Genomic DNA, 571518 nt, shown 5'->3' on the forward strand with positions numbered 1-571518 from the left:
AGAACTAGAAACAAAAGCACATTATTTCCTACTTAATATTTGTAAATTTAAATAACCACAGCATAATAAAAACAATCTAGCTAAACATGGTAATGCATGCCTGTACTCCCAGTTACTCAGGAGGCTGAGGTGGGAGCATCACTTGAGCCCAGGGGTTCATGACCAGCCTGGACAACACAAGTGAGACCCCTGTCTCTAAAATAATAATAATAACAATAATGATTTGACTGAGTTTTCAGGATTTTAAAAAATTATCATTGTTGTGTGTGTATCTGTGTTTTTAAGAAACAGGGTCAGCCGGGCATGGTGGCTCACGTCTGTAATCCCAGTACTTTGGGAGGCTGAGGTGGGCGGATCACCTGACGTCAGGAATTCAAGACCAGCCTGACCAATATGGTGAAACCCCATCTTAAAAAAAAAAAAAAAAAAATTAGCCGGGTGCGGTGGCTCACACCTGTAATCCCAGCACTTTGGGAGGCCGAGGCAGATGGATCACGAGGTCAAGAGATCAAGACCATCCTGGTCAACATGGTGAAACCCCGTCTCTACTAAAAATACAAAAAATTAGCTGGGCATGGTGGCGCGTGCCTGTAATCCCAGCTACTCAGGAGGCTGAGGCAAGAGAATTGCCTGAACCCAAGAGGAAGAGGTTGCAGTGAGCCGAGATCATGCCATTGCACCACTCCAGCCTGGGTAACAAGAGCGAAACTCCATCTCAAAAAAAAAAAAAAAAAAAGAAACAGGATCTTGCTCTGTTTCCCAGACTGGAGTGTAGTGGTACAATCATAGGTCACTGTAACCTCAAACTCCTAGACTTAAGCAATCCTCCAGCCTCAGCCTCCTGAGTAGCTAGGACTATAGCTATGTGCCACCACATCCAGAGGTGTGTGTGTGTGTGTGTGTATGGAGACAGAGTCTCACCATATAGTCCAGGCTAAAAATGGATCCATATATTTAATACTACACAACTTTGAGAGACAGAGGGCTAAGAAGTTTTTTAACTTAGTGCTTTAACAGAAGATCAGAGAGGATTTCTGTAGGTATGGAGAAGAGATATCTGTTCCCTTATACTTTATGTAAAAAGTCCACCTGGGGCAGTGGTGCATGTGGTAGATCACTTGAACTCAGGAGTTCAAGACTAGCCATGGGCAATGTGGCAAAACCCCATCTCTACAGAAAAAAATTAGTAGGATGTGGTAGTGTGCACCTATAGTCCCAGCTACTCAGGAGGCTGAAGTGGGAGGATCACTTGAGCCCAGGAGGTCAAAGCTGCAGTGAGCTGAGTCATGCCACTGCACTCCACCCTGGGTGAGAAAGCAAGACCCTGTCTTAAAAAAAAAAAAAAAAGAAAAAGAAAAAAAGAAAAAAAAAAGTCTTGGCCAGGTGCAGTGGCTCACACCTATAATCCTAACACTTTGGGAGGCTGAGATAGGAGGATTGCTTGAGTCCAGGAGTTCAAGACCAGACCTAGCAACATAGTGAGATATGCATCCCTACAAAAAAAAAATTAGCCAGGCCTGTAGTGCACATCTCATTTCAGCTACTCAGGAGGCTGAGGTGGGAGGATCACTTGAGCCTAGGAAGTCGAAGCTGCAGTGAGCTGTGATTGCCACTGCACTCCAGCCTGGGTGACAGAGTGAGATCCTGTCTCAAAAAAAAACTCTTCAGAAATAATAAAGGAAGCAAGCACAAAGAGATGCAGATTAGGTCAGTTCCACACATGCTATTCTAGATATTAGCTGAAGCTTCAGAGAGCCTTGATATGGTAACCAAAACTGGCACCCTGATGCTAAACTACTTTGTTTAAAACACAAATATGCTTTGCTTACCCAAATACAATGAACTGGAGACCCAGGGAATAACTATGATTAAATATAAAATCACAAGCTGAGAAAATAGGCCCCAGAAAATTGCCTGGTTTGGGAGTCTTCAATTTTGGACTTCAGTTCCTGTCTCCGTCTCTGACTCACCATGACCTACCTCTCCCAGTGCCTCAATCCCACCTTCCACCTTCTTATATCCCATAAAATGGAGCTAACCACCTCTTGTTCCCGCTTGAGTTACTGTGATACTATGAGAATGAAACAGGTAATAAACATGGAGACGCTAATAAATCCTTCAATGAAGGTAATTAAAATAGACTACGGCAGAAAGAGACTAGTTCAAAACCTGGGCCAAATTCTAAGGCTGACCATCTGAATCACCTTAGATGCCTGTTAAACATGCAGACTTCTGGCCTCTAACCCAGACCTACTGAATCATAGTCTTTAAGCATGGGGCCAGATAGTTTAACTTTACAGTGTCCAGTGAGCGATTCTGGTGTGCATTGATATTTAAAAATCATTGATTTTAAAAGTTAATCTAGAAAAATAACTTCCATGTCAATAAACAAGCGTCCGCTCAGGTAGAGTCTGAAAGTCTTTGGAGGCCAATTGTGTCCAGAAGAAATCAAATGACATCAATAAGCAATTCCGGATCTATAGGCTATGGGTTTTGCCAGATTCAAAAGATGGTCCCACAGTCTGAGAAATGTAGCATGACCCTATCTCTACCGGGAAAAAAGAATAACAGAGTGTGCTGGTGCACCTGTAGTCCCAGCTGCTTAGAAGGCTGAGATGGAAGGATCACTTGAGCCCAGGAATTGGAGGCTGCAGTGAGCTATGATCACATCACTACACTCCAGCCTGACAGTAGAGCCAGACCCTGTCTCTAAAAAGAAGTAAATACGGCCGGGCGCGGTGGCTCACACCTGTAATCCCAGCACTTTGGGAGGCCGAGGCGGGTGGATCACGAGGTCAAGAGATCGAGACCATCCCGGTCAACATGGTGAAACCCTGTCTCTACTAAAAATACAAAAAATTAGCTGGGCATGGTGGCGCGTGCCTGTAATCCCAGCTACTCAGGAGGCTGAGGCAGGAGAATTGCCTGAACCCAGGAGGCGGAGGTTGTGGTGAGCCGAGATCGTGCCATTGCACTCCAGCCTGGGAAACAAGAGCGAAACTCTGTCTCAAAAAAAAAAAAAGAAGTAAATAAATAAAATAATAAAAATTTTGTCTCTGAATAAATAAAGTAGAAAAGATAGTCCTTCTTTTGCTGGACTTCTGGAATTTAGCCAAGCACTACCAACACAGTACTGTGACACTGAGCTATATATCCTCCCTCTATTGCTCCCTCAGGTCTCCTCTCCACTTCCCACACACATCCCACAAGAAACTAATAACCAGAGAATTGCAATGGCACCAGCTGAAATTAGGTTGAAGATTTAAGGCAGCCCTCCGGTAACAAGGTAACATCCTCAGTACAAAAGCACTGAGTTCTGACCCCCACATGTAGTTCACTCATCCGGTGTGAATCAGAAGACTGGGTTAGACTTACCCGGTTCCTATGAGACAAAGCATCAAGAATATAGGAAGTATAGCAGATGGGATTGACGGCCATCAACTCTTGTGTTTGTAACAGCTCTCAAAGTCACATCAGAAAAGCATCAGTCATCAGCCAGGTATGGTGGCTCATGCCTGTAATCCCAGCACTTTGGGAGACAGAGGAGGGCAGATCACCTGAGGTCAGGAGTTTGAGGCCAGCCTGACCAACATAGTGGAACCCCATCTCTACTAAAAATACAAAAATTAGCCAGGTGTGGTGGCACGTGCCTGTAATCCCAGCTACTTGGGAGGCTGAGGCAGAAGAATCGCTTGAAACTGGGAGGCAGAGGTTGCAATGAACCAAGACAGCGCCACTGTACTCCAGGCTGGGCACCAGAGTGAGAATCCATCTCAAAAAAAAAAAAAAGAAAGAAAGAAAGAAAGAAAGAAAGGAAAAGAAAAGCATCAGTTATGAGGATCTAAGTGACATTACGATCATCTTCTCTGGCCCCTTGCCTCACATTTACTAAGCTTTCCTCTCCCTCACAGCCAAAAAGTTTTACAAATAGTTTCTCATTCAAATGCTGATCCATTCCAGTCACCCCACTGTGCAAGAAGGCCAAATGCAGGACACCTGTAAGTGTCTCAGGGCAGATTCAGACTGTTGTCCCCTGACAGGAACATCAAGGGAGTGGTGGATGACAGGAGTGGGAGACCTGAGGCACAAGGAGGCATTTTCCAACTATCTTCATTTGGCAAGATGACTCTGGTAAACTGATTCCCAGGGCTGTACTTAATTAATTGCAAAGTAGTGATTATCACCATGGCATTAATGATATTTTAAATTTATATTTACGCAAAGTATGTCACCATTCTATGGAACTCAAATATTTTCCCCTCAATTTCAGCTCAATAGTTTAGCCTTCTTTCTCTTCTTTGTTTTCTTCATGGCAAAGTTTTAATCCCATTTTTATGGATGAGAATACTCTAACAAAGAGAAAGGGAACTTTACCTGAAGTCCCAATAAATCAGAAGCAGCTGCGGAACTGATAATCAGTGATTATTGCTACTCCCTCCTCCATCTCCTACCTCCGTTTCACAGTTCATCACCATATGTAACAAAGGTATTCGATTTCCAAGGCAAACTTTGCTTAAATTCTTGGGAAGAGGCCGGGCACGGTGGCTCAAGCTTGTAATCCCAGCACTTTGGGAGGCCGAGGCGGGTGGATCACGAGGTCGAGAGATCGAGACCATCCTGGTCAACATGGTGAAACCCCGTCTCTACTAAAAATACAAAAAATTAGCTGGGCATGGTGGCACGTGCCTGTAATCTCAGCTACTCAGGAGGCTGAGGCAGGAGAATTGCCTGAGCCCAGGAGGCGGAGGTTGCGGTGAGCCGAGATCGTGCCATTGCACTCCAGCCTGGGTAACAAGAGCAAAAAACTCCATCTCAAAAAAAAAAAAAAAAAATTCTTGGGAAGAGCAAATCAAAGAAATAGGACAGCCAGGCTGGGTGGCTGTCCTATTTCTTTGATATCTAGGTGGCTGGGTGGCTCACGTCTGTAATGCCAGCACTTTGGGAAGAACAGGTGGGCAGATCGCTGGAGCTCAGGAGTTTGAGACCAGCCTAGGCAACATGGTAAAACCTCATCTCTACAAAAAATGTAAAAATGTAAAAATTAGCCTGGCACAGTGGTGCATGCCCAGCTATTTGGGAGGCTAAGGTGGGAGAATCGCTTGAGTCCGGGAGGCAGAGGCCACAGTTAGCCATGATCGTTCCACTGCACCCCAGCCTGGGTGACAGAACAAGAAAAAAACAGAAAAGAAAAGAAGAAAGGAGAGGAGATGAGAGGAGAAAAAGAAGAGAAGAGAAAAGAGAAGAGAAGAGAAGGCAAGACAGAACGGAACAGGAAATTGCCTTTCACAATAATACATAAAATGGTTAGGAGAGGATACTCTGGAGTCAGGAAGATATAGATTGAAATCCTGTCTCTACCAATTACTAGCTGTGTGACTTTGGGCAAATAACTTACCCTCTCTGAATCTTGGTTTCTACATTTATACAGTGGGTCTGTCAAGCTTACCTCATGTGGTTGTTAAAAAGATTAAGTAATTCATATAAAGTGTTTAGTTAGTGCCTGGCAAGAGAAAGCACTCGAATATTATCCATTTACAGTTTTTATCTACTGAGGAAGTGGGAGCAAATAGGAAAATATTCCAATCAATTGAGCTTTGGCAACAGAAAAGACCCACATGAAAGAATGAAAGGGTACATGATTTACAGAGTCAGAATACGTGTTCTAGAAGACTTTTTCATCAGTAAAATAGAGTTTTTACCTCTCAGACTTGTGAGGAGTGAAAGCCGTAACAAAAGGTGCTTTGTTAGTGGGAAGTATCATGCAGATGTTAGAAGTTGTGTTATTTATTGCCAAGGGCTCACTGAATCTGATGCCCATGGCAAACACAGAAGAGAACATCTGTAGACCTATGTTCAAGGTGTACACGCCCCAGTTCTCTAAGAACCGTAGTCAGTTAGTACCTCCTTTAGCCACAAGAGTAGATTTTTATTGGTTTGTTTCTCAGACTGAGTCTTGGTTTGTCACCCAGGCTGGAGTGCAGTGAGGCAATCTCAGCTCACTACAACTTCCACCTTCTGGTACAAGTGATTCTCTTGCCTCAGCCTCCCAAGTAGCTGGAATTACAGGCATGTGCCACTATGCCTGGCTAATTTTTGTATTTTTAGTAAAGATGTAGTTTCACCACTTTGGCCAGGTTACTCTCGAGCTCCTGGACCCAGGTGATCCTCCTGCTTTGGCATCCCAAAGTGCTGGGATTATGGGCATCACAAGCCTAGATTTAAGCTATGGAAAACCTGAAGCTCAAACAGGCATGGTGACCTTTCTCAAAAGCCTTAGACCTTTGAGTCCTATTAAAAGGCTCTAATGTTCTCAAGACAGAAACCTGCCCTCCACCCCACTTATCTTGCCAGAGGCTGTACACCACTTGAAAAAAATCTTTTGTTATGGTGTTAAGTGAAAAAGCAAGGTATACAGTGTTATTGATGTTGCAAGTGTAATTTAAGATGAAAATGTTAAGAAATAATAGCTCCCAGGCCGGGCGCGGTGGCTCAAGCCTGTAATCCCAGCACTTTGGGAGGCCGAGGCGGGTGGATCACGAGGTCGAGAGATCGAGACCATCCTGGTCAACATGGTGAAACCCCGTCTCTACTAAAAATACAAAAAACTAGCTGGGCGTGGTGGCGCGTGCCTGTAATCCCAGTTACTTAGGAGGCTGAGGCAGGAGAATTGCCTGAACCCAGGAGGCGGAGGTTGCAGTGAGCCGAGATCGTGCCATTGCACCACAGTCTGGGTAACAAGAGCGAATCCGTCTCAAAAAAAAAAAAAAAAGAAAAGAAAGAAATAATAGCTCCCGCCGGGCGCGGTGGCTCAAGCCTGTAATCCCAGCACTTTGGGAGGCCGAGGCGGGTGGATCACGAGGTCGATAGATCAAGACCATCCTGGTCAACATGGTGAAACCCCGTCTCTACTAAAGATACAAAAAATTAGCTGGGCATGGTGGCGCGTGCCTGTAATCCCAGCTACTCAGGAGGCTGAGACAGGAGAATTGCCTGAACCCAGGAGGCGGAGGTTGCGGTGAGCCGAGATCGCGCCATTGCACTCCAGCCTGGGTAACAAGAGCGAAACTCCATCTCAAAAAAAAAAAAAAAAAAAAAAAAAAAGAAAGAAATAATAGCTCCCAAATGGTTAAAATTAAAAATCATCTTTTTTGTTGTTGTTTTTGAGACAGGGCCTCACTCTGCTACTCAGGCTGGAGTGCAGTGGCATGATCATGGCCCACTGCAGTCTCAGTCTCCCAGGCTCAAGTGATCCTCTTGCCTCAGCCTACTGAGTAGCTGGGATTACAGGAGTGCACCACCATGCCTGGCTAATTTTTGTATTTTTTGTAGAGACAGAGTTTCATCATTTTGGCCAGCCTGGTCTCAAACTCCTGGGCTCAAGTGATTAGCCCATCTTGCCTCCCACAGTGCTGGGATTACAAGCATGAGCCACCATATCCAGCCATATCTTATTATTATTAGTATTTGTGTGTGTGCCGTGACTCAGATTATTACTTTAAAAAAAAAAAAAGGCAAGGGGAAGAACAGTGTACATAGTATCTTGCCATTTGTGTGAAATAGAATTTATACATATATGCTTGTGTATGTACAAAAAAACTCTAGAAGGACACACGTAATGAATAACATTGGTTGTTTATGGCATAGTAATGGGGTACCTGGTGAACAGAGATGGAAGGGAAATTTTTCTATGTACAGTACATCCATTTGTACTTTGTCTAAACTCCAGATTTTACTCAAACTTCACCCATTTTTCCACTAAAGTCCTTCTTCCGTTGCAGGACTCACTCCAGGATACCACATTGCATTTAGGCTTTTTGAATTTTGAACTGTGAAGATTATTACCTATTGAAACAAGCAAATCTTTTAGCTCTTGGTTTACCATGCTCCAGACTGTACTCTCTGCCTGGCCCTAGCTGTCTTTCCTCTGGCATCCGTAGATGTGTATGGTAAGTAACTCCTGCCCAGCTATTCCCTGTCTAGCTCTGCTATACCCACGAAGTCAAGTCCAGATTTCTTTGTTCTCTCTCATTTTTGTAGGCCTCTTATCACCATGTATTTTTCTTAAAAGAAAAAAATTGGCCAGGCAAGGTGGTTCACACCTATAATCCCAGGACTTTGGGAGGCCGGCGCAGGCAGATCACCTGAGATTGGGAGTTCGAGACCAGCCTGATCAACATGGAGAAACCCCATCTCTACTAAAAATACAAAAAATTAGCCAGGCATGGTGGTGCATGCCTGTAATCCCAGCTACTTGGAAGACTGAGGAAGGAGAATTGCTTGAACCTGGGAGGTGGAGGTTGCGGTGAGCCGAGATTGCACCATTGCACTCCAGTCTGGGCAACAAGAGCAAAAACTCCATCTCAAAAAAAGAAAAGAAAAGAAAAAAATAGAGACAGGGTCTCACCATGTTGCCCAGGCTGGTCTCGAACTCTTGGGCTCAGGCAGTCCTCTCCACTCATCCTTTCAAAGTGCTGGGATTATAGGCGTGAGCTACCATGCCTGGTGACTTATCACCATGTCTTGTACTAGACCCAGCCAACATAAGTAGTAGCTTTCAGCAGCTGGGCACACTGCCTGCAGCATCCAACTAGACAGAAGTTTGATTTAGCAACAGCAGGGCCAACTTAATATATTCCTGTTCCCCTGAAAGTTTTGCCCTTGGTCTCCACCGAAGATAGTATTCTTTCCCATTTCCTTTTCTGAACTGCTTAGCAGAACTGGTAGGAGAAAAATCATAGGAGTACTGAAAGGTCCAGTGCCAAGATCCCCTGGACACAAAAGTCACATTTCTGCAGAAATCCAGCTGGGACTGTAATCAGAAACCGGAATTTCTACTAACTTCTAGGACTTCAGGAAATCAACTCCCTCTCTGATCTAGCTATGTGGTTAAAATTAGCTGGAGGCCCCCAGTGTTCTAGGAAAGCCCCTACAAACACTGAATGTACCAGCTGCACCCTGTTCTACCAGGACACCCTCCAGGCTGTGGTTACTGGAAGTGGATTAAGAAGGTGATAAAAAAAGTGAAATAGGGGCTCTGAGCAGGTGAGGCGCTTGGAGACACAGAATGGGGGCGGGTGGGGGATGCCGCAGGTGGGACTATTTGAGGGGAAGCCATGGGGCCTGAAGGGCATCTGTCAGGTGCTCCTGCATGGATGGCAACAGTTTTAGGGTAGGACAGCATGGGCCCTGAGCGTATCTTCCCCAATCCGACTGAGAAACTGGGGCCACATCAGGGCCCTTCAGAAGGCACTGGGAATTGGAGCAGTGAGGAGCCTGAGGAAGAACAGGAGGAAATGGGGTCGGGCCCAGCTAGCTACTCCTACCAGCCCCTGAACCAAGATCCTGAACAAGAGGAGGTGGAGCTGGCACCAGTTGGGGATGGAGATGTAGATGCTGACATCCAGAACTGAATCCGGGCCCTGGGGCTTCATTTACCAGACTCACCATTAGAGAGTGAAGATGAAGATGAGGAAGGAGCTACGGCGCTGAACAACCACAGCTGTTTCCCATGGACCCAGAACATGTAGAGCTGGTGAAAAGGACAATGGCTGGAGTAAGTCTGCCTTCGCCAGGGGTTCCTGCCTGGGCTTGGGAGATATCAGATGCTCAGTGGGAAGATGTGGTACAGAAAGCCTTCCAAGCCTGGCAGGCATCCACTGCCTGGAAGTGACCACAGTGAGAGCCGCCTTATCTTCCTAAATTCCAGGCCAGAACCAGCACAGGACTGAACACATCCCTGGTTGTAATGTCCAATTCCATCTTCCCTACCTGCCTTTCCACATCAAGGCACATTGGGCTTCTCAGAGACCCACTTTATTCAGTTCTGTACATATGGGAACATGAGCCCAAGCCCAACCCACCTTAGCATGTATCACTGTGGAGAATAAAGCACCCTATGTACACAGCGCCCCCCCCACAAAAAAAAGTGAAACAAGTACCTGTAGTCCTAGCTACTCAGGAGGCTGAGGCAGGAGGATCACTTAAACCCAGGAGTTTGAGGCCAGCCTGGGCAACATAGTGAAACCCTATCTCTAAATAAATAAATAACTTTTTTTTTTTTGAGATGGATTCTCACTCTGTCGCCCAGGCTGCAGTGCAGTGGTGCAAACTTGACTCGCTGCAACCTCTACCTCCTGGGTTCAAGCGATTCTCCTGCCTCAGCCTCCTGAGTAGCTGGGATTATAGGCATGCCACCACGCCTGGCTAATTTTGTATTTTTTCCTTATTTTAGTAGAGACAGGGTTTCACCATGTTAGCCAGGCTGGTCTCAAACTCCTGACCTCAGATGATCCACCTGCCTCAGCCTTCAAAGTGCTTTAATCCCTCAAAGTGCTGTGATTACAGGTGTGAGCTACTGTGCCTAACCAAATCTTATTTTTTATAAAGTGAAACAACTTTGACTACATCTTGTTTTCATCTTTGCCTATTGAATCCTCTAGGTTCCACCAACATATCATCCAAAAAGACTATGGACTTCAAAGAGGTTAGAAATAGGGAGTATAAGGTCATGGTTAAAAGAGAGGCTCAGGCGTCAGACTGCTTGGGTTTGAACTGCAGGCCTGCAACTTTCTACCTAGGTGATCTTGGGCAAGACACTTAATAATATCTCCAAGCATCAGTTTCCCCATCTATAAAAAGAAGTTAATAATAGTTATTGACTTTATGAGGTTGTTGTGAGGACTCTGTGAGAAAAAGCAACTAAAAGCATTCCTGACGTAAATGGGGTGTGGTGGCACATGCCTGGATTTCCCAGCTACTCAGGAGCCTAGGTGGGAGGATCACTTGGCCCAGAAGTTTGTGGCTGCAGTGAGCTATGAGTGTGCCACTGCACTCCAGCCTGGGTGGACAACAAATAAATAAAATTAAAATCCTGATATATAGTAAATGCTTAATATGTGTTAGCTATTATTCATGATTCCTCCATGGAGCAAATCTGACAATCTAGAGGGTGTATTTAAAAAACAAAAACCAAAGCCAGACACAGTGGCTCATGCTCATAATCCCAGCATTTTGGGAGGCACAGGTGGCCAGGTCACCAGAGGTCAGGAGTTCAAGACCAGCCTGGCCAACACGGTAAAACCCTATCTCTACTAAAAATACAAAAATTAGCCAGGCATGGTGGTGTGTGCCTGTAAACCCTGCTACTCAGGAGGTGAGGCAGGAGAATTGTTTGAACCTAGAAGGTAGAGGTTGTGATGAACCAAGATCGTACCACTGTACTCAAGCCTGGGCAACAGAGCAAGACTCCATCTCAAAAAAAACAAAACAAAAACCAACCAACAAACAAAATACCCTCCTAAATCCAAAACCAGTACAGTCCCATATATTTCTAAGATTGAGCTCAAAGGAGGGTATCAGGCATTACACTCATCAAGAATAGAATTCCCTTCTATATCTGGCAGAGCTGACATTGTTCCTCAAGGCCCAAATCTGGTCTGGGTGGTTACCCTACACCTTTAAAATGCAAATTCTACTTCTTTCTGCAAATGTGAGCTTTTCAACCCATGGCCTAGGAATGGAGAGCAAAGGTATGATAAAGCCTTTTGCTTGGGCTCAGGCCCTACTAAATGCTACTACCTTCCCTTGAGTTACTGTGCTATGGATAATGTGTTAGCATCTGAAGGCGAGAACCTTGGACTTTGACGTATTTCTAAGCTGCCTTTGGCACTATCAATAAGTTGCCAGTTAGGACTGTGTATGTGATGTGGTTTGCTCATATCTGGAACCCTGAAAATGGGAAAATGACTGGTAATTGCCCCTAAAACTAGCTGCTTCCTCTTCTCAACTAAACACATTTTATGTAACCTATGAACACCATCAAGGTCATGCCAAACAGAACTGAAATCAATTGAGAAGTGACTTCAGAATCCTTGACTTGAGAATCCTCAACCAATCAGGGAGTCACTGTCGTGAAGGGCAATTCACCCCTTGGTAAGTTATGGACATAGTTTTCTCCAGGAAATTTTTGCAATAATAGCAATACAAGAGTCCAATGCAGAAATACAGATTCTAAAGAAAAGCAATTAAGATATTTCAACTTACAGCTGGGTACAGTGGCTCACGCCAGCACTTTGGGAGGCCGAGGCAGGCAGATCACAAGGTCAGGAGTTTGAGACTAGCCTGACCAACATAGTGAAACCCTGTCTCTACTAAAAATACAAGAAATTAGCTGGGCATAGCGGCACGCGTCTGTAATCCTAGCTACTCTGTAGGCTGAGGCAGGAGAATCGCATGAACCCATGAGGCGGAGGTTGCAGTGAGCCAAGATTGTGCCACTGCACTCTAGCCTAGGCGACAAAGCGAGACTCCGTCTCAAAAAAAAAAAAAAAAAAAAAAAAAAAAGCACTGGAATTACATCAAAAACCTACATGAACTAAATTGCTGGAGGGAAAGGAGCTCTGAGATTTTAGTGAGAATAGGATGCCCTCTGCTGGACATTACAGAAGTCTTATAAAGGCCTGGCAGACAAGGTGGCCTTATGCTGTCAGAGACAGTGATACTTGGGAGTAAAACAAAAACAAAACAAGAAAATGTGGCAATAAATTTATACTTTAGTGCTGTTTTCTAGAATATTTCCAGTAATCACAGACTACGAGAACACAAATATAAAAAAAGACACAACAAAAGGGGTGAGTTTTAAAGAATCTTTTATGCATGCAGCACTGAAAAACCAGCCTTCTTTTCTATATAGCTCCACAAATATTTCACTGGCAAGGAAAAAAATGGGAGCACATTATAGGAAATACCAGGGAGGCTTAGAGACATAGTGTTAACAGGGAGACAGGAGAGAGGAGAGACCAACTCCTGAATGGTACATGGTGTCTTGTTGTTGGTTGAGTGAACACATTTCAGGTCATTTCTCTCAAAATGAGATTAACCTTTGCTCTCATGTTTGAGGGCAGTGGCAGCAGCTCCAGAGAAGCTCTCTCTGCAAAGACCAGAGGCAGACTAACAAAGGTAAAATAGGGTCTTTATTGTGCTTCTCTCAAATAAACAGAGCTAATTATATTATTTATTTATTTATTTATTTATTTATTTATTTATTTATTTATTTAGAGGAGAAGAATTCTCGCTCTGTCACCAGGCAGGAGTACAGTGGCACGATCTCGGCTCACTGCAACCTCCATCTCCTGGGTTCAAGCGATTCTCCTGCCTCAGTCTCCCGAGTAGCTGGGACTACAGGCGAGCACCACCACACCTGGCTAATTTTTGTATTTTTAGTAGAGATCAAGTTTCACCATGTTGGCCAGGATGGTCTCGATCTCTTGACCTCGTGATCTGCCCGCCTTGGCCTCCCAAAGTGCTGGGATCATAGACGTGAGTACAACTATGAGTCACTACACCTGGCCCGCTAAATTAGACTTTAAAACCAAACAAAGTAGGCTCCCCCAGTGTGTTGAGTAGAAGAGCTTAACACTCACACACTTTTTTCCCCATTGTCCTACTCAAGGCAGCCATAGTTCCTTACCTGAGCAGGACAAGTAGTGTCAAGCGATAAGGTTGAATTTGAAGGCCAGGCCAGTCTTCCTGAAGGGCAGGTTAGCCTGCCCAAGCTCTCTCCTACCACCTGAACAATCATTCAGTCACATGGCACTGAATAGGTCTGCACTTGTCAAAATTATAGTCATTTTAGTCTTTTACCAGATGAGTTGTCATTCAGTGTACTAAGATGAGAGGATCAATGGGAAGAAAACTACAGTTAATTATTAACATCCATTAGCGTACTTCAGTATCATATTAGTTAATTGTTTCCCAGAAAGCAGCTGCCCAGAGGGAATGGGAGAGAGGGCAGGTAAGGCTTGATGGGCTGGAATAGACAGAGAAACAGGTCTGTGGTGACCTAGATGAAGGCCTGGGTAACCAGGAGTCTCAATTAGAAAAGAACACCAAACATTTTGCCTGCTCAATTACCTTTGAAGTTTTGGTGTGATTATTGGTCTCTCAGTCTTTATCCAGAGCAGTGGTGTTCAACTCTAGCTACCTATTAGCTAAATCACCTAGAGTTTTTAAAAAACATAGTGATGGCCGGGCACGGTGGTTGATGCCTGTGATCCCAGAACCTTGGGCGGCCAAGTTGGGCGGATCATGAGGTCAGGAGTTTGAGACCAGCCTGGTCAACATGGTGAAACCCCATCTCTACTAAAAATACAAAAATTAGCCGGGTGTGGTGGCATGTGCCTGTAGTCTCAGCTACTCAGGAGGCTGAGACAGGAGAATCGCTTAAACCCAGGAGGTAGAGGTTGCAGTGAGCCAAGACAGTGCCACTGCACTCCAGGCTGGGCACCAGAGTAAGACTCCATCTAAAACAAAACAAAACAAAACAAATCCATAATGATGCCTGGGCTGACCCCTGACCACACACTCAGAATTCCTGGGTGGTCAACCAGATAGTGGCAAATTTTTAAATGATCCCTAGGTTTTGTCTCTGTAGCTCCATTGGAGAACTGCTGCTTCACAGGTCACAACTTCTTCAGTATAGGGTACTAAGCTGTTGAAGTAGCTAATCAACCACCCAAAAACACATGTCCTTCTTATTTGGCAACTTGGGATTCCCGAGTTAAAATGATCAGTCAAAGGCCAACAGCACCACTTGCCAAATACAGTTTGGGCAGGAGTGAAGGTCAAAGAGAACTCTTGTAAGGCAAGTAGGTCTGAAATCCATGGCTGAAGGTCTGCAAAAAGCCCTTATCAGAGAAAGTTTGTCATAAATCGCCTGATCTTTTGGCTATTGGGACCACCAAGAAGTTGCCTCATTTTGGCCGGGCGCGGTGGCTCACGCCTGTAATCCCAGCACTTTGGGAGGCCGAGGCAGGTGGATCACGAGGTCAAGAGATCGAAACCATCCTGGTCAACATGGTGAAACCCCGTCTCTACTAAAAATACAAAAAATTAGCTGGGCATGGTGGCACGTGCTTATAATCCCAGCTACTCAGGAGGCTGAGGCAGGTGAATTGCTTGAACCCAGGAGGCAGAGGTTGCGGTGAGCCGAGATCGCGCCATTGCACTCCAGCCTGGGTAACAAGAGCAAAAAACTCTGTCTCAAAAAAAAAAAAAAAAAGAAGTTGCCTCATTTATATACTTTTCCTGCTTTTAATTATATACATATATATTTAAAATATAGAGGCGGGGTCTAGCTTTGTTGCCCAGGCTGGTTTTGAACTCCTGGCCTCAAATGATCCTCCCACCTCAGCCTCCCAAAGTGCTGGGATTACAGGTGTCAGCCACCTCATCCAGCCAATTTACATACTTTCATCTCTAGGTATGTAATGACAGAACAAGCCCAGAAACCAGAGGCAAAACCAAAAACAAACAAAAAGCCCTACCACCTATTTTATGAGGATTCACCAAAAAAAAAAAAAAAAAAAAAAAAAAGGTTGGACGGGGGAAGCTCATACTCAGGCAAAATGTTATTTAAGCCCAACTGCTAATTTTAACACAGACTATTCTACCAATCTACAATTGGAAATTCCCAGTTTTTCCTTGTCACTATGGTTCCATAATCTCACATCCTTAATCTAAATTTCCCTCATTTCATTTCTCAAATGTGTTGGTTATCATTTGTTTAAATGTCAGTTCTATGTTGAATCCACAGCTGAAGACAGAGCCAAAACAGCTTTCAGTTTTAAAATATCCCTTGCTACTTAATATTATTCAATCTAATGTACTGCTACAGTCATTTTCCAGTCAGACTTCCTTTTCCAAGCAGGACATGTAGCTACATGTCCCGAGCACCTCCTCACACCTGGAGGAGGGCCTTTCTGACTCAAACTTGTTCAGGTCTCCAGGGCTAGGTCTGACTCTCCAAAAGCAAGTCACAATAGGAATATTCAATAAAGGTACCCTCTCTCTCTTTTTAGAAGCTACCCTGTGGAATCTGCTTTTGTGAAGAAGCCCTTGTATTTCAGGAGAATTGACAAAATATACACATTCACATCTTCCAAATTGCCCCTTTTGAGTACTACAGGCAGGATTTATGATTTGCCATATTTTCTTTTCTTTTTTCTTTCTTTTTTTTTTTTGAGACAGAGTCTGTTCTGTCGATAAGTCTGGAGTGCAGTGGCGTGATCTCAGCTCACTGCAACTTCCACCTACTGGGTTCAAGTGATTCTCCTGCCTCAGCCTCCCGAGTAGCTGGGATTACAGGTGCCCGCCACCACATCTGGCTAATTTTTGTATTTTTAGTAGAGATGCGAGTTTCACCATGTTAGGCTGTTCCCAAACTCTTGACCTCAAGTGACCCGCCTGCCTCAGCCTTCCAAAGTGCTGGAATTACAAGCATGAGCTGTGTCCAACCAACTTGCCATATTTTCTAAGGTCTAATCCATGCCACGTTGAGAGCAACAGTTTGTACATTAGTCCCATGTCTCTTTTTGCTTTTCTTTCTTCATTGTCAATAAACATGTAAAGGACCAAAATGTTTAGGGAACCATGTTGACATACATAGGAGTGTGATGTGGTCTTTGCCCCTCACGTGCCAACAATGTCCTTGGCAGGCAGGTTTGCATGGTTTATATGTTAAGGTTCTATGCCATTAGTAAGGACACTGGGTAGTCAAGAAGGCTCTGAAAATAAAGTAACCAAAAGGTCTGAAGTCTAGACAGCCTTCTTAGAAAAACAAGACTCAGCCCTAAAAGTAAAGGTAACAAACACAGAGAAAGATGACATTCTAGAGAAGGGAAAAGAAACTAAGGTTTGGATTTCTCCTTCCTGGAATTATACTACTAAAAGCATCCTTTCCTCAAACAATTTGTAAGAAATATATCAAACCAAGCTAAGGGCATCTGGGGTTCTATGGGAAGAAGAATGATAACCAATGGCACAAAACCAGACAGCTGCTAGAAGTTATAGGGTATAAAGTGCATGGCATAGCAAGAACATTAGAAATTCATTTACAAAAAAAAAAAAAATTATTCCAGCTGGGTGCAGTGGTGCATGTCTGTAGTCTTAGCTAATTAAGAGGCTGAACAGGACTGTATATTGTTCAAGACTACCCTGAACAATATAACAGATGCCATTTCTAAAATATAAAAAAAAGAAATTTTAAAAAAAGTTTTATTCTTTCTGACAACCCCAACAAAGGGGGAAATTACCTAAGTGTTAGATATAATTGGATCAAGATTTCTAAGAAAATTAGACTCTCATAGTCCAGTGATTCTCCAAAAACTTAAGACGGATCCTTTTAGGTACAACGTTCATATATTGAGTAATTCCTTTTTTTAAAAAATTATTTATTTATTATTTAGAGAGAGTCTTGCTCTTGTTGCCCAAGCTGGAGTGCAATGGAGCAATCTCAGCTCATTGCAACCCCTGCCTCTTGGGTTCAAGCAATTCTTCTGCCTCAGCCTCCCACGTAGCTGGGACTACAGGCAAGCACTACTATGCCTGGCTATTTTGTATTTTTAGTAGAGATGGGGTTTCTCCATGTTGGTCAGGCTGGTCTCAAACTCCCGACCTCAGGTGATCTGCCTACCTCAGCCTCCCAAAGTGCTACAATTATAGGTGTGAGCCACTCTGTCTGGCCCATGTATTAATTCTTACTGTTCATGGTTTTAACATAGGAAAAATAAAACTAATCTGCACCGGGTTTCCCAAAGTCTTCTTTTAAAGTTTTCAGAATAAACATTCTGGGATATTTGGCCTGTAGAAGTCATGTCTGCACACTGAGGGATATGGCTGGAGTCAGGGAGAAAGGAGTTGAGCTCCTTCAGTTTCCAATTTCCAACAAAGATTTAAAAGCAAAAGAAAAAAATGTCACCTTAAGAAAAGGAAAATCAAACTGCTACAATTTATTTAACTTTTTCTTTCACAGGAAATATAAGTATGTAATGTAAACACTGACACAGTACAAGGATCAGGAAGACAAGTGAATTGGACAATACTCTTGCTTTAACACTTTACCACTTCCTGATTTCATTTGCAGCATGAATTACATGGTTATCTAGACTGGCGAAAGTAAAGGCAACATTCAGATTTACAGATAAACCAAAGAGCCTCTGAAATCCAACAATGCCGTAGGGAAGTCTGATCTTTCTGTTGCAAAAAAAAAAAAAAAAAAAATTAAAGCTGGGTATACATCCATTTATCCATTTATCCAAGGCATTTAATGTAAGAGCATAAGAATGCACTGATTAACACATGAGCTTTAATATGCATGTAGAGGGAAAGATTAAATTGTGCCTCTTTCCCTCTTCAGAGAAAATGAAATTAACCAAATTAAAAGCAGAGCTGCCTGATACTGGCCAGAAGACTATATAATCACAGTGATTTATTATTTCAATAAATCCCAGGAAATGCGAAACACAATAAATGATTGCCATTGGAGCTTTACCCAAATGGTCACTCCAGACCTCATGTTGCAGAATCGTATCAGGTTTTCAAGGTTCTCTCCTAGAAATCCAAAGTTGGAAAAATGACCCAAATAAATGGTTGGGATAAAGGCCATCATTATTTAAAACAAAGGGCCTATTTCCAAACTTGAATTCAGTAATAAAGAGTACGGGCTGCAATTTTCTCTTATTATCCCAAAAGATTAAAATAATCTGTCTTTCTTATCATATGACACCTACCAGTCAGGAAGTAAATTTTGATAATAGATGCCTACCGTGTAGACTGGTTCACTAATGGTACTCAGCATCACAAGATTTGGGGGTTCAGATAAGGCTGCTTCAGAGCTAGAAATCAGAGAACCATGAATTTGCCAACTACACCTACTCCCTCACTCAGCCCATGATCTAAGGCTATTAAAAACTATCTGGGCAAGGTGCTGTTGCTCATGCCTGTAATCCTAACATTTTGGGAGGCCAAGGCAGGCGGATCACGAGGTCAGGATTTCCAGACTAGCCTGGTCAACATGGTGAAACCTCATCTCTACTAAAAATACAAAAATTAGCCGAGTGTGGTGGCACATCCCTGTAACCCCAGCTACTCAGGGGTCTGAGGCAGGAGAATTGCTTGAACCCAGGAGGCAGAGGTTGCAGTGAGCCAAGATGGCACCATTACACTCCAGCCTGGGCAACAAGAGCAAGACTCTGTCTCGGGAAAAAAAAAAATTCTCTGTAGTCCCATATCCCTCTATACTCAACAGTCTACAGAGAAATAAGTATCTTGCATGCTTCCTCATTATGGCAAGAAGAACAGTCAGCTCAGGCTGAACACTGATTTTTTGAGGGAGAAATGCTATTCTGAGCAGGTGTTTTGAAATTATTTTTCCCAGGCAAAGCCATCCTTCCTATATTACAAAGTGATGAAGATTTTTTAAAAATGTGTTTATAAAATATCACACGAAAAACACCTTCACAGCAAAAATCATTCATTTCTCTATTCCTTACCTATAATATTTGGTACAGTGTTCTGCCATTTATTGTGCTCTCGCTAAAGAGATACATAGAACAGAGAGATCCAAAATCAGGTTTTAAAAGGGATAGGGAACTGATATTTCTATTTTTAAGGAATCTCTGCATCAACCCTGGCCCTTGTGCTATATTATAATTAAGGTTTTTTTTTTGTTGTTGCTGTTGTTTGTTTTTTAAAGCAAGATGATAAAACAGATCAGCATTATACTACTTTGATTAGAAAAAAGCCACCCATCACAGATGGGCCTCCATTCCTGGATTCTTATTTACTTCTGCAAAACATAGAGGGCTGAGGGCCTTAGCTACTGTGAAGAACAGCACACCATTACTGCAAGTAAGGCAAGATGTTTCACTTATAATTCTCTGCTCTGTAGTCAGATCATATGTGCCAATTTTACTTTGGAAAACAGTAATCATGTATTGAGAATTAAATGCCAGAAACCTTTCAAGCAAGTGGGAGCCCACTCTATCTTCACACACTCCCCAGTTATTCTTCTGTACTGTCTAGACCTATTACCTCTCCAGTACTTCAACTCTGTCTCTGATATTCCTGCAGAGGAGATCTCAAAGAGGAGCTTTTTAATATGGTAAGTAGCCATTTCTTCTGTTATCGCTTCTTTTCTCCTGTCTTGGCATCAGTTCCTTTTCTTTGAAAAAATGAAAGATGGGGCTAGGTGTGTTGGCTCATGCCTGTAATCCCAGCACTTTGGGAGCCCAAGATGAGTGAATCACCTGAGGTCAGGAGTTCAAGACCAGCCTGGCTAACATGGTAAAACCCTGACTCTACTGAAAATACATAAATTAGCCAGCATGGTGGCACACACCTGTAATCCCAACTATTTGGAAGGCTGATGCAGAAGAATCACTTGAACCCAGGAAGCAAAGGTTGCAATGAGCCAAGATCGTGCCACTGCACTCCAGCCTGGGTGACAGAATGAGACTCTGTCTCAAAAAAAAAAAAAAAAAAAAGAAAATGAAAGACAGAACTTCTGAAAAACAGATTCATCCTATTTGCAGATATTCAAAACAGTTACCCTTAGGGAAATAAGGCACCTATAATGTGACCCCAGATTGACTACAGGTATAGTACTGATATTTGGATCCTGTGTGGCTGCATAAAAACATGACTTCCAAACATAAGCACTACTTTCCTGCCACAGGTCAGGCTGTATCTCACAGCACTGTTGTGCTGGTCTAACATGCAAGCAGACTGAAGGCTCCAAAGAACTCAAAGAAATACAGATACAATTCTTACTTAAAACAGAAAGTTACAATAACAGTTGGGTCTCTGGTTAATCTCCTCAGTCCTTTCAAGTAATGTTTTCATGGTTGAGTGAGGAATATGGAGGAGCAATAGATGAGAGTGAGGAAATCTAGGTTCCGGTCCCAGCTCTATCACTTACTGGCTGTATGACCTCAGGCAACTACCCTTACCTCCCCTCAACCCCCACCCCCAGACTGTTTCCTTATCTGTAAAATGGGGATACAAATCACCTGCCTTGTCTACCACATGTTGTGACTGTGAGGATCAAATGAGATGCTATGAAAGTGCCTTGTAAACTGCAGTACTGACTGTAAAGGCTTTTAAAATAAGAGTATATACTTAGTACATTTTAATTAGGTCCTTATCATTGCCTATTTGACTAGAAGTGTCCCATGCAGGATGTGCCTCACAACAGACAGAACTGAAAAATAGGTGCTGTAAATATACACTGGCCCTTTTCACTGGGGGTGGTTTGAAAAAAAAGAAAATTCTTTTTTTTTTTTTTTTTGAGACAGAGTTTTTTGCTCTTGTTACCCAGGCTGGAGTGCAATGGCGCGATCTCGGCTCACCGCAACCTCCGCCTCCTGGGTTCAGGTAATTCTCCTGTCTCAGCCTCCTGAGTAGCTGGGATTACAGGCACGTGCCACCATGCCCAGCTAATTTTTTGTATTTTTAGTAGAGATGGGGTTTCACCATGTTGACCAGGATGGTCTTGATCTCTCGACCTTGTGATCCACCCGCCTTGGCCTCCCAAAGTGCTGGGATTACAGGCTTGAGCCACCGCGCCTGGCCCAAAAAAGAAAATTCTTAATTTCCTCAGCAATGGCTTCAGAATACATTACTTAAAAATGTGATGTCATCCAAATCTACCAATTGATAGAATTAATTTTCTCCAAATATATCCTATACAACTGTAGTTTGGTCTGTTGATATCTTCACACAGAGGAGTCTAGAATTCAAAAAGTAGTGTGCTAACACTAAACAAAAAAAAATACAACCAAATAGTTACAGTTGGTTGTAAAGGAAATAAAAATTAGAGGCATCATTATAATAAAATTAGGTCACAGTTCCTCAAATGGTCACCTTTTTCCTGAGATAGCTCCAGGACAGGGTCCTAGTCCTGTGAAGTGCTTTACAGAAGCTTAGTCTTGCTGGAGGTGAAAAGGACATGTGGGTTGGCAACTAGGCTGTGTTCATTTACAGCACGAGGATTTGAACAAGAAGGTCTGCTGCTAGGAGCTGCCAAACAGCTTTGGTGGAGAAGCCCATATGGCCTAAGAGAGGCTTGCTAGTACTCAGATGCCAGGTCAGAGTGTGGAGAACAGCTTAACACAGCCATCCAGTCCCACGATTTTCAATTCTTCCTGTAAGTTGGTTCTGCTCTTCTCCGGTCTAGTAAATAATTGAACAGAGGAAAAACAATGAGATGCAGAACAATATATCTAACTGTGCATTAGGGCCTTTCTCTGCCTAGCTGCACAAAGTTTACATGCAGAACAGAGACACACACAAGGAGCAAATGCGACTTTGACTAGACTTTGAAATAGACTTTGATTAGCCCAGAGCACCCAGATTCCAGTACTCATGTCAGAAGACTTTTATTACAAATGTTACAGGCGATGACTTGCAGGGAATCAGGTCACTGGAATCACTAGTTAACAAGACGGTTGTCCTTTGGGGCCACAGGTGTATTGCTAACCTCCACTTTTCTTCCTGATTTGCTTTGCTTTCCGGGGTTTGAGGATGGTATAGTTTACGTATACTGTATACTGATCTGACAGGAAGGGGACATAGAATGCCCGCAGCAGCTTTGAAGATCTGAAAAATAAGGGTTAAAAAAAAAAGAATTGTATCATTTGGGAGAATTTACTAATGGTACTAAAAGTGATTAAAAGAAATAAACTAAGCTCTGTAGTAATGATTTTATTTTATTCAAGTGGTACAGAAAAGCTTATTACTTAGGTACTAGATCACAGTGAAAGACTTAATCAAGGCCAAGTACCTTGTCACCTATGTGAAAATTTATTATTGTCCCTAAGAAGCCCTCAGTATACCCTTGCTAATAGCTCTAGGTATTCATTTTGCATTAGAATGTGCCACAGAAAAATTCCACATCAATCAAAGGACTGCTATTGCTGAAATAATTTTTTTTTTTTTTTTTAAGAGTCTTGCTCTTTCACCAGGCTGAAGTGCAGTGGCGCAATCTCGGCTCACTGCAACCTCCGGCTCCCGGGTTTAAGCGATACTTCTGCTTTAGCCTCCTGAGTAGCTGGGACTACAGACATGAGCCGCCATGCCCGGCTAATTTTTGTGTTTTTAGTAGAGATGGGATTTCACCATATTGGTCAGGCTGGTTTCAAATCCTGACCTCGTGATCCGCCCGCCTCAAGCCTCCCAAAGTGGTGGGATAACAGGCAAGAGCCCCTGCGCCCGGCCCCTGAAATGAATTCTTAACATTAAAATGATTTCTGCATCTAAGACACTGGAGGGATTCAAAGTACTCAAATGACCTGGACTCCAGCTCTAAGTTTTCCTGGAGAGGGGAAGAAAACTACATCCTGGGTGCTTATGCATACTGTTCCAGTATTGTCTAAGTCAAGGAAAGAGTCTACACACAAGTTCATGTTGTGACAATATCTCCCTGGTAAATTCTAATCATCTACTTATTACTGAAATATAAGAATGGAAAAACTAAATTTCTCATGAATTTCTGAAGAATGTGAAAAGTGCTTATACTTTGAATATATTATCAGCCGGGCGTGGTAGCTCACATCTGTAATCCCAGCATTTTGGGAGGCCAAAGCAAGGTGTGGCTCTCTTGAGGTTAGGAGTTCAAGACCAGCCTGACCAATAAGGTGAAACTCTGTCTCTACTAAAAATACAAAAAAATTAGCTGGGCGTAGTGGTGCATGCCTGTAATCCCAGCTACTCAGGAGGCTGAGGCAGGAGAATCACTTGACTCGGGAGGCAGAGGTTGCAGTGAGCTGAGATCGTGCCACTGCACTCCAGCCTGGGTGACAGAGTGAGACTCCATCTCAACAAAAATAAATGTAAAAAACAGATGAATAAATATATTATTTAATCCATTGGATAATCCTATGAGGAAGTGGCATTATTATCCCTATTTTATAAATGGGAAATTAAAGCTTAAACTTGCTCAGGGTTACAGAGTAAGTGACAGAGGCCTCATTCAAATCCAGGTTTGACTCGAGAGTCTGCACTCTTAACCATTATGGTTTATCATGCATCCCAGGAATAACCTAACAGGATTTGTCATTTCCTAGAAAAAGTTGTAGTGATAGTTTTAAATTCCGTATGGAGTATTACTTCCTGACTGTGATTTCTGAGTCTGAAAATCAAAAGCTGGCCTAGTTACTGCCATCCTGAATGAGGTAGCTGAAGGTGTTCCACTGCCAGTCCTTTATCAAATTCTAACTTGTAAATGTCATGTCAACGTGGCATTTGTACTGGCAGCCTACCCTTGTATTTGGCAGACTCCTACAATGCCTGCATACAATGATACTGTGCTTGGCATGCACGCCTCTTAGAGATTCTTCCCAACTAGGATGCTGGCAGTGCCCTGTGCTCTGTGAGATTCACTTCACTTCAACAGAGATTCACGTCACTTCAACAGTGAACTTTATCAAGGGCTTTGATAGAGAATGGAGGTTTGGAGAAGAGACACAAGACAAAGCAGGCTCCAGCAAATAAAATGAACAGGAGAAAGAAGTATTTATCCTAGTCAAGGAGAAGTTAATGGCCAGGCACAGAGGCTTATGCTTGTAATCCCAATATTTTGAGAGGCTGAGGTGGGAGGATCCCTTGAACCCAGGAGTTTGAGCCCAGCCTGGGCAACAAAGTAAGACCTGTGTTTACAAAAAATGTTTAAAAATTAGCCTGGCAGTTGGGAGGCCGAGACGGGTGGATCAACAAGGTCAGGAGTTCCAGATCAGCCTGGTCAACATGGCAAAACCCCATCTCTACTAAAAATTAAAAAAAAAAAAAATTAGCCGGGTATGGCAGTGCATGCCTGTAATCCCAGCTACTCGGGAGGCTGAGGCAGAACTGCTTGAACCCGAGAGGCAGAGGTTGCAATGAGCCAAGACCGAGCCACTACAGTCGATCCTGGGTGGTAAGAGCAGAACTCTGCCTCAAAAAAAAAAAAAAAAAATAGCGTGGCAGGGTGGCATGCATCTGAAGTCCCAGCTATTCTGAAGTTTGAGCTGGTAGTATGGCATATGCCCAGGAGGTTGAGGCTGCAGTGAGCTGTGATCATGCCACTGGACTCCAGCCTGGGTGACAGGGCAAGATATTGTCTCAAAAAAAAAAAAAAGTTAATTTACTCTTTTCATCTACACTGCACAAACAGGGTGAAGAGTAGAAACAGAAAGATGCAAAGTAGAGCAAACTCCTATAAGCTTTAGTTAAAAAAAAAAAAAGTATAAAACGAACAAGTATAATTTCTATTCTGGTTGACTCTACAATAAAAGCTTCATTAATATAGTCATTGTATATTTTTGGTCAACTCAGTCCTTGGTATAACCTCACGGTCCACTGGACCCAATTTTAGTGTTTGACTTTCTTTTTTTTTTTTTTTTTCAAGAGACAGTGTCTCACTATTTTGCCCAGGCTGGCCTTGAACTCCTAGGCTCAAGCAGTCCTACTGCCTCGATCTTCCAAAGTGCTGAGATTATAGGCATAAGCTACCTCTCCTGTCCCAGGGTTTTACTTTCTTTTTGTAGCAATTCCTTACTATATGGGAGAATTGCTAGTTCATAATTTCATTCTTTTTAGAGTCTCCCAAAAAACAAAGATAAATTATATTTTTATTTACTTATTTTGAGACAGGGTCTTGCACTGTTGCCCAAGCTAGAGTACAGTGGCACGATCATAGTTCACTGCAGCCTCAACCTCCTGAGCTCAAGCAATCCTCCTGCCTCAGTTTCCTAAGTACCTGGGCTACAAGTGTGCTTGGCTAACTTTTTATTTTTCATAGAGATGGGATTTCATTATGTTGTCCTGGCTGGCCTTGAACTCTTGGGCTCAAGGCTGCCTCAGCCTCCCAAAGTGTCAGGATTACAGGCATGCACCACCATGCCTGGCCTTATATTTAAAAATAGAATAAAACTCATTCTATCTTGTAATTACCATAAGGGCCCACTTTTTATAAATCTAAGGTACATTACAGGATCTTGGTGATCTTATTTTTTTCTGTATCTTGAATTATTTACAACTATGCTTTAAAAATGCAATTGTAAAATAAGTAATCATGATTGCATTATCCTTCCATTTTTTTTATGGCATTGCCCAAAATATTGTGTCATCTTTAAATAAGGTATAAATGATTGGTGACACTATATTTGTAGTCTGCATTTAACTTTCATTGAACATAATTCAGAATCCAACATTTTTAAGTTACTGCTAATGAGAAGAAAATGGACAGAGGAAGATATTTCATGATTCTTAGACAAATCGGAAGATGAATACAAAGGGACCAATAGCAGGCATCCAGACCTAATGATGATAGTGAAATTGATCTTACAAGCAAAATGTCAGACTAAGAGTCTTCATATGACAATACACTAGATGAATTTCTTCAAACTCAAGAACTGATGAGCAAACAATATATTTCTAAGGACAAAAAGGAAATAAAGTATTCTTGTATAGTCAGTCATTCAGCAAGAAAGACTTTATCATATAATGTTTTATAATAAGACCATGGATCACAGTGTTATGCTAAAATGACATGTCGCTATATTCTTTCATCTTTTATGCTATTTGTATGTCAAATTTTACTTGATACAGTTCATAAGTGAACAAATGCTGAAGGCAGGTATGCAAAGGTAGAATACAGATGGAAGAATAAAACTGGAAATATACAGATGATGATTCTTTTTTTTGAGATACGGTCTCACTCTGTGGCCCAGGCTGGAGTGCAGTGGCATAATCTCGACTCACTGCAGCTTCGACCTCTCGGGCTCAAGCGATCGTTCCACCTCAGCTTCCTAAGTAGCTGGGACCACAGGTGCATACCACCACACCTGGCTAATTTAAAAAATTTTTTTTCATACAGGTAAGTCTCATTATATTGCCCAGGCTTGTCCTGAACTCCTAGGCTCAAGCAATCCTTCTGCCTTGGCCTCCCAAAGTGCTGGAATTACAGGCATTAGCCAACATGCCCAGCCTATAAAATAACTTGAAAATATAGAAAACACAGAGGGTCCATTGGACTGAGATATTTCTGAAATTGTCAGAAAATGATCTTGGACTGATTCCATTCAGAATTTGGAAAAATAAATTTCCTGATCACCAGGTATGAATAAAAGAGAGAGGGGAAAAAAAAGAATTTAAAAAAGAAACTATCTTGGTCTGCACATGGGATGTTTCATCATCAAAAACAATGACTAGTTGCTTGGGTGCAATGGCTCACTTGAGGTTAGGAGTTCAAGACCAGCCTGGCCAACGTGGTCAAACCCTGTCTCTACTAAAAATACAAATATTAGCTGGGCATGGTGGTGGGTGCCACTCGGGAGGCTGAGGAGGAGAATTGCTCGAACCTGGGAGATGGAGCTTGCAGTGAGCCAAGACTGTGCCACTGCACTCCAGCCTGGGTGACAGTGTATGAATCTGTCTCAAAAACAAAAGAAAATAAAACACTGACTAGGCAGGTGTTGTGGTTTGCTCCTGTAATCCTGGGTATGTGAAAGAATTGCTTGGGCTCAGGAGTTCAAGGCCAACCTGGGCAAAACATAGCAAAACCGCTTTTCTAAAAAATAAAAAAATAACTGGCTGGACTGAAATAGAACAAGGACTACCATGTATTATTGTAGAGTTCAAAAGGCAAGATAAAACAAAGGTGAAAATAAAAGAGATTGGGACAAAATGTTTGCAATATATGTACCAGATGATTTTCATCTAGACTATATAAACTGTTCCTGTGATCAATAAGACAATTCAACAGAAAAAAATGACAGAAGACATAAATACAGAAGAGAAATGCAAATGGTTGATAAACATGAAATAATATCCAATCTTACCAGGAATCAGGGAAATGCAAGACTAGACATAATTTTCAATAGTCAGGTCTGCAAAAGCTAAAAAGCCTGACAGTATCAAACACCTATGAGGAATCAGGAAACAGATATTACCGGTGAAAGTGTAAACCTGCCTGGCCACTTAGAAAGGCATTTTTAGCAGTATCAATTAAAACAAAAATTATGCAGTCCCTATGATATAGCAGAGGACTTTTACTTTGTACTTTACATCATATTATTTATTTGCTTGCTTTACAAACAATCTATGTGGTTTTCCATTTGCTATAATAGAAAATTTCAAATATATGTAAAAGTAGATAAATTTATTACTTATAATAATATTTTTAAACCAGTAGACAAATGTTTAAATAAAGGAAACCCTCGATTTTCCAAACAAAAGCCACCAAACAAACAAAAAAATCAATGTGCCTACTATATGTAAGCATTTGTGTGCTGGCTCTGAAGATATATAAGTCTCTGTTCTCAAAGGGCTAATAAGCTAATTAGGTAGAAACAGATTATGAATGATACATCATCATAACTTAGCATATGCTAAATTCTAAACAGCTGAAACAGAAGTTCAAAGTGATAATACAAACATTTAGACGGGAGGTCAAATGCTGAGGGCTGGGTAGGTAGGTGTATAAGCAGTATTTAATAAATATGTAATACATCATTTCATTTTATCCATCCAATATTCCAAGGTACACTAAGCAGGAAAAGCAACTTGTCTAACTATAACCAAATCTACAGGCATCTCAGGTTAAATACTCTGTCCATTCAGCAGCAACTAAAGGTGGACTGAATAAATCTCAAACTCTTTCTCACTGCTTGCAAAGCCCTAGGAGATCTAGCCCTTGCCTAATTGTCCCACTTCACCTTGTGCCATCTTCCTCCCGGATCTCTACACTCTGGCCACACCAGTTTCCTTTCAGTTCTTCAAAAATACAAGCTCCTCCTACCTTAGAGCCTTTGCAGAGATGCTGTCACCTCAGCCAGGAACACTCTTCCACCCTGTTTTTCTCATAACTGAGTCCATTTCATTTTTCATGTCTCAGCTTAAAAGTTATATCCTTTGGCCTGGCACAGTGGCTGATGCCTGTAATCCCAGCCCTTCAGGAGGCCCAAGCAGGTGGATGACTTGAGGTCAGGAGTTCGGGACCAGCCTGGCCAACACTGTCTCTACTAAAAATACAAAATTAGCCAGGCATGGTGGCGGGCGCCTATAATCCCAGTTACTCGGGCAAAAGAATCACTCTAACTCAGGAGGTGGAGGTTGCAGTGAGCCAAGATTGTGCCACTGCACTCCAGCCTGGGTGACAGAGTAAGACTCCATCTCAAAACAAACAAACAAACAAACAAAAAAACCCATAAACCAAAGTTACCTCTTTTGAGAGGTCTTCCGACAATCCTAGGTTTCCACCTCTCCCTTCTTTTTTCTCAGCGCACCTGTGTGTTTCTTCATTATACGCTTCACAGTTTGTACTATTTATCTGTTGGTTAACTGTTTATTGTCTGCCCTCCCCCCAAAACACACTCAAATTCTAGGGGCCACGCCTGTTTTATCTGCCAATATGTGCCTGGCATATAGTAAATTTTGAAAAACAAATGTTGGATGGATGGAAGGAAGGATGAAGGGATGGACTGCTGAAGAAAGTGAGGGAGGGATAGTACACAGATGAGACATGGGTTTAATTCAATTTAGTTTAACCACAAGTGAATGAGCTGCATGTCAAGGAATGGGTTGAATGCCAGGAACACAATGATGGTTCTACTCTCAATAAGGAATTCAAAGTCCAAGTGAATTTGTGGTTTGGAATAACCATCTTGCTAAGGACAAACATAGGTATGACTTAGGAAACATTCAAGAAACATCCTGATTTGCCAAGCTCTCTCAGTGTATAATCACAAGAAATTCAGCATCAAATTCTAAATAACATATTCAGGAAATAAGGATGCATTTCTAGTTAAGCCAGAACACAAAACTACAAAAAAGGTGAGAATTACATAGAAGCAAAAGCTAAGAAGGATCTATTTAACATCAGAGTATGGCACTGGAAAAAAAAAATCCTTTAGAAGGCAAACCTCCTTTTCTCCTGCAGATTATCTTTAATAGCATTATCGATCTATAACACACAAAGTCACTAACTAATCTCTTCTAGAAGATGGAATGAGAAAGCAGCCAATATATGCTTAGGCCCATTCTCACCTTTAAGCTGGGATGGGAATATTCTGCAATTTTTTTTTCTTTTGAGACAGGGTCTCACTCTTCCACTTGGGCTGGAAGTGTAGTAGTGTGATCCCAGCTCACTGCAGCCTTGACCTCCAGGGTTCAAGTGATCCTCCCACCTTATCCTCCTCAGTAGCTTGGACCAAGGTGTATCCCACCATTCCCAGCTAATTTTTTGTCTTTTTGTAGAGATAGAGTCATATTATGCTGTCCAGGCTAATCTCAAACTCCTGGGCTCAAATGATCCTCCCACCTTGGCCTCCCAAAGTGCTGGGATTACAGGTATGAGTCACTGCACACAGCCTGTGACTTTTTTTCTTTAACCAAAAGAACAAGCTGGCTTGAATTCTTCATTTCTAACATTCCAGCTGCTATTCTAGATTATCTTATCATCAATAGCTTTAATATACTAAGCATAACTTGGGCATTTTGAATTTATTATGTTGTATTGTTGCTGAAAAAAGGACATCAAATTGGTAATTTGCCTTTATAAAAGGAAAGAGCAGTTAGTTGTGCATTGGAATAACATGTATGTCCACACATGGAAACAAAGATCAAACCAAATCACAGACAAAACTAATGCCTATCAAAACTCATACAATAATGTCTGTAATAAAGCGAAATGCCAAAGTACTGCCTTAGGGCAGCACAGGTAGCATGATTTAGGGAGACATAAATATGTGCCTCTATCATGGAAACTGAAATAATTCCCCTCCCAGCGAGAAAGTCACTCGAGTGATTCAAGGATGAAACAAACCTGGACAAAGCAATTGCCTGAACAGTATAATTAGCTCATGGCTCAGAATGTTTTCTAATTCAATTACCAGCTCTATTTATGAGCGCTGAAGAGCATTCTGCTGTGGAGATTTAAATCTGCTCTTGCTGACATCAGTGAATAACTGGCTGCCAGTCCCTGATGTCACCAGTTCAGCAGGCACAAATGGAAATGCTGGGTCAATTTTTCATTTTAAAAAGAAAATATCCTAGTATCTAGGTTTTCTTTCTTTTTTTAAAAGACAGGATCTAGCTTTGTTGCCCAAGCTGGAGTGCAGTGGCATGATCATAGATCACTGCAGCCTCGACCTCCTGGGTTCAAGTGATTCTCCCTGATCTGTCTCCAGAGTAGATGGGACTACAGGTATGTGCCACCACACCTACCTAATTTATTATCATTATTATTAACAGAAACAGAGTCTTACTATGTTGCCCAGGATGGTATTAAAACTTCAAGCAATCCTGTGGCCTCAGCCTCCCAAAGTAGTGGGACTGCAGGCACGAACCACCATGACTGGCCCAGGTCTTGTCCTGTCTTCTTTCTCCTCTCTTATCTTCTCCTCTCCTCTCTTTCTTTGTTACATCCATCCATCTATCCCATCATCCATCCATCCAACCAATCATTAATATCCCTTGTAAACCTGTAATCTAAGCCCACTGCCAGTTGTCTTTCCAGTTGCAGCTTTTTCAAGCTAGTTTCCTTCTCTCTTGCATTTAGCTCACTCTTCAGTGAGAGATTTTCTGCAACTGCAAACTTCAGTGCAGAACTTGCCTTTTGCAGCTATCTTCAGTTCTGAAGAGAATCTCAGAATTCCTTCAAGACTTAGTGATAGTCAACCTAATAGTTCCATATCAAGCAATTTAAGAACATCTCAAAAAGCTGGTACAGAGCAAAAATGTGACTGTTATTTAATAGTTTTTAAAAGGAAATGTGGAGAGAGACATTATTCTAATGGTACCTAATGCAAAGGTGACTCACAACCCTGTTATACAAAAGAGGAGTCCCATGCTGTATGTTATACTACACTAGTCCCTTGAGGATGGAACTTTATCTAACTGCTCTATCTCTAGTTTTCAGGAAAGTGCCACAGAGAGTACTCAATAAATTGTCTGTGAATGAATGAATGCCTATGCTCTGACTCTTAAACCAGAGCATCTGGTTTACCTCCCACCCTTCTTACAATATTCATCTTCCACAAGGAAAAGGAAATATCAAAAATAAGCTAAAGTTATTTTTTCTGTTCTCTTCCTAAGCAATTCACTCCTAAAGCCATTAGGTGGGGCAGAACAAAGTAGAAGTCTAGAGTGGGGAGTTGGCGACTCTGGTGGCTCATGGGATGTCAAGAGTACAAGTGAGGCATGACAGACATGTTGACAAAGAAAATATACCGCAAAAGGTCACATAAGTGTATAATGGCAATATACCCCACAGATGGCCGTTTAGACAGAATTTGCTCAATCAACACTATCCATGTGACCAGTATGATATTTTACTTTCAGCAGGCATGTTCAATGAATATTCACGATTTTTACTATCTGGAGCAACCCCCAAAAATCCATTATGTGTAATGACTAGGAAGTTTGCTGAGACACAAATTGGAATCACAGCATCATGAGACTGGTATATAGAGTGAATCATTCCACTGATTTGTGGCCTTGGCCACCATCTGGCATAAAATCATAACCTTTTGATCAGTCACCTTTCGCAAATATTCGGAATGAGGAACTGGGGAAAAATGCTGTTAGGCAACTGGCCATTTTCTGACCTCAGTCCCATCAAGCTTGCTGGAGAAATGCTCTTCACCAGTCTTTTTCCCTGACAGCTACTTAAAGATAAAGATACTATATGTGCCATTCATCATTCCTGGGGAGAAAATGCCAACGTTCTAGAGAGTTTTTGTCCCTGCTCTTTGGATCCTCATTTGGGCTTCTTTTACATGACAAACAGAAGAAGAATTAGGGGTCACGTAAGCAAATGATTCTGGCAAGGTTTACAGAGATGAAATAAACAGTGCGTATGCTTTAAAATAATTCGATGAGGCCGGGCGCGGTGGCTCAAGCCTGTAATCCCAGCACTTTGGGAGGCCGAGGCAGGTGGATCACGAGGTCAAGAGATCGAGACCATCCTGGTCAACATGGTGAAACCCCGTCTCTACTAAAAATACAAAACATTAGCTGGGCATGGTGGCGTGTGCCTGTAATCCCAGCTACTCAGGAGGCTGAGGCAGGAGAATTGCCTGAACCCAGGAGGCGGAGGTTGCGGTGAGCCGAGATCGCGCCATTGCACTCCAGCCTGGGTAACAAGAGCGAAACTCCGTCCCAAAAAAAAAAAAAAAAAAATTCAATGATCTTTATTTTACCAAATAAGGGCATCAGAAGCTTCTGAAGGAAACCTTATACCAGCTTTTTTCTATTTTATTCTAGTATAAATCCAGTTTTAGGAATGTGAAATACATAAAATAACAAATATATATTTTCTAAGACTCTATAATATGCTAGGAGTTGTAGAGAATCAACATGTAATGTGGTTCTACCCCTCAAGGAACTTAGAACAAAGACTTCTGATGATGCCACCTGCTTAGGCTAAGCCAGTTAAAAGCAGTGGTGGTCCTAAAACACATTATTCACTCTTCAAACTGGCAAGTCTCTATGGCATGGACTTAGAGAACAAATAATCTGTAAATGGATTCTTTCTAGAGAACTCATTTCACAACAATGGAGAGCAGACTCTCTAAGCTTTGGAAAAATGAAAAAAGGTTTATTCTTCTTAAAATTTCAGCAGATCTTAACGATTAAGCAGCTGAATTATGGCAAAATGCCATGTGTTTTGAAGCCAAATCTGGCCTGGGACAGCTCTGCCAGATGAAGGGTCTCTGGAAAGTATCCAAGGAGAACAAGAGGAGGAAAAGCCAAAAACTGATAGTGAAACAGAAAGTATAAGAGAATAAAAGTTGGTAAATACAAAAACAGAGAAACTCTGGTCTCTTCTTCCTTACTGTTTCTCAGTATTCTTGGCCTCACTGAGGATGCTAAGGGTACCACCATGATTGACATACAGGGAAAAAACAAAAATACTTCAATTACTGCTTAGAAGGGAGAACTAATTCTACCCAAAGAGAGAAGCACCATCTGAAACATGTCTAACTATTGGCCTGCAACCAAATTCTGCCATGGAGTGGAGTTTCCCCTTCCACCTGGGTAATAAGAAGCTGCAGATGGAAACAGCCTGCTGGACTATTGACTATTGTGTGCACCATATGTCTCTTTTGTAAGAAATCATCTTTAAAAAGAAAAGTTTCAAAGATTATCCAACATGGATGGAAATGGTATTAAAAGATATGTAGTGGCTGAAGTCTAATTATTTTCACCTTGAGCATGAACTATTCAATTGGCTTGCTGCCAATGAACAGAATGAGGAGGAAGTAGTACTGTGTGATTTCTAAAGCTAGGTCATAAAAAACTATAGAGGTCTTTAGATGCTGACTCTTGGAAGTCAGCCACCATACTATAAGGAAGCCCAGGCCACATAGAGAAGACATAGATAGGTGTTATGGCTGACAGCTCCAGCTGAGATTGAGCCAAGAGCCAGCATCCAGACAGATGAGTGAAAATGCCACTCAGATGCTCCCAGCCCGAGCCATTATCTGATGGCTAATGTATTAGAGACCCTGAGTAAGAACTGGCTAGTTGAGCCCTTCAACTTCTAGAACCATGAGAGAAACAATAATCAACTGTTGTCATTTTTTTTTTTTTTTTTTTGAGACGGAGTTTCACTCTTGTTACCCAGGCTGGAGTGCAATGGCACGATCTCAGCTCACCGCAACCTCCGCCACCTGAGTTCAGACAATTCTCCTGCTTCAGCCTCCTGAGTAGCCGGGATTATAGGCACGCGCCACCATGCCCAGCTAATTTTTTGCATTTTTAGTAGAGACGGGGTTTCACCATGTTGACCAGGATGGTCTTGATCTCTTGACCTCGTGATCCACCCGCCTCGGCCTCCCAAAGTGCTGGGATTACAGGCTTGAGCCACCGCGCCCGGCCAACTGTTGTCATTTTTACGCCACTAAGTATAGATGAGTGTTATACAGCAATAACTGGAACAAATGCTTCTGGCTAATTTACCCTTTATAGTGATCACTCCAATGGTCTTATCTTCCAGAGAGAAATAGCTCTGCTTATGCTAGAGCTAAGTGCTGGCTCCCTTCAACCAGATTGCCCTCTCCAACATAGGACAATAAGGAATATATAAGTGCCATAGACTCTTTAGGCTTCATAGCTGCTGGGTTCACCTCTTAGAAGCTAAAAGGAAAGCCATGGTCTTAATAAAGTCCCCAGAGCAGCTGAAGTTCAGTGGCCACTAAGAATCTTACGCTAGGCACTGGAAGAACATAATAAGCAGTATATGTTATTAGCACAGTCCCCAACTTGCTGCTGTACAGGCCCTTTGACTAGAAAAGGCCCCTCTCCTACCATACCAGCTTAAGGTTTCAACATCTAACTCCTTATTTTTATTTACTCTTCATCTGTAATTGCCTCGCCAACATGGTGAAACCCTATCTCTACAAAAAATATAAAAATCAGTTAGGTGTAGTGGTGCATGCCTGTAGTCCCACCTATCTAGGAGGCTGTGATGGGAGGATGGCTCAAGCCTGGGAGGTGGAGGCTGCAGTGAACAGAAATTGCCTCACTGCACTCCAGCCTGGTCAACAGAGTGAGACTGTGTCTCAAAAAGAAAAATATAGAGAAAAATAAAACCTCACAATCCCCAAACTAAAGGTGAAAGCAAAGCAAGCAAGACAAAAAGGGACCTAAAATGAAGGAGGAAACAGTGGGTGGAAAGTGGCTGTGCAAGCCACTGGCAGAGCCTCCCAACTTGTTTCCAAAACTACAAACAGGCCCTGTTGCTCATGAAGCCAACTCTTACATCCCACCAGAGGCATTTCCCACCAGACTCCCACAAGCAAACACTCTCAGCACACTTAGAAAGGCACCCACCATTGAGCTGGTGATTTACTGCAACACTCTCCCTTCACTCCTCTCTGGGGACTGTCAGAGTAGGCATTATTACATCTGCCCACTTGTTAGCTATTTTATTCATGCAGCAATTTTATCATGTTTCAAAGAAAAAAAAATTCTCTTTTATTTTAGAAAGTATGTAATATGAGATGACCACAGAGTAACAAATGTGTCTGCTCTAAAAAGTAATAATGTTAAATAGTTTAGACTCCATATCCTGAGAGTCTGATAAACCTTTATAAAATTAGCCAGACAGACACGGCAAAATCAGGGAATGGAAGTTGCAGCTCTGGTACTAGTTGTGTGAGCAGCAACTAGAACATGGTGATTAAGATCTTATGCCTGGATCTTGTCTCAAACTAATGGAGCCTGGGGTTTGTAGGCCTCTAATAAGGCAAAGAAGAAGCCAATTAGGAAAAGAAGTGAACGAACATCTGAGCCGTCATTCTCTCAAATGGTCTAATACCAGTTAGCCTTATTTAGTAAGTACTTCTCCATTAGTCCAACAATACGGATATTGCCTATCTTGCAACAACTTCAACAGAAAACAGGCTTCTTCACACATTCACAGACATGTGGAATTCCTAAATTTGCCCCAATCACAAAATTGTCCCAATAATCTTCAGATTGCAACTCCCTCAAGTGGAAACTCCAATTACATATAGCTCACAGTATGATTCCTTTTTCTTTTTCTCTGAGATGGAGTCTCACTCTGTCGCCCAGGCTGGAGTGCAGTGGCACGATCACAGCTCACTGCAACCTCCACTTCCCAGTTGAAGTGATTCTCCTGCTCAGCCTCCTGAGTAGCTGGGATTATAGGCATGCATTACCACGCCTAGCTAATTTTTTGTATTTTTTTAGTAGAGACTGGGTTTTACCATGTTGGTCAGGCTGGTCTTGAACTCCTGACCTCGTGACCCACCTGCTTTGGCCTCCCAAAGTGCCGGGATTACAGGCATGAGCCACCGTGCCCAGCCATGATTCCTTTTTAAAAACAAAAAAACAAAAAACATGCTGGTACTGCCTTCAAACTACCCTGATTGCTTCTCTTCCAGACAGCTGAGGCCCAATCTAGGCTACAATGACAAAGAATGTTAGCAAGTTACATAAGTAAACTATGGGCAAATCCACATAGTAAATGGACTGTGGAGCAAAGAAACTGTATCTATATACTTCTTTCTCCCATCCTGCTTTTTGGAACAATTCTTTTTATTCTGGTCACATTAAAGCAAGATGACCATATATTTCAATGTATCCAGGACAGCATCCCTTTTACGTTCAAGACTCTGATGTAGATGATACATTATAGATTACCTTACATAAAAGCAAATTCAGGCCGGGCGTGGTGGCTCAAGCCTGTAATCCCAGCACTTTGGGAGGCCAAGGCAGGTGGATCACGAGGTCAAGAGATCAAGACCATCCTGGTCAACATGGTGAAACCCCGTCTCTACTAAAAATACAAAACATTAGCTGGGCATGGTGGCGCGTGCCTGTAATCCCAGCTACTCAGGAGGCTGAGGCAGGAGAATTGCCTGAACCCAGGAGGTGGAAGTTGCGGTGAGCCGAGATCGCGCCATTGCACTCCAGCCTGGGTAACAAGAGTAAAACTCCATCTCAAAAAAAAAAAAAAAAAAAAAAAGCAAATTCAAACCAGCCAAAGAAGTAAATAGAATTTTTTGATGCTGACTTTGGGCCCTTCATCCAATAGGCATTTTATATCTTTGCATTTTTATTCATAATTGCTTCCTGAATTAAATAAGTGATTCTTCCCTCCTCACTACCAGTACTTATTTAATCCTACTTTTCTTCACCTCAAGCACCCCCTCCTTCAGGAAGCCTTCCAAGTGTACTCTAACCTCGACAGGTCCCTCCTTTCTTTAAAGTTCCAGCACACGATTTAGTACCTTAACACTATTTTCAAGTTGCCTTCATATGTGTAGGTCTTCCTACAAAAATTATAAGTTATTCAAGGGAAAAGTCTGTGTCTAATTACTTCTTTTATGTGCTTTAAAGCATTTAACTCCATCATAAGGACATAACAGATACTCAGTAAAAACTTTCTGATCTCCAAACCTGCCTAACCAGCTGACTTAAGGACATACGTACCAGGAAGACTCCAGGTGTCTCCCCACAGCTCACTCTTCTTGCAGCACCCCGTACTTTCCTCTTAAAGAACATACCACATTTTGTAATTATATATTGATTTGTGTGGCTATTTGTTTAAGGTCAGCCTCACCACTGTATTGTAAAATCCAAGACAACAGGGACCTGGTATGTATTGTTGTTTATTCTTGTCTACCTACAATCTATCACAGTGCCCGGCAGTGTTCAATAAATATTTGCCGACTGGATGGATGATGGGTGGACAGACGGACAATGGAAGAAAGAAGAAACGATCTCAGAGAAATAAACAATAAAGAAAGCAGGTTTAGATTTTAGGAACTTAAACATTTGAGAAATTAACCTACTTACATTTCTAAACAGATCAAGTACCTGTGTGTCATAGGCTTATTAAAACCTTTTCCTTTTCTCAGAAAGAGCTAAAGAATAGGTCTGCAGCAGCCATCTTATCTAGGTTCTAAGACATAAGTGACCATTAGATGCAAATGGACCATTATTTCTCCTTAATATATAAATTGCTAAAGTACAAAACCATTGTTTCAAGATGATAGAGGAACTTTAATTGCTCCAGTAAATAGGTCTGAAGGTATTTCAAAATTATGCTCACAAAAGCATTTCAGGCACCACGTCGGAGTGACAGCTCTGAGGCACAATCTGACAGTAAGGTCTACCATAATTGGCCCCAAGTCAGCAACATGAGATGTCATGGTGCTGACAGATATGAACTGCTGTGGCAAAACTGACTGTAGGATCCTGCTGTTTTTGCAGTTAGATCAATACACACTAGAAAATGCTGAGGAATATAAATGTAAAGAAAACCACCATAATTCTGGAACCCTAGACAGCCTGCTAATTAATTAAAAAGCCTAACATTTCTATATAATGCTTTAGAATGTAAACAGACTTTCATATATTCAATCCCATTTCATTCTTATAACATGACAATCCCAGAAAATACATAAAATAGTTATCTGTTTTACTGATATGTTAATTTTGGAATCAGAAAGGTACGAACAGAAAGTGGCCAAGATTAAATTCACAAGTCTTCAAACCCCATGCCGTCTTCAACATACTTGGCACATGGACAGTACCTCTTTGGCTCTTATCCCAAATAGTTATTTCTTTCTCAACAGGTGGTTGTGAAAATCATGCCCTGAGCACAATTTATGGGAAATGAAAACCCTCTGAAGGCATTCCCCAGTTACCAGGAAGGTTGTTTGAGATCTGCTGTCCCCTCAGAGCTGGGGATCTTTCCAGGCTCATGTCTCATGTTGTCACAGTTTTCTCAACTCAAAAATAAAGATACAATAGACTCCCACCCCAAATACTATAACAAATAACAAGCCAGGTACCAAGATACACGTGTGATGCTAAGAACTTTCATCACTGCTGCATCTATCTTTCCAGCTGTCTCCTATTACTACCCCAATTCTGGCAATGTTTAGAACACCTACCATGATCCTACCTCCTTTCACTGTCTCTCTCTCTCCCAATACTTTCCCCCAACTTCCCCCCTTAGCAACTTAAGGTCACACTCATTAGATCACTTCCCTGCAGAAACCTGCAGCTCCTTTGTCCCGTCAGGCTGTGCTGAACTTTCTTAACTAAAACCCAACCCCCTGCACAAAGATGTGCAAAGAAGGTTCATAGTAGCATTATTCCTCATAGCCAAAAAGTGTAAACAATCAAAATGTCCATCAGTTAGTGAAGGATTAAACAACGGAACAGTATTCGGCAATAAAAACAGACAACTATAGATAAATGCTAAAATATGAATGAAGCTCAAAAACAGGCTGAGTGAAAGAAGCCAGATACAAAACTCCACATACGATTCCACTTATATGAAATGTCCAGAAAAGGCAATCTATAGAAGCAGAGAATAGATTAGCCGGATCTCCGGAAATGGTAGTGGGAATGAGGGATCTTACTAGGGTGATAAAAATGTTTTAAAATTGAACTGCGGTTTTGGCTATACAATTTGGTAAATTAGTAATAATCATTTAACTGCACACTTAAAATGGATGAATTGGATGGTATGTAAATCATATTGCAATAAAGTTTTTTTTAAAAACCCTGGTTAAATTTAACTGTTTTGTGCCTCACAGTGTAGCTATAACTATACATAAATGAGGAAGAGAAAAAGCAACTACATGGCCCCATTTAAAGCTCCAATGGATTCCAGATCCTATCCTCCAATCACACTGTATTTCTCTAGCTCCTTTTGTCTCTTGCTCTCATCAACTATTTCACACCTTATTTCTCTTCAATATCACCTCATCTCTTAAACTTCTTTCTCAGCTGATAATCTCACTTCCTACCTCACTGAGAAAAGCAAGGCCATCAGAAGAGAATCTCCAGATTCCTACCATCACACTCTCAAAAATGCAATACTTCAGTATAAATTTAACAACATTCATGGATAGGATGACTCAGCATTGTCAAAATGTCAGTTCTTCCCTATTTAATCTATAGATTCAATAAAATCTCAATCAAAATCTCAGCAAGTTATTTTGTGGATGTTGACAAACTGATTCTAAAGTTTATATGGAGAGGCAAAAGACCCAGAATCCACAAAATAATACTGAAGAAGAACAAAGTTGACCAGGTACAGTGGCTCATGCCTGTAATCCCAGCACTTTGGGAGGCCAAGGCAGATGGATCACCTGAGGTCAGGAGTTTGAGACCAACCTGGCCGACATTGTGAAACTGCATCTCTACTAAAAAAACAAAAATTAGCCAGGTGTGGTGGCGCTTGCCTGTGATCCCAGCTACTCAGGTGGCTGAGGCAGGAGAACTGCCTGAACCTGGGAGGCAGAGGTTGCAGTGGGCCAAGATTGTGCCACTGTACTCCAGCCTGGTCAACAGAGACTCCATCTCAGGAAAAAAAAAAAAAAAAAAAAAAAAGAACAAAGTTGGGGGATTGACACTACCCAACTGCAAGACTTACTATAAAGCTACAGTAATCAAAACAATGTCGTAGTAGAGAAAGAAAAGACAAATGTATCAGTTGAACAGAACAGAGAGCCCAGAAATAGATCCACATAAATATAGTCAACTATAAACCTCTGACAAAATAACAAAGGCAACACAATGAAAAACAGACAGCCTTTTCAACAAATGATACTGCAACAGCCACATTATTCTCGTGGAAAAAAATTAATCTAGACACAGATCTTACACATTCCACAAAAATTAACTCAAAACAGGCCATAGATCTAAATGTAAAATCTAAAAGTATAGGCTGAGCAGAGTGGCTCACACCTGTAATCTCAGCACTTTGGGAGGCCAAGGCAGGTGAATCACTTGCAGTCTGGAGTTCCAGACCAGCTTGGCCAACATGGTGAAACCCCGTCTCTACTAAAAATACAAAAGTGAGCTGGGCATGGTGGTGGGCACCTGTAATCCCAGCGACTTGGGAGGCCCAGGCAGCAGAATCACTTGAACCCAGAAGGTGGAGGTTGCAGTGAGTCGAGAGTGTGCCACTGCACTCCAGCCTGGGCGACAGAGAGAGACTCTGTCTCAAACCCCCCCCCCCCACACACACACAGACACACACACACACACACACACACACACACACACACACCTGAAAGCATAAAACTCCTAGAACATAGGAGAAAACCTAAATGAACTTGGGTTTGGCGATGACTTTTTAGATACAACACCAAAGGCAAAATTTATGAAAAATGAATTGAGAAGATGGACTTCATTAAAATATTTCTGCTCTGTGAAAGACACTTCTTTCCCTCTGTCTCATAAACAAAAACTCAACACTAAGAAAATGAATAAGACAATTAAAAAATGGCCAAAGACTTAACAACACCTCACTGAAGAAGATACTCAGATGGCAAGTAAGCGTATAAAAAGATGCTCTGCATCATATTAGAGAAATGTAAATTAAAACAACAATGAAATACCACAACACACCCATTAGAAAGGCCAAAATCCAGAACACTGATAATCTCAAATGCCTGCAAGGATGTAGAGCAACAGGAACTCTCATTCATTGCTGGTGAGGATGCAAGACACAGTCACTTTGGAAGACAATCTGGCAGCTTCTTGCAAAACTAAACACACTCTTTCCATACAATCCAGCAATCATACTCCTTGCTATTACCCAAAGGAGTTGAAAACATATGTCCACACAAACACCTGCACAGAGATGTTTATAGCAGGTTTATTCATAATTGCTGTTGTGGGCTGAATGTTTGTGGACCCTTGAAATTCATATGTTGAAATCTAATCACCCATGTGATGGTATCTGGAGTTGGGCCTTTGGGAGGGAACTAGTTCATAAGAATAGAACATTCAAGAATGGGATTAGAAGACGCCAGAGAGCTAGCCTTGCCTTCTTTCAGCCATGTAAGGATACAAGTCACTTGTCTGCAACCGGTAAGATGGCCTTTACCAGAACTTGACTATACTGGCACCATGACCTTGGCCTTCCAGCCTTCAGAACTGTGAGAAGTAAATGTTTGTTGTTCAAGCCACCCAGTTTATGGTCATTTGTTAGAGCAGTCTGAACTAAGACCACTGTCAAAACCTAGAAGCAACCAAAAATGTCCCTCAGTAGGTGAATAAATTGTGGCACATCCAGACAATAAAATATTATTCAGAGTTCAAAAGAAATATGCTTTCAAGCCATGAAAAGACTCAGAAGAAACTTAAATACAGCTTGCTAGTGAAAGAAGTCAATATGAAAATGTTGATGATTCAAGCAATATGACATTCTAGAAAAGGCAAAACTATGAAGACAGTAAAATCTTAGTGGCTGTCTGGGAATGCAGCAGGGGAGAATAGGTAGAGCACAGGAGTTTTGGAGCAGTGAAACTATTTCATATGCAACAGTAATGGTAGATGCATGACATTATGCCATAGCACTGTATAACACCTAGAGTGAAACCTAATGTAAACTGTGGACTTTGGATGATAACGATGTGTCAATGTAGGTTCATCCATTGCTTTTTTGTTGTTGTTGCTGTTTTGACACAAGGCCTCGCTCTGTTGCCCAGGTTGGATTTGGAGTGCAGTGGTGCAATCTTGGCTCACAGTGACCTCCGCCTCCCAGGTTCAAGTAATTCTCATGTCTCAGCCTCCTGAGTAGCTGGGACTATAGGTGCGCACCACCACACCCAGCTAATTTTTTTTTTTTTGTATTTTTAATAGATACAGGGTTTTGCCACATTGGCCAGGCTAGTTTTGAACTCCTGGCCTCAAGTGATCCGCCTGCCTTGGCCTCCCAATGTGCTGGGATTACAGATGTGAGGCACTGCGCCTGGTCACACTACAAAATTTATTTTAAAAATTTTAAAAATTCTAGTTATCACTTTCCCTGACACCCACCACCAGCTACAGCCCTATTTCCCTGTTTCCCTGTATTGCAAAACTCTTCAAAAGACTTGTCCATATTTGCTACCCCAATTCTTCTACTACTCTTACTTCAACCTTTCTAATCAATCTCTCTAGTCCTTATGCCTACGCAAATTGCTTTTACCAGTTGCCAAATCTAATGGACAGTTGTTATTCTGCATCTTACTTGATTTATCAACAGCTTCTGACACAGGTGACCACTCCTTCCTCCTGAAAACATTTTCTTCCTTTAGCTTTCAGGGTACTCTTCTCTCCTGGGTTTCCTACTACTTTACTGATGATCACCCTCAGTCACCTTTGCTGGTTCCTCATCTTCTCCCTAATCTCTAAACACTGGAGTTCCCCTGGCCTCATTTCATCCCTACTTCATTCTCTCCTTTGCTGATCTCATCCTGTCTCCTGTTTTTAAAAAAATATCATCTAAATGCCAAGAGTTCTAAATGAGTCTGATTCTCTAGCTCAGATTTCCCCCTTGAACTCTAGACTGTACATCTAGTTGCCTGTTAAATAATTCTATTTGCCTGGCAACTGACCAGGTAAATTTGACTGATATCAAACTTAACCAAAGCTTATCTCTCACTGTACCCCTAAAACCTGTTCTACTTGTAGTCTCTCCCATCTCAGTTAGTAGCAATTTCATTTTTCCATTTGCTTGAATCAAAATCTCTAGGACCATCTTTGACTCCTTTCTTTCACACCTTAAATTCAGTGCATTTCTCTATGTCCTCAGCATAACCACCTCTCACTATCTCCACTGCCCTCTCCCTGATCTGAAGAACCCTCATCTCTTGCCTGGCCTATTACAATAGTGGCCTAACTGGTCTCCTTGCTTCTATTCTTACTTGCTACTGTTTATTCTCAGCACAGAAGTGAAAATGATCCTTTTAAAATAAAAGTTGTATCAAGTCTCTGCTCAAAACCCTACAGTGGCTCCCCATTTAATTGAGAGTAAAGGCCTTTCAACAGCCTACAAAGCTCTTTGTAACCTGCACTCTCACCCCTACTGCACTCTGACCACACCACCTGCTATTCTTCATTCATGCTCAGCTCCAGCCTCACCAGCCTCCTGTTTCTTTTCCTTATGCCACAGCCTTTCACTAGCTGCTCCCTCAGATGTCCAGATGGCTAATGCCCTTACATCTTTCAAGCCTTTGTTTGAACATCATCTTTTCATTGAGGCTGACTCTGACCACGCTAGCTAAAAGTGTAACCCCTAGCTCTAGTGGAACTCTCCATGCTCCTCTTAACCCAATACATTTTTTCCTTGCATTTATCATCCTCTAATATACTATATAACTTATTTCCTTGTATATTATATGTCTTCCCTACCCACCTCCAAACAATAAGCTCCACTAGGAGAAAGATCTTTGTTTTATTCGCTACATGTCCAAATCACCTAGAACACTGCAGGCTCTCAAAAAATATTTGTTAAGGGCCTGGCATAGTGGCTAATGCCTGTAATCCTAGCACTATGGGGCTGAGGTCACACCATTGTGCTCCCATCTGGGAGACAGAGCAAGACTACGTCTAAAAAGAAAAAAAAAAAATTGTTAAGGCTGGGTGCTTTGGTTCATCCCAGTACTTTGGGAGGCTAAGGTTAGCCGATTGCTTGAGCTTAAGACTTTGAAACCAACTTGGGTAATACGGCAAAATCCCATCTCTACAAAAATTACCTGGGTGTGGTGGCAGGTGCCTTGGGAAGCTGAGGTGGGAGGATCGCTTGAGCCCAGGAGGTAGAGGTTACAGTGAGCTGAAATTGTGCCCCAGCCTGGCGACAGAGAGAGACTGTCTCAAAAAATTTTGTTATTGTTGTTAAAAAGAAGTACTATTTCCTATTATGTGGAAATGGCACTCCTAGAAATTATGTATCAGATACTTGATGGAATGGCTTCAGGCTACAAAAAGACTCATAGGATGAGAATGTGGCTTAAGAGCCTATATTTGAGAATCACTCTAGAACTCAGATGCCTCTTGACTGCCCTCCTCTCCCCAACCATCCCATCCTTGCCAGTTACAATTATCTATAAAGTCACTGAAGAGGCTCATCTAAAAGCACAATGACCTGCCTGGGCTCCTGCAGCTCAACAAACTCAGTTTTGGCCTCACTTCTAAGACCAAGCTAGTGACCTAGTATCCAGGTCATCATCTCAGCCTTCCTGCTAGTCCAGCTTTAACTGAACTCACTCAGAACAACTAGATTCTTGCTTGCTCATGAAGAACAAGCCTTATATCTCAGTTCCAGTAATTAGGGACCCTTGCCTTTCTCTCCATATTTCATTTCCTGTCTTGGTATCCTGATCAATATTCTGGTTCCCCACACTTATACCTAGTACTTGTGTTTACTTCGTCTTTCTGGAGTACTGTCCTGGGCCCAGTCCCAGTTTCTAAGCCCCAGAACTGACTCTCAGGACCAGGTCCTCTGTCTTTTGCTTCCTTCCAGACCTCCTGGCTCCTGGGTTCTGCTTGCCAGGCCTCCCTAGATCTCCTTAACTCCAACTGTCTGTTAACCTGGACCTCTGCCCTCAGACACCTTGACCCCTTCAACTCCCCTTCCCCATTACTCCCTTACCTGAATGTCCTGATGCCCTCTTAATGTTAATTCTGAGACCTTTCTGAAGAGCGAGCCAAGCCCTGGTCCATTTGGTCTCTCTATTTAAGACTGAATAAGGACTATCTCAGCCCTGGCTGAGCTTTGAGCCTGAAAATAATGAACATGAACTTCTAGTTCTTCAAAGGGCATAGTCAATCTTCCTAACAGTGTCAAAATGCTCTCAGCTAAGATAGTTGAAGTTGGTTGTCAAAAATAATCCATGTCAAGCACTTTTGTTTTCTGTAGCAGACCTACCTGCTTTATTTGGATCCTTTCACTTGGGTGATACCAGAATATACCTTGCATTCTGGTGCTTCAAAAAAGAAATCAGATTTCTCAGGAAACTGGGCCCAAATAAAAAGAAAACAACAGGCCGGGTGTGGTGACTCACACCTGTAATCCCAGCACTTTGGGAGGCTAAGGCAGGTGGATCACATGAGATCAGGAATTGGAGACCAGCCTGACCAACTCTATCTCTCTCAAAATACAAAAATTAGTAGGGCATTGTGGTGTGTGTACCTGTAATCCCAGCTACTTGGGAGGCTAAGGCAGGAGAATCACTTGAACCTGGGAGGTGGAGGTTGTGGTGAGCTGAGATTATGCCACTGCACTCCAGCCTGGGCAACAGAATGAGACTCCATCACACTCATACACACACACACACACACACACACACACACACACGCACACACACACACAAATGATGGCTACTGGAGTCAGCCCAGGACTGGAAGTTATATAATCCTTGGATCCAATTTTTACCCTTACTAGTCCTGGTATATCTCATAGGATTAAAGCCACATACCTAGAAGCATCAAGGAATGGTCTATAGGCCAAGCTGATCCATTCTTCTTTATTGGATGAGTATTTTGGCTCCCGGGGTGTTTCTCTCATGGTGTCCAAATCCACTAAATAATGGCATTTGCTGATATCGATCTGAAATGGAGAATGGCCAACTCTTCATTAGTAATTTCAATTCTCTATCCCTTCAGGATAGAGAACAGCAATTGTAATCCTAAAAATTCACAGAGCTTTGGAGGAACAAACATCCAAGTCCTCAGACAATGTTGCCTGTGCTCTCTCCACTCAGATAAGAGTATTCAGGCTCTTGGGAGGGAGAGATGCACTCATTCAGCCAAATAGATATGTAAGCTTTGGCTGGCCTGATTCTAGGTTGGGTTTTTAAGTTCTTCTAGTCCCACAGACACTTCCAAAGCCACCATGAGCCCACAGTCTTCCTCTGGAAAACCTATCTTCTTCTGCTCACTACTGCACCCTTCCAGTCCATCACCTCTTTATTCCACAGATTCAAAGGGCATGACTAAACACAGATGCTAATATGTGAGAAGGCCTGCCTCTCCTGACAGCCAGGGGAGGTTACACTACACCTCACAGGGGGTACAGAAATATGCATATAATCTCCTTCAAATACTCTTTTTTTTTTTTTAAATGAAGTTTTGCTCTTGTTGCCCAAGCTGAAGAGCAATGGCTGGATCTTGGCTCACTGTAACCTCTGCCTCCTGGGTTTGAGCAATTCTCCTGCCTCAGACTCCCAAGTAGCTGGGATTACAGGTATGTGCCACCATGCCTAGCTATTTTTTTTTTTTTTTTTTTGTAGAAATGGGGTTTCACCATGTTAACCAGGCTGGTCTCAAACTCCTGACCTCAGGTGATCTGCCCGCCTCGGCTTTCCAAAGTGTTGGGATTACAGGCATGAGCCACTGCGCTGGCCTCCATAAAATATTCAACAGAATTGACAGAGACATTGGAACGGCCCCTGAAGCAAAAGTTTAGTAAAACTGAGATATCAAAACTCTGTTTTTGTTAATACTACGTATTATATTAATACTATGTATTATATTAATAGTGTGTATTAACAAAAGCAGAGGCAGCCAGTTGCTGATAACATGGATACATCCGAATATTATAGATGCTCAAAGGAAAATATGAAAATATTTCATTTAAGGCCAGGTGTGGTGGCTCATGCCTGTAATCCCAGCATTTTGGGAGGCCAAGACAAGCAGATCACAAGGTCAGGCGATTGAGACCATCCTGGCTAACACTACTAAAAATATGAAAAATTAGCCGGGTATAGTGGCATGCACCTGTAGTTCCAGCTACTCAAAAGGCTGAGGCAGGAGAATTGCTTGAACCCGGGAAGTAGAGGTTGCAGTTAGCTGAGATGGCGCCACTGCACTCCAGCCTGGGCGAAGGAACAAGACCACCCTCTCCAAAAAAAAAAAAAGAAAAGAAAAGAAGGAAAACTTCATTCAAAACAATGCTGGGCCAGGCACAGTGACTCTTGCCTGTAGTCCCAGCACTTTGGGAGGCTGAGATGTACAGATCTCTTGAACCCAGGAGTTCAAGACTAGCCTGGGCAACATGGTGAAAGCCCATCTCTATAAAAAATACAAAAATTAGTTAAGTGTGGTGGCACACACCTGTAGTCCCAGCTACTCAGGAGACTGAGGTGGAAGGATCACTTGAGCCTTGGAGGTCAAGGCTGAGGTGAGCCAAGATCAACCCACTGCATTTCAGCCTGGGCAAAAGAGTGTGACCTGCTTCAAAAATATATTTCTAAAACAATTAAAAAAATAAAGAGTCCTCTTAGATTGTTAGGCATCGGCTAAGATAAAGACTATTTGAAACATGTATAGATATACTTGACATTGAAGGACTGAAAGCTTTTCCTCTGGGATCTAGAATAAGTCAAGGCTGTTTGCTATCACTACTTGGTTCAACATTTTACTAGAGGATCTGGTCAGTAGAGTAAGACTAGAAAAAGAAACACAGGGCAGAAGAAATGGAAAACTCATTCATCACAATGATATAATTGGTCCAAAAGACTCTACAAATAAAATTTGGAATTATTAGGCGTGTTTAGCAAAATTTAAACTTACAGGATGTCAATCAATGTCATATACTCCATAGCAATAAACAAAATGAAATGTTATAAAAATATAATTTACAAGCATTTGAAAATGTTTACCTTGAAATAAATCTAATAAAAGATGAGAGTGCTCTATAAAAAAGTATAAAATCTTATTGGCCAGGCACGGTGGCTCACGCCTGTCATCCCAGCACTTTGGGAGGCCAAGGTCGGCAGATCAACTGAGGTCAGGAGTTCAAGACCAGCCTGGCCAACATGGGGAAACCCCATCTCTACTAAAAATACAGAAATTAACTGGGTGTGGTGGCACACGTCTGTAATCCCTTGGGAGGCTGAGGCAGGAGAATCGTTTGAACCTGGGAGGAAGAGGTTGCAGTGAGCTGAGATCATGCCACTGTACTCCAGCCTGGGTGACAGAGTGAGACTCTGTCTCCAAAAAAAACAAAAAGGATAAAATTTTATTGACAAACATCCATCAACTTAAAGATTTATGTATACATATTATTAAAATGTGGTATGTCCACACACATTTTAATTAAACTCAGCCATAACAAGGAATGAAGATCTGATACATGCTATGCCATAGGTCAGGCGTCCCCAAACTTTTTACACAGGGGGCCAGTTCACTGTCCCTCAGACAGTTGGAGGGCCGCCACATACTGTGCTCCTCTCACTGACCACCAATGAAAGAGGTGCCCCTTCCTGAAGTGTGGCGGGGGGCCGGATAAATGGCTTCAGGGGGCCGCATGCGGCCCGCGGGCCATAGTTTGGGGACGCCTGCCATAGGTAAACCTTAAAAATATTGCTGTGACTGAAAGAGTTCAGACACGAAAGGCCACATATACATGATTCCATTTATATGAAATGTTCATAATAGGCAAATCCTCCAAGACAGAAAGCAGAGGTTACTATGAACTGGGGAGTGACTGCTTAATGTATATTTAATGGGTATGGGTTTTTTTTGGGGGGGGGCATAATAAAAATCTTCTAAACCTAGATACTGGTGAGAGTTGCACATTATAAATGTATTAAAAGTCATTGAACTGTATACTCTGAAATGATTAAAATTGTAAATTTTATGTTGTGCATATTTTACAATACAAAAATTGAAATGGTGAATTTCATTTCAAATAATTTTTTTGATACACAATAAAGTAGACCTTATTAATCAAGTGATATATGTTATTCCTGGATGAAAACCTTACTATTATAAAGATGTCAATTCTAAATGAATTGATTGATAAATTAAATACAATCTCAATCAAAATTCCAACAGTTCCAACAGAGTGTTTTTGAAATTCAACAAGCCAATTCTAAAATGTGTATGAAAAGGCAGAAGAATAAGAATAGCCAAGGCACTCTTAAGAAAGAAGAAGGCCGGGCGCGGTGGCTCAAGCCTGTAATCCCAGCACTTTGGGAGGCCGAGGCGGGTGGATCACGAGGTCAAGAGATCGAGACCATCGTGGTCAACATGGTGAAACCCCGTCTCTACTAAAAATACAAAAATTAGCTAGGCATGGTGGCGTGTGCATGTAATCTCAGCTACTCAGGAGGCTGAGGCAGGAGAATTGCCTGAACCCAGGAAGCGGAGGTTGCGGTGAGCCGAGATTGCGCCATTGCACTCCAGCCTGGGTAAAAAAAAAAAGAAAGAAGAACAGGCTGGGTATGGTGGCTCACACCTGTAATCCCGTACCTTGGGAAGCCAAAGTGGGAAGACAACTTGAGGTCAGGAACTTGAGATCAGCCTAGGCAAACAGTGAGACCCTGTTTCTACAAAAATTTAAAAATTAGCAGGTTGTGGTGGTGTGTACCCATAGTCCTAGCTACTAAGGAGACTGAGGCAGGAAAACTGCTTGAGCCTAGGTGGTAGAGGTAGCAGTAAGCTATGATCATGCCATTGCATTCCAGCCTGGGTGACAAAGCAAGACCTCATCTCTAAAAAGAAAAACAACAACAACAACAAAGTGGGGGCTTACTTACTATAAAGCTATAGAAATTAATACAGTAGTCTATGTGCAGTGGCTCACACCTGTAATCCCAGCACTTCTGGGAGGCCAAGGCAGGTGGATCACCTAAGGTCAGGAGTTCAAGACCACCCTGGCCAAAACATGGCGAAACACTGTCTCTACTAAAAATACAAAAATTAGCCAGGCATTGTGGTGGGCACCTGCAGTTGCAGCTACTCAAGAGGCTGAGACAGGAGAATTCCTTAAACCTGGGAGGCGGAGGCTGCAATAAGCCAAGACATCACCACTGCACTCCAGCCTGGCAACAGAGCAAGACTTTTGTCTCAAAAAAAAAGAAATGAATACGGTGAGGTATCGGTGCAGGAACACATCAACAGACCAATGAAATAGAACGAAGAGCCTAGATCAGATGTAAGTACATGCAAACTCTTATTTATGACAGAAGTAACACCATAAAGAAGCAGATGGTCTTTTCACCAACTGGTGCTGGGACAACTGGATATCCATTAGGGGAAAAATGAAATTGAACCTCAACCTCAACACCATACAAAAATCAATGTTAGATGGATTACAGGCCTAAAAGTGAAAAGATAAGGCTCTTGGAAGATAATATAAAAGAATATCTTCAAGATCTTGGGTAAAAGAGTTTGTAGATAAAGCATTAATTATAAAAAGAATGACAGATAATTTGACGATATTAAAGTTGAGAATACCTTTTCATCAAAAGACACATTAAGGCCAGGCGCAGTGGCTCACGCCTGTTATCCCAGCACTTTCAGAGGCTGAGGCGGGAGGATCACTTGAGGCCAGGAGTTTGAGACCAGCCTGAGCAAAATAATGAGACCCCATCTCTACAAAAAGTAAAAAAATTAGCTAGGCATGATGGTGCACACCTGTGGCTCCAACTACTTTGGAGGCTGGGGTGGGAGAACTGCTTGAGCCCAGGAGGTAGAGGTAGCAGTGAGTCAAAAGACATGAAGAATAAAAAAAAAAACACAAAATGAGAGAAGATATATGTAATACATTTAACCATTGAGGATTCATATCTAGAATATACAGAACCCCTGTTAATCAACAAGAAAAAGACAAACCACCCAAAAGAAAAACAGGCAATGGCCAGGCACGGTGGCTCATGCCTGTAATCCCAGCACTTTAGGAGGCCAAGATGGGGGGATCTCGAGGTCAGAAGTTCAAGACCAGCCTGGCCAACATAGTGAAACCCCATCTCTACTAAAAATACAAAAATTAGCCAGGCATGGAGGCACATGTCTGTAGTCCCAGCTACTGAGGAGGCTGAGGCAGGAGAATCACTTGAACCCAGGAGGTGGAAGTTGTAGTGAGCCGAGATTGAACCACTGCACTCCAGCTTGGGCAACAGAGTAAGATTTCATCTCAAAAAAAAAAAAAAAGAAAAAGAAAAAAAGAAAAGAAAAGAAAAACAATCAAATGACTTAGGTACTTCATCAGAAGAAACCTAAATGGCCAAAACAAGTGATAATGCGTTCAACCTCATTAGTAACCAGCAAATGCAAATGAAAATCACAATGAAAAATTACAGTATCAAGTGTTGGCCAGAATGTGGATCAACAATTATACAGTGCTTGCAGGAAATTACGCTGGTAAGAGATCTTTAGAAAACTAGTCGGCAAAATCTACTAAAACGGAACATATGTATTTCCTATGATCTAACAATTCTACCCCTACTTATTAGATTGAACCATATAAAATTATTATTTGATGTTTGAGCCACAAAAATGGTAATTCCATATAGTTCAACCTAATGTATATCCAACAGAAATGCCTGCATCAAAAGACAAGTTCAAGAATGTTCAAAGTGGTGTTATTTGTAGTTAGCCCAGATTGAAAACAAAAACACCCATCAACAATAAAATAATAAATAAATAGTGGTAAAGTCATACAACGAAATATTAACAAGACAGAACGAACTACAGCTACAGGCAATAACATACACGATTATTATTATAAACAAAATGATGGGTGAAAGGATCAAGACACAAAAGGGTAAATGCAGTGTGATTCAAGGTGAAACGAACCTAAATCATTTAGGGACACATGTAAAAGTCATAAATCCAAAGAGAAAACCAAGAAACTCATTACCATAGGAGTCAGGAGACTCCCTCAGAACAGTGGTGTGGGTAGGTGATCAAAAGGAATTACTGGGGGAGCTCCTGGGTACTGGCAATGTTCTATTATCTGACCTGGGTTACACAGACACTGGCTCTATTATTATTACTACTACTTTACTGTACAAATACTTTACACACATTTAGGCTTATGGATTGTATATGAGTAAGTTTTCAAAAAGTGCATACAAGAACAAGTTGGTCATCTCTAACTTACAGTAAACTCTGCTCTTCCCCAACCTCCACCTTACAGAAATGTTCTCATTCTCTCCCAGCATTATTTATATGTAAAAAAGACTTCAGTCTCACATCTGTCTCTACATATGGCCTATTCCTCTAGGGGAGAGAAAGCACACTGAGAATTGACGTCAGACCCAATTCCATTCCACATAACTCTAAAAATGATCCTTTGCATAAACACTTCAGGAAGTAGACTTTTTGGTCTGAACACCCACTCTGTATCTCCCAAGGATTATAAGAACATGAAACAAGTTTTTAAAAGCTTTACAAGTGCCATGCCTCTGTAAGCAAACAGAACCAGCAAGAGACAGAGAAGAGACACTGAGGGTCTCATGCTTAGACTTCTTTTGATTAGGGAGCCCTCAGTATGACATTTTAATATTTGACCTCAGCGTGTTTCTTTCTGGCCAGGCACACTACAGGTCTGGTTATCTAGATTTGGTGTCAGGTACAAGGTCTACCAGAGATGGGGGTGGTAACTAATTAATATGCAACTGTATCAGTCAGATTAGGCTTCACTTATCACATCATCCCTAAGGAAATTCCATTTAAAGTAAAGGTCTTAGAAAGATACCAAGGCCCAATCTGAGCAATATGGTGAGAGCTCATCTTTACAAAAAAGTTTTTTTAAAAAACTAGCTCGGCATGGTGGCTCACACTTGTAGTCCTAGCTACTTGGGCGTCTGAGGTGGGAGGATCACTTGAGCCCAAGAGTTCGAGGCTGCAGTGAGCTATGACTGTGCCACGGCACTCCAGCCCAGGTAACAGAGCAAGACCCTGTCTCTAAAAATAAAAAAAGAAAGACACCAAAGCAAAATAATATTAATCAAAAGGTTAATCCATTAGAAAACTTTCAATCTCTTTTCATCCTCCCTGGGAAGCAGCTGATAGAACAACTCAAACACATAAGGACAAAGCCCTCCAGCAGAAAATGATTAGGTAAGATCAAGGGCAGGTTCTTCATTCAAGAACAACTAAGGTTATTAGAAAAGGAGTTCAAAGTCAGCTGGCCTAGATTCAGGCCTGGGTTCTACCATAAACTGGCTGAGTAACTCACAGTCTTTTTAGTTTTTATACCCCATTTTCTTCTTTTGATAATACAGATAATATCACTTACCTCAAAGAGTTATAATGAGGATTAAATAAGATAATTCATTTAAATAAAACCGGTAAACTGTAAAGGAGTATTAAAATAGCTAGAATATCATTCTGATATTCTGATATTCTAGAATCCTTGACTGGCTCTATGAAATGAGCGTATTTAGCTGGAAGAAACAATCTCTGGAACATTAGAGCCCATTAAAATAAATTATTCTTGTTTCAACCTGGTTAATATCTACTATGAATTCAAGTTAAACCCAACATACAGGACAGAAGGATTACAATGTGAACCACTCACAGTCCCCAGTTAGCAATGAACAAGCAGTATCCACTAAATGGTATCAAAATAAATCTTCTTGGTTTCAGGTTACATTTTCTTGTCTCTTCACAATTTCATAGTTTTGATTAGTTGTTGGGCACTATGATTTTTTGAGTACTGAATTTGTTGACTTTATTTGAAGGGTGCTATAATTTGCCCTGACAGGCAATAAAATTGTTTACAGATCAAAAAGCAAAAAAGGAATCTTCTAGGCATCCTCAAAGCATTTATTAACTATCTATTTGGTGAATCCTAAACTAAAGTATATAAAATTGCATGTAAGTCATAACATGGCCTTGCTTTTTTTCTTTTGCTCACTGCAGCCTCAAACTAAGGAGCTGAAGTCCAGCCTGGGCAGCAGGGTGAAACCCTGCCTCTACCAAAAAACAAGCAAACAAACAAAAAAACAACAAAAATTAGCCAGGCATAGTGGCATATGCCTGTAGTTGCAGCTACTCAAGAGACTGAAGCAGGAGGATCACTTAAGCCCGGGAGGCCAAGGTTGCAGTGAGCTGTGTTTGCACCACTGCACTCCAGCCTGGGTGACGAAGCATGACCCTGTCTCAAAAGAAAGGCCAGGTGCTGTGGCTCACACCTGTAATTCTAATTCTTTGGGAGGCCAAGGCAGGCAGATTGCTTGAGCCTAGGAATTCAAGACCAACCCGGGCAACATAGTGAGACCCCGTCTCTACAAAAATTAGCTGGACATAGTGGTGTGCACGATATGCACCTGTAGTCCCAGCTACTCAGGAGGCTGAGGTGGGAGAATTGCCTGAGCCCAGGAAGTTGAGCTGAACTCCTGGTCTCAGGCAATCTTCCTACCTCAGCTTCCCAAAGTGCTGGGATAACAGGCATAAGCCACCATACCAAGCTGGCCATTCTTTCTTTTGGAGACAGGGTCTCCATCTGTCACCCGAGCTGGAGTGTAATGATGTGATCATAACTCACTGCAGCCTCAACCTCTCAGGCTCAAGTGATCTTTGCAGCTCAGCCTCCCAAGGAGCTGGGACCACAGGCATGTGCCAACATGCCTGGCTGATTTTTAAATTTTAAAAAAGAGAGACAAGGTCTTACTAACTTGCCCAGGCTGGTCTCGAATTCCTGGGCTCCAGTGATTCCTCCCACCTTGGCCTCCAAAAGTTCTGGGTTACAGGCATGCACCACTACACCCAGCCCCAGGCCATTCTTAAACTCATAATTTGGGTAAGGAAATGACATTAGCGTATATGAAATGCAGAAAATATTAAAAATTCAGAGTTATTAAAAACTCAGAGTTCAGAAAGGATGAGATCACTGGAGGCTAGAGTGGTTGAAAAGACTTCCTAGAGCTCATAATAAAAGTTAAAAAGAAAACAGAGAAAAAGGCAGAAAGGAGAATGGTTGACAGGGGGAAGAGGAGGAGTATCTACCCGTCACAAAAAGTGTCTGTTGAGAAACAAAACGAACGGAGAGGGCCAAAGACCACAGATAAAGCTGAGAAGATGCCTGTAATACTGGGCAGAAGGAAGAAGCAGAAGAAGCCAGGGATGAAGGGAACCAGAAGACAGGATGTAGAAGAATCAAATTAAGTACACAGTTTTGAAAACCTGGCTGGAGAGTGGATTTCAAATGCTACAGAAAGGCTATGAGGAGCTGAAGACTGAGAAAAGGCAACAGGAGGAATGGGTTCAATGATTGTATTAAACAATGTTATCACAGTTTAGAATGCCATGTGGGGACAAGGAAAGAACTAGTAGTCCAACCTCCTATTCTCAGTGACCTTCCCTGCTGTCTATCCAGCTGCCTGAGCCAAAGCCCCACAAGTCCTAAGACAGGAAGGATGTGAAGTTGCATTCAATCATCTATCAGCTGGAACTGACAATGACGCACGTAGCTGTAAAAATAGAGATCTCTGGCAAGGGCCAACATGAGGTTCAGTGAACATCACAGAGAAACCATCTCCACACAGAAGACAGATCTTATTTCTCAAATGTCACTGAAAATTTTCTGGTAAACAACTGTCATCATGAATCTTCTAAGAGTCCAAGGGGATAATGTGAAAGATCAATCTAAATCAACTGCCCTGTAAACTCCTAGGCAAGTGGGAGGATTAAAGCTGAAAAAACTGTTTAGACAATTTGCCCACAGCTCAGTAAAATTTGGTCGTAACTGAGACTATCCAACAGCAACAATAGCTGACATATGTTATTAATTTAATACTTAGCTTTTAAGCAGCATTCAGAATGTCTTCCTTGCAAACACATAATAAATTCTGATCCATCACATCTCGAATCCCTCTGTGAGCAACTGTAGCAGTCCCCAAGCCTTCTTACAGCTGAGCCTTATAAGCTCTGTGAAGGCAAGGACTTAGTCTGTCTTTATCAGCACTATAAACCTGGTCCCTGGTACAGTATCTGGCATATCTCAGGCAGTCAAGATGTATTTGTGGAACGAAAGGATGCTGCACAACTTCCAACACCAAGCTGTTCAAAACTATGACCAGCTTAACCGTAAGTGCCAAGAATTTCTTCCCTCAGCTTCTAGCCCCTGGAGGACAATCTATTTCCTCCATAATACCATACCATAAAGGTCACATAATATTATAAATCTATGAAACATTTCTAATTAGCAAAATGAGTTCAAGCTCCAGCAAACTGACTACTAATTTTGAGTAAGGCTAGAAAATTCACCATAACAAGATTTGACTTACTAGGATATTTTATAGAATGGAAAATTAAAGTATGTGAGTTGTCTATGGAAATCAATTTAAGTAATTATTTTTGAATTCTACTACTGTGATAAGAATATATGACTCCATTCAGATCTATGAATGTGTTCCTGCTATTGGGAAAGGAATTAGAGAATCCAAAGGAAATAAATAGAAGAATCACATTTAAGAGCAACTGTCTTAGTCCACTCTGTGTTTCTGTGTTTCTCTCACAGAGTATCTGAGACCAGTTAATTTATAAAGAAGAGAAATTTACTTCCTTACAGTTCTAGAGGCTGATAAGTACAAAACCAAGATGCTGGCATCTGGTAAGGGCCTTCTTACTGTGCCATCTCACAGCAGAAAGTAGCACATGGCAGAAGGGCAAAGACAGGGCAAGAGACAGCAAGAGGGGGGTAAACGCATCCTTTTATAAAGAACTCTTGAGATAAACAACCACTCGTGATAATGGCATTAATCCGTTCATGTGGGCAGAGCTCTCATAAGTAAAACACTTTCCATCAGGTCCCATTTCCTAACATTGACATATTGGGGATCAAGTTCTCAACACATGAACTTGGGGAGACACAAACCATAGCATTAACTGAAATTCCAAACTGATTATTTCTTGCCTTTCTCAATTTATAGACAAGATGTTAGTGATAATCAAGTCCAGTTCTGCAAAATTCCAGAACTTTCTTCGTGTAAGAAGTTCTGAAATATCTTTTGACTCCATTTTAGCCACAACTTTTTTACTATAAAAAATACAAATGTAGGACCAGGTATTGTGGCTCATGCCTGTAATCCCAGCACTTTGGGAAGCTGAGTTAGGAGGATCACTTGAGACCAGGGGTTTAAGACCAGCGTGGGAACACAGTGAGACCCTCTCTTCAAAAAAAAAAAACAAACACACATGCACACACGCATGCATGCCAGGTATGGTGGTGTGCATTTGTAATCCTCATTACTTGGGAGGCTGAGGAGGTAGGACTGCTCGATATCAGGAATTTGAAAATGCAATGAGCTATAATTGTACCACTGCACTACAGCCTGGGCAGAAGAGCAATACCTTGTCTCTAAAAATAACATTTTAAAAAAAGTAAAAAGAAATCCTATTGCATATGCTCTAAATATTTGAAAATGGATTATCAGTATTTTTTTCCTATAAGGCCCTACTTTCATGCTCTGTATTTGTACATGATCAAGTGGGCTTTTGCTCTTCTGTCCTCCTCAAGCTCACCTTAACACACCTGCATTACTGTTTGACAGGTGTACTGCCCCAGTCAAACATCATACTTGGCACCATCCCCAGAGCAGTACCAGATGCCAGAGCTCCTTGGGGACCATCCCCAACCCCTAGGACCTCCCGCTTATTCTACTATTCTCATGTCTCTCCACCATGCCAGACTAGAGTCAAGCTCAACAGGGTCTTCTTTTCCCGCTGATTCCAACAAGTCCATTTCCTTGGTTGTGGTTTCACTAGATCATAGCTAGGAACAGTGGGAATCTGTTCCTACAGAAATGGTCTATTCATGTGTGTCACTAATGAGATGACGAGGCATTTGGCTAAGTCAAGAGTAATAGTGACTTCTGCTATTTACCCAGGGTTCACTGAATTTCTTCACATTGACATTCAGAGCACTGGGCAGAAATCACATTGTATTAATACCCACTCCAGGCCTTCGAGATAGATACAGATTACATCAGCAGGCAACCATAAAAACAAGCATTTGAAGTGGCTAGTGCTCCAAAAAGTCAGCAATAGAAAAGCAGACTATAATAATGCTCTGTGCTGGGTGCAGTGGCTCACACCTGTAACCCCAGCACTTTGGGAGGCCAAGGTGCATGGATCGCTTGAGCCTAGGAGTTCAAGTCCAGCCTGGGCAGCAGGGTGAAACCCTGTCTCTACAAAAAAATACAAAAATTAGCCAGGCATGGTGGCACATGCCTGTAGTTGCAGCTACTCAAGAGACTGAGGCAGGAGGATCACTTAAGCCCGGGAGGTCAAGGTTGCAGTAAGCTGCGTTTGCCCCACTGCACTCCAGCCTGGGTGACGAAGCATGACCCTGGCTCAAAAGAAAGGCCAGGTGCTGTGGCTCACACTTGTAATTCTAACACTTTCGGAGGCCAAGGCAGGCAGATTGCTTGAGCCTCAGAATTCAAGACCAACCTGGGCAACACAGTGAGACCCTGTCTCCACAAAAATTAGCTGGGTGTGGTGGTGTGCACCTGTAGTCCCAGCTACTCAGGAGGCTGAGGTGGGAGAATCACCTGAGTCTAGGAAATTGAAGCTGTAGTAAGCCATGATCATGCCACTGCACTCCAGGCTGGGTGACAGAGCCTGCTAAAAAAAAAAAAAAGGTTCTGTATTTTTTACCTCTAACTAAGTGCTCTTTTTATTTAAATCTAGCTAATATTTTCATTCGTATCAGGAAATGGGGCCGCTGAATACTCTGCCTCTGGCTCTGTGATTTAGGGAAGTAACTTAACCTAGACTCAGGGATTTTACCACCTTTCCAAAAGGTTTGGACAGCAAACCATGAAAAGCCCTCTCAACTCTAGAAAGGACAACTGTAGAGAAAGCAAATATACCTTACAATTGCAAATATACTCCCCTTTGCTGATTCTACTCTTCCCTAAACTACTGCTGCTCATCATTACACACATTTCCATATTAAAACCCCTGTGCTAGAGGTAACAAATATACAGGATCTGCTTTTACACTGCCAAGTCTTGGGCACATAGAAAGTCTATGCCTTACTTCTAGCACTGAACACAGTTAATATTTGTCACAAAAGGCAAAGGCAAAATAAGATCATTCAGTTCTCTCAATTTGTTGATGTCAAGGAGCTATTTAAAGCCAATGCTAAATATGGAAAGGTTAGAGAAATTTTGTGGGCTTACATGCCTGAAAAATTCTAAATTTTTACAATGCTTCTTCATTTCTAAGTGCTTTATCAACATAAAAGGTCTGATTTGGGAACAGGTCACAAGTCTTATCTACAGAGCCTAGAATAAGGCTATAGAATGCACATACATCTATTCTGAAGTTAGGTGACGGCAAATACAGAAAGCTCCAATGGTTGTTTCCCTTCCCACTGTTCACATTTGACATCAACAATCAATTGTGGCACTCTTTCACTGAGCTTGGATTCAATGCCATAATGCTCTTTCATCACAGGGTCCAGTGAGCCACTACCAACTGATGAGAGGTTGTATGTGAAATGAAACTATTTATCTCACTTGTGAAATCAGTGCACGGGGGTGAACACCCAGGATGGTGGTACTGCAATTCAGTGAAGCCCAACTGCATGGTATCTCTTAGTTCTCAACAACATATCTGAAAATAAATGAACTTACTTTATACAAAAATGCAGATTTAGAAATCTGAGAATTCATGGGAGATTGCTTGATTTGTTTAATAACAACAAATTCTGGGTTTCTTTCATAAATCTGACTTTTAAAATACCATCGTATATAAAATATTTTAAGAATGCATCTATAACATAGAATGAAATTCATTAGTATTTATGACTAAAGTCACTATCACTGCTGTGGTTAAGAAAGGCCTGTTAGAGGCCGGGTGCGGTGGCTCAAGCTTGTAATCCCAGCACTTTGGGAGGCCAAGGCAGGCGGATCACGAGGTCGAGAGATCTAGACCATCGTGGTCAACATGGTGAAACCCCGTCCCTACTAAAAATACAAAAAATTAGCTGGGCATGGTGGTGCGTGCCTGTAATCCCAGCTACTCAGGAGGCTGAGGCAGGAGAATTGCCTGAACCCAGGAGGCGGAGGTTGCGGTGAGCTGAGATCGCGCCATTGTACTCCAGCCTGGGTAACAAGAGCAAAACTCCGTCTCAAAAAAAAAAAAAAAAGAAAGGCCTGTTAGATACTAAATTAGGAAACAAAAGAAAAATCACAAATTTTAGAGAATTTCTACTTTAGAGTTAAGTCAACATATATATACGAATAGTCACCATTTTTGTCAAAATCTCTATTTTTTCTTTATGGGTTGTATATTGTTATTAACAGTTTAAAAGGGGACCAGAGGAAGACAAATACATGGATAGATACCTTCCCCTTAGGAACTTCCAACTTATGATGGACACTATCAGACTTTAAGTGGCGTTCAGTCCATAGAACAAAGCCATTATACCAAAGCATACATAAAAAGTAATGTGAAGTTAACTTTCAACTATCCAGAGTTGGAAAAACATGCATATAAATTATTTTCCTACTATAATTTCTGTGCTTTATCTGTTAGCTTGCATTATTATCAATTCCTGCTACATACTTTGCAATATAAGAACAGGGAACGTCTTTTTAAACGCAAACCTTTTCACAGTTGTTTTCATCACCCATTAAGAAGAATATAAATTCAACAGATAAAGTTCTACCCAGGTTAATATTCGCATCAACCTATGAAATTTTATTAAGTTGCATGAGGGAGGCATGGCTCCCAGGCTTTGAATTAGAGTTTCATTAAAGACTCTGAACAGAGAATTCAGAAACATCTGTGTGAAACAGACGTACCATAGCTAAAAGAAAAGTATTCCATCTTCCTGCAACATATCAAACTTGATAGGGAGCCAGTTAGGACACAAATCTGCCAAATACAAACCTCTGCCAATTTACATTAAAAACAAACCACAGGAGAAAGCTACACATGATCCCTGTCCTCCAGGGGCTTGTTACCTGGTACTCTTACTGGAATATAAACAACCTTGAAAAATGGTAGTGCTTGAGTCCTAATTCGTCCCAATTTTTACTATGAACAAGGTTTGGGGAGACCTCTCTTTAGTTCAAAGAGACTATGAAGGACTCTTTGAGCATTTCAGTTAAGTTTTAAAAAATCACCTGCTGTGTATAATCCCTATGTCAGGCATTGTGAAGGTCTCAAAGATTAATTACAAACATGAATCCTTGTCTTTAAACAAACGTAAAATTTGCCAGAGAACACAGTCACATATATAAATATGTGAAAACATAACAGGAAAGAAATGAAAATGCTTCTGCTCAATTAAATTCTAGAAACCTCAAGCCATTTAATTTCCCCTAAATATTCAATGCTCTTTCATACTTCAAGCCTTTGCATACACTGTTCCTTCTGACTGGAATGTCAATTTCCCCTTCCTCTGCCAGAAAATTCTTAATCAACCTCTATGACTCAACTCCTATGCCACCTCTTATGTGAGGCTAAAGCAGAGTTTCCTCACCTTCTCTATGCACATTGTGGCACTCAGTAAACTGTTTAATAATGTTTTTTTTCTTCTACTAGACTCTGAGAGTAAGATTTATATCCATTTCTAAATTCACCTTTAAGTTTATCAAAATAATATATGCAGCCAGACAAGGTGGGTGTGACATCTGTAATCCTAGTACTTTGGGAGGCCAAGGCAGGTGGATCACCTGAGGTTGGGAGTTTGAGACCAGCCTGACCAATATGGAGAAACCCCATTTCTACTAAAAATACAAAATTAGCCAGGCATGGTGGCATATGCCTGTAATCCCAGTTACTCAGGAGGCTGAGGCCGGAGAATCACTTGAACCCAGGAGGTAGAGGTTGTAGTGGGCCGAGATCACACCATTGCACTCTAGCCTGGGCAACAAGAGCAAAACTCCATCTCAAAATAATAATAAGAAAAACAATAATATATGTGGTCAGGCGCAGTGGCTCATTCCAGTAATCCTAACACTCTGGGAGGTCAAGGTGGAAGGATCGCTTGAGTCTAGGAGTTTGAGACCAGCCTGGAAAACATTGCCAGACCCCGTATCTACAAAAAAAAAAAAAAATTGGCTAGTTATGGTGACTCAGGCCCATAGTCCCAGCTACTTGAGAGGACGAGGTAGGAGGATTGTTTGAGTCAGGAAGATTGAGGTTGCAGTGAGCAGTGATTGTGCCACTGTACTCAGCCTGGATGATAAAATAAATAGTATATGCACAGAGTTTAAAAAAAAAAACAAAAAACAAAACTTAAGTAGTACAAGAAGCTTATGATGAAAAACAGCAGTACCCTCCTTATTCCCCAGTCCAGCTTCCCAAAGGCAACCACTCAACTCTTCCAGCTTTTTCTTCTGGTAGCTTTTTTTTTTTTTTTTTTTTTTTTGAAACAGTGTCTCACTATGTCACCCAGGCTGGAGTGCAGTGGTGCAATCTCAGGTTTAAACCATCCTGACCTCTTCTGGTAGCTTTTGATTTTTCAACTACCAAATAGTAACATACACTAACTTCTTTTGGTACTTGATACATCTTGGTGTGGGTCTTCCCTCATTCATCATTTGAGGAACACTTTGCAGGCTCTTGCAATCTGAAAACTGATCACCTTCAGTTCTGGGGATAGTCTCACATGATTCCTTTAGCAATCTCCTCTCCTCTGTCTCACCTGTTTTCTCTTTCTGGATATCCTATTAGCTAAATTCTGGATTCCGATTTTATTGTTTCTTTTCTATTTTCTATCTCTTTGTTTTTGTTTTGTTTTGTATTATTATAGTCTGGAAGATTTCTTCAACTTTATCCTCTAATCATTCTACTGCCTTTAAGAAACTCTTTTATTTTTAATTTCTAGCAGCTCTTATTTCCTGTTTCCTTTTAAAATCATAATGTGAAAATCATGTTTTTGTTTCATGAACCCCAAATTTTTAATCTATCAGGAAATATTAATAATTTTTTCCTGCTTCCTAAATTGTTTCTGTTTCTCTCAATTCCTTTTTCCCCCATAATTTCTCCTTCCTTTTCTTCTTATAAAGAACTTTTTTTAAATGACAGGAGATTATGCTTTCTGTAACCTATTTTCAGCACATAGGGACAAAAAAGAGTTGAATGAATGGATGAATGAATCAACCAAAGAAGGAAAAGAGTAAGAAACACTTAAAAGTGATTAAGAACAAAAAAGATGCCCAGGCATGGCAGCTCATGCCTGTAATCCCAGCACTTTGGGAGGCCGAGGTGGGAAGATTATGTGAGGTCAGGAGTTTGAGATGAACCTGGCCATCATTGTGAAACCCTGTCTCTACTAAAAATACAAAAAAATTAGCCGGGCATGGTGACACACACCTGTAATCCCAGCTACTTGGGAGCTGAGGCACAAGAATTGCTTGAACCTGGGAGGTGGAGGTTGTGAGCTGAGATTACACCACTGCACTCTAGTCTGGGCGACAGAAATAGACCCTACCTCAAGAAAAAATCAAACAAAAAACAAAAAACAGAACAGAACAAAAAGATGCCTAAAGATAGGAGATGATGCTGGGTGCGGTGGCTCAAGCCTGTAATACCAGCACTTTGGGAGGCCAACATGGGTGGATTGCCTGAGGTCAGGAGTTTGAGACCAGTCTGGCCAACATGGTGAAACCCCATCTCTATTAAAAATACAAAAAAATTAGCTGGGCATGGTGACATACGCCTGTTAATCCCAGCTACTTGGGAGGCTAAAGCACGGGAATTGCTTGAACCAGGGAAGTGGAGGCTGCAATGAGCCCAGATTGTGCCTCTACAGCCTGGGTGACAGAACAAGACTCTGTCTCAAAAAAAAAGAAAAAAAAAAAAAAGATAGGAGATGAACATGATTGTGCTAGTAAGATTTATAGATCATTGCCTTCTTGAGCCAGTGATTCAAAACTGTTGGAATTACCCCGCCAATGGATAGTCTCAAGCTTGCTTACAGGACAGACAAGGCTTTCTGTCCGAACCCCAACAACAGGAAAACTAACTTTATTTTAACTTTTTTTTTTTTTTTTTTTTGAGATGGAATTTCACTCTTGTTACCCAGGCTGGAGTGCAATGGCGCGATCTCGGCTCACCGCAACCTCCGCGTCCTGGGTTCGGGCAATTCTCCTGCCTCAGCCTCCTGAGTAGCTGGGATTATAGGCACGCACCACCATGCCCAGTTAACTTTTTGTATTTTTAGTAGAGATGGGGTTTCACCATGTTGACCAGGATGGTCTCGATCTCTTGACCTCGTGATCTGCCCGCCTCGGCCTCCCAAAGTGCTGGGATTACAGGCTTGAGCCACCGCTCCGGACACTATTTAAATTTTTATTTACCTTAATGCACTTCAGCCTGGAAGAGTTTAATAGCCTACTTGCTTTAGGCACAGCAGCATCCTCTTTAGTTCTAGGTTTCTAAAAAAAAGTTTCCTTGGAGCTTGTAAATTGGTAAAACACATCTATTTTTTTGAAGTAATCAAGAAATAATTTGCAGAAAGAGTAGCAAAGACAGTATTAAATATAAGTAAAATGACTTAAGAGGCCAGAAGGCTAAGAGGGAAAAATTACTTAATAGAAAACTTATCTCCCAACTTTGAATCGAAAGTACTTCTTATGTTCAAGAAAGAGAAGCTCAAGGTCAACTGAAAACACATTGAATGTTGCTCATTAAATCCATCACAGATCTTCTTGGTAGGGATATCAAAGATTTCACAGTGACAGCCCCTCTATTATGGTTATTTTTTTCCATGATGCAATTAAAAATTATTAAAAAAAAAAAAAAATCTTAAAAAAATCACTTAGTCCTCCCACCCAAAGAAAATCACCATCAGCATGTTAGTATATATCCTAGAACTTTTCTGCAGATATTGATTTTTCTTTACAAGATCTGGATCATGCTATATTGTTTTACTGTGACTATTTTTAGCTTTAGAGTCCTCAGTTTATATCCCTGAAATCACCAAGTGTCTACTGACCCATAGGTCAAAAGCTAAATTAACATGACTTGAATTACAACCAGAGAGAATAAATTTATTCTCTCAATTTTATAAATACCTCACACTGCAAAATCTGAGATCATAACCACATCATCTACAATTCAAAAATCAAAAGACTGGATTTAAATCTCCCTTAAAGTATAACCAAAGAGCCCATTTTTTTTGTTTCTTCAGATTTAATCATTCTTACATCAAAAATAACAAAATTGTAGGGTGACATTAACACATGATCATGAAACAAAAATGTGTTTCATTTCATTAGTCACAGGCTACATATCAACCAGCTGTCGAAGCTAAAAATATGCCTTAATTTAAAATTTTGTAAAACACAAGCATTTAAGACTCATTCTGAAAGAAATGTGACTTCTTTCAGTTTCAACCCACTAGAAGCTTTAGAGAAGAACAAATAAGCACCTATAAACCAAAAGATGAAAAGGTAACAGTGGGGGAATTCAAGCTAATTTATCAATCATCAATATCATTGTTTACATCTTATCAACAAACATATGTTAATTCAATACCACTCCAGATGTAAACAAAACTACATATTCTCAAAGGAAATAAAACCCTGAAACAGAGATTGAGATCCCAATAATAAAAGGTGTGTATTTTGTCAGGGGAGAAGTGAGCTAAGGAGAGCTGGGTAGTAATAAATAGTCACAGTTATCCTCATCAGCTGTAACAGAAACTTTGTCAGGGTTGGAGTCTTCAATGACATCATCTCAACTCTCAAACACCAGCATCACACTCTTGGAGCAGGACACAACACAGAGTAAGCCTCTAATAGTACTCATCTCTTCCAGGACAGAAGCAGCATGTCAGGCGTCCCCAAATTATGGCCCGCAGGCCGCATGCGGCCCCCTGAGGCCATTTATCCAGCCCCCTGCCGCACTTCAGGAAGGGGCATCTCTTTCATTGGTGGTCAGTGAGAGGAGCACAGTATGCGGCAGCCCTCCAACGGTCTGAGGGACAGTGAACTGGCCCCCTGTGTAAAAAGTTTGGGGACGCATGATGTAGACTTCCATCTCTGGCCATGAGGGCCCCGGCCCAGGACATATGTCTCAAGGTAAACTCTGCTGCCATACAATATTTGATAGGAAAATAAGTAACAGGATAAGCTAAAATATAAACACTTCAATTGGATTTCAGGTGTAGTTTCAGCAAATTGGAAAGAGGTGCAAAGAAGTGTCAACGATCTTAGAAATTCCCAGTCACTTAAAAGGAAAATGTACTTCACTTAATTCCAGAAAAGAATCACAGACTCTCCTAACATCCAGTCAATGCTCTTGCCACTATCATGTAGCCAATCATCAATATTCTCCTATGCTATTTCCTTTATTGAAGTAAGAACAAGGAGGCCTGGGAGGAAACATCTGAAAGGAAAAGATTTCAAGTATTTTTCTGTCTTTTCATTTCCTCTTTTAGATATGCTCCAGTTAAATTTTAAAAAGTAGTTGTCCTTCAGAGCCACAGACTGTCTTACAGTTTTTCTGTCTCCCATATAGCCTTGCTAAATATGTATTTGTCAATTGAATCTTTAAACCCACAAGTAAAAATTTATTGCACCGTAAAAAATCTAAACTCAAAGGTAAAAATTTTTATTTATTCAATCATTATAGATAATGGAAACATCAATTAATTTCTAAATGCCAACATAATGGACACTAAAAAATTAATTTTAAAGATGTATTTTGAACATTCTTCAATTAGATTCTTAGATTTTAATCTAATTGCACTGTATATATCATAGCAATTTGAATCTGCTTGCCTTGATACCCGAGACTGATAACAATTAGTGAGGAAGCAAATAGGTCGAGTTATTTTTTCCTCCAATAAGGACTTCCAAAAAGGGCAGGAGAAAGGATGAAATTAGAGAAAAAGGAAGAAAAAAAGAAAGGAAAGAGTGTCGGGGGGAAAACCTGATCATTTTTATTTATTGTTAAACATAATATCTACTACTTAAAGTACTTTCCACATATAAACTAGAAATGGAAAGTAATTTTTTTGAAAAGTAATGGGTTGGGCACAGTGGTTCACTCCTGTAATCCCACCACTTTGGGAGACCAAGGCAGGATGATCACTTGAAACCAGGAGTTTGAGACCAGCCTGGGCAAGATAGTGAGTCCTGCTCTCCACAAAAAAATTGAAAAATTAGATAGGGTTTGTGGCTAATTAAAAAAAAAAAAAGTTTTTTTTGTTTAAACAGTCTCGCTCTGTCACCCAGGCTGGAGTGCAGTGGCACGATCTCGGCTCACTGCAACCTCTGCCTCCCAGGTTCAGGCGATTCTCCTGCCTCAGCCTCCCAAGTAGCTGGGATTACAGTTGTGCACCATCATGCCTGGCTAATTTTTATATTTTTAGTAGAGAAGGGTTTTCACCGTGTTGGCCAAGCTGGTCTTGAACTCCTGACCTCAAAGTGATCTACCTGCCTCAGCTGCCAAAGTGCTGAGATTACAGGTGTGAGCCACCATGCTCAGCCAAATTATTTGTCGAGACAGGGTCTTTACAGTGCCTGTAGTCCCAGCTACTCGGGAGGCTGAGGTGAGAAGATCCATTGAACCCAGGAGTTCAAGGCTACAGTGAGCTATGATGATGCCACTGCACTCCAACCTGGGTGACAGAGTGAGACCCTGTCTCTAAAAAACCAAAACAAACAAACAAATAGTAATGCTCAGCTACTTAATATCTATTTGGCCTTGTAACATCAAAGAATGATTAGCCATCACATGAAAACAAGAAAGAGGAGGCATGAAAATAATACTGAAGAATCCTGAAACCAAGCCTTTTATCCTAGGGCTAATCTTTATCAAATTATAATCTCTCTGATCTCAGTTCTTTCACTCATAAAATAAAAAGGTCACATACTATATTTTAAGCTCCCTTTTAAATCTAATATTCTTTCTACTGGTTAAATTGGAAAAGTAGGGACAAAGAATAATTAAATAAAGAATGTTTTGACTGATATACAGTCAGTTCTGTTTAAATATTAGCTTTGAAAATGCAAATTTGTTCCAACACAAGGGACACATTAGGGAACACTTTGAGCATAATTTAATTTTTTGCATTTGATTACGTCATTTAATTCACAGGAAACACTAGCTGAATGTAGAAAAGTAGACTCAGTGAAACCAATCAGCATAGGAATACACAAAGTGCACACACACACTCAAACATCTATCCGCTTTCTCAGTTTACTATATTATAAGCCACACCCACCCATTCACCTTTGCTATTATAACTTTTATAAGATTTCAGATAATCCTTTTACTGCTACAAACTGCAATCCTTCCAAGGCCAGTCTACAAGCAAACTTCAAGTCTTTTACAAAGTAAACAGTCACATTTATTGTAGTATTTATGTACTTTTAACCATGTAACATATGTAAAATCATACCAACATTTTAAATCTTTTTTTAATTTTTATTTTTTTCAGAGACAGGGTCTTGCTATGTTGTCCAGGCTGGAGTACAGTGGCATGATTGCAGCTCACTGTAGCCTCAAACTCATGGGCTCAAACAATCCTCCCACCTCAGCCTTCTGGGTAGCTAGGACTACAGGCATGAGCCACCACATCTAGCTAATTTATTATTATTTTTTTGTACAGATGGTTTCTCACTATGTTGCCCAGACTGGTCTCAAACTCCTGACCTCAAGCTATCTTTCTGCCTCAGCTTCCCAAAGTGCTAGAATTAGCAGCATGAGCCATCATGCATGGTTAATTTTTAATCTCTTTTTTAAGTGACGGTTTTTTAAGTATTGTGTCCCTAACTCCATTTTCCCAGTAAGCTTTGTGGTTTTTACTGCATAATAATTTTTCTTAATTTTATATCTTACTGTAGCAGAATTGACTATATTACTTCTTGGGGAAAAAAAAATCAATGACCAATCTATGTTTTCAGAGATAACAGATGGAAGACAGGCATGGTGGCTCATGCCTATAATCCCAGCGGTTTGAGAGGACAAGACAATCAGATTGCTTGAGATCACCCTGGGCAACACAGCAAGACTTTGTTTCTAGAAAAAATAAAACTATTAATTGTGCATGGTATGCATGCCTGTAGTCCTAGCTACTCAGGAGGTTGAAGTGGGAGGATCACTTGAACACAGGAATTTGAAGTTACAATCAACTATGATGGCATCACTGGAAGATCCAGTCTCTTAAAAAAGAAAAAAAACAAGAAAGCTTCCAGCAAGTCTGCTTAAGCATTAAAGTCAGAAAAAAAGCCTTTTTCTGTAAGCTCCCTCCTGAAGAACTGTTTTTTCCTCCAGGTTTTCATCCACTGACTAGGTAGCTTCCAAATTATGTATCAGATTTGGAGCTGGAAGAGTATCACTCACCTTGAAATAGTGAACAAAAATTTGACTTTTTCAAGAACTAACGAGGTGACACTGAATGTATCTTCCAAATTCAGATCTTGATTCTGACAGAAAATCTTGGCATGCACCCTATAAATGCTTAATGTTCAATAATGAGCTATTCAATAGCTACTCAGTACCTAACAGGAAAATATATGCAGCAAAAAAAATTATTTCTGCAATATACTTCTAATGGTACAGTACGAATCACAGAACCTTTACACTTACTCACTCCTAATTCTTGATTAGCCCAGAGGTAAAGAAAATAGTGAAATTTAAAAAGTGATACATCTTTCCTCATTTCCATGCAGAATAGAAACGGGACAGACTGAAGCCAAAGGGCAGGTAAAAATAATGCTGCTATTTAGCATGCTCAACAAAGATAATGTCATTGTTTTGCCTTCTTGAATAAACCTGAACTAAAAACCAGGGCCTATCCCAAAAGTGACAAACATAAGCATTGTTCAACATGCACTCCTACACATGGGGCAAAGTTATTTGGGTATTATAGTCATGACCCTAGGCACTATTTCTTAAATAATTAAACATAACACTTTAATTTAAAGAAATAATTGAGGTTTCTGTTTACTTACAAAGGCACATATACATACAAGGGGGAAAAAGTGAAAGGAAAGAAACACCAAAATGGTAACAGTAGTAATACTTGGGTAATAAGATAACAGATTAATTTTTTTCTTGTCTATAACTTTCATTATTTTACAAAGAATACATATTACTTCTACCATCACAGGAAAACAAATATCTTTTTAAACAGTTAACTGAAAGAGAAAAATCCATTATCAAAGTTCATGCAGAATTAATAGTAAGTCAGCATGAGAGTCAAGTAGATTATGGAAAAAAAAAAAAATTAAGCCAGCAAACATCCCTGCTACTTCCAAAGGGTCAAAGGTGAGTAAACTGGATTTGGAAAGCACTCCGCTGCTGACCCCCATGCAGTAAGACTCATCTTCAGGAGCGTGGATGGGTACAGTGACACTCTATCCATGGAGGTCCAAGCTTTTGGTCTCCCTAGGCCACACTGGAAGAAGAATTGTCTTGAACCACATATAAAATACACTATCACTAATGAAAGCTGATGAACTAATAAAAAAGGTCCATGCCTAATTTTTGTGATTCTGCCACCACAGATAAGCAAAAAAATCCTTGCATTTAAAGGGTTGGACATGGCTGCTACCCAGCAGACATAAATCATTTGTTTGTCCTTGTTTTTATCAGTCAGCATTTTGGCGACTACTGGCATTCTGAAAAATCATCACCTTTCGGGTAAAGCACATATTGAGTCATTTAATGAAATTTAACACTATCTGATAGCAGAGAATATGAAAATATGATCTAACTAAGACAACCAGTAACAAAAGCCTAAGAAATGTGCAAAAGGCCATTGCAGATTTTCTAGCCAGCTTTCTCTCAACATCATTGCCACAATGATGATGAATATTCATTATCCACTGAGAAAGCATGTAAAAGTGAACTACTAGGTATACAACACTATCCTAGATGCTATGGTGAACACAAAAGAAACAAAGTGCAGTCATTCTCTTCACAGCATTCACATATTTGATGGGGAAAGATATGATATAGGTATCAGAAATATTTAAACATAAGACCAACAAAATTAAATGGTTAAATGAACTGCACAGATAAATACTTAAGATACTTAAAGGATGGTCTGCTCAACATGGACTTGAATATTTAACTTCAAAGAAGATAATTTTGATATGCGAGAAGAGACACAAGGGTAGTTCAGGCACAGTCACCAATATGAGTGAAGTCACTGGAGTGGAAAAGGCAATGATGAGTCTGGACACACTGGAATAAAATTACCAGGATGGGGAACAATAAAAGGAAGGAAAGGGAGAGATCTGGGCAGATTATACATCTCCTTAAGGGTTTCTTTACCTTGAATCCATCTAGTATACCATTATTAGATTAAGAACACTTGTGCAAGCATAAGAACATTGCATTTAAGCTACAGAAAGACAGAATATCAAATATCGTAATTCCAAAGTAGGTGCTATTTTACAGATAGAAACTAAATTAGTTAAACAGAGAAGTTAACTAATTTGCACAAGGTTATCGAGTTTAGCAACAGAGCTGAGATTGAATGTAGGCACATCTACTCAACTCCAAAGTCCATGCTCTTTTTTTCACTACTCCACTTTTACTACCTCTTCCTAAAGCAAAGCTCCGATAACATCACTCTGAATTTATACTGTCCCCCTATGACAGTGTATTCTCCTACCCTTTGACTGTCCAGTGTCCCCAGAATGATGCCCTGTGCTCAGGAGACTCATATCTGCAGATAAAATTAAAATAACCTATAACGGTCTACCCTACCCAGGTTTATTTCCATTGTAACAGGAATCAGAGCCTTAAATTAAAAGAATAAAGCTCTAATACAAGCCATGTGGTAGAAATGCATATCTTACCTTCATAAGGGAACAGCTCAAGGCTGTGTCATTAACATGTCCATTTTCATAGCTTATAGTTAAAGCTTATATGGTAAGAATCTTACTCATAAACCCAGAGGGTCTCCATGGAACTCTAACCAGCCCCAATCTGGGAGACAAAAGACCAGATGTGGCTGCAGGTTTGCTTCAGAAGAGAATTGGAAGTCTCACTATTTTACATTTTAGGCATATGATATAAGAAAATGTAAATTAAATATAGCTGACATTTAAACTGTTACGTATTTCTTTAAGAGACAGGTTGCCAAAAAATGTGCTTTCTAATAATTCTAGAAAATGATCTTACACTGTCTTGGGGACCCAAGAGGAACATTATCTTTATTACTTCTTACTTTTTTATTATAAAAGATTTCACAGGTATCAAATGTCACCCAAGTGTCATCTTTCAAAGGAACTGAAATAAAATTCGCATGGGATCTCAGAATGCATAAAGATAAGTAGGGAGAAGATCATGGTCCTGAGAGAGGTTGCTCCCTGGCATTCACTATGGAAACAGTCTTCACCGACAGTTCATTTGCTAAAACCGGAATATACTAATAGCTAGGTCAAAGGTCCACCTGATAACTTGAAAGTTCCCCATCAAAGATTTTAATATGCCAAGGAATGATGAGTTTCAGAATAATGGTTCAAATTTCTACCAGCCTATCCAAAAGCTTCAAAATTATATTATACATTTTACATACAAAATAAAGAGGTTAATTTGAAAATAAAAGTGATATTATTTACTTTTTTTCAAGAAAAGCTGTTACACCTCTCACCCTAAAAAAAAAAAAAAATGTATCTTTTTTTCTGAGACAGGGTCTCTCTCTGTTGCCCAGGCTGGAGTGCAGTGGCACAATCATGGCCCTCTGCAATCCTGAACTCCTGGGCTCAAGTGATCCTCCTGCCTCAGCCTTCTGAATGGCTGGGATTATAGGTGTGAGCCACCACATCTGGCTTATTTTTAAATTTTATTTGTAGAGACACGGTCTTGTTATGTTGCCCAGGCTGGTCTCAAACTGCTGAACTCAAGCAATTATCCTACCTCTGTCTCCCAAAATGCTGGAACTACAGGCATGAGCCACAGTTCCTGGCCTTAAAAAATCACTTTCTGGTTGGGTGTGATGGCTCACGTCTGTAATCCCAGCACTTTGGGAGGGTTAAGTGGGCAGATCACCTGAGGTCGGGAGTTCAAGACCAGCCTGACCAACATAGAGAAACTCATCTCTACTAAAAATGCAAAAAATTAGCCAGGCATGATGTCACATGCCTGTAATCCCAGCTACCTGGGAGGCTGGGGCAGGAGAATCACTTGAACCGAGGAGGTGGCGGTTGTGGTGAGCCGAGATCACGCCACTGCACTCCAGACTGGGCAACAAAAGCAAAACTCAAAAAAAAAAAAAAAAAAAAAATCACTTTCTAAGAAATTCTCATTTTATCAATGCTTTAATACACATGTCAATAGCTTTTAGGTATAGAATTCTTTTCAGAGACACAAGAAGAGAATGTAGCCCTTACATATCTGGATGGCTCTTCTATATTCTGGTCATTCATGTCAGTAGGAACAATCCGGGTAGCCAGTGGTCCTTCTGCAAAAGGTTTTGGTAACTGACCTCTGAACTCTGATGGAATGAACTGAAGCTGCCAACTGTCAGAAACACAAATAAGGAGAGTAAGAAAAACACAGGGGGATAATATTGCTAAACGTATTTGAAACAAACAAGCCAAAAAATGATGTGAAAAACATTTCACTTGAAGAAAAAATATTTCAGCTAAAACCTTAATCAGGGAGCATAGAGGCAGAGGTCACAAATCAGTCCAAAATCATTTAGATGTCTCTTGACCCATTTCACCAGGTCTTAGCAGTGAAATTCATTAACCAAACAGTCATACCATCAAACAACCAGAGAAGTGCCGATGATTACTGTCAATTACCATTTGGGCACAGAGACTTAACCAAATGAAGCAAATTATCAGGTGTATAAAAACAGAAAGAATGAAATAGGCCAAGCGCGGTGGCTCATGCCTATAATCCCAGCACTTTGGGAGGCTGAGGTAGGTGGATCATGAAGTCAAGAGACGGAGACCACCCCAGCCAACATGGTAAAACTCCATCTCTACTAAAAATACAAAAATTAGCTGGGGCATGGTGTTGCACGCCTGTAGTCCCAGCTACTCAGGAGGCTGAGGCAAGAAAATCACTTGAACCCAGGAGGCAGGGGTTGCGGTAAGTCAAGATTGTGTCACTGCACTTCAGCCTGGAGATAGAGCAAGACTGTCTCAAAAAAGTAAAGAAAAAGAATGAAATGTAATATATGGCACTGAAAACATACTATGGAAGAAATACTTTGTTCCTGAGTAACCCTCAAACATATCCTTATCTATAAAACTATTTCAAACGTAAAAGGCAAAGGCCAAAGTCAACACTTAAAAAACAAGTTTTAATTTAATCATTAATGACTGAGACAGGGTCTTTATGAAGCATAAGATACTACCTAATAAAGCTAAGCTACTGAAGCCAGCTCTCAAATGGAGCAACATGACTCATCTTAACCAGATTTCCCTTTTACCTACATAGGACTCTTCTCTGGCCAAATTAAGCAAACTACAAGGAACTTTAGGGCCTATGCTCTCATAACCACAGACAGCATAAAGAAACTGTTATGGATGTTTTAATCACAGCTTTCCCCAGCATCCACATAATGGTAAAGAAATTTCACTACTGTTGGATCAAAAATTTCTTCTCTCTTCTAGCTGGAGTTTCTAGACCACTTTTAGAAGTGGATTAATATCAGGTAATTACAAAAATGTAAATATGAATCCTCAGGAAGAGCCACTGGCAAAAGCCTAGGACACAGGGCATTTTCAGAAGTCCCTGGACACCTGCGGTTATGGACAGTGCAGAATGTCAACCCAGACCCAGCCCTCAGTCTAATGAGCCTAATGAACACAGAAGGCAGGTACACAGTATGCAGGCCCCATAGCTCTTCGAGGTGGTAAATGATTCAATAACTCTCTGTGAAAACTCCAAAAGAAAAAAAAATTAGAAAATACTGTCACAGAACTGCTCTATTTACTTCTTGATTTAAAACCCTGGGAATTAAAGGACAACTTACTTATCAGGCAGAAGGAAGCTGCTGGGAAACCGATACCACTCTTTTCCTACACAGACATTCACAGGTCTGCCTTCTGGGACAGTGTGGATGGTTGGGTCTGTAGCAATTCGGTAAAATTCTGGATACAAATCAAGGGGCCCATGATATCCTGGAAGGGAGAATAGGCAGTGAGAGCCAGAGATGAGTAAGATGAGATTCTGACTTCAATTATAATGCGTATTAATGTCGCACCATAAGCCACATGAAATTTAAAAGGCAGGAAGGACCACAGCAATTCCAGCAGGAAGCCTGCTCTACAGGTAGAAAATTTCTCTCTAGCTGAGAACATGGTTACAAGCAGTGGCCCTATTCTGCCAAAAATAATTGGCTTTCTTGCCCCTCCTTATGCCCTTTCACCTTTTTAACTTCATTTTCCTTGAGCATATTGTAATATAATTATGAGTCCAAAGACTGATTATAAGAAAGAATATAATCATGAGAAGTTAGTCTAAATTTGCATTTTAAGTTTCAGACTTCCTTAATTTATCAGTATCCATTAAAAGAAAAAAACAACAAAAATAGACAAAAAGTGTACAGTTAATCACACTAAAAGTAATCCTCAATCTTCTCTTCAATCCTAAGATACAGAAGTCACATCCCACTCATTAATATTAAGTTTACAGTTTTTCTTTTTAGAAATGGCCTCTTAGCATAAGCCAAATATGTACGATATAACCATGAATCAAGTAAAACCTAAGGGGAAGTGGCTCATCAGTGTAGGTTAAGATATTCTTAGAAGATCTACCTCTGAAGAGTGCCACAGAGCGAGAAAATGACAAGAGCCCAAACAGGAAGACAGTCCCTAATGCCAGCCAATTCGACGTCACAGTATAGTGCTCCAGGCGATATCGTTGAAACACGAAGTGGTAACATTTCTGGAAGTACAGAAAACTGTGCTGGTAAAAGAAAATATAACTTGTAGAATATACACAATTACAAGACATCACAGTAACATCAAGATCGAAGCCAAAAAAGAAGTTCTATTAAGGATCTGAGCATTTGCAAACAGTGACATCCCTACTCCAAACTCTAAGATAAAAGCCAACTCCTCTAAGGCTACCTGTAGTTTCGGCCAGCCAGAGGGCTTGCCAACAATAAAATCTCACTAGCTTCATAGGAAAAGTATTTGAATATTTTGCTAGCATTTATAGGCCTAATAAGTCATTTTTAAAAAATATTTAAGAAATGCTTTTTTGGGGTAGTTTTATTTGATATATAAAGTATTTCAATTTGTTTTTGATACAATGAGTACTAATCTTTACTATCGAAGTTTTTATCAAAGCTTTTAGTATCAAAAAAAGGTCTCATGACCAAGTAAGAAAAAAGAATTCCCCTCATAGAACACTAGGAACATGCTCTTAATTATATGCTAAATGACTTTACAAACTAGATGAATATTATAATATAAACATATGCATCAATTCTGCTGTCTTTCAGCACCTTCTATTCAGACCTCTTCCCTTCCTTCCTTCCCTTCTAGACAAAAACTACTTTCAGAAAGCAATTTTCCAATATATAACAAATGGCATCAATCTGTTTGAACCCTTTTCATATTTTTGGAAATCTATTCTGAGTAATCAATCCAAATATAAGCTATTTATCCTAGTAGTATTTATAATACTGAATAAATTAGCAATCTAAATTTTACCATGAATTATATCCAATAACTATATTATGTAAAATCAAGTCAATATATTTCACATTGCATAATAATATTACATATTATATCCAACTCAGAACATTCCACAACTACTAAAATGATAAGCACAGAGAACATTATAATATTAAATTAGAAGGGATATAAAGTCACATGTACAGTGATTATCACAACTATAATAAACCTTGGTATATGATATACAAAAATGCTGGGAGGAGTTTTTGTTAGGTTAGTGGGACTAATTTTTCTTTTACCACTTCCTAGATTATCTGCAATAAAGTTCAATTACTTTTATAATTTAAATTATTTTTTAAACTGTCACCTAAATTGATGAACCTTGAAAACATTATGTTAAGTGAAAAAAGCCAGTCACAAAAGACCATATATCATATGTTTCCATATATAGGAAATGTTCAGAATAGGCAAATCTATAGGAACACAAAGTAGATTAGTGGTTATTTAGGGCTGGGGAGATACGGGAAAGGAAATGGGGGGACAACAGCTAAACGGTACAGGGTTATTGATATAAAATTGACTGTGGTGACAGTTGCACACATCTGTGAATAGACTAAAAACCACTAAATCATACCCTTTAAATAGGTAAACTGTATGGTTTATGAATTATACCTCAATAAACCTGTTAAGAAAAAAACCTATCATCCTAATTATTTTCTTTTCTGCCAACTGCAAATGGTAGCAGAGGGCAATAAAGGTTTCTGAGGCTACTGAAGCCATAAGTAGAGAGATATTCAAACAGATAAGATGAACTCTGCCAAGGAATTGACCTGGGCAGATTTTCAACCAGGATTACAAAGTGCCCCAGACTGTGAAGTGTCTGATGTGATCCCAAACTCTTGGGTAAGTTTTGTTATGATCTAACAGTTCAAAGAGCAGACGTTCCATTACCTCTGCCACAGAATGGAATTCTGCAATTGGATTCCTGTTTGTTGGTAACAGAGGCAAAGTAACACACAAATTAACACTGCAAACATGTAATCAGCAAATAAGAGTATGGTAAACAGCTAAGCAATCAATATAAGAAGTTTTAATAATATGATCTGTATCAGGCTTCATGTTATGGATAAAATACGTTAGGTGGAAGCATTCTGTAACTTTCACTTAAGTTTTGTGAGCAATTATTTAATAAGTAAAAAAGAATGAGGCAGATATACTTCTCCCTGAAACTCACCTGAAGTGCAGAGAGAGCCACAGCACCACAGAGACATATAAGTGGATATACAGGGAAAAGAAATCTCTCCTCTTTGTGAGGCTGGATGAAGAAAATCATAAACCAAATATACATTGGAGCCAAGGTAAGCCAATATGGGTGGCCTAAATTCTGAACTGCAAGACACAGAAAAATATCCTCCTTTCAATATATTAGAACAAAACAACATAATTCGTTTCAGTGTTATCTTGATCTCAAATTTGGGAGTATGCCCTAGGACACTCCACAAAATGTTTCTACTCCTGTATTCACACTTTCTCCAATGCAATAAAGGCATCAAAAGGAAAGAGGAACATACTCCTTAGCTCTCCCAAGAGATCTAAACTCTTTTTTTTTTTTTTTTTTTTTGGGACGGAGTTTCGCTCTTGTTACCCAGGCTGGAGTGCAATGGCGCGATCTCGGCTCACCGCAACCTCCGCCCCCTGGGTTCAGGCAATTCTCCTGCCTCAGCCTCCCGAGTAGCTGGGATTACAGGCACGCACCACCACGCCCAGCTAATTTTTTGTATTTTTAGTAGAGACGGGGTTTCACCATGTTGACCAGGATGGTCTTGATCTCTCGACCTCGTGATCCACCCGCCTCGGCCTCCCAAAGTGCTGGGATTACAGGCTTGAGCCACCGCGCCCGGCCTAGAGATCTAAACTCTTAAGAGCAGGCACAATACTAGATTGGTGAGGACACAGATGCACATCAAGTTAATGGCTAACAGAACTTAATAAATTCTACTGCTGGCTGAAAAAAAAGCCATCTCCTTTAGTGAGTCCTGCCACTAAGATGAGAGGTTCATGAGATTAACCAAAAGCATAACATAAACTCATTTCTTGGGTTTTAATTCTGATGTTCTGTTTAATACATGAATCCTCTTATCTATACACCAGTCTGTGCAAATAGCCATTGATCAAAGGAAAAAAAATTGTTGGATTCTCAAACTCATACTGGTTTCCATCAAGCCACAAATTACAATTTGTTTCAAAGGAAATATAAAAATGCTCTTAAAGGAAGTTTAGTGATAGTTTTCTCTCCATTTTTTGCAATACCCATCCACTCTGAATCCCCAAATTGGAACAAAAATGCACTTAAAGCAAGTGAAAGAATTAAAGGAATGTAATGAACACTAAAACCCAAGAACCTGCTGGAACGTTCTTGCGGTTACGTATATGAAAAATGAGTGATAGGCCTGCAACCCACAGCGAAGGCATCTCCTACTGTGTTTACTTGAGTGTTAATGAGCAACCCAAATGCAGGCAAATGGTAGGTAGACAGCGCCCCCTGGTGTCCACTATGTCAACAGTAAGCTAGTTTACAAGATCGTGACCATCATCCAGAACCACTTTATGCCTAATTTAGCATTCCTAGGTTATCAGTATCACTGAAAAATTATTTGGGGATAAAAATTCTTGAACTACAATAATAAGATTTTTTTTTCAACTTTTCTCTAAGATTTTATCATGGGATTTTAGATAATTTAGGATATATAATTTTCTAGGTAGTGTATTTTAAAGGGGAGATTTTCTTTCTTTTCTTTTCTTTTTTTTGGAGATGGAGTCTCACTCTGTTGCCCAGGCTAGAATGCAGTGGCATGATCTCGTCTCACTGCAACCTCTGCCTCCCGAGTTCAAGCGATTTCCCTGCCTCAGCCTTCCGAGTAGCTGGATTTACAGGTGTGCACCACCACACCTGGCTAATTGTATTTTTAGTAGAGATGGAGTTTCACAATGTTGGCCATGCTGGTCTTGAACATCTGACCTCAGGTGATCCACCTGCCTCGGCCTCCCGAAGTGCTGTGATTGCAGGCGTGAGCCCCCGTGCCCAGCCTAAGGTGGGGTTTTTAATAGAAGATTATAATCATTTTATTGTCCACAAGTAAACAATCCTTTTCTCTTCTGTATCTTAAAGGCTAACAAGTAATCTTTTTTTTAATAAGGCAAATATTTTGAAATGTCCTCCATAAAATATACAAAATCACAACCACAGCTAGATATGATTGAATCATGGGTAATTTCTTTCCCATTTCTTTATAATTTTCTATGGTTTGGGGAGTTTTGTTTTATTTTTTCTCTTGAGACAGGGTATCACTCTGTCACCAAGGCTGGAGTATAGTGGCACAACCATGACTCACTGTAGCCCTGACCTAGGCTTAACGATCCTCCCACCTCAGGCTCCCAAGTAGCTTAGACTACAGGTGTGCACCACCATGCTCAGCTAATTTTTTTTTAATTTTTTTGTAGTAACAGGGTCTCACTATCTCATCCAGGCTGGTCTTGAACTCCTGGGCTCAAGCAATGCTCTCACTTCATCCTCCCAAAATACTGGGATTATATAGGCATGCACCAACGTGCCTGGTCTTTTTTCTTCTAAAAAAGTATTGCTTCTATTGTAAAATCACATAAAAATCTAAAGAAAAAAACAGAAAATGTTCATTTTCTTATTAGGTAGACATGTGCACATATTATGAATTTTAAACCAATATTTTATACTTAAAATTATATACTGCAGAGAACAGCTTAATATCCTGTTTTGTTTTGTTTTGTTTTGTTTTTCATATAAGCATTTCCAAGTTTTCCACAAGCATACATAATTATTATTGTTGTTTTTAAAAATAGAGATACAGCTCTCACTATGTTGCCCAGAGTGGTGTCAAACTCCTGGCTCAAGCAATCCTTCCACCTTAGCCTCTCAGGCAGGTGGGACTATTAGGCACGTGCCACTGCTCTCAGCTATCATAAATTATTTTTATAGTCAGAAAAACAGCTATTTTCAAAAAAAGAATAAGTGATCCTTAAGAAATAGAAGGGATAGAGGAATAAGTTAACACCTCAAGGAAGCAAACAGCTGAGTCTAAAATGTGGGACATTATGCAAGATGATGGCCTGGTTTCTTTAAAGAAATATTTGGAAGAAAAAAAAATAAGATGGGGGTCTTCTTAAAAAACTTAAGAAATAGAACACTAAATTCAGTATGTAACCCTTACTGAGATTCTGCTTTAACCTAACTATAAAAGGCTATTTTTCAGACAATCTAGGAAATCAACTGGTTATCAGATGATATTAAGAAATTATTGATAATTTTGTTAGGATAATGGCATTATGGCTATGTTGAAACAAGTCTTAACATCAAAAAAAAAAGTGACTCTGAAGGCTGCTCTAATATTCTTATAACACAATGAACTCATTATAAACCATTAATAGTAGAAAAGCAGAATGGAGGTGGGATGGGGGAACTGATCATATGGCATCCAAATCAGACTGAAAAGTCTGAAATTAAATCTTTTTCCAAATCTCATATGAATTTCTGCTCAAATCTGTGTTCCATAAAAGAAACGAGAGGCACTAGATATCCAGAGCCACGACAACTTGAGAAAACACCAGCTGTGCACTACAGAATCAGAGCAAGCAAAGCAAATGACAAACCAAACTTTTTCCAAAAAGGCAGACACGGAAACAAAAGGGAACAAAGAGAAGCATCATGCTTCTGAGGAAGTCCAAAGCTTCTCTTACTTCAGTATCAAATTTTGGGAAATCCTGCTATGGTTCAAATTTTATACTTTTGTTTGAAGTACTATACCGTGAATTACCTTAATCAACCTATCAGGTTAATACACACTTCTTTAAAAGACAGAAAACACAAATAGGTTTGTTTTCTTCTGAGGTTTTTCTTATTTTTTTAATTTTTGAGACAGAGTCTTGCTGTCACCCAGGCTGGAGTGCAGTGGCACAATCTTGGCTCACTGCAACCTCTGCCTCCTGGGTTCAAGTGATTCTCCTGCCTCAGCCTCCTGAGTAGTTGTGACTACAGGCATGTGCCACCATGTCCGGTTAATGTTTTGTATTTTTAGTAGAGGCGGTTTCACCGTGTTAGCCAGAAAATTCTCAATCTGCTGATCTCAAATGATATGCCCACCTTGGACTCCCAAAGTGCTGGGATTACAGAAGTGAATCACGGTGCCCAGTCTCTTTCTGAGATTTTATAAATATTTTTACCTCCCTGGGTGATTGTGTAAATTATATTGACTTCCTCACTTAAAGTGATGATAAAGCTCTTCCTCCAGTTAAGTTAATTTGTCACAATTAACCAAATCTTCACAAAGGGTCAAATGATCAACAAATACAGACTCAAGGCCGGGCGCTGTGGCTCACGCCTGTAATCTCAGCACTTTGGGAAGCCGAGGCGGGTGGATCACAAGGTTGAGAGATCGAGACCATCCTGGTCAACATGGTGAAACCCCGTCTCTACTAAAAATACAAAAAATTAGCTGGGCATGGTGGCTCGTGCCTGTAATCCCAGCTACTCAGGAGGCTGAGGCAGGAGAATTGCCTGAACCCAGGAGGCGGAGGTTGCGGTGAGCCGAGATCGCGCCATTGCACTCCAGCCTGGGTAACAAGAGCGAAACTCCGTCTCAAAAAAAAAAAAAAAAAAAAAAACAAATACAGACTCAAAATCCAGTAAGCCAACCATTCCCATAGGGAGAATGTGGAAAACAAAATAAGCAGGATTTTCCTTCAGTTCTTGGTATACATCATTACTTGCTCTTTCCCCCCAAAAAGCCTACCGTCTCATGCCACTCACCATGAAATCTCTGCAGCAGGTATTCCATAAGAGAAGTCAGTGGTAGGACTAGAAGAGCCAAAGCAAAGGCTACATTGAAATTCAGAAATCCATTAATTAAATAGAAATACCAGGGTTCTGTACCTGAGGGAGACATAAAGGTAAGAAATCATTAGTGGATGTCCTTAATACCTATTACAGTGCCTGACATATAACATTCTTTGTTCAAGTAACACTGATGATCCTAGGACTCATGGGAATGAGAATCCTCTTCCCATGCTAAGCCACACAAAAGAAGCACAAGAGCAGAAGATGGAAGAGAATGGGACTGGTCATGAGGATTTAGGTAGAAATCAACTTTCAGATAGTTAGTTGTATTTTCTACACTGACCACTATATCCAGCCCAAATTGCTATGCCCAAATGGAACTAATGCTTTGAGAACTACCAAATAATTTAAATAGCATTAGAGCCACATAGGGCTAATATAATAAAACTGCCATTTCAATTTAACTACTCTCTCAACATTGTGCAGACCAAAGGAAAGAGTGATAAGAGAACTTAGTTTGTGGCTGGGTGTGGTGGCTCATGCCTGTAATCCCAGCTCCTGGGGAGGCTGAGATGGGAGGATTGCTTGAGCCCAGGTTAAGGCTACAGAAAGCTGTGGTTGTGCCACTGCACTCCAGCCTGGGTGACAGCGAGACCCTGTCTCAAATAAAAATAATGAATTTAAGTTTGAGCTATTCAGGCCTCTCCCACTGTGTTTTCACCTGCTTGTTCCATTTACATTCTAGGAACTTTCCCCTTGATATGTTCAACCACTATTTTATAGTCGTGTACATTGGGCAACATGTGTTTGGTAAAAAGCAACAACTTGTTTTTCTTAGATCACGTTCAGAGACCCGGGTCTTGCTCAAAAGCCTTGAGGATTCAGAATGAAGCAAAATCACTAAAAACACAAGCTTCTCTTACACTAGTTTTGATTCTTTAACTCAAAATCCTTACACCCAAATGATGAGAAACAGCCCCCCTCTGCACATTTAGCAGGTTTTTCATCTGCTTTTTCCCTCTGTATGATTACTTCAATCAAGCAGTGAATGACACATGCGGGTCTTAATCACTGTGCGTTGTGACACCCGCCTTGCACCATAGCAATTTCCTGCAATCAGCATTGCTTAAAAGGGTAATCAGAAGGCAGAGGAATAGTCAGAAAAACCTGACATTCTTGCAGCTTGCACAGCAAAATAAGATTAGAAACCAAACCCATAATGCTAGAAACATTTAGGGGAGAAGAGGGAGGGAGGTTACACTAAGGAAGAGTTCAAGTTCAACTGTGTGTCACCTTTGGGGGAGCTCACTCCTTCCTGTCTAAATACAATGATGGAGATTATTCATGAACAGAGGTCTTATTCCAGGCCCAGTTCATTACAGACACTTTAATCTTGTATTCCTAACAAATATGCATTTGGGTTACAGAAAACTAATGGATGGTTTTATTCTCAAATAAAAAATGTCTTCTCTGAATTTCAATTAAAATTTCACAACATATTTTCTAAACTAAGTCCTTTAGGATCCAGTTTCCAGAGAGGTAAGCTTTTGCACCATCCTCTCCTGACCACCAGGATGGAGGCAGTGCTAGCAACCTCTGACTTGCCTTTTTCTTAACAGGATTCTGGAAATCTGAGCGTGTGAAGAAAAACCACAGAGTGACCAGACAGAAAGGGGGTTATCTTTTATGTTATCTATTACAGATGTTAAGCACCAATAGGGAAAAATCTACTTGTCTCTTTGATATTTGCAAATATAAATTGTTTTTTCAGGAAAGCACTTTAGCTTCCAGCAAATATCTGTCTCTAACACAATTTACGCACCCTCCTGTTCGAGCTATCTTTTTATCTAAGTATACTGTACTCTGAGATGAGGAAACAAAGGTATTAAGTTGGTAAACACAATCATTTTTATGTGTTGAGAGCTCATAAATCAAGTTTCCAAATAAGTCATGAACATTTCGTAATAGACTGTTATTTCCCTGAAAGATGGAGCAAAAATTGGGGGATAAGCCAATAGTGAAGAAGGTTCAAGTGTCAACAGTCTTAAAAACAAGGGCAAAAGGGAACAAAAAGAGTGACTTCTATTAGCCAGAGTCCTCCCCTGCTTGATGACACATCTGCCTTAAAAAAGAAAAAGGTATAAACTTTTATCTCTTTCCAGGGAGATATTAAATGCTGCTGCTTAGAAAACATTAGAGCTGAACTATGCAAAAAAACACGTCAGAATGACAAGCTAAGCGCTAAACTGGTGCTAGATGTTTAGGTGAAGGAAAGCTGGCAGCAGGGTCTCTGCAGGGAGTGACTCACCAGCCTTCCTCTTTATGGAAAGTGCCTTAAGTCCTCTCAGTCAAATGAGCTAAGGGGAGCTTTCAACGAAGCTAAAAGAAGGGATCATGTTTACTGTTCCATAGACTGAATAAACGAGAACTACTTTCCAGAATTATAATTTTATAGAACTGTAGGCACTACATTATAGTAAATCATCCTTATAAATGTCAAATTTGTACCACCGAGAGGGAAAAGCTACTAAAGTTCAACAGAAATGATTAATAAAAGAGGAAAGGCTCTAGAACAGTTCTGGCTGGCAGTGAATTCTAAGCAGGACTGATAAGACCCCACTGGGGCTTCTTCCCTTGCCTCTGCAATTATGGAAACCTGTGGGCCTCCTAACAGAGGGCATTTGCCTTTATCTTCCAAAACTTTCCATCCAGTGATCAGACGGATGTTGATAAAACACATAAACAGGCAATGGGATCCTGTCCTAAGCTGCAAAGTGGCATCCTGAGCAGACTGTTCTTTTTGAGGGAAGAGCGTTTCCTCTAAGTGTCCTCCCATGCCTTCTCCAGGCCTGTGCACTCTTCATCAGAGAGCACCACTCTTCACTCACCAGACAAAAATACTTGCCAACATCAATATCTGAGAATTTGAAATGTTATGAGAGGCAAAATCAGTGCCAAGACCAATCACTTTCTTTTCTGCAACATTAAATTTGACCTCTTGATCTCTGACTCCACAGAGATATTTTGCCTAAGACTTAGCAATTCCAGTCCACCCTATTCTAAAATTTCTCAGTGCCAAGTCTTCTTTACCTTATCCAAACACTCCTTTCTTCAACAAAAGGGTCTGGTACAGCACTCCCATGTAAAGGAGAACTTGCAGTGTGCATGCCACTCTGCCACCCAAGCTCGCTAGGGGCTCCTGATCACTCCAACACAAAATGCACAAACCTTCACAGGTATAACTTTCCAACTATCCTATAGATTGGATCCTATCTTCTACCACCCTTAATTCACGCTCTTTGTTTTTACAAGTTTATTCTCTGGTAACGTCTCAGTAGCCAAACTCCAGGGATTTGCTCAGGGTCTTGTTTTCAGTGGAAATACAGGCTTTGAAGTCAGACAACTCTTATCCCACTTTTGCTCCTTATTTAACTATGTGGCAAATTCCTCACCATCTCAACCTCAGTTTCTTTATCCAGGAATAAAGATAAATAATGCCTGTCTCACAGAGTTTTTGTGAGGGGAAGAAGATGGTATGTGAGTAACTTCTGGCACACAGTAGGCCTTCAATAATCAGATGATATTGTAATTAACATCTTTGAAAATTTACTCCTGTTATTTTCCCTGGCTTCAAACGAAAGGTGTCAGCTCAAGTCTGGAGCGTGTCACTACTACATGCTACCTAGCCAGGAAAGTATAGAAAGGCCCCTTTGAAAACCAGGAACAGTTCTTGACCAGCCTGACCTGACCAACATGGAGAGACTCTGTCTCTACTAAAAATACAAAATTAGCCAGGCATAGTGGTGCATGCATGTAATCCCAGCTACTCAGGAGGCTGAGGCAGGAGAATTGCTTGAACCTGGGAGGTGGAAGTTGCAGTGAGTCAACATCGCTCAATTGCATTCCAGCCTGGGCAATAAGAGCAAAACTCCATCTAAAAAAAAAAAAAAGAAAACCAGGAACAATAGAGACGGTAAATATTTCTATGACTGTAACCGAAATGGAGTGATTGAAATGACCTTGCTCATGTCTGAACAGTTTCTACCTAAAATTCAACCAATGCTATAAAAGTAAGTTTTTATATTTGACATTCCATTTGTCAGAAATGCTGCCCCCTAGCATTAACTAAGGAAACTCCTAGTCTTCCTTCCAGGCTCAGCTCAAGAGCCACACCTTTCTTGACACTACCAGAGGGACTTGCTCCTATGATTCCCTATCTTTCCCCTATAGCACCTAAAAGACACTGTCCTGCAATTATCTATTTGTGTGTCTGCAGCCTAACTGGACAGTAAGTACTATGAGGACACAAAATTAATGCTCAAGAGCAATGTATTTAATGTTTCTTTTCTTTTTTTTTTTTTTTTTTTTTGAGACAGTGTCTCACCCTGTTGCCTAGGCTGGTGTGCAGTGGTGCAATTTTGGCGTACTACAACCTCTGCCTTCTGGAATCAAGCAATTCTTGTGCCCCAGCCTCCCGAGTAGCTGAGATTGCAGGTGTGCACCACCATGCCCAGCTCATTTTTGTATTTTTAGTAGAGATGGGGTTTCACCATGTTGGCCAGACTGGTCTCAAACTCCTCAAGTGATCTGCCCACCTCAGCCTCCCAAAGTGTTGGGATTACAGGAGTGAGCCACTGTGCCAGGCCTTCAATGTTTCTTTAACTGAAGTCCATTTGTCCATCCATTCAAGAAATATTAATAGGGTTAGCATATTCTTATACATGAGAAATAGCACTAAGAGATGTATATAAAAACTATAAGCACAATGCATTTTATTCCTGTTTAAATTTTTTTTTTAAGTTCCAGGGTACACATGTAGCATGTACAGGCTTGTTACATAGGGAAACATGTGCCATGGTGGTTTGCTACACCTATCAACCCATCACCTAGATATTAAGCCCGGCATGCATTAGCTATTTTTCCTGATGTTCTCCTTCCTTCTGCCCTCTTCCACAGGCCCCAGTGTGTGCTGTTCCCCTCTCTGTGTCTATGTGTTCTCATCGTTCAGCTCCCACTTATAAGTGAGAACATGCAGTCTTTGGTTTTCCGTTCCTGTTTTAGTTTGGCTTTCAGCTCCATCCATGTCCCTGCAAAGGACATTATCTTGTTCCTTTTTATGGCTGCATAGTATTCTATGGTGTATATAGCACAATGCATTTTTAATTTTCAGATAAGAAACTGTGTGTCTAACATAGCTAATGAGGCACCTGGTGCAGGAGACTCTTGTAAAATGCCAAAATAATGCCAAATGGTGCCAAATGGTGCCCAACATGTAATAAAGTGAAAGGTCTAGCATTTCCAATACAAAAAACATGCTATCTCACTGTCTGACAATTTTACTGCATCAAAACATCTAGTAAAAGACAAGTCTTTTATATTTACTGAATGGACTCACCAATTATAATAAAAATAGCTGATAATCATAAAGTACTTTTTGATTTAAGAAGTATTTTATTGGGCTGGGCACGGTGGCTCATGCCTGTAATCCCAGCACTTTGGGAGGCCAAGATGGGCGGATCACTAGGTCAGGAGATTGAGACTATCCTGGCTAACACGGTGATAGTGTCTCTACTAAAAACACAAAAAATTAGCTAGGAATGGTTGCATGCGCCTGTAGTCCCAGTTACTCAGGAGGCAGAGGCAGAAGAATCACTTGAACCAGGGAGCTGAGACTGTGCCACTGCACTCCAGCCTGGATGACAGAGGAAGACTCTGTCTCAAAAAAATAAAAAGTATTTTATTTATATCTGTTATATTATTTTTATTTGGTATCAAGAAAACCTCAAGCTAGCACCACAACAGGTCTAACTAAAGTAATTCTAGGATACAACAGTAAATGACACACAAATGTAACCCAGTGGCTACTCCAGAATTCATCCATTCATTTATTCTTGACAGATCTTTACTATAAGTCTGGAATACACAAGGAATTCCTACTCCTAAGATAGCAGAAGTATTCTCTCTGCAGGCCTCCTAAACCAAAAAGGAGTTAACACTCTAAAAGAATGGAAATTAGGCCGGGCATGGTGGCTCATGCCTGTAATCCCAGCACTCTGGGAGGCTGAGGCAGGCAGATCATGTGAGGTTAGGAGTTTGAGACCAGCCTGGCCAACATGGTGAAATCCCTGTCTTTACTAAAAATACAAAAATTAGCCCGGCATGGTGGTGGGTGCCTATAATCCCAGCTACTCAGGAGGCTGAAGCAGGGAGCATAGTTTAAATCCGGGAGGCAGAGGTTGTGGTGAGCCGAGATCATGCCACTGCACTCCAGCCTGGGTGACAGAGCAAGACCCTGTCTCAAAGAAACCCAAGAACACCAAAAAGAATGGAAATCAGACAATTTTTTTTTAAACCAAATTTAAAGATGAAGTAAGAGCACAAAAATCCTGCCATGAAGGAATAACTCCCTGAAGTCTGGCTGACCACAGCACTGTATCAGTCCTGTTCATGGTTGGTATGCCAATTCTCTGTTTCAACAAAGTTTTTGCTACCACTAGGAAAGTGATCAGTTTTTGGACATCCAAAACAGCAAAATCTGAACTGAAGATACCCCAGGTTCATTAAAGTAGGCAGAAAGAAGTCCCAAGGATTGTTTCCCAGTAAAACGCTGACTGAAATGAACAGCAAATGCCAATGTCCCAGGAAAGACTGTCATTGCTCTGCTGGATCTCAAAACCTACTACAGGGGTTCCTGATTGATCCTCTATTAAACTAGCATTGTAAACTTAAATCAGAATTTATTCCTTCTTTCCTACTTTCCCTACCAGCCTGATTATTCTTAGATTTAAGAGCTTCATCCCTGGGCACAGTGGCTCATGCCTGTAATCCCAGCACTTTGGGAGGATGAGACTGGCAGATTACCTGAGGTCAGGAGTTGGGGACCAGCCTGGCCAACATGGCGAAACCCTTTTGCTACTAAAAATACAAAAAGTAGGTGGGTGTGGTGGTGAGCACCTGTAATTCCAGCTACTCAGGAGGTTGAGGCAAGAAAACTGCTTGAACCGGAAGTGGAGGTTGCAGTGAGTCGAGATCATGCCACTGCATTCTAGTCTGGACAACAAGAGCGAAACTCCGTCTCAAAAAAAGAGATTCATCAATCTAGAGGGACATAAACAATCTGTCACTTTTATAAGTCTCTCACAAAAGGTTTTATAAATAAGGAGATAGAATATCAATAAGCCATTATAAAGGTAGAGAAGTCAACTTTTCAAGATTAACACAAATTAACTCAATTTATTCACAGAGTGGATATTGTGTTTCCAATAGACTCCCTGTGAAACGACTTCTACTGTGCAATCTAGATCTAAGACCTCTGATTGTCTTGTGAAAAAGAATAAAATTTTACAAGTAAACTAAAACATGAAGCAATCACAAACATGCAAACTCTCCCTAGCTAAAAGGAGACATCTAGAGGCAAAAACTTAAACTGGGGCCTTTTCTCACATTCTTGGGGATCCTAGAGCCATAAAGGAGTAATTATTCTCTAACTGTGCAGTTTGTGAATCCAATCCACTGAACAAATCACTGTTTATTTTAACCCATTACTTGCCATTTAGAATAATATTCCCAAAATTCCAGGAGGCTCAATTAAATCTCATTCGTATTCTTACTTTAAATCTCCCTGTTCAATCTGTTAGTTCTATTGGCAAAATGGCACAGGCAATTGATGGACATGAATAGTGATAAGACTTAAATTGATAGGGGTACAGTTAGACACAATCTTAACCTGCTTCATAGCAGAACCACAAAGCAAGCACTTATACAGAATGCTCCAAAACCTCAAAAGATTAAGGCAGAAGAGACTATAATTATTTTAATGAAAAACTGCCTCTCTTGTGAAATGTTTGCTGACTTGGCTGATTTGATCCAAAAGATCTCTAGTTCATTCCCCCATAACTGTAACTAACTCAAATGCCTTCAGGAGCCAAATGAAACTGGCTGGTGGAGTGAAAGGCATCAGGGAAGGAGTGGAGATGGGTAAACTGAAGACTGCATTCCCAGATTAAAGACATTCCATTTTTTCTCTTAACCCTAAGCGGGTTAACTTCCCCATCCTCCCATGCTGACCCAGCCCAGCCCCATTTGCTGTAACTTTGTCTAGAGATTTTCCAAACTTTCTCCCCTTATGCTTGAATTGAAGTAAAGCAAATCTGGAAGAGAAAAAGTAACATCAAATGTATGTATATATAGAAAATGTCTAGGCCAGATGTGATGGCTCATGCCTGTAATCCCAGCACTTCGGGAGGCTGAGGTGGGTGGATCACCTGAGGTCAGGAGTTCAAGACCGGCCTGGCCAACGTAGCGAAACCGTCTCTACTAAAAATACAAAAAAATTAGCCAGACATAGTGGCAGGCGTCTGTAATCCCAGCTACTAGGGAGACTGAGGCAGGAAAATTGCTTGAACCCGGGAGGTGGAGGTTACAGTGAGCCAAGATAAAGCCATTGTACTCAAGAGTCAAACTCCATCTCAAAAAAAAAAAAAAAAAAAGTCTGAAGTATACTCCCAGGTGTTAGTAATGGAGATTACTAACTCCCAGGAGTTATATGGAGATGACTGTATTATGTTTTTATTTTCTTCTCCTATAATACTGTAAAAAAGAGAAAAGAGTAACTTTTAATTTTTAAAAAAGCAGTATCAAAAGCCATGGCATGCCCAGAGTCCTCAAAACTCTGAAAGTGAAAATAACAAACAGAAAAAATAAAAAGCCAGTATTGGAATATCACATTAATCAAGGAGAAATATTTGAGTGGCTATGTATCATTATTGTGCTGTATTCAGGAAAAGATAATATCAGCAAAGAAATGCTATATCTAATGAAATGAGGCAACTGAATTAAAAATTTTAAGTTCAGGCAAATTAAGCTATCGCCTAACACTTCCGCAAATTTCACAAAGCCTTACCATAAAGATCAGGTCCATGAGGAGTAAAGACATTATACAAAACAATGTTGAGTGGTGCAATCACCAACTTCCCATAATAGTAGCTGTCAATGACCACCACAGGCACCTAAAACAGAGCAGAAAATAGTTTTGCTCTGGAAACATTCTCAAAACGCTAACAGGATAAACCTGAGAATGAAAAACAGAATAAACTCCTAATGTTCCTTTTTCACATCAAAGTTGCTTTCATTACAACTTTAGAACAAAACAAGAAGAAAAGAAAACTCACCAGAAAGAGTATGAGGGCCACCAGCGACCAGTAAAAGAAACTCTTCCATCTGTGTTTCATGACCATCAAATCAAAGGCAATGGGTAAACTATTTAACACAGAAACAGAGAGTGGGGAGTTAAATAAATACTGACAGACAGGTCAGATTCACACATACCTCATGCTGAACTGAGAATAAAATGCCTCTGCCAGTTATAGTGAGGGAAGAAACCTGGTATGTGAGAGGATGTCCTCACAGGACCCATCAGAGTGCTCTGTATCCATGGATGCACAAGAAATATAATTACTGAGCTGCTGCAATGAATTCCATTTTATACACATTTATGTGTAAAAGACATCTAAAATATATTATTAAGTATATGTGTCCTACTGTCTTACACCTACCCTGCCAGATAAGTACTGACTTCTCCCTTCCATGATTTACAGAATTTCCAGGATTTTCGCAATATAACGTTATTACAGACTTTTTTTTTTGAGACAGGGTATCACTCTGTTGCCCAGGCTGGAGGGCAGTTGCATGATCTTGGCTCACTGCCACCTTCACCTCCCAGGTTCCAGCATTCTCCTGCCTCAGCCTCCTGAGTAGTTGGGACTACAGACACATGCCATCGGCCCTGGCTAATTTTTTTTTCTTTTTTTTGAGACAGAGTTTTGCTCTGTTGCCCAGCCTGGAGTGCAGTGGTGTGATCTCGGCTCACTGCAGCCTCCACCTCCTGGGTTCAAGTGATTCTCCTGTCTCAGTCTCCCAAGTAGCTGGGACTACAGGTACGTACCACCACGACTTGCTAATTTTTTTTTGTATTTTTAGTAGAGATGGGGTTTCACCATGCTGGCCAGGCTGGTCTCAAACTCCTGAGAGATGACCCATCTGCCTCAGCCTCCCAAAGTGCTGGGTCTACAGGCATGAGCCACCACACCTGGCCCTATCTTTGAATTTATATGGCATCATTATATCTATCATTTATTTAGCAATGTCATGTGCTGTCACAGTATCTCTTCTGTGATTTGAACCTCCATGTTGTTATGTAAATTCTGCATTAATGTTTTGTGTTTTTTTGGTCACCCCAACTACTTCCATTTCTATAGCACCTGTATTTCTCCTTTGATAAGTCATACTTTTCATTACTTGTCCAATCTCTGTCTTTCTACTAAAATGTTGAGTTCCAAAAGGACAGGAACCATGACTGTCTAATTTCTAAAATATCAGCAGAACCTAGCACAAAGCATTCAATGAATGATGGTATATTGCTAACTGACTGATTGTGATCCTGAAATCACTTATCTCAGCAAAGGCAGACTCATCGAAATATGTCACTCGAGGTATTTGAGGAACTCAGTGAAATTCAATGTAGATGGAATAGAGAATGAAAGGAATAAAAGAACTGATGAAAAGAAGCTGGAGAAGTAAAAACAAGATCGTGCAGGGCCTTGTGTGTTAAATCTTTGAGTGTGGATACCACAGGGCAGGGGTTGGCAAACGTTTTATTTATAGGACCTGACAGTATACATTTTAGGCTTTGCAGGCCACATATATTATCTGTTGCTTAGTCTTCTCTCTGTGTAGATGTTTGTTGTTTTTTAAAAAAAACCCTTTAAAAATGTAAAAACTATTTAATTATTGGGCTGTACAAAAACAGGCCAGTCAGTCAACCTCTGTGACATAAAGCAATGGAGAAGCTACCATAGAGTTTAAAACAGGGAGGTGATACAACTGTATCTGCATTTGAGTTACATAACTCTAGTTTGACTTTGGAGAGCAGATTTACAGGAGTCAAGACTAGAGATGAGGAGATCATTTAGGAGGCTGTGTAGTGATCCAGGAACAGAGGGAAGTGAAGAAAAGTAATCAGGTTCAAAAGATATTTAGGAGACACAATAAATTAACAGGGGTGGGAAAGAGAGGAGAGTCACAGTTTTCAGGTTTCTGGGTCAGTAATGGGGAGATAGCAGTACTATCTACTGGGATAGAAACACAAGTAAAGGAACAGCTATGGAGAGAAGATAATGAATTCAGCAGCTACCTAATAAGCAACTGGGAATATATAAATAAAGCTGAAGAGAGATAACTGGACTAGACATTAAGATATGGAATCACCTTCATGTTGGAGAGATGGAAAAAAAAAAGAGATGGGAATCACCAAGATGATTGAGAGATAGCAGAAAGTACAGAATAGGGCCTAAGATAAAATTCTGAGGACGTACAGAATAGGGCTTAAGATAAAATTCTGAGGAATATGAAAATTTGCGAATATGCAAAATAGAAGAAAGAAATGGAGGTGAGGAAACCAGCCTTTAAAAGGCAATTAAGAAAATTTAAAATGGCCTATTCTTTTAGTAACTCCCCTTATAAAAATTTACCCTATAGGGTGTGGTGGCTCACTCCTGTAATCCCAGCATCTGGGGAGGTCGACACAGATCATGAGGTCAGGAGTCCGAGACCAGCCTGACCAACATAATGAAACCCCATCTCAGGCCGGGCGCGGTGGCTCAAGCCTGTAATCCCAGCACTTTGGGAGGCCGAGGCGGGTGGATCACAAGGTCGAGAGATCGAGACCAACCTGGTCAACATGGTGAAACCCCGTCTCTACTAAAAATACAAAAAATTAGCTGGGCATGGTGGCGCGTGCCTATAATCCCAGCTACTCAGGAGGCTGAGGCAGGAGAATTGCCTGAACCCAGGAGGCGGAGGTTGCGGTGAGCCGAGATCGTGCCATTGCACTCCAGCCTGGGTAACAAGAGCGAAACTCCGTCTCAAAAAAAAAAAAAAAAAAAAAAAAAAAAAAAAAAGAAATCCCATCTCTACTGAAAATACAAAAATTAGCTGCATGTGGTGGCATGCACTTATAATCCAAGCTACTCAGGAGGCTGAGGCAGGAGAACTGCTTGAACCCAGGAGGTGGAGGTTGCAGTGAGCCAAGATCATGCCACTGCACTCCAGCCTGGGCAACAGAGCTAGACTCTGTCTCAAAAAAAAAAAAAAAAGTTCACTGAAGCATCGAGTATAACAGTAAAAAAATGAAAAGCAAATGTCTACCAATAAGGCAATAATGATGTAAATCATAGAATGCTATACAACCAATATAAACAATGATACAAATTTATTAATATGTAGAAGACATACACAGACAGAATAATTCCCATTTGTTTTAAGAATGTAGATAGATATGTATACATACATTTATACACACAGGATAATTTTTCTGGAAAGATATACACCAAAATATTAGCAGTGACTATCTGAGGATTGAGCTAGGGGAGAAGAAAATTAGAAATTATTTTAACCTTGGCCGGGTGTGGTGGCTCACGCCTGTAATCCCAGCACTTTGGGAGGCCGAGGCGGGCGGATCACAAGGTCAGGAGATCGAGACCATCCTGGCCAACATGGTGAAATCCCGTATCAAAAAAAAAAAGAAAGAAATTATTTTAATCTCATACAATCTGGTACTTATTTTTTGTTATAATAAAGATATACCTCTAAAATAACCTTAACATCAGATTAAAATATTTTTCTAAATTACCCATGGTACAGGTAAGAAATTAAGGCAGCACACACTAGAACAGAAGTAGTGGGAACAAAGAGTACAGAAAGAACTTGTCGGGGAAAATGCTGGGGGCAAGAAAGAAGGAAAACTGGAGGAAATTCAGATTTCAAAGCTGAGTGAATGAAAAACTGCACAGAACAGGGTGGTGCTGTGTGAAGAAAATATCAGCTGTAGATTCAAAAAGGCCTGGATTCAAAAGCAAACATAATCTTAAAGGTAAATTCTTCAAACTCTTGGAGTCTATTTTCTCATTTATAAAGCACTAATAATTTTATTTCTCCTGCAGAGTTGTTGTAAGGTTTCAAGATAAGGTTTACAAAGGGTTTCACTGTGCCTAACACATATCAGATGCTCACTGGTCACTATTCTTTTTTTTTTTTTTTTTTAATGAATGAGAGGTTCTTATGTTGCCCAGGTTGGCCTTGAACGCATAGCCTCGCCTCCTCAAGCACCAGGACAATTGGCCTGAGTCACCGCGGCTCTTCACTATTCTTATTAGAATTAATCATAACAGTAAGTAAGAGACATATTCTTCCATTTCCCAGAATCTTTGAAAGCCCTATTGATAAACTTTAGATTCTATGCAGACAATATGGAGCTAATCCAACATTAACATTTACTATATGCCCAGAGATATGTGGGAGAAGAACTGTTCATTTCTTACCCAAGAGCTGCACTGAATGGCCAGCCTAAGATGGCCCCAGCTGCTACTCCCAGCACAGCAATGGAAGTCTTTTCCATATACCATCCAGTCATGGCTATCAACGTAGTGTACATACAGAAGCTACTAGGAAGGAATGCTGCAAGAGTGAAAAAGTGAAAAAAGGCAGAAGAACAAGAACTCAAGGTTAATTGGGTATCAATTAAAAACTGATTAAATGTAAATTTTGCAGTATAAATATCTACATGACAAAATGTCAATAACCAGGAACATATTTTGGGAAATGCTATATTAGAAAGGACAGCACAGTGATATTCCTTTAAAATAAAAAGGAAGTTCAGTGATTCTTAATTTCTCACTCCTGTTTTTTCTTTGTTTCTGGGATGGAGTCTCACTCTGTTGGAGTGCAGTGGCACTATTTTGGCTCACTGCAACCTCTGACTCCCTGGTTCTAGAGATGCTCCTGCCTCAGCCTCCTAAGTAGCTGGGATTACAGGTGTCCACCACCACTCCCCGCTAAATTTTGTATTTTTAGTAGACACAGTGTTTCACCATGTTGACCAGGACGGTCTTGATCTCCTGACCTCGTGATCCGCCTGCCTTGGCCTCCCAAAGTGCTGGGATTACAGGCATGAGTCACTGTACTCAGCCTCCCACTCCTGTTTTTTTTAGGTACCAACCCAATTATACAATTCTAACCATGTAATTCCTCTCCCAGCCTATACCTCAAATAAAAAACTTACAGAATTCCAGGCGCTCTAGGAATACCCCAAGATTATATTTCCAGGCAGGGAATATGCTTTAAAAGACTTAGAGCCACTGCTGACAATTTACTTCTGAAGAAGCTTATCTGCCGTTAGTCTTCTGAGACTGTCCTGGTCCTAACCTCTAGCCCCAGAAATTCTAGGAAGACTCCTCAAGGGCCAGATATTGTATGGCAGCAATGCTTTGCATCCTCTATCTGCTGACACAGATAGTATGGCCTTTAGATAGTCCCCTAATTAGTTCCACCTACCTCAACCTTGTTGTATATAGCAGAGGAGAGAGTACAGGGTCTCTGCAACAATGACAATTGATTAAAGTGTTTCTAGTAACTCCAAACAGAAATGCAGATCTGCCTCTTTGCTGTAGAAAGTCTGATTCAGTAGGGAAGAAAAATCAGTATCAGCGACAAAAACAACCACAATTAATAGGCAGTGAGATTTTTTAAAACTCAGCAAAGGGTTCAGAGGCTCTGTATGAAAAGATACTTTCAACTTATCTGTCTCTCAAATTAGATTACAAAAACAAAGATACCCTCAGGAACTTTCTACATATAAAGATCAATTGTAGGAGCAGCAGACCAGGCACAGTGGCTCATGTCTGTAATCTCAGTATTCTGGGAGGCCAAGGTGGGAGGATTGCTTGAGGCTAAGAGTTTGAGACCAGCCTGGGCAACACAGTGAGACTCCATCTCTACACAAAATTGTAAAACTAGCTGGGCATGGTGGTGCATGCCCATAGTCCTAGCTACTTGGGAGGCTGTAGTGGAAAGACTGCTAGAGCCCAGGAATTCAAGGCTGCAGTGAGCTATGATTGTGCACTGCACTCCAGCCTGCCTAGGTAAAGAGCAAGACCTTGTCACTTGAAAAGATTTTAAAAAAGAAGTATCAAAGCAACTTAAAAAATATGTGAGGTACACCCTTTACCAATAAATGTCAAATAATAGTGATGCCATCCAAAGCTGTCAGTTCCAGCTGCCAGTGTAGAGGACAAAGGGAGCAGAGAAATCTGAGGGTAGAGCCAGATGCATTTAGGACAGGCTCTCAAAGTCATTCTGGAGTACAGCTCTGACATCTCTGCAGAACATCAATTTTGATATATTCAATAAGGGAAAAGTAAGTATATAATTTTGTGTCACGTACTATGTTTTTGTGTATACTCAGTGTATATGCTAGATCCTGTTACACTCAAGCGGAAACTAAAATTGAGACAATTATATCCAGTAACTAAATTTTTCTGGAGAACTGGGAACAGACTACCATTTGGCAGTGGGGCACCTTGACTCAGCTTATACAATACAAATGTTCAGTGGCAGCACAGTTTGAAAGCCAATGCTCTAGAGTAAGGTTTTTATTCTAAATTTCCAGAAGCTTATCTTTTAAAAAGCCCAATGGAAGATGCATATAGAATACATCTCAAATAATGTATCATCAATAGAAACAGAGCCGTAAACAACAACAAGGTCTTTATATACAAATAACTTCCTTAAATAAAATAAAAGGATTACTTTCTTTCCCCTAATGGTCAAGAAAGGAAGTGGGTGGTTGATGCAAAAATGTAATAGAAAGCATCCTGGTGAGACTATCAGCTTTACCATTTATGAATTTTGACTTTTAGTAAATCATTTCACCTATGTTTCAATGTCCTTACCTGCAAAAGTGAGAAAATATTTGTATTACACAGTAGGATTGCTACAAAGGTCAATCAAGATAATGTAGATAACAGTGCTCTGCAAATAACTGACATGTTCTACAATATAACCTACATTTGGACAAGTGCTTCCTTTAAATGCAACTATGAACTATTGGTGGCCAAGGGTGGTGGCTCACGCATGTAATCCCAGCGCTTTGGGAGGCTGAGGCGGGCAGGTCATAAGGTCAGGAGATCAAGGCCATTCTCGATAACATGGTGAAACCCCATCTCTACTAAAATATAAAAAATTAGCTGGGCATGGTGGCGCATGCCTGTAGTCCCAGCTACTCAGGAGGCTGAGGCAGGACAATTGCTTGAACCTGGGAGGCAGAGGCTGTAGTGAGCCAAGATTGCACCACTGCACTCTAGCCTAGTGACAGAGCAAGACTCTGTCTCAAAAAAAACCAAAAAACTATTGGTGAACCTGCAATTCCCTCATCTGCCCTTTTACTTACCTGATGATGAGCAAAACATGCCAGTACTGAGAACCAAGAAGGCTAGCATCATTCGACTCACGTGCAACCCAAACTTCTTGCACACAGCCCTAGGAAAAAGGCAAAGACTATTAGCACGAATTCAAATCAAAGGAGAAAAACATGCAGCACAGGTAACACTGAAGATCTAAAGTCAAACACAAAACTACCTTGATAGGTTTGTTAGCAATTCACTGTGCATAAGAAACTCAAAGATTCTTATTTCTGACACAGAAGAGAAGCTCCCTACCTAAAAGAAAACATATTCTTTGCATGCTAAGATTATACCTATCAAGTGGAAAATAGAACGATGTCATGAAAAGTAAGAGATGGCAGATTCAGGTGGGCACACATTCAAATTCTGGCTCTGCCACTTACTAGGAGTGGAACCTTACTGTAGTCGAATAATCTGTTTGATTCCTCATGCATGAAATAAGGATAATAAATAATACAAACTTTGTAAGGTTTCTGTGAGGACAATGCATGGAAAGTGCTTAGGAGAGTACCTGGCACACAGTTGCTCAATAAATAGTAGTTGTCAGAAAAAAAGGCTGGGAGATAAATGAAAATGTGAATAAGTGATTATCTAAATCAGTGTTTCTCAAACTTAAGCAACTACATATCTTCTACTTCTTTCTTGTAGGTGTTAACCCCTCAAATTAAACATATTTAGGCATTATTACTGCTTCATTTAGTCAATGTTTGTTCAGACATATCCATGTGTTAATCATTTCCTAGCTCAGATTCCTTACTGCATTTCAGAGCTTCTTCTGAAATAATTTTGCTTTTTCCTAAGTATCTCTTTTAGAAGTTCTTTTAGTGAGAATCTGTTAATGATAAATTCTGGTTTTTTGGTTGGTTGGTTTCCTTTTTTTATTCCTTTATTTTTTTCTTTTCCCAGAGACAGGGTCTCACACTCTGTCACTCAGGCTGGAGTGCAGTGGCATGGTCATAGCTCACTGCATCCTTGAACTCCAGTGTTCAAGAGAACCTCCTGCCTTAGCCACCTGTGGCTAAGAGTAACTGTGACTACAGCCATGTGCCATTACACCTAGCTAATTTTTTGTAGAGATGAGGTCTTACTATGTTGCCCAGGCTGATCTTAAATTCCTGGGCTCAAGCGATCCTCAATGATCCTCCTGCCTCAGTCTCCCAAAGCACTGGGATTACAGGCTTCTTTCTTTTTTCTTTCTCTCTCTTTTATTTTTTTTTAACTGAACAGTCTATTTAGCTCTTGGTCTTAAAAGATGGCTTAACCTAGTATACAATTTTAGGATAAGAGTTATTTTCTCTCAGCCTTTGAAGATACTCTTTTTTTTTTTTTTTGTCTTCTGGTTGTTAAAAAGTCTTCTGTCAGTGTAACTGCCTAACACTCCTTTGTAGGTATTTTTTTTTTTTTTGAGACGGAGTTTCGCTCTTGTTACCCAGGCTGGAATGCAATGGCGCAATCTCGGCTCACCGCAACCTCCTCCTCCTGGGCTCAGGCATTTCTCCTGCCTCAGCTTCCTGAGTAGCTGGGATTACAGGCACGTGCCACCATGCCCAGCTAATTTTTTGCACTTTTTAGTAGAGACAGGGTTTCACCATGTTGACCAGGATGGTCTCGATCTCTCGACCTCGTGATCCACCCGCCTCGGCCTCCCAAAGTGCTGGGATTACAGGCTTGAGCCACCGCGCCCAGCCCTTTGTAGGTATTTTATTAGTTCTCCATCAACGTTTAAAATCTTTTTCTTTGTCCCTATTGTTTTACACAGTTTCACTACACTAAGTTTTTATGTATCTAGCTTGGGATATGTTGGGCTTACTAAATTTATGATTTAGCATCTTTTTTTCCCATCAATTCTGGAAAATTCTCAGCTATTAATTCCCTGAATATTGCCTCTCCCTATTCTATCATCTCCTTCTACAATCTTATTAGATGTGTATCAGATCTTTAAACTCTGGCTTACACATTTCTCTCTCTGTGTGTGTGTGTGTGTGTGTGTGTGTGTGTCAGAGTCTTGCTCTGTTGCCCAGGCTGGAGTGCAAGAGCACAATCTTGGCTCACTGCAACTTCCATCTCTTTGAGTTCAAGAGATTCTCATGCCTCCACTACCCAAGTAGCTGGGGCTATAGGCGTGCACCACCATGACCAGGCAATTTATTTATTTATTTATTTATTTATTTATTTATTTATTTATTTTTGAGACAGAGTTTTTTTGCTCTTGTCACCCAGGCTGGAGTGCAATGGCGCGATCTCGGCTCACCGCAACCTCCGCCTCCTGGGTTCAGGCAATTCTCCTGCCTCAGCCTCCTGAGTAGCTGGGATTACAGGCACGTGCCACCATGCCCAGCTAATTTTTTGTATTTTTAGTAGAGATGGGGTTTCACCATGTTGACCAGGTTGGTCTCGATCTCTCGACCTTGTGATCCACCCGCCTCAGCCTCCCAAAGTGCTGGGATTACAGGCGTGAGCCACGGCGCCCGGCCAATTTTTTTATTTTTAGAAGAGATGAGGTTTCACCATGTTGGCCAGGTTGGTCTTGAACTCCTGACCTCAAGTGATCCACTTGCCTCAGCCTCCCAAAGTGCTGAGATTACAGGCATGAGCCACTGCGCTCGGCCATAGCTCACACATTTCTTAACCTCTTCTATATTACCTTTTTTTTTTTTCTCTCTGTACTGCATTTTGAGTAATTTACTCAAATCAATCTTCCAATTTACTAGCTTACTCATCAGAATGTCTAATCTGCTGTTCAAGCTATCTACTGAGTTTTAAATATCAATTTTACATAAATATTGATACTATATAATATTACATATTATATAATTCTTGTAAATTCTGATTTTTTTTTAAAATTTATCTGGTCATCTTGTTTCTTGTTCACATTTTCAGTTCTTTCACTTGTTTGAAAATACTAAATATACCTATTTTATATTCCTATTTCCCAATATATGAAGTTTTTCAGGTCAGCATTCTATTGATTGTTATTTCTGCTGATTCTCACTCATAATGTCTTGCTCTCTTCTGTGCTCTGTGATTTATTTTTATTATAATTTCTTGTTCACTGGAACTTTATCTCTGGTAATTTTCAAACACTTGGATCAAGGGTCCATATCTCTAGAGAAATATTTTGCCAGATGCCAGGGGCACTACCAACCCAGAATAATTTAAAATAAATTCTTGGCTGGGCATGGTGGCTATGCCTGTAATCCCAGCACTTTGGGTGGCTGAGGCGGGTAAATCACAAGGTCAGAAGATCAAAAACAGCCTGGCTAATATGGTGAAACCCTGTCTTTACTAAAAACACAAAAAAATAGCTGGGTGTGGTGGTGCGCACCTGTAATCTCAGCTACTTGAGAGGCTGAGGCAGGAGAACTGCTTGAATCTGGGAGGCAGAGGTTACAGTCAGCCGAGATCACACCACTATACTCCAGCCTGGGTGACAGAGCAAGACTCCGCCTCATATAAACAAACTTCTCAGTTTAGGGCTTGAAGGACATGCAGGTGATTTGAATTCAGGCCTAAACCCATATGTCATGGTTACAATCCTCGAAGGCAGCACTGCCTTTATTGTTTTTTCCTCCACTCCACTCAGAGTCAAGGCCAAAGATTTTTTTTAATCTGACATTTTTAGCTGTAGGAAGATTTTTTAATAATGATCGTTAAGTCAAAATACCTTTAAATGTATTACTAAAGCATTATTAAAATAAAACATTTGTTAGATATCACAAAAAATGGTGGCTATTTTTATTACTGGGACACTTAAATGCTTAATAGTTCCAACTAATATTCAATCGACTGATAGGTACTTTGTGAAAGGCAATATATTGGGTGCAAATAAGAGCAGTGAGTCCCACACTGGGAGTAGTTTATCAACCAAGCTGTAGGGCAGAGGCAAATCACGATCCTATATCTTAGGACTGAAAATAGGGTGCAACTAAATCCTATCAAGTAAAGACCAGTTAGATACTTATTAACAGAATTTAAATGAATGATATGAGGATATGGTATTTATGAACCTCAGGAAAGAAAAAGGTAATTAGAAGTACAGTGTTCCTCTTCAACTGTTGGCTTCAAACAAGAAGTCACACTCCAGATTTAATATTAGGAGCTACAGGTGATGGGTGCATCAAAATCTCAGAAATCACCAGTAAAGAACTTATCGTGTAACCAAAAACCAGCTGTATCCCAAAAACTATTGGAAGAAAAATAAAAATTAAAAAAAGAAAAAAAGAAAAATAAATAAAAGTAAGAAGTTTTTGGTCTGGCCCTGTTGACCCACAACCCACCAACCCACAAATAAGCCCAGCCCTTGAGTGTACCACGTCTGGCTCCTCCAGCGTAACCGTTATGAAGAAAGTGGTTCAGGCTGGGTGCGGTGGCTCATGCTTGTAATCCTAGCACTTTGGGAGGCTGAAGCAGGCAGATCACGAGGTCAGGAGTTCGAGACCAGCCTGACCAACACAGTAAAACCCCGTCTCTACTAAAAATAAAAAAAATAATAAAAATAAAAAAAAAATCAGCTGGGCATAGTGGCAGGAGCCTGTAATCCCAGCTACTTGGGAGGCTGAGGCAGAAAAATTGTTTGAACCTTGGAGGCAGAACTTGCAGTAAGCCAAGATCATGCCACTGCACTCCAACCTGGGTGACAGGGCTAGACTCTGTCTCAAAAACAAAGAAAAAAAGTAAAGAAAGTGGTTCAACAGCTCAGGCTGGAGGCCGGGCTCAACTGTGTAAAAGTTTCCCAGGCAGCTGCAGACTTCAAACAATTCTGTCTGCAGAATGTTCAACATGACCCACTGCTGACTGGAGTATCTTCAAGTTTAAATCCCTTCAGACCCCAGAAAGTTTGTTCCTTTTTGTAGCAAAATGAATCTTTCAAAGGTTTTCCAAACCACTTCTTAGGATTCGGAAGATATTCGAAACAGAGTTAAATTTGAAGCCTGTACAAAGGCTTATCCCTGTAACACACGTGCCATAATATACAAACGTCTACCTTTGTCAGTCTTTAACATCTACTTCTCTGAATTTTCACGAATTTCTATCTATTTCACAAGGGTAATTGTTTTATATACGCTACCAGCAGCATACAATAAAACTTAGTATGGAAAAAAAGAAATTTTCTTTCCCAGATTTAAAAAAATATATGTATATTAGTATATGAGGGGCTAGAAGGAAAGTATTTTCTATTTCTAATCACAGCCTAGACTATCACAAGAGATAATCTATGCAATATTGGGTTTCCTCATAGCATTATTAGAAGCAAAACTTTTATACTCACTTGTAAAAGTAAAGTTCACAAATACAGCTCACAAAAGCCAGAAGACATCGCAAAAAGTAAAAGACAAGAATCTGAAAGAAACCCAGAAAAAGAAAACAGAAGTCACAGATATGAGCTAGATAAACTCATAAACATGAACTGCTCTCATTTGTTGTCAATAACACTGTAAACTACTATAATTCTTTTGAAAAACAATATGGATCAAGAATTTTCATATCCCTTGACTCAATATCAGTATACCTAGTTCTATCACTCCAGCTGGTGGGGGTTGGAAGGTGGAGTGCCGTTCATGAAAATGTTATTTACAGTTTTAGTAAAAACTGTTTTAAAAACTACAAAATATCCAATTATAGAGAAATGATTAAATAAACTAGGCTACATCTAGCACATGACAATTATACAAAGACAGTGAAAACATTCTTGCAATATAATGCTCATTCATTCAACAAGCATTTCTTCAACAATCATAATATATTAGATACTGATTATGACAAAATATTAAGTGAAAATGTAAATTCAGTATTATCTATACATCAGTTACAGCTATGGAAACTATATGCATATGGAAAGACTGGAAAGAAATGTAATAAAATGGTAAAAGTAGCCATAGCAACCTGGTAGATTTAGGTGAGTATTTTTCCTCCTATCTTCTAAATTTCTATGATGTGGTTTTATTAATTTTATAGTTGACAGCATCAATTTAAAAAATAAAAATAAAATAGGGGTTAGATTGAACAGCTTTATACTACAGAATACCATATGTTTAAGAGCACTGAATTTCTCAGAAAATAAACACTACTTAATATATAGTATGACTGGCCAGGTACAGTGACTCAAGCCTGTAATCCCATCACTTTGGGAGGCCAAGGAGGGTAGATCACCTGAGGTCAGAAGTTCAAGACCAGCCTGGCCAACATAGCAAAACCCCATCTCTACCCCCTGGTAGTGGGCCTCTGTAATCCCAGGTACTTGGAGGCTGAGGCAAGAGAATCCCTTGAACCTAGGAGTTGGAAGTTGCAATGAGCCGAGATCACACCACCACACTCCAGCCTGGGTGACAGAGAGAGAAGGACTCCGTCTCAAGGAAAAAAAAACCAAAAACCAAAAACCAAAAAACATATATATATATATATATATATATATATATGTATGTATATGGTAGGATTACTGTAACTGCATATAACATGAAAGATACCTTCCATTTTCATGATTATAAGCAATAATTTTTAAAAACTTGTATAAAGTATCCTGTAAATGCCCAAATTCATTCAGTAATTCAATACAAATATACTAACAGCCTACTTACTATATACTGAGCACTATTCTAGATGCTATTAAGAAAACAGATAATTTTAGCACAAAGTTTACACATTTAAGGACACCTCATCTAATTGGAGAGAGTACATATACATATTTAGAAAGTTAAAATTTAACATGAATTAATATAAGAATTCTGTTTGAGAGCAGGACAAACACCACCATCCCTGCTAATGTTCAACTGGAAGTTCTAGTCAGAGCACAATGACACAAAAATAAAATGAGGTGACAGAATGAAAGAAACTAAACTTAATATACAAAGATGAAAGAGAACCTACAAGTTTCACCTGACAAACCATTGACACTAATGAGGAAATTCAGCAAGACATTCGGTATTAAGATAAAAATAAAAGAAAACAAGATACCATTTATGATCACAACAAAAAGTGCAAAGAATCTAGGCATTAACCTATCAGACTTCACAAGACTGAAATGAATACTCAAAAAAAATTATCACCTCTTGGCCTTTAGGTAAGATCAAGCGTAAAAAAATTTATTAAAAGACAAAGAAAACTTGACTAAATGGATAAATATATCATTTTAGGGATAGAATGACTTAACACTATAAAAGTGTTAATTCTGCTGAGTGCAGTGACACTTGCCTGTAATCCCAACCCTTTGGGAGGCTGAAGCAAGGGCTTTGCTTGAGGCCAGGAATTCAAGAACAGCATGGACAACACAGTAAGACTCCAAGTCTATAAAACATTTAAAATTAGCTGGATGTGGTGGCATGTGTCTGTGGTCCTAGCTACTCATGAGGCTAAGGCGGGAGGATCCCTTGAGCCCAGGAGTCTGAGGTTACAGTAGCTTATTACTGCACCACTGCACTCCAGCCTGGGCAAAAGAGCAAAAATAAAATAAAATAAAGTCAAATAAAAGTGTTCATTCTCAAAATAATATGTAAAGTCAGCACAACTCTAATCAAAACCTAGCAAAATTTGGGTGAAGGGCAAACTGATTCTAAGTTGATTTTAAAAATACAATTTTTAAAAAGGATAAAGTGAGAAATTTGTCCACCAGATACTGACATACATTACAAAGCCACGATAATAAAAGCAATATGGCAGTAAACTGACCAATGACAAAGAATAAAGACAATAAAAAGAACCTATATACATACAGGAATGAGGTGTATGATAGAGGTGGTATTACAAATGAGAAGGAAAAAGGTGGGTTATCTGGCAGATGGTGTTAGAAAATCCAGTTCACCACATAGTAAAAAATAAAGCTGGATCTTTCCACAATTTATAAAATAAACTTCAAATAACTAAAGCCTTACATGTAAAAGATAAAATTAAAAGCTAATTGAATATAAGCATTTTGGGATGCTAAAGCTGGTGGATCATCTGAGGTCAGGAGTTTGAGACCAGCCTGGCTAACATGGCAAAACCCCTTCCCTACTAAAAATACAAAAATTAGCTGGGCACAGTAGCACATGCTTGGAGTCCCAGCTACTCAGGAGGCTGACGCAGGAGAACTGCTTGAACCTGGGAGGAGGACGTGGCAGTGAGCCAAGATTGCACCACTGCACCCCAGCCTGGGTGACAGAGTGAGACTCCATCTCAAAAAAAGAAAAAAAAAAAAAAGCTAATAAGCTAATTGAAGAAAATACTGAAGAATATCTCTATGACCTGTGGTGAAGGAGGATTTCTTTTAGAAAGACCCCAAACCCACCAAACACAAGAGGAAAATAGATTGGTTTGACCATACTGAATTAAAGATTACTGTTCAACAAAGGACCACAGACAAAGGTAATAGACAGGTAACAGTGTAAGAGAAAATATATACAATATATATAATCTATAGGGGGTTACCAATGAGAATGTCTACAAACTGGAATAATAAAACAGAAAACCCAACAGAAAAATAGGCAAAGGATGTGAATGTGTAATTCACAGAAAGGAAGCTCTAAATGAGTAATAAATATATGAAGAAATGCTCCTCTTTACTAGTTATCAGAGAAATTCAATTAAAATGAGAAGCATTTCACATACATGAGGAAGTCAGAAACATCAAAGGCTCAGGAGATGTGAGGAAGATGGAAACTGGAGTACTGCTGCAGGGAACATAAAATTGGAAAGCATCTGGAAAGCAATCTGGCAGAACTCTGAGATTAAGTAAGCCCATGGGTCTATGTGTGGGATCTCACTTCTGAGTGTACACTTCAAAGAAATTCACAAACAGCTCCAGGAAGAGACAATACAAAGGTGCTTTCATTTGGGGTAGCAAGAGATTGAGAAGGTAGCTATCATTAGAGGTGTCAATTGTTACCACACTGTCTCTCAGAAACAACCATCCTTCTCTACTCAGTGTCATGATGCTGGGGCTGTGACTCGCTAAGCTACAATTCCCCTTTGCCAGGTGGCTAGGAAAAAGGAGATCAGAAGTAAGAACAATAGAAGAAGAGAAATCTTGCTTTCCGTTTCACTTGCTGTGTACATCAGTGAGGTAAGAGGATTAGAGAAGAGGAAGAATTCTGTGTTGAACATATAAAATTTGAAGTGATAGCAGATATGCAAGTGGAAATAAAAATCCTCTGCATAGCATATTGTTAGTTTTCTACTGAGTCCTTTACCTTTTATTATCTTTCCTTTGACAAGTTCAAAAAAACCAGAAATGAGGCCAGGTGCAGTGGCTCACACCTATAATCCCAGCACTCTGGGAGGCCAAGGCAGGTGGACCACTTGAGGTCAGAAGTTCAAGACCAGACTGGCCAACATGGTGAAACCCTGTCTCTATTAAAATTACAAAAAAAAATTAGCCAAGTGTGGTGGCTCATGCTTGTAATCCCAACTGCTGAGGAGGTTGAGGCATGGGAATTGCTTGAACCTGAGAGGCAGAGGTTACAGTAAGCTACGATGGCACCACTGCACTCTAGCCTGGGTAACAGAGCAGGACTTCATCTCATTTAAAAAAACAAAAAACAAAAAAACAGAAATGACATACTAGATAGGGAAGGGAGGGACGGTATTTCTGTCACTTTCTGCAGGTGCTACCTTTCTGATCATTCTAAAATGCAAATGCAATCATACCTCTTTTGTCTAAAACCTTTCAGTGGCTTCACACAACAGACTTGGGGGAAAAAGAACAACAGTGTAATATCTTAATAGATCCTACCAGGTCTTGTAGAAATCTGGCATCTTCTTAATTCTCAGTCTCATCTAATCTATTCTACCACGCCCTCTCTTTCAAGTGTCAAACCTGTTTATACAAGAAGGCCATGCCATCCTTCTTCCCATCCTCAGAGCCATCAGTCTAGAAGACTGTTCCCAACTTTCTCCCTCATTCCCACTGTTCCTTTATCTAGACGACTCCTGCTTATCCTTCAGTTCTCTAATTAGGGACTTCTGCTTCATGGAAAATGGACTTTTCTTCTATTCATGAAGACTATATTTACAACAACTTTAAAAACCACCAAAAACTCTGGACAATATATTTAAACCAACCTAAGAAGACTCTGAAGGTGGAGAGAAGAAAGCAGGCTGGCTACAGAATTTGGGACATGAGGAACAACACAGTGGTAAATTCCATGGGTTTTCTTTTTGCTTGGCGTATTCTAGGCATGAAGCTAAAGAAGCTGGTAACTGAAAATGCCAATGGGCACAGAAAACAAAAATACCCCAACCAAGATCAGCTCTGCAGCCAAAGGACCAAGAAAAGGATAGCCTAGCATGATGAAAGAACTTTTAGACAATAACTACTCTAGTCAGGGCAAATACCCACTCCCACCCATGCATCAGAGGTCAGTTAGGAAGCCAGGACTTTCATCCCCACTGATAGTAATGAGTCTCTCCCCCATCATGGTGTCAGTGGCAACCATTTAGGGAGGCTGGACTTCCATACCCAACTCCAATCTGTCAAGATGCTTCTATTCTACCTGTGGGGTGGTATCAGTGGAGGCCTAGTAGGGAGCAAGACCTCCTACCCTTGCCCAGCAATAACAAAAAAAGACCCCCTTCCTCAGATGTCAGTGGAGGCCTAGTAGGGAACCTGAAGTTCTACCTCCACTTGGTGGCAGCAAGGTAGAGACTTCCCACTAATGCTCTTTCCCTGCTGGGTTGGTGGAAAGTAGTATCAAAAGAAGCGAGCTAAAACAGAAGGCTTAAATAAGATCCAAGGGAGCACAACAGTGCAAAGAAAGCATGCTGAGCCCATGAATAATCCAGAATCTTATAATGCAATACCTTAAATGTCCATACCAAGAAGCAGGAAGATCTCAAACTGAATGAAAAAAGTCCATCGATAGATTCCAATACAAACATGACAGAGATGTTAGAATTATCTAACAAAATTTAAAGCAGACTTTGTAAAAATATTTCAATGAATAATTAAGAATATGCTTGAAGCAAATGAAAAAGCAGAAAGTCTCAGTAAAAAAAAAATTGAAGATATAAAGAAAAACCAAATGGAAATGTAAAAATTGAAAATATACATAGAACAAACTAAAAATGCAATGGATGGGCTCAACATTGGAAGAGGGGACAGAGGAAAGAATCAGTGAAGTAGAAGACAGAAGAACAAAAGTTACTCAATGTGAACAACAGAGAGAAAGTAAATTGAAAACAGAGTCTCAGAAACCTGGGGGACTAATAACAAAAGATCTGACATTGACATTGTCAACGTTCCAGAGAAGAGGAAAAAGGACAGGGATGAAAAAGCATTCAAAAAAATAAAACTATAACCTTTCCAAATTTGGCAAAAGGAATAAGCCTAAAGATTCAAGAAGCTGAATAAACTCCAAACAGGACAAACCAAAGAAATCCACACCGAGACACATCATAATCAAATTTCTGAAAACTAATCAGGTTAGTTAGACAGTTAACACCTAATTATTTCTCATCACTCTACTTAAATTAGGCCCTCCTAATACACTATTCCATTGCACACTGTACTTTTCCTGCATAGGACCCACCATATTTAGAATGACTTGTTCAATGTTCATCTTCTCCACTAAACCACAAGTTTCATTAAGTCAGAGACTTGGTTACTGTTATAGCCACAGCACTTAATACAGTGTCTACGAAATAAAAGCAGTTCCATTAATGCTTGTTGAATGATGAATGAATAAATGATTCTTCTTCAAAAAAAGTTCCCTTTTAACTACCAATCTATTTTGTCCTTTTCTCAAAACTATACTAGAGACTCACCTCTTAATCAATTGTGATTTCTTTCAGGTAGGTCTGTCCTTACCTTATTAGTTTGTAGAATTCTTGCATGAAATGCAGCTGGCCAGGCATGCAGCAACAGGTAAGCATAGGAGCGAATGGCATATGCTGGGGAATATTCCCAAGTCTGAAACCCCTCCCCGTAGATGAGGTAGTGTGTCTAAAAATACAAAACAGACAGATTCAGGGTTACACTGGCCAAAAATCTCTGGTAAGCAGATGCAAGTTTCTGAGTAGAAATATTAAAGACAAAGGCAGGCCAGGCACAGTGGCTCATGCTGATAATCCCAGCACTTTGGGAGGGCAAGGCAGGCAGGCTGCTTGAGCCCAGGAACTGAAAACCAGCCTGTCCAACTCTACCAAAAAAACCCACAAAAATTAGCATGGTATGGTGGTGCATGCCTATAGTCCCAGCTACTAGGGAGGCTGAGGCAGGAGAATCACTGGAGCCCCAGAAGCAGAGGTTGCAGTGAACCCAGATCATGCCATTGCACTCCAGCCTGGGCAATGGACCAAGACTCTGTCTCACAAAAAACACTTTTTTTTTAAGAGACAAAGGCACACAGTAATGCTAACATTCTCAACAAGATTTGCAACTGATGGATAAAAAAGGAATCAAAATGACCCAATATTTAAAATATTAAGACATAAATTTTACGAGATTGCTGTTTGGTCAACACTGAAAGCTTGAATTTTACCTTCTACTTATTTTTCCTCAATACTTGTTAGCCAAAACAGAAAACCTCTAAATTTCATATTTTCTTTAAACAACCTACACTTAACATTCTTTCTTCACTTTTTGAATTCAAAATGTGATCAGAAAATTTTACCTCTTAATTTTCTATAATAGAAGTCAACAGATAATGCATATGAAGAAATAGCAATAGAAGCACACTATTTAGTAACACTATTTTGGTAACCATCAGAAGATAAAACTTAAAAAGTGAAACAAAGTGGTTGCCTCTGGATAGTAGGATTTGAACACAGGAAGTAGAATAGAAAACCACTGTTTTTCCTTTAGGTTTTTTAGTAGTTGTTAGCTTTAAAAACCATCTCTAGGTATTATTTTCATTTTAAAAACCTTATAAGAAAATTAACAAATTACATGTTTGTGTAAACCAGCTAAATTCCCTACAGCCTTCAGTAGCAGGTACATCAACAGCTTAGAATACAAAAGCGAACACAAGTTACTGGCCAGGTGCAGTGACTCATGCCTGTAATCCCAACACTCTAAGAGGTCAAGACGAGCTCAACTTCTGTTTGAGCCCAGAAGTTCAAGACCAGCCTGGGTGACATAGTTAGCTGTCATTTCCGTTTGTTTTTTTTTTGAGACAGAGTCACACTCTGTTGCCCAGGCTGGAGTACAATGGCATGACCTTGGCTCACTGCAACCCCCGCCTCCCGGGTTCAAGTGATTCTCCTGCCTCAGCCTCCTGAGTAGCTGGGATTACAGGCGCCTGCCACCACACCCAGCTAATTTTTGTATTTTTAGTAGAGATGAGGTTTCATCATGTTAGTCAGGCTTGTCTCAAACTCCTGACCTCAGGTGATTCACCTGCCTCGGCCTCCCAAAGTGCTGGGATTATAGGCATCAGCCACCACACCAGGCCTGTTTTTTGCCTTTTTTTTTTTTTTTTTAAAGAAAATACAGTTATTTTACTAGTAGTCACACTTGTGTATTATTTGTCTCTTGATTGGTAATATCTCCTATGCTGCAAAAACAAGAACAAAAAGAGAAAGCTAAAGAAATCACCTACTGGCTCCCAGTAGTTGAATGTTTCATCACAGTCAGAGATGTTGCTCAGGAGAGCAGCACATAACCTTGCTGAAAGCAGACACTTGAAAGCAGTAGATCCTTCGGGTGCCCAAACTTGTCCTGCTTTGTTCCCAGATAACCTGTTCAGAAGCATTAAAACAAAAAATTTATATACATATATATGTCAGGAAGGACCTACTAATCGGAAGACTTAAATCTAGTTAGAAAGAGCAAAAAGGACAAGGGACATCAAAGCACTTGTTCATCTAAAAAGGTGAATGGCTAATTGTTCTTTCTCAGTAAAATGAATAAATAATTCAGATTTTTAAGAAAAAAATCGTGGCCAGGCGCGATGGCTCACACCTGTATTCCCAGCACTTTGGGAGGCCGAGGCAAGTTGATCACCTGAGGTCAGGAGTTCGAGACCAGCCTGACCACATGGAGAAACCCCGTCTCTACTAAAAATACAAAAATTGGCCAGGTGTGGTGGCACATGCCTGTAATCCCAGCTACTTGGCAGGCTGAGGCAGGAAAATCGCTTTAACTTGCGAAGCGGAGGTTGTGGTAAGCAGAGATCGTGCCATTGCACTCCAGCCTTGGCGAAAAGAGCGAAACTCCATCTCAAAAATAAAAAACAAAATTATGAGATAGGCTCTTGCTGTGTTGCCCAGGCTGGACTTAAACTCCTCAGCTCAAGTAATCCTCCGGCCTCGGCCTTTTGAAGAATTGACTTTAATCACTCGATCACTCCTTCCACTTCCTGCTTTTAAGGTCATAAATTAACTCATACACTTTAGCTCCTTGCATTTGCGACAGTCCACTTGTCCCAAGCCAACGAATCACTCACTTGAAGCCCACAAAGCTGTCATTCTCATTTTCTTTCTTTTCTTAGCAAGGTCATTGCTCTTCATGGCTGTATTCATTACCCCGTAAGTTCAAATAGAAGCCTAGGTGCAAGCTACGTATGTTGACAGCTTCTTTAATGCAGTTCTAACCTGCTGCCTCCCAGGTTTGGGAAGAGGTGGTGGCTGGTTGGGTGGGCCCCGCCAAGGGTCGGAACTTGAGGGAGAATAAAAGGAACTGTGAGGAACAACCGTAAAAGGTTTACTCTTCTACCCTGTCACCATCTCCCGCAGACGCTGTGCGCACGCTCGGCCTAGCCCAGGAGCATCACAGACCCGCACTCCAAGGCTGCTTTACGAAAGAGGGGGACTCGCAGCGGAGGGATCTAAGGTGTGCTGACCCGCCCAGGAAGAGCAGTAGGACCTAGCTGAAGGGGGAGCTCGGGCCTTCGGCGGCGAGGCCAGGCCAGACGGACCCCCGCGCCGCCCTGCCGAGCCCCTCCGGCCGCGCCGGCCGCCCGCCCGGCCACGCCCCTGCCGCGCCGCAGACGTACTCAGTCCGGTGCTCCGCGCCGCCCGCCTCACGGCTGCCCAGCAGCTCCCGCAGCTTGTCCGCGGCCGGGGCCGTGTCCCCACCGCTGCCCCCGCTGCCCTTCAAGCGCTGCCGAGCCCCTCGGCTCGCCATGGCAAGCTAGGGGAAAAAAGAACTCGGCACCCTATGAAGTCGGTGAGCGCGGAGACAGAGCTTCGGCTGGCAAACGGTGTCCGCCGAGGGACAAAAGATCTTGACATGCGCAGAAAAGACTAAACTGTAGCGTTAACTGGGCCGATCGGGGCAGATCCTCGAGTAGCGGAGAAGTAGAACCTGAGCCTTGAGTTTCTTCACCAGCGCTGTCCCATCCACCGACTTCTAACTCCCTAACTCTGGCCATTCCTACCTTCCTCCAATCCTCTCTTCCTCACGTTTCAACATTTTCCATTCTAAAAACACACACACACGCACCACCTCAGCTCGCCTGTTTAAATGAAAGCACAAATAGAAAGTGATTAAAGAAATCTACATAGTGAAATGCGAAGTATTCCGTTAAATATCATAGCATAGCTATCTACTAAAAGAGAAGTCCTTAAAATGTCATTTTTAACACCTTGCCTTCTCTGTATTTTGGTGACAGCGACAGAGACAGCCTGTAGCTAAAAACTGCTTCAGACAAACTGGTAATGGCAGAATGTAGACTGATGAAATTCTGTGTGGCAAATTGAATCAGACGTCCATCACTGTCATTGCTACTTCAGCATTGTGGTAGGCATTTTACATATTTTATGCTTTTTAAACTTAATACAACCACCTTGTTTTATTGATCAGGAAACTAAATAAACTTGGAGCTAGTAAATGCTGGGGCCATATTCCAGCCCAGGACTATCTTACCAGAAAGCCCATGCTCTTCCCACAAGATCAGGTGAAAGGGCTTCACTTCCTACAATCCTTTTTATACCAGCACGTTGATAATATCATACTTGTGACTCCTGGGGGTCATTCATCTAACCCTGACACTCTATCCACTCCCCTAAGCACAGAGCTATATCCTACTCTGTGGAGCTCCATGCCAGTAACTGTATAGAGGGAACACTAACCTTGACAAGGTCCCAGAAGGTTGTGATTTCCTACTAAAAATTCCTAAGTACTGAAAATGAAAACTGATCATATTGCTCAATTCCTGCGTGCCATGCAGTCAATAGTTACCAAGTTCAAGTATCTAGCTTAGCTTTTTTTTTTTTTTTTTTTTTTTTTTGAGACAAGAGTCTTCCTTGGTCACCCAGGCTGACCGTGGCACAATCTCAGCTTACTGTAACCTCCACCTTCCAGGTTCAAGAGGTTGTCATTGCTTAGCCTTTCAAGTAGCAGAGACTACTGGTGTTAACCACCACACTGGCTCATTTTTGTATTTTTAGTAGAGATTAGGTTTTGCCATGTTGGCCAGGCTGGTCTGTAACTCCTGGCCTCAAGTGATCCACCTGCCTCAGCCACCCAGAGTGCTGGGATTATAGGCAGGAGCCACTGCACCCAGCCTAGCTGTATCTCATATACCCATTTCCTCCTTTTCATTTAACTCTAATGCAGGTCCCTCCCTACTTCTCTACCTAGAACTAACACAATAGCATCTTCACAGGGATCACTCATCTCAAATTCATCCTGCACAAAGTTATTTGGTTAATTTTCCAAAGCACTACTCTGTGTCACTTCCTTAGTAAAAAAAAAATCAGATTTTTTCCTATTGCCTACCAAATAAAGTAAAAACTCCTTATTCTAGCATTTGGTCTTGCATGAACTCCAGCCCCCACCTACCTTTCGAATCTTATCTCCCACTACTTTCCTTTTCACACTTTACATTTCAGCTAACTAGCCTAGAAAGTGCCCTCGAATGCTCCCTTATCTATATCTCTGTTCATGGATGCCCTCTGCCTGAAATGCACACCCTACTTGCCTAATAATTCTCCCTTTACATTCCTGCCCTTGTTTTAAGATCCAGCTCAAACACTACCTCCTCCATGTACCAAGCACTACTGAGGAAAGAAGAAAGGGATAAATCACATTACCTGCCATCAATTAGCAAAATAGTCTATGTGGAGAGCTCAGCAATAGATGTGTCCATAAGAGATCCCTTGGTTCTTTATCCCACTCCCCAAACTTACTCCTATGGCAGTGTTTCCATCCCAGTGACTGACACTTCTAATCTTCTGGGTATGCAGGTCAAAAACTGAGGAGTCCGCTTAATTCCTTTATTTCTCTAACCCCACACCTCTCTCACCTACACACAAACGTTTAATTCATCAGCAAGTCCTTCCAAATACTATCCAACCCAACATTTTACCACCTTAGTCCAGGTCATTATGATCTCATTTGCATTACTGCAATAACCTCCTAATTTGTCTCTGTGCTTCCCTTTTTGCTTTCCCAAATGCTTTTCTCCAAGAATAAATAAGACAGTCATGTCCCTCACAGAATATAATCCCAAATGTGGAGCCTAACTATGAACAGGAGCATACATTACTTCATATTAGAGTACCGCATTCTGCAGAAACCTAGGCTAAGTTAATTTTCCAGTGTCCCTTAGAGGTACTTATAACAGAAGGCCCCAAAATCTAGAGAGGCAAAGTTTAGAGTTAATCACAATTGAACAATTACTGTTAAGACTAGCGAAAAAGTAACAAAGTGGCAGAAAGAATATGGGCTTTAGAGGATCCAAATATTAACCCTAAATCTGAAGCTTTATTAGTTCCATGACTTTAACAAGTCAACCACAGAATTAAAATTATGATGATGATAACAATACCAAAACTAATATGGAATACTTGCAACTTACAAAGCTAATAAATGTTGGTCTGACTCCAAAAATTACTCTCATAAGGTGATTTAATGAAATGATGCAAGAAAAGTTGAGGGAAGAATACAGTGTGGAAAACATATGTATATTTAATGAGACTCCTAAGTTCTACAGCCTTCTTCTTCAGCAATAGAGCATCTCAAGTACAAAATGCTGTTTTGCTTATTGTTTCAGTCACTTCTCAGGACCAAAATATTGCACAACTCCAAATGTCACCAATTTTGTACATTCTAATCTATAAGTTTAAGTGACAGAGTCAAGGTATCCTTAGGATCAACCAACAGCAGCTATGGTCACAAAGGAAAAGATTTTTTAAAAATCCAGAAAGGACTACTGGTTATAAGTTGGTCATTTTCCTCCAAGTCCCCCACCCCCCAACAATGTAGGATCACATTGTAGGAAAGAATTTAAACTACCGCGGTGTAACATATAGGCGTTGTTGAATCTCCTTCCTAAAGTGGGTCTGCATCGATGCTACCTGCTGCTGGGTGAGGGCCTTGTCACAGGTCTGGTAGGTCAATCTATAGCAGAGACTGACCTGTTGAGTCTTTGGATGCTGATAACGGCTAAGAAACTGTATGGATATAACAGTGTCCTGGGACACTGCTCGGGCCACAGTGTGAAACTCTAGTTCATCAAACCCTTTCTTCTCATCTATCCAAAAACTAATATCATGGACGTAACATGGAGGATACAGAGAATGACTTTTAAAGGGTGCTATTTTCCCAGGGACGAAATTTTTCAGGAAACGGTTATCAAACGTCCACAACATTCTCCAGTCAGAGATACACCAGACAAGCATGGCTAATAAGTCCAAGTTCATAGACACAAACACAAAACACTGGTCTTTATGTATAATGCTTGTTGCAGATGTGGTAACAGACCCAATAATTAGATCCTCAGTACAATCTGGGCTAAAATTATCAGTCTTTACACGAATCATATAATCCTTTCTATTTGACTGAAGGACAAATTCAACTAAACTGCTCAGCTTAGAGATCTCTGGCGATGTCTGAGTCAGCAGGCTATCTACAATGCCCTTCAGATGATCCAGCAGTGATTGAAGACAGTCATCCTTCAGGTTTTTATTAAACCCAAGGATAAATAAAGTCTCATGAAATGCTGGCATTGTGAAAGGCAAAATGTGGCACTTCTGAAAGACAGGTCCACTGAGGATGTGCAGAGAACCTGAGAGGAAGTCTGGTACTTCGATAATATCCTGAACATGAACTAGGAGAGAAGGTCTAAGGTAGACCTTAGCCTGGCCACAGATTCCTTCACAAGCTTCTTCTTTACCATCTCTTCCAGGATTCTTGGGAAGGCTAAGTTCTGAAAATGACACTAGAAAGTCTTCCACATCTTGTGATGTTCCATCAGTCAGGGACTCAGAATTTGAGTTATCTTCATGGAGACTAATCCAAAAAGCAGCTGATAGAAAGTCACAATTCCAGAAAGGAAGAACACTGGCACCTTCCTGTGGCAGCAAAGGGAAGGAACATTTCAGCCTTTTTAGAGGGAAAGCTTTGCCTAATTCAGCAATGAGTTTCTCATTTATGGTTTTGATAGGATGACATGAAGGTGCTTCCAGGAAACCCCTGTTTAAACACATACAAAAATAATTTTTCTAACTTAAAACAGTGAATAATGATAATGTAGCTAGAATTAAAACATGAACAGCTGGATACAAAAAAATTATTCTTAAAATGATCTTGAAAGGAAACAAAGAAATCATCTACCATAAGGAGAAAGAGATAGGTATTTCAGAACTCTGACAGCCACCATCCCTACAATATATCAGAAAATATGACAAGTTTTAATTCTAAAGAAGCTTAATGAGGCCAGGCTGACAAATAAACATAGCACCAACATCACTAACAAATTATGTACCATCCATTCAATATATGGTTGCCATCAAGACAAACAGGATACAATTGGAGATGAAAGTGACTTCCAGTTACCTGTTCAACTTTCCTACAAGTGCTTCTGGTTCTTGAAAGGAAAACCACTGGTTACCCAGTTTGATCCTGAAGATTCTGGGTTGAGAATCTTCGAAGGGTAAGCTCCTGGTGAAGACATGGTTCAAAGCACCTTCTACATGAAAGGACTTATCTTGACTCCTTGCAAAACAGACACCAATATGAAGTCTGTCATTGTTAAAATAAATAAGTATTTTTAGAGACTGAAACAGTTAATTGGCAGGGCCTATAAGTCTGTCTACGAGATTTTGTTATCATTAGTGAGACAGATGAAAAAGCAGAAGGTTTAGACCTATGCTATTACCTACCTATATCCAGTACACTTGTACCCTGGCACAGCTTTACAGCTGAATGGATACACATCACTTAAAATGAGCCCACCCAGGGCTGCCATGGCAACCACTTGCCAGCTGTTGTGCCATTCTCTCTGGGGCTTATCCACAGGAGTTCCACCTTGTCCTCTACATAATGCCACGTGGACTTCTCCTTCTTCTGCAAGAACATCTGCACAGCTAATAGGGAGAAAAGAAACACCAACTAATTATCATAAACAAGTGGAAATTACCACAGGAGTTGGCAACATACACATGGTTTGCCTGTGCAATAATTAAAATCCAATCATACCTATGTGCAAAAATCTATTAAACCCCCCAAATACAAAGAAAGTAGCTGGAAGTAAACGCAAATGTAAATTAAATGTTCAACCCACTAATGAATACCACTGGCTGACCAGGGTCTGCTTTGCATTTGTGTTGTTCATCTGTATGTCATAGAAAGGTCAATATCTGCACAGTTCCTATACATGATTCACTGCTTAGGCTGTTTCTTCCCATTTAGAAAATTCTTTTCACTGCCCTCTCGTAATCCAAATACTAGCTTAAAATACTGCCTCTGTCAAAAGTTTACTGACAGCTATGCCCCATCGGACACCTCCAATAGTATCATATCTTGTGGTATAACCATGTAAAGCACTATTTTAAGTTCGCAATAATTTTATGAGGGAGGCTGTTAGTTACTTTTTTTTTTTTTTTTGGAGGTTGGAGGGATAGAGTTTTCCTCTGTTGCCCAGGCTGGAGTGCAGTGGCACGATCTCAGCTCACTGCAACCTCCACCTCCTGAGTTCAAGAGATTCTCATGCTTCAGACTCCCAAGTAGCTGGGGCTACTGGGGCGTGCCGCCAGGGCTGGCTAATTTTTGTATTTTTAGTAGAGGCAGGGTTTCAACATATTGGCCAGGCCGGTCTCAAACTCCTGACCTCAGGTGATCTGCCCACCTCAGCCTCCCAAAGTGCTGAGATTACAGGCGTGAGCCACCATGCCTGGCCTAATTACTATTAATATCCCTAGTTTACAAGTTGAGGAAACAGAAACATGTAAAGATTAAGTAAGCTTGCTTAAAATAACAAAACTGTTCAGTGGAATTTGAATCTAGGCAGTCTGGCTTCCAAGTGCATCTTCTTAGCCATTAGACTATATGGCTCTCATTATTTTGCATTATCAAAAATAAATGATCCTCTTTTACACGCCCAAGAGTACACTATTTGTATTTTCATTTAGCATTTAGGGTTTATATATCTGTCTTTCCAACTAAATTGGGGATTCCTTTGGGGCTTTTTATTCTCTTCTAAACACATCATAGCAGCTTACACGTGTGCCTTATGTTTGGGTGCAGTAACTATGTTATGGACATCTTAAACATTTTACTTGTGAGGGCTCTCCTTTCCTCACCTTTGGAAAAACTTGGCAAGCAGTTCCCTGTTCTTAGCTACGCCAGCTTTGCGTCCACAGTGCGGAAAGTTGAAATAAATCTGATCAAATTCCCTGTCGTGCAGTTCAAAGACATCTGACAGCTGGGTGCAATCGACGCCGAAACGTACGTCAATACCTGGCAAAGATAGTTTGGGGGCGCAAAATATAGACAGGAGATGTCTTAAGGCGTGGAACAGAAAAACTCTTCCTAACTTAAACCGTGCAGACCAGCCCAAGTCTGGGTACAAAGCCGGCTTTATGTGAAAATCCGTGGGACGATCAAGAACAATCTCCATGTGTGTTACAACCCCACGCCCCCACCCTTTCCACTTTGGGACGTCCGGCAGCTGGGCGGGGCTTCGCAGAGGCGGGGTCTCGCTACCTCGCTCACGCAGGCACTGCAGATTCTCCCGGGCCACTGGATCCCGAGCCAACTCGGCCGGGAGCTGGAGGCAGGTGGCGGTAAGACTAGTGCTCCGATCCAGGGTCTCGCTCAGAGCGGCGGCGAAGGAGAAATTCCCCTCCCCAACCAACAGGAGGCGCCGAGGGGCCATGGCCTCCTTGGGCTCCCGGCTCGCGTTCTCTGCGGCGCTCGTTTTACGTCACTTCCTTCGCAGATCTCTGCCCCCACCCCCTTTACCCGTCACTAGTTGATGACGTACTCATGGCATCCGGTTGTCTAGACGAACTGGTGCACCGACTCCCAGGGAGAATAGTAACTATGAGCTCAAAAGCAGGACGCCCACTCCCCTGTCCCCTCGCCCTTTCACTCCTTCGGGAAGATCAAAGTGTCTTCAGCCCAGATGAGCGACTTCATCACACCTGCATGAGGTCACAAGCAGTCACTAACGCTGGGGTGTGAGGAGAGTTCTGAGTGAAAGAAACGGGGCCGGGCTGAGGCCAAGGAGAGGTTGTACTGTGTCTCGCATGCCCCAGACGCAGAGGATTTTGAAACCTTTTTCATCTCGTCCGATATGGCTGCATCCCAATATCTCTGCTGCTCAAAAGTTCTCCTCCAGATGCTTCAATCTGCTATCTTCTATTCATTCAAAAAAGATTATTCAGCGCCTGTTACGTGCCAGGCCACTGAGGGTGGTTAAGATATATGGATGAACAAGATATGGCCTATAATTTCACTGAGCCTACAGTCTGATGGGGAATGCACAGAGCGAAAGAGGCAACTCTGATATGGTAGGATGTGTGCTATGTATGAAGTGATTCAGCGTGCTGTGGGAGCACACAGAAGAAGAACTTTACCAAGATTTTGGGCAAAGTGGGTCAAAGACTCCTTGGATGAGGTGAACCCAAGTTGAAAGCTAAGAGGGTAAACGTGCCACTTAACTGGGTCAAGAGGCGTGAAGAGGCAGAAGGAACAATATACGTAAAAGCATGATGGAGAAACAAAATAGGTGAGTTTGGCTGAAACACAGTTGGTGGGAGAGTGAGTAACAGATGAGATTGAAGAGTTAGCAAGGGCCAGGTCGTAGGGAGCATTGTAAGCCTTTAAAAAGTAATAATGGACTTTTATTTTAGATATGGGGGTACATGCACAGGTTTGTTACGTGGATATGGTAGGTTGCAGGTTTGTTACATTGGTACATTGTACCTAATAATCTTTCAACCCACACTAACCCTTCCTCTTTACTCTAGTTAGTAGTCTGCAGTGTCTGTTATTTCCATGTTTAGGTCCATGTGTACTCAATATTTAGCTCACATTTATAAGTGAGAATGTCAGAGGTATTTAAAACAGAGAAACTCCATCTTGAATAGCGGCTAGGCAAAATAAGGCTAAGACCTGGGCTGCATTCCCAGTAAGTTAAGGCATTCTTAGTCACAGGATGAGAAAGCTCAGCACTAGATACAGATCATAAAGACCTTGCTGATAAAACAGGTTGCAGTGAAGAAGCCAACTAAAATTCATCAAAACCAAGATTGCAACGAGAGTGACCTCTGGTCGTCCTCCCTGCTATACTCCCACCAGCATCATGACAGTGTACAAATGCCATGGCAATGTCGGGAAGTTGGCCTATATGGTCTAAAAAAGGGGAGGTATGAATAATCTGCTCCTTGTTTAGTGTATAATCAACAACCACAATATGGGCAAGCAGCTGCCCTCGGAGCTGATCTGCATATGGAGTAGCCATTCTTTATTCCTTTACTTTCTTAAACTACCTTTCACTTTAGGGACTCACTCTGAATTCTTTCTTGCATGAGATCCAAGAACCATTTCTTGGGATCTGAATCAGGACCCCTTTCAGTAACAAGAACATGCTGTGTTTGGTTTTCTGTTCTGTTGTAAGCTATTTTCGCAGGCTGAACCTTATTCTGAAAACCGTGGAAAGCCACTGAAAGATTTTAAATAAGAAGATGATACAATTACACTTTGATTTTGAAAAATTCTGCTTTCCTATGGAGAAAGGCTTGGAGAGAAACAAGGCGGATGGCAGGATAAAACAAGAGGCAACTGCAATAATGGAGACAAGGCTGACAGTGATTTGAATTGAAGTTTGCCAGTAGGAATGGAGAATAGTGGTCTGATTCAAAAATCAACAACACCTAGTGATTGGATGAATATTAAAGACAAGTCAGAAGATAAAGTCAGAATTGGATGAATATTAAAGACAAGTCAGAATATTAAAGACAAGTCAGAAGACAAGCTCCAGGCTTACTGGCTTGGACAACTGAATGGATGGTGATATCTGTCATTCCAGCCCTAGAGACAGTGACACCTAGATCTCCAGTCTGAGTACCAGGCCCATTGGTCTTTGTGGGACCAGCTACTCTGGTCATCATGTTGTTTGATAACATCTGCATGCACCTGTCTTCACAAAGGCAGATTGTATGAGGGTAGTTACCTGAGATGTCATCCTCAATGCCACATTATTAGCTTTGTTTCTGCCTGTGCAAAGGCAAGTGGGTGGTGACTACCAAACATGGCCACTTGCCCATGGTAATCTGGGTGATTCTTTCTTTGGAGAACTAGGAAAACCAGGTTTGGTGACATCTTTAAAGAACATGGAACAGCCAAATAAGGATTTCTGTCACTCTCCTAAGAAATCTTCAAATAGCTCAACCTACTCAACATCAAGTTACTCTTCTTCAGGGAAGGTATTACCTTGTTCCTAAGCCAGGGGACCAGACTTAGGTTTTGGGGGAAAAAAGGAAGATTGAGCTTTTACCTTATAAAAAATGAAATCAGACATTGATTATCTGGCATATGCAAACCAGATTAATTGGGGAGGGCAGACAGAAGGACAGGGTACAATAATGAATAAAACAGATCCTGTCCTTTAGGGGCATACAGCTCAGTATGGGAGATATAACACAGACTTTAAAAACACTAATATATGGTATAAAGTTATAAATAAAGTGAAAGATATGAAGATAAAGTTTTATGTGAGATAAAAACAAGCTAACTTCAGGGAAGGCATTATTTGAGCTAGAAGGAAGGAAGTGATCATTTATTACTCATTTACTCTGTTATCTAGTTATTCAACTCTCATTTATTTCTATTCTCTTTGAATATAGCAGTATCCTTAGTTCCTGAATGCCTGCATCTCAAAATTACCTAAAAATTTAGCTAATTCTCCATATTGTATTAGGAATACTGAAGTTTTTCCTGTCTTTTCACGGGTTCTGGGGATCAGGGGTGTGGATTTAATCTATATAGTAATCCACTGTTGCTGATTGAGAGAATAGATCAAAGGGTTCCAGGACTTAGAGAGAAAGAAACAGACCCATAACAAAGCCTCGATCTAAGGTGTGCTTGTGTTATACCTGACTCTGTAAAACAAGGGCGGGAAAGGATGCTTTTTCTGTTTTCTGGTTTGTTCAATAAGCTTTTCTATTCTTGTCTTTTCCCAGAGACAGAACCTCGTCTGTTTCCTCACAAACCCACACTGTGGCAGCCTCATTAATGCAGATGGCCATGGTGAAGTGTGGACAGATTGGAATAGTACGTCCAAGTTTTTCCAGTATGGATGGAGATGCACCACTAATGAGAATACCTATTCAAACCGTACCCTGATGGGCAACTGGAACCAGGAAAGATATGACCTGAGGAATGTCGTGCAGCCCAAACCCTTGCCTTCCCAGGTAATCTAACATTGTCTTTGTTTGTTTGTTTGTTTGTTTCCTTCTGTTAGCAAAAGAAATGCAGTGGCCATTTGAAATGCAGGGATGTAATAACTTCCAGTGCAGTGATCTCTCAGGGAAGTGGTTGGAGCAGGGGAGCTGTCTACAGCTGAACCACCTATGCCATTTTACTGTCAAGTTGAATATTTTATTATCTGTAAGGTTTCAAAAGGATGGGTAGTCCTCCTTTTCTCTTACTTCTGTTTGGACTTTATCTGTTCATCTACAGAAATTAATAATGTCTTCTGACTTAGGCTAGCTTTTCCCCCCTGGCCTATCAAGACTTGTCATTTATCTGAGTCTTGTGCTTAAATCTCTTCTAAACAAACAAACATACAAAAGATACGAAAGTTAGAAGGATATAGACTGACACCATAGACCTCAAGTCCATCTGAAATATGACATTACATGAGAATTCATGTCATATTGATCTTTATTTCCTAATGTTAGCTGTAGACTTCCAGATTCTCAATCCGTTAATTTTTCTTTCCAGTTTGGACACTACTTTGAAACAACATATGATACAAGCTACAACAACAAAATGCCACTTTCAACACATAGTACGTAGACTGTCTTTTCTAATTCTTACATTTTGAGAACCTAACTCAGTGACTGGCACATAGAAGGAACTCAAATAAAAGTAAACTGAGTAGGTGAATAAGTGAGGCTGGGCACAGTGTCTCACGCCTGTAATCCCAGCACTTGGGGAGGCTGAGGCAAGCAGATCACTTGAGGTCAGGAGTTCCAGACCAACATGGTGAAACCCCATCTCTACTAAAAAAAATACAAAAATTAGCTGGGTGCAGTGGTGCATGCCTGTAATCTCAGCTACACCAGAGGCTGAGGCAGGAGAATCACTGGAATCCGAGAGATGGAGGTTTCAGTGAGCAGAAATCACATCACTGTACTCCCACCTGGGTGACAGAGACTCCATCTCAAAAAAAAAAAAGGTGACTAAGTAAATGAATGAGTAAACAGTTTTTTTCTTCAATTTTGACAGAATTTACTGTCTAGTCCCTAGAAATAAGAGCAAGATCAGTTACTAAAACTCCTTCTTGTTGACTGTTTTAATTTGTCTTTCCTTCCCTTTTTTCCTTCCCTCAGGATTTAAACGAGAGCCTCACTGGTTCCCAGGACATCAACCTGAACTGGATCCTCCTCAATACAAATGCACAGAAAAGTCAACTTACATGAATAGCTATTCAAAGCCTCAAATCGGGCATCACTCAGGATGTGTATAAGGTCCTAGTATTGACTAATTTCAGCATCCAGGTTTCTAAGAAATGATAAGTTACTTCACTTTTCCAGAGTAAAATGTAGGAGGGAGCACACTCAAAGGACAACTAAAAATTTAGCTCACTGTAACAGTTTTACTCTGAATAAATAAAGCAAAAAACACAGAAAATGATCTTTATCCTTTTTTTGTTGTTGTTTTAACCAAGATTTAAACATCAAATTTAATATATCAACTCAGTTCTACATTTGCGGTGTTGTACAAGGTCCATAAAAAGAATTATTTTGGCCGGGCGCGGTGGCTCACGCCTGTAATCCCAGCACTTTGGGAGGCTGAGGCAGGTGGATCACAAGGTCAAGAGATCGAGATCATCCTGGTCAACAAGGTGAAACCCCGTCTCTACTAAAAATACAAGAATTAGCTGAGCATGGTGACGCACGCCTGTAGTCCCAGCTACTCGGGAGGCTGAGGCAGGAGAATTGCCTGAACCCAGGAGGCGGAGGTTGCGGTGAGCCGAGATCGCGCCATTGCACTCCAGCCTGGGTAACAAGAGTGAAACTCCATCTCAAAAAAACAACAATTAAAAAAAAAAAAGAATTATTTTGGCTGGGTGCAGTGGCTCATACCTGTAATCCCAGCACTTTGAGAGGCTGAGGCAGGTGAATCACCTGAGGTCAGGAGTTCGAGACCAGCCTGACCAACATGGCAAAACACTATCTCTACTAAAAATACAAAAATTAGCCGGGCATGGTGGCCCATGCCTGTAATCAGCTGCTCAGGAGGCTGAGGGAGGCGAATCGCTTGAACCCAGGAAGTGGAGGTTGCAGTGAGCCCTAGATCATGTCACTGCACTCCAGCCTGGGCAACAGAGCGAGACTCTGTCTCAAAAAAAAAAAAAAAAAGAAAAAAGAAAAAGAAAAGAAAAGAAAAAGAATTATTTCTTTCAAGTTGACAACCACTGTGCTCTTCTCTTCCTTCAGTAATTGTGGTAACACTGCAGAATCCAGCATAATTTAGGCTAGGTTTGGCTAGATGCTTTCTGGGTATAAGCCAGGTAATCAGAGTCATATAGTACAACTTTGCTGTGACCCTAGTGAGCATCCCTTCTTGAGAATGGTTCTCAACCTGGGATGATTTTATCCCCCAGGAGATAACTGGCAATTTCTAGAGATATTTTTTATTTTCCAAAGCGGAGTGTCTATTGACAGCTAGTGAGTATAGGCCAGGGATGCTGCTAAATATCCTACTAGGTAGAGACAAGCCCTAGCAACAAAGAATTGTCTGGCCCAAAATACTGGTAATACCAATATTGTGAAACACTGTTGTAAAGAGATAGCTTGTTGTTACTTTGATTTGTATTTCTTGATGACCAGTTATTTTTGGCATTCCTTTGTATCCATGTCGGCTTCTTGATTTCCGCTTGGATACATGTCCTATGCATAGTCTTTTTTTTTTTTTTTTTAATTTGGAATAGCTGTCCTTTTCTTGCTGATTTGCAGGAGGAGTTTCTTGTATATTATTGCTATTAATGCCATTATTCCTCGTGAATTTTCGTGATTTTATATGTTTTCTCCCTCTCTGTAAGCTCCTGTGGAGGATTAAGGTTGGCCAAAAACTTTTTTACTCTTCCCTCCACTCAGAGGTAGGGGATCTGTGCCCTTCCCTTTGAATGTAGAAAGGCTTTGCAACTGCTTTGGTCAAACAATTATGGCAAAAGAAACACTGTGTAAATATCTTAAGAACCTTGCAGCTCCCACTTCCCGTCTTTTGGAACACTCCTTCCTGGAGAAGCCACCATATGAGAAGTCTATCTGCTAGAGAGATCTTGTAGAGAGACCCTGACACTATGAAGACAGAGAGAGAAGCCCATCTGAGACCCAGCTTTCCAACCGTCTGTGCCAAGGTATCAGGAATGAAAGTTTACTTAAAACCTATAGATGAGACCATCTACCAGCTGAATACCACCTAGGAAGGCTGAATAAAATGAATGTTGTTTTAAGCCACTAAATTTTCAGGTAGTTTGATATGCAGAAGTAGATGACCAGCACAGTATTCCATAATCTGAGATTGTGTTCTGCAAGTTTGCTGAACTCTCTTGTTAGTTCTAATGGTTTGTTGATTCTGATTTTTTTTTTTTTTTTTTTTTTTTTTGAGACAGGGTCTAACTCCCATTTCCCCAGGCTGGAGGGCAGTGATGTGATCTTGGCTCACTGCAGCCTCAAATCTCAAACTCCCGGGTTCAGGTGATTCTCCCACCTCAGCCTCCCAAGTACCTAGAACTACAGGTGTGCACCACCACACCTGACTAATTTTTTGTTTTTGTTTTTGTTTTTAATTTTTTTAATAGAGACAGAGTTTCACCACGTTGCCCAAGCTGGTCTCAAACTCCCAAGGTAATGCGATCCTCCCACCTCAGCACCCCAAAGTATTGGGATTGCAGGCATGAACTATCATGCCCAGCCTTTCTGTTGATTCTTTTGAGGTTGTTTTGGCAGATTATTATATCATTTATATATAATAACAGTTTCATCTCTATCCTTCCAATTCTTACACCTCTTCTTTGTTTTTTCTTCTGTTATGGCATTGGTCAGAACCTTTATTGCTATATTAAATATTAAGTGTGATAATGGGCATCCTTGTCTTGCTCAGGATATTCAAGGGAGTGAAATGAATTTAAATTTTCTTTAGTAAGTATAATGTTTGCGCTAAGTTTTTATTGTATAATATTTTCCAACTTGAGGAAATTTCTGATTTCTGATTTTCTTTTCTTTTTTTCTTTTTTTTTTTTTTTTGAGACAGAGTTTCGCTATTGTTACCCAGGCTGGAGTGCAATGGCATGATCTCAGCTTACCGCAACCTCCGCCTCCTGGGTTCAAGCAATCCTCCTGCCTCAGCCTCCCGAGTAGCCAGGACTACAGGCGTGCACCACCACGCCTGGCTAATTTTTGTATTTTTAGTAGAGACGGGGTTTCACCTTGTTGACCAAAATGGTCTCGATCTCTTGACCTCGTGATCCACCCGCCTCGGCCTCCCAAAGCGCTGGGATTATAGGCGTGAGCCACTGCGCCCGGCCCTATTTCTGATTTTCTAACAGAAGTTTCCCTCCATGTAGAGAAGCTGAACCACGCATTAGTTGGGATAATCATAAGATTTATTTTCTTTTACTCTATTAATATAGTAAATTTATAGAGATTTTTCCAATATTGAGCCATATTTGCATTCGTGGCATATTTTACTTTGATAACTTACCTAAAACTATGAGTTAACAGCTATTTCTACTCCACCAGTACTTTGAAGCCATTACTCTATTGTCTTTTGATTTTTATTGATGCTGAGAAGTCTGCTGTCAATCTAATCGTAACGTATTTGTAATTAATACATCTTTTTGTCCTCATATCTTTTAAGATTTTTCTGGTCCTTATTGTTCTGGATTTTCACAATCATATATTTAAGTGCATATTAGTATTATGCATCCTGCCCAATATCTGAAGACTCACATCTTCAATTCTGAAGATTCTCTTCAAATAAAGCTTTATCATTTTCTCTATTAATTCTTAGAAGCACTTATTTGGATACATGATGGCTTCTCATTCTCTCCTCCATGTATCTTAACTGTTCTTATATTAAAAAATCTTTTCCCCTAATTTGCTGTATTCTGAGTGAATTCCTCAGCTTTCCTTCAATTTGGAAATGTGTAACTGTTCCTTATAGCATTCATAACATCAATTTCTAACACATCTAAATGGTTTTTTCATGTCCATCCACTTTTAAAATTCTGCTTTTTTTTTTTTTTTGAGACGGAGTTTCGCTCTTGTTACCCAGGCTGTAGTGCAATGGCACGATCTCGGCTCACCGCAACCTCCGCCTCCTGGGTTCAGGCAATTCTCCTGCCTCAGCCTCCTGAGTAGCTGGGAATACAGGCATGTGCCACCATGCCCAGCTAATTTTTTGTATTTTTAGTAGAGACGGGGTTTCACCATGTTGACCAGGATGGTCTCAATCTCTCGACCTCGTGATCCACCCGCCTCAGCCTCCCAAAGTGCTGGGATTACAAGCTTGAGCCACCGTGCCCGGCCAAATTCTGCTTGTTTTAACTTAGCATTTCTTGCCCTTTCTAAATAAAATTATTCCCCCTCATTTTTTTTTTTTTTGAGAAGGAGTCTCACTCTGTTGCCCAGGCTAGAGTGCCCTGGTGTGATCTCAACTCACTGCAATGTCTGTCTCCCAGGTTCAAGCAATTCATCTGCTTCAGCCTCCTGAGTAGATGTGACTACAGGCATGTGCCACCATGCCGGGCTAACTTTTGTATTTTTAGTAGAGGTGGTGTTTCACCATGTCAGCCAGGCTGATCTTGAACTCCTGACCTCAGGTGATCTGCCTGTGTCAGCCTCCCAAAGTGCTAAGATTAGAGGTGTGGGCCACTGCTCCCAGCCCCTCATTTTAATTTGTAAATTTTTATTAAAATTTTTTTATTTGAAAAAAGTGCTACTTACCAAAAGGCAGCTGCAAAATACAGAAATATAAAATACCTTTGCAACAATTATTTGTTTTTTTCTTAAAGTAAGAGAATGGGTGGGTTCCAAGGTCCTTCGTTTTTCTTATATTTGGTTTTATTGTTGCCTGTCTTTCTTACTATAAGATTTCTTCATGTGTTTGGAATCTGGTTTTTAATAGATTCTCAGTTTGCTTTTCCTTCTTTATTTCTCTGATTCTATGTCCACCACTCCTTACTCTCTGGTAGTTTTGCAGTTGCCTTCATCACACTTACATCTCTCTCCTTCCCAGTTCTAAATGGGATTTTGTAATGATGAATGGGGCTACTGTCCTGCTGTCATATTGGATGCTGTCACTGAGCTATATCACATGTAGGCTGGGTGCAATGGCTCATGCCTGTACTCTCAGTGCTTTGGGAGGCCGAGGCAGGCAGATTATTTGAGATCAGGGGTTCCAGACCAGCCTGGCCAACATGGTGAAACCCCATATCTACTAAAAATTCAGAAAAATTAGCCGAGCGTGGTGGCGGGTGCCTGTAATCCCAGTTAGTGGGAGGCTGAGGCAGGAGAATCGCTTGAACCCTGGAGGCATAGGTTGCAGTGGGCCGAGATTGCACCGTTGCCCTCCAGACTGGGAAACTGAGCAAGATTCCATCTCAGGGGAAAAAAAAAGATATCATATGTAAATTCTGAATCAGGAGGCTGTATCTTCATCTTTCCACCTCACTCAGCCCAGTTTCTATTCAGCTATAACCCCAGAAGGCAGATGGACAGGATTTTTCTGTCTTTCTTTCACAAGTGGGAAAATCCCACCACAGCCACTGGCATTAAGTCATGATCCAATTGTTTCTTCTGTCTTAGGTTGAGCACTTTTAGTCCCTTTACCCTGCAGGAATTGAACTTATCAGCTTCCACTGTCTTCTTCTATCTAGAGTCTAATAGGCCCATCCTCCTAAATTTTATTTATTTAAATATTTGATAATTTAATTTGTCCATATCTTTGTCATTTATCTTTTCTACTTTAAAAATTCTGCCATTGCTGTGTGTTTACAGCAGAGGGATTGCATCAGATATGAGCTTACTGCTCTATCTCGTCAGGAAGTCTGTCCCGCATTTCCTCTTTGACCCACCAGTTTCCTAAAAGTGTTTCAATGACGGTGAAAGTTTTCCCAAATCTAATGGATACTTCAGCTCATATGTTACTTTTAGATTTTGCATTTGATAATCCTCTTGACCACCGACCTTCTACTTCTTGAAATTTTATTCCCTTGGTTTCTATGACATTGTGCTAAACATGTTTTTCTCTCATTTCTCTGATTATTACTAGCTCTCTTTTATGAGCTCACTTTTCTCTGCCAGTCCCTTAAGTTTGCATTTCCAGGGATTCAGTGGCTGGCCCTTTTGCTTCTCTTTTTCTACTCCCAGATGATACTACCTACTACTATGCCTTTAACTCCTATATATATGATTACAAATTTTAAACCTACACTTCTATCCCAGATGTGTCTCCAGAATACTGGATATAAATATCCAACTGTCTCTTGAATATCTCCATTTGAATTCCTGAAGACCTCTTTTCTTCATAAATTACACAGTCTCAGGTAGTTCTTTACAGCAAAGTGAGAATGGACTAATATAGTGTTCAGTAAATGTTAGCTACTATTAAAAAACAAAACAAATGCTAATTAGAATTGCCTCAGTAAACTTCTGGCATAATTCGGATATAGGGAATGAAGTAGAATCATGGATGAGCTAGCTATATAGCTAAAAAACCGCTCAAATATACTGTACTAGAATAGTCCTGTACTAATATTGTAGCTGTGAATAGCCACAGCAAAGGGTGTGATCTAGAAAAGAATAACAATAAAGAACCAGTCTAACTTAGACACTTATGGTAACGATAAACAAAAAAATGTAATCCTGCACATGTTTGAAACAAATTTCATTATCTAAGAGTCAAAGTTGTGATTTATTTAAAACCAAGTCAATCATTGCTTGGGAAATGGTAATTCACTAAAATGATTAAAATTGACACATGGCTTCTAGGCATTCAGTTATTTTGTACTATCTAATTCAGGCTTTATAATATCAGATGTTTTTGCCTCCTAGTAACAGAAAACCCACATCAAAATAGATTATTAACAAAAACAAGACATAATCAGACAGCCTGAAGTAGGGAAACTCTAGAGTTGGCAAATTCAGCGATTCATTGACCCATTAAGGACCTGAGATTATTGTCTTTGTGCTCAGCCTATCATGAATGCCCCCTCACATTTTCAAAATGGCTACAGTAATCCAGGCATCACATTCTCATGCTCCAACATCCAGAGCAAGAAAAAAAAAAAAATCTCTCTCTTTCTCTCTTTCTCTCTCTCTCTTTCTCTCTCTGAATCCTTTAGAAACTTGTTCTTAGTTTAGAAACTTTTTCTAGAAGCATCTCCAACAGACTTCCCTTCTGTCTCATTTGCCATAATTGAGTCATAGCTCTTTCAAGATTAATCTTGAAAACCAAGAAGAGAATTTCCCTGCTTGTTTGGACTAATCAAGATAGACCTCCTGTGACTGGAGCTTGAGTTCACTTCTCTGAAGGACATGGCTAGGAAGAATATGATGTATACATAAACCGATTTGGGGTACTATTGGCAAGGCTGAAGGTGCTAAATAGTTGTTGGTTAGGCACCAACAGAGTCTGCTACAGAGCCACGAAAATTGGCTGTAAACTTCTGGCTAGATCACAGCATTTCAGACTATTTGGGAATTGTTTTTTAAGAGAAAGCGTTTTGAACCTGTATGGATTTGCAATTTGTATCCTCCTACTTCCACACCCCTACACCATGAATTTTTTTTATTGTTAAGTTTTAATTTTATTTATTTATTTTTTGTTTTACTTAGTATAGTCAATTTTTCATTTTAGTCATTCTAATAGGGGCACAGTGGTATCTCATTGTGACCTTTTTTTTTCCCTTCATTTTGTCACATAGGTAAACATGTGTCATGGGGTTTGTTATACAGATTGATTTATAACCCAGGTATTAAGCCTAGTATCCATTAGGTATTTTTCCCAATTCTTGTCCTTCTCCCACCTTTCACCTTCTGATAGGCCCCAGTATGTGTTGTTTCCCTCTATGCCATAAAAACATTTGGAGCAATTGTTGCAAAACCCTGGTCAGTCCCCCAAACTGACTCACTTCTGATTTTGCAAGAAATGAAAAATTAGCTGGAAGCTGCTAAAGAAAAAATAAGAGTTGTCAATAAACATTTATACCAGACCACCTACAGCAGTGCTGTTTACCAAGTGAATCAGAAGTTTTGTCCAGACCCACAGAAATGAAATGGAGAGTTGCTTTTTTTGGGGGAGGGGGATTTTTTTTACACAGTGGTATGTCTTTAAGCTAAATAATAGAACCACTATTGATCAGTTATTAACTGTAATTCTAAAACTTAAGTATTATGTGGTAGATCATTGCATTGGATATTTCCTGGCCTTAGCGGTTAGTAGGTGTTTGCTAGATAATTTAAACTAGGGATCCCCAACCCCCAGGCCATAGAGACCATTAGGAACCACAGCTGTGGCCTATTAGGAACCAGGCTGCACAGTAGGAGGTGAGTGAACCTGAGATCTGCCTCCTCTTAGATCAATGGTAGCTGGCATTAAATTCTCATATGAGCAGAATCCTACCGTGAACTGCACATGTGAGAGATCTAGGTTGTGCATTCCTTATGAGAATCTAATGTTTGAATCATCCTGAAACCATCCTCTGCTCCCCCAGGGCCACAGAAAAATTGTCTTCCACAAAACCATTCCCTGGTGCCAAAAAGGTTGGGGGCCACTGATTCAGACTATACCTCCGAGCTTGTTAGGTTATAATTACCCAAGTCCTGTTTACTGCCCCTGTAAATCAGCTGAAGGCAATGTTTAGCAATAGGAAAATGTCAAACAATATTAGAGTCACCATGTCTTCCCTGGTGATGTAATTAATTTTAGAGACACAGTAAGGGCTTTTAAATAGCATTATCCAGATTTCATTCAGATTTGTTCCAGTCCTTTAAACTGAGGGCTAAAATCAAAGAGGACGGAGAGAAAGTAACTAATATTCCTTGAACTCTGCCGGGGGATTTTTCTGCTTCTTCTCCTTAATTTACTTCCTATAATAGCTCTGCACAACTCAGTAACCCATGTTATAAATGGAAAACCTAAAGACCGGAAAGGTTAAGCAACTTGCCTAAATTTATACCATTAGTAAATGGTGAAGCCAGTCATTCTGACTCTAAAATCCCTGGCACCCTATAAATCATAATGCAATCATAAATGGATCTGTGGCATTTGTACATTTATTTAAAAGCATGTGGAATATTCAAACACAAGGCAGTTATCTGTTGCTGAATGATATTTTATTAGCTTGATAATTTGGGCCTGCCCTTAGCATTAATAAGCTTCAGCACTAGTCACAAGACTTTCATTCACTGGTGGGGAAACTTTCCTGATTTAAAAAATGCAATTCGAGAAAGGGCATCTATTTCTTGGGAGCTGCAGTGACAGCAGGCTTCTCTTCACGGGTGATGGGAATGGTGCGCTCAGGGCCAGTGACCTGTTTCCTTGGTCCATTCACAGTGAGGACCCCATCAGATGACAGGGATGAAGTAATGGTGAGAGGGTCCACATCAGCTGGAACCCGATATTTCCTGTGGAACTCCCTGGAGATGAAACCATGTTCATCCTAACCCAAGAGAATGAGGAAAGAGGCAGAGAGATAAAAACAGGAAATATTATCACCTGCCCAGAACTCAGGCATCCTGATTTCCCCTTAGGTGAGACCAAATACCATGACAACACAGGAAGAATAAATAATTCTTTGTTTCAGGTTTGGAGCTAAGATGAAGCCTAGGTAGTCATTCCTACCAGTGAGAATCTGAGAAGTCTGAAACAGCCCAACACATCATTGTTTTTCAAACCCTGAGGCAAAGATACATTTAGGGGTATTTCCCAAAGGTTTAGATCAATGTTGGCTGGGCCTACAGAATTTGGAATCTCATTTAGAATCTGAGTCCCTGAGGAAGCCTGGAAATTGTCCTGACTCTTCAGGAATGTCCCAGAATGTTCCAGAACAATAGGACTGCTGCTTAAAAAAAAGAAAGAAAGAAAAGAAAAAGAATAAAAAAAAATGACTCCATTCAAGGAGACTATAACACAAACCTAAATCATATGAGCAAAATTGAAACAGCTCAAGGACGTTACTAAGGACAAACTGTACTAGTTGATGCACAGGTTCTGAGCTATCATTAATTGGTAAAAGCAATTTTAAAGCCCTCTTACAAAGTCATGAGAAGCTGTTCCATTCGTTAGAATTCCCCCAAAGGGTAGATGACCTTAACCCGTATGCCTGCTGACTCTCAAGCATGTAACCAAACAGGCTCTCATTAACTGATTTCCACATAGGCTATAGGGTGACTAAAGACTGAGCACAGCTCTGAAATTTAGACAAACCAAGTAGTTCAGCATTAAGATGGACTAAAGATCAAACATGGATTCTTGCACAAGTAAAGAGAAGTCACAACTCGAGTGCCTTCAGGGTACATGTAGTTAATGTAATTATGCAAAGCAACTAGGTGTCTTACAACCCTATACCTAATTCAGTGGTTCTTAACCTTGACTGTAGATTAGAACCACCTTAAAAAATGCTGGTGCCTGGATCCCATCCCTAAAAATTCTAATTGAATTGGTCTGGGGTATGCCTGAGCATTAGGATTTTTGAAAGTTCCCCTGGTGATTCTAATGTGGCCAAGATTCAGAACCACTGGCTTAAATGGGGCATCAGCATCCCATCATCCCATCTAAGGCAATCAAATAAAACAAACGCCACATCTCTGGCCATAACAACAGTAATGACAGCAATAGGTCTATCCCTAACTTAGTCTTCCAGACATTGATTTGTAACCCCTGATCCAGACCGTTATGGCTTGGGACTGGAATATAGCCAGCCTCCAAAGCTGATAGCACTACCTAGACTATCACAGTATGCACTGAATGAATGAGCAGAAAACAAAAACAAAAAAAACAGGCTACATACCTGGCGCTCTTCATGTTTGCCGTGCACCTCAATCACATCTCCCAGCACCTTAACTTTGAGTTCCTCTGGGGAGAAGTGCTTCACATCCAGGTTGACAGAGAACCTGTCCTTCTCCAGGCGCATCTAGAAATAGCAAGGTAAGGGAATGGGGTTGGAAAAAGATGGCAAAAATACTGATTACACCGGTGCTGTCTTACCATTCTGCAGAGTTGCTTTCTGTCCAGGTAATTCATCCTTCTTTTTTCTGCTTAAAGAAAATCCCCTTTTTAAATAAACATGGCTCTCTGCTTCAGGGAGCCACTACAGTGATACCTAAGGCTTGTGGTGATCAGACCTAAACTTTATTTACAGGGACAGAGAAGAAGACAGATCACCCAGGGGACCAGTCACAAAGATGGGTGCAGGCCTGGCATCTGCTGCCTCTCTGACTCCAATGCCTGGCTTTGTGGTTTGTCTGTGAGACAAAGGCCTCTCTTTTTCTTGCTCAGGTCTCTTTGCCAGTTTTCCACCCACCCAATCTGGAATGTTCTGCTGGTCCTGCTTGTCCTTCCAAAGCCCTTGCCCACTCAGGTCCTGTGTACTCACACTCGAATATTTTTAAACCAGAGTGTTATCTGTCACAGCTTCTGTCAACCTTACTTGTTCACCCTTTTCTCCCACCCTCTTAGGATAAGTGGGGGTTCCCAAGACTAGACCTATATTGTTTCCTCATAAGGCTTGGTTGGACCCAGGCCAGTGCTCTGTCACAACTTTGAGGGACCCAGAAAATCATAGAAGAAGGAATAGAAAGGCAGAAAATAGTGGTGGTTGGCCCCAGCTCCACCCAGTGGGGATGAACAGCTCAGGATGAGGCAGGGCTCTCTCCTGGCTCTGAAACCTGAGATGTTAAAATTGGTCAAGAGCCTGAGGTATTAGAAGAGATGAGCAAAGGAGTTTGAAGGCAGCTCTTTCCCTGCAGATCGTCATGAACCAAACTAGAAAGGGGTATCCTGCAGAGAGAAGTTAGAGGACAGAGGATGAACTTGACAGTGCGTAAAAAAAATGTAATAAATGGGATACAGAGGACCATTAAATAGAAATAGGTGACAGGGGAGGGAGGCACTAGCAACCTCATTTTTCTTCCCTTTTGGACACACGTGTGTAAAATTGTTTAGGCAGGGAAGGAAAGAAAAATGGATGGAGAAGTTTCCAAGATGTTCCAGTAAGGACTCTCCCATCCTGGTAGGGGAAGACTCACCTCTGAGAGTCCAGTGTCAAACCAGCTTGGTGCCCGCAGGAAGGAGGGTGGCCGAAGGTAGAAGGGGCTCAGGGAAGTAGATGTTGGGAAAAGATCAGACTCCAACAGGTGCTCTCCGAAGAACTGGTCAAAGAGGCGGCTGGGGGAGTGGAAAGGAAAGAAGGGGCGGCGGATCCAGGGGTGGTGGATGGCGATGTCCATGGTGGCTAGGTGAGTGTTGGGGGTCAGCTGGCTGGTCAGCTCCTTCAGCTGCAGCTACAGCCAGCCCCTTATATATGCAGTCTTGTGAAGCTTCTGGAATGGTGATGTCAGGGGTTTTATTATACTAGCTCACTGCCGGTTCATGGAGACTTGTGATCGGGGATTTGGCAGCGTGACACATACCCAGTACTCACTGAGCTAAGAAAAGAGAAACACAAACACGTCTGAGCTGGCCAGTGACTTGTCATGGTCTTGTTTCACTAGCTTTCTGTCCACACCCAATGGGCACCCACCCCCACCCCTGTTCTCTGAAGCTGGGACAGAGTCAGGAATCCCAAGCAGGCATGGGGAGTGTGCCCCTCCTCCTCCTCTCCAGTCTGCATGCCAGGGGAATCAGGCCAGCAACTATCTTGGGCCTGGGCAGGGACTGGAATCTTCCTAGGCTGGGCCCCAGGGACATTAACTCTTTGTGAGTCCTTGGAAGAGAGCAGTGATGGTCAACATGTCAGTACCAGCCATCTGCCTCGTGCCCTGGGTTGACCTGGGTTCAGGGGAGGACCCTGACATCTGGGCGGAAAGACCTCATCCCCTGAAGAAAGAACAAAAAGATTTCTTGCATCTTTCATTCTATATGGCTCTCAGAACATTAATTAAATCCAGGAGAGCTTTAGGAATTGAGTGCACAGTGCCTGCCACTAAGGAGGAGAAAATGTGCTGTGGGAATGTGCAAACCGTTCGTGAGGGTCTCAGCGAAGCCTCTTCATGCCCTGGACACCGCCAGCTCCCCTTCCCCAGCTCGTTCCCAGCCAGGACCCTCAGCTGTCCTCTCAGACCCCCTGCAACAGCTGAAGTGTGCGGGGGGGAGGGGACTAGGGGTCCGGGCGGCACTGGTCACACCCTCGTTGCGCGCACTCAGGGCCCCCACTCCCCGCCCCTCCCCCGCAGAGGCTCGGCACTATTTTGGGTGGTGTCGACCCCGCCCCCACCTCCTATTGAGCCCTAGCTCTCCCGGCAGCTGGAGGGGTCGCGCTGCGTCCGTTGGGGCTGCACCTCGGACCAGGGCTTCCGCTGCGTCTGCAGCCATGTCGGGCCGCTCAGTGCCACATGCCCACCCAGCCACCGCCGAGTATGAATTTGCCAACCCGAGCCGCCTGGGTGAGCAGCGCTTTGGAGAAGGTATGGCACAGACGTCACTCCCTTGCCTCCCCACCCCTCCCGAAATTCTGGGCTGACCTCCCAGCGTTACTGGCTTCCACCCCACTGGCTTAACTGATCTCCTGAAGCCAATCATCCCCGACCCCAGATTCCCCCTCATCCCCTCCAAGCAGGGCTCTTTCCCATTCCTGCTGATCTCAAGACAGACTTGGTGCCTGCAGTGCTGATACCTGCTCTTTGCTGCCTTAGTGTGCCTCCTTGTCCTCCTCCTATCCACCCAGGCCCAGTCTGGTGCCTCCTCCTCTTCTCCCTCCTCCCCCTCCTTTTCCTCCCTTTCCTTTCCTCTTTCCCCTCCTCCTAGCTACCTTCTCTTCCTAGCTACTGTGTGGCCTCCCTCCCGTTCCCTTCCCTACTCTTCCTGACTCCCCTCCTGCTCTTCCCATTCCCTCCTCTCCAGATTTCCCATTTCACCCCTGTGCCCACCTCATCCTCCCTCATCCTGCCTCTTGCCTTCTCTCTGCCCCCTAGGCCTCCTGCCAGAAGAGATCCTGACCCCCACACTCTACCATGGCTACTATGTCCGGCCTCGCGCTGCCCCAGCTGGGGAGGGCAGCAGGGCAGGGGCCTCCGAGCTTAGGCTCAGTGAGGGCAAGTTCCAGGCATTTCTGGATGTGAGCCACTTTACCCCAGACGAGGTAACTGTGAGGACTGTAGATAACCTGCTGGAGGTGTCTGCCCGGCACCCCCAGCGCCTGGACCGCCACGGCTTCGTGTCCCGAGAGTTCTGCCGCACCTATGTCCTGCCTGCTGATGTAGACCCCTGGCGGGTCCGAGCTGCTCTCTCCCATGATGGCATCTTAAACCTGGAAGCGCCTCGGGGTGGCCGACATTTAGACACAGAGGTCAATGAGGTCTACATCTCCCTGCTCCCTGCGCCTCCTGATCCAGAGGAAGAGGAGGAGGCAGCCAGAGTTGAGCCCTGATTGCCACAGACCCAGCACCAGCAAATGCCTCTCTACCTCCCACGGTGATATGGGCAGCTGCCCACCACTCCAGAGGTAGCAGCATCCTTGGGGGAAGGGAAAAGTGCATGGTCCACAATGTATGGTTTGGTCCCATGCGACATGTCATAGCCTTGGTTTAGTTTTGGGTGGAGGTGAATAAACCCAAATCTCAGGGCCTTGTTTGTGCTGCTCCCTATTCTGTGGCTGAGAAGCTGGGATGGGAGGGAGGGAGGATGTCACAGCCAGCTAGGCAAAAAGCTCCTCAGTTTGATGTGCCCAACGTCATAGCACCCTGAGCTCGCACTTGGATGCTGAGATCACACCCGGAAGCTGACTCTGGCTCCAGATCAAATTCCTAGCCATAATTTTCTCACAATGCAACAAAAGAGAGAGTGATCCTGGGAGGGAAAAGGGATATGCCATCCAAACAGTCCAGAGGGCACTGTCTGAGCTGGTGATTAGAGACACAAAAACAAGGGTCTCCAGACTGTCTGGCCCTTTTTGGGTAGGGGCTGGGAAAATGGTTTTTGGCTGGTGAGAGTTGCCTAAAGCCCTGTAGTAAATACTTTGTTTTCATTTACTAAGGTCTGTCCACTGAAATGGTCACTGATTTTGAGAGCCTGAGTACGAATACAATGGGGCACAGATAGAGAAGCCACTTCCATTATCATGGAACTCCATTACCTTCGCATTCTCTGGGGGGTATGATGTATTCAGGAAAGCCTGAGGGTCTGTCCTCTCAGTTATTCTCTGCAATCAAGAGAACATGCAGGTACATAATTTGGGGGGTATTCAAAAGAACTTCCTGCCTCCAAATACATATTTTATCAGGCTGTGATAGATACCTGTAATTCTTCCATTAAAGTAGTTGTTCTTTGGCTGTGTGCAGTGGCTCACATCTGTAATCCCAGTACTTTGGGAGGTCAAGGCGGGAGGATCACTTGAGCCCAAGAGTTCGAGACCAGCCTGGGCAACAGAGTGAAACCTTGTTTCTACAAAAAATGATAATTATCCAGGTCTGGTGGTACATGCCTGTACTCCCAGCTATTCTGGAGGCTGAGGTGGGAGGATGAGCCAGGGAAGTTGAAGCTGCAGTGAGCTGAGATCATGTTACTGCACTCCAGCCTGGGTGACAGAGTGAGATCCTGCCTCAAAAAAATTCAATTCAATTCAATTAAAATAAAGTAGTTGTTTCTTAACTTTTGGGGGTTATAGACACATCTGAAAATCTGACAAAAGCTATAGCTGCTCTTACCAGGAAAATACACATGCTCCCAAATTTGGCAATACAATTTGAATAGGTTCCCACAACTCTTGAGACCCATTCATATACCCCTCTTAGGAATCTGTGAAACTCCAGGATAACAGACCTCATTTGAGGAATTCAATTTTTGGTTAAAAGATTGCTGTCTGTTAAAAATGAAAGCATGCCCCAGAGAAATAACTTTTGACATATTTAATTGTTCATTCATTCAATAAATATTTATCAAACCTCACATAATACACCATGGGGGATATACATTGTAAATATAAATTATAAAAACTATTAGCTTTTTTTTTTTTTGAGATGGAGTTTCGCTCTTGTTACCCAGGCTGGAGTGCAATGGCACGATCTCGGCTCACCGCAACCTCCGCCTCCTGGGTTCAGGCAATTCTCCTGCCTCAGCCTCCTGAGTAGCTGGGATTACAGGCACGCGCCACCATGCCCAGCTAACTTTTTGTATTTTTAGTAGAGACGGGGTTTCACCTTGTTTACCAGGATGGTCTTGATTTCTTGACCTCGTGATCCACCCGCTTCGGCCTCCCAAAGTGCTGGGATTACAGGCTTGAGCCACCACGCCCGGCCCAAAACTATTAGCTTTTATTGTCAACTTTCTGGAATCTAGTTGAGAAGAAAAAGAATAAGAAAAGATTCTACTTAGACTTCAACCTGAATAGCTTCACATTGATATGTTTTGCAATTGAGCTTTATTTAAGAGAATGGATTTCTTAGCTAGAAAAAAATTGAAAACTTCTGATTTAGTCCAAATACCCACTCCATTCAAATTCTTTTAAAGTTATTAATCAACTTCTTCTGGGACATTCTGAATGACAGACTACTTAGAACTTCCTATAGTAGACTGTTTCACGTTCTTTCTTTTCGTTTTTAGACAGGGTCTCGTTCTGTTGCTCAGGCCAAAGTGCAGTGGCATGATCATGGCTTACTACAGCCTCGACCTCCCTTGCTCAAGCAATTCTCTCACCTCAGCCTCCTGAGTAACTGGGACTACAGGTGTGTGCCACTATACCCAGCTAACATTTTGCTTTTTTTAGAGACAAGTTCTCGCTTTGTTGTCCAGGTTGTCTTGAACTCCTGGACTCAATCAGTCCTCAAGACTTGGCCTGCCACAGTGCTGGGATTACAGGTGTGAGCCACTGCAACTGGCCTTCCTTTTTTTTTTTTTTTTTTTTTTTTTTTGGACTTAACCGTTACAAATTCTTCCTTTCGTTGAATCAAAATCTGCATTTCACTAACTTCTCTGCAAAACAGATGCAATAGTTTTTTTCACTTGAAAGTCTTTCTGATATTTAAAGATAAACCATCGTGTCTTCCTGAGGCTTCCCTTTCCCAGCTAACCGTGCCTAGTTTTGCTTTTTGCTTTTGTTTTGTTGTTTTGTTTGTTTTTCGTTTAAACACACACCCAGGCTGAGTGTGCAGTGGTGTCATCTCCCCTCACTGCAACCTCCTCCTCCTGCCAGGCTCAAGCAATCCCCTCACCTCCACCTCCTGAGTAGCTGACACTGCAGGCGCATGCCACCACACCTGGCTCATTTTTTGTAGAGTCTGAGTTTCACCATGTTGCCCAGGCTAGTCTTGAACTTCTGGCCTCAAGCAATCCGCCCCCCTCAGCCTCCCAACATGTTGGGGTTACAGGTGAGCCACCACACTCGGCCATGTCTTGTTCTTTCAACCATATCATATAGCACTTTCCACATCACATATTACCCAGATAACTTTATTTTTAACATAGTGTCTTTTGACAACATAACTTGAAATTTAACATCTAGACCTAAAATTATTATTCCAGTCATGAACGGACTAGAATAGACTTCAATGGAATAATCAATATTCTTGTTTATCAGTTCGGTCTTCTATTAATGCTGCTTTAGGCATATCAGGTTTTCTGGCTACCACAATGGTCTATTGCTCTATTGATTCCTTTGGAGTTTCTGGTCATCTAAAAATCTCTTAGGTGATTTCCTTTTTTTAGAGACAGAGTCTTACTCTATTGCCCAGGCTGGGGTGCAATGGCTTGATCACAGCTCACTGCAGCCTCAACCTCTCTTGCTCAAGTAATCCTCCCACTTTAGCCTTCTGAGTAGCTTGGACTACAGGCATGCATCACCATTCCTGGCTAATTTTTTAGTTTTTATATTTTGTAGAGATGATGGGGTGTTGTTATATTGCCCAGGCTGATCCTGAACTCCTAGGCTCAAGTGATCCTCCTGCCTCAGTCTCCCAAAGCACTACTGGAATTGCAGGCATGAGCCAAGTCATTGCGTAAACCCAGATGCTTCTGTGCTTTTAAAAACATTACAGAAGGGGTGGCTAAAAAGGAACGAGATTGTGGAGGGCTTTGAGTGCCAGGCTAAGCAGTTTGAACTCTATCCTATAGGTGACAGGAAATCATTAATGGCTTTTAAACTGGGAGGAGAAGGAGTGGATGAAAATGATACAGTTAATGGTAGAGTACAAAGTGGACTGCATAGAAGCATGGCTACAAGACAGTGCAATGATTAGGGCACAAGAAAAGAAAGTAAAATATAGGAACCAGGCGCAGTGGAAGGGTCACTTGAGGCCAGAAGTTCAAGACCAACAAGGGCAACAATAGCAAGACCCTATCTTGGCCAGTCATGGTGGCTCACACCTGTAATCTCAGCACTTCAGGAGACTGAGATAGGAGGATTGCTTGAGGCCAGGAGTTCGAGACCACCCTGGTCTACATAGCGAGACCCCATCTCACATTAATGAAAAGGAAATAAAAACACCCTATCCCTGGCCGGGCACAGTGGCTCAAGCCTGTAATCCCAGCACTTTGGGAGGCCGAGGCGGGTGGATCACGAGGTCAAGAGATCGAGACCATCCTGGTCAACATGGTGAAACCCTGTCTCTACTAAAAATACTAAAAATTAGCTGGGCATGGTGGCGTGTGCCTGTAATCCCAGCTATTCAGGAGGCTGAGGCAGGAGAATTGCCTGAACCCAGGAGGCGGACGTTGCAGTGAGCCGAGATCGCGCCATTGCACTCCAGCCTGGGCAACAAGAGCAAAACTCCATCTCAAAAACAAACAAACAAACAAACAAAAAACACTCTATCTCTAAAAAGATTTTTTTTTTTTAAATTAGCTAGGCACAGTGGTGTGAACCTGTAGCCCCAGCTACTCAGGAGGCTGAAGCAGGAGAATCTCTTGAGCCTAGGAGTTTGAGGCTACAATGAGCTAGCCACTGAACTCCAGCCTGGGTGACAGATTGAGACCTTGTCATAAAAAAAAAAAAAAAAAAAAAAAAAAATGGACAGGCGTGGTGGCTCACGTCTGTAATCTCAGTAGTTTGGGAGGCCAAGGCAGGTGGATTACCTGAGGTCAGGAGTTCGAGACCCGTCTGACCAACATGGTGAAACCCCGTCTCAATTAAAAAAAAAAAGTAAAGAAAGAAAATAAGTTGCTTTGTAATAATAACAACAATACTTAACTCTTACTGAGCATGTTCCATATGCCAGGTCCTGCCATAGAGCTTTATTTTCCAGCACAATCCTGTAAGATTGTCACTCTAATCCCCATGTTTCATAAGAGGAGTTCAAAGTCCAGGGTACTCTCTGTGGAGTGCAGAGCTGAGTGGTGGGACCTAAACATCCACTTAAAGAACACACAAATAGCCGGGCGCGGTGGCTCAAGCCTGTAATCCCAGCACTTTGGGAGGCCGAGGCGGGTGGATCACAAGGTCGAGAGATCGAGACCATCCTGGTCAACATGGTGAAACCTCGTCTCTACTAAAAATACAAAAAATTAGCTGGGCATGGTGGCGCGTGCCTATAATCCCAGCTACTTAGGAGAATTGCCTGAACCCAGGAGGCAGAGGTTGCGGTGAGCCGAGATCGCGCCATTGCACTCCAGCCTGGGTAACAAGAGCGAAACTCCGTCTCAAAAAAAAAAAAAAAAAAAAAAAGAACACACAAATAACCAGGCATCTGAGGAAAACACTAAAAATGGGGTGAGAGAACTGAAGACAAGAATGACAGATTTCCCAGATTCTCCTAGAGCCCCTATTTTCTACTGGTAAGTGTGGGGTGAGTCTAACTTTGGGTAAATGGAAGGAGAAACAGAGTTGAAGGGTAAGTGGAGAATCAGTAGTTCTGAACTGTGGATAGCGGAGTGAGTGGTTAAGAAGTGCTGAGGCCATTCAGATCACAGAATCATCTGATTTTATACCAGAAAGGGGATTAGATTCAGTTCTTTCATTTTACAGCCCTAGAAACTTAGGCCCAATAAAGGTTAAGTGATTTGCCCACATCAATTTCAAATAGCAAGGGAGAATATCTGAGGAACCCAATTCCCTAAACTTCATTTTCCAAGAGACTCCAGTATCCCAACCCAGAATCTGGACAAAGATGAAAAAAAAAAACTGGTACCAATTACCTCTAAAGTGAAACTCAGTTAAACCTGAGTGGTACCGTGCAAACTACTACATAAGACACTCATCTGTTATAGAGGATATATTTCAAAGACTGAGTGATGTAGCGGAGAAGCATTTCCTCAGGAAAACCAAGAGCACTTTTGTATCTCAGGTTTCTTTTTATTGAATCTTGAAGCTCAAGTTCATGGCTTCATCAAAAGGTGCTTCAAATCCTGAAGTTAGCTCTCACCTGGAGCCTGTGTGTTGTTCTACCCTTTGGCTGGGAACACAGTCACCTGGGAATCATTCCAGCAGGTGGCTTCTGAAGTCCAACCTGCTAGGTTGAAATCTGACACTGACACACACTCCGGGAGCTGCTGGCGGAAAGCTCAACCAGGAACCAGGAAATGCACAAGCCTCTTGATGCATAAAAACAGCTGGGCTCCCTTGGAGACGGAGTGCCATGGGAAACCGGGTCTGCTGCGGGGGAAGCTGGTGAGTAGGGTGGAAGGGCAGAGGGAAACATCTACTGTATCTCTGTTGGTGGATGTGGAGGCCCCGAAAATCAGAGCACCTGGAGATAGTTGTCTGCCAGCCTCCCACTGCCACCTTCCTCTGGCTGGAACCTCCTGGTTCCAACACCTGAGCAGCACCTCCTTTCAGGAGATCTTAGAAAACAGAGCCAAGAGGCTGGGCACGGTGGCTCACACCTGTAATCCCAGCACTTTGGAGGCCGAGGCAGGTGGATCACGAGGTCAGGAGATCGAGATAATCCTGGCTAGTGTGGTGAAACCCCGTCTCTACTAAAAATACAAACATTAGCTGGGTGTGGTGGCTCATTAGCTGCCTGTAGTTCCAGCTACTCGGAAGGCTGAGGCAGGAGAATCACTTGAACCCCGGAGGTGGAATTTGCAGTGGGCCAAGATCATGCCACTGCACTCCAGCCTGGTGACGCAGCGAGACTCCATCTCAAATTTAAAAAAAAGAAAAAGAAAGCAGAGCCAAGCTAGCTATCTGAGGAATGGCCAGAGCAGGGCAGGAATATTGAACTGGCATTGTTTTTCTGTGTTCTCTTCTTCTCTTTCCCCTTCTCTCCTTTCCCTTCTTCCCCAGATGAGAGTAATTAATTGTAGCATTTGAGAGCTTTCTATGTGCCAGGCATTTTACAGTCTCATTTAGTTTTTCCAACACTTTATGAGGTAAGTGGTTTTCCCCTCTTCCTATTTTACAGTCAGCTGAGAAGTTGAGTCTCAGAGAAGTTAATTAACTTGGCTAAGGTCAAATGGCTATAAGCAAAAAAACCAAGATTCCAACTGACTTCAGAGCCCACCTTTTGAACCACTGCATAATATTGCTTCCCAGATCAAGCAAATCAACTTTGAAGCAATGTTTATTTAAAAGGGCAGAAGTGGCTGGGCATGGTAGCTTGCGCCAGTAATCCCAGCACTTTGGGAGGCTGAGGCGAGAAGATCACAAGATCAGGAGTTTGAGATTAGCCTGGACAATATGGTGAAACCCCATCTCTACAAAAAATACAAAAAAAAAAAAAAAAAAAAAAAATTAGCCAGGTGCGGTGGCAGGAGCCTCTAGTCCCAGCTACTTGAGAGATTGAAGCAGAATTGCTTGAACCTGGGAGGTAGAGGTTGCAGTGGGCCAAGATTGCCCCACTGCACTTGAGACAGAGCAAGACTCTGTCTCAAAAGAAAAAAAATGGCAGAAGTAAGTGGTCAGATGCAATGACTCACACCTGTAATCCCAGCACTTTGGAAGGCTGAGGCAGGCAGATGACTGGAGGCCAGGAGTTTAAGACCAGCCTGGCCAACATGGCGAAACACCATCTCTCCTAAAAATACAAAAAAAAAAAAAAAAAAAAAATAGCCAGGCATGGTGGTGCATGCTTGTAATCCCAGCTACTTGAGAAGCTGAAGCATGATAATCCCTTAAGCTTAGGAGACAGAGGTTGCAGTGAGCCAAGACTGCATGAGTGGAGGCCAGCCTGGGTGACAGAGCAAGACTGTCTCAAAAAAAAAAAAAAAAAAAAAAAAAAAAGGAGTTAGAGACAAGCCTGGGTAACATAGGGTGGCCCCATCTCTACAAAACAAATTAAAAATTAGCTAGGCATGGTGGTGTGTGCTTGTAATCCCAGTTACTTGGGAGGCTGAGGCAGGAGGATCGCTTAAGCCCTTGAGTTAAGGTTGTAGTGAACCAAGATCACACCACTGCATTCTAGTCTGGGTGACAGAATGAGACCGTCTCAAAAATAAAAATAAAAGGGAAGAAGTAGGAAGAAGAAGAATATTCATGGAATTTCTGAATATGACTTTCACACTTACTTGCTATGTGACTATAGGTAGTAAGTCCCTTAATTTATCTGTATCCTCACATGTAAAATATAGATAATACATCCTACATTGTGCAGATCACAGGCTTATTTTGAAGAGCAAAAGATATTGTGTATGTGAAAATCTCATAATAAATTATCGGTGGCACTGTTACTGTTCTTTCCCAAAATTTTCATCACTGCCATAAATTCCTGGTTTTGGTTTTATCCTGTCTACTGCCTTCCATGCCTGGGGCAGATCTTGAGGATGTCATGTTTTAAATAAAGCACCATTATATTTAGATAGACAAATGAGGTGCATTGGAAAACACAGGTTTTGGAGTAGTACATTGGATTCAAGTCCTACTCTACTTACTCATTTATTTATGCCTTCATTTATTAAGCAATATTTATTGAACATGTACTATAGGCACAGTGATAGACACAGAAGACATAGTAATAAAAGGACATTTGGTCCCTTGGCCTTACTGAGTAAGAAATACCCTGAAGGTCCAATATTTGTTAACTGACTAAATAAATGACATATCCAATTAATGGAAAATATGTAGCCACTTCAAAAAGAATGTTGGAAGAACACCTAACATCATGGTGCAATCTCAGCTCACTGCAACATCTGCCTCTTGGGTTCAAGCGATTCTCCTGCCTCAGCTTCCCAGCCTCCCGAGTAGCTGGGATTATAGGCATGTGCCACCATGCCCAGCTAATTTTATATTTTTTGTAGAGATGGGGTTTCTCCATCTTGGCCAGGCTGATCTTGAACTCCTGACCTCAGGTTATCCGCCTGCCTCAGCCTCAGCCTCCCAAAGTGCTGGGATAACAGGCTTGAGCCATCACGCCCAACCTTTAAAATTTTACTATTAAGTTAGTAAAAAGGGCCTTAGTTGTCCCATCTGTAAAATGGGAACAGAAATATGTTTCCTGGAATGTCAGGATTGAAAAAATAAAGCACCCTTTAAACTCTGAGATGCCCTATAGACACAGGACATCCGGAAGCATAGAAAAGCTTCTAGAGAAGGAGATGTAACAGATTCTTTTATTCTCTTTCTTCCCAAGTATTGGTATTCTGTTTTCATTACTGGTTAGTTCTCTGATGGTGACAGTCATTGGTAGTGAACTTTTACTGATGCTTATTATATGCTAGGAGCCATGCTAAGTATTTCATGTTTTCGTTTTATTTAATCCTTACAGTAATCCCATTAGTTCTGAATTCCATTATCATACTCATTTTTGTTTTCTTGAGATAGAGTCTCACTCTATCGCCCAGTCTGGAGTGCAGTAGTGCAATCTTGGCTCATTGCAATCTCCACCTCCTGGGTTTAAGTGATTCTCAAGTAGCTGGGATTACAGATGGGCACCACCATGTCCAGTTAATTTTTGTATTTTTAGTAGAGACGGGTTTCACCCTGTTGGCCAGGCTAGTCTCAAATTCCTGACCTCAAATGATCCGCCTGCCGCAGCCTTCTAAAGCATTGGGATTACAGGATTGAGCCACTACACCTGGCCTATCATACTCATTTTATTAATAAGAAAACAGAAGCCCAGAGAGGTTAAAAATTTGCTGAAGGTCTCATAGCTAGCCTGACCTCATGAGTCTGACTCCACAGCCCATTCCAGAGACACTATACCAAACAGTCCAACCAAAATCTTTTTCTTTTCCTCTTCAAATACTAGTAGGATTGGATAAAAATTTGTTCACTATTTTTTGTTATCACAATAAACCCCCAGAGGCTTAAAGATATTATGAATAATGAAGATACTTTTATTTTAAAATATTCTTTGTAGTTATTGTTTGATTACAAACATAATAATCATTCACTGCAGAAAATTTAACTTCTTCAAAGAGCAGAAAATAAAAAGCAACCATAAATATAAGCACCCAGAGATGATGGGAACATTTTAGTATATTTCCACATGTTTTTTAAATGTACACAGCTTTTATTCCAAAGCATATCTGTTTACTAACCTAATAAAGAGTAAAATTTTCCATGATGTTAAGTGTTCTTCCAACATTCTTTATGAAGTGGCTACATATTTTCCATTAATTGGATATGTCATATATTTAGTCAGTTACCAAATGTTGGACCTTCAGAGTATTTCCTATTTTTTGCAATTTAAATAATGTTATAATGAATATCCATATTTGTACATGTATAATTATTTCTTAGGACATGGAATTGCTACATCAGAGGGTATGCACATTTATGTTTAAGGCTTTTTACACTTATTGCCAATTGCATCTAGAAGGATTGCACAACTTTTTATTTCTATTACGACTGTAAGAGAATGCCCACTTAGTTTCCTTAAATCTAAAAATAAAAGCCCATCACCTGTGAACCTAAATGAATATTTACTTCACTCCATTTGGGTTGTGTCCAGGCATTGCACAATATACCTGAGAACAGGCTCTGTTCACTAACACTGGATAGACCTAGTCTATGTATTTTAGGATTAGTGTTTTCTCCATCCATTTAAATAAAATAAGTAGGTAAAGAGTAGTAACAAGTGGTAAAGAATTAGAAGATTGTCTCGTTCTTAGGATAAGGCTAACTGAGCAGCAGTAACATAAAGCAAGAGCTGAAGTGTCAGAAGAGGAAGTCGAAAAACACAGAAGTAGTTTTTCTTCTGAACCACCTGTAGAGTTTGGCTGGAGACTCAACTGCTGTCAACTAACTGAGCAAGCTGTAGCAAAACCAAAAATTACATCAAAACAGAAACCTCTGTCAAATGTGTGTGGAAAAATCCTAACTTTTTTTTTCCACAGTAGTCCTCATGATTTAGAAGTCAGTCTTATCTCTCTCTCCAATTAGCAAAGGAGGAAACTTCCCAGGAGATGAAAGATCAGACAAACAGGGTTGGCTCTGGCAAGAGCTGGAAATGTACTAGCAAGAAAGCAAGAAAAAGAATCCAGAGTAAGCCCCAAACTATTTAGCCTATTTCCTCAGACAGTGTTGTCTTTCTGGGCATCAAACAGTTACCAATCACGTAGACACACGGGCACCATTGGGGACCCCAGGGGCTCAGAAATAAATATAAGAAGTCTGCCCTATGGTGAGGCAGGATAGCTGAGTCACTCACCAAATTCAGTGCTCCCTGTTCTGTAGACAAAGTTCTCCGAAACATGTTAAAGGTTAAACATCTCTCACTTTCTCTGTTAATTAAAAACAATGACAGGGAACTAGGGAGGAAGGTCACTTGTTAAGAAAGGGCTTTGAGGGGCTGTAACTAGTTAGCCCAGGTTGTGGCAGCTTCCATGACTCCCAGAATGAAAATCCCAGTTTGGCAAAACCAGTTAAAAAAAAAAAAAGCACTGCAAGAGGGTCTCTGGATTCAAGAATATTCTATCATTTGGCAGGCTTCCCTCACCCACTGCTGGGATTAGCCTGTTAGACAATCCCAGAATAGCCCTCAAGTCAGATACATCCTGGCATGAAGTGCCTGGTTGCCTGAGGCTGTATTTTGGGTCTGATTATGTCAGTTGTACTACTCCACCTTCCAGAACCATCCATCTGGGAGAAGTGTGGTACCCTTGACTAATGCTTTGGGACTGAACCTGGCTCAGGGTGAATCTTTGTTGGAGGGAGGTAGGGGAAGTTCATCAGAATGTTAGAGAGATCACAGAGCAAATGATAGAGGGAAGGCAGAGGCCAGGGCTCTTGCACATGGGTGATCTGTTTTTCCTGTCACAGGAGCTGCCCATCAACTTCCAAGAAGAAAAAGAAAAGAGGTAACTTTGGGGCTGGGGGGAGAGTCCCGGGGAGGCAAATTAGAGAAGACAATAGAACTGCCATCTTTGGAAAGAGTATAAGGGTAGAAAAGGAGTGAAAGAATAAAGGGAGACAGAACATCAAAAAGAATCCTAGTTACTGCATTCAAGACCAGTTCTCTGGATGTTTTCCTTTCCATTATTTCAGAGTGGCAGGGTTGGTTTCAGCAAATATTTACTCAGCACTTATATTGTATGTGAGGATCTGTGTGGAGTCCCAAGGAGGCAAAGAGGCACAAGAAGAAAGACACATGATCTCAGCCTTGGAAGAGCTGAAAATCAAATTTAAGAGATAGATTCATATAAACAAACAATTGTAATATCATCTGCCGGTACAATAATAGATGAGCTACACTCATGCTGTGGGAGAATGGGAGAATACATTGATGTCAAAATGTCAAAGAAATAATAGCAAAGGGTCAGGCATCGTGGCTCACGTCTGTAATCCTAGCACTTTGGGAGGCCAAGGTGAGCGGATCACTTGAGGTCAGGAGTTTGGGACCAGCCTGGCCAACATGATGAAACTCTACTAAAATTACAAAAATTAGCCAGGCATGGTTGTATGGGTCTGTAGAACCAGCTACTTGGGAGGCCAAGGCACAAGAATCACTTGAACCTGGGAGGTGGAGGTTGCAGTGAGCCGAGATCGAACCACTGCACTCCAGCACTCACCACCTTGCATTTTAAGTCTGTTTACTTATTTTTACTTCTTTGTTTCCCCTCGCAGGCTGTAAGCCCCCTGAGGCAGAGGAAACATCCTACTCATCCTTTCAACCCGAGAACATGACAGAGAGCCTGGCACATAATGGGTTCTCATGTTGAACTCTGTTAGGGGCTGTTAAAATTGAGGATGGGGGATGTTACGGCCAGACTGTGAAAGGGCTAGATTGTAAACCCTGCTTTGGATTTAGGACTAGCAGACGTAAAAGAAGTGAGAACGGGCCGGGCACAGTGGCTCACGCCTGTAATCCCAGCACTTTGGGAGGCTGAGGTGGGTGGATCATGAGGTCAAGAGATTGAGGCCATCCTGGCCAACATAATGAAACCATGTCTCTACTAAAATACAAAAATTAGCTGGATGTGGTGGTGCATGCTTGTAGTCCCAGCTACTCGGGAGGCTGAGGCAGGAGAATTGCTTGAAGCCGAGGGAGGCGGAGATTGCAGTGAGCTGAGATCGGCCACTGCGCTCTAGCCTGGCACCTGGTCAAAGAGTGAGACTCTGTCTCAAAAAAAAAAAAAAAAAAAAAAAAGACGTGAGAATGGAGACAGGGATATTAGACAGAAGCCTGCCGTAATTGTTTAATAGTGATTTGAAGAAGGAATCTCAATAGAGACAGGGAAGAGAGAATGGATTTAAGCTGAATTTCTTTCTCTCAGGAAGCCAAGCAAGAGGGACACTGAAGCCGCAGCCACAAGAGCTGCCGCAGAATGACCCAAAGGTAATGACAGGCCTCTGTCCCCTCTCTGGGGCTGCTCGAACATGGGATCCCAGTACTCAAATCTTTTGCCCTGCAATAGACACATTTCAGTCACCTATAGAATCTGCTGGCTCTGTCTGTCCTCCTCTGCCCCTCAAAGGAGCAAAGCGGAGGGGTATCAGTCGACCTGCCCCTGCATTGAGGTGAGGGGCAAAACCAAGCCACGAATCTCCCATAATGCTATCCTTTCCTCGCAGGACCACGAAACAACAGGACATACGTATGAGCGAGTGTTACAGCAGCAAGGGTCTCAACAGAGGAGTCCAGGCCTCATGTCAGAAGACAGCAACTTACATTACGCTGACATTCAAGTGTGCAGCCGTCCCCAGCCACGCTCTGGCCGGGAGGTGAAACACGTGCATTTAGAACACGCTACAGAGTATGCGATCCTTCGCTTCCCGCAGGCCACACCTCGCTATGACAGCAAGAACGGGACCCTGGTGTGAGCCTTGGGGAGGCAGACCCAGCCCATGTTAACCACTACTCCTGTGCGGGAGAATCTACTGCTTTGGGGAATTGGGTGGCAACCCAGGGATGTTGGCCATGTTTTAAGCTTGAAGAACTCCAGGCTGGGCACGGTGGTGCATGCCTGTAATCCCAGCACTTTGGGAGGCCAAGGGGGGCGGATCACGTGGTCAAGAGATCGAGACCATCCTTGCCAACATGGTGAAACCCCGTCTCAAGAAAAAAACAAAAAAACAACAAAAAAAAGAACTCCAAAGCCCCTGAATTGTGGGCGTCCCCAGTTTCTCCTCTGGCTTCTTACTTGCCATTGTTCGGTTGGAGTTACAATTGGTTTAGCTGTGGGTGGATAGAATTCCACATGAGGTTAGGTGGCATGTGCAGGGAGGTAGGTCTTCGACCCCACCTTTGTTTTTCCTGCTTTTGAAAAGCGCAGAAAGAGCAGGTTACCCTATAAGCACGTGGGCTTACCTTGTCGGACTTGAATTAAATGGTATCATTTTTTTCACACACCTTAAACTCCAAAGCTAAAGGGGAGGTGCTCTGGAAAAGCATTCTGAGCTTTTGCACTCAGAAACCAGGGCTGGTTTGGGCCATTTCTTCAGTGGCTGGGTCTGGTTCCAGACCTTAACAGACAAATGGGGGAAAGGGGCTGAGGCGTGGAGGAAGAGTTCTCCAACCATGACCTACAGGACTTCAACTCACTGAGACCGACAGCACTGCGAGGGCCGGAAACTTCCCTTGGCGGGACTGTGGGATCTCGCGGGTGCGGGGCCGCTTGGATCAATAAACGGCCTGAGGAACAAGCCTGACGCGTCTTCTGGGGCGGAGCTCCGAGTCTCCTCGCTAGGACAGCAGATCCCGCCCAGTTTTAAGGGCGGTTCGAAGGTCCAGCCGGTAGAGAGGCCTTCCGGCCCCACCTCGAGGCCGCGGCCGGAGGCGGAGCTGGAGGAGGAGGGGTTTAGGAGAAGAGAGGGCGGGCTCCCATTGGCAGAGGGCGCAGGTCCCTGGGCGGGGTCCATGCCGGCATTAGTTGTGGTCTGGCGGGTCCGAAACGGCAGGGGCGGGATCTGGGCCGGCAAGGGGTGCGGTCAGGGCATGCAGGAGGAGGGATCCGGAGGGCCGGAGGCGGGGCCAAGGCCGGCAGGGGTTGGCTCCAGCGGGATGGAGGCGGGCGGGGCCTGGGGCGGGCCTTCGCATCACCATGGCAACAGGAATGCCGTGACAACACCAGAGCAGGGGCAGGCTGAGCCCGGGAGGGCTGGGGACAGAGATGCCGAACCAGATGGATCCATCATTTAAGAGGTAGGTGCTGAAAGGTGGCGGGTAACTGAAAAATATTACCCCAGTTGAGCAACCAGATTGAAACTGGGGACCCGTAGAGGTGGCAAGGATGAAGTGGGTAGCAGGAGGCCAAACCTGCTCTCAGCCTTGTGCATTCTTAGCCTGCAGTTCCTGCTTCAGACTTTCAGAGCTTGGAAAGGAGGGGTAATGCACTCCCTTTTCTCAGTCTATTCTCCGTTCTCCCCAAATACCGCTTCCTCTCGGCTGGTCACTAAGAGAGATGATTAAAGACGGGTAGAGTACCGAAAATGAAATTGTAGCACATGCACACACAAAAGTTGGCAATAATAGTATCAACCCCAAAAAGTGTAATAATTTTTTTTTTTTTGAGACGGAGTTTCGCTCTTGTTACCCAGGCTGGAGTGCAATGGCACGATCTCGGCTCACCGCAACCTCCGCCTCCTGGGTTCAGGCAATTCTCCTGCCTCAGCCTCCTGAGTAGCTGGGATTACAGGCACGCACCACCATGCCCAGCTAATTTTTTGTATTTTTAGTAGAGACGGGGTTTCACCATGTTGACCAGGATGGTCTAGATTTCTTGACCTCGTGATCCGCCCGCCTTGGCCTCCCAAAGTGCTGGGATTACAAGCTTGAGCCACCGCGCCCGGCCTCAAAAGTGTAATAATTTAAAGCACTCGCAGCAAGTACATAGTTTGTAGTCAAATGTTGGCTGCCGTTATCATTACCATTATCACTGTTTCCCCGACCGTTGTCTGGCAAAGACTCCATGCAGGCGATTCAGAAAAGGTGGGTTGGAGGACTGCCCCCCCCCCCCCATAGGTAGGGCAACTCTCTAGCCTATTTGCTATATATTTAAATGAAGGTGGCCGGGCGCAATGGCTCACGCCTGTAATCCCAACGCTTTGGGAGACCGAGGTGGTTCGAGACCAGTTTGGCCAACGTAGTGAAACCCCATCTCTACTAAAAAATGCCAAAAATTAGCCTGGCTTGATGGTGGGCGCCTGTAGTCCCAGCTACTCGGGAGGCTGAGACAGTAGAATCGCTTGAACCTGGGAGGCAGAGGTTGCAGTGAGCGGAGATCGTGCCACCGCACTCCAGCCTGGGCAACAGAGCAAGACTCTGTCTCAAAAAAAGAAAGAAAGAAAGAATTAATTACACATGCTGTCTCTCTGAGTTAAAACTGAGTTTCTGAGGATAGCGGAAAGTAGATGCCATTGGCAGAGCTTCCAGTATTTCTCCTGATTATCTTCAGAATACTTCCTGTGGTCCTTGACTGATAAATATAGGAAGAAGGGAAAATGCATTGTTGCTTGACTAGTGATAGAGGAGTATTACTCTTCATTTTATTACTATTAATACCTAACCAGGTTTTAAAATGCCACTGGGTTAGCTGGGTGTGGTGGTGTACACTAGTGGTCCTAGTTGCTTAGGAGGCTGAGGTGGGAGGATCACTTGAGCCCAGGAGTTAAAGGCTGCAGTAAGTTATGACTGCACCAGTGCACTCCATCCTAAGTGCTGGATCGAGACCTTATCTCTAAAAAAAATAAAATAAAATTTTAAATGCCACCGGGATAACCTTGTTGTGCTTGTTCGTAATATCTTCAGCTGGACTTCCTGCTAACCAGGGTCCTATTTCTGGTACTTCAAGATAACTTAAGTTGGTACGTTTTGGGGAGGGGCCTGGCCCCAACTAGGTTGGTTTAGCTTTAAAAATTTTTTTTGCCTGGCCTGTTATTTTGTACATTTCTTATTCTTTCTGTTTTAAGGTTGGCCCTGATTCAGTTCTTCTAGGGACACTTGAAGATGGGGACCCAAGTGGTAATGAGATTCTGTAACTCCTTGCTGCCAACAGAGCCTTCTGTAAGTTTTTGGTGTACTGTTGTGAAAAGGATGATGATGTTTCTGGAATTTCAGTACGATTTTACCTCTGGAGATTTCTCCATCAGGACTCAGATCCTAGAACAGAATTTTATATATTTGTCTTTTTTTTTTTGCTTTTCCTTCTTGTGGAAATTCTATTAATAGCTCTCTTTGACCTTGATTCATCTTTTTCTGGAATTAATAAAACGAGGCAGAGGTTGAAAAATTCTAGCAATTAATCAGAATATATCCATTTTTAAAAGATTTAAAGTTATAACAAACTATAACAAGTAATAATGTATGTTAATTATAGAGCGTTGGAAAAATATTTAAAAATGCAAACCAGCCGGGCGCGGTGGCTCACACCTGTAATCCCAGCACTTTGGGAGGCTGAGGGGGGTGGATCACGAGGTCAAGAGATCGAGACCATCCTGGTCAACATGGTGAAACCCTGTCGCTATTAAAAATACAAAAATTAGCTGGGCATGGTGGCGCACGCCTGTAGTCCCAGCTACTCAGGAGGCTGAGGCAGGAGAATTGCCTGAACCCAGGAGGCAGAGGTTGCGGTGAGCCGAGATCACGCCATTGCACTCCAGCCTGGGTAACAAGAGCGAAACTCCGTCTCAAAAAAAAAAAAAAAAAAAAGCAAACCATAATTCTCCCACCCAGAAGTACACTGTTAATATTCTGGGAAATATACTTGCAGTCTTTTCTTCTACACACACACACACACACACACACACACACATTTTTTTTTTTTCTTGAGAGGGAGTCTTACTGTCACCTAGGCTGGCGTGCAGTTGTGTGATCTCGGCTCAGTGCAACCTCCGTCTCCTGGGTTCAGGCAATTCTCCTGCCTCAGCCTTCCAAGTAGCTGGGACTACAGGCACATGCCACCATGCCCTGCTAATTTTTTGTATTTTTAGTAGAGACAGGGTTTCACCATGTTAGTATATATTTAACATGAGATGTTATACTGTGCATGCTGTGCAAACTTTTTAACTTGCTTTGTTTCATTTAATGTTAACAAAAAATTGTTAAAATGATTTTATGTTAAAATGTCATGTTAACATAAAATTGTTAAGATGTTTGTTTTAATGTTGGCATGTGTTTGGTAAACAAAATGGCTGTGATTTTCTTAACTAGTTTCTGTTGTTGGACTTTTACTTTCCCTCATCCTTGCCCCCCACATTGTAAAGAATTAATTTCCTTATTTAGGATTAAGTCAGGCCAGGTGAGGTGGTGGCTCATGCCTGTAATCCCAGCACTTTGGGAAGCTGAAGCCAGAGGATTACTTGAGGCCAAGAGTTCAAGACCAGCCTGAGCAACATAGTGAGGCTCCCCCTTGATTTTCTTTCTTTCTTTCTCTTTCTTTCTTTCTTTCTTTCTTTCTTTCTTTCTTTCTTTCTTTCTTTCTTTTTCTTTCTTTCATTCTTCCTTTCCTTCCTTCCTTCTTTCTTTCTTTCTTTTTTCCTTTCTTTTTTAAAGACAGGGTTTCACCATGTTGGCCAGGCTGGTCTTGAACCCCTGACCTCAAATGATCCGCCCACCTAGGCCTCCCAAAGTGCTGGGATTAGAGGCATGAGCCACTGCACCGGGTTGATTTTCTTTCTTTTTTTATTTTGAGATGGAGTTTTGCTCTTGTTGCCCAGGCTGGAGTTCAATGGCATGATCTCGGCTCACTGCAGCCTCTGCCTCCTGGATTTAAGTGATTCTCCTGTGTCAGCTTCCCGAGTAGCTGCGGTTACAGGCACCTGCCACCATGCCTGGCTAATTTTTGTATTTTTAGTAGAGACAGGGTTTCACCATGTTGATCAGGCTGGTCTCAAACTCCTGACCTCAAATAATCCACTTGCCTTGGCCTACCAAAGTGCTGGGATTACAGGCATGAGGCACCACATCTGGCCAAGACGCCCCCGACTTCTACAAAAAAATTTAAAAATTAGCTGGATCTGGCATGCACCTGTAGTTCCAACTACTCAGGAGGCTGAATGAGGTGGGAAGATTGCTTGAGGCTGGGAAGTCTAGGCTGCAGTGAGCTGTGATTGTGCCTGTGCACTCTAGCTCGGGCAGTAGAGTAAGACACTGTCTCCAAAAATAATTTTTTTAAAAGACTATGTCAGGCCAGGCATGGTGGCTCACACCTGTAATCCCAGCACTTTGGAAGGCAAAAGCAGTTGGATCACCTGAGGTCAGGAGTTTGAGACCAACCTGGCCAACATGGTGAAACCTCATCTCTACGAAAAATACAAAAATTAGCTGCGCATGGTGGCAGGTACCTGTGATCCCAGCTGCTCAGGAGGCTGAGGCAGGAGAATCACTTGAACCCGGGTGGCGGAGGTTGCAATGAGCTGAGATCATGACAGTGCACTCCAACCCCAGGCAACAGAGTGAGACTCCATTTCAAAATATAAATAAATGAAAAATAAAAAGATAAAAGATGGCTGGGCATGGTGGCTCACACCTGTAATCCCAGCAATTTGGGAAGCTGAGGCAGGTGGATCACGAGGTTGGGAGACTGAGACCACCCTGGCTAACACGGTGAAACCCAGTCACTACTAAAAATACAAAGAGTTAGCTGGGCGAGGTGGCATACTCCTGTAGTCCCAGCTACTTAGGAGGCTGAGGCAGGAGAATCGCTTGAACCTGGGAGGCAGAGGTTGCAGTGAGCAAGATCACGCCACTACACTCCAGCCCAGGCTACAGAGCAAGACTCAGTCATAAAAATAAATAAATAAATAAATACATCAAAGAATGTGAACATTTAAAATAATAAATTACCTTGTAAAAGAATTGTGGGGTAAGATTTTGTATACATCTTTCAGGAGGCAGGTGGACATCAGTTGGCAGTTAGGCCTTGGTAGAAATCTGGCTACCTGTTTCAATGAGACCTTGAATCTTGCAGAAAGGTGTTCTGATGGTAATGTAATTACTGATGTGGAGCTCTGACACCTGATCAACTGGCAGGCCAGAGGCATAGGGGTGTATTTTCGGTGCTGTTACAGAGAAACTCAAGTGTCACTTCCAAAATATCCACCAGATGTCGCTAGTCTTAGTATAATATTCACCCACAGGATAGCTGGCAAACAACCTTTTTTTTTCTTTCTTTTTTTCTTTCTTTCTTTCTTTCTTTTTTTTTTCTGAGACAGGGTCTTACTGTGTTGCCCAGGCTGGAGTGCAGTGGCACGATCTCGGCTCACTGCAACCTCCACATCCTGGGTTCAAGTGATTCTCCCACCTCAGCCTCCAAAGTAGCTGGTGCTATAGGCACAGGCCACCACGCCCAATGAATTTTTGTATCTTTTTTTTTTTTTTTTTTTGTAGAGATGGAGTTTCATCACGTTGGCCAGGCCAGTCTCGAAATCCTGACCCCAAGTGATCCGCCTGCCTTGACCTCCCAAAGTGCTGGGATTACAGGCGTGAGCCACCGTGCCTGGCCACTGGCAGATAACTTTTGAAATGTGAATTTTAAAACTTTATGTGAAAAAAGAAAAGAAATCCATAACCCAGGAATAGGTTAAAAAAATCATATAGAATATTTTCGCATATCTGCTTTGGTGAGGTTTATATTAAGCAGTAGCATCTGGTGATTACTTTGGCGACAACCTACTCTAGTCTTTCACCATTCTGTCTTTTTCCCTTCTTCTGCCCACTCAGTCTGTCGCATTTACCATGTATACTCTTTCCTCACGTACTAGTTACTGGATTCTCAGTTTTACTAGTCTTCCTTTTACTATTTTTCCCTCCAGTCTTGTTTCTTGCCCCTATGTGTTATGTATGTATTTATGCGTAACTGTCAGTTCTTCAAGTTTTTGCTAAAAGAATAAGACCTGGTGGCCGGGCGTGGTGGCTCACGCCTGTAATCCTAGCACTTTGGGAGGCCAAGGTGGGTGGATCACCTGAGGTCAGGAGTTCAAGACCAGCCTGGCCATCATGGTGAAACCCATCTTATAAGAAAACAAAAACAAAAACAAAAAACCTGGTATGTAATGACTTATAAGAGGTGCTCAGCATCTATTTAATGAATGTTTAATGAAATAATGTATAAATGAATGAGAGGAAAATAGAGGGTATTAAAAATGGTTTATATTTGGCTTGAGAAAACACTAAAAGAGATAAAGATTCACATTCATAAATTACCTATAATTAAGTGCTAATTGACACAGTATTGAACATGCTAGGCTGTTTAATGTTTTTTGTTTGTTTGTTTTTGTTTTTTTGAAGCAGTGTCTCGCTCTGTTGCCCAGGCTGAAGTGCAGTGGTGTAGTCATGGTTCACTGCAGCCTGAAATCCCAGGCTCAAGAGAGCCTCCCCCATCAGCCTCCTGAGTAGCTGGAACTACAGACACATACCACCATAAGTGGCTAATTTTTGTATTTTTGTGTGTTAATTGTGTATTCCACTGCACTCCAGCTTGGGCAGCAGAGTGAGAGGATCTTGTCTCTTAAAAAATAAAAGACATTGGCCGGGCGCGGTGGCTCACGCCTGTAATCCCAGCACTTTGGGAGGCTGAGGCGGGTGGATCACAAGGTCGAGAGATCGAGACCATCCTGGTCAACATGGTGAAACCCCGTCTCTACTAAAAATACAAAAAATTAGCTGGGCATGGTGGTGCTTGCCTGTAATCCCAGCTACTCAGGAGGCTGAGGCAGGAGAATTGCCTGAACCCAGGAGGCGGAGGTTGCGGTGAGCCGAGATCGTGCCATTGCACTCCAGCCTGGGTAACAAGAGCGAAACTCCGTCTCAAAAAAAAAAAAAAAAAAAAAAAAGACATTATTTCTGAGAGTCATTTAAAATATTTTTTGTTGACAATTGTAATTATTTATTTATTCGAACTGCCTTTCTGTTACTTCATAGTCATGAATTATTGCCCATAATAGTTGTGTTAAATTTTATATAGATTTGAATTTCACACCTCTTATTTTTACACAGAGAGAAGCCACAGGCAATATTTCCACCAAATGATGGTTTTGTTTTAAGGCTCAATGTCTTACTTAGGCTAACATGTTACTCTATTTTTTATTTTTATTTTTTTTGAGATGGAGTTTCGCTCTTGTTATCCAGGCTGGAGTGCAATGGCGCAATCTTGGCTCATCGCAACCTCTGCCTCCTGGGTTCAATCTCCTGCCTCAGTGTCCCGAGTAGCTGGGACTACAGGCTGCGTCACCATGCCCAGCTAATTTTTGTATTTTTAATAGAGACGGGGTTTCACCATGTTGACCAGGATGGCCTCGATCTCTTGACCTCATGATCCACCCGTCTCAGCCTCCCAAAGTGCTGGGATTATAGGTGCTAGCCACTGCGCCCGGCCTACTCTATATATTAACAGAAGTGATGAATGTTTCCTCCACTGGCTCATTCATTCATTCAAGAAAAAATATTTACTGAGTACCTTCCATGTTGCAAGCTCATATGAAAGTATTGCATAATGGTTAAGAACCTGGACTTTGGCTTTACGTTATAGTAGCTATTGGGTCTGTGACAAATTACTTCTCCAAACCTCTCTTTCTTTATGTGTAAAAAACCCACTGTTTATGGTAATTTGATAGTCAAATGAGCTAATCTACTAAGTGCTGAGTACGGGGTGTGGCACATGGTAAAAGCTCAATTTTGCTATTATTACTGTTGTATATAGATATTGGGGTAGCTTTTAGTTTATGGGGGAAGTGTCTGCCATTATTGTCAAAATAATGCAGGACTGAAGAAGCCAGGTTAAGTTCAGAAATCAGGCAGCATGGCAGAGATATGCAGAAAGCAGTCCTGGGTTCTTTGCTTCTGCTTCCAGGCAGAGTGAATTACTGGCCTGCAGGAGTGGGAGTGGTTCCAGCTACCCAGACGGCTTGCAGTTTTCCCACATGCAAACACCATGGAATGTCTGATCACTGTCCCAATTATTCCTAGTTCTTGTAGCTAGCCGACATACTCTCCCAGCTCTTATGTTGATATTACAACATGATAGGATCGGGAGGATGGAAGGAATGGTAAATGTTACTGTTGTTTGGAGCTAAAGCTCAGTTCTTCACCTGTACCACTTTGTAAGGCCAACTAAGATAACTGTGGTGAACATCTCTTCTGAGCAAAAAAAAAAAAAAAAAAAAAAAAAAAGGACATTATATGGTCTGACAGGAATTTTGTGCCTTTTCCAAATGTGTGAGGCAGATTGTATGTAAAAAAGTGTAATTTTTAGAACTTATCTTAATAGTCTATGGGGACAGTAGAATGAATATTTTGAAATTGTACTAGTTAAATCAAAATTAAATGCCATTAAAATTTTAGTTCCACAGTTGCATTAGCTTTAGTTCAAGTGCTCAGTAGCCACATGTGTGGCCACTGTTCTGTACAGCATAGATATAGAACATTTCCATCTTCACAGGCAGTTCTAGTAAACACCATTGCTCTAGAATACGTGGTTTGTATAGTTACAGAGTTTTAGGGAATAGTGTAATATGGGAGCATATGCCTTATAATATATTTTTTAAAAATATATTCACTACAGATCTCTCTTAATTCCTCCAGCATGCTGTGATGGGCAGTGCAAAAAGCACAGGGCCAGACTCGAGGCCTCTAGTTCACATCTTCTCTTCCATATTGACTTGCTGAGTAACTGTGAGCACCTCTCCTAGCCTTGCTGCCTTCTTCTGTGATACAAGGGAGTTGGGCCAAGTAAGGAAGGTGAGCCAAAATGTTTTGGAGCTTTAAAATTCAGTGATTTTGTAAGTCTTTTTTTTAACCACTGAGCTCATAGATCCTACTTCGATCAAAGACTTGTTGTTTGAGAAATGCTGACCTCTGGCATAGAAAACTGTCAGCAGGATCTCCCTCTGATGTCTCAATATTTTCTGCTCTGTGTACAAAGCATGAGGAGCTCTCAACCAATCAGAATTCTCTACCCAGGGATCCACCAACTAGGTATTTTGGTTTTGCATTATTATGCATGTAGATGTGTTGCATGCAAGTCTGTGCTGTTTGAAATTTCATGCTTTTCTTTATAAAAGAACTTGTTGACTTGACATGGGTTAGTGACTCTTCCAGGGGCGTTACACCATGAAGTGTGGTAGTGCCAAAGGGAGTTCTTGGCAGTTACATTCCTCAGCTAGATTATGAAGGACAGGGGTCTTCGGACTTGTGGGCTGCTCTGGTTTAGAATGATTTGGTGTCTTACCTTTTCCCTAGCATCATCCAGAATAGAACCCACTGCATTCAACCAGCAGCTATGGCTCAACACCTGTGCTGACCCTCTGCCCCCTGCCTATTGTGGTCAGAGGGAGATGTGTTCTTTTTCAGAAACATCTTTGTGTTTAGCAGCTTTAGAGATTCAGACAAGGTATTGCTAATCTTGCTCCTCTTGGTAAGGATTTTCTTTTTCTCTAAGGACCTGAGGAGGTCATTAGGTTGAATAAGAGCCGTTACTGACTTTTCTTGCTAAGGTACTAATCAGGGTTTGAGGAGGAATCTGGACTTTCCGGAAAATCATGACCGTAGATTCCTAGCTCCTTGAGCCGCCTGTCACTGATTGGCTGTGTCCTTGGACAAGGCCCTGACCTTCTCTGAGCCCTAATGCTCTGTAAACCCTTCCTCTCCATCTGGGATCATGAGGTGGAATGTAAAATGAATGTTTTTTCAGCGTCAAGTTTTCCTGTAGAAACAAGAATTTGCACTGAGTTCCAAATGACTAGGATTCCTAAAAATAAATAATCAAGGCTATGACTTAAATAGTTAGAAACGGCGTAAAATAGCTTTCTGTTTCACTTGAGGAAGCTTTTTACCTCTTTCAAATGCACCAGGACATTTTTACAGTCTTTAATTAAAACCCATTTATTTTAAAACACATTAGAATAGGGGTTGTACAATTTAGCAGTTATTTTTATAAAGAATGAAAGAAGAAATATTTTGGAAAAGACTTGGTCATCCTTGATGTTTCTGTTGTGATCCTGTGTGATGTTTAGCACTGTTCTATTGAATGTATTCTATTGAATACCATCAATAACTAAAGTTATTTCTATCCCCTTTTCCTCTTTCTTCCTCTGCTCCTTCTTCTCTTTCTTCTTTCTTTCCCTTGTTTCCTCTTCCTTAGCTTGACCTCACTGTCCAGGACCCACGTGGAAAAACGTTGCGGTTTTCGGTTAGTCTGGGGAAAATCCTATGATTCATGCCCTTTCCTATCCACCTTCTGGTAGGGTGTTTGTGGCCTTAAAATAGTGCGTGCGTGCGTGTGTGTGTTCGTGTGTGTGTTGCGCGCTCTCCCCGCGGGGCACACCCGCTTGCAAGCCTGGTGTGGTGTGTGTGTGTGCGCGCGCGTGTGGCTGCGAGTGCATCCATACGCCAGCCCGGCCGCCTGTTGGTCAACGTGTGTGTGTGTGTGTGTGTGTGTGTCCGCCTGTTGGTCAACGAGTGTGTGTGTGTGTGTGTGTGTGTAGCGCACGCACACACGCCCGCGCAGCAGCCCGGGGGGTGTGTGCGCGCGTGCGTGCGTGCGTACAGCGCGCGACCTCGCTAGCCCGCTTGCCTGCGGGGCTTTCCCGCATGGTAGCGGGGCTGGGGGCAGCCCTGCAGCGCTGCTCCACCCAGAGCGCACCCAGCTGTTTCCATAGGAACCGAGACCGCGCCTGGCCCCTCCTGCGGAGGCCCCCGTGCGAGCATGCCCAGTGTAAGCCGCTAGTTTGGCTCCAGTCTAGGTTTCCAGTAAGTGGCATGCGGGACTCCGGAGGGATCCCAATGAGCTGAGCGCCGAGAGCCTTTGTGTGCAGAGGGCGGAGGAGGAGGCAGCTGCGGCCGCTGGGCTGGAGACCCCGCCCGGGAGCCCCCAGTAGGAACAATGCTAGCCTGCCTGACCCGAGGGAACTTACTGGACGTCCTGCAGGAGGGCTTCAATGAGGTAAATGTCCAGCTCCTCCCACTCCTCAGCTTCCCTCGCCCAGCGTCTCCCGCCTAGTCTCCGGAAGGGGTCCTCCGTTGTCCCCATCCTCTAGGGACCCCAGAGCAAATTGCCCGCAGAACCCCAAGAGGGCTAAGGTAGTTCGTGCGGTGCAGATGGGTGAACCAGGAGAAATCAGAAGGGCCGCCTGCCCACAGCTACGCTGGGCCGTGACCTTCCCTGATAGTTTACCAGAATCCAGAGGACAGGACCATAATTCAGATATCACCTCCTTCCAGAAGAGGGGGTGTCTCCATCCTCCCCAGAGATTCTCCCAAAGGAAATACTCAGGGAATCCTTGCATATTGACAAAAGTGTTCATATATTTCAGGAGCTAACCAGCGGAGCCAAGGGATGATGGGGTGGTACTGCATTGGTAGAAAGTTTAAGAGGGCAAGGGACTGTAGATGGTGCATGTGAAGTGCCCTCTTCATGTCTGAATCTCTTTCTGAGTCCGGGGCAGTAGATTTCTCTGCAATCAAGGACGTGGTTGTCTGAGAAGTGCTACAGAGCGAGAGGAGATCTAGGTCCTGGGCCCAGTCCCAAGGAGCCAGCATGTGCACCCATGTGAGAGCAGAGGAGCTGGGACCTAAATCTGACAGGCAGGATGGGCTATGGCTGACAAGGGGTCATTTCCTCCCAACTTGTTTCTCTCACAATTCTGTTTATTCCATTTGCTTTTCTGTGACCCAGGAAATTCTGGTATGGGATGCTTTCCCCTCAAGATTTGCTTCATACGTCTTCCACTGCAGCTAAGCCCCACTCCTGCGGGTTGTCTTAGCCCAGCATCCAGGGAAACCTATGCTGTTAGTTGTGCCTTTCTTCATTTCTCTCTCCCTCCTTTTCTATCAATCTCTCTCTCTCTCTTTTTTTTTCCCTCTGCGACTCTCTGAAATTTAAGATTTTTTAAATCAGTTTTTACTCAACATATGAATACATTGTCTTGTTAAATATGAACATTACAGGGAAGACTGCAGTGCCTTTGGTTCCCACCATTCCGGCCTTTTCCCCAGAAATAACCATTCTCATAAATTCGTGTATAAGGTTTTATTTCTCCAGCTACACTACAGACTCCTTCCTTAATTCCTGTTTCTAATTAAGAAGCTCTGCAGCCTGACCTGCCACAGAACCCTCCCCATTTCTGGCCCCCCTGCCCCAGCCTTGTTCCTAGCAGAGGAAAACTGCAGAAATGCTGTCCCAACCTGAGTCGGAATTTTCCTTTGGCCAAGGGGTGTCACAACCTTCGGTGAAAGGCAGAGCTTACATCCTGTCTGCACTGCAGGGCACCTCATCTTTGCATCATTTCTGTTTCAACACATGTAAGGGGATTGTTAACAAAGAGCTATAATCTAAGAGTTGAAACACAGAAGAACCAGGAAGCCTACCTCTGAGTGATTCCAATATTCTGGTTCCTCTTTTCTGACTCTCTGCCTTTGGGCTGCCCCTGTTCTTTAGCTGCGTAAGTCTGACTCATTCACGAATTGTAGCAGAAGCTCTTTTAGTCGTCTTATACCTCCTGCCCCAACTTAAAACAATAACAACAACGAAACTCAGTTCTTGATGGTCCCACTGTCTGTTTAGGAGGAGGAAATCAGCACAGAGTTGGTCCTAATCTTTCTTTTCTGCACATTTTCACTTCAAAACCTTTCGACTGAAGAGGCACGTAAACTAAGAGGCTTGGCCGTCTGTTTCATGCTTTGGTGCTTCCATAAATATCCCCTGACCTCCAGTTCTTGAAAAACATAAGTGCATAAGGGAAAAGGGGAATGGGAGAGTCATCTTTTTGTGGTGGTAGTGGAATCTTCATAAAAACAACAGATGCATAACTTTTTAATTAATTGATCCATGGAATAATGCAGTAATGCCTCTTTTCCTTCTCTGATATTTGATTTTTCTACCCATCCGATAAACTTCCCTCTACCCCCTCCACAAGCTAATGTACATCTGTTCCTCTTTGTTAGATCTGAACTCTGATAGCCAGTGAGTACTTCTGGTTTTTCTGAAAAAACATCATCTAAATAATAACAGTAATACGTTAAATTTGAATGGTTCCTTGAAGTTTAAATAATTCTTTCACATTCTATATTAAATAATTCATTTTACATACAGTACTACATTTAGTGCTACTGAATAATAGTGGAATTGGTTATTTTAGAATCCATGGGGTCCTGTTTGACCTATTCGAGCCTCCAGGGTTGCTTAATAGATCCAGTTATATTCAATTTATTTTTTTTAGAGTCCTTGAGATAAGGATGTAAACAGGGATTTAAAAGCTAGTATCAGAGTACACTTTAATTCTTCTGAGAATTCTACTGAGGCTATGAATACCACACATGTATCCAGTCACCTCTTGGGAATGATTCAAGTATATCTAAAGCTATTCTTCATCACCCAGATGCTTTATAGGTCTGTGTGGTTAGGGCTGTGACCTCATTCTCTATGGCAGAGAAAACTGCCACGGGAAATGGAGCTATGGCCTTAATTGGTTAATTATAAGGGAACCCTGCAGCAGAGAGAAACCCTGCCTTCTGAATCCTGGTTTCCCTTTACCTACTGTTGGCTTCTGTTCGCAATCCTTTGCCACTATGTATAGCCATGCGTGATATAATTTTCTTCTACCACATTTCCTACACAGTGGCCTGGCCTCAACATATCTGGTAAATAACTCACAGAATTGGTCCTTGTCAGTGCTTTCAATGCAATCCCTTTAAATGGCGTGGTTAATTTGGACCGTGAATTATCCACAAGTTTTGGCTACTGCCACCCTGGCTGCCATCCCCCATTTCCTATGGCTTGGCCAGGCTTCCTATAGATCACAATTTCCCCAATCTGCATTTGCCTCAAAGCTATTTGTTTTCTCTGCTACTTGGTATTGGTGGTATTCTATGAACGTTGTAAACGTGCCAACGTGGATTTCTGCAAGTGTTCTTTGGGGGGCTGAACTTTCTGTATAAACAGCTTTGGTGCTTGTGTTGGGAAGTTTTGAGAGACCTGAGATTGTAATATGGTTGGGCTAATGAGGATTCATTTATTCAGTTATTCATAAATCAGTAATTTATTGAGAGGGGATGGATAAAAGAATTGAAAAACACTCAGTTTGTGCTTCCAAGGAGTTTATAGGAAGAGATAGGGTATACTGATATGAAAAGGACTCAACATTTACTAACCCATCTGCTCACTGACACCAGATTTCTTTTCCTGCTCGTCTAGTACCTGCATGCAAGCAGTCACTCACTGGATATTCTCTGAATTACTGTGTTTGCCAGTCACTGTGCCAGGATCAGGAAATCCATAGAAATCCAGTAACACAGTCTGTGCCCTATTGGAGCTCACAGGCCAGTGAAGATGAAGTAGCCAGGTACAGTGGTGCATGCCCTTAGTTTCAACTACCCGAGAGGCTGAGGCAAGAGGACCACTGGAGCCGAGCAGTTAATGGCTGCAGGGTGTTGTGACTGCACATGACTGATGACTGTATTCCAGCCTGGATGACAGAGAGAGACCCATCTCTTAAAAAAAAAAAAAAAAAGAAGAAGAAGATAGGCCAGGGGCTGTGGCTCACACCTGTAATCCCAGCGCTTTGGGAGGCTGAGGCAGGTAGATCACAAGGTCAGTTGTTCGAGACCAGCCCTGCCCACATCGTGAAACTCCGTCTCTACTAAAAATACAAAAATTAGCCGGACATGGTGGTGGGCACCTGTAATTCCAGCTACTTGGGAGGCTGAGGCAGGAGAATTGCTTGAACCTGGGAGGGAGAGGTTGCCGTGAGTCAAGATTGCGCCACTGCACTCCAGCCTAGGCGACAGAGCAAGACTCCCTCTCAAAAACAAAAGAAAAACAAGAAAAAGATAAACTAGATGTTCAGAGTGTCAAACTTGGGAAAATTGAGGTGATTCAGAAATCTTACTTGCGGGGAAGAGTGAACCTATGATCAGCTGTGGTGTGAATGGCCTGGGAGGCTGAAAGTTGGAATGGTTTATGAAAATGATGGTTGACAGGAAATTGGTTGTCTGAACCTTAACCTTTTGAACATTAGATCTGGCAGACTTTCCCTACCTGTTTTCCTCCAAATAGAAAAGTAGAAATTGAAATTCCACGTTAAGATTCATGCACTTGGCAGTCCCTTAGAAATACAGGAAGAGGCCAGGCATAGTGGCTCACGCCTATAATCCCAGCCCTTTGGGAGGCTGAGGCAGGAGGATTGCTTGAGCCCAGGAGTTAGACCAGCCTGGGCAACTTGATGAGACCCTGTCTCTACAATTAAAAAAAAAAAAGGCCGGGCGCGGTGGCTCAAGCCTGTAATCCCAGCACTTTGGGAGGCCGAGGCGGGTGGATCACGAGGTCAAGAGATCGAGACCATCCTGGTCAACATGGTGAAACCCTGTCTCCACTAAAAATACAAAAATTAGCTGGGTATGGTGGCGCGTGCCTATAATCCCAGCTACTCAGGAGGCTGAGGCAGGAGAATTGCCTGAACTCAGGAGGCGGAGGTTGCGGTGAGCCGAGATCGTGCCATTGCACTCCAGCCTGGGTAACAAGAGTGAAACACCATCTCAAAAAAACAAAAAACAAAAAACAAACAAACAAACAAACAAATTAGGCCAGGCGCGGTGGCGCACGCCTGTAATCCCAGCACTTTGGGAGGTTGAGGCGGGTGGATCACGATGTCAGGAGTTTGAGACTAGCCTGGCCAACATAGCGAAACCCTGTTTCTACTAAAAATGCAAAAAAAAAAAGTTAGCCGGGCATGGTGGCGGGCACCTGTAATCCCAGCTATACAGGAGGCTGAGGCAGGAGAATCGCTTGAACCTGGGAGGTGGAGGTTGCAGTGAGCCCGGATCACGCCACTGCACTCCAGCCTGGGTGACAGTGCAAGATTCTGTCTCAAAAAAAAAAAAAAAAAAAGTAGCTGGGCATGGTGGCATGCATGCCTGGGGTCCCAGCCACCTTGGGAGGCAAAAGTAGGAGGATCACTTGAGCCCAGGAGGTTGAGGCTGCAGTGAGCCATGTTCTTGCCACTGTACTCTAGCCTGGACCACAGGGTGAGACTCTTGTCTCTGTCTCACACACACACGAAGAGTTTTGGTCTGGTCTGGTCTCATCTCCGTAAGGGGGGACATAAAGTGAGTGAGGAAGAAGATTGGCAAGTGAAACATCACTCCTAAGGGCCTTGTGCCTTCCGTGGAGTAGTAGTGGCAACACTGGGCCCATTAGAGGCTTCCAGACATTTTCACAATGAATTCCTCTGTGCTTTGCTGTAGAAATTAAAGGCTTGTTAAGTGTACAGAGCAACGCAGCACCAGATTCCCCGCCTTCTTTTTTCTATCCTACTTGATTTCTCCTCTCCCCATCCAGGCTCATTGGCTTTGTTCCCACAGGAGGCGATGCCAGCTAAACAGATGCACCCTGGCAGCAAGCTATCAGGCAGCTTTATGTTCCTCGTGGTGAGTGAGGGGCTGGCCAGGCATGTGGACCAGTGATAGGGCACTGTTAGCCAGGTGTCACTCCCCCAGGTAGTTCAGAGGGTCTAGGGAACACTAGAAATGCTTCATCTGCCATGATTGGCCTTGTTGTCTAGGCTGTAAGTACCAGAGGCTCAAACTGACACTTTCCTGAATACATTTTCTTGTTTGTTATCCCTCAAACCAACCTCTCTTGAAGTGGTCATGGATATAACTTTCAGTAGGTAGATGTGGTAAGGGAATAGAGAACCAATTTCAAGGCCCTGAGGGTGGACTCTATCTCCTATTTCTAGGTTGAGGGATACCCCTAGACTATAGAGTGATACTTCATTCATCTATTCATTCACATGCATTTATTGGGCACTTACCTCGTAACATGTACTTGTGAAGGAGCAGAGTGTTTGGGGACTCATAACTGATGGAAATTTCACTTAACATTTTTTCTTAAACAAATCCAAAATGTCTACAGACATTCTGCTCTTTTGATTCTCAGTAATTAAGGGCTTCTCAGACTCGACTGACGAAACTGAGCTTCCCTATTAGATGGTTAACAATCTCTACCAAAGCGTATATGCAACAATGTACCTGCTTCTTAAAAGTACCACAGGGTTAAATGTGAGTCTCTTTTTCCTAGTAGCAGTTCTCACTCTTTGTTGAGCTTAAGAATTACAACTGATTGAAATTTAAAAATAAGTTTAAGAGATGATATCTTTCAGAAAATCTTCAGCTCTTTACTTTCTGATATATTATCTTTTGACCATTGGACTGAATACTAATACATTAATCTTCCCTTATCCAAGGGAGATCCATCTCAAGATCCCCAGTGGCTGCCTGAAACCATGGATAGTACGGAACCTGACTGCCATAAATCAGAGCCTGTTTCTGTTCATGTCTTCCACCCACAAACTTAATGTCTTTTCCATCTTAAGTAAGCACTCATCACATACTGTGGAAGAAACTTTTGCAGTCTGAGGTATGGCAGCAAAACTAGCATGTATTCCTTTTTCCATCTTCACAATGTCATGGATGAAAGATTTGTTCTTACCATAAATCTTAGCAACCTCAGCATATGATTTATTTTCTTTCCTTATTAAGTCAAGAACTTTCACCTTTTCACTTAAAGGTGAAAGTTTATAGCATCTATTGGCATATCTGGATTTCCAGCATCACTGTTCTTATACTTTGAGGCCATTATAGAGTAAAACAAAGGTGACTCGAACACAAGCACTCTAATACCTTGGCAGTCATTCCAATAAGAAGATGGCAGGTAGCATTGGCAGTTTGGATATGTTGGACAAAGGGATGAGTCACATCTTGGGTGAAACAGAGTGGGATGGCACAAGATTTCATCACACTACTCACAGTGTTGGACAATTTATTTATTATTTATTATTTTTAATTAATTTATTTTTGAGACAGTGTCTCACTCTGTTGCCCAGGCTGGTGTGCAGTGATGTGATCTCAGCTCACTGCAACCTCCACCTCCCGCCTCCTGGGTTCACTTGATTCTCCTGCCTCAGCCTCCCCAGTAGCTGAGACTACAGGCGAGTACCACCACACCTGGCTAATTTTTGTATTTTTAGTAGAGATGGGGTTTCACCGTGTTGGCCAGGCTGGTCTTGAACTCCTGACCTTAGGCGATCCACCCACCTCAGCCTCCCAAAGTGCTGGGATTATAGGCATGAGCCACCATGCCTGGCTACAATTTAAAGCTTAGGAATTATTTTTGGAATATTCTTTCTTTTTCCTTTTTTTTTTTTTTTTTTTGAGACAGAGTCTTGCTCTGTCCCCCAGGCTGGAGTGCAGTGGTGCAATCTCGACTCACTGCAACCTCTGCCTCCCAGGTTCAAGCAATTCTCCTGCCTCAGCCTCCTGAGTAGCTGAGATTACATATACCACCATACCTAGCTAATTTTTGTATTTTTAGTAGAGATGGGGTTTCATTATATTGGCCAGGCTAGTCACAAACTCCTGACTTCAAGTGATCCACCTGCCTCAGCCTCCCAAAGTGCTGGAATTATAGATGTGAGCCTACTTCTGAAATTTTCTGTTTAATATTTTGACACGGTGGTTGACCATGGGTGATTGAAACTGTGGAAAGCAAAACCATGGGTAAGGGAGACTACTGTACAAAGAACCCTGTCCATATAAGGAAGAAGAAATTTAAGGATATTTTTACTTGGGAACTTTATTTGTATCCAATTAGCCATCCAATTAAATGAACAAATAGCTTTTCTTGGTTCAGTAAAGGACTAAAAGAGTTAATAGAAAAGAAATACAATAGGTGTTTACTGGCAGAATTTAGGCCAATAATAACATAAGGTTTCCAAATCTCCAGCCTTCCTCTTAGTTTCTCAGCAACTTCCCTACCCCCATCTCCTCATCTCCTGTTGCTAGAGGGTCTCAGAGTTCTTTTTTTTTTTTTGAGACAGAGTTTCGCTCTTGTTACCTAGGCTGGAGTGCAATAGCGCAATCTCGGCTCACTGCAACCTCCGCCTCCTGGGTTCCGGCAATTCTCCTGCCTCAGCCTCCTGAGTAGTTGAGATTACAGGCACTTGCCACCATGCCCAGCTAATTTTTTTGTATTTTTAGTAGAGACGGGGTTTCACCATGTTGACCAGGATGGTCTCAATCTCTTGACCTCATGATCCACCCGCCTCAGCCTCCCAAAGTGCTGGGATTACAGGCGTGAGCCACCGCGCCCGGCCGGGTCTCAGAGTTCTAAACAGGTATCTGGTTTCACTGTAAAACTAATTTCCTTCCTGAGCCATTCATGTCTCCTCCTGAAGTGTCTCTCTAGCATACCACAAAAGCTCTCTGCTATTCTTGTTTGCTTTTCTTGTTGCCAGCAGGAAAACATAGAGCCCCTCCCTGGCTGTTTCTATGCTAGGAACAGTAGATACCACACACTTTTCTGGTGAAGTCCCATTGGTGCTTTTGCAACTCTAACCAAGAAAGTCTTCTGCCGGAATTCTGTGAACTTGGGTCTTGGAGGAGATAGAGAACTGAGGCTGGGTTTACAAACTTGTTTGGAAGGAAGGCCAGGCCCCAAAGAAAAACAGGCAGGAAGTTATATTTGGTGGCAAGAAAGCTTTCACGGTCAAGATTTCTTGCACAAACGAAGATTTTGGACAGAATTATCTATACTAGAAGAGTTTTACTTAAAATCCTAGGGTTATTTGGAATATCTTGGAGGAAGCTGATAGAGACTATGGGATTGCTGAAGCGTCCTTCCACCAGACACTTCTTGGTACTATCACTGTTCTCACAACTTTTGAGGCATCCAGTCTCATCAAGCCAAAATCCTTCTCAGACAGTCTTAACTCTTGTTGTGTCTACTTTTCCTTCTCCTGAGGCCTGACTCAGAGGGTGGTTACCATGACCTTCAGTTGTTCTAGACTTCTATTACACTAGCATCCTTTTAGCTTCCCCAGAACAAGTTAGTCATGAAACTGTGGAATGAGATTAGTTCAACACAGTCATACACGTACTATGTACCAACTGTTTTTTTTTTTTTTTTTTTTTTTAATTAGTTTGGTTACAAGTGCCAAGAACTCAACTTCAACTAGCAGAGATAGGAAGTGGACTTTATTGACTCATGGAATCCAAGGACAGGTAGAAAAACTAAACTATGGAAAGAGCAGGGATACAGCAGAAACAATGAAATCAAGAACTCTAACACTAGCAGGATCTCTCCCTCTGTCCTCTGTCTCTTATCTGCTTCTTCCAGTGGTGGCTTTTTTCCCTTTTACTAGAGTTGGTTTTTCCTTCTCAAGTGGGCAACATGGCCTATGGCAAAGTCTAACTTTCATATCTTACAACTTTGGGAGAGATGAGGGAGGAGGAGGAAGACTGATTTTATTCCTAAATGCCAGTTCAAAAAATTCCAGGGATTAGCTGGGCTTCATCAATCAACTCTGCCAAACCAGTCAACTGTGGCCAGTAGAGGGAATGATACAATGCCAACCTGGTCATAGGACCCACCACTGTGTGTGCAGAGGAGGGTTCTTGAAGAAGAGGGAATGGTGGGCTGGGCAGCTACTCCAGGAGCTGTTAGCTACACTATCACTGTGAGCCTAGTTGGAATCTGGAATCTGATCATTCCTACTTTGCCTCTCTTGACCAAGATCCAGGGTCATATTCAAGATCAAGTTCTTTTTTCTTTTCTTATTATGCAAAAGAGCTTCATTTATTTGTTTAGTTTTCTGACTTTGTGCTGGTGTGTTCAATACTTTGATTTTCTTCTCCTCAATAAGGAAGGCACGCTGTCATAGACAGCGTGTTCATTTAGTACACATGGATTGACCTTAGGCCTTGCTGACATGGTTTTTTTTTTTTTTTTTTTTCTTGAGACGGAGTTTCGCTCTTGTTACCCAGGCTGGAGTGCAATGGCGCGATCTCGGCTCACCGCAACCTCTGCCTCCTGGGCTCAGGCAATTCTCCTGCCTCAGCCTCCTAAGTAGCTGGGATTACAGGCACGCGCCACCATGCCCAGCTAATTTTTTTGTATTTTTAGTAGGGACGGGGTTTCACCATGTTGACCAGGATGGTCTCGATCTCTCGACCTCGTGATCCACCTGCCTCGGCCTCCCAAAGTGCTTGGATTACAGGCTTGAGCCACTGCGCCCGGCCTTTTTTGAAACAGAATCTTGCTCTGTCACCCAGGCTGGAGTGCAGTGGCACAATTTCGGCTCACTGCAACCTTTGCCTCCTAGGTTCAAGCGATTCTCCTGCCTCAGTCTCCCAAGTAGCTGGGATTATATGCACCTGCCACTATGCCTGGCTAATTTTTGTATTTTTATTAGAGATGGGGCTTTGCTTTGTTGGCCAGGCTGGTCTCGAACTCCTGACCTCAAGCTATCTGCCTGCCTTAGCTTCTCAAAGTGCTGGGATTACAGGTGTGAGCCACTGCACCTGGCCAATTTTTTTTTGCGTTTTTAGTAGAGACAGGGTTTTGCCATGCTGGCCAAGCTAGTCTCTAACTCCTGGCCTCAAGTGATCTGCCCACCTTAGCCTCCCAAAGTACTCGAATTACAGGCATGAGCCACCACACTGGCCAACATGTTGTTTTCTTTGTTTGTTTTGGAGAACCTCTCAAGACATTTTTTTTTTTTTTAGACAGAGTTTCGCTCGTTACCCAGGCTGGAGTGCAATGGTGCGATCTCGACTCTGCAACCTCCGCCTCCTGGGTTCAGGCAATTCTCCTGCCTCAGCTTCCCAGATAGCTGGGACTACAGGCACACACCACCATGCCCAGCTAATTTTTGTATTTTCAGTAGAGACGGGGTTTCACCATGTTGATCAGGATGGTCTCGATCTTTTGACCTCGTGATCCACCCGCCTCAGCCTCCCAAAGTGCTGGGATTACAGGCGTGAGCCACCACGCCCAGCCGAACCTCTCAAGAACTTTAGGTGTCACAACAGGAACTCATTGAAGACTGCCTGGGCACACGCCACATGCAGATTTTGGTGCTTTCCCAACCTTCTTGGTATGAAGATAAACAGTTCTATGAACAGGGATTTGGGACGGCCTAATTTTGTTAGAGGCTGGATTGTAGAAAAGCCTACAATGGTATGTCAAATGCTGGACCATTCTGAGGGCCTATGGACACTGTCCCCAAAATAAGCAAGATCTATTTCTCAGTATTCCAGATATTTTCATTTTGCTGAGCCTGCTGTATCTTTTGTCACTGAATAATAGACTTACTTGTAAAATGATAGTGTTAGAAGGAAACAAAATGCAATTTTTTTTTTTGGTGTTTATATCTGTTTTGGATCTTGTTTTCAGCTGCTTTGTGAAGCCCTTAAGTTACTTTAGATGGCTGGAGAGTAGGGGTGGGGGCTTGAGGATGGAGAAACACAGGGAAAGTGAGCTGGGCTTTGGACTCCCAACCCTGGCCTAATCACAGAAGCTCTGCTTCTCCCTATTTTACATATCTTCCTTTTATATAAGTTATAATTTTTAAAAATAATGAGGCCAGAAAACAGGGAAGAAGAAATCATTAGTTCAACTTTCACAGAGTAACAGCCTCCTATAAAAGGCATATGGTATTTCACCTGCTACAGAAGGGGAAGCCCTAATATGTTGTTCAAACCAAGCAGCAGAGCCACTCAGGGCCCAGGCTTGCCCCACAGGCCTCTTTGAAGACAAACTGCTTTGTGGGAGAAGTGGATGGCATGGCTGGCCTTCACAAGTGTCTACTTTGTCCTTAAGTCAGTTTTTTCAGAGTTGGCAGTGGGCATTTATAGCAAGAACATGGCCTTGCCTGCCCCTTGGATGAAAAGTACAGATATTTTCAGGTCAAAGGGAGACAGACACTTAGTTTAGTGCTTGACTCCCTAAATTAGACATAAAGGAAGAGGCAGCAACCTAAAGAAGGGTAGTGTAACCCTTTATCTGTGAATAACATTAGCCCTGCTCACTTGTGAAGCTCTGATCGCTGTTAGATGCCACTTAACAGATTCACGTCAGCATGCAGACAGCGATGACATGCCAAAGGCCTATCTTCAATTAAAATTTTTTTATCGATAATTTAATAGATGACATACTAGTTTTTAGAGGTATGTGAAGGCTGGGTATGGTGGCTCAAACCTATAATCCCAGTGTTTTGGGAGGCCAAGGCAGGAGGATGGCTTGAGGCCAGGAGGTCAAGGCAAACATAGCAAGACTCCATCTCTACAAAAAATAAAAATTAAACAAAAGTAAAAAGAATAAACTTACATGAATCTGGACAGAACACTAAATAGCGTCAGCACCTTAGTCTCTGCCATTCTCTAGAGAGGACTTCAGGATCCATAGTCTAGCCTCCCAGTTCCTGGACTGTCCTCACTGTAATGACTGTCCCCCTCCGTGCCACTTCAACAAAGCCACATTCTGAGGCCACACTTGCTACTTACTCCACAGAATTTCTCCACCCTTGAAATGTTGCATTCTGAAACTCCACTCTGCTCAAAACCCCAGTTTTCACAGTCCTCCATTCCCATTACCTTATTTTTTCATTCCATCAAGCTGTCCTTTCCTTCTGTCCTCTACCTTCTTAAGGCTTATCCACCTTCTCTTAATTTCTTCTTCCTGGCCCAAACTTTATTGTCAGTCAGTCACTTCAACACCACGCTCACTTCCTTTGCCCTGGTGGTCACTGCCTCTCCTCTGATTATTTTCAGTCCTAGATTAACCCATTCTTGGTTTCCCCTGCCCATGGCCCAGGCCTGCTGTGTATGTCTAGAGCAAATCAATTATGAAATGATGACGTCCAGTCTTAGCTGAGTGCTTGGTGCTGCCAGGAAGCTTTAGCGGTCAGTGTTCTTTCCAGCTTCTCACAGGGGCTGCTGCCAGTCTCTGACCCTTTTCCTGAAGCCTCCTTCATTATTCCTGTTTCCTTCACCCTCAGCAGATAAACTGGCCTACTTCATAGGAATGAATGACTTGAGGGGCAGCTGCATTTGAACTCCTTCAGCTTCCCTCTACCCACCTCCACAGGTCCCCACACTCCTGATCAGAGAACGCAGCCCTCTTCCTCTCCTCTGAAAACTTAATGCATTATCATCAGTCCCCACTTCCTTTTCTGCCAAAAACTCTTAGAGTTCACCTTACTTTTTGGGACGCTGTAGAGCCTAGGATTTAGCATCAGCCATGAATTCAAACCCTTGTTCTGTCACTGAGCAGGCCTGTGACTGTGGGCATATTGTTCTGAACCTTGATTTCCACCTCTGTAAAATAGGAAAAATATTTCCTCCCGGGGTAAATGTGAAGTGAAAACATATGTATAAAGGACGTAGCATAGTGCTTAGCACAATACCTGGCACGTAGTAAGTGATCGGTAGATGGTAGTTATCTCATTGGCAACTTATACCTAGATACTCTCAAACATGGATCTCCCACGCCGCCCCCAGCTCTGCTCTAGACCTGTGTTTTGCCAAATGGCTGTGGAACATCTATACGCTGGTGTTCTACAAATAACTCAGACTCTCCAAACCAAGCTATTGACTTTTCCCCAGTCCTTGTTCTTCACGACTTCTCCATCCCAGTTAAAGCATCACCAGCCAGCCGGTCATTCAGGCCTGACTTTCAGGCTCCTCTCCTTTTGTCGCTGCCTACATCCTATCAGTCATCTCTGACTTGTTTCTGGAGTTTGTCCTTTGCTCACTGGTGCTGCTTCAGTTTAGGTGCTTATCTTCTTTGCTTGAATTATTGCCTGGGCTCCTCGTTGCCTTCTTCAGTCTGCATGCTGTTCTTTTTATTCCGGGATGCCGATCATACAGTTTCACTCTCCTGTTTCACAACTTCACACTTTCCTGTTGAAGGTCATTAAGCCTTAGTCTAAGTGCTGGTGGTCCGGGGCTGATCTGTGTCTCAGCATCACCACCTGCCACTGACAGCTCCTCCCACATGCTATCTCCTCAACTGGCTCTTCCTCTGAGACTACTATATGTCTTCCAACCCATCCTCCTTCCATCACCCCTGCCCATGTCCCCTCTGCAAGTGGCAGACACCCTTAAAGAAACAGCGAAATGTCTCCTTCCCTCTTGACCTTTTCCTGATTCCCCTAGCCTTGCGTCCTGTTGCTCCTTCTCTGCATAAATAGCTAAGGAAAAAAAATTCTCCCTTGTAGCAGCAATTACTTTATATCCTTTATTTATGTGCCTGTAAGTGCTGACCTTGGCTCAATACCTGGCAGATAGTAGGGACTCAAGAATATGTTGACTTGAATAAATGAATGCATGGAATTACAGGATCTCTTGAGATAGAATCTGTTAAGGTGAAATTCATTAAAGGCAAATGTAGATTAAGAAAACCAATTTTACAAGCTCAAAGATGGAAGGGATATGGTTTGACAGCAAAATGTGTTAAAAAATTGTTTGTGGGCTTTGGTTGACAGTTTAGTGTTAGTCAACAATGTGACCGAAAAAAAAACCAAAAAAAGAATATGAAGCATCGCAGGCTGGGCACAGTGGCTTACCCCCTGTAATCCCAGCACTTTGGGAGGCTGAGGCGGGCAGATCACCTGAGGTCGGGAGTTTGAGATGAGCCTGACCAACATGGAGAAACCCTCTCTGCTAAAAATTGAAAATTAGCCGGGCGTAGTGGTGCATGCCTGTAATCCCAGGTACTTGGGAGGCTGAGACAGGAGCATTGCTTGAACCCAGGAGGCAGAGGTTGTGGTGAGCCGAGATTATGCCATTGCACTCCAGACTGGGCAAAAAGATCGAAACTCTGTCTCAAAAAAAAGAATGCGAAGTATCTTGAATAAAAAAAAAAAAGAACATGAAGTATCTTGAGTCTCTGTTTTTACACCCTGAGTCTCTGTTTTTACACCTAGAATATTATGTTTGGGTCTATGTATTATAGTTTTAGAGAGAGACTGAATAGCAATATTTCTTCTTATTTTTTAATTTTTGTGGGTACAAAGTATATATATGTATGTGTGTGTGTGTATTTTTTTTCTTTTTTCTTTTTTTGCAGGCTGGGAAGCAAATAATACTTTCTACCCAGTCATCTCCCTTAGCGCATTTTAACGTCCTAAAATTTAATTAACAGAACAGGGAAGCTGCCCTGGACTGAACTCAACACTTTGGAATTGTTGTTTTTTTTTTTTTGAGACAGAGTTTCACTCTTGTTGCCCAGGCTGGAGTGCAATGGCACGATCTCAGATCACTGCAACTCCCGCCTTTTGGGTTCAAGCGATTTTCCTGCCTCAGCCTCCTGAGTAGCTGGGATTACAGGTGCCTGCCACAAAGCCCGGTTAATTTTTTTGAATTTTTAGTAGAGATGTGGTTTCACCATGTTGGCCAGGTTGGTGCTGAACTCCTGATTTCAGGTGATCAACCCACCTCGGCCTCCCAGAGTGCTGGGATTATAGGCATGAGTGAGCCACTGTGCTTAGCCAATAGGTGTATATATTTATGGGGTACATGAGATATTGTAACATTGGCTTATGATGTATAATAATCACATCAGGGTAAATGGGATATCGGTTACCACAAACATTTATCCTTTCTTTGTGTTACAAAGAACCTAACTATGCTTTTAGTTACCTAAAAATATATAATATTGTTAACTGTAGTCATCCTCTTGTGGAATAACAGTAATTCTTCAAACCACTTTGCTTTTAAGGTTTTTTGAAAAAATTACCAAAATAGACAAACCACTAGCTAACATAAAGAAGAAGAAAAGGAGAGAAAATACAAATACACAAAATAAGAAATGACAATAGAAAAATAACCCCTGAAACAGAAAAAAATAATTACAACAAACTTTGCAGTCCTCTCCGCAAATACATTTAAAAACTTTGATTAAATTGGTAATTTCCTGGGTAAATACTAGATTACCAAAATTGATAAAAAATGGAAGTTTGAAAAAACCACTTTCGTTTTTTTTTTTTTTTTTTTTGAGACGGAGTTTCGCTCTTGTTACCCAGGCTGGAGTGCAATGGCATGATCTCGGCTCACCGCAACCTCCGCCTCCTGAGTTCAAGCAATTCTCTTGCCTCAGCCTCCTGAGTAGCTGGGATTACAGGCACGTGCCACCATGCCCAGCTAATTTTTTTTGTATTTTTAGTAGAGACGGGGTTTCACCATGTTGACCAGGATGGTCTCGATCTCTCGACCTCGTGATCCACCCGCCTTGGCCTCCCAAAGTGCTGGGATTACAGGCTTGAGCCACCGCGCCCGGCTGAAAAAACCACTTTCTATAGAAGAAATAGAGAACCCTATTAAGGAATTATTCCTCAAAAAGTACAGGACTAGATTATCTCATGGGGAATTCTACTAAACCTTCAAATGGCAGATAGACACAATGTTGTATAAATTCAGAGCATTGAAAATGAAGGAAAACCCATAAATATATACACCTACTGTATACCTAGAAAAATTAAAATTAAAAAAATTAAATGAAGGAAAATTTCCAAAAAGTGTTTATGAAGTGTAATATTTACATCTAAACATTATAGAGATGGTGTAAAAAGGAAACTACAGTCTAATATTATTAATGACTATCCATGAGATTTGGGACCCAAAATGATACGGTTTAGCTGTGTCCCCAAACAAATCTCATCTTGAATTCCCACGTGTTGTGGGAGGGACCCAGTAGGAGGTAATTGAATCATGGGGGCAGATCTTTCCCATGCTGTTCTCATGATAGTGAATAAGTCTCAAGAGATCTGATGGCTTATGAGGTGGAGTTTCCCTGAACAAGCTCTGTCTGTCTTTTTGCCTGCTGCCATCCATATAAGACGTAACTTGCTCCTCCTTGCCTTCTGCCATGATTGTGAGGCTTCCTCAACCACATGGAACTATAATGCCATTAAAACTTCTTCTGCTGGGCGTGGTGGCTCACGCCTGTAATCCCAGCACTTTGGGGGGCTGAGGTGGGTGGATCACGAGGTCAAGAGATCGAGACCATCCTGGTCAACATGGTGAAACCCTGCCTCTACTAAAAATACAAAAAATTAGCTGGGCATGGTGGCATGTGCCTGTAATCCCAGCTACTCAGGAGGCTGAGGCAGGAGAATTGCCTGAACCCAGGAGGCGGAGGTTGCGGTGAGCCGAGATCGTGCAGTTGCACTCCAGCCTGGGTAACAAGAGCTAAACTCTGTCTCAAAACAAAAACAAACAAACAAAAAAAACTTCTTCTTCTTTTTTTTTTTTTTCTTGGAGATGGAATCTCACTCTGTTGCCCAGACTGCAGTACAGTGGCACTATCTTGGCTCACTGCAATCTCTGCCTCCTGGGTTCAAGCAATTGTCCTGCCTCAGCCTCCCGAGGAGATAGGATTACAGGTGCATGCCAATACACCGAGTTAATTTTTGTATTTTTAGTACAGATGGGGTTTCACCATTTTGGGCAGGCTGGTTTTGAACTCCTGACCTCAAGGGATCTGCCCGCCTCAGCCTCCCAAAGTGCAAGGATTATAGGTATGAGCCACCCCACCTGGCTTAAAATCTCTTTTTCTTCCCAGTCTCAACTATGTCTTCATGAACAGTGTGAACACAGACTAATACAATGTTCTTGAATAGGATGATTCAACATCATAAATATATCAGTTCTCTCTAAATTAATTTATAAGTTTAATACGAACCCAGTAAAATTTTCAAGAAGCTTTTTTAGTAAGTTAATCAAACTGACACTAAAGTTCACATGACAAAATAAATACACAAGAGCAGTCAAGAAAACACTAAGGCAGTGGTTTACAGGCAGTGGATTACGCTGTAATCCCAGAATTTGGGAGGCCAAGGTGGAAGGATGGTGAGGCCAGAAGTTCTAGCCTGGGCAACAAAGTGAGACACTGTCTGTACAAAAAAATCCAAAAATTGGCCGGGTGTGGTGGTTCATGCCTGTGATCCCAGCACTTTGGGAGGTGAGGTGGGTGGATCAGGAGGTCAGGAGCTCGAGACCAGCTTGACCAACATGGTGAAACCTCATCTCTACTAAAAATACAGAATTAACCAGGTGTGATGGCCGGCACCTGTAATTGATCCCAGCTACTCAGGAGGTTGGGGCAGGAGAATCTCTTGGACCCAGGAGGCAGCGGTTGCAGTGAGCTGAGATCTCGCCACTGTACTCCAGCATAAGCGACAGAGTGAGACTCTGTTTCAAAAAAAAAATTGAAAAGGCCAGGTGCAGTGGCTGACACCTGTAATCCCAGCACTTTGGGAGGCCAAGATGGGTGGATCACCTGAGGTCGGGAGTTCAAGACCAGCCTGACCAACATGGAGAAACCCCGTCTCTACTAAAAATACAAAAAATGAGCTGGGCGTGGTAATGCATGCCTGTAATCCCAGCTACTTGAGAGGCTGAGGCAGGGGAACCACTTGAACTCAGGAGGCGGAGGTTGTGGTGAGCTGAGATTGTGCCACTGCATTCCAGCCTGGGCAACAAGAGCAAAACTTCATCTCAGAAAAAAACCCAAAAATTAGCCAGGTGTGGTGGTGTGTGCCTATAGTCTTAGCTACTCTGGATCATGAGGCTCGAGGATGGATTGAACTTGGTAGGTTGAGATGGCAGTGAGCTGTGATCATGCCACTGAACTCCAGCCTGGGCAAGAGAACAAGACCCTGTCTCTAAAAATCAAACAAAGAAGAAACAAATGAGGCAGATTTCTATAAATCACTTTGCAGTGGTTTTCAGAATTAAATAAAGTGAATTAAATTAAGTGAATTTAGAAAGGAAAGTTTAAATTAATATCAATACTATCATGTTTTTTACAAAAGAGAGAAAGGGAAATAAGGGAACATACATGTATATGTTATTTGCCATATAAACTGGAACCTAATGAGCTTGGTTATATGGGATGGGGTGCAGAGAGGTACTTGGGAATGTGGTGGAAAGAATGATGTAGGAGTGACACTGTAATGAATATGTTTTTGAATAGCTCTTTCAGGACCATATTAATATTTCATCTATCCAAAAAATAAATAATTAAAATCAACCAGGCCAGTCATGGTAGCTCACACCTGTAATACCAGCACTTTGGAAGGCTAAGGCAGACAGATCACCTGAGGTCCAGAGTTTGAGACCAGCCTGGCCAACATGGTGAAACCCCATCTCTACTAAAAATAAAAAAAATTAGGTGGGCATGGTGGTGCATGTCTGTAATTTCAGCTACTCAGGAGGCTGAGGCAGGAGAATTGCTTGAACCTGGGAGGTGGAGGTTGCAGTGAGCCAATATCATGCCAACACATTCCCGCCTGGAAACACAGTGAGACTCCCTCTCAAAAAAATTAAAAAATAAATGTGGGGCTAACAAAAAATGGACTGCAAAGAGTAAGAAATGAACCTAAGTGTATTATAAATGAATAACCACCTGAATATGAATAAATATAAATTATAACCACAGTGGAAGGAGCGGGAAAGGAAAGAACTAACCCAAGTAACTTTGGAAGCAGTATTTTGGCTGTTTACTGTAAGCCTAAAGACAAAAAGTACTGTACAGTTAGCTATCCCTATCCATGGGTTCAGCATCTGTGGATTCAACCAACTTCAGATAAAAAATATTTGACAAAAGAATTGTGCGTGTACTGAGTAGGTACAGAGTTTTTTCCTTGTCCTTATTCCCTAAACCAGCAGTCCCCAGCCTTTTTCCAGGGAGGTTTCATGGAACACAGTTTTTCCGGGGACCAGGGCAGCGGGGGATGGTTTTGGGATAATTCAAATTTATTGTGTACTTTATTTTTATTATTATTATTATATTGTAATACATAATGAAATCATTATACAACTTACCATAATGTAGAATCAAGTAGGACCCTGAGCTTGTTTTTTGCAACCAGACAGAAGTGTCTGGGGGTAATGGGGGACAGTGACAGATCATCAGGCATTAGATTCTCATAAGAAGTGTGCAACCTAGATCCCTCGCATGTGAAGTTCACAATAGGGTTAGTGCTCCTATGAGAATCTATTGCCACCGCTGATCTGACAGGAGGCGGAACTAAGGTTGTAATTTGAGCAATGGGGAGTGGCTGTAAATACAGATGAAGCTTCACCCTGTGGCTGGGTTCCTAATAAGCCATGGACCAGATGCTTGTCCTAAACTCTTACACCTTAACGACTATTTACATAACATTACACTGTATTAGCTTTTATAAGTAATTTAAAGATGATTTAAAATACACAGAAGGATGTGCTTAGGTTAGATGCAAATACTATGCCTTTTTCTATCAGAGAGTTGAGCATCTATGGATTTTGGTAGCCAAAGGAGTTCCTGGAACAAGTCCTCTATGGATACTGAGGGACAACGTTATACAAATACTCTATTGTAGTTAGTAAATTTATTTTTTCACCAGGTATGAGTTAGCAATTCTGAAATGAGTTTATGTGTATTCTGGGACTGAGCAAATAGGTATATATTATGGATAGTGAGAGTTTTCTTAGGAGAAAGGAGTTACACAAATAAGGAGAAGTGAAGGGAAAGGGTGAACTCTGTGGTGTTGGGTTGGAGGAGATATCAATATAATTTATGGTATAAATTATGTATGTACACGTACAACATACCCTCATATATACATACATTCCATACATACATATATATCTATCAAGGTAAGTACATATAGGTATATGCATATATAAATTTCCTACTTTTTCTACCAAGGAGACCTAGAATATTACCTCAGTAGCAATGAGCACACCTGTCACCAAAATCTTGCTTCCTAAAGACTATTCTCCAATAAAAGGAACCAGAGTTCTTTTAAGAAATAGCTTATCTTGGGCAACAGCCTTATCTCTACAAAAAAAAAATACAAAAATGAGCAAGGCATAGTGGTGTGTACCTGTAGTTCCAGCTACTTGGGAGGCTGAGTTGGGAGGATTGCTTGAGCCCAGGAGGTCGAGGCTGAGGCTGTAATGAGCTGTGATTGTGCCATTGCACTCCAGCCTGGACAAGAGAGTGAGACTCTGTCAAAAAAAAAAAAGAAAGAAAAAGAAAAAGAAGGAAAGGAGGCAGGGCAGGAGGGAAAGAGGAATAGCTGATCCCAGAGCTGGAGCAGGGAGAGTACTAGATGAGGAGTCTGGAAAATCTTACAATGTCAGAAAGTAAGGAAGTACTCATAAGATGAACAGGCCATATGATTCAGCAATCCCAGTTCTTGGCATATATTGAAAAGAATTAAAATCAAGATCTTGGCTGGGTGTGGTAACTCATGCCTATAATCTCAGTACTTTGGGAAGACAAGGCTGGTGGATCACTTTAAGATCAGGAGTTTGAGGTCAGCCTGGCCAACATGGTGAAACCCCATCTCGACTAAAAATACAAAAATTAGCCAGGCGTGGTGGCCATGCCTATAATTCCTGCTACTAGGGAGGCTGAGGCAGGAGAGTTGTTGAATCCAGGAGGTGAAGGTTGCAGTGAGCAAGGACTGCACCACTGCACTCCAGCCTGGGTGGTAGAGTGAGAAGCTATCTCAAAAAAAAAAAAAAAAGAAAAGAAAAGAAAAAAGATCTTGAGATATTTATATACTTGTATAGCTGTGTTATTCATAGTAGGCAGGAGATGGAAACAATTCAAGTGTCCATCAACTAATGAATGGCATGAATAAAGAAAATGTGTCATATATATACAGTGGAATATTATTCAGCCTTAAAAAGGAAGGAAATCTTGTGACATGCTACAACATGGATGAACCTTAAGGACATTATGATAACTGAAATAAGTCAATCACCATAAGACAAATACTACATGATTCCACTTACATGAAGTATCTAAAGTAGTCAAATCATAGACAGAAAGTAGAATGGTGGCTGCCAAGGGCTGAGTGGAGGGGAAGATTCAGAGTTGTTTAATTGGTACAGTTTCAATTTTGCGACATGAAAAAGGTCTACAGATTTGTTTTACAGCAATGTGAATATACTTAACACTAGTGAATTTACACTTAGAACTGATTAATATGGTAACTTTTTTGTTTCTTTAATTATAATTTAAAAAAATGACCTAGGCATATGATAATACAGGAACCATTATGAATGAAGGTGTCCTAATAGCCAAATCTTGAACAATTTGACCAGCAAAATAAATAATAATAATAATTTTTTTTTGAAATGGAGTTTCACTTTTGCCCAGTGGCACAGTCTTGGCTCATTACAACCTCTGCCTCCCAGAATCAAGTGATTCTCCTGCCTTAGCCTCCCAAGTAGTTGGTATTACAGGCACCCACCACCATGCCTGGCTAATTTTTTTTTTTTTTTTTTAAGATGAAGTATCACTCTGCTCCCAGGCTGGAGTGCAGTGGTGCTATCTCAGCTCACTGCAGCCTCTGCCTCCCAGGTTCAAGTAATTCTCCTGCCTTGACTTCCCAAGTAGCTGGGACTACAGGCATGTGCCATGATGCCCAACTAATTTTTGTTTTTTTTTTTATAGAGATGGGGTTTTGCCATGTTGACCAGATGGTCTCAATCTCTTGACCTCATGATCCGCCCACCTTGGCCTCCCAAAGTGCTGGGATTACAGGCATGAGCCACTGCACCCATTATGATTATAGTAATGGATTAATAGAAGAAATAGGAAAATAAAGTAAATATCCATGATATACTGATACAAATAAATAAATAGGGGAGAGGGCCAGGTATGTGGTAGCTCATGCCTATAATCCCAGCACTTTGGGAGGCTGAGGTAGGAGGATCACTGGAGCCCTGAAGTTTGAGACCAGCCTGAGCAACATAGTGAGACTCCGTCTCTACAAAAAAATAAATTAGCAGAGCATGGTGGTGCATGCCTATAGTCCCAGCTATTAGGGAGGCTGAGGCCAGAGGATCACTTGAGCCCAGGAAGTCAAGGCACAGTGAGCTGCGTTCGTGCCACTACTCTCCAGCCTGGTTGACAGAATGAGACCTTGTCTCCAAAAATAAATAAATATGTAAGTAAACAAATGGGGAAGGAGAGAGCTCTTCTTTGCAGTTGGGATTACAATTAATAAATGTAGGAGCAATGACAGAATTAGAAAATCATGATTTGGGAACCACCATAATTGTAGCAGGAAAGAAAATTCAATAAACATTGAAATGGATGGGAAAACTGATGGTGAGAAAGAGGATATTTTCTTTATTATTATTATTATTATTATTATTATTATTATTTTGAGACAGAGTTTCACTCTTCTTGCCTAGGCTGGAGTGCAATGGCGCAATCTTGGTTCACTGAAACCTCCGCCTCCTGGTTTCAAGTGATTCTCCTGGCTCGGCCCCCCACGTAGCTGGAATTACAGGCATGCGCCACTATGCCTGGCTAATTTTGTTTTTTTTTGTTTTTTGTTTTTTGTTTTTTTGAGACGGAGTTTCGCTCTTGTTACCCAGGCTGGAGTGCAATGGCGCGATCTCGGCTCACCGCAACCTCCACCTCCTGGGTTCAGGCAATTCTCCTGCCTCAGCCTCCTGAGTAGCTGGGATTACAGGCATGTGCCACCATGCCCAGCTAATTTTTTTGTATTTTTAGTAGAGACAGGGTTTCTCCATGTTGGTCAAGCTGGTCTTGAACTCCGGGCCTCAGGTGATCCACCCACCTCAGCCTCCCAAAGGGCTGGGATTACAGGCGTGAGCCACTGCGCCCAGCCAAAAGAGGATATTTTCATAGCCTCAAAGCGTCTTCCCACAAATACTTATTAATTACAAAGGGAAAAATAGCAACTGTACAGTAGATAAATGTGGCAGATATTACCTTAACCAAGTGACTGACGTTAACTTGAATAACGAGATGTATTGGCATTGTGTGCCTTTTAATATGGTTCACTGAGAAGAGCACAATGTGACATCAGTGGTTTTCTTACTAAAAATCCATAACCTGAATTTAATTATGAGAAAACTTCAGATAAACCCTAATTATGGGACACTGTACAACATAACTGGCTGGTACTCTTCAAAATTGTCAAGGTCATGAAAGACAAGGACTGAGCAACTGTTCCAGATTGGAGGAGATGGTAGAGACGTGGCAGCTCAGTGCACTGTGAGATCTTGGAAGGGATCCCCGACCAGATAAAGAACACTAGTGGGGCAGTTGGTGAAATTTGAACCAAGTCTAGAATAGATAATGGTGTTGTGTCAGTGTTAGTGATGGCAGCAGCGATCCATCTGGAGCTGCTGTTGTCATGATGCCCTGGGGCTGCACACTCCACAGAGCTGGTGGGAGCCAGGGACAGGCAGAAGCCTGCCCCTTTCTGAGTTGGAAGGGTAGGTGCTTCATGCTACCTGGGTGCAGCTGAAGAACTGTGCTCTTGGGGGGCCAGGAGCAGGCAAGCGCCCCACCCTCCCAGGTACAGCTGCAGTTGCCCAAGCCATGGCTGTGGACCCAGGAATCCTATGCTCTTGGGGACCAGGAGGAGGTAGGAGCCCTGCCCTCCTGTGCACAGCTGCAGCCACCCTATGGCTATGGCTGTGGACTAGACATCCCTGTGCTCTTGGGGGCAAGGAGTAGGCAGAAGCCCCAACCCCTAAGATAGAGGTGCAGTTGCAGTCGCCCAAGCCATGGCTGTGGATCGAGGCATCTCTGCACTCAGGGCCCAGGCTTAAAAGTGCCTGCTCCTGCTGCTTGGGCTCTCCCCACTCCCTGCACCCACTCTGATCTTGGAGCAAAGTTGAGGCCAAGCCTGGGCACTGCCACAGCCTGTTGGGTGTGCACAGGGTCAGGGCAAGACTGACATGCTAGCCCCCTGCTGCCTTGGCCCCTTTGGACTTTGGGTGCTGACAAGTGCAGGAGGGAGGCTGAGTGGGGGGCGCAGAGGGTAGCTCAGTGCTGGCCCCTTGGCACGGCACTACAAATGGCAGCCGGAGGCAGACAAGCTCCTGGGTGGCAAGGGATGGGTTCCCAGTGAAGCCCCACCTTTAAGTCAAGGAGGCCTGAAGTCTGGGGCCTGGGCTGCCATCCCTGCAGGCTGGAGTGGGAACTTGTGGTGCTTTTTTCCCAGGCCCTCCCATGACCGCCCTTGTACCAATCAGTATGCACATCTTCCCCTTTAAAGGCCATCAAAACCCCTGACTTAACCAGACTTGGGAAATGATGGGATGTCCTTCCTCTAGAGAGGAGCTACCTACTCCAGGGTCCCCACCCTGCTGAGAAGTGAGCGGATGGTGGGATTAGCAGCTGAGCAGGGGAGCTACCAACTCAAGGGTCTCCTCTCTGCTGAACGCTAAACACTCATTGGGACATCCTGGCTGCAGAGATGAGTTACCTACTGCAGGTCTCCTCTAAGCTGTTCTATTGCTCAATGAAGCTCCTCTTCGCCTTACCCTCCAGTTATCCACATACCTCATTCTTCCTGGATGCAGGGCAGGAACTTGGGACATGCTGAATGGTGGGGCTGAAAGAGCTGTAACACAAACAAGTCTGAAACATGCCCCTTGCTCATCATGTTGCAGGTCACAAGAAGGAGAGAACAGAGGTGAGAAGAGCTGCAGCCCTTTGGAGAGCCCAGACCTAGGAGCTTCCCAAGTTAGGGCTGTGACACCCTCTTTTGGGCTCTGTGGTTCCTGCAGTCTCCAGGGTTCCACCACCATATTCCCCAGTGCCAACCATGGAAGCTGCTTGCCGTGGACCTGGTCCAGCCACAGCCTTGCAGGGAGCCAGCACCCATGCCAGTGCCTAGAGCTGCTTGCCCCACCACAGCCAGTGTGCCTGGCTACACGCAGTGGCTAGAACCCATGCTCGCTTGTTCACACGCCCCTTGCTGCTCCACTTGCCCTTGGCAGGCACAGGATCCAAGGTGGTAGCATGAGCCTGCCAGGCTGAGTGGGCCCAGAAGGCCCAAGCAAAACTCAGGCAAAGGCACCACTGGCCACAGAGGTTTCCAGCTGGCAAAGTGACACCCAAGGATCCCGTAACATTAGCTGCCTGTTTTTATCATTGTACTGTGCATATGTAAGATGTAAAAATTGGGGCTAGCTGGGTAATGGTGAACGCTACCATTTTTGCTACCTTTTTATAATAATGTTAAGTCTGACATTATTTCAGAATGAAAAGTTAATAAATAAAAAATAATGCTTAGGGGTTTTAAATGACCTCTTAGTGCAAGTCAGCAATGTGATCTGTTGGCCAAAGAAAGAAGGAAAGAGGAGAAAGACAAATACAGCATTTTGTTTTTGTTTGTTTGTTTGTTTGTTTTTGAGATGGAGTCTCACTCTGTTGCCCAGGCTGGAGTACAGTGGCACAATCTCACCTCCGCCTCCCAGGCTCAAGTGATTCAACCACCTCAGTCTCCCAAGTAGTTGGGATTACAAGTGCACACCACCATGCCTGGCTAGTAGAGACAGGTTTTCACCATGGTGGCCAAGCTGGTGTCCAACTCCTCTCCTCAAGGGATCTGCCCACCTTGGCTTCCCAAAATGCTGGGATTACAAGAGTGAGCCATCATGCCCAGCAAAATACAGCATTTTGAATGAAGAAGCTGTATGTCTTTGTTACATCTAGGGAGTACTCTATTAGGTTCTAGGTGTCATGGTTTCAGAGAGATTTAGAAAAGTAATGATATTTTTGGCTGGGTGCAGTGGCTCACACCTGTAATTCCAGCACTTTGGGAGGCTGAAGTGGGTGGATCACTTGAGGTCAGGAGTTCCAGACCAGCCTGGCCAACCTGGTGAAAGCCCATCTTTACTAAAAATACAAAAATTAGCTAGGTATGGTGGCAGGTGCCTGTAATCCCAGCTACTCGAGAGGCTGAGGCAGGAGAATCGCTTGAACCTGGAAGGAAGAGGTTGCAGTGAGCTGAGATCGCGCCATTACACTCCAGCCTGGGTGACAAGAGTGAAACTCTGTCTCAAAAAAAAAAAAAAAAAAAAAAGAAAGAAAGAAAGAAAAGAAGAGCAGTGATACTTTTAACTATTTTATGTAAGGGATAGTTAACATTGGCTCACATCTTTGCATGTAACTAGAAGCACTTGAGGAATACTGATATACCTTGGTCCCACTCACAGAAATTCTGACTGGTCTATGGTGGGCCCAGACAATAGTTTTTTTGTTTGTTTGTTTTTTGAGACAGAGTCTCACTCTGTTGCCCAGGTTGGAGTGCAGTGGTTCGATCTTGGCTCATTGCAATCTCTGCCTTGTGGTTCAAGCAATTCTCCGGCTCAGTCTCCTGAGTAGCTGGCATTACAGGCGCAGGCCACCATGCCTGGAGAATTTTTGTATTTTTAGTAGGAGTTTCACCATGTTGGTCAGGCTGGTCTTGATCTCCTGAACTCGTGATCCTCCCGCCTCGGTCTCCCAAAGTACTGGGATTACAGGCATGAGCCACCATGCCCGGCCGACATTAGTATTTTTAAAAAAGTTTTCCAAGTGATTCTGATTGTTAACCAAGGGGGCAGGGAACCCCCTTGGTTAAGGGAACTGGAATGTTTAGGAAAAACTCAAGTTAGCTTTATAAGAATCATATAGGAAAGCTTGGGAAGAAAGCTGAGTTTCTTTTCTTTCTTTTTTTTTTTTTTTGAGACAGAGTCTCACTCTTGTTGCCCAGGCTGGAGTGCAGTGGCACAATCTCAGCTCACTGCAACCTTCACCTCCTGGGTTCAAGGAATTCATTCTCTTGCCTCAGTCTCCTGAGTAGCTGGAATTACAGGCATGCACCACCACACCCAGCCAATTTTTGTATTTTTAGTAGAGATGGGGTTTTTCCAAGTTGGTCAGGTTGGTCTTGAACTTCTGACCTCAGGTGATCCACCCACCTCATCCTCCCAAAGTGCTGAGATTACAGGCATGAGCCACCATGCCCAGCCAGCTCTCTGAATTTCTATCCGCTGGAGATAACAGGTAGATTTGGGATGAGGTCTGCTTATTTTTTGTTTGTTTGTTTTTTGAGACGGAGTTTCAAAAGCACGATCTCGGCTCACTGCAACCTCCACCTCCTGGGTTCAAGCAATTCTCCTGCCTCAGTCTCGTAAGTAGCTGGAATTACAGGCACACGCCACCATGCCCAGCTAATTTTTTGTATTTTTGGTAGAGACGGGGTTTCACCATGTTGATCAGGATGGTCTCGATCTCTTGACCTCGTGATCCACCCGCGTCGGCCTCCCAAAGTGCTGGGATTACAGGCTTGAGCCACCGCGCCCAGCGAGGTCTGCTTATTAAAAGCTTCCCTTGCAACTTGATGTGCAGCCAGGTTGGCAACAGCAGGCTGGGTCAGTGCTTCTCATACTTTAATGTGCATATGAATCACTGGGAGATCTTGTTAAGATACGGGTTCTGATTTAGTAGGCTGGGGAGGAACCCAGGAGTCTGTCTCCCAGGTGTTCCCAATGCTACTGATCTGGGAAGCACACTTTAGTAGACAGCCACTTAGTATAGCTTATTACACAAAGGATTCAAGTACTGGATGTGGTGGAGGGAGTGGTTTAGACTCAGGTACATCCTGAGCTTTTTAGGGAAGTCATTTAAGCCTCAGCAGTGCATTTATTTAGGCAGTAGTGTGGCAGAGTGGAAAGAGCGTTTGGCTTGGGAGTCATATCTGGATCCCCTATTAATGATTTATTGTTTGGGTAACTGTGAACAAGTTATTTTACCATTTTGTGTCTCAGTTTTCAATGAGTGAAATAAATACCAAAACAGCTCCCTGCCAGATTAGCATTAGAGAAAATGTGTTTTAAAGAACCTAACATAGCTCTTGAAACAAAGTAGGTGTTCAGAAAAGTGGTGACTATTATTGCTGATGCTGTGGAACCCTCTTTTGTTGGAAGACCAGACTGTGAGTAATCTGCATGAAAAGGCCGGGTGCGGTGGCTCAAGCCTGTAATCCCAGCACTTTGCGAGGCCGAGGCGGGTGGATCACGAGGTCGAGAGATCGAGACCATCCTGGTCAACATGGTGAAACCTCGTCTCTGCTAAAAATACAAAAAATTAGCTGGGCATGGTGGTGCATGCCTGTAATCCCAGCTACTCAGGAGGCCAAGGCAGGAGAATTGCCTGAACCCAGGAGGCGGAGGTTGTGGTGAGCCGAGATCGCGCCATTGCACTCCAGCCTGGGTAACAAGAGCGAAACTCCGTCTCAAAAAAAAAAAAAAAAAAAAAAATCTGCATGAAAAGTACTGTTAGGAACCTCTAATCAGCTTTGCATCAGAGACAACTTCTACCGCCAAGAAAAAGCTAAGGTTACTTAAGTAGAATTTATCTTGACCTCATGAAAAATGCTTGTTCTTGATTGTCCCGCCTGTAATTAACTTTTGCGGTCATCTTATTGACCTGATAACATGTGACAAATGATGAACTGATTCTAGCAAATATTTGTTGAGCACCTGTTACCCTAAAAGTCAAGTAATTCTGAACTTGACTCTCCACATAATTGTGACTCTCCACATAAAGGCTATTTCAGGCCTTAGCTCCTTTGCTTCTGTCTTCTTTGCTTCTTTGCTTCTTTGCCTCCTTCAGGAGACCCTCTGAAGCTTGGGGTTCAGGTTTGGCTAATACTCTGTTAGCACCCTATGTACCCCATCATAGCTTTGTTTCTACCGGCCTGCAAGCTGGGGCTTGTTGTAGCCTCGTAACTGGGTACAGTGCCTCAAATTACTGTTGAACTGATCACATGACATAGGATGCCCTCAAGGAGATCAAAGTCTGAAGTATCTGAGAGGTCAGGGAAGGTTTTCTGGAAAAAAAAAAAAAAAAAAAAAAAAAAAGTGATGCGTGAGCTGAGACTTAAGAAGAGCCAGGTTGGCTGGGCATGGTGGCTCATGTCTGTAATCCCAGCACTTTGGGAGGCTGAGGTGGGTGGATCACCTCAGGTCAGGAGTTCCAGACCAGCCTGACCAATATGGTGAAACCCTCCTCCTCATTAAAAATACAAAAATTAGGCGAGTGTGGTGGCAGGCACTTGTAATCCTAGTTACTCAGGAGGCTGAGACAAGAGAATTGGTTGAACCCGGAAGGCGGAGGTTGCAGTGAGCGGAGATCGCTCCACTGGACTCCAGCCTACGTGATGAAACAAGACTCTGTCTCAAAAAAAAAAAAAAAGTAGAAGAAGAGGCAGGAGTTAGGAGGAAGTGGAGCAGCTGGAAAGCACGGTGGGTTTGGGGAACTGTACATGATTCAGATGAACTGAAGCATGGTAGGTATTTGGGGAATTGGGGTGAAGCTGGAGAACAGGTGAAAATTGACACATGACGAGTTTAAATGGCAATTGGATTTTATCTTGAGGATAATTGAAGACCAGTGACAGATTTAAGCAGGAATGTGTGGAGGGTGGGTTGAGGATGATAATAGATAGAGGGAAATTGGGTCAGAGTTTTATATAAAAGCCAGGTTATCAGATCTCACCTGTCACCTTAGTGCTTTTTCTGGTCTTAACTGCTTTCTCTCAGACCAGAGTGGTTCACTCTAGAGGTGCCCTTTGCCTGGTCTGCTTCAGGCAGTGCTTTGACTGCACAATGGCAGCAGACCTTGGAGCATCGCAGATCTCATCTGGTCCCTGGTGATGGGTGTCTGGCCCATGTGAGGCAGAAGGTGCAGCCATTTCTGTTCTGTGGAGTAAGTTGGATGGCAAGGGGCCCTTGGTAAATGCATGGACAACATTACTGGGTTTCAATACCAAGTCTGCTATGTCCTAGCTATGGGGACATTAGAGAAGGTACATAACCTCTCTGAACCTCATCTGTAAAATGGAGATAATGCTAACTCTAGTGTAGTTGTTTTTTTGAGAACTGAATTCGATGATGATAACAAAAATGATCCTTTAGTAAGTGTCAATTTTACATCAGGCCCTGGCCCAGGTACATTCACTAACTAATTAAAACATGTGTAAAACACCAAAAATTGTGTTTAGTTCATGATTGGTACTCAATAAATATTAGATTCCTCCTCCCACCTCCTCCTGATCATTGCATTTCCTACAGTTTGTCAGTGGCTGATAGATTGTTGTCTTAGCACTGTCTTCCAAATGATGTTATTTATTCTTACAAATTGACACAGAGAAAATAATGAAGATTTAATTCATGTTCAGGAAGCAGCCAGTGAGTAATTCCCAACATTGTTTCTTTAAGGAAGTACTTGGGGCTTAGGAATCAGCTGTATTTTAACCAAATTATAATTTAATACAATTAGCTCTTGAACTTAAATTTTAGGCTCAGGGTCTTGGGCTGCTACAGAAACCAGTCAGAGCTGCTACTTTTGGACTGTGACATTGTTTGATATTTTGATATTAGTGCCCATCTTTTGACCAAATAATCAGAATAAACATCTGAATACAAGTTCTGTTTAATGGACAAAATGTAGTATGTAAGGTTGTACAAGGGTTGGAATGAGTTGTATGTCCCTAACTAGGTGCCTGACCAGTTTCTGATAATGCTGGGCCTTAGCTTTGTCTAAAAATAAATGAAAATGCCTCTTCGTCTTCAGTAACATTGCTCACTATAGCCTTTTTTTTCCCCTTCTTTGTGTAGATTTTCGGTAACCAGATCCTCTTTGACAATGTAAAGCATGGATTAAAACTAACTCTGTAGCAATCCTAGGATTATTGGCTCAGGAGAATAAATCTTGGGTTGACTGTGAGATGATTTCACTTAAGTCTCATTTTGAAGAAAGCAGCTATAGGAGAGGCAGCTCTGAGCATGGTTTATTGTTATTCCTGGTTCCCCAAGAGCAATTCATATGAGTATCACAGTCCAATGTGCATATGGCATAAGTGATTGTTTCTGACAAGTATGGTGGGTTGCTGGCAGTCGTGAATATACCTGAAAACTGGCTGTGGTTCTGGGCCAAGCCCTCATCCCTGGTCAACAGAGCAAAATTTGAGGAAAGCAAGAGTCATGGTCATTGAAACACTCATCTGCTTATGTGTGTCTACAGTGCCACCCAAGACCGAGGTTAGCTTACCCCTGGAGATTAGTATAAAACTAGAGAATCTGTGAACATGCTGTGTGTCTAACCATGATATAATCTTTCTTCTTTCTTTCTTTCTTTCTTTTTTTTAGAAACAGGGTTTCACCATGTTGGCCAGGCTGGTCTTGAACTCCTGACCTCAGGTGATCCGCCTGCCTCGGCCAATCTTTCTACTTTCTTTCCTCAAAAATTTCTCTTCCTTCTGGATGTAGGTTGTTTATCATACCCCAGTCACACATGCTTCCTCAGAGGGTACGAGGTAAGGGATGAGATTAATATGCGACCTTTCCCTTACTTCTATCTTTTATTTTCCAGCAACAGCTGCAGGCCTATGTGGCCTGGGTGAATGCACAGCTGAAGAAGAGGCCAGCAGTGAAGCCTGTACAGGACCTGCGACAGGATCTCCGGGACGGGGTGATCCTGGCATATCTCATCGAGATTGTTGGTCAGTTGGCCCTGGACTCTGATGCTAGCATAGACCAGAACATGGCCTTCTTTATCCTCCATATGCCTTTTAGGGCAGATTGTTTTTTCTTTAGACTATATGGCAGTGGAGGTAGAGAAGACTTAAAATACTTGTCCAAGGTTAATTCATTTATTTATTAGTCAATAAACATTGTGTCCCAGGTACTATATTATGCTTTGATAATATGAGGATGAGAATAGTCTATGCTCTCAAGAGTCTACCAAACTAGTTGTAAGGCTGGGAAGTGAAGTCAATTCCATTAATGTACTTAGTATTCCAATGGGGTAAGCATGGATGGGAGCACATAGGAGGGATACCCAGCCCAGTCCTAGGGGCTCAGGGATTGGCTTACCAGAACTGATATCTTAACTGAGGCCTGCCAGGAGAATTGGTATCTAAGCCAAGGCCAGAGAAGGAAGTAGTAGCCAGGTAAAAGGAGGGGTATTAACTGGCAAAAGGACCCTTCTACCATAATGCTTCATAAAAGGTTTTTTTCCTCTTGAAACCCTGGGGTTGTTGCCAGTCATTCTTACTAGATGGTACCATAACCTTATTTCCATAGCATTTGTCCATATTTCTATTATTATTTCTCTCATCAAATGGAAATTACGTGGCAATCATTCATTTACCTACCCTGTGTGGACTGAGCTCTTTTTTTTTTTTCTTTTCTTTGAATCACCCCTCCCTGGACTGAGCTCTTTAAGAGCAGGCATAGTATAATATTTTTCTATGTATGCAAGCTCTAACCAAGTGCACATAATAGATTCTCAAAGATTTATTGTTATGTTAGCTGATTTTGCTTTGAGTTCTTGAGGGATATGGGGCTTGCAAGTTGTACGGAAGAAGCCAGGTTTGCAGCAGGCAGCTCATCCATGAATACCTTGCTAGGACAGTTTATGAATTCATCAGAGTATTCATGTGTAATGACAACAATAATAGCAATGGTACTAGCAACTGCTAGGATTGAATACTTTCTATCTTGTTTAATTTCATTTAATCATCACATCTTTGGGAAACATAATATTATCCCCACTTTTAGGAAGCACGCTTAAAAGAGAAGATTTATAAAAATAAATAAATTCATTGAGTACTTATTATGAGTCAAACAAAATAGCTAAGCATGCTATTTTGATTTATTTATGACAGATGTATAATATGACTACTACTATTTTATTCATTTTATGAGGCTTACAGAGGCCAAAGTCACATAACTGTAAGTGCCAAAGTAGAGGTACAAACCTAGCTCTACTTTAATTCCAAAGCCTCTTTTCAACATTTAATGTTTCATTTATTAGAATAGGTTAGACATGGACTAGTAGGAAATCCAGACGTACAAAAGGATATAAGGCCAAACCTTTTTTCCACTTATGTCTCCCCACCAGCTCCCCATTTTTCCTTCTAGAGGCAACTAGTGTTAGCAGTTTCTTCATTTCTTCCCAAAGAAACTTCCCATTCTATGTCTATACAAGTCATACTAGTATGTAGTCTTACTTTTCCAAAACCTAGGCTCCTTTTTTCCCCATTGCACCCCTTCCCCACGAAACCCAAGTTTTTAAACACAACTTTCTTTCTTCCTTTTTTAAAATTTACTTTCAATTCGGGTTGTCGCCGAAAACACAACTTTCTATTGTGACTTTGCTAGATAGAAAAACTCCTCACAAGACTTTGCCTATACTCACTGAATCCACTTCCTTATTTCCTATTCTTTCTTTAACCTGCCTTTATCAGGCTTTTGATCTCACTCCACTGAAACCTTTCCTCAAGGTCATATCAAAGCCAGTGGCCAGGCCTCAGACCTCATTTAATTCAACATAGCAGTACTTGACATAGTTGATAACACTCTTCTCTTCACAGACTTTATTTTATTTTATTTTTTTTTTTAGGAATAGTGCTATAGTGAACATTCACGTGCATGTGTCTTTTTTTTTTTTTTTTTTTTTTAAAGAAGAGGAAGAAAGAGAAAGAGGAAGAGGGAGAGAGGATGGGGGTATTGCTTTATTGCCTGGGCTAGCATGCAGTCTAAATATGGGTATGCCTATAATTGTCCTTAATAATGGAGACATGAAAGAAAATGAGGGAAGAGAATAGCAAACAAGGAGCCAACCAAGATTTCTTTTAAACTTCTAAGTTGATATGATGTGGTACTGATAAGAGTGTATATTTTGTATATTTAAAATGGAGAGTTCTATAAATGTTAATTACATTTACTTGTTCCAGATCTGAGTTCAAGTCCTGAATATCGTTGTTAATTTTCTGTCTCATTGATCTGTCTAATATTAATGTTGAAGTCTCCCACTATTATTATGTGGGAGTCTAAGTCTCTTTATAAGTCTTGTATGTCTGCGTATTCCTGTATTGGGTGCGTATATATTTAGGATCTTTAGCTCTTCTTGTTGTTGCATTGATCCTTTTATCATTATATAATGGCCTTCTTTGCTTCTTTTGATCTTTGTTGCTTAATTGTAACTTCTGCTTTTTATTTATTTATTTTAGCTCTCTGTTTGGTTGGTAAATCTTTCTCTATCCCTTGTTTGGAGTCTTTGTGTATCCTTGAATGTGAGATGGATCTGGATGCAGCATACTGATGGGTTTTAGTTTTTTATTCAAATTGCCTGTCTTTGGATTGGGGGATTTAGTCAATTTAAATTTAGAATTAATAATAAGATATGTGAGTTTAATACTGCCATTAGCTGGCTATTTTGTCCATTAGTTGATGTAAATTCTTCATTATATTGATGCTCTTTTTGATAATTTTTTTAGAAAGGCTGATACTGTTTGTTCCTTTCATATGTGTAGTGGTTCTTTCAGAAGCTCTTGTAAAGCAGGCCTGGTGGTGATGAAATCTCTGAGTGCTTGCTTATTCACAAAAAACTTTATTTTTCCTTCACTTGTGAAGCTTAGTTTGGCTGGATGTGAAATTCTGGGTTGAAAGTTCTTTTCTTTAAGGATGTTGAATATTGGCCCCCACTCTCTTCTGGCTTGTAGGGTTTCTGCTGAGAGATCTGCTGTAAGTCTGATAGGCTTCCCTTTGTGGGTAACCTGACCTTTCTCTCTGGCTGCCCTTAGTATTTTCTCCTTCATTTCAACCCTGGTGAATCTGACGATTATGTGCCTTGGAGTTGCTCTTCTTGAGGAATATCTCTGTGGTGTTCTCTGTATTACCTGGAGTTGAATATTATCCTGCCTTACTAGGCTGGGAAAATTTTCCTGAATAATGTCCTGAAGCGTATTTTCCAGCTTGGATTCATTCTCTTCGTCACATTCAGGTACACCTATCAAGCGTAGATTAGGTCTTTTCACATAGTCCCATATTTCTTGGAGACTTTGCTCGTTCCTTTTTATCCTTTTTTCTCTAATCTTGTCTTCTTGTTTTATTTCATTGAGTTGGTCTTCGACCTCTGATATCCTTTCTTCTGCTTGATCAATTCGGCTGTTAAAACTTGTGCATACTTCACGAAGTTCTCCTATTGTGTTTTTCAGCTCCATCAATTCACTTATATTCCTCTCTAAATTGTGTATTCTTGTTAACATTTCGTCGAATCTTTTTTCAAAGTTCTTAGTTGCTTTAGATTGGGTTAAAACAAGTTCTTTTAATTCACAGAAGTTTCTCATTATCCACATTTTGAAGCCTGCTTCTGTAATTGGAACACACTCATTCTCCATCAAGCCTTGTTCCGTTGCTGATGAGGAACTGTGATCCCCCGCTGAGGGAGAGGCGTTCTGATCTTGGGCATTCTCAGCCTTTTTTGGCCGTTTTCCTCCCTTCGTTATAAATTTATCCATCTGTGGTCTTTGAATTCACCGTCTTTGTAATTAGGTTTCTGAGTGGACGTCCAACTTACTGATTCTCAGCGCCGAAATCTGAGCAACCCACTGCACCGACCAAATCAGCGGCGTTAAGATTGATGGTGCTTTTCCGACTCTGCACCAAGAACCGTTGCTCCAAGGCGCCGGCAAAACTGCCTCGCCGGTCACAAGAGTCGCGCTGGCGACCCGTGGGGCTCCTCCGCTGGGAATCTCCTGGTGCGTGAGCAACAAGAATTCATGTGAAGGTGTGGCGTCCTCTCATTCTTTGCGCTCTCAGTGGGAGCTACAATCCCGAACTGTTAGTGATCAGCCATCTTGGATCTCTCTCCCCCCTTTCTTTTTTTTTTGAGACGGAGTTTCGCTCTTGTTACCCACGCTGGAGTGCAATGGCGCGATCTCGGCTCACCGCAACCTCCGCCTCCTGGGTTCAGGCAATTCTCCTGCCTCAGCCTCCTGAGTAGCTGGAATTACAGGCACGTGCCACCATGCCCAGCTAATTTTTTGTATTTTTAGTAGAGATGGGGTTTCACCATGTTAACCAGGATGGTCTCGATCTCTCAACCTCGTGATCCACCCGCCTCGGCCTCCCAAAGTGCTGGGATTACAGGCTTGAGCCACCGTGCCGGGCCCACAAACTTTCTTTTCTTGGCTTCCAGAATCCTATTAGCTTCTATTTTTCTTCCTTCCTCACTGACTTCTTTTATTTGTTTTGCTGGCTTTTCTTTTCCTTCTTGACCTCTAATGCTGGAGTGCTGTTTCTCTACTCCTAAGTGATGTCTTCCCAAATCTGTGTCTTTAGCCTTGAATTTTCCTTGAGTTCTAGACATGAATATCCAACATCTCTACTTAGATGTCTAACATGCAACTCAAATTTCACGCATTCTAATCAGAAATTTGGTTGTCCTTCCCCCACCAATCTCTTTATTCTCCAAGTTTCTTCATCTGAGTAACACACTGCATTATCATTTGCCTAGGTGTTAAAGCAGAACACTTAGAAAGTGTCCTTAACTGTCCTTTTTCTCATATTTATCATATCGAATCCTTCATATGTGCTGTCTGCTTTGTATTCACAATATACCTGGGACCTAACTTCTCATCAGTCAGCTTCTTCCACTGTACCCCAAATCACCATCATGTCTTGTCTTGACAGTTTTCATCAACCTTCTGACTGATCTCCCTATATTTCCTCTCTGCATAGTCTATTTCCACACAGAGCCCATTTTATTTTATTTATTTTTATTTTTGTAGAGACGGGGTTTTTACCATCTTGCCCAGGCTAGTCTTGAACTCCTGGGCTCAGGCAGTTCTCCTGCCTTGGCTTCCCAAAGTGCTGGGATTGTGGGTGTGGGCATAAGCCATGACACCCTGCCAATCAACTTTTAAAAACATGAACCAGATTATGTCACTTCTTTGTCTCAGACTCTCCATTGGCTGCTCATTACACTTAGGATAAAATTCAGGCTCTTTGCTCTTTCTTGCCCAGAAAGCCCTGCATGCCCTGGCCTTGCTTGCCCCTCTAGCCTCTCCTAGGACTTGACTCCCAGCTCACTCCCCCAGCCACATTGCTCTTGCTATTCTTCAGGTAAGCTGAGCTTGGGGTTTGGTCCCTGTGGTTCCTCAGTCTAGAATGCTTCCTCCTCAAATCTTTTTTTTTTTTTTTTTTTTTTTTTTTTTTTTGAGACGGAGTTTCGCTCTTGTTACCCAGGCTGGAGTGCAATGGCACGATCTCGGCTCACCGCAACCTCCGCCTCCTGGGTTCGGGCAATTCTCCTGCCTCAGCCTCCTGAGTAGCTGGGATTACAGGCACGTGCCACCATGCCCAGCTAATTTTTGTATTTTTAGTAGAGACGGGGTTTCACCATGTTGACCAGGATGGTCTCGATCTCTTGACCTCGTAATCCACCCGCCTCGGCCTCCCAAAGTGCTGGGATTACAGGCTTGAGCCACCGCGCCCGGCCCCTCCTCAAATCTTAACATGCTTTACTTTATTCAAGCTGCTGCCAAATGTATTATTAGAGAGACCATGGTCACTGTACTTTATTTTTCCTCAAGCACTTACTGCTACTATGAAATTATATTAAACACTTACTTGTTAACTTGGTTGTTGTCTGCCACTCCTGCAGGTATAAATTCTATGAGGGAAAGGGACTTTATTGTTCTTGTTCTCTCCTGTTTCTCTGGTGCCCAGAACAGTGACTACTTGCCACTCAATAGATGCTCTGTGAGTATTTGTTGACTGAATAAATGTATATACAGTAACTTCACAGACCCCTAAGTATAAATTTGAAAGCCTTCTAAAAGGCTTTCATTTTCCTATTTCCCATCGAAATGACAAATGACAGGATTTAACTCATTTATATATTTATGTATAATGTTGGAGTTCACATAAAATCTTCCCTTCCTCTTTGTCTAGCTGCTATGAAACTTTGATAATATTCCTCCCTGTAACTGCCTATATTTGCTTTCTCTTAACAGCAGGAGAAAAGCTGAGTGGGGTACAGCTCAGTCCCAGTAACCAACAGGAGATGAAGAATAATGTGGAGAAAGTACTGCAGTTTGTGGCCTCCAAAAAGATTCGTATGCACCAGACTTCAGCTAAAGGTCAGTGCTTCATCACATCGTTGGTGCATGAGTATACTCAATGTTACCCAGTGAGTGCTAGCCTCAAGAAAATCCTTGGTTGTAACCTGGGGGGAGATAGAAAGTCTCCATTCATTTTATTTTATTTTTATTTTAGTGTTTTGTTTTTTTTTGAGATGAAGTTTCACTCTCGTTGCCCAGGCTGGAGTGCAATGGTACGATCTTGGCTCACTACAGCCTCTGCCTCCTGGGTTCAAGTGATTCTCCTGCCTCAGCCTCTCAAGTAGCTGCAATTATAGGCATGTGCCACCATGCCTGGCTAATTTTGTATTCTTAGTAGAGATGGGGTTTCACCATGTTGGTCAAGCCAGTCTCGAACTCTTGACCTCAAGTGATCCGCCCACCTTGCCTTGGCCTCCCAAGGTGCTGGGATTACAGGTGTGGGCCACTGTGCCCAGCCATTCATTTTAATTGAGTACAGATTTGCTTGAGTGTATGGAGGCAAATTAGTGGCTAGAGAAGAAATTATGGCCAGGCATGGTGGCTCACACCTGTAATTCTAGCCCTGGGAGGCTAAGGCAGGAGGATGACTTGAGCCTAGGAGTTTGAGACCACCCTGGGCAACATAGTGAGACTTTGTCTCTATTTTTTTAAAAAGAGAGAAGAAATTAAAATATTGGGATATTAATTTTAGAATTTCTCATTTAAGTTACCAAAAATGAAGATTCCATTTTTTTTAGTTCCTTGGGTTTTGTGACCAAATATTACTTAAGATACTCATAACCTACTTTTTTTCCATCCAGTTTTTTTAGAAGGGAAATATTTTATAGCCCTTTTTTTGAATACCATAGAACATTCTAGGCAGGATGAAAGCAGCTCTGTGACCTCTGTATCTGCCCTCTTCTGTACTGGCATGGCCCAGATGGGTTTGCAGGGCTATTTTGAGCCCAGGCTTCAAGGAAGGAACAATGTAGGTGTTCTTAGAGAGCATAGGCTCCCTAGTTCTCTTGCTGTTTCTCAAGAATTGACTATAGATCTGGTTCTGTTTCAGCATCAGTTCCTGGGTCTGATTGCCTGCGGATCTGATGACAATAGGGACAGAAGGGCTCATGTTGGATTATTGGTGTTCTCTGTGTTTAGGTAATTTAGGTAAGGCTAATACTGATCATTGAGAACATCTTGTAGAAGGTATCAAGTAATCCTTCACCATTCCTACTCAACGTAGTACTGGGAGCCGTAGCCAGAGCAATCAGGCAAGAGAAAGAAATAAAAAGCATCCAAATAGGAGAAGAAAAAGTCAAACTATCTCTCTTCACCAATGATATGATTCTATAACTAGAAAACCCTAAAGGCTCTGCTAAAAGGCTTCTAGAACTGATAGACAACTTAAGTAAAGTTTCAGGATACAAAATCAGTAACATTTATTTTATTTTATTTATTTTATTTTCGAGATGGAGTTTTGCTTCATCACCCAGGCTGGAGTTCAGTGTCTTGATCTCAGCTCACTGCAACCTCTGCCGCCTCAGTTCAAGTGATTCTCCTACCTCAGCCTCCTGAGTAGCTGGGACTACAGGTGTATACCACCATGCCTGGCTTATTTTTGTATTTTTGTAGAGACAGGGTTTCATCATGTTGGCCAATGTGGTCTTGAACTCCTGACTTCAAGTGATCCACCTGCCTCAGCCTCCCAAAGTGCTGGGATTACAGGTGTGAGCCACTATGTCTGGCCAAAATCAGTGGCATTTCTATACACCAATAACACTCTACCTGAGAGACTAAATTATGAACACAATCCCATTTACAATGACCACACACACAAAAAGAAATATCTAGGAATACATCTAACCAAAGAGGTGAAAGATCTCTATAAGGAGAACTACAAAACACTGCTGAAAGAAATCAGAGGTGACACAGATAAGTGGATTAGAAGAATCAATATCGTTTAAAGGGCCACAACTTCCAAAGCATTTTACATATTTTGTTTTATTTCTATCAAATTACCAATGTTATTTTTCAAAGAAATAGAGAAAACTATCCTAAAATTCACATGGAACCAGAAAAGAGCTCGAATAGCCAAAGCAATCCTAAGCAAAATTAACAAACCTGGGCTGGGCACAGTGGCTCATGCCTGTAATCCCAGCACTTTGGTAGACTGAGGTGGGCGGATCACTTAAGTTCAGGAGTTCAGGCCAGCCTGGTCAACATGGTGAAACCTCATCTCTACTAAAAATACAAAAGTTAGTCAGGTGTGGTGGTACATGCCTATAGTCCCAGCTATTCAGGAGGCTGAGACAGGCTTGAACCTGGGAGGCCAAGTTGCAGTGAGCCAAGATCGCGCCACTACACTCCAGCCTAGACAACAGAGTGGGACTCTGTCTTAAAATAAATAAATTAAACTACATTACATTAAAAAGTAAAAGAACAAAGCTACAAAGTGGAGTGTCACATTACCTGACTTCAAGCTATACTACAAGGCTACGCTAACCAAAACAGCATGGTACTGATATAAAAACAGACACATAGACCAATGGAACAGGCTAGAGAACCCAGAAGCAAAGTTCCACACCTACAACCATGTGATCTTTGACAATCTCAACAAAAATAAGCCACAAAGAAAAGACTCCCTATTCAATAAATGGTACTGGTTTAACTGGCTAGCCATATGCAGAAGAATGAAACTAGATCCCTGTCTATCACCATGTATAAAAATTAACTCAAGATGGAATAAAGATGTAAATGTAAGACCTTGAACTATAACAATCGTAGAAGAAAGGCTAGTAAATAACCCTTCTTGATATTGGCCTTGGCAAAGAATTTATGACTAAGTTCTCAAAGCAATTCAACATAAACAAAAATTGATAATTGGTACCTAATTAAACTAAAGAGCTTCTGCATAGCAAGAGAAACTGTCAAGGGAACAAACAGATAACCTATAGAATGGGAGGAAATATTCACAAACTATGAATCCGACAAAGGTCTAATATCCAGAATCTATAGGGAACTTAAATCAACAAGCAAAAACAAATAACCCTGTTAAAAAGTGGGCAAAGGACATGAACAGATACTTCTCAAAAAAAGGCACAGAGTGGCCAACAAACATATGAAGAAAAGCTGATCATCACTAATCAGAGAAATGCAAATCAAAACCACAATGAGATATTATCTCATCCAGTCAGGATGGTTTTTGTTAAAAAGCAGAAAAACAACAGATGTTGGGCTGGGCGTGGTGGCTCATGCTTGTAATCCCAGCACTTTGGGAGGCCAAGGCTGGTGGATCACAAGGTCAGGAGATCAAGACCATCCAGGCCAACACGGTGAAACCCTGTCTCCACTAAAAATACAAAAAAATTAGCTGGGTGTGGCAGCACATGCCTGTAGTCCCAGCTACTTGGGAGGCTGAGGCAGGAGAATTGCTTGAACCCAGGAGGCAGAGATTGCAGTGAGCCAAAATTGCACCACTGCACTCCATACAGCCTGGGCAACAGTGCGGGACTCCGTCTTAAAAAACAAAAACAAAAATAACAGATGTTGGCAAGATTGTGGAGAAAAGGGGACACATATATTGTTGGTGGGACTGTAACTGTGTCCAGCCACTGTGGAAAGCAGTTTGGAGATTTCTCCAAGAACTGCAGCAATCCCCTTACTGGGTATATACCTAAATGAAAATAAATCATTCTACCAAAAGGACACATGCACCTGTATGTTCATCACAGCACCATTCACAATAGCAAAACCATGGAATCAACCCAGGTGCCCATCAACAGAGGAGTGGATAAAAAAAAATTGGTATACATATATATACCATACTATGCAGCCATAAAAAAATAAAATCATGCCGGGCGCGGTGGCTCAAGCCTGTAATCCCAGCACTTTGGGAGGCCGAGGCGGGTGGATCACGAGGTCAAGAGATCGAGACCATCCTGGTCAACATGGTGAAACCCCGTCTCTACTAAAAATACAAAAAAGTAGCTGGGCATGGTGGCGTGTGCCTGTAATCCCAGCTACTCAGGAGGCTGAGGCAGGAGAATTGCCTGAACCCAGGAGGCGGAGGTTGCGGTGAGCCGAGATTGTGCCATTGCACTCCAGCCTGGGCAACAAGGGCGAAACTCCGTCTAAAAAAAAAAAAAAGAAAAAAAAAAAAATCATGTCCCATGTCCTTTGCTGCAGCATGGATGCAGCTGGAGCCCATTATCCTCAGCAAACTACTGCAGAACCAGAAAACCAAATACTATATGTTCTTACCTATAATTGGGAGCTAAACATTGGGTGCACATTGGGACATAAAGAATAGAACAGTAGAAACTGGGGACTACTAGAGTGTGTGGGGGGGGAAAGGCTGCAAACTACCCGTTGGGTACTATGCTCACTATCTGGTTGATGGGTTCAGTCATATCCCAGACCTCAGCATCACACAATATACCTCTGTAACAAACCTGCATGTGTACCACCTCCTTCTAAAACAAAAGGTGAAAAAGAAAAAACAAACAAAAATCATCCTTTTCCAAGTCTTATATATTTAAAGGCTACAAAGCTAAAAAAAAAAAAAAAGAAAGAAAACAAAATGTTACCCATTTCCTTACATTGACTTTCACCAGACTTATCGCACTGCTTTCCGCCTACATTCCTCTTTTATTTCTAGGGCAAAATTTAGAGTTTCACAATACCTCTGATCTGGTTTCCATGTGGAGTGGGCTTGGGGATCTGGCCCATTAAAGTCAGCTATTTTGAGGGAACACTGCCATTTAGGACATCATTATCGTTTACCTGGAGAAGTGTTAACAGTCTGTGTGAGTTAGTCCTGTGGCACTCATTTTTGTCCCTCTCTCATCTGCTTTCTATGCTGCAGTCAGAATGATCTTTCTAAGAGTACATATACTCATGCCACTCCTCCGTATCTGAGGACCCTTAGGATAAAATCCAGAGTCCTTCCTGTGGCCTACCATGCCCTGTGTAACGCACCCTCTGATTGACCCCCCCTGCTGCCTCACCTTTCCGTCTCTCCTCTTGCATTCTGGGCTCTGGGTATGCTGAACTTCTTTCAGTTCCTCCACCACAGTGCTGTGCCACAGAAATATAATAAAAGTCACATAGGTAACTTAAGAGTTTCTTTTTTTTTTTTTGAGACAGAGTTTCGCTCTTGTTACCCAGGCTGGAGTGCACCCGGCCCCGGTAACTTAAGAGTTTCTAATAGCATGCCAGGCGCAATGGCTCACACCTGTAATCCCAGCACTTTAGGAGGCCAAGGCGGGTGGATCACTTGAGGTCAGGAGTTCAAGACCAGCCTGGCCAACGTGGTGAAACCCTGTCTCTACTAAAAATACAAACATTAGCTGGGTGTGGTGGTGGGTGCCTGTAATCCCAGCTACTTGGGAGGCTGAGGCAGGAGAATTGCTTGAACCCAGGAGGTAGAGATTGCAGTGAGCCAAGATTGTGCCATTGCACCCCAGCCTGGGCAGCAGAGTGAGACTCTGTCTCAAAAAACAGAAAGAGTTGCCAGGTACAGTGGCTCATGCCTGTAATCCTAGCACTTTGGGAGGCCGAGGTGGGCAGATCACGAGGTCAAGAGATCAAGACCATTCTGGCCCACATGGTGAAACCCCATCTCTACTAAACATACAAAAATTAGGTGGGCATGGTGGCATGTGCCTGTAGTCCCAGCTACGTGGGAGGCTGAGGCAGGAGAATTGCTTGAACCCGAGAGGCGAAGGTTGCAGTGAGTGGAGATCGCGCCACTGCACTCCAGTCTGGTGACAGAGTGAGACTCCATTTCAAAAAACAAAATGAATAAATAAAAATAAAAAGAGTTTCTTTTTTTTTGAGACGGAGTTTCACTCTTGTTACCCAGGCTGGAGTGCAATGGCGCGATCTCGGCTCACTGCAGCCTCTGCCTCCTGGGTTCAGGCAATTCTCCTGCCTCAACCTCCTGAGTAGCTGGGATTACAGGCACGCGCCACCATGCCCAGCTAATGTTTTGTATGTTTAGTAGAGACGGGGTTTCACCATGTTGACCAGGATGGTCTCGATCTCTTGACCTTGTGATCCACCCGCCTCGGCCTCCCAAAGTGCTGGGATTACAGGCTTGAGCCACCGTGCCCAGCACATAAAAAGAGTTTCTAATAGCCACATTATAAAAAAAGAAACAGATGAGGTTAATTTTAATAATATTTTATTTAACTCTATCTCCATTTCACCATGAAATCAATATAAAAAGTTGTCGAGATATTTTGCATTTTGGGGGCACGTGTATATGCTAAGTACTACACTTAGAGCACATTTCATTTCAGACTAAGGACTTTTTAAGTGCTTGATAGCTACAGGTGGCTGATGATTCCCACATTGGATGGCACAGCTCTAATATATCATGCTCTCTCCCACTTAAAGACATTCACACCTGTTATTCCTTCTTTCTGGAATACTCTTTGTCTTTCTCTTATCTAATATACCACTCTTCATCAATCAAGTCTCAGTTTAGAACCCACTTCCTCTAGGAATCCTTCTCTGAGCCGTCTAGATAAGATGTCTCTACTCTGACTTCCCAAAGAATCCTGTACATATCAAAACACGTGATCTTACTTTATTGTCATTGCTCTTACATATTCTGTCTCCCTGGTTGCACAGAGCTTTGTGAGGACTGAGACCCTGACTGCCTTGCTTACCTGTATCACTAGCAATACGTATTAAATGCATAAGTCCTTAGCTTTTGCCCCCCTCTTAGGATCTCTTGGTCTGTTTTGTCCTTCAGATATTGTGGACGGAAACCTGAAGTCTATCATGAGGCTGGTCCTTGCCTTGGCAGCTCATTTCAAACCTGGCTCTAGTAGGACAGTGAACCAAGGACGGGACTCCAGAGGCCCTCTGCAAAGTCACCAGCCACACTGTGCTACTGCTGTTGCCCAGGGAGCAGCTGCTGCTCTGGCCGATGTGTGTCATGACATGTCCCGATCAGGACGGGATGTCTTTAGATACAGACAGAGGTAAGGGTAGAAATACGGGGATGGAATCTGATATTTCTTCTGTTAGATGATACAGAGCGGTAGATAGAAATGTCACCTATAAGAAATAAATAAAATAAGGCCGGGCGCGGTGGCTCAAGCCTGTAATCCCAGCACTTTGGGAGGCTGAGGCGGGCAGATCACAAGGTCAAGAGATCGAGACCATCCTGGTCAACATGGTGAAACCCCGTCTCTACTAAAAATACAAAAAAAATAGCTGGGCATGGTGGCGCGTGCCTGTAGTCCCAGCTACAAGGGAGGCTGAGGCAGGAGAATTGCCTGAACCCAGGAGGCGGAGGTTGCGGTGAGCCGAGATCGCGCCATTGCACTCCAGCCTGGGTAACAAGAGCGAAACTCCGTCTCAAAAAAAAAAAAAAAAAAAAAAAAAAAAAGAAAGAAATAAAATAAAAGGAAAAAAAAAAAAAAGCTTTAGCATCTATGTCCTAATATAAATTAAATTAAAAAGAAAAAAAAAGAAATATCACCCAAACAGCCACACATTGCAGAAAAGAACATGGAGTGGAGGTAGGGAGGCCACTCTCAAAAGAGAAAAGCCTTTTCTTTGAGATGTTTATTTTTATTTTGCATTTAGCAGAAAGTAAAGGAATCTTATGTGTTAAGTTTTTGCTCTGGTGCCCAAAATTTAAATATGTGCCTTTGGCAGAGCGTGTTTTCTTCACTGGGAGGTACGTGGGAGCAATGTTCCAGTTCATCTAGGGGAAGCTCTACCCTGGAATGTACTCAGAGGTCAGGCTGTCCTAGGGAGTCATGGCAGAAAAAAATGCTTTGTGGGTTTTGTGTCTGCTAAGAGAGAGCAGGACCCTGAGGTGTTGCAGAGATTGGTGAATTACTTGTTTTTGCGTCTGCCTTTCCAGCTAGGTACCAAGTGTCTTTGAGGCAGGGTTTTGTCTTAGTCATCTTACATATACTGCTCTCAGAGTGGCAGTTTATCTGTACTTGCTGTTGATCTGATCTGAAGGGCTGATACTCTCCGTTTGCTGATGTCCTCTGACTTTAGGAACAGCAGCATGGATGAGGAAATTGAGAATCCATACTGGAGCGTGCGTGCCCTGGTGCAGCAGTATGAAGGGCAACAAAGGTCTCCATCTGAATCCAGCTGCTCCAGGTAACTGTGGCCTCTGAAAGCTGAATTCTTGGGGATTCTTGGAGTTCTCGACTTCAAGTAACAATACAAGCAAAAAGGCACCTAAGCCCTTTTTCTCTCCCCAGTTTATGTCTGGCTTTAAAGAGATACCCCTTGGCAGTGCTTTGTGGGTTTGTGCCAGTAGGAGGGGAGGAAAGTAGGGTGGGGTGGTGGTTTATTTTCCACAAATGGAATCTGTGCAGTTCCAGTGCCAGTGCTTAGCTGTGACCACGTGGGGGATGACTGGAAACTGTCAGGGCCCAGTCCAGTGGTTCTGACATTTGCATATCAGGTACCAGCGTTTATGATAGCCAGTTCCATTGTGCTGTCCTTGAGCCTAAGTGTAACTCTTAAGTTATGGCCTGAAAAACCCGTTTAAAGCTCATAGAAGAGAAGAAATTGAGCAGAATTGTCTTAGAGCATTACAGTGTTTCCAAATGTACAGGAAGTGTGGCTGATTAGTATGCATTTGAGTGAGCTACTGATGTTTGGGACTCTAGCTGAAAGCTGTCTGTATCCCTTAGAGCCAAGTACAGAGACCAAAACCGGATACAGTGCCCTAATGAAAACTTTATCAGTGGCACAAAAAGATTACTTTCCTGGCTCATGTAAATCATTCTCCTGTAAACACTCCCCAGATCATGTTTTACTAATTTCATTTTGTTGCTGAATCATAATTTATGCTCTGATGACCTTTTATTTCCTATCCCAACCCTGTGTAATCTGATCTATTTAGGGCTAATTATTCCTTATCTTGTATGTATTTTGTGTTTTTCTTTTCTTCCTCATTTTTTTCCTCATAAAATTCCATCCTATTTTGATGTACCACTTCCTAATTTATTGAGGTCATATGGCACTCTTTCTAGTATTTTAATATACTGATAACTTTGCTAACTTTTTACCTTTTACATTTAATAGGTGTGCTTTTTTATTTATAAAATTCACGTAACATAAAATTAATCATTAAACATTATAAAGTGTACAATTCAGTGGCATTTAGTATCTTCATAATGTGGTGCGACCATCACCTCTATCCACGCAGGAGACATCTTCATCACCCCCAAAAGGAAGCCCTGTGCCCATTAAGCAGCAGGTGTGCTTTTAATGAGAATCTAAATCATTTCTTCCTTGCTTGCTGCTTAGGTTATCACTTGGAGCAGGATTACAGGATGTGTTGTTGTGTAATGAGATCTATTTCTTCCTGCACCTCTGCAGGCCTTTCATTCTTCTAAGCCTGATAGTGCCTGCTAGAGTTGAGGGGTAGGAGGAAGAGTGGATTTCTTCCTGAGAGCACCTGCTTTCTCCTCCAAGGCAAGAGGACTGAGGGGAGGGCTATGAGACTGCTTGAATGAGGGATCCACTGGCTATCAGGCTGCAATGAGCTAATAGTGACAGTTTTCTAGGAGAGGGGTCAGAGAAGAATGGTTTGCTTTACCTTGTTTTTTTACTACTCGATTTTGCCATTTTCTTCTAATGCTGACCCCTCGTTCAGCTCTTTGGCATGCTCAGTTAGTAGCTGCCTTACCCTCAGTGGGCCCCCAGGGAAGGAGAGAGCTTCCTTCCTGTACATTCTTAGTTCTTGCCTCCACCCCGGGAGCCCATTTCATGGCTCTTTGACCCATGAAGAGCCCAGGAGTCCCCAGATGTGGCTTGTTCAGGACAGGAGTGGCTCAGAAAGAAGGACAGTCCCTGGGTGTCTCATCCCCTGCCCCTGCTCCTCGGGAGACGCCCTGGGGAAGTCCTGCCAGCCTGTTGCTCCGAAAACCACATACCAGCCTCTTCACTGTAGCCAAGCTGAATGATCCTGAGTTGTTTAAAAAGAACACACGAAACGCCAGAAGGGAAGGTGGGAGGCGATGGGTGCTCGGCGGGTTTCCTGGGGAGCACCGGAGTCTCCATCCTGAGGAGCTGCCAGAGCCCCTTGCGGGCCTGACCTATCCGACCCCGCCTCCACGAAGGGAAGGCTCAGAGTGGAGAAGGCAACGTTTTAGGTGCCGGGCTCCCCAGTACCCAGACCACCAGAGCCCTCCTCGGGATTCTGCCTATCCGCGGCCCTTTCCCTCCCTATCCTGGGGCTCCCAGTCTCCCCGTCTCCCCTCTCAGCATCCCCCAACCCCTCGTCGACGCCCCCACCCCCACCTCCACCCCGCCCAGCCCCGCCCCCGGCCCGCACCCCTTACCTCCGCCCAGAGCGATCGGTTGGCCAGCCCAGCGGAGCTGGCTTGGGTCGGAGCCCGGCCGCCTCGCGGCTGGTGACAGCCCCGGGAGGGAGCAGAGGGAGGGGCGGGGAGGGATCGCCGCTGGGGACTCGAGGCGCAGCCTGCGCCGCCGGGAGCCTCCCTCCCAGTGGGAAATGGGTTGAGATGCCTCCGCCTGGGGGGATGCCGGGCACCGTGCGTCCGCGGAGGCCAAGATGCGGCGGCCAGGGGCCGGCAGCCTGCGAGGGGTGGCAGCTTCCGCCGGGGCCGGGCTGCAGCAGAGTCTGAGCGCCCGGGACGGCGCGCTTCAGAGCCGGGAGCATCCTCGTCGCTGGGGCCGAGACGCCGCCGCTGCCGTTCCCACTTTCTCCCGCGAGCCGGGCGAGTAGCTCCGCTAGCTGGCCTTCCCGTGGAGGCGTTTTCCAGCCCCAGCGCGGGGAGACATGCCTGAATTTGGGAACGATGTGACTCTCAGCCTCCCACTTCACCCGGGGACACAGGCTTGCTGAAACCCAAGACAGGAGGGGGACCATGGGAGGGACACAAGTCAAATGGTGAGCTGAAGCCACTCTGGCTTTGAAAGTGGGGGTCTGGGTGGGAGCAGGGGCAGGGCTGAAGGATGCTTTTGGCCGGAGACAGGTGGTGAGGGGGTGGTGGGAGCACTATGTTGGGAGACAGGCTGCTGACCAGGAGTTATCACTATAAAATACGGTGGGCTTAGGAAGTGGAGCCAGCATGGGGGAAGGAGGAGTAGCCCTTGGCCCTGCCAGGGTCTCTGTTGGGGGAGGGCACTTCCTGAGAATACAGGACTCTTCCTTATTGCCTATTATCCGTTAAAAAAATTAATTTGACTGGGATTTGGCAATATCTTTGCTGCGGGATTCCTTGTCTGATAAATTAAGATAGAAGATCTATTAGACCTGTGGGAATTAAGAAATGTATCAGCCCAGACCTGATCAGTCGTTCTCTGACCTCAGAGAGGATTATGATGATAAGCAGAGGATTATTTGTTTATAAAATAGGACTTTTAAGCTAATCAGGGAGGAGCCTGTCATGTACATAATTAATTAGCATTAAAATATTTTTCTCTGACCTGGGACAGAGGATTTAACGCATCTTCCTCGTCCATGAGGTACTTCTTAGGGAGGCAGCAGGGTGCCTGCTCTAACATGTGTCTCGGGAGTTTCCTGCCTGAGGTCCTTTATATCTCCACTCGGCCATCGAGTTTCTTGGTCTCACCTCTCTGTGGCCTCACTTTGGCAGCCTCAATTCAAGAAAGAGAAATGTTGTTTTCCTTTGGCTGCTCTGCCACTCCCCCAGCGGGGTTGGATATCCAGACATCCGCCTCCTTCTGCCCTTATATGGGAGACAGCTCTCTTAGGAGGGAGAAGGAGCTGAGCATGCGCCTGTGCTTTTAGGAAAGCAGTTTTCTAGCACCCTGGGTTCACACTGCACCCTCCTCCCCGACTCCATCTCACATATGCCAACTGTGGTTCAGCAAAGGCAGACAGTGGAACATGTCATCCATAGCACCTTGTCAGATGAGAAAGTGTTGTTTTCTTGTTTCTCAGAGATGAGCAGCTCTTGCAGGCCTCTTTCTACGCTTGGATTCCCATTTCTGTAAGAAGGTAAATGCTGAGGCCTGAGCAGTCCCAAGTCTATTCTCCTTGTGAATGACATAGTACCCTTGGATGAGAGCTTTTCAAGCAGCTAATTCATGTTGCCCTGGAAGTCAAGATTGCCTAAGTGGTGAAGGATGAATGAGAAAGTTCTAGAAAGCAGTTGCTATTTCAGAATATCACTTCTTGCCATTACCCACCCCTCCTGCCTGTTTGGGTTATAAATCTATAGATATGGTTAAGCAACTTTGTTTAATTTGCAATTTCAATTTAAAAGCTTTACAATGTTTTCTGTGGTTGTAAGAAGGAAGAGAATGTATTTCCAGTTGAGGTCATTCCCACCAAAGCCCTTAAAATACAGGCAATCAGCAGGATGAGACACTAGTCCTCAGGCTGCCTCACTGCTTTTGAAGTGCCTGGCTACCTCCACCGTGCCTGGCTCTTGTTTTTTACTGGATTCTAGGAAGACGAAATGTTAACTCCTGATCGTGGTTGTGAGGATTCGCCTGGGAGACTTCAGGGGCACATTAAGTGGGTCAGTGAATCCTAGCCACTTTCACTGTTGTCTGGGTGATGGATTTGGAAAGAATTCCCGAGAGGGGGCTGGGCCTGGAGACCCCTCAGCCCCTGAGATTGTTTCAGTGCTGATGTTCTCAAGGTGCAGTGCAAAGAGAAATGGCTCGAGACTCCTTTTCCCTGTCAGATGGGAGCACCAGCCTCACATTCCCATCTTGTAGATTTGCTGTTGTTTTGGAGATTTAAAATTCCACTTCCCTGAAAATCTGCATCGTTCCCTCCGAGGCTAGTAGTTATATCCGAACTTAAGGGCCAGGTATGGTGGCCCACGCCTATAATCCCAGTACTTTGGGAGGCCGAGGAGAGAGGATTGCTTGAGCCCAGGAGTTTGAGACCAGCCTGGGCAACATGGGGAGATCCTGTCTCTACAAAATAATCAAAAAATTACCTGGGCATCATATGCAGCTGTAGTCCTAGCTGCTCCGGAGGCTGAGGCAGGAGATTTGCTCAAGTCCATGAGCTTGAGGCTGCAGTGAGCTGTGATGGAGCCACTGCACTCCAACCTGGGAAACAGAGTGAGACCATGTCTCAAAAAAATAAAACAAAACAAAACCTTAAGAATCATTGAGAAGATTCTGAGGACAATTTGAAAGTATTGTGTCAGAAATATAAATAACTCTTTGATAGGAAAAAATCAAGTAAACCCTTACTCCATTATCCCTAGCAGTCTTTCCCCTTTTGACCTATTGCCTTCCCCTTGTCATGCTCTAGCTCAATTATTGATCTATAACAGTTCCTCTGCCTAGCCTGCCAGTGTACCACCTCCAGTAACTTTTCCCCTTGAACTACCCCCACCCTGTACTCTCCTTTGTGATTAGTTCAGAGCTGATCTGCCATGATAACTTGGCTGGTATTGCCTATATCTGTGAGAGATCCGTGTATTGGAAATAAAATTTCCTTCTAGCTCCAAAAGTTACTAGAAACAGACTGGCATCGGGCTTTGAATGTGGGCCCAGGGATGGTGATGGCGGAGGTGGTAGGAGGTAAAACAAAACAAAACCTCGAGTTCTTTGAATGCCAGATTACCCATCATTTAGGTAAACCTCTTCTCAAAGAATTAGGCTTAAAGGCATCCTTGTTGTGGAAAAGACTTTATAGGACTGGGTCATTCCTTTGTTTAGTATTAATTTCATTCATTCAAAAAGTTAATCATTAAATAAATATTTTATTTTCTGTGGGCCAAGTATTGTGTTAGCCATGGAGGAGTAAGATGAATAAGAACATGTCCCTGGTCTCAGAAACAAATTATGAAAGCTGCTTTCTGAACAATTCTTCATAATACTTGTTTTTCCTCCTTTTTCTTCAATCACAGCCTGACTTCACCCAGTCCAATCCACAGTGCAAAGAGCGAGTCCATTATAACCCAGTCAGAAGAGAAGGCAGATTTTGTGATTATTCCCTCTGAAGGAATAGAGAACAGAACAGGTACTGTCTCTCTGCCTGCCTGGGTTGGTTCAAGGAATAGCCAGCTTGAAGAATTTAGAGATCCCAACCACCTATAAGCCCCCTGGCCTTCCCCATCTCCATGGTCTGTGCATGCAGGGTCAGTGCTAGAGGGCACTAATGACTGAGCCAATTAATGTGGTTATCCTCTTGTAGAATGTCATTTCTGATGTCCTAGCTGTCAAAAATCTTGCGGCAGCATAGACAGGTCCTTTCTCAGCTGGCTACCTATGAATTAGGAAATGATTTTAGGGCAGTCAAAAGCCTTACTCAAGTACACACTTTTATTTTTCCTATATTATACAAATAATTGCAGTACATACATAACTTAAGTTGGGACCAGAAATACATTGTATGAGCTGAGGTGTCTGTGAGGACATAGAGAGTAGAGAGCAGGACTGTATTAGGCTTGGTATGAAGCTACAGAAAGGACCATTATTTAGACTTTTATACTGTTTCAGTTGCTCTTTTTTCTTACATAGAGAGAGAAACATGTAAGAAGCAAGGTGCAGGACTTAGAATTTTATTTACCCACAAGAGTTGTACTGAAATAGAGGCCCTCAGAAGAAAAACTGGAATTGAATTCTTCCGCATTCCGCTCCCCGTCTAACCCTGGCATTAGTACCAAAGAGTCAGTCATGTTATTGAATCAAAATTCCAGGGGCTTTGGAGAGAGAGAGGGAGAGCATTTAATGAGTGCCTCTGTGGGCCAGGCACCAGCACATGTCCTGCACATAAGTTGCCTTATTTAATCTTCACAGCAGACCAGAGGGGTTATTATACTTGTCTCATGAATGAAGAAACTCACTGAAAGAGTTTATGCCTTCCTGAATTCTGGAATGCATTTTAAATGGCTGTACATACAATTAGATAGTACAAAATAGACAAGGAAACCAGAGCACAGAAACCTTAAAGGTAGGAAAATAAAAGTGATATTAAACAGTGTGTGCAGCTGCGTTTTTGTTTGTTTCCTGTGTGACTCACACAGTATTCTATATGAAAGTAGTCCAGTTATAACTGAGTTGTCAAAGGAACATTGAGTTGAGGTCTCCCCTGTAAAGCTTCAGAGTAACCAGTAAGATTTTGTTTTCACTGCATCTGACAGCTCCTCTCTTTGTACCTGGGAAAATCAGGCTCTGGGAATGCCAGTTCTAAGAATTAAAGGTAAAATCTGTGTGGCCCATACTGTACCAGTGGTAAGAGCGAATCTTACTACTTCCTGTTTTAAAAGAGGATCGATTGTTCTAGCACCAAGAGGGCCTGGGACCTGAGTTCACAGCCAATTTATGCTTCACAACCCCACCTGGTGGAGAGTCCAGTCTGTGCTATGAAAACAGGTTCAGAATGCAGGTGACCTGAACCTGTGAACGCTTTCTGCCGAAAATCAGTTTTCTTCAATATGAACTGTACTCCCTCTTTTCATTTTGTAGAGGAGACAGATTCTCCATTATCTCGTGACTGGCGGCCAGGGAGCCCTGGAACCTATCTGGAGACCTCATGGGAAGAACAGCTGTTGGAACAACAAGAATACTTGGAAAAAGAAATGGAGGAAGCAAAGAAAATGATATCAGGACTACAGGTAGCTCTTTCCCTTGTACTTTGCCCTTGTTATACCAATTGATTATTAAGTCACTAGCATCTATTGAAAATAAACTAATTTTAGTTTTGCAGGAGGTCAGAACTGAATGAGGAGTTTAGATATAGGGAGTAGTATAGAAAGAGTAGAAAATTCTTTATACTTGAGTACTTTAAATGAACTTTGTGGGCTATTGTTCATAGCACAGCACTTAGGATTTCGGCAAGCCCAGGAGCCATTACTGACCCCTAGCAAGCCCTTATTCTTGACTCTCTGCTACACAGGTGGGCTTTTACCCCATATGTGGCTATAGACCTGCAATTGCAGCTTTCACCAAAGAATGGCACTGAATAGTCAGGGATTTTTTCCTAGGAATTCTCTAGCAGGAAGAGTGTAAGAGCCAATAATGCTGCCAGGTTTCCATTTGAGTTTAGCTAAGGGATTTAGCTCACTCCTAATACATGTGCAAATGGATACCAAGGTGTAAGGGTCAGGTAGAAGAGGTTCTTCCTTAAGCAACAACGCCCTTCAGTTTTTCCTGTACCTGTAGTGCCAGCTCGGCAAATCTACCCCAGAGACTGACTGACCCACTTGACAGTTCCCACCCTCAGTGACCCCCTGGATTCCTGTCTTTGTGTGTCTGTCTCTGTTTGGGGGAGCCCTTGTAGTGTGCTGATGACCCTGAAATTGCCTAGGAATATTCCTTTCTGTTTGTGCTGGGAACTGCAGTGCTTCAGAATTGTCAAATATTTATGGACACGTAAACAAAGCCCACATTATGTGTGTGGCTCTGGCAGCCGGCAGGCGGTGGAGGGCGTGCTCCCAGCCAGCCTGCAACAGGGTAGGGACACAAAGGGTTCCTAAAGAAAAAAAGAGATTGGTGCTGCGGTAAAGCAGTTTGCATAATGTATGCCCCAGGAACGGAGAAGTGTGGGAGGAATGTTTCCTGCATAAACATTCCCAAAGAAAGTTGTTGGTTTTCCTTCATTTGCTCTGCATTTTTAAAATGGCTGGCTTATAGGCCTTTTAGATCTCTTTTCTGCCACTCCATTAACGAATACCTTCATGGAATGTTTTTGTGTGTGTTTTGTTTGCATGGGAAGTATGCCATGAAGAATTTAGGGATTATACCCAACCAGGTTGTTCCCAGGATAATTTGCATTCTATGAACATAGATATTCATCAGTTTCACTCTCAGTTTGTTTGCATTTCTTAGTCCGGGAGAAATTCGATGGCAGATTAGACAGAAAAAGAGAAAACTGACAGGCAGAAAGTCAGCATCTTAATATTCCCTGCAAACAGAAGAGTTTTAATTCTCATCCACATGATCACAATGAGAATTCAGTTCCATTGTAGAATACAAAAGGGCTCACAGCATCCACTGGGCTTCTTAACTCTTTCACTGATTAACAAGTTGCATGCTAAGCCACATCCAACGTTTCTGACTTCTTAGTATTCCCTAGTTAGAACCCTTTGAACAGCTTGCAGTTATACTTGATATTTCCATAATGTTGAAATGCCCTGACCTCCCTGGGGTCCTGTAGCTTCTTATATATGTCTGTACCTGTTGCCATGACTCTGTGAGATAGCCAAATTCATTTGACTTACTCAGATTTTATTATTAGTGTTTGGTAGATCAACTGTTGTCTGGATTTTATTTTATTGATTGATTGGTTGAGATGGGAGTCTCGCTCTGTTACCCAGGTCGGAGTGCAGTGGCATGATCATGGCTCAATGCAGCCTTGGTCTCCTGGACTCAAGTGATCCTCCCACCTCAGCCTCTTGAGTAGCTGGGACCACATGCATGTGCCATCATGCCCAACTAATTTAAATTTTTTTTAATAAAGACAGAGTCCCACTATGTTGCCCAGGCTGGTCTCAAAGTCCTAGGCTCAAGGGATCCTCTTGCCTCGGCCTCCCAAAATTCTAGGATTATAGGTGTGAGCCACCTTGCCCAGCTGAATTTGTGTTATATTTACTGAAATAGGAAACAGCTTCTGTAACTTCTCTCTTTTGAATCAAGAAAGAATTGATTCAGATATAAAATGGGGTCATATTTTTCCGTTTTTCACTCATCTGATGGATACCTGCAGGGACAGATCCAAGTTTTGTGAGTCCTAAAATATATAATTTGTGTCTGTGCAGGGGGACTTCTTAAAGAATAAGATTATAAAATTGTGACTATAATAATTAGGTATAGGCCGGGTATGGTGGCTCACACCTGTAATCCCAGCACTTTGGGAGGCCAAGGCGGGTGGATTGCTTGAGATCACGAGTTTGAGACCAGCATGGGCAATATGGCAAAACCCTGTCTCTACTAAAAATACAAAAATTAGCCAGGTACAATGGCACATGCCTCTAATCCTAGCTACTTGGGATACTGAGACATGAGAATTGCTTGAACCCTGGATTACAGTGAGCCAAAATCATATCACTGCACTCCAGCCTGGGTGACAAAGTGAGACTCTGTCTCCAATAATAATAACAATTAGGGGCCGGGGGTAGTGGCTCACGCCTGTAATTCAAGCACTTTGGAGGTCAAGGTGGGCGGATCACGTGAGGTCGGCAGTTCAAGACCAGCCTGACCAACAAGGTGAAACCCCGTCGTAATAAAAAAAAAAAAAAAAAAAAAAAAAACAATTAGGTAGAGAACCACGGGAGAGGCAATGCATGCGGAGGGCATAAAGCTGTAGATTTCTTAGCTTCATGGTCAATCTGCCTCCCCATTTCACCTACTTATATTCTAATGAAAACAGCCTGGTATCAGGAGCTAAAATGAATGGGGACATCACTCTACAAATGTTTTCCTTCTTGTTCTATACAGGTTGCTTTAGGGAATAAAAATGCAGGATTATTAAACAAAAATCAAACCAGAAAGCTTTAAATATATTCCAAGTAGTTCAATATAATACTCATTTCTAAGCTGTGGTGAGTCTACACTGCTTTTAGATCGTTTTTTTCTGTCTGGTAAAATTGAATTTGAGCAGCTCCAGTTTGAAATGTGTTGTGTCTCTTTTGAAAGAAAGGTTTGTTTTTGGATTTTCTTCTGGAGCCAAGGTATCTTGAAGCGGAGCAGTAGGGTGTCCAGAGAGTTGAAAGAGCCAGAGTATGCACTTGACGAAAGGAATTAGTCCCAGGGTGAGCAATGGGAAGTATCCAAGGAGCAAACATTACCAACAAAATTTCTTGAGGAAGCTGAGTTGTGATTTGAATTTGGGGTGAGCTTACCAAGCTCAGCTCAGGACTAAGTTATCTGATGGAGAGTTAGGTTTCTTTCTGCCTTTATGGTTATACAGGCCTTACTCCTCAACGGATCCTTACCCGAAGATGAACAGGAGAGACCCTTGGCCCTCTGTGAACCAGGTGTCAATCCTGAGGAACAACTGGTGAGCTCCATCTTTTGTGACTGGACACTAAATTTGTATGTATTTGACTTATATTTAGCATTTGACACTGCTGTTCATGTGTTCTTGAAATGCTATCTTCCTTGTTCAGTTCTCCTGGTTTTCATCCTACATTTTTGACCATTGTTTCCTTCTTCATTCACTTAATAAACAAATATTTATTGAGTGCTGACTATATGCCAGGCACTATTTCAACATGCTGGAGATATGGTAATAACAAAACAGACCTAAGATCCTACCCTTATGGAATTTACATTCAAGTTCTCTTTGAAGTTTCTCTTTTTCTGCCTGTGCTTTTAATGGTGGTGGTCCTCAGCATTCCAGTCTGGGTCCTCATGTGTCTTAAACATTCACCTGGGCAGTAGTATCTGCCTCCATTTCTTCACTCACTTCCCACTTGCTTCTCATGTATTTATTTCCAGCTCAGCTCTCACTATGGGTTTCTAGATTTATGTATGCAATATGCAACTGCCTACTTATTATCTCCACTTGTAAGTCCCAAAAGCATCTCAATTTCAGTGAGTCCTAAATTAAAGCTTTTTCCATCATCTGCCCAACCACCAAAGCTACTTGTCCTTTTGCATATCTATTTTGGATACCAAAATGTGCCAAACAGAAATCTGGATATTATCCTTGAATCCTTTCTTACCCTTCCCTCTATATCCAATCAGTCACCAAGTTTTATCAGTTTACATTTCTGATTTCTTCATCCAGTTTTCTCCATTTTCACAGCCATTTAAAAATCAAGCCTCCATCCGGTATTCTGAGTGGATCCCCTGGGGTCAGGAGTTCAAGACCAGCCTGGCCAACATGGTAAAATCCCATCTCTACTAAAAATACAAAAATTAGCCGGGCATGGTAGCTGACACATGTAGTCCCAGCTACTTGGGAGGCTGAGGCAGGATAATTGCTTCAACCTGGGAGGCAGAGGTTGCAGTGAGCCAAGATTGCACCACTGCACTGCAGCATGGGTGACAGTGTGAGACTGTCTCAGACAAACAAACAAAAAGCCTCTATCCGGTATTCTAGCAGCCTTATAACGGATTTTCCTGATTCCTCTCCTGTCTTCTTCTAATTCATTTTTTGTAAAACAGCAAGAGTAATTTGCCTTAAAGACAAAGTTCATTTTGTTACCCTTCTGCATAAAACTTTTCATTGATTTCCCATTGCCCTCACTGGCCTTTCATGATCTGGCCCTAATATTTCTTGCCAACCTCATCTCTTGCCATTTCTTCTTCCCTTTGCCACAGCCCTGCACCCAACCCCCGCAGACTTACTCTTTTTTTTTTTTTTTTTTTGAGACAGAGTCTTGCTCTGTCGCCCAGTGGCACAGTCTTGGCTTACTGCAACCTCTGTCTCCCAGGTTCAAGTGATTCTTCTGCCTCAGCCTCCTGAGTAGCTGGGATTACAGGTGTGCACCACCACTTCTGGCTAATTTTTGTATTTTTAGTAGAGATGGGATTTCACCATGTTGGCCAAGCTGGTCTCAAACACCTGACCTCAAGTGACTGCCTTGTGCTGGCCTCCCAAAGTGCTGGGATTATAGGTTTGAGGAACCATGCCCAGCCCACCCATACTTATTCTAAGCTTTATCCATATAGGTCTACTTGCAATTTGATGCATATGTTTCCATCAGAGAGCAGAAACTGCTTCCTGTTCTTTGTATCCACAGTACAGAGCTGGCATCTAGTAGTGCTCAATAAATATTTGTTAAATGAGTGGCCTCTGAACTTCACAGCATAGGTGCTTAGCCATCTCTTTTTGCCTTATTTCAGATTATAATCCAAAGTCGTCTGGATCAGAGTATGGAGGAGAATCAGGACTTAAAGGTATGTCAAGACATGTACATTTTACCCTTTAAAAATATTATGGGAATATTAAACAGCTTCAAGAGGGAAAAGGATTTCAGAATTGGAATCTTTCCTGTATTGGTATTATGTCTTTACTTGAAAGAGAAAGATACATCCCAAAAATGTCAGGAAGGTGATAATTTTTGAATCCTGGTGGTAGGAAATAGAATTTGTTTCATTATTGGTTGTACCATTCTATATGTTTAAAATATTTCATGTTTTTTTCTTTAATTAAAGAAAAAATGTATCTAATACCAGTACAGTCTTTTTTTATGAATACTTGTCAGAATTCTTTTAGGTCAGTGATTCCTAGCTTTTCTTTGGGTCATAAGTATAAGACTAAGGCCATTAACCCTCTCCCTACAAGTATGCATGTGTATATATATATACTCATACTCATAGACATGAATTTGTTTTTTTTTTTGAGACAGAGTCTCACTCTGTCACCCAGGCTGGAGTGCAATGGCATAGTCTCAGCTCACTGCAACCTTTGCCTCCCAGGTTCAAGCGATTTTCCTGCCTCAGCCTCCCAAGTAGCTGGGACAACAGGTGCCCGCCACCACTCTTGGCTAATTTTTGTATTTTTAGTAGAGATGGGGTTTCACTATGTTGGCCAGGCTTGTCTTGAACTCCTGACCTCCTTGGCCTGCCAAAGTGCTGGGATTGCAGGCATGAGCCACCACGCCTGGCCAACATGAATTTTTAATAGAGCGACTTTTATTTATTTGTTTGTTTTTTGAGACAGAGTCTCACTCTGTCAATCAGACTGAGTACACAGTGGCATAATCATGGCTAACTGCAGCTTCGACCTCCCAGCCTCAAGTGATCTTCCCACCCCAGCCTTCCAAGTAGCTGGGGCTTCAGGAACACACCACTATGCCTAGCTAATTTTTGTATTTTTTGTCTAGATTGCTCTCACCTTGTTGCCTAGGCTGGTCTTGAACTCCTGGACTCAAGTGATTCTTGCATCTTGGCCTCCCAAAATGCTGGAATTATAGGCATGAACCACTGTGCCCAGCCTAATAGAGCAACTTTTGAGCCCATCTGTGGAATTCAAGTTACAAATCCACATTTTAGATATGTTAATTGCAAACTCTTGATGTGATACAATAGGAAGAGATGAGATTGGGATCTGGATTATGGTTGTTCCCCTTCTAAAATCGATTTCCTAGTGGCAATCATATACATATATTTTATCTATTGCAAATGAATGTTAATTACTCAGTATTTCATTGTTAGGCTAAATGTGTTTTTGTTTGCCCCACTCTTGAAGAACCAGAAACACTCCAACCCTTTGCTGAACATTAAGAATAGAGATAATTATTTAATGACATTGGGGGTAGGCATATTTAATCATATATTCAGTGAGAGGGATTTAGATTATTATAATTAGGTTTTCCTGTTGGTGAAGATTGCTAAATATAGAAATAAGAACCTATGGGAATTATGGGGCATCATCTTTCTTGGCAACTCTTCTCTACCTGAGCAGTTAAGCCTGGGTGCCAACAGAGAAGAACGGAATGGTTCTCTTCTTGTTTCTGTGGATCAGCCATTATACTGCTCACTGGACCAGAACTGTTCTGCCTTAGTAGAGGGTTAATTTTTCATGGAATGATCAACTGAGTTTTGTCCTCTTGCCGACAATATGAGGTAATGCATTCTGAAGCAACCCAGATGTCACCATCTGATCTAACTATATTTGGTTTGCAGAAGGAGCTGCTGAAATGTAAACAAGAAGCCAGAAACTTACAAGGGATAAAGGTAAAAAAGGAAGACATTTAATTCTTTAAATAAAGTCTCTGCAACATAAAGTAGTCTATTGGTGAGTGGTGAGAGTTGGAGTTTTCTGTGGACCTTTAATAGCTCTGTGCTGTTGGTAAAGAAAGGGCTTTGTGGGAGGGAAGTGAGACATGTCGAGGAATATACCTTTGTTTTGCTGAGGCTTATTTCTAGTAGTTATGACTCATGGTGCTGCCATTTCCATTTGTGCCACCTTGATTGTCTCTATATGTAAAGGAATCCTCTTCAATGTGAAAGAATGTCTTTTAGAAAATTATAATTTACTTAACACTGAAATTTCCTTCGACATGATCAGTAAAAAAAAAGAAAAGAAAAATTATAATTTACTTTGTTTTTGAATACTTAACTAACATTCAAATCATTTAAAGGTATAAAAAAATAAACTGGCCGGGCGTAGTGGCTCACGCCTGTAATCCAAGCACTTTGGAGGCCAAGGCGGGCGGATCACTTGAGGTTGGGAGTTCAAGACCAGCCTGGCCAACATGGTGAAACCTCGTCTTTTAAAAAAAATTAATTAAAAAAAAAAACAACTATGCATGAAGAGTTTGCTTGCCTGCCCTGTTCCCTCAGTTACCTAGTTCTCTTTCCTAACGGCATCTTTTTTTTTTTTTTAGAGATGGAGTTTCACTCTGTCTCCCAGGCTGGAGTGCAGTGGCGTGATCTTGGCTTACTGCAACCTCCACCTCCCAGGTTCAAGCGATTCTCCTGCCTCAGCCTCCTGAGTAGCTGGGATTATAGGTGCCTGCCATTATACCTGGCTGATTTTTGTATTTTGAGTAGAGATGGGGTTTCACCATGTTAGCCAGGCTGGTCTTGAACTCCTGACCTCAGGTGATCCACCAAAGTGCTGGGATTACAGATGTGAGCTGCCACACCCAGCCTCCTAGAGGCATCTTAACAGTTATGAGCACATCAGTGTGTATATCATTTTCCTCCATGGTTTTACTCAAATGGCAGTATACTATAAATATAACTTGACACCTTGCTTTTTTTTTCACTTAGTAATATGTCTTCGAGCTCATTCCATGTCAGTAGTACATAAAGACTTTCCTAGGTCTTTTTTATGGCTGCATAGTATTTCACTGTATACATACATATATGCTGAATGATTTATTATATATGATAATTTCCAATCTTTTGCTAATATCTAAAAGCATTGACTCTATGTCATTTCACCCAAATGGGAGTATATTTGTGGAATAATAACTAGAGGTAGAAGAGGATGTTTTTAAGTTGCTGTTTTTCCTGTCTTCCTTATGTAGCCATTCATGGGCTAGACTCGAGTTATCACTCAGCAACATTTTCCAAAGTATATTCTGTAGGCTTTGGAAACACTTCTGAAAACAAATGTGTTCCATGGTCAGATAAGTTTGAGAAACGCTCTGCAGTCTTGAAGACTCCCTGTGAATAATAACATATTAAAGGATCTGAAAAGGTCCGTCAAAAAGAGGTTGGCCTAAAAATGACTTAGAATTATTAACCACAGAAGTATCTTTTCTCCCATGTAATGCCGTGGGGCACAATAATGTCCCATGGAGCACACTTTGGGAAATAGTCCTTTAAACTACTGATGCTAAGGGTATCTTAGTGCCTTTACCATGTACTGTCATGGGAGAGAGCATAATTAAGAATGGGTTCCCACATTCTTCAGAGTCTGTACCATTTCTTTGCAATCTGTAAAGAGAGAAAAGTCAGGACAAATGTATTAGAATGCAGCCCTGGTCCATTAGTTCCATTTGAAGCCACCATGGTCGATGGAATTTGTCATAACTGTCCTTATAAGTAAGGATATCCAGCTCATCTTTTGTTAGGCATCATAAGAACCAAAAGAGTTCAAGCTGAGGGAAAGAAAGCCTAATGCTATTAAGAAGAGAAAAAAACCAGGTCTCAGTAAGTTTCATAGAACAGTGATTAGGATTTTGCTCTGGATGCTAGTTTCCTAGAGGGGGACAGAAAAACCCCTGCTCAGCAACTTGTGGCAAGACCCTTTTACTCCATTTGTCTTCCAGTCTGCCATAATGAATGCTGGAAACACATTAAAGGGTTTAGTAATTTTTAGCAATAACTGGCTGATTGATGAATTGAGACAACAACAATTAGTATGCTTTTTCCCTTAGGATGCCTTGCAGCAGAGATTGACTCAGCAGGACACATCTGTTCTTCAGCTCAAACAAGAGCTACTGAGGGCAAATATGGACAAAGATGAGCTGCATAACCAGAATGTGAGTTAAATGAATGAGCGTTGACCTCAGTGAGCCCCCTTAGCAGAACAGGTTACTACTTGAAGTGATATTAGATCGGCCATCCTAATCTCTTATCTTGCTTCTGGGATGTCTACCCTAAGTGTCGACAATTATTTTTATTCCCCGCTAGACTCATCTCTGTTCCTAGGTGAAAGTGCACATCATACTGGGCAGGAAGGTCCTTGATACCCTCTTCAACTTTGAGGACACTGAGATATAGAGGCAAAATTGTGGTTCTACAGTCTAATTATTTCACTACAAACGTGAAGAGCAGCTGTGTATTTTTACTATCATGCCCTGTCTGTGCTGCATACTGTAACTGCCAATATTAACTATGGTTATTAAGTAGCTGGTTTCCTTGAGGGTTAGCAGACCTCACCTCCCTGCCGTGAATTCTTTCCTATCCTTGCAGGTGGATCTGCAGAGGAAGCTAGATGAGAGGAACCGGCTCCTGGGAGAATATAAAGTAAGAATGAATATCAGGTTGGAAACGACTTCCACTGACCTTTCATGAACAGCCCATTATTGTTGCTCAAAAAGCACTTAAGTATTCTAGTCTCATTCTTGCTTTTTATTTTTTATTATTTTTTTCATCCTTGCTTTTTAGAAGGAAGTATTTTTCTCTGTCCCCTGATACACTAGCCCTAAAGAATAAATAGCACAGCTAGGAGAGGGAGCACAGAATTAGGGGTCTAGAAACTTCAGTTCTAGTCTTACCTTTATCTCTGAGTAATATGAATGGCTCAGAATGGTCCTCCTACAAATGGTAGCTCCCTTCCTCATTACTATCGAAGAATCCTTTGCACTGTGTAAGACTATTATGGTGTGTAAAGTCTTCCTGGTATATTTAAAGAAAGGACTTTTTTCCCTGAGGCTCTACTTTATTTAAGTGGAAATTATTTTGCAGAGGGTGAACTTTTCAGTGTTCCTGGTTTTGCCACTCATCCAAAGGCTCTATCTTTATTGCAGAAAGAGCTAGGGCAGAAGGATCGCCTCCTTCAGCAGCACCAGGCCAAGTTAGAAGAAGCACTCCGGAAACTCTCTGATGCCAGTTACCACCAGGTCAGAACATATTCAGCCACTGATTTTCCTGCCCCTTTGGCCCAAAGAAATCCTTTTGTAATTTAGTGTCTGTTTTGTAGGTGGATCTAGAGCGAGAGCTAGAACACAAAGATGTCCTCTTGGCTCACTGTATGAAAAGAGAGGCTGATGAGGTAACCTAGACCCTGGGTTCTCCTTGCCACATTTATGAGGCAATTGGGGAGCTCGTGTTTCTGACTTAGGGCTGAACCAAGGCCACAGGCTTGTTAGGAGGCTCTATGATGAGCTAGTTAAGAGGGCAGGTTCCAGAATAAGAAAATCTGGTTTCGCATTCCACCTTTACCACTCCTACATTGTGTGGCCTTCAGTTGCTTATCTTCTGAACCTTAGAAATAGGGCTTATGTAGGCTGGTATGGTGGCTCACGACTGTAATCCCAGCACTTTGGGAGGCCGAGGTGGGCAGATCACCTGAGGTCAGTAGTTCAAGACCACCCTGGCCAACATGATGAAACCCCATCTCTACTAAAAATTCAAAAAATTAGCTGAGCATGGTGGTGCGTACCTGTAACCCCAGGTACTCTGGAGGCTGAGGCAGGAGAATTGCTTGAACCTGGGAGGTGGGCGGTCGCTGTGAGCTGAGATTGTGCCACAGCACTCCAGCCTTGTTGACAGAATGAGACTCTGTCTCAAAAACCAAACCAAAACATATATATATATATGTATGTTTCATATATATATATATATATGTTTCATATATATATATATGAAACAAAGCCAGGCAGTGCTGGAGCAGCATTCTGAGGCTCTCCAGTGCCATGGCAGAGGCTAGGTTGGGGGGTCTCCGGGTGGAGGTTAGCATTTCCTTTGTTCACATTCAACAATGCATACTGTCAAGTGCTCGGCATATAGCAGTGACCAAAAGTGGGGAAAAACTATACTTATGAAATATACGTTTTAATAAAGAGAGCCATTAAACAAATAAACTATTATATACTTTGTCAGGAAGTGATAAATGTAAGGAAGAAAAATAAGACAGCACATCTGGTTTACCATTCTCCCTTTAACAAGCAACATTTCTTCATGCTGCTATAGGCAACCAGCTACAACAGTCACAGCTCTCAAAGCAATGGTTTTCTCCTTCCAACCTCAGGAAAAGGAGCTGCTTCAATCAGCAACAGAGGGGTAGGTACCTGGATTTTTGATAGAGACCTGCGCTTCTCACTGAAACCAGAAGAGTGCCAAAGCCACGGCCAGTGGATGAGGCCTTTTATAGTCCACTTCCCTAATTCTTGGATCTGTGGAGTATGTAAAGATGTGAGGCACTTGCTATCCAAAATTAAGAATTAGTGGACAAGGCCGGGCGTGGTGGCTCAAGCCTGTAATCCCAGCACTTTGGGAGGCTGAGGCGGGTGGATCACGAGGTCGAGAGATCGAGACCATCCTGGTCAACATGGTGAAACCCCGTCTCTACTAAAAGTGCAAAAAATTAGCTGGGCATGGTGGCACGTGCCTGTAATCCCAGCTACTCAGGAGGCTGAAGCAGGAGAATTGCCTGAGCCCAGGAGGCGGAGGTTGCGGTGAGCCGAGATCGCGCCATTGCACTCCAGCCTGGGTAACAAGGGCGAAACTCCGTCTCAAAAAAAAAAAAAAAAAAAAAAAAAAAAAAAATCTCTGGAAACCTGACTCCTATATCCTTTTAAGCCCAGTGGTTGGGACGTGGCACCGTGCCATGCTAGCAGCACCTTATTTTTGCCCACAGACCAGCGACCTGCAGCTTGTTCGAGATGCTCTCCGCAGCCTGCGCAACAGCTTCAGTGGCCACGATCCTCAGCACCACACCATTGACAGCTTGGAGCAGGGCATATCCAGCCTTATGGAGCGCCTGCACGTTATGGAGACGCAGAAGAAACAAGAAAGAAAGGTAACTCTCTTGCTGTGGTGTCTCTCTTAGGCAAGCTCCTGAGAAAGCAGGGTTTTATGAATTTTAATTGAGATGAAGGCAGTGTGAAGAGCTATAAGACCTTGTTAAAGGTTACTGTGGTTTTTCTCTATTGGTTTTTCTCTCAGTGAAACTGACTATTCATCATGGTTTGACAATCCAAAGAAGGAGTTCATAGTCACTCTTGCTCCCAGCAACTGTATAGCTGTGTAAGGATTGTGGCTCTTGACCCCACAGGGTCTCTCTTTACTGCTTCTTCCCCTCCCACCCACCTGCAGTGAGCTTGGCATTGGATGAGAAAATATATGGAAAATGCATTGGAAACCAGAAAGCCTTTCATATATATTATTATTATTAGGATATAAATATATTCGATTTTATATGTTGTGGAAGAGGTGGTAGAAAAGTATGTAGTATTTTAAACACACTTTTATGATTTAAATTTCTTGGTTAAGCTCTCCCATTGATCCTAACTCCTGTGATTTTTGTGTGGCTCCCCAGGTTTGGGTCAAGTCACCCAGAACTCAAGTAGGTAGTGAATACCGGGAGTCCTGGCCCCCTAATACAAGTAAGTACTCATTTTTGGTCAGTAGGGACTCCTAGCATATTAGACTGGAAATTTAATATTTTTCACACTACTAGTATTTTGGAGATGTAATTTTTCTTGTAGTACCTCACTTTTATGCTATTTTGTTTCTGTAGCAATACTGGAATTGAGTTAGTTCTATGACTATGAAGACATATGCCATCACCACCCCCAGTGCCATTCAGCCACGTGCAGGCAGGATGTTGTTGACTCAGAGAGGCTAAAATATCTTTGAAGAACGTACAAGCTCAAAACATTTATGCTGAGAAAGCAAAATACAGAACAACAAAAACACATACATATATAAATCTTCCTACACTCCCAAATAAATAGCACAAAAAAATTTCTACTTCTTCCTTGAAGCAAGGAGTTTGGTTTCTGGAGAGACATTCTTTAAAACTTTTGAGTGCTTAGGGCGTTTAGTTTAAGTCCTGCAAAATGTTTGCACCATCTAGTGGCCATGGCTAGAAAGTATATTTTAACCTGCTCCATGCCCACTTAAATTTTTTCCCATTTGTTCAAACTTGTTGGAGAGCTACCCTGCCTGGTAATTTCTATTTTAGTTTGTGTTTTGCCTTTTAGCTTAGTTCACACTTTCTTATCTTTTAATCAGGCCTAATGGAAAGGTATCTAAATAATTTATAAAAACCAAATAGTGAAACGCTGACTAGAAACAATTTTTTTATGTTAAATATACAATTTTTAAAACCACATTAAGAAACCTAAAGTAAAATACTGAAAATACTTGCAAAAATATGAAATGTAAAAATTTTTTTGTAGAGTAAATAAAATAGCATTTCAAACCTCTGATCCCAGCTATCTTAAACTTTTGGATGATGTATCTATGCTGAGAATGAAACAAATTTATTTATTTATTTATTTATTTATTTATTTTGGTTGGGGGAGGGATGGAATTTTGCTCTTGTCACCCAGGCTGGAGGGCATTGTCATGATCTCTGCTCACTGCAACCTCCGCTTCCTGGATTCAAGCGATTCTCCTGCTCAGCCTCCCCAGTAGCTGGGGTTATAGACATGTACCACCATATGTGGCTAATTTTTGTGTTTTTAGTAAAGATGGGGTTTTGCCATGTTGGCAACAAATTATTTTATTACCAGAATTAGTTTCAGTTTTCTAGCAATGTTTCAAAATAGGCATTTATATCATTTGGAGATACTATTTTATTATTATTTTATTCATTGATTTCTTCAGATTAGTGTAAACTGCCAATGTAAATAGGTGTAAATATTTAGAAATTTCTATTTTGGCTGAGCGCGGTGGTTTAATCCCAGCACTTTGGAAGGCTGAGGTGGGTGGATCAGAAGTTCAAGAGATCGAGACCATCCTGGCCAACATGGTGAAACCCCGTCTCTACTAAAATACAAAAATTAGCTGGGCGTGGTGGTGCACGCCTGTAGTCCCAGCTACCCAGGAGGCTGAGGCAGGAGATTGCTTTAACCCAGGAGGCGGAGGTTGCAGTGAGCCAAGATCACACCACTGCACTCCAGCCTGGTGACAGAGCGAGACTCTCAAAAAAAAAAAAAAAAATTATTTTCTTAGGTATAATAAATCCCCCCCCCGGAAAATTACTTTGTGCATATATTGTATTTATTTAAAATACTGCAAATAAATCTACAGCTCCTTGAAAACTAGGGTGTTAATTTAATGCTTCCAGTGATATCTGTATTCACAAACAAGCTGAAATGTCTTATTTGAAAATATACACACTTGTGTAACTCTGCCAGCTCTCTAGCTACTGACTTATTTCTCTTATTCCTCTAGTTACTGACTTATTTCTCTTATTTCTCTTATTCTTCTACATCTTAATTCTCAAAAGAATAGTCTATACTTGCTCTCTTTTCTTCCTCACTTGCTGTTCAGTATTCAAGCCACTAGAGTCTTTTATCTGCTACTCTGCTTAGTGTTCTTCTTGTTGGGTCACTGTTGACTTTCTTGTTGCCTAATCAAGTAGTTACTTTTTAAACCTTATCTTTCATTGCCTTTTCAAAAGCATTTACTATTCTCTAAAAGTCTCCTGGAAACTTTCTTCTTCTTCAGTTTCAGTGTCAGTCAGATACTCATTTAAGGTATTTACTGAGCATCCATTATTTACAATCAATGTTAGACGCTGGAGATACAGAGGTGAACAAGTTAGACTCGGCACTTGCCCTCATTGGACCTGCAGGGTAGTAAAGTAAATACCTGAGTTTTCCTTCTAGTCCTTCGTGAATCTCCTTTTATTCTGCTGTAATTATTGAGTGTTGATGTGTCCTGGGATTCCATCCAAGTGAAGCCTAAACCAAAGCCTTTTCATATTGTCTTTGGCTTCAGGTAATCTCTTTCACTCCTGTGGCTTTAACTACTCTTGTGTGCCGATTATTTTTACGTTTTATCTCAAATCTCAGTTCTTTTCTGAGCTTCAGTACTATATACATATATGTATTTTTGTTTGTTTGTTTTGTGACAGAGTCTCACTCTGTTGCCCAGACTGGAGTTCAGTGGCCCAATCTTGACTGACTGCAACCTCCACCTCCTGGGTTCAAGTGATTCTCCTGTCTCAACTTCCCGAGTAGCTGGTATTACAGGTCCATGCTACCACGCCCGGCTAATTTTTTATTTTTAATAGAGACAGGGTTTTACTGTGTTGCCCAGGCTGGTCTCAAACTCCTGAGCTCAGGCAATCCACCCACCCCTACCTCCCAAAGTGCTATGATTACAGACGTGAGCCACCGCACCCGTCCTAGTACTATATTTTAAAATGTAAATTAGATATCTCTCCCTGTAGGTCCCAAGGCACTGTAAAGACATGTCCAAAACTGGACACAAAACAATAGAGTGGGGAAAATACAGAATATACAATCAAACAGATCTAGAGTACAATTTTGGCTCTGCCATTCAGCGCAGTGTGTGAACATGGGCAAGAATGTTAATTAATGTCACTGAGTTCTGTTTCCTTTTTTATGGAAACAAAATAATCTTGAAGAATTTGAGCACTGGATTAAATATCATATAGAACTCATCTAATGTACTATGGAGCATGTGAGAGGTGCAAGGAGTTCCCCTCTGGCTGTGCCCTTTCTCTTTCCTTTTCAACGTAATTAAATTTTCTGAAAGAGGAATGTACTTTCTGAATCCACTTCCTTTCTTGCCATTTACTCTTAAGGGAAAACAGTAATTATTTCAGATTTAAAGTAAAACAAGTAGATTAGTGAAATCAAATTGAGAGTTCAGATAAAAACCCATATAACCAGAGAATGTTCTTTTCAACCAGTGGTGCTGGAACAACTAGATATTTCCATGTGTTGGGTACCAGCCCCAACCCCATATGTGGGTGCCCTTAGTCCCAGCGGTGACGAGGGATTGAGAAAAGGAAATAAAGACAGACACAAGAGTAGAATTTACAGCATGGGTCCAGGGGACCAACGCAAGAGTGAGAACCGCATTGGCCCTGAGCTCTGGGCTCCAAACACTTTTATTATGTGCATAATCTCTTTGATTTTATGGGCATGGAAAGGGAAGGTGAAGGGGTAGGTAAGATGGGGCTGGGAGCACTTGCACTTGAGATCCTTCTAAGACCTGCTAAACTAGTGCTCTGAGTATTTAACAGCACTGAGATCCTTCTAAAACATGCAAATCTAGTACTCTGAGTTTATCACTGATTGTTATCAGGGTGCTGCTGCATAGCAGTATAGTGGAGGAGGAGCCACCCAGTCTGACCACTGCCAATACATCAAGGGGTTTTTATCTCCAAGCATTGAGGACATAAAGCAATTAAAATCACTCCATATTTGGAGAACCTAGGCAGAGGCTGAGGCTTTCTGTGATCTCTGCCCTACAAGGCTTTTCTCCTCCTTGCCAGCTCCCATCTGCAAAGACCCTCTCAGATCTTGTGAGCAGAGGTCGCCTCTCTTCTCAGAGATCTTTGCACAAGCCCTCTTTAGGAGACCCTCGTGCATTCTCCATGCTGAGAAGGCATTCATGAGACCACAGCAGTATTCCCTGCTCTGCATCCACCCCTCGGTGTTCCCCGGTGTTACTGCGCTCCCGTATGGTCTTTACCTTAGGCCTCCTGTTGCTGCTTGATTTCTAGTTAATGACACCAATAATATAGTTTAGTTCGGTGTATACTTCAGTGTATTCTGACCCAAGCAAGCTTATAATTATTTAGCTAGAATTAACATAGGTCTCCCCCTGACCATCTCGACCCACACCATGAAATGGAACCCCTTACTTCACAACATATACAAAAGTTAACTCAGACTAGATCAATGACTTAAATACAAGAGTTTAAAGCTATAAAGTTCATAGAAGAAAACATAGAGGAAAATAATCACGACCCTGGACTTGGCAGTGGATTCTTAGATAGGACATAAAAAGCATGAGCAACAAAAGAAAAAAGATAAAATTGGGCTGGGCTCGGTGGCCTATGCCTGTAATTCCAGCAGTTTGTAGTGGGGGGCCAAGGTAGGCAGATCACCTGAGGTTGGGAGTTCGAGACCAACCTGACCAACATGGATAAACCCCTTCTCTACTACAAATGCAAAATTAGTTGGGTGTGGTGGTAGATGCCTGTAATCCTAGCTACTTGGGAGGCTGAGGCAGGAGAATCGCTTGAACCTAAGAGGCAGAGTTGTGGTGAGCCAAGATTGCACCATTACACTCCAGCCTGGGCAACAAGAACAAAAACTCTGTCTCAAAAAAAAGAAAGAAAAAAAAACACTTTTGTGCATAGAAGAATGCTATTGAGAAATTAAACAGATAACCTACAGAATAGGAGAAAATATTTGCAAATCATATTGTCTGATAAGAGTCTAGGATCCATAATATATTAAAAAAACTCTTTTAAAACTCACAGCAAGCCGGGCGCGGTGGCTCACGCCTATAATCCCAGCACTCTGGGAGGCCCAGGCGGGTGGATCACGAGGTCAAGAGATCGAGACCATCTTGTTCAGCAAGGTGAAACCCCGTCTCTACTAAAAATACAAAAATTAGCCGGGCATGAGAGGTGCACCCCTGTAGTCCCAGCTACTCGGGAGGCTGAGGCAGGAGAATTGCTTGAACCCAGGAGGCGAAGGTTGCGGTGAGCCGAGATTGTGCCTTTGCACTCCAGCCTGGGTAACAACAGCAAAACACCGTCTCAAAAAAAAAAACAAACAAAAAAAACTCACAGCAAAAGGACAAACAACCCAAGAGAAAATGGGCAAAATACTTGAATAGACATTAAAGAAGATAAACAAATGGCCAATTAACCCATGAAAAGATGTTCAAAATCATTAGTCATTAGGGGAATGCAAATCAAAACCACAGTGAGAGACCACTTCACACCTACTAAATGGTGTCAAAAAATGGAGAATAATAAGTTTCAGTGAGAATGTGGAGAATTGGGAACTGTCATACTTTGCTCTGAGGATGTAAATGGTGCAGCAGCTGTGGAAGACAGTTAAACATAGAGTTACCATATGACCCAAAATAATTGAAAACAGTTCAAAAAAACTTGTACATCTATGTTCATAGCAGCCATATTCACAATATTCCAAAGGTAGAAACACCCCAGATGTTCATCAACTGATGAAAGGATAGACAAATTCTGGTATATGTAATCAGTGGAATATTATTCACCTATAAAGAGGAATGAAGCACTGATTCATGCTACAACATGGATGAACCTGGAAAACATTATGCTAAGTGGAAGATGCCAAACACAAAAAGGGCACATACTGTATGAGTCCATTTATAAAAAATGTCCAGAATAGGCAAATCCATAAAGACAAAAAGTAGAGTGGGTTAGACAGATGCCAGATGTTGAACTGCACAGGGTCAGGAGTGAGGGAGGAAAAGAAAATAACTGCTCAATGAGTACAGGTTTTTGTTTTGTTTTGTTTTTGTTTTTTTTTCTGAGACAGAGTCCACTCTGTTGCCAGGCTGGAGTACAGTGGCACGACCTCAGCTCACTGCAACCTCTGTGTCCCGGGTTCGAGCGATTCTCCTGCCTCAGCATCCCAAGTAGCTGGGACTACACATGGGCACCACCATACCCAGCTAATTTTTGTATTTTTAGTAGAGACAGGGTTTCACCATGTTGGCCAGGATGGTCTTGATCTCTTGATCTCATGATCCACCCACTTTGGCCTCCCAAAGTGTTGGGATTACAGGTGTGAGCCACCATGCGCAGCCTATTTGCACATTTTTTTTTTTTTAAAGACGGGGTTTCGCCATGTTGGTCAGGCTGGTCTTGAACTCCCGACCTCAGGTGATCTGCCTGCCTTGGCCTCCAAAGTGCTTGGATTACAGGCGTGAGCCACCATGCCTGGCCTGCACAACATTTTAAATGTACTAAATGCTATTGAACTGCACACCTTAAAGTGGTTAAAATGGTGAATTTTATTACAATTTTTTAAAAGTGAAATTTTGTTAAAAAAACAAAAAACAAAAAACAGTTCTACCTTCTGCCTAGGATGTAGAAAGCCAGAAAATAGCCTTGCTTCTACCCAAACAACAAGAAAAAGTTAGATAATCTTAAAACTCATAACTTTCTTGAGCCTATCAGAGAGATGAAATCATAGTGCAATCAACTAGCCTGAAAAAGAAATAGGCGCCGACCAGGAGAGAATGCAAGTTCTGGCTCAGTTGTGGTAGAGCCTGGGAGGAGGGGCCACTATACAACAGATAAGAATAATTCAGCTGGGTTTTTTGTTTGTTTTTTTGTTTTTGGATGGAGTCTCGCTCTTGTTGCCCAGGCTGGAGTGCAATAATGCAATCTTGGCTCACTGCAATCTCTGCCTCCCAGGTTCAAGCAATTCTCCTGCCTAAGACTCTTTAGTAGCTGGGATTAGAGGCGCCCACCACCATGTCAGCTAATTTTTGTATTTTTGGTAGAGAAAGGGTTTCACCATGTTGGGCAGGCTGGTCTTGAACTCCTGACCTCAAGTGATCTCCTCGCCTTGGCCTCCCAAAGTGTTGGGATCACAGGTGTGAGCCACTGCACCTGGCCTGAGATTTTTAGTTATTTACTAAAGGCTGAGAAGGCAGTATAGGAACCGTGGGAGCCACAGACACAAGAGGAATTTGTACCCACTTGAAGATACTTTTTCATGACTGCCAGGTGCTTATGAAAAGGTTGGTGTGACGGTGAGATGTCATCTCACCCCAGTTAAAATGCCTTTTATCAAAAAAAACTTGACATAGGGGGCATGTGGGGAAAAAAGGATGCTAGTGAGGATTTGGAGAAAGGGGTATACTTATTATACACTGTTGGTGGGCATGTAAATTAGTATAGTTACAATAGAAAACAATGTGGACGTTCCTCAAAAAAGTACAAACAGAACTTCCATATGATCCAGCAATTCCACTGCTGGGTGTATATCCAAAAGAAAGGAAATCAGTATGTCAGAGAGCTGCCTGCATTTCCATGTTTATTGCAGCACTATTTCCAATAGCCAAGGCTAGTCATAGTGGCTTGTGCCTGTAATCCCAGCACTTTGGGAGGCTGAGGCAGGTAGATTGCTTGAGCTCAGGAGTTCAAGATGAGCCTTGGCAATGTAGCGAGACCTTGTCTTTACTAAAAATAAAATTAACTGGGTATAGTGGCACATGCTTGCAGTGCCAGCTACTTAGGAAGCTGCAGTGGAAGGATAGCTTTACCCTGGTAGATAAAGGCTGCGGTGAGCTATGATTGTGCCATCCTGGTGATAGAGTGAGATCCTGTCTCAAAACAAAACAAAACACCAAATAAACAAAAACACAATAGCCAAGATATGGAATTCATTGAAGTGTCCACCAAAAGATGAGTGGGTAAAGAAAGTAAATACATATATGCAATGGAATATTATTATTCAGCTATAACAAAGCATAAAATCCTGTCTTTTGAAGCAATATGGATGGAGCTGAAGATTATTATGTGAAGTGAAATAAGCCAGGCACAGAAAGACAAATACCGCATGTTCTCTACTAGTATATGGGAGCTAAAAAAAAAAGGTATCTCATGGAGATAGTTGATTGGTAGTAACTGGAGGCTGGGGAGGCTTGGTGGGGGTGAAGGAGAGGTTGGTTAGTGGATACAAAAATACAGTTAGATAAAAGGAGTAAGCTCTAGTGTGATAAGGTAGTAGGGTGACTATAATTTATTGTATAGTTTGAAATTGCTAGGCTGGGTGTGGTTGCTCATGCCTGTAATCACTGCACTTTGCTAAAAATACAAAAATTAGCCAGGCGTGGTGGCAAGTGCCTGTAATCCCAGCCACTTGAGGCACAAGAATTACCTGAACCCAGGAGGCAGAAGTTGCAGTGAGCTGAGATCATGCCACTGCACTCCAGCCGGGGTGGCAGAGCGAGACTCTGTCTCAAAAAGCAAAACCAAAACCAAAAATGAAATAGCTAGAAGAATTGGGATGTTTTAACATAAAGAAAAGATAAATGTTTGAGGTGATGGATATCCCAGTTACTCTGATTTGATCATTACACATTGTATGCATGTATCAAAATAACACGAGTCAGGCATGGTGGGCTCATGCCTGTAATCTCAGCTACTTGGGAGGCTGATGTGGGAGGATTACTTGAGTCCAGGGATTTGAGACCAGCCTGAGCAACATAATGACACCTCATCTTAAAAAAAAAAAGAAAAAAGAAAAAAATATATATATATATATATCACATGTAATCTAAAAATACGGACAGCTAACATGTATCAATTTAAACATTAATAAAATATGCTTTTGGTTAAAAAAAGGTTGGTCATGGGGATAAAGTCTAAAGAAACCTTCCCTCCCTCCCTCCTTCATGGAGGAAGGCAGCAGCTATTTGCCTCCCTTCCCTCTGTGCAAGGGAAGAAAATCCTATTGACCCCTCCATCTCTGCTCTAGGCGAAAGTGAAGACCCATTACAGCTAGTGGGGATGGGAAAGGAAAAAGAATAGTCTACGTTGGCAGCCGAGCAGGAAACTATCTTGGACTCAGGTTATAAGAGGCTGGCTACCACAGGGGGAGGAACAGGATCACTGAGAGAACCCCACTTAAAAACTGGGGCTGCATCAGGACAACAGAGAAGCACTCCTCATCCCCCACCACCAAAGGAGCAAGCCCTGTTTAATTAGCAGCAGTGGACTGCTTCTGAGGGAGGAAACAGCATAAAGAGACTGACTGAGGCATAGGCACAGGAGGAAAGCCGACAGCTGAGGGAGGGGAAGGACCATCGAGTAACAACCCTCCAGCAACCAGCTGTCCCTAAACCTTACTCTAGAAGACTTGGAAAATGGTGGTTTACTGAAGGTAACCTTAACAAAAATCTCAATCCGACTTCAGCTTCTGACCAAATTAACTCAACTGTCCCCACTGATGGCCTGGAAGAACAAATAGTGTGCCCATTTCTAGACAGATATTTTTACCTCTGTCTCTCCTGTCTTAACACATGTCTGGCATTCAGTAAGAAATTATGAGGCACCCACAAGAGCAAGAAAAAAAACCAAGCCACTGTGAAGAGCAAAAGCAATCAACAGAACAAACTCAAAATATGAGAAGGATGTTGAAACCATCAGAAAAGAAATTTAAAGTAACTATGACTCATATGTTTTATTTATTTATTTATTTATTTTGAGACGGAGTTTCACTCTTGTTACTCAGGATGGAGTGCAATGGCGCGATCTCGGTTCACTGCAACCTCCGTCTCCTGGGTTCAGGCAATTCTCCTGCCTCAGCCTCCTGAGTAGCTGGGATTACAGGCACGCGCCACCATGCCCAGCTAATTTTTTGTATTTTTAGTAGAGACGGGATTTCACCATGTTGACCAAGATGGTCTCGATCCCTTGACCTCGTGATCCGCCCGCTTTGGCCTCCCAAAGTGCTGGGATTATAGGCTTGAGCCACTGCGCCTGGCCTAACACTATAGATCTTAAGTTGCTAAGAGTTAAAGTAGGTTCTGTACCTTTTAGACTGGGAGGATAAGCCCCTTGGGATCTGAGTTTCTAAGGCTGCTTTGCTTCTGTGGTTCTTGTTCCTACCAATTTTTCTTTCTTTCTTTCTTTTTTTTTTTTTTTTTGAGACAGTCTTGGTTTGTTGCCAGGCGCCAGGCTGGAGTGCAGTGGCGCGATCTCGGCTCACTGCGACTTCTGCCTCCTGGGTTCAAGCAATTCTCCTGCCTCAGCCTCCCAAGTAGCTGGGACTACAGGCACGCGCCACCACGCCCAGCTAATTTTTGTATTTTTTGGTAGAGAAGGGGTTTCACCATGTTGGCCAGGATGGTCTCAATATCTTGACCTCAGCCTCCCAAAGTGCTGGGATTACAGGCGTGAGTCACCCTGCCCAGCTGATTTTTCTTTTTATGAATCACAGAAGTATTCTCTACTATGGACCTCCGAAAGTTAAATATTGGCAGAGTCCACAGCTTCTGCTGTGTGTCTACCTTGCCTCGGCTGCAATCTTGCCAGGCTTTTCTGTTCTTTGATCTTTAGCAGTGACCTCTCATATTAGTTGCTGTTCCCCTACTATGAGTGAGCAATGTTGAGTCCTCATGATAGTGTCCACGTGGAAAGCAATTCTCGTCCTAGTGTATCATAGCATGTGGACATGGTGTTTGGCAAGGGTGTGAGAGCTGTGAGCTGTGACCTCAGGCAGCTTTGTTTTCCTGGGACATTTTGAATAAGTGCAGATGGATGATTTGGAGCAAATGAATGTTCTAACCACAGTCTCTTTCTGATTGTAGAGTTGCCTCACTCACAGAGCTCTCCAACTGTCAGCAGCACCTGTACTAAAGTGCTCTATTTCACTGACCGGTCACTTACGCCTTTCATGGTCAATATACCAAAGAGGTGAGATTCTGGGATCATTATATTTCTCTGTAAAAAAAAAAGGAAAGGAAGACAGAACCTCATTAGTTGCTGCCCATATGAGCATGCCCATATGAGCAGGTGATAGGTTTTTGAGAAGCAATAGAGTGAGATGTCACTATAGTGAGATCAGCCACAGAGATAGAGATTTTAGTTTCAGCTTTTCCACTATTTAGTGGTATCTTAAGAGACAGGTCATGATCTACTACTAGATACAGGTAAAATAATAGTACTTTCAATCCTGAAAACTATGCAAATATTGCTCTGCATTTGGAAAAATCGTTTTTGTGTGTGTGTGTGTGTGTGTGTTCAAAATAGCTCCTGCTGACAGCAATGGATTGCAGCCTGGCAGTCACTCCAAGACTATGACTAATTGATCTTTGTTGCTATTCAATGACTGTAGCAACTAATCCCTATTAAGAAATTATGTCAAAAGCCTTCCAAAAATTCGGTTAATATACTTCCTTTTAAGGGGAAATGGTTTTGAAGTAAAGAAATTTAAACTCTGCAACCAACTATTGAGAGAGGTTATAGAATTTTCCTTTCCTAGAGAGTCTGTTTATTTAGTCTGGGTTAGAAGCCAGCTTCCTAAAGATAGAAGGATAAAGATGGTGATTCTTTTTTTTTTTTTTTTTTGAGACTGAGTTTCGCTCTTGTTACCCAGGCTGGAGTGCAATGGCGCGATCTCGGCTCACCGCAACCTCCGCCTCCTGGGTTCAGGCAATTCTCCTGCCTCAGCCTCCTGAGTAGCTGGGATTACAGGCACACGCCACCATGCCCAGCTAATTTTTTGTATTTTTAGTAGAGACGGGGTTTCACCATGTTGACCAGGATGGTCTCGATCTTTTGACCTCGTGATCCACCCGTCTCGGCCTCCCAAAGTGCTGGGATTACAGGCTTGAGCCACCGCGCCCGGCCAAGATGGTGATTCTTGATTTGATTGTACCATCTTAGAGAATTAGGATACTACAGCAAAGAAAATCAAGAGAACTTTGATGTATTTGTGCTTATTCAACAAATTTTTCCAGAGAAAAGTGATTTGGCTCCTGAAGCAATAAATTGATTTTAAATTCTCATATCACCCCATATTTAATACTTTTTCTTTCCCTAGTGGTTACTGGTTCTCCAGTCTCTGCTGTTTTAGAGTCATTTGGGTTATCAGGGGCAGTGACCTAATGAGGGGCTATTTCTTCTTATTGACTTTGGCAGGGGGCTGGGTTTAAAGTTGATATCTTATCTTTCCAGGTATTGATCAACAGTCTGCTTTTGTGCTCTCTCCCTGTGTTGCAGGTTGGAGGAGGTGACACTAAAGGATTTTAAAGCAGCTATTGATCGGGAAGGGAATCACCGGTATCACTTCAAAGCACTAGATCCTGAGTTTGGCACTGTCAAAGAGGAGGTAAAGAATCTGTGGGGAGTCTGGATGGTGTTATTGGTCCTTTCTGAACCCTGATGCCTTCTGTTCAAGCACTAGTGTCCAGAAGTACATGAGTTCCTTGACCAGGTCAGAGGAATTTGCCAGAGCCTCAGACCATGGTCCGATCACTCTAGGCAGGTGGTCATAGAAGAGCCCAAGATGCCCATAGGTTCTTTAGTTGTAGGACTTCATTATTTGACCAAGAACTTGAATAGAAGTTTTATTTTAAATTATTTTGCTAGGGAAAATAAAGAACCTAAGACAATAAAATAATTTTCCATCTGTAGCCAAATCTTGGAAAACTTTTCTTCCTATGTAGAGCAAAATAAACAGGCATGAAGATATGGAACTATATATTATGTGGTGATAGTTTCTCATAATGAAATCAAGGAACTTCTAGAGAGTCATCTATGCTTATGCCCAACTCCTTGAGTATTTTCTTAGCCTATGCAACTCTATAAATCCATTTGTCAAATATAGACTTTTTGGGGGGAAGACAGTTCTGGGTTATATAGTATTACAAGTACATTCATTGCAGTTACAGAATGAAAAAAGTTATTACACAAAAAGCCTGGGCTGCTGTGGCTCACGCCTGTAATCCCGGCACTTTGGGAGGCTGAGGCGGGAGGATCACAAGGTCAGGAGATCGAGTCCATCCTGGCCAACATGGTGAAACCCTGTCTCTACTAAAAATATTTTTAAAAATTAGCTGGGTGTCGTGGCGTGCGCCTGTAGTCCCAGCTACTTGGGAGGCTGAGGCAGGAGAATTGCTTGAACCCGGGAGGTGGAGGTTGCAGTGAGCCGAGATTGCGCCACTGCACTGCACTCCAGCCTGGCGCCTGGTGACAGAGACAGACTCTGTCTCAAAAAAAAAAAAAAAAAGAAAAGAAAGAAAAGAAAAGAAGAGGTAAAATTTTATTTTGTAACCATTTCCTCAGTGAAATGTTTTAATAACCCTGTTTTATTACTGGCTTAGGAAATGAGGTGGATGAATTAATGAAGACAACTGCAGCTGACAAATATGTTAAGATCAAGTCTTTTTTCTTCCCACCCTTTCTTTACAATGCCTGGTACCTAAATTTTCCACTTTCTCATTTTTAAAATACTTAGCACTATTTCTTTCCTCTAAGAAGCCCAAAGTACTTTATGACTGGTAATTTATTAATTCTTACAAATCTCTATTAGCAAAGTAGTATGAGGGATTTTTTTTTAAAAAAAAACAACCTATTTCATAGATGTGGATCTAAGAAAAAAAAAAATATCAGTTGCAATTCTAGGGACAAGACCAAAGGGACATAGAGTCTTAACTCAAGGCTTTCTTCTACATGTTTGAGGTCTTATTTTTATTAGCAGCAATTGTTTAGTGAGTGAGATTTCCTGTTTTTTTTTTTTTTTTCCCCTCTAGATTTTCCATGATGATGATGCCATCCCTGGATGGGAGGGGAAAATTGTAGCTTGGGTGGAAGAAGACCATGGAGAGAATTAATGCCAAGTATCAGATTGAGGGCTTGTGGAACCTGGTCACTCCCTGGCTGCTTCACTCAGGAAAGGGAACTAAAACCAGAATACACTAAGAAGTTTCTAGTTTGTACATCCAAACAGAAGCTTTTCCAAGTATGATGGCAACAGGTCAGTCCTATTTCTGTGCCTGGCACACCTGGTACTTAAAATTCTGTCCAAATGTAGACCATGAGTTCATCTGGAGTTCCTTGTCCGTGGGAACACAGTGTTTTATTCTACTCTGAGGACAACAAACCGAAGGCCTTAAACAATGGGGATGGATGATCCCGCCTCTATAGAGGCATGGCTGCTATTATCTGGAAACTAGGAATTGGATGCATCTCTCCTGTATGTTACAGTATTATTTTAATTGGCCTCAATGGTTGCAGCAATCAGAGTCCCAGCATTTGTACTCACAGACAAGGCAAAGGTACCAGCTTTTCTGTTTCTTAGAAGCTACTGCAAACCAAGAATAACTCATGAGGTGGTACCAAAGATGAAAGCCCAGTCTTCAGTAGTCTTTTGAACCGGATGTGGATGGTGCTGAACTGTTGCTTGGATGGGAAAAGGGCTGCCCATTTCGTGCTAAACTATGCTAAAACGGTACTTTACTAAGACCTTGGGCTGCCTCTTCTGTCTTAACTCCTTCTGCAGCTTGTCCTTTTGCCCACATAGGGCCTATTTCATGTACTGTTAGTTTTCTCTGGGGACTCTTAACTTTAGAGCCATTTCTTTTTCTTCCAACTGATGAACTTTGTGTTTGAAAGGAATAAGGAGTGAAAAGCTCCTTAAAAATCCAGGCGGGTATGGAAAGGTGCTGCTACCCATATTTTTTTTACTTTCTTTGTTTCATGACTTTCTTTAACTCATGGCATCTCCTTTGTAGTTAAAAGGAGACAGACCATTAATTTCAGCATTTCTTTGTGGTTTATAAGTACTGAGCATGAAGTACTTGTCTGCCCCTCCTCATTTCAAGGCCAGAGTTATTTTATATTTATGTATTTAATCTAGGCTGATCCTTTAGGGTACAATAGAAACCATGGGGTGTGGAGCATGAGTTGTGAATGGCAGGGATCATTCTGGGTGAAAAAAACCCAGAATCATTTCTCACGTACAACACTGTCACGTGAAGAAGCTAACAGTTCAACTACTGAGATTATTTGATAACCTGGGTTTTCTCATTCATCCACCAAGCACCATCAACCAATCAGCCATATTATTTATATACGTATTACCAAACACAGTCTGTCTGCCTGTGACCTCCAATGTACACTGCCAAACACAAGAGTAGGACAGATCCATTCTGTATTCTTGACCTGTCTGTCTCCAATTCATCTCCTCTTTTCAGCCATTTCAACAAACTACTCTTTGGAGCTCTGAGATGACATCTTGTTGTTTTACATAGATGTGTCTTTTAAAAACAGTTCATGTTTGGAGAATTCTTTTGTACTCATTTGCTTTTTGTCTGAGAACCATGTCTATTTTTATAACTGGAGTGTGAGTTCTGTATCTTCTCACATTCTATATACTGTATCCATTTTCTAGAGAACCCAGTAGCTTTTATACAGTCCCTTCTTACCACCCCTTGTGGTTTCAGAACAAGCTTTACTTTATTACAAGTATACTAATGACAACTAATTCCTATTCCAGTTCTACCTATTTTAGTTGTGAAGGTAGTTTTGTGTAATCCAGTTGATTGCTCCTGTAGCAGAGAGAAGGAGCTCAAAAGACACGTGATGTCTTTCATGTAAGTTTACCTGGTCTTTTCCTATTGAAGGATTTTTCATCAGAAATGACTGAGAAAGTTTGGGAAAGTCAGCCAAAAGAAAGAATTCATTACGAAAGCAAACAGAAGAAAACAGTATATTCTTACAGTTTTTTTTTTCCCAGGAAGTCTGGAGAAAAAGTCCTCATGTCACCAATTGCTCTTTTGCATGAATTTTAGTGTTTTGCTATAAGACAGCATGAGGGCTATCAGGCCAAAATTCATTATTGTATTTCTAATACAGTTTGTCTTAAATGTCTGTCTCTTAAAACAGTTTTTACTTGTCAGTTTTCTTTCAGCAAACAGTCTATTATGTGGAATTTAACTTTTCAGAGAAAATTTCCAAAGTCCTCTACCTTATTTGGCTTTTATCTCTGTCTTTTGGAAAGGAGCTGCATGGCCTCAGTGCCTCCATAAAAAGCTAAAGTTGCGTTCACGGGAGAACATAAGATCGTTTTTTTTTCCCTTAAGCTCAGTAATCTCACGTACCACAGGTAATGACCAAGCATCTCTGCTAGAGGATGTACCTCTCATAACTCCTGTGTACAATATGTTGGTGGTCCTCATTCCAGTTTCCAAAGTGAGAGGAGCCTTCTGAGCAGAAGTATGCAAGACTGATTTTGTTGGGAACAGTTTCTTACTTGGCTGCATTCTAGGAGGCCTCCTGACTTGTTCATGGTATTGTCCCCTGGTGGCATTGGTGTGGGGTATTTAGTCCTGCTACTTGCTTAAAGTTCTCTTTCTTTGAGAAAACTGAGGAACCAGAAAGCTTAGAGTTCATAAAATAATCTCTAAACCATGTTAGGTTAAAACAAAATGACCATCTCACAAAAATAAGTTTAGTTTACAAAATCTTCATTTAAGGCTGGGTATGGTGGCTCATGCCTGAAATCCCAGCACTTTGGGAGGCCGAGACAGGAGGACTGCTTGAGCCTAGGAGTTCAAGACCAGCCTGGGCAACATAGCAAGACTCCGTCTCTACAAAGAAATTTTATTATAAAAGTAGCTGGGCATGGTTGTGCACACCTGTAGTCCCAGCTACTCAGGAGGTCAAGGTGGGAAGACTGCTTGAGCCCAGGAGTTTGAGGTTGCAGTGAGCTGATTATGCCACTGCACTCCAGCCCAGGTGACAGAGCAGGACCCCATCTCCAAAAAAAAAAAAAAAAAAATCATTTAAAAACTGAAGACTGCTCAGTTCCCTAAATTAGCTGGGGGGACTGGAACACTTCAAAATGTTTACATTTTTAAATTTGAAGAATTTGTTTTAAACTTACTTGGTAATGGCAATTCTACTTACCAACTTTTCAGCTCTTTTTGACCAGTATAGTTGCAAATTAGGGAAAATATCTTTATACTCTACATCCAATCCAAGAGGACTCTAATTACTAAAAAGCATTTAGGTCCTAATTATTTTCACTGTTTTCATAAAATAAGCATTATGATTGCACACTCCTTCTACTGTCTGAATTTATGTTAAGAGGCATAGCTTGCTTAAAATACATATATATGTAAAATTATATTTTCTTAGAAACATGGATGTTTGCAACCATTGCTTTCAAAGAGATTATTACTGTGTATTCTCCCTGTTTTACAATATGTTTTCATGGAGACTATGTTATACCACAGGCTTCTGATTATCAAAGCGATAACCAGTTTTAACTGCCGGTATGTACCAGATTTGTGAACTAATTTAAAAAAAACACAAACTATGAATAAAATGGAGTTTGCAAACTAAATATCATTAATGATTTTCACTTGTGTTTATTGATGAGATTAATCAATAAAGCCATTTGTATTTAGTGAAAGCAAATTTCCTCAAGTGATCTCCCTGGTAGCATGGTTTACTTATTATGTGGAGAGTGGAGATAAGGATTACTTTATTGCTATAGATATTTTACAATTAGTATTTCTATATATCAAGGATAATTATCAAGGACAATTTATTTAGCACTTCTTTTGAAATTACATGTGAACTTGCAAATAAGAACCCAAGAGTATAAACTCAATGACAAAAGTTACGTATGCTTTGCAAGCATTAAGAACTCTTTCAGAAATGTGTATTTAAAACAACCAGAATTCCCAAATCATTTGAAAGCTGCCTCTTAAATGCCTCTTATCACTTCAACTTAAATGTTTGCTATACTGAATTCTTTATCTGAGTGCCTTCATTTGACTTCCAATTACAGATTTTCAACTATTAATTGGCTATCCCATTATGTTAAAATTAAATATGTACATAACTCAAAATCTTTCACTACCAACTAATTTCTTTTTCTCTCAATATCAGTGATACCACCATTCTCTTAAGTCTCTCTGCTTCAAACCTTCGAGTCTTGAGTCTCCTTTTCCATAATTTCCTTTATCCAATCTGTTTGGTGGAATCCAAGCTGGTTCTCTCAGGACTGATTTGACAAACCTAAGCATTCTTAACCTACCTTTGTGGTAAACTTGTCATCTCTGGACTGTTTGAGCTATACATTCCTATAATTTAGCTACTCTTAAGTCAAAAGTATATTCAGGATACAAACTCACTGTTCTTTGAAAAATGCAAAGAGGTTTAAGCAAGCATACCTAAGTGCACAGCAGATCATACAGATCACCTCCTACTTCATACCAAATAGGTCCAGTTATTCAAATACAGCAGAAGCAGCAACATAGTTTAGCCAATTCAAAAACATATTTATAATAATTTGTAAGTCCTTGCTGTTAAAATAAAGCCATTAAGAGGGGAAAGAAAAAAAAAACCCAATAATTTATAAGTCCTGGCCAGGCACGGTGGCTCACGCCTGTAATCCTAGCACTTTGGGAGGCCCAGGTGGGTGGATCACCTGAGGTCGGGAGTTCGAGATCAGCCTGGCTAACATGGTGAAACCCCCATCTCTACTAAAAATACAAAATTAGCTGGGCATGGTGGTGTGTGGGTCAAGATGGCCAGGGGAAGACCTTTGTTAATTCTAGCTAAATAATTATAAGCTTGATTGGCTCACAGTGCACTGAAGTTTATATTCGAACTAAACTATATTATTGGTGCCGTTAATTAGAAATCAAGCACCCACAGGAGACCTAAGGTAAAGACCATCGGGGAGCGCAGTAACACCGGGGAACACCGAGGGGTGGATGCAGGGCAGGGAATACTGCTGTGGTCCCACGAATGCCTTCTCAGCATGGAGACTGCACGAGGGTCTCCTAAAAAGGGCTTGTGCAAAGATCTCTGAGAAGAGAGGCGACCTCTGCTCACAAGATCTGAGAGGGTCTTTGCAGATGCGAACTGGCAAGGAGGAGAAAAGCCTTGCAGGGCAGAGATCCGGGAACACCTCAGGCTCTGCCTAGGTTCTCCGATTACGGAGTGATTTTAATTGTTCTAAGTCTTCAATGCTCAGGAGATAAAAGCTGGTTGATTCCTTGGGAGTGGTCAGACTGGGTGGCTCCTCCTCCGCTATATTTCTGATGCAGCAGCACCCTGATAACAATCAGTGATAAACTCAGAGTACTAATTTAGCATGTTTTAGAAGGATCTCAAGTGCTTTTAAAGCTTAGAGCACTAGTTTAGTATGCCTTAGAAGGATCTCAAGTGCAAGTGCTCCCCCGCCCCATCTTACCTACTCCTTCACCCTCCCCTTCCATGCCCATAACTTCAATGAGATTAAGCACAAAATAAAAGTGTTTGGAGCCCAGAGCTCGGGGCCAGGGAAGTTCCCACACTTGCGTTGGTCCCCTGGACCCATGCTGTAAATTCTACTCTTGTGTCTCTGTCTTTATTTCCTTATCTCAATCCCTCGCTACTGCCAGGACTAAGGGCACCTATGTACGGGGTTGTGGCTGGTACCCAGCAGTGGTGCGTGCTTGTAATCCCAGCTACTCAGGAGGCTGAGACAGGAACCCGGAAGCCTGGGTGACAGAGTCAGATTCTGTCTCCAAAATAATAATAATAATAATAATTTATAGGTCCTTTTACTAATTACAATTATTCTTCCATTGCTTCTTCCAATTGTTAATTCATAAGCTGTACATAATTGTAACAATATAATTGCCCTCCTCTTCATATTATTTCAAATATGCCTTTTCATTTAATCTGGAAATTTTATATTTCTCAATTATACTGCCTACATATCATTCTATTAAGCAGTTGTACCTGCTTAAACATTTCCAATTTAAGTAGGCATAAAATAGTATATCTAATCTGTTTTTACTTTTCCAAATTAATTGTTAGCAAGATTAACCACCCCCCCCGCCATTTTTTTTTTTTTTTTTTAAGAGACAGAGTCTATGTTGCCCAGGCTGGTCTCAAACTCTTGGGCTCAAGTGATTCCCCGACCTCAGCCTCTCAAGTATTGCTGGGAACTACAGGCACGCACCATCGCTCCTGGCTAACATCTTGTTTTAATGTTTTTCCCTCCAATTTCTTCTTGTGTTCTTGGTGTTGTCTAACACTGGGGAGGTGTGTACACTGGGGAGGTGGTGATATAAACACAGCACATGCTTCCTCCTTATCTAATGTCACCTTAATTGATATGTTTTCTTTTCTTCTTCTTTTTTTTTTTTTTTAAGATGGGGGTTTCACCATGATGGCCAGGGTGGTCTTGAACTCCTGACCTCAGGTGATTCCCCCCACCTGGGCCTCCCAAAGTGCTAGGATTACAGGCGTGAGCCTCTACGCCCGGCCAATTGATATGTTCTCTAATTAAAAGATAATCTTACAAGAGAAGCAAACCTAAAAAAAAGTCTTGATGACTTTCTGTTCATTAATTCAAAAGATAAACATTCAGCCACTGCTAATTACTGTATACTAAGCTCTGTGGCTACATGGAAGAACCACCCAGACACACTTCCTGCCCTCAAGGACTTACAGTTAAGTTTTGGTAGGAAACATATGAAACATAACGCTTTTGGTTACTTAATAGAATTCTATGGTATTAGGGGTAACAGAAACATGTTTTGTAACCTATATTTTCATACGGGGAATATGCTTAATCTTGCTACAGTATACACGACTGCGGGAATCTATATCTTTTCTGGGCTGCCTTTGGTACCACCTGGCTGGAACACCTGTTCATTCCACTTTCTGGTTGGGTACAAACCTGAGACGGAATCTTTGTAACCCAGAACGGCCTGCGCCCGGTGGGGCCCAGTCCGTCCTCATTCCGATGCGCGGAAGTAGAGGTCACCACGTTGCACCCCTCCATTCCCCCGCAGGCGGTTCCTCAATCCTTCACCACCCCCGGGCTCCAAGACCCCGCCCTTTGGCCTGAGGCTCCCCCTGCCCAGGGAGTTCCCCGCTCACTTCCAGCTTTTCCTCAAAGCTGCGCCACGCCCCTCGGCCCAGACTCTCTGGTCGCTCGTCCGCGAGTAGCCCGCGTCTTTGCCACTTTTTAGACCCCTCCCTCTCGGTTGTACCCTTCCCGTCTCTTGGACCCCGCCGGATGCCTCACCTAGGACCCCACCACTTTCCACCCCTTTCTGTCTGTTATTTCTCCCAAACTTGCGCCCGCACAGGCCCTGCTGCAACGCCCCTGCGCCGGGAGTGCCTCTTGTCCCCACTCCAGAGAGGAAGGGCGTGGGTGCGGCGCATTTCTGGCCTGGGGAGGGGTTGGAATAAACCTGCGGGGCCCATTTTACGACACCGTGCGGCTGTGCGGCGTGGCTGACGGCAACGCCGTGCCGCTCCTGGAGAGGTCACTTCGGAGACGGCGTTGGTTTTGGGGTGTGGGGGGTTGGTGGCACTATGTGGCGCGTCTGTGCGCGACCCGCCCAGAATGTAGCCCCACGGACGGGACTCGGGGCTCGGTGGACGGCCTTGCGGGAGGGACCTGGATCTCCACGAGTGACCTCGCGATCTGGCCCGGCTCCGGCTCGTCGCAGCAGCGTGACCACAGGGTATGGCGGGGTCCGTACACTGTGTGGCTGGACCCCCAGCTCGGGGGCCACGCCGCGGAACCGCTTCCTGCTGCAGCTTTTGGGGTCGCCCGGCCGCCGCTGTTACAGTCTTCCCCCGCATCAGAAGGTGAGCCCTCGACCGGTCCTTCTCGGGACGACCCGTCCTTCAGAGCCGACTGGATGCCTGCAGGATCCTCCTTGAGAGGCCTCATTGATCCTCCAACCATTCCCAGTGTCTGCTTTCGCCTTTTGTCCAATAGTCAGCTTTGCTGTAGCTCCTTAGCTTCCCTCTCATGATCTATTCCATTAAAAGGAGAACTTCAAGACTGGGGCTGTATGCAAAATATCTGCCGGGGTTCATGCCTTGTCAGACCCACAGGACTGTGGAGGAGAAAGCCTGTCATTGGAAAGTATTAACTTACCGTGGGCAGCAAATCGCTTTGTATCCCTAGTTCCTAGTGTGTACGCTAGGATAAACTCGTTGCATGAAATTGAATTAAATGAAATGTTAAGCCAGACTGAGAGTTAGGCAGCCCTTTAAAAATTTAATGTTTCTTCTTTTTTTCTTCCAGGTTCCGTTGCCTTCTCTTTCCCCCACAATGCAGGCAGGCACCATAGCCCGTTGGGAAAAAAAAGAGGGGGACAAAATCAATGAAGGCGACCTAATTGCAGAGGTAAGTAGTTTTAAAATAAAGGAGGTGAGTTTGAAGAGACTGGCTTTGCTGAATTGACTGAACATTGACTTTCTGGATGTGTAGTTACCCCTTTGCTTAAGAAACTTAAGTGTTTTTCACAGCTTTATGTTAGACAAGATTGGTTGGATGAGTTATCAGCAGCTGGCCAAACTGATGTTTAGCCAAGGTGTTTCTAAAATAATTCCTTCTTTTAAATCTGTCCTAGTGGCCTTATCCTCACATGAACTGTTTAATTCTAGACACAAAGGCTGACCAACATGGTGAAACTCCCATCTCTGCTAAAAATTCAAAATATAGCCGGGCCTGGTGGCCTGTGCCTGTAATCCCAGCTACTCCTCCGGAGGCTGAGGCAGGAGAATGGCTTGAACCAGGGAGCCGGGTGGGGAGGTTGCAGTGAGCTGAGATTGCATCACTGCACTCCAGCCTGGATGACAGAGTGAGACTCTGTCTAAAAAAGAAAAATTCTAGACACAAGCTAATAAACTACATAGCAACAGTACAAACCTAATCTGCTGCTTTTTGTGTTTAAAGGTTGAAACTGATAAAGCCACTGTTGGATTTGAGAGCCTGGAGGAGTGTTATATGGCAAAGATACTTGTTGCTGAAGGTACCAGGGATGTTCCCATTGGAGCGATCATCTGTATCACAGTTGGCAAGTGAGTACTACCCTCATAATTTGTGGAACTTCATTGCTTGGTGGAGTATTTTAACCCAGAATTAAGAATTAGGAGTTAAAGACTTTCTTTTTTTAAGACTATTTTTGTGAGGGCTGAATCTGTCTGTTTATTATATTTATGTATTCTTTCTCTTACTTAGGCCTGAGGATATTGAGGCCTTTAAAAATTATACATTGGATTCCTCAGCAGCAGCTACCCCACAAGCAGCCGCAGCACCAACCCCTGCTGCCACTCCTTCACCACCTACACCTTCTGCTCAGGCTCCTGGTAGCTCATATCCCGCTCACATGCAGGTGAGGCTCAGCTTCTGAGTGATTGCTGTAGATGATTTATTATTTACTCACTTTTTTTTGTAGATAGCTACTACATCTTGGAAACTGACATTAAATGTGGTTAATGCTTGTCATTTGGGAGTATACAGAGATTTAAACATGAAAATTGACAGCTTTTCTTCCTGGTTGTTATTTCCAGGTATAAGAACTTGAACAGTTCCTGTAAGCTTTCTCAGCCTCAGGGTAGTACACAGGGTAGTGCGTGGCACTTTTCATTCAAGAACACTGTGGTATAGATTTTGAGGATGATTTTTACTCATATCTACTCCCTGTGTAATTAGAGTTTATAGTAGGCTGTGTTAGTCTGTTTTACGTTGGCATAAATATCTGGGGCTGGGTAATTTATAAAGAAAAAAAGTGTCCGGGCATGGTGGCTCACGCCTGTAATCCAAGCACTTTGGAGGCCAAGGTGGGCGGATCACCTGAGGTCGGGAGTTCAAGACCAGCTTGACCAACATGGTGAAACCCCATTTTTAAAATTAAAAAAAAGAAGAAAAAAATTTTATTTGGCTTATGGTTCTGCAGGCTGTACAAGAAGCATGGCACCAGCATCTGTTTCTCTTGTGGCCTCAGGAAGCTTACAATCATGGGGGAAGGGGAAGCTGGTGTGTCACATAATGAGAGCGGGAGCAACAGACAGAGGGGAGTGGGTACCAGGCTCTTTATAACAATCAGATTTCCCCTTCACTCATTACTGTGAGGCATGCACCAAGCCATTCATGAAGGATACCCCTCCAGTACACCGACATCTCCCACCAGACCCCATCTCTAACATTGGGGATTATATTTCTTTTTTGGGGGGGTGTTCTTTTGACATGTGGTGATCTGTTTTCCAAGAGTGAGTGAAGTAGTACAATAGTATTAATAAATGAGAAAACTGACAAAAATTAAGTGGCAATCCAGCCATCCTTTTCTAAATGATTCTCACTAGAATTTTTCCATAATCTAGTTTATTTGTAGAAATTTTTGTATAGAAATCACTTCTTTGGAAATAATGTTCTACTCTGCGGTATGTTAGTAACAATAACTTAGGATTTTTGCCTGGTATTTAGTTCACACATGTATTACATGCTGTTCATCAAATTCTGTCTCATGATATAAGACTGACTTAATTTCTTTATTTTATGTCCGTAGCTTTGTGTGCATGTATTAGGGCTTTACCTTAATTATCCTTTAAGATATTATGTAGAAATCATTGACTTCACTGTTTGTTAAGAAGCAGATCAAGATGGCAAATTCTGAACAAAAAAGCACTTAAAATTTTTTTTTCTGAGGCTTATCTTTTTTTCCCCCTCTCTGGAAACTTCTTCAATTGAAATTATTTTCCTCTTAGCATAATGCTGTTGCTAATCGGATACAAAAGGCAAACAGGATAGCAAATGAAATTCGTAATAACTAAATAACCAAATTCAGTGGACACGCAAGCCATATAAATAGTAAAGCAATTTTAAATTTAGATAGGCATTCTGATGTTTGAATTTTATTGAGGTGGAAATGACTATTATAAAAACGGCTTTTTTTCCTCATTTAAAAAAAATTTTTGAGACGGGCTCTTACCCCATCGCCCTAGGCTGGAGCGTGTAGTGGCGCGATTTCAGCTCACTGTAACCTCTGCCTCCTGGGTTCAAGGGATTCTCCTGCCTCAGCCTCCCAAGTCGCTGGGAATACAGGTGCACACCACCACACCTAGCTAATTTTGTATTTTTAGTAGAGATGGGGTTTCGCCATGTTTGCCAGGCTAGTCTCGAACTCTTGCTGGGAAGCTATTGAGGTGCTAAGCTTTTGCTGTGATGAGTATTTGGATTATCACAGTCACCATTATTCTGTGAAACTATGTAAGCCTGCCTGACTGTTATTGTGTACAAGTCTTCTTAGTATTAAGCAATAATACGTGTTTGTTTCTACAGGTACTTCTTCCTGCCCTCTCTCCCACCATGACCATGGGCACAGTTCAGAGATGGGAAAAAAAAGTGGGTGAGAAGCTAAGTGAAGGAGACTTATTGGCAGAGATAGAGACTGACAAAGCCACTATAGGTGAGATTTCTTCAGCTCTTAGTGGTTGAGGCACTGAGTTTCCCAATGAGGAAGAGGATTGCCATTCTTTCCTATAATGAGTGAGTGATAACATGAAAACTTTATAATTCTTAGGGTTCATTTTCTGGGTTAGAATGTTTTGTTTTTATTTAGTTACATCTATCCTTAAGTTTTTATTTATTTGTTTGTTTATTTGTTTCTGAGGCAGGGTCTTATTCTGTTGCCCAGGCTGGAGTGCAGTGGCAAGATCATAGCTCACTGTAGCCTCCACCTCCTGGGCTCATACCCAAACGATCCTCCTGCTTTAGCCTCCCAAGTAGCTAGGACTACAGGCCGGAACCACCACACACGGTTGATTTAAAAATTTTTTTGTTAGAGATGGTGTCTGACTTTGTTGCCCAGGCTGGTTTTGAACTGGCTCAAGCGATCCTCCCAGCTTGGCCTCCCAAAGTGCTGGGACTCCAAGCATGAGCCACTGTGCCTGACCCAGGATAATTTATAACAAAAATATGCATAGTCAGATTTGTCAGTTCCATCCTGTACTCACTGAATCAAAGGCAATCAATCATTGTCAATTTACAGATTATTTTTAGGCCCAAGTTTGCTTCTTGTCCTTATTATGTTACTGAGAAGCTGTATCAGAACTGCTGCTATCTAAACTGAGCAAAGGAAGGAAAGAAGAAACAGAAAATCATTTCCATGGCAGGATAATAGTAAAGAATTTAAGATGTCTTTGAGGGAAACTGAAACCACAGTTGAGGTTGTTTTCATAGTTTGAGAATGACTGATAGAATGTATGTATGTAATATATGTATGTTCAGATATGTCATATGTCCATATGTCTCCTTCTTAACTCATTTTTAGGCTAAAAAATAAAACTGATATAGACAATCATGTATTTATGATTTTTTAATAGATATTTATAGGTATTATGAATTTCTTCTCTTTGCATTTATTTATTTATTTTTTTGAGACAGAGTTTTGCTCTGTCACCCAGGCTGGAGTGCAGTGGTGGGATCTTGGCTCACTGCAACCTCTGCCTCCTAGGTTCAAAAAATTCTCATGTCTCAACCTCCCGAGTAGATGGGATTACAGGTGTGTGCCACCACGCCCAGCTAATTTTTTGCATTTTTAGTAGAGATGGGTTTTCGCCATGTTGGCCAGATTGGTCTTGAACTCCGGACCTCAGGTGATCTGTCCTTGTCGGCCTCCCAAAGTGCTGGGATTATAGGCATGAGCCACTGCTCCCGGCCTAAATGTATTTTTTATACTGTATTCCTGGTAGGGAAATGGAAGGATTTATCCAAGATGTGTTCATCAAGGAGAGGCACAACAGTACAGAAAGCCATATCTAGCTTGGTAGCTTCCTTAATTTGGCATGTATGTAGTTCTTAGCTTTAGCATTACAGCTGACACCATCATCATAGAGTCCTATGAAGCTGACCTTGGAGTTTTTTTTTCTTTTTTTTTTTTTTGAGACGGAGTTTCACTCTTGTTACCCAGGCTGGAGTGCAATGGCGCAATCTTGGCTCACCACAACCTCCGCCTCCTGGGTTCAGGCAATTCTCCTGCCTCAGCCTCCTGAGTAGCTGGGATTATAGGCACATGCCACCATGCCCAGCCTATTTTCTGTATTTTTAGTAGAGACGGGTTTCACCATGTTGACCAGGATGGTCTTGATCTCTTGACCTCGTGATCCACCCACCTTGGCCTCCCAAAGTGCTGGGATTACAGGCGTGAGCCACTGCGCCTGGCCTTGGAGATTTTTAAATAACTTTTAGAACTAACCACTGTCTGTAATCTTTCATAGTTTTATTGAACAGATATTTATTTGGAATTTACTTTGTACCAGGTGCTATTTTGTACCAGATATTATTTCTAAGAACTTGAAAAACATTAATCCATTTAAATGTATAACATCCCTGTGAGGTTGGAGCCATTATTATTGCCATATTGTAGGTAAAGAAATCAAGACACAGAAGGTTAAATAGGTTGTAAAAAAGGTTGTATAGCTAGCTTGAATGAGAAAAATCATTTTACTTAAAACTGTGCTGTGAATTTCGAGGGATAGTGGATTCCCCTAAGTTCCATAATGTTTTTTCTTTCTATTTAAGGTTTTGAAGTACAGGAAGAAGGTTATCTGGCAAAAATCCTGGTCCCTGAAGGCACAAGAGATGTTCCTCTGGGAACCCCACTCTGTATCATTGTAGAAAAAGAGGCAGATATATCCGCATTTGCCGACTATAGGCCAACTGAAGTAACAGATTTAAAACCACAAGCACCACCACCTACCCCACCCCTGGTAGGTATGCTTCTAGAATTCAGGAAACACTTACCTTGTTCATCTCTAAATTAAGGAGTTTTGGTTAGATGATATACTGGGTTCCTTGCAGCTCCAAGATTCTATGATTGAGTAGGGAGATCATTTATTAACATTTGTATTATACTGTGTCGTTCATCTAATGGTCGATAGTTTGGGCCTTGCAGCTTTTTTTTCCCCTGTTTTCTAGAGTCCTGCTGAGAACAAAGCTGAATGGCATGTTTTCTTTCTGCTTTAGACATAGATATCATGCTTGTGGAAAGTAGGGCTTTATTGCCCCACCCTTTTCTTTTTTTGATAGGCAAGGTCTCACCCTGTGGCCCAGGCTGGAGTACAGTGGTGCAATCATAACTCACTTCATTGCCCATTTTTAAAATCAAATGTACTGAATAATCTCTGTCACTTTAATTTTCTTGGTATTGATGTAGTAGGTCAAGCATATGTTTGTGATACAGTGGAACCTTGATATGACTTGTTTTGCATATAATTTTTTATATTAAAAAATAAATGGCCGGGCACGGTGGCTCACGCCTGTAATCCCAGCACTTTGGGAGGCCGAGGCAGGTGGATCACGAGGTCAAGAGATCGAGACCATCCTGGTCAACATGGTGAAACCCCATCTCTACTAAAAATACAAAAAATTAGCTGGGCATGGTGGCGCGTGCCTGTAATCCCAGCTACTCAGGAGGCTGAGGCAGGAGAATTGCCTGAACCCAGGAAGCGGAGGTTGCGGTGAGCCAAGATTGCGCCATTGCATTCCAGCCTCGGTAACAAGAGCAAAACTCCATCTCAAAAATAAATAAATAAATAAATAAATAAATAAAATATATGAGGACAAAATATTTAGAAAAAAATAAAAAAATAAAGAATTTATTATATTACCAAATACTTTATACACTATATAACATGAACTTGTATTAACTCCAACTATAGATAACAATGACAATGAAGCTTCCGCAGATGCTAGAGTAATGTGAGTTTAAACTAGGTAAACATTTCTACCAGAGAAAACTTGATTTCTGCCTACTGTACATTCATGGGAAGCTGGCAAGTAGCATTGATGCTGTATTTCTGAAGATACTTTTCAACATGGGATCTTCTAGCATAATTTTATAATTTATAATTAGCTGGTTGGGAGTGGTGGCTCACACCTGTAATCCTAGCACTTTGGCCGGCCAAGTTGGGTAGATCACTTGAGGTCAGGAGTTCAAGACCAGCCTGGTCAACATGGTGAAACCTGGACTCTACTAAAAATACAAAAAATTAGCTGGGTGTGGTTGTGTGCATGCCTGTAATCCCAGCTACTCAAGAGGCTGACGCAGGAGAACTGCTTGAACCTGGAGGCGGAGGTTATAGTGAGTCGAGATTATACCACTGTACTCCAGCCTGGGCGACAGAGATTCCCTCTCAAAAAAAAAAAAAAAAAAAAAAGAAGGAAATTAGGTTAATTCAAAACAAAAATCATGTTGGTGATCTAAAAGAATGAGAAAGAACTGGTAAGAGATTACAGTGAAGAAAGGCCTTAGAATACTATACACTGATTGGCAGTTTTAATTCTATGTTTCTTCATGTTGTTATGGAGTAAGGTAACTTTGTTCCATCTTTGACATAGAAGTATATTGTTCTTGCTGTTCATATTACTACATTATGTTGGTTAGGCAGGAGAAAAGTACATTATGATCTTTGGAAAAAAGATAAAATGTATTAATATTTAATTAAAACAGTTGTAATTAATTAATAAGATGTAAACTTTTAATCTTTCAGACCAGTCTTTGAAGTGGTGAATAAAAACCGTTTGTAATTTTTTTTCAAAAGGTGGCCACTGTTCCTCCAACTCCCCAGCCTTTAGCTCCTACACCTTCAGCACCCTGCCCAGCTACTCCTGCTGGACCAAAGGGAAGGGTGTTTGTTAGCCCTCTTGCAAAGAAGTTGGCAGTAGAGAAAGGGATTGATCTTACACAAGTAAAAGGTAAATCTGTTTCTATGGAATGGAATTGTAAAGTTAAAATTTAGTTGAATTTCCTCCTTAAGACTTGCAAATACAACTATATGTAGCCGTACTTTTAACTGGGATAGTAGGGATAATTGTTAATAATTATATCTGAAAGGAGAAATATTTCTTTCGTTGCCGCTACAGAGTAGGGAAGCTTTTTCTGTGCTTTATTTAGTCTGCTGAAAATTTACCCATACACTTTAGATACCTTTTTTTTTTCTCTTCTATGCATAGAAACTGCTTAATTGTTTGGTGAAAGTATATGTACTTGTTCAGCAAATTGGGTTATGGGACTTGATTGTGTAGTAAGAAGAAACCTCTATTAGTGCTAGGTTGACTAGCAATGAGCAAAGCAAAACAAAACTTGAAATTGGGGTTACTTGGAATAACTTAAAATAGTAAACTTCATGTAAAACAGAACTAGAGCTCCCTGAAGGCAAGGGAAAACACTTTCCTTATCTGTCTCTGCCCAAAGAAAAAGCATAGCTTTGTGATAAGAGCACCGGGCCTGGAATTAGACCACTTAGTGTTTAATCCTGGCTTTTTTTCTATGTAGTATTTTTTTAAATGTGATAATTATGTAATAATTTTCTATGTAATATGTTTTCCAGTGAAGTACTTAAATTGTATGTCCTTGTGTCAATTACTTTTCTATCTGTAAAACTGAGGTACTGTACATTGTATAGATTGTGAGAGTTAAATGAGCTATAGCAGGTGAAGTGCTTAGAACTGTATCTAGCATATAAGTACTCAATACATGTCAGTTGTCATTCATATTGAAATGATTACCTGGCACTTAAATAAGTGTTGTTAAATTAAACTTAAGCTAAAATTCAGTGTGGGATAACTAAGATACTTATTTGGAAAAGGGGGAAAGTTGCTATTCTTGGAATTTGGTTTGATGGCTAGTGCTATGTGCCAGTCATTTAACTTGCCATACTTAATGTACATAACACCTCTTAAAGTAAGAATTATTATTCCCTATATTTTGGATGAGAAAACAGACTCAGACTCTTCAGGGTTCTTCCTTCCTGTTAAATAGTAAAGTTGCAGTGTTTGACTCTAGATTTGTTTAACTTCGAAGCCTGTTTTCTTCACACTACCCTATGCTGCCTTCTATTTTGATGCTTTGCCATCTCTAATTACTAAAGAAAAATATGCTTATTTCCCCAATTGTCAAGTTATGGGTACTCAGTGGCGGTTATCCCTTATCTGCAATTTCCTGTTTTGTAGTTAGAAAGCAAGCTAATCCCAAGACACAATAATAGAGTGTTGCAAATTTTTTGAACCTCATAGATTCTTGTAATATTGGAAGACTTTTTTTCCATCATGCTATTTCAGTATGTTGCTATGAAAGTATATTGCTATTTATGTATATATGATGAGAATCAGGGACAGCAGTGTAAGTTGGAATAACTTTTTATTTTTTCTAATTCTTTTTTTCTTTTTTTCCCCCCAAGTATGCCCTACATATTTGCAAGTTGGAATAACTTAAAGGGAGGAAGGACTGGGTTAATAATTATATGTGAAGTGTTTAGACAAGCAAAGAAGGACCATTTATTAGATATTTAGGAATACTGGTTACCTTACTAAAGATATAAGTGGAAAGTCCTTTGGGTATGAGCTGACAGGAGTGTTAAGAGAAAAAAAAGAAAGAAGAAAATCCCACTTTTCCTACTATACGGGCAGTTAGGTGATTTTAGGTGATTCATTTATTATTTAAACAAATATTCATCGAGTACTATCTACAAATCAGACACTTACTCATCAGATGGATAAGATTTCAGTTTTAGTTGCTTATGTGACCAACGAAAGGATTAAATGAACAGAAAGGAAATACAGCATAGTTAAGAGTGTGAGCTCTGTAGTTGGAATGCTTGGGTATGAACCTCAGCTCTTCCTTATATTAACTGTGTGACCTTTTGTGTCACAGTTTCTTTGTGTATAAAAACAATAGGTTTAACAGTTGCAAGGTTTAAATAAGTTAAACAGTGCCTGTACAGACAAAGCATATCTAGGTATTATAATGATAGTATTTTTATTATTAAATAAGATTTAATTGCTAAGAAAGAAACTCAATGATATACTAGCGAGTGAAAGGGTGGATGGATACATGTGCAGTCATGACTACTTTTAGACAGGGTGATTGGGAGATCTTTTTGATGAGGTGACATTTGATTTGATCTGAAAGATGAGAAGGAGGCAGCTTGAGCCAACCATGTGAAGAACTAGGGAAAGACCATTTTGGGCAGAGAGACTAGCTGTACACAGTGTGAAATGGGAAAGAGTTTAGCATGTCTGAGGAACGTAAAAGAGGCCAGTGTTAATGAAGCATAATGAGCAAAGAGTCTAGTAGGAGACGATATTTGGAAAGAAACAGGGATGAGAACTTAAAAGACCTTATAGATTATGTAAAGAATTTGAGGGCTGGGCGTGGTGGCTCATGCCTGTAATCCTAGCACTTTGGGAGGTTGAGGCCGGTGGATCACTGGCCAACATGGCGAAACCCCAGCTCTACTAAAAAATACAAAGATTAGCTGGTCATGGTGGCTCGTGCCCATAATCCCAGCTACTTGGGAGGTGGAGGTTGCAGTGAGCTGAGATCGCGCCACTACACTGCAACCTGGGCTACTGAGCCAGACTCCATCTCAAAAAAAAAAGAGTTTGAATGTTATTTAAAGTACAGTAGGAAGCCATTGAGAAATTTAAGCAAGGAAGTGAAATAAAATGATTGTGTTTTTAACAGATCATTTTGGTTGCTTTATGGAAATGGATGAAACATTTGTCTGGTTTATCTTTGACAAGATCTCTATGCTTTTTAACCCTTAGTCCAGTATTCTTCCTTTTATACCATATTGCTTTATGATGGCCTGTGGTGCTGCCTAAGAGAGATAGGAAAAATGGTTTAAAAGGTTTCAACTAGGCTGGGCGCCCTGGCTTATGCCTATAATCCCAGCACTTTGGGAAGCCAAGGCAGGTGGATCACCTGAGGTCGGGAGTTCAACATCAGCCAGACCAACATGGAGAAGTCCTGTTTCTAGTAAAAAAAAAAAAAAATACAAAATTTGCCAGGTATAGTGGCACATACCTGTAATCCCAGGTAATTGGGAGTCTGAGGAAGGAGATTTGCTTGAACTTGGGAAGTGGAGGTTGTGGTGAGCTGAGATTGTCCCATTGCACTCTAGCCTGGGCAACTAGAGTGAAGTTCTGTCTCAAAAAAACAAAACAAAACAAAACAAAACAAAAAGCAGTTTCAGCTAACTCCTAAGTCAGGGAATTCTTGTATTCTTGTGGCTGGCTGAAGCTTAGCATAAGGCAGGTGGTACTGTAGATTTCCTCCTCTTGAGGGGCTGTGGTGTCTAGATCAGCCTCGGTTATTAGGGGAGATTATGGTTTCTGTCTTTTATAAAGAAGGAAATCTACAGGGGTACTGCCAACTCTGTTCTAGAGCTCCTGTTGAGGATAAATACAATCCTAGCCAGCTCAGTTTTTATAATGAAGGAAAGGAATGGGGAAGAACTGCACACAACAAGAGTCCTTTTTAAAGTCTGCCTTGGGGGAAGATGAATTAATTTGATCAAATTTTTTCTTAGAAGTGGGCCAGTGTAAAAGGTATTATATAATAATAACTAAATTCTAAATCTCCTTAGAATTAAAGGTCAAGATTATCTACTTGGGACCAAAATTAAACCTAAGAGGTTGTAGGAGGGAGGAAGTAATATAAGTAAAACTAAATATACTGAGAGAACTTTGAAGATCCTTCCTCATGTGTGATATTCCACCTTTTTTCCTTCATTTCCTTTAACATGGGCCAGTTTAGAACTTTGGCTACTGTGAAGAAGCTGTGAATCATGGAGACCACATAAGGAATGAATGATTCTAAAGATGGGATAATTGCAGTTACGAGTTATTTATGCTGTTTTGGGGTGAAAAAATTGACTTGATTTGTCAAAATAATTGTTGTTATACCTGTCTATTCTGTACAAAAGGAATTCCTTATGGTCACATAAATCCAGAACCCAAATGAGATCTATTTCAGGGCTCAGGAATGGATTTTTGGAGCTAACCAGGAGGAGGCAGCTAGTTTTCCTTTTGGTGAGATATAAAGTGTGTTCGGCATTATCCTTATGCCAGTATTTCCCAATTTAAAAATAAGGAAGATGAAAAAAATAAAATAGAACTTGGACAAAATTCTAAAAGAGAAATACATAAAATAGTATTTGTAATAGTTAAAAAGAAAAGACCTGCTACAGATCACACACAGGTACTCTGTGTTGTTTAAATTAATAATTGACAAAAGCTGGTATTTGCAGGGAGCACTTTAAGGCAGGCATCCCCAAAGTATGGCCCGTGGGCCGCATGCGGCCCCCACCGCACTTCAGGAAGGGGCACCTCTTTCATTGGTGGTCAGTGAGAGGAGCACAGTATGTGGTGGCCCTCCAATGGTCTTGAGGGACAGTGAACTGGCCCCCTGTGTAAAACGTTTGGGGACACCTGCCTTAAGGGTTAGGGTTAAGGCTGTTATCCTTTCAGAATGTTTTTGCTAGTAAACCCTTACGAGCCTGCACTTTAGGATCACAGTGTTGATCTCCTTGGGGAACCAATGGTACACCATCATGTATGTGATATTTATGTCTCTTTTACAGGGACAGGACCAGATGGTAGAATCACCAAGAAGGATATTGATTCTTTTGTGCCTCCTAAAGCTGCTCCTGTGAGTTACATGTAGCTCTTACTTTTTTTGCAATTTGTCTCTGCAACCTGTTAGACCATTTCATACATTATTCATGAATGAAATAGCTCAACCAAGACTGTTTTATTCTAATTTCAGTGGCTTAATAATATAGTCATTCCTCAGTACCCATGAGGGGTTGGTTCCAGGAGCCCCCTATACCAAAATTCACAAATGCTTAAGTCTTGTATATAAAATAGTGTAGTATTTGTGTATAACTTACCCACATCCTCTCAAATAGTTTAAATCATCTCTAGGTTACTTATAATATTAAATACAAGGTAAATGCTGTGTAAATAGTTGTATCTTATTGCTTAGGGAATAATAACGAAGAAAAAGTCTGTACTTGTGCACTATAGATGCAACCATCCTTTTTTTTTTTTTTTTTTTTTTTTTCTGAATATTTTTGATTTGCCTTTTGTTGAATCCACTGATGGAGAACTTATGGATATGGAGGGCCAACTGTATTTAGATGTTTGTGTGCTATCATATATATGCAAGATCAAAGATGGTATACTGTGTTGACATATATTCCACATTATGTTTTGAGCTAATCAAATGTTTGCTCCGAAATAAAAGATTTGTTCTTTTTTTCTTTTTCAAAATATTTTAAAGTACAGTTGAATGAGTTGTTTTTGGTGTTTGGTTTTTTTTTTGTTTGTTTGTTTTTGAGACAGAGTCTTAACTCTGTCGCTCATGCTGGAGTGTAGTGGTGTGATCTTGGCTCATTGCAACCTCTGCCTCCTGGATTCAGGCGATTCTCATGCCTCAGTCTCCCAAGTAGTTGGCACTACAGGTGCACGCCACTACACTCGGCTAATTTTGGTATGTTTAGTAGAGAAGGGGTTTCACCGTGTTGGCCAGGCTGGTCATGAACTCCTGGCCTCAAGTGATTCATTCATCTCTGCCTCCCAAAGTGGTGAGGTTACAGGTGTGAGGCATTGTGCCCACCGGGGGTCCCCCCTTTTTTTAACATTGTTTAGGATAATGGATTCGCTTATTTATATTTATTATTCCTTGCAATTTAAGAATGCTTCAGTCGCTCTTCTTGAATATAATTTTGCAAAACCGAAATTATTTTGACATAAACTAGTCATTGAACATACTCTTGACACAAAGAAAAATGACATTTTAAACATGATTTCAGAATTCTAAGTAAAAAAAATTTAAAAAACTCTTAAAATAAGCAGAAGTCTCTTTTGCTTGCTGGGGACAGAAATAGCTATTGTATAAAGCTTAGTTTTTAGGCTGCACATAGTGGCTCATGCTTGTAACCCCAGCACTTTGAGAAGCCCAGGTGGGTGGATCATTTGAGCCCAGGCGTTTGAGACCAGCCAGGGCAATATGGCTAATTCCTGTCTCTACTAAACATACAAATAAATTAGCCAGCCATGGTGGCATGCACCTGTAGCCACAGGTACTCAGAGGACTGAGGTGGGAGGATTGCTTGAGTCAGGAGGTTGAGGCTGCAGTGAAGCATGATGGAGCCACTGCATTCCAGCCTGGGTGACAGAGCAAGACTCTGTCTCAAAAAAAAAAAAAAAAAAGACTGTAAGTCACTGGCAGTCTTTCCCGGGTACTCATGCTAAGATTGAGCCATGGTTACTAAGAGCTATTTTTTCCTCCCACAGGCTCCAGCAGCTGTTGTGCCTCCCCCAGGTCCTGGAATGGCACCGGTTCCCACAGGTGTCTTCACAGATATCCCAATCAGCAACATTCGTCGAGTAAGAGAATTACCATCATCTGGAATCAGAGCTATTAGGGGCATCTTTACTCTAATTGTTTAGTTGTTTCCATAGTTTTAACACATTGACAGAGGCTTTCTGAGTTGGGAATATTAGATGATTACTTTAAGGGAAGTTTTGGCCAACTGAATACTTGGATCACCTTGTTCTAGTTAAATCTGTTAGAAGGGCCAGGTGTGGTGGCTCATGCCTGTAATCCCAGCACTTTGGGAGGCTGAGGCGGGCGGATCACAAAGTCAGAAGTTTGAGACCAGCCTGGGCAACATAATGAAACCCTGTCTCTACTAAAAATACAAAAATTAGCCGGGCACGGTGGTGCCTGCCTGTAGTCCCAGCTACTTGGGAGGCTGAGGCAGGAGAATCGCTTGAACCTGGGAGGTGGAGGTTGTGGTAAACTGAGATTGCGCCACTGCACTCCAGCCTGGCCAACAGAGCGAGACTCCTTCTCAAAAAGACAAAAAAATTCTGTTAGAAGGTGTTACATTATGGTGGTGTCCTCCATCTTTCAATTATAATAATGCTTGAGGGACCGGGCGCGGTGGCTCAAGCCTGTAATCCCAGCACTTTGGGAGGCCAAGGCGGGCGGATCACGAGGTCAAGAGATCGAGACCATCCCAGTCAACATAGTGAAACCCCGTCTCTACTAAAAATACAAAAAAATTAGCTGGGCATGGTGGCACGTGCCTGTAATCCCAGCTATTCAGGAGGCTGAGGCAGGAGAATTGCCTGAACCCAGGAGGCGGAGGTTGCGGTGAGCCGAGATCGCGCCATTGCACTCCAGCCTGGGTAACAAGAGCGAAACTCTGTCTCAAAAAAAAAAAAATATATATATATATATAATGCTTGAGGTAAGTATTACTAGAGAGTAAGGTGAGAGACAAACAGAGCCCTGAATTAAGTAAGGTCTTAACTCAAGATAATTGATTTTTTAATCTCTTTGGTTTCAGGTTATTGCACAGCGATTAATGCAATCAAAACAAACCATACCTCATTATTACCTTTCTATCGATGTAAATATGGGAGAAGTTTTGTTGGTACGGAAAGAACTTAATAAGGTAAAAGGTCTGGAATTTCCAACTTTCTAAGTTAGAAAAATTTTGTCTTTCTCCACTAAACGTTTATATTTTTGTCCATATATTTTGTTACAATATACCAGTTGATGGTAGAAAATATATAGAGATGTCTATTCCAGTCCTTCGTGTATTTTTTCATTGGATTATCTTTTTATTATTGTACTTAAGATTTCTTTATATACTCTAGGTACAATTCCTTACATATATGATTTACAAAAATTTTTCCTATTCTTTGAATTGTCTTTTTACTTTCTTGGTCTTGTCCTGTGAAGCACAAGATTTTAAATATTGGTTATGTCCAATTTGTTTTTTCTTTTGTGCTTTTGGTATTATATCTAAGAAACTATTACCTAGTCTAAGGTCATGAAGATTTATATCTATGTTTCTTCATAACAGTTTTATAGTTTTAATTCTTATATTTAGGTCTTTGCTCTATTTTGAGTTAATTTTTTGTAGGTGGTGTGAGATAGGAATCCAACTTCATTGTTTTACACATGGACATTTATTCTTTCATCCCAGCACCATCTTTCCCCATCAAATTGTCTTGGTATCCTTGTCAAAATTAATCACATATGCGAGAATTTTATTTCCAGATTCTTTTTTTTTTGAGACGGAGTTTCATTCTTGTTACCCAGGCTGGAGTGCAATGGCACAATCTCGGCTCACCACAACCTTTGCCTCCTGGGTTCAGGCAATTCCCCTGCCTCAGCCTCCTGAGTAGCTGGGATTACAGGCATGCGCCACCATGCCCAGCTAATTTTTTGTATTTTTAGTTAGGACAGGGTTTCACCATGTTGAGCAGGATGGTCTCGATCTCTTGACCTCGTGATCCACCCGCCTCAGCCTCCCAAAGTGCTGGGATTACAGGCGTGAGCCACCGTGCCCAGCTGATTCTTTTTTTTTTTTTTTCTTTGAGATGGAGTCTTACTCTGTCACCTAGGTTGAAATGCAGTGGTGTGGCTTGGCTCACTGCAATCTCTGCCTCCCAGGTTCAAGCAATTCTTATGCCTCAGCCTCCTGAGTAGCGGGAATTATAGGCATGTGCCACCATGCCTGGCTAATTTTTGTATTTTTAGTAGAGATGGGGTTTCACCAGTTGGCCAGGCTTGTTTCCTGACCTCAAGTGATCCACCCACCTTGGCCTCCTAAAGTGCTAGGATTACAGGCATGAGCCACCGAGCTCAGTGTATTTCCAGATTCTTAATTCCATTCCATTAATCTCTGTATATCCTTATGCCAGTATCACTGTCATGAATACTTTAGCTTTGTAATAGTTTTAAAATCAAGAAATGTGAGTCATCTTTGTTCTTTTTTCTCAAGACTGTTTTGTCTGAGTCCCTTGCAATTCTAAATGAATTTTAGAATTAGCTTATAAATTTCTGCAATGAAGCCAGCTGACATTTTGATAAGGATTGATTGCATTGTATCTGCTGATCAATTTGGCAAGTGTTGCCATACGAAGAAGTGTCTTTTCATCCGTAAACATGCGGATGCCCCTGTATTTAGTTTGATATTCTTCAGTCTCTTTCAACAATTTTTTAAATAGTTTTTCAGACTGTAAATTTTGCACTCTAAATTTGCATTTGTTAAACTTATTCCTAGGTATTTTGTTCTTTTTGATACTACTCTAAGTTGAATTGTTTTCTAAATTTCATTTTCAGATTGTTCATTGCTACTATATAAAAGTATAGTTGATTTTTTTTTAAGGCTAGTTAGGTATACTAGTGAGAAGGGGGGAAGAGTAGAAAAGGAATTAGATCTGTGACTCTGAACAATCAAAAGAGATAATTGATTTTTCTCTGTTGATCTTTTTTTTTTCCTATACCTGGTGGAATGGGATCTATATTGACTTTGGATCCTGCAAACTTGCTGAAGTCATTGATTAGTTCTTACAGTTTTTTAGTATATTAAGATTTTCTAGAAACAAGATAATGTTATCTGCAAATAGAGATAATTTTACTTTTTCCATTTTGATCTGTATGCCTTTTATTTCCTTTCTTGCCTAATTGCTCTGGCTGGCACCTGTAGAGTAATGTTGAATAGATGCAGCCTAGCAAGAGTGGACAGCTCATTTTGTTCTTGATCTTAGAGAGAATAAGTCTTTGACCATTAAATAGTTGTGAGGTTTCCCTAGATCTGTTTTATCATCAGGTTGAGGAAGTTCCCTCCTGTTCCTAGTTAGTAAGAGTGTTTTGGTCATGAAAAGGGGTATTGAATTTTATCAAATGGTTTTTCTGTTGTCTGTTGAAATGGTTATGTGTTTTTTTGTCCTGTACCGTATTAGGACATTACTACATTAATTAATTTTCAGATGTTAATGGAAATTTGCATTTTTGGGATAAATCACTTTTTTTTTTGAGATGGAGTCTCACTTTGTCACCACGCTAGAGTGCAGTGGCGAGATCTTGGCTCACTGCAACCTCTGCCTCCCAGGTTCAAGTGATTCTCTGCCTCAGCCTTCCGAGTAGCCAGGATTACAAGTGCATGCCACCACACCCAGCCCAGGATAAATCACATTTGATCATGGTGAATGATCCTTTTTATATATTGTTGGATTTTATTTGCTAGTGTTTTGTTGAGGATTTTATATCTATATTTTTAAGAGATGAGTGTGTAGGTTTTGTTTTGTTTTTTCCCCTAATGTCTTTGGTTTTGGTATCAGGCTAATACCAGCCTTATAGAATGTGTGGGGAAGTTTTTCTTGCTCTTTGATTATTCTTTGAAAGAATTTGTGAGGAATTGATATTAATTCTTCTTTAATGTTTGGTAGAATACTGATGAAGCCATTTGGGCCTAACTTTTTCTATGTGAGTAGTTTTTCAATTACCTTTTCAATCTCTTTGTTAGTTATAAGTCTATTCAGAGTTTTCATTTCTCCTTGGTTCAGTTTTGGTAGCTTGTGTCTGTATGGTTGTTCATAGTATTCCCTGTAATTCTTTTTACTTCTGTAAGGTAGATAGTAATGTCCTCTATTTCACTCTGAATTTTAGGAGAGTCTTCCCTCCTCTTCTTGGTCAGTCTAACTAAGCATTTATCATTGTGGTTGTCATTTGGTTGATCTTTTCAAACAACCAAATTTTGGTATTGTAGAGATGAATGAAAATGATGACATACCATAACTTATGGGATATGCTAAAGCAGTGCTTAGCAGAAAACAGCTGTAGGAGTCTGCATTTAAAAAGATGAAAGAACTGATGTTTGATTTCATTTTTTCCACCTCAGGGTATTTGTGTATTATCTTTCTCCTCATCCTTTTCTTATGATTATACAGTTTTACTCTTTGGTGAGAGAATTTAAGAAACTACAATTGTCCGGGGAGGAAGAGCATTAGGAAAAATAGCTAATGCACGTGGGGCCTAATATCTAGGTGATGGGTTGACAGGTGCAGCAAACCACCATGGCACATGTTTACCTATATAATAATCTTGCACATCCTACACATGTACCCTGAAACTTAAAATAAAAATAAAAAATAAATTTAAAAAAAGAAACTACAATTGTTTCTTGTATTTCCAGATTTTAGAAGGGAGAAGCAAAATTTCTGTCAATGACTTCATCATAAAAGCTTCGGCTTTGGCATGTTTAAAAGTACCTGAAGCGAATTCTTCTTGGATGGACACGGTTATAAGACAGTAAGTATAACTGGGAAAGATATATATCCATCAGTAGTTTTTTGTATTATTTAATGTGCGAGTAGGAGTTGAGAGGATAAGGAGAAATGGAATACAGAGAGTGAGATGATTTACATAGGTAGAACAACTTGAAAACAATACAAAAATGTTTATGAGGTACTGCTTTTTACTATTTTTTTCTTGCTGGCTCCCAATTTTCAACCTTGTTTTTGTTGTTTGTTGTTGTTGTTGTTTTTGTTGTTGTTGTTTTTGAGATGGAGTTTTGCTCTTGTTGCCCAGGTAGGAGTGCAATGGCATATTCTTGGCTCACCGCAACCTCTGCCACCAGGGTTCAAGTGATTCTCCTGCCTCAGCCTCCCGGGTAGCTGGGATTACACATATGTGCCACCATATCTGGCTAATTTTGTATATTTAGTAGAGACAGGGTTTCTCCATGTTGGTCAGGCTGGTCTTGAATGCCTGACCTCAGGTCATCTGCCTGCCTCGGCCTCCTGAAGTGCTGGGATTATAGGTTTGAGCCACCGCACCTGGCGTTGTTGTTTTTTATTTATTTTTTTTTAAAGATGGGGTTTCACCATGTTGGTCAGGCTGGTCTTGAACTCCCGACCTCACATGATACACCTGCCTTGGCCTCCAAAGTGGTTGGATTACAGGCGTGAGCCACCACGCCCAGCCTGTTTTTTTATTTATTTTTTTAAAGCGACAAGGTCTTGCTCTGTTATCCAGGCTGGTCTTGAACCCTTGGGCTCAAGCAATACTGCAGCCTTAGCCTCCTAAATTTCTGGAATTTCAGGTGTGAGCCACTGTGCCCAGCCTGAGATATTGCTGGATTTAGTAAAGGCTATAGATTATTTATATGAGTTCGGCAAAGGGACAGTAGTGAACAGATATATCTGCTTAAGCTGATAATGACTGTCACAAAGCAGGGCTAAATAGGTGATTTTCATTCACCCATGAGGTCTCTCAAACTTTAGGGGCAAAATTAAAAACAGTAATTGTTAATATTATGATGGTATGTGAGCAGTATGGTACTCAGTGTGTCTCTTTTATCTCATTTAATTCTCATGACCAACTTATAATTTAAGTGCTTTTACTTCAATTTTCTACATGAAGAAACTCAGGCTCAGTGAGTTAAGTAACTTACGCTGAGTTAATAAGTTAGTGTTAGGACTGTAATTAGAACCAAGATTCTGACTCCTAAGCCTATTTGTTTTCTTCTGTATAAGTGATGCTTTTATGTTATTCTTAAACTAAAAGGAAGAAAACAAACTTTTTTCTTATGTACTGTACTGTCACACAGTCACAGTGCCACTTCTGTGACCAGATGAGTAGAGGCAGGGGTAGAGAGGGTTTCCCTACACACCAACCAAGCAATTAATTCTGCAGCAAATTCTTCTAATTCAATTTAATTCCAGTGCTGCCTGCCTGTGGATAATGTCAGGTCCCAAAAATTAAGGGCTCAGTCCTACAAGACTGCCCCCACTTCAGATGCCTGTCAAAAGTGTAGGCCTCTCATACTTGTAACTGACTGGTTACAGACTGGTTCCTGTGACCTCTTCCCTGGGTTTGATTAACTTGCTAGGACAACTCACAGAACTTGGGGAAACACTTATGTTTATTGTAAGGGATATTAGGAAAAAAAAAAAACTAAAGGATATTACAAAGGATACATATGGATGAACACCAGTTGAAGAGATGGCTAGGGCAAGGTATGAGGTGGGGTGGTGCAGAGCTTCCATGTCCTCTTTGGGCATACCACCCTTCCAGCACTTGCACAGTTCAGCAACTAGAAGCTTATTACATCTTGTTGAAGAGTCTTGATAGAGGGGTCCAGGGAGAAAAAGGAAAGGAAAAAGAAAGTCTTTGTAGAGCTTGATCCCCAGGATCTCCAGCCTACACCTCCCTCCCGTTTCCCTTAGGTCAGTGGGTAGGACTAAAAGTTTCAACTCTCTAGTCCTGCAATCATTTTGGCCCTTGTAGGGACTGGCCCCATCCTGAGGTTACTTAGGGACCCCACCCTAAGTATCCATCATGGAGCTCATTATATAAGGGGCTCATTATAAATAACAAAAGATATTCCTATCAGGAAATTACAGTTTTAGGGGCTCTATGACAGGAACTGGCAACATGGGGACAAAGACCAAGTATATATTATGCCATACTTACTAATATTTATTAGTATTTTAGGGCTGGGCGTGATGGCTCATGCCTGTAATCCCAGCAGTCTAGGAGGCCGAGGCGAGTGGATCACTTGAGGTCAGGAGTTCGAGACCAGCTTGGCCAACATGGTGAAACCCCGTCTCTACTAAAAATAGAAAAATTATCTGGGCATGGTGGCGCATGCCTGTATCCCAGCTAGGGAAGCTAAGGCAGGAGGATTGCTTGAACCCAGGAGGCAGAGGTTGCAGTGAGCTGAGATTGCATCATTACAATCCAGCCTGGGCCATAGGAGCAAAACTCCATCTCAAAAAAAAAAAAAAAAAAGAGAGAGAGAAAGAAAAATAAATAAATAAATATTAAATTTAGGTTGGAATACTGCTCCATGGCTTAGAGTGACTTATTCTAACCCTTAATCTGAGATCAGTTCCCAGGGGGCAAGCACAACTTTTAAACTATTGTTTCTTGGTATTTATTTACCTGCAGATTTCCAAATAACATTTTTCTGTTGCCTTTTATGAGTTTTTCATTTATTTTACTTTATTGACTGACTTCCTGTTAAAGAACATTAATATTTAGCTTTAGCTCCAGTCTTGGGACTAGAGAGAAAGAAAAAAAAATGTTAGCTTTGTTATACCCTTTCCTACACACACAAACACACATAACACCATCCTCCCAAAATGATTATAGCATAAATTTGGATTAAATCTATATTTGGGGCCAGGCATGGTGGCTCCCACCTGTAATCCCAGCACTTTGGGAGGCCAAGGCAGGTGGATCACCTGATGTCAGGAGTTTGAGATCACCCTGGCAAACATGGTGAAACACTGTCTCTACTAAAACCACACACACAAAAAAAAGTTAGCCGGGCTTGGTGGCACATTCCTGTGGTCCCAGCTACTCAGGAGGCTGAGTCAGGAGAATTGCTTGAACCTGGGAGGTAGAGGTTGCAGTGAGCTGCGATTGTGCCACTGCACTCCAGCGTGGGCGACATAGTAAGACTCCATTTCAAATGATAATAATAAATATAATCTGTATCTGATTAAACATATTGGGTAAACTAACTTTGGTTCTAACTTTTCCTTGGTAATTCTTCTCTCGGAGAACATCTGGTCATCCTATATTCTTCTTCTTCTTCTTTTTTTTTTTTAAGACAGGGTTTGACCATCTTGGTTAGACTGGTCTTGAACTCCTGACCTTGTGATCCATCCACCTCAGCCTCCCAAAGTGGGATTACAGGTGTGAGCCACCACGCCCAGCCAAATATTCTCTATACACTGTATTAGTTTCCCAGGGCTGCCATTTTTAATGACCACAAAATTGATGAATTAAAACAAATTTATTCTCTCACAGCTCTGGAAACAAGTCTGAAATCAGGGTATCAGCAGGGCAGTGTGTTCCCTCTAAAGACTATAAGGAAGAATCCATCCTTGCCTTTTCCAGTTCTGGTGGCTCTAGGTAATTAGTGGTTTTTGATTGCATTACTCCAATCTCTTTTTTCTTTTTTTTTTTTTGAGACGGAATTTTGCTCTTGTTACCCAGGCTGGAGTGCAATGGCGTGATCTCGGCTCACCGCAACCTCCGCCTCCTGGGTTCAGGCAATTCTCCTGCCTCAGCCTCCTGAGTAGCTGGGATTACAGGCATGTGCCACCATGCCCAGCTAATTTTTTTGTATTTTTAGTAGAGACGAGGTTTCACCATGTGGACCAGGATGGTCTCGATCTCTTGACCTCGTGATCCACCCACCTCGGCCTCCCAAAGTGCTGGGATTACAGGCTTGAGCCACCGCGCCCGGCCCAATCTCTTCTTCCATCTTTACATTTCCTTCTCTGTCTGTATTTTCTCTTCTCTTAAGAGGATGGTTGGCATTGGATTTAGGGCCACTCAGATAATACAGGATGATCTCTTCTCATCTCAGCATCCTAATTATACCTCCAGAGACCTTTTTCCAAATAAGGTCACATTGATAGGTTCCAGGGATTAGGACAAAGACTTATCTTTTGGAGGGCCACCATTCAGCCCACTAAACAGACTTTAAATTAGTCTTCCTGTTTTCAGCATTATTCATATCACTGACTCATGGAGAGTTTTCTGGAGCCTGGCAAAAATGGCTTGCTTAAGTCATTGATCGTCTTCTTAATTCAGTGAAGGCCTATTTTCAACTATTGCTCCTCTCTAAAACACTCTTCTGCCATTTTGAGTTAGCCACTATTACTGAACATTCCTTTCAGTTCTCACCTTCTAGGATGCTGTTTGGGCTTTCCCATTCCTTGTTTTAGATGCATTCCTTTTCCATTCTCTGGCCACCATGATGATCGTCACAGCAGCAGACATTTGGGGAATTTATATTTCTTAAATATAAATACAGGATACTTACCATTTAGATAGAGGCAGGAATTTTTTATTAATATATTCCTTTCATTCTTCTCTGTGCCAGCCTATAGACACTTTTTAACACTTTAATTTGCCATTTTACACATAAAATTCACCTGCTCTAAATGTACAATTTCTTGATTTTTGTTAAAGTTACAGAATTATGCAGTCTTTACCAGTATCTAATTTTAGAAATTTCCATCACTCCCAAAAGATCACTCATGCTCATTTATAGTAAATTCTTACTTTCACCTTCAGCCCCTGGGCAATCTGTTCTAGTGCTTAAATCTATAGATTTGTATATTCTAGACCTTTTATAGAAATGGAATCATAAAATATGTGGTCTTTTGCATCTGCCTTCTTTTTCTTAACAGAATGTTTTTGAGACTCATCTATGTTGTAGCATGTATTAGTAGTTGATTCTTTTTTTATTGCTGAATAGAGTTTAATCGTATATCAGTATACCTCCTTGTTTATCATTCACCAGTTGATTAACACTTGTTTTTGAAATGGAGTCTTTGTCACCCAGGCTAGAGTGCAGTGACATGATCTTGATTCACTGCAACCTCTGCCTCCCAGGTTCAAGTGGTTCTCCTGCTTCAGCCTCTCGAGTAGCTGAAACAGGCGCATGCCACCATGCCTGGCTAATGTTTTGTATCTTTAGGAGAGACAGGCTTTCACTGTGGTAGTGAGGATGGTCTCAAATCTCCTGACCTCGTGATCCACCCGCCTTGGCCTCCCAAAGTGTTGGGATTACAGGTGTGAGCCACTGCGCCTGGCCAGTTTTTTGCTATTAGGAATAATGTTACTGTGAACATAGGTAAATATATATGATTCTTTTGGTGAACATATGTTTTTATTTCTCTTCAGTAGATTCCTAGGAATGGAATCCCTGAGTCATAGGGTAAAATTATGTTTTATTTATTTATTTTTTTTTGAGACGGAGTTTCACTCTTGTTACCCAGGCTGGAGTGCAATGGCGCGATCTTGGCTCACCGCAACCTCCGTCTCCTGGGTTCAGGCAATTCTCCTGCCTCAACCTCCCGAGTAGCTGGGATTACAGGCACGCGCCACCATGCCCAGCTAATTTTTGTATTTTTAGTAGAGATGGGGTTTCACCATGTTGACCAGGATGGTTTCAATCTCTTGACCTCGTGATCCGCCCGCCTTGGCCTCCCAAAGTGCTGGGATTACAGGCTTGAGCCACTGTGCCTGGCCTATGTTTAATTTTTAAAGAAACTTATATATTATTTTTCAAAGTGGTTGCACCATTTTACCTTCCCACCAATAGTGGATAAGCATTCCAATTTCTCTGTGTTTTCACCAATACTTGTTACTGTGTGGGTGTGAAGTGAGAGCCAGCTACTTGTGAGAGTATCTGAAGAAGACACTAAAGACATACCTCACTTTATTGCATTTTGATTTACTGTGTTTTTTTATAAATTGAAGGCTTGTGGCAACCTTCTGTCAAGCGAGTTGATGGCACCATTTTTCCAACAGCATGTGCTCACTTCCTGTCTCTGTGTCACATTTTGGCAATTCTTACAGTATTTAAAACTTTTTATTTATTATATCTGTTATGGTAACACCTGTGATCAAGGATGTTTGATGTTGCCATTCTGATTGTTTTGATGCCCCTCAAACCATGCCCATATAAGATGGCAAACTTCATTGATAAATTTTGCATGTGTTCTGACAGGTTGATAGAATTGATAGAACTATCAACCAGCTGTTTCTCTTTCTCCCTCTCCTTAGGCCTCCCTATTCCCTGAGACACAATAAAACTGAAACCAGGCCAATTAGTAACTCTACAATGGCCTCTGAGTTTTTGAGTGAAAGGAAGGTCTCTTATTTTAAATCAAAAGCTAGAAATGATTAAGCTCAATGAGTAAGGCATGTCAGAAGCCAAGATAAGTTGAAAGCTAGGCCTCTTGTGCCAAACTGCCAAGTTGTGAATACAAAGAAAACGTTCGTGAAGGAAATGAAAAGTACTATCGTGGTGAACACATGAATTATAAGAAAGTGAAACAGCCCTGTTGCTGATAGGGAGAAAGTTCTGAGTGGTCTGTGTAAAATATCAAACCAGGTACATCATTCCCTTAAGCCAAAGCCTATTTCAGAGCAAGACCCTACCTCTCTTCAATTCTTTGAAGGCTGATAGAGGTGAGGAAGCTACATAACAGAAGTTTGAGGCTAGCAGGGGTTGGTTCATGAGGTTGAAGGAAAGGAAGCCGTAATAACATAAAAGTACAGGGTGAAGCAGCAAATGCTGATGTAGAAGCATCCAGCAAATTATTCTGGATATAGCTAAGATAATTGATGAAAGCCTTATACTGGAAGAAGATACCATCCAGGTATCTAAAAGTCCATGCCTTGCTTTAGCACTTCAAAGGACAGGTTGATTCTCTTGTTAGCAGGTAATGCAGTCGGTGACTTCAAGTTGAAGCCAGAGCTCATTTACCATTCTGAAAATCCTAGAGCCCTTAAGAATTATTCTAAATCTGCTCTGCTTGTGCTATATATGGAACAACAAAGCCTGATGATAGTACAACTATTTACAGCATTGTCTACTGAATATTTTAAGCCCACTGTTGAGGCCTACTGCTCAGAAAAAAAGATGCCTTTCAAAATATATGCTTGCAGACAATGTACCTGCTCATCCAAGAGCTCTGATGGACATATACAAGGAAATTGAGGGTTTTTTTTTGAGATGGAGTGTCACTCTGTCACCTAGGCTGGAGTGCAGTGGGACAATCTCACCTTACTACAACCTCTGCCTCCCGGCCTCCCAGGTTCAAACAGTTCTCCTGCCTCGGCCTCTCAGAGTTCTGGGATTATAGGCATGAGCCACAGTACCCAGCCTAGACTGAGGTTACTTTCATGCCTGCTAACATAGCATCCATGCTGTAGCCCATGGATCAAGAAGTAATTTTGACTTTTGAGTCTTATTATTTAAGAAATTCATTTCATAAGGCTATAGCTGCCATATATAGTATTCCTGTGATGGATCTGAGCAAAGTTAAATTGAAAACCTTCTTGAAAGGATTCATCATTCTATAAGGACATTTATGTGGCTGGGTGCGGTGGCTTATGCCTGTAATCTCAGCACTTTGGGAGGCCGAGGAGGGCAGATCACCTGAGATTGGGAGTTCAAGACCCAGCCTGACCAACATGGAGAAAGACCATCTCTACTAAAAACACAAAATTAGCCAGGCATGTTGGTATATGCCTGTAATCCCAGCTACTTGGGGGGCTGAGGCCAGAGAATTGCTTTAACCAGGGAGGCAGAGGTTGCGGTGAGCAGAGATTGCGCCATTGCACTCCAGCTTGGGCATCAAGAGCAAAACTATGTCTCAAAAAAAAAAAAAGAACATTCATGTCCTTTGGCAGCACGTATACTAAAATTGGAATGACAGACGATTAGCATGGCCCCTGCACAGGGATGACAAGCAAATTCGTGAAGCATTCCATTTTAAAAAAAAAAATTCATGATTTATAAGAGGATGTCAAAATATTGCCATTAACAACAATTTGGAAGAAGCTACTTCTAGCCCTCATGGGTAACTTTGAGATGTTCAAATACTTTAGTGGAGGAAGTAACTGCAGATGTTGGTAGAAATAGCAAGAGAACTAGAACTAGAAGTGGAGCCTGAAGATGGGAATGAATTGCTGCAATCTCATGAGAAAACTTGAATGGATGAATAGTTGCTTCTCATGGATAGGCAAAGAAAGTAGTTTCTCGAACTGGAATCTACTGGTAAAGAGGCTGTGAACATGTTGAAATTACAACAGGATTTAGAATATTCTATGAATTTAGTTGACAAAGCAACAGCAGGATTTCAGAGCATTGACTCTAGTTTTGAAAGCAGTTCCATGGTTAAAATGCTGTACAGCATCGCATGCTACAAAGAAATCTTTTGTAAAAAGAAGAGTCAATCAGTGGGGCAAACCTTATTGTTATCTTAAGAGAGTGCTGCAGCTGCTCAGTCTTCAGCAACCATAACCCTCATTAGTCGGCAGCCATCAACATCAAGGCAAGATCCACCAGCAAAAAAATTGCAATTCACTAAAAGTTCAGATGATTTTTAGCATATTTTAGCAATAAAGTTTTTTTAATTATTATTTTTTTTTAAGATGGGGTTTCACCATGATGGCCAGGCTGGTCTTGAACTCCTGACCTCAGGTGATCGACCTCGGCCTCCCAAAATGCTAGGATTACAGGCATGAGCCACCGCTCCTGGCGCAATAAAGTATTTTTAAATTAAGGTATATATGTTAGTTTTTTGCTAGCCATAATGCTACTAATAGACAACAGTGTAGTATTAAGTATAACTTTCATATTTACTGGGAAATCAGAAAATTCATGTGACTTACTTTATTGCAGTATTATTTTGGTGGTCTGGAATCGAACCTGCAATATCAAGGTATTTCTATACTTAGGTGAAAGAATTGAGGTTGTCTGTTAATTCTAACCACACACCAATCATTTACTTGTTCATACAGCCATTCAACAGGTATTACTGGATTCAGTGGTAAACAATATAGGGAACACTATCCTTACTGTCTCAACGGGAAGATGATCAAACAAGCAATATTATAATAACTTAATCAAGAAAGCAGTATTTGCTGTGTGATACCTTGGCTAGAGTCCTGTGATAATTAATGAGTTATACACTGTTTTTGTTAGAGCAGGTCCCCTGTGTTAGTTTGCAAGTGACAAAATTCTGCTCTAGCCCACTTAGGCAGATTGGGGGATTTAGTACCCATTGAGCTGGAGTTCTTTGGAAGCAGAGCTGTGCCTTTGTGTGAAGCCTTAACTTTTTCTCGATTGCAGAACGCCAGCAGGGGCCCTTATACAGACCCCAAGGAGACTGGATAAAATCCATGAGCTTGTGAACTTCAGTGGGACTTGCGGGGGCGGGTGGGGGAACGGAATCTGTTTTTTGGTTTTGTTTTTTTACTGACCTCTACTAACATTTTATAAATGTAGAGAACAGATAAAATGTTAACAGTACTTGTGTTTGGTGACCAATAAAAATCAGTTATTTTCATATCACATTGTAGATGTCTATATCTCAAAATATTATTTTGTTCATCCCTGCTTCAAAATGATAACCATTATTAGACCTGCAACAAGATCTTATTATTGTATGCATGCAGAAGCACATTTGTCATAATTTTGCTTTTTGAACAGTTTGATAACTGGATTTCATTATGGTTTCTGTTTCTTTTTTTAGTAATTTGAGTATTTTCAGTGTTAAGGTATTCTGAGATAAGATCTAAATGCATAGGGGCACCTGCTGTAGAAAAGATTGGGACTCCTTGATGACAGTAAAAGATCTGATACTGCGTTAAAAAAAAAAAAAAGATTGGGAACCCCTACTTTTATGTTCTTCTGAGGTACCACCACTATGTGTCCTGTGCACCTCTATTTCTTGCTACAATGCAGTTGTTTTCCCTCTGTTCTTCCTTTCATCTGCTCAGACTACCTGCAGAAACTCAATTCCAGCCAATGTACTTCCACTCAAAATCCAAGGAGTTCTAGTCGGTGGGTTTTTTTTTTTCCAGCTACATTCATGTGTGGGTCAAGGCAGGTGGTTTTGTTGTTGTTGTTGTTGTTGTTGTTTTGGTGGGGGGAGGGCAGGTGGTGGTTGGGGACGGAGTCTTGCTCTGCTGCCCAGGCAGGAGAGTACAATGGCATGATCTCAGCTCACTGCAACTTCCGCCTCCCAGGTTCAAGCGATTCTCCTGCCTCAACCTCCTGAGTAGCTGGGACTACAAGTGTGTACCACCATGCCCAGCTAGCTTTTGTATTTTTAGTAGAGACAGAGTTTTGCCATGTTGGCCAGCCTGGTCTCAAACTCCTCACTTCAAATGATCTGCCTGCCTTGGCCTCCCAAAGTGCTGGGATTACAGCTGTGAACCATGTTCCCAGCCCTCTCATTCATTTTTAATAACTGAAAGTCAAGGAGAGGGGACAACAAAATGTAAAAATTAGGGATAGATATCATCTTTGGCTAAACAGTAACATACACATTGGTTCAAAAAGTTTTTGAAGTAAATAATATTCTTGTTAACCTGGCACATAAGCTCTTAATAAACACTTTTTGATTATTTATATTTCTTTTTATTTTTAAACAGAAATCATGTTGTTGATGTCAGTGTTGCAGTCAGTACTCCTGCAGGACTCATCACACCTATTGTGTTTAATGCACATATAAAAGGACTGGAAACCATTGCTAATGATGTTACTTCTTTAGCAACCAAAGCAAGAGAGGGTAAACTACAGCCACACGAATTCCAGGTAAGGTATTAATTATTGCTTTCTAATTACATTATTTTTAAGGTTTACATAATGCATTTATTGCATTTTTCACCTTTTGATTCTGCCACATAATTATTTTTATTATTTATTTATTTATTTTTTGAGACAGAGTCTTACTCTTGTCACCCAGGCTGGAGTGCAGTGGTGTAATCTTGGCTCACTGCAACCTTCACCTCCCAGGTTCAGGTAATTCTCCTGCCTCAGCCTCCTGAGTAGCTGGTATTACAGGCACATGCCACCACACCTGGCTAATTTTTTTTGTGTACATTTTTAGCAGAGATGGGGTTTCACTGTGTTGGCCAGGCTGGTCTCAAACTCCTGACCTCAAATGATCTGCCCACCTCAGCCTCCCAGAATACTGGGATTACAGTTATGAGCCACCATGCCTGGCCTGCCATTTAATTCTTATTGACACATGGTTCTGAAAATAAAAACCCAAACTCAATTACATATCCAAAAGAAGACATTGTCTGATAATAAAACATTTTCCAGGTGACTTCTTTCTTCATATTGTAATAGTTGTATATTTTCAGTAATGTGTATTCCATTCAGGCCTTTCTTAAGACCTTGCACCTTTTTCACTTAGTCTTTTCATAGAACATTTGTCATGTTTTCTGATTTATGTTGACAAACAGTATAATCTATTTTTAATATTTTTTTCCTCTAGGGTGGCACTTTTACGATCTCCAATTTAGGAATGTTTGGAATTAAGAATTTCTCTGCTATTATTAACCCACCTCAAGCATGTATTTTGGCAATCGGTGCTTCAGAGGATAAACTGGTTCCAGCAGATAATGAAAAAGGGTAAGTGCCAAACTGGATGGGAAGTCATAAGCTAATTTTTATTACATTATACACATGTTCTGTGGTATCTTCAGGATTGGCTCTAGGAACCCCCTCAAATACCGCAATTTACAATGCTTACGTCCCTGATATAATATGATGTAGTATTTGCATATAACCTACGCACATCCTTCTGTATACTTTAATCTCTGCTTATAACACAACACCTAAATAGCACTTAATTCATGTGGATCCTCTATAGTACCCAGTGTGCGGCAAATTCAAGTTTTACTGACTGGAAATTTGTGGAATTGTTTACTTTCCAGAAATTTGGATCCATGGTTGGTTTAAACTATGGATTTGGAACCCATGGGTAGATATATGGAGGGCCAACCATACCTATTTTTGAGTATTAGTGTTTTTGTTTGTTTGTTTGAGATGGAGTCTCAATTACTCTGTCACCCAGGTGGGAGTGCGGTGGTGCCATCTCAGCTCACTGCAATCTCCACCTCCCAGGTTTAAGAAATTCTCTGGCCTCAGTCTCCTGAATAGTTGAGATTACAGACATGCACTATCATGCTTTGGCTAATTTTTGTATTTTAGTAAACATGGGGTGGGGTTTTTCACCATGTTGGCCAGGCTGGTCTTGAACTCCTGACCTCAAGTGATCTGCCCACCTTGGCCTCCCAAACTGCTGGGATAATAGGAATGAGCCACCGTGCCCAGCCAGAGTTTCAGTTTTTGAGGTGGAAAGCCTTTATCCTAGGTGAGGAGTCAGCATGTTTTTTCTTAGTCATATAGTAAGTATTTTAGGCTTTCTGAGAGATATGGCCTCTGTTGCATTATAATGTGAAAGGAGGCATAAACAATACATAAATGAATTGCAGTAAACCTTTACTTATAAAAACTTAGAGGGCAGGATTTGGCCCATTGCCCACCCATACTGCAGGTATGTGGTCTGTTTCTTCAAGCTATTAATTTGAATTAAAGGTATAGGAGACTGGAAGAGTAGATAGGAAATATTGCCTGGTTGGGATTTTAAGGTAATAGCGAGCATTTGGGTGGTTACTGGCTGAAATGCAGTTCTTTTCTTTCAGAATATCTAAAATGTTTTTATTTTTTTCTAGGTTCGATGTGGCTAGCATGATGTCTGTTACACTCAGTTGTGATCACCGGGTGGTGGATGGAGCAGTTGGAGCTCAGTGGCTTGCTGAGTTTAGAAAGTACCTTGAAAAACCTATCACTATGTTGTTGTAACTAACTCAAGAATTTCTAAACTCTCCCAGGTCACACTCATTCATTCTTATCAAGATATTTATATGTTATTAAACAGGTGGTTTTTATTTTAAAGTTAACCAGTTATTTTTATTATTGAGTCTGTCCAGATAAGTTATTTATAATGGGCATTACTGAATTTTTAAAATGACGATTACACCCAAATATTGTGCACATTTAATAATCAGACACCAGATTTTTAGCTGTGTACTCCTAGTTAAGGGACATGTGGCCTTGCCTAGACCTTTGGTGATAAGTACATCCACTAGGAAATGTAGGATAGGTAGGATTGTGGTTCCCTAAAGACAAGTACATAAAGGTAACCTGGGTGAAACCTTGAAGTTCTGAAACTTAATTTCCTAAAATGTTCTCCTTAAGATGTGAGAGAAAGAGAAATCAGGAAAATTAGTTCTCTTGGAGGAAGGGCTTGAATTGAATTTTACTTTAGAATTTAACCCTGGTTTAAAATTTTCCATTACATGATCTTTGTTTACCATGAATGGGAAGGGTAGAAAACTTCAAGGAAAATAAGTGAAATTTTACAAGTCAGCATTTTCTTAGACCTCTTCAGCTGATTGTTTATTTTTCTATAACCTATATATGGTTGTTTTCCCCCCTCTTGAGATAATGATCTAAATATAAACAAGCTACCTGATATAAATGAGAATTTGTGTGATTTATTTAAACAAATGTGTAATTTTGAGTACAGAATTCAACTGTTACCTCCAAAAAAGAAACATTTTTAGAAGGCCGGGCGCGGTGGCTCAAGCCTGTAATCCCAGCACTTTGGGAGGCCGAGGTGGGTGGATCACAAGGTCAAGAGATTGAGACCATCCTAGTCAACATGGTGAAACCCCGTCTCTACTAAAAATACAAAAAATTAGCTGGGCATGGTGGTGCGTGCCTGTAATCCCAGCTACTCAGGAGGCTGAGGCAGGAGAATTGCCTGAACCCAGGAGGTGGAGGTTGCGGTGAGCCGAGATTACGCCATTGCACTCCAGCCTGGGTAACAAGAGGGAAACTCCTCCTCAAAAAAAAAAAAAAAAAGAAAAAAAAAAAAGAAACATTTTTAATAGAATTTAACAGAAGTTGTGAAACTAGAATTTTCCTTCTAAGATTAACTGGAAATTCATTGTAAATGAATCTAATTAACATAATTTATTACTCCACTCTGGAAAATGCTGTCAGATAACTAAAAATGTACATATGTAAAATATGGTTACTAGAGTTAAAAACGTGCCAAAGTCTATTTATCCCAAATCCTATCTGTAAAGAAGAGGAGGGGTACATTGGTAAACATTTTAGAGTGCTTAAAAATGCCAAAAACAAAATGGCAATTTCTACTTGGATAAAGTAAAAAAAGTTAAATGTGTGTAAAAAAGTGTTCTGTGTCTCTCTACTCCAGCATCATCTCATTTAAAGTAAGAAAGCCCTAAAATACTGTTGCAGAGAAAATATTAACTAGTTTGCTACCTTATTAGCCTAAATACTTTTTTCCATTTTGTTAGATTTTGCCTTTCTTTTGGAAGGAAGGAAGGAGGATATTCAGGATTATAAAAATGAATTGGGAACATTATCACAATTCCAGACTTTCTATTAATATTTATATGTTTTAATAAACACTTGAAATTATTTATGACTACTTAAAATGAAATTTGACCAGTACTTCCTTGTATATGTAATTGGGGAGTTATCCCCTGAAATTTGCTTTAAGTGTTTCAGTGTTGAATTTGTTTCTAAATATTCATTATTACATGGTGCACAAGTGACACTCCATATATTCCAGACTTTTACCTTGCTGTATTATTATAAAAACAATACATTAATCTGATTTTTCAGTAATTAGTAATTTTAGGTTGAAGATTATCTAAAAGAAACAAGCTTATCACAAGGGACCATCATCAATATGATCCAAATCTGGTTCAAACATTCAGAACTTCAAAGATAACTCACCTTTTGCTAATGTTTGTCGTTCTGTTGTTCCCTTGAAAAAAATAATAAAAAGTTGTTTTCTAATAAACATCATTGAGTTAAAAATTAATCTGAGCTGTAATCTAAATCTGGATTCAGTCTCTTACCAGAAGTGAAGGAAAAAAGAGAAATAGTGTTTTTGGTTCATATGTGATTATTTTAAAATTAAAGCATATGTCTTCAATATGTCTGGTTTAATTTTTTCTATTAATAATTGTTTTCACATTTAAATTATTTATATCTAGGGACAGCCATGTATGTATAAGCTGTCAATACAGATGAATTTTGAGTTCATATAATTGGTAAAATATGGACTGCATTTTGGAGAATATAATCTAAAACTTTGAGCTCAAAGAGTTCCTGAAGCACCCTGTGTTAGGATGTGGTACTTACTACCAAGATGGAAAGTGTGGTCTGGTTCTGTTAGGTAGTTTATTCCCAATTCTGAAGCTTGTGAGTGTTAAGTTAGGGTATCCCAAGGCATGGTCTAGAAAGGAGTAAGCAAGTATGTTTCATCATGTGTAATGCACAAGTCATGGAATACATGGGGAAATTATAATTACTGATAGGCAATCTAAAACCAAGTTTGTAGAAAAGTCCAGTCTTTTTTTTTTTTTTGAGATGGACTCTTGCTCTGTCACCAGGAGTGCAGTGGCATGATCTCAGCTCACTGCAACCTCTGCCTCCCGGGTTGAAGGGGAACCTGCCTCAGCCACCATGTCTCACTCATTTTTTGTATTTTTAGTAGAGACTCGCTTTCACTGTGTTAGCCAAGAATGTATCGATCTCCTGACCTTGTGATCTGCCCACCTCAGCCTCCCAAAGTGCTGGGATTACAGACGTAAGCCACTGCACCCAGCCTCCAAATTTCTAATTTTGAGAAAAAGAAATCTTAGTAATATTTCAATTTAAACCAGTCCATAGTTCATTATTAGTTAATGCCCTTCCTGGGCCATGTTTTGTTTTTTGTAAGGAGGGGAAGGTAGAGCTGTTTTTATTAATATAAAATGATATGAGTGAGAATACTTTGAAAAATAACTAGAATGTAAATTTTACCACTTTAAGTATATTAGGTCTTGATGTGCATGAGTACACAAACAGATAATGATGTAAGGACATCTAAGTGCTGAGTGCAAGGGTAGCGATTCAGTTCTATGTGGTTAAGAGTTTTTAGGAAATATATTTTGGTAGTGATATTGTAGGACGAAAGATAAGGTGAAGGCACTCAAGTTTTTTTTAGGGGTGAGAATGTAATAGATTTGTTAATTTTAGGACATGATACAGTTCCAGAAATTTTTCAGGAGATAAATTATCCTGTTACTAGCAGAACTTAAATCAGACTGGGCCTTCAAAAAGGTGATTTGAGACAAGGAAAAAAACAAAAATCCAGACCAGGCTTAAGAAAATTATGTTTCTTGAGATACCAGTGTGCCCTGTTGCTACTGTGAAGAAAAAAAAGGAAGAAAATTATGTTTGCTTTAGGCCAGGCACAGTGGCTCACGCCTGTAATCCCAACATTTTGGGAGGCCAAGGCAGGCAGATCACTTGAGGTCAGGAGTTTCAGACCATCCTGGCCAACATGGTGAGACCCAGTCTCTACTAAAAATACAAAAATTGGCCAGGCATGGTCAAAGGTGCCTGTAATCCTAGCTATTCAGGAGGTTAAGGCAGGAGAATCACTTGAACCTGGGGTGGAGCCAGGGTAGGGATCAGAGGTTGCGATGAGCCAAGATCCCGCCACTGCACTTCAGCCTGGGCGACAGAGCAAGACCGTAAAAAAAAAAAAAATTATATAAATATATATATATTTTTGAGACAGAGTCTTGCTCTGTCGCCCAGGCTGGAGTGCAGTGGCGTGATCTGGGCTCACTGCAACCTCCACCTCCTGGGTTCAAGCGATTTTCCTGCCTCAGCCCTCCCAAGTAGCTGGGACTACAGGTGCCCACCACCATGCTGGCCAGGTTGGTCTTGATCTCTTGACCTTGTGATTGCCCACCTCAGCCTTCCAAAGTGCTGGGATTACAGACATGAGCCACCTCACCTGGCCTATATTTCTTTTAAATGTCATGTATCAGTCATTTCTGTTCCACAACGTTAGTTTTTATAGTTAAAAAGTTTTAGCCGAGCACGGTGGCTCACGCCTGTAATCCCAGCACTTTGGGAGGCTGAGGTGGGTGGATCACCTGATGTCAGGAGTTCAAGACCAGCCTAACCAATATGGTGAAACCCCCATCTTAAAACAAACAAACAAAAGGTTTTAAAATTAGTAAGGACTTTGGCCTGTCTATTGAACTAGAAACTTTATTACAATGTTAAGTAAAGGAAACTTGTATCTAGAAAAGATAATTAAGGGGTATTTAAAGTCTGCATATAGCTTACTTGGTGTATAAATTGGATAGTTGGTACTTTTGTACTTCAGAGCTTAGAAGAGATGAATGATAGATGAAAGTACATAACTTCTATACTTCTGATCATTTCTTTAGGAGGAAAGCGCTTGTCCCAATGTCAATTACTTTTTTGTTCAAATAAGAGATATTTTGCAGGCTGGGCGTGGTGGCTCACGCCTGTAATCCCAGCACTTTGGAAGACTGAGGCAGGTGGATTACCTGAAGTCAGAGTTTGAAACCAGCCGGGCCAACATGGCAAAACCCTGTCTCTACTAAATATACAAAAATTAGCTGGGCGTGGTGATGGGCACCTGTAATCCCAGCTACTCAGGAGGCTGAGACAGGAGAAGCACTTGAACCCAGGAGGCAGAGGTTGCAGTGAGCCAAGGTTGCGCTACTGCTTTCCAGCCTGGGGGGGAAAAAGATATAATTTGCTTACTGTTACTATGTCATTATATCCAATCTATAGACAAGTCTATATCTGATACTAAAATGTCTAGATGGGTAGATGGGTCTCCTGGCAGAGCTGTTTAACTGAAGTACAGAGGTTAGGGTCTGGGGGTGGTGGCTAACACCTGTAATCCCAGCACTTTGGGAGGCTGAGGCAGATGGATCACAAGGTCAAGAGATCGAGACCATCCTGGTCAACATGGTGAAACCCCGTCTCTACTAACAATACAAAAAAATTAGCTGGGCATGGTGGCACGTGCCTGTAATCCCAGCTACTCAGGAGGCCGAGGCAGGAGAATTGTCTGAACCCCGGAGGCGGAGGTTGCAGTGAGCCGAGACCGTGCCGTTGCACTCCAGCCTGGGTAATGAGCAAAACTCTGTCAAAAAAAAATTAGCCAGGTGTTGGCTGGGCGTGGTGGCTCATGCCTATAATCCCAGCACTTTGGGAGGCCAAGGCAGGTGGATCACGAGGTCAAGAGATCAAGACTATCCTGGCCAACATGGTAAAACCCATCTCTACTAAAAAATACACAAATTGCTGGGCGCGGTGGCTCAAGCCTGTAATCCCAGCACTTTGGGAGGCGGAGGTGGGTGGATCACGAGGTCAAGAGATCGAGACCATCCTGGTCAACATGGTGAAACCCCGTCTCTACTAAAAATACTAAAACTTAGCTGGGCATGGTGGCGTGTGCCTGTAATTCCAGCTACTCAGGAGGCTGAGGCAGAATTGCCTGAACCCAGGAGGCGGAGGTTGCGGTGAGCCGAGATCGCGCCATCGCACTCCAGCCTGGGCAACAAGAGCGAAACTCTGTCTCAAAAAAAAAAAAAAAAAAAAAAAAACACAAATTAGCTGGGCATGGTGGTGTGCGCCTGTAGTCCCAGCTACTTGGGAAGCTGAAGCAGGAGCATTGCTTGAACCCCGGAAGCAGAGGTTGCAGTGAGCCGAGATTGCACCACTGCACTCTAGCCTGGCGCCTGGTGACAGAGCGAGACTCTGTCTCAAAAAAATAAAATAAAATAAAATAAAATAAGCCAGGCATGGTGGTGCATGCCTATGGACCCAACTACTCAGGGGCTGCGATAGGAGAATGGCTTGAACCTGGGAGGCAAAGGTTGCAGTAAGCCAAGATCACACCACTGCACTTCAGCCTGAGTGATACATCAAGACTCAGTCTCAGTGAAGTACAGAGGTTAACAGAAGCATAGGGTTGAATATTATATTTAGCCCTGTATTTTTATTGTTGGAGGAGACTCACTGATGCAACCCACCATGGTAATAAAAAACTTGATTGTACAGTCTGGGATTTTTTCCTGATAGAAAAATTTACTAGAGACTTTTTCAAGCAGTAAACCAAGAGTTCTCGCTTGTTACTTGGAAACAATTAGAATTTTTCCAAATGATAAATTACTTAAGATATCTTTAAAACAAGTATGTCATGGCAATACTGTTTTTAATAGTTTCTGATTGATGTTTATTTGAGAAGAAGAAAGTGAGTTTAAAAACATAAGACAAAAACAGCTGCAGAGAAAATCTGTCAAGATGAACTTAGAAAATAATGGAATTGTTAAGTTTAAGATAAACTACTATCTCTTTACCCATAATGAAAGTCCTTTAATTCATATGACTTTAGCACTGAAAACCCAAGCATATGATGCTCTTGTTTTACACCAAAGGCATTGTGATGATTAGCGTGGATTTTTCTTTGATAAATTTTGCTGTAGTCATTTCAGTATCAACAGGTTTTGGAAGATTCAGATGTAATCTGTACTTCTCAGATACTTCAATCAATAAATCATCCTAAGAATAATAAACCAAGAGAGATATTTCCTGCTTAAAATTTGTGATACAGTTACTCATTCCTTTCCAATAAGATCTAATTTGTTGCCATGTGACTTGGAATTAGCAAAAAATTACTGTTGTAAATCCCTTAGATTTTAAGGTGGTACTGCTGCTCACTACATCACATGTTAACTGATGCAGTACCACAGTAGAGTGTTGCCATCCTAAATTATGTGGCTGACCAGCAGACAGCAAGGAAACATTGGAGCCTGGAAAGATAGTGATCCATGTTTCGTAATGATTAAGTGTTTAGCGAAACTGACACAGTGATTTGGATGACAAATACTCTGTGGCTAGTTGCTTTGTGGCTTTAGGTAAAGAAGTGGGAAAATAGACAGTTGGGAACATGTGTTTGTTCTGATCGCTACATTTAACAGGGTATTTACAAGAAAGTTGAGTTTAGAATGGACCATTTGCAAGTAAAATTAAAAGGGAATTGGCTGAGTGCGGTGGTTCATACCTGTAATCCCAGCACTTTGGGAGGCTGAGAGTGGGTGGATCACTTGAGGCCAGGAGTTTGAGACCATCCTGGGCAACATGGTAAAACCCCATCTCTACTAAAAATACGAAATTAGCCAGGCTTGGTGGCATATGCCTGTAATCCCAGCTCCTCAAGAGGCTGAGGCAGGAGAATAGATTTAACTTGGGAAGTGGAGGTTGCAGTGAGCCAAAATGGTACCGTTGCACTCCAGTCTGAATGACAGAACGAGACTCTGTCTCAAATAAACAAACAAACAAAAAAAAATTAGAAGGGACTTTAATATAGAGTGCCAAGATTCTAAATCTCAATGAAAAGTGGAACTAATTTTTATTTTCAGCCAGTAAAGGATAAAATGGAGAAATTTTTATCAACAAAGGTTGATTAAGACAGTATAGAGGCAAAGATTAAATCTTCATAAATCTTCACGCTCTTTGCTAAAACCTTTGAATGTATTAAGGTAGACGTCAGTAAATTCTTACATTTGACTAAAATGACAGCAATAAGTCTAAAGAAGACAGGCAAGTATTGAAATAAGGGCAATGTCTAAAAAGAATTATGGGTATCACTGACTGGAATCAAAGAAAATAATCCAGCCTGGACTAAAATAAACTGACTTCAAAATTTAAAGCAATCCTTTGGGTCCCAGGATTCCATGAGCAGGGACCAGGCTGAAAAGGCTATTTAGCATATAAGAATGGCACATTCTTCAATACTCTTCAGATGTGGCCAAGGTGGATAGAGGGAAAGAGGAAAAAAAGAAAGCATCCTCCTGAAGACTGAAGCTAAAGGTCATGGAAAACAATGGAACTGGGGAGCTCGGTAATTACAGAACCTTCTCAAGGAACCTAAGTAAGAACATCCTCTGCCTCCAGAAAAGGAGCCCTCACAATGTCTACCTACTAGGATTTCAGAATTGCTGTGCACCAGTAACTGCAGTGTGCCTCTTATTTTTCCAATTTCTGAATTGAGATGGTTAATTATGGTTATCTTCCCATTCCACATTGTATAATGGATGGGACTGGCAGAGTACATCACTTTTCTTCACATGTCATAGTCCATGGTTCAAGAGGAAGAGAATGCAAAATCCTGTCCTTTGGAGTCTGATAGTGGGATTGGAGGTATTTCCCTTCTGGAAAGCAGCAAATATTTGTGACCAACAATGTAGACTGTGGTAGATTGCAGGACTGACTCCAAGTATTTGCTCTTCTGTAAGAGGATTGTACATCCCTGCCATATGACTTCCTGTGACTGTCTGTGAGAATATACTTCTTAGTCCTCCTGATGTAGGATTTGGCCTTGTGACTTAAACTTCGGCCAATGGAGTGTGAGTAGAAGTGATATAATGAAGTGCCATGTCTGAGTAGAAGTATTAGTATCCATTGCATGGTTTGACCATTTCCCTTTGCTATGGGAATGGCATATCTCAGATGGGAATTGCTCCTTCACCGGGTAACCTCAGCAAATCATTGTAAGCCCCTGACATGTTATGGTTTCTTACTATGGCATAATATAGTGAATGCTGACCGATACAAATGTACAGTATTATCTATTTAACTTACCTCAGAAACACTAAGATCACAGAGAGAGACAGAATTAATACCAGGTAATTCAACTTTCAACTCAATTTTCAGAGGTTTCTCATTGTGATCATGCACAATTTTTATTTCATAGACTGGTATCTTCATCTCCACCTGGATTTCAGTACTAGAAATCTCTTCTATCAGACACACTGCTTTGCCTGAAACTTGGTCTTTTGGCAGTAACAGTTGAGGAAAATGATCTGGATTGCTCATAGTACTGCTTCGTATATGTCCAAGAGTTAGTTCTTCATGAAAAAAAGGGTGGGGCAGGGAGATAAAAAATAAATCCACAATGTAAAATACTATCAAGCTATGAGCTATTATATATGTGGTGTTAGTAGAGATGGTAGATAAAGCTGCAGTTAAATTAGTTTAGGAATCTTTTTTTTTTTTTGTTTTTTTTGAGATGGAGTTTTGCTCTTGTTACCCAGGCTGGAGTGCAATGGCGCAATCTCGGCTCACCGCAACCTCCGCCTCCTGGGTTCAGGCAATTCTCCTGCCTCAGCCTTCTGAGTAGCTCGGATTACAGGCACGCGCCACCATGCCCAGCTAATTTTTTGTATTTTTAGTAGAGATGGGGTTTCACCATGTTGACCAGGATGGTCTCGATCTCTTGACCTCGCGATCCACCCGCCTCGGCCTCCCAAAGTGCTGGGATTACAGGCTTGAGCCACCGTGCCTGGCCAGTTTAGGAATCTTAAGCCAAAAGAATGTTAAGCCAAAGAATTTGATTGAAAAGTTTTCAAGATTTTAAAATCAAGGATATGATAATATTTCTAATATCTAATATTCACATTTTTTTCTATCTTAAGTTTCTCACCCTTTAAAATAGAGACTTTTAGTTTGCAAAATGTATACAGGATGCAAAAAAAAAGAAATCTTAAAGCAGTTTAGTTTTCCATATACAATCATCAACTTACCCCTTCTCATTTTTTCTCTTAAATCTGTGGAATCAGTTTGGATTCCCATCAAATTTTGTTTCATTCTTTGAATGCTTCCTTTTATTCTAAATTTGGTAATACAGTAAGAGTGTGAGAGAGTGAACTGGAATTGCTCCTCAATGCATTTCATGGCCATCTGAATTAACTGATTTTTTTTCAGTTGGTCCTCTTCTGCCGCCTGAAGAACATCAGGATTGTAGGCAACATCGATGACTGTGTAAGCATCTGTGTGTGTAATTGAAGGTACGAAATAAAGACAATTTGTTGCACTAATGGTACTGTCAGGCATATATTAATCCATATTCCTGATAAAGCTAGAGAATATTCCTGTATTTTTCAGAGGTAATCATAGTAGTGCTACAGCAATTATGACATTTCCTGGCACTTTTACATGGATTAAAACAGCTCATCTTATTACAAAAGTTAAACAGTATTAAATTTGCACAAAGATCCACTAGTTGTAATTCTATTATCACCAAACAAAGAATTTTACTTGAAATCCTCTCAATCAAGTTAAATCTTGTCCATTCCTAATAACATTTTTACAATGTGCTCTCTCCCTTAATTATTTGTACCTGATGTCTCAGTTGTATCTTCTGGTTTGCCAACAGCTAGAGGTACTGAATGAGTGGTTGACTGGGGAGCTGGGATCCTTGTCCACTGACACAGGTTGATAAAAAGTATTTTTTCTTTTGGTTTCTGGAAAGCAAATAATTTTGCGTATCTCAAAACCTAGTTTAAAACCATTTAAGGCTGGGCACAGTGGCTTATGCCTGTAATTCCAGCACTGTGGGAGGCTGAGGTGGGCAGATCACCTGAGGTTAGGAGTTCAAGACCAGTCTGGTAAACATGGTGAAACCTCTATCTCTACTAAAAATAAAATTAGCCAGATGTGGTGGCAGATGCCTGTAATCCCCGCTACTCAGGGAGGCTGAGGCAGGAGAATTGCTTGAACCCAGGAGGCAGAGGTTGCAGTGAGTGGAGATTACACCATTGCATACCAGCCTGGGTGACAAAAGTGAAACTCTGTCTCAAAAAAAAAAAGAAGGAAACCATTAAAAAAATAATATCCTGAAAGCCACTCACCACATAACTGAAAGAATTTTAGGCTCCAATTAAGTCATTCCATGTATTAAAACTGAGCTGGGCGCGGTGGCTCAAGCCTGTAATCCCAGCACTTTGGGAGGCCAAGGTGGGTGGATCACGAGGTCAAGAGATCGAGACCATCCTGGTCAACATGGTGAAACCCCATCTCTACTAAAAATACAAAAAATTAGCTGGGCATGGTGGCGTGTGCCTGTAATCCCAGCTACTCAGGAGGCTGTGGCAGGAGAATTGCCTGAACCCAGGAGGCGGAGGTTGCGGTGAGCCGAGATCACGCCATTGCACTCCACCTTGGGTAACAAGAGCGAAATTCCATCTCAAAAACAAAAACAAAAACAAAAACAAAAACAAAAACAAAAACAAAAACAAAAAAAAAACCTGTTTGATTATACTGTTGTTTCTTGATTTTCTCAAGGCTGCTGCCTTTTTTTCCTCTTTGTGGAGAACGGGATCTCTATATTGCCCAGGAAGGTCTCAAACTCCTGGGCTCAAGTTATCCTTCCACCTCTGCCTCCCTAAGAGCTGGGATTACAGGCGTGAGCCACCATGCCTGGTGGCTGTTGCCTTTTAATCAGGAATCCAGACCAGGCATGGTAGCTCATGTATGTTACCCTAGCAGTTTGGGAGGCTAAGGTAGGAGGATCGCTTGAGCCTAGGAATTTGAGACGAGGCTGGGAAACACAGGGATACCCTGTCTCTACAAAAATAATTTTTTTTTTTTTTTTTTTTTGAGACGGAGTTTCGCTCTTGTTACCCAGGCTGCAGTGCAATGGCGCGATCTTGGCTCACCGCAACCTCCGCCTCCTGGGTTCAGGCAATTCTCCTGCCTCAGCCTCCTGAGTAGCTGGGATTACAGGCACGTGCCACCATGCCCAGCTAGTTTTTTGTATTTTTAGTAGAGACGGGGTTTCACCATGTTGACCAGGATGGTCTCGATCTCTCGACCTCGTGATCCACCCGCCTTGGCCTCCCAAAGTGCTGGGATTACAAGCTTGAGCCACTGCGCCTGGCCCAAAAATAATTTTAAAATTGTCCGGGCACAGTGGCTTGCCTGTAATCCCAGCACTTTGGGAGGCAAAGGTGGGCAGATCGCCTGCGGTCAGGAGTTTGAGACTAGCTTGATCAACATGGAGAAACCCAGTTTCTACTAAAAATACAAAATTCGCCAGGCATGGTGGCGCATGCCTGTAATCCCAGCTACTCAGGAGGCTGAGGCAGAATTGCTTGAACTTGGAGTCAGAGGTTGTAGTGAGCCAAGATCATGCCATTGCACTCCAGCCTGGGCAACAAGAGCAAAACTCCATCTCAAAAAGAAAAAAAAAAAAAAAAAAAAAAATTAGCTGGGTGTGGTGGTGCCCACCTGTGATCTCAGCTACTTGGGAGGCTGAGGTGGGAGGATCGTTTGGGCTGCAATGAGCTGTGATTGTGCCACTACACTCCAGCTTGAGCAACAGAGCCAGCAAGACCTTATCTCAAAAAACAAAAACAAAAACAAAAGTCCAATTGCGGCTCCCAGAATTGGAAGGAAGCAGGGGGAATTGATCTAAGCATTTGTTCTAGGTTAATTTGACCCTATTTTACCACTTCCTTATCTCCCTAACCAAATAAGTTATTTGAAAAAGTTCCAACTCCATGTTTTTATACTAAATCATTTCACTACTTTTTATCTTTATTTTAGCAGAAAAAATGGCTGCTTTTAAAATCTCCAAGAGCTATCAAGTATGAATTTCCCGTTTTTACTCCTTCAACATAGTCTTTCATGCTATGTTTCATTTTCTATTTAGAGAAGCAATTTCCCTCTAAATTGTGTTAAAGTAGCAATAGCTAGCTGGGTACAGTCGCTCATGCCTGTAATCCCAACGCTTTGGGATGCCAAAGCGGGTAGATCACCGAGTCCAAGATCAGCCTGGTCAACATTGTGAAACCTGTCTCTACTAAAAATACAAAAATTAGCCAGCTGTGGTGGGACATGCCTGTAGTACCAGCTACTCAAGAGGCTGAGGCAGGAGAATCGCTTGAACCAAGGAGGCAAAGGTTGCAGTGAGCCAAGACTGTACCACTGCACTCCAGCCTGGGTGACAGAGCAAGACTCAGTCTCAAAAAAAAAAAAAAAAAAAAAAAAAAAGTAGCAATAGCTAAGTGTAAGGTATTGCCTGGTTCTTCTGGGATAATTTCATTCAAGACCTTCCCATCCCTGGCACTAACTCAACTTACCAGAATCCTGGTCTGTAGGCAAAGCTGTGGCTCTGGGGCAGAACAGAGCTGTTTCCCTTCTTTCAGCTGCTGTTGAATAAACTTCTCATAGCCCTCAGGGTCACTTTCAGCTAGATCATCTAGGAGATTCCACAATTGAGTAACTTGGGTGAGCAGACCCTTTGAGGATGTTTCCATAACTGATGAATTGTGAATAAGTTTCTTAAGCCTGTGGAAAGACATGACTTCAGGAAGAAAAGTGTCTGCGTAACTATTGATTTATTTCTGCTTTGGGGAGGTGGAATGGGCAGGAATTGTTCTGGTGAAGTTAGCACTTAGCACCTGTGTCTAAAAGGTTGTGGATCAGCACCACTTTATGTCTTCCTTGTTCTTTAATTATCTAGTACCTCTTCCTATCTTCTCATGTTGTCCTCTCGGATAAGGCCTTACTTCTACTTGGACCTGACAAGTCAGAGTAATCATTTTAAGTCTGGGTTTCCTGATCTTCTTGTTCCAACACCTGACTGGTACCTCCCCAGTTCTGAAATTGCCAGTTCTGATATTGTCAGTTCTGAAATCTTACGTTGGGTGAGGGCCACGTGAGACTTCCTTAATCTTCAGTATAGTTTAGTAATTCAAAGCATGGACTCGCGAGCCAGAATGCCTAGATTCCGGTCTTAGTTCTGTCTCTAGCTGTTGACCTTGAGCAATTATTTGTGTGTGTGTGTGTGTGTGTGTGCGTGTGTGTATCTGCCTCTTCTTCGTTCTGCTCAAAATGAAGATGATAATACCTATGTCATAGGGTTATTTCGAGGATTAAGTCAGCTAACAGAGAGGCTGGGAACCTTTACGTCTTCAGATAACTCTCCTTGGCCTCTTCTTCCATTAGAGAGGTCTCCCACAGCATCTTCACAATGAGGGAAAGAGGAGGTTTAGATTCTTCAACTACTATGTTAGGGTTACGCTAAATGGGAAACTTAACTAACGGGTAATCATTCCATAGGTCTGCAAACCCACCTCTTCTCTCAGTTCTAACGGGTAATCATTCCGTAAGTCGGCAAACCCACCTCTTAGTTCCTTGACAAACCGCAACATCTATTACCAGGGTAACTAGCCTGGGTACAACATCTAATTGGGTCCGGAGTTTCAGGCAGAAAAGTCTCTTTATATCTAGTTCCGGAACGTTTCCCTTCTGGTGCCAGGCTAGCACCTTCCAGGAAAGCGCCCGCAGCCCTTCTGCACCAGTCAGTCTCTGGAGTGTCCTGAGAACCCTCCCTTGTGGGAGTCTCTGGGCCGCCTGTTGGTGGGAAGATTTCTCAGAAGCACGACTTCCGGCCTGAAAAGGAAGTCTCGTTTTTCTCCTAAATCGCTTCTTCCCCCCCCTACCCCCCGCCACGCGAGGCTGCGGCGCACGGTATGGGTGTGTTTGTGTGTATTTGTGTGGGGAGGGCATTTGGAGGGAAGGTTACCGGGAGCTCCGAGGCCGCTGGGGGACAGGGATCCCGATGACAAAGATGGGGATATTTCCTCTGTGTTCCATTTGGAAACCTCAACCCCCGCTTCAGGCCCCCTAGATACTTCCTGGGGCCCAACCGAAGGCCGTAGCCATCCAGAGCGTTCCCATCTTTTCTGGGGAGTGAAACTTACCCCCGGGGTTCGTCCCAGAGGAGCGTGAGCGGGGAATGCCCGGGTCAACCCGGTCGTCCGAATTTCGCGCCGGCTCAGCATCCGGCTTCGGTCCGGGAGAGATAATCTGCCTGTGGATCTGGGCTGAGGGCGGCGGTGGCCTGGGCCACAGGTGAGGGCAGAATAACCAGTGGGAAGGCTGCGTTTTCACGAAGGACTCGGGTGAAGCTGCAGAGCTGCCTTTGAGCCCTGACTCCTTGGCTTCCTGGGTCGGAGGAGATCTTGTAATGGAGTGGTTCTTCGTCTCACTAACAAGATGCCTGATTTCCTCAGGATCAAGGGGTGAGTGAGCGTTGGGATGGTTGCACAAAGCCCTGCTAGCCACGCACGAAAATATTCTTGTCATCTAGTTTTTGGAAGCTTCCATACCAAGCAGGAAATAAAATGCCCCCAAATATAGAAATTTAGGGCATCTTTACCTTTGATGTTTTGAGTCATTAGTTTCTGTTACTGTTGACATCTGCGGTTCCTGACACTCTCAAATCTACGTATATTTGCTTCATTGCAAACTAATATTGGGATTGGAGGTTTGATTTTTAATCTAGACATTGACCTCTATCATTTGCCTGGGAGTGTGTGGCTTGGGATATTACAGCTTTAAGGGAACTTCATCTACAAAATTGGGATGGAGATATTTGCCTCATATAAAAAATAGATTTATTATGAGGATTAAATAAAATAGTGCTCATGAAAGCATTTATTTTTATTCAGTCTTGTACATTTTCAAAGAACTTTAATTTACATTATCTTCTTTCATCTCACATTAGTGTGTTCAGGCATTTCCCTCTTTTAATAGTAAAGGGAGAACTATTACGATCTCTGACTTATAGTTTTCAGTGATCTTTTCTTTACTTCATTCTTCTTTATAAAATTTAAGAAAAGATGAAGTAATAAAAGAAATTATTACTAAACATTATTCGTTGATTCATTTCAGATTGAAGAATGTCCCGGATTCCACTGGGGAAAGTCCTCCTGAGGAATGTCATCCGGCACACAGATGCTCACAATAAGGTAGGAGGTACAACCTAGTTATTCCTCAACACTTACTGAAGGCAAACAGGGTGCCAAACATTATTTTGGCACAACTGGGAGATACAAATAATTTTCTTGTCATCTAGTTTTTGGAGGCTTCTGTACAAAGTGGGAAATAAAATTATGAATAAAATAGATAATTATAATACAGTTTGATGAGTGACGTATGACAAGTATTTGCAAAGTGCTCTGGAGCACTAAGGAGGAAATAATAAAATTTACCCTGGGGAATTAGAAAAGATTTTACAGAATGAGTGATATTTGAGCTGTTTATATTTGAACTGGTTCTTGAATAGGTATAAGTTTACCAGGTAGGAAAGATCATTCTGGATAGAGAGCATCATACATTAATATGGCAATGAGAAAGAGCATTAATCACTTGAGGCATGGTAAGAAATTTATGTATCCAGAAAGTAGGGAATGTAGGGGTCAGTAGCAGAAGATAAGGCCTCAGTGGTAATTTAGAGTTGGATTGTGATGTTTGGAGCTGAGACTTTTTCCTCTAGGCAATAAAGAAGCCATCAAATGTTTTTAAACGGTGTGACATGATCATAGCTATATTTTAGAAAGGTGACTTGTCAGCTGGGTAGGGAATGAATCAGATGGAGAGAAATAATAGGGAGATTAATTAGGAGGTAATTACAGTATTACAGGTGAGAGATGATGAGTGTTTGCATGAAATTAGTGACAGCAGGGATGAAGAAGAGGAATTTAGGATAAATCCAAATAACTTGGTGGCTAATTAAATGATAATGATAAGAATGGAATCTAATTCAGTTGACCATTGAACAACACAGGGTTTAGGGACATCCACCCCCCTCCACCAACCGCCCCCCACCCCCGCCACCCCGCCCCGCCGGCATAGTCAAAAATCCATGTATAACTTTTTACTCCCTCAAAACTTAAGTGCTAATAGCCTACTACTTACTGACTGAAAGCCATAGCAATACCATAAACAGTTGATTAACACATATTTTTGTTGTTGTTGTTGAGATGGAGTTTTGCTCTTGTTGCCCAGGCTGGAGTACAGTGGTATGTTCTTAGCTCACCGCAACCTCCACCTCCCAGGTTCAAGCGATTCTCCTGCCTCAGCCTCTGAGTAGCTGGGATTACAGGCATGCGCCACTGTGCCCAGCTATTTTGTATTTCTAGTAGAGACGGGGTTTCTCCATGTCGATCAGGTTGGTCTTGAACTCCTGACATCAGATGATCTGCCCGCCTTGGCCTCCTAAAGTGCTGAGATTACAGGTGTGAGCCACTGCACCTGGCCAACACATTTTTTATGTTACATGTATTATATACTGTATTTTTTACAGTAAAGTAGCTAGAGAAAAGAACATTTTATTATGAAAGTCACATTGAGTAGGCTGAGGAGAAAGAAGAGGGGGTTATTTTACTGTCTCACAGGTGGCAGAGGTAGAAGAAAATCTGAGGGTAAGTGGACCTTCACAGTTGAGATTCCTGTTGTTCACCTGTATGACTGGGTAGATCATGATGATTCTGTTAATTGAGATAAAGAACAAAAAAAGGGACAAATATGATAGGAAAGGTAATTAGTTTGGTTTTCAACATGTTTATGGTGAGCTGTTTGTAGGCTGTCCAGACAGTTGAACATTCAGGCTTGGAGGAAAGGATAAAAGTTGGGGCTGGACATGAAGGTTTTGGAATTATTGATAAGAGGTAGATGATAAGAGGTTGTGGGCCGGGTGCGGTGGCTCACGCCTGTAATCCCAGCACTTTGGGAGGCCGAGGCAGGTGAATCACGAGGTCAAGAGATTGAGACCATCCTGATCAACATGGTGAAACCCGTCTCTACTAAAAATACAGAAAATTAGCTGGGCATGGTGGCGCGTGCCTGTAATCCCAGCTACTCAGGAGGCTGAGGCAGGAGAATTGCCTGAACCCAGGAGGCGGAGGTTGCAGTGAGCCGAGATTGTGCCATTGCACTCCAGCCTGGGTAACAAGAGCGAAACTCTGTCTCAAAAAAAAAAAAAAAAAAAGAAAAATAAAAAAAAGAGGTTGTGAGAGTAGATGGTCACCTAGGAGAGCACATTTAATGAAAATTGGGCCAAGGTCCCAGGTTTAGTTTTCTTCAGTAAACTGTACTACTTTTGGTTTGATCATATTATTACTATCATATCACCTGATTTTTTAAATTATGGGTGAGGGTAAAACTGTTACCCAAGCTGCCTATGCAATTATGTTAACCTGCCCCTAGTTATATAGTAAGCTTAGATTTGATATGGTAGCTAAAAAAAGATAAATCTAGGACAGATCTAATGAAATTATGGAGGAAGACTTAGAAATAAAATGTGTTCATGTTTTTTGGGTAATCACATTTTGCTTTTCAGAAAGTTCTCTAGCAGCCATACTATTTATTTTATTTTGTTTTTGACAAAAATTATGTTGAGAAAAGAGGTTTAGCCTAGGGAGTTTTTTTTTTTTTTTTTTTTTTTTTTTGAGACGGAGTTTCGCTCTTGTTACCCAGGCTGGAGTGCAATGGCACGATCTCGGCTCACCGCAACCTCCGCCTCCTGGGTTCAGGCAATTCTCCTGCCTCAGCCTCCTGAGTAGCTGGGATTACAGGCACGTGCCACCATGCCCAGCTAATTTTTTGTCTTATTAGTAGAGACGGGGTTTCACCATGTTGACCAGGATGGTCTCGATCTCTTGACCTCGTGATCCACCTGCCTCGGCCTCCCAAAGTGCTGGGATTACAGGCTTGAGCCACCGCGCCCGGCCTAGCCTAGGGAGTTTAAAGACCTGTCCTCTTTGCAATAAAATGTAATAATGGCGGGGCACGGTGGATCACGAGGTCAAGAGATCGAGACCATCCTGATCAACATGGTGAAACCCCGTCTCTACTAAAAATACAAAAAATTAGCTGGGCATGGTGGCGCATGCCTGTAATCCCAGCTACTCAGGAGGCTGAGGCAGGAGAATTGCCTGAACCCAGGAGGCGGAGGTTGCGGTGAGCCGAGATTGGGCCATTGCACTCCAGCCTGGGTAACAAGAGCAAAAAACTCCGTCTCAAAAAAAAAAAAAAAAAAAATGTAATAATGGTAGCTGTTTTATTTTCCTCGTGAGATTGCTTAAGGTTCATTTGAGGTGATACAATTAAAATAACATTGCATTTTGGAAATGTGGCATTATTTTCTAATCACAGCATAATTGCAAAATTGATAAGGTGATGCTTGTCTATACAGGGGTTTAAAATTCTATTGGAGTAGAATTCTACATATTTGAGATTTACTGGATTGGACTGTTCAGCCACTTTCTAGAGAAACCAAAGTTTGTTTTCCAGGTTCATGATCATAGCCCAGTCTGTAGCCCAATAATTAGTTAGATTGTATTTTCAGTTGGTTACTTTTCTGTAATGTAAAGTTATTTTTAGTAACTTATTTTTATTTCTTTCCTTTTCAAAAACTCTAGATTCAGGAGGAATCAGATATGTGGAAAATAAGAGAACTGGAAAAACAGATGGAAGATGCTTACCGGGGGACCAAAAGGAAAATGCTACCCAGCAGTTCAAGGTGCAGTTGCAGCTCTGAGAACTAAAATCATTCTCATCTCTTTCAGAATATCAACTTTTGTTTAAAAATACTTTGATATATTAAGGATAGATGAATTTAGTTCTGTCAGTCCTTAAGCCTTCCCTCTTTCATAAAAAGACCCAGGCATAAAGATAATGGCTATGATGCATATGGCCCCACTCTTTGTACTTATTTACAATGGAGAGTTAAAAAATTCTACCTGAACAATTATGAATATGTAGGATTCTGTGGATTCTGACCTTACCTGACAGCTTTTAATTTAAGATTTTTTTTTTTTTTTTTTTTTTTTTTTGAGACAGAGTTTCGCTCTTGTTGTCCAGGCTGGAGTGCAATGGTGTGATCTCAGCTCACTGCAACCTCTGTCTCCCAGGTTCAAGTGATTCTCCTGCCTCAGCCTCCTGAGTAGCTGGGATTACAGGCATGTGCCACCACACCCAGCTATTTTTTTTGTATTTTTAGTAAAGACAGGGTTTCTCCATGTTGGTCAGGCTGGTCTCAAACTCCTGACCTCAGGTGATCTGCCCACCTTGGCCTCCCAAAGTGGTGGGCCACCACTCCCAGCTCTAACTTAAGATTTTCTACTGGAATCTTGTGGTCACTAAGTTGATCAGTTATTTTTTTCTCTATTAATTTTTCATTCTTTCAGGCTTTTATTCTTTTTTATTTATTTATTTTTTTTGAGACCGAGTTTCACTCTTGTTACCCAGGCTGGAGTGCAATGGCGTGATCTTGGCTCACCACAACCTCCGTCTCCTGGGTTCAAGCAATTCTCCTGCCTCAGCCTCCCAGATAGCTGGGACTACAGGCATGCACCACCATACCCAACTAATTTTTGTATTTTTAGTAGAGACGGGGTTTCACCATGTTGACCAGGATGGTCTCGATCTCTTGACCTCGTGATCCACCCGCCTCGGCCTCCCAAAGTGCTGGGATTACAGGCGTGAGCCACCGTGCCCGGCCAGGCTTTTATTCTTGTAGCTGGGACTACAGTGGCATGCCACTATGCCTAGCTATTTTTATTTTTTTGTAGAGATGGTGTTTTGCTGTGTTCCCTGGGCTCATGCAGTCTTCCCACCTTGGCCTCCCAGTGTTGGGATTATAAGCATGAGCCACTTGTCCAACCTCGGACTTTTCTTCACCCTATCTATTCACTCTCTTCAGATTCACAGCCTTTCACATTACTTTAATACCTTGAGTATTTTTTTTTTTTTTGAGATGGAGTTTCGCTCTTGTTACCCAGCCTGGAGTGCAATGGCACGATCTTGGCTCACCGCAACCTCCGCCTCCTGGGTTCAGGCAATTCTCCTGTCTCAGCCTCCTGAGTAGCTGGGATTACAGGCATGCACCACCATGCCCAGCTAATTTTTTGTATTTTTAGTAGAGACGGGGTTTCACCTTGTTGACCAAGGTTGGTTTCGATCTCTTGACCTTGTGATCCACCTGCCTCGGCCTCCCAAAGTGCTGGGATTACAGGCTTGAGCCACCGCGCCCGGCTACCTTGAGTATTAATATGAAGGATTATGCAGACTTAGTTGTCTTTTCTCTGTGGAGAGGCCTAGGAATGCTTGAGTAATTGGGAACATCCTTACATGCTTGTAAGTGTAAGAGCTATATGTATAAGAAATACTTAAACTCTTTAGGAGCAGGGCTTGTGATTTTCTCATTTGCTGTTATATTCCTGCCAGCTAGATGTGCCTGGTACATATGAAGCCCTTACAAATTTTTTATTTTTTTGAGATGGAGTTCCTTCTTGTTACCCAGGCTGGAGTGCAATGGTGTGGTCTTGGCTCACTGCAACCTCTGCCTCCCGGGTTCAGGCGATTCTCCCGCCTTAGCCTCCCAAGTAGCTGGGATTACAGGTGCCTGCCACCATGCCCTGCTAATTTTTGTGTTTTTAGTAAAGACAGTGTTTTACCATGTTGGCCAGGATGGTCTCAAACTCCTGAGCTCAAAGTGATCCACCCGCCTCGGCTTCCCAAAGTGCTAGGATTACAGGTGTAAGCCACCGTACCTTGCTCCTTACAAATTTTTGAGAACTGATTAGCAGCTTACTGGCTAGTTAGTAGAATTGGTGAACGGAAGCTGGATCAATGCTTTTCACCGTTTTTCCTACTCTAGTATTCCCATGGGTTAGGCCTTGTTCCCACTGTTATTAGGACCTTTCTATAGGAAGTTGCTGGTTTGCAGAGAGGGAAGTGTATTTCAGAATCTCTAGGGTGGTTTGAAGTGTCCATAGCTATGATTATGTTCTGCTTCCCTCTTTGCATACCCTCCTAGTTGAGAATCAGTGAATGAACTATCACATGACACAGTCCCGAGTTGATTTCATCCATTCTTTGCAATAGGATGGGTACTGATGGTCAGATTTTTTTCTTTTTTCTTTTTTTTCCTGAGATGGAGTCTCACTCTGTCTCTCAGGATGGAGTGCAATGGTGTGATCTGGGCTTACTGCAACCTCTGTCTCCCGGGTTCAAGTGATTTTCTTGCCTCTGCCTCCCAAGTAGCTGGGACTACAGGCATGCACCACCATGCCCGGCTACTTGGTTTGTTTTTAGCAGAGACAAGGTTTCACCATGTTGCGCACATTGGTCTTGAACTCCTGACCTCAAGTCATCTGCCTGCCTTGGCCTCCCAAAGTGCTGGGATTACAGGCATGCGCCACTGCACCTGGCTTGGTCAGATTTTTTTCTACTGGACTTTACAAATGTTCAGAATGGAACAGATAATAAAAGTGCTGGGATTGTAGGCATGAGACACTGCATGGTCAGATTTAATTAATTAATTAATTAATTTATTTATTTATTTAAAATGTTTGGCCAGGATGGTCGTGATCTCCTGATCTTGTGATCTGCCCACCTTGGCCTCCCAAAGTGCTGGGATTACAGGTATGAGCCACTGCGCCCGGCATCAGATTTTTTTTTTTCTTATTTTTTTGAGATGGAGTCTCACTCTTGTTGGCCAGGCTAGAGTGCAGTGGTGCAATCTCAGCTCACTGCAACCTCCACCTTTTGGGTCCAAGCAATTCTTCTGCCTCAGCTTCCCCAGTAGCTGGGATTACAGGCTCCTGCCACCACAGCCGGCTAATTTTTGTATTTTTAGTAGAGATGGGGTTTTGCCATGTTGGCCAAGGTAGTTTCAAACTCCTGACCTCGGGTGATCCACACCCACCTTGGCCTCCCAAAGTGCTGGGATTACAGGTGTGAGCTACCATGGCCAGCCTTGTCAGATTTTTTCCACTGGACTTTACAGATGTATAGAGAGGAACAGATAATATCTTTCCCTTTTTTTTTTTTTTTTTTTTAAGCAGTAAGTACCTTGTTTCCTTCCCCCTCAGCTTGCTCCATGAGTTTTGCGCATGATGTTCCATAAAGTAAACTCACAGATTGCTTTTACAGCTAAAAGTTCTGCTTTCTCTTTTAGCCGGATGCGCAGTGACGGTTTTGATGAAGAAAGTCAAAGAGACTATTGGAGGCCAAAGAATGAAATTTCTGGGACACTGGAAGATGACTTTCTTAAGGCTAAATCCTGGAACAAGAAGTTATATGATTATGAAGCTAACATGCCAGACAGGTTTGTGATTAATTTCTGTCAGCATTAGTATTTGGCCTGAGAATGTGTACTTATCAAAATTAATTGTCCCCACACAAATTTGTGCACAAATGTTCATAGCATTATTAATAATGGCCAAAAAGTCAAAATCCAAAGTCTATCAGCTGATGAATGGGTAAACAAAATGTGGTATATCCATACAATGGAATATTATTTGGCAATAAAAGAAATGAAGTATAGATACCTGTTATAACATGGATAAACCTTGAAAACATTATGCTAACTGAGAAGAAAGAAGCTAGGCAATTCCATAGAGACAGAAGGTAGATTAGTGATTGCTCTGGGCTGGAGGCAGTACACTTTTTGAATTCCACGGTACTGTATGTGAATTATACTTCTATAAAGTTGTCATTTAGGCTGGGCACAGTGGTTCATGCCTATAATCCCATCACTTTGGGAAGCCAATGTGGGTGGATCACTAGGCCAAGAAATCGAGACCATCCTGGCCAACATGGTGAAACCTCATCTCTACTAAAAAAAAAAATACAAAAATTAGCTGGGCATGGTGGTGCATGGCTATGGTCCCATCTACTCGGGAGGCTGAGGCAGGCTGAGGTAGGAAAATCATTTGAACCCAGGAGGCAGAGGTTGCAATGAGCCAAGATTGCACCACTGCACTCCAGCCTGGCAACAGAGCCAGACTCTGTCTGAAAAGGAAAAAAAAGTTGTCATTTAAAAGAAAATAGGCCAGCCTGGTGGCTCATGCCTGTAATCCCGACACTTTGGGAGGCCAAGGTAGGTGGATCATAAAGTCAAGAGATCGATACCATCCTGGCCAACATGGTGAAACACCATCTTTACTAAAAATATAAAAATTATGTGGGCGTGGTGGTGCGTGCCTGTAGTCGGGAGGCTGAGGCAGAAGAATTGCTTTAACCCAGGAGGTGGAGGTTGCAGTGAGCTGAGATCATGCCACTGCACCCCACGCTGGTGACAGAGAGAGACTTTGTCTCAAAAATAAATAAATAAAAAAAAATAAGGCTGGGTGTGGTGGCTCACACCTGTAATCCCAGCACTTTGGGAGGCCGAGGTGGGTGGATCACAAGGTCAGGAGTTTGAGACCAGCCTGGCCAACATAGTGAAACCCCATTTCTACCAAAAATACAAAAATTAGTCAGGCATGGTGGTGTGCACCTGTGGTCCCAGCTACTCGGGAGGCTGAGGCAGGAGAATCACTTGAAACCGGGAGGCAGAGATTGCAGTGAGCTGAGATCGTGCCACTGCATTCTAGCCTGGGCAACAGAGTGAGACTTCGTCTCAAAAAAAAAAAAAAAAAAAAAATTGTCCCCTTGCAGACAGCATGATATTATGAAGTGTTTTTGGAAAAGTGCTTCACAGCTAAAGAGTAGAGTGTAAGAGTTCGTTAGTGTATCTTAAGGAAAACAATGTGTGTCTGAAATGATATAGTGTACAGTACAGGAAATAGAGCTGTTACTGAGCTATAATGTGGACTTGGTTCTACTATATCTCTATTTTTTCTGTTTTGTGTGTCTGTGTATGCATGTACTCCAGAGTCTAATTTTGATTTAATTTCCAAAAATGTATGCATTGCTTTAACAATACATGTAATGTGTCATATTACAGATGGGGTCACAGTGGTTATAAAGAGTTATACCCTGAAGAATTTGAAACAGACAGGTAAGGAAAATAGGCTTAATAAAAGAAACTAAGATGGTACAAAATCTGTACTAGGAAGTGATTTCCTAACTTTTACAAAGAATATACCTCCCATTGAAAATGTAGCTAGAGCTGGGCGTGGTGGCTCAAGCCTGTAATCCCAGCACTTTGGGAGGCCGAGGGGGGTGGATCACGAGGCCAAGAGATCGAGACCATCCTGGTCAACATGGTGAAACCCTGTCTCTACTAAAAATACAAAAAATTAGCTGGACATAGTGGTGCGTGCCTGTAATCCCAGCTACTCAGGAGGCTGAGGCAGGAGAATTGCCTGAACCCAGGAGGCGGAGGTTGCGGTGAGCCGAGATCGTGCCATTGCATTCCAGCCTGGGTAACAAGAGTGAAACTCTGTCTCAAAAAAAAAAAAAAAGAAAATGTAGCTAGAGAAACAATAGGTGATTTAGTTAGGATGTGACCCCTGTTTTGCCATTCTCTGGTTGATGTTTGACATGTCTATAAGCATTTTGATTTTTATATATAGTATTCCATACAGTAATTCAGTATGGCAGCTTAGAATTTTTATCTCCATTTTAAAGATGAGGAAACAAAATCTCAATCAGAATATTAAAGTGTTGGCTGGGCTTAGTGGCTCACGCCCATAATCCCAGCACTTTGGGAGGCCGAGGCGGGTGGATCACGAGGTCAAGAGATTGAGACCATCCTGGTCAATATGGTGAAACACCGTCTCTACTAAAAATACAAAACATTAGCTGGGCATGGTAGCACGTGCCTGTAATCCCAGCTACTCAGGAGGCTGAGGCAGGAGAATTGCCTGAACCCAGGAGGCGGAGGTTGCGGTGAGCCGAGATCGCGCCATTGCACTCCAGGCTGGGTAACAGGAGCGAAACTCTGCATCAAAAAAACGAACAAACAAACGAAAGAATATTAAAGTGTTAAAGTATAGGTTAAAGTGCTGATTTAAAATTCAGATGTTAACTTCAATTTTTATCTAGAATGCAAAATATTAAAATATGTACTTTTTCTTTTTTTATATAAAAGCTTCTCTTTTTTACTTTTTTATTAGTAGTGATCAGCAAGATATTACCAATGGGAAAAAAACATCTCCCCAGGTAAAATCATCTACCCATGAATCCCGCAAACACAAGAAGTCAAAGAAATCCCACAAAAAAAAGCAGAAAAAAAGGTCACATAAAAAACAGAAGAAAAGCAAAAAGGAAGCCATGGATATAACAGCAGATTCCTCAAGCGAGCTCTCAGAAGAAACTGGGGCTTCCAGTACAAGGCAAAAGAAACAACCGCATAAGCGCAAGAAAAAATCCAGGAAAAAGTCTCTCAAAAAACCTGCTTTATTCTTAGAGGCAGAAAGTAACACTTCCCATTCAGATGATTCAGCATCCAGCAGTTCTGAGGAAAGTGAGGAAAGAGACACTAAGAAAACCAAAAGGAAAAAGAGAGAGAAAAAAGTCCATACCCCTGTAGCCAACAATGAAATACAAGAGAGGACAAACAAACGCACAAATTGGAAAGTGGCTACAGATGAAAGGTCTGCTGAGAGCTCAGAGGATGACTAAATGGGAAACATTTTTGTTTTCCACATGACTGTGGATATTTACAGTTCTTACTCCTTGTGGTTTTGCAAGTGACTCTTGTTCAGCACTGGGGCCAGAGGTCAGAGCTATCTTGTGCCATCTATATGTTCCAAGAGACTTCTTGTCTTCTATTTTGGCGTTAAGCTTGATCCCCTTTTCTTGTTAAAAGGGAATCTGGTATTTTGTTATGAAGGTTTCTCGAAAAGATTATTTTTTGCAGTTAATTACATTTAGTATAGAGCACATATACAGCAAATTAAAGGACCCAGAAAGCTGGATCCAGTGGTAACCTGGGTACACCAATCGGAATATTGAATTTGGGAAAGTCAAGGGCTGGGATCAAGAGGTGGATTGGAACTAATGCTGTGTAGGATGGTATGACAAGGCAACACTATATTGCTCTTTGTTTATATAGCAGGTATCACAACTGACTTGTCTTTAGCCTTGGTGCTTTGATCCTTCTGTATTTTGACCCTACAGGTATGGTCCAGTTTACTTAATCAGGAAATGGGCCTAAGAACAAACATTTTCTTTTCATGGTAACATCCATAGACAACTTATTAGAAGGGACTAGTTTCCTCAAATTTCCCTGCTGGACAGGGCCTACAGCTGTACTTAGTATACCCCTAAACATTGTAATTGGATAGTAAATGGTTTTCTAGCTCCATTGCTGTATATTTGCCTAAATGGACTTGTGTTCAAATTATTTCTTCAGTTGTCATAGATAATCCTTCACCAAATGGGGAAGAATTAGGAAATAGTCATGTTGTCTTATGGTACTCTGGATTCAGGGCAGCAACTGCCATTTAAATGTTGTCTTGTTAATGACCTTTAGGTTTTCCCTGAAACTAAGTTGAATTATTTCCAAAATGAAACAGGCTTCTCAGGGACATACCCACTTCTTCCCAGTCCGCCTTTGGATTAAAGCACCAAGCAGAGACCACGTTATTTCCCTTCACTATACCGTGATCCTTATTATGTTAATTCTTAAGAAGCCAAAATGTCACTGAAAGAAGGCTCACAGAACACAAGTGCATTTTTTCACTACGGGAAGAAAGATCAAGTGACATATTGTTATTTTTTCTTGATTGTCACTTAATGGGCTGAGTAAAAAGCTTGAAAACTCACTTTTGATTTTGGTTCTGCCACTAATTGGTTACGAGGAGGCCCAGAGGAGGTAAATTCACCTTCCTGGCCTTACTTTCCTGATGTGTAATTCAGAGTTAATTCACGGTAGCATGACAGTATAAGACACCAGCAATAGATACAACTATGATGACATTCCATGAGGTGGTATTTTTAGTTCTAACTACTAAATTTGTCCTCTTTATGGGACAGATTTCTAGTAAAGTGCTTGGGCTTAGAATACATGGTTGGACAGAGGTGCCCAATCCCTTAACTATGAGCAGGTGCTACCTTTTGGGATATTTATTTGAAATTTTAATACTTTGGTACTCAGTTGTCAATGTTCCATGGTGTGTATTTTTATTTTTGGGATTAGTGGGGGCCTAAAAGGAGGGGAATAGTCTATAATTACTACCTCTTAATCTAAAACAATTATTTTGTTCCTGGAGCAAGTTAAATCTTTGTCAGTTTTGGCCATGTATTTTTTAGCATGCATTGTTTCTGTGCTCTGAAAGTACTGATTTTAAGCACAGATTCAGGAAAATGGGCCAATAGAACAGGCCATCTCCAGGATATTGGCTCTATTTGGTTCATCTTCCCTTCCGCCCATGCTAGCAAGGAATACACATCTTGCCTTTTTTTTTTTTTTTTTCCATGTTAATCTTTTCTTGGTCATGTATAAGCAATAAAGCTGTTTTTTGTTCTTAATCTTTCTCAACCCCCGATTTTCTATGCCTTAGGCTTTGATGGTTCTTCCAACCCCCTTAATATGGGTTAGGGTGGCTTTTCAAAACCTACAATCCCCCATTTGCACTACTGGCCATGGAACATTTATTTCTAGTGTTCCTGCCAATCAGAGATCTCTATGTTCTAAAATGGGATTAAAAGAATAGTTGGAGAATTCACATTTATTAAATATGTGATACAGACTGGAATTTCTGAATTCCAAATAAATAATTTTCACTCTTTGAACATTTCATCTTTTACTTTTTAGCACCAACAGACTTGATAACAGCCTGATGCTGATCTGACAATGGGCTGACAACCTTCCCCTACTGGCCCTTCAGTCTGCTTAATAACAAGTCCTTTGCTTCTGTCATTCTCCTGGGATGGATGGCTACTGCCCTCCTTTCTGAACAATCTGGGCAAATCGACTGGTGATGGCAAGAGTGGTGTCAATGAAGCGGTCTACACAGCTGGAGAGACAGTTTTCAGTGCGAGAATCTAGGCGATTCCCTGGCTTCTCCACACACTTATCCCAACATAGTTCCATGAAATGATGCACCTAAGACGAAAGAAAAACAGTAACCATTGGGGTCTGCAGATAGGCCTAACTCTTGTTTATTAACTTATTTTTGACGCCTGACAAACTAGTCTTTAAATCAACCACGGAGTCACTTAGGGCTCTTCTCTTTATTTCCTAAGTAGTCACCAATATTGATGCAGATCCTCATCCCTACAGATTGTACATCCTCAGATAGGACTAATAACCTTTCATATTCCCCAAAGCAGCTAGCACCAGTGTGGACAAACTAGGGAACAAATTCATTTCCCCAGACTATTGGATTCATCTCATTCCAAACCTATCCCCTAGAGAAGGTAATTCTTCCATTAACCTTCTGGAGGTTATGGATCCACTCCCCCCCTACAAAATGCACACACTGGCACAGAAATTACGTGCACTTTCTTTTCTTTTTTGAGACGGAGTTTTGCTCATTACTCAGGCTGGAGTGCAATGGCGCGATCTCGGCTCACCGCAACTTCCGCCTCCTGGGTTCAAGCAATTCTCCTGCCTCAGGCTCCCGAGTAGCTGGGATTACAGGCACGTGCCACCATGCCCAGCTAATTTTTTGTGTTTTTAGTAGAGACGGGGTTTCACCATGTTGACCAGGATGGTCTCGATCTCTCGACCTTGTGATCCACCCGCCTCGGCCTCCCAAAGTGCTGGGATTACAGGCTTGAGCCACCGCGCCCGGCCATTACGTGCACTTTCTTTAGAATGTTCAGGATTCAAAGATTTCTAGCCAGGGTTCTTGCTGCTTATCCTCCGAGCACCCTCCTCCTCCCACCCAAAAGGGAGAAAATAACCATTCTACCAAGAGCTTACTATTTGTGAGGCTGGGTACTAAGAAGTCAGTTCTCTCTAACGTCTTCAAGGATAGCTGTCATCACCTCCCATTTAAGAGGCGTGATTATGTAGTCCAAGGTCATGTAGCCAGGCGGGTTAAAACCATGCCCGAAGGGCTCCAAACCCTTGTTCTAAATCCATAGTCTACAGCGACTACTTCAGAGTCCACCTTTCTCCAATAATGTTCTAGTGCTCCATCGTTTTCAAATACATCGTCGCACATGATCCTCACAATCCAGTGAGGCAGTGAGGTGACGGTGAAACCAAAACCCACAGTAGATGGGTATCTTTTCTACGGGCACGTGGCCTGCAAGGAGCAGAGGGAGGATGAGAACCCAGATCTTCCAAATGCCAGTCTAGTCACGTCGCCGGCTAACTAGGCTCCCGTACCCTTGCGTCGCCCAAATTTTCTTCCCTGCTTTACACCTCTTTTCTCCACGCTGTGCTTACATAGCCGGCACCCGAGCACTACCGACCACCAGGGACAGGAGGGACACGATTTGTCTTTTGTGAGAAGAGTGGGATGCAGCCGGGATCGAGAACCAGGTTGCTTCACTGAGCCGCCTGTGTACAGACTTCCGAGCGTGCCCAGGACCAGCATTTCACCTTCCTTTCCCTTCACCCTCCCCGTCCCCGCACCTGTGCAGTAAACTGCGCCTTCTGCTGTTCCGCAGCCACCAAGCGTTGCAATTCCGCTTCATCGGCTTCACCCAGATCCGCCATTGTCCGCCTCAGGCTCCGCACCTTCCGACAACCGTGTTTGCGCATGCGCGACGGGTGTACACCGCCTCTCGACTTCCTGTTCACCCAGCCTCTCGACTTCCGGTTCATCCAGCATTTTCCTCCTCCCCGTTTTCTTTCGTCGTCGTGGGTGGGAGTTGTCTCCTAATTGCTTCCGGGTTGGTGGATGACCTTGAGCCCTCAGGAACGAGATGGCGGTTCTCTGGAGACTGAGTGCTCTTTGCGGTGCCCAAGGAGGCCGAGGTGAGGGTTCTTCGCACCCTGAGGTGCGTAGCGCAGCTTCCAGCCAGGGAAGGGGATGGAGGTGAGGACTCATCTGCCAGGTGGGAGGTCTCTTGAGGAGAGGAGAATCCCGAAATCCCAGCAATGACTACTGTAGTCTAGGGGTCCAGATGTTTACCCTAACGTGTATTTCACTTGCTGTGAGCTGACGAGTTGACGGAATAATCAGAAAGAGCTCCCTCTGGAAGTTGCAGTCTGATGAGACTAATCCACATAGGAGTTCTGTTTTCTCCCCGTTCACTGTCCCTAGAATGCTCCCCACTCGCTCTCACCCTGAATCGGGAAAGAGGTTTAGGATCTTGCGCATCTCCCCAGGAGTTGGTGTTTTTATGTGTGGGAGTGGAGAGGGATCCGTTCGAAAATCATTTAACCTGGGCATTTGTGTTACCGCAGACACTGTAGTAATACTGGGATGCAAATGTGAAGAAAACGTAGGTCCTGTCCTCAAAGAGCTTTCGTTCTGATGAAAACACTGTCATAGTAGTCCAGGCAAGATGAGGTCCTGAACTAGGAAACTGGGACAAAGAAAAGAAGATTGTCTCAAGAAATGTTAAAGAGATATGCCAATAGGATTTGGCAAATGAATTTAGGAGCAAAGTCTCTCATGACTTCCAGATTACTGAGTTAGGTTAACGAATGCCTGAAATGTCGTTAAATAAAGTAGGGAACCTACAAATGTTCGTTCCCTAGTCTAACTTCACAGTAACTCCAGTGAAATAGATGCTGTCTTTATTTTACAAATGAGGTGTTATCCCCCATTTAGGTTTAAGTCGCTTGCCTGTGGTCATTTAGAAAGTTTGTCAGTCCTGTTAAAGGAGAGGTTCTTATGATCATCCTAATGACTCTTTCCTCAGCTCTGTTGCTGCGAACTTCAGTGGTCAGACCTGCTCATATTTCAGCATTTCTTCAGGACCAACCTACCCCAGAATGGTGTGGAGTGCAGCACATTCACTTGTCACCGAGTCACCATAGTATGTTCTCTCCATCGCTGCTGCTTTCTGGGCTCTAGCCATCTTTACCTGGACTAATTGTCATGCTTTTAGCAGGACTTCCTAAATGTAGGGGGACTCTTGTGTCCAAAGCTGTCAAATGAAGACCCTGTTTACACCTTTGGGCAGACAGTGCCATTATGGTTGAATGATGCCATTTATAATCATAGAGGACCTTATAGCCTAAGTCTTTAAAAAAATTTTTTTTTTTTTTTTTTTTTTTTGAGAGGAGTCTCACTCTGTCACCCAGGCTAGAGTGCAGTGGTGCGATCTTGGCTCACTGCAGTCTCCACCTCCCAGGTTCAAGCAGTTCTCCTGCCTCAGCCTCCTGAGTAGCTGGCATTACAGGTGCCCACCACCACACTAATTTTTGTATTTTTAGTATTTTGTATTTTAGAGACGACGTTTCACCATGTTGGCCAAGCAGGTCTTAAACTCCTGACCTCCAGTGATCCACCCACCTTGGCCTCCCAAAGTGCTAGGATTACAGGCATGAGCCACTGTTCCTGGCCCACTGACTCACTGACTTACATTCTTAAGGTATCTGTCCACTTCACTGAACCAAGACTGACTTAATTCTTTTTTTTTTTTGAGATGGAATCTCACTCTGACACCCAGGCTGGAGTGCAGCAATGTAATCTTGGCTCACTACAACCTTCACCTCCCGGGTTCAAGCAATTCTCCTGCCTCAGCCTCCTGGGTAGCTGTGATTACAGGCGTGTACCACCACACCTGGCTAATTTTTGTATTTTTAGTAGAGACAGGATTTCGCCATGTTGGTCAGGCTGATCTCGAACGCCTGACCTCATGATCTGCCCACCTTGGCCTCCCAAAGTGCTGGGATTACAGGCATGAGTCACCATGCCTGGCTGACTGGCTTAATTCTGTAGCAATATTTTATCCATCTTCTTGGATCTGTCTTCTAATTAATATGTAGGCATTAAGATATCCTTGTGCTAAAAGACTTCAAAAAACAGAGAGAGCCTCTCTCTCAACTACTATTTTAATATTTTACTTTCTTTGTACTCAGAGTTATATTCTATATTGTATACCGTCTGTCAGTTTGGGTTACTGCGTGAATATGTTGAATATGAAAGATGTGCTTTTCCCACGTCGACTTTTATGAATCTGGTCCTTTTTGTAGCTGGTTCCAAGGCTGCATCTCTCCACTGGACTAGTGAGAGGGTTGTCAGTGTTTTGCTCCTGGGTCTGCTTCCGGCTGCTTATTTGAATCCTTGCCCTGCGATGGACTATTCTCTGGCTGCAACTCTCACTCTTCATGGTCACTGGCAAGTATAGCAATTTCAAGTATAGTTGTCTGCTTAGTTTGTTTGCTGTGAGCTTGTCTCATGTATTATATATGAGGGAGAAGTTGATTGAAATGCTCTAAATTTGTTGAAAACTTTAAAATATATATAAAATATGTGTATGCCTGGAATTATATATCCATCTGCCTATCGATGTCTTTTAATTTGATTTCCATATCAAACAGTATTTTGAATGTAGCCTGTCAAACTGAGTTTCTGATCTCCCCCAATCTGTTCCTCCTGCACTCTTGCCCATCTGCATTAATGGCATTTCCAGTTTTCTCTTTGTTCAAGTCTAAACCTGGTAAGCTCCAAACTTGGTCATTATCCTTGACTCTAGTAGTCGTCTCCTAACTGGTCCCCTTTGTGTCCATTCCCAACACAGTAGACCCAGTGATCCTATTAAAATGGTAAGTTAGAACAAGACTTTCCCCTTCTCAAAACCCTTTTTTGTCTCTTTATGTTACTCAAAGTCAGAACTCTTAGAGTGGTCTGCAGACTCTACATGATTAAGCCCCCTGTTTCTTCCTTCATTTTTAACAGCTCTCTTATTCACACTGGCTTCCTTGAGATTCCTTGAACATGCCAGGGACATTCCAAGTCTCAGAGCTTTCCTCTTACTGATTCTGCCTGAAACTCTTTTTCTAGCTATACACTTGGCTGTTCTTCATCTCCTTCAGATCTTGAATGTCATTCTCTCAAAAAAGCCTTTCCTAACCACTTACTCAAAATTGCCTTCCCTAACCACTTATTCAAAATTGCAGTTTCTGTCCTGCCATTTCTTCTAATTTATACTACATCATCTATTGATTATTTTGTATAGTAATCGCTTCCTTGCATTTTGTTTTGTCATCCAAATGTATATCGCTAAATAGTATAGCCTTGCCTCTTAAAGAGATATATATATGGGAGGGATATTTTGTTATTTTTACTGTGTTTGTTTGCTATTGTGCCTCTAGGGCCTAGAACTAGTCTCTAGTACCTGATACCTAGTACTCAGTAAATACTTGCAGAATGAATGAGTGTCCAGCATCTGTTTATTTATTTATTTATTGAGACATGGTCTCCTTTGTTGCCCAGGCTGCAGTGCAGTGGCATGGTCTTGGCTCACTGGAACCTCTACCTCCCAGGTTCAAGCGATTCTCCTGCCTCAGCCTCCTGAATAGCGGGGATTACAGGCATATGCCACCACGCCCAGCTAATTTTTGTATTTTTAGTAGAGACAGGGCTTCACCATGTTGTCCAGGCTGGTCTCAAATTCCTGACCTCAAGTAATCCACCCACTTCAACCTCCTAAAGTGCTGGGATTACAGCCCAAGCCACCACATCTGGCCCAGCTTTTGTTTACTTTATCTGATATAGTTTGTATCACTTTCTACATTAATGAACCTTCTAAAAGGAGGATAAATGACCAGTTGGGTTCCTTGAGTTACTGCTTTTAAGTTTTGCAGAGACAGTATGTTGTCATTGGGGGGAGTAAGGAAGCGCTTTCAGATTGTTGAAACTGGAAGGACTTTAGAAAGATCTTAACCAACTATTTTATTTTACAAATGTGGAAACTACAACCCAGGGAGGTTAAGTGACTTGTCAGAATCATTTTCTAGCTAGTGTTAAATGTTTTGTTTTGTTTTGTTTGAGATGGAGTCTCACTCTCACCCAGGCTGGAGTGTAGTGGCGTGATCTTGGCTTACTGCCACCTCCTCCTCCTGGGTTCAAGCAGTTCTCATGCCTCAGCTTCCTGAGTAGCTGGGATTACAGGCACGTGCCAGCACACCTGGCTAATTTTTGTATTTTTAGTAGAGATGGGGTTTCACCACGTTGGCCAGGCTGGTCTTGGACTTGTGACCTCAAGTGATCCACCCACCTTGGCCTCCCAAAGTGCTGGGATTACAGATTACAGGTGTGAGCCACCACACCCAGCCTAAAGGGGTTTTAATTACCTAGTTCTGTAGGACTGGTTAGGAAAATTAGTTTTTTTTTTTTTTTTTTAATTGCATTTTAGGTTTTGGGATACATGTGAAGAACATGCAAGATTGTTGCATACGTACACACATGGCAGTGTGGAGTTTTTTTTTTGTTTTTTAACCACATAGACTTTTCCAAATAAAAGACTGTAGTTGAATATGAAATATTAGATTACAAGTACAGTAAGTAATATTTCTCTAACATGTGATCCATCTTGAAGGAGCTGCCTATATTGTGCTCCACTTTCTCAACATTCAGTGCTAATTGGGGTCCTGTCCCAACTATATAACTTAGGTCATTCTTACAGAGGGCACTAAAGATGTTCATCGTTCCAAATCTGGTTGTCTATTCTCTGTCCTTCATTTGCTTGAAGTCTCAGCAGCCTTCAACTCAATTAACAATTCTCCCCCAAGTCATTTTTCTTTGGCTTTCCAGATGCATAGAAGTCTCCTCTGCCAGATCCTTCTCCTCTTGTCTGACCTTGGGATGACAGAATCTCCAGGGCTGAGTCATGGCCTTCTTAATTTCTCCATCTTATACCCTTTTTCTAGGTGAGCTCAGATTTGACCTGTTTTTCTGAGTTGCAGACCTGTTTATCTAATTGTCTAAGTGACATCCACTTGGATGTCTGATAGTTATCCGAGATCTAACATTGGCCAAATCACTCTTTTTTCCCCCAAATCACCCTTGATTTCTCCTTTAAAACGCCCTTCTCAGTTAAAGCTGGGCTCAAGCTAAAATTCTTATGAGTCATTCTAGATATTTTTGTTCTTACTCCATGTCTATTCCATCAGCTCTGTTGGTTCTTTCTTTAAAAAATAATCTGAATCGGCTGGGAGCAGTGGCTCATACCTGTAATCCCAGCACTTTGGGAGGCCAATGTGGGTAGATCACAAGGTCAGGAGTTCAAGACCAGCCTGGCCAATATGGTGAGACTTCATCTCTACTAATAATACAAAAATTAGCCAGGTGTGGTGGCACGTGCCTGTAGTCCCAGCTACTGGGAGACTGAGGCAGAAGAATCGCTTGAATCCGGGAGGTGGAGGTTGCAGTGAGCCAAGATCATGCTATTGCACTCCAGCCTGGGTGACAGAGGAAGACTCTGTTTCAAAAAGAAAGAAAGAAAAAATCTGAATTGGGGGTGGAGTGGGGGAAGAGAAAGGAGAGTATTAGGACAAATACCTAATGCATGTAGAGCTTAAAACTAGATGACAGGTTGATAGATGCAGCAAACCACAATGGCACTTGTATACCTTTGTAACAAACCTGCATGGTCAGCACGTGTATCCCAGAAGTTAAAGTAAAAGAAAAAAAAATAGACATTATTTAAAAAAAAAATAGTATGAATTGTCACTTTACACCCTGTTACCAGCCTAGGTTAAGCCAGCAGTCTCACCTAGGCTACTTCAGTTGCCTTCTAACTAGTTTCCTGTTTCAATTGCTGTTCTGGTCACTACCCACCCCACCTCCCCCATACTGTTCATTCACCACAATACAGCCATAGTGACCTTTTTAAAATGTAAAATTATATTTCTCCAAAGTAGATATACAAATAGCCAATAGGCACATGAGATATTGCTCAGCCTCATTTGTCATTAGAGAAATGCAAATCAAAACCACAGTGAGATACCACCTCATACCCCATTAGGATGGCTGTAATGAAAGATGGACAGTTAGAAGTGTTGCTGAGAACTTGGAGAAATTGGAACCCTTGTGGTTCTGTTGGGAACGTAAAATGTTTCATCACTTTGGAAAACATCCTGGCAGTTACAACAAAAAGTTAACCTTAGAGTTACCATGCCATTTGGCGATCTGCTTTTAGGTGTATACCCAAGAGAATTGAAAATGTGTCCACACAAAAAAACTTTCACAGGAATGATCATAGCATTTTTTTTTTGAGACAGAGTTTCACTCTTTTTGCCCAGGCTGGAGTGCAATGGCACAATCAAAGCTCACTGCAACCTCCTCCTCCCAGTCCCAAGCAACTCTTCTACCTCAGTCTCCTGAGTAGTTGGGATTATAGGTGTGTGCCACTGTACCTGGCTAATTTTGTATTTTTAGCAGAGGTGGGGTTTCACCATGTTGGCCAAACTGGTCTTGAACTCCCAACCTCATACGATCCTGCCTCAGCCTTCCAAAGCACTGGGATTACAGGCGCGAGCCACCATGCCCAGCCCAACAGCATTACTTATAATAACCAAAGAGTGGAAATAATCCAAATGCTTTTCAGCGTATGAATAGCTAAACAAATTATGGTGTATTCATGTAATAAAATATCATTCAGCCATTCAAAGGAATGCTCTATTGATATATGCTATGACATGGATGAACATTGAAAACATTATGCTAAGTTGACACAAAGGCCATATATTGTATGACTTCTTATATATGAAATGTCCAGAATAGGCAAATCCATAGAGACAGAAAGTAAATTTGTAGTTAGGTAGTGGGGTAATAGGTAGAAGGTTTCTTTTTGGGGTGATGAGAATGTTCTGGAATTAAATAATGATGATTGTACAACTCAATATACTAAAAACTACTGGATTATATACTAAAAAGGGTGAAATTTTTATGGTATGTGACTTACATTTCAATAAAACTGTTATAAAAATAGCAAAATTAGGTCACACTTACCTAGGGCACTCCCTGCTTAAAACCTATCAGTGGTTTCCTATTATATTTCATATAAAATTCAGATTCCATATCACGACCTTCAAGATCCTATGCAACCGGACTCTGCCTTCCTCTGATCTCTCCTTCAACTGTGTGCTCCAGCCATCTTACTATTCATTAGAGATGCCACTTTTGTTTGGAAGTTCTCACTCATTCACGTCTTCCTTTCTAAAATGTTTCTTCATAGTACAGATACATTTATTTTTTCTTTCTCATTCACTAGTATATTTGTTCCATAAAGGCAGGGATGCTCTCTCACTTACTATATTTATGACAGATTCTGGTGCATAATAGCTACTTAATAAATTCTTTTTGAATCAACTAATAATGCTGTAGGGTTTTAGTTATTTTTGGTCATTGAGGTGAGAGGATCACTTGCAGCCAAGAGTTCAAGACCAGCCGGGGCATCATAGTGAGACTGCATCTCTAAAGAAATGAAAAACTGAGGCCGGGCGCGGTGGCTCAAGCCTGTAATGCCAGCACTTTGGGAGGCCAAGGCGGGTGGATCACGAGGTCAAGAGATCGAGACCATCCTGGTCCACATGGTGAAACCCCGTCTCTACTAAAAATACAAAAAAATTAGCTGGGCATGGTGGCGTGTGCCTGTAATCCCAGCTACTCAGGAGGCTGAAGCAGGAGAATTGCCTGAACCCAGGAGGCGGAGGTTGCGGTGAGCCGAGATCGTGCCATTGCACTCCAGCCTGGGTAACAAGAGTGAAACTCCATCTCAAAAAAAAAAAAAAAAAAAAAAAGAAATGAAAAACTGGCCAGGTGTGGCTCATGCCTGTAATCCCAGCACTTCGGGAGGCCAAGGTGGGCGGATCACCTGAGGTCAGGAGTTTGAGACCAGGCTGGCCACCATGGTGAAACCCCGTCTCTACTAGAAGTACAAAAATTAGCTGGGCATGGTGGCGGGTGCCTATAATCCCAGCTACTCAGGAGGCTGAGGCAGGAGAATTGCTTGAACCTGGGAGAGAGGGGTTGCAGTGAGCCAAGATCACGGGACTGCACTCTAGCCTGGATGACAGAGCGAGACTCTGTCTCAAAAAAAAGAAAGAAAAAACAATTAGCTGGGCATGGAGGCATGCTCCCATAGTCTCAGCTACTTGGGAGGCTGAGGCGAGAGGACCACTTGAGCTCAGGAGTTCGAGGCTGCAGTGTGGGCAACAGAGTAAGACCTTGTCTCTAAAAAAAAAAAAAAGTCACTAGAAATCAACTGACTGACAAAAAAAAAAAAAATAGAAGGCTGTACAGAATTCCTTAAAGAAGCAAACAGTGCTGTGGAGTGGCAGATAAAGACACTGCATTTGAACTTGACAGATTATTTTTTTTGTAGCCAAGTTATCTGTATAGTCTAATTTCACTGTGGTTTTTCATTGATGTTTTGATGTTTTCTTTTTCTTTAGGGGCCTTGGACAAGTTGTTACTGACTATGTTCATGGGGATGCCTCGCAGAAAGCTGCCAAGGCAGGGCTTTTGGCACTTTCAGCTTTAACCTTTGCTGGGCTTTGCTATTTCAACTATCACGATGTGGGCATCTGCAAAGCTGTTGCCATGCTGTGGAAGCTCTGACCTTTTTGACTTCATACTTTGAAGAATTGATGTATGCCTCTTTGCCTCTGCTTTGTCATGTCATTCAGCTCACAGTAAGGAAGAAATAAATAAGTCTATTGGTGGACAGGCTTCTTCTCTTAATCTTTGAGGAAAAGGTTTGAGAGGAATTATGTCTAAGAAATTGTGAGTCTGAGTTCTGTATTCTGGTGAGTAAATGGGGTTGCCGCCCAGCTTCTCATAAGACTCACAGTATAACTAAACATGATATATGAGCTTTTGCCTTTTAATTTATCAATCTCTTAAAAGAGAATCCAGCTTTATTACTATTAATATGTGATCAAACTTCTTTTTTGCCTTGGAAATAATGGACAAAGGGAAATACCATTAATTCATGAATAAAAACTTTGCAGAAAATTAGACAGTGTTTATTTTTGAAAACTTCCCTCTCTATTCAGTAGATACCACCTACTGATGGATACATATAATAGGGAAATTTTAAAATTTGGAAATGCTGGTATCTCATATTATAAATTTCTAAATTCTAGGAAGAGAAGCTTGTAGTACTTCTAAATATAGAGAAGTTCCATTTAAGGGCAAAGTTCCCCTTGTAGACATATCAAAATATTACAAATTCTAAATTGAGACTTAATTCTCAAATGTGTTCTACTTGTTCTAAAACAGTCTGTCCACAAATATAAAACTGTAAGTAATATATGGTTATTTTCACACTATGGGAATCTCTAATGTGAAAATGTATTCTATGAAAATAATTTTTTAAAAAATAAAATGTATAATAAAAATGTATTCTATGCTTTTATATATTAGCTGTCACTAGTTTTATTCATTAGAATTAGGTGTCTGTTGCATCCACAGCATGAAAACAAAACTGCATGTTTAAATTTCCTTGGGGCTTAGCAGTTAGGTAAATCAGACACAAAGTACTGGAAAACAAAAGGACTTAGAAGTTATAGGCAGAAATATACCAAGTATAAATAGTTTGGTATAAATGAGAGTATAAGATTTAGTAGTAGGAATAAGAGTTATGTCCAGTTTATGGTGTTCTGTGAATACCAGCCTTTGGAATTCAAATTATATTCTATGTGTATTTAGTCTGGTCTAAGAGTTGAGTGTAAGGCATGATGCTTTCTTCTTTTTTTTTTTTTTTTTGAGACGGAGTTTCGCTCTTGTTAACCAGGCTGGAGTGCAATGGCGCGATCTCGGCTCACCGCAACCTCCGCCTCCTGGGTTCAGGCAATTCTCCTGCCTCAGCCTCCTGAGTAGCTGGGATTACAGGCACCAGCCATCATACCCAGCTAATTTTTTGTATTTTTAGTAGAGACGGGGTTTCACCAAGTTGACCAGGATGGTCTCGATCTCTTGACCTCGTGATCCACCCGCCTCGGCCTCCCAAAGTGCTGGGATTACAGGCTTGAGCCACCGCGCCCGGCGATGCTTTCTTCTAACAATATAGAGTAACTGGGACTTAGCACGTTTCACTCACCAAGGACCTTACTGGGAAGCTGAGGCAAATGAAGAATATGTGTTCATGAATGTGTACTAAGGGTGAAAGACATGCTCTCCTTAATGTGCCTGTGGTCTTGTCAGAGACTCAAGTGTGCATTAAGGGTTTAGGAAGAGGTGATTAATTCTGTTTCGGGGTGGGTAAGAAAGGCAGTGATGCCTAAATAGCCATGGCATACCAACAGATAGTGGTGGTGGGACCAGTCCATCCTGATGGGAGAGAATATATAAATATTATTCTGACATTGTTTAGAATTGCTGATGCTTGATAATGATAAAAAGCAAATTGACTAAAAGTCAATTGTATTGTTTTAAAATTCTCTATAGACAATGGATCCCCTCCCCACCTTGTAGTGTCATTGCTTCCCTCCCCTAGCTCTCAGTATGCCACTGTTGCAGAGTGGAGAGATGAAATGGAGTCTTCCATGAAGTCAAAACGGGGATGGCAGTGACTCTGGACAATATGGGAATCCTGTAGCTATCTCCAATACCATCAGATCTAATACCATCAGATCCTAGATAGAGAAGGCTGTCTCGTGGTAATAAGCTTCATTAGATGGTGAACAGAGAAGTTTGAGTGGAGGCTGGTTGAGTACTGCCTGCCCCATGTCCCAGGTGGTTTGGTTATTAGGGTGGAGCTGAGCTGTCTTTGGGAAATCAGTAGGTTGCTATGAACTGCTAGAAAATGAGGCAAGATTCAGGAAGGGTGCTGTGGCTCATGCTTGTAATCTCAGCATTTTGGGAGGCTAAGGCAGTAGGACTGCTTGAGGCCAGGAGTTTAAAACCAGCATGGGCAATATAACAAGACCCTGTCTCTACAAAAATGCAATCAAACAAACAAAAAGATTAGCCAGGCATCATTAGCAGTGGCATGTGCCTGTAGTTCTAGCTACTTGGGAGGCTGAGGTGGGAGAATTGTTTGAACCCAGGAGTTTAAGGTTACAATGAGCTATGATCACACTACTGCATTCCAGCTTAGGTGACAGAGTGAGACCTTGTCTCTTTAAAAAAGAAAAAAAGCCAAGGGCTAACAGCGATAGCAGTTTCTGAAGGTAAGCAGGACATGATCAGAACTGTGCTTTAGAAATAATTTGGGTTTCATTAGGTGGGTTAATAAGCTAGAGGCAGAAAAACATATGAGGGAATAGAGACAATAAAGGGCCTGAACTTTGAGAGTAGCAGTGGAGGGAGGAGTCAATCTCAAAAGGTACTGTAGAAGTCAAAATCATTAATTTATTCATTTGATAGATACTAATAATCAGCACTGTGCCAGGTACTGGAGATAAAGATAAAATTTTACCTGCCTTTGAAGGGAATTCATAGTGTAATTGGGGCAGTAGAAGAATGATTGCAAGACAGTGTAGAAAGGGCAGTAATAGTGAAGCACATCATGTGCTGTGATGTAACAAAGGGTGCAGTAAGAATTTGCCTGCAAGTTTCCTAGAAGAGAAGTTTGTCTGCAAGTTTCCTGGAAGAAAAGATTTGTAACCTGGGTTCTGAAAGGAGCTGACACTGGCCAGGGAAGCTGGGGTGAGGTGTGGGGTTGGCTGGAGGATGGCAGATCAAGGAAAAGATGATATGTAATTTGGCATGACCCAGCAGAGGGAGGGACTGATTGTAGAGGACCCTATGACCCTATATGCCATGATAAATAATTGAGACTTAATTTACTATTTTTTTTGAGACAGGGTGTGGCTCCATGGCCCAGGCTGGAGTGTAGTGGCACGATCTCAGCTCACTGAAACCTTTGCCTCCCATACTCAAGATATCCTCCCACCTCAGCCTCTTGAGTAGCTGGGACTACAGGCACATGCCACCATCCCTGGCTAATTTTTGTATTTTTTATAGAGATGGGGTCTTGCTCTGTTGCCCAGGCTGATCTCAAACTCCTGACCTCAAGTGATTCAACCACCTCAGCCTCCCAAAGTGCTGGGATTTCAGGCATGAGCCACTCTGTGTCTGACCTGAGACTTTATCTTGACAGCAATAAGGAGTCACTGAAGACTTAATTATGCAAATGGCATGATCCAATTTTTATTTTATTTTATTTTATTTTATTTTATTTTATTTTTGAGATGAAGTCTTGGTCTGTCACCCAGGGTAGAGTGCAGTGGCACAATCTTGGTTCACTGCAACTTCCACCTCCCAGGTTCAAGCGATTCTCCTGCCTCAGTCTCCTGAGTAGTTGGGATTACAGGTGCCCACCACCACACCTGGCTAATTTTTTGACTTTTTGGTAGAGACAGGGTTTCACTGTGTTAGCCAGGATGGTCTTGATCTCCTGATGTCATAATCCGCCTGCCTTGGCCTCCCAAAGTGCTGGAATTACAGGCGTAAGCAACCATGCCCAGCCCCAACTTTTATTTTAAATAGGGTTTTGCTGACGGCTGTGTAAATAATGGATTTTAAGTCGGGTTTTGCTGATGGCTATATGAAGTATGGAAACAGATTATTTTAGTGACCCAGAAAAGAAATAATGAATTGTGAAGGCAACTGTAGCTTGAATGAAGGAGAGAACAAATTTAAGAGATATTTAAAATTTACAGTCAATGAGAGTTATACTAAGATGTGAAAGCTTGAGTGAGGAAGGAGCCTTTGCTCAATTTTTTGTTATAAATAGGTAGGTGGGAGGTAGTGTCAGAGAAAAATGTTGAAGGAAAATTTGATACAGTAGTGCAATCAGTAACTACTGAAGTTTCGGATTTGTGAGACAGCTAGGAAGAGATAGAATTTGTAGACTTCTATTTTTGGCAATATGGCAGACTCAATTTTAGAAAGTATTTACTTTCATACGAAGCCTGTAAGAATGTTAAATAAGAACACATTTAAAAAATTTATTTATTTATTTATTTGAGACGGAGTTTTGCTCTTATTGCCTAGGCTAGAGTGCAATGGTGCAATCTCAGCTCACTACAATCTCCACCTCCCAGATTCAAGTGATTCTCCTGTCTCAACCTCCCGAGTAGCTGGGATTACAGATGCCCACCACCACGCCTGGCTAATTTTTGTGTGTGTGTGTGTGTTTTTTTTTTTTTTTGAGGCGGAGTTTCGCTCTTGTTACCCAGGCTGGAGTGCAATGGCGTGATCTCGGCTCACCGCAACCTCTGCCTCCTGGGTTCAGGCAATTCTCCTGCCTCAGCCTCCTGAGTAGCTGAGATTACAGGCACACGCCACCATGCCCAGCTAATGTTTTGTATTTGTAGTAGAGACGGGGTTTCACTATATTGACCAGGATGGTCTCGATTTCTTGACCTCATGATCCACCCACCTCGGCCTCCCAAAGTGCTGGGATTACGGGCGTGAGCCACCGCGCCTGGCCAATTTTTGTATTTTGTTCTTTTTTTTAAAAAACTTTTTTTTTTTTTTTTTTTTGAGATGGAGTTTCGCTCTTGTTACCCAGGCTGGAGTGCAATGGCACGATCTCAGCTCACTGTAACCTCTGCCTCCTGGGTTCAGGCAATTCTCCTGCCTCAGCCTCCTGAGCAGCTGGGATTACAGGCACGCACCACCATGCCCAGCTAATTTTTTTTTTTAATTTTTAGTAGAGACGGGTTTTCACCATGTTGACCAGTATGGTCTCGATCTCTTGACCTCGTTATCTACCCGCCTCGGCCTCCCAAAGTGCTGGGATTACAGGCTTGAGCCACCGCACCCGGCTGTATTTTGTTCTTTTAGTAGATATGGGGTTTTAGCCATGTTAGCCAGGCTGGTCTCAAACTCCTGACCTTAGGTGATCTGCCCATCTTGGCCTCCCAATGTGTTGTGATTACTTTGGTCTGGCTCCAGAGGATTTCTTTTTGGCTGGGGACCAGGCCAAAACATATTTAGTTTGCAAAAAGAAATCCTCTGGAGACAGACCAAAGTAAGCCCGCAGTTAGGGAGGTAAACAAGTGCTTAGGGTATCAGTTGCCCTAAGAGCATCTACTAAGCAGGTGGCCCAGAGTTCTAGTCTTTTTTTTTTCTTTTTGAGACAGAATCTTGCTCTGTTGCCCAGGCTCCTGTGCCCAAGTGATCCTCTCACCTCAGCCTCCTGAGAGTAGCTGAGATTGTGCCATCATGCCTGGCTAATGTTTTTTGTTTTTTTTGTCTTTTGAGACGGAGTTTCGCTCTTGTTACCCAGGCTGGAGTGCAATGGCGCGATCTCGGCTCACCGCAACCTCCGCCTCCTGGGTTCAAGCAATTCTCCTGCCTCAGCTTCCTGAGTAGCTGGGATTACAGGCACGCACCACCACGCCCAGCTAGTTTTTTGTATTTTTAGTAGAGACGGGGTTTCACCATGTTGACCAGGATGGTCTCGATCTCTCGACCTCGTGATCCACCCCCCTCGGCCTCCCAAAGTGCTGGGATTACAGGCTTGAGCCACCGCGCCCGGCCATGTTTTTTGATATTTAGTAGAGATGAGGTCTTACTTTGTTGCCCAGGCTGGTCTCAAACTCCTGAGCTCAAGTAATCCACCCGCGTCTGCCACCCAAAGTGCTTGGATTATAGGTGTGACCCACTGTGCCCGGCCAGATTCTAGTTTTTATTTTATTTTATTTTTTTATTTTATTTTTTTACAGATTCTAGTTTTAAGGAAGTGGTACATAGGGCAGGAGCAAAGCTTTGGGCTCAAACCAGGGAGTTAGAATGAAGATTCCCCTAAGCCAGGAACCATAAAGAATTTACCCTCAGAGAAAGGGTGAATTAGAAAAAATGATGTTTACCTGAAAAAGCAGAGAGCAGAGCAATGTGTGTATCTTGCCTTGGCTCAGGTTGGAGGAAAGAGTCTCTTCTGAGAATATGTGGCGTCATGCCAGTTTGGAGTCTGAGTTCAAGTTATCTGCATATCTAAAGAGATTGCATGCTGCAAATTTAACATTTACGTAGGTTTGTAGGGCATGGAAGTAAGCACAAATCCTCACCAGAGAGTGGAGGGGTACCCCAACACAAGCTTCAAAAATGCCCACAGAGTTCCAGTGAACGTGAACCGTCAGCAAAAATCACAGTACAGGAATGTCCTGAACAAAAGTCAGCACAAATAAACAGAACCACACCCACAAAGAATTAAGACCTTGGAATTTTCAGATACACATTATAAACATAAGATGAGATGTAAGTCTCAGTCAGTTTTCTGATCAGGGATCAGAAAGTCTTTGGAGAGAGTGGTATATACTTGATGTTATCGTCTCAATCCATAGAATCTTGGAAAGCAGATGTCTACTTAGGCGAGTTTTCTCCTCTAGACACCTGATGAGTGTCAGGTCAATTCTCAGTGGGGCTGGATGTTCAGTTTCTAAGGCCTAAGCACCACTGTGAAGCCTGTATCCATGGCTATGGGTTTAGAGTTTAAGAACTATCTATGAGATTAAAATACCCCAAATGGTCATTTCTAATGTGGTTCTAAGTCTAACTTTCATCAGTGTCTCTTTCTAAACTAGTCTTCTAGGCTACGCGCGGTGACCCACACCTGTAATCCCAACACTTGGGAGACTGAAGCTGGCAGATCACCTGAGGTCAAGAGTGTGAGACCAGCCTGACCAATATGGTGAAACCCCAACTCTACTAAATACACAAAAATTAGCTGGGCATGGTGGTGTGTGCCTGTAGTCTGAGCTACTTGGGAGGCTGAGGCAGGAGAATCGCTTGAACCTGGCATGTGGAGGTTGTGGTGAGCCAAAACCTGACTATGTATATAGACTTTGTAGAAGCCTTAACAAATACTAATGGGTATCACATAGAACGACTCAAGGACAGATTTCAAGATGCAAGATGCATCTAGTACTTGCCTCTTCCACCAAGAAGATCCAAAATGACAAGTAATAGGTCATCTAAGAGGGAACATGGAATTCAACAGAGAACTATCGCAAAATACTGGTGGCAAGGAAGGAGGGGGAGGTAAGGAAGTCTGCTCAGCTGGGATCTTCTGAGAACCTATAGAGGCTCCCTAATATGGAGAAAGGGTAAGTGAGAGACCTCCAAACGTCCACATTCCCACTGTGGTCCCCTGCAAGCCTAGCTATAGGAGAGTCCGTTGACCTTTGAGGTCCCTGAGACTAATATAGGGAGCTGCCGGGAGACCACAGAGGGAGCTCACGCTGAATCCTACAAACTCACAAGTCCTTAAGCAGGAGCAGTGTGGCCTTATTTTGAGATCTCAGCCCCCAACAGGCTGAACCCTGCCTTCGGGCTCAACAGCGCCTGCATCTCTACATCCCTGGAGCCCCATTGACACTCCTGTCCTCAGCTGCTTCCCATCGAAATGGAAGCAGGCTTCTCAGTGCTTTTGTGGCAATCTCAGGATATTTTGCCTTGACTTTAATCCAGAATGCATGGAGATTTGAAGTTGTCTCAAACATACTTTTAAGGCCATCGTTTTTTGCAATATCAAGCAATTGATCCTCTTCTAGCATAGACAAAGTCGATTCACCACCTGGCTTATCCACAAATAGGTTACGGATCCATTCCTTCTCAGATTGGAGGTCTTTAGTTGTTAGGAAGTAACAACTTTTTTTTTCTCTATTAAAAAAAAAGAAAAAAAAAAAAGAAAAAAGGAAGTAACTCTCAAACTATCTTGAAAGCTGAGATAGGTGATTAGCTTTCTCACTGGGAGAAAGAAGGCTCTGGCTTGGTCTCTCAAAATCTCCGCTAATATTTGAAACATGTAAAAAATCCCAGTGTTCACTCATCACCCTCCTAATTCCAGTTTGGCTTTGAATGCAGCCACTTTATCTGCTAACTCTAAATCACACCAGGGTTACACTTGAATTCTGGTTAATTTCCCCAAACTTCCTGCCTAATAGTTTTTTGATTAAAAAAATTTTTTTCTTCTCCTTGTCTTTTTTTTTACACACAAGTGAGAATTAGACAGTTCTTCCAATAGTTTTTTAAAGTTCATGTGACTGAAAGAAGGAAAAAAAGTGTGATTTTTCTTTTTTTGGAATTGGGGGGAAATGATGGAACCTCAAGTGGTGAGACTAGATGAGAAGCAGGAAATCTGCTCCCCCTAGTGGAAAGAAAGAGATACTTCAGGACTAGTTTATCCAAATCTTCCCTGGTGGTCTAGGTCTATACATATATAAATATGTGTATTTAGCCGGACGCGGTGGCTCAAGCCTGTAATCCCAGCACTTTGGGAGGCCGAGGCGGGTGGATCACGAGGTCAAGAGATCGAGACCATCCCGGTCAACATGGTGAAACCCCGTCTCTACTAAAAATACTAAAAATTAGCTGGGCATGGTGGCGTGTGTCTGTAATCCCAGCTACTCAGGAGGCTGAGGCAGGAGAATTGCCTGAACCCAGGAGGCGGAGGTTGCGGTGAGCCGAGATCGCGCCATTGCACCCCAGCCTGGGTAACAAAAGCGAAACTCCGTCTCAAAAAAAAAAAAAAAAAAAAAAAAAAAAAATATATATATATATATATATATATATATATATATATATATGTATGTATGTATTTAATTATTTATTTTAAATATTTATTTTATTTTATTTTTTTGAGACAGAGTCTTGCTCTGTCACCCTCTCTGGAGTGCAGTGGCTCAATCTCGGCTCACTGTAACCTCCGCCTCCTGGGTTCCAGCGATTCTCCTGCCCCTGCCTCTGCCTCTCGAATAGCTGGGGTTACAGGCGCCTGCCATCCCGCCCTGCTAATTTTTGTATTTTTAGTAGAGACGGGGTTTCATCATGTTGGTCAGGCTGATCTTGAACTCCTGACCTCAGATAATCCACCGCTTCGGCCTCCCAAAGTGCTGTAATTACAGGCCTGAGCCATAGCACCAGGACTTTATTATTATATATGTATGTATTTATATATTATATATACACATATTTTTTACCAACACAAAGATTTTAAAATTCTGTACACTTAAAAGGAAGTTTGATTCATATCTTAGGTGTCATGAATAAAGAAGGAGTGGCACTTTCTATTATCCACCAATTTTCCTGTTTCTAATCTGAATATTCTTTCCTAAAAAGATGGATGTGGGCTGGGCGTGGTGGCTCATGTCTGTAATCCTAGCAATTTTGGGATGCCAAGGTGGGTGGATCACTTGAAGTCAGCAGTTCGAAACCAGCCTGGCCAACATAGTGAAACCCCATCTCTACTAAAAACACAAAAAAATTAGGTGGGCGTGGTGGCAGGCACCTGTAACCCCAGTTATTTGGGGAGCTGAGGCAGGAGAATTGCTTGAACCCAGAAAGTGGAAGTTACAGTGAGCCGAGATCATGACATTGCTCTCCAGCCTGGGTGACAGAGCAAGATTCCATCTCAAAAAAAAAAAAGATGGATGTGACTGATGGTTGACATAGTATTAAAGGTGCCTCCTGAGCCATGACTCAGCTATGTCCGTAGCCCTGCTAAATTTGTGGCCAGGCTGGGCTTGGTGGCTCACGCCTATAATCCTAGCACTTTGGGAGGCTGAGGTGGGCGGATCACGAGGACAAGAGATCAAGACAATCCTGGCCATGGTGAAAACCCGTCTCTACTAAAAATACGAAAATTAGCCGGGCGTGTTGGCCCGCACCTGTGGTTCCAGCTACTCCGGAGGCTGAGGCGGAAGACTAGTTTGAACCCAGGAGGCAGAGGTTGCAGTGAGCTGAGATTGTGCCACTGCACTCCAGCCTGGCAACAGAGCAAGACTCCGTTTCAAAAAAAAAAAAAAAAAAAAAAAAAAAAAAAAAATTGTGGCCAGGCCACCTCCTCCTCCCTCTTCCCCAAACTATGGCCATCACTGGTTTCTCTCCCTCAAAGCTATTACTGCAGTATTAGGAGATTATTTGGTATATGTTTATTCCTTCCTATGACTTAGAAGCTTGGAGAATTCAATACTTTTTAATCTAGTGTCTTTGTTTTATCTAATAAGTTTAGTAGATCAAAATATTCTTCTGGTAAGGTCAGGGTCTAACCGGTATAGGGTATCTTCAGCTCAGTTTTGATCCAAACATACTCAGCATCTCACCTGAACACAATCAGTATCGGCCTCCATTGCGTCTTTTTCCAAGGTAAGATGATCCTGACAGTATTCTCTGGAAAAATTTCACTGACAGACTAACCCATATTTTTGTTTTTCCTCATTCCCACCCTCAAAGATAATATAAATGCAAATAAGATTTTAAATAACCTCCTATGGAGAGGAGACATTGCTGTTTTTCATTAGCTGTGGAAGTCCAAGTTTCGAATTTGGTGGACACAGTGGCAGAGGTATGAAGTTTTAGATTCGAGGTTTCCTTTCTTCTCTCTCTTCACATCGATGTACTTTGGTTATCTAAAATGCGTTGAAAGTCTTATTTTCTGAACTTTACATTTCTCACAATGTTATCTAAAAACATTAATTGGTATTACAACATTAATCTCTTTTACATAATTTTTTAAAATTTTTCTTTCTTTCTTTCTTTTTTTTCTTTTTTGAGACAGTCTCGCTCTGTCGCCAGGCTGGAGTGCAGTGGCGCAATCTCAGCTCACTGCACCCTCCGCCTCCTGGGTTCAAGTGATTCTCCTGCCTCAGCCTCTCAGGTAGCTGAGACTACAGGAAGGTGCCACCACACCCAACTAATTGTTGTATTTTTAGTAGAGACTGGGTTTCACCACGTTGGCCAGGATTGTCTCCATCTCTTGACCTCATAGTCTTCCTGCCTCAGCCTCCTGAAGTGCTGGGATTACAGGCCTGAGCCACCGCACCAGGCCAATTTTTTAAAAAAATTAATTACTTTTTAAAAATTTTGAGACAGGGTCTTGTTCTCTTGCCCAGGCTGGAGTGCAGTGGCAAAATCACAGCTCACTGCAGACTTGACCTCCCAGGCTCAAGCCATCCTCCCACCTCAGTTTCCCAAATACTGGGACTGCAGGTATGCGCCACCATGCCCGGCTAATTTTTGTGTTTTTCTTTCTTTCTTTCTTTTTTTTTTCTTTTGTAGAGATGGGCTTTCACCATGTTGTGTCGGCTGTTCTCCAACTCCTAAACTCAAGTGATCTGCCTGCCTCGGCCTCCCAAAGTGCTGGAATTACATGCCTGAGCCACCGCTCCCAGCTGTTAATCTTGCCTTAATATAAGTGAATCTTTCTGTTTCCTGTTTGTGTTCATAGGTCCACTGCTCCTACTGTGAAGATGGGTACATTCATCTGTCATAGCTTAATGACACCACTTTAAAATTTGCAAATGGGACTGGGTGCAGTGGCTCAAGCCTGTAATCCCAGCACTTTGGAAGGCCGAGGCGGGCAGATCACGAGGTCAAAAGATCGAGATCATCCTGGCCAACATGGTGAAACCCCGTCTCTACTAAAAATACAAAAAATTAGCTGGGCATGGTGGTGCGCACCTGTAGTCCCAGCTACTCGGGAGGCTGAGGCAGGAGAATTGCTTGAACCTGGGAGGCGGAGGTTGCAGTGAGCCGAGTTTGCACCACTGTACTCCAGCCTGGTGCCTGGTGACAGAGTGAGACTCTGTCTCAAAAAAAAAAAAAATAAATAAATAAAAAATAAAATTTGCAAATGGATGTCTTATTATTCATTCATTCATTCATTCATATATTTAAAAATATTTAAATGTTTACTATGTACCAGGCACTGTGCTGGGTCCTGGGGATACAGAAATGAAAAAGACCAGGAGGCTGGGTGTGATGGCTGACACCTGTAATCCCAGCACTTTGGGAGGCTGAGGTTGGTGGATCACTTGAGGTCAGGAGTTCAAGACCAGCCTGGCCAACATGGGGAAACCTCATCTCTATTAAAAATACAAAAACTAACCTGGCAGGGTGGTGCATTCCTGTATTCCCAGCTACTTGGGAGGCAGAGGTTTCAGTGAGCCAAGATTGCTCCTGGGCAACAGAGCAAGGCTGTCTCGAGAAAAAAATGAAAAAGACACGAAAAGCTCACAGGCTTTCTTGAGAGGCACTTAAGACAAATGTGTTCAGAGCAAACTTCTAATAATGGCTTGGTTTCTAAAGAGACTTTTTTTTTAAAAAAACTGGGAAGTAAGTTTATTGACTAAAAGACACTGGAATTTTGTTCCTTTGAGTTTTGTTGTGTGAGGATGCATAAAAAATGAATAAATTTATTTTTGGCTTATGTCCTATGTCTTAAAATCATGGCCAGGACTTCATCTCTAAGGGGTAACTGGACAAATATAAGGTTGTGACCCTTAAACTTGAAGCCCATATCCATTCCCTCCTGGAAATCCCACGAAGGCTCAGACAAGCAGGGAAGTCTGGTCTGGTTCATCAGCTGTCCTCTTTCTCCTTCTCAACATGTAGAACATCCCATTGGTCACAAATGCCAGGTAAATGAAGGATTCTTGCAAAAGCTCAAACTTTTTTCTTCTTTGCTTCATTCATGTTGTAATTAACACATAGGAGCTGAGCTTTTTCCTGTGCTGATTTGTAATTTTGGCATAATTCAAAGTGGAAATGGGTTCTAATGGCATAAATGTTATTTCCTGGGCAATAAATATCTCAAATAGAGAAGTGAGTCACAGGCCCCATGAAACTTATGAACCAAGATTAGTCACGCGGAGAGCAGGGCTGCTTCTCATCAATATCTTTCTCTTCAGGCCATTTCCCATGAAATTGGGTGGAAAAACCCACTGCTGTTGCTCAGTTGGGCAGTTGCAAGGGTGAGGTAAAGCAATTGTACTCTGGTAATACTGTAGTGATAGCTGTAGTTTGAAAAATCACAGTGGTTAATCGACTTTATTTCAAACTCTTCTCTATGCTTCAAAAAGTATGAATTACTAGGAATATTATAATATTCAATTAAGAAGAAAGATGTTAAAAATGACTCAGAACTATGGCAAAAACTATTCTATTTTGAAATTAATTTTAATTTAGGGGTGTTTTGGAGTGAAGCAGTCCTGTGCTCTTAACAAACAAACAAATGGGCAATGTGATTTTGATTGCTTTTGAATGTCAGTAGGACTAACCTGATTACCTATCCCAAGATTTCAAAGTCTGTTTCTAAAACATACCACCTTTTTGTCATTGCAAACGAGAAGTACACTTTACTTTCAAGGCTGACTTTGGGCGCTGAACACAGAAAGATGATTTCTTACATTCTTAGCTAATTAATTGTAAGTGTGGCTGGAAGCCTGGTGAGGCAGCACTTGAAGAAGATGCTTCTTTCTGACATTTAAGCAGAGGCAGCAAATCACTTGCAGTAAAAAATTACTCAAGGAAATCACTCAATTGGCCTTTTCTGTCTGGAATGGTGACTTTTTCCCTATATTGCCCTAGGGAAAGAATGTAACTGTCCCTCCTTCCAATTTCTTCAACGTCCATAGCTTTAAAGAAGAGGTCAAAAATTTATTGAAAGGATTCAAGAACCTCTCGAAAGGACAAGCTCTAAGAGTCCAGCCTCTTATCAATCTCAGCATCAAGCTTAGGGCACCTTCACTGGAAGGAAACTGCACTGCCCAGTTCCAGACTTGGGGGCAGAGAAGGCCAGGAGTTCCAGTTTCCTGCCAGAAAACCATCACAATGGCTGGAGATGGAACCAGCTTGATGGTCCCTGCACTAGGGAAGAGAGAAGGAGAAGGGCACAGCTTTTGGCCTGTGAAGTGGCCAGTGCTGGAAGTGGCCTTACTTAGCTGTCTTGGGGCAGACTTACCGCCTGCGGAAGTAACTGTGTCCACAGAGCTGCCATCTTGAGAACCCCTGACTGAACTAACAGTGAGGCATGAGCTTGTTCTTTTTCAAGGAACTCTTTAGACTGTTGCAGCAAGTGGAAAGCCCCTTAAGATGTTCTCAGGACATCTGTGACCCTAGCTCTTAGAGTGACCTTTCCAGGAACAGCAGTCTGGTGGTGATGGCATCTTGCAGCCTCACATGCCAAACAAGCTTGAGCCTCTCTTTCCCTGTCTTCTGACACTTAGACTCACATAGGAGTCCTGCATGCCTAACGGGGATGAAACTCCCCACCTTAGGAGATGAAACTGGACTTGTGTGGGCGCTGAGCATTAAAGTTTGAAAGGCAAGAGCGTGCAACTGGATATTATAGTTCCCGGAGTAATGATTACACATGTGAGACAAAAATGAGAAGCTTAATTCTTCTTGTTAAAAATAATGGATGAGACCTGCCCTGGAGAGAATTTACTTTAGAAAACTTGTAAGTTATCTTCAAAATACATGAAATCCTTGTAAAATTTAAATACGTATTTTGCCAGCTTTACAACTCAGGAACGTCTTTCTAAAGGACCTGGGAGCCATCTGTTTTTTGTTTTGTTTTGTTTTGTTTTGTCTGAGACGAAGTCTCGCCCTGTTGCCCAGGCTGGAGTGCAATGGTGCAATCTTGGCTCACTACAACCTCCACCTCCCTGGTTCAAATGATTCTCCTGCCTCAGCCTCCCGAGTAGCTGGGACTACAGGTGTGTGCCACTACGCCCAGCTAATTTTTGCATTTTTAGTAGAGATGAGATTTCACCATGTTGGCAAAACTCGAACAGGCTGGTCTCGAACTCCTGACCTCGTGATCCACCTGTCTCAGTCTCCCAGTGTGCTAGGATTACAGACATGAGCCACCAATCCCCACTGAGCCATCTCTTAAGAATGTAAACATCCAGGGAAAATCGTGTCCTGGTGTTGCAGTTTCTGCGAGCGTGTAGGAGCCTAGCTTCAGCAGGAGCCTGGCATTCAGTGCAAAACTACCTGCTGCCAAGAAGATAGCAGAAGTTTCTTTTTCCTTTGTATAAAACCAAGTAACTAATGCAGGTGGTCACCCCCATTACCAGCTGAATTTAGGATGAACAATGTGTTATAAATGATGCTGTCAGCTGGGCACGGTGGCTCATGCCTGTAATCCCAGCACTTTGGGAGGCGGGTGGATTACAAGGTCAAGAGATCTAGACCATCCCCTACTCTGGGCATGCCTAGGAACTCCTTGGGAGTAGAGGGAGATTGAGTTAGGATGCTAGTTACCAGCTCTAGGGAGAGTCGCTTAGGATACTTCAAGTAAATAACAAATGTCCTGTAAGCCTTTTTCTCCCCAGTTCACCCTTTCCCACTAGGTAATCCTGTGTGGATAAAGGACGGGAGTACAGCCCCTCTAAAGCCACAATGGAAAGGACCTCAGACCTGATCCTGACCAATCCCACAGCCGTGAAGGTAGAGGGAATCCCAGCCTGAATCCACCAAGGCAAGGACTGCAGAATCACCTTAAAGAGGACAACAAGCCTTGCTCCAGCCATATCCCAGAAGCTGGCTGGTCCACACATGGCCGAAGCATGAGGAGATTCATTGTGGGACTTGTTCTTCTTAATATTTGGACTTGCACAGTAGGAACATTAACTAATTTTGAAGAATCCCCTCAGTATATACACACCAGGTAGGACATAAAAGTCACTGCCATTCTTTTGTCCTGCAGTTCTTAAAAATGCATGAGGACACAGAAGGGAACCCGTTTATATAATAGTACTCAATATAAGGTGCGTAATCCATGAGATGGACAGGTAGCTGTGTCACAGGCATCATTAAGCCCTCTTTCTTCCTATTATCTGTTAAGACAGGTGAGCTGTTAGGGCATCCAGTCTACTCCGCTAGGGGGAAGAGAGACCTAAACATAGGGGATTGGACAGATGATGAGTGGCCACTGGAGAGAATTATTGAATACTATGGGCCGGCCACACGGGCTGAGGATGGCTCATGGGGATACCTGACCCCTATTTACATGCCCAACCTGATCATCCGGTTGCAGGCTGTTTTGGAAATACTCGCTAATGAAACAGGCAAAGCTCTGTCCTTTTTAGCCCAACAAGAAATTCAAATGAGAAACATGATTTATCAGAACCGGCTGGCCCTAGATTATTTGCTAGCAGCCAAAGGAAGAGTCTGGGGAAAATTCAATCTAACCAGCTGCTGTCTGCACATAGATGACCAGGGCAAGCAGTGGAGGATATTGTGCGAGACATGTGCCTGTACAGGTGTGGCACGGATTTAACCCTGAGTCTCTACTTGGAGGTTGGTTCTCATCCTTGGGAGGATTTAAAACCCTCATCGTAAGTGTTATAATAATCATAGGTGTGTGTTTGTTGCTCCCTTGTCTACTCCCCCTCTTTCTTCGGATGATTAAGGGATTCATCACTACTGTAGTTAGACAAAAAATGACATTACAAGTATATTATATGAAACATTATCAGTTTCTTGGGGAAATCTGGAAAGTGAGAATGAAAGTGAGACCTCTCACTGATATTATAAAGTGGTGAGGGTCTCAAAGAGCAGGGGTGAAAAGGGAGACCCAGGCATCTCAGAGCAACTTCCCCTTTTCATTCCTAAGACTGTAAACTGAAATCTTTTCATATGTAATTCCTGAGACTGTAAACCAAGACCCCTTTCTTTCTTTTCTTTTTTTTTTTTTGAGACGGAGTTTCGCTCTTGTTACCCAGGCTGGAGTGCAATGGTGCGATCTTGGCTCACCGCAACCTCCGCCTCCTGGGTTCAGGCAATTCTCCTGCCTCAGCCTCCTGAGTAGCTGGGACTACAGGCACGTGCCACCATGCCCAGCTAATTTTTTGTCTTATTAGTAGAGACGGGGTTTCACCATGTTGACCAGGATGGTCTTAATCTCTTGACCTCATGATCCACCTGCCTTGGCCTCCCAAAGTGCTGGGATTACAAGTGTGAGCCACCGAGTCCCACTAAAATTATTTTCTTTATAAAATTTTTAATTTCCTCTATCTGAAGTATACCCTGTAAGCAATTGCTTTTCTTCAATTGCAGGATGTCAGAAAACCAGTGTGGCAAGTTAAAAAAAATAAGACAACCAATTAAAAAAATTAATTGATGAATAAAAATTATATATATTCAAGGTATACAATATAAAGATATACATTGATGATTACTACAATCAATTAACACATCCGTCACCACATCATAGTTACCATTTGTGTGTGTATTGGGGTAGAGGGCAGTAAGGATACTTAAAATCTGCTCTCTTATCAAATTTGAAGTAAACGAGACAATATTATTAACTGTAGTTACTGTGTGTACATTAGATCCCCAGAACTTAGATAGAAAATCCTAAAGATCGTGGGTCAAGATGGCCAGGGGGAGACCTATATTAATTCTAGCTAAATAATTATAAGCTTGATTGGCTCACAGTGCACTGAAGTTTATACACCGAACTAAATTATATTATTGGTGCAGTTAACTAGAAATCAAGCAGCAACAGAAAGCCTAAGGTAAAGGCCATCCGGGAGCGCAGTAACACCGGGGAACAGTGAGGGGTGGATGCAGAGCAGGGAATACTGCTGTGGTCCCACGAATGCCTTCTCAGCATGGAGACTGCACGAGGGTCTCCTAAAGAGGGCTTGTGCAAAGATCTCTGAGAAGAGAGGCGACCTCGGCTCACAAGATCTGAGAGGGTCTTTGCAGATGGGAGCTGGCAAGGAGGAGAAAAGCCTTGCAGGGCAGAGATCACGAAACACCTCAGGCTCTGCCTAGGTTCTTGGAATATAGAGTGATTTTAACAGCTCTATTCCTCAATGCTGGGGAGATAAAAGTCTCTTGATGCGTTGGGAGTGGTCAGACTGGGTGGCTCCTCCTCCGCTATACTTCTGATGCACCAGCACCCTGATAACCATCGGTGGTAAACTCAGAGTACTAGTTTAGCATGTCTTAGAAGGATCTCAAGTGCTCTCCCCACCCTGGCTATCTTACCTACCCCTTCACCCTCCCCTTCCACGCCCATACTTCAATGAGATTAAGCACATAATAAAAGTGTTTGGAGCCCAGAGCTCCGGGTCAGTGCAGTTCCGCCTCTTGCGTTGGTCCCCTGGACCCATGCTGTAAATTCTACTCTTGTGTCTCTGTCTTTATTTCCTTTTCTCAATCCCTCGTCACCCCCAGGATGGGGTTGGGCTGGTTCGCAGCATCTGGTGCCCTACGAACAACAAAGATTCCACTAAAAATAGAACTGAGAAATGAATTAGTAAAGTTGCAAGATGTAACAGGTGAATTTACTAACTTGATGGATGATTTTGGCATAGTATAGACCCGGTCTTTTTTTTTTTAAACATTTAAAAAATACATATATTTTTCTCTGTCTTATAGATACTCAAGTTTCTTAAAAGCAGGCATTATGTCTGGGTCATTTTTATATGCCCAGCACCTGGTACAATGCCAATGCCTGGCACACAGTAGGTGCTTAATAATATCTACCAAATGACCAACTCTGTGTTTTTTGACAGGGTTTCACTCTGTTTCCCAGGCTGCAGTGCAGTGCTGTGACCGTAGCTGACTGCAGCCTTGATCTCCCAGGTTCAAGCAACCCTCCTGCCTCAGCCTCCTGAGAAACTGAGGCTAAAGGCATGTGCCACCATGCCCAGCTAATTTTTTTTTTTTTAATTTTTAGTGGAGATGAGATCTTGTTATGTTACCCAGGCTGGTCTCCAACTCCTAAATTCAAGGGATCCTCCCTTGGCCTTCCAAAGTGCTGGCATTATAGGCATGAGCCACGCCACCAGTCCTCTGATTCTAAATGACTTGAGGGCCAGGATCTTGCCTGCTGTCTCCCTGGCATACCAAGTGGATATTGGCTTTATGCTTTTGCTAAGATCTCAGTTAGTCTCTTTGTTTTGAAATTCTCTTTCTTCTCTCCTTGGGGCCCACAGATACCGACTAGTATAGTGGTTTATTGGAAAACTATATGTCATGGTGGGAAGACTAAGGGGCTGGGAGATCTGGTACTACTAGGAACTAGCTGGGTGATCTTGGGGCAAAACTTTTCACTTCCTGAACCTCTGCTTATATTTCTCTCTGCACCTCAGTGTACCCTTCTGTATAAGAAGGATAGTGGCCTCCATCTTTTTTGAGACAGTCTCACTCTGTCAATCAGGATGGGGTGCAGTGGTGCAATTTTGGCTCACTGCAACCTCCGCCTCCCAGGTTGAAGTGATTCTCCTGCCTTAGCCTCCTGAGTAGCTGGGATTACAGGCATATGCCACCATGTCCAGCTAATTTTTTATATTTCAGTAGAGATGGGGTTTCACCATGTTGGCCAGTATAGTCTCTATCTCCTGACCCTGTGATCTGCCCGCTTCGGCCTCCCAAAGTGCTGAGATTACACTCGAGGGCGTGAGCCTTCGAGCCTGGCCTAGAATAATCTTTTAGAAACATAAATCAGATTGCATCATTCTGCCAGCTTAAAACCCTGTATCAGCATTTAGGTAAAATCCACATCCCGTTCTTGAGCCCACAAAGACTCTGACCAAACCCCACCACCTCTTCCACCTCATTCATACCTACTCTGCCTTCTGCCAACTCTCCCGTGGACACAAGAGTCATTTTCTCTGCCTCTTACACTCCAAGCTTGTTCCAGCCTCAGGACTTTTGCACCAGCTGTTCTCTGTGACAATAATGCCCGACCTCATAATCTTGGCATGGAAGATCTTGTCTTGGCTTTCACATCTTAGTTTAACCAACACCTCTTCATAGAGTTTTTTTGTTTTTTGTTTTTGTTTTTGAGATGGACTCTCTCTCTGTTACCCAGGCTGGAGTGCAGTGGCACCATCTCGGCTCACTGCAATCTCTGCCTCCTGAGTTCAAGTGATTTTCCTGCCTCAGCTTCCTGAGTAGCTGGGATCACAGATGCTTGCCACCACACCTGACTGATTTTTGTATTTTTGGTAGAGACGGGCTTTCACTATGTTGGCCAGGCCGGTCTCGAACTCCTGACCTTGTGATCCATCTGCCTTGGCCTCCCAGAGGTCTGGGATTACAGGCGTGAGCCACAGTGCCCAGACTTCATTGAGGTTCTTAATTTTCCAGATAGCATTTTGTTATCTGATTTTTGGATCTTTAAAAAAATCTGTCTAGATCTCATTTTCCCCCTACTAGGATGTAAGTTCCTTGGGAACAAGGATCTTTCTCTCTTATTTGCTGAATACTTAGTGCCTTGAAAATAGCTTGGCTCATAGTAGGCACTCAATAAATATTTGTCAGATGCATGAAAGGCATTTTAATACTTCTTGTTAAATTGGGGTTGGGCGTAGTGGCTCATGTCTGTAATCTCAGCACTTTGGGAGGCTGAGGCAGGTGGATCACTTTGAGTGCAGGAGTTCAAGACTAGCCTAGCCAACATGGGAAAACCCCATCTCTACTAAAAATACAAAAAATTAGCTGGGCATGATGGCATGTGCCTTTAGTCCCAGCTACTCGGGAGGCTGAGACAGGAGAATCGCTTGAACCCAGGAGGCAGAGGTTGCAGTGAGCCGAGATCGTACCACTATACTCCAGCCTGGGCCACACTGAGAGACTATGTGAAAAAAAAAATTTAAAATAAATAAATAAATAAATAAATAATTGGTTTGGTTTGTCTTCCTCTACCTATTGGTGAAAATAACATGTAAGCTTCGAGATTCAACGCATGGCTTCCAACCTGATGGGCTAGCTGGGGAGCAGTGGAGTGAGAAGATAAGGTGGCAGACCCAAGGTGGATTGTCAGACAGCAGAGACAGGAAGACACCAGGAAACCAGGCTCATATTTTCATATGGACTGCTGAAGCCTGTGACTTTGGCGGGCAGCCCAGGGTGAATCATTACTTAGAAGAGTGAGGAGATTCTGCTTTGCTTCTGACACTTCAGATTGTTACATCTTCCTAATGCAATTTCTGGGCACTCTCATAGACTAGCCTTTGGAGCCTTTGCATCAGAAACTTGATTTATGAATATCTGTGTAGTTAAAGGAAATTATGTCTACATAAAAGGCATTCAATATGGAGGGACTTTATGATACCCTTGCTTGGGTGTAACCATCCCTGTCAAGGTGCCAGGAGGAAAGAGTAGAGCCTTTTCGGATGCTGGTAGGCGAGGGCGTGAGGTGTCATCCAGGTGGGAAAGGCATGCTGAGAGTCGAGGCCACCGTGTGGTTCTGAGCACTGTGCACCGCCCACACAGCCCTCCTCAGGGGAGGCGGGATGCAGCAGGTGTTGGTATTGTTTCTTTATAGTAAATATTTATCCATGTAACATTCCTAGGCTACCGGCCACTGCTAAGTGACAGGCAAAATCCTAAGCCACAGATATTGCCCTCTGACCCTCAGATCAGAAAGCTGAGGCTGTTGACTGGAGTCCTCAGAACTTCAGAGAGCTTGGAAGTTTGTGCATTTCATCAACTGACTTGCTTTGTCTGTCAGAAAGCATTAAGCCTCAGAATTTATACCTTCCCTTCTTCATTCATGTGTGTATATTCATACATTGAGACCCACTCTGGTCTGGGTTGGGCACTGGGTGCTTGAGATACATCAGCGAATAAAACAGGCAAAGGCCCCTGCCTCTGGGAGCCAACATTCTACCAGGGAAGAGGGACAATAAACAATGAGCATACTGTATATATTCATTATATGTCAACATTATACTTTATAAGGTGATGGGCCTATAGATGAAAAATAATGTGCTGTAAATGGAACAAGAATGTGTGGAGGTGGGATGGGGCAGGGGATGGTATTAAATAGCCAGGGTAACCTTCTCTGAACAAGTGAGATTTCATCAGCGTCCTGAAGGACGTGAGGAATTCATCAAACGGATGTCTGAGGGGAGAGAATTGCAGGCGGAGAAAACAACTAGGCCCCTAGCTGGGAGTAGGCTTGGAGTGTCAGAGCCACAGAAGGATGGGTGTGGCTGAAGCAGACTGAATGAAGACTAGAGAAACAAGAGACAAAATTGGAGCAGGAAGTAGGGAGCAGGCAGTCAGTGGGGATCGGAGGTGCTGGGCCTTGTAAGCCACTGTGAAAACGTCAGTACTGACTCCAGTGGAAAGGGGAACTCGCACAGAACTTTGAGCAGCTACGTCTCATGATTTGACTTCTGTTTTGAAAAGAAACCCTGCAGCTGCTCTGTTGAGAACAGATTATAGGGAAGCCAAGGCAGGGCCCAGGAACTGGGGAGTGGGGGGTGAGGGTGAGGTTGCTGCAGTAACAGATGACATGGCTCAGATGACGGTGAGAGTGGCGGGGACGCTGAGATGCAACTGAATCATCAGTATATTTTAAAGGTGGAGCTGACCTGATTTCCTGATGGATTAGATGTGGGGTTGAGAGAAAAAGAGGAGTCAAAAAATACTTAAGAAGTTTTTGGCTTGAACCGCTAGAAGGATAGAGTTTCCAGCAACTGAGCTAGGAATAGCTGTGAGTGGAGCAGGGATTTTGGAGGGAACTCAACAATAGGAAGGTCTAAACTATAAACACATACAACGATTCGAATGAATCACCAAAGGTATTTTGTTGAATGGAAAAAGGCAGTCCAAAAATATTTCATAGTGTTTGATTCCATTTGTAAAATATTCTGGAAAAGGTAAAACTATATGGATGATAGACGAATCGGCTTTGCCAGGGATTAGGGTTGAGGGGTGGGTTTGATGACGAAGGGGCAGGATGAGGGGATTTGGGTGATTAACTGGTCTGCATCTTAATCATGTCAGTAGGTATAAGAATCTGTATCTGTTAAAATTCATGTACTATACATGAAAGTGAAGTTTATAATATATCAATTTAAAAATTAACAAATATTGCCGGGCGCGGTGGCTCAAGCCTGTAATCCCAGCACTTTGGGAGGCCGAGGCGGGTGGATCATGAGGTCAAGAGATCGAGACTTTCCTGGTCAACATGGTGAAACCCCGTTTCTACTAAAAATACAAAAAGTTAGCTGAGCATGGTGGTGCGTGCCTGTAATCCCAGCTACTCAGGAGGCTGAGGCAGGAGAATTGCCTGACCCAGGAGGCGGAGGTTGCGGTGAGCTGAGATCGCGCCTTTGCACTCCAGCCTGGGTAACAAGAGCGAAACTCCGTCTCAAAAAAAAAAAAAAAAAAAAAAAAAACAACATAAAAATTAATGAGGTGTGGTGGCACGCACCTGTGGTCCCAGCTACTTGGGAGGCTGAGGTGGGAGGATCACTTGAGCCTGGGAGGCCGAGGCTGCAGTGAACCGAGATTGTGCCTCTGCACTCCAGCTTGGGTGACAGAGTGAGACCCTATCGCAAAAAAAGATAAGAAAAATTAAAAATATTATGTTGCTGTTTTAGGAAAGTAATATTTATCGGTACACGGTAATTGTAGTATTTGTCAGCTTTTAAAATTATAATTTGATTTATCTATATATTTTAATTTAATTTATTTATTTATTAAGATGGAGTCTTGCTCTTGTCATCCAGGCTGGAGTACAATGACGTGATTTCGGCTCACTGCAACCTCCGCCTCCTGGGTTCAGGCAATTCTCCTGCCTCAGCCTCCTGAGTAGCTGGAATTACATGCATCTGCCACCATGCCCAGCTAATTTTTGTATTTTTAGTAGAGATGGGGTTTCACCATGTTGGCCAGGCTGATCTCAAACTCCTGACCTTAGGTGACCCATCCGCCTCGGCCTCCCAAAGTGCTGGGATTACAGGTATAAGCCGCCGTGCCAGGCCGTTCTCCATATACATTTTTATACCTGATTTTTTGCTCATAATATTGTACTGTTTTTCTTAAAATACAACAGCTGATAGCCACCTCTCTGCTGGATAGACCTCCAGTCCCACGAACCCCAAATCTGCCCCTGGAACAGACATCAGATGGGAGATCCTGTGCAGTCAGAGGCTCATTCTGGGCCCTCATTTGTTTGCTGGGACTGCCCTCTAATCGATCAGTGCTTACATACAAGTTCATCATCAACTTCTGTGGATTCAGGAGGTGGATTGAAGGGATACTCGGACACTGGTGACTGATGGGCAGAGCCCTGCAGGAACCAGTGTCATGAAAGCCTAAGGATGAAGACCGGTTTAGTGGTGACTGAACAGCAGAGAAGCCTTAAGGGCACCCATAGCATCTATTTTTAGGAGAACCTACCATCACCATGCTGCAGAAGGTGCCTCAGAAAGACTTCAACCACAAAGCATGGTCTGGGGGGCATTCAGGGTTATGGTGGCAAATACAGGTGGAAGCAACCACCAGGATGAGCTCCATTTTGGCCAAGTGAGTATGAGATGTCTGTGAGACATCCAAGCGAAAATCTTGGGAAGGTAGTTGAATACGAGTCTGCAGTTTAGGAGAGAGGTGTGGGCTTCAAATATCAATGCAGGAGTAACACTAATACAGTCTTTAGTTCTGGCTCAGACCTGGCTCTGACCAGGGAGTTCTTCCCTGTGATGAATTTCCCTGTCCTTCCTGTCACCGCCAGCCTACCAGCCTTTACCAACAATCCAGCCTCTCCATCCTACCAACAATCCAGCCAAGGAAAGGAAGAGCACCCAGAAGAGAGACAATTGATTTGGAGGTACAGGATGAGCAGGTTGCTTTCCTACAACCATTACTCATGCTTCCTCTCCAAGTAGGAAAGGAGGCCCAGGGCAGGGGAGGAGGCAGTGTGGGTGGGGACCCAGTGAGAGCTTTCTTGCTGAGAGAGTCATGGAAACCTGATTGCCTACCAGGCTGAGTCCTAGGGATGGAATATTGGTTGACAACCCCCCAGATAGGGTTGTGAGATATAGAGATAGAGGGGATCTATGCCTCCTCTTCTGAATATAGCCCTAGGAATCATCAGGACAGTAAAAGAGCAATGGTGTGTGGTAAGTCTAGCAGATAAGGTCCAAACAACTCACAGTTCTCTGTCTCGAAAAAAAAAACAAAAAAAAAAAACAAAAAAAAACTATCATTATGGTCAGGCACAGTGGCTCATGCCTGTAATCCCAGCACTCTGGGAGGCTGAGGCAGGTGGATCACCTGAGGTCAGGAGTTCAAGAACAGCCTGGCCAATATGGTGAAAACCCATCTCTACTAAAAATATAAAAAGTTAGCCAGGCATGGTGGCACGTGCCTGTAGTCCTAGCTAGTCAGGAGGCTGAGGCAGGAGAATTGCTTGAACTTGGGAGTTTGCAGTGAGCTGAGATCGTGCCACTGCACTCCAGCATGGGCAACAGAGTGAGACTTTGTCTCAGAAAAAAAAAAAGGAAAATCGAATTCAAATGGAATTAACAGATTTTATTGGCTCAGTAATAAAAGCTCAGATGTGGGAGTACTGTGGTTAGACTCGGTTCCTTGCTGTTCTTGCATGGCTGTTGGCTTTACCTCAGGCTGGCTTCCCTCCTAACCACAAGGTGGCTGATTCAGCTCCTGGCCTCACAGCTGCCCGTTCGGAAAGAGAAAGTATCTATCGTCTTCCAGTCATGATGTGTCTTCTCCCAACTATGCTGGGCTTCATTTTGGACCAACCTCAGTCACATGCTCACTCCTAAAAGAATCACTGTGATGAGGACATGCTCTCAAGGGAAGAAGGACGGGGTTATGCCTGAGTCAATCATGAACCACCAATGGAACTGGTAGTGATGCAGGTGAACCCCCAAATTGGGGCTCAGCCTGGGAGGGTCCTTGTGTGCAGGAAAGAATTCAAGAGCCAGTCGACAGAGCAAAGTAAAAGCAAAGCAAATTTCTTAGAGCAAGAGTTCAGGAAAATGTCAGCTCCATAGAGAAAGCAGGGCTATCCCACAGGCAGAGTAGTACTTGTGGATTGCTGGCTAGCTCTCTCTCTGTGTGTGTGTGCGTGTGTGTGTGTGTGTGTGTGTGTGTTTTGAGGTGCAGTTTCACTCTGTTGCCCAGGCTGGAGTGCAGTGGCACAATCTTGACTCATTGCAGCCTCCGCCTCCCAGGTTCAAGTGATCCTCCTGCCTCATCCTTTTGAGTGCTAAGATTACAGGTGCCCACAACCACACCCAGCTAATTTTTATATTCTTTGTAGAGATGGAGTTTCACCATGTTGGCCAGGCTGGTCTTGAACTTTGGACCTCAAATGATCTGCCCACCTTGGTTTCCCAAAGTGCTGGAATTACAAGTGTGAGCCATTGTGCCTAGCCTGCTAGCTAGCTATATTATTTATAGCTACTCCTTAATTATATGCTAAATAAGAAGTGGGTTATTCACATATTTTCTAGAAAAGGGGTAAGGATTCTTGGGACAGAGGGTTCCTCCCCTTCTAAAGCATATTCGGTAACTTCTGGGCATTGCCACAGCGTTTGTCAACAGGCACTGGTGGGAGTGTCTTTTAATATGCTAATACATTATAATTAGCATGTACTGAGCAGTGAGGGCGATTAGAGGTCACTTTTGTCACCATCTTGGTTTTAGCTGGTGTCTTCACATCCTGTTTTGACCAGACGGTGCCTTGATCATCGGGGTCATGACTGGTGCTTGGAAAACAAATCCTGCTGATCTCCTGCCTCAGAAGGGAGGGGTGGTGGTATACACCAATCCCACCTCAATCACCTGCCTGCCATAGCACGGAGGTGTTGAAATGGATCTTGATGGTTTTAATGATATTCTTAAAAATTAGAAAGTTCAAATAATCAATATCTTTTATCATTAGGACTAATAACCCAAAAGAGTCAAAAATAATTACATGAAGTATAATTAATCTGCCAATTAACAATGTAGAATGTGTTTTCGGACTATGAACTTTTTAAACATTATACAAATATTTTATTTACTTGGGTAAGGGAGAGTCCATCTGCTTTTGTGAAAGTTCATTCATTTCTTAATGATGTTTTTCAAGCCCAGTATTTCTTTCATGTCACCATTAACATGACCTTTCTAAATACAAAAATTCACAGTTCACATTACGAAATTTTAATAGCTAGTCTTTGTTTTGAACCGTGAACAATATAGATTTATCCCCCAATTCAGCCTTTCTTTTCAAAATGAGTTTAAAAAGATCTTTCTCTTTTTCACAAGCTAGAAAGTATCCTTCGTATGATGAAGATTCGAACTGCATCTTATCATCATGCCCTGGAACACTTCTCTGAAAAAATATGATGTCACTTTTTGTATCAATGATGTTATCAGGAGGACTGATTTCCTATAGAGAAAAAAAACAAAATTACCTAATTATTTCAGGACATGAACAATTTGAATATATGAAGTTTATTTTGAAGTATGTTACTGAACATAGCAAAAGTAGTTTTTCTTCTCAAGAGTTATATAAAAACACCTCTGAACAGCAACACTGACCTTTTCTCTTTTTTAACTTTGAATCTCCTATTCTCCCTGTGATGGGATGCAGGGAGATCCAGGCCTCTAGTTTTCTCCTATCCATCAGACAGCTTACTTCTCTGCTCTCCCATTGAGTGGTGTCCACATCTGCTCAAGCTGAAGTAGAGTTCTAGCAAAGACCATAACCTTTCTGGACTGTCAGTTCCTGTCTTCTATAAACCATTCACAGCTAAAGACACTGATGACCTCCTCCATAAACTTACGCTAGTTTGGCTGGGTGCGGTGGCTCACACTTGTAAGCCCAGCACTTTGGGAGCCCAAGGCGGGTGGATCATGAGGTCAGGAGTTTGAGATCAGCTTGACCAACATGGTGAAACCCTGTCTCTACTAAAAATACAAAAATTGGCCGGGCGTGGTGGCGCACGCCTGTAATCCCAGCTACTCAGGAGGCTGAGGCAGGAGAAGCACTTGAACACAGGAGGCGTAGGTTGCAGTGAGCCAAGACTCTGTCTCAAACATAAATAAATAAAAAATAAAAAAACTTAGCCTAGGCTGGGTGCAGTGGCTCAAGCCTGTAATCCCAGCACTTTGGGAGGCTGAGGCAGGTGGATCACGAGGTCGAGAGATCGAGACCATCCTGGTCAACATGGTGAAACCCCATCTCTACTAAAAATACAAAAAATTAGCTGGGCATGGTGGCGTGTGCCTGTAATCCCAGCTACTCAGGAGGCTGAGGCAGGAGAATTGCCTGAACCCAGGAGGCAGAGGTTGCGGTGAGCCGAGATCACACCATTGCACTCCAGCCTGGGTAACAAGAGCGAAACTCTGTCTCAAAAAAAAAAAAAAACAAAACAAAAAAAAACCAAAAAAAACAGCTTAGGCTAGTTCTAGTTTCTTTTTCTTTTTGCTTTGAGACAGGGTCTCGCTCTGTATCCCAGCCTGAAGTACAGTGGTGAAATCATAGCTCACTGCAGCCTTGAACTCCTGGGCTCAAGCAATCCCCTTGCCTTAGCCTCCTGAATTGCTGGGACTATAAATGCACACCACCATACTTGGCTGATTTTTAAATTTATTTTTGTAGAGATGGGGGGGTGGTGGGGTGGAATCTCACTTTGTTGCCTAGGCTGGTCTTGAACTCCTGGCCTCAAGTAATCCTCCCACTTCAGCCACCCAAAGTGCTGGGATTCCAGGCATTAGTCACCATACCTAGCCTGGCCAGTTGTTGTTTCAGAGCCAACCGTGAGAGAGACAGGAAGTGCCAGGAATCTTAGCTCACTCTTTCAGTGGCGCTGGAAATTAAAACTTACTGTGAATAGAACCAATACTTGTTCTAGGGCTAGGCCCTGGATTCCCGTATAAACCTGCTGCATTGGCTCGGCTGGCAGTCCTTGACTCTGCCTCCCTGCCAAGAACTCTAGTTCCTCAGTAGTCTTGAATTTCTGTCCTGAATGTGGTTTACTTGGCTGGGCCCTGCCCTAGAAGGCCAAATTCTGATTCCTGTATGTTTCAGTCACAGAATAGGGTCCTGTGAGAAATGGTTAGATGACTTGAAACTATAACCTTGAAGGTTATCCAAATGGTAGTACTGCCAGCACTTTTCCTATTAGTACATCATGTCTATTTTGCAGGATGGGTCAAAACATGTGGGTACCGCCTAAGGTTCTTCCATGTGAATCCTGGCATCAGTAGACATTTTGGACTTCATTTTGGCCTCATGGCAGCAAAGATTCCCATGATCCTAAGCACTGACAGAGAAACCTCCAGAATTAAAATTGCATTTCTCCACGATCCTAAGATGCCCGAAAGACTCTGGGTGGTGGAGGTGGGGGGTAACTCCAGCCTCTCAATCATTCGTAGAATTGATAGTCATAACTCTTGACCATTGTTCTTTACCAACAAGTGTGGGTTCTAAGCTAATGATAGTATAAACTAGTTTCCCTATTGGCTTCCACTTCTGTAGCTGTCTACAATATACAGCAATTTAGGAAGAGACCCCAAGCCAGGCGTCCCCAAACTTTTTACACAGGGGGCCAGTTCACTGTCCCTCAGACCGTTGGAGGGCCGCCACATACTGTGCTCCTCTCACTGACCACCAATGAAAGAGGTGCCCCTTCCTGAAGTGCGGCGGGGGGCCGGATAAATGGCCTCAGGGGGCCGCATGCAGCCTGCGGGCCGTAGTTTGGGGACGCCTGCTCTAAGCTATGGACATCAATTTGGAGCTAATCTGAAATCTAATGTATAAGTGAGAAATAATCCATAACCAAAATTTCAAAAGCTCTAGTAGCATTGCAGAGGAAGAGAACTAGCGTGGGAAGTTACAGTTAGTTGAAAGTAAGAGTATGGATAGGTAGAATAGGCAATCTCTGTAATCACAGTTATTGCACATTTCAGAATAGAGGCAAGGAAATCCTCAGGCCATAGCTTTCTTGATGTTGACCACTCCTGGTCATCATAGGGAAGGTTCATATCAAGTGGATGTGGAAGCCATTCCAATGACCTTGGAGAACTGTCAACTTGGAAAGCCCTACCTGGTGAGAGTTGAGTGCTCCAAGAGGCAAGGGTTTTTTTTTTTGTTGTTGTTGTTGTTGTTTTTTCTAAATATCAGAAGGGGTTGAGTCTGAATCCAGATAAAGTTGATATTGACCTAACATCTCGCAAGTGCACCGGAAAATCTGAGGGAACCCTGACCAAGCCTGGATATATATATATATATATATATATATATATAAATAAATATATAAATATAAATATATATAAATATAAATATAAATATAAATATATATGTGTGTGTGTGTATATATATATATATATATATATATATATATATATATATATAAAACAGACACTGACAGTACCTCTCAAAGGAAATCCTTCTTGGTGCTGTCAAGGTTCTTGTCCAGAGAACTTTACAGGACTTTATAGCTAATAATCAACACTGAAAGGTGAGCACATAAGGGCAGCCAGTTGTATATTTTTCTTTTTTTCTGTCGCTCAGCCTGGAGTGCAGGGGTGTGATCTCAGCTCACTGCAGCCTATGCCTCCCAGGTTCAAGCAATTCTTCTGCCTCAGCCTCACGAGTAGCTGGGATAACAGGTGCGTGCCACCATGCCTGGCTAATTTTTGTATGTTTTTGGGTAGAGACAGGGTTTTGCCATGTTGGCCAGGCTGGTCTTGAACTCCTAACCTCAAGTGATCCACTCGCCTCGGCCTCCCAAAGTGTTGTAATTACAAGTGTGAGCCACCATGCCTTGTATTTTGTTATCTAGAACATAGGCTACTTTTACAACCATTGCTGAGATCCTTATTAGTGGCAGGAAAAGGGATTAAAGACAAGAGCTAAAACTGGTCCTAGTCCAGGCCCCCTCTGCTCTCTCCCTCTCTCCCTGTCTCCAACTAATATGTATTCCTTCCAGTAGCAGATTTGCTATGATACTGATGGAGCTTAAATGTCAGATTCTTTTATTTGCCCAGGTCTCTTCTAACCACCCCTGCCCTTTTAAAAATTTGAAATAAATAGTTAAGCTTATGCCTTTGGTAGCTTTACATTTTTTTTTTTTGGAGACAGAGTTTCATTCTTGTTGCACAGGCTGGAGTGCAATGGACTGATTCAGCTCACTGCAACCTCTGCCTCCTGAGTTCAAACGATTCTCCTGCCTCAGCCTCCTGAGTAGCTGGGATTACAGATGTGCACCACCACACTGAGCTAATTTTGTATTTTTAGTAGAGACAGGGTTTCTCCATGTTGGTCAGGCTGGTCTTGAACTCCTGACTTCAGGTAATCTGGCTGCCTTGGCCTCCCAAAGTGCTGGGATTACAAGGGTGAACCACTGTGCCCGGCTTTATTCTTTTCCTTTAGAAGGGCCACTGAAATTGTGTAAGTTTCAGACTCCCCCAAATACAGATTTGTCCAATTCCTACTAAGTGCCAAGCATTATTTCCATCTCCTTAACATCGTCACCATCTCCCCCAGTAAGAATCCACTTGTAGTTCGGACTTATCCTAGCTTCTGAATCTGCCTCTGCAGCTGAGTTTTCCTCTATCCCATGTAGCTTGAGCTTGGCCATATCTTTCCCTTCTGATTCTGTTGCTCAGTAACAGCATGCTTAACCCTTTCCACCCCACCCTTCCATCCCAGGCCACTAATGCTATTTTGATAACTAAGCTGCCTGTCTGTCAGGCCTAGAATGGGGACTCCAAATTGTCACCTGAAGGGGTGGCACTCTGGCTGGAGGGAGATAGCTGAGGGATTTGTCTGGAGGCTGTATCTGTTGCATATGCACTGTTCTTACTTGGATTATATTTTAGAGTGGCTTTTTTCTCTCTTCCAAGTTGCCCCTTGGTACCTTCACTAAGGTTATATCCTAACTCTCTTTCACTGGGGACTGGGTGGGCATAAAAGCAATTATTTATTGGTAAATCTCCACTCAAAAAGAATCTTCATGATATGAGATTCTCCTCTGAAGCATTGTCAATTTGTAAGCATCCCTGGATTCTCTTCCCCCCACTGCCCGGGATGGAGTTTAGCTCTTGTTGCCCAGGCTGGAGTGCAATGGCACGATCTTGGTTCATTGCAACCTCCGCTTCCCAGGTTCAAGTGATTCTCCTTCCTCAGCCTCCCGAGTAGCTGGGATTACAGGCACGTGCCATCACGCCCAGCTAAGTTTTTGTATTTTTAGTAGAGACAGGGTTTCATCATGTTGGCCAGGCTGGTCTCAAACTCCTGACCTCAGGTGATCCAACTGCCTTGGCCTCCCAAAGTGCTGGGATTACAGGCGTGGGCCACCATGCCTGACCTTCTGGCTACTCTTACTGGGAGGAGAGTTTCCTGGCTCCATCTGTAGCTATAGTTAATTGTGGTTTATCTAACAATAATGGAGGAAAGAGAGAAATATAATAGAGAATAATAATGGAGAATAATAGAGAAAAAGTAGTAGCCAGAAATACTTTATGCCTGGTTTTTAGATAATTATAGCATTACTTTTGTAGCTGATCCACAAACTTTATTCTATTAGATTAACATTAAAAATAACATACATCAACTGGAAGCTGAAGCTTGTGTGTAAGACTTAGGCTAAGGATCAGGAACAAAACAACTAGGGATGAAAATATCATAGTTTACAAAGGTGTGGAAGTATAGAAGGATAATTAGCTTCTTCATAGCAGAACTTACTCTGGAAAGTCACATGTTATTCTTAAATATATAACTCACTATGGATTCTATACTATTCTTGTATAACGACTGATTATTCAGGAGATGCAGGTCATAAAACAAGTGTTGTATCTTCTCCTCCCGGTGACAGGCTCGGAAAAACCAGCGTTATCACAATAGGTAGAGAGTTTGATAATTTTTTAGTAAGTATTCATTTTAAAGGTTCTCTACTTATTGTTATTTCTGTTCTAGTCAAAATGTTGGTTTGAGGATATTTTTCTAATTATATTATTTATATTAACATGAGAAATATATTTCTAATTATATTAATTATATTAACATGATTGAAAACAAAGTAAGGCTCCGTCTTACCTTAAAGGAAATAATTTTGTTCTCACAGGAGAGAGTTGAAATTTTTCCACACTTCACAGAGATGGTTACAGCCAGACCTCTAGGCTCGCTATCTTTATACATATATATAATAAATACGGTTTGGGATGCATTTGCTGAAAAAAATATAATAAATGAGAACTCTAGTCAGAAGAAATTTTGCACAGCAACATTTGTGAAAATTTAACCAAAGAACAGTCCTTAATACATTTGTTCCCACTTTGAGACTTGGTCAGTCTGCAGGAGACTATGTACAGCTGGTCAGACATTTTTAAAAACACATTTCAGGCCTGGCATGGTGGCTTATGCCTGTAATCCCAGTATTTAAAAGTTAAAAACAATCTTTTAAAATTCATATCTTTAAAATACTCAAAAAAGTTGCAGCATGTGTGTTGTAACACACATTAAACTGTGGGGTTGTTTGTTTGGGAGGCTGAGACAGGCAGATCACTTGAGGTCAGGAGTCTGAGCCCAGCCTGGCCAACATGGTGAAACCCCATCTCTACTAAAAATACAAAAATTAACCAAGTGTAATAGTGCGTGCCTATAGACGACCCAGCTACTCAGGAGGCTGAGGCATGAGAATCACTTGAATCTGGAAGGAGGAGGTTGTAGTGAGCTGAGATCGCACCACTGTACTGGGTGACAGAGTGAAACTGTGTCTCAAACAAACAACTTCCAATTTAATATGTGTTACACATACATGCTACAACTTTTTTGAGTATTTTAAAGATATGAATTCTAAAAGATCGTTTTTAACTTTTAAATGCTTTTTTTTTTTTTTTTTTTTTTTTTTGAGACGGAGTTTCGTTCTTGTTACCCAGGCTGGAGTGCAATGGCGCGATCTCGGCTCACCGCAACCTCCGCCTCCTGGGTTCAGGCAATTCTCCTGCCTCAGCCTCCTGAGTAGCTGGGATTACAGGCACACGCCACCATGCCCAGCTAATTCTTTGTATTTTTAGTAGAGATGGGGTTTCACCATGTTGACCAGGATGGTCTCGATCTCTTGACCTTGTGATCCACCCGCCTCGGCCTCCCAAAGTGCTGGGATTACAGGCTTGAGCCACTGCGCCCGGCCCAACTTTTAAATGCTAAATAAAATATTTAAAATAGCTGGGCGCGGTGGCTCAAGCCTGTAATCCCAGCACTTTGGGAGGCCGAGGCGGGTGGATCACAAGGTCAAGAGATCGAGACCATCCTGGTCAACATGGTGAAACCCCATCTCTACTAAAAATACAAAGAATTAGCTGGGCATGGTGGCGTGTGCCTGTAATCCCAGCTACTCAGGAGGCTGAGGCAGGAGAATTGCCTGAACCCAGGAGGCGGAGGTTGCGGTGAGCCAAGATCGCACCATTGCACTCCAGCCTGGGTAACAAGAGTGAAACTCCGTCTCAAAAAAATATATATATTTAAAATATATTATTTGTTAAGATGAGCATTCAATATTTTTAAATAATGCACATTCAACTGCTTTAATTCAGCCTAATTTTGATATTTGGAATTCATATTTTGGAAGGCACAGTAGGCTTGATCATTTTCTTTTCAAGTTTTTTTTTTTTTTTAATTTTGAGACAAGGTCTTTATATCACCCAGGCTGGAGTGCAGTGGTTATTCATAGGCTTTATCACAGTGTATTTATAGCCTCAAAGTCCTGGCCTCAAGCAATCCTCCTCCTTGAGCCTCCCAAGTAGCTAGGATTACAGAGAGATGCCACCACACATGGCAACTTAATCATTTTCTATTGTACTCTAAGTTTCTGGGGGAAGATAGACTCATTTGAAATGCATATTTATTTTTAATATTTTGAAAACTATCAGCATTTTCAGCTGTAATGAGCAGGGACTAAGCACCCAACTATAGAGGTTTTAAACAGTTAATGCAATCGTAATGAAGGGATTGGTGATTCAAAGGTAGGCTCAGAGTGGCATGACCCCTATCAATGTCTTATTGTATCCAATTTTTTTACCCCAACTGAAAAACGTGGATGCCTTATAAAGTTTCTTGTAAGTAAAATTGTTATTACTCCTGTGACTTTTCATCTGAGGATTGGGATTAGTATGGAAAAATGTAAGCAGTAAAACACAATGAGAAGAAGTAGCTAGTCACTTCTGTTTGTGAATAAAAAAAATTACCTTCACAGTCAGAATCATTCATATCCTCAAACAGAGGGTGATTTCCTTGGTCGAGGAAGAGAACTTGGTCATTCAAATTTCTTATAATGGATAATTTGTATTTAAGTTTGGCAAAGTGATCTGATTCCAGGTTTTCTATAATAAACATTAAATCTCATTAAAAATACATACTTTCCTTGTTAATCTACAAATAAGTATGCTATATATTTCAGTTTCGAAAACTATTAACGACAATCTTCTGTTCCAGAAGCAGGCACAATAAAGTTGGCTATTTTCTTTTTAACCTACTCTCAAAGGCACACTCAGGTTCTGGTTACCACTCAGAACTATTCTGCTTTTGAAATGTTAACTTCAAGTATCTTACTTTCTGACCAGTCTCTTCTCCTTTTAGTTTTCTTACACTTTTACTTCAACTATACGTGTTCTTAGATTTCACAACATCCTCCAGTCTCTTGACTCTTGTATTTCCTCTCTAACCTCTTCCTATCTTCCCTTCCTTCCCTGTGCAGCTGGATTTCAGAGTTCACGTTGTCTACCATTTTGCTGGGATATTAAATCCCTAACTCATTTGTCTTTCCACTACAAAACTCCAAACATAGCTGCTGAGTGCTGCTGGTGAGCAATAGTACAAGGGTTCAAATCAGTGCCATTACAAGCATATGAGTTGTCAAAACTTCTTTTGCTTTCAAGTTCAGCACTCTCTTGCATAGTTCATAGCCACAATTTCCAATTTTCTTTGCTCTCTTCAGGACCCCTGTAACATCATCTCTGTTTTCATTTTTAGCAAATGATTTCCTGCTCTGCTACTCCACTTACAAACTTAACTCTGGCAGCACCAGAGTTGCTAAAGAAAACTAAAAGGAGAAGAGGCTGGTCAGAAAGTAAGATACTTGAAGTTATCTCCTCTCTCCTTTTTGTCCCAAGGGGAAATGCGAAGGGCTAACCCCATTTGTGCTCGGCATGTACCCTCTACTGAAACCTTGATTTACCAATCATCCTTCTCTTCTATCAACCCAGCAATTCTACCTCCTGGATTTTCTCCTAAAGAAACAATCAGACAAATGTGTAAACATTTTTGTACAGGAATGCTTATGGGAACACTGTTAATAACAACAACAACAACCTGGAAACAAACATCCACCAATTAGGAATGGATTAAACAAAAAGGGCAAAGATATGCCCTTATTGTGAAATGTTATGAATTTAATATAACTGCAATTACTCATTGCCATGGAGAGATGTCCACATATATCACTAACTAGAAAAAGCAGCTTAGGTATGGTATAATCCCTTTTAATATAAATATAAGCATTTCTGTGTCTGTATATAGATATATTGAAAGAAGTATAAATATATTGTATCAAAATGGTAGCTATCATTATTTCTGGGTGGTTTTCATACTTTTATTTTCCATATTATCTTTTTTCATTGCCTGAATTAGTTATAATGAACACATTATTCTCCTAATCAAAAAAGCACAAAGTTCTTTATTTTGAGATTTAAAACTGCTCCATCAACACAGTCTCACCTTGCAGTTAGTCTTGTTTCTCTCCTCCTTTTAACCGCCAAGCTTTTAGTAATAATTGTCCGTATCATTTCCTCACTTTCCATTTACTCATTGCAATCTGCCTCTGCCTCCATTTCACCGTCAAGTTGCTTTCATTGAGATCACCAAACTCCTTGTTACTAAACTAAGAGCTATGTTCCCGCCCTTGATTTTCAAGGCTGTGAAATTCAACACAATGCCTATCCCCTCAGTCCTGAAAAGCTCTCCTGGGAGTTGGTGGAATTCTCTTTGATTTTCTTCTTCCTTTTTTTGGTTAGTCTGCTCTCTGTTCTTTATTAGCTTCTCTTTCTAGCTCCGTTAAATGTAGGTATTCCCCCCAGTTTAGTACTTGGCTTTTACTCTCTCACTACACATTTCCTCTGATTTGTCTTTTTATTGCTACAGATTCAGATGCCATTTCTTTCTTTCTTTTTTTTTTTTTTTTTGAGACGAAGTTTCGCTCTTGTTACCCAGGCTGGAGTGCAATGGCGTGATCTCGGCTCACCGCAACCTCTGCCTCCTGGATTCAGGCAATTCTCCTGCCTCAGACTCCTGAGTAGCTGGGATTACAGGCACGCGCCACCATGCCCAGCTATCAGATGCCATTTCTATGCATAAGCTTTCACCATCTCTATCTCCCACCCAAATCTTTGTCCTGTGCTCAGAACCACATGTACAAGAGTTTACTAGACATCTCTACTAGGATGTTCCGCAGACATCTGAGCTCCAAAACTAAATTCGTCATCCATCGTCCTCTTTGTTCACACCAAAACCTGCTCTTCCTCCTGTGTTTCCTATTTCATGGACTCGTACAAATTGCCTAAGAGAAAAACACAGGCATCATCTTTTCTATTCTCTTCTCCTTTCCAAATCCAACCCTAAATCATGTCCCTTTGATTCTCTCAAGTGTTTCTAAAATCCATTCACAGCTCCTCACCAGCACTCCACTAGGTCTACCTTAATTCATGACACCATAGTTTCCTGTAAGAACTAAAATAACAGCCTCTCAACCCTTTTTTGTCCTCCTCACCCCACACCATCAATTCTTTATACCAAAGCCAGAATGATATTTTAAAAATATGTCATTTCTGAATTTTAAAGAGTCATATGGCTACCTGGAATAAATATTATATTTTCCAGATTTCCTTGCATATGGTGTGGCCATGTTTTTAAATTCTGGTCAATGGAATATGAGGGGAGTTGATGTGTAGAACTTCCAGTTAGAGTCATTGAAAGGAATGGGCCTGACTTCCTCTTGTCTTGACCCTTTCTCGATCATGTTGATGTGGACCCAGGAAGTATGATGATTTTCAACTATGTGAATGAGACCAACAACTAGGGGATGATGGGTAACAAGACTGGAGAACGTCAGGGTCCCAATATCATCAGGTTGCCTCCAGCCATACTACTTCTGAGCTGCCTACTTAGACTTTCTTTGAGAGAAAAATTTTCTATCTTATTCAGCTACTGTATCTTTGGATGTCTTTGTTACAAGAAACTAATCTTTACCCTAGCTAATACATACTGTGCTTAATTAACTCTATTATCTCCAAGATAGATTCACATCTTGGAGTAAGAGAAGGTCTTGCTCAACACCCTAATGATCAGTCCAGCTTCTCTCATAGTTCTCCTATTCCTGCTCTACTTCCATTGTGAATTACCCGGAATTCATCATTAATGCTATGGTTTCTTTCAGATCTTGGCCTTTGAATGTGGTCTTCTTGCCCCATCCATTTGTATCTCCTCTACTTCTAGAATTTTCTGCCCTTCCCCCCACTTCCCGTCACCAACCTGGGAAACTCCCAGGCTTCTTCCCAAAACACTTCTGAAAGGAGGTATTACTGATTTTGGACAATTCTAATGCTTCAATCCCCTTTTCCTATGCAACCCGCCCTGCCCCTGCAACAGAATTCACAACTCCCTGTTAATCTTAGGACCTATGAAACAGGCAGGGTCTATTTTGCAGATTCTAAAAGCTGGAGAATTTTTGAGGATTTTTTAAGGCGTAGAGAAGCATCTTTTGCTAGAGGTTCTTTGTATCTCTTACGGTAATCTTCATTCCAAAGCTGTGCTACTGAGTCCACATTTCTTTGAGGGAAGATTGGTTTTCCAGATAGATTGGTATCATGTGAACCATTTTTTTCTTGGTTGACAATGGTGATATAGATGTGTCTCAAGCAGATACTTAGTTTGCAAAGAAAAATAAATTCATTTATACTTTACCATCATCTTCAGCTAAGGGGGGAGGAAAAGAGAAACAGAATATGTAAAATTTTGTATTTCACTCAGAATTTCCTCTCACCCCATCTTTTACTTTTGCTACTCCTTTTTCTCGAACTCCTATTTTTATGGTGATGGTCTGTCTTGGTTTTCATCAGAATATTATATAATCATCCAAAAGGCCCATAAAATGAAGCTCATTACACTTAGTGTGTTCTCAGGTAATTTAGACATAAAACTTAAACCCAGGGTTTAAAAATTTCAATATGTAGCTAGAAATAAATTTGATAAAATGATACATCACTTAAGAATTTTTTAGCTGGGTGTGGTGGCTCAAGCCTGTAATCCCAGCACTTTGGGAGGCCAAGGCGGGTGGATCACGAGGTCAAGAGATCAAGACCATCCTGGTTAACATAGTGAAACCCCGTCTCTACTAAAAATACAAAAAATTAGCTGGGCACGGTGGCGCGTGCCTGTAGTCCCAGCTACTCAGGAGGCTGAGGCAGGAGAATTGCCTGAACCTAGGAGGCGGAGGTTGCAGTGAGCCGAGATTGCGCCATTGCACTCCAGCCTGGGTAACAAGAGCGAAACTCCGTCTTAAAAAAAAAAAAGAACTTTTTACAAAGGTTTTTTTTTTTTTTTTTTTTTTTTTTTTTTTTTTTTTTGAGACAGGGTCTACTGTCATGCAGCCTGGTGTATTCTGGTGGGATCATAGCTCACTGCAGGCTCGAATTCCCAGGCTCAAGCCATCCTCCTACTTCAGCCTCCAAAGTAGGTAGGAGGTGTGTAGAGATGAAGTCTCGCTTTGTTGCCCAGGCTTCTAAATGAAGGTTTCAGATGAAGGCAAACTTTCAAATGAAGCCAAATTGCTCATAGATTAATCATAAGAATCAATTTTTAGGCCAGTGTGGTAGTTCATGTCTGTAATCCCAGCACTTTGGGAGGTGGAGGCAGGCAGATCATCTGAGGTAAAGAGTTTGAAACCAGCCTGGCTAACATGGCAAAACCCTGTCTCAGTTAAAAATACAAAAAATTAGCCAGGCATGGTGGGGTGCACATGTAATCCCAGCTACTCAGGAGGCTGAGGCAGGAGAATTGCTTGAACCCCAGAGGTGGAGGTTGCAGTGAGCAGAGATCATGCCACTGTACTCCAACCTGGGCAACAGAAAAAAAAAAAAAAAAAAAAAAAAAGGATCGATTTTTACTTGTCAAACATACTTACATAAAATGGTGTAACTCACAGAACTTGAAATTTAGAGATTCTCTTATATAATTTGCCAATTTGCTTTGGGAAATTGTATTTCCTGAGTGCACCCAGTTTTGTACTGGGATTTTTCCCATGGAAATCCCATGAAAACTGGGATTTTCTTTTTTTGTTTTGAAAACTGGGATTTTCATGATGTGCACTTACTGCCACCTGGAGAGTGAGCCACTGCTAATTAAAGTACCAGGACATGTGGTGTGACAAGGTGCTAGACCTTGGATATGTTAGGGTTAGTTTCTAGAGGTTCACTAATTTTTTAAAGAGCCATTATTATTATAATTAAATTTGGTAACAAAAAGAGTCACTTAATAGTTCACCCCACAATATCTTTTCTAGTTGAATAGATTTATCTGAACCTGGTATTTGTTCTATGGCATTAGACTTACCTCTAAAGTAAAGTGCATCGCCAGTAAATTTCATTTCCACAAAGTTGATGCAATTGTCTTCTACTGGTTCAGCAGCCATCTTTACTCCTAAGGAAAGCAAAGAGCCATCTGTTCAAAGATAATGATTGTCCCTTTTACTACTACTTTACACTGCCTTCAAGTTCAGAGGTCAGTTAACCACCTAGTATACTGATGAACAATCTGGACATTTAATAAATGCCAGAAGTGCAGCTTATGAATACCCATGTCTAAATGTTCTCTTACAAATCATCAGATATTCGGAATATGGAAAGATTTTCTCATTAAACAATATTATAAAGGGCAGATAGGCCAGGCGCAGTGGCTCACGCCTGTAATCCCAGCACTTTGGAAGGTCAAGGTGGGCAGATCACCTGAGATCGGGAGTTTGAGACCAGCCTGACCAACATGGAAAAACTCCTTCTCTAAAAATACAAAATTAGCTGGGCGTGGTGGCACATGCCTGTAATCCCAGCTACTTGGGAGGCTGAGGCAGGAGAATCGCTTGAACCCAGGAGGTAGAGGTTGCGATGAGCCAAGATGGCGCCATTGCACTCCAGCCTGGGCAACAAGAGCAAAACTCCATCTCGGGGGGCGGGGAAGGCAGCTAAGTGGCCCACTGCTGAACTGAATCATTATTCTAATAGTCCTTGAGAAATAGAAATATATTATCAATATAAATGTAATTTCATTTGAGGATGCCAGAAACACATCTAATCCTGCCCTTTAAGAATAACTGACTTCATCCTTCTCTTACAATCAGTGGGTTCCTGTGGGTGAGAGGCTGAAGGCTTATGTCACCACTAATCTTCATAGAAATGCAAATTGAAACCACAGTGACATACTATCTTAGACCAATCAGAATGGCTGTTACTACAAAAAATAACATATGTTGTTGAGGATGCAGAGAAAAGGGACATATGACATGTTTGTCGGCCATTTGTATGTCTTCTTTTGAAAAACATCTATTCATGTCCTTAGCTCAGTTTTGAATGGGATTATTTGTTTTTTGTTGTGAGCTGTTTGAGTTTCTTGTAAGTTTGAGATATTAGTCCCCTGTCAGATGTATAGTTTGCAAATATTTCTCCCATTCTGCTGGTTGTCTATTTACTCTGTTGATTATTTCTTTTGCTATATAGAAGCTCTCTAGTTTAATTAAATCCCAAATGTTTATTTTTGTTTTTGATGCCTGTGCTTTTGAGGTTTTGGTCATGAATTCTTTGCCTAGACCACTATCTAGAAGAGTTTTCCCCAGGTTTTTTTCTTTTTATTATTTTATAGTTTTAGGTGTTACATTTGTCTTTAATTCATCTTGAGTTGATTTTTGTACATGATGAGAGATATGGGCCCAGTTTCATTCCTCTGCATATAGCTGTCCAATTTTCCCAGCACAAATTATTGAAACTGGTATCCTTTTCCCATTGTATGTTCTTGTCAGCTTTGCCAAAAATCAGCTGGCTGTTAAGTATGTGGCTTTATTTCTGAGATCTCTATTCTGTTCCTTTGACATATGTCTGTTTTATATCACTTCCATTGCTGTTTTGGTTACTATAGCCCTGTGGTGTAATTTGAAGTAGATAAAAATTTTTTGATAACTCTGTTCCAATATTTATTTGGTTTCTATTATACAGCTAAGTATTTAATTTTATGGCTAGAAAAACATTATTCTGAGAAGGGGTCCACAGTCTTCAGATTTCCCATGAAAGCCCATGCCACAGAAATGATTAGGAAGCTCCTACACTGGAATTCACTTGGGTCCCTGAAAGCAGTTATGGTTGGGACTCTAAGGAAGGTGGTTGAGTCACCGTTGTCAATGGTACATAGAGGAGCAGCCATAAAACTGTGCTCATAGGCAGAGAACTGACTCAAATTCTTTCTAACTTAATCTAAAAGCAAGCATGTGTGGTAGAGTAAGCAGGAAATTAAAACTCAGTTGAAAAAACTTAATTCATATTAAGCTGACTCCAAATACTTGTTAGTTGGTGGCTATTTAACAGTTTTTTTTTTTTGTTTTTTCTTTTTTAGAGACAGAGTTTCACTATGTTGGCCAGGATGGTCTTGATCTATTGACCTTGTGATCCACAGCCTCGGCCTCCCAAAGTGCTGGGATTACATGCACTAGCCACCACGCCCGGCCTTTTTCTTTTTAAATAGAGATGGGATCTCATTATGTTGTCTATGCTGGTTTTTTTTTTTTTTTTTTTTTTTTTTTTTTTTGAGATGGAGTACAGTGGTGCAATCTCGGCTCACTGCAACCTCTGCCTCCTGAGTTCAAGCAATTCTCCTGCCTCAGCCTTCCAAATAGCTAGGACTACTGGTGTGCACCACCATGCCCAGCTAATTTTTGTATTTTTAGCAGAGACGGGGTTTCACCATGTTGGAGGATGGTCTGGATCTCTTGACCTCGTGATCCATCTGCCTCATCCTCCCAAAGTGCTGGGATTACAGGTGTGAGTCACCATGCCCGGCTGTCCAGGCTGGTTTTTAACTCCTGGACTCAAGTGATCCTCTCTCCTCAGCCTTCCAAAGTGCTTGAGATTAAAGGCATGAGGCACCATACCCAGGCCTCATTTAACAGTTTTATCTAGGTTTATTTTCGTATGCTCATCTAAATGTGAATAGTTATTAAATGTATCTTATTTAGATACCTTTTTTTTTGTTTTTGAGACAGAGTTTCGCTCTTGTTACCCAGGCTGGAGTGCAATGGCGCAATCTTGGCTCACCGCAACCTCTGCCTCCTGGTTCAGGCAATTCTCCTGCCTCAGCCTCCTGAGTAGCTGGGATTACAGGCACTAAACACCATGCCTAGCTAATGTTTTGTATTTTTAATAGAGACGGGGTTTCACCATGTTGACCAGGATGGTCTCGATCTCTTGACCTCGTGATCCACCCACCTCGGCCTCCCAAAGTGCTGGGATTACAGGCTTGAGCCACCGTGCCCGGCAATAACTTTTTTTTTTTTGAGATGGAGTCTCACTGTGTCACCCAGGTTGGAGTGTAGTGGTAAGATCTCTGCTCACTGTTAATACCCACGCCACCCCTCTCACCTCGCCTCAAGTGATTCTCCCACCTTAGCCTCCTAAGTAGCTGGGACCACAGATGCGTGCCACCACACCCAGCTAAGTTTTTGTATTTTTGGTAGAGATGGGTTTCACCATGTTGCCCAGTCTGGTCTCGAACTCCTGAGCTCAAATGATTTGCCTGCCTTGGCCTCCCAAAGTTCTGGGATTATAGACATGAGCCACCATGCCTTGCCAACACATTTAAGTAAAATAAGAACTGATGTACAAATAAATTTAAATAAACATTTAAATATTATAAAATTTAAATATTTAACATTTAAATATTATATTAAATATTAGAAAATATTTATAATATTTAAATTTACAATTTAGAGTTATCACTTAGTTTTTAAAAGGAGGGGATAAGGAGACTCTTAGGGAAAAATAATATAGCAAAGGATGAAAAGGTTGCAGAGATAAGTCTAAAATTTTTTAGGCTACAGTGCAACGGCAGTCTCTGCTTACTGCAACCTCCGCCTCCCAGGTTCAGGTGATTCTCCTGCCTTAGCCTCCTGAGTAGCTGGCATTACAGGTGTGTGCCACCACAACTGGCTAATTTTTGTATTTTTAGTAGAGACGGGGTTTTGCTATGATGACCAGACTGATCTTGATCTCCTGACCTTGTGATCCACCCACCTCAGCCTCCCGAAGTGCTGGGATTACAGGCATGAACCACCGCGCCTGGCCCCAAGTCTAAAATTTTTTTTTACCAAAGCCAAAACCAACTTTAATATTAAAAATCAGAACAATAATGACTAGATCGTGAGCTCCATGAGGTCATTTTCTTTATTCCCCTTTATGGTTTCATTGCTGAACGTGGCCTTGTTATAAGTGTCAGAAGGTATCTGTTAATGACTGCATTAACTGAGAAGGCAGACATTTGTTAACCTGAAAGGGACTCTGTGTTTTGATTAGTTATCAGTTGGTGAAATAATGACTAGCATGATCTTCTCTACGAACTTTAATATTATGTAATACACACATATTTATTAAAGTAATTCACCTAAAATGCACTAAGCAGTATGGGCAGGAATCAGATTAAATTACTAGTGTTTACCACTTTGAGTACATAGTTACTCAATGAGTGAATGGATTTAGAGAAGGACAATACTTGAGCTGATTCACCAGTTAAGGTTCGATCATCAGCTAGGCACCAGGAATGTGTCTAGAAGCTGACTGAACCATACATGAATGACAGTTAGCTCCTACGCTCCAGTGACTCAAGAGTCTAATGGGAGAGAAGAATCTATAAGGAGTTACAAAATAATATAATGGATGATGTAAGAGCTGGAGGTACGAGAGATTCATTCTTTCTGTTTGATGGTGCTGGAAAAGGTTGCCATAGGAAGTGGTGACTGTGCTGCCTTGAAAAAGAAGCAGGTATTTTCAAGGCCAGGGGAAGAGCCTCCAACAAGAAGAAACAATGTGAACAAAGGCTAGGCAGCAGGGAGACTGAGAGAACATGGGTTGTTTGAGGCCTCAACATTTTTACCGTAAACAAGGCAAATGTGATCACATTTTACAGAAAAAATGCATTTCTAAAGATCTCACAAAGTTCAAGATTTTTTTTTTTTTTTTTTTTTTTTTTGAGGCGGAGTTTTGCTCTTGTTACCCAGGCTGGAGTGCAATGGCGCGATCTCGGCTCACCGCAACCTCCACCTCCTGGGTTCAGGCAATTCTCCTGCCTCAGCCTCCTGAGTAGCTGGGATTACAGGCACGCGCCACCATGCCCAGCTAATTTTTTGTATTTTTAGTAGAGACGGGGTTTCACCATGTTGACCAGGATGGTCTCGATCTCTTGACTTTGTGATCCACCCACCTCGGCCTCCCAAAGTGCTGGGATTATAGGCTTGAGCCACCGCGCCCGGCCCCTCCCATAGTTCAAGATTAACTTTTCTTTTCTTTCCTTTTTTTTTTTTGAGATGAAGTTTTGCTCTTGTTGCCCGGGCTGCAGTGCAATGGCACTATCTCAGCACACCACAACCTCTGCCCTCCGGGGTTCAAGCAATTCTCCTGCCTCAGCCTCCTGAGTAGCTGGAATTATAGGAATGCATCACCACACCCAGCTAATTTTGTATTTTTTTAGTAGAGATGGGGTTTCTCCATGCTGGTTGGTCTCAAACGCCTGACCTCAGGTGATCCACCTGCCTCGGGCTCCCAAAGTGCTGGGATTATAGGTGTGAGCCACTGTCCCCAGCCAAGATTAACTTTTCTTTAGGAAAAATGTAAAAGCATGAGAGGAGATATTCTTGGAGTACATAAACCTACAACAACCAAAGCATATTCTTGCTTTCTTTCTTCAACTTTCTTAGCATTATTACTAGTGTTTTGTAGCCTGCTGTCTCCACACAGACTATCATGGAGGTATTTGGCCTTTTTAATACTGTTTTCTTGAATGCAACTTTTGTTTCAACATATTTATTTGGAGTTTTTTTTTTTTTTTCACACAGCAGTAACAATATATCCCTTAGCACTTGGATAACATTATCATATATAAATAAATATAAATATATACATATATTAAAAAAAATTTTTTTAAAGATGGGGTTTCACCATGTTTGTCAGGCTGGTCTTGAACTCCCAACCTCAGGTGATCCACCCACCCTGGCCTCCAAAGGGCTTGGATTACAGGTGTGAGCCACCATGTTCGGCCTATAAAAATATTTTAAGTTATGTTAAAAAAATAGCACAATAATAACCTGTATGTCTGAAGAACTTCTGAGATAAAGTCTAATTTACATAACACCAACATGGAAGCAGATAATTCTACCAGGCATAAGAGACACTTGCATGTGGCGGAGTACCAGTTTATAACTCATCTGACCTACCAGCTTTGAAATTGTGTCATTCTAGATAAACTATTTGGAAGAGTCAACATTATTTCCATTTTGCCCATATAAACTATATTTTTTATATTTTGCCTAATTCAATTCACATAAAATGCAACTTGCAGTGTAGTTTGATGAAAGCTTGGAAAGAAGAGTCAGATTACAAAGGCCTTGTGTAAGCAAGCCAAAGAGTTTGAATTTTTTTTTTCCTGAAAATAAGTAGTGACTTAAATAGGAGAAGGATATGGTCAAATTTGTGTTTTAAAAAGCTCACTCTAGAAGCAATGGAAAGAATGGATCTGGGCCAGTCATGGTGGCTCACACCTGTAATCCCAGCACTTTGGGAGGCTGAGGCAGGTGGATTGCTTGAGATTAGGAGTTTGAGGCCAGCCTGACCAACATGGTGAAACCCCATCACTACTCAAAATGCAAAATTAGCCAGGCGTGATGGCACATACCTGTAGCCCCAGCTACTCGGGAGGCTGAAGCAGGAGAATTGCTTGAACCTGGAAGGCGGAGGTTGCAGTGAGCCAAGATCACACCACTGCACCCCAGCTTGGGCAACAAGAGCGAAACTCTGTGTCAACAACAACGACAACAACAAAATGGATCTGATTGAACAAAATTGGACAGAGGTTAGACAACAACTACAGAAGCAATTTTAACAGTTACAAGTTTTTTTTTTTTTTTTTTTTTTTTTTTTTTTTTTTGAGACGGAGTTTCGCTCTTGTTACCCAGGCTGGAGTGCAATGGCGCGATCTCGGCTCACCGCAACCTCCGCCTCCTGAGTTCAGGCAATTCTCCTGCCTCAGCCTCCTGAGTAGCTGGGATTACAGGCATGCGCCACCATGCCCAGCTGATTTTTTTGTATTTTTAGTAGAGACGGGGTTTCACCATGTCGACCAGGATGGTCTCGAACTCTCGACCTCGTGATCCACCCGCCTCGGCCTCCCAAAGTGCTGGGATTACAGGCTTGAGCCACCGCGCCCGGCCTGTTTGTTTTTTGTTTTAGACGGAGTCTTGCTCTGTCACCAGACTGGAGAGTGCAGTGGTGCAATCTCGGCTCACTGCAACCTTCACCTCCTAGGTTCAAGCAATTCTTCCGCCTCAGCCTCCTGAGTAGCTGGGACCATAGGCGCGTGTCACCATGCCTGGCTAATTTTTTTTTTGTATTTTTAGTAGAGATGGGTTTTCACCGTGTTGGCCAGGATGGTCTCGATCTCTTGACCTCATGATCCACCTGCTTCAGCCTCCCAAAGTGCTGGGATTACAGGTGTGGGCCGCCGAAACCGGCCAACCAGTTAAGACTATAAACTAAGGTAGTGAATTCAAAAGATACTAAGCAGCAGGATTTTCCAGCTAGTCTGTTGTGGTCAAACAGAAGAAGGAGGAACTGAGGGTGACTTTGCAGTTTTTGGCTTGGGCAATTTGTTGAGTGGTTACTTCATTGATAAGAAAAAAGAGAATGAAAAAACAGCTCAGATGGAAAATAATTAGTCCAGTTTTATAAATCTGAGATGTGTCACAAAAGTCATGAGAGAAAGGGTTTCAGGAGGGGCTGCTTGAGATCAGAAACTGTAGAGCTCATAATTTATATATAAGCTTAAACTTGTTTATTGAATTTAGCAATTAGAAAGTTTTGGGTAACTGTACAACAGTTTGGGTAAAGTGGAGTTAGCAGATGGTAGCAGGATGAGTATCTAGGACAGAATGGGAGCAGAAAAAGTAAGGACAGTGACTATAAACTATTCTTTTAGGCAGTCTGGCTACAAAAAGAGTTAGGGTAGTAGTTACTGGGACGGGGGTGGGGAGTGGATAGCTATATACAATGTACAAATTTTAATTTCACTCCAGATACATAGTTCCAATTGTAAGAGACCTAATAAATTACTTTTCAAAACATGTCCTAGTTACTTGCCTAAAACCAAAACCTGGGGGTCATTCTTAACTCCTTTGTCTAAACTTCCCCTTGTCTGACAACTACCTTAGATTCTAACTCAGAAATGTCTCCAGAATCTGGTGTCTCCTCTCTGTCTCCAACAGCACTGTTTTAAGTCAAGCCCTCTTCACCCCTGGCATTTGCTATTTTAATACTCTTCTACTTGGTTTTCTTGCTTCCAGACTCTCTTCCATTGTTCCAGGTTTATTCTCTCTGCCAGGCCAGAACTACTTCCCCTGCTTTTTTTTTTTTTTTTTTTTTTTTTTTTTTTTTTTTTTTAAAGCCTGCAAACCTTGCCTCATCTTTCATCCTGTAACTCCCAGCTTTAATAGTTTCTCTAGGAAAACTTCCTGCTCTTTAATTCTTAGCTCATTATTCTCTTCTCAGAGTCCCACCTCCCTCACATCTGTTCATGTTTCTTGAATAGCTCTTACAACCCTGAATTGAGATTACTTTGATTAAAAATAGGTCTGTTCAGCTTCCATCTGAGTTTTAAGACAATTAGTTGTCTTTTCCCCACCAGAATCTTTTCTTTCTTTTTTTTTTTTGAGACGGAGTTTCGCTCTTGTTACCCAGGCTGGAGTGCAATGGTGCAATCTTGGCTCACCGCAACCTCCGCCTCCTGGGTTCAGGCAATTCTCCTGCTTCAGCCTCCTGAGTAGCTGGGATTACAGGCACGCACCACCATGCAACTAATTTTTTGTATTTTTAGTAGAAACGGGGTTTCACCATGTTGACCGGGATGGTCTTGATCTCTTGACCTCATGATCCACCTGCCTTGGCCTCCCAAAGTGCTGGGATTACAGGTGTGAGCCAACGCGGCCGGCCCCCGCCTCCCCTGCCCCCGCCCCCCGGAATCTTTAACACCTGGAAAGAGCTTATCACACAGTAGGAACTCAATAAATGTTCTATGAATAAGAGTTTGCTATGATAAACCTTACTGCCATGACAACAGTGTAGAAAGGGATGTGTAGAAGTCTTTTTATCTTAAACTTTCCCTCCACCTGAAAGCCAACGAGGAGAAGGAAGAACATGAGAGAAGCCTGAAAATAGAATTTTAAAAATAGAATGATTTTTCTAATGTCGTCTCCAATTTTTCCCTAGTAGTTTCTTTCTTATTTCATGTGTTTATTCTGAATTCTTTATTCTTATTTTCTTACAATTCTTGTTGTCAACACATCTATGATCACTTGCAAGTGGTGAGTTCTCATCTAGATTTCTCCTCCCCTCAATTTTCCTCTTCCTTTCTCATCCATGTTTCTTTGCTTTAACTCTAATCTACGAAAATTATAGTATCCATTGGATAAAAACGTTTTGACTATTTCATCTAAAATTCTCAAACTATTGACTTATTATTTTTTTTTTTAAGTTGTAAAGCACCTCAGAAAGATCCTCCCAGGAGTAACCAGTGACAGTTTGTTCTTTAAAACAAACAAACAAACAAACAAAAAGTTTTAGTTATTGCAATACTTTGAAAACTAGGCAGAGGCTAGTGAATGGCAGAATTTCATTATGGAAATTAGGCCACATGAGTTCCAGTTTTGTCTGGGGCAAGTCACTTAATTCTGAGGGTCTCAGTTTCCTCATTTGGACAAGGAAGTTGGATAGTCAATCTTTAAGGTCTGTTTCATCTCTAGACTCTAGTTAAGGCTGTAAGGAGAGAACCATTAATATGTAGCAAATGGCCTACTAACCACTTCTTCATAATTCTAAGATAATACATATTTATGGAATATTTATTATACAACCAGCATTGTTAAGCCACTAACAGTTTAGAAACATACTATTAGGCCAGGCATGGTGGCATATGCCTGTAATCCCAGCACTGTGGGAGGCTGAGGCAGGTAGATCACTTGAGATCAGGTGTTCAAGACCAGCCTGGCCAACATGGTGAAACCCTGTCTCTACTAAAAATACAAAAATTAGCCGGGTACAGTGGCATGTGCCTTGTAGTCCCAGATACTTGGGATGCTGAGGCAAGAGAATTGATGGAATGAGGCAGAGGTTGCAGTGAGCCAGGTTCATGCCACTGCACTCCAGCCTGGGTGACAGAGCAAGACTCCATCTCAAACAACAACAACAACAAACATACTAGTAAAATAAAAGTTAAAATGCCTTAAACTTGAAAAGCAACTATGATTATGTTTATCCTTGCTGTGGAATTCCAATCCTGTTGAATAGGTATGGGATAAAATGAGGGAGCATGCTACATAACTAATTGCCTAAAACCAGGTAGATAGTTATCTTGACAGCAACAAGATCAAAACCTAAGTTTTCAGTTCTTTTTTTTGTGTGTGTGTGATTGACCTGCAAACTTTTCAGTTCTATAAATCATTTTGTCCTTGAAAACTTTGCCATCTTATTATGTATGCGTGTGAATGTGGAAGAGGTAAGAATAGAAGAAAACTTTAAAAATTAGATAATTAATTTTAATTATCTAATTAGATAATTATGCCTTATAAAAGGCATAGATAATTATGCCTTATAAAAGGCATAATTAATAAACTGCTAAATACAGACTCAAAGCAAAATATCAAAATGGAACTGATGTAGTTTAAATGGCCTAGTTTGAATAGGAGAATTGAATTGAATCTCAAAGAATGCTTAAAGATATGAATGGAGAAGGAAATGGACCAGCATTTATGCAATAATCAAAACAATGATGTGTTGGAGGTGAACTGAATGGAGTGATTTTTTGTTTTTGAGACACAGTCTTGGTCTGTCACCCAGGCTGGAGTGAAGTGATGCGAAAAACACAGCTCACTGTAGCCTTGACCTCCTGGGATCAAGTGATCCTCTCGCCTCAGCCTCCTGAGTAGTTGGGACTATAGGCACGTGCTACCACGTCTGACTAATTTTTGTATTTTTTTGTAGAGACAGGGTTTTGCCATGCTACTCAGGCTAGTTTTAAACTCCTGAGCTGAAGGGATCCACCTTTCTTGGCCTTCCAAAATGTTGGGATTATAGGTGTGAGCCACTGTATCCAGTCTGTGATTTTGGGATTGCAGTGGAACAGTCCTGCTGTTTTACAGTGAACACAAGGTAAAGTGAGATTAGAGTATGGAGGGCACTGGAAATCATGTAAAACAGTAAATTTAATCTCATAGGCAATAGGAAAACATTGCAGATAAAAAGTTATTTTTGAAGAAAGTTTTTTTTTTTTTTTTTTTTTTTTTTTTTTTGAGAAAGTCTCACTTTGATGCCCAGTGGCCCAGCTTACCACAGATTCAACCTCCTGGGCTCAAGCAATCCTCAGTATCCTGAGTAGTTCTACAGGCATGCACGGACACACCCAGCTAATTATTTATTTTTTTGTAGAGTTGATGCTGCCTTGGTTGTTCTCAAATTCCTGGGCTCAGGCAATCCTCCTGCCTCTGTCTCCCAAAGTGCTGAGATTTCAGGCATGAGCTACTGCACCTGGCCTGAAGGAAAATTTAATAGAACTTTAAGTAGCTTACTATAGGCAAAAAGAGGAATTTCAGTTGTCCCAAAATTTAGGGTGTCCTAATTTTTGTTATTCAACTTCAAATAGAGATATTTATTTAGCCCTTCCCTTATTGTGAAACAAAATTACCCGGGGAAATTCTATACTATCCAATCGTAGCCCAGCCCAAAGGTGTTGGGGCAGGTTACCATGGGCAAATTTTTTTCTTTCTTTTTCTTTTTTTTTTTTTTTGAGACGGAGTTTCGCTCTTGTTACCAAGGCTGGAGTGCAATGGCGCAATCTCGGCTCACCGCAACCTCCGCCTCCTCGGTTCAAGCAATTCTACTGCCTCAGCCTCCTGAGTAGCTGGGATTACAGGCATGTACCACCATGCCCAGCTAATTTTTTGCATTTTTAGTAGAGACGGGGTTTCACCATGTTCACCAGGATGGTTTCGATCTCTCAACCTCGTGATCCACCCACCTCGGCCTCCCAAAGTGCTGGGATTACAGGCTTGAGCCACCGTGCCTGGCCTGCTTTCTTTTAATGTAACTGATTCTGTCTTGAGACTCGCTTTAAAGAGAAGCTTATTTATTTTACCACTCTAAAACAGTGATTCTCAGGAAGTTCTTAAAGTGAAAGCTATTTCTAATAATTCTAAGATGTAATTTGTCTTTTTCACTCATTCTCTCATGAGCGTACAACAGAGTTTACCAGAGGCTACATTCTGTGCAATATTGCAATAGTCTGAATGCAAAGAGATGAGAATCCAGCTCATCTATCTGGCTTCTATTAAACCAGTTAAAACACTTGTAGAAATAAAAAAAAAGTGTCACTCTTTACGCTTGTTTTTTTGTTGTTGTTTAAAAAGTACATAGTTGGCTGGGCGCGGTGGCTCACGTCTGTAATCCCAGCAGTTTAGGCGGCTGAGACGGGTGGATCATGAGGTCAGGAGTTCGAGACCAGCCTGGCCAACATGGTTAAATCGTGTCTCTACTAAAAATACAAAAATTAGTTGGGCGTGGTGGTGCGCACCTATAGCCCCAGCTACTTGGGAGGCTGAGGCAGGAGAATTGCTTGAACCTAGGTGGAGGTTGCAGTGAGCCAAGATCATGCCACTGCACTCCAGCCTGGGTGACAGAGTGAGACTCCATCTCAAAAAAAGAAAGAAAAAAAGAATGAAAAAAAAGTATAGTCATCTTTTATTAAAATTGTTACTTATGCTAACGTGATATGCTTAGTGTAAAGAAATTATAAGAGCAAAAAGTTTGAGAACCTCTCCTCTAAAGTGATACTCTCCCATATTTAATAAAAGAAAATAATTCTATTCTGACTTTGCTTATATTTCTTACGTTGACACTGACTGTTCATTGTAGTGATGTTAGATGGTTTATATTCCTCTCGATTGCTTTTCTAGCTTATTTTCATCTAATTGCCATGGCTGGCTTTCTACATAAAGAGGAATGAAATTTCTTACCTGTGACAAATAGTTTCTTGCAAGTGGAAACGATCTGGAAGGTCTGAGGTCCCTTTTCTCGTCCTGAGGCTGTGTAGATTGCAGCAGGTGACAGCCACTTTAGCAGCCAGAGGTGGCAGCTGCAGCCAGAACTGGCAGCCAGGAGTGCACTGGGAAACAACTCCTGCTGCCAGTGCAGGCAGTCGCCAGGGAGAGAAGGGCCAAGAGCCTGGGAGAGAATGAGGAAGCAGGTGGAGGAGGGGAGGAGACTAATGGCTGGCACGCCTTGGGCCCGCCTTCTAACAGGCTCTTTTGAAGTGGAAGAGGTTACGAGTATTTCTTTTAATGTAGTATCACTATTTTAATGAAATCTTTTCTTCTGTAAAAGTTGGGGCTCAGTGCCTTCCAAAACCTGTACCTTTTTCTGAAGTACACACAAACACTTCATGAAAGCACCTCCTTAGTCCATCAGAAGCATCTTCTTTTCTCATCCATCTCTCTTCATTTTCAGACTTCCTGGTCACATTTCAGCACAAAGCTTTTTCTTACCTTACAATGCAGAATAATCAGTCCTATTGGGGTAATTCCTACGATGTTACAACACTTAAAATATTTCTAAAATATAACTTTTTAAGAAAGTAACATTTTGCAAAATATTTTCTTTTACTTTATAATGTCATTCAGGACTTCCCCTCCCTCCCAAGCTCAAAACAGTGTCAAAGGGTGGTTAATACAGGTCATTAATATTTACTTTTCAGTGAAACAGGAGTCCATTTTTATAAAGCTTCTTTATCTGCTATATCAGATGCAAGCCACATGCATACCATCATTAGAATTTTATTTAACAATTTTAAAATTTCCTGCAATGGAAAGTAAGCTTGGGGAGAGAGATACCAAAATTCAGATACAGGGCAAATGTTTACTTACAGTTCCCAGTGTTAAAACTTTCCATTCCTGGAATGATAGCAAAGACTGACTTAAAATATTTGAAATACAATTTAAGGATACGTATTTTTAGGGCTTATGCTCATTTGTTAAAAAATAGTCTTATAAAATGCAACTTTTAAAGAGAAAAGTGTAAATATCACAGTCTTGAAAATAATTAGTGGAAACAGAATTTCTTAGCTATTTTTTTTTTTTTGAACATGTGCTAAATGTATTACTTTGCTAGGAAGGGAATTAACAAAGTAACATTTGTTTTCGTTTTTTGCTAGTACAGAGAGGGTATACAAACAGTGCTTCCTAGAGTCATGGAACAAAATGCTTACATAAACACCACTTTTTGTTTGTTTGTTTTAAAAACAAGATAGGGTTTTCATTTCGGGAAGTCATAAAAACATCATGTCCTTCAGCAGTGATTACAAAGGAAGTCTGTGGCAGGGTGGTTGGAAGTGACTGGTATGGTGACTATCAGAAGAAAAAAAATAGTACATTTAAGAAGTATATGGGGCCGGGCGCGGTGGCTCACGCCTATAATCCCAGCACTTTGGGAGGCCGAGGCGGGTGGATCACGAGGTCAAGAGATCGAGACCATCCTGGTCAACATGGTGAAACCCCATCTCTACTAAAAATACAAAAAATTAGCTGGGCATGGTGGCACGTGCCTGTAATCCCAGCTACTCAGGAGGCTGAGGCAGGATAATTGCCTGAACCCAGGAGGCGGAGGTTGAGGTGAGCCGAGATCGCGCCATTGCACTCCAGCCTGGGCAACAAGAGCGAAACTCCGTCTCAAAAAAAAAAAAAAAAAAAAAAAAAAAAGTATATGATGAGAATACATACATGATTAAAGTTGAAATAGTAAGTTTTCATCTTCCAATTATAGAGTTCAATTGGGCCAATTAACATGAAAGCATGAAATGGGATCAAGCAGTGATCAGAAGTGAGCACTAAACAAGCTCTAATTTTAAATATTTCATTGCCAATGCATTTTCTACAGCTGTAAAGATGCAGAATGTAAAATTTACACATTTTGAAGTTTTGGGACAAACATTTTTTTCTTTGATACAGAGCAATCCAAATGTCTCAGTGTCCTTTGTACTTCATAGAATTGTTTTTAAAGATTAAATGAGATAATGATGACAGCCCTTTGAAGATTTTAAAGCTCTAGATAACAAGTTCTATATTCTCTCTTATTCTTACCCATTTCACTTATACAATGGATGTAAGATTTTAAATATAAAATGTCCATAGTGTTCTCTTAACCTGACAAAAGCATTTATGCATTAGGTGGAATCATTTTTCCTGGAAATATTTTACGAATCGGATGGATAACCATATATTTGGATATCATACAATGTGAAGGCTGTAAGCTGAATTATATGAGTATTTTCCAGACTTTTGGATTTAATGAACCATTAAAAATAATAAGAGCAATCATGATACTAAGGAGGAAGCGATAAACATAGTGGACAACTCTACATTTTACCAAGTAAGGACACTTAAAAATGTAAAGTTTCAAAACTTTTTATTTCATAAAACTTACCTTACCTGTGTCCCCAAAATTAGGAAGGACATGGTATCAGAATAAAGGACAGTCCTTTAAAGTGGATGTATTTGACTTGATGAAAACTTTATAGTGCTCGAGTGTGAAACGATAAAGATAAAAATCAAGGAAAACTAAAACTTCATTACTTTTCCCTTCATTTTACCACAGAAGGTAAAAATTCAACACAGATTGCTATTGTTCTTGGACAATGTTAGAGACTCCTTACTTCTCCATAGTTACCTAGTCTAGTATTTAGCACGTGGCTTATATTTCATGATGTGAGCAACTCAAATTAAACACATTGAGTGCTTATATTCTAGGAACTTATTTAAAACAATTGGCTTCTTCAAAAATAGCAAATACATATATACATACCCACTACTTGCAAGCCTTGATGATAACTAACTAATAAAGCAAAAGGAGAAAAAACATTAGTGATACGTGTAAGTGTTAAATACAGTTCTCTAAGATGTAAGATTTTGTACCTGGAGCTTATGGATGGGTGTTATTGACCTTTGCGTTATCAGTTAATTTGCTTTGTTTTTTTTTCTTCCACATCAACTAACTGGGCATAAACTTGGAATATCTGTCTTTGAAATTGCAGGTCAAAGTCCGCAATTAAATGTTACCACATTTGATGAGGCAAAGCTACAAGTATGTGAGTGACGTGTATCACAGAATACTTTTTGATAGCTGCTGCCAATTAAATTGACTAAACTTATTGACAGATCTGGAAAATAATTTTCTAGGAAGGTGTGGTTCTGAAAGTTTGGTTGCACCAAAGAGGAAGAGGGTCAGGAACTGAAGCTCTGCATCTAAAAGCCTGGCTTGTAGACCAGGGGAACATGTGATTAAAACCTTCCTGCAAACAGAACATTTGTAAACGCGGTTTTAAATCCTTCCTGCAAGCAAATCAAGTAAATTTTCTTCGAAAAGAGGCCGTGGATGTGCTATTTTGTGTTCCTTTCCTGAGATTCCAAGCTGCTGAGACACACCCTGGCCTTGCTTTGGCAAGTCTTCCTTGTTCTTTCTTTGCCAGTTTCAGGTTTTATCGTGACTCAAACACATATAGGGTGGCAGGGAGAGATTTTTTGTTTCACGACTATTCCAAGGGGAGGGGAATGAGGGGGAGAAACCCAGAAAAAAGCTGCCCTTCTGCAGGGCCAGGCTCTGGGGGGCTGGGGGCGGGGCGGGGCGGGGCGGGGGGCGGCTGTCACGTGACTCCCGCAGGGGCTGATGGGAGTGCGGCCGCTATCTCCACGTACTGAAGCCACCACCCTGTTCCTCACTCCTGCGTGTTTGCTGAGGAGGAAGGTCCCCACTACACGAAGTACATTGGCCTTGGGGTGGGGCTGAAGGGATGGGTGCCTGTGAGAATGTAACTGAGTGTGACATAAGGAAGGGCGGGAGGATGGAAGCTGCTTCTGAGGGGCTGTTGTGGGACACAAGCATTAGTAGGGAGGAAGTGGGGAGGGGCGGCAGGAAGTGAGGAAAAATGGAGGTGAGATGGCCTGAGGGGCCAGAGTGGCATTGAGAAGAGGGAGAAGACTAGACGGGAACGGCTGCATGAGGCCGAGGGGACGGTGCTTAGTAACAGCCAGGTCACTAAGCCTACGACCGCAGAGCGGGGGGTAGTGGCGGGTATTTGCCACACGATGAAGACCAGCCCGTCCACCGTGCCTGGATCGGCTGAGGCCTTGAGCTATGACAGGAAAACTAACTTATTTTTGCAGAAACAGACTTACTTGGTTGTAAGTTTTCATTTGACATAGGTGCGCAGTGTTACTTTGGGAGAGGAGAGAAAGGTGAAGGAGAAAGAGAAGATTAGAAGGGGAAGGGAGAGTGAAAAAAAAACACCTTTTGGCTTCTCTGAAGTATTTTCCAAGTACCAAGGCAAAGTTAACACTGCATGTATAGTGTTTTCTAGATACTATTAATACTATTACAGCACTTAAACTTACATATTGTAAAGATGCTGGGAGGAATGGAGATGTACAATACAGAATTTACTTAACAAACATCTTTCTAATTGGTTGTTGCTCATTCTGTCTTCTATGTATGCATGTTCTATAGGACGAATCAGAGTTAGCCAAGTCGGCATAGTTTCTCAAAAACAGCAAAAAAAACCCCTCAATTGATAACGAATATGGACAGGGCTCCCCTCATCTCAAAGACATAGAGACTATACCCTTCCAGGTTTCAACATTTAGACTCCTAGGGAAAATGCCTTCCGAATTTACGGGAAAGTAAAAGTAAAATTTGAAGCTACTTTAAAGTAAAGTTAGGACAGTGGGAATAATCTCAGACCCGAAAAGTGAGATCTCGATTCTAGTCTAGCTCAGCCTTAGGGTTTCACTGGGTCCACCATCACTGTACCTGTTTTCTCACTTGTAAAAAATGAGTTTGAATTAGATGAACTTTAAGACCTGTTTCAACATTAAGATTTTGTGAAGGTGGAAGAATCTTAACTGAGCCAGTCCTGAAATAAGGCAGAATTGCCAGAGAGGATCATTTGGCTAAGTACATAGAGAGGAGTAGTTGAAAATGACTGGACTAGTAGGCTGACACCAGCTAATACGGGACCTTATAGGCCATACCATGGAATTTCATGGTGTGGAACAATGACAGTTTTTGAGTTAAGGGAATGCAGGAATCAAAGTTTTGATACCCAAAGAGCAGTTGATAGAATGATTTAGAGGAGGGAGAAATTGAGTTTAGGAAAGTGACAGATAATGACAGTCTAAATTAACAGCAGCAGTAGGAGTGGGAAAAAGGGAAAGATTCCAGAGAGCTGTAGTATAGAGTTGTACCTAAATCTGGCATTGTTCTAAGCTTTATAGCTGGTGCCTTCGGGATATGATGGCAAATCATCTTGTAAAGCCTGATACTAGAAATTGCAAGAGGCCAAGAGAATTGGAGGTAAGCTCTATTCTTGTGGAGACTTGATCTTTTATTCTGTTTTACATACTTCTCAAATTTCTTTCCTTTAAGAAAGCTCTATAGATAGTAGAATTTAATATATTCTTATTCCCAGAGCTAGGATTGTCCTACAACGTCGCAGGAGCTATGTTGATTCCAGCTGCTTTTTTCACTAAGTACGGGCCTCCAAGAAACTATTGGGAGATTTGTTTTTGGTAGCTTGAGATCTAGAGACAGAAGTGAGTCTGTGCCTTTATGATACATAGGATTTTATGTAATTATTTTGCTGTGATAAGTAAGATACCTAGGTATATAGTTACTGATCTTTTTAAGGAAGAGCACAGTATCCTGTCCTTTGCTACTGCCCCTACCAATTGATCTGTTGCATTTGGGACATGATTTGCTCCCTTGAAGATTATATTATTTTGCAAAATTTTGCAAACATTCGGCTACTGTCTAAATTACAGTTTAGCTTCATTGCTGTGAAAACATCGATTGGTTCAAGATATCAGACTCTTTTTCAACAGGAGTTTAAAACCACATTTAAAGTCTAATTTAAGGCCGAGTGCATTGGCTCATGGCTGTAGCCTTAGTGCTTTGGGAGGCTGAGGCAGGAGTATGGTTTGAGGCTAAGAGTTTCACGTTGGCTTGGGCAACACTGCAATACCCTGTCTCTGAAAACCAAACCAAACCAAAACAAAACGAAACTAGCCAGGCATGGTGGAATGTGCCTGTAGTTCTAGTTACTCGTAAGGCTGAGACAGGAGGATCACTTCAACCTAGGAGGCTTCAGTGGGCTATGATTGTGTCACTACACTCCGGCCTGGGTGACAGAGTGAGACCTTGTCACAAAAGCAAACAAATGAAAAGCAAAGTCTAGTTGAAAACCTAAATAAAATTTAATATGTTGAGCCAGGTTTTTCTTGGGCCTGTAAATTTCCTTAATAATAAAAACTCAAATGACTAATTAAGTCATATACTTTCTAGCATGTTTGCCTTTTTCTGAAAAATGTTTTATTTGCTTTTTCTTATAAGCAAAATATTTGTGTCCTGGAGATCTTATTGACTATACCTGTTTTCTTTATTTTGTCCTGTTAGTCTCCAGTGCCGGATGGTCCACAGTTGCCTTCTCTTGGAAAATCAGATTCATCTTTCTCTGAAAGTTCCAGACTGTTTTATAAAGATGAAGCCTTCGAGAAAGATTTAAACGGTGATGTATAAAATGTTTATATTTCTGTACATCAGGTTTATAATGCAGAAGGTTTGTTATATTTTATAACTTACATGATTTTTTTTTGAACAGATGTGAGCAAGGAAATTAATCTAATGTTGTCCACCTATGCAAAGCTCTTAAGGCAAGTACCTACAGTGTATTCTCTAGGTCTTTACATTCATTTTCTTCTGGAAACTCTGTAATGGGAAGTTTAATTCTGTGGCTGCCAAACCTCTCTAGTAATTAAAACTTTGGAATTTTTTATTCTACCTCAGTCCCTTATAATAGGTTAGTTGGTTATTTTTGGGGAATAGCCTCAACTTTTCCACTAAAAATCCTTTTTTTCTACTCTTGCCAAGCTAATACTAGACTGTATACATCTTGGTCTGTAATTAGATGACATTACATTTTAAATTTTATGTAAATACCTCTTTGAGAAAAATGTTTGGTGAAGTTAATGATTATGGAGTGATATTAAAGATAAATAGTTACGGAGAGTCAGCTTTTCATATTCATGGATTCTGAGTCTGTAGATTCAACCAACCACACATTGAAAACATTTGGGAAAAAAATAATGGTTCTATCTGTACTGAACATGTACAGACATTCTTTTCTTGTCATTATTTTTCAAACAATACAGTATAACAACTGTTTAAATAACATTTACATGGTATTGGTATTGTAAGTAATAATTTAAAATATATGGGAGAATGTTCTTAGGTTATATGCAAATACTACACTGGTTTATTAAAGGGACTTAAACATCTATGAGACATGTCCCTTTAATATTTGTGGGAGATTTTGGAACCAATCCCCCATGGATACTGAGGGATGACTGCATTTATATTTTACCTATATCTATTTTAAGACCAAATTTGAATATTTTATTAACCTGATGTCATGTTTTATAAAGCATTTTTAAAAATACTGCTGGACAGTCATTATACTTGGATAGTGGTTTGTGTGGCTGTAAAAATAATGTATATAATTTAATATTAGTGTTGTAACATACAAGATACACTTTCTGCTGTGTCAGGAGACCTTTTTGAGTAGTCAAAAATACTTGTGGGACTAATTTTTTTCCTGAAGAGTATTAGTAAATTAATGAAGTTCTGTGGTACATAAAGCCATTTAAATGAAATAGTTAACAAATATAGTGTAATGAAGAACAACATAATGATGGTGTTTATAACTACCTAGTTTAATACAAAACTTTTTTTCCTGTTAGTGAGAGAGCAGCAGTAGATGCATCTTACATTGATGAGATAGATGAACTCTTCAAAGAAGCCAATACTATTGAAAACTTTCTAATACAGAAAAGAGAGTTCCTGCGACAGAGGTTTACAGTGATTGCAAACACATTACACAGATAAAATATACACTTGAAATAAGTTGAGAATTCAAACTTCTTATTGTTACAATGAAATAATGACATTTATGCTTTGAAAGCTCTCTAGTTGTTAAAGAAAATGTATACTTTGAACAGAGAAGGGGAAACTCCTTGAAATTCTTTTCTAGATTTAAAAAGGAACTTTTAAATTCCTTAATGTTAATATTAATCTTCATGTTAATGTCCTAAGCTGGACATTAACATGAACTATGTCATTTTTCTTTTGAGGGTCAAACATTTAGTGCATTTTATAGAAGTGTAATTATTTAATCTTATGTGGATTCTTTTATTTTTTCCTTAAACTTCCAAAAAAGGATTCAATTAATTTATAATGTTTAATATTATACTTTTTCTTTTAGAATATTTTATTTAATAATCAGCTCATTTTGAGTCAATTTTGATTTTTTTTATGGTCAGGATTATAAAAGAAGATTAAAACCTTAGAGGTGATTTTTTCCAGTTTCTTAGAATATAATGACATAACTGTGTGCTATTTCTATTTGATTATTTTCACTATTTGTTATTATGTATGGCTAATAAAAAGTCTTGGCTTAAAATGATTTTTTTGTAGTAAAAATAGTAAAATAAAAACCAGAATTACTCACCAGAACCTTGTATGAGTTGGCTTCTTTACACATCAACCACATCAACATGTGCAGTTAAATGAATTATATTTAGAAACATTAACAGCAGTGTGGTATGGGATAAAGATTAGTGATCCAGAAGTAAATAGATTGGCTTAAACAACAGGATGACTTTGGGAGGTCACTTCAATTTGGACTGGAGGAGCTATACTACTCATCCAGCTAAAAAAAAAAATTATCCCTTTGATGGAAAGTACTACTAGGATTTTACTGAACACTTTCTATATCATATATTACTATATGGGATAGCTATATTAACCAGATTTTTAAACACTATAGCACCCATTTTTCAATCGTATAGACAGTTCGGTTTATTGCATGTATATTTTTCCAATATAAGCGATCAGAAAATTGCAAATAGTACCACGAGGAATTGTTATTACGAAGGGAGACTGCCTTCTAAACTCTAAAATAAAATCTCATTTCATCAAATTACTATTTTTTTGTTTTGTTTTGTTTTTCTTTTTACCAATAACTCTGGAGAATATACCAAGTAAATCAAATTACTATTTTAAGGCACAAATATCACATGACATGAATACTCATATAAGAAAAGATAACAAAAGTGAAATAAAATAATAATTGCTAAAGAAAATTGGTTACATGGAAAGAATTACTGGGTTGATAGAGATGGTGGCACAGAATAGGTTGGAGGTCAAAAAAGTAATTATTAGAAATAAATTTTTTTTTTTTTTTTTTTTTTTTTGGCCAGGTGCAGTGGCTCCCATTTCTAATCCTAGCTACTTGGAAGACTGAAGTGGGAGGATGTCTTGAGGTCAGGAGTCTGAAGTTGCAGTGAGCTATGATTGCATCACTGCACTCTAGCCTCGGTGGCAGAGTGAGACTCTGTCTCTAAAAAAAAAGAAAGAATTCTTTCTGTTTCTCTTTTTTTTTCTTTCTCTCTTTCTTTCTTTCTCTTTCTTTCCTTCTCTTTCTTTCTTTTTATTTCTTCTCTCTCTCTCCCCCGTCCTCCCTTCCTTCCTTCCTTCCCCACACTTTCCCTCCCTTCCTCCCTCCCTTCCCCTCTCTCTTTCTCTTTCATCCTTTCCTTTCCTTTTCCTTTTTGACGGTGTCTTGCTCTGTTGCCCAGGCTGGAGTGCAGTGGCACAATCTCAGCTCACTACAACCTCTACTTCTCAGGTTCAAGCGATTGTTCTCCCTCAGCCTCCCCAGTAGCTGGGATTACAGGTACCTGCCACCATGCCTGGCTAATTTTTGTATTTTTAGTAGAGACGGTTTTTGCCATGTTGGCCAGGCTGGTCTTGAACTCCTGACCTCAGGTGATCCATCTGCCTCAGCCTCTCAAAGTGCTGAGATTACAGGTGTGAGCCACCACGCCTGGCCAAAAGAAAAACCAAATACAACCAGAAGATTTGTGAGTTAATATGACATGTCACCTGGATTTCAATCTACCATTATTAAGAAATGTTCTGGAGTAACTTTTTCTAAGCATTTATTACTAATATGAAAAATAAGGCAAACAGATTGTTTCAGACTAGATTTCATAATATACTTGTCCTGATGGTATCACCATTGTTCAACATCTAGATCTTCCTTTTGGGGGTTCAGAAAATTGATTTGATCATTTCATTTTATATGATTAAGCCTGGAGAACTGATTTTAAGTCACAATGTATTTACCGTTCAAAATTGTTTATACCTTCTAGTATAAAGTTCCCTGAAAGCCTAATAATTAAGGCTTATTATTTAAATCAAATTTGGATGGCTTTGATACCATCCACATAGACAAGAATAATTATCTTGGCCGGGCGTGGTGGCTTCATACCTGTAATCCCAGCAGTGTGGGGGGCTAAGGCAGGCAGATCACTTGAGGTCAGGAGTTTGAGAACAGCCTGGCCAACATGGCGAAATCCTGTCTCTACTAAAAATTTTAAAAAGTGGCCGAATATGGTGGCGTGCACCTGTAGTCCCAGCTACTCAGAAGTCTGAGACAGGAGAATCGCTTCAACCCGGGAAGCGGAGGTTGCAGTGAATTGAGATTATGCCACTGTACTCCAGCCTGGGTGACAGAGTGAGGCTCTGTCTGAAAATAATAATAATTACCTCACAACTGGAGAAATGCTATTGCAGGAACACCATTGCCCTTTCTTTAATTTACACTTCTAATGTTACTCTTTACTGTTTCAATAAAATCTCAGAAGTTTATAAGTTATTTTTCATTGATTACTAACCAAAATATATACTGAACCATTTTTGTAATGTGCTAGATGTATTAAGACACTGCCTTCTGACAATTTTAACCATTTCTTTCTTGAAATACACTTACAACTTTGCTAGGAAGACGTGATATGTTAATGTTAAAAGTAACTCTGTGGCAGTGCTGTGGGAGTTACTGGAAGACCTTTTGGTAAGGGAGTCAGACAGGTAGATTTTAATTGGATTTTTGAAAAGGAAAGAGGATATTCCAGGCAGGGGAAAAATTTCTTCAGTGGCACAGAAGAAAACGTATTATGGTATGTTAGTCACGTTGCTAGGATGATAATTCTTGAAGGGGAATAAGTGTATTTTCTAAACGCCTGGAGAGCAGGGACGATCTTGTTTCTTGGTATTCTTTCTTTGTAGCACAGTATTTGATACATTGGTGCTAAAAATGTTAGATTAATAAAGCCATATCCATTTTAAGGGCATACTTTCACTCATGCTGGATTGTCAGAAAATGTTCTGTAAAATTAATCAACAGAAAAGAAAAGGAAGGACGAAGTGATTTAAAGGCAGAGAAGAATGAAAGTTAAGTTGTTGCCAGATTGTAGAGTCGTCTAGTTGCAGTCTAAATTTGGACTTTACTCTGTGTTGGAATCTTCCAGAGGAGAGGAGTGGCATAATAAAATTGGTGTTGTGGATCAAGATAATCGGACTTAACTACAGCGTGAGAACAGATTTGAAAAAGAAAAGTTTAGGGAGGGGGAGATCACTATTGGTGGTCAAACAGCTGCTTATTATAGATAGGTTGTTGGGATGGTTGTCATGGAAATAAGCCCCGCCCCTTAGCCTCAGCCTCACCTCAACCCGTCAGTGAGGGAGACACAGTCCAGGCAGTTCGGTGCGTGTTCGTTGTTTAGTAGTACTCAAAACTGCCAGTGTGGGAGGATTTGAAAGTCACGGGATCTGCTCAGTACAAAAATGTTTTTCCGAGTCTTTCCCCATTTTATCAGGAGTCTTTTTACCACTGCAGTGGATTTCCTTCCTGTGATGGTGCACCGGCTCCCAGGTAGGGGGTTTGCCCCTTTCTCTTCCTTATCCTCCTCTTCTTGCCAGTCCGCACTTAGAATTCTGTGCTGCTTTCCTGAACACTGCTGGGAGCTTCTGAAGCTTTCCATCCTGTGTGGATCAGATTAGACAGCAACTCCACAGAGCCCCGGAAGTTAAAGAAGGCTGTTAGGATTGTTTCCTCATGATCAGGGAAACAGCCTTCACATTTGTATATGATTATTTTAATTTTTATTATTTATTTTCTATTTTTCAAGGATCCTCCAGTAACATTTGTATATGTTATACAATATTTAGGGCAGGATTCAGGGGCTTCAGATTCTTTTGGATTTGCAATAAGAATAGTCAATACTTAGGCTTTTCTAAATTCAAAAATCGCTGCCACATGTTCTAATGTAAATGTTTGATTTCTCTATTTGCATTTTGGGGGACTGCCTTAAAAATCATTTACTGTTTTATAGCTTTCTATTATAGCTACTAGTGTTACATGATTTTATTTCTTGAAATTGGGGATCTAGAGCTTTTAGAAATTATACTAATATGCACTATAAATTTTAAAATTACTTAATTTAGTAATTTAATGCTTGCAGTATGCAAGGGGATGTATTACTTACTGGAGGGAGAAGGGAGACAAAGACCAGACCTTGTATTTAAGGAGTACTGGTAGCATCATTTATCACTCAAGACAGATGAAATAAGGTCCATATGAGAACTATAAGCAGATGCTGTGAGTTCAGACCAAGGAGAATCAGTTCTTGCTGTGGGTAAGGGGAATGCTGTGTTTATAAAGCAAATGACATGGAAACTGGATCTTGAAGGATGAGTTAGGTGAGTGAATTTCATCTGAAGGAACTGGGAAATATCCTAGGTGAAGAAAATTGATTTGGAAGGGGGGAAATTAAAAATTCTATCTTGACATGTTGAAAGTCACCAGCAAGAAGTAACTGGTGAAATTAAGAGACTAGATGAGATTTCCAAGGGAGAGTGCTGAGAGTAAAGAGTAAAGATTGAAGGTAAGACTTTAGGAAAATTCATGAAGTGATAAGGGGGACAAGGAGCCCATAAAGGGACTTGAAATTTGGAAAGCATCTACTGTCTTTATATTTGATTATGACAACAGACATAAATAGGTAACTTTGACTTCCTTTTATTTCCATTTTATCACTGAAAAACCTGAGGCTCAGAGACATTAAGTAACTTGCTCAAGATTGTCAGCTAACATGTAAGAAAACTAGCATAATGCAGAGAGTAGTTATAGGGCAGCAGGAAAGTTAGAGTAGGACGATGTCTCTGAAGCTATGAATAGAAAGGAGTTTAAGAAAGTGTTAATGTCAAATTCTATGGAAACTTTGAAGAGCATGTAGTAGATTACCAACAGCATGATATGGAGTGTAGAAGATATAGACATGCAAATATTTTCTTCAATGTAAAATGCTTTAAATTCGTGTATCTCTACTTAGACAAATGCCCAATCAGGCTATTCAATTTACTTAAAAAGTGAGATGAGTAAATTACATACATGACCTCCGGGAATTTATTTTAATCTGAGAATAAGATAAATATGCATAATGTTAATAAAAGTAGAGTAAGATAAATACCTGAGAATTTCCTTCACTATCTTTTCAAAGCATCCTCTTTGTATTTTTTTTTGAGACAGAGTCCTTGCTCTGTTACCAGGCTGGAGTGCAGTGGCATGATCTTGGCTCACCACAACCTCCGCCTCCTGGGTTCAGGCGATTTTCCTGCCTCAGCCTCCCAAGTAGCTGGGACTACAGGCACGTGGTACCATGCCCAGCTAATTTTTGTATTTTTGGTAGAGATGGGGTTTCACCATGTTGGCCAGGATGGTCTTGATCTCCCGACTTCGTGATCCTCCCACCTCAGCCTTTCAAAGTGCTGGGACTACAGGCATGAGCCACTGTGCCCAGCCCTGCTTTGTGCTTCTAATACCGTAGCTCCCTGACTTTAGTATTCCTAAGAATACCTGCTTGCCTCTCCCTAGATATTCTGACTTATTAGGACCAGAATGGAGTCCAGGAAATGGCATTTTAGTGATAACACCAGGTATTTCTGTTGCAAGTAGTCCTCATACCAGACTCTGAGAAACAATGTTGAAATAAAACACTTACAGTGTCAGTGATATGTTTACTAGGCAGTCAGTTCTTTTTTTTTTTTTTTTTTTTTTGAGACAGTTTCACTATTGTTACCCAGGCTGGAGTGCAATGGTGCGATTTCGGCTCACTGCAACCTCCACCTCCTGGGTTCAGGCAATTCTCCTGCCTCAGCCTCCTGAGTAGCTGGGATTACAGGCATGCGCCACCATGCCCAGCTAATTTTTTGTATTTTTAGTAGAGTCGGGGTTTCACCATGTTGACCAGGATGGTCTCGATCTCTTGACCTCGTGATCCACCCACCTCGGCCTCTCAAAGTGTTGGGATTACAGGCTTGAGCCACCACACCCGGCTGGCAGTCAGTTCTTTAATTTCAGGGTTCTAATGCTTTTTATCCCTCAGCAGTACCAAGTACTTTGTCAAATGAATAAAATGAAGATATTATTGGACTGATCATTAAAAGCTATGTAAATATAATAATAGCATTTTTGAGTATTTTCTTCTAAAAGCTTTACATAAACTAATTCATTTATTACAGACTTAGAAGTAATATGAACTATCATTATCTTCACCTTAGAAAAGAGAACACAGACCACAGAGAAGTGATGAGTGTCCTCAAGGCTCCTTAATTGGGAGTGGGCACATTTGAAACTAACCACTCTGAAGCCAAGTAGAGGCCCAGCTCACACCCTTAAATATTAAACTATGCTGCCTCTTAAGGGAAGTATTGTAACACTGGAGATAGACCTTGACCAATTAATGGAACTGTCTTTTTTTTTTTTTTTTTTTTTGAGACAAAGTTTAGCTGTTGTTGCCCAGGCTGGAGTGCAGTGGTGCAGTCTTGGCTCATTACAACCTCCGCCTCCTGGGTTCAAGTGATTCTCCTGCCTCAGCCTCCTGAGTAGCTGGGATTACATGGGTGACAGGCATCTGTCACCATGCCCAGCTAATATTTATATTTTTAGTAGAGATGGGGTTTATTATGTTGGCCAGACTGGTCTTGAATTCCTGACCTCAGATGATCTGCCCGTCTTGGCCTCCCAAAGTGCTGGGATTACAGGCGTGAAGCACTGTGCCCCACTGGAATTTTCTTAGAACAAGAAATAAGGACATTGGAAAAAATATTCAGGGTGAAAGAGAATTTTATTTGAAAAATCAGGAAAGAATTAGGTTTGACTAATTGTTTTATGTCATATAGGAGAGCAGAATGTCTCATGTGCTCCAAGCTGAATTTTTGAAAGATTTGAAGGAAATGGGATAGTAGTAACTTGCTAAAAGAAAGCAAATCTCACTTCTTAATGGTGTCCCTATGTGTTTGCTCATTTTTCTAGTCTAGATTTTGGAATCACTGTTAAACTTTTATGAGATAAAATAAAGAATTCTATTTTATAGCACTTAATTATTTATTTGACCACCATCTATGTTAGGCAGTACTGCCTTGTGAACACTCAATATGATAAAATAATAGGGAAAAATTTCCGTTTCTTATTATACAAAGATGATTTTTACTTCTTGTTCCTTTTGAACTTTAGGTAATTTCAGACTGGATATCACTGCATAATTTAATATTTGACACCTTTCTGCTGGAAAATGCCTTATATACTCATATATATACCATTAAAATAAAAGAAATTAAGTTTAAGATATTATTAAATTTACAGGAATTGCTATGAAACCTTTGGAATCACATGGTGGTATGTCTAAATTATTGGTGTCAATGTAATTGTGATAATATTGAATGGTGGTCATTTTTATAAAAGGTTGCTCTTAGCATATCTGGGGTTGGCATGTAGATTTATTCTTGTAAAAAAACAGGCATTGTTCAACTATGAGAAATGATAAAAATAGTAACTGAAGTCCTAAGTTAATTCTTAAGTAGATTAGTACTGTAAAAAATAGAAGAATTGTTGTGGTTTGAAAATGTAGAACTAAAGTGTTGATAGCCTGAGAATGAGGAAGGAGAGAGAGGAAATTTCAAGACTGTATTTGGTGTTAGGTTCACATTTCCCTCAAGCTGCCAGTTCATAAGATTATTGTCTGTGGGAAACAGGCAAGTTTATAGAAGATCTGGTGAAATATTTTTTGTGCTTTTGGTTTCCTCTGCACAGTTTTCAAAAGGTACCTGGGAAATACTCAACAGAAAAAAGTCGTCTTTGGGCAGTGTCGGGGTCTGCCGTGTGTTGCACCGCTACTGACCACAGTGGAAGAGGCTCCACGGGGCATCTCTGCTCGAGTCTGGGGACATTTTCCTAAGTGGCTTAATGGCTGGCTGCTTCGAATTGGACCTGGGAAATTCGAGTTTGGGAAGGATAAGTAAGCCTTGATTTTGGAGAACAACTTGGATTTCTTGGCACGGGCTGGTTCTGTGGAATATGCATTAATGTCTGCTTCCTCTGTGAGGTTAATATTGCCATTCCATCCCTTTGATTACAGATAAGGAAAATGTAGCCTAGAGGAGAAAAAAGGAGACTTTTATAAAGAAAACGTCCTGCTTTTTCTGCTCTGTAGGCTATTGTAAATTTGAAGTCCTCTGCGGTTTGTGCCACGAGAAGGGAGGTGTCAGAAGCTGTCTGTGTGATGACCGAACTGTTTCCCCATAAGTTCCTGAAGGAAGGGCAATGTCTCCTCATACCACTTTCTCCCTGGCCCACCACTTCCCAGACACAATGGTGTCTTTCAGTTCCTCAAACTGGGCACAGTTGTGTCTGCTCAGCATCTTAGCATTAGTTCTCTCACCTATCTTCCCTAATCTTCACAAGACTGGTCTTGTCATTCAGGTGCCAATGCAAATCTCATGTCCTTTGAACCTTTCCTGATTTCCCAACATAAAAATGCCAGCACATTCATCCCTCAGTATTCACAGGGCATTGGTTAGAGGACCCCCTAAATCCAGTATCTTTGGTTTGTTATTTAAGTGTTAGATCTGAATCCTCAATGTAATTTCCACTAGAATGTAATTTCTAAGAGGGTAGAGACTTTTTCTAGTTCATCCTGTATCTCCACTACCTGTAACAGTGGCCCACACCTAGATAGCACTCAATAAATAGATGTCAATACATGAAAAACCAGTAACTCTTCAGTATAAATTTCTCTAAGTGTCTTACTAGGGACACGAAGTTATGTGAAGAAATCCCTATGGTCAGGAAGGAATCTGCTTTGTTTTAAACATTTTTAAATATTAGGATCAATTTTTCATTAGGAAAGTTGTTTTTTTTTTTTTTTTTTTTTTTGGAGACGAGTTTCGCTCTTGTTACCCAGGCTGGAGTGCAATGGCGCGATCTCGGCTCACTGCAACCTCTGCCTCCTGGGTTCAGGCAATTCTCCTGCCTCAGCCTCCTGAGTAGCTGGGATTACAGGCATGCGCCACCATGCCCAGCTGATTTTTTGTATTTTTAGTAGAGACGGAGTTTCACCATGTTGACCAGGATGGTCTCGATCTCTTGATCTTGTGATTCACCCGCCTCCCAAAGTGCTGGGATTACAGGCATGAGCCACTGTGCCCTGCAGGAAAGTTTTTACCCATATAAAACTTTTTAAAATATAGAAAAGGGAGGTTGTACCACTTGACACATCCTTTATTAGCACTTTGATGTATTTCCTGCCAGTCTTCCCCACTATTTCCATAGATTTGTTTTAAATAATTACAGTTACATGTAATATTTTTGCCCACTTTTTTTTTTTTTTTTTTTTTTTTTTTGAGACGGAGTTTTGCTCTTGTTACCCAGGCTGGAGTGCAATGGTGCGATCTCGGCTCACTGCAACCTCCGCCTCCTGGGTTCAGGCAATTCTCCTGCCTCAGCCTCCTGAGCTGGGACTACAGGTGTGTGCCACCATGCCCAGCTAATTTTGGTATTTTTAGTAGAGACGGGGTTTCACCATGTTCACCAGGATGGCCTCGATCTCTTGACCTCGTGATCCACCCGCCTCGACCTCCCAAAGTGCTGGGATTATGGGCCTGAGCCACTGCGCCTGGCCCTTGCCTGCTTTTTAACAAAACTTCACACTATCATAAGCCTTTTTATCCATGTTGCTACTAAGTCTGAACGACCATTATTTTTAATGGCTAGATGAGTTCCAGGTATTATTATTATTATTTTTTTAATTGTGGTGAAGTATATATAACATGCAATTTACCATCTTAACCATTTTTATATGTAGAATTCAATGGCATTAAGTAGATTCATACTATTGTGCTACCATCCATCCACAGAACTCATTTTACCTTGCAAAACTGAAACCCTATATTCATTGAACACTAATTTCCCATTCTTCCCTTCCTCTAACCCCTGGCAATCACCATTCTGCTTTCTGTTTGTTAAACCACCTTACCCTCTCCTCTGGGCCTGGTTGGAATTTGATCATGGTCCTTCTGTGCCTCTCCAGCTATTGTTGGAAACAGAAAACAGACCAAGAACTAGGGATGTGTTTAAGATATATTTAAGATATATATATGCTTCTTAATATTCCAGATATTTAAATTTACTGAACCTGTTGCATCTTGTCTTAACTGAATAATAGACTTATAAAATGATAGTGCTAGAATAAAATAAAATGCAGGTTTTTTTTTTTTTTTTTTTTTTTTTTTTTGTGGGGTAGAGGGGAGTATGTTTTTCCCAGCTGCTGCAAGAAGCTCTTAAAAGTTACTTTAGATGAGGTCGGGTGGGGAGAATCTAAGTGGGAAGGCTGAGTTTGGAAGTGGAGAAAGAGAAGTTAAGTTAGCTGCTAGAGAAGTTTTGCTTTCCCCTGTTTTGCATCTCTGCCTTTCACACAGTTGTAATGTGAAAAGAATATAAGGCAAGGAGAAGTAGAAGAGAAGGAGGGCAAAGGGGAGCAGGAGGAGAAAACATCTTATCCAGCTCCCAGAGCATAAACAGCCTCTTGCAGAGGGTATATGGTATTTCACCTGCTGCAGGAGGAGACTCTGTAATATGTTGTTCAAACCAAGTAGCAGAACCACTCAGGGCCAGGCTTGCCCCACAGGCCTCTTTGAAGATAAGCATCTTTGTGGGAGAAGTGGATGGCATGGCTAGCCCTCACAAGTGTCTGCTTTGTCCTGGAATCAGCTTCCTCAGAGTCAGTGGTGGGCATTTATAGCAAAAACAAGGTCTTGCTTTCCCATTGGACAGATATCTTCAGGTCAAAGGGAGACAGACATTCAGTTTAGTGGTAGGTCCAGATAGGACTTACAGAGAGAGGCAGTGACCTAGGGAAGGGCAGTGTAACCCTTCAGCTATGGATAAGAATAAGCCTGCTCACCTGTGAAGCTCTGATCACTCTTAGTTTCGATTTAACAGATTCACATCAGCATACAGACAGTGATGACATGCTAAAGGCCTATCTTCAATTAAATTTTTTTCTTAAATGATTTAATTGAAGACATATTAGTTTTTAAAGGTATGTGAAGGCCAGGTGTGGTGGCTCACACCTATAATCCCAGTGTTTTGGGAGGCTAGGGCAGGAGGATGGCTTGAGACCAGGAGGTCGAGGCAAACATAGCAAGACTCCATCTCTACAAAAAATAAAAATTAAACAAAAGTAAAAAGAATAAAGTTACATGAATCTGGACAGAATACGAAATAGCGTCAGCACCTTAGTCTCTACCATTCTCTAGAGAGGACTTCAGGACCCATAGTCTAGCCTCCCAGTTCCTAGACTGTGCCCACTGTAATGACTTTCCCCCTCCGTGCCACTTTGACAAGGCCACAAACCGAGGCCACACTTGCAACTTACTCCAGAGAATTTCTCCACCCTTGAAATCTTGACCTCTGAAACTCCACTCTGCTCAAAACCCCAGTTTTCACAGTCCTCCATTCCCATTACCTTATTTTTTCATTCCATCAAGCTGTCCTTTCCTTCTGTCCTCTACCTTCTTAAGGCTTATCCACCTTCTCTTAATTTCTTCTTCCTGGCCCAAACTTTATTGTCAGTCAGTCACTTCAACACCACGCTCACTTCCTTTGCCCTGGTGGTCACTGCCTCTCCTCTGATTATTTTCAGTCCTAGATTAACCCATTCTTGGTTTCCCCTGCCCATGGCCCAGGCCTGCTGTGTATGTCTAGAGCAAATCAATTATGAAATGATGACGTCCAGTCTTAGCTGAGTGCTTGGTGCTGCCAGGAAGCTTTAGCGGTCAGTGTTCTTTCCAGCTTCTCACAGGGGCTGCTGCCAGTCTCTGACCCTTTTCCTGAAGCCTCCTTCATTATTCCTGTTCCCTTCACCCTCAGCAGATAAACTGGCCTACTTAATAGGAATGAATGACTTGAGGGGCAGCGGCATTTGAACTCCTTCAGCTTCCCTCTACCCACCTCCACAGGTCCCCACACTCCTGATCAGAGAACGCAGCCCTCTTCCTGTTTTCTGAAACCTTGATGCATCGTGATCTCGCCCCACTTCCTTTTCTGCCAAACTCTGAGAGCTCACCTTATCTTTTTGGATGCTGTAGAGACCAGGATTTAGCATCAGCACTAAGTTCAAACCCTTGTTCTGTCACTGAGCAGCCCGGTGACTGTAGGCATATTGCTCCAAACCTTGGTTTCCACCTCTGTAAAATACGAAAAATATTTCCTCACAGGGTCAGTGTGAAGGGAGAATATATATACATACATATGTATACGTATATATACTTACTACATGCCAGTTACATGTGTATTGTGTTAAGCACTTTGCTACATTCTTTATATATATAAATATGTATATAATGTATGCATAATATATATATAATATCTATACAGTATAAATATATGTGTATGTATATAAAGAATGTAGCAAACTGCTTAACACAATATACAATATATAAATAGAATATAATATATATACAATATTATATATATACATAAAGAATGTAGCAAAGGCTCTCCTCCCTCACCTTCTGGCTTTGCCATGCCCTGCTCTGAAGAGACACCCGCCGTTTCACCCAGCAAGTGGGCCTGGCCCGAGGAGGAGGGCGGCATGCAGCTCCGCTTTGCCAGGCTCTCCGAGCATGCCATGGCCCCCATGCGGGGCTCTGTGCGGGCCGCGGGCTACGACCTGTACAGTGCCTATGATTACACAATCCCACCTATGGAGAAAACTCTTGTGAAAACAGACATACAGATAGTGCTTCCTTCTGGGTGTTATGAAAGAGTAGCTCCACGGTCTGGCTTGGCTGCAAAACACTTTATTGATGTAGGAGCTGGTGTCATAGATGAAGATTATAGAGGAAATGTTGGTGTTGTGCTGTATAATTTTGGCAAAGAAAAGTTTGAAGTCAAAAAAAGGGATCGAATTGCACAGCTCATTTGTGAACGGATTTTTTACCCAGAAATAGAAGAAGTTCAAGCTTTGGATGACACCGAAAGGGGTTCAGGAGGTTTTGGTTCCACTGGGAAGAATTAAAATTTATGCCAAGAACAGAAAACCAGAAGACATACCTTTTTCTTAAAAACAAAGAGTTTTTGCTTAAAGTGTTTTGTACTTCTGTAAACTTACTAGCTTTACCTTCTAAACGTACTGCATTCTTTTTTTTTTATGATTAAAGAAACTTTGTTTTTGTAAAGAAACTTTGTTTTTCTGCAGTTGATGGTTGTATGTAAATTTGCTTTGTGGTTACCTGATGTAAACAGTGTCTTAAAATCAAATGTACATCGATTACAGAATTAAAAAACTATTATTTAACTCAAAAAAAAGTAGCAAAGTGCTTAACAGAATACACAATATATAATACAATATTATATATATACAATTATATATAATACCATATATATATGAAGAATGTAGCAAAGCAAAGTGCTTAACAATATATATATATGCATATACATATATGTATATATTGTGTATTACATTTATACATATTTGTATATACACGTATATGTATATATTGTGTATTGTGTATATACAAACACACACACACACACACACACACACACACACACATATATAGAATGTAGCATAGTGCTTAGCACAATACCTGGCATGTAGTAAGTGATCGGTAGATGGTAGTTATCTCATTGGCAACTTATACCTAGATACTCTCAAACATGGATCTCCCACGCCGCCCCCAGCTCTGCTCTAGACCTGTGTTTTGCCAAATGGCTGTGGAACATCTATACGCTGGTGTTCTACAAATAACTCAGACTCTCCAAACCAAGCTATTGACTTTTCCCCAGTCCTTGTTCTTCACGACTTCTCCATCCCAGTTAAAGCATCACCAGCCAGCCGGTCATTCAGGCCTGACTTTCAGGCTCCTCTCCTTTTGTCGCTGCCTACATCCTATCAGTCATCTCTGACTTGTTTCTGGAGTTTGTCCTTTGCTCACTGGTGCTGCTTCAGTTTAGGTGCTTATCTTCTTTGCTTGAATTATTGCCTGGGCTCCTCGTTGCCTTCTTCAGTCTGCATGCTGTTCTTTTTATTCCGGGATGCCGATCATACAGTTTCACTCTCCTGTTTCACAACTTCACACTTTCCTGTTGAAGGTCATTAAGCCTTAGTCTAAGTGCTGGTGGTCCGGGGCTGATCTGTGTCTCAGCATCACCACCTGCCACTGACAGCTCCTCCCACACGCTATCTCCTCAACTGGCTCTTCCTCTGAGACTACTGTATGTCTTCCAACCCATCCTCCTTCCATCACCCCTGCCCATGTCCCCTCTGCAAGTGGCAGACACCCTTAAAGAAACAGCGAAATGTCTCCTTCCCTCTTGACCTTTTCCTGATTCCCCCGGCCTTCCATCCTGTTGCTCTTTCTCTGCATAAATAGTTTTTTAAAAATAACATTTCTCCCTTGTAGCAGCAATTACTTCATATCCACTATTTATGTGCCTGTAAGTGCTGACTTTGGCACAATGCCTGGCAGATAGGAGGGACTCAAAAATATGTTGACTTGAATAAATGAATGCAGAAATGACAGGATCTCTTGAGACAGAATCTAACAAGTTGAAGTACATTAAGTAGCAAAAATTATTGAAATTATTGTATTTTTTTTGAAAAATAGTACCAAGGTAGAAAAACCATTAGTTTACATGCTCAAGAAGAAAAAAGGAAAAGGCACAAATACACAAAGTATAAAATGACAATGGAGAAGAAATTATTGAAGCAGAAAAAAATTAATTATAAGAGACTTTGAAGGCCTTTATATAAATACATTTGAAAACCTTGATAAAATGGATAATTCTTTAGGGAAAATAGATTACCAAAATTGATAGAGGCCAGCCGTGGTGGCTCATGCCTGTAATCCCAGGACTTTGGGTCAAGGTAGGATAATCTCAGCACTTTGGGAGGGTGTGGGAGGATTGCTTGAGGAAAGGAGTTCGAGACCAGCCTGGGCAGCATAGCCAGGCCTTATACAAAAATAAAAAGAAAATGAATTAAACCAAATTGATAGAGAGAGAAGTTTTAAGTAGACCAGTTTCTGTAAAAGAAATAGAACCCTAGTTAAGTAAATATTTCTCAAAAAAATTAGCAGGCCCAGATTATTTCACAGAATTCTGCCGGATCTTCAAATGTGAGATAGTCCCAATACTTTATAAATTATTTCAGAGACAGCCGGGCGCGGTGGCTCACATCTGTAATCCCAGCACTTTGGGAGGCTGAGGTGGGCGGATCACCCCAATGAAAGTGGAAAATATATTCAAAAAAAATTATTTCAAAGCATCAAAAATGAAGGGAAACTTCCCAATTGTTTTTATGAAGGAAGCATCACATTGATATCTAAATATGACAAAGATCATGCAAAAAAGAAAATTGCAGACTAATATTAGTTATGACTATCCATGAAAAAGTACAAAATAGGCCAAATACCATGGCTCACACCTGTAATCCTAGCACTTTGGGATGCTGATGCCGGAGGATTTCTTGAGGCCAGGAGCTCAAGACCAGCCTGGGCAACATAGTGAGACTCCATCTTTGCAAAAAAATTAAAAAAGTGGCCAAGTGTGGTGGAATGTCCCTGTAGTTTCAGCTACTTGGGAGGCTGAGATGGGAGGATCACTTTAGCCCAGAAGTTTGAGGATGTGGTGAGCTATGACAGTGCCACTACACTCCAGCCTGGGCCACCAAGCAAGACCCTGTCTCTTAAAAAAAAAAAAGTACTAAATATAATACTAATATAGGACTAATAAATATTTTGGTAAGAAACTGAATTCAATAACACATTAAAATAAAATTAACTATGATCAGGTGGGATTAATTTCAAGAATACTAGGAGGGCTTATTATTAGTAAATACATTAATATAATACCCCATATTAATAAGTTCCAGGAAAAATAATCACAGAATTATCTCCATAAAGATTGAAAAAGCTTTTGTGAAAATTTAACACCCATTCTTCCTAAAAATTGCTTAAGAAAATAGGGCTTTTTAGGCAGTTTCTAAATATGATTTTATATGTATATATTTTTAAATATATATATCTTGGTATATGTATATCATAAATATGTTATAAATCTCTATTGTATCTTGGTGCTACAAGCAGTAATACTAAATTGGAAAATATACCCGTATTTTCTTCAAGTCCAGAAACAGGAAAGGATGATCAGTATCTTCACTATTGTTAAACATTGTACGAGATGTAACAATGAAATTAAATGAAAGACATGGACCAGAGGCACAAGCACTAGTAAAGTAAAATTATCTCTTTTTGCAGATGATATAATAGTAATCCTGGAAAGCCATAGAGAATCACTGATAAAACTAAATGTAACAATAAAAGATAAGGTCACAGTATATAAAATTAACATACTGAAATCATATCCTTCATATATGCTAGCAATAATCAGAGAACATAATGGCAGAGAAACTTCATTCACAATTGCAACAAAGAAGATTACTTAGCAATGAATTTAGAAATATGCAAACTTTAAAACACTCTTGGAAGACAAATTTGAACAAATGGAAAGACCATCCCTGCTACTGAATAGAGTAATTGGACATCATAGAGATGTCCCAGTTGTCCCTGAGTCCATTCATAAATCCAATAAAATCTTAATAAAAATTCCAACAAGCTTTTTAGGAAAGTTGGACCAATTGATACCTAAAGTTCATATAGCACAATAAATATGTAAGAATTGACGAGAAAGCACTAAACACTTTTTCAGAGGGTGAAACTAGCCCTACCAGATATTAAAATACACCATAAAGCCTTTACAATTAAAACGTGATATTGATGCAAGAATAGATCAATAGATGAATGACATAGAAAGACCAGAAGTAAACCCAGGAACTTAAGGAAATTTAGTTATCTGATAACACTGGCATCCCAAGTCATTGGGCTAAAGAAGGACTTTTTCTTTTTTCTCTTCTGCAATTAAAAAAATTCTGGTAAAATACATATAACATAAAATTTACTATCATAACCATTTTTAAGTATACAGTTAAGTACTGTTAAGTATATTCATCTTGTTGTGAAACAGATCTTTATAACTTTTTCATTTTGTGAAATTGAAACTCTATGCTCATTAAACAGCAACTCTTCATTTCTCCTTACTCCTGTTAACCACTGTTCTACTTTCTGTTCTTAAGAATTTGATTACTTTAAATACCTTACATAAGTAGAATCATACAGTATTTGTCTTTTTATGACTGGCATATTTCATATAGCATAATGTCCTCAATGGTTCGTTAATGTTGTAACATGTGACAGGATTTCCTTCGTTTTAAAGGATAAGTAATATTCCAGTATAGGTTTTTGGGGAGGCAAAATTTTCCCTCCTACCATGTAGGGTCTCCAGCTGAGCCCAAGAATTAAACTGACATAGGACAGATTAATAAGAAAAAATCATACAAAATTTATTAAGTTTTACATTGTACCTTGAACAACCCCCCAACCCCCCAAGAGAAATGAAGAGCCAAAGGATAAGTTAGGGCTGAAAGCTTATAAACTAGGTTGGACAAAGAGTAGTAAAAGGTGAAAATGTGACAACACAAAGGAATATGTGCCAGGGCAGTTAACTGTGGGAAAGGGACCGTGAAGATAAAGGTTAGTTTAACAAGGTTCATTTGCACAGCTTTTTCTCATTTTCTCAGCCTCAACTCCCCACCTGTGGTGATATAAATATCTCTGGTACAGGGAGGGCACCTTTCACTTGGGAGTTTTATCTCCTGCTTTCAGGAAGGAATAAAGAAGGTCAGGGTGCTCTTCATGCACCTGCTGTTTTTCAAGTGCCTTTTAACTCAAAATAATCAGTATGTTAAAGTGGCATATTTTGGCGTAGCATGCTCTGAACCCTTACAATGTAAACATTTTGTTTATGCATTCAACCACTGATGGACACTTGACTTGCTTCCACCCTTTGGCTATTGTGAATAATGTTGCTGTGAACATGGGTATACAAATATCTCTTCCAGTCTCTGTTTTCAGGAATCATTGTCTTTTAAGACAATGATGTTAGCTTTGTTTATCCATACTAAGAACATTAAGAATTCAATGTGTTAAGCATATGAAAGAAGAGACCATATAATAAACCATTTAAAAAGTGAAGCCACAAACTTTTTTTTTACAGTTTTCAATGTTCAACTATATAAGTAGATCATTTCTAGTGTAATCATATGGACAAGAACGACTATCTAGGAAGGACAGTCATCTTATTTGTCTACTTTTGCACAATCTTGATAAAGCTAAAAAATTTTAAAGTAAGGCCGGGCGCGGTGGCTCAAGCCTGTAATCCCAGCACTTTGGGAGGCCGAGGCGGGTGGATCACGAGGTCGAGAGATCGAGACCATTCTGGTCAACATGGTGAAACCCCGTCTCTACTAAAAATACAAAAAATTAGCTGGGCATGGTGGCACGTGCCTGTAATCCCAGCTACTCAGGAGGCTGAGGCAGGAGAATTGCCTGAACCCAGGAGGCGGAGGTTGCGGTGAGCCGAGATCGCTCCATTGCACTCCAGCCTGGGAAACAAGAGCGAAACTCCGTCTCAAAAAAAAAAAAAAAAAAAAAATTTAAAGTAAATGGAAACGTTAACACTTGCAAGATATGAAGGTAAATAACTATTTCTTTTCTTTTTTTTTTTTTTTAGACAGAGTTTTGCTCTTGTTACCCAGGCTGGAGTGCAATGGAGTGATCTCGGCTCACCTCAACCTCCGCCTCCTGGGTTCAGGCAATTCTCCTGCCTCAGCCTCCTGAGTAGTTGGGACTACAGGCACGCGCCACCATGCCCAGCTAATTTTTTGTATTTTTAGTAGAGACAGGGTTTCACCATGTTGACCAGGATGGTCTCAATCTCCTGATCTCGTGATCCACCCGCCTCGACCTCCCAAAGTGCTGGGATTACAGGCGTGAGCCACTGTGCCCGGCAATAACTATTTCTAAAAGCTTAGGAACTCATTCATTTTCTTTTTCTTTTCTTTTCTTACTTTCTTTCTTTCTTTTTTTTTTTTTTTAAATGAGATGGGGTTTTGCCATGTTGCCCAGGCTGGTCTCAAGCAATCCACCCATCTCAGCCCCCTAAATTGCTGGAATTACAGGTGTGAGCCACTGTGCCTGGCCTGGAACTTATTCTGATTTGGTAAATGTCAGGCATCCCATAACCTCTCATGCTATTCTCTTAGTCATGGAGTAAAGATCAGAATTTTCTTAGGATTCACCATCATAGGAGTTTTCTAAAATGTGAGGGTCTTCTCGACAAGGGTAAGAGTCAGGAGAATGTAAATTATTCTTTCCTTTTATACCTAAGACATACCCAAAATGTTATCCTTTCATAATTTCAAATTCTCTGACTACTCAGATTGTACTGGGAACCTGCCCCATTTCCTTATCTTTATATTTGAAATGAAGATCTATCATTCTGTCTCTCATTTTTACCCCATGTTTTCTTACTAATATTTATTGATTTATTTTCTCCTGTTTGAAGATACAATCACTGGTTTGATGGGATGGCATTGCTTCACCAGTTCAAGATGGCAGAGGGCACAGTGACATACAGGAGCAAGTTTCTACAGAGCGATACATATAAGGCTAATAGTGCTCAAAATCGAATTGTAATCTCAGAATTTGGCACACTGGCTCTTCCAGATCCCTGCAAGAATGTTTTTGAACGTTTCCTATCCAGGTTTGAGCCGCCAGGTAAGCTGCAGGTGAGAGTCATGATTATTTAAACTATTGTGATATATGACCATCTATACAAACATAAATCTTGAAAGTAGATTTTTTTGTGTATGTAAGAGGATGTTGAAACTGCTTTCTCCCTTTGAGTGTGTGCTTAGCATCTGCTATAGTAAGCTGCGTTACTTAAATAACTCTGGGGTTTGGTTTCAGCCATGACTGACAACACTAATGTCAACTATGTGCAGTACAAGGGTGATTACTACCTCTCCACTGAGACCAACTTCATGAATAAAGTGGACATTGAAACTCTGGAAAAAACAGAGAAGGTAAAGTACAGGTTAACAAAATGAATAAAATAGATCCTAACATTTTTTTTCCCATTTGAAATACTTTTTAGAGTATCTAGTTCATATCAAGAAGAAATTGGAGCCTTAACCACATAAAAACAAAAACAAAGTTATTCATTGATGCAGGTCACCTTTACACTCTGGCCTGATTAGAATGGCCTGTGGGTTGGTTTTCCTTAGAGGTAATTCTAAACTTCTTCCTTAGGCCTAATATCTGAAGGCTAGGGTAAAGGAGAAATAGAATTATACTGATCTACTTTAGCTAGTTGCTGTTCTTAGTGTTGGACTGGAGGTTGTCTCTACCTGTATTGCCTTCACATAACATATTAATTGAAAAGAAAATTTTAGACTAGATTTTTAATTTTAATTCTTATGCTTCTTTTGAATTTTCCTGTGATATTAGACAAATTTATTCGGGGTGGTTTTGTTATTAGTAGTGGTGGTGAGTTTTTGTTGTTTTTAGTCTTGATTTTTTTAGTGGGAAAAATAATTTTTCTCAGAGGCAAGAAATAAGGGCTTAGATTGCAGTTTTCATATCATATTTTAAAAAACGTTTGATATTTCTACTATATATGCATATAAATAGAGATCTGCCCATTAAAAATCTCCAATGGTCTCAAATTTGCAGGTAGATTGGAGCAAATTTATTGCTGTGAATGGAGCAACTGCACATCCTCATTATGACCCGGATGGAACAGCATACAATATGGGGAACTCCTTTGGGCCACATGGTATGTTGCAGTAGAGGTCTTTTTAGAAATAATTGAGCCCAGGGGCTGTGGCATACACTTGTAATCTCAGCACTTTGGGAGCACAAGGCAGGAGGATTGTTTGAGCCCAGGAGTTCGACACCAGCCTGGGCAACAAAGTGAGACCCTACTTTGTGCAAAAACAAAAAAAATTAGGTGTGATAGGGCACACCTATGGTCCCAGCTACTTGGGAGGCTGAGGTGGGAGGACTCCATGAGCCCAGGAGTTTGAGGTTGTAGTGACCATGACTGCACCACTGCATTTCAGCCTAGGCAGCATAGCCAGACCCTGTCTCAAAAAAAAAAAAAAAAAAAAAAAGTGAGAGAAAAGAAATAATTGGGTGTTAACCGTCTTCTCGGGGTTCAATTATAGTTAAGATGTAAACATATGAAACATCATTTGAGAAGTTTGGAAGGAACTCTCTAAAATAGCATTATTCAACTTAAAATATACGATTTATAATTAAGTATCCGTTCAATGGTCTATTTGCACCTATGCTTAGCAGCTGATTTTCTATCTGATCTTTTTAGTTTAACTCACATTTTTATATTTCGTTGTGCTTGTGGCTCACAAGCACTGTAGGAATTTCCAGTACATATTTCTCAAACTGGAATTTTTTTTTTTTTTTTTTTTTTTTTTTTTTTTTTTAAGATGGAGTCTCACTCTGTCGCCCGGGCTGGAGTGCAGTGGCATGGTCTCAGCTCACTGCAAACTCTGCTTCCTGGGTTCAAGCGATTCTCCTGCCTCAGCCTCCTCAGTAGCTGGGACTGCAGGCATGTGGCACCATGCCCAGCTAATTTTTGTATTTTTAGTAGAGATGGGGGTTTCACCATATTGATCAGGCTGGCCTTGATCACCTCATGATCTGCCTGCCTCTACCTCCCAAAGTGCTGGGATTACAGGTGTGAGCCACTGCTGGAGTTTTAAAGAAATACCATATTATAAGTATAAGAAATTTAGAATATCGCAGTCATTCTCAAACTGGAATTTTAAAGATATATGGTATTATAAGTATAAGAAATTTAGAATGTTGCAGTCAAGAGATACAGGGAAGGTACACTGTCTATCATATAGGGAATAAATTTGTTTGTACCATGAAAGTAATATACTACCAAGTAAGTTCAGGTCATAGTGGGGTTGCATGCACAACTACTTAAGTCACATCTCTTTCCTGATCTCCAATCTGCTCCTGAAAGTTCTGATAGCTAATAATGATAGCTAACTTTTATTGAGTATCTACTATGTGCTGGTGGTAAGCATTTTTCTCCATATTTTCTCATTCAATCCTTATGCCAAATCTCTGAGAAAGATGCTGATATTACTTTGGTTATACAGACAAAGGCAGTGAACCTTGAGGAGGTCTAAATGACTTGCTCTAGTAAGCTTAGAGTCACACACAAAGGCTTGCTTGGTAGTTACTGTTAGACCATCTCATTAGTTACTCATCACGGAGTGCAGAAGACTCTATTGGTATTTTTAAAATATTCAGTCTTCACCTGTTCACCATGTCTTTCTCTTCTTGTTAAGGCCTTTTCTCCTATCTATTCACTCTTCTAAGGGCATGCAAATTCAGGTTCTATACTTAAATACAAATGTCTCTCCCTGTTTGAAGAGGATGTGTAAGTAAGTATAGTAGACCCCCTTTATCTGTGGTTTCATTTTCACAGTTTCAGTTATCCAGTCTGAATATATTACAATATTTTGTGAGATAAAGACTATATTCACGTAATTTTTATTACTGTATATTATGATTATTTTATTTTATTATTGTTAATCTCTTACTGTGCCTAATTTAGAAATTAAACTTTATCATAAGCATATATGTAAAGGAAAAAAACAGAAATTAAACTTTATCATAAGTATGTATGTAAAGAAAAAACCAGAAATTAAACTTTATCATAAGTATATATGTAAAGAAAAAACAGAAATTAAACTTTATCATAAGTATATATGTAGAGGAAAAAAGCAGTGTGTCCCCCCTGGATACAGGGGGGACTACTGCGTTAGATATTTTTGACTATCTCTCTCTTAGCTATCAATCTACCATCTACAACCTATGAAATCTTTGTATGGGTTGATGGTATAACTTTGGTATGTAATTGGCTTTGTGGCTTGCTCCTCTGTCTTTCTCTGTATTTACATCTCTGAGTGTATATAAAGATGAATACTACAGGTTTGTTTTTTATTGGCTCGAGTAGAGAGAGGGTGCCCTGGATACCTCTACATGCAGCTCTCTCTCTTTATTACTTGATCTCAGGTAAGGATGGATTCCTCAACACTGTTACAGGAAACAGCAAACATTCTTCTAAGTAAAATGTTTCAGCAAAATGGGTCCAGGAACCCAGCAGTTTTTGTTCCACCTATTTCGATATTAAAAAAATCCGGCCGGCTTCACTATGGCGGCAGTTCCCCCAGACTCCTGGCAGCCACCCAACGTTTACTTGGAGACCAGCATGGGAATCATTGTGCTGGAGCTGTACTGGAAGCATGCTCCAAAGACCTGTAAGAACTTTGCTGAGTTGGCTCGTCGAGGTTACTACAATGGCACAAAATTCCACAGAATTATCAAGGACTTCATGATTCAAGGGGGTGACCCAACAGGGACAGGTCGAGGTGGTGCATCTATCTATGGCAAACAGTTTTAAGACGAACTTCATTCAGACTTGAAATTCACGGGGGCTGGAATTCTCGCAATGGCCAATGCGGGGCCAGACACCAATGGCAGCCAGTTCTTTGTGACCCTTGCCCCCACCCAGTGGCTCGACGGCAAACACACCATTTTTGGCCGAGTGTACCAGGGCATAGGAATGGTCAATCGCGTGGGAATGGTGGAAACAAACTCCCAGGACCGCCCTGTGGACGACGTGAAGATCATTAAGGCATACCGTTCTGGGTAGACCTGCTACCCTCTTGAGCAGATCTTCTGAGATGGTCCCAGTGGACAAGCTTCCTGATGACATAGAATGACATGTAATGTTAAATTTCATTTCGGCTTTGCAAATCATGAAGCTGAGGAAGCCTGGGGTCTTGGGTGAGTTAGAGATGGAAGTACATTTTAATAGGATGCTTCTTTTCTCTTCCCCCAGTGCCTGGGTTGACAGAGCATTTGCACAATGCCCCTGTGTTTCTTTTTCTTTTTTTTTTTTTTTGAGACGGAGTTTCGCTCTTGTTACCCAGGCTGGAGTGCAATGGCGCGATCTCGGCTCACCGCAACCTCCGCCTCCTGGGTTCAGGCAATTCTCCTGCCTCAGCCTCCTGAGTAGCTGGGATTACAGGCACGCGCCACCATGCCCAGCTAATTTTTTTGTATTTTTAGTAGAGACGGAGTTTCACCATGTTGACCAGGATGGTCTCGATCTCTCGACCTCGTGATCCACCCGCCTCGGCCTCCCAAAGTGCTGGGATTACAGGCTTGAGCCACCGCGCCCGGCTGCCCCTGTGTTTCGATAGGTTACTACTTACTGCAGATGACCCATAATGCCCATGTTGTGCATGTCTGCTCTGATACACTTCAAACAAAATGTAGCAGACACTGGCATTTCTCAGTGGTTTTGCCTAACCAAACTTTTTCCTAAGGAGATTTATATTCTGGCCTACGCTGCAGTCCTTGATGGCTGACAGCCATAGAATTCCAAACCAAGTAGTGTCGATTAGCCCTCTTAACTCTGTGCACACCCTATTTCAGCCTCTTACATTTGTTCTTCTAGGGAATGTATGCGTCTCTATGTATATTTTCTCTCAAAACAAGAACATCAACACTGCTGTTTCTGATACTTAGACATCCCACGCAAAGCCACATTGAATTTTTGCCAAATGAAAAACGCTTCCAACAATCAAGTTTCTAAGAAGGTGTCAAGTGGGGAATAATAATGTGTAATAATCAAGACATTAATATATTAAAAGGAAGCAGAAGCATTAACCACCTTTTTCTCAAAGAGGAGAAGTCTGTGGTGAGCACAAGGACAGACTATGAATCTTCCTTAAGAAGTAGTCATCTCAGAAAAGAGAAGTGCCACTCAAGTTCTTTTAACCTAAGACTTTAGCGACATTAGGTCCAACATTTTTATATGTTCAGCTTTTTATGTATAAAAATAACTTTCTGGATTTTGTGGGGAGGAGTAGGAGAGGAAGGAAGTTAATACCTATGTAATACATAGACACTTCCAAAATAAAATGCCATTGATGGTTGAAAAAAAAAATCCATTTCATAATGAATTAACTTTGTTAATCAAGTAGATAATTTTGTAACGCATTCGTAATAGGAGAAACACTATTTCACCATTCTAAATTACATATATATTTTTTAGATGAAGGCTTGCTCTGTCACCCGGGCTGAAGTGCAGTGGCATGACCTCAATTTACTACAACCTTCACCTCCCAGATTCAAGTGATTCTCCTGCCTCAGCCTCACAAGTAGCTGAGATTACAGGTGCCTGCCACCATGCCCGGCTAATTTTTGTACTTTTAGTAGAGACGGGGTTTCAGTCATGTTGGCCAGGCTGCTTTCAAACTCGTGACCTCAAGTAAGCTACCTGCCTTGGCCTTCCAAAGTGCTGGAATTACAGGTGCGAGCCACTGCACCCAGCCTAAATTACCTATTCTAAAATAATAGTAACTAGATCTGTGATTCTCAACCTTTGGTGTGCCCAGCAATCATCTGGAATGTAGATAGAATGATCTGGATTTCATTCATCTTCAGGGATTCTGGTTTAGTGGAACTGAAAAGGGACCAAGAATTTGCATTTTAACACAGTCTTTGGGTGATCTTGGTGCAAATGGCCCCTGGACCTCACTGATTAACCCAGCCACCAATCATGAGAGCCTGTGCTTGTCACTTTGCCTCAGTTCGCTGTTTATGCAAACTCCTGGAGAGTCTCCCAGAGTTCAACTCACAATATTGGGCAGGTCCGATCTTTCTGGACATTCCTCTGCTGGGTGTTTCCTGGGTGTCTGTCTTGCCTAATGCTTTCAAGACTTTCAGTTAGAACAGTTCATTAACTAATGTGTTTAAATTCCGTGAATTGAGTAATCCAAATACTGAGACAGGAAATTATCCTCTTTATCTTCTCCTAATCCCAATGAACACTGAATCTCCATTTTTTTCTTCACTTGATTATTTGATTCAGTGAGAAGTTTTTGACCTGGAACTCAATGTGCATGCAACTGCAGGGAGCTCAACTACCTGGTAGACATCTGGGGGAAACTTAGTGATTCTCACTGTAATACGGTAAAATACTTGCTGGTAATTGCTGCTTTTAAGAAGTAAAAAACTTTTGTTTTAGCTTTTCAAGATTTTAAAATTTTTTTTTTATTTTTGAGACGGAGTTTCGCTCTTGTTACCCAGGCTGGAGTGCAATGGCTTGATCTCGGCTCACCGCAACCTCTGCCTCCTGGGTTCAGGCAATTCTCCTGCCTCAGCCTCCTGAGTAGCTGGGATTACAGGCACGCGCCACCATGCCCAGCTAATTTTTTTTTTTTTTGTATTTTTAGTAGAGACGGGGTTTCACCATGTTGACCAGGATGGTCTCGATCTCCTGACCTCGTGATCCACCCGCCTCGGCCTCCCAAAGTGCTGGATTACAGGCTTGAGCCACTGCGCCCGGCCTGCTTTTCAAGATATTTTTAAAAGGCTTTTTAAAATTAATAAAAATCCTGTAAACATTAATCAATCCAGTTAGTTTTTAATACTTATATGTTCTTAAGACTAATGTTAGAGACAATAATAAAGTACTCTTGGAATATAGAGCTTGTCTAATATATTTCTCATCAATGTACAAAGCATGATGTTTTGTATATAGCAGGTTCTCAAAACATATCTATATCCCCAACCTAGACCTCCCCAGTATTTTATATCCAATTGCTTACTCAGCATTCTTCCTAGGATTTATAATAGGCATTATGAAATTAACTTGTCCAAAACCAGACTCCTGATATTTTCTCCTAAACTACCACCACCACCTCTTCCTCTCCTCCTCCTCCTCCTTCTCTCTTCCTTGCCTGTCTGCCTTTTTTCCTTCTCTCCCTCTCTCCACTCCCTCCCTCTCTCCGTCTCTCCCTTCCTCCTTCCCTTCCTTCCTTCTTCCCTTCCTTCCTTCCTTCCTTTCTTCTTTTTCTTCCTCATTCCTCCTTTTTCTTCCTTCTTCTTTCTTCAATTAGAGATGGGGTCTTGCTATGTTGCTTAGGCTAGACTTGAACTCCTGAGCTCAAGGGATCATCCCAAGCAGCTGGACTGTAGGCAGGCATCCCTGTGCCTGGCTTATTTCTTTCTCTCATTAAGGTGAGCCTTTCTCATCTCAGGAGATACTAACTCCATCTTTCCAGTTGCTAAGGACAGTAACTGTGAAATCATCTTTTACATTTATCTCTTACATCAGTTGATAAAAAAGTAATTTCAGGGCCAGGCGCAATGGCTTATGCCTATAATTTCAGCACTTTGGGAGCCTGAGGTGAGTGTATTGCTTGAGCTCAGCAGTTTGAGACCAGCCTGGACAATATAAAAAGACCTCGTCTCTACAAAAATACAAAAATTAGCTGGACATAGTGGTACATGCCTGTGGTCCCAGCTACTCAGGAGACTGAGGTAGGGGTATTGCTTGAGCCCAGAAGACTGAGGCTGCAGTGAGTCGTGCCTGCACCACCGCACTCCAGCCTGAGTGACAGAATGAGACCCTGTCTCAAACAAAAAAAAAAAAGTAAGTTCAGCAGTGCCTTCAAAATATGTCAAAAATCCAGCCACTTCACACCATCTCCATGGCCACCATTTACTTTGAGTCACCATCCCTTCTCACTTGAATGACTGCCGTAGCCCCTTAACCAATTGCCCGGATTCTGCCCTTGCCCCACTTCAGTTTCTTTTCAGCACTGTAACATCAGAGTTATCCTTTTAGCCCACAGCCACCTCTCTGACTTCATCTCCTAGACTCTCCTCCTCACTTATCATGAAGGGCCACAGTGGCCTCCTTGCTGATACCTAAAACACTCCAATTGCGCTCCTGGCTGAGAACCTTTGCGTTTGCTTTTCCCTCCACCTGAAATGCATTTCTCCCAGATATCCTCAAGACTTTCTTCCTCACCTCCTTTAGGTCTTTACTCAAATGTTACCCACTTAGTGAAGCTTTTCCAGACCAGCATATTTAAAGTTGTAAACAGTAGCCACTACTCCTCATATGATCACTCCTGATCCTTATTCCTTGGCTTATTTTCCATTACAGTTCTCATTGTCATCTGATGCATTGTATTTTTACTTATTATATGATTTAAAAGAACTTGAGCTTTTCAAAATAAGAGATTTTGTCTGAGCACAGTGGCTCACACCTGTAATTATAGCACTTTGGGAAGCTGAGGTGGGAGGATTGCTTGAGGCCGTGAGTTCAAAGTTGCAATGAGCTATGTATGATACCACTGTACTTCAGACTGGGTGACAGTGCAAGGCCCTGTCTCTTAAAAAAAATGAAGAAGAAGAAGGAGGAGGAATGGGGGGATTTTTGTCTGTTTTGCATATTTCTGTATATAAGTGCCTAGAATATAGTACTAAGAACACTCAGAATGGTGTCTGGAATATAGTAGGTGCTCAAAAAGTAGTAGTTGCAGAATAAATAAATAAAGAACTGTACTGGGAAGCAGATAAATAGGCAGAAAATTATAGCACGATGAGATATGTGCTATGACTACATAGAATATAATGAGGATGTACAGTAGGAGCACCAAATGCCTTTGGGGTGGGGAAGAGTCGGGGAAGATTTCTTGAGGAGTGGACATCTGAGTTGATTCTTGAAGAGTTAATAAGCAATAGCCAGATGAATGATTGCTTGAAAGAATATTGATGAGACAGGATGGGATGGAATCCAGAGTAACCCTAAGGGTCCAGAGCAGGCGTCCCCAAACTATGGCCCATGGGCCGCATGCGGCCCCCTGAGGCCATTTATCTGGCCCCCCGCCGCACTGCAGGAAGGGGCATCTTTTTCATTGGTGGTCAGTGAGAGGAGCACAGTATGTGGCGGCCCTCCAACGGTCTGAGGGACAGCGAACTGGCCCCCTGTGTAAAAAGTTTGGGGACGCCTGGTCCAGAGGATTGGAGGGAAGGAGTTGGACATGAGTGCGAATGGACACTGTAGTTGTTGGAATAGGGGGACGGGAGGGAAGGAACAGAATTTGAGGATGTTCCTGGCTTCTCTCTTAATGTTTCCTATGAATTAGAGATGAAATTAGCATTGCAATACAATGAATCATTGGTTGATCACTTTGGATGTGCTGTTTCAAAACCTTAGCTAATTATTTTCATAGAGCTAACATATATTTAAGATCCAAATCTTTGTTTGAAATAACCCTTCAGGAATTAAGAGTGTCATGCATATTGCATAAATCTCTTAATTGCTTTTGCCCAGTCCACAAGTGCAAGAGTTGTCTTTCAATCTAGAATGTACGTAAAACAGTTAAGATAGGATTTTCCATTTTTCAGGTTTCTCCTATAAGGTTATTCGGGTTCCTCCAGAGAAGGTGGGCCTTGGGGAGACAATCCATGGAGCCCAGGTGATATGTTCTATTGCTTCCGCAGAAAAGGGGACACCTTCTTACTACCATAGCTTTGGTGCGTCCAGAGATAAGTCAAATTTCAGTGGGCCCTGCCTTGGTGTTGCTGTAGCAGAAGGACTAGTTTGGCAAATGTTATGTTAATAGTTTATCAGACTATGGCGATAATGAGACCAAGGTTGCATTTTGATGCCAGTTAAGTTTATTCTGTTTGGTCACATACTCCTGATCCTAGCCAGCTGACTGCTTGAAAAGCTGTATTGTATTTGCTTTAGTATAAGCAATTACTAAAAAATTAATTGATAGAATTTAAAATTTTAGGTAACCTTAAAGTCCACAAGTAGTAATCATACATGAAAAGGTTGTCTTGACTATCTTTTTTGGGGAAATTTATATTCTATATAGATTGCTTCAGCTTTTACTCAGCATATTTATTTTCTGTATTTTAAATCATTATAGCCAAACTACCCCTAGATTCTTACCCCCAGTATAAACAGGAAAAGGATTAAAGGATACAGGTACAGATTATAAAGGGCACTTTATTATGCTTTTTTACTTTGTTCCTAAACCAAACAATTTAAAAAGAAAAGGAAAAAAAGATAAAAAGTAAGCTGAGAATATACAACCCTAGCTATTCTAAGCAGTTCCCTTTTCTATGTAGGAACAGGAAATATGTGTAGTAAAGCTGAGAGACAGTAAACATGTATTTCTGGCTGGCATTTGTTTAGGGCAGCAGTAACATGTCCAGGCATTCAGACAAGTTCCTGTAACTGTCACATTTCAGATAACTCTAGTTTGCCAAATAACATTTTTATTGTTTGCTGGAACTTTTTAGGAATGACAAGGAACTATATAATCTTCATTGAACAGCCTCTAAAGATGAATCTGTGGAAAATTGCCACTTCTAAAATCCGGGGAAAGGCCTTTTCAGATGGGCTAAGCTGGGAACCCCAGTGTAATACACAGTTTCACGTGGTGGATAAACACACTGGACAGGTGGAGTATTTTGAGTATACTTATCATGAAAATTGTTGGCCACAAAGGCACATTTCCATATAATTGATTTTTAAAAATTTTCCCTGGGCATTCTTTGCATAAGACACTTTTAATCAAGGATATTACCTACTATAGGTTGAACTAGCTATTTATTAATTAGTACGGTGGATTTTGCATATTAGAAAATTATAGAAAATGATTTTATCTTTTTAATGTTCTGATTCAATTAAAATGACATCCAGGAAACTCTCTTAGCATGGATTTTTTCCATATCATAATAGTTGCTAAAGAGGGTGTTGTTCATGTAGAAATGTTCTGTAACATTTGTAGTAATACTTTAACTAGTTGATTCTCTGGCTTTTTAATACGTGAATATGACAGTCCTATTAAAGTCCAAGCATGTTTGTTGAGTATCTTTTTATGCTCCTGATTCATAGCACTATTATATTTGCCTATGTTTTACCTTTCTAAAGAGACAGTATCTTAAATTTACCTAGATCTCATTACAAAAAAAAATTGAGTAATGACTGCACTTTTCAAAAAATTAGTCACTTAATTTATCATCAGCATATGGAGTAGCAATATTTTCTATTTAAGCATGCAGTTAGAATCCAGGATTTACGTATCCTTCAAAACATTGGGCTATATATTTCATGAGGGTTTTTAAGTTTGTTTTAACAATTGATTGGTCTATTGAATAGCCCCAGTTCATTGATTAATGTGAGATGAGATGCTTGAGCAAGCAACGTTTAAATCAAAGCATATTTGCTTCTACATTCTGTATTCTACTTTTATATCTACTAGACCTGCCACTTCAGAGGGGAAAATTCTAATTTTCTTATTTTGAACTTTTTGGGCCTGTTTCCCAAAGGAAAGGGAAAAAGAAAGAAATCGATTTTTTTTCTCATTGTTTGTGTTTTCCCCTTCCTGCAGCTTCTTCCAGGGAGATACTACAGCAAACCTTTTGTTACATTTCATCAAATCAATGCCTTTGAGGACCAGGGCTGTGTTGTAATTGATTTGTGCTGTCAAGATAATGGAAGAACCCTAGATATTTACCAGTTACAGAATCTCAGGAAGACTGGGGAAGGGCTTGATCAGGTAAACATTAGAATTTGTCAGGAGTCATCAGAATAATTTGGACTCCAAGATCTGTCTTTGGCTTCAGAATTACATGTTTCTCTTTCTGTCTCTCTCTCTCTCTCTCTCTTTTTTTTGAGATAGGGCTTGTTCTGTCACCCAGGCTAGAGTGCAATGGTGCAATCTTGGTTCACTGCAACCTCCACCTCCCAGGTTCAAGCGATTCTCATGCCTCAGCCATCCAGGTAGCTGGGATTATAGGCGCAAGCTACCACAGCCTGCTAATTATTTTGTATTTTTAGTAGAGACGAGGTTTCACCATGTTGGCTAGGCTTGTCTTAAACTCCTGACCTCAAGTGATTGCCCACCTCAGCCTCCCAAAGTCTTGGGATTACAGGCATGAGCCATTGTGCCCAACATAGGAATTACATGTTTCTCTTGTCTTCTTGTGGCAAATAATGAGAGAGAGAGAGGGAAAGAGAGAGAGAGAGAGAGAGAGAGAGAGAGAGAGAGAGAGAGAGAGAGAGAAAGTTTTAAAGCACTGAAGACATAGCTTCATCATTTATTTATTTAATGTTAAAAATAATTTGAAACAGCTTATTTAATACCTAATAAATAAGCATGGCAAAGAGAGCCAAGATATGTGTTTAAAAGCATATGTGGCCTGGTGGCTCATGCCTGTAATCCCAGCACTTTGGGAGGCTGATGTGGTCAGATCACTCGAGGTCAGGAGTTCGAGACCAGTCTGGCCATCCAAAATGGTGAAACCTTGTCTTTACTAAAAATGAAAAAATTAGCCAGGTATGGTGGCGGGCATGTGTAATCCCAGCTACTTGGGAGGCTCAAGCAGGAGAATTGCTTGAATGCAGGAGGTGGAGTTTGCAGTGAGCCGAGATTGCACCACTGTATGATGGCACCACTGTACTATAAGCGAGACTCTGTCAAAAAAAAAAAAAAAAAAAAAAAAAAAAAGTGATAGTTCTTTATTACACTTAAGCACCAAACAAAGTTTACTAGAAGGGATAGCAAAGTGGACTATCAATTAGTTCACCTAGTTGAGGGGATTCACTTTTTCCTGATACTGAATCCAAAGTAAATTTCCTTGAATTATATAATATAAATTGTTTCTAGCTGTAGCTTTATGTTTTAGCTATAGTTTTCTTTTAACATATTTGTAAAATAGTGCTTATTAAGTTTACTTATGCCTTACTAAGCTTACTTGTAGCTTTATGGTAGGTCTTGACATCTGTAGTTGTATTTTCTGTTTTAAGATTGCCTGGGTTTTTCATGGCCTTTTGCATTTCTATAAGTGTTGGAATCCATTTGTCAGTTTTTGTTCTTGTTCCTGGTTTAAAAATAAAATTCACTGTATATATTTGAGGTTTACAACATGTGTTATGTTATACATGTAAATAGTAAAATGGTTACTATAGTGAGGCAGATTAATATATCTAACATCTCATATAGTTAGTTTTTTTTGTGTGACAAGAGCAGTTAAAATCTACTTAACAAAAATCTCTAATGAAATACAATCTTATTAACTTTATTCCTCGTTTGTACATTAGACCTCTAGACTTGTTCATACCACATATCTACTGTTTGGTATCCTTTGACCTACATCTTCTCTTTGCCTTCCCTTCCCCTCTGGTGGTAACCACTGCTTCATTCTCTTTCTCTGCGTATTTGAGATTTTCTTTAAAAAAATTCCCCATAAAAATGAGGTCATGCAATATTTTTATTTATTATTTATTTATTTTTGAGATGAGTCTCACTCTGCCACCCAGGCAGAGTGGAGTACAGTGGAGTACAGTGGCACAATCTTGGCTCACTGCAACCTCCACTACTGGGTTGAAGCAATTCTCCTACCACAGCCTCCTGAGTAGCTGGGACTGCAGGCGTGTGCCACCATGCCCAGCGAATTTTTGTATTTTTAGTAGAGACCGAGTTTTACCATGTTGGCCAGGCTAGTCTCAAACTCTTGACCTCAGGTGATCTGCCCATCTTGGTCTCCCAAAGTGCTGGGATTACAGGTGTGAGCCCTGGCGCCTGGCCTCTTGCAGTATTTTTCTTTCTGTGTCTGGCTGTTTCACTTCTCATAATGTCTTCCAGGTCCATCCAAGTTGTGGCAGACATCAGGATCTCCTTTTCTAAAATTGAATGATACTCCATTGTGTGTATATACCACATTTTCTTTATCAATTTATCCGTCACTGGGTATTTAGGTTGTTTCTGTATCTTGGCTATTATGAATAATACTGCAATGAACATGAGAGTGCAGCTATTTTCATGATGTGGTGATTTCATCTCATCTGAGTGTATACCTAGGAGAGGGATTGTGGGCTCAGATGTTGTACAGTTGACTCTGAACAACTTGGATTTGAATGGTATGGGTCCTTATATGCAAATTTTCTTCTACCTCTCCACTCCTGAGATAGCAAGACCAACCCCTCTTCTTCCTCCCTCTCAGACTACTCAATGTGAAGACAATGAGACTGAAGACCTTTATGATGATCTACTATGACTTAATGAATAGTAAATATATTTTCCTTATGATTTTTAATAGGATTTTATTTTATTTTATTTGAGACAGAGTTTTGCTCCTGTCACCCAGGCTGGAGTGTAATGCCGTGATCTCAGCTCACTGCAACCTCTGCTTCCTGGGTTCAAGTGATTCTCCTGCCTCAGCCTCCCAAGTAGCTGGGATTACAGGCACCTGCCACTATGCTCAGCTAATTTTTGTATTTTTAGTAGAGATGGGGTTTTGCCATGTTGGCCAGGCTGGTCTCGAACTCCTAACCTCAGGTGTTCCACCTGCCTTGGCCTCTCAGAGTGCTAGGATTACAGGCTTAAGCAACCATGCTTGGCATTTAATAACATTTTCTTATTTTCTTTTCTCTTGTTTGCTTTATTGTAAGAATACAGTATGTAATACATATAACATACAAAATATGTGTTAATTAACTGTTTATGTGATTGGTAAGGCTTCCAGTCAACAATAGGCTATTAGTAGTTAAATTTTTGAGTAGTCAAAAGTTAGATATTATCATATGAATGACAATTTTCATCTCTTTCTTCTTCCCAAACAGGTCTATAATTCAGCAGTCAGATCTTTCCCTCGAAGGTTTGTTTTGCCTTTAAATGTCAGTTTGAATGCCCCTGAGGGAGACAACCTGAGTCCATTGTCCTATACTTCAGCCAGTGCTGTGAAACAGGCTGATGGAAAGGTATTCTATGAACAGACATTAGATTAAGACTTTGAACTTCAGTGGTGTTACTTTATTTTTTATTTTTTTGAGAAGGAGTTTCGCTCTTGTTACCCAGGCTGGAGTGCAATGGCGCGATCTCGGCTCACAGGCAATTCTCCTGCCTCAGCCTCCTGAGTATCTGGGATTACAGGCACGTGCCACCATGCCCAGCTAATGTTTTGTATTTTTAGTAGAGACGAGGTTTCACCATATTGACCAGGATGTTCTCGATCTCTTGACCTTGTGATCCACCTGCCTCGGCCTCCCAAAGTGCTGGGATTACAGGCATGAGCCACCGCGCCCAGCGGTGTTACTTTATTCATTAGCAGTTTTCCAAAATGTTTGGTACCCAATAACTTTTATAACATGCATCTGAGCAGGGTAAGGTCATGTAATACTGCTTGCACAAGAATGGCAGAAACAATGGTAATGAACACAGTATTCATCCTTCCTGTGCTTTGAAACAGATATGTAACTGTCTAATGGTTGTGGAATGTCTATTCATTTGAACTTGGCATTAGCAATTCCTACCTTTTATTTTTTATTTTATTTTTTGAGATGGAGTCTTGTTCTGTCACCCAGGCTGGAGTGCAGTGGTGCCATCTCAGCTCACTGCAGCCTCTGCCTCCCATTTTCAAGCAATTCTCCTGCCTCAGCCTCCTGAGTAGCTGGGATTACAGGCACCTGCCACCATGCCCGGCTAATGATTTTGTATTTTTAGTTGAGACGGGGTTTTGCCATGTTGGCCAGGCTGGTCTCGAACTCCTAACCTCAGGTAATCCACCTGCCTTGGCCTCCCAAAGTGCTGGGATTACAGGCATGAGCCACTGCGTCCAGCTGCAATCACTACCTTTTAGATAATATGTGCTTATCACAGGCCTATCATTGTGTGGCTGTCAATGCCTTAGCTTTAGAAGAATGAAAAGCATATGTCCATCTCCTATGCCACTTGATAGCTTATTAATAAAACTTGATAATCATTATGCATCCACATATATGATGGAAAGAGGAACAATATACAAAAATGACATAGAACCTCAGTTCCCAAGCCCTGTCACAAACTTTTATAGGGTATTAGGCTCCTCACTGACCTTAGTAAGAGGAAAATAAAAATTAAGCAACCATCGTCTGTAATCCTAGCACTTTGGGAGGCCGAGGTGGGTGGATTACGAGGTGAGTAGTTCAAGACCAGCCTGGTCAAGATGGTGAAACCCTGTCTCTACTAAAAATACAAAAATTAGCTGGGTGTGGTTGCAGGCACCTGTAATTCCAGCTACTCAGAGGGCTGAGGCAGAGAACTGCTTGAACCCGGGAGGCGGAGGTTGCAGTGAACTGAGATCGTGCCACTGCATTCCAGCCTGGGCGACAGAGCAAGAGTCCGTCTCAAAAAAAAAGAAAAAATAAGCAACTACCACAAAACCTTTTGAAATCTCTCTTAGATCTGGTGCTCTCATGAAAATCTACATCAGGAGGACCTAGACAAGGAAGGAGGCATTGAATTTCCTCAGATCAACTATGCCCAATTCAATGGCAAAAAGTATCGTTTCTTCTATGGCTGTGGCTTTCGGCATTTATTGGGGGATTCTCTGATCAAGGTTGATGTGGTGACTAAGACACTGAAGGTGATGAAATCTCTTTCCTTTTTGAACTTTTTGGAGACCTGTTCTTCCCTTTGAATTTGTTTTATTAAAGTAGCTCTTAAGCTACTTTTCTTCAGCACTTAAGCAGCACAGCCATTTTCTTTTATTAAGTTTGAGAACTATGAAATCCTCTAAGTTAAGGGTATGTTCCTTCTAGGAAATCCAAATGGACCCCAAGCACAGCAAAATTAATTCTCTGATCTTGATATTATTTTGGGAGCAACTGTGGTGTTAAGGTTGTTGGGACACCTATGTTTAAAGTTGATGGGAAATTATAGTTACACAAATTGTGTTTGACGGTGATGGAATATCTGGGACTGCAAAATCTCTCTTTCTCCTATATTCAACTCCGTAGGCCTGATTCTTTTTATTTTTGGAATATTCTATTGACACCCTGTGTTAGTCTGTTCTGTGTTGTTATAAAGAAATACCTGAGGCTGGGTAATTGATAAAGAAAAGAGGTTTATTTATTTGGCTTATGGTTCTGTGGGATGTACAAGCATGGTACCAGGATCTGCTCAGCTTCTGATGAGGTCTCAGAAAGAGTACAATCATGGCAGAAGGCAAAGGGGGAGACTCATGTCACATGGTGAGAGAGTGGGAGCAAGACAGAGAGGAGGAGGTGCCAGACTCCTTTAAAACAAACACCTCTCAGATGAACTAATAGAGCGAGAGCTCAGTTATCGCCAAGGGGATGGCGCTTAAGCTGTTCATAAGAGACTGGCCCCCATTACCCAACACTTCCCACCAGGCTCACATTTCAACATGAGCTTTGGATGGGACACACATACAACCTATATCACAGCCAAATTCATGCTTGGAGTGACAAAAGCCATAGAAAGCTCCCTACTTTACTACTGGCCTTTTATTGAATGCTTTTTCTGGGACTTCCAGGTTTGGAGAGAAGATGGCTTTTATCCCTCAGAACCTATTTTTGTTCCAGTACCAGGAACCAATGAAGAAGATGGTGGGGTTATTCTTTCTGTGGTGATCACTCCCAACCAGGTAAATATATTTCGCTATCACTAGTCAGAAAGAAAAGTAGTAGAGTCGTCTGATAAATCAAGGATGTACTGATGCTGTTGAAAATTTACTTTGATTCCTTCTCCCTTCTCTTCCCCTCCTCACTATTTACATTCCCTTTTATCTCAATCCATATTTTATTATTTTAAAGTTCTGTTTGTAAGACCATAGTAACAATTTATATTTACACAGGAATTTGCTATTTATGAACTACTTTTATACATATTTAGTTATCAGGCCGAGGCGGGTAGATCATGAGGTCGAGAGATCGAGACCATCCTGGTCAACATGGTGAAACCCCGTCTCTACTAAAAATACAAAAAAATTAGCTGGGCATGGTGGCACGTGCCTGTAATTCCAGCTACTCAGGAGGCTGAGGCAGGAGAATTGCCTGAACCCAGGAGGCGGAGGTTGCGGTGAGCCGAGATCGTGCCATTGCACTCCAGCCTGGGTAACAAGAGCAAAAAACAAAACAAAACAAAACAAAACAAAAACATATTTAGTTATCAAAACAACTTTGCTGGATACCATTTTATACATGTGGAATTCGTAAAGTGAAGAAGTTGAAGTAGACTTGCATCAGATCTCATAGTGGTAAAGCCAGTATTTAAATCCAAGTCTTTTGACTTCCAGTCTAATGTTTATACCATCATGTGTACTGTCAGTTTCAGTGAATTCACCTCCAAATCCAATGCCATTAGTCCTGGTCCAGTGTCTCAATAACACTATTCACCATCTGACTTCTTGTCTAGGGCAATCTTATGGCAAACAGGTTCACTTTGAGTATCAGCTTTGATTAATTATTAGTGGCTGCCTGGGGTGCAGGGTTCTGATCCTTCTTAAGGGTTCAGTGAGAAAAAGGCTGTGATCAATTAGTGATGTCTGCCATGGACTTTAGGAGGACTTTGTCCTCATGCCGTGCACTTGTCACTCCTGGAATTAGATCTGGCAGAGCGCAGTCTGCCTTGCAATACTGCCCTTTGAACAGCTCCAAAGTAACACAAAATGGAGGCATTTCTAACTTGGAAGAAAGAGTTCCTGTCTTTTAGAAGATTGGAAAGGAGGAAGCAAAAGGATTAAACTCAAAGAAATCCTATGAAGGTGATTGATAGAAACAGCTTAATTTATTTGCTCTAGGTATGAACTTCTTTAGACATGATTTCCGTTTCAGTCCAGTTCAGCAGTTGAGGCAACATTTCGTGAGTGTATAGGTGAAGCACTGTGCTAGGTACTGGGGAGAGATATGAAGATGTGTAAGACATGGTCTCTCTCTCTCTCTCTCTGTCTCTCTCTGTCTCTCTCTCTCTCTCTCTCTCTCTTTAAGACAGGGTCTTGCTCTGTCACCCAGGCTGGAGTGCAGTGGCACAATCTCAGCCCACTGCAACCTCTGCCTCCCAGGCTCAAGCGATCCACCTGCCTCAGCCTCTGAGCAGCTGGGACTACAGGTGTGCACCACCATGCCTGGCTAATTTTTGTATTTTCTATAGCGATGGGGTTTTGCCATGTTGCTGAGGCGGGTCTTCAACCGTGAGCTCAAGCAATCTACCCACTTCAGCCTCCCAAAGTGCTGGGATTACAGGTGTGAGCCACCGTGCCTGACCAACATGGTTTCTCCACTAGGAATTTTACAGCCTTGTGGAGGAGACAGGCAAATTTTTGATGAAAAAAAGAGAATTTTCAATATTGTCTTTCCTTTTCTAGAATGAAAGCAATTTTCTCCTAGTTTTGGATGCCAAGAACTTTGAAGAGCTGGGCCGAGCAGAGGTACCTGTGCAGATGCCTTATGGGTTCCATGGTACTTTCATACCCATCTGATTGGACAACCACAAGACCTGGAAACTAGGTTTAAAATAAGTGTGAACTTGGACATAAAGACTGGAGCAATAAACACTGAGACTCCAAAAGGGGGGCAAGGAGAAAGACGGGCGGGGGTTAAAAAGCTACCTTCTGGGTACTATGTTCCCTATATGGGTGATGGGGTCACTAGAAGCCCAAACCTCAACATCACACAATATACCCATGTAACAAGCCTGTACATGTACCCAAGAACCTAAAATAAAAATAAAAAGAACAAAGGGTGCACTTTTATTTATATAAAAGACGGAGCAAAAAGGGCACCTTACCTCTCAAACCAATGTCCCAAATAGACATTTTGTTTAAAAATTTCTGTTAAAACTAGAATTCACTGTTTCCTTGCCACTGCCAAGTCATGCCATGGCAGAGGCTCAAGTGCATACGACCTCCTGTTTTACCCTTAACTCACCATCATGGCCAATGGAGGCTGGAGATGTCATGGATGTTAACACTGCTTTACAAGAGATGCGGAAGACTGCCCTCACCCATGATGGCCTAGCACGTGCAATTTGTGAAGCTGCCAAAGCCTTAGATAAGCACCAAGCCCACCTTTGTTTGCTTGCACCCAACTGCAATGAGCCTATGTATGTCAAGTTGGTGGAGGCTCATGGTGCTGAACACCAACTCACCTTAATTAAGGCTAATGACAACAAGAAACCAGGGGAATGGGTAGGCCTCTGTAAAACTGACAGAGGGAAAACCCCAAAAAGTGGTTAGCTGCAGTTGTGTAGTATTTAAGGACTATGGCAAAGAAGCATAGGCCAAGAGTACTTCAAGTGCAAGAAATGAACAAATAAAACTTTGGCACTCATGTTTCTTAAGAAAAAACACCCCAAAGCAGAATGCGTAAGATAATTATGATTTTATGTATTTTTTAGGGCCCTTTCTTGAAATAAGAAAGTATTGATATAACCTTTTGAAGAGAGGTTTAAATTTCATTTATTGGATATATCTACCTCTAGGTAATGATAGGAATATAGCAAAGAAAAATTCATGTATTTTGGTCATTAAGAATTAAAGAAAGAGGAAAGAAACATGAAAGGTGGCTTGCCAGTGAGGACAGGTTTATTTTAGAGAAAACAAACCTGAGAGAAACCTTTGTGCAGTTAGGTTAGAGGCACACTTTTTTACAGACTAAGAGTTTTTAAGGATTTAGGGTGGGAGAGTGTATCAGAGGCTCGGACTGCTTCTGTGGTTCTTTGCTGTCCTTATTTGGGAGGGAGAGGTGTGCGTTTGTTCCCATACGTTTTTTTTTGCAGCCATAGGCACACCCCACAAGTCTGCTTTTAGCTTCTCTATCATAGTGCAACCGAAGGGAAAGGAATGTGCTTATTAAGGCCCACTGTTTTACTTGGGCTTATGGTATGAGGGTGAAATTTGGCCGTTACCTAAGAGACTCCCCCTACTTCCCTCTGATCCTGAGCTGTTTTATTTGTGTTTTACTGTCTGCTTTTTCTGTTTGCTTGTAGTTAGATGAGAAGTGATTTCTTTGAAATGCATGAAGCTTAAAGTGGTGGTTTGTCCAAAATAATCGTGCTCCTGGTCTGTCAATTTCCGCCATCAGATCGGTGGGTGACAGAGGTCCTAGGAGAAGAAATACAAATGATCGTAGATAGTAGACTTTGAATATAAATCTGAAAAGCACCTTGTTCTTTCCATCGCAGTCTGCCTATTACCATTGGTCGTAAGGTGCTCAGAAGACAGGAAGCTGACTATATCTTGCTTGGAGGCTTCTTCTAAACTGGTTCTTTCTCTGCTGTCCACAGCAGATGCTACTGCAATTGCACAACCCTCTTATAATACCACCCACTACCTGCCCCTCCCCCACCCTCAGCTCTGCTTTGGGAGATTATTTTGAGGAACATCACTAAAATCAGACATTTCTTCTAATCTGTAGGTGTATAGCTCTACAGGGATTGATGACAAGCCAGACGTTCTTCATTTAACTGGGCAACAGGTGGCACTAGAGACCATATAATCTCCACATTTCTAAACCCTGCCTGTTCTTACCAACAGCGGTAAGCAGGCGAGGTCTGTTACTTAAACCACTCTTACCAACACCCCCAAAATCCCTTGTTCCCTTTTCCTTCAGTTACACTCACTTCCCTCCACTGAACTCCATTCCAGGACCAAACTGTTTATGCTCCTTCTGCATGGTGAATGTGCTAGAGAAGACCCCCACATATAATATGGGGCACCTGTGAACTCATGGTTAGGCTCTCTGCACGGTCCTGGACTAACAGAGTTTCCTGTCTAATTTTTCTTAAGAGTCACTTCAAGCTTCACAGACCCTATCTTCTTTAGTGATGTGTTCCATACATGCAAATGCCACGTGTGAGGCTTTGCACTGTGGCAATAAAGTAAAAGAGCTGAGTTCCATGTCTGGGTTTGTGAGATGCAGAACACAGCAGCATGTTTAGAATGGCAAGAAGATGCCTAAACAGAACTAATACAGCAGATGCAGGAGCAAAGAGCCTCGGGTAACCACGAGAGTGTAAGTCCTCCCCTGTTTCCTCTCACTCAAGTCCCTGAAAAGGCATTCATTGTACTTCCTCAGACAAAACATGGAGATTTGATTGGTCTTATGAGATCTGAAGGGTGAGGGAGACGCTGGATGACCTCTAGGGAGTCCATAGATCTGTGACATCTTTTCTCTTTTTATAAATCTCTATCTTAATACACAGGGAATGAAGTTCAGACACATGAAGGATAGCAGTATAATCATAACATTTTGACCTAAGGATACCTGAATTCTGCCTTGGCTCTGCTCTTTTAAGTTTCTTGAAGGAGAAGACCAAAAAAAAAAAAAAAAAAAAAAAAAAAAAAAATCAATGGCATGTTATAATCTAGGCACATTTGCCTGCTAATCCAAAGGAGAAAAGTTCTGGTAAAAGTGAGTGAGCATATGACCAAGGCCCAAAGCATAGGCTGGGCCTCTTCCTCTCCCTAAGTCTAACTCTTAACACTAGCCAGTGTCTGAGGATTCAAGGAAAGGGAGCAGGTGGTGCATGACTGAGGGGAAAAGGGAGAGGCAAATGGGCAGGCTGGGTCCTCCACAAGAGGGAAGCAGTAGAAAAAAACATGAACCAGACAGCTAGGCCTCCTTGGTGCAGGGGGAGTAGGAGAGAGCTCTGCCTCATTTTTTGTTTTATTTTTCCTCTGAGCATAGCTCCAGAGAGTAAGCCACACCATGTGTGGTACTTTTAACACCTCGTAGGCCTGCCTGTGAGTAAGAAAGACCCAACCAGTGCCTGGAAATGTTATTCAAGCAGATGAAAATTCCCTTCTTGTGGGGAGCCAGGAGGGAGGTAAGGGGTTGAAGTCTCCTTTATACTTAAATGACATTCAAGAACTTTCAATAATTCGGTCCCCAATTAATGTTTCCAATCTTACCTCTCACTTCTGTTCCCACTGTAACCAAAAACTTGTCAATATGCACTAAACAAGCTGTACTCTTCCACATTTCCTTTGCTTACATTATTGTCTCTTCCTAGAATTCCCTTATCTACTTGGTGAATCTTAAAATCCAGCTCAAAAGTTATCTCTTCTTTGAAGCCTTCTTTTGCTTCCTGAGGGAGAATTAGTTTTTTTGTTTAGTTCGTCATGATTTCTGTGTTTAGCTCCCTCACTAACCTGAACTGTATGAGGATGGCAACCATGTGTTTGTTACTCATACTGTGTCCTTGGCACTTAGCAGAGCACTTGGTATTCAGTAGATGTTAATTAAACACTTTTTTTTTTTGTTACTTAATAAGTGAATGAGGACTGGAAGGTGATGGATATAGGGCCTGCCTTGCCAATGTATGTCCATTGGAGTAGCTTATGGTATCTTTTAACAGAAGTTAGCCTTTTGAGGCAAGGCAGTCAAACACAACCCAGTAAATTTGCAAGAATGAAGTGGGCATTACACTTAAATGGCTATTGATCTCAAAGCACTGAAATCTAAGTTGAGAGGAATGTTACTTGCTTACTGGTTAGCGTGTGAGTCTGCTAGGGCTGTCATAACAAAGTACCACGAGGTCTTAACAAATGAATTGTCTTACAATTCTGGAGGCTAGAAGTCTGAAATTAAGGTTAGTTTGTCCCTTCTGAGGGCTCTGAAGAAAGATCTGTTCCAATCCCCTCTCCTGGGCTTGGAGATGGTGTTGTCTCTGTGTCAACACATCGTCTTCCCTCTGTACATGTCAGTCTTTGAGTCCAAGTTTTCCCTTTCTACAAGGGCATCAGTCGTGTTGGATTATGGCTCATCCTAAAGACCTCATCTCAATACATGTGCAACAATCCTATTTCCAAATAGGTTAAACTTCAACTCTGCAAATGCAGTGAAATGTTTTACTAAAACAAACCAGTATTATTAATAAAAATAATTTTACAGAATATTCTCTTTCATTTTGATTCATTAAATTGGTTTTGGAATGAGGAACTATTTGTGTAACCACTGACCATTAGAGAGTATTTAGCTCTGAGACAGTCAATACCTGGGAGATATTGTTTCTGTTCTGAGTGATCTTGCAATAGTAATTCACTTATCTGGTGCTGTATTTTTTTATCTGTAAAGTGAAAGTATTGAACTAAATAGTCTCTATCTCGAAAATCTCTGAATCTTCTTTGAAGTTTTCTCTTTACAGTCCAACGGGGTAGAAGAGACAAACATCTGAAAGTGTAGAGAGGATGTTTGCTAAATAACATGTTAGTAGTTTAATGCAGAACAAACAGAATATACAGCTGTAAATAGGAGATATTTGAAGGAAATCACCATTTGAGCTTATTTCTATCACTTCCATGATTTTGTCTTTCCTTTTACAGGAAATGTTTCCAAGTCTGTTATTAATCACTGACTTGTCCTGCTTTTCATCATTTGATTTTTCTCATACACAGTGGAGCTGTCTTCCCCAGTACCTGGCACAATGCCAGCCACACAGAAGCTGCCTAATACATATTTAATGAAAGAATGAATGGAAGCAAGAGGTGACATGATTCTGGGAACTGTGTGTAGTTTGGACACCCTTGTGAGTAGATGTGAGGAAACAAGGTCCTTTCACTCTCAACGTGTCTTACACTGGCTGGAAAATTGCTAATATGTGTTCAGGGGTGCCTGTGTTCACACTGTGCCAACCCAGAGTGATAAATGGGTCCATACACACTTGTGGATGATAAAAATGACTTTAGAATTTCCCTTAGTAAGAACCATTACACAACAGTACAAAGGACTGTTGCCACCTGGTCCTATTCGTGCTCTCAAGTCCTGCTGTTTAAAAAAACATTTTTTTAAAAGAAATGAGCGTCTTGCTCTATTGCCCAGGTTGGACTCCTGGGTTGAAGGGATCCCTCTCCTTCCCAACAGCTGGGGCTACAGGAGCTCAATTCCTGCTCCTTTTGGTTTATAAAGCGGACTGTGGCCCTGGGGCTCATCCGCTAGTCACCTGCCACTGGAGCTTTACAGGAGAGAGTGGGAGGGGAGGCTCAGAGAGGTGACTCAGGATCCAAAGTGTGCCCAGACGAGCCCCAACCACGTGGTGTGACCTCAGGCGGAGCAGACACACAGATCAAGGACACCGAGTCCCCACCCACCGTGACCGCTCCAGGGTAGGCTTAGCTCTCGGAACTCTTGGTCTTGGAAGAGATTCAAACAGCGAGGGACGCGCGTAACTGTCTCCCGAGGCCGGGATTGGCCGGAGCCGAAGCGGAGCCGCGCTCCCCAGGGGCGCGCCGGCCCTCACTGCGCAGCCGTGGAGGGAGGCGCAGGCCGCGCCACGGGAGAAGGTGCCGGCCGAGCGGCGCCGGGAAGATGATGAGCGCGGTGGGTGGCGGCCGTCGTCCCAAGGCTCAGGTGTCCCGCCGCATCTCCTTCAGCGCGAGCCACCGGCTGCACAGGTAAGGTGTGCACATCGGGGCAGCGGCGGGCGGAGGGCGCCGGGCCTCGGAGCGTCAGCGGGGCGGGGCCGGGGGGCGTGCTGACGTCGGACCTGGGGTGGGGGCGCAGGGGCTTCCGGGCGAAGCCGCGGATGGAGGGCGGCGCTCGCTGGGCGCCTTCGCGGGGTTTTGGGCGGCAGGTCGCATCCCGACGGCGGCTGGGGTGTCCCCAACTCTGGAGGGGTCGGGGAGCTTGGGGGTTAACGGAGCCGACTGCGGAGGGCGATGGACCATTTCTGGGTGCGGGACCCACACCCGGCTCTGCGACTCGGAAGAAACGTCTCTGCCTCTCGGAGTTCCTTGGTGTAGGCCACAGGGTTGCTGTGAAGCTTAGCGGTGTCAAACTCGCCTGTGTTACACAGTACCCGGCGCTGCGTAGACACCCAGTACATGTTAGCTAATTTTGTAAGCCAGGAGCATTGGCGGCTGTATCTAATGTAATCACAAGGCAAGTTTTAGCTCCTTTTTACCAAAGATAGAATGAACCCAGTCCCTGGTGAGAGTGGCTAGGAGAAAAAAAATGAACCCAGATGTTCGGTTTCCGAAGCAAGCAGCATAGTTGAACCCCGAGCTTACATACCGCTTGCATGCACTGAAGAGTTGATTTTGAGGAGTTTTACCACTCTATAGCAAGCTCCCCTCTCTGGCCCTCCATATCGTCGTCTGCAAAATGAGGATAACCATTCCTATCTAACATGATTCATCCCTCCATTCGCTAAACTTGCTTGTCAGTGCTTGTGCTAGGTAACGGATGCAGCGGGGATCTTGTATGGGGTTTACAGCCTGGTCAATTTTGTGGCGGGTACAGTGAGAATTTTGTGCAAAAGATTTAGCCCTCTTTTAAATACAGGAAGTGGCTGAGCAGGAGAAAGTGGGGATCTGTTAATCCATTTTTGCATTGCCATAAAGGAATACGGAGACTGGGTAATTTATAAAGAAAAGAGGTTTATTTGGTTCAGCAGGCTGTACAAGAAGCATGGCACCAGCATCTGCTTCTGTTGAGGCCTCAGGGAGCTTCCACTCATGGTGGAAGGAGAAGGGGGAGCAGGTAATTTACAGGGCAAGTGAGGGAGTAATAGAGAGGAGAGGAGGTGCCAGACTCTTTATAAAAACCAGCTCGCCCATTAACTAATAGAGCGAGAACTCACTCATCACTTCAGGAAGGGCACCAAGCTGTTCATAAGGGATCCACCCCCATGAGCCAGGCACCTCTCACTAGGCCCTACCTCCAGTGTTGGGGATCACATTTCCACATGAGATTTGGAGGGGACAGACATCCAAACTACATTGCGGGGAACAATAAAGAGGATCTCAAAAAGAAAGGGGTGGTAAAATGAAAAGCTCAAACACCTGAGGGTGGTAAGGCCTCACTGACGATGCAAAATTGGACGGGTATAGGTATAAACATTCATTAAGCAATTTGTTTTCTGTCTGAGACAACAATGTTTAAAATTACAGTTGTAATTTTAAAAACTCACCTGCTTTGAATATTCCTCAAGAGATTGTTAAAGTTCTCATGAGGCAATAGTTGAGACATAGTAAATCAAGAATGTTAAATAGGAGACTCACCAGGTCTTGTAATTACTTTTTAATTATTTTTTTTCTGAATGAGTAGTTTAGTTTCTGAGAGAAATGAAGTAGCCACTTTGTGAATCACCATCTCTGTTTATCATTATGTGCTGTTATGTCATTTAGCACTTGCCTAGTACATTGTAGGCACTCAGTCAGTAATGTTAAATTGTAAAGTGGAAGGCCCATAAGCAGATCAGGTGCTGTGGGGTTGAAGTGAAGGTTTGTGCTAATTTGTATGGTAGTCTGTTTTTTTTTTTTTTTTTTTTTTTTTTTTTTTTTGAGACAGAGTCTCACTCTGTTGCCCAGGCTGGAGTACAGTGGTGTAATCTTGGCTCACTGCAACCTCCATCTCCCCGGTTCAAGTGATTCTCCTGTCTCAACTTCCAAGTAGGTGGGACTACAGGCAGATGCTACCACGCCTGGCTAATTTTTTGTATTTGTAGTGGAGACGAGGTTTCACAGTGTTAGCCAGGATGGTCTCAATCTTCTGACCTTATGATCCACCTGCCTTGGCCTCCCAAAGTGCTGGGATTACAGGTGTGAGCTACTGTGCCTGGCTGGTACAGTCTTCTAATTAGGTAATATGCACTGGTTTCTGACGTATGCATGAAAAATGAAATCAACATGATTTCTGATTCCCCATTTGGTGAGCTAAAGTAATAACAAATTGGGAAACTTTTCAAAGATCAGAGCAAATAATATATATAGAGAACAGAGAAGGGGGTCTGAATGTGATACTTGTGTCATGCTGACTTTTTGTTTTGTTTTGATTAGTAAATTTCTAAGTGATGAAGAAAACTTGAAACTGTTTGGGAAATGCAGCAACCCAAATGGCCATGGGCACAATTATAAAGGTGAGAGAAAAACCGATGACATTTCAGTCCTTCAATAAGGATGAAAGAGTATTGAGCAAATATAGTGTGAATGCTTTGAGCCTCGAATAAGAAGTTAAATGAAAATTCAGAATGGAAGGATCTGTTGTTTTGGGCGTGTGTGTGTGAAGTTTTGCCTTGCAATTGTCAACTCTTACAAACAGTTCAAAACGGAATGGTTTAGAGCATTTTTCTCTGTCTTAGATTACACAATTAAGTTTCTTTTGGCAGCACGTCTCTTCTGATTAGGTATGGCTAAGGCTGATGTTAAAATTAGATTTTATTCTTTGAGTAAATAATGACTGACAAAAGGGGAATGTTGCCTAGGAATGTAGTGTATGGCAGAAAAATAAGTTTGGTCTAAAGCTTTGCTAACAGTTTTCCAAAAAAGTAGATAATTTGTCCAAGGATAAGAGACTTGATTCTTTAAGGTACAGCCTGCCTAAAAAAACAGCTACATAAGCCATAGAGTATAAAATGGGATGTGATGTGGTGGCATAAAAAAGACCAGATGGTGTCGGGAGATTAGGATTGCTAGTTTAGTTACTGCCTCTTCCTTAATCTGTGGTATCTCAGTCTCAGTGTACTAACTTAACATGTATACCTAATGGTATTTGTAGAGAGCTAAAATACATAAATTCATACAAGTTATTAATGTGTAAAGCACGGATCAATATTTTTTTTTTTTGAGATGGAGTTCTGCTCTTGTTGCCCAGGCTGGAGTGCAATGGTGCAGTCTTTGCTTACCACATCCTCCGCCTCCTGGGTTCAAGCGATTCTCCAGCTTCAGCCTCCCAAGTAGCTAGGATTAAAGGTGCACACCACCATACCCAGCTAATTTTTTGTATTTTTAATAGAGAAAGGGTCTCACCATGTTGGCCAGGCTGCTCTCAAACTCCTGACCTCAGGTGATCTGCCCACCTTGGCCTCCCAAAGTGCCGGGATTACAGGCATGAGCCACCATGCCTGGTCAAGATTTTTCAAACGCTTCTCACAAGCACTTGTTAATTTACAAAGCATTACTTTAGACTTTGATTTACATTCATGTGAGTAAAGGGATAAGAATTTAAGGCCAGTAGTAGTTTTGCTTGTTCAGAAAAGTTCTCCTCAGTATTGGACCAGCTTGCTGTGTAGCTAGACACCTACATGTGCATTTTCTACTTCTACAGGCAGAGATTGAGCAGCATCTTCATTCTCCCTAGAGCATCAGCATCATAAGCAGAATTGACATCCTTTTCAGCCTTGGCTGAGGGCCTCTGATTAGCCAAAGTTCCTACTAAGCTCCTCTGTCTTGCTTGCATCTTGCTTTGGTTGATTTATAAAAAGATCTTACCTAAAATAACAAGGGGTTTGGGGTAAATGTTTAAGTATAGCTTTGGGGGACAGATCTAATGATTTATGTTGCCAACTTGTGCTTATATGTTGCTGACTTGTGCTTGGATGTTAATCTGTTGAAAGTCATGCTGTTTTTTTTTTTTTTTGGTATTTTGTTTTCTTTCCACAGTTGTGGTGACAGTACACGGAGAGGTACGTGCAGAAAATATTTGTGCGGTTTGTGCAGATTGCTGGGCTCTCTTTCAGCCAATGTGGTGATTCTGTGTTGAAAATTGTTCCAGTCAGTATTGCTTCATTGTTGGCCCTTGTATGTGTGTGTGTGGTGAGCTGCTGCCATTTCAGGCCTCTCCTCTACCAAAGCATTGTCTTTACTGTGCTGTATGTGGACAGGTAAAAGGGCTATACAATGAAAAGGGTGCTCGAAGTATATGGTGCTTCCATGCTGAGGTCAGTGATTATCTCTGGAATGAAGGCAAATGTGGGCATAGTCTCTGCACATTGTACTGCCTTTAATAATTTGCCAGCCGTTTAATATGGAGAGCCTATGAGAGTAATATTCACCTTTGTTTATTCTTTAGATTGACCCTGCTACGGGAATGGTTATGAATTTGACTGATCTCAAAAAACATATGGAGGTAATGGCATGTTGGGTGCTTATTATGTGCTAGTCCCTAAGTATAGTATTTGGTGGCCCCATCTCTACCTCCCCAACCAGTTATCTCCTAAGGTTCCATGACTATTCCCCAACTCACAAAGTTGTAGAGTAGAATTGGGTGTGGGAGTTGGGGAATAGTTGGAAGAATACTCACATGGCCTCTAAAGGTGTTTGGTGACTTAACAGAAATTAGTCACAGAAATTAGTTACAGTGATGGGAGGAAATATGCTCACCTTGTATTCCTTGTCGGACTATCCTGATTTCCTTCATTTAACAAATTCTACCTTTCTTTCAAGACACAGGTTTCTCCTTGAGACTTTCTTTCTCATATATATATTTTAAAATAGGTCCAGAACCAATGCAAACTTTTCTTTTTCATAGAGATAGGGGTCTCACTCTGTTGTTCAGGCTGGTCTCAAACTCCTGCCTTGACCACCCAAAGTGCTGGGATTACAGGCATGAGCCACTGCTCCTGGCCTTCTCCTTGGAACTTTCTCTTCTCTCACTGAATATTCCTTGTACCTTTCATTGTAGATTTAGACACCACACTGTTATTCACTCTAGCTTTATTATAAACTCACTGGAACAGTACTTCATAGAGATAACACAAAAGGTATTCAATGAAGAACTTAACTGATCATGTCATTACAGAATGCTTGCATTCTAAGAGACTTTGGAGATTATTCAAACCAACTTCTTCAATCCGTAAAGATCAAGAGATGCTCAACAGTTAACTGACTTGTCCCACGTCATGTGGTTAGTCATTTGCAAAGTTGGGAGTAGATTTCTTTCCATCCAGCTGTTTTGTTATGCCATCATTTCACTTGCAGCTTATTTTTCTTCTGAAATTTGACATTTGCTTGCTTTATTTATTTTTGAGATGAAGTCTCGCTCTGTCGCCCAGGCTGGAGTGCAGTGGGACAGTCTTGGCTCAAGCAATTCTCTTGCCTCAGCCTCCTGAGTAGCTGGGATTATAGGCCTACACCACTGTGCCTGGCTAATTTTTGTATTTTTAGTAGAGACGGGATTTCACCATGTTGCCGGTCTCAATGCTTTATTAAAATGATCTTACTAGTAATGATTACTTCTTTCACATTACTTATTATCCATGTATTTAACAAATTTGTCTACTTTGCCTCAGTTTTTGAGATAAGCATACAGACATGAATGAAATGTAGCCCACAGAGTGTATATATTACTTTTTCTAGGAGGTGAAGAATACTAAGTGTTAAATAACTGTTGATTGAATAAGTGAGTAAAAGAATGAGTGAATGAACAAGCAGCAGTGTGCTCAAAATTCTTTAGGAAAGTTATAGAGATAATGCCTACATGCATTTATGGTGGGGGTGTGTGTGGGGAGAGAGTCTTTACATATTTATATTTTTCCTTCTATGAGCCCAAGATTATTCTTAAATTACAGAGCGAGACAGAGAGAGAGAGAGAGAGAGAGAGAGAGACAGAGAGAGAGAGAGAGAGAGAGAGAGAGACAGGAGGAAAGGAAAAGAAAGAAAGGAAGAAAGAAAAAGACAAGACAGCAATATGACAGTCCTCACATATGACTAAGTACAGGAGGAGGGGTTCTCTATGCTGTTTTGTACCGTTGCATGCCTGAAGGACACCACACACTTTCATCAGTAGAAGTGGCTCATCATGGCATGTAGAGTGACGTTAGAGCCCTGCCATGGGGAGAGGATTGGTTGAGCCCAGAAGTTCGAGGCTGCAGTGAGCTATGATTGTGCCACTTGCATTCCAGCCTGGATGACAGAGACCCAGTCTCTAAAAACAAAACAAAACAAAAAGCCCTGTATAAGAGGCCTTAATGGAGAAACTAGGACTGGAACTCGGGTTGAAGATGAAGCAAAGATACTTATTTTCTTGTTATTTGTGTGGAGCATCCCTTCCTTGGATCTATTTCAACAAACTGTTTGACCTAGGGCTTACTCTTTTTTTGTATGATTCTAGTTTTTCTCAGGAAATGATTGCTATTACGGTTATCAATGTACCCTTCTTGAAACTATACCATATGGAAAATGAGATTTTTTTCACAAATGCTTAGATTTTTTTGCAATAGTTAAAAGCAAAAACCTAGAAAGAATAAGGCAATTTAATCATTACTGAAGATGAGGAAAAACATTATGTTGATACACATAAGCATTAGGGAATAATAGTCTTTACATATTTATATTTTTCTTTCAATGAGCCCAAGATCATTCTTAAATTACTCCTCATAGCAGAAATTTAGAACTACTTACATAATATCAGTCTACATCTGCTTTATAAAATGTAGTAGTCACTAGATGTTTGTCCTCATGATATTGTGGCGTTGTTCTGTAGGTGTGACAGTGTTATGGAAAAATGTTTTTGCTAACTCTTTGGGCAGGATTCACAGAGTGTTAAACTGAATTCTGAGTCACAAGGGCTTATGTTGTGAGAAAGCTCCAGAAATTCTCTGCTTTTTTTGGTTTTTCATCTCTTTATTCAGTAACAAGGATTCCTAATCATTACCGACAGCTGGGCCTAACTTTATTTGACAACTTAAAACTTTGTAAGGTTGCTTTGTAAGACTCAAATCTAGTACTTAAAGTATTGAGTTAGTGGCTAAATGATAGGGTAAGATTTAGAGACATAAGTGAAATAATTTGGAATTTGAGTCATAGATGGAATCAATGATTTTTTTTCCTTTGGATTTGTCTCTAGGAGGCAATTATGCAGCCCCTTGATCATAAGAATCTGGATATGGATGTGCCATACTTTGCAGATGTGGTGAGGTGGGTGGCACTGTATCTTATCTTATATATAGATTATAAAACAAGAATTGATTTGAATACTTTATTTGAGTGCTGTGTGATTTCTGAAGTTTTAATGAAATCTTTCAAAACTAGAATTTCCGTTCTCTGTAAATATTGAATGTGAAATTTTGTTGTTTTGCATTTTGAACTTTTTTTTTTTCCCTACAGCACGACTGAAAATGTAGCTGTTTATATCTGGGACAACCTCCAGAAAGTTCTTCCTGTAGGAGTTCTTTATAAAGTAAAAGTATATGAAACTGACAATAATATTGTAGTTTATAAAGGCGAATAGCTCTTAGGGTTAGCATTGTAGAAAGTCCAATTTCTTTCTGTGTTTGAAAAAGATCTTGATTCCCTTGGCATATTAAAAGGTCAGCATGTGATTGTTGTACCTCCATGTTGTGCTCTGGAGTCCCTACTTATTGAAATCATTGTAAGACCTGTTAGAAATGTAAGTCTATTTAAAAAACTAAACTTGTAATATATCATGAAAATCATTTAGAGAGTCTTTATTTATAAATTAAAAATCACTTCATTTTCAGCAAAATGTTTTGGTGTGGAATTATTTGAAAGCAAAAGAAATCTAATTTTGTTGTTTTCTCTGTTACCTCATTTTTAGTATTCATTTTTACTTGGTATAATATAAATGGTTAAAATGCTTATATGACTTCGAGTAGGTGAATCTTAAAATTCAAGTGACCACAAAGTCTGGAGACAGTATATATGTTTTTTAATAGATTGAACTCCCTTGATTACTACTTCTTGGGTGTGCTGAAGGCACAAGTTGATTCAGTGAAAATTAGACACACAAATCATCTGAAGCAATCTGTTGTGGATACATGGACAAAGATTGATGGAAATGCTGCTTTAGAGCACATTGTTTATTACAATTTTGTGCAGCTGATTGAACTAGCTTATTGCTAGTGAGAAACAATACATTAAGCATATCATGGAGTATCAGTAAATTATTTGGTGGGTTTGTCTGAATTTCTGAACCTTATGGCCACTTGAATAATTTTAACTCAGAAGACTGCAGAATAGTCACATATTTTAAACTCTGTAAAAGTCAACTTAAAAAGGATCAACTACCATATAAAGTATTTCCTGTGTATAGTTTTTCCTAATTGATCCCATTTTGTTCTGATTATTAAGCTTACTATATTCTTGGCATTCTTCTCTGGGATCTTTTTCTCATGACTAAATCCACAAGAAAGTATTTACTTACTTTGCACAAAGGACTGTTCTCTCTGTGTTCTCGTTTGTATTCTGAATTTCTTAAATGCAGGGTTTAATTTTCTCTCCACATAGCAACTAGTATACAACGAATTCCCAGAATGTTGTCAACTGAAAATAGTAAAAGGACCTTTGCAGTGATTACTGTTGTAGAAAAATTTGCAAAGCCTATTTTTTAGTGACTGCAGAAATTTATTATAAAGTTTGACAGTAATGCAGATGCCCACTCAATTAAATTTAAATGTATATTAGTTATCAAAGAATTTTAATGTTCTCTATGTAGACTGTTTTGTATTTATTACTTGAAAGGCAGATAGCTGTTATTTATTAAGGCACTTTATGTTTTAATTCACACAAATACTCTGCAAGGTAGGTATTCTCATTCCGTATGTAAGATAATTAAAGTTGAGAGAGTTTAAGCTATTTCCTTTGGATCATTCAGCAAATAAATTACAAACTGGATGTTTAACATTCAGGGGCTTTCTGACTCCAAAACACAGACTCTGAAAAGGGACAATTTGAATATTTCTAGATTTTTTGAGAGTCTGATCTTATTTGTTTGTTGAAAAATCTTATTTTGACTGGATTCAGACTGAGAAGTAGAAGCTCTCAGAGAGCACAATCTGCATCTCTTGGCACTCTGTTCCTGGTGCTTTTCTTTAGCCTCCTTCATTCTCTTGGCCAGAAGTTTAGCATATTCTGCCGCCTCTTCCTTATTTTTCTTAATACACTGTTTCTTCAGAGCAATATGCTGGCATTTGTGCTGCAGGGCACGTGGGAGGAATAAGATACTGAATCTTGAGTGCCTTAATTCTAGATTTCTCACCTTCTTTGTTTAAGGGCTTTCTAACGACATACTGGCAGACATCATCTTCTTGAGAGAGTGAAAAGTTTGCGGATTCTCCTAGCTCTTGGGCCCCAGGTGGCAAGGCACCATAGGATCAGTCCAGGAATATCTTTCTCTCCTTTTCTTACAAAAACTGAGATTGGCATCCACAATGCAGGCCTGAACAGATTATTGCTTTCTTTCTCCAGTTTTCCTTGATCTATAACAGGAATGCTTCTTACCCAGCAGCAGGCGGACGCGGCCAACGGTCAAGACACTGCTTCATGGGGAAACCTTGTTGTTCCCACCACTGATTCAGATCGCATAACCCTTCCAGTCTTTACCCAGAGTGTCAGCAACTTCTGTGGCCGTACGCTTCTCGGAGTAAACACCACAGATCATGTCAAGCATGCATTGTCTGCTTCAATGAGCTTCTGGCAGCCAGTGGCTGAAAAGGTGATAATTCAGTTTCATCTTGAAGCAGCTGATCGCCTCTGAGGGGCCATGAAAAAGAGGCCTAATTTCTGCTTTCATTTTTTATTTCTATTTTTATTTATTTATTTTTTCTGAGAAAGGGTCTCACTCTGTCGCCCAGGCTGTAGTACAGTGGTTCAGTCTTGGCTCACTGCCATCTCTGCTTCCCGGGTTCAAGTGATTCTTCTGCCTCAGCCTCCTGAGTAGCTGGGACTACAAGAGCATGCCACCATGCCCGGCTAATTTTATATTTTTTGGTAGAGACGCCTTGTTGGCCAGGCTGATCTTAAACTCCAGACCTCAAGTGATCCACCTACCTCGGCCTCCCAAAGTGCTGGGATTACAGGCGTGAACCACTGCCCGGCCACATTTTTTTTTTTAAATGCAGAATTTTGCAGATCTGATGTCATATTAGAAAAACATTTCTGATGGTAACATTAACACTCCAGGCATTTGTTGTTCATGAGTTGCTTCAAGAGAACTTTGGTTCCTATACGCTTTCCTTAGCAAAGTAAGATTTTATCTGTTTCTTTATTGCTATCTGTCTATGTAGTTAATGAATGATTTGATGAGTGAATGGTTGGAAGGACCATGTATGTAGGTAATTTTCTTCTATGTCTCTCCAGAGCCTGGTATCACAGATCGTATCAAGCTATATTGTAATTGTTGCTTACCTGTTTGTTTTCACTAGCCAGAATTCCTTATGAGCAAAGACTATTCTAAGCAGAGTATCTGGTAAATAGTGCTTAACTTTTTGTTAAATAAATGAATGGCATATTGGTAGAAACTATTGACATTTTATAGTGTCTTATATACATATTGGGCATTTGGTAAATATTTTTAGAACTGAATAAGCTGGAAGTTTTGAGGCTTAAATTTTAGCCCTAGTGCTGTTACTATTTAGTTGAGTCATGTTCATCTTTGGGCTTCAGTTTCTTTATGTGTAAAATGAATCCTTGGACTAGATGCTTCCTGAAATTGCTTCTACCTCTTTTATATCTAGACTCTTTTCAATGCCAAATGAGTAAATACTATTAATGTAGAGAAGGAAAAAGATCATTATGGGATGTTGAGGTTTGGAAAAGCTTAGTGGTGGAATGGTGCTTTCAGTGATAGGGTAGGGAGAGTGGTGGTTTGGAACTCAGGAGAAAAGAGGGAATGAACGCTGAAGGGGTAAAATTTTATTAGCACAGTTACTAGGGTGGGAATATACAAAATATATTTGGGTCATAGTGAATAGATTGATCTTAGTAGAGTGGTAGTGAGATGTGAGAGTGTAATGAGAAATGAACTTGGAAATATAGCAGTGGGACAGCCTGGAGAGCCTTTAATGTCAATCAGTCTTTATCTTTTGAGGAATAGCAAGCTGTTTTTTTTTTTTAAAGAAGATAACCAGCTGGACAAAGTGAGGAAACTATTTGCAAAGCTACTGCAGGAATGTAGACATGAAGTGATGGGTGCCTGGACCATGGGGATGGCAGTGGAAATAGAAGGAGGAAGGAGAATGGAGCTAATTGTGCAGTGCCCACTGTGGTGTTGGGCATTTTGCTAAATACTTCTAATATGACATCATTTCATCCTTATAACCACCCTGCTGGGTGAATGTATTGGTTATCTACTGCTGTGTAACAAATTATCCCCTATACAGTGGCTTAAAATGGCACAAATTTATTATCTCAGTTCCATGTGTCAGTTCTGGCTCAGGGTCACTCACATGGCTGCAGTCATCTCAAGGCTTGACCAGGAAGGATCTGTCTCCCAGCTCACTCCCATGCTTGGTGGTTAGACTGAGGCCTCAGTTCTTCCTTCTGTTTCTTGTGATACAGGCCTCTTCACACGGCATCTGCCAACATGACAGCCTGGTTCAGCAGAGTCAGCAGGTAAGTGGGCAAGGGAGAGTGCCAACAAGATCGAAGGCACGGTTGTTTGTAACTGAATCACTTTTTATTTGTTTTGCTCCTTCAAAGCAAGTCACTCCATCTGGTCCATACTCAAGGAGAAGGGATTATACATATATTGCTAATGTGTACATTTTGATGTGGAGACAGCAGGAGATAAGGCTGGAGAGGTAGGCAAGGAGTGTATATCATGACCTTTTTGATGCCAGGGAAATAAAGCACATTTCATTTTGCAGGAGTGAAGTACCAGAGAAGTAGCTGTTGTTTACACTGGGAATTGTGGCATTTGTGGGTGGTAGAGAAATACAGAAATCTTGGAAGCACAACTCTTGAAATTAAAACCAGTTCTAAGGTGAGAAGTTAAAAAATACCACCATAAATAAAAACAAATAGATAAATAATAAAAAATACCACCATATCTCTCTGAACATAGTGACCAGAGCTGAGCTATCATTTTATTGCCTCAATTGATGTAGGAACCACCAGCAGGTTATAACAATAGCCAGGATGCTTTGATCAATTGGATACACGTGGCCACTAATACATTAGACCTATGATAAATGATCTGTTTGGATTTTTAAACTCCAAACTTTTAAATTCCCTCTGGAATTGAAACTATCTTAAAGATGGGAAACAGCTTGTGCTCATTTTACTTTTGTTATGTCTGGGATATTCCTAGTCTCCCTTGCACACAGAAAAATCATTGTTAGTTTCACACAATTTAACTTTATAGCAAGGTTCTGTTGCAAGACACTTCTGGAAAGTGTCCCAGATAAACACTGTTAAAAGTCTCCACATAGCTGCAGAGAGAACTGCTGTTGCCATAAACGTAAGGGAAAGTGGTTCTTGCATTGGAGGTGTTTCAAAGCAGCATGTCCGCTTTCAAGTAGCTCATGAGTTGGTTTGTGCCCTTAAAAAATTGACTCCCCCCTTATCAGGCCGGGCGCAGTGGCTCAAGCCTGTAATCCCAGCACTTTGGGAGGCTGAGGTGGATGGATCACAAGGTCAAGAGATCGAGACCATCCTGGTCAACATGGTGAAACCCCGTCTCTACTAAAAATACAAAAAATTAGCTGGGCATGGTGGCGCGTGCCTATAATCCCAGCTACTCAGGAGGCTGAGGCAGGAGAATTGCCTGAACCCAGGAGGCGGAGGTTGCGGTGAGCCGAGATCGCGCCATTGCACTCCAGCCAGGGTAACAAGAGCGAAACTCCGTCTCAAAAAAAAAAAAAAAAAAAAAAAAATTGACTCCCCGATTTCCACCAGTGATCTGCAACCATTGAGACAGAAGAAAATATATAATTATACTTTAAGTTCTGGGACATGTGCAAAACGTGCAGGTTTGTTACATAGGTATACATGTGCCATGGTGGTTTCTGCACCCATCAACCTGTCATCTACATTAGGTATTTCTCCTAATGCTATCCCTCCCCTAGTCCCTACCCCTGACAGGCCCTGATGTGTGATGTTCCCCTCCCTGTATCCATGTGTTCTCAGTGTTTAACTCCGCCTTATCAGTGAGAACATTCTGTGTTTGGTTTTCTGTTCCTGTGTTAGTTTGCTGAGAATGATGGTTTCTAGCTTCATCCATGTCCCTGCAAAAGGACATGAACTCATCCTTTTTCATGGCTTCATATGTATATGTACCACATTTTCTTTATTCAGTCTATCAGTAATGGGCGTTTGGGTTGGTTCCAAGTCTTTGCTATTGTGAACAGTGCTACAGTAAACATATGTGTGATGTGTCTTTATAGTAGAATGATTTATAATCCTTTGGGTATATACCCAGTAATGAGATTGCTAGGTCAAATGGTATTTCTGGTTCTAGATCCTTGAGGAATCACCACACTGTCTTCCACAATGACTGAACTAATTTACACTTCCACCAACAGTGTTAAAGTGTTCCTATTTCTCCACATGCTCTCCAGCATCTTTGGTTTCCTGACTTTTTAATGATGGCCATTCTAACTGGTGTGAGATGGTATCTTATTGTGGTTTTGATTTGCATTTCTCTAATAACCAGTGATGATGAGCTTTTTTTCATATGTTTGTTGGCCACATAAATGTCTTCTTTTGAGAAGTGTCTGTTCATATTGTTTGCCGACTTTTTGATGGGGTTGTTTTTTTCTTGTAAATTTGTTTAAGGTCCTTGTAAATTCTGGATATTAGCCCTTTGTCAGATGGATAGATTGCAAAAAATTTTCCCATTCTGTAGGCTGCCTGCTGCCTGTTGACTCTGATGATAGTTTCTTTTGCTGTGCAGAAGCTCTTTAGTTTCATTAGATCTCATTTGTCAATTTTGGCTTTCATTGCCATTGCTTTTGGTGTTTTAATCATGAAACCTTGCCCATGTCCTGAATGATATTGCCTAGGTTGTCTTCTAGAGTTTTTAATAGTTTTAGGTTTTACATTTAAGTCTTTAATCCAACTTGAGTTAATTTTTGTATAAGGTGTAAGGAAGGGATCCAATTTCAATTTTCTGCATATGGCTAGCCAGTTTTCCCATTTATTAAATAGGGGATCATTTTCCTATTGCTTGTTTTTGTCAGGTTTGTCAAAGATTAGATGGTTGTAGATGTGTGGTGTTATTTCTGAGGCCTCTTTTCTGTTCCATTGGCCTATATATCTGTTTTGGTACCAATACCATGCTGTTTTGGTTACTGTAGCCTTGTGGCATAGTTTGAAGTGAGGTAGTGTGATGCCTCCAGCTTTGTTCTTTTTGCTTAGGATTTTCTTGGCCATATGGGCTGTTTTTTTGGTTCCATATGAAACTTAAAGTAGTCTTTTCCAATTCTGTGAAGAAAATCAATGGTAGCTTGATCGGGATAGCATTGAATCATAAATTACTTGGGGTAGTTTGGCCATTTTCACAATACTGATTCTTCCTATCCGTAAGCATGGAATGTTTTTCCATTTGTTTGTGTCCTCTCTTATTTCCTTGAGCAGTGGTTTGTAGTACTCCTTGAAGAGGTCCTTCACATCCCTTATAAGTTGTATTCCTAGGTGTTTTATTCTCTTTGTAGCAATTGTGCATGGGATTTCACTCATGATTTGCCTCTCTGTTTATCTGTTATTGGTGTATAGAAATGCTTGTGATTTTTGCACACTGATTTGTATCCTGAGACTTAGCCGAAGTTGCTTATCAGCTAAAGGAGATTGTGGGCTGAGATGATGAGGTTTTCTAAATATAAAATCATATCATCTGCAAACAGAGATAATTTGACTTCCTCTTTTTCTATTTGAATACCTGTTATTCCTTTCTCTTGCCTGATTGCTCTGGCCAGAACTTCCAATACTATGTTGAATGGGAGTGGTGAGATAAGGCATCCTTGTCTTGTGCCAGTTTTCAAAGGAAATGCTTCCAGCTTTTGCCCATTTAGTATGATATTGGCTGTGTTTTTGTCATAAATAGCTCTTATTATTTTGAGATATGTTCCATCAATACCTAGTTTACTGAGAGTTTTTAGCATGAAGGAATATTGAATTTTCTCGAAGGCCTTTTCTGCATCTATTGAGATAATCGTGGTTTTTGTCATTGGTTCTGTTTATGTGATGAATTACATTTAGTGATTTGTGTATGTTGAACCAGCCTTGCATCCCAGGGATGAAGCCGACTTGATTGATTGTGGTGGATAAGTTTTTTGATGTGCTGCTGGATTCAGTTTGCCAGTATTTTATTGAGGATTTTTTCATTGGTGTTCATCAGGTATATTGGTCTGAAATTTTTGTTGTTATTGTTTTGTCTGTGCCAGGTTTTGGTATCAGGATGATGCTGGCCTTATAACATGAGTTAGGGAGGAGTCCCTCTTTTTCTGCTGCTTGGGATAGTTTCATAAGGAATGGTACCAGCCCTTCTGTACTTCTGGTAGAATTCGGCTGTGATTCTATCTGGTCTTGGACTTTTTTTGGTTGTTAGGCTATTAATTAGTGCCTCAATTTCAGAATTTGTTATTGGTCTATTCAGGGATTCAACTTCTTCCTGGTTTAGTCTTGGGAGGGTGTATGTGTTCAGGAATGTATCCATTTCTTCTAGATTTTCTAGTTCATTTGCATAGAGGTGTTTATGCAAACCACCATCATATTCTGTGATGGTAGTTTGTGTTTCTGTGGCATCAGTGGTGATATCCCTTTTATCATTTTTCATTGTGTCTATTTGATTCTTCTCTCTTTTTTTCTGTATTAGTCTGGCTAGTGGTCTATCTATTTTGTTCATCTTTTCAAAAAACCAGCTCCTGGATTCACTGATTTTTTTGAAGGGCTTTTTTTTGTATCTCTGTCTCCTTCAGTTCTGCTCTGATCTTGTCCTCTGCTAGCTTTTGAATTTGTTTGCTCTTACTTCTCTAGTTCTTTTAATTGTGATATTAGGGTGTCAACTTTAGATTTTTCCTGCTCTCTTCTCTGGGCATTTGGTGCTATAAATTTCCCTTTAAACACTACTTTAGCTGTGCCCCAGAGATTCTGGTACATTGTGTCTTTGTTCTCATTGGTTTCAAATAACTTACTTATTTCTGCTTTAATTTCATTATTTACCGAGTAGTCATTCAGGAGTGGGTTGTTCAGTTTCCATGTAGTTGTACAGTTTTGAGTGAGTTTCTTAATTGTGAGTTCTAATTTGATTGCACTGTAGTCTGAGACACTGTTTGTTATGATTTCTGTTATTTTGCATTTGCAGAGGAGTGTTTTGCTTCCAATTATGTGGTCAATTTTAGAATAAGTGCGATGTGGTGCTGAGAAGAATGTATATTCTGTCAATTTGGGATGGAGAGTTCTGTAGATGTCTATTAGGTCTGCTTGGTCCAGAGCTGAGTTGAAGTCCTGAATATCCTTGTTAATTTTCTGTCTCATCGATTTGTCTAATATTGAAAGCAGACACATAGACCAGTGGAACAGATTAGAGAACCCAGTTATAAATTCATGCATTTATAACCAACTTATCTTTGACAGAAGCACCAAAAACTTACAATGGAAAAAGTGTAGTCTTTTCAATAAATGGTGCTGGGAAAACGGGATAACTATATGCAGAAGAATGAAACTAGACCCCCATCTCTCAATATACAAAAAAATCAAATAAAAATGGATTAAAGAGTTGACTTTAACACCTGAAACGATGAAACTACTGGAGAAAACATTGGGAAAATACTTTTGAGATGTTGGTTGGGGCAAAGATTTCTTGTGTAAGACCTCAGAAGCACAGGCAACCAAAGCAAAAATAGACAGCTGGGATTACTTCAAGCCAAAAAGCTTCTGTACAGCAGAGGAGACAATCAACAAAGTGAACAGACAATCCATAGAATGGGAGAAAATATACGTAAACTATTCATCTGACGAGGGATCAATAATAAGAATATATAAGGAGCTTAAGTAACTCAATAGTTAAAAAAATCAAATTTAGTAATGGGCAAAAAATTTGAACAGACATTTCTCAAAAGGAGACATACAAATTGTCAACAGGTATAAAAAATGTTCAATGAATCATCAGAGACATGCAAATCAATATCATAATGTGATTTCATCTCACCCCACTTAAAATGGCTTGAATCAAAGAGAAAGGCACTCACAGATGCTGGAAAGGATGTCAGAGAAAGGGGATCCTCATACACTGTTGGTGGAAATGTGAATTAGTACAGCCACTATGGAGAACAGTATGGAGGTTTGTCAAAAAACTAAAATAGAACTACCATGTGATCCAGCAATTCTACTTCTAGATACATATTCAAAAGACAGGAATTCAGTATATCAAAGAGATATCTATACTCTTACGTTTATTGCAGCACTATTCACAATACCCAAAATATAGAATCAACCTAAGTGCCCATCAATAGTTGAGTGAATAAAGATAATGTGCATATACACACACGATGGAATATTACTCAGCCCCCAAAGGACAAACTTCTGTTATTTGCAACAACATGGATAGAACTGGAGGCCATTATATTAAGTGAATTAACCAAGCACAGAAAGACACATAATAGCATGTTTTCATTCATATGTGGAAGCCAAAAAAAAGTGGATCTCATGAAGATAGAAAGTAGATTGGTGGTTACTAGAGGCTGGGAAGTAGGGGAAATGGGGAGGATGAAGGGAAGAAAAGAATATAAATATATTTGTTACCACCAAACTTTACACTTAAAAATGGTAAAGATGGTAAATTATATATGTATATTTTACCTCAATAAAAAAGACTTTTAGGGCCAGTGCATGGCTCACACCTGTTATCCCAGCACATTGGGAGGCTGAGGCAGGCAGATCACCTGAGGTCAGGAGTTTGAGACCAGCCTGGCCAACACAGTGAAACCCCGTCTCTACTAAAAATACAAAGATGAGCTGGGGATGGTGGTGGTTTCCTGTAGTCCCAGCTACTTGGGAGGCTGAGGCAGGAAAATTGCCTGAACTCAGGAGATGGAGGTTGTAGTGAGCCGAGATGGGCCACTACCCTCCAGTCTGGATGACAGAGTGAGACTCTGTCTTAAAAAAAAAAAAGTTTTTAAAAAGCTTACCTTTTTTTTTTTTTTTTTTTGAGACAGGGTCTTGCTGTGTCACCCAGGCTGGGGTTCAGTAGTGGCACCATCATAGCTCATTGCAGCCTCAAACTCCTGGACTGATGTGATCCTCCTGCCTCAGCCTCTCTAGTAGCTAGGACTACAGGAGTACCAAATCTGGCTAATTTTTAATCTTCTTTCGTAGAGATGGGGTCTCACTGTGTTGCCCAGGCTCCAAATTTGATGTCAGACATGAATGTACACATACGGGAAACTCAACACACTCCAAGTAGTATACACTCAAAGAGATGCATAAGACACATTATAACAGCAGCTATCATTTATTGAGCAGTTATTACTACTACTATTAATGCTACTGTTATTATTACACACTAACTCAGTGAAGTGGGACAGGTGTTGTTATCCCACATGCTTCAGTCGGGTAAGGGCAGGGCTGCCTTCGAGACATTGTGGTTAAATGGTAGAGCACTGTCCTTGGAGCAGGTCTGTACTCCTGCTCTGCCTTTCACTAGCTCTGTGATTGAGGCCAGTCACAGAACTTCTCCAAACTTCAATTTTCTAACTTACTTACTTACTACTTTATTTATTTATTTATTTATTTAGAGACAGAGTCTAGCTCTGTCGCCCAGGCTGGAGTGCAGTGGTGGAATCTTGGCTCACTGCAACCTCTGCCTCCCGGGTTCAGTTCTCCTTCCTCAGCCTCCCGAGTATCTGCGACTACAGGCGTGCGCCACCACACCTGGCTAATTTTAGTATTTTTCTCTCCAGACAGGCTTTCTCCATGTTGGCTAGGCTAGTCTCAACCTCCTGACCTTAAGTGATCCACCTGCCTTGGCCTCCCAAAGTGCTGGAATTACAGGCATGAGCCACCATGCTTGGCCTGAATTTTTTAACTTTTAAGAATGTGATCATAATCAGGAAACGTTCAGGGCAGTGCATTTTTGTGGACTTCACACGTGGCACATGCGAGAGCGCGTAGCAACATTAGCACATAGAAGGTGTTTCTGAATGCATAGCTTTGTGAGGGAATGATGCGATGAGGATGCACTGGCGTAGAGATCTTTGTTTTGTTCCAGAGCCCAGCACGATATCTGACCTGGTGCTCAATAAATATTTCTTGATAAATTAGCCTGAAGCAACAAGGGATAGCTATTACCTAGATCAGAAAAGTGCTGTTTTTATGAATTACACTGCAATAAAATTCCATATATATATATATATATATATATGTACATTTTTTCTTCTGTTTTTGAGGAGAGAGGTTGGAATGTTAACAAAAGCAGGAACTTTTGGGATACAAAAATTAGGATCTTTCTTACGGTACTTTTCTAGCAACAGTAATGAAGCATAAGATAAATGCTTAGTAAATGAACATTTGTGGGCTTTTCCTCATCCCACAAAATTGCTCAGCCTTTTGGGGCGGGGACGCTTGTTCTTGCATCAGAGCTGATGTGAAGTCAACTTCGGGGGATGCATTTCAGAAGAGATTAGGAGCACGCTACTTCCCTGAGCTCCCAAATCAGTAGATGAATAATCTTAGGAAAATTAGTTGTTTAGTTTCTTCTGGTATTTTTGGATGCTCCAAAAGAATCATAACCAACCCGTCTCTTAGTCAGTTACTTAAGCAAGCATATATGACTAAGCAGATTGTGTATTTACATAGGACACGTATTATATTTCAGTTACAAACACCAGGGAGTGATAGATAACATCAAGGTATCCTAAGTGGAGAGGGAAGAGTAGAATTGGAATTCTTACAAGGTGCACAATTTTAGGAATCAGCAAAGAATTGGCATCCTGGAATTTAGCATGGTTATTAAAAGAAAACTTCGCTGCTTATTACAAGCTTATTCCTGGAAATACCATGTTTTCTTCCAGTTGCGCATTACATTATATGTATCATAAATAGGGAGTTGAGTTCAATCTCTCTCTCTTACTGCAAGCCCCTGTTGCAGTGGTCCCTATACACAAATATATATGTATAGAGGCAGGTGTTGTTATCCCACATCCTTCAGCCAGTTAAGGGCAGGGCTGACTCTGAGGCATTGTGGGGTAACAACACTGCCTATACACACAAACATATTTTTCCCATTTCTTTCTTTCTTTCTTTTTTTTTTTTTTTTTTTTTTTTTATATAGAGTCTCACTTTGTTGCCTAGGCTGGAGTGCAGTGGCGCGATCTCGGCTTACTGCAACGTCTGCTGCCTGGGTCCGAGTGATTCATTTTCCTGCCTCAGCCTCCTGAGTAGCTGGGATGACAGGTGCCTGCCACCATGCCCAGCTAATTTTTGTATTTTTAGTAGAGACAGGGTTTCGCCATCTTGGCCAGGCTGGTCTTGAATTCCTGACCTCGTGATCCACCTGCCTTGGCCTCCCAAAGTGCTGGGATTATAGGCATCAGCCACTGTGCCTGCCCCGTTTTGCCCATTCCTTAATGGAAATTACTATTAGGGGGAAAATGACCAGTTTGCACTTGAGGGAAATGAAAATTGAGATAATTTTGCCCTGAAGTCTGGTCTTGAAAACACACACACACCATTTGATTGGTTCTTTAATACTCACACACAAATACATACAATTAGACAAAATCCCCGTGTTTTAACTTAACTCATTGAAGACTTATATTTGAATTGAACGCATTATTCTTGTTTAAAGTATAATTTATTTGTTGTGACAAAAATGCCTTTTTAGCATCTTTTTTTTTTTTTTTTTCTGTATTGGCTGCTCAGACATGCTTCATTCCTCTTCTCTTGCCCTTCAAAACCTACTGGTGTGGACAAATGGGAAGCTCAGAACTATTTTTTCTTTCTCCTTTCCTTCTTGAGTCACAGAAGTTCCCTGTAACCTGAGTAGGTTTGGTCAGAAATCTGAGATCATCTTGAAAGAAGGAAGGATCCTTCCCACAGAAACTCTGGGGATGCAGGGGAATAATTTGGCAATGAACAAAAGTTGAGATTGGCTGTGGAATTGGCTGCCAACTTGTTAAACTGATAGGGAGAACTCTAGGTGACTACATTCTGGCCAGATCTAAATGTTTACAAAAAGTGTAATATGTATCCTGAAAGATCCAGATGAACATCTGTGTGACCCAAGCCTGCCAATGAATGCCTCCAGGTCTTCATTTTGGTCTGAAGCAGAGGCAGTAGACTTGCACATTTGAGAATGTAAAGCCTTCATTTACACACATATCCCAGCACTGGCTTGGAACTGAATGTAAGAGAATGCAGTGGAGGCAGAAACAGTTTTCCTAGTTTCCCTTTAGAAGAGAAGTTTGCTGGTGAGAAAAGCAAGCAGGATATCAATGGCATCTGTGATGGGGCTGCTGAAGACTCGGTTGGCCAGGCTGTTGATTCCGATATTCTCAGGTATAATCACAGAGAAAGGCTTGAAGACTGAGCTCTGGAGAATCTTGGCAGGTAAGGGTACGATTGACACTGGAAAGACGATTGAGGGTATGGTTGGCATTGGAAAATGGCATCAGGACCTCTGTTGGGTGGTGGGTGTGCCCTCGAGAAAGGAGGGTAATCTGATGGAATGCTAGAGCCAGATTCACGAGCAGAATTCAATCAACCCTTCTCCCGTGCAAAGTGTTTTCAGAGGAGGGGAAAAGCTGGGGGACACAGAGGTTTAAGTAACAAAAGTAAGGAAGAAATGCTTTCTACCCTGAAGTCTGCATAGTTCTATGAGATGAGATGGAGATGTACTGAATTTATTCACCTGCTCCTCTTCTTGTTGGGGCGGGTAGTCTCCTCCTGAATGTATTCATGTCTTTAGTGCAAATATGATCCAGACTGGCACAATTTTATTTTCTTCTTGCTAATTTCAAGGGCTTGTAAAAACTAGATCCCATCCAGACTTGAGGATGGTCACCCCTGCTTTAAAGTTAGTAGAAAGGTGCCTGGCCCAAAGCTCCGACTCTCTTTCCGTGGTTTCAGAGGCACTGGTCAGTTTTATATGAAGGGACCTGATCGCACATTGGTTCCCTGAAGTTAATTTGCAGAGAAGCAGAGGAAGCCAAGCTCATCGTACTGAGGGCTTGTCTGATCCTGAACAAACTGGAGGTTGGTGGGAATACCTCCAAGACTCTGAGTGGGTCCTAGAAGGGTCTGTAAGGAAGAGAAAGAGACCGGGAGTCTATAATCCCAGCACTGTGGGAAGCTGAGGCGGGTGGATCACTTGAGGTCAGGAGTTTGAGACCAGCCTTGCCAGTGAAACCCCATCTCTACTAAAAATACAAAAATTAGCCCAGTGTGGTGGCAGGCACCTGTAATTCCAGCTACTTGGGAGGCTGAGGCAGGAGAATCACCTGAACCCACGAGGTGGAGGTTGCAGTGAGCCGAGATTGAGTCACTGCACTCCAGTCTGGGTGACAGAACGAGACTCTGTCTCAAAAAAAAGAAGGAAGAGAATGATGAATAACTCTTCCTCTCACCTGGAGGGCACCTTCCAGTATGATAGCATTGTCTAATCTTATTTAGCATTTCCCCAGGGCCTGGAGTCCTGACTAGAAACAAACTTTTTTTTTTTTTTTTTTTTTTTTTTTTTTTCCTTTTTGGCATTTATGGCAGGGAAGCAGGAGCCTAGGAGAGTCAGAGTGACACCATTTAAAAGTCAACTACATCTTGAAAGTCGCAAGCACACTCCTCGCCAGTCACAGCCTATGATCCTGAGATGTTTATGGTTCAGGAAACAGACTGAAGATACCAACAAGGACACACTCCTAGAACAGTGGGAAGTCCAGATGTCCCAATACCCTTAACAATATATGCTTTCAAGATAATTACGCTTTGATAGACTTACATGCTAAAATGTCAGGGATAGTTTTCTTTACATCAATAAAATAATAAATTTTGTCATGCTATCAGCCCACCCACACATAGGCACAGATTAATTCAGTCTTTACGTAGACAAGGTCCTACACAAGAAAAACTTAAAGACAGTGTTTCTTCTGCCTGCTTTCTGAGAGCACCCTCTAGAAATGGAGTAGCTTTCAATAAACTATCTCTTCACTACACTCTGCCACTCACCTTGAATGCCTTCCTGTGTGAGATCTAAGAACCCTCTATTAGGGTCTGGATCAAGACCCCCTTTTCCCAGTAACATTTACATAAGGGTTCATCTTGACAATGGCCTTGAGGAAGAAACGACTATCTGTTTTCTTGCAGAGGGAAAGCCACCAAGGAAAGAGTTAAGACATTCATGTAATAGTTTCATTAGGCATAATCACTTTACCATTTGTTATTGAATATAATTCTCCCCTTTGAACACATTTTGCAATGTGAAAACAGGCAGCATGCTAGGTGTCTTTCAGTGTCTGGGGGCTCATGAGGACCACCCATTGTTGGACAATGAGAAAGGCTAATGTTTCTTGTTCTCAGTTGAATCTTGTATTTCAAAAAGTCATTCAAAAACAAGATATTTTTATAGTTTTGATGTCAGTCTAAGAAAAGTGGGAAAAAATATCATATGGAATAGGAGTCTTCTTTTGGCCATTTACTTTCTGTGTGACCTTAGGCAAGTTACCTATGTTTTTGAATCTCCTTTCTGGAACGTTTTTATAAATTTAAAAAAAAAAAAATTAGGCCGGGCGTGGTGGCTTGCGCATGTAATTCCAGTGCTTTGGGAGGCTGAGGCAGGTGGATCGCTTGAAGTCAGGAGTTCGAGACCAGCCTGGCCAACCAGGTGAAACCCTATCTCCACTAAAAACACAAAAATTAGCTGGGTCTGGTGGCTTGCGCCTGTAATCCCAGCTACTTGGTAGGCTGAGGCAGGAGAATCACTTGAACCCGGGAGGCGGAGGGTGCAGTGAGTTGAGATCACACTACTGCACTTTAGCCTGGGCAACAGAGTGAGACTGTATCTCAATTAAAAAAAAAAATACAGACAAAGTCTCACCGTGTTGCCCAGGCTGGTCTTGAGCTCCTGGGCTCAAGTGTTTCTTTTGACTTGGCCTCCCAAAGTGTTGGGATGTGTAAGCCACTGTGCCCAGTCTTGAATTTGTTATCTATAGCTCTTAGAGGGAGGTAAGAGAAGAGAAAGGGAAGGGGGAAGAAGACAGGCAAGGAACCTCAGGGAGGTGCGAGGCTGGGGGCAACAGCCTGTGAAAATTCCTGGTGGTAGTGGTGGTGGCCAAAGGCCACTTTAAGAACTAAAGACATTATTGCTATTTCTATGATACCAATCCTTTGTGCAGCTCCCCACCTTCCACCCCCAATCCCTTTAAACCCCTTTGGTTAAAGTCTGCTGTATCCATGAAGGCTTTGTGTTTTGAGTGTGAATTCTTTGTGGAAATTGAGGAAGATATTTTCACATTGTGTTTATGTGGTATTGAACAGAAACAGCTCCTATGGAAGCGGAATTTGGAAACACAGATGACCCTGAGAATATAAGGACCCTGAGAATTTGTAGAAATCTTAGGGAAGGGCTTTTGTTTTCCAAAGGGCATGGGACAACAGATTGGGCAAATCTTATAGAGGTCTCAAGGTGCAGGGAGCCTCAACTGATAGCTGAGTGATGTGTGGTGAGAAGACCCTCTTTTCTGGGGAACCCACAAGATAATTTTCCAGGCTGACTGAGTTCATTGCCAGACATGCAAATGGGCTGCAGAGGAACTCACCTTTTCCTGTCAGTTTCAGAGTAGAAAGTACAGGCAGGGCTCTGGTATCAGCAGTGACAGTGAAAGCTCTGTGGAGGGCAAATCAATGAGAGATAATGGTGAGGACCTCATGCGGAATTCACAAGTTCAGCTCACATTTCTGACTTCCCAACCTCTTTTTTTTGTTTGTTTTTTGAGACGGAGTTTCGCTCTTGTTACCCAGGCTGGAGTGCAATGGCGCCATCTCGGCTCACCGCAACCTCTGCCTCCTGGCTTCAGGCAATTCTCCTGCCTCAGCCTCCTGAGTAGCTAGGATTACAGGCACTCACCACCATGCCCAGCTAATTTTTTGTATTTTTTTTTTTTTTAGTAGAGATGGGGTTTCACCATGTTGACCAGGATGGTCTCAGTCTCTTGACCTCGTGATCCACCTGCCTCGGCCTCCCAAAGTGCTGGGATTACAGGCATGAGCCACTGCGCCCGGCCAGACTTCCCAACCTCTTAATTCCTTTTGTGCTTACTGTCTGTATGGCACAATGAGCAGATCATTAAGTACTGGTCTGCTTTTTATTGATAAGATCCTCCACCATCTTGGTCAACTTCCAGACAACCTCTCCCATTCCCACACCCCCACCAACGTCGGCACCCTGGACTGCCTACAGGCTGGTACACATACCTCTGGTCTTTGTTCATGTCAGTCCTTCTGTCTATAATATACCTGTTCTGGTCACATCTGCTTGTAGACTCAATGATGACCTCTCTGAAGTTGTTTCTCCCTATTGTCACTAAGCCAGGCATGGCGCTCTGTTGCACTGACTTGCTAGGAGCCTCTGTCCTCATGGGAGGACCAGCTTTCCAAGGCAGGTTCTCTTGTCAACAGTGCCTGACACATGATAGGCGCTTTATGTTTGCTAAACGACCGGCACCACTTGGTCTGTTGTTATCCTAGCGATGAACCCATTATAATAGGAGTCCCTTGTTCATACATGTGTTAGATAATTAATGAAAGGACACTGAATGTCAGTCACTGTGCCTGGTGCTGAGGGGGCAGTGATTGAGCAAGACAGGCCTGGTTTTCACCCTCAGGTACTTACAGTATCTTCAGAGGGATAGATTTTAAATGGCTTATCAATTACCTAGGTAAAGAATTGAATGCCAGGCGCAGTGGCTCAAGCCTGTAATCCCAGCACTTTGGGAGGCCGAGGTGGGTGGATCACGAGGTCAAGAGATCGAGACCATCCTGGTCAACAAGGTGAAACCCCGTCTCTACTAAAAATACAAAACATTAGCTGGGCATGGTGGTGCGTGCCTGTAATCCCAGCTACTCAGGAGGCTGAGGCAGGAGAATTGCCTGACCCCAGGAGGCGGAGGTTGTGGTGAGCCGAGATCGCGCCATTGCACTCCAGCCTGGGTAACAAGAGCGAAACTCCGTCTCAAAAAAAAAGAAAAAAAAAATTGAACAGAGCTGTGATGTTCGCTGTGAAGAAGGGGAAGAAATTCTGAGGGTGGATAACTGGGAGCTTATATTTGATTTGTAAGTTCAGGGAATCTTTTCCTTCCTTCCTTCCTTCCTTCCTTCCTGCCTGCCTGCCTGCCTGCCCTCCCTCCCTCCTTCTTTCCTTTCTTCCTTCTTTCCTTCCTCTCTCTCTCTCTCTCTCTCTCTCTCTCTTTCTTTCTTGTTTCACTCTTGTTGCCCAGGCTGGAGTGCAATGGTGTGCTCTTGGGTCAAGGTGCAACCTCTGCCTCCCAGGTTCAAGCGATTTTCCTGCTCAGCCCCCCAAGTAGCTGGGACTACAGGCATGTGCCACCACGCCTGGCTAATTTTGTATTTTTAATAGAGACAGTTTCTCCATGTTGGTCAGGCTGATATTGAACTCCCAACCTCAGGTGATCTGCCTACCTTGGCCTCCCAAAGTGCTTGGATTATAGGCGTGAACCACTGCGCCCAGCCCAGTGAATGCTTTCTTGAGGAAGTGATGCTTAGCCTCAGTCATTTGTATATAGGCCTTGCTGACCTAACCTCGCCTCCCCAACCTCATTGTAACATCCCATGAGTAGGGACCTCTTCCTGTCCCTTTTGTGCCCAGCCCACCACTGTGGAGTCCCCTGCTTTCTGCATCTCCCCTACTATGTGGAGCAGAGCCCCACATATTATATGCCCACGTGGTATAAAGAAGCAGGGAGGCCAGTGTGTTATCATGGGTGTGCAAGTTTAGGAGGAGTCTGGAGACCACACCGTCAGTGGGATTGGGCCATTTGTCTTGCAGATGGTCACTCTTTGGTCTTTCATCTCTTGATGCATGGAATGTGGAGGCTTTCAGAGGTGAGATGAAAAAGTCCTTGCCCTAATCAGCCTTGGCTGGCTTCTAAGAAACTGCTGTCATGGGGAGGCTGCAGTCACTCTGTAGGCACAACAGTCCCTCCTCCAAAGCCAGTTAGGTCCGACCAGGCCCAGTGCGAGGAGAGAGAGGGAAGGGTGGTTTGACAGCATTGCCGTCATTACCAGATTCTACAGGGACACGGCTGTTCCAGCCGGCACAGCCTGCGGGTCAGACCAGCCCTTTCAGTACAGAATGGAATCTGAAAGGCTTACGTACCTCCCAACATGTGGTTCCTAAAGTAAACCTAATGACAGATCCCAGCTCGGAGGAAGGTTTGTTGTTAAAGTCTAATGCGATTCTAGGTGACCTTACCTCAGAATCCGAGTGTGTCCATTTTGTGTGACACTAGAAGCCAGTTTAATTAGACAATCATCATACATTGTTAGTGAGCCATTTCCAAAATGAATCCATATGTTAAAAAATGGTTCTCCAGTTTGAATGTAGGGAATATGAAACAAAGAGGGTGCTCAGTTTTTTCTGAGGATGTTGGGCATAAGCAGGGTGTGTGTGTGTGTGTGTGTGTGTTTGTGTGTGTGTGTGTGTGTGTGTAGAAAGGGGCTATGTGTGGGAATGTGTGTGTGTGTGCGGTGTCTGTAAGATATGTGTGTAGTGTGTATATGTGGTATATGTGTGGTGTATAGTGTATGAGTGGCATGTGGTATGTGTGGGTGGTGTGTATTTTGTGTATGGTATCTGTATGGCGTGTGGGGTTCTTCTATGATGTGTATGTGTTATGTATGTGTGTGTGGTATGAAAGCATGTATGGTGTGTATGTGTGTGTGGTGTGTGTGTTGTGTGGGTGGTATGTGTGTGTCATGATTCCATAGTGTGGTATGTGTGGTATGTGTGGTATATGGTGTGTGTGTGGTATTTGTGCGTGTGTGTGTTGTGTGTGGTATTTATGTGGTATGCATGTGTGTGTCGTGTGTGGTCTGTATATGTTGTGTGTATGTGGTGTGTGTGGTGTGCATGTAGTATGTGTGGTATGTATGTGTGTGGTATGTGTGTTGTGTGTGGTATGTGTGTTTGTGGTGTGAGTGATGTCTGTGGTGGGTGGTATGTATGTGTGTGTGGTGTGTGTGGTGTCTGTGGTGTGTGGTATGTATGTGTGTGTGGTGTGAGTGTATGGTGTATGTGGTTTGCATGTGGTGTGTGTGTGTGAGGTATGTGGTATGTTTGTGTGGTGCATGTGGTATATATGTGTGTGGTGTGTGTGGTGCATGTGGTATGTATGTGCATGTGGTGTGTGTGGTGTGTGTGGTATGTATGTGTTTGTGGTGTGTGTGTATGGTGTGTCATATGTATGTGTGTGGGGTGTGTGTGTGGTACATGTGGCATGTATCTGTGTTGTGTGAGTGTGGTTGTATGTGTGGTGTGTATGGGGTGTGTATGTGTGTGGGGTATGTATGTGTGTGAGGTGTGTGGTGTGTGTCTGTGTGGTGCATGTGGTATGTATGTGTGTGTGGGGTGTGAGTGTATGTGTGGTGTGTGGTGTATAGTGTTGGTGTGAATGTGTTTGTCTGCAAGCTCCTATAGATGGAAGGTATGTATGGTAGAGCACTGTGAGATGGTAATGAAGTGCAGCCGCTGAGTTCTCATCACATCTGGATTGTATTTTAAGTCCTCCTAGCTCAGTGTAAAACTGCATAAACCCAACATGAAAATTGTAGAGCCCAAAGCAAAACAAGCTAGGTTCTTACTGTATCTCCACTTCAGTTATGTTCGCAGATTCAGGAGATTGCCACTGTGCCTCAAAGACTGTCATGTATTGATCTTTCATGTAATACGTGGAGTTGCTGTGGCAATTTTCATCTGCTCTTCGCCAGAGGCCCACTGAGTCACCCTTCTTGTTCAAGGCTTTCATGACCACAGCATAGACGCGGTCATCCACAGGAACGAATACTGGGAGGATATGATGAAGAAACAATCAGCCATCTGCTCCCTGTGAGCAAAGCTCAATAGATGAGGGGAGTGAAATCAAAACAAAGCGTGAAACAAGAAAGTTACAAACAGAATGTACACATAGTATAGTCTCATTTCTGAAAAGCAGTTGAAAGTCTGGAAAGAGATACATCAAGATATTAACTGTGGTGATTTCTTGGTAATGAAGTTACAGATCATTTCAATTTTCTTCCTAGTGCTTTTTGGTGTTTTCCAAATTCGCTGCAGTAAAAGGCAGACAAAAGAAAATCTATACTCAGCTCTGGTTTTGCTACACATGAGGGGTGAGATTCTGGGAGTGAATCTCTTTACCTCTCTGAGCCGGGGCCCATTTCTCGGTGGGCAAGATGAGAGGACAAGACTGCTTGGTCCTCTTCTCAGGGGGTAATGTGGGGATGGAAGAGATTGATGCACGTGGGAAGGTCAGGTGGTCCAAGTAAAAGCAAAACCCTTTTTGTGGTCCCAGCAATATTGATTCTTTTCATCTCTGTTGTTAGGGTGTGGGAAGGAGTGCCTTTGAGCCACAGGTGCCCTAACTCCCTATAGGGTTACCCCAAATAACTTGTTAATTCCACTTGTTAATTTCAGCCTTCGGATAGGTAATGGAGAGGGCATTTAGCAACAATCCTGCATGATCTGCACATGTACCCCAGAACCCAAAGTACAATAAAAAAAAAAAAAGAAGAAGAAAGTATCTGTCTCTATTTCTTCCCTTAGGAGATCTCTTCTGAGTGAATTTCTCAATGCTAAGATATTGTTCTTTCCAGGACCCTTTCAGCCACCCAGAATTTCTTTAAGGCTTCTTCTTAACAAAGCAAAGCAGATTGAACATGTAACACAAAAGGTTCAGACAGTCCTGCTTCTGAATTGTGACTCTAACACTTAGGAGCAAGTCATTTCACCTCTGAGCCTTGGTTTCCTTATTGCTCAGCATTCACTCCACAAATATTTATTGTGTGCCCGTTTTGTACCTGGCCTGGTTCTAGGTGTGGGAATAATGACATTATCTTTCATTATCCGAGATCATGATACCTAACTTGAAAGGTTCTGGGGGATAAAGAAAAGAATGCGAAGATTTTAATACATGGTGAGTATTGGATAAATTGCCATTGTTATTATATGGCTATATGCACACTACAGTTCTGTGCTGTAGTTGTTAGTTTTGCCAGTCAAGCTTGGCTGATTCAGATCCCACAGACCCTGACTTGCTCAATGAGCATCTGATATCTGTTCTAGATCTGTGTGTCTGGTACAGTAGAAGGTGAGCGGAGATGGTGTCATCCAGATAGTCATCAGTGTCAGCTGGGCATGGATGTGCTCTGTTCTGCTTTTCCCCTTCCACTCTGGTTTAAATCCTCTTTCTTCCCTCCTAGGCACCCATATTTTCTGGATTTCTGGCCTTAGGTTCTTCTCCCTTTAGGCAGCCTTGCAACATGCGGCAGCCAGGCCAGATTTCCTTATGCAACACGTCCAGCAAACACACTCTTGCCCAAACCTTCAAAGGGTCCTTCCTCCTAGAGTGTGTCAACATTTCTGCTTTTATATTTCCGCCTCTGGTCTTTGACTATAGTATTCAACACGTTTTTTAAGACTGTAAGAACTTAGCCTCAGCCTACTGTTTGTATTTCCATGCTCAGGGCAGCCAGGTTTTACCTTTTTCTGCAAATGCCTCTGCCCCTGATCCTTGCTCATGTCTGGCTGCCTGTCTGAAAGCCTGCCTTCCCTCTCATCACACATCGCATCCCCACTTCCACTCCAGCGGCTTGTTTGTGTCCCACGTCTGGACCAATTTATCCCTTTTTTCCTCTTCTTCTCTCTCTTGTTTTTCAGCAGTTGAGTTCTTAATCATATAACACTTCGTGCTATGCACTGTGGTTTCATCTGTGTTGGTATCTGGACAGCCCAGTGCTGGGCCTCTGGAGGACCCTAAGTAACTACTTATTGGTTGATTTTAAAAGTCATGCATCCCATGTTGTATAGTGCCCTTAAGGCTTAAAGTTCAGGAAGAAAAGCAGGCAAGTCACATCCCTCTTGCCCACAGAAGAAAAAAAATGGCAGATGCTTGCTCAGCACAGTCTCAATGTAAATGTCACTGTGTTAAGGGTTTCTTTCACTGACATCAAAACAGACCCAGGGAACCCGTTCTAAGATACTGCTTGAGCGGCAGTTGTCTCTTGGGACTTGCCAAGCCATTTATGCACAGTTTACCAATATTGACATAGCCCTAAAGTTTAAAAGAATTTCAAAACCAAAATAAGGAAAAGCGTTTGGCCTGGGTGGGCATTTACTCAGTCCCCGGAAGTCCTGAGTTCTGGCAATGACACCTGCAAGGCAATCGTGGAGCCTGCTGTACAACCACGGGTGTGGGATCTAGCAGCTCACATCTCCATGGGCGAGGATTTTGACCCTTAAATCATTCATATTGTGAGTCAGTTTACCACAAAGCTTTCGTAGCCATTTCTGTTTTAAAATGGAATTGGATAAAGGTTGGGGGTACATGGCATAGGTAGGCATCTAAGGAATCTTAGTTCTCCTCTTTCCGCCTTCCCTTTCCCTGCTCCACCTAACGCCTCTGTGACTGCCGTGATCCCTTTCACTCCAGTGGATCATCTTGACTTGTCTTTCTCCTGTCTTTCTACCTTCAGAAGGCTCCCATGTCTCCCCCTCGATAGCATCTTCACGTGATAGATTTCTCTCTCTCTCTCCATTTTTTTTTTTTTTTTTTTTTTTTGAGATGGAGTCTTGCTCTGTCACTCAGGCTGGAGTGCAGTGACCTGGTCTCAGCTCACTGCAACCTCCACCTCTCAGGCTCAAGCCATCCTCCCACCTCAGCCTCCTGAGTAGCTGGGACCATAGGTGTACATCACCACATCTGGCTAATTTTGGTGTTTTTTTGTAAAGATTAGGTTTTGCCATGTTACCAGGGCTAGTCTTAAACTCTTGAGCTCAGTCAATCCACCTGCCTTGACCTTCCAAACTGCCGACATTACAGGTATGAGCCACCATGCTCAGCAATAGATTTCTCTTTCTTCCATTGCATTAGCAAAATCTTCCACCTGGAGAGGTATTATTTTAAATGCCAGAGGCTTGTGATCTCTTTTGCAGTTGTGCCTCTGACCCCTCAGGTTCTCGCCCAGGTTGCACGTATGTCCACCTGTGCTCATTTTGAATTACAAGATTATCCTCTCTGCCCTGTCAGGACAATATCCACTGCCTGAGGGAGTGGTTCATAGCTGGCCCCATCACAACTGAAGCACTTAGTGTCAGTCCTCATTTAAAGTAAGACAAAAGATAAGCCAGGATGAGTGCATGAAGGCATGCCATGATTGTTCACCTGCTGAAGTCTGAGACCTATAGACCATGAGTGTGGAGATCACGCTGGTCTTTGCAAAATTTGGTCAGACTTTTAAGAAAGGCAGGATAGGCCGGGTGCGGTGGCTCAAGCCTGTAATACCAGCACTTTGGGAGGCCGAGACGGGTGGATCATGAGGTCGAGAGATCGAGACCATCTTGGTCAACATGGTGAAACCCCATTTCTACTAAAAATACAAAAAACTAGCTGGGCATGGTGGCGCGTGCCTGTAATCCCAGCTACTCAGGAAGCTGAGGGAGGAGAATTGCCTGAACCCAGGAGGCGGAGCTTGCGGTGAGCCGAGATCGCGCCATTGCACTCCAGCCTGGGTAACAAGAGCGAAACTCCGTCTCAAAAAAAAAAAAAAAAGAAAGGCAGGATAACACAGTACATAAGAAGACAGATTCCGAAGCTGGAGAGCCTGGCTCGACAAAAAGCTGTATGAGTTTTGGCTGTGCCATTTATATTCAGATCTTAGCTATGTTACTTATTAGTGCGCAGTGTTAACTTCTCCGTGACTCAGTTCTTGTCTGTAAAATGATAACAGTATTTACTCCTAAAACTTGCCCAGCACATCATAAGAAGTGTTAGCTTTCATTACTAGAAGGAAGAGGTATATAGTGGTTAAAGGGAGGGTCTCTGAAGCTGGAATTCTGGCTCATATCTTAGCTTCCCCATTTAAGTAGCTCTGGGACCTGGGTAAGAGTCACTTAGCATTTCTGTCTCTCTTTCTCATCTGCAACATGGGAATGATAATGATGTCTCCCTAATAGGTCACTAGTACATGTGAACACCATATGAAGTGTTACTATTATGAAATGAATTAGAAAGCATATTCCTTGACTTGTAGATTTGGCTGATTCAAAAAGGGATGTGTTAAAAATACCGGGCCGGGCACGGTGGCTCACGCCTGTAATCCCAGTACTTTGGGAGGCCGAGGCGGGTGGATCATGAGGTCAAGAGATCGAGGCCATCCTGGTCAACATGGTGAAAACCCGTCTCTACTAAAAATACAAAAAACTAGCTGGGCATGGTGGTGCGTGCCTGTAATCCCAGCTACTCAGGAGGCTGAGGCAGGAGAATTGCCTGAACCCAGGAGGCGGAGGTTGCGGTGAGTCGAGATCGCGCCATTGCACTCCAGCCTGGGTAACAAGAGCGAAACTCCATCTCAAAAAAAAAAAAAACCAAAACAAAAGAAAACTACTGGACACCTCTAAGAAAAGCAAAAGACTAAGATTCAAAAGCAAGTTCTGCTACTTCCTACTGGGGAGACTCTGGGCATGTCATGTAATTTCCCTTGGCCTCAGGCTTCTCATACATAAAGTGGGTTAGTAATACTTTCCCCATGTAGTTCATTAGATATTTTTCACCCACAGACTAAATTCAGTATACAATCATCCCCAGTGGCATCATTTTGTCAAATGGATATGAAAAGATTACACACTGGAGGTTGGGCGCTGTGACTCACACCTGTAATTCCAACACTTTGGGTGGCCGAGGTGGGTGGATTGCTTGAAGCCAGGAGTTTGAGGCCAGCCTGGCCCACATGGAGAAGTCCCATCTCTACTAAAAATACAATCAGCCAAGGCTGGTGGTGTGCACCTGTAATCCCAGCTACTTGGGAGGCTGAGGTATGAGAATTGCTTGAACCCAGGAGGCGGAGGTTGCAGTGAGCTGAGATTGTACTATTACACTACAGCCTGGGTGATGAAGTGAGACTCTGTCTCCAGAAAAACAAAAACCAAAACAAAAAGAGAAAAGATTACACATGGGAATGCAACGATTATCCCTTAAAATGATTAAAATGCCCATTTTACTTAAGTCAGAGAATTTGCTCCAAGTGTGCTCTTGCTGGGGGCTCAGTGAATCTAGGGGTTGGGGCTTTCTCACTCCTGTGGCTTGAGTTCACAAAGGACATGCAGAAGTAGTACTCCCGCTGGGCGTGGTGGCTCACGCCTGTAATCCCAGTACTTTGGGAGGCCGAGGTAGGTGGATCACGAGGTCAAGAGATCGAGACCATCCTGGTCAACATAGTGAAACCCCGTCTCTACTAAACATAGAAAAAATTAGCTGGGCATGGTGGCGCCTGCCTGTAATCCCAGCTACTCAGGAGGCTGAGGCAGGAGAATTGTCTGAACCCAGGAGGCGGAGGTTGTGGTGAGCTGAGATTGCACGATTGTACTCCAGCCTGGACAAGAGCGAAACTCGGTCTCAAAAAAAAAAAAAAAAAAAAAAAAAGAAGTAGTACTCCCAACCCACTCTCTTAATTCTCGTTCTTTCTCTTCCTTCCCTTGCTTCTCATTTGGTTCAGAAGACACATGTTTTGTATAACTGAGAGTAGCAACAGAGGAGTATGTTCTGAATCTAGTTAATTTCCCCCAGAGCAAAGGACAGCAGAGAGCATGGCTTCTACTCACCAGAATAGACTGTGTTGCTTTCGTAGATATACGAACTGGCCTTGATGCTTAGGGTGACGGCATAGTACTCATTAAAGCTGAAGCAGTTGTTACTGAACCTTATGAAGATGGCGGAAGAAAGCTGGAGACTGAGGCACAGAAACAGCCCCAGTGGCTGCAACAGTATGGCATGGAGGACTGCCATGGTCTTGATTTGTTTAGAAAGTGCTCGGCCTGGAATTGGGCAAAACTGACAACTCACCTCTTGTTTATATGCCACAGCTCCTAGATGGAGTCACAAATGCAAATCTTCTCCCTGCCCCTTCTGAGTATACATCGGCTTCTGGAATTTGGCCCAAAACATCACCAGGACTGAATCATCAGTCGCCATTACCTGTCACTGATGATTTTGCAAATTGTAGTTTTGTTCAAGGAGGGGAATGTCCTAAATATGGTTTTCTTTTACTCAGGTCAGTATCTGCTATTTGAAGAAAGCCACCGAGAAGACGTAAATACCAGCAAGTGAAATTCAGAGTTGTGTAATCATCACATACCTGGCTTGTTCAGAAGCTCCACTCTTCTCACTGCAGGAAACTCAGGGACAAAAACCTTCTTTTCCTGGATTACACACGCTTTTCCACCCATGGCCAATATGGAGAAGCCACAAATTTACTAAAAATACAAAATGTCAGCCAGGCATGGAGGTGCAGACCTGTAATCCCAGTTACTTGGGAGGCTGAGGTACGAGAATGGCTTGAACCCAGGAGGCGGAGATTGCAGTGAGCCGAGATCGCGCCATTACACTCCAGTCTGGGTGATGAAGTGATTCTGTCTCCAGAAAAACAAAAACAAAAAGAGAAAAGATTACACATTGGAATGCAATGATTAATCAAACAAGTCTCTAATCCCCAATTCATTTAGTGACAAGCATAGAACGAGAAAGACTGTGCTTCTGGACTTATATCTGCTTATGTATTATTTATTTATTTGGAAAGAAACAGCTTAGGTCTATCTTGTTCCTGACACATTCTTCCATAACACCATAGCACAAAAACATAAGAAAATATGCTTTTTCACATCTCCCTTCTGAATTTTACGACTTACTCACTGAAGAAGAGGAAAGAAATATGCCACTTTGTGAGTAGAAACAAAAAAATGTAGAATAGAATCAAGATAATACTGACTATGTGTTCCTTCAAGAGAAACATGTGCAGAATGGTGACATAAATACCTCTGAAAAATCAACTCCTTCATTAAAACAATGAGAACACTAGCAAAAAAATGGTCAAAATACGTTTTTCAGAATTTTTGAAGTTAACCAAATGCTTGCAACAGTCTGGGGACATTTATTTAAGAAAAATTGTTGAATATCATTAAGAACCATGAGCATTACGGCATTTTAAGTAGCTCTAGTCCCCGCGTAGTTCGTTAGGTATTTTTCACCCACAGACTAAATGCAGTATACAATCATCCCCGGTGGCATCATTTTGTCAAATGGATATGAAAAGATTACACACTGGAGATTGGGCACTGTGACTCACACCTGTAATTCCAACACTTTGGGTGGCCGAGGTGGGTGGATCACTTGAAGCCAGGAGTTTGAGGCCAGCCTGGCCCACATGGAGAAGTCCCATCTCTACTAAAAATACAAACAATCAGCCAAGGCTGGTGGTGCGCACCTGTAATCCCAGCTACTTGGGAGGCTGAGGTATGAGAATTGCTTGAACCCAGGAGGCGGAGGTTGCAGTGAGCTGAGATTGTACTATTACACTCCAGCCTGGGTAACGAAGTGAGACTCTGTCTCCAGAAAAACAAAAACCAAAACAAAAAGAGAAAAGATTACACACTGGGATGCAGCCCACTCTCTTAATTTGCTCCCTCTCACCTCCATGAGGGCCTTTGCAACTGTGGTAACTGTGAAGATCAGCAAACTAGCAGCCAATTGAAGGAAACAGAACAGTTGGAGCTTTCCCAAATCATCAGTTAACTACTCTGGTTAATTTTTATAGTTTTTGTAGAGCCAGGGTCTTGCTATGTTGTCTGGGTTGTTCTTGAACTCCTGGGCTCAAGCACTTCTCTTGCCTCAGCCTCCCAAGTGCTGGGATTAGAGGCATAAGCCACTTTGCCTGACTTCATGTTTTTTAAATGTTCAGTTTTCAACAAAAATTATAAGATATACAAATAAATAAGAAAATATGGCTTATACAGACAAAAAATCCCAGGTAAACAGAAACTGTCCCTGAGGAAGCTCACATGCTGAACTTAACTGGACATAAACATTAACTCAGCTTTATAAATATGTTCAAAGAACTAGGAGAAATCATGTTTAAAGAATTAAAGGAAAGTATGAGATTGATGTCTCACCAAATAAATAATAGTAATAAAGAGATAAAAATGATAAAAAGGACCAAATAGAAATTCTGCAATGGAAAAGTACAATAACTGCAATTTTAAAAAGTCACTAAAGAACTCAACAGCACATTTGAACTGGCAGAAGAAAGTATTGGTAAACTTGAAGATAGGTCAATTGAATACATTTAACAAAATAAGTGCAAGACTTGTATACTGAAAACTATAACAAGGCACTCAGGATAGTCAAAATGATCTTGAAAAACAAAACACAACAAAGTTTGAGGACTCACACTTTCCAATTTTAAAATTTACTGTGTAGCTACAGTAATCAAGATAGTGTAGTGTGGTACTGTCATAAGGATAGACATATAAATCAATGAAATAGAATTGAGATCTCAGAAACACACCCACACATTTATTATTAACTGGGTTTTGACAAGGGTAACAAGACAACTCAATGGGGAAATAAATGGTGTTGGGACGACGGAATAGCCACATGGAAAAGAATAAAGTTGGAGCCCCACTCACACCATATACAAAATTAACTTGAATCAAGGGTCTAAATGTAAAACTATAAAGCTTTTAGAAAAAAACATAGGTGTAAATATTTATAACCTTGGTTTAGGCAACGGTTTATTGGACTTGGTGCTTGAGGCAAAAATAAGTAAAGAAAAAATAGATAAATTGGACTTCAAAACTAAAAGCTTTTGTTCTTTGAAGGCCACTATAAAGAAAATGAAAAGGGCTAGGTGTGGTGGCTCATGCCTGAAATCCCAGCACTTTGGGAGGCTGAGGCAGGTGGATCACCTGAGGTCAGGAGTTTGAGACCAGCCTGGTCAACATGGTGAAACCTCAGCTCTACTAAAAATACAGAAATTAGCCAGGTGTGGTGTTGTGTGCCTGTAATCCCAGCTACTTGGGAGACTGAGGCAGGAGAATCACTTGAACCCGGACCCGGGAGGCAGAGGTTTCGGTGAGCCGAGATTGTGCCATTGCCCTCCACAGCCTGGGGACAGAGACTCTGTCTCAAAAAAAAAAAAAAAAAAAAAAAAAAAAAAAAAGAAAAAAAAAAAAAGAAATACAACTCAACAACAAAAAGATAAATATCTCAATTTAAAAATGGGCAAAGATTTGAATACTTTCTCCAAAGAAATGTACGAATGGCCAATTGGCATGTGAAGAGATGCTCAACATTATTAGTTATTAGGAAAATGCCAATCAAAGTTTGAATAAAAAAACCTCTTTATAGCTAAAATTACTACTATCAAAATGACAGATAATAACAATAGTTGGCATGGATGTGGAGAAGTTGAACCTTATGCATTTCTGGTGAAAATATAAAATGATGTGGCCACTTTGGAAAACAGTTTGGCATTTCTTCAGAAAGCTAAACACAGAGTTACTACTAATGCATGTAACATGCCTGCCACAGAGTCAATCCTCCAAAAGAGGAAGGTTTTATCGCCAATGGCAAGTATCTGTGCTAACTCGAGGGACCAGAGCGACCAGGGAGCTGGGGGCAGCTGGAGAAGTTTTACTCTCATTTGTTTACCCACATGTTAATTTATGAGCTAATTGGGTTGTGCCTCTGGCTCTTTGGTTCAGCATTGTGGGTGTTGCGATTTTGAATATCCCAAAGTGAGAGTCCCTGTGCTTTAGGGATAGCCCGAGGTCAGCTTTTGAGCTGATGCACCATTTTTCTCATTCCCAGAGGCCTCACAAATTCTCAGAGAGAGGAAACACACTATTATGCATCACATTAAGAATTTTTGGCCGGGCGTGGTGGCTCAAGCCTGTAATCCCAGCACTTTGGGAGGTCAAGGCGGGTGGATCACGAGGTCAAGAGATCGAGACCATCCTGGTCAACATGGTGAAACCCCGTCTCTACTAAAAACACAAAAAAATTAGCTGGGCATGGTGGCACGTGCCTGTAATCCCAGCTACTCAGGAGGCTGAGGCAGGAGAATTGCCTGAACCCAGGAGGCGGAGGTTGCGGTGAGCCAAGATCGCGCCATTGCACTCCAGCCTGGGTAACAAGAGCGAAACTCCGTCTCAAAAAAAAAAAAAAAAAAAAAAGAATTTTCAAGCAAGACTGGCCCCAAGAGATAATTTTAATCTAACTCCCTTATTTATATCTGAGAAAACTGAGCACAGAAAAATTAAACAACTTGCTCCAGGCTTAAGAACCACTTAGTGGCAAGTCAGGGCCAGATCCTGGCCTCCTTTCCCTGGCTGGGGATTTTCTCCACTGGGCAGCTCTAGTATCTAGTGAATACATGCATGCTTTGCTTAGCATTTCAGATTCAGATGTATTTCAGATACAGCACATTTTAATTTCAATATGCCGTCTGTATATTTTGTGGTACGTGTGGGACACTTGCCTCATCTACTTACATTTGCTAGCACTTGGAGAGAAGTTTATCACAAAAATAGTTAATTGATCATATTTGTGTCTTTGTTTAATCCAAAATTGCATGTCAAGAGCACAGCTGGATCTGCATTGTGCTTTGCTTGTGTTACCTCGTTGGCTGGCCATGCTCACCCGGCTGGGGTTGGGCGGTTGAGCTGCTCCAGGTCACATGGCCTTCTGGGATAGTAAGGCCTGCTTTATCGCAACTGTTGCCAAACTCTAGGCTAGCAACTATCTTGATAAACTGTTTACCTGTTTTCGTGGAATGACAGAGACAAGGGCAAAATTATGACATTTTTAAGAAGAAAGACACATTTGTTCAGTTTAAAGGCCTACCTTTTATTTTTACGTTATAGCTTTCTGATGTTTTGTTGTTCTTTCTTTCATGAAATTATGGCCATTGTAGATTATAGATGGTAGATTTTTCCCTCCTTCACCTATTTATTTTTTAAATGTCCTTATTTAACAAAATGAAAACTTGGCACCTATCTAGGTGCCTGAAATTCAAAGTTTTGAAACTAGATATATAAAAAGATTTACTTTGCATCATAACTTCTAGAAATGCCTTATATCACTGTGGCAAAAAGCAGGAATTTCTGGCATTTAAGTAGGAATAGGTGTTCAAGAAAGGTGTTCACGGACCCCTTTCTTACTGAGTGGGAGATGAGATCTTTTAAGCTCCTTTCCCCAACATTAGAATCAGTCATCCCTCCAAAACCGGAAATTTATTTCATTTATTTTAGGCAGAGATCAGTGTTGAGGGAACTTAGTGGTTGACTGAGAGCAGGGGTTGGTGGGTGAGAAAGTGAAAGCAGATGAGAGAAGCTGGGACTCAGAGCTTCCCAGTCCCCAAATAGAAGAGGAACTGGGAAGGTATCTCCAGCTGTGGAAGAGGAAGGTTTGGACACCTTATTTACATGGCCAGTGTGGCTTCTTTCTTTGAGAAGCAAGAACTCTCTGCTTGAGAGGAAACCCACTGCAGGAACCTTGAAGAGAACTAAGAACGCCCAGGTCAGTGACTGGAAACGAGTGGCTCTTCCTCCGTCCTGCGTAGCTACACTTAGAAATTTCGTGGAAAGACACAGCATAACAGTTGACCGCATTGCTCCTGCTGCTATATACATATATATATGGCATATATATGAGATATACTGCAATATATATATTGCAATATATGCTGTGTATATATGTATATATGTGTATATAATCTCTATATACATGTGTATATAATCTATATATGTGTATATAGAGATTATATACACATATATAGATTATATATACATATACACATACATAGATTATATACACATAGATATGTGTATATATGTATATATATACATATGTATATATATACATATGTGTGTATATATGTATATGTATAAATAATATATATTATATAATATATGTATATAATCTATATATGTATATATAATCTCTACATACGTGTGTATATATATACATATATACATATATACACACACGTGTATATATGTGTGTATATTTATATTCAATATCATTATATGTATATATACATATAATCTCTACATACGTGTGTGTATATATGTATATATGTATATATATACACACGTATGTAGAGATTATATATACATGTATATAGAGATTATATATACATATATATAGAGATTATATATACATGTATATAGAGATTATATATACATATATAGATTATATATACATATACACATATATATTATATATATTTTATAAACATATACATATATACACATATATATACACATAATATACACATATATACACACATATATATTATATATATTGTATATACATATACATATATATACACATACACACACACACACACACACACACACACACACGCAGGATGGTTTGATGAGTGCGACACGAACTGGAGCAGGCGGGATGAGCCGTGAGCTCCTGTGGTGGTCTGACAAGGATGTGATGAGGACCCTTTCTGGGAAAGTTCAAGGCTTGTGCTACTCACAGGAAATTCCCTTGGTTAAGTTCTTGAAGAGTGGATTGATTTTCTAATACCTGCCTTATTCAGGTAGGATTTATATCAGCTTACAGAAAAACAAGATTTAAAATGTAAGAAATTAAGGATGTAGGGAAAAGAAAGGTTGAACAGGATGAGGAGAGAGAGTGGGGTCCGTGATCGTGGGAATGCTTGCTGGCGTCTCTGTGCTGGTTCTGTTGTTGCAGGCTCTGGGAGGAGGAGATGAAACCTCTTCCCTTAGAGGCTATGAGGTGTTAGTGTCATGTACACTTTCAAGAGGTGGCCTAATTATTTACAACGAGGCTCCTGAAAATCGGCCCTGAATCCAGCTTTCTACTTTGTTTTCAGTATCATTCAATTAACTGAGTCACAGAAACAGCTTTTAATTCATTTAATTCCTTTCCATGCTTCTAACTTCTGCCATATATCTTGTGACCTGTGATTTTTCCTTTTGCACTGATTTGATACTATGTAGTAGCAACTAAATGTCCTTACTTATGCCATAGCAGCTTCTCTTTCTTATCAACAAAAACAAACAACGGTGTGTACACTCCTGAAAACAAATAGGCTCTATTTCTAGCCTTGTGAACAAATGCAGTTTTGTCAATTAGATAAATTGTTATTGATACATTAACTTCAGAATTATTTGTAGTACTGCTTCCTCAGACATATAAAATCATATTAATGATTTTAATAGCAATCGATATTAACATTTATTAAATACCCATGGTGCTTCAAACCCTTCGGTTGGTCAGCACTTATGCTCTTTATATCACCCCCAAAGCATCATAAAAACAACTTTTTTTCTGAAACAAAGTCTCGCTCTTGTCACCCAGGCTGCAGTGCAATGGCGTGATCTCGGTTCACTGCAACTTCTGCCTCCCGGGTTCAAGCAATTCTCCTGCCTCAGCCTCCTGAGTAGCTGGGATTACAGGCACCCACCACCATGCCCGGCTAATTTTTGTATTTTTAGTAGAGATGGATTTCACCATGTTGACCAGGCGGGTCTCGAACTCCTGAGCTCAGGCGATCTGCCCGCCTCGGCCTCAAAAAGTGCTGGGATTATAGGCATGAGCCTGTAGGGTCCAGCCCTACAGGGTCCTTTGAGTCCCCCTCTGCTGGTCTGGAGACTAGAAACTGTAGAAATAAAAGACACAAGACACAGAGACAGAGAAAAGAGTGTGGGCCCAGGGGTCCACTGCCAACCAAAGCACAGGGTCTGGCAGTGGCCCTGTGTCTGCACACTCTGACTTTTATTGAGTACAAAGCTGGGTGCAAGTAGGTAGGGCATGGCATTGGTGGTCAGTGATAGGGTCAAGTACATCACGTGTCATATAGGTAGGGACCCAAGACTTTCTAGTAGCTGAGATGAGGTAAGGAGCATAATGTGTCAGCACTTTTCCATACTTGTCAAGAAAGAACAAAGACATTAAGATTTATATTACTTTTACTGATGATCTCTTCTAAGAAAAAAGGAACCAGGTGCAGCAGAGCATGAGAGTGGACATGGAACATGACCACTGAAGCACAGCATCACATAGAGACAGTTAAGCCCTGGGATGTCTGCGGGTCTACCTGACAGCTGTCAGGCCTACCGCAAGAACTTGGAGGAGTGGAGTTTTCTCCTAACTCCTCCTGGGAAGGAGACATCTCCGACATCATCTCCTTCCCCAGCTTGCTAAACAGCATAGCCAAGGCGCCTTCCAGCAGTCCTTACAAAGGCACGACAGAGGGCTTAAAGTGTCTTGCCTTAGGATCATTCCTTTCACAACGTCACCCCAGGTTCACACTTCATGACCTGAGAGGCATTAGTAAAAGAACTAAGATCACCTATGAATAACTACTATGGTTATATCTCTAGTAATTTTCTTCTTCATTATTTATATGGGAATAGGCTGAGGCTTCTGACTCCTGCCTCAGCACTTATGGGGTCTCCTCCACATGTGAGCCAATGCGCCTGGCTCATAAAAACAACTTCTAACCTCAGGAAGCCTATACTCCAATGGAGTTCAGAAAATGTGAGCAGCCTGACATCAAAAGGGAAATGTCATGATCCATGCAAGGAGGATCCATGTCGTAAGGAAGAAGTCTACATGAGTGGAGGAGCGCAGGATATCTAAAGCTGGTAAGAAGGATCCGTGCTTGTGTCCCAGTTTCTCCATTTGCTACCCATGTGACCTCTGACCAATTTATGCGCTGCTCTATTTCCTTATCCACAAAATGAGGATAATGACAATGCCCACCCATAAAGCTATTGGGAGCTTTTAATAACATAATATCTATGGAACATGATGGCTGGAATAGAGAGAGCACTGAATAACTGCTTGTTTTTTGTTTTTTTTTTTTTTTTTTTGAGACGGAGTTTCACTCATTACCCAGGCTGGAGTGCAATGGCGCGATCTCGGCTCACCGCAACCTCCACCTCTTGGGTTCAGGCAATTCTTCTGCCTCAGCCTCCTGAGTACCTGGGATTACAGGCACGTGCCACCATGCCCAGCTAATTTTTTGTATTTTTTTTTTTAGTAGAGATGCGGTTTCACCAAGTTGACCAGGATGGTCTCGATCTCTTGACCTCGTGATCCACCCGCCTCGGCCTCCCAAAGTGCTGGGATTACAGGCTTGAGCCACCGTGCCCGGCCTTGTTTTCCTTCTTGTTATTATGACTGGAGAGATTCCTCAGAGGTGGTGTCTGGGAGCTGGCCACATCTCCCCCGGAGGGGATTTCCGGGTTACACAGGTTTCTCTCCCTTCTTGAGCAATGCAGGTGAGTCAGGGTTGTATCTGCTCCCCTCTGGCTCTGGGATGTACGCTGTCCAGCTGGTTACCAGCCTCCACTGCATCCAAGGAAAGGTGGAACTGGCTGAGGGTAGGTGGAAAAGAAGGGCAACAAATTCCAGTTTCTTGTGAAACTTTGTTAATATGAGACTCTTATCTCAGTCTGCAGAGCAGAAACAGGGTGGGGCCCATGTATCTGAATGTCGCCACTTGTACATAAAATATGATTAGAGCTGAAGACCTAGAAGTCTTCTGTTCTGGTGCTCTTCCCCAGGCAGGAGATGAATGCTCCTGTTCCTAGAACCACTTTTGGAGGTGACAAGTTGGCTTCATCCCAGAGATTCAGTGAGGACGGAACAGAGGGCAGGGTGTCCTCACCCTGAGTTCTCTGCTAATGAGCTAATTCTGAGCTAATTCTGGCTCTTCACCTTTGTTTGGCATGAAGTTGACCAGAAAAGGGCATCCTACCTTTATCCTTGGTTCTCTATACCCTTGCTACCTTTCCTGTGTTTTGTAAACACAGGATGGTGTATTTAGCTTTCTTTTGCTGGAATTATTTTCACCCCATGTCCTGTGTCTTCCTTGTCCAGAGGAAATTATCTTCTAACCTCAGGAGCTCCAGAGAGGATGTGCAGGGGAAGGCCATGTTCTGATGCATGCATTTAGCTGTGTCGAGCAGTCCTCCTGTTTTGCTGTCATCTGAGAAAATTCTCTTCATTCTGTGGGCTCCTGGGCCTGGGCTTTCCTTGGCTTGTCTCGTGAGCCTGCTTCTTGGTCCCTTTCATGTGGGACCTTCTGTGTTTAGGGTTTGTAGGGGAAGGCCACTGGCAGGTGGGTGGGAGAAGGGGCACCTCCCAGGAGAGGCTGAGGCTCACAGAAGCTCTTGTCCACACAGGCCCATATTGATTTATCTTCTAATATACTTTGTTTGTTTGTTTTGAGGGTCTCCTTCTGTCACTCAGCCTAGAGTGCAGTGGTGCCATCATGGCTCACTGCCACCTCCACCTCCCGGGCTCAGCTGACCTGCCTACATCAGCCTCCTGAGTAGTCAGATCTACAGGTGCACATCACCATGCCTGGCGAATTTTTTTTTTTTTTTTTTTTTTTTTCTGTAGAGACAGGATTTTGTCCTGTTGCCCAAGTTGGTCTCAAACTCCTAGCCTCCAGTGTCCTGCCTGCCTCAGCCTCCCAAAATGATGCTAGGATTACAGGTGTGAACCACCATACCTGGCCTTCTAATATAATTTGGATATTTCATGGATATTCCCTGTCTTGATCTACCTTAGGAATTTCCTGGAGGCTTGTGCTCAGCAAGCAGAGGCTGAGTAAGTGCAGGACTTTGAATATGGTTGTGCAGCAGAGTTGTGGCTATTTGTGGAGACACTGGCCTCAGGCCCAGCACTTAGATTTAGCTAGCAGACGTGCCTGGCAGCTAAACTGCCAATGTCAGACTAAACTGCCTGGCCTGACATTGCCAGGCAGTTTAGCGTATCAGGGCTCTGCTTAGAAGCTGCAGTGTCAAGGCCTCATGACCATACTCTTCCACCCTCCAGAATATTGTCTACCTCATATCCCTCCATTTCTCAAGCATCGTTTCATTTGTAATGTCTGCCTTGTAGCCCCATTGTGAAAATTAATCGATATTTATTTTGAGGGCCCAATATGTGCCAGACACTGTGCCAAGCTTTAGGGCAGGGGCATAAAGACCAGTTATGATTTCTCATTTAAAAAATTTTTATTTTTTTGTAGAGATGGAGTCTTGCTATGTTGCCCAGGCTGATCTTGAACTCTTGGCCTCAAGTAATCCTCCTATCTGGGCCTTTCAAAAGAATTACAGAATGAGCCACCGTGCCTGGCTGATCTCTCCTTTTGAATAGCTTTTGGTTAGTGCTGACAGGCAGGTTCATAAACAGATTATTTTGTAATAATGGGTAAATGCTAAGAGAGAAGTAAGCCTTAGGAGTACAAAGGAAGGGAAAGAATGCTTTTTGGAGTAAGTGGTAGATGAGCTGTTCTTTTTTATCTTTCTTTTTTTTTGACACAGAGCCTTGCTCTGTTACTCAGGCTAGAATGCAGTGGTGTGATCATAACTCACTGCTTAACTTATCTTAGACTTCTGGCCTCAAGCAATCCCCCTGCCTCAGCCTCCCAAAGCACGGAGATTACAGGTGTGAGTCACTGTACCCATCCTGGATGAGCTGTTTCGAAGGATAGGGGTAGGTTGGGATGGGTGTTCCTGGGAGAGAGAAGTGTGGGATTACAAAATAGTGTGATGTGAGCAGGGAGCAATGAAAAGATAATGTTCAAGAAAAAGAGTGACAGATGCTGTTGCTGGCTAGTGAATAGGGGCCAAATCATGCTAGATCTTACAGGTCATGCCAAACATTTTGAATTCTATCTGCAGGCAACAGTGTTTTATTTTTATTTTTATTTTTTCACCAGGAGCTGAAACAATTTTATTTCACAGTTGCCTTTAAAACCACAAAGAGAATTTAGGATCCAAGATGGCTGATCACTAGCAGCTCGGGATTGTAGCTCCCACTGAAAGCGCAAAGAAGGAGAGGACGCCACACCTTCACATGAATTCTTGTTGCTCACGCACCAGGAGATTCCCAGCGGAGGAGCCCCACGGGTCGCCAGCGCGACTCTTGTGACCGGCGAGGCGGTTTTGCCGGCGCCTCGGAGCGTCGGTTCTCGGTGCAGAGTCGGAAAAGCACCCTCAATCTTAACGCCGCTGATTTAGTCGGTGCAGTGGGTTGCTCAGATTTCGGCGCTGAGAATCAATAAGTTGGACGTCCACTCAGAAACCCAATTACAAAGACGGTAATTATAAAGACCACAGATGGATAAATCTACAACGAAGGGAAGAAAACGGTTAAAAAAGGCTGAGAATACCCAAGGTCAGAACGCCTCTTCCTCAGCAGGGGATCCCAGTTCCTCATCAGCAACGGAACAAGGCTTGATGGAGAACGAGTGTGTTCCAATTACAGAAGCAGGCTTCAAAACGTGGATAATAAGAAACTTCTGTGAATTAAAAGAACTTGTTATAACACAATCTAAAGAAACTAAGAACTTTGAAAAAAGGTTTGACGAAATGTCAACAAGAATACAAAATTTAGAGAGGAAAATAAGTGAATTGATGGAGCTGAAAAACACAATACGAGAACTTCGTGAAGTATGCACAAGTTTTAACAGCCGAATTGATCAAGCAGAAGAAAGGATATCAGAGGTCGAAGATCAACTCAATGAAATAAAACAAGAAGACAAGACGAGAGAAAAAAGGATAAAAAGGAACGAGCAAAGTCTCCAAGAAATATGGGACTATGTGAAAAGACCTAATCTACGCTTGATAGGTGTACCTGAATGTGACGAAGAGAATGAATCCAAGCTGGAAAATACGCTTCAGGACATTATTCAGGAAAATTTTCCCAGCCTAGTAAGGCAGGATAATATTCAACTCCAGGTAATACAGAGAACACCACAGAGATATTCCTCAAGAAGAGCAACTCCAAGGCACATAATCGTCAGATTCACCAGGGTTGAAATGAAGGAGAAAATACTAAGGGCAGCCAGAGAGAAAGGTCAGGTTACCCACAAAGGGAAGCCTATCAGACTTACAGCAGATCTCTCAGCAGAAACCCTACAAGCCAGAAGAGAGTGGGGGCCAATATTCAACATCCTTAAAGAAAAGAACTTTCAACCCAGAATTTCACATCCAGCCAAGCTAACCTTCACATGTGAAGGAAAAATAAAGTTTTTTGTGAATAAGCAAGCACTCAGAGATTTCATCACCATCAGGCCTGCTTTGCAAGAGCTTCTGAAAGAACCACTACACATATGAAAGGAACAAACAGTATCAGCCTTTCTAAAAAAATTATCAAAAAGAGCATCAATATAATGAAGAATTTACATCAACTAATGGACAAAATAGCCAGCTAATGACAGTATTAAACTCACATATATTATTATTAATTCTAAATTTAAATTGACTAAATCCCCCAATCCAAAGACAGGCAATTTGAATAAAAAACTAAAACCCATCAGTATGCTGCATACAGATCCATCTCACATTCAAGGATACACAAAGACTCTAAACAAGAGATGGAGAAAGATTTACCAACCAAACAGAGAGCTAAAATAAATAAATAAAAAGCAGAAGTTACAATTAAGCAACAAAGATCAAAAGAAGCAAAGAAGGACATTATATAATGATAAAAGGATCAATGCAACAACAAGAAAAGCTAAAGATCCTAAATATATATGCACCCAATACAGGAATACCTAGACATACAGGACTTATAAAGAGACTTAGACTCCCACATAATAATAGTGGGAGACTTCAATATTAATATTAGACAGATCAATGAGACAGAAAATTAACAACGATATTCAGGTCTTGAACTCAGATCTGGAACAAGTAAATGTAATTAACATTTATAGAACTCTCCACTTTAAATATACAAAATATACACTCTTATCAGTACCACATCATATCAATTTAGAAGTTTAAATGAAATCTTGGTTGGCTCCTTGTTTGTTATTCTCTTCCCTCATTTTCTTTCATGTCTCCATTATTAAGGACAATTATAGGCATACCCATATTTAGACTGCATTCTAGCCTGGGCAATAAAGCAATACCCCCATCCTCTCTCCCTCTTCCTCTTTCTCTTTCTTCCTCTTCTTAAAAAAAAAAAAAAAAAAAAAAGAAAATTAATTTAGAAGAGTAGATCAAAATAGGGGAGAATATCTAGTGCACGTGATAGAAAACAATCTAACTAGCTGAACAAAAAATCAAGGTTGACTCATGAAAATGAACATTTCGGAAGTAACTGCTTCAGAAATGGTTGGATCTAGGAGCTCGAAGAAAAAAAAAAAAAAAAAAAAAAGAAAACCACAAAGATACTATTTTCTTTATATAAAAATATTAGTACTTGGGGAGGGGCCAAAATGGCCAACTAGAAACATCTGTGGTCAGAGGCTCCCACTGGGAAGAATCAAAATGGCAAGTGACTCCTGCATCAGCAACCATGTATCCGGTTCTCTCACTGGGACTGACTAAGCAGTTGGTGTGATCCACAAAGAGTGAAGAAAAGCAGGATGGTGCGACACGCTACCTGGGAGCCACACAGGGAAAGGGCAGCTCCCACCCCTTTACTTAACTTAAGCAGTGGATAGTGATCATGCTACCCTGCTGGGAAAATGCGCTTTTCCCACAGATCTGTGCAGCCCACGGATTAGGAGATCCCACTTGTGAGCCACACCACCAGGGCCTTGGGTCCCAAGCACAGAGCTGTGCAGATTCTCAGCGGCCACTTGGCTGGAGACTGCCTAAGACTACTGAGTTTCCAGGGGAGTGGGGGCAGCCATTATCACTGCAGCTGGCTGCTGCCTAAGATGACTGAGCTCCCCAGAGGAGGGGCAGTGGCCATCACTGCAGTTCAAGTCTGCCATTTGTTCCCTGCTGGTGCCGGGGAAACTAGATGGTTTTTTAAATTATTTATTTATTTTTTTATTTTTAGACAGAGTCTTTCTCTGTCACCAGGCGCCAGGCTGGAATGCAGTGGCGCGACCTCGGCTCACTGCAACCTCCACCTCCCGGGTTCGGGCAATTCTCCCACCTCAGCCTGCTGAGTAGCTGGGACTACAGGCGCACACCACCATGCCCAGCCAATTTTTGCATTTTTTTGGTGGAGATGGGGTTTCACCATATTGGCCAGGATGGTCTCAATCTCTTGACCTCGTGATCCACCCGCCTCGGCCTCCCAAAGTGCTGGGATTACAGGCGTCAGCCACCGCGCCCGGCCACCTAGATGGTTTTGACACAGGAGAATTCCCCAGGCACAGACACAGGCTGTGGCAGTCGTGGCCAGACTGCCTCTTTAGGCTGGACGCCGAGCCGCCAGCAGGGGTCGCCAGACACCTTATAAAGGAGCATTCCCACCAGCATCAGGTCAGTGCCCCTCAGGGACAGAGATCCCGGAGAAAGGAGCAGGCAGCCATCTTTGCCGTTTTGCGACCTCCTCAGGTGACACCGGGAAGGACCCAGGTGAAGAGTGTTCAGAGTGGACCCCCAACAAACCACAGCAGCCGTACAGAAGAGGGGCATGACAGTTAAAAGGAAAACAAACAGAAAGCAACACCACCAGCATCGACCAAAATGTCTCCACAAAAAAATCCATTCAAAGGTCAGCAGCCTCAAAGATCTAAGTTAGACAAACTTATGAAGATGAGAAAGAATCAGTGAAAAAATGCTGGAAACTCAAAAAGCCAGAGTGCCTTTTCTCCTCCAAATGATCACAACACCTCTCCAGCAACGGCACAGAACTGGGCAGAGACTGAGAAGAATGAATTGACAGAAGTCGGCTTCAGAAAGTAAGTTATAATGAACTTTGCTGAGCTACAGGAGCATGTTCTAACCCAATGCAAAGAAGCTAAGAACCATGATAAAACATTATAAGAGCTCATAACCAGAATAAACAGTTTAGAGGGGAACATAAATGAGCTGATGGAGCTGGAAAACACAATATAAGAACTTCACAATGCAACCACAAGTATCAATAACTGAATAGACCAAGCAGAGGAAAGAATTTCAGAGCTTGAAGATGATCTTGCTGAAATAAGACAGACAGACAAGATTAGAGAAAAAAGAATGAAAAGGAATGAACAAAACCTCTCAAAACTATGGGATTATATAAAAAGACTGAACCTAATGACTGATTGGAGTACCTGAAAGAGATGAGGAGAATGGAACCAAGTTGGAGAATGGAACACTCCGTGAGAAGATCAAGCCAAAGGTGCAAAATCATCAGATTGTCCAAGGTCAAAATGAAGGAAAAAATGTTAAGGGCTGCCAGAGGGAAAGGGCAGGTCACCTACAAAGGAAAACCCATCAGACTAATAGCGGGCCTCTCAGTGGAAACCTTACAAGCCAGAAGAGATTGAAGGCCAATATTCATCATTCTTTTCTTTTTTTTTTTTCAGGAATGGCTATAAGCAAATTAATTATTCATCATTCTTAAAGAAAATAATTTCCAACCCACAATTTCATATCTAGCCAAATTAAGCTTTATAAGTGAAGAAGAAAAAAAAAATCCTTTTTAGACAAGCAAATACTGAGGGAACTTGTTACCACCAGGCCTACCTTGCAACAGCTCCCGAAGGAAGCACTAAATATGGAAAGGAAACACTGCTAACAGCTTCTGCAAAAACACACCGAAGTACAAAGACCAATGACACTATGAAACAGCTACATCAACAAGTCTACAAAATAACCAGCCAGCATCATGATTTGCATAGAATAGTATTAACTTTAAATGTGTATGGGCTAAATGCCCCAATTAAAAGACACAGAATGGCAAACTGGATAAAGAGTCAAGGCCCGTTGGTGTGCTGTATTCAAGAGACCCATCTCACACTCAAAGACACACATAGGCTCAAAATAAAGAGGTCGAGGAAAATTTACTAAGCAAATGGAAAGCAGAAAAAAAAGGCAGGTGTTGCAATCCTAGTTTCTGACAAAACAGTCTTTAAACCAACAAAGATAGAAAAAGACAGAGAAAGGCATTACTGAATGGCAAAGGGACTAATTCAGCAAGGAGAGCTAACTATTCTAAATATATATGCACTCAATATAGGAGTATCCAGATTCATAAAACAAGTTTTTAGAGACCTACAAAGAGCCTTAGACTCCCACACAATAATAGGAAAGCTAACTGGTTATTTTGAAATTTGTTGATGTAATTGCTTCATAGTGGAGGATTTTAACACCTTACTGTCAGTATTAGACGGATCATTTAGACAAAAAATTAACAGAAAATATTCATTCAGGACTTGAACTTAGCTGTAAATCAAGTGGACTGATAAATATCTACAGAACTTTCCATCCCAAACAACAGAATATACATTCATCTCAGTGCCACATGGCACTTTAAATGGGTCACATAACTGGAAGTAAAACAATCCTCAGCAAATGCAAATGAACTGAAATCATAACAAACAATCTCTCAGACCACAGCACAAATTGTAATTCAAGATTAAGAAACTCATTCAAAACCACACAACTACATGGAAATTGAACAACCTGCTCTTGAATAACTCCTGGGTTGTAACTCCCATGTGATCCAGGAAGAGAGGTTATGTGAACAAGCAACAATGGTTTGAGGTTTTCCAAGCAAGCCATAAAAGGAGGTGGAAGGACCATTCCATGAAAGAACAAATAAAGAGGAATTAAACTCAAAACACCTTCTTATGTTGGTTTTTCCCTTCCCCAGCTAGATTTTAGGTTCTTGGAGGATAAATGTACCTTCTTTTTTCTCTCCTATGACACTTAGCATGTCTGGTATCTTAGAGAATACAGCAGGTGCTCAATAGTTGCTTGCACTTACTCATTTGAATGCCGGCAGAGCCTGTAACATGCTTTGCAGATGTTAGGTATTCGTTTTTTGTTAAATGAATGAAACTGATATTCTCTCCTTTTGATCCAATTTCTTCATTTTCCTCCTGTCTTCCAAGGATTTATATAGGTGCTTATTAAAATGAATCATGAAGTGGTTGATAACTTTAGAACAAAGTTTAACTTCATTAACAATCAAGAAATTTCACCTATAACGTCAGCTAAGATTAATAAAAATGAGATCATTTCCAACATTAATGAGGTTGCAGGAAAATGGAACTTCCATAAATTGTTAAAGGGAGAATAATTATGTGAGTTTTTGGAGGGCAATTTGACACTATTTGCCAATAGCCTTAAGCAAGTGCATACCCTTTGATCACGAAGTTCAGTATTTTTATCTTAAGGATGATTACTGCTGAGTGGAAAGAATTATATGGAAGGAAGATAATCACAGCATTGTCTATGATAGCGAGAATTGAAAACATCTTTAAAGCTAACCAGTAAGGGATTATGTGATTAATACCTGGAACCATAATATATTAGATATTATATTATTTCTAACATAATAAAATCTTAGAAAACTAACTGAAAAATGGGAACATGTTAAAAACAAGTAAAAAAGAAAGTCATAAGACAAGGTAGACATTTCAGTAAGCTGTTACAGTAGGAATTCTAGTCTGTTCCTCGCCGGCTATGGGGTTTTAGGCAGGTTGCTTGACTTTTTGTTGCACAGAAGTTTTCTTTTCAGTAAATTGGAGACACTGGTGTCTCCCCTGCAGATTGCAGTAAAGATTGGTGAGATATTTTTATAGCACTTGGTCCTGTGTCTGATAGGTAGCAGATGTTCAGTTAGCAGTGAATATTATTATCCACTTTCTTTAAAAAACCCTCATATTTATATTAGCACAGGAAAAGAAAGACCACTGGAAATTACAGCAAAGGTTAGCAATGTTGTCTCTAATTGGTGAAATTACAGTCATTTTTATTTCCTTCTTGGAATTTTTCCCTTTTACCAATGAACATAGATTAATATTACAACCAGAAATTAAATACTGTACTTAGAAAAGAAATGGTGTTAAGCTTGTATTAAAAATTAAAGAATTAAAGAAATGAATTACTGCTTCATTTCTTCTAGAATAATAACCTTATCTGGGTTATCAAAGATAACCTTATCTTAGGGATGATCTGTTTGACATCATTTTTCTGTTGGGGAAAGGGAGTGACTTGAGAAGGAAAGTGACTTGTCTAAAGTAAGAAATCAGCAGGTTTCACATTTCTTGAACCAGTATTTTTTCAATCTACTAGTCTCTTTTTGAGGACACAAGGCACAAGAGAGGGGCTGCTTTGGTCCCGAATAGGTCCCAAACCACTGGCATCACCAGTAGAATGTCCGTTCCTGACTCCCAGGAAGCAACTTTTGCTTCTTTTCCCCTTCCCAGGCAGTACAGTGTTAACCTAGGAGAAAAGGGTCATGGGGACCTGCACATGTATTTCTGGTCCTCTCTGAGTGGCCCCCAGCGGGTGCTCTCCAGCAGGCCAGCAGCATGTGCTGTTTGGACATTCGCCCTGTGTCCATGATGGACATTATGCTTCATCCTCACTGTGTGCAGCATGTATGTCATGCTGCTTCCTAAAACTAATTTTGTCTGGATTGATTCATGTTCACAGTGTTGGTGTGGCTGGCTACTAGGCTTAGCATTAGGTTCTTCCCGTGTCATGTAATTTTGGATTTGCAGGCTCATGTGGAATGGGAGACTTTGGGATTTTTTCCCTTGTCTCTTCTGATTGTTCAACTGTACCTGTCTAGAGGTTCTGCAATTGCTTACAGGAGTAAGAAATCAGCAGGTTTCACATTTCTTGAACCAGTATTTTTTCAATCTACTAGTCTCTCTTTGAGGACACAAGGCTCAAGAGAGGGGCTGCTTTGGTCCCGAATAGGTCCCAAACCACTGGCATCACCAGTAGAATGTCCGTTCCTGTGCATGGCTGCACAGGAATTTATAACCCCAGGTAGCAATGGGCTGCTGTCCTGGAGCTTCAGTGCTGCTCACTGTTTTGGATTTATCTTCCTTTTCTGATTCAAGGAGATATTTATACAGATTTTTTTCAGCTCAACTATATATATAAATATAAATAAATCTAAAATATATTTATATTTTAGAGACAAGTTCTCATTCTGTCCCAAGGCTGGAGTGCATTGACATAATCATAGCTTACTGTAACCTTGAACTCTTGGGCTCAAGTGATCCTCCCTCCTCAGCCTTCCAAATAGCTAGCACTACACCTTGCCACTACACCTGGCTTTTTTTTTAAGACAGGGTTTTGCTATGTTGCTCAGGCTGATCTCAAACTCCTGGCCCCAAGCAATTCTCCCACCTTGGCTTCCCAAAGCACTGGGATTACAGGTGTGAGCCATGGTACTGGGCAGGAACTGTATATCTTTTGGTTTTCTCTTTTTGTATTTTATGTACCATTGCAATGTGTTTGGAATGACGGGGGTGCAATCACGCCAGATTCATTGTGCTATCCCAACCTAACAGGTGGTCTTTTGGTTGAAGGTGGGCACTTGGCTCTCAGGGATTGGTTCTGAAACCTAGTGGTAAAGCGTCTTCCAGAGCAGTGGCGCCCCCTGGTGGCACGTGGTAGGATGGCTGTGGTGGTGGGTGGTGGGTGGGTGGGGGTCTCAAGGCAACCTCTCTTCTTCCTGCAGGTTCTCAGAGATAGAAGGCGTCTTAAAGGCGGTGAGACCAACTGCCCACACAGAATGAGCGCCCATCTATGCCACCCCCAAACATGGTCAGTGTCAGCTGGATCCATTCCACAACTGGTCAGCTGTGTTTCCAAGGAGCTCTTCTTGTGCTGAGCGGTTTCTCCTTGTAGCTCTCAGCCATGCGCCCTAGTTCCGCCGTTTGAAGCCGCGCTTAGCAAATGTGGCCCTTCCCCGTATCCTCTCAGCTGTTTGAAGCCAGCTTTAGACATTTCTTCTTCCGGCTCCCTCTTTTTTTTTTTTTTTTTGAGACGGAGTCTCACTGTGTCACCCAGGCTGGAGTGCAATGGCGCGATCTCGGCTCACTGCAACCTCCGCCTCCCAGGTTCAAGCGATTCTTCTGCCTCAGCCTCCTGAGTAGCTGGGATTACAGACGCGTGCCACCGCGCCCTCCTGATTTTTGTATTTTTAGTAGAGACGGGGTTTCAACATCTTGGCCAGGCTGGTCTCGAACTCCTGACCTTGTGACCCACCTGCCTCGGCCTCCCAAAGTGCTGGGATTACACGCGTGAGCCATCGCGCCCGGCCCCGGCTCCCTCTTTCAGCCGGTCGCTCCAGGCAATGGCCATTCCTGCTGCCTTCGTCCGCAGGAACGCTGGGTTATGCATGAACTTTGTAGAACACGGCCTCGTCTTCACCAGGGCGCAGGAGGGCCCATTCGGTTCCAGAGAGGATGCTGCCTCATCTCCTCTCTAAAACAGAAGGAAGGGGAGCAGGTCCCTTCACCTTCTCCGGGCCCAGCTGAGAACCCTCCCTGGTAGCACCGTGCCGTGAAATGTTTCTCGAGGAAGCATCTCCCTCTAGTGGCCACCATGGTCTATTTCAAGATGCTTTCCTCCCACTAGCCCGGCTTCTCAAGATTTTTTTTTTTTTTTTTTAATCTCAAGAAGATCCACTGAGATGTGACAGGGTGAGCTGTAGATTGTAAAGTCCCCCATCTGGCCTTCTGCTAAAATGAACTGATTCTGCAATGGTGACTGGTGAGACAGAACTCAGATCAATTTTTATGTTTCTCATGATTATCCCAAGCCAACATTTGCAAATGGTTATACACATAATTAATATTATTCCCGGAAACTCTAGAATAATTGTTCTTCTTTTAGGTGATTTCCTTATTGATTGGCTTTTTTGGTGTGATTTTTTTTTTCTGTCCACCTCTACTTGCTAATAGTTGAATTGAGGTTTTTTTTTTTTGAGACAGGATCTCACTTTGCCACCCAGGCTGGAGTGCAGTGGCATGATCTGGGTTCATTGCAGCCTTGACCTCCTGGGCTCCAGTGATTCTCCCTACCTCAGCCCCCCAAATAGCTGGGACTACAGGCATGTACCACCACACCTGGCTAATTGTTTTGTATTTTTTTTTTTTTTTTTTTTGTAGAGATGGGGTTTTGCCATGTTGCCCAGGCTGGTCTTGAGCTCCTAAACTCAAGCGATCTGCCTGCCTCGTCCTCCCAAAGTGCTAGGATTACAGGTGTGAGCCACCACATCCAGCCGGGTTCTTTAAGTTGCAATAAGCAGATTCCTTCACACACCAGTTCAAGGGAAGCTGGGGAGGTGGTGGAAGGAGAAGGGGGCAAAAAGGGAGCAGGAATGTCCACAGAGCCTGCGTTTGGATCTGAGGTTACATTCCAGCAGGAGTCTTGGATCTTTGCTCTGGCTTTCCCCCAGTAAGGCAACCTAGCCTCACTAAAAAAAAGTTAGCTGGGTGTGGTGCTGTGTGCCTGTAGTCCCAGCTACTTGGGAAGCTGAGGCAGGAGAATCACTTAAACCTGGGAGGCGGAGTTTTCGGTGAGCCGAGATCACGCCGCTGCACTCCAGCCTGGCGATAGAGCGAGACTCCATCTCAAAAAAAAAAAAAAAAAAAAAAAAAAAAAAAAAAAAATAAAATAAAAGAAGGAAAGAAAGAAAATAGTATCATTTCTTTCAGACCCACCACTGACTGATATCTTCTAGAAAACTGCTGTAGTAACCAGAAAAACCAATGGTGACATGATGTGAAAGGAGCCCTACGGAGTTGTGCAATGCCAAACTTGCACAGCTTTTAGTAGCTGCCTTATCAGGATCAAGCTGCACACTGTGTCCCTCTCAGCCTGCCTTGCAGCTTTAGGTGTCCTGCAGAGATCTTGCCTGGCCACTCCATAGGAGTCCCTCACATGCCTCCCGTTCAGAGGACACAGATGCATAGGTTTGGGGATATAGAACACTTTAGGGGTAAAAGTGGGAAAAAATTAACATTTGTTGAGCATTTTGTATATGCTAGGGGCTATGCTAACTATTTTACATACATTGTTCATATTTTTGCATGAAAGCTGTGTTGTAACTCTTATTACTTTCGTTTTACAGCTAAGAAAACTGGGCTCAGAGGTTCAGCCGCAGCTGCTGCTTTGGGCTGCACAAATTGCAGATTTGCAGTATTTCAGGAAATACTATTCACCTGTAATTCCAGTGACCATGTTGGTTACAGGGGGAGCCAGTATATCACTTGCCCAAGTCACATGGTGGAGGAGCAGAGCTGGAATTCAAACCTAGTCTCAGTGACTCGAAAGCCACATCTCCCTCAGATTCAGGCTCCAGAGCGTGAAAGTGCCAGCTATTTGTACGGCGGGAGATGACTGACCCCTGGCCCTGTGAAGCCGGTGGGCATGAGGTACAAGGCAGGTGGGTCAGGGGCTTTAGGCTACTCTGGGCCCCACGGAGGTTCTCTGTGCCACATGAGTCTTTTGAAGACCCCATGGGAGTAAAAAGCAACAGAGCTTAGTTTTCTATTTTCTTCCTTAGAGAAAAGTTCCATTCATGTATTCTGAAATCAGATGCAGGAAACATGGAATTTTGTCCACAACGACAGCAACCTCTTAGAAGGAAAAGTGGGCATTTACTATGTGTGACACCTGCAACTGTCCTAGGTGTTGGGCTATAAATAAGACAAAGTCCAGCAAAAGCTACATGGGCTGGATTATGACCAGAACAGCACTATTTGACAAATTAATCTGGGAACTGAATTTAGTTTCCAAGTTAAAGGTTCTCTACCCCACAGAAATTTGGTTTTGGTTGGTCTGACAAGGATCTCAGCATCTCAATATTTAAAAGGTCCCTTGGTGATTCTGATGCACAGCTGAGACTGAGAGCCATGGATCCAGCCCAGCCCTTGATTGAGAAGGCAGGCGTCAAGGTCACTCAACTGGTTAGTGTAGCCGTTGAGTGTGGGCTGGTCCTTCACTGGATTTGCTATTGTGCCTTGAAGGGCAGGGGAGGGGGATGCAAAAAGCTGGAAGAAAGAAGTGACTGAGCTGCTGGAACAAAGAGAAAGCCCCATTTGTCTCCACTGGGTGATATGGGAAGAGGCCCTGAGGACTTTTTTCGTTTTTGTTTTTTTTGAGACAAAGGCTTACTCTGTCTCCCAGACTGGAGTGCAATGGCATGATTTTGGCCTACAGCAACATCCGCCCCCCCACCCCCCCACCCCCCCGCCCCCCCGCCCCGGGTTCAAGCGATTCTCCTGTTTCAGCCTTCCGAGTAGCTGGGATTACAGGTGACTACCACCGTGCCCAGCTAATTTTTGTATTTTTAGTAGAGACAGGATTTCACCATATTGGCCAGGCTGGTCTTGAACTCCTGACTGACCTGGTGATACACCCACCTTGGCCTCCTAAAGTGCTGGGATTACAGGTGTGATCCACCACGTCCGGGGGACACTTTATTATTCACAGGGTCACTGAGCAAGTGCTCAGTACTTGCTCGGAACCACCATCTCATATTAAGTTGATTGTTAGAGGGTGTTATCATTATTGTCATCCCTCAGTGTCCACAGGGGATTGATTCCAGAACTTCCTCCCTGCCTGTGATACCAAAATCCACAGCTGCTCGAGTCCCTGATATGAAATGGTGTGGTATTTGCATATAACTGACAATTCTCTCATATACTTTCAGTCATCTCCAGACCACTTATAATGCCTGATGCAGTGTAAATGCTATGTAAATATCTGCTCTGTTGGGTTTTGAATTTGTATTTTCTTATTGTTATATATATTTTTGTTTTTTTTGGGGGGCATATTTTCTATCTGCAGTTGGCTAAATCTTCATGGAAGATTTATGAAACCCCAGGATTGGAGGGCTGGCTGTCTTGTTTGCTGAAACCAGATGTGACTCCTGCCAGAAAATTGCCTGCTCTTGTTATTTGTTAGAGTACAAGGCAAAGCTGTTGTCAGAAAAGCATCCAAGAATACAGTGGCTTAAAAAATGTTGTGGATTACTTCTTTCCCTCATTTAGTAGGGTCTGGGGAGTAGGTGAGCTCATTGATTCCACAGGGTCACTCAGGAACCCAGTATCATGTCCCAGCTGTAGGCTAGTGTGAGGCCACATCTCCCTCAGATTCAGGCTCCAGAGCGTGAAGGTGCCAGCTATTTTTATGGTGGGAGATGACTGACCCCTGGGCCTGTGAAGCTGGTGGGCAGGAGGTACGAGGCAGGTGGATCAGGGGTTTTAGGCTGCTCTGGGCTCCACACAGGTTCCTTCTGCCACCTCCAATTCTCTAGGAAACTCATGGGAAAAGTGTGGCACTGGAGAAGGATGGATCCCATAGCAGGGACTGAGGAGTGGGGGTCAGGGCAGGTCTCCCTTAGGTGCCTGGGTAAGAGCAGCAGTGGTGATGAAAGCCCCCGGTGGACGGTGACTGTGCCTTGCAGATGGTGAGCTCGTGGGTGTCATGGTGGCAGCCCGAGGTGGGGGCCACAGCAGAGGGAATTCCTCTTTGGGGCTGGCTCCTGAGTCCCTGAGGCCAGGCTGCCTCTCAGAGCAGGCTGTGGGACCTGCTGCCACAGGTTGGTGAGAGCTTAGATGATCACAGTTTGGGAACTGAATGTGAACGTGGTCTGACTTTGTGGTCTCCAGGGGTGAGATCTAGAACATTCTGGTAATGCTTTCATAATTCCCCCCACCCCCAGGGAGGCCCCTCATAGTTTCACTGATGGTGAAAACTCATTCTGTTTAAAAATTCTTTTTAAAGTTGTCAACTTCCGTCTCTCCTTTTGTGTTCGTGTCTTTTTGTCTCTCCCTCCCTCCTTGTTCTCGGTCTCTTGTATCTCCCCGGGACCTTCAGGGTTCACATATTTGGTCATCTTGCCTTTCCTAAATGTCTGTTCTCTTTCTCACCTCTCCAAGTTCAGCTGCAGAGCAGCTGCGTTTCTCCACAGGCAGTGGGGAGACTCTGCCTTTCTCCTGAGCTGCAGCCTCTCTCATCACTGGCTTCAGGTGGTCCCTTTGAGCTCCCACAGCAGTCAAGCTTCCTGCTCATGATTAAAGGGATGCTCGTGCTTCTGAAAGAAAGCACCAGGGGCAGAGACTGATGGCTCCAGCCCAATCCCCAGGTCTCCCGGAGCTGGCTTCCAGGACAGGCAATCACAGACTTTGTGGGGAGGAGCCATCTCCTTTGTTCTTATGTGTTGCTTCTTTCTTGTTACCCAGGCTCATGTTAATTGCTTTTCTGACTTTTTTTCTGGCAAGTGATTTTTGCTGCTGCTTGTAGAGGTGACATGGCAAGCCCACGAGGGAGTGATAACAATGACCTGATGCCAAGCCGAGGAGGCTGGGGCCCCTATTCGGGGTAGAAGATAATGAAGTCGAGTCATGAACAGTTTTTTCTAAATGGTCAGTGATGCAGGCTCAGAGCCTTCAGAAATGAGGGTATCCTGTGGCCAGGGCTTTCCTAGAAAGTCGTTCCCTTGGCCTTTGTGGCTCTGGCACACCACCCTTCCTGGTGCAGGGACCTCAGGATGCAGGAACCTGTGCATGGGGCTGGATGACTTCTAAGGTCTTCCAGGAGCTTATGACTGTCAGTAGCACAGAGACTAGAACTGTGATGATCCTGTCTTCCAACTACCTATCAGAACATGTGGTCTGTTAGCCCAGATATTTATTCCACTTACTCTGTGCTAAGCTGGAGACATGACAGTGAATAGGTCACAGTTCCCGCCTCAGGTCAGCTCACAGCCTGGCTGGGAGACAGACCCACACTTAGATAATTATCATGCAGCAGGGCGAGTACCAGGATCCAGCGATGCACGGGGGTTATTCTGAGCACAGCGGCGAGGTCTTAGGGGCCAGGGCAGGCTTCCCGGAGGCGGCACCAACACTATTGAGTCTTGAATAGGCAACGGTTAGCTGGGCCAGGCCAAGGGGAGTATAGGGGTGAGGAAGGAAGAGCTGAATTCTTTTCCTGCCTGAACCACCCTGTTTAAGAGCAATACGGGGAAACCAAGCCATATGAAGACGGGACATTGACAAGCACAAGTCTCTTGACTTTACAAAACAAATTCTAAACTCCCTTTTTTTGGTACTAGGGTCTCAAACTCGGTGTCCAGCCACCCAAGCTCTGGCCTGTGTGGCCCCTTCATAGTTCTTCCTGACATTTCCTGGGAACCACAGGTGAGTGTGGCCCAATAATCCTTGCTCCACTCAGCGATTGTCTGAAATGTGGGTTCCCTTAGTGCCCAGTGCCACATGGAGCACGGGGTGGGTGCTCTTCATGTCTTTGATTGCAGCTGCGTGTGCGTTCGTCTCTTACCTGTCAGGATGATCAACAGGAACTCGGCAGTTGTAATTAGCATGAGAGTTACACGTGTCATTAGGTTTACAGAGTAACATGGGCCAGGCCAGAAGATACGTCTGCAAGAGGTCTCCCTGGTAACAGCTATGGTCAGAGGAATAAGGACGGCAAGGACTTCCCAGGTAGACACCTCTTCTATTTTCTTTCTTTTTTTTCGAGACAGAGTTTCACTCTTGTCCAGACTGGAGTACAGTGGTAAGACCTTGGCTTACCACAAAATCTGCCTCCCAGGTTCAAGTGATTCTCCTCCCTCAGTCTCCTGAGTAGCTGGGATTACAGGCATGTGCCACCACGCCGGGCTGATTTTGTATTTTTAGTAGAGATGTGGTTTCTCCATGTTGGTCAGGCTGGTTTTGAATTCCTGACCTCAGGTGATCTACCCGTCTTGGCCTCCCAAAGTGCTGGGATTACAGGTGTGAGCCACTGCGCCTGGCCCCTCTGCTGTTTTCTACTGGAGGCAGGGGCTGAGACCTTGAGTGGGGAAATGCCAATGTGGGCCAGCTTCTCTTCGGCACCATTTGTCCTCAGGCTGCATTTGTTGACTTCGCCATTGTTATTAGCTTTTCTAGGGGGATAGTGAGATAATGGGAGGCGATGTGGTTGACATTGAAAAAAAAATGTTGCCAGGATTTGGTGGCTCATGTCTGTAATTCCAGCACTTTGGGAGGCTGAGGCAGGTGATCACCTGAGGTCAGGAGTTCAAGACCAGCCTGGCTAACATGGTGAAACCCCATCTCTACTAAAAATACAAAAATTAGCCAGGTGTAGTGGTGCATGACTGTAGTCCCAGCTACTTGGGAGGCTGAGGCAGGAGAATCACTTGAACCCGAGAAGTGGACGTTGCAGTGAGTTGAGATTGTGCCACTATACTTCAGCCTGGGTGACAGAGCGAGACTCCACCTCGAGAAAAAAAAGTTATTGTGTATATCGAAGGTATCCAACATGATGTTAATGTGATTTTATGAAAAGCATCCTTTGCAGTCAAGTAGACCTGAACTTGAATCTTACGTCTGCCACTTCGGCTGTGCAGTTTTGAGCACTTAACTTCTTTTAATGTGATTTGTTCATTTATTAAATAGGGTTAATCATGTCTGTTTTTTATCTGTCTCCAGAGGGTGTTGTGAAGATCCAAGGACATAGTGCATGTAAAGCACATTCTTCTTACTTTTGATCACTCTGAGCTGACTGTAGTGGCTGTAGTCATTCATTGAACAATTATTTATTGTCCACTTATTGCTAGGCATTGTTCTGGGTTCTGGGGAAGCAGTAATGAACAAAAGTCTCTGTTCTCATCAAGTTCACATTCTGGTGGGGAAGCTTGAACATAAGTAAGTAAACAGAACAGGATAACTTCAGATAGTGATGAAAGCTACAAAGAAAAAGAAACAGGTCCATAGGGTGGAAGTGATTTGGTGGGAGGCCCGAGGAGGCTTTAGGGAGCACGGTGGTCTTTGAACCAAGAACTGGAGGCCAAGAAGGGGCTGGGCCTGCGGAGACGTGAGGAAGAGCAGTCCAGGCAGAGAGAAGAGCAAGGGCACAATGTGCTGAGGTGGGAAAGCGTTTGGCAAGAAAGAAGGTGCTTGCAGGAGGAGCACTGTGAACTCTGGGGAGTGTGGGATGAGGAGAGGAGCAGGAGTGAGGTCCATGCATGTTCCCAAACTCTGTGCTGAGGTGTTCTTGTTGCTGTTGTGACTTCAGAGAGGATCTGTGGGATATTTTAAAGGTAAAAGGCGACACTCAACTTCTGTTGGGCTCCATGCAAATTAGTAACTAGTGGAGGATAGCTCGAAGATTCAACATTAGATTGCTCTATGTTTTTTTTTTTTTTTTTTCTTGAGATGGTGTCTCACTGTCTCACCCAGGCTGGAGTGCAGTGGGGTGATCTTGCTCACTGCAACCTCTGCCTCCCAGGTTCAAGAGATTCTCCTGCCTCAGCTTCCTGAGTAGCTGGAATTACAGGCAACTGCCACCAAGCCCAGCGAATTTTTGTATTTTTAGTAGAGATGGGGTTTCACCATGCTGGCCAGGCTGGTCTTGAATTCCTGACCTCAGGTGATCCACCTGCCTTGGCCTCTCAAAGTGCTGGGATTACAGGTGTGAGCCACCACGTCTGGCCTGCCCTACATGTTTTTTTGATAAAACCATATTTTTATGAAGCTGCATTTTCAGTTTTTGTCACTTGCTATGACATAAAACAAGTACCATGGGAAAATCAATATAGAATAGGAAATGAGGGCGGCTGTGACTAATCCAATTCCAAGGTTTGAGAAGTTGTGCAGTGTCCAACAAGCACACACATCCCATTACTGAGAAGTCGTGGCTAAGAATAAGGTTTTTTTTTTTTTTTTTTTTTTTTTTTTTTTTTCTAGTTTATATGTATTATTTTTTCTAGTAGCTACAAAGTTGTTTAGGACAGAAATACTTCTTACTTTGGGTCTAGCTACTTAATACACAGAACAGTTAGGTATTTCTTTAGGCCTAGAGTTACTGTGAAAAAAATTATTGAGACATTAAGGGCATGATAAACAGACAAGGTTGGGAACTCCGGGGCTAGGTCATGAGATGTCATGAAATCTTTCTCATTTCAAGCTCGCAAGCGTATATTGTTGTCTTTTCATAGACCCAGGGGTGTGTGTTTCTGTGCATGTGTGGGTAACCTAAAAAGGTCATCTAGATTTTGTAACTGGGAGGGTCCCCAACCTGCCTGACCGTTAGGATCACCTGGGGGAACTTTGCAGAAATAGTTTCCTGTGTCTCTGCCCTGGGGATTCTAATTCAGTGGGTCTGACATTTGAATCTGAGTTCAAAGATCTCTGCTGTAATGCGCATTCTTTCAGGCAGCCAGGATGGCGCGATTGGAGCCGGCCTGCCTAGATTTGGGGGTCCTGGTCGTTATACGTTGTGCCCGGGGCCAGGCTGTGTGGCTTTTTCGGATCCCCAGGCGGAGAAGGGGCGTGGAGCACGTGTCTGTTGGAACCCTGGGGGAGGTCGGTGCTAGGCACACTCATATCCATCTCCAATCTGGGTGCGCGGTGTGAACCACCCGAAAGGAAGACGATTCCCTCCGTAGGAAGCCCCTGCCAGGAGAGCCGCCACCTCCCAGACCCAGTGGACTTGGTCCCGACCGTCCTCCCGTAGGGTTTCTGGGGCGTGGCAGCGGAGCGCGGCTCGGGGAGACGCGGCCGGGAGGTGGCAGCAGCGGCCCTCCGGCAGCAGCGAGGCGTCCCGGGGGGCGGGGACGCGGGCGGCTCCGGGCGGGCGTGGTCCCTCCTGCCGGCTCCCGGGCTGGCCGGGCGGACCCCGGAAAGGGGGAGCCGCGGGGACGCAGCGACAGACTCGGGCTGCGGGCAGTGGCAGCCCACGCCTCCTAGGGGTTGCAGCCCTGGGCGCCGGTGTTGGGCCAGTCTCCCGGGCCTGGCACGCCCTGATTTGCTCTGTACCCATGATTTGTGGCGGGGCAAGACGTTAAGCTGAGTAACACCGAGGTGAGCCACGGTCCTCGGCACCAGATGAGGAACCACTGTCTCAATAAAGTGTGATGTGGAAAATCTGTGTGTCTACATGTGACTTAAAAATATCTCCTTTGCTGACGTCGAAAATTTCACTATTAGAGATGCATTCTTTTGTCCTATCTATTCAAGGCCCTGGGAGGGAGGCTTGCGTTAGAACGCGAACTCTTTAGGGCGGGTGAATGATTTAATCTCTTTGTCGGGAAGGGAAGGGGTAGCCCTTAGTACTCAAGACAAAAGGACTGAAGGCGCCTTAATTGGTACTTGCTAATTAAGCCCCAGAGACCAGAGCACTCCCCGGGAATTTTACTTTAGAGAGAAAGCTCATTGCCCCTGGAGCAGCCCTGTATCCACTTCGTGAATGTTTTAGAGAGGGTTAATGGGGCACTAGCATAGTATGATTAGTTCAGCTCATTGGATATTATTTTGTAAAAGAGGCAGCATCTGTACTAGCACTCTAATAAATCATAAAACTACTCTCTCCATTTCTGTTCCTTGTACCTTCTTTGAATTAAGAAAATACTGTGGTAGGGTACAGTGAACTTTTGAGCCAGAAATTCCTGGCTGGGAGAGCCCTCTCTGCCTTCTGTTACTGGATCTGTGATTCTGGAAAACAGCCTTTCTGAATCTCAGTTTTCTTTTCTGTAAAATGGGAGAAATACCGCCTACTTGGATGGTGATGGTGAGCATTAAATTGAATACCGGAAGGAAAGTACTGGTATTTGTGTACTGATTTCAGGTCTCAATGCTGTGTGTGTAACGATGGTGACCCTGAGAGCTTCCCTGCAATTCCAATTTTTGTGTCTCGTTCTCAGTGACACCAGTGATGCTGTTAAACAAGGGCAGTCAGTTTGTGGATTGTCACAATGCACACTGATGTCAAGGGGACACTGCCGTCAGGTACAGAGGGCACCACAGTGACCAGGAACGGCTGTCCTTGCAGGCCAGGTTTTAGGAGGCTTTACCAGAAGGAATGGAAAATTCTAGTGGGCACTAAGGTTGAAACAGCATTTGAGGACTGGTTCTCCACAAAACCTTAAATTCTTCAAGGCATTTGACATTTGCTTATTTTTGTAACAAATTAAAACATATCCTGTATGTGGGTTAGAGATCTTCAAATTGTAAATATCTTGAGGCAGGAGTGAGGTTTTATCTTTTAAAGGACAGGCCCCTACTCTCCTACGTAATGAGTTTCTAAAAACGAATGTGAGCACCAATCAATATTTCTCTGGTTGTTAAAGTCAAGAATAAAACGATATTTTTAAGCTCCCAACTGTGCAGGATGAATTCTGTACACTTTTATTTCCCTCTGTTCTCCTTCCCTATTTGAAAGTTTATTAGTTTATGGACTTGGGATCTGGATTATTCATACGTTATTTTTTGATGTTGTATGTCTCTTGGTTCTAGGGTATTTTTGACACATATTCTGTCTTGTAACCACAGTTAAACAATTATTTTAGACCAACTCTCTGTGTGTAATGGCTTCAACACTCACTGCTAGTCCTCTGACACTCTGTTTTTCCGATTCTTGAGTAATTTTGTCATCACTTGGGCAGCTGAAATATATTTTAAAGTGATTTAAAGAATATGTGAGGGGCAGACACTCTGGGCTCTTTTGGTTGTCTGTCCTCAAAAACTAAAACTTATTTGTGAGTAAAATTTTCATCTAAATGTTTTCCTATCAAAACTGTGTAAGCTACTGTTCCATTGTAATAGAGACAAAGGTTAGCACAATTTTTACCCTCTCTCCCTCCCTCTCTCCTTCCCTCCCTTCCCTCCTTCCTTCCTCCCTCCCTCCCTCCCTTCCTTGCTTCCTTCCCCCCTTCCTTCCTTCCTTCCTTCCTCCCTCCCTCCCTCCCTCCCTTCCTTTGTCTCAATATACATAGAAAACCCTTAAACATTTGCTTATAATTTAAACACTTGTCAGAGCATTTCTGGATTTGAGTGTCTCTTGGTTACTTTTACCTGGAACCTGGTGAATCCAGTCCATTCCTCTCAGTTTCTCATCTTTCTGTCCCTTTTTGGGAAGTTTTCTTTAATTATATCTTCAATTATTGTATCTCTTTTGATTGTTCTAGATTCTTCTTCAGAAACATAACTCTTAGGCTCAATCTCTATTCCTGGTCTTCCACAACTATGCGTCTTCTTTTTAAATTACTGTATTTTATTGAATCTAAGCTAGTATTGGTTGTAAGAAGCACTATTATTATATGTTCAACTAAGGAAGAAAAAATGCTGCCAATTAAACTGTGACATAATGCCATGATTACAGTCCTGTGAAATTGGTAAGTTGCTCACACCATTCTCTCTCTTATTTTGATAGACTTCATCTATTTTGAGGGACTTGGCAGTTGCTCCTGCCTTCAGTTGCATTGTTTGGCATGTGACAGGCAATTCTTTTTGCATGCGTCTCAGTTACAAAACATAACACAACTTCTACTTAAGGATACCTTCCTTTCTTGGGTCCTGTCAAGCACTTAGTTTTTCTAAAAAAATAAAAAGAATTGCAGTGGTTGGTCCAGTAATAGACATTTACTTCAGTAATATCAAATTACATCCTGCTGCTTGAATTCCACGCCTTTCTGCATACATAATAACTTCTTGTTTCAATGCCAAACCATGGTGTAATCTTTTAAAAGACATTTTAAATGGCAATTAAACTCACATGTAATAGCAACAATATATACAATTCAATTAAAGTGCTAACAACATGAACAGCTGAGACCAAGTTCACCCATGCCCAGGCCTAGATGACCTCACCATGGCAGCTCCCTGGCTCAGGGTGATTATGAGATGCCAGTGATTGCAAGACTCGGCCCGATTTCAAAAGTGATGATGTGGCAACACAGACATCTTAGAATTAAGGAAATAAGATAGTTTTAATTCTTGGTGCTCTTTCTCTGTATTCTGAAAGCGTTCTTCCAGTTTGCCATCCATAACACTTCCTTAATTTTCTGTCATGTCCATTCCACTCATTTACTGCTTCTTATACATGGCTTTTAATTATTGTTTAATAATTTAATTTTCTTGGAAATATCTTTTTCTTATTACAACCAGCTTCCTTTATATTTTTTCTTGAAGACCATTGGCCAAATTCTTTTTCATAAGCTTGAAGACCCTAATAGTTACCCTGAGACTGTATTCTAGTTAATAGAATGTGAACGGAGGTGATGTGCATGACATATAGGACTTCTCCGTAAGAGCCTTTAATGAGTCATCCTCGGTTCTTTCCCCCCCAATTCCAGCTGAGTGCCATGAGAGGACAGTGGCAACCTTGGAGGCCTCACAGTGAAGGTGGCAGAAACTTTGTTAGCCTGGGTGCTCAGGGTGGAGAGCTACTCTTGCCAACTGGGAACATTTGCCTTGAGCTCTCTTGTGACAGATAAGTTTTTACTATACTTCAGCCAAGATGCAAATGTTGGATATATTTGTACAGCAGCTAAAAGTACTCTAATAAAACATGTTATGAAATCACCACGTACCCTAAAATATTAACAAAATTCTTGCAATATTTGTAGGAGAACTGCTGGATTTTGCTTTCTTAACTCATTTGCTGTTACTACTGAAAAAAGAGAATAACTTGGACAATGAAATAATCTCAAATGAGGTAATAAAATCATTACTGAGTTTTAACAGTCCCATCATTTCTGGAAAAAAAAAAAAGGAAGCTTTAGAATACCATTCTTCCCTATGTTTTAGAATACAGAGGGTGTAGTGCTAGTCTGATGTGTGCTAGTCTGATTTGCTCAGACATTTGCAGAGGGAAGAACGCTTACAAGTAGTAAGGGGCTGAAGTCTGAGTGGATAATATCTGAATTTTGTTTAATATTGTTTTGGATGACGTATTTTTTAAAACTCCACTCTGGCTAACTGCTTTCTCTTGATGTCTTAAAAAATCTTGCTTCACTGTTTATTTGATTAAAAATTTTTTTTTTTTTTAAAATATTTCACTGTTTATTTTAAAAGAATCAGAATTAGGTCTAACATGAACAAGGGAGCTGCCCCCATTACATTTTTGTAAGAACCTAAAATGTCATCTCACATGCCAGTCTTTGAAGCTTATCCTGTTATCAGTTTAACTCAGCTTGTTTTCTAGATCTATAGTATTTGTGTGTGTGTGTGTGTGTGTGTGTGTGTGTGTGTGTGTGTGTGTGTATGGTTTTCAGTTTCAATTTCATAGGGCCATATTATGTTTTTATATTATAAATGTCAACTTTAAAACATTTTCTTCTGGTTTCTGTAGTCAGTTGTCTTCAGAGGTGTGCTCTTTTTCCTAGTCTTCTGGGTGATGCCATGTTTGCCCTATTCTCTTAAGGTGAGTGTGGTGCTGTTTTTCCATTAGGCCTCATGAGGGTTTCCTCCCCTGTATCCCCACTTCCACCTGGCATGTTGCTTACCTTTAAACAAGTAGAGTTCCATGGAGCCTTAGTGCTTGCTTGCTAAAAGATGAAGTGTAGATTGCGCGGGTTGTCCTTGGCTTTGCTCACTGCCCTCCTCCTAGGTCTGTAGTTGAAGGGCAGTTGTGGTGCACAGCTCCTAACAGTCTCCATAATTGAAAGACATTCATCTTGTGCAGCCCTGCTGAACTGTCATGGGATCTTCCCCTACTTCTTCTGCTTATTCTCTAACATCAAGAACTGATGGGGGATGTGAAAATTGCACTCTCCAGCACAAACAACCTTTGTGCTTCCTCTAAGGCATGTTGTGAGGAAAATATGCCTTCCAAAACATGACGTGCCATTGCTAGTCCTCTTCCCCTCCCTACTCTGTGGTTTCCTAGTAATTGCATTCTATGAATGGATGTAGATAGATCAATGGAGAGGGAATAGTTTTCTGGCTCCTCCAAAGAGTAGCAGCCATAGTAGAGAGCCAGGTTTTCATTTGGCTTGGTCCTGGGTCTCTGAATGGGGTGTAGAAAGTAGGAGAGAAAGAAAATGTCTTATCATCTTTCGGGATGATGGGGCCGTTCTGTTTTATAAGGTGAAGAGGTGAAGTGTGGGCTGTTTTTCTCAATGCAGCTCAGCTTTAGTGACTTTATTTGGTTAGTAGAAATTCCTTCTAGATTCTGGTAACAGGTTGTTAGTCTTCATTTTCATTATTGTTGTGAGTTTTGTCATTTTTCTGTATAATAAGTAATTTAGAGAGAAGTTTGGTGATACTTTGTCAGGAACTTCTAGCCAAATGCCATTTTAAACTCTAAGTGGACATGATTTTATTTTACTTAAAAAAATTAGGTCTGGGAATGACCTACTTATTCGTCATGTTCTGTTTGCCTTAAACCACTTCATGAAGTGTCCATGGGCTCCAAGTTTGCCTTCCAATGCTTTTCTAAATCTCATTGCTGTCTGCTCCTTTGGAGGAGGCAGGGTTAGAGAGACCTTTTCTGGTAGCATGTAGCCATGCCAAGCAGTCATCAGATGGTGGGTAATTTCTTTTACCTGGCATCTCATTCAAGGTTCTTTGGGTGGTTAATAATAGAAACCAACTACAGCCAGTTAGGGGGAAGGGAAAGAGTAAATTGTGATACTGGGATGTCTTACAGGATCCCAGGACAGTTGGGCCTCTTAAGAGGTGGGACCAGGAGTTCTGAAGTTTTTAGGAGCCCATAGTCCTTGTTCATTCTCTTCCTCTGCTTCCCTGTAAAAGAAACATAAATTGTAAACAAAGTCCTGTTCAGGGTGCACACATGACTTTGCTCCTCACATGCAGGGTGTAAAATGGATGCCTCGTAGCTTCTGAGTTTTCCTCTTGTTTATCCAAGTACCTATCTCAGATGGACTGGATGCCTCTAAGTCCTAATTTCAGACTCCCAGGGAGAGAGAGAATCAGACTCCTAGGGTTTGGGTCACGTGACCACCCTATTCCAGTCAATATGGATGTGTGTCTGTGTATGAGAAGGTACAAGAATGACTACTGGCAGCTGTCAAAGAAGGGGGCTTATTGTGAGCTTGGCAAGTCCCTGCCACTCACGGCTTTTGAAATCAAACCTCCTAGATCCAATCCTAAGGGGAGCAGGACTTTCTGGCTGTGTGTTCCTTGGGTGGAATGGAGCACCCATCTTCTCATTGTGCCGTGGGGTCTTTGGGGAGCTCTTGTGAAGAATTGTCGAGTAATTTACAAGACTGCACACCTGCATCTCCAGCTGACTCCCATTACATTTTCCTTGGCCTTGTTCCCACTCCCCTCTAATCAGAAAGACTCCTTAATAAGAGATCCACATTAAACTTTCTTTCTAGCAGCGACATTATTTGGAAACCAAAGCTGTCCTTCAGTTCTAAAGCAGGACCAATCAAAGTGGACATGGCCCTTCTGCCACCATTACTTTTTTCTATGCAGATGGAAATGGAAATAGGTGTTTCATAGATGCATGCAATGGCATCCCGCTGAAGTTAGCAATGTAGGGAGGGCACTGGCATAGCGGGCAGAGGTCGGATTTGTTTTTGACACTGCCTTTCATGTAAAATGTCAAGACTTTGGGCAATTTTACAAATCAACCCAAATCTCAGTTTTTAAATTAATAAAATGGGGACAATATTTTATTTATCATCTTATTGAGTGCTTTAAATATGATCAAATATCTATAAATAGAAGACATTCTTTATTACATGCCTTTGGATGGACTATTCATCACTTTCTAACAAAGTTCCAATGGTTAATAGAGATTTGAGGTTTGACAGCAGGAGGAGAGGTGGGAATGCAGACAGAGTGATTAAATAATTCATCTAATCATACAAAGTAAGTTAGAGGCAGAGCTGGGGTTAAGGCTTAAACATAGGTCTTCTCCAGCTCCGTGTTTTTTCCAGCAGACCCTCCTGTCTCAGTTTGCAGTTGGCCCATTCTGATCTGACATGAAGGAAGAGACTTCACGTTGAGATCCAACCACTGCACTAGGCTCTGCCCACATGATAAATGTCTGTGCGTATTCTGGACGAGACTCTTAGTTAAAAGTGCTGACTGCTTTGTAAATCTGTACGCCTGGGAGAACAGACCTGTTGGTGTTTTCTCCTCTTGCTGCAGTGTGTCACGTACCACGGGGTGTGGAGGGGGAGATGAGAAAAACTGCATTAGGCAGGGACTCGGCAGAAATGAGGCAGACCCAGGGGGTGATTTTCTCCTCTATGCCTTCTGGAAACTTTTTGGGGTGAAATAGGGTTAAACTAAGTGACAAAACCTGAAGAAATGAGGCTTCACTTTCTTTGATTTTGAAGCAGCAGAGGAAGTGTGACGTGAAAAGCAAAAAGAGTAGGTACCACTATTAGAGCATGTTGTAGTTTACAAGGGCGTTCATGGGTGCTGGACTGCCGATCTTCACAAGCAACCCTGGGGGCCGGATTTTGTAATTGTCACTGTAATCAGGACAAGGCTCTGGATAACAAGTCCAGCCAAGATTAAGAACCACTGCTCTATGCTTTCCCCGAATTCATGGCTGGGGACCAGCTACCTTCTGACCCATTGCTTCTTAATCTTTAATGTGTGTAAGAAACACGCATGGCTGTTGTTAACCATCAGATTCTGAATCAGGAGGTCTGGGAGGGCCTGAGATGCTGCTTTTCTAATCAGCTCCCAGGTGATGCTGCTGGTCCTGGAACCACCTTTGAATAGCAAGGTAATCTGACCAATATACCTCCCTGATACTGACCCTGGGTATCTTCTGACCGAGGGTACCCAGCTGTGGTCAGGTGGACTCTCCCCTTTCCACATGGCCCCCTGTTTTCTCCCTACCCTCTTTGTATTAGGATTCTCCAAGGAATAGAACCAGTAGGAGACATATATATCTATATAGGAATTTATTATTTATTAGGGAGAATTGGTTCACACAGTTGCAAAGGCAAAGTTGCATGACAGGCCTTCTGCAAGATAGGGAATGAGAAAAGCTGGTAACTTGACTCAGTCCAAATCTGAAATCTCAAAACCAGGAAGGAGCCGGCAGGTGAACCCACAGGGAAGCCCTGAGTCTGAGGCTGAAGGCCTGAGAGCCCCCAGCAGGCTGAGGTTGCAAGTCCCAGCGTCAAAAGGCCAGAGGACTGGCATCTGATGTCCAAGAGCAGGGGGAGGGAAAGCAAAGCATCCCGCATGGGAGAGGAGAGAGAGAGGGGATAGGGCGGGGAGAGGAAACTCAGTAAGCTGAATATAGCCCCTCCTCTGCCTGCTTCGCTCTGGCCGTCCTGGCAGCTGACTGGATGGTGTCCTTCCCACTGAGGGTGGGTCTTCCTGTCCCCGCCCACTAACTCCCGAGTTCACACCCTCTGAAAATACCCCCACGGACACACCCAGAAACAATGCTTTGCCAGCCACCTTGGCCTCCCTCAGTCCAGTGAAGCGGACAGCTGACGTTCACCCTCGCACTCTCCAGCCACGTGGGTACGAGACTCCGCCCGTTTGTGTGGTTGCACCCTGAGCCATGGCGCCCCTTCCCTCCCACCACTGGCTTTGCTCCTGTGGCGCCCAGACTGGGCTTCCTTCCAGCACTGCTTCTGTTCCAGGGCTGGTGCCTTCGAGTGGCCCCATTTGTCGATGTCAGCCCAGTTCTAAGGTCTGCCAAGGCGGGAGGGAGGAAGGCTGTGCTGTGAAGACCAGAAAGCCTACTGTTTGGGATCAGAAGATTTGAGTCCTGCTCTGCTACTTCCTGGCTGTATGACCTTGAGCAAAACTACCTGGCCTCCCTGAGCCTTAGTCTCCTCACATGTAAGGGGATGAAGATTGATGCCTTATAGGTTTACTGTGAGATTAAATTAGATGATGTATGTAAGGTGCCCACATCAGAGACTGGTATGCTCTATAAGCAATCATCCTATTATTAAGGAGGTTGGAACTAAGCATTTATTGAATATCCAGCATGTTCTGTACTTGGCACTAAGTGATTTATAGACAGCATTTCATTTGAGCCACAGAACAACCCTGCATGGTGCACATGCTTTTCTCTGTGGTACTGGTGAGGTAATTGAAATCAGGAAGGGTAATGACTCACCCAAGGATGCACAGCGAGCAGGCTCTAGGGCCAGAACTTGCATTCCCATTTGTTGGACTTTGAAGCCTTTTGCAGGTTTTTTTTTTTTTTTGAAATGGAGTCTCACTCTGATGATTGGAGTGTGGTGGTACAATCTTGGCTCACTGCAACTTCTGCCTCCCAGGTTCAAGTGATTCTCCTGCCTCAGCCTCCTGAGTAGTTGGGATGATTTTTGTATTTTTTGTAGAGATGGGCTTTTACTATGTTGGTCAGGCTGGTCTTGAACTCCTGACTTTGAGTGATCTGCCTGCCTTGGCCTCACAAAGTGCTGGGATTACAGGTGTGTGGCACTGAACCTGGTTTCTTTGAAAGAATTATTGCTGGTTTGACAGAGAAGATGGGCTCAATAAACACATATCTTCTTAGATGTTTAGGGGAGGAAGAGCAGTACCTAGAGGGCTGAAAGGCAGCCTTGCTGCTCTCCATTTGCCCTTGGAGGACAGACTGGCAGACAGGAGAAGGCAGGTGAAAGATGAACAGCCCAGTCAGAAAGTGACTTTGATGGGTAGATACTAACAAATGCTGCCTGTCTAGCCCCTGCCCTGTGAGCTAGGGAAATGTAGGGCCTGCAGGAACTATAGGCTTTTGTGTCCCCCTCAAAAGCAAAAAGCATTTTTGTGTGTGTGTCCTAGTAGGTTGAGAAGGAGGAGCTAGTGGCAGCAGGGTGAGTAGAGTGGATGGGGAATGAATGAGATTTCCCTATGGCTGAGGCGTGGGATGGAACAGGGGCACACCAGCAGTCTCCCACCCAGTCTCCATGCAAAGGAGTCCTGTGGGTCCCAAGCTCACCCATGTCAACTTCTGCCAGACCCAGGCACTGCCCATTGTGAGTCTCTGCCTTTGCCACCTGTGGCACTAGGTTGTTGATGTGAAATGTAAATCGTGCCTCTGATAGAACAGCCTGACAGCGGGGAGCATGGTGATGAGAACGTGGAAACATACTGGGGAGGCTGCAGGGAGCCGGCGGCTCTGACTCCCAAATAACGGGCTGTGGGGCTTGTCTGGTCCCTTGCAGAGCACTCTTGCCCATCCCAGGCCTTGCTAGGTGGGATGAGGAAACCATAGAGTGAGGGAGGGGGACTGAGGTTAGAGACCTTAGATACGGCTGCCCCAGAGACTGGTAACTTAGCCCGCTGTCACCTCCGACCGGGCAAGCTGTGGCAGAGTGCCCGGCATGCTCCTCAGAACGGTGGCGGCATTGCCATGCTGCGCAGTAGGAGGACAGTGTTGCTGTTTGTACTGCCCTTTCGCACGTCTTAGCACAGACACTAAGATGAATCCATTTCATGGAGGAAGAGATGGAGCTAAGAAGAATTCAGCCAAAGTCTCCTGGCTTCCCGGTGATGGCGCCGGCTCTGTTTTCCTGGGTGGGAAACAGCACTCCACCTGACTTCATACCAGCTCTTGTAGCTCTAAAGCTTGTAGCCGTCTATCTTGAAAAATTTGCAGATTTTTACACAATTACAGGGGAAAAAAGAACTGTGATGTATGCTTCTTTATTTATATAGCTGGATTCATACATTTCTGATAGTTCTATTATGTCTCACAGTTACCAAAATTCTTTTTCTCTGAGACTGAGGAGTAAGGTCTGCGCAGAAGACGAGTCCTCTCTCCCCATCCTTGTAACTGCTAAATTGAGACCCTCTAATTCACTTAAAGCTTTATTTATTTTTAACTTTTCATTTTGAATTAATTTCAGTTTTAAGAAAAAACTTGCAAAAATAGTACAAAGAATTTTCATACACTCTTTGCCCAGATTCCCCCAAATGTTACCACTTTATATAACATAGAGTATAATGATCAAAATCAGGAAATTAACATTGATAAGATACTATTACATAATCTGTAGCCCTCATTCAAATTTTGCCTGTTTCCCCAATACTGCCCTTTTCTTAGTCCAGGATCCAGCCCAGGGCCAGACATTGCCTTGGCTGTCACATCCCCTTAGGCTCCTGTAATCTGGAATAGTTCTTTAGTTGTTCTTTGTCTCGCATTATTTTGACATTTTTGAAAAATACTGACTAGTTATCATCTAGATCATCCTTACTTTGGATTTCTGTGATGTTTCTTTGAGATTTAAATCCAGGTTATACATTTTTGGCAGGAATGCCGCAGAAGTGATGTTGTGTCCTTCCCAGAGCATATCAGGAAGCATGTAATCAATTTGTTTTATTATTGGTGATAACTTTGACCTCTTATTTAAGGTGGGACTGCCAGATTTCTCTACCGTAAAGTTCCTATTTTTACTTTCGTAATTAAAAAGTATTTTGTGGAGAGATACTTTCTAGATATCCTGTTTCTTATCATATTCTGCCTGCCGATTTTAGGATTCATTAATGATTTAGCCTGAAATAATTATTTATTTCCATTTAAACATTTTTTTTTTTTGAGACAGGGTCTTGCTTTGTCATCCAGGTTGGAGTGCAGTGGTGCAATCTCGGCTCACTGCAGCCTTGATCTCCTGTGCTCAAGCGATCCTCCCACCTCAGTCCCTGAAGTAGCTAGGACAGCCAGGACCACACACCTGGCTATTTTTTTTTTTTTTGGTATTTTTTGTAGAGACAAGATTTCATCATGTTGCCCAAGCTGGTTTCGAACTCCTGAGCTCAAGTGATCTATCCACCTTGGCCTCCTAAAATGCTAGGATTATGGGCATGAGCCACCGCGACCAGCCTGAAATAATTATTACTGTGGAGTTTAATTCATATATAAATATAAAGACAAATATAGTTATAAAGCAAAACTAACAGAACTTTGTAGGCATATTGGCAGGAGTGTATCACTTACATCTGGAGCACTATTTGCTTGGTTCTCTTCATATTTTGATCTCATTTAGTACAGTTTAGTCAGTTGTTAAGTACACAAAATGTTGAACGTCACGTCTTCGCCACTGTGTTTACTTTCAGGAGTGACAATATTTCAGCTGCTGCCTGATCGTTCCATCTGATTCATCCTTGTCTTTCAGAGCAAACAGCCCCACTGGAGCTCAGCACTGCCTTCTAAATTTGATCTGAACTTAAGCTCTGTCTTTTCTATTTAGGCTGAAGATATGTGGTATTGCTCTGTGTGCCCCAGCAATTCTAATTTCCACTCAGGACCAGCCTTTTCTTGGTGAATGACTCAGCATTTTACAATCTGACATTTTAACAGAAGCACTTTGCTATTAAACTGAAGCCATATATTAAAGTTAAACCCTGAAGCAAGCATGGGTCCAACAAAGGTTAGACAAAGATAAGACAATTTGTCACACCTACCAGCCTGCAGTGCATAGCAGGAATGAAATGAGATTCCTAAACCAGAGCAGGCTGGGGCCTTTGACTTCTAATTCTAATGTGGAGAAACTCTCCCTTGAGGCAGCTGTCACTCTGGAATCTGACAGACCCTCTCTTGGCTGCGTTGATAGACTATTATTAGAGGGGTTCTGTGCTTTAGATCTGAGTCCAGTTAGGACAGAGTATTTTAAGTAGGCTTAAAAGTTGAACCAGGTGTGGTGGCTCACGCCTGTAATCCCAGCACTTTGGGAAGCCGAGGTGGGTGAATTACCAGAGGTCAGGAGTTTGAGATCAGCCTGGCCAATATGGCGAAACTGCATCTCTGCTAAAAATACAAAAATCAGCCAGGCATGGTGCTGTGTGCCCAGAATCCCAGCTACTTAGGAGGCTGAGGCAGGACCATCGCTTGAACCCGGAGTGCGGGTGTTGCAGTGATTTGAGATCACGCCACTGAACTCTAGCCTGGGCTACAGAGTAAGACTCTGTTTGGAAAAAAAAAAAAAGTTGAACTTTGAAATTGGGAAAATTATAAATTACAAGTGAGTTGTTAATGATTTTTGTTTTGTACCAAAGAATGATTGATGGAATAGAAAAGAAAGTCTATAGAAAGCCTTCCTGTATGAGCATCAAGAGGGCAAGTAGTCCATTGAGTAACGGTTCTTCCCGCATCATGTATTTCAGGTGTACAGAATTGTTGATGTCTTCCCTGCTCACAGAAGTCCTGGCCAGGAGGGAGGGCTATTTGAGTATAACCCCTTTTTGTCTGTGTTCTCCCTATACAATAGTAGTGATCCAGGGCACTTTTCTTTGTTAGTCTTGCCATGTCTTGCTCTTCCTGAGTACGGGAGGTGAGGAATAGGTAACTAGGAGGAGAAAAGGAGAGGACGTGAATGTTGAACAGGGGGAGAAAGTGAGGGAAATGCAGCTGTTTCTGTCTCTGTCCCTTTCCAGTATCCTACCGTCCAAATCCTGATACTTTAGGTCCTCTACATCCTCCAGTGAGGCCTTAGCACCCCTGGAGATTCAGCCCCACCTCTCCTAGCCCACTGCAAACTTGTTTGTCCCTTAGCAAGCAGTCTTAAAGCCAACCCGTAGCCCTCAGGCTTGCCAGAGCTCTCTGCTCTTACCTAGAATCTACATCATTTAATCATTCTTCCATCAATCATTTATTGACACCTATTCTAAGCCAGTCTAAGGGTTGTGCTAAGTATTGCATATGTTAAAAAAATCCCAGACATGATTCTTACCCTTAGGAAACTCCTGGTTTAGTGGGGGGACACGTTTTTAAGTAGATAATCATAATGCGGTAATAAGGTAGCATTCACGAAGCACCATGTATCCCTTCAAAATTGCTCTACTCATTTAATGCCCGTGATCACCCTCAGAAGTAGGCGCTGCTGTTTTATATAGTTTACTACAGATGAGCCACAGTAAATAAAATTATTTATTTATTGTGTAAATAATTTACCTAAGGTCATACAGCTAATAAGTGGCAGAGCCGAGATTTGAACCCAGACGAGCTGGCTCCAGAGGTCAGGCTAATGACTGGTGTGCTTTACTGCCTTGAAGTGGGTCAAATATGGTAGTGGGTACCCTAAGTGTTAAAGGCACATGGGGCAGGGCCTGGTGGAGGTGATGGGGTGGTTGAGGGTGGTCTAGGTCTGGTGAGGTGTAGGAGGTAGCTTGGTGGGGGTCTGGGCAGATGAGGGTTCCTTCCCTCCCTCCTTTGTTTTTCCTGCCTTCAATATTTCCTGAGCATGCATTATGTGCTAGGCAGGCTACTTACTAGGTACTGGGGACCAACGATGAGCTTAATGTAGCCTGAGAGACCCTTGTACACACCCTACTTCCGAGAGCCATGTGGTCAGTGCTCTACTAGCAGCATGGACATGAGTGGCTGCAGGAGTAGTGTGGAGGACTTCCTGGAGGAGGTGAGGAGTCCATCTTGTGGGAAGAAGGGGAAAGTTGTACTTGGTTTGGCTGCTCCAAAATGCTTAAGAATAGATTTTTTTTTTTTTTTTTTTTTTGAGATGGAGTCTCGCTCTTTCACCCAGGCTGGAGTGCAGTGGCACGATCTTGGCTCACTGCAACCTCTACCTCCAGGGTTAAGCAATTCTCCCTGCCTCAGCCTCCCAAGTACCTGGGATTACAGGAACCTGCCACCACGCCCAGCTATTTTTTTGTATTTTTAGCAGAGATGGGGTTTTGCCACTTTGGCCAGGCTGGTCTTGAACTCCTGACCTCAGGTGATCCGCCCACCTCAGCTTCCCAAAGTGCCGGGATTACAGGTGTGAGCCACCGTGCCTGGCCACGTATAGATATTTAATCAAGTCAATTCAGCTCTGAGTTCCTGTTAGCCAAGGTTGGTGAGAATTACTTGGGGGCAGCCCCCTGACAAGGTTTTCCAGGAACCCCACAACGGATGTGGGTTTCATTCTGTGGTTTCCACTCTGCAGGTAGCTGAGACTGCTCTTCTACCATCTGTATAGCACTGTGTTGCCTCCTGAACCCGTCTTGCCCCCCAGCTTCCTGTCCAGACCAGCCTGGTCTCTTGGACAGCTTTGGGGGTGACACCAGTCTCACCATGCCGCTCTGTAATTCCCAAGGCCCAGGGCTTGGTGCCTGCATTTCACCTGGCCCCATGCAGCCAGCAATCTGCACAATCTAAGCCCTCACCAACCAGCTGTCCTGGAGGCCACCCTCCTTTCTCCTCAATTCAATTGCAATATGGAACCATATTGACTGTCCCCTGGTGGCTAGGGAGCCTTGGCCTTGGGAACAGTGCTTAATTCTTTTTTTTTTTTTTAAATGGTATTTGGGCTCTGGGGTACATGTGCACATCCTGCACCCTGCAGGATTGTTGCATAGGTACATACATGCCATGGTGGTTTGCCGTCTCCATCGCCCTCCCCCACCCATTGCCTACATCAGGCATTTCTCCTGGTGTTATCCCTCCCCATCCTCCCTGCACCCCTCGCTGTACCTCCATCCCCTCCCCTCCACTCCCCCACCTAGCTCTGTGAGTGTTGTTCCCTTCCCCATGCCTAAGTGTTCTCATTGTTCATCACCCGCCTATGAGTGAATACATGTGGTGTTTGGTTTTCTGTTCTTGTGTCAGTTTGCTGAGAATGAAGGTTTCTAGATTCATCCATGTCTCTACAAAGGACACGGACTCGTCGCTTTTTTATGGCTGCATAGTATTCCGTGGTGTGTATGTGCCACATTTTCCTTGTCCAGTCCATCATCGATGGGCATTTGGGTTGATTCCAGGTATTTGCTATCGTAAACAGCACTGCAATGAACATACGTGTGCATGTGTCTTTATAATAGAATGATTTATAATCCTTTGGGTATATACCCAGTAATGGGATTGCTGGGTCAAATGGAATTTCTATTTCTAGGACCTTGAGGAATTGCCACACTGTCTTCCATAATGGTTGAACTAATTTACACTCCCACCAACAATGTAAAAGTGTTCCCACTTCTCCACATCCTCTCCAGCATCTGTTGTTTTCAGATTTTTTAATGATCGCCATTCTAACTGGCGTGAGATGGTATCTCAATGTGGGTTTTGATTTGCATTTCTCTAATGACCAATGATGATGAGCATTTTTTCATATGTTTTTGCCACATATTTTTCCTCTTTTGAAAAATGTCTGTTCATATTTTTGTCCACTTTTGAATGAGTTTGTTTGTTTGTTTTTTTCTTGTAAATCTGTTTTAGTTCTTTGTAGATTCTGGATATTAGCCCTTTGTCTGATGAGTAGATTGCAGAAATTTTTTCCTATTCTGTTGGTTGCCAGTTTATTCTAATGATTGTTTCTTTTGCTGTGTAGAAGCTCTTAAGTTTAATTAGGTCCCATTTGTCTATTTTGGCTTTGTTGCCATTGCTTTTGGTGTTTTAGTCATGAAGTCCTTGCCTATGCCTATGTCCTGAATGGTTTTGCCTAGGTTTTCTTCTAGGATTTTTATGGTGTTAGTTCTTATGTTTAAATCTTTAATCTATCTGGAGTTAATTTTTGTATAAGGTGTAAGGAAGAGCTCCAGTTTCAGTTTCCTGCCTATGGCTAGCCAGTTTTCCTAACACCATTGATTAAACAGGGTATCCTTTCCCCATTGCTTGTTTTGGTGAGGTTTGTCAAAGATCAGATGGTTGTAGATGTGTGGCATTGCTTCCAAGGCCTCTGTTCTCTTCCATTGGTCTATATCTCTGTTTTGGTACCAGTACATGCTGTTTCAATTACTGTAGCCTTGTCCTATGGGACACATTTAAAGCAGTGTCTAGAGGGAAATTTATAGCAATAACTGTCCACATGAGAAACAAGGAAAGATCTAAAATTGACACCCTATTGTCAAAATTGAAAGAGCTAGAGGAGCAAGATAAGAAAACCCTCAAAAGCAAGCAGAAGACAAGAAATAACTAAAATCAGAGCAGAACTGGAGATAGAGACACAAAAAAATCCTTAAAAAAATCAATAAATCCAGGAGCTGATTTTTTGAAAATATCAACAAAGTAGACAGACTGCTAGCTAGATTAATAAGAAAGAAAAGGGAGAAGAATCGAATAGATGCAATGAAAGTGCTTCATTCTTACCAAAAGGAAACATTCCTTTCCAGGGACTATGGAGAAACAAGAGAAGTAGTAACTGTAACAGGAACATTCCAGGCAGAGCAGAGAGCATGTGCATCCCTGTGCTGGGTCTTTTGGGTCTTTGAGCAGGGGTGTAGGATGTCACTGGCGGATCAGGGGAAGACGGAGGTTGGGGCGGCTCGTGGAGGCCTTAAAGGGCCAGCTGGCAGGAAAAGCCCCAGCATTTACCTGAAGCAGGGCACTGATGTGGCCAGAGCTGGAGCTTAGGAAAGGAAGATTGTGGTAACTGAATGCATGTGCGTATGTGCGTGTGTGTGTGTGTGCACGTGCGTGCACTTGCACATGCTCTGTCTGTGTATGTGTGTGTATATGTGTGTGCATGCATGCTCATGCATGTGCACAGCCATGTAACAAAACTCAACTAAGAACCACCTAACCTACTGTATGGTTTCCTCCAGGGTGAGTCCTGGTATTGGTAGTGTCCTAATTCCTTCTGAAATGATGTGTCATGTGGGACTATACAGCCCGTGGACCTGCAGCGAGGTGCTTGTCCCACTTCACCTGGGCTCTTATTCCAGGTAAAGCCAAGAGCAGGGTGGAGAGATAATAGCCCGTGTCCCATGGGATAGGTGAGCAGTGAAGACCAGTCAGAGCAGTGACAACATTAATTTTGTATTTTCATCTTTGGGAAACCAAAAAGGATGGACCTTAGAAGACTCGTCTGCCTTGGCTCCTTAGCAGAAGTGAGGGAGAGATGAGACCAGAGGTTTATCATTTCCCCACGATCTCAGCCAGATCCAGTTTCAAGGACCGGGAGCTTCCTCTCTGTGCCAAGAAGATGCCCCACTCCCCAACGTCCTCAAATGACTGCAAAGGCAGGGGGACTGTAAGCGACTCCGGAGCTGGGTAATGAGATGAGAGGAAAAAGTGCCCAGCTGTGACATTAAGTGGGATTTATTTTCATCATCTCAGGTTCCCTATTGTATGGCATACTCCTTCACCACCTGCACATACAGCCATATTTTAGGATACAACTGTGAGGGTTTCAGGGCTCTCTGAGAAATAATGGCTCTGTGCTGTCACTGCATAGATGTGCCCTTTCCAAATATACAAAACAAGAAGGTGACCTGCTGATTCAGTGGAAGGCAATAAACCACACATTCAATTAGAATGACATACATTTAATCACAATTGTCTAATGGTATTTGAGATTTCTTATTTAATCAGTAATGAGGCTACCCAGCAATTAATGTTCCTGGAATTGTGGCTGCCCTTACCAGCGCAGTGTTGATTTTAAACAAATCTTTCATTTTATATCCTCTTTCTATTTCTGGAGTTAATAAAGGTGCTCTAATGAGTTGTATTAAAACATCAATTTCTTCTTTTGTTGCACTTACAAGTTTATCATGGTTTTTAATCAAAATACTCAGGTACTCTGTAGGAAAGGGTTTTCCACATCAGATTTTGCCTGGATGGAGAAGCCGAGGTGGGAGATGGTGTGTCTCATTTGTTTCTGACTCTCCCAGCTGTTCGGGCCCTGTGGGAGAGGTTCGAGGACAGGGACAGCTTCACAGGTGACCTGTGAGGTTGACCAGGGCCCTGGGCTTAGAAGGGCCCTAAGCTTGGTTTGATGTTCTGCTATTGCTGTTTTGGAAGTCTTTTGAACAAGGGACCCTTACATTTTCATTTTGCACTGGGTCCTGCGAATTATGTGGCTGATCCTGGTTGAGGATCTATGAGAATGGGTGTGGGTTGTCAGAGGGCAGTGCACAGGAGCCTGCCTCCATGCCTCACCTTGAGTTGGTGCTATGGGATCCCCAGGCTGCACAGGGCAATGTGTGGTGGGCAGAAGATGCTGGTAGGGACAGGGGAGATGAGATCTGTTTCTGGCTTCCCCACGTGGCCTTTTCTGTCCCCAAAACATCCTTCTGCTTGCAGTCCTGAAGCTTAGGGTGTAGAAATATAAAACAAAAGTAGATGTGAATGAAAGGGGCATTTATAAAAATTCTTTTTGGGAGGGGAATGTTTTTTCTCGCAAATCTGTTTTTGAATAGTTACAGCAATGGGTGACATTTATGGAGTACCTACCATGGCCCAGGCACTGTTCTCAGCACTTTACATATTTTATCTCATTTAATACAACAATCCCATGAGATGGGTACAATGATTAATCCTAACTAAATTAAGGAAACTGAGTCAAGAGAGGTTAAGTGTGTTGCCCAAGGCCTTGCAGCCAATAAATGACAGAACCAGGCTTACATCCAAACGTAGGTTCTGGCATGGTAGAGACGGGCTTTGGAGAGAGGCAGATCTGAGTTTGTTGCTGCTTCCGCCATTGGTTAGCTGTGTGACCTAGGGCAAGTCACTTAACCTCTCTGTGTTATAGTTTCGTTACTTGTAAAGTAGAGGGGATAGGACCTATCACAAATAGGGCTAATTTGAAAATTAAGCAAAATAATACATGGATCGCATTTAGTCTGGTGCCTGACATGGTGACCAGCTAAATGCATGGTTGTTTCTCTGCCTCCTTATAAATGTATACCCCAGCTCTCTTCCTGCAGAAAACCTTTCTCATCTGCCCTCATCTCACACTCCTCACTCATTTGCTATACTGTTTCCTTGAGAATTCTATTCACACCAGTACATTGATATATGCTTATTTATATTAATTTGTTTAACAATAATTTGTTGAGCACACAGAATAATATGAATTTAGCAGCAATTGTGCTCTGGCCATAACCAGGGCACTGCAGTAGGTACTATATGATGTTTAAGGCACTCCCATGATTGTGAAGTGTCCTGGCCAATTGAAGAATGCAACTTATGCCCCCAGGGACTCAGAATTTACTTGGGAGGTGCAAGCCATAACAAACACGTGAGATACGAAAATAACCAAGAAAATATTCTATAATTGTGTCAAAATGAGTGTACAAAGGAGAATAAGAGTGTGTGAATTCATTCATTCATTCATATATTTAGGTGTTTGTATTAGGTACTGTGGCCGATGCTGGGAATATAATGATGAGTAAAACCCATAGGATCCCTGTTCTCTTGGAGTTTATATTCTAATAGAGGTGACAGACACTGAATAAATGGAATGGATACACATGTAATTAGTTACAGTTGTATTAAGTGATAGGAAAGAAAAAGTGGGATGGGTGGTTAGTACTCAGAGGATGGGACAGACTGCTACAGACCAGGGTAATTAGAGAGTTGTTTGTGGGAGAGGTCCAATTGAAGAATGGTTGATGTGAATAGCTGGAGAGACAAGATGGGGTCCAAAGGTCAGGACATAGGAACAGTGTTCAGATGTTAATAGTAATAGTCTATACTTGGATTATGCTTTCATATTTCACGGTGATTTCCCATACATGCTGCTTTAGTCAGGATAGATGAAGTCATGCTGCAGTAACAAACAACCCTAATAGACACAGGGTTATATCTTGTTCCTTTACTTGTGCAGGGGTCTGCTCTGCTCGTCATAGTCACTCAGGGACGAGGTCCATCTCAACCTGTGCTTTTAGGATCACCATGGCAAGGAAAAGGGAATGGTGCAATGGCTCCATCTTAGTTGTCTACTACTGCAGAATGCAGTACCATAAAACTTAGTGGCTTAAAACACTGTGCACTTATAATGTCACCATTTCTGTGGGTTAGGAATCCAGATGTGCTTTAGCTGAGTGGTCTGGCTCAGGGTCTTTCATTAGACAGCAATCAAAGTGCTGAGGCACAGTCATCTCAAGACTCAATAAGATCAGGTCAACTTCCAAGTTCAATCATATGGTTGTTGGCAGGTGACCTTCTCCATTAGGGCATGTGGAAAGCGCGAGAGCATTCCATACTCTATTCACCAGAAGCAATTGGCTGGGCCTTGCTCACTCTCCAGGGGAAGAGACCACACAAATGGACACATGGCAGGAAGCGAGTGTCACTGGGAGCTGTTTTGAAAAGTGCCTAGTACAGGATGCTTCAACCTCCATCCAGCCCATGAAGGTGTGATACATGGCCACCCTTAACTTCAGGGGAGCGAGGAAGTACTATAACCCTACCATGTGCATGGAGGTAGAACTGGTGTATTTGTGCAGCCTTGATACAACATAAATGATCCCACAACACAGAGACTTGTTTACTACTGAGAGGGTCTGTGCAGGGTATTATCAGGGAAAAGTTAGAAAGTCAAATTAGGATTTATGAGATTAATTGGCTTGAAGGAACTAGGCAGTTGATGAATATTTTTGAACATGAGAGTAATTTTAACCATAATTTTAAAAATAATGATTAATTGGCTTTTTAAGTGGAAGGAGAAATAGACGTGCAAGGTAAACATTCAGAGGGATATGTATTACAAAGCAAGGTTCTTTTCCAGCCCCAGTGCCTGACTCTCCTTTCCCAGAATGGAACATTTTTTTCTTTCTCTTGTATATCTTAGACACATTTAGGGATAGCTAAACTATATATGTACATATTCCTTCTCTCCTTTAAAATCAATTAGACACGTCTATTGTTTTGTATCTCACTTTTACACCTCACTGTATATCTTGGAGGTAATTTCACAGCACCTATAGGTCTATCTCAGTGAAGCTTTTAGACAGATTTAAAGTGGTGGCCATGTGGAAGAGAGCAAAGAGAACGGAGGAAGCTAGACCAATTGAGAGGCTCGTTCAACAATTCTGATTATTTTCATTCATTCATTCTTCAAACATTCATTTAGGTCCCTGCTAGGCGCTGTGATATCAAGTCACATAAGAAATGATCCTTGTTTTCAAAGAGCTCAAGGGAGCTCAGACAAGTAAACAAATAAATCATCATACAGTGTGCTTGAGTATTGTAACTGCAGTGAAGTGACAGTTGTCTAGACTGGAATGTCTCCATGAGATAAAAAACGTGCGTGTCTGAAATACTCTTTCTTTGGAAAAAATGGCAAGGAGTATGGTTTGATACAGGGTTTCTCTGGGCCCTCCTGAGGGGGGAATTGACATATCTTTCATTTGTTTTATACTCTGCGTCCTCTTTCCTCTTTCACTTGCACACAGTGACACAGTGTCTGATGCAGGCCAGTGTGGCTGAGGAAAAGACTAGGGAGGGCCTCACGATGGAACTCACGGTTTCTCTGTCATTTCTCAACCTTTGTGGATAGAATCTCCACCTCCTGCCTGGCTGTAGTACAAACAGTGAGCAAATTCTTGATTATGCAGGAAGATGAGCCTCTGATTCATTTTTGATGTTCAGTGTTATGAGGCAAGCTTCCCGGCCATCTGTTCAAAGGAGGAACATGGTACATATTTTGATTATTTTATTTTTATCTTAATCAAGTGGCAACTTTCCATCTTGACGCATCTTAACCTGAGCAGTTGTGGCTGGGAGGCAATGGGCTTGAACAGACTGAGGAGGGAGGGGGAAAGCGATGCCACCTGGCGTAACACTGGTGTTAGATGCAGGAGCAAAGGCCCCTCGGCACAGCCCTTTCACCTGCCTAATTAGTGAAGAAATTTCAAGCCCTCCAGTGGGCACTGAAATGCTCAGAGCGCCAGCCTCCTGGGGCTCATTACACAAATGAGGGCAGAAGACAGGAATGGTCAGGATCTGCTGGTTACAGCCTGGTGGTCGAGGGGAGCCTGGGCTGGGAACAAGAGGCATCTGGAGCTGGAAAGGGGCAGCTAGCTTCCTGCAATGGTATAGGGAGGTAGCTGCAAAGCTTCATTAGACGCAGCCCACGTCTCAGTCCTTTACCGACTTTAAGGAATTGAAGTTTTTCAGCCAATGGCGTTTGATGGAAATGTGCAATTACGTTCTAGGAGCTGACTCTAGGACCTCACGGAATGAGTGAGATGGAGTAGAGAGCCATAATCTAGCCATTTGTCTTAGTTCGAGTTTCCCTGAAAACTGAGACTGAAACAAGGATTCAGGAGCAGTGAGTTTATTTGTGGGGTGATCCAAGGCCAGGGAGTGAGGGAGCAGAATGAGCCAGGCAGGGAAGGAGGAAAAGTCAGTCTTGAGCTGGCTGCCAGGGTGGGCAACTGGGCCCAGTTCTGGTGAGGATCTGTCAGGAGTGTCCCCTTGGACACGTCACTTTGGAGCGGAAGTGGGTGCATTTATTCACTGATTTCAGAACCCACTGGTTGAGGTTGCCTTCTGGGGTTGTCTTCAGACTGCCCTGCACGCTAAGACCCTGGAATTTTGGATAAAAATCTCTGTGAGAAAGAAATAGACAGGCAGGGAGCTTGAGGTGGTCCCTGCACCATTCATGGAGACTGGCTCTCATAGCTGTAGCTGAAATCCTAGTGGGCTGAGGGGAAGCAGCATGGGGGCACAGAACGCATCCCAGTCACCCCTGGAGTCAGGAAGTGGGGAGGAGAAAGGTGATGCATGGCTATCAAGAGTTACTGTGCATGAATTTGGTTGGGATAGGGGGCACCAATTCCAGTCCTCAAATTCAGATTTGAAATAAGAAATCTCCAATTATTCCTTGCCCATGAGTAAAGCTAATTTTGGCTCCGTGTTCCCATTGTACTGTGCCAGTGGGAAATCTCATCTCATTTGAGACTCTCCTCCCTGTGCGCCAACTTTCTTATCAGCTCCGTAGTTGGTTCTGATTTCTGTGAGCCACTGGAAGACTCTGAGAAGATATCTATAGAGAACCGACTGTTATGCTTACATTGCACATGATTTTTCTTTTTGTGTGTGTGGTGGTAATTCTTCTGGTTAACTAGTCAGGTCGAACAAACTTGAGTATTTTCTTTTTCGCTTTTTCAGGTAGCTTTATTTTTGCATATGTTGGCGGTCTTCTGTGAATCACTGTGTGCAGAGAATGTTTCTTTGTAAGAAGATGGAATAGTTTTTGTGACTGGTTACTGTCCCACTGTCCTTCCACCAGTGGCTTTGTCCTCTGTGATCTGAGAGCTCGTCCTTGCAGGCAGCTCCAAGTGACAGAGTGGCCTCAGTGTGTGACAACTGATATCTAGATGCTGGCAGTGCTTGGAAGAAGTTGCTGTACGTTCCTTGTTAGTTTAATCATAAATAAGCCTGTGGGTATGTTTATTTTTGACTGCTCAGAAAGACCTTTTAAAATTTAATAAAAATTATTCTGTAAACTTGAATATGTTTTGATATCTAGTTCTATAAGTTTTAACACATATATACCTTTGTGGAACCACAGAAACATAATCAGGATTCAGAGCTATTTCATGACTCTCAAAAAAACTCCCTTATGCTCCCACCCCACCTATATAGCCCCTGGAAACCACTAATCTGTTCTCCATCACCATAATTTTGCCTTTTCAAGAATAAAATCTAAATCTTTGTGTTTCAAATGTTGGCATAAAATCCAGTACTTAAAGTAGTTCTAGACTTGTATTCACACACACACACACACACACACACGTTCTTATCTTCTGGTTTGTTGTGCAAGGATTAGATAGCACTTGCACAAATACGTGGGTTAAGGTGGCCCATGAAGACACCATTAGAAGGGCACTCTTGGAGAAGGTGACCCATTTTGCCGGTCTTCATCAACCTTATTGTATTTCAGAGCAAACAGCTTCACCTTCTTTCTCTTATTCTTCTTGGGAATGTTATAAGGTGACTTCTTAGCACCATGATGTCCCAACAGCAGAAGGCATCTTTTTTTGAGCGTTATAATCAGACATTGGTGCATCTATCTTCCAGTTGCTTGCCAGCAAAATCAATCCCTGTTGATTGGAAGGAATCCTGGCTTTCACTTTTTTTTTTTAAATTGTATCCATGGATTCAACCTTGAGCATACTAGTCTTCCTGGTTAGGGCTTTGGTGAAAATGTGCATCTTGGTAGTGGGTCTACTGGAGACAGTGGATCTGCAAGGAAGATCCAGTTCTGATGAAATTTACTCAAATTTATCTGAAGCTGAATTGAAGGTGGGTTATTGCAGGAAAAAGGAATAAGAGGTCTAATATCACAACTGGGGTTCTTAACTAAAGACTCAGAGGGAACAGTCATCACGGTAATTAGACCACCCAGACTTAGTCAGCTGGATTGTTAGAGAAATCAGTTGAAGCTCTTCTGAACGAAACAAGAGACTCTAAGAGAGAAATGGAACAGAGGACACCTCGCAAAATGAGGCTTTTCTACAGAAAAAGGAGGAGGTACATGACCTCTCTCTGAAGTGCTCCATGGTAACCTTATTCCCCGACACACACACGTACACACACACACCCCTGATAAAGCCCTTTGACTCTTTAAGGCAAAAAACATTAGAAAATTTTCTGTCTCTATTAGCCACGTTTAAGCTTGACTATTAGTGACAAAATATCCAGCACTGCAGTGGCCTGAACTAAATTGAAGTTTATTTCTCCCATAAATATAGGTTGTCCTGAGTTGGCATGCCAGTTCTACAGTCATCAGGAAGCCAGACTCCATGTCTCTTGTTGCTCTCCATCTTCCACATGAAGCTTTTGCCTTGTGTTCCAAAAGGGCTGCTCAGGCTCCAGCCATTATGCTCACATTCTAGAAAGTAGAAAAAGAGAGGTGAAGGAGTTGGGATCTCTCTCTTTAAGGGCTCTGTCCAGAAATCACAGGTTCCAATTGCACTTACCATATCCTCTTACTTGTCTTTTGACTTAGTCAATTGACCTCACTTAGTAGCCAGGGAGGCTGGGACATATGGTCTTTATTCTACACAGCTATTTGCCCAGCCAAAGATCAGAGAACACATATTAGCATAAGAGGAGAACGTGGCAGTCTCCACCATACCCTGCAAAACTAACCACACAAATTCCAGCAGAGAAGAATTATGAAAACAAAATATCCAGCTGTGAGTGTGAACCCAAAGAGCTTGAACTCTTGAGGTTCACCTGTTTGGTGCAATCTCACGTCTTTTACCTTACCCACCTGAGGGTACACAACCTCACCTTTGAAATTTAGACCCAGGAGGTGTGACACCTCCTTTCCTTCTTTCTCTCCAGCATGAATTTGCTCTCCAGGCATTTTCAAAGAATTTTATTAAATACAGTGCTCAGGTATATAAAGAAGAAAACAGAAAATGCCAGATGCTCAGAAACTTACAATTTACATGTCCGGATCTTAAGGTAACTGCTTTCTATTTCCAAAAGGCAGAGGCAAAAATATGCAAAAATCATGATAGGCTTTGTTCCTTTCAGCTGCTCTCAGGTCTAAGGTCTCAGGTAGAGGGGAACAGCTTTACTCTTTTCTGGAACAAGGTACATGATTATTTTCAAACTCTGCCGTCCCACTGTGCTCAACCATTTCGCTCTTTCTGCTCAGGGGCAGGCTTGCTGAGCCTTCAGCTCTGGTGACTAACAGTAAACACTTCCTGTCTGTGCAGGGGGTGATCTTGTCCCTTCAGGTCCATGGGGCAGCCGAACTTTTGCTCCACACCAACTAGTGTATCCTGGAGATCTTTTCATCTCTGCCCCTGTAGATCAAATTCATCCTCTTTGATGGTTGCCTAGATACTCCACTGTGTGTGTAACTTCAGTTTATTTAACCAGACTCTGATTGCTGAATGCTTTTAGGTTCCCATAGTGGAATTACATTTTTATTGACTGACTTTTGAATGGGGGAAGAGCTGGTGTTTAGAGGGGGATGTAATGGAAAGAGCAGGTCTTCAGCAACTTCTCCCATGTCACAATATTTTGAAGGGTGGCTTCACTCGAGAAGTGTGAATAAAAATAATTCAGTAAATTATGGGTGAGAAATGAACTCTTCTAAATCTGCTGGAGGCTAGAAACAGATTAACTGGTGTCCTTGGGATCAGAGAAGAGTATAGAGTCAATAACTTGAAAACTGGGTTCATTGAAACAACAGGGGCTGGTTCACAGACTTTTAAATTTCATACCTCAAATAAAAACTTTGGCCTCTAACACTCAAGCCAGTTGATGCAAAAAACAGAGGCGGACCACAGCAAAAATTCACACTTCAGAAACCAGTAATGCGAAGAGCAAATGGCCATTTGCTTTCCCCACCAAAATTCCCTAATCCAGTTTGATTGCTCTTGAATAGCATTGGCTTAACAGTTTGTAAAGTAAACACCCTTCCAGGTTTTTGGGAGCCCTTGCCTCCCAATTATGTCTGGCTCTGTTTTCCTCCCAACTGGTGGCCTTCTCCTGCCCCATGGAGAATTCAGCTATTCTATTCTTTTACTATCAAAATTTGCTCTCAAAAACGATGGAAAAACTCATTTGCATTACAATTTAAGTTGATATCTAAGTGATATCAGGTAGGAAAGGAAACTGACATATATACGCATATACTGTGTGTGTGTGTGTGTGTGTGTGTGTGTGTGTGTGTGTGTGTATTTTAACAGTGTCTCGCTTTCTCTGTCACCCAGGCTGGAGTACAGTGTTGCGATCATGGCTTACTGCAACTTCCGCCTCCTGGGTTTAAGCCATCCTCCCACTTCATCCTCCTGAGTAGCTTGGACTACAGGCATGCACCACCATGTCGGGGTAATTTTAAATTTTTTTTTGTTTGTTTTTTGGTAGAGATGGGGTTTTGCCATATTGCCCAGACTGGTCTTGAACTTCTGGGCTCAAGTGATCCTCCTGCCTGGGCCTCCTAAAGTGCTGGGATTACAGGTGTGAGCCACCGATGCCCGGCCTGCATATGTGTTTTAATTTCGATTTCTATTATGGAAATTTCAAATATGCACAAAAATAGAGAGAAAAGTGTAACGAACTCACACAAACCCATTGGCTTCGACATTTATCAACAGTCTATTATTTTTGCTTCCATTCTTCACTTATCTCCCCCTATACTTTTTTTTTCTGGATTATTTTAGATGATTTCCCACAAATACAGGAAGGTATATTTAATGAGAATAAATGAGAAGCTTAGTAGGGCAGTGGCTGGAAAGGGGTGAAAAGCTGCAGGAAAGATCCCGGATTGTGTAGCGACGCCTGCCACGAACGTAGAGGAGGAGGCAGGGGCAAGCGCCACGTACTTCCCACTTGCCACCTGCTTTCAGCCGAAGGAATTAAACTCTTCCTCTAATATTTTAGGCATTTACAACTGGCAGGGGAGAATGTTTTGGAGGAAAGAGGGCTTTTCATGCTCCGATCACCTCCAATAGGCAGTTGCCTCTTCCTCTACTATCCGCTTTGTATCATTTTTCCAGCTCCTTGATGTGGTTTGAACAGAGTGGCTGTGAGTGGCAGTGGCACACAGGCTTGCCGCGGTGAGTCTCTGTGGAAGGGAACAAAGCCAGGCAAGGCTTCAGGTGACAGGCTGCCTGCCACCGCGTAAGAGGAGGGAAGAACATGCCATTTGGAGGGACCGTGGGCTTCCAGCCTCCTGCAGGAGGATCAGCAGCTGCCAGTGGCATCCAAACTCCACTTTCTGCACAAAATAAAGATGTCACAGGGACAGAAAAATGCCAGTCAATTGCCCTTTGATTTTCTAGTCTACCCCAGCAGCAGTATCAGTTTTGTCCTCCAAACTCATTTCTGGCAAAGCCTATAGGGCCCAAGAACAGCTTTTATTCCGTGTGCATGTAGAGGGTGTGATGTGGGTGGGAAGGGGCGCAGTGGGAGGGCCGAGGGCTTGTGGGGCTGGGCACAGTGGCATCTTTGGGAACTGCTGCCACCCCCCCCCCCCACATGTTAGGCTGTGTGTTCTAGAAGAGTCTGCAGGATTACTTGGCTATTTGAGGAACAAGTGTTCCTGGGCTGGATTTGCCGGCACCGGTTAGATGGCAGGATGGTTCCGATTCACTGTTGAGCCTGACATGATGGCAGGAGCCCAGAGGGGCCTCAGGAGGGTTCCCAGGCTGTGCAGATAGGTTCATTGTGTCCTGTGCTGCCCACACAATGTGAAGGGCCTTTAGGAGAGAAACTGTTTGCTCACAGTGATGTCTGCCATTGGCCACATGGGCCTTGCTTGAGTCTGGTGAGCTTTTTTTAGTGCCAGGGAACTCATGAAGACTATTATCTCTCTGGCTTGAGCTAAACAGAGGCCATAAGCCCTCTACTTCAGCATTTTCTAAAGTATATTATGCTATGTACTAAATCAGTAGAATTAGGATGGGTAGGGGATGTTTGTGTGGTACAGCACTCCACCCATTCTGTGGATGGATAGTGGGTGAAAGAGTTCCATGATGAAATTAGTTGGGAAATTGTAGGATGAACAGGCCTGTTTGTGGCAGGACTTTTGAGGACCTTTATTATCCCAATATGCATTGTGACTTTCTAAGAGAGGGCTATCATAGGCTGTGCACCTACTGTTTGTTTAGTTATAGAGCCCTTGCTACAAGTGTTTCACCAAACTTACTTTGGGAAATAGAGTCTAACTTGAATGAAGATCCATCCTGCTGATTTTCTAAGCCATCAACACCAAAAGACCCACAATCTATACATCTTTCAAGTAAAACAGAAATAGTTTGACATTTATATTGTTATAAGCTCTTACCTAAAGAGTGCTGAAACTTTAATTGATCATGTATTTCCTTTCTAGTTTATTAAAACCTCCAATTTGTATCTGCGCAACTCAACTTGTGAGCCTGGAGCCATGTTTACTCTTCTGAGGACCCTGAAAGGTAGGCATCTGCAATTTACAGATGGAGACACAAAAGCTCCGAGAGGTTTAGCCATTGGCTCAGGGTCTTGCAGCTGGTAACGGAGATGCAGACATGGGTTTGTCTAGTCTTTCTCTCAGCAGGTGAAGGAAGGGAAGGTTTTCCTTGCTTGGTGTCTGTCTTGCTCACAAGAATATAAACACTCTCCATGAGGGCAGGGACTTTGTTTCGTTCACCTCTGAATCTCCAGTGCCCAGCACATGGTAGGTACTCTGAACATGTATATTCAAGGAAGGAATTGTTATCCTCTCATCTATGCAATAAATATGTATTAAATGTCTCTTCTCCGTCCCCAAGGATGCAGGTCTGAGAAAGTGCAGATGAAAACGCAAACTTGGTGAGGCCATGTCAAACAATAAAGCCAAGCTGTTTTGGGGCACAGAGAAAAAGGGGTTCACTTTGTGAAAGTGTTTGAGTGGTGTCTCTGAATCCTGACTTCTTTTACATTTAAAAGAAAGAAAAGAATATTAGGCATATGCGCCTGGGGAAAAATCATTATCATAGCACAGAAAGGTATGAAATAAACTGTAAGTCTTCCTCTTCACCTCCATTGCTAGTCCTATTCTTCACTCAACTTTTTTTGTGGCAGGGGAGGGAGTGTTGGTGGCGGTTTTGTCCACAACTCAAATAATATGCTTACATTTGCATTTCTTGATTCATCAGTATGAAGCAGTAGCTATTGACTCCTCCCGCTGATAGATGAGGCATGTATCTCCCCAACTTCTGCCTGCCGATTTTTGTTATATTTTTATTCTTCTATGTATTTCCTCTATAATTTAAAATAATGTGCCTAAACTATCATTCTTAGATTCATTAACTTAGTATCTCTTGATTCTCTTTCATGTAGTGTAAGGAAATTAACCCCATGTTGCCTCCTTTCTCTTCCTCTCAAGATTGATCAGTGCTAACTTTACTTTTATGTTGTCAAAGTGTAGAACATTTACATTTCATGTTGTACCCACAATTAGTCTCTTTTATGCTTTGTTTATATGTAAGTTGATGCTGGAAATTGAAAGTCAATACATGGCTTTCACAGTACTGTGATTTTGTAAATATTGTTCGATGCAGAACCAGAAGTGTTTGGCTTTATGGAGGAGGCAGAATCCTATGTCCAGATGTAATCTTTGCTGTTCAAAGGAGGTTGTTCCAAGCATCAAGGTAAACAGAATCTTGCTGTATGCTAACAATTTTTCAATACAGTAACTCACTTTCATTTATTTCTTATCTGGAACTTGAGTCTCATTCTGGAATTTATAATTGCGTGTGTCTGTTTTCCGGTTGACATGCCTTCACCATGTTACTAAGAATTTCCAACTTCTTAATCGTTCTATTTGGAAAGTGGCCAATTTGGAGCAGACTTTCTAGTTGTGTCATCCTGAACTTTTCTGATGCACTCCTTAGTTCTACCATTTGCTAGATCCTATATCTTTCTTTCTTAGGTTTGAGGGACTGAATAAATAAATGGATAATCACAAAACCATATTAAAAAACAAAACACTGACTCACAAGCTGCAGCAACCATCCCAGGAAACCAATCCATTATCTACAGCAACCAGCCCAAGAAGCCAGCTTATTGTCTGTAAGTCAGACGTGTAGTAAGTCAGATCACTGTTGACGGCACATAGCCCAAGAAACCTAACAATAGCTTCAGAAACAATGGGCCTCAAACAGCCAGGACTTGATTAATATCTGACAGCATCCTTAATTTTTGCCTCTGCATCCAATTTGGTACCAACCAAAGAAAGCCAGATATGCACCTGTAATCAATCCTACGGGATGCTGAGCTTCTAGTTAGTCCACCTACGATCTCTCCATGCCAATAGCCTCTGATCAGGGCACACCCGAAACCTTTCTGTTTTTCCACTATACAGCCTTCCCATTTCTCTGCTTGTTTTGAGTCTCTGCCAAAATGCAATGAATGACGGCTGACTTCCTTGCAAGAGCCAGCTCGGAATAAATAGCCTTCGCTTGTTCTCATTTGGTTGGTGCTTGTTTATTTCCACAGCTTTCTTTTTGTTTGTTTGCTTTGTTTGTTTGCATATCCTTAGGCAATTATTTTTTCAGGTAAAATTTCTGGGTCTTGGCAGGTCTGAAAATATCTTTATTTTTGTCCTCTTACTTGGCTGACTTCTGGGTTCAAAATAACTTAACTCAAAATTTTGTAGGAATTACTGCACTGGCTCCTAACATCCAGAATTGTTGTTGAGAGGATTATTAATCCTTTGTAGGTAAACTGTTTCCTCCTGTGGTTTTAGAAACTTTTCCTTATCCATGTTCTGAAACTGCATGAGGATATTTATGTCTAAGTATGAATCTTTTGAGAATTCCTGCCTAGCACTTGGTGGGCCTTTTGGCATTGAGACTTGAAATATTTATTTGATTCTTTTCTCCCTTCCTTTCTCTTGGTTCTTTCTTTCTGTCTCGACTTCTATGAGACAGATATACGCTCTAATTAATCTTCTATGCCTCTTATTTTTTCCCTTATATAATCTTTGTGTTTTCACTTTCCATGTTAGAACATTTTCTTGTATTGCTTCTTCAATAGTTTTATATATATGGAAGTATATGTATATAAAATGTATATTTATATATGTGTGTATGTATATATTTATAGATATAAAAATATAAAAAATATATATGTGTATATGTATATATTTATATATGTGTGTATGCATATATTTATATATAAAAATACATATATTTATTTATATATAATATATATTTATACATACACACACACACACACGCACACACACACACACACACACATATGACCTCTGCCTTCCAGTTTCAAGTGATTCTCTTGCCTCAGACTCCCAAGTAGCTGGGACTACAGAAGTGCGCAACCCTGCTCTGTCTAATTTGCGTGCGTGTGTGTGTGTGTGTGTGTGTGTGTGTGTGTGTGTGTGTCTGTAGAGACATGGTTTTACCACGTTGACCAGGCTGGTCTCAAACTCCTGAGCTCAAGTGATCTGCCCATTTCAGCCTCCCAAAGTGCTGGGATCACAGGCGCGAGCCGTTGCGCCCGACCTCTTCTTCAATAGTTACGTTTTTATGGCACCTTATTCTTTATGGACGTCATTTTTTCTCAAATCTCTTTGGGGTTACTCAATTGCATTCTTTTAGAGTGCAGTGTATTTCCTCTATTAGTTCTGTTTCTTCAGTGACCTGTTTGTTCCTTCAAGCTGCTGGTTCCCTTGGGTTCTCTTTAGGGTTTGCTGATTCCTGATTGCCTGTGCATATTTATGAGTGGAGGGATGGGTTGATTAGCATAGGTGCCTTCTATGTAGATTTCCTTTGCTATTACCTTTCTCTGGCAGGAGGGGGCTGAGTGCATGTATGTGGGCCACGTGAACGCGCAAGCTTCATTTTGGGGTGTGCGGGTAAGGAGCAGTAGGCAAAATTGGATAATCCTACTTTGGGATGATAATCCCATAAAGTCTTACCCGTTTCCAGGAAGGGCTCCCAATTTTTTTCCAAATTTTAAGCTTCAGGTTGAGGGCCAAATGCCGCTTGAGGGAGATTGACTTTTGAAGTCTTCTGAAGACCTCACTTCAGTCAGTGAACTCTATGGCAGCTCCTCCCCAACTCTAGGTCTCCAGCTGCTGATTTTGGGGTAAGAAATGTTAACAGGGTGCCTCTGCTTTGAAAAACGGCTCTTGTCTCACTGTAGCCCTCTGTTACTGTGGTTTGCCTAGAGATGATTTAATTCACCTAATGACTTCTTTTTCCTTTCCTATCCCTTCTCCTGTTCTCAGCACTTCCATGAATTAATATCCTTTTGTACTTTTAAAATCGTCATTTTGAGGCTGGGTGTGGTGGCTCACACCTGTAATCACAGCACTTTGGGAGGCCATGGCAGGTGGATCTCATGAGGTCAAGAGTTCAAGAGTTCAAGACCAGCCTGGGCAACATAGTAAAATTCTGTCTCCAATAAAAATACAAAAATTAGCCAGCTGTGGTGGTAATCCTGCCTACTTGGTAGGCTGAGGCAAGAGTATAACTTGAACCTGGGATGTGGACGTTGCAGTGAGCTGAGATTATGCCACTGCACTCTGGCCTGGGTGACAGAGTGAGACTCTATCTCAAAAATAAAAATAAAAATAAAATTGTCATTTTGGTGGATTTTTGGGGTGGTCTTCTTTGTCTACTCACCTTTCAATGGGCTCAAGTGCATTTTTTGGTCAGACTCAGAGTGGAAATAGAACAAAGATTCTCTGATTGAAGGCAAATCAATTCATTGTGTATTTTATTGCCATCACCCCAAAGTACCCTGCAAGGCACATATAGAGAACATGGGGCAAAGAGGTAATGACAAGCAGGGCTGGGGGTCCCTTTGTCCTTTACTGTGTCCAGGTGATTTGGGAGGATGGCAGATCCTGAGGGAGTCCACCTGTGGCAGGGGGAGATTTGCAGGGCTCTGCCACTTTCCCACCACTTTAAGGATGCTCAAATAATATCGCACAGAAACAGTGGAATTTGTTTGAAAGGGCACTTGGAGTTTATTTCACTCTTTCCTAGTTTCTTCCCCCAAGCAGAAGTCAGAGTTATGGTAACCTAACTTTGTAATAACAAGTTATATATGTTTCTCAGACAATTAAAAAATATGTTCACAAACAACTTTGCAGAGAGAGAGAAAAATGAACTCTGCAAAAAAGCTGACTCAACCATTTTGTGAACTGATTAGAAAAAAATAAGATTCTGGTGTTATTCCTTGTATATTGTGCATGGATTTCAAGGAGAGAGAGAAGTCATTGCCTGGCATCCAGTCTAGAGTGGCTGGAGTATTCTTCAGATTCAACAATGGCAAAAGCTAAGGGACAGTGAGGCTAAGATGTCAGACAGTGTCTGCAGCTCATTCCAGCAGGAGCCAGAGGTCCTTACACTGTGATAGGGCATTGGTTCTGCATGGATAGCACATCTTTTCCTATAGTGAGCTCAAGTTCATGGCAGGGTCACACAGCCAGCAAGTGGCAGAGCTGGGATTTGAACCTAGGACTCTTTGATCTCAAAGGGTGTATCCTCTCTTCCACAGCATTGCCCTGCATCATTTCTGCAAAAAATTAAGCAAACAAAAGGCAAGAATAATGTGCAGATCAGATGAGCATGGGTAGGAATAAACTGCAACTCACCACTGTGGTTCAGGGAAAGGAGTGCTCAGCGGGGCCGAACAGAGTGTGTCCCGTCCACATCCCACACCAAACTCAGGGAGGCACAGGCCTAGCCTAGTGCCAAGTGCTCAGTCAGCGTGTGCTGTTGAATGAACAAGATGGGGCAGCCAGAAGAAGTTTTGTGGGAAAGGCAGGATTTGAGCTGGGCTTTGAAGGTGCGTAGGTCTGGGAGGATGGAGAGGGCAGAAAGAACATTCCACAGCCAAATAAACAGGATAGAGCAGATTATGAAGGTGGGAGTAAAGAATGGGGTTGCAAACCCATGGCAGATCAACTTGAGGGAGCAGCAAAGGCTGAGTGACAGCAAGCCCTAAGCATCAGTAACAGAGCCTGGAGAGAAAAGGATGAGGGCATCGATTAGTGGGAAGGTTGTGCTGTCTTTAAATATGTAGCCATGAACAAGATCCTTTGATTTCTGAAAATGAATAAAGTTAGCTAATCCAATGAATTAATAATAATAGCTATTTTACTGTATCCTTACCATGACCACAGAATTTGCTAAGTCCTTTACATACATAACCTGAGCTAATCCTAACCTCAGTTTTGAGGTAGATGACATTATCCTTGTATCAAAAGAGGAGGAAATGAAGGCTTTGAGAAACTCAGAGAGGTGAAGAAACTTGCCCCAAGTCACACAGCCAGCAAGGACAGGGAAAGAAGTTAAAGCCAGTTGTGTCTGCTTCTGGACTTCTCTTAATGGCCAGGTTTGACTGCTTCCCACAACAGGTCCATTGGGCTCATACTGCAAAAATGGCAGCCCCTGGATGAATGGGAGGCATGTCATCTGAGAGGCAGATTGGGGCAGGTTTCTAGGAAGAATAGTCTCGCTTTGCCAAGGACCAGGTTGGCACAGTTTGACTGCTGTGCATTACTGCAGGGCACAGAGCTGATGCCCTCAAGGTCAATTCCAGCCACATTTCTCTTTGATTCTATTACTCAAAGGCTTGGAAACAACCTCAGAGGAGTAAATAAATGAGGGAACAAAGTATTTGCTCTCCTCTATTAAGCCTTGGCTGGGAGTCTTTCTTCCACACTCCTCACATGCAAAATGCAGTTTGCGGGAGCAGATTAACATTTCAAACCACTTCGTGCAATTAGACTGTAACACCTGGTTTTGCAATAACTCTCATTTTCAGCGTGTGCTGAGAGGTTTTTGAAATTCCCATGCTCAGTGGATTACCCTAATGGCTGGTCACCAGCTGTTACATTGGCATGTTGCATGACAATTTATTGCAGCTCCCCACAGGCATTTGGCAGAGGCCCCAGCAGAATCAGGTAGCAGGTTAAAGCTGAAGCCTTCACTTCAGCCTGTCACGTGGGACCCAGGATCCTCTTCGGCAGTAAGTGGCTCAGGGTTGGGGGAGAGTTTCAGGAACTGGAGACGGTGGAGGGCAGCAAGAAGAACCCTTCTTGCCTCAGCATCTGGGCTGATTAATCAAAGCCAAAGGTGTGGGCAGGGGGCAACTTGAGGATGGGAGTTTGAGAGATGCATTATCTGTGAAACTGTATACCGCTCTGTGAAGCCCATAGCCACACATCATTCATGGGCTTTATACCAACATTATTGACAGAGAGAGAAAGCTTTGGAGTCTTTTTTAACAGCAACAATCACCCCCTTGCCCCTGCAAAAAACAAAAACAAAAACAAAAAACAAAAAACCAACCAAACAAAAACCTAGGATCTAGACAGAAAGCAGACATTTGTTGGTTTTCCTCAGGTGCCCTGACATCAAGCTGTCTTTCCCATTGTGTGTAATATTGCTGGGATGCAGGGCCCCGCCTCTGTCCTCAAAAACCAGCTTGGGGAGGTTCTCTGTGTCCTGGCTCCTGACCTCAGGATGCAAGCTTGGGACTTGAGCCGGGCCAAACACACACTCCCATCCAGGACTTTGAATTTGATGCCAAGACTTCAAAGATGCAAATAGAAAGGTGAAATAAAGGATAATTATTATTCATCCATGGGAGCCACGGCAGCATCTGGAGGTGGCAGTGCCCTGACAAATGTCTTTACTAAAGTGTGGCCATATTACCTGCTCTCAGATGCTTGCCTCATGGCTCCTTCCAGGAGTGGGGATCAGTTTCAGAAGACAGTTGTTGAGTCTAAGAGCTCCTCAGAGTCATCCATGGCCATTGTCAAATCAAAAACAAATCTGGACTTAGAATAGATTTTATTGGAAGGATATTTTTTCAAGGAGTGGGATAGGAAGGGATTATTGCAATAGGGAGAATGCTCTGACCATAATAGAGTCATTCCTGCTTCTCCAAGAGGGACATGTTCCATGACCCCCAGTGGCGCGTGAAACCATGGATAGTAGCAGACCCTATATATTTTATCTCTTTTTCCTATACATACATATCTATGATAAATTTTAGCTTACAAATTAAGCACAGTCAGAGATTATCAATAGTAACTAATAAAAATAGAACAATTATATCAATATACTGTACTAAAAGTTATGTGAATGTGGTCTTTCTCTCTCTCAAAATATCTTAGCGTATTGTACTTGCCTATGCTTTGACCACAGTTGGGTAACTGATGCTCCAGAAAGCAAAACTGTGGATAGGGAGGGGGACTAAAGTACCTGCAGGTCTCTCAAAGGTTAGGCAAAAAGGGTTTTTCTTTTTATTTATTTATTATTTTTTATTTTTTTTGAGACGGAGTTTCACTCTTGTTACCCAGGCTGGAGTGCAATGGCACGATCTCGGCTCACCGCAACCTCCGCCTCCTGGGTTCAGGTAATTCTCCTGCCTCAGCCTCCTGAGTAGCTGGGACTATAGGCACGTGCCACCATGCCCAGCTAATTTTTTATATTTTTAGTAGAGACGGAGTTTCACATGTTGACCAGGATGGTCTCGATCTCTTGACCTCGTGATCCACCTGACTCGGCCTCCCAAAGTGCTGGGATTACAGGCTTGAGCCACCGCACCCAGCCCGGGTTTTTCTTTTTATAGGGAGGAGTAAACAAGGCTAGAAAGAACCATTGTGAAGATGTGGAATGAGAGGATGAGGACAGCAGTTCAGAGAATGTTATATTCTGAGACCTGCCTACTCTCAGGATAAGCCGTCTGCTGGCTTAGGGTGAGGGCGAGCCAAAGTTCAGGGACCTGGGGGAAGGGGAGAAACAATGTTTGATTTACAAGTATTTTGTTTGGATTGTTTCTATTGAATGGTTGGGGATGAAATGGTTCAGGTGATCATTTATAAGGCAAAAAATGAGAGTTTGGAGAGTCTATGTCTGGCTTTGTCACAGATGGTCAAGGGAGGCATCCATGGGTCTTATGTAAGTTATAAGGGGTGGGTGTTCTTTGCAGGACGCCATTCCCTAAAACACAAAAGGCTGGAGAACTTTTTTTTTTTTTTTTTTTTTTTTTTGAGGCAAGTCTCTTGTTGCTCAGGCTGGAGTGCAATGGTGTGATCTCAGATCACTGCAACCTCTGCCTCTTGGGTTCAAGCGATTCTTTTGCCTCAGCTTCCTGAGTAGCTGGGATTACAGGTGTGTACCACCATGCCTAACTAGTTTTTTGTATTTTTAGTAGAGATAGTGTTTCATCATGTTGGCCAGGCTGGTCTCAAACTCCTGACCTCAAGTGATCTGCCCACCTCGGCCTTCTAAAGTGCTGGAATTACAGGCATGACCCACTGCACTGGGACCAGTGTGGGACTTTTGAACCTTCCATGCTTCCCAGGAGCACAGGGCTCAGGTGAAATTCAACACCGTCACAACAAACCTGGCTGCTAAGAAGAAAACACATATGGGAACCCTCTACTACTGCTGGGTCATCTTCCAATGTGATCTCAGTGATCAGCCATGGAGATGGTTACTATTATTACTCCCACCTTAGGGACAGGTGCAGAATGGAGCAGAGACTGAGGAGCTTCTGAGGCACCACCCCAGGTAGTGGCTGAGCTGAGACCTGAACTCCAGTTTCTCAGATTCCAGCCCAGCTCACATTCCTTGGCACCATACTGCTTTTTCATGTGGGTTCAGTCAGTGACTTATCAAATAAATCTGGTTTAAGAAAGTCACTAGCACAATTATTTAATATTGTAAATCATCCGTAGGTATTTGAGGAAATTTTCATGATGATTATAGTCAGTATACAACAGAATATGAAAGTGGAGATCAGTTACAATTTCAATTTCCTAGAATAAAATTTTGCCCTATAATTTCTATGCAGTCATCAGCACCCACTCTGTTTAACAGGCTTGGTTTCTAAAGAAAAAGGACCATATTAGCACAACCATTAAGTCCCGACCATTGCAATCAATGCTGCTGCAAGCCTTCTTTACCAAAATAACAGTTCTTCCTAAGGAATGAAAGAGATGTAAATCCTACCATACCTTTTTCTTTATATGTTTTCAGATTTCCTACCAAAGAACCCCCTCAACAAAAACCATGGTGATGAAGTGTTTCATATAGCATCAGGATGGGAAAGCAAACGGAGGCTTTATTTTGGTTTTGAGAAAGCCATACCCCTGAGAAGGTTCTGGTCGCACATGATTGCGACTGTGTAAGAGGAATCTTCTTGGAACATGGGCTAAAAATAGGATGCTGCAGAGAGGAAGCAAAGGGACTCAGAGTTCTGTGTTTCAGACAGCACTGGTCCTTTGGATACCTCAAGGCTAAGGGTTACTGCCTGCACTGCTTCCTTCCTCCCGCTGCTCCCCCAGGCTGTCCAGGGCTGATTCTTGACCACCCCTATTCATACAGTCCTTTCTCTTATAGCTTCCGGGGGTGGGGTGGTGGGGGGGACTGCCATCCTGCTCCTCCATGGTACACCCACATTTCAATGTCATGAGTGTATTGAGATCTCAGAGGCAGCAATGAGTGCCCCTCAGGGTGGTGACCAGCACAGCCCTTGCTGTGGTCACAGCTATGGGCTTGGGTTTTAGATGTAAACATTTTCAGGTTCTATTCTCGTTCTTCCATTGGCTTGCTGTGCAGTTTGGATAAAGTTGATGTAGCACTCCGACCCTTAGTCTCCTCATTTGTTGAAGGTGGGGAGGATAACACCATTTCCCTGCCTTGGGTTGTTGTAAGGCTTAAATGAGATAATATAAGTGGAATGTAGTATACAAGAACTTAATAAGTGTTAGTTGATGATGATGGTAAAATCAAATATATTAATCTCTGATAGTGGGAAAGGAAAACAAAATCTGCTGAATTTTTCTCCTCTTGTAGGAAACAGATGGTTACCTCCAAAGCTAATTTCTGGAGCTTTGTTATCTGACCTATTGCTCTCAATTAACATTTTTTTCTGCCCTGGTGGGCCCTAGCACTCTAGGTGGGACACAGGGTCCCACATGGTCAGTATGATCTTACGCTCTCTCATGCTCAGTTTCACCTTTAATGTGACACACTTACCCCTGTTGATCTTCCTGATCTGCTGCTGGCCAGGAAAGATTCCTTGCACAGGTTGGCCAAGCTTTCCTTAGCATGGGGTCTTGCTGCCTTATCGCAAGAGGCAGCAAAATATAGGAAAATCTTCAAATTCTACACAAAAAAATAGGTGGATTCAAATCCCAGCTCTATCACCTCCTATCTAAATGGCTTTCTGCATACTTATATTTTTAGGCAAAATACTTAATTTCCTTGAGCCTCAGTTTTTCCTTCTGTAAAATAGAAATAATTAATGGTAATTTACTTAATAGAGTTTTAATACCTGGCATATAGTAGCAGCTATAGTCCATGTTAGGTTTTTTTTTTTTTTTTTTTTTTTTTTGGCTAAAATGAAGACACTCTTTGAAGAATTATACTGCTAAGTCATTAGGCTTTTCTTGTTCCCCTATCTGTAAAAAGTAGTTAATAACAATGGGTGGGATGTAAGGTGTGAAGTAAAGAAAAGCATGGATGCTCCCAGTTGGCTTTGGAAGAGGAAGGCTGTGGGAAGGTTTTGGAGTTGGGTTGGAGGTCCCCAGTCTCAGGTGTGCTCCTAGGGCTGATCCTAGGCCTGTTCTCTGTCCTAGTTTAGGGACTTGGTTACGCCTTGCTTTGCAAGATCCTGCCCTGCAGCCTTTAGCTCTGTTTTGCACCTGATCCCTGCTCAGACAGTTCCAAAGGGCTCAGACCATTCATGTAGCACCACGTCTTAATCGGGGCTTGGAAGTGAGCAGAAGGCCCTGGAGCTCCTGATGCCTGCCATTTTCAGGGTGGAAGTCAGAAGCCTGCTGGGAGCAAGTTTGGACGCTGGCTTATTACCTTTCCTGTTCTAACCACTCAGACAGTTAAATTAATTGAGTGCCTATCATGTGGAAAGTACTGCACCAGATGCTGTCAGGAGGGAATGCCTGTCTCCCTTGCTGAAAAGCTCATTGACCATCAGGAAGTTTGGACACACACCAGAGAAGCCAGAACACAGAATTGACATTATGTTACTGAGTGTATTTTTATGGACCAGTTCTCTACAGGAAGGGGAAGCTAAGCTGGGGCTGAGGCTGGAGGTGCTGATTGGAGTTGGATGAGCTTCAGTAAGAAAGCTTTTCCAAGGAAAATTAATGCACGTAGGGTTTGGAGCCACCCAGGGAAAGAGAATGCTGAAGAAGAGGGGACAGGGGTGTGGCAGAAGGGGCAGAGGCATTTGGAAAGATGTAGAAGCAGGACTTACACAACAGATGATGAGCCCATTGATGTAGCTGGAGCAGGTCATCTTTGAGGCAATAACAATGGTACGTCTGTGAATTTGTCTTGGGGAGGAGTGGCAGGCAGGGGTGGGGAGCTATGAGAGCAAGTTGAACTGAAGAACATTCACCTACATCTTCTGGCTGGGGAAGGTTTTACAGGGGCTTGAGATAAACTACGCAGGGGCTTGAGATAAACTACGCTTTACCCTGCATAGGTTCACGGAGTGTGTGTGTGTGTGTGTGTGTGTGTGTGTGTGTGTGTGTGTATGTATGTTTGGTTTGGTTGGGAGGGGTGGTGAATTACTGAGGACTCTGATTTCAAGCAGCAGCAGCAAAATTGAGATAGTTTAAAGCAAACTTCTAGGGCTAGAAGACTTTTGAAGTTGTTCTCATGGCAAACCCATTTTTGCTCAGATTGTATGTTTATCTGCGGATGGATTAGGGACGTAGGTGGAGATAATGGGTCAGATAGAGTCACCAGTCCTTCTGCTGCCCCAAAGCCACCCTCTAGGCTTCTCTCTCCCACTCCTGCCCGCTTCTCTCCATGTGCCTGCAGCACTCTCAAGCCCACCTTTCTTTGTACCTTTGAGCAGAGGGTGGGTGAATGGCAGGCCACCTTCAAGAGACGAATTTGGAGTGAATTAGAATATTCTTATCTCTAATTCCAAATATTGGGAGAAATAATCTGATTGTCCTGAATAGTCAAACGACCATCCTTCATCCAGTAACTTCTAACCAGGAAGGAAGACCATGTGATGCAATATAACTGCTGGGTTCCACCCTTGTGGGTGAGATGGGCCGACACCCTAAGAAAGTGTCTTGGCAAGTGGTTATAAGGAAAAGTGAAAGGAGTTAAGCTGCCACTGTGAAGTTTACCTGTGGTGGAGGCGAAAGGTGAGGGACAGAGCTGGGAAGCCTGGCTGTAAGTCCTCACTCTAAACAGCTGTGTCACCTTGACACATTTCCCCTTCTCTGAGCTTTTGTTAAGGTTGGATTAACTCCTAGCTTTGGATTCTTCCTAGTTTTGAAAGTGTATTTCTCCTGCCCACGTATGAGATGTTGAGGGCTGCTTTGGGGTGAGGGCAGTGGGAGTGGAGTGGATGTGAGAGAAACATCATAGGAATAATTGGTAGTTGTTGATGAAGGACTGCATGGGGTGTTAAAATAACTGGAGGTTTCAAAAGGCCTCAGGAACTTGAGGATGGAGACGTTCCTCAGGTTGATAATGAGTCCAGGGAAGAAAGCTCATTTGCAGAGAGAAAGACGGTGAGTCCACTTTTAGGTAGCGGGGCATCCAATTAGGGTAACGTAATGATAACAGAGAGGGTTGCTTATCATCAAGGCGTGGGTTCAGAGTCAGAGATGTGGATCTGAGAGTCATCTTCATGGCATGGCATTTGAAACCAAAGGAGATCCTGACGTTGACGAAAGGAAAAGGATAAAACAAGTCAAAGAGGCCTGGGAAGTAAAGAGTGAATCAGAGCCACAGGAGAGTTTTGTAGTCTCAGGGGGAAGGAGGCTTCAACAGGGTGGAGGCCCAGTTGTGTGGAATGCAGTGGGGATTCTGAAAAGCAGAACAGAAGCACACAGGAGGAGGGCACTGGTGACTTCTCAGAGAGCAGTGGGCAGGGAGGCCAGGGGTTCAGGAATGAGTAGCGGCTGAGCAGAAAAGGCAACAGGTGGGGCTTGTTAAAAAAACCATTATTGGCGGGGGCACAGTGGCTCACACCTGTAATCCCAGCACTTTGGGAGGCTGAGGTGGGTGGATAGTCCAAGGTCAGGAGTTCGAGACCAGCTTGGCCAGCTTGGCGAAACCGTCTCCACTAAAAATACAAAAAATTATCTGGGCATGGTGGCAGGTACCTGTAATCTCAGTTACTTGAGAGGCTGAGGTAGGAGACATGCTTGAACCCAGGAGGTGGAGGTTGCACTAAGTGGAGATCACGCCCCTGCACTCCAGCCTGGGCAACAGAATGAAACTCCATCTAAAAGAGAGAGAGAGAGAGAAAAAAAAAACAGACAAACAAACAAACAAACAGTAATTGGAGCCAGGTGTGGTGGCTCATGCCTGTAGTCCTAGCACTTTGGGAGGCCAGTGTAGGAAAACTGCTTGAGCCCAGGAGTTCAATCAGCCAGGGCAATATAGGGAAAACTAGTTTCTATAAGAAAAAAAATCCAGGCATGGTGGTGGTGCATGCCTGTGGTCCCAGCTCTGTGGGAGGCTGAGGCAGGAGGATTGCTTCAGCTTGAGGGAGTCAAGGCTGTAGTGAGCAATGTTTGTGCCACTGCACTCCAGCCTGGGCAACAGAGCCAAAAAAAAAAAAACAAATAACAATAATTGGGCAATGAAGGCAAGAGAAAAAAACCAGGGTAGTAGCTTGAGAGACCAGTAGAGTCAGTAGATTCACAAGATTTCTTTTCCCTTTCTCCCTCCTTTCTCTCTTTCCTTCTTTTTCTCTCTCTTCTTCCATCTCCTTCACTTTTCAGAATGGGAAAAATCTCAGTTGTGACTGTAAATGAGATCTCGGAAGCACAAGGTGTGCTGGTCCCCTCTGCCACTACCTCCTTGGTGGTCTCGATACTTGCTATGCTTTATGCCCCGTGAGGTTCCACCCTCATGAATGAGATTAGTGCCCAGAGAGCTCCTGAGGTCACAAGGAGAAAGCGTCTTCTAGGAAGTGGGCCCTCAGTGGACTCCAAATCTGCCATGCCTTGATTTTGGACTTCCCAGCCTCCGGAACTGTGAGAAATAAATATTAACTTTGTAATCTGCCCAGGTTATAGAATTTGATTATAGCAACCTAAGACAATGATCCAGTGGGGAACTTCAGTGAATGGTAGGCTGTTTAGGTGGCAGATTTTGTTCTATAGCTGTTGGCCTCAGATCACTAAGAAAGAGATTGAACAATGTCTGGGAGATTCAAAGCCTGTCCCAGCTATCAGGGCTTTATTCTCTTATTTCTTAGGCATCAACATCAAAGGGTCTTAATGAAGACAATGCACATGGCCACCTGTGAGAGTTTGGGCAATAGTGACCCACAGGAGCAGAGGGCAAGAGGAGCCCGGGCTATGTCCCCAGTCTATGGGGCAGGCAGTTCTGTGATCCTCACAGGCTTTCTGGGACCACATCCCCAGCTGCTGCCCCTCTCAAAAGCAAAGAGCCACCTGGAGCCCTGGACCTGCAGTGTTTCAGGGTGTACAAATCAAGGAATTAGGGAAATCGGGTGTTGGGGGGATCAGAGTCTTTAAGCTCATATTCTTAGAGTGACTAAAAATCACAGGTTACACCCATGGTCTGCCCCGTCATGACTTTTTCAGCTTCCCTTGTTGCCAAACTTCCCACAGGGTTCTGGGGCGCCTCACCGAGCCTGTAGTTTCCCAGAGAACTTGTTATTAATAGGCTACTTGTTAATCTTGTATCTTGTTTAACTCAATCTCGATGATCTGTCTCATGCAACGGTTTTAAAAATATAGGACCTCCTCTCACCTGAAATTCCCTTGTTCTAAAATGTCTCTGCCTTTAGTCTTCAGCCTCCTGCCTCCCACCCTGGTTGACAGAGCTGCCCCAGCTGCTGTTAATGTGCTTCTTTTTGTCAGGTGGAGATCCCAAGGCTCTCCTGTCCCAGAATGGACCTGGAGAGGCATTGAGGGGTTTAAGCTACCCTAATTGGACCTGCCCCTTGGACCGATCTGTCCTTCATGCCTCCTCAAGAATGGGCTCCTGATGCAGGCTGGAATGCATTCGCATGGGAGGCTGGGAGAAAAACAGCTGGCGGGCAGCAGCATCAGGCAGACATCTGCCCACGGCAAGGTGAACATTCCTGCCAGCCAAAGATGCTTGGACTTCTTTCTTGGCCTGTGTTCAAGCCAAGACTGGGCTCGTAGTTGGCAGGAGCCCTGTGGGTTTCCCTACTTAGAATGCACCAAGCCTTATCGTTTGTCCTCAGCTCTGCCATGCAAATGGTAAGAGGCTGGCGGCTTTTGAGGTGATCTGAGTCCCTGCGGGTGTGTGGACCCCTGCTAGAAGAGCCCGGGAACTTGGAGGTGGAAGTAGGTCTTCTTGGAGACTGCAAGCCTGAACCCAGCTTCCTGGGAACACCCACAACCAAGCAGGGGGAGGGCGGGGTTGGGAGAAGTGAGTGCCCTCTAGCACAGAGCACCTTCACATGTGGTCACAAACGCAGGGACTTTTCAAAAACAACAGTGCACCTGCCGGTCCTCATGTTTATCCACTCACAGGATTGATTTTCTAATGAAGTCCTCCTACTGCATGATTTAGGTTCATTTATATAAATTATACAGTGATTTATTTAATGACCTACTTGGAGCACTATAAATTCTACAGCATCCATGCAATTTATTATTTAAACCCCATATAAATCTTGCAAGATGAAGAGACAGAATTGTATGTAAAGATCATGGGGCTTGGTTCAAATTATCTTATGAAAGCTCACAGTGGGCTTTGTTTGGAATATGGAAAACAAACAGGTACATGAACACATCAGCAATTTTTTTTTTTTTTGGTAGAGGGGACCAGAAACCTTTGTTTCTATGCTCAAACAGGGCTATCCCACATGGGACTCACAGTTGTTTGGCCCTCAGACTGCAGGATGAGCATGTACAGGCTGCCCTGCTGTTGGAAGGGACCCTTGGGCTCTGTGTGACCAGGGACTGTACAATCTGTGCTCGGACATTTCAGAACTTTGAGATGTGAACCATGCTTCATGCTGCAGTGACAGAATAGGCCCTCAGGCTTGTGTCTAAGCCCCAGCATCTTTGCTTAAAAGATATTCTTTCTGATGTGAAGCCACCTGCCCCTTCATCTTCCCTAGTTGGTAAATTCCGTCTCCACATTTCCCTCCAGGCAGTAGCAGGGAATGGAAACCTGTGGTAATTGATAAGGAGGTCCTCCCTAAATGTAGGAAAAGCATGCTATGACCTAGAAGCACAACACGCAGGTTAACTGTGGATGTGGCAGGTACATCATTCATTTACGCACTCACACACCCATTCATTTATGCATTTCTGATTTCAGGTACTCTGTGTGTATATCAGAGGAAGCAGAAGCTGCTGTGTACAATGGTTAAAACAAACTTGAAGTCAGCCAGAAGTGGGATCAAACAGTCTTGGAATCAGACAGCGTCTGCAGCACATAGCTAGGTGGCTGCAGGAAAGTTTTTTTTTTAATGTCCTGGTGGTAAAATGAAGATAGTAACAGTCCCTACCATCAGAGGTCATTATAGAGAAATAAATGAGATGATGCATATAAAGAATTGATAACAGGGCTTGGCCTATAATAGATGCTCAAAAATGTTAGATTTTATTTGGCATGAATTCTGCCCTCACAAACTGTAAAATATAGATGAAGATGAAAAAATAGTATATAAACAATGATGGTATAAGGTAGAAAAGGTAACTACTATTGAAAAAGCCTATGCCTGTAATTTCAGCACTTTGGGAGGCCAAGACGGGAGGATCACTTGAGCCCAAGGAGTTTGAGACCAGCCTGGGCAACATAGAGAGAACCTGTCTCTAATAAAAAAAAATTAGCTGGGTGTGGTGGTGTGTGCCTGTTATTCTAGCTACTCAGGAGGCTCAGGTGGGAGGATTGCTTGAGCCCAGGGAGGTGAGCCATGGTTATACCACTGCATTCCTCTAAAAAACAAAAAGAAAGAAGAAGAAAAGAGGAAAACAAGGAACAGATATGGTGTTGAGCTAAGTGTTTCATTTTTTATTACTTGAATATTTTGGAACAAGTAAAACATACACACAGTACAAATTCAAAAGGCACAGAAGCGATACAGTAAAGAGTAAGTCTCCAGCTCACAGCTCTCAGCCAGACAGATCCCCTCCTTGGATGCAGCCTCTGTTAATAGTCTCTATGTGTCCTTCCAGAGAGCTTTTGCATAATGAACATATATGTATTTGAGTTCTTCCTTTTCACACAATCTCAGCACACCACCACTGTCCTGGGCACTTTTCTTTCAACACTTAGCAATGCATATTGGAGAGCACTCCAGCTATGGGCTCATATAGATCTGCCTCGTGCCATTCTATTGCACGGAGGGCATTGCTGAGTTAACCAGTTCCACACTGGCACGCTTTTAGGTTGCTTCTAATATTTTCCATCCCAAGACATACTGCAATTAATATTCTTTCTTGTTGAAGAGTTTCTAAAGCTTCCATAAGTAGATGTGGAATTCCTGGGCCAAGGAGTGTTTGTAAGTTTTCTAGCAGTTTCCAACGTGTCCGTCCAAGATTTCATACTACCTTCACTCCCACCAGCAGTGGGATGAGAATGTCTACTGCTCACACTCTTGCCAACAAAATGTGCTACCAAACTTTTGGCCTTCTTATTTTTAGGGGCCATTCATATTCTTTTTTATTTTTTGAAATGAAGTCTTGCTCTGTAGCCAAGGCTGGAGTGCAAGCCCAGGTGTGATCTCGGCTCACCACAACCTCCGCTTCCTGGGTTCAAGTGATTCTCCTGCCTCAGCCTCCAGAGTAGCTGGGATTATAGGCATGCACCACTGTACCCAGCTAGTTTTTTGGAATTTTAGTAGAGATGGGATTTCACCATGTTGGCCAGGCTGGTCTTGAACTCCTGAACTCAAGTGATCCACCTGCCTTGGCCTCCCAAAGTGCTAGGATTACAGGTATGAACCACCGCACCTGGTCACCATTCATATTCTTTTAAATGAAGTCTCTTCACTTTCTATGGAGGAGTCCCTATCACTTTCTCTCACTGATTGGAAGGAGTTTTTTATATATTGGGGAGACTAGCCCATTGCCAATTGCATGCCATTTGCACTACCTCTAGAGCTGTCTTTAGTCCCAGTCAAGGAGGGGTCTTTATCCTGGCCCCACTCTGGCCTCCCATGGATGTACAGTTCTCTAGAGGGCGTGGAACCATCGGAAGTGCTTCCTCTTCTCAACCACTCTAAGGATACACAGGACCCTGGAATTTCCAGCTCAAACAGCCCCAAGTCCATTATCAGGTTTCTTTCCCAGGTCCGTCCTCTGGAGGATGGATTATGCTGCTGGTGTACACATTCCTGGAACTGTTGTTGGTTTTATGTGTGTGCATGTGTGTGTATGCATGTACAGAGCATGGACATGCATGCTGCATTGCTCACAAGCATGTGTGTAGGGCTCCTTGAGATGGAGATAATGAGATGGAGAGAGGAGTGGGAGAAAAGGGGAGAGGCTGGGGCAGGCTCTTCCAACTACAATGCTGTGGTGTGGAACCCTAAGAAGTCAAGAATTCTAAAGTCCATCCTGGCCTTGCAGGTCATTTTGAAGGCCTGTTTTGTCAAAAAAAAAAAAGAATGACAAAACATATTTTATTTAATAGTTTATTAGCTTGATTTATAACTTCTAAATGTGACCTGTAACACGTGGACCTCCATTTGTAATCTTGCCTGGGGCCCTACAAATGTTAGGACAGGCCTGATCACCTCTCCTAGAGTCAGCAGAAACTATAGAGCATTCTGGCATTTATTTATTTATTTATTTATTGAGACAGAGTCTCACTCTGTTGCCCAGGCTGGAGTGCAGTGTGCGATCTCAGCTCATTGCAACCTCCACCTCCCAGGTTTAAAAGATTCTCCTGCTTTAGCCTCCCAAGTAGCTGGGATTACAGGTGTGCACTACCACACCCGGCTAAGTTTTGTATTTTTAGTAGAGACAGAGTTTCACTATGTTGGCCAGGCTGGGCTCGAACTCCTGACCTCAAGTGACCCCCCAACCTTGGCCTCCAGTGCTGGGATTACAAGCATGAGCCATCCCACCTGGCTAATCCTGACATTTATTTGCAGGTTACTTTGGCATGAAATCACAAACCTTCAACGCATCTGTATTTCAGAGCTTGAAGGAAGTACAAGAAAGTCATCCTCACTTTGGTCAGTTGATATCTTATCCCTATTTTATAAACAGGAGTACCTAGGACCCAGGAAGTATATTGACTTACCCAAAGGTCAGCCTGATTCTTCCCTTTTTCAGTTCCTGTGATACATTTGCCAAGGGTTCCTGTGAAAACTGCTTAAATATCCAGCATTTTGTTTTACAGTCAAATCACATTGTGATCAAGTCTCAAGCAAGAGAGAATAAACATGGCTTCAAATGCAGGATCAAACTGGATTTCACAGCAGACTGGAACTGTCTTCAGATGCAGCCTCCGTATGACTACATTTTATATAACAGAAGACCCTTCCTTTTGATTTTCTCCTGCGTGATCATCTGGAAGCACATGCACCAGAGAGTTGGAACGGCGCCATTAAAAATATTTATGTTGGTGTGGAGTTGTTTGCATCTTAGCCTGTGTGCTACACTAATAGCACAGTGGCAAACATGACATTTTCCCCAAGTAATCATAGAAACCAGCAGACATTTACAGGAAGTTGGCTGTTCATTGACATGGGAAGCACAGCCGCACAGAATGGGAGTTCTGGAATCATGGTAGCATGACTTTTTAACCCAATTTGTGCTTTTTCGTGGCAATGACCAGAGGCCCCACAGAGAGCCAGGCACTGACTTCAGGCCTGGGAAGCAGCCGCAGGTGAAAGGTACTCACAGTCTCAGTAGGTGAATTGAGAACACTGTACTGCTTCTGTCACTCTCCCCTCCCTCCTCCTTCCTTGTGCTGAAGGGAGTCTCCAGACCTGTGTGTGGTCCACAGATATGACCCTCCTCTTCAGCGAGATTAATCACCTGTCATAGCCCTAGACCAGGCCTGCTGCAGCCTCTGAAGGTCCCTACTGCCCAGAGGGGCAAGGGGGCAATGTCCATGGGGATGCTGGAGGCAGGGTGGGGGTGGGAGGAGACAGGTTTATGCCCAGGGACCCAGACATCTTGGCCTTTCCATGCCAGTCACTGTTTATGGCCTCCACTGCCATTTAGCATGGAAACAGTCTCTGCTAAGGTACTTCCCAGGAGGATGCTAAAGTTAGATTTCCCTCAGACACACTTTTAGTCTTTCTCGTTCCTAAGAGGAGAAACTGGGTCACACTGGAATCCAGTTAATTTTCAGCATGGTGTGGCAGAAACATTCAGAATCCAGAGCCAGACACCTGGACTGAGCCTGGCTCTCCTTCACCAGCTAATCAATTTCTCTGAGCCTCAGTTTCTTCCTCTGTTAACAGGGAATGCTAATGTCTATCATTTAAAAGGAGGTGACACTGGATGTGCTGACCGCGGTTTGCATTGCTCAGGAGCTACTGTTTTTAGAACTCTACAGTGCTAAAATAGTTTTAACTTTACAAAGCACCATCCCTTTGCTTCTCATGAAGTCTCAGAGCTATGCTGGAAGGGAAGAAGGGTGGGTATGACCCTCCTGTGGCAGAGAAGGAGGGTAAGGCACAGAGAGGCCTTTACAATTTAATGTGGCAAATATTCTTGATCATCTGTTGTGTTCAGAGCACCAGACCTTCCACACACAATTCCTGTCACTGAGAAGTATATAAGCTAATGAGCAAGGGTGACATGCGCAGTCAAATACAAGCTCCCAGAGGGGAGGAACTTTGGCAGGGGCAAAGGCACTGACCTGTCAATGTAGTCTACATTAAAGAAGCATGAGAGATGTGGCTTGGTTGGAGTTTGGAGTGTGTGATGCCCAAGATGAGGACAGTAGTTTGGGAGACCATATGCCCAGGTTGCCCAGAAAAAGTCCCACTTTGTGACTCTTGTGGATCAATGAACAGCTGTTAATGATTCCTGGTGTCCCTTTTTTACTTGCAGAATTGTTCCAGTTTGAAAGATACATCATGTGCTCACTCTGTCTATGGTGAGAGATGAGGTTATGAGGAAGACTTAGGAAAGGATTAAGGGAAAGAACCCAAAGAATCTGGACTTAAATGCTTGGGTGGGGTCTCACACTCCAGTGTCTACAACGGCCATGATGTGGGTGAACAGGTGAGGCTAGTGGGGTGGGCAGCTGCTGTGACCCACCTCCTACAAATCAGTTCCAGCTGATGGCTCCAGGGAGACATACCAGACCTTTGCCAGCCCTCCTGGTACTCGAGACAAGCCAGAAACCTGAATTTTAATATGCAATTCCTGATTTTAAAATTCCCCTTCAAAAATTTCACAAACACTGTGTAGGTCAAACAAAACCTCTCTGCATACTGTCTGGCCTGAGCCCACTGGTCTGTCCCTCCGCTGGGCAGTGCGAATGTGGGGGAGATTTCTGAGGAGGGGAATGGCCTGGCGAGAGCTAAATGTCCCCCTCACCCAGGTGTCGAGGTGGCGCCAGGAGGCATGAGGTTGGAGGGAGGAGGGCCAGTAGGTGCTCTTTGCCACAGTCCAGCTGGGTCACAGGGCAGATGTGAACAAGGGTGGGGCAGTGAGGATGCAGACTGACAAAAGATGCCAGGCACCTGGCAGAGGCCTGTGGGGCGAGCAGCTGGCCCCTACCTGGGCCTGGAAGGTGTTGTGGGAAGGGTGCAGTGAAGATGAGGTGGGAGGCCTCCAGTCGGTTTCTGGCTTTCATGCCGCGAAAGTCAGTCTCCGCAACAGGCCAGAGGGTCCTTGGTCCCCAGCCCATGAGGTTTTGCTCCCTCCTCGGGAGGTTCTGCCTGGAATTCAGCAGCATATTTGGTGAGAGAGGAGCACCTGGGAGCTCTGGTGATCCTAGCACTGGGGGCTAGCTCCTCTGGGCAGGGAAACCAGCTCCCTCTGAGTTGAGCTGGTTACTGAGCTGCTCAAAGGGTAAAACGTGGTTTCAGTCCCAGGGAGGTGCACTGCCTTCCCAGGTGGCCTCTGGTAATGCTTGAGGAGTCCATTATAAGCCTGGCTAACTTATCTGGGGGACATATGCCATCTGTGAGCCCTCACCAGCAGCATTTATGGTTCAGAAGATGTATATTTTTTCTTTTTTAGAGAACAGGTATTTCAGATAGTCGCAAACACAGCCATCTCCTCACTAAGCCGCTTCCTGTCACCACAGCAAAACTTGATGATTCTGAGTCAAGGGGTAATCCGGGCCATTGAAGTCAGAGTTGGACTTCTTATCCCAGGGGATGGACCAAGGGATGGGTCAGCAAAGCCAAAGCCAAACCAAGCCTGTAAGGGAGCAGTCACAGGGGACCCTTTTTCTACTCCCTGGCCCCATGTTCATGCGCTCATTGCACCTCCAGCATGCCTCACTCTTGTCCGTCAGCACATCTGCCTGCCTCCCTCAGCAGGCTATGAGCTCCTCATGGGAAAGGAGTGTATCCGCCTCCATTCTTTATTTCAGCACCAGCACAGTGACTACATCAGGGAAGGAGTGCAACAAACCTGTGTATTAGCAGCAGCAGGAAACACTGATTTTTATCAAATGCTGGTTGCCTGTCAAGCCCCTTACAGATGCTTTACCCAGTCTTGTTTTGCAACTATTCTGAGATGTAGGTACTATGTTGTGTGTCCATGTGAGGCTTAGCAAGGGTGGGTATTTTGTCCATGGTGACACAGTTAACAAATGTCGAAGTTGGTCTTTGAGCCCCAAATCTGCCGATCCTAGAATTAATGCTCTTCCTACCATATAATCATGTGCCATTGACCTGATATTTATTATTGCTAATTCTCACAATGGCCTTGTGAGGCAGGTCTTATATTACCCCTTATTATAGATGAGGAAACTGAGGCTTCAAGGGGAGAAGAGAGACAGGGCAGCAAACTGGAGAAAACCGATCAAATCACGTATCAATCAAACTCTGACCTATTACAGTCAGGAAACACATGCCTGCTAGGTAATGCTGACTGTGACTCTATGCAGGACACAGAGTCACGACTTCACTCAGTAAAATACTCTTCTGACAGAGAAGAAATAGTTTTTTGCAGCTGCCATTCTTCTTCCCTCTAACATTGTGTAAGTGCAATGTAGGGGTGAGGGCCAGACCCTTTAAATCCTAGCCCCACCATTTAACAGCACTATGATTCTGAACAAACTCCTCAACCTCCCTGTACATCAATTTCCCTATCTGTAAAACAGGGATAAGAATGACTCCTATCTTATAAGGTTTTTGTGAGTCTTAAAATGAAGAAATACCACTGGGCACAGTGTCTCACGCCTGTAATCCCAGCACTTTGGAAGGCTGAGGTAGACGGATCACCTGAGGTTAGGAGTTCAAGACCAGCCTGGCCAACATGGTGAAACCCCATCTCTACTAAAAATATAAAGATGAGTTGGGAATGATAGTGGGCACCTATAATCCCAGCTACTTGGGAGGCTGAGGCAGGAGAATCGCTTGAACCTGGGAGGCAGAGGTTGCAGTGAGCTGAGATAGCACCATTGCACTCCAGGTTCGGTGACAGGGTGAGATACTGTCTCAAAACAAAACAAAACAAAACAAAACAAAGAAATACCTATATAACAGGATGTATAAAAAGTTTCTGCCATGGCACCAAGATACAATAGAGGCTGAAATGCAAAGGAGGAGTTATATCATACCCAGACTAAACAGCAACGAGTTCATTACTTCTTGAACCCCATCATTATAGGGGGATACTAAAGGGTTAAGAGAGATTGAGAAGTCTTTTTCTGAGAGAGCTGTGGGTGAGCTGGGGGTCCACCCCCATCCTTCCCTATTCCCAGGGGGAATCGTGGAGAGGTGAGGACCATGTGGAGAGACTCAATACCCCTCTACCACTGGGAACAAAGAGGCTGAGCCTGAGTCATGACTGAGGCAGCAGAGTGGAGGGTGGAGTCTGGAAGCGGCCACATTCCTCTCCCATAGCAGTCAAAGGCACCTGCACCCTGGGCCAGGTATGAGACTTGTGTGAGAGGAGGCCTGAAAAGGGATCCTGCCAAAAGAGGGCTCCCCAACACTAGCACTAAGGCACTGTGGGATGTCCTGTTGGGGGCAGTAGCTGAGTGTGATGGTTAATTTTGTGTCTAGCCGCCTGGGCCACAGAGTGCCCAGACAGTTGGTTCAGCATCATTCTGGGTATGTCTGTGAGTGTGCTTCTAGATGAGATGGACATTTAAATTGGTAGACCGAGTAAAGCAGGTTGTCCTCCCTAATGTGGCCTTGTCCAGTCAATTGAAGAGCTAAATAGAACAGAAAAGCTGAGGAAAGAGGGAATTCCTTTGTCTTGACTGCTTTGAGCTGGAACACTGGTCATTTTCTGCCTTTGGAGCTGCACTGAAGCATCAGCTCCCTTTGGTCTTTAACCCACTGGCTTTTGTGTTGGAACTACACCATCAGCTCTCCCAGGTCTCCAGCTTGCCAACTGTGGATCTTGGGACTTCTTGGCCTCCATATTTGTGTAAACCAATTCCTTATTATCTATCTGTCTTCTCTCTCTCTCTCTCTCTCTCTCTCTCTCTCTCTCTCTCTCTCCCTCCTCTCTCTGTCATCTCTCCATCCATCCATTCATCCATCCACATCCTACTGGTTCTGTTGCTCTAGAGAATCCTGACTGATACCCTGAAGCTGAGGGGGAGGATAGGAAATGCTAGCAGAAAAGGCCCTGCCCTTATTGAGGAACCCATGAAAGTGTCACATAAGAAACACAGTTGGTGTTAAAGCACTGCCATGTCCTGGGAGTGAGAGGCATCTTAAGTCAGGGCCAGTCCGGTTGTCACAGGAGAGGTGAAGGAGCAGCAGTGAGATGGGAGGAACAGGGGGAAAAAGGAGAAGCTGACGACACCTGCTTCCTTCACGGCCACTGGCCCCTTTGGCTGGTGGGGAGTAGAAACGGCCAGGCAGGAAAAAAAGGTCACATATCAATTCAGGCTCCTGAGAGGCAGAGATTTATTAGGGGAAATACCTATGAAGAATAAAGGTAAAGAAAGCAAGATTAGGCAGAGAGGCTTTGGACCATGGATCAGGACGGGAAAGAAAGGAGGGCGGGGTAGGAAGAGTCCAGATGCAGGGAAGGGCAGAGCGGGTCTGGGCGGGGCTGGCTAGTCCCCTCGCTGGCCCTGGCCAAGGCTGCCCATCAGAAGAGTTCCTGGCAGGCAGGAATCGTCTGGTTCTAGCACCCTTGCTGCGCTCAGCTTTTAGATGGGGGCGTCCCTGGAAATGATGGCCTTGGTGCAAATGTGGGGCGGATCCCAAGTGTGGCCTCTGGGCTGTCAGTCAACTCTGCTCCTCTTGATGGGTTCTCCTGAAAGAGGTTTTAGTGGCTGCCCCCATGGCCACCATGGGCCCCACCCCTATGCTGCTTTGTTTGTTCCCCACAGTCATACGTGCTTCAAAAAGCCCCCACGCTGCAGAGCTTAGCTGGACATGGGGAGAATATTTCACGTTTTAGTCAAGTCTCTAGTTTTGGTTGTTGCGTGGAATTGAGCCATTGTAATGGCTGACTTAAGGCTGTTTGTGCTTTAAAGTGACTCCAGAAGTTTCATTAAGGGACCAAAAGAACCACATGGACTAAGTTTTTATCCAAGAAAGACCACCCTTACTGTGGAGGCATGAATAAATTGTGAGACTCAGAGTAAAAAATACCTTTGTGACATCACTTCCTGAGCCCTTGTTCAATGCAGTGGTTACAGCTATAAAGTGCTTAGCATAGTGCCTGGCCTACAGTAGCTGCTAAGTAGCAGAGGTTACCTTTAGGCAATCTAAAGGTGCTGGAACAAGGCGAGAGGAGAGACTAAGGACAGGAAAGGTAGGGAAAGCAGAAGGAGAGAGAGAGGCAAATGCGTCAGTGCGGATATCCAGCCCTGTTTCTAGAAGCTGGGCTCTGGTGTACCCCACTCAAGCATGAGGCCTGTTCTGCTTCCAGCTCTGGAACGGGCCTGAGGCTGAGAGGGGGTGGAAGAGCATCCATCTCTGGAATCAATTGATTCATGAAGCCACTGAGTTTGGAGGAGGCAGAGCCTCATCTGTCCAGCTGGCCGGAGCCAGCTCTCTGAGGAATGCGTGTATTTCCCTGGAGGAGTGGGTATGTGTTTTAGGTTTCAGAGAATGACTCCCACGCTGGTCGTGCAGCAACAACAGCCATCTCCATGGAGCCCTGCCAGTGGCTATGAAGGGACCAGTTTAAGTGAAAAGTTCGTTCCTGTCTCAAGGTGCTGATAGTATAGTTAGGAAGAAAAGATATGTGAATAGAAATTTGATAATAAAGACTTAAAAGCTCAAAGTAAAAGCTCTGGGTGACAATGAAGTGGGACATCAGGACGTTGCAAGCTTTACTGCCTTGTGAGTACTTCGGGCCGGGGTTGCTGTAGGAGTTCAGCACGGAGGGACTGCTGGGCCTGGAGTCGGACAGGTGGAGTTAGGATTGATTTTCTAGCCTCACTTGCTGGGTGACTTTGAACACAATTACTTAACCACTCTGAGCTTCAGTTTCCTAACCTGTAAACGGAATGTAGAATACAGGATGGGGCTTGAGCTGCATCTTACACTGTGAGGAGAGTTTGGTGTGTTTGTCATCACAAGGCAGATTATAGGGTGTGGGCCATCACAGTAGAGAGAAAGCTTGGAGGAGGCAATGTTCGAGGTGGTTTGGTTAACAGTACCTGTAAACATTTGATTGGGATGGGGGTAAGAAACATAAAATTGAAAGGAAAGCTGATTTGGATGTTGACATTGTGGGGGTCCTTGAATTCCAGGACCATTGTAATAGCTATGATCACTTAGCTAGCAGTATGGGCTGAATTGTGACTCCCCACCCACCCTTGGCCAAATTGATATTTGAAGCTGTAGCACCCAGTACCTGAGAATGTTACTATATTCTGAGATAGGGTCTTTAGACAGGTAATTAAGGTAAACTGAGGTCATTAGGGCAAGCCCTGATCCAGTATAACTTGTATCCCTTCAAAAAGAGATTAGGGACAGGCATGTACAGAGGGAAAACCACGTCTTTGCGTGGGAAAAAGATGGCCATTTATATGCCAAGGAGAAAGGTCTGGAACAGATCTTTCCTTTATAGTCCTCAGAAGGAACTAACAGATTGACACCTTGATTTTGGACTTCCTGGACTCAGAACTGTGAGACACTTCTGTTTGAGCCACCCAATCTGCAATCTGCAATATCTTGTTATGGCAGCCCAGCAAACTAACATAGTTAGTATAAGCACTTTACATGTGTAATTTTATCAACAGCAGTGGGAGCATTATTTTCTTTCCTTTTTATTTTTGATTATACTTTAAGTACTGGGATACATGTGCAGAATGTGCATTTTTTTACAGAGGTATACATGTGCCATGGTGATTAGCTGCACCCATCAACCCATCATCTACATTAGATATTTCTCTTAATGCTATCCCTCCCCTAGCCTCCCACCCCTCAACAGGCCCTGATGTATAATGTTCCCTTCTCTGTGTCCATGTGTTCTCATTGTTCGACTCCCACTTATGAGTAAGAACATGCAGTGTTTGTTTTCTGTTTTCTGTTCCTGTGTTAGTTTGCTGAGAATGATGGCTTCCAGCTTCATCCATGTCCCTGCAAAGGATATGAACTCATCCTTTTTTATGGCTGCATAGTATTTCATGGTGTGTATGTGCCACATTTTCTTTATCCAGTCTATCATTGATGAGCATTTGGGTTGGTTCCAAGTCTTTACTATTGTGAATAGGGCTGCAATAAACATTCATGTGATGTATCTTTATAGTAGAATGATTTATAATCCTTTGGGTATATACCCAGTAATGGGATTGCTGGGTCAAATGGTATTTCTGGTTCTAGATCCTTGAAGAGTCACCACATTGTCTTCCACAATAGTTGAACTAATTTACACTTCCACCAACAGTGTAAAAGTATCCTTGTTTCTCCACATCCTCTCCAGCATCTGTTGTTTCCTAACTTTTTAATGATCACCATTCTAACTGGTGTGAGATGGTATCTCCATGTGGTTTTGATTTGCATTTCTCTAATGACCAGTGATGATGAGCTGTTTTTCATGTTTGTTGGCTACATAAATGTTTTCTTTTGAGAAGTGTCTGTTCATAGCCTTCACCCACTTTTGATGGGGTTATTCATTTTTTTTTCTTGTAAATTTGTTTAAGTTCCTTGCAGATTGTGGATATTAGCCCTTTGTCAGATGGATAGATTGAAAAAATTTTCTCCCATTCTGTAGGTTTCCTGTTCACTCTGATGATAATTTCTTTTGCTGTGCAGAAGCTCTTTAGTTTAATTAGATCCCATTTGTTAGTTTTGGCTTTTGTTGCCATTGCTTTTGGTGTTTTATAATGAAGTCTTTGCCCATGCCTATGTCTTAAATGGTATTGCCTAAGTTTTCTTCCAGGGTTTTTATGGTTTTAGGTTTTGCATTTAAGTCTTTAATCCATCTTGAGTTAATTTTTATATAAGATCTAAAGAAGGAATCCAGTTTCAGTTTTCTGCATATGGCTAGCCAGTTTTCTCAACATCATTTATTAAATAGGGAATCCTTTCCCCATTGCTCATTTTGGTCAGATTTGTCAAAGATAAAAATATGCGTGTCATCCTTGTGCAGGGGCCAGGCTAATCTTCTCTGTATCATTCCAATTTTAGTATATGTGCCGCCGAAGTGAACATGGCAGTATTATTTTCACTATAGAGTGGTTATAGTCTTGAGCTGACTTCTTGATTTTATTGCTGGATTTACCATGTATAGCCTGGACATCAAATGCAGATGATGATGGCAGTGGAGGTGGGGTTGGGAAGTGATGTGTGAGTGAGTGGTGGCAAGATTCACTTAGGACTGAAGCAGGATTAAGCCATACACTGTCTAAAGTACATGTCCTGGACTTGGTCTCTGGATGACATCTATGAGCCCTGTCATCCCCGGAAAACTTCTTTATTGGTTTTACCTGGATCCTGACTCAGATCTCTCTATAATTTGCCATTGAAGAGTTTTTATTTCTCAGTAGCTCCTGCCTGTGATGGCTGTGCATTGGTAAGTCCTCAATGTAGCCTGTATGCTGTGCCCTGCTGCCCTGCTGCCCTCAGCCCCCATTCTTCTTCCCTAGTTGCCGTGACCAACTTCCTTGTGCATAACAAGACGTTCGTCATCAACTGGGTGCTGGGGTGAGGGAGGAAGAGTCAAAGAGAATTTCACAGTGTTGAGTTGATTTGAGCAAAAGAGACATCACTAATGGAGGAAAAAAGATATGCAAGATGGTATTATCACATGGCTTTTTAAAGCATAGGGGACTGGTAGTGAAGAACTGAGTGCAGTCAGAATAAGAAGACTGAGCAACTTCGTGACTTTTTTTTTTGTATATCACATTAGTCCTTTACATTTACTCTAAAAAATATTTAAAATATTTTTTTTTCATTTAAAAGCAATATTTTTTGTAAGAAATTTAGAAAATTTCTGTCAGAGAAGTGAAAAGAGACAGGAAAGATTTACCCATATTCCGATCACAGAATAAGTGGAGCACTGAGCAAGTGGAAATCCCCAGAGTGTAAACAAACACCTTTGAACTGTTGTTCAAACTGCTGCTCAAGCTGGCTGAAACCTGCTCTCTACCTGCTACTGTTTTGTTCCTTTGGTAAATTTAGGGCAGACATCTTGACTCTTTTTTCCCCTGTCAAGAAAGGAAAGTTCTCTTGTAACTTTTAATCACAAAACAAACTCCACCAGTGATTTAATTAATTAATTCATTTGCTTATCAGGATGGAGTCTAACTCACTCTGTCACCCAGGCTGGAGTGCAGTGGCGAGATCATGGCTCACTTCAACCTCTACCTCCCTGTTCAAGTGATTCTCTTGCCTCAGCCTCCTGAGTAGTTGGGACTACAGGCGTGTGCCACCACACCTGGCTAATTTTTATATTTTTGTTAGAGATGGGGTTTCAACACGTTGGCCAGGCTGGTCTTGAACTCTTGACCTTAAGAGATCTGCCCACCTCAGCCTCCCAAAGTGGTGGGTTTACAGGTGTGAGCCACTGCGCCCAGCCTTTGTCAGTGATTTAAATGTCAAATGAGCTTTCCCAAAGCCAGCTCCATCAACTCACTCTTTTATCCATGTAGCACTTGAGTCCGGCTGAAAAATAGGATTATTTTACTTTTCAGCTGGTGGGAGTACAGCCTGGCAGAACTGTTTTTGGGAAAGTAATTGGTAATGCAGGTGGCACATGGCAGGGAGAACAGCACCAGCTCAACCACCCACTAACTCTGGGGCCCTGGGCAAGTCACAGAACATCTGTGGCTTGGTTATGGTCAGCCCGGCCTATGTCAGTGATTTTAATTTTGAAGCTAACTTCAAGATTTAAAATTTCTCTGTAACAAAGACTGACAACTGTCCACCCAAATCCATTTTTCCTTATAATAATAGTTCTATAATAATAATCTCTAATCTCGACTGGTCAGCAGACTCCATTTCCCAGTCTCCCTTCCAGTTAGAAGTGACCTTGTGACTGAGGTCTAGCCATTGGAATGTGAACAGAGGGATAGGCTTCATTTCCAGGTCTGCCCCTGAAACACTTCCCATGTGTGCTTCTCCATTCTATCTCCTCTTTCTAGTTGGCTGAGATGGAAGTGATCCCAGGGGTGTTGTATGAGCTGTCTGTTAAAGGTCATCAGCCTGGGACTCTAACTGTGTGGATGAAGCAAAGCCCCCTGCCTTTCCTACTATCCTAATCTGGCACTTACCTGTACTGTTACATGAGCAAGAAACAAACTCCTACTGTGTTGCATCACTACATGTTTGGGACTGTTTGTTACTGCAACCTCTCAGACTCTAACTGATACATTCTCCAGCTCTGGTCTGTGTCAGGCTAAAAGGCTGCCTTGGGAAAAAGAGGCACGGTGAGTTGTCTACTATCCTTCTTGGTAACTCCTCACCCCTTCCTCAATCCTACTGATTTGCTAGCTGCAGTTTCTGAACACTGCAGGTTGGCTGGAGCACAGAGGAAGGGTGAGAGGCAGGAAGGAGCTTACTTGACTGGGACTGTCATGATCTTGCTGTTTTGGTGCCCCCATTGTTTTGGTAGACATTCAAAGTTGACCCTTTTTTTGTGGGTTGCTTTTGTGGGATGTGCTAGATATCATTTTTTGTCCCTGCAGAGCCAACCTCTCACCCTCCTTCACCCTGCTTTGCTTCCCGGGCTGGCGCGTGTAGAATGTATCAAAGGGCTCCCTTATCTTTCAGTGTCTGCTTAAGTTTGGTCCATGGGGATCCCTGGCAGGAGTCTGGAGAGAGTCAGGGGAGAGAGGCTGGGGCAGTTATTCCCCTGGTTCCCTCCATGTGGGGTCAACACTGTCTGGCTGCAGCCCTCCATTGAAGGTTGCAACTCCCAGACGGTTCTCTGCAGACACCCCTCCCTGTACCTGGGTTCTAGTAACCACTCCCACTTCTGCCCCACTAGGATGCTAAGGCTGTTATTAGCTTCAGAATACTGCACTATTCCCCCAAGATCTTCTTCTACCCTGTTCACAGCTTCATACATAATTTTTAAAATTAATCTCTCCTTGAATGACCTAATTTGGGTGTCACCTATTCTTCTATGCCCCAACGAATACAGTGGGTTTTTGAGATGCCCTCACGTGAAGCATTCAACAGTGTGCACTTCTGGTGATGTGGGTGATGCATCTGCTATGCTGCTGCTTATAATTTGTCCCTGGGCTCCTGAGCATCCTGTGATTTGTTCCTTCCAAGTGCTTCGAGAAACGGAGGCTCAGAGATGTTCTGTGACTTGCCCAGGGCCCCAGATTTAGTGGGTGGTTGAGCGAGTACTCTTCTCCCTGGATGTGCCACCTGCATTACCAATCACTTTCCCAAAAACAGTTCTGTCAGACTGTACTCCCACCAGCTAAAAAGTGAAATAATCTGATTTTTCAGCCTGACTCGAGTGCTACATGGATAAAAGAGTGAGTTGATGGAGCTGGCCTTGGGCAAGCTCATTCTTCCCGCATAAGGACAAATGCCTGACAAGATGATCATATCAGGAAGTTACAGGAAGGTGACAGGAACAAGCAATTTAGGCCTGGATTCTGCTGTGCTCCCGCCAAATGAAATATCCAGGGACTCAGTGAGAGGAAGTGCCAGCAAGGGCCCCTCTGGGCAGGTAGGTGTGGCCTTGTTCTCAAACACTTCGGCTTGAGTGGAGGCTGAATTTGCCACCACCACCTCCTCCCCAGGCCTCGAAACATCTTACACCACTTGGGCATCTCTTGGCATAGGCAGCGTGGACCCACAGCTCCTCAGCCTTAAATCCTAGAGGCAGTGTGGGATGTGGCCATTGCTCTCATGCCCGACACTCCCTAGAGAGCAAAGCTCTTGCCAGCCTCCCAGCCTGGGTTTCTCCCGAAAGCGATCCAAGGGGATCCAATTGAGGCAATTGCAGGCATCAGGAGTTGCTCCCTCAGGGTCTCTTCTTTGACCCCACCCACGCGCTGGGTACTGTTACTAGATGAGGCCTTATTATTATAACCTCTATTAATTATTTTATTTATTTACTTATTTTTTTGGGACAGGATTTTACTGTGTTGCCCAGGCTGGAGCGCACACTGCAGCCTTCATCTCCCAGGGCTCAGGTGATCCTCCTGCCACAGCCTCCTGAGTAGCTGGGATTACAGGCCTGCACCACCATGCCCAGTGATTTTGCCATGTCAGCCAGGGTGGTCTCAAGCTCCCGGGCTCAAGTGATCCAATCATCTTGGCCTCCCAAAGTGTTGGGATTACTGATGTGAGCCACTGCGCCCGGCCATTCTTTATTATTTCAACAAATGTTTATTGAACATGGACTACAGTTGACCTTTCATATCTGTGGATTCTGCATTTGCAGATTCAGTTAACTGTGGATTTAAAATATTTGGGAAAAAATACAAATAAAAATACAGTATAACAACTATTTACATAGCATTTAGATTGTATTTGGTATTATAAGTAGTCTAAAGATGACTTAAAGTGTAAAGGAGGGTGTGCATAGGTTATATGCAAATATTGCACCATTTTATGTGAGGGGCTTGTACAACCTTGGATTTTGGTATCTGTGGGGAATCCTGGAACCCATCCCCCTGGATACTGAAGGGTGACTATATGTGCCTTGGCCTATGCTAGAGCCTCATTCTAAAATTTAGAATGTATTGTAGCTAACCCTTGTTATTATTGTTTTGTAATTATTTCTTTATCCCAGAAGACACCAGGTAAATCACCAACTTTAAAAATTTAAATGCTCTTGTTTTTAGCTTGGCCAAAACACTGCATGAATTTTGAGAGGCCATGTCTTATCGTTATTTTAAAAATATTTTATTAAAAAAAATCTTTGTGGCCTGGTGCTTTATGCATTGCTTACAAACAGAAGATCGGCCATCCATGTTTACTAAATTAATGAATGGACATGGCATTTGGTATTGACTATTGAATAAGCTGGGGCTTGGGGATTCCTTGGCAGTTTGTTTTTTCTGTCAGGGAAGGAAAGCAACAACATATCCAAGGCCATGGGCAGAGTCGAGATCGGAGCTTAGAGTTCCTGGAGTGTCCACACCTCTCTCCTTCGTGCCTCTTGCAGCTCCTGTACCAGCTTACCCTGGGGCGGCCAGTACGAACGCATTAGGCACCTGTGGGGACTCTGCTTCTGAGCTCAGATGCTGCGAGCCATCACCATTAGCTCCGAATGTTCCAGATGAGAACACTGAGATCCAGAGCTGCTGCCCCTCTAAGCCTTTAGGCAGAGAGGTGGGGTGGAGGCTAAGTCCATTACCCTTCAACCACCTAGCAGTGCTATGCCAGTGGGTTTACCATTTCAGTGCCTCCTCACTGGTCTCAGTGACAGACGCTGACATTCACACATTCTCAGGCAAGGTGGGTGGCACCATGCCATGGACCGCACCAAATTGGGTGTTGGGGAAGTACTGCTGTGTCCCTTCCCCCAGCCCTCCCAGCTTTTTGGCCCCAGTTATGCACGTAGCAGGGGCTCAGTTACTAGGTATGGGAATGAACGGAGTAATCTGCCTTGGGAATCTTAGAACAACACAAAAGCAACCTTACCAACAGTACTTGGTCTAACACTTCATAGTCCTCCAAGTGCTTTCACTGCGTTATCTTATTTCATGTACCTGTTCTCATTTGAAATTGTTGCAGAGTGTAACCATATAATTAAAATATCAATTAAGCCAGGTTCTGAAATAGATCAGGCTGTGTGTGAGCATGAATTAGAAACAAGCCAAATGACAATTCATCAGTCTAGGACTCATTCCCCAGGTACAATCCACAACCCACCTCCCCTGCACCCCAGTTTTGCTCCAGGTACATTTCAGTCCTCACTGCACTGTGTCTTATCAGTTTCCATCATGTTACTCTCTTATGTAGGAATTCTTCCTCCCTTTTCTGTATGTGAAAGAAAATCTTCCTTAATCTTCAAAATCCTGGTCCTGGATCTCAGATTTTGTTTGTGTTTTTATAAAAACCTTTTTTTTTTTGTCCTCTCCATTCTTACAGACTTTGCTATTGCCCCAGGACGCTGCCACAGGCCTGCACTGTATCATTTCTTACATTGTATTATAATGCAATGTCACACAATGTCCCTCTCTTCTCCTCTCCTCCCCTCTTCTCCCCTCCCCTCCCTTCCCCTCCCTTTCCCTCCCCTCCCCTCCTTTTTCTTTTTCTTTTTTTGAGACAGAGTCTCTCCCTGTCACCCAGGCTGGAGGGCGGTGGTGCAGTCTTGGCTCACTGCAACCTCTGCCTCCCAGGTTCCTGCAATTCTCCTGCCCTAGCCTCCAAAGTAGCTGGGATTACAGGAGTCTGTCACCACTTCTGTCTAATTTTTATATTTTTAGTAGAGATAGGATTTTGCCCTATTGCCCAGGCTGGTCTCAAACTCCTGACCTCCAGTGATCCACCCACTTTGGCTTCTCAAAGTGTGGGGACTACAGGTGCAAGCCACCACGCTCTGCTTGTAGTGATTAATTCTGTTCCATAGCATCAGACTGAGCACCTTGAGGGTGGGGCTATTTTACTACCTCTAGTGCCTGGGACCCTATAGACATTGAATGCATATGTGTTAGATGAAAAAAGAGATGTCCCTTGGGTATTTGGTGGTCTGGTCAAGTCCTTGGCTGATTGGCATTTGTCAACTTTGCTGTTGCCCTCATGCCTCAGCCCAGTGTCAAACAGCAGGTTTCCTGCTGGTGAGGCCAGCACTGGGAGCCAAAACACTTTTCAGTGTAGCCTTGTTTCTGCACAAAGCTGCTTGCCAGGTAAAGAATAAATCTCAAATGTTACAACCTGTATGCTCTATTTTTTAACCATTAAAAAAACCCCCAAAACTATAAAATAGAAACCCCCACAAACCCCACAAAAATCCAGTCTCTTGGCAAACAACAATATCCCCCGGAAGGATTATGGAAGATTTGGCTTCTCTGAATGCACCTGGCAGTGTGTTCTATGTTGCATTTTCCAAAACACAATTGCCTCTGCAGACAGTAGATAAGACATGTGGGTGTGTGTGTTTGTGATAGTGTGTTTGTGTGTGCATGTGTAAGGGCACACACACACTCACACTGAGGACACGGTGTGGTTGAAAGGGTATGGATTTCAAAAGGCAGGCAGACTGAGGTTCAAGTCCAGTTGGACTGTTGCCAGCAGTATGACCTAGGGCGTCTGTGAAATGGGACTAACGAGACCTATATTGGGAGGTTGCGTGAGGATCCAAAGGGGGCCACAGTGCCACCGGAGTTCCTGACACTCAAGCGTTCTCCCCAAAGGGCAGAGTGGAGGCTGAGGATGCCCTTCGGTTCCTGGAAAGTTCTCTCTCCCCCAGAGCCTTATATGCATGATCCTTGTCCCATTTTTGTGGCATTTGACAGTACTGCCTGTTGTTCTTTATTTTTTTTTTTCTCTTTTCTCTCCTTTTTTTTTGAGATGGAGTCTCACTCTGTCGCCCAGGCTGGAGTGCACTGGTGTGATCTTGGCTCACTGCAACCTCTGCCTTTTGGGTTCAAGTGATTCTTGTGCCTAAGCCTCCCGGATAACTAGGATTATAGGCGCACACCACCATGCCAGGCCAATTTTTGTATTTTTAGTAGATACAGGGTTTCACTATGTTGGCCAGGCTGGTCTTGAACCCTGACCTCAAGTGATCCACGTGTCTTGGCCTCCCAAAGTGCTGAACGTGAGCCACAGTGCCTGGCTGTTGTTCTTTATTGTTACTGTTTCCAACGAGACTGGAAGCATCTCAAGAGTGGGGTCATGTCCAGTACTTTTTTCTGTCCTGCAGAGGAGAAGTTTGCCAGGTGGCTTGGCGAGATGGGTCCTGGCTCCACTGAGAAGACCCCTGGGAGAATCTGAATCTTCTTGTGGGTCTTCTCTGCTCTGCTTCTAGCTCTCTACCACCAGGCTGGGAGAGGGTCCTGACACCAAAAGTTTATTTCAGAATCTTCCTTATAGTCCTTTCTTCTGGTCAAAGGTGTGAGTATGGCTGGCATGATGGGATGTAAAGAACGTGGGCTTCACAGTCCCCAATCTAGCACTAGTAAGCTGTGGCAGTTGCAATCCCCTCAGACCTCTGTTTCCTATTCATAAAAATGGGAACAATAACTCTACCCTCATAGGACTGCTTCTAGAGCCAAGCGACAGGGCAGTGGAACCATCTAGCACATTAAAGTGCTCAGTTTTTCTTGCTAATACCATAAGGAGATTTAAAATATAAATTTTAAATCTATAAATTCCCAGACTCCAGTGTTGCCCACTTGAATAAGAACTACTGGAGTTTGGGTTCCAAGAATATGCATTTTCAAGGCGCTCCCAGTGAAATTCTGAGGAGCAGCTATGTTTGGGAATGAGTGCTTTTCCATTCTTCAATTCCAGATGCTATTCATCATGAGATGCACTATGCATAACAACTTCTCAGGAAAAAAATGTGTCAATTACCAATTAAATTTATACATTTCAGCCTCAGACACGTTAAAAATTGTACCTCTGGATTGTGAATTGTCTCAGCTGTGGTCACAGGACTGAAGGAGAAGTCCATGTGGTGTGAGGCAATAACTACGACTGTGATTAGGTGGCAGCCTCAATGATCACCTGGTACATGCCATGCTGGGAGGCCACTGAGACTGCTCTGCAGCCTTTCCCAGGTCTGGGATGCTGAGTGTCGGGGACTCAGTCCTATCTCTCTCTTGCATCTCTCAGCTGGATGCATGGGGGTCTCTTTGTGGTTCAGATCTTCAGGAGCCAAGCCAAATAGAGTCAGAGCATGCTCCTCGGTGTCTGCCCCACCACTGAGAGGGGTCAGCCTTCAGCTGGCATCTGGCAGTCCAGTCTGCACCGCGGGGCTTCCTCATTGCTGTTGGAGCTCCTTTGCTCCTCACAGAGTTGGGAAGAGCGGGAGGGCCTCTGTCAGAGCCCTCTGCCCCTTTCCCTGTGTTAGCTCAATACCCAAAACTGTGCTTGTGCCTTGATTTCCCTCCTTGGTTCATTGTATTTGTCAAGATTCAGGCAGGAAAGCAGAAACCAGGCTTGGTGTACCAGACAGAGGAATTTAACACTGGCTATAGAACGTGCAGACGTTGGAAGGCTGGGATGGCAAGGGGGAGAACTGCAAGGTGGCCCAGGGCTTATGACCTGTAGGAAATCACTGCCCCAGCTAGGGCTGGGGGAACAAAAAGAAAGAGGATTTTCACTAGGATCTGGGATGCAAAGGAGGGGTGCCGACTCGGGAGCAGGGCTGTGGAGGCGGGACTGCTTCAGCAAGAGCTGAGATGATGGAAATAGCACAGCTGCTTGAGAGACATCACCCAGAGAAGAATGAACGAGAGAAAGAGTGAGAGGAATAGAAGATCAACACTACTCTCCCAGCATCTCTTATTGAGAGAGCTTGTGAAGAAGTCAGCTGGGAAAGGAGCCAAGCAGGACTGAGCAGTGTACAGAGAGGGCCTGGGAGACAATAGGCAAACAATGAGTATATTCAGGCGGCCAGCACCTATTTACTAAGTACCTTTTTATTTATTTTTTGAGATGAAGTCTCACTCTGTTGCCAGGCTGGAGTGCCGTGGTGCGATCTCAGCTCACTGCAACCTCCGCCTTCCAGGTTCAAGCGATTCTCCTGCCTCAGGCTCCCAAGTATCTGGGACTTTAGGTATGCACCACCACACCTGGCTAATTTTTGTATTTTTAGTAGATACAAAGTCTACTTTCACCATGTTGGCCAGGATGGTCTTGATCTCTCTCTCTCTCTCTTTTCTTATTAACGTATTACGTTTTCTTCCTGTATAGTTTATTATTATTATTATTATTTTTTTACTGTATTTAGGTTCTGGGGTACAAGTGCAGAACATGCAGGATTGTTGCACAGGTACATACATGGCAACGTAGTTTGCTGCCTCCATCCCTCCATCACCTATTTCTGGCATTTCTTCCCATGTCATCCCTCCCCAACCTCCCTACCCCCTGCTGTCCCTCCCCTATTCCTCCCCAGCAGACCCCAGTGTGTGATGCTCCCCTCCCTCTGTCCATGTGTTCTCATTGTTCAACACCCGCCTATGAGTGAGAACATGCGGTGTTTGATTTTCTATTCTTGTGTCAGTTTCCTGAGAATGATGGTTTCCAGATTCATCCAAGTCCCTACAAAGGACATGAACTCATCATTTTTTTTTATGGCTGCATAGTATTCCATGGCGTATATGTGCCATATTATCTTTGTCCAGTCTATCATCGATGGGCATTTGGGTTGGTTCCAGGTCTTTGCTATCGTAAACAGTGCCTCAATGAACATACGTGTGCATGTGTCTATAATAGAACAATTTATATTCCTTTGGATATATACCCAGTAATGGGATTGCTGGGTCAAGTGGAATTTCTATTTCTAGGTCCTTGAGGAATCACCACACTGTCTTCCATAATGGTTGAACTAATTTACACTCCCACCAACAGTGTAAAAGTGTTCCTATTTCTCCATATCCTCTCCAGCATCTGTTATCTCCAGATTTTTTAAAGATCACCATTCTAACTGGCATGAGATGATATCTTAATGTGGTTTTGATTTGCATTCGATAATGACCAGTGATGATGAGCATTTTTTCATATGATTGTTAGCTTCATATATGTCTTATTTTGAAAACTGTCTGCTCATGTCCTTTGCCCACTTTTGAATGGGTTTATTTTTTTCTTGTAGATCTGTTTTAGTTCTTTGTAGATTCTGGGTATTAGCCCTTTGTCAGATGGGTAGATTGCAAGGTCTCGATCTCTTGACATCATGATCTGCCTGCCTCAGCCTCCCAAAGTTCTGGGATTACAGGTGTGAGACACTGTGCCTTGCTTACTAAGTACCTTTTAAATACCAGACACTGTTGTGATGCTGGGGAGTGAGCAGGAAACAAAATAGAAAATTCCCTGCCATCTAGGAACCAGCATCTTAGTTGGGGAGACAGTCAGCAAACATATAAAAAAAAGTAAAATATGTAGTCTCTTAAATGGTGGTAAGAGCTACAGAGAAATGTGAAGGCAGGAAGGGGCAGGGAGCGGTGGGAGTGGGTGGGGTGGGCAGGAAAGGTCTCACTAAGAACAGTTTAAACAAGACCTGGAAGAAGCCAGGCAGTGAGCCCCGAAGCTCTTTTGGGAGAAGCATGGCAGGCAGAGACACAGCAAGGGCAAAGGCCTTGAGGCCTGCCTTGGTCAAGGAACAATAAGGAGGCTGGAGCAGAGTGTGAGAGGGAAGAAGAAGTAGGAGATGAGGCCAGGGGGACACAGCTGCCAGGAGCAATTTGGGCTCCAGAAATAAAAAAATAATGGGTAGCCATTTGGATAAGCAGGCTACCTAAACAATCTTTATGCAGGTTTTCGTTAGCCTGACTGATGACCTGCGTTATTAGCACTGATATCCCCTTCTTCCTCTTGTAGGATCAGAGAGAAGTCAGAGGATGGGGTTGGAGGGCAGATCCCACAGGGCCATCATAATGGCTTTGGCTTTGATGCTAAGTGAGATGGAAAGCCTCTGCCCTGCTCAGTGCCCACTCTCTCCTCTCCATGCCCATGTCAGGAGTGGAGCTTTCTGCCTCAACCCCCAGCTCCATTACTGGGATTCTCCCTCCCCTGATCCCAGCAGACATACATTCTCAACTAGGTTGCAGGCTTTCCCAAAACAAAACCCTTGCCTATTTTACATATTGCTGCATGTCTAGCTGGGCCTCGGCACCCGGTAGGGGCTTAGTAAATACCCAGTGAATGAATGAACGGTTAAGCCGATCCTCATATCTCACATTGGTCACCAGCTTTGTGAACTCAGCTGCTCAATCAACATCAATGTCAATTGGGTGCACAAAAGCAGTCCATTAGTTAGTTGGAATCAGCCAAATAGTAAAGCAGTTGCTTGATTGAATTTGTAAACTGGCCGCATGAAACCTGTGTGGTTATAGTCTCCATCTTCATGAAAACTTTGGGGCCACAGTGCAACTGCACAGAAGGTATGTCCACCCCACTGCTTTCTGGTAATGATGGAGGTTTTTTCCCCCCATTTATTAGTGATGAAGGGTTTGTTGGAGATAATTGTATTTTTAGCAGCACAGTTAATGAACTAGCTAAGCATCAATAGATGAAATCATAAAACCATTAAACACCAAGAGCAATAATGGGAAACTGCGTCTGGTGGTAATGAAATTAAGTGTCTTTATGAGGTCACTTTATTACTTTTCTCCTCGGCTCTCTTGCCCTCCTGAGTACATGGTGACTGCTGCTCCTAATTGCTGTTTCACTAAAATGCACAATGCTCTCCATTTTGCATTTTAAATTCAATGTATTTCTAGGGCCTTCAGGATCATTAAACCCTCCATCAAGAGAGTGCAATAGAAGTGGCAACTATGAAAGTTTCTGGAAGTGGCCCAGTAGTACAGAAGAATGAAAATAGCAGAAAGGGTTGAGAAGGAATTAAGAAAGGCCTGCTGGATTTACTGGTCCCACACTGATGAGTCACATGCCCAAGGCTGAGCCCATGTAACTTTGGAACAGCCTTCAAAGCTAGGGCAAAGTCACTCACAGAGGGCCTGGGTGGCCATGGTTATGCCTATGCTTGAACCATACTTTGCAGCTTGGGAGCAAACTCATATGCATAATTTCCTTCGACCCTGTGACAATCCCATATAATACATTTTTATTCTCACTTTTTAGATGAGGAAACTGAGGCTCATGGAATCACCCAGGTCCCACTGCTGTGTAGAGGGCAAAGCCAGTGTGCTTTTGCCATGCCAGAGGGCTTAAGGGTCTGGAGCCAAATCACTTGCTAGTGATTTTAACCTCATGCAACCAAACTCATGCCACCATACTTAATTCAATAATTCAAGAAATATTCATTGAGTATCTACTGTAGGCTAGGGATACAATGAGCAAAACAGACTCCTTCTCTACCCTCAGGACCTTAGATGTAGCTGGGGAGAATTCCACAAGCAACAACATGAGGTGAGTTAGGTGAATCAGAGAGAAACACCATGTTACAGAAGCTGTTATCAGGAGCTTCTGATCTCATCTACAGGACAGGGAAGCCTTCCTGGAGGAAGTGAGGTTTGAGCTGAAACCTGAAGGGTAGAAGATGAATAGATGAAGGAGACGGAAGAGCGCACAAACCAGGAGGAAGCCTGCATAAAGGCATGGCTGAAACGTAAAAGAGATTGGTGGCTAAGGAACTGGATTGACTTAGGAGCCAGCATCAATTGATAAGGCTAAGGACCTGATTTATTTGTGGGGCTCATGGAGAGAGAGGAATTAGGAACCCCCCCATCCACAGTTCCTAGAGTGGCCACCTGTGGGATTGCAACACATTTACTGAGACAGGGACTACTGTGGAGGAGCCTAAGGGTGAAAGTGAGGTTGGGAGAAGAAAATAAATGCTTATCTTATCTATGGTTATGAACATGAACCCTAAAAGACAGTTCAGCTGACCCAGCTTTGTTATGATCTTAGAACCAAGAACTGAATTGAAGTCTAATGTATGCATGGTGTTAATTATTTCATCGAGGCCACTCATTAAAGCTGCAAACACTGAGTCTATTTCCACCCTACTGAGGAATCGAAAGGACAGAGTGAAGCTTCAAAATGATCATCGCTAGCTGGAATTATCAGGCTAAACACGATGAAATATAACAGGGATAAATTTAAATTACCCCCTTAGGTTCACAAAATCAGTTGTTTTATAAAGGATAAAAAACCTGACTTCACAGCAGCTCATGTCAACAGGACCTAATAGAGTCAGTTGGCTATGAAATCCACACAAGCCAACATGGTGATGTGGCTGCCCCTCTGTAAAGAACGTGACTTTGCTGCAGCCAAGCAAGGAGAGGCCGAGGTAAACATTCTGTGTGACTCAGCCAGTTTGTAGTGCAGGAGCATAACTCCACTTGTTATACAATCACAGCTGTGTAGCCACATGGGAAGGCTCATCACTTGGCTTGGAGCTACTGCTGTTTGTAAAAGGTATAATTGCCCTGCTGACACTGTATAGGCATGCTGGTGCCCAGAGAAAGAGAGAGAAAGCCAGAGCTGTACGTTTTGCAAGTGGACAAGGGGGAGCCAGGACACAGCTTGGCTTGCTTGTGCCCAGAGGGCAAAAGTTAAGCTGCTAACCCTGAAGGAAGAGCCAGTTGTGCAGCTGTGTGTAGGAGCGGCTGTGGCAAGCAGCTGAGACAAAGACAGACAGTGTAAGAGAACTGCTGAATAAAGCCACTTTTCACCTACTTATGGCCCCCGAGTGTTCTTTCATCTATCTGCCATTCATCTACCCACTCCCTTCGGACCTCAGCATGGGCTGGAACCTGGCCTTGAGCTTTACATCCTTCTTCCACATCTGATGTCCCCTTAATGTATGAGATATCTCAGAGGAGCCCATGAAGCTTCCTCTGATCAGGATAGAGAAGAACCTGTAAGAAAAGAGCAGCAGCCAAGGACCGAGACCAGCTCAGAGAGATGTCTGTAGGGAAGTCAGGGCTGGCTTGTAGGCTTGAGTTCTGGGGAGCTGCATGCAGTGTGATTTGAGGGTGTTTCTAGAAAATACTTAAAAAAAAGACAGAGGCAAGGGGCATAGTTAATCAGGGGGTCTCAGAGAGAAGCATCTGTTAGGGCTAGGAGAAGAAGGAAGGTTGCACCAAGGAAATGATAGAGGATGAAGCATTACAGAAAAGCGGATTGCTACATTAATTCATTTCAGTCATGTGTTTGAGCTCTGATTTTGTGTGTAGTCCTACGCTGTGGGAAATGCTATGAAACAACAGCCACAGAATATACAGCACTGATTGGTATGGCTCAGATGACCGGTGCTATGCAGAGGATGGTGAGGGGTCACCAAGGAAGAAGCCATGAAGGAGCTGAAGTTTGAGCAGGCACTTGATGGAAGGGCCTGGGAAGATATCACTGCAGGGTGTGAGCTGGGGAACATGAAAATATCAGCCGACTGGAGTCTTCAGAAATGGGGTGGCGTCGGTGAGAGAAAGCCCAGATCTGGGCATGCTTGGTGGGCTGCAGAGGAGCTGAGATGGGTGGAAGGTGTGGAGGTGAGCTCTTCCCTGGGCAATACAGAGTTCGTGGAAGGGTCTCCTGGCTCCTGCCTGGTGAAGCTGAATTGAATGATGACCCTGAACCT

The 571518-nt window shown here is 42.2% G+C and overlaps 19 protein-coding genes, 1 long non-coding RNA gene, 2 other non-coding genes and 4 pseudogenes across 49 annotated transcripts; 16 read left to right on the forward strand and 10 right to left on the reverse strand.

Annotated features, from left to right (window-relative positions):
* Window positions 1-9113: 9113 nt before the first annotated feature.
* Window positions 9114-9675, forward strand: LOC101032471 (male-enhanced antigen 1-like; annotated as a pseudogene).
* Window positions 9676-15986: 6311 nt separating this feature from the next.
* Window positions 15987-114660, reverse strand: ALG9 (ALG9 alpha-1,2-mannosyltransferase). Of its 8 annotated transcripts, none has more exons than XR_744271.3 (17): window positions 114452-114660; window positions 113057-113195; window positions 111325-111459; window positions 104818-104888; window positions 99536-99624; window positions 96630-96765; window positions 92424-92511; window positions 92156-92261; window positions 83227-83349; window positions 78622-78776; window positions 76521-76671; window positions 75737-75884; window positions 74139-74268; window positions 46557-46687; window positions 22316-22434; window positions 21700-22008; window positions 15987-18030 (listed from the first exon to the last, which is right to left on the reverse strand). XR_744271.3 is itself a non-coding variant. In XM_010334580.3 (16 exons), exons 1-16 carry the CDS (start codon window positions 114580-114582, stop codon window positions 21971-21973), a joined length of 1869 nt encoding a protein of 622 aa, XP_010332882.1. In that variant the 5' UTR covers window positions 114583-114660; the 3' UTR covers window positions 20305-21970. The 8 variants fall into 8 exon arrangements, 5 of the variants coding, with proteins under 5 accessions (XP_010332882.1, XP_010332881.1, XP_039326754.1 ...); XR_012518035.1 differs by having other exon boundaries at window positions 15987-20294; XM_010334580.3 differs by lacking the exon at window positions 15987-18030 and having other exon boundaries at window positions 20305-22008; window positions 76521-76650.
* Window positions 114661-115594: 934 nt separating this feature from the next.
* Window positions 115595-121622, reverse strand: FDXACB1 (ferredoxin-fold anticodon binding domain containing 1). 2 transcript variants are annotated; one of them, XM_003923720.4, is made up of 5 exons: window positions 121387-121622; window positions 120984-121140; window positions 119565-119768; window positions 119239-119397; window positions 115595-118875 (listed from the first exon to the last, which is right to left on the reverse strand). In XM_003923720.4, exons 1-5 carry the CDS (start codon window positions 121556-121558, stop codon window positions 117693-117695), a joined length of 1875 nt encoding a protein of 624 aa, XP_003923769.2. In that variant the 5' UTR covers window positions 121559-121622; the 3' UTR covers window positions 115595-117692. The 2 variants fall into 2 exon arrangements, with proteins under 2 accessions (XP_003923769.2, XP_010332878.2); XM_010334576.3 differs by having other exon boundaries at window positions 119239-119424.
* A 24-nt stretch (window positions 121623-121646) lies between these two features.
* CFAP68 (cilia and flagella associated protein 68) lies at window positions 121647-126664 on the forward strand. 2 transcript variants are annotated; one of them, XM_003923721.4, is made up of 5 exons: window positions 121647-122413; window positions 123982-124112; window positions 124869-125099; window positions 125632-125698; window positions 126243-126664. In XM_003923721.4, exons 2-5 carry the CDS (start codon window positions 124020-124022, stop codon window positions 126377-126379), a joined length of 528 nt encoding a protein of 175 aa, XP_003923770.1. In that variant the 5' UTR covers window positions 121647-122413; window positions 123982-124019; the 3' UTR covers window positions 126380-126664. The 2 variants fall into 2 exon arrangements, with proteins under 2 accessions (XP_003923770.1, XP_074256673.1); XM_074400572.1 differs by lacking the exon at window positions 125632-125698 and having other exon boundaries at window positions 121649-124112.
* An 8571-nt stretch (window positions 126665-135235) lies between these two features.
* On the reverse strand, window positions 135236-139831 carry CRYAB (crystallin alpha B). Of its 2 annotated transcripts, XM_010334574.3 has the most exons (4): window positions 139757-139831; window positions 138171-138569; window positions 136934-137056; window positions 135236-135583 (listed from the first exon to the last, which is right to left on the reverse strand). In XM_010334574.3, the coding sequence occupies exons 2-4, from the start codon at window positions 138369-138371 to the stop codon at window positions 135380-135382; spliced, it is 528 nt and encodes a 175-aa protein (XP_010332876.1). In that variant the 5' UTR covers window positions 138372-138569; window positions 139757-139831; the 3' UTR covers window positions 135236-135379. The 2 variants fall into 2 exon arrangements, with proteins under 2 accessions (XP_010332876.1, XP_039326254.1); XM_039470320.2 differs by lacking the exons at window positions 138171-138569; window positions 139757-139831 and adding an exon at window positions 137131-137365.
* Window positions 139343-142014, forward strand: HSPB2 (heat shock protein family B (small) member 2). Its single transcript, XM_003923715.4, has 2 exons — window positions 139343-139547; window positions 140055-142014. The coding sequence occupies exons 1-2, from the start codon at window positions 139454-139456 to the stop codon at window positions 140507-140509; spliced, it is 549 nt and encodes a 182-aa protein (XP_003923764.2). The 5' UTR covers window positions 139343-139453; the 3' UTR covers window positions 140510-142014.
* A 3632-nt stretch (window positions 142015-145646) lies between these two features.
* C6H11orf52 (chromosome 6 C11orf52 homolog) lies at window positions 145647-154738 on the forward strand. 2 transcript variants are annotated; one of them, XM_010334573.3, is made up of 4 exons: window positions 145697-146677; window positions 152210-152247; window positions 153664-153725; window positions 153962-154738. In XM_010334573.3, exons 1-4 carry the CDS (start codon window positions 146646-146648, stop codon window positions 154208-154210), a joined length of 381 nt encoding a protein of 126 aa, XP_010332875.1. In that variant the 5' UTR covers window positions 145697-146645; the 3' UTR covers window positions 154211-154738. The 2 variants fall into 2 exon arrangements, with proteins under 2 accessions (XP_074256674.1, XP_010332875.1); XM_074400573.1 differs by lacking the exons at window positions 152210-152247; window positions 153664-153725 and having other exon boundaries at window positions 145647-146677.
* A 699-nt stretch (window positions 154739-155437) lies between these two features.
* Window positions 155438-253049, forward strand: DIXDC1 (DIX domain containing 1). 4 transcript variants are annotated; one of them, XM_010334571.3, is made up of 21 exons: window positions 155438-155531; window positions 157298-157391; window positions 198352-198481; window positions 204785-204910; window positions 211632-211863; window positions 212900-213007; window positions 218731-218843; window positions 220292-220440; window positions 223734-223823; window positions 225617-225670; window positions 227402-227452; window positions 229609-229713; window positions 230147-230200; window positions 230704-230796; window positions 230877-230948; window positions 231869-231958; window positions 232536-232697; window positions 233217-233283; window positions 243992-244097; window positions 245406-245514; window positions 246938-247117. In XM_010334571.3, exons 2-21 carry the CDS (start codon window positions 157335-157337, stop codon window positions 247016-247018), a joined length of 2049 nt encoding a protein of 682 aa, XP_010332873.1. In that variant the 5' UTR covers window positions 155438-155531; window positions 157298-157334; the 3' UTR covers window positions 247019-247117. The 4 variants fall into 4 exon arrangements, with proteins under 4 accessions (XP_010332873.1, XP_074256675.1, XP_003923763.1 ...); XM_003923714.4 differs by lacking the exons at window positions 155438-155531; window positions 157298-157391 and adding an exon at window positions 165850-166266 and having other exon boundaries at window positions 246938-253049; XM_010334572.3 differs by lacking the exons at window positions 155438-155531; window positions 157298-157391; window positions 198352-198481; ... (1 more) ...; window positions 211632-211863; window positions 212900-213007 and adding an exon at window positions 215694-215777 and having other exon boundaries at window positions 246938-253049.
* On the reverse strand, window positions 172520-215756 carry LOC141584829 (uncharacterized). Of its 2 annotated transcripts, XM_074400577.1 has the most exons (3): window positions 215206-215756; window positions 209878-209947; window positions 172520-180059 (listed from the first exon to the last, which is right to left on the reverse strand). In XM_074400577.1, the coding sequence occupies exons 1-3, from the start codon at window positions 215754-215756 to the stop codon at window positions 180042-180044; spliced, it is 639 nt and encodes a 212-aa protein (XP_074256678.1). In that variant the 3' UTR covers window positions 172520-180041. The 2 variants fall into 2 exon arrangements, with proteins under 2 accessions (XP_074256678.1, XP_074256677.1); XM_074400576.1 differs by lacking the exon at window positions 172520-180059 and having other exon boundaries at window positions 209042-209947.
* Window positions 181220-181342, reverse strand: LOC120364820 (small nucleolar RNA SNORA36 family). Its single transcript, XR_005579959.1, has one exon. It is a non-coding gene; the product is annotated as a small nucleolar RNA SNORA36 family (small nucleolar RNA).
* Window positions 253050-254430: 1381 nt separating the features above from the next.
* Window positions 254431-288837, forward strand: DLAT (dihydrolipoamide S-acetyltransferase). Its single transcript, XM_039471036.2, has 14 exons — window positions 254431-254798; window positions 255244-255345; window positions 255898-256022; window positions 256183-256336; window positions 258283-258409; window positions 260524-260711; window positions 262545-262698; window positions 267369-267436; window positions 269086-269178; window positions 270147-270254; window positions 273789-273904; window positions 284576-284738; window positions 285427-285563; window positions 286670-288837. Exons 1-14 carry the CDS (start codon window positions 254520-254522, stop codon window positions 286797-286799), a joined length of 1944 nt encoding a protein of 647 aa, XP_039326970.1. The 5' UTR covers window positions 254431-254519; the 3' UTR covers window positions 286800-288837.
* Window positions 281813-281911, forward strand: LOC120364773 (U6 spliceosomal RNA; annotated as a pseudogene).
* Window positions 288838-292476: 3639 nt separating the features above from the next.
* Window positions 292477-301030, reverse strand: PIH1D2 (PIH1 domain containing 2). 2 transcript variants are annotated; one of them, XM_010334567.2, is made up of 6 exons: window positions 300782-301030; window positions 299786-299993; window positions 297043-297166; window positions 296447-296692; window positions 295506-295771; window positions 292477-293423 (listed from the first exon to the last, which is right to left on the reverse strand). In XM_010334567.2, exons 2-6 carry the CDS (start codon window positions 299960-299962, stop codon window positions 293289-293291), a joined length of 948 nt encoding a protein of 315 aa, XP_010332869.1. In that variant the 5' UTR covers window positions 299963-299993; window positions 300782-301030; the 3' UTR covers window positions 292477-293288. The 2 variants fall into 2 exon arrangements, with proteins under 2 accessions (XP_010332869.1, XP_010332868.1); XM_010334566.3 differs by having other exon boundaries at window positions 300832-301029.
* A 36-nt stretch (window positions 301031-301066) lies between these two features.
* On the forward strand, window positions 301067-314702 carry NKAPD1 (NKAP domain containing 1). 3 transcript variants are annotated; one of them, XM_039471038.2, is made up of 6 exons: window positions 301067-301178; window positions 302385-302461; window positions 305915-306015; window positions 309457-309606; window positions 311230-311283; window positions 312344-314702. In XM_039471038.2, the coding sequence occupies exons 2-6, from the start codon at window positions 302393-302395 to the stop codon at window positions 312849-312851; spliced, it is 882 nt and encodes a 293-aa protein (XP_039326972.1). In that variant the 5' UTR covers window positions 301067-301178; window positions 302385-302392; the 3' UTR covers window positions 312852-314702. The 3 variants fall into 3 exon arrangements, with proteins under 3 accessions (XP_039326972.1, XP_074256676.1, XP_039326973.1); XM_074400575.1 differs by lacking the exon at window positions 301067-301178 and adding an exon at window positions 301185-301732; XM_039471039.2 differs by lacking the exon at window positions 301067-301178 and adding an exon at window positions 301185-301732 and having other exon boundaries at window positions 312347-314702.
* Window positions 314703-314884: 182 nt separating this feature from the next.
* Window positions 314885-316905, reverse strand: TIMM8B (translocase of inner mitochondrial membrane 8 homolog B). The gene is made up of 2 exons (XM_003923713.4): window positions 316762-316905; window positions 314885-315279 (listed from the first exon to the last, which is right to left on the reverse strand). The coding sequence occupies exons 1-2, from the start codon at window positions 316888-316890 to the stop codon at window positions 315112-315114; spliced, it is 297 nt and encodes a 98-aa protein (XP_003923762.1). The 5' UTR covers window positions 316891-316905; the 3' UTR covers window positions 314885-315111.
* Window positions 316906-316990: 85 nt separating this feature from the next.
* SDHD (succinate dehydrogenase complex subunit D) lies at window positions 316991-326450 on the forward strand. 2 transcript variants are annotated; one of them, XM_003923712.4, is made up of 4 exons: window positions 316997-317106; window positions 318000-318116; window positions 319279-319423; window positions 325486-326450. In XM_003923712.4, the coding sequence occupies exons 1-4, from the start codon at window positions 317055-317057 to the stop codon at window positions 325649-325651; spliced, it is 480 nt and encodes a 159-aa protein (XP_003923761.1). In that variant the 5' UTR covers window positions 316997-317054; the 3' UTR covers window positions 325652-326450. The 2 variants fall into 2 exon arrangements, with proteins under 2 accessions (XP_010332867.1, XP_003923761.1); XM_010334565.3 differs by lacking the exon at window positions 319279-319423 and having other exon boundaries at window positions 316991-317106.
* A 24405-nt stretch (window positions 326451-350855) lies between these two features.
* IL18 (interleukin 18) lies at window positions 350856-379325 on the reverse strand. 2 transcript variants are annotated; one of them, XM_074400579.1, is made up of 6 exons: window positions 378898-379325; window positions 366150-366257; window positions 364503-364514; window positions 360734-360868; window positions 358584-358717; window positions 350856-352928 (listed from the first exon to the last, which is right to left on the reverse strand). In XM_074400579.1, exons 2-6 carry the CDS (start codon window positions 366226-366228, stop codon window positions 352707-352709), a joined length of 582 nt encoding a protein of 193 aa, XP_074256680.1. In that variant the 5' UTR covers window positions 366229-366257; window positions 378898-379325; the 3' UTR covers window positions 350856-352706. The 2 variants fall into 2 exon arrangements, with proteins under 2 accessions (XP_074256680.1, XP_003923755.1); XM_003923706.3 differs by having other exon boundaries at window positions 350857-352928; window positions 366150-366236; window positions 378898-379320.
* A 3287-nt stretch (window positions 379326-382612) lies between these two features.
* On the forward strand, window positions 382613-387173 carry TEX12 (testis expressed 12). The gene is made up of 5 exons (XM_074400580.1): window positions 382613-382691; window positions 384194-384280; window positions 385379-385490; window positions 385584-385639; window positions 386726-387173. Exons 2-5 carry the CDS (start codon window positions 384218-384220, stop codon window positions 386864-386866), a joined length of 372 nt encoding a protein of 123 aa, XP_074256681.1. The 5' UTR covers window positions 382613-382691; window positions 384194-384217; the 3' UTR covers window positions 386867-387173.
* Window positions 387174-390487: 3314 nt separating this feature from the next.
* On the forward strand, window positions 390488-427140 carry BCO2 (beta-carotene oxygenase 2). Of its 5 annotated transcripts, none has more exons than XM_039471042.2 (12): window positions 390490-390755; window positions 394974-395178; window positions 406686-406908; window positions 407090-407205; window positions 407855-407957; window positions 416435-416563; window positions 417341-417501; window positions 418435-418602; window positions 421668-421805; window positions 423266-423448; window positions 424361-424471; window positions 426191-427140. In XM_039471042.2, exons 4-12 carry the CDS (start codon window positions 407092-407094, stop codon window positions 426302-426304), a joined length of 1221 nt encoding a protein of 406 aa, XP_039326976.1. In that variant the 5' UTR covers window positions 390490-390755; window positions 394974-395178; window positions 406686-406908; window positions 407090-407091; the 3' UTR covers window positions 426305-427140. The 5 variants fall into 5 exon arrangements, with proteins under 5 accessions (XP_010332863.1, XP_039326976.1, XP_010332862.1 ...); XM_010334560.3 differs by having other exon boundaries at window positions 406686-406897; window positions 426191-426569; XM_010334561.3 differs by lacking the exon at window positions 416435-416563 and having other exon boundaries at window positions 390488-390755; window positions 406686-406897; window positions 426191-426570.
* Window positions 399705-400516, forward strand: LOC101048525 (deoxyuridine 5'-triphosphate nucleotidohydrolase, mitochondrial-like). Its single transcript, XM_039471045.2, has one exon. The coding sequence runs from the start codon at window positions 399745-399747 to the stop codon at window positions 400237-400239; it is 495 nt and encodes a 164-aa protein (XP_039326979.1). The 5' UTR covers window positions 399705-399744; the 3' UTR covers window positions 400240-400516.
* On the forward strand, window positions 409784-412175 carry LOC141584830 (peptidyl-prolyl cis-trans isomerase-like 1 pseudogene; annotated as a pseudogene).
* On the forward strand, window positions 426704-427132 carry LOC141584831 (small ribosomal subunit protein eS12 pseudogene; annotated as a pseudogene).
* A 4904-nt stretch (window positions 427141-432044) lies between the features above and the next one.
* Window positions 432045-476265, forward strand: PTS (6-pyruvoyltetrahydropterin synthase). 4 transcript variants are annotated; one of them, XM_074400583.1, is made up of 7 exons: window positions 432045-432217; window positions 434603-434682; window positions 436205-436227; window positions 436614-436670; window positions 439389-439459; window positions 443840-443893; window positions 475821-476265. In XM_074400583.1, the coding sequence occupies exons 1-7, from the start codon at window positions 432132-432134 to the stop codon at window positions 475951-475953; spliced, it is 504 nt and encodes a 167-aa protein (XP_074256684.1). In that variant the 5' UTR covers window positions 432045-432131; the 3' UTR covers window positions 475954-476265. The 4 variants fall into 4 exon arrangements, with proteins under 4 accessions (XP_074256684.1, XP_074256685.1, XP_039327377.1 ...); XM_074400584.1 differs by lacking the exon at window positions 475821-476265 and adding an exon at window positions 467546-470531 and having other exon boundaries at window positions 432047-432217; XM_039471443.2 differs by lacking the exons at window positions 443840-443893; window positions 475821-476265 and adding an exon at window positions 467546-470531 and having other exon boundaries at window positions 432047-432217.
* PLET1 (placenta expressed transcript 1) lies at window positions 453669-467549 on the reverse strand. The gene is made up of 4 exons (XM_003923699.2): window positions 467097-467549; window positions 461087-461288; window positions 457027-457094; window positions 453669-453844 (listed from the first exon to the last, which is right to left on the reverse strand). Exons 1-4 carry the CDS (start codon window positions 467278-467280, stop codon window positions 453669-453671), a joined length of 630 nt encoding a protein of 209 aa, XP_003923748.1. The 5' UTR covers window positions 467281-467549.
* A 17120-nt stretch (window positions 476266-493385) lies between the features above and the next one.
* On the forward strand, window positions 493386-547831 carry LOC141584832 (uncharacterized). The gene is made up of 4 exons (XR_012518037.1): window positions 493386-494188; window positions 525071-525188; window positions 527191-527272; window positions 547172-547831. It is a non-coding gene; the product is annotated as an uncharacterized LOC141584832 (long non-coding RNA).
* An 8610-nt stretch (window positions 547832-556441) lies between these two features.
* Window positions 556442-556545, reverse strand: LOC120364764 (U6 spliceosomal RNA). The gene has a single exon (XR_005579912.1). It is a non-coding gene; the product is annotated as a U6 spliceosomal RNA (small nuclear RNA).
* Window positions 556546-571518: the final 14973 nt, after the last annotated feature.

This window comes from Saimiri boliviensis, chromosome 6 (assembly GCF_048565385.1).
Source record: "Saimiri boliviensis isolate mSaiBol1 chromosome 6, mSaiBol1.pri, whole genome shotgun sequence".
Classification (NCBI taxonomy): Eukaryota; Metazoa; Chordata; class Mammalia; order Primates; family Cebidae; genus Saimiri; species Saimiri boliviensis.

What these genes read in the sequence shown, in the direction of transcription:
- DLAT (XM_039471036.2), top strand. Translation starts at nt 254,520, where the DNA reads ATGTGGCGCGTCTGTGCGCGACCCGCCCAGAATGTAGCCCCACGGACG. An exon ending in CACCACCTACCCCACCCCTG is followed by an intron (nt 260,712 to 262,544) that starts GTAGGTATGCTT and finishes TTTTTTCAAAAG; the next exon opens with GTGGCCACTGTTCCTCCAAC. An exon ending in TGATCTTACACAAGTAAAAG is followed by an intron (nt 262,699 to 267,368) that starts GTAAATCTGTTT and finishes TCTCTTTTACAG; the next exon opens with GGACAGGACCAGATGGTAGA.
- SDHD (XM_003923712.4), top strand. Translation starts at nt 317,055, where the DNA reads ATGGCGGTTCTCTGGAGACTGAGTGCTCTTTGCGGTGCCCAAGGAGGC. An exon ending in CGGTGCCCAAGGAGGCCGAG is followed by an intron (nt 317,107 to 317,999) that starts GTGAGGGTTCTT and finishes CTCTTTCCTCAG; the next exon opens with CTCTGTTGCTGCGAACTTCA. An exon ending in CTCACTCTTCATGGTCACTG is followed by an intron (nt 319,424 to 325,485) that starts GCAAGTATAGCA and finishes CTTTTTCTTTAG; the next exon opens with GGGCCTTGGACAAGTTGTTA.
- FDXACB1 (XM_010334576.3), bottom strand. Translation starts at nt 121,558, where the DNA reads ATGGCCCCTCGGCGCCTCCTGTTGGTTGGGGAGGGGAATTTCTCCTTC. An exon ending in GCAGTGCCTGCGTGAGCGAG is followed by an intron (nt 121,141 to 121,386) that starts GTAGCGAGACCC and finishes TATCTTTGCCAG; the next exon opens with GTATTGACGTACGTTTCGGC. An exon ending in CTTGTAGGAAAGTTGAACAG is followed by an intron (nt 118,876 to 119,238) that starts GTAACTGGAAGT and finishes GTGTTTAAACAG; the next exon opens with GGGTTTCCTGGAAGCACCTT.
- ALG9 (XM_010334579.3), bottom strand. Translation starts at nt 114,582, where the DNA reads ATGGCGAGCCGAGGGGCTCGGCAGCGCTTGAAGGGCAGCGGGGGCAGC. An exon ending in TGGCTCTCTCTGCACTTCAG is followed by an intron (nt 76,672 to 78,621) that starts GTGAGTTTCAGG and finishes TTCTTTTACCAG; the next exon opens with CACAGTTTTCTGTACTTCCA. An exon ending in CCATTCCTTGATGCTTCTAG is followed by an intron (nt 22,435 to 46,556) that starts GTATGTGGCTTT and finishes CTTATTTTTCAG; the next exon opens with ATCTTCAAAGCTGCTGCGGG.
- TEX12 (XM_074400580.1), top strand. Translation starts at nt 384,218, where the DNA reads ATGATGGCAAATCATCTTGTAAAGCCTGATACTAGAAATTGCAAGAGG. An exon ending in CTTCGAGAAAGATTTAAACG is followed by an intron (nt 385,491 to 385,583) that starts GTGATGTATAAA and finishes TTTTTTGAACAG; the next exon opens with ATGTGAGCAAGGAAATTAAT. An exon ending in ATGCAAAGCTCTTAAGGCAA is followed by an intron (nt 385,640 to 386,725) that starts GTACCTACAGTG and finishes CCTGTTAGTGAG; the next exon opens with AGAGCAGCAGTAGATGCATC.
- C6H11orf52 (XM_010334573.3), top strand. Translation starts at nt 146,646, where the DNA reads ATGGGAAACCGGGTCTGCTGCGGGGGAAGCTG. An exon ending in GTCTGCTGCGGGGGAAGCTG is followed by an intron (nt 146,678 to 152,209) that starts GTGAGTAGGGTG and finishes TTCCTGTCACAG; the next exon opens with GAGCTGCCCATCAACTTCCA. An exon ending in CAAGAAGAAAAAGAAAAGAG is followed by an intron (nt 152,248 to 153,663) that starts GTAACTTTGGGG and finishes TCTTTCTCTCAG; the next exon opens with GAAGCCAAGCAAGAGGGACA.
- IL18 (XM_074400579.1), bottom strand. Translation starts at nt 366,228, where the DNA reads ATGGCTGCTGAACCAGTAGAAGACAATTGCATCAACTTTGTGGAAATG. An exon ending in GAATGATTCTGACTGTGAAG is followed by an intron (nt 358,718 to 360,733) that starts GTAATTTTTTTT and finishes TATTTTTTTCAG; the next exon opens with CAAATGCATCCCAAACCGTA. An exon ending in ACAAAATTATTTCCTTTAAG is followed by an intron (nt 352,929 to 358,583) that starts GTAAGACGGAGC and finishes TTTTCTCTATAG; the next exon opens with GAAATCAGTCCTCCTGATAA.
- NKAPD1 (XM_039471038.2), top strand. Translation starts at nt 302,393, where the DNA reads ATGTCCCGGATTCCACTGGGGAAAGTCCTCCTGAGGAATGTCATCCGG. An exon ending in ACACAGATGCTCACAATAAG is followed by an intron (nt 302,462 to 305,914) that starts GTAGGAGGTACA and finishes CAAAAACTCTAG; the next exon opens with ATTCAGGAGGAATCAGATAT. An exon ending in GAAGCTAACATGCCAGACAG is followed by an intron (nt 309,607 to 311,229) that starts GTTTGTGATTAA and finishes GTCATATTACAG; the next exon opens with ATGGGGTCACAGTGGTTATA.
- LOC141584829 (XM_074400576.1), bottom strand. Translation starts at nt 215,756, where the DNA reads ATGGTCCCCCTCCTGTCTTGGGTTTCAGCAAGCCTGTGTCCCCGGGTG. An exon ending in ACCGATCGCTCTGGGCGGAG is followed by an intron (nt 209,948 to 215,205) that starts GTAAGGGGTGCG and finishes TCTGTGGCACAG; the next exon opens with CACTGTGGTGGAGGAACTGA.
- HSPB2 (XM_003923715.4), top strand. Translation starts at nt 139,454, where the DNA reads ATGTCGGGCCGCTCAGTGCCACATGCCCACCCAGCCACCGCCGAGTAT. An exon ending in TGAGCAGCGCTTTGGAGAAG is followed by an intron (nt 139,548 to 140,054) that starts GTATGGCACAGA and finishes TCTGCCCCCTAG; the next exon opens with GCCTCCTGCCAGAAGAGATC.
- PIH1D2 (XM_010334567.2), bottom strand. Translation starts at nt 299,962, where the DNA reads ATGGAAACATCCTCAAAGGGTCTGCTCACCCAAGTTACTCAATTGTGG. An exon ending in AAGAGAAAAAATGAGAAGGG is followed by an intron (nt 295,772 to 296,446) that starts GTAAGTTGATGA and finishes TTTTTCATGAAG; the next exon opens with AACTAACTCTTGGACATATA. An exon ending in GTGATCTTAGTGTTTCTGAG is followed by an intron (nt 293,424 to 295,505) that starts GTAAGTTAAATA and finishes TATTATTCTTAG; the next exon opens with GATGATTTATTGATTGAAGT.
- LOC101048525 (XM_039471045.2), top strand. Translation starts at nt 399,745, where the DNA reads ATGCCCTGCTCTGAAGAGACACCCGCCGTTTCACCCAGCAAGTGGGCC.
- BCO2 (XM_010334560.3), top strand. Translation starts at nt 390,668, where the DNA reads ATGTTTTTCCGAGTCTTTCCCCATTTTATCAGGAGTCTTTTTACCACT. An exon ending in GATGGTGCACCGGCTCCCAG is followed by an intron (nt 390,756 to 394,973) that starts GTAGGGGGTTTG and finishes TCCTCTGCACAG; the next exon opens with TTTTCAAAAGGTACCTGGGA. An exon ending in TGGTGATCACTCCCAACCAG is followed by an intron (nt 424,472 to 426,190) that starts GTAAATATATTT and finishes TTCCTTTTCTAG; the next exon opens with AATGAAAGCAATTTTCTCCT.
- DIXDC1 (XM_003923714.4), top strand. Translation starts at nt 166,207, where the DNA reads ATGCTAGCCTGCCTGACCCGAGGGAACTTACTGGACGTCCTGCAGGAG. An exon ending in GCACCAGACTTCAGCTAAAG is followed by an intron (nt 204,911 to 211,631) that starts GTCAGTGCTTCA and finishes TTTGTCCTTCAG; the next exon opens with ATATTGTGGACGGAAACCTG. An exon ending in AGGAGAATCAGGACTTAAAG is followed by an intron (nt 225,671 to 227,401) that starts GTATGTCAAGAC and finishes TTTGGTTTGCAG; the next exon opens with AAGGAGCTGCTGAAATGTAA.
- PLET1 (XM_003923699.2), bottom strand. Translation starts at nt 467,280, where the DNA reads ATGGCAGTCCTCCATGCCATACTGTTGCAGCCACTGGGGCTGTTTCTG. An exon ending in AAGCAACACAGTCTATTCTG is followed by an intron (nt 461,289 to 467,096) that starts GTGAGTAGAAGC and finishes ATATCCTCCCAG; the next exon opens with TATTCGTTCCTGTGGATGAC. An exon ending in ATAACTGAAGTGGAGATACA is followed by an intron (nt 457,095 to 461,086) that starts GTAAGAACCTAG and finishes TGCCCTCCACAG; the next exon opens with AGCTTTCACTGTCACTGCTG.
- PTS (XM_074400583.1), top strand. Translation starts at nt 432,132, where the DNA reads ATGATGAGCGCGGTGGGTGGCGGCCGTCGTCCCAAGGCTCAGGTGTCC. An exon ending in GCGAGCCACCGGCTGCACAG is followed by an intron (nt 432,218 to 434,602) that starts GTAAGGTGTGCA and finishes TGTTTTGATTAG; the next exon opens with TAAATTTCTAAGTGATGAAG. An exon ending in TGGTTCAGCAGAGTCAGCAG is followed by an intron (nt 443,894 to 475,820) that starts GTAAGTGGGCAA and finishes TTCTAACCTCAG; the next exon opens with GAAGCCTATACTCCAATGGA.
- CFAP68 (XM_003923721.4), top strand. Translation starts at nt 124,020, where the DNA reads ATGGAACAGCCAAATAAGGATTTCTGTCACTCTCCTAAGAAATCTTCA. An exon ending in GTTACTCTTCTTCAGGGAAG is followed by an intron (nt 124,113 to 124,868) that starts GTATTACCTTGT and finishes GTCTTTTCCCAG; the next exon opens with AGACAGAACCTCGTCTGTTT. An exon ending in CCAAACCCTTGCCTTCCCAG is followed by an intron (nt 125,100 to 125,631) that starts GTAATCTAACAT and finishes TTTTCTTTCCAG; the next exon opens with TTTGGACACTACTTTGAAAC.
- CRYAB (XM_010334574.3), bottom strand. Translation starts at nt 138,371, where the DNA reads ATGGACATCGCCATCCACCACCCCTGGATCCGCCGCCCCTTCTTTCCT. An exon ending in TTGACACTGGACTCTCAGAG is followed by an intron (nt 137,057 to 138,170) that starts GTGAGTCTTCCC and finishes TGCTATTTCTAG; the next exon opens with ATGCGCCTGGAGAAGGACAG. An exon ending in GCAAACATGAAGAGCGCCAG is followed by an intron (nt 135,584 to 136,933) that starts GTATGTAGCCTG and finishes CTCTTGGGTTAG; the next exon opens with GATGAACATGGTTTCATCTC.
- TIMM8B (XM_003923713.4), bottom strand. Translation starts at nt 316,890, where the DNA reads ATGCGCAAACACGGTTGTCGGAAGGTGCGGAGCCTGAGGCGGACAATG. An exon ending in AGGCGCAGTTTACTGCACAG is followed by an intron (nt 315,280 to 316,761) that starts GTGCGGGGACGG and finishes CTTTCGTCTTAG; the next exon opens with GTGCATCATTTCATGGAACT.